The sequence below is a fragment of the Budorcas taxicolor genome, chromosome 17 (assembly GCF_023091745.1).
Source record: "Budorcas taxicolor isolate Tak-1 chromosome 17, Takin1.1, whole genome shotgun sequence".
In the NCBI taxonomy this organism is placed as follows: domain Eukaryota; kingdom Metazoa; phylum Chordata; class Mammalia; order Artiodactyla; family Bovidae; genus Budorcas; species Budorcas taxicolor.
This window is the reverse complement of record NC_068926.1, coordinates 18019974-18596689: the sequence shown is the minus strand read 5'-3', so window position 1 is coordinate 18596689 and position 576716 is coordinate 18019974. Positions and strand designations below refer to the sequence as shown.

Genomic DNA, 576716 nt, shown 5'->3' with positions numbered 1-576716 from the left:
GAAGGCTTTGGGGTCAGATAGTCTGAGATCAAGTCCCATTCTTTCATACAGCCATCTGATCTTCAGCAAAATTCTTAATCTTACTTGGTCACACCTGTCCTTTATTTTTTAAAGTGGAGATGAGAATAAAATAAAAGTAGGGATGAATCTGGGCTTCCCAGGTGGTGCTAGTGGTAAAGAACCTGCCTGCCCATGCAGGTTAGACTTAAGAGACTTGCGTTCGATCCCTGGGTTGGGAAGATCCCCTGGAGGAGGGCATGGCAATACACTCCAGTATTCTTGCCTGGAGAATCCCATGGACAGAAGAGCCTAGTGGGTTACAGTCCATGGGATTGCAAAGAGTTGGACACGACTGAAGTGACTTAGCACACAGGCAGGGATGGATCTACTTCATTGGTTATTGAGAGGATTAAATGAGATCATGCATGTAAAACCCAGCATTAGATGGTGGCCTTTATTGTTATATTATTATTATTTTAAACTCTAGGCTGATAATTGTATTAATCTTCCAGGGGTGCTGTAACAAAGTACCATACACTGAGTGGCTTAAAATAACAGAAATATATTGTCTCACAATTCTGGAGAGTTAGAAGTTTGAAATCAGGGTGTTAGCAGGGGTCTGCTCCCTCTGAAACAAGTAGGAGAATCTTTTGTCTCTTCCTGGTTTCTAGTGCCTTCGCTTGTAGGTATATCGCTCCAGGCATGAGGCGTTTTCTCCGTGTGTGCTTTACATGGTCTTCCCAGAATGCATGTCTATCTCTGTGTGTAAATCTCTCCCTTTTGTAAGGACCCTGTCATACTGGATTAGGGCCCACATTCATGACCTCATTTTAATTTGGCTTCTGCAAAGATCTTGTTTCTAAATGATGTTACATGCTGAGGTCCTGGAATTCAGACTTCAGCATATCTGTTTTTTTTGTGGAGGTGGGAGAGGTGGAGACATAATTCAACTCATAACAGTAATGCAAGTTAAAAAAAAAATATCCCCAGAGTAAGAAGAAATGTTTCACATGTCTAAAATCTTTCCTCACAAGATTTTATCATCACTGAGATTTTTCTCATCAGGGAGGTTTAGGTATAAAGACATAAACTCTTAAGTTGGTTCTGTTGGTCAATCAATTTGAAAGTAAGGAATTTGCTTTGTTTAAAGAGGGAGGTGTTCTTTCTAGCAGAATTCTGTTCAGTACACATTACCAGTACCCTATTCACTGCCTTCCATCCAGACAGGCAAGAACCAAAACCCATTCTCTCTTGGGTGGTCGCCAAGCCCCTCCCTAGGTCTTGATTTCAAATGATCATCCAAATCCATCCTCGCAGACTCTGGTCTGTAATAGAGACTGGTGTCCTTGTTTCATGTGACATTTGGAACGTACTTGGCAGTACCAGGACTGTGGATGTGTTATCAAGTTGCCCTTAGTGGAGTAAGGGAAACTATCATAAGTTCTTAGAGTTGGAAGATCTCTTAGAGATCATCTCATTTCAGTCAGTTCAGTTCAGTCGCTCAGTCGTGTCCAACTATTTGTGACCCCATGAATCGCAGCACGCCGGGCCTCCCTGTCCATTACCAACTCCCGGAGTTCACTCAGACTCATGTCCATCGAGTCAGTGATGCCATCCAGCCATCTCATCCTCTGTCGTCCCCTTCTCCTCCTGCCCCCAATCCCTCCCAGCATCAGAGTCTTTTCCAATGAGTCAGCTCTTCCCATGAGGTGGCCAAGGTACTGGAGTTTCAGCCTTAGCATCATTCCTTCCAAAGAAATCCCAGGGCTGATCTCCTTCAGAATGGACTGGTTGGATTTTCTTGCAGTCCGAGGGACTCTCAAAAGTCTCCTCCAACACCACAGTTCAAAAGCATCAGTTCTTTGGCACTCAGCCTTCTTCACAGTCCAACTCTCACATCCATACATGACAACAGGAAAAACCATAGCCTTGACTAGACGGACCTTAGTAGGCAAAGTAATGTCTCTGCTTTTGAATGTGCTATCTAGGTTGGTCATAACTTTCCTTCCAAGGAGTAAGCGTCTTTTAATTTCATGGCTGCAGTCACCATCTGCAGTGATCTTGGAGCCCCCCAAAATAAAGTCTGCCACTGTTTCCACTGTTTCCCCATCTATTTCCCATGAAGTGATGGGACCGGATGCCATGATCTTCGTTTTCTGAATGTTGAGCTTTAAGCCAACTTTTTCACTCTCCTCTTTCACTTTCATCAAGAGGCTTTTTAGTTCCTCTTCACTTTCTGCCATAAGGGTGGTGTAATCTGCATATCTGAAGTTATTGATATTTCTCCCGGCAATCTTGATTCCAGCTTGTGTTTCTTCCAGTCCAGCGTTTCTCATGATGTACTCGGCATAGAAGTTAAATAAGCAGGGTGACTGTATACAGTCTTGACGTACTCCTTTTCCTATTTGGAACCAGTCTGTTGTTCCATGTCCAGTTCTAATTGTTACTTCCAGACCGCATACAGATTTCTCAAGAAGCAGGTCAGGTGGTCTGGTATTCCCATCTCTTTCAGAATTTTCTATAGTTTCTTGTGATCCATACAGTCAAAGGCTTTGACATAGTCAAGAAAGCAGAAATAGATGTTTTTCTGGAACTCTCTTGCGTTTTCCATGATCCAGTGGATGTTGGCAATTTGATCTCTGGTTCCTCTGCCTTTTCTAAAACCAGCTTGAACATCTGGAAGTTCACGGTTCACGTATTGCTGAAGCCTGGCTTGGAGAATTTTGAGCATTACTTTACTAGCATGTGAGATGAGTGCAATTGTGTGGTAGTCTGAGCATTCTTTGGCATTGCCTTTCTTTGGGATTGGAATGAAAACTGACCTTTTCCAGTCCTGTGGCCACTGCTGAGTTTTCCAAATTTGCTGGCATATTGAGTGCAGCACTTTCACAGCATCATCTTTCAGGATTTGAAATAGCTCAACTGGAATGCCATCACCTCCACTAGCTTTGTTCGTAGTGATGCTTTCTAAGGCCCACTTGAGTTCACATTCCAGGATGTCTGGCTCTAGATGAGTGATCACACCGTTGTGATTATCTGGGTCATAGTTGTTCCCAAATCTGGCTGTGTGAGAGTTGGACTATAAAGAAAGCTGAGTGCAGAAGAATTGATGCTTTTGAACTGTGGTGTTGGAGAAGACTCTTGAGAGTCCCTTGGACTGCAAGGAGATCCAACCAGTCCATCTAAATGAAATCAGTCCTAGGTGTTCATTGGAAGTACTGATGTTGAAGCTGAAACTCCAATATTTTTGCCACCTGATGCAAAGAGCTGACTCACTGAAAACGACCCTGATCCTGGGAAAGATTGTGGGCAGGAGGATAAGGGGACGACAGAGGATGAGATGGTTGGATGGCATCACCGACTCGATGGACATGGGTTTGGGTGGATTCTGGGAGTTGGTGATGGACACAAAGTGTTGGACACAACTGAGCAACTGAACTGAACTGAACTGAAGGGTCACTCAGGGAAATTTTAAAATATGGCAGTTCCGAGGCTTCATCTGAGAGATGTTCCATCAGAGTGGTAGGGGAGAGAGGAACCTTAAAAAAGCTCTCTAATTGAGGCCCAGAGAGGCTGTATGACTCCTCATGCTTGGTCGGCATTAAGTAGTTGACTGACTCCTAGTTAAGGGCTGGTTCATGCTCTGACTTTCTACTCCTATCATGCCAGGACCTTTTTTTTCTTCCCCGGCTGTGCATGTGAGATCTTAGTTCCCCAACCAAGTATCGAACCCACAGCCCCTGCACTGGAAGCCCAGAGTCTCAGCCACTGGACTGCCAGGGAAGTTCCAGAGCCAGGGTTTTAATTCTGGTGATGTTTGCAAGGTGAACACAAAGATTCTCTCACTGCTGCTTGTTCCAGAGAGCATTTCCAGGGCACAGCAGGTCTTGGAGCATTTGTGATTTTTTTTGATATGTAAAATAGCTTTGCAACAGGTTGTATAGGCTGGTAGGTCTCCTTCTGAAGGGCCTGTCTTTTATGTTATTTGTTCCAACATAATTTTTTACACCACTGAGCCATATTTTCTCATATTAAGATATGAATGTGTGTAGTTTTTTAAAGGAGAACTTAAAGGATAGTTATAAAGAGTTGTCAATACCTTTTCATCAGAAACCACCCATGAATGGTAGAGAGCTCAAAGGGAGTGGGGCCAGGGTGGAAAGAAAAACTGCAGGAAATCCACTTCCCCCAGGGCTGACAGTCTGGGATGCAGATGAGGAGGACAAGAGAAGCATGACCCAGCTCTGCCTATTAGGACGCTGTCTGGCTCTCAGTGCAGCTTGGTATGAGTCAGCCGTCTCAGAGTCAAGCTGAATGTGGAAGAACATCAAAATCAGGAAGCCAAGCTTTTGAGTCAAGCAGACCTGGGTTCAGATTCAACTGTCTCACCACTGAGCCATTTACTAATGTCTCTGAGCCTTAGTTTTCGCATCTGCGGTGGGGGTGAGACTTGCGATGTCTGATATCTGGTAGAGAGTGTTCAAATGTCGATGTTATGATCATTGAAGAGTTACACTTGGGGGACTTGCAGGGACCTTTTTCTGTTCCTTGCTTGAGGCCTTCTGCATATATCTTTCCAAGGGAAAACATGCCACTTTAGCAAAGTACGCGGGGCATGATTTGAATGTGGCCCCACCTTGCAATCAGAGGAAGGAGGCGCTGTCTCTGGGCATCTGTCCACTTTCTGGTCTACTGTTGCTGGATCTGAACTAGCAATCTGTTACTTTGCAAAAATGAGTCCATGCAGAAGAAGCAAGTTCTCTCTGGGAGTGGAGAGCACAGGAAAGACCTTGTGTAGAAAAATGTAGTTGGTTCTGGAGAGGACGTGGACTCAGGCAAGAGAGGGCAAACCCCAGACACTGGGGTGTTGGGCAGGCATGAGGCTGAGGAGACAACATCTGCAAAGAAAGTAAGACAACAAGAGGGAGCAGAGAGAGGGGAGATGACTAAGACGGGACAGGCTTCTGAATCTTAGGATTCCACCCAGGCCTACCTTGCTGGAGTGGACTTCATTTTAAGCTTTGAATTCCTCCCCTGATTGTGACTGGTCCACCTGGGCAGGTTGCTTGTCCCCATGCCCCAACTTTTTCATCTCTAAGATGGACAAAGCCCAAGGCCTCCCTCATACATTGATTAGAATATAAGGAGAGATCAGAAGAGCTAAACAAGTCTTGATTATATTCCTTAAGGGATACATTTAAAGAGACCCTTGAGGGAACCCCTCCTACACTGTTGGTGGGAATGTAAATTGGTGAGCCACTATGGAAAATGGTGTGGAGTTTCCTTAAAAAACTAAAACTAAAATTGACATATGATTCAACAAGCCCACTCTTGGGTATATATCCAGAGAAAAATCTCATGTGAAAGATACGTGCACCCTCAAGTTCATAGCAGCACTATTTACAATAGCCAAGACACGGAAGCAACCCATGTATTCATCAGCAGATGACTGGATAAAGATGTTTTACACACACACACACACACACATACACACACACACACACACACACACGATGGAGTACTACTCGGCCATGAAAAAGAATGAAATAATATCATCTGAAGCAACATGGATGGACCTAGAGATTGTTATACTAAGTGAAGTCAGACAAAGACAAATACTGTATGATATTACTTGTATGTGGAATCTAAAATATAACACGAATGAATTTATCTACAAAACAGAAACCAATTCAGAGATACAGAGAACAAACATAGTTACCAAAGAGGGAAGGAGATGAGAGAGGGATAAATTAGGAGTTTGGGATCAGCAGATGCAAACTACTATATATAGAATAAACAACAAGGGCCTGCTGTATAATAAGGAATTATATTCAATGTATTATAATAAACCATAGTGAAAAGAATATGAACAAGAATTTATATATAGTATATATATCTGGATTACTTTGTTGTACATCTGAAACTAATACAACACTGTAAATCAACTGTATTTCAATTAAATAAAAGAGAGAGACTCTTTAGGGCACCTTCCTTCTCCCCTGGAACTTTGGAAAGGGCAGTCTGTAACCCTTGAAGGGATTCAGACAAATTTGTTTGAGCCAAAAGGCATCAACTCTATTTTCCAGACTGCAGGGGGAGAGGTTGTCCAGGTGGTGATAGGGGCTATAATCTTTACCTTCTGATTTAGGAAATCCCACCTCATTTCCCATAGGTCCCTTTCATTTGTGAGGCATGTACCCCTATTTGGGGCTCAAAATATTTGATCAGGGTAGCCATGGGGTAAGAGAGAATTATGAAAAAGCATCCTCCACAAATATCATCTGATAGCAGTTATATGTGGAATTTAAAAAGAATGATACAGATGAACTTAGAAAACAGAAATAGACTCACAGACACAGAAAATAAATTGATGGTTACCAAAGGGGAAAGAGTGGGGGAGGGGTAAATTATGATTTGGGGATTAACGTATATACACATTGCTATATATAACACAGACAGCAAGGACCTACTGAATAGCACAGGGAACGGTACTCAGTATCTTGTAGTAAACCGTAGTGGAAAAGAATCTGAAAAAGAATATATTCATGCATATATACATATCTATCTGTCTATCTACCTGAAAAACATAACATTGTAAAGCAACTGTACTTCAGTTAAAGCAAAAGGCACCCTGGCAGCCAGTGCTCAACAGTCTGTGGGTCAGCACAGCACAGTGAGATGTACACGTCCTTGCCAGAGACTTCCCACCCCTGAAGTCTGCCTTTTACCTGGATGGAAGAGAAGATCTGCAGATATTTTACTGAACAAACCACTTGCTTACTTCTACCCCTTGAGAGAAATCCCTGATTAGTTTGTATCCCCTCACCAGTGCCAAGGGCCAGGAACTGGGCACCCACCCCAAGATCAGCATACGGCAGACTTCAGGATGGAGGAAGCGGAAGACATCTGTATGGATAATTTCCCAGCCCTTGTCACCTTGGTCAAAGTCATCACCAGAACCTCCAGAGGTTGCCTCTTCAGTCAAGTTGTAGGGAGCCAGGATATTTCGGAGCACAGGCATGAGAATAACAGCTACAAAACCCACCAGTAGAGCACAAGCACCGTGGAACTGATGATGGACAACCAGTGGATTTCCCGTATCCTGGGAAAGAAACAGCCGCCATCGCCATGGTGCCTGTCTCTCTAAGGCTCAACTGAAGTCTCAGACCAGTGCACACTGTAGGTGAGGGTGAGGTTGAGGAACTCATGGGGTTGTAACTCATTTAAATTGTGGGGCTTGACGCCCCCAACTGAGACTTGGGCAAATATAATCTGGTCTCCATGGAATTCTAGGTGGAAGTGCAAATGGGTCCAGGGCCCTATTTTGTGGCCGTGAGGTAGGAAGTCACTCTCCTCCATGTAGCCTGCAAAGCCACAGATTGGCAAGTCGTCCACACAAACTCAAAGTAGTAAAGTTCCTCAATGGCCTGGCGCAGCTGTTCCATCTACAAAGAGCAAGTCAGGGGACTTCCCTAGTGGTCCAGGGGTTAAGGCTCTGAGCTTCCACTGCAGGGGGCACAGGCTTGATCCCTGGTTGGAAGATCCCACATGCCACATGGCATAGTCAAAAATAAAATAATAATAAAAAATAAAACAAAATATTAAAAAAAACAAAAGCAAGCAAACAAAGCCTTCTCTACCTCTCCCCACCCTCTTCAGCAGAGGGACAAGCCAAGGTTCTGAAGTGGCCCAGTCTGCCTGGTTGGGGGTGTCGGTGCTGAGTTAGAAGCTCAGGTTATTCCTGTGCGTGAGCTAGGCAATCTCTAAAATCCTAGTTCTTCCCCATCACTCCCTGAGTTTGGGAGGAGGTGGGTGAGATGGGACTGTGGTACCTTAGGATCAGCTCTGCCTATGGTTCTTTTTTCTTAAAAACCTCTTTTCTAGATGTTGGAAGGAATCTCCCCATCAGTCTGTGATGGGATATGGAGGGGGTATTATCTCTTATATTCCAGAGACTGGAATAGTAAAGAATAAAATGCGCAAGTCGTGTTCCCAAGGTCATGTGGTGAGTTAGTAACCGAGACAGGGAAAGGATTCGGGTTTCTGGTTCTTCCAGTTTTGTTGCCTCAGCATTAGACCTTGCTGTCTCTTTATATTTCACGTGTAGTTAGGATTAGGGTCTGCAGCTGTGTATTCATTGTTGTTTTAGTTGCTAAGTCGTGTCTGACTCTTTTGCGACCCACTGGACTGTAGCCCACCAGTCTTCTCTGTCCGTGGGATTCTCCAGGTGAGAACACTGGAGTGGGTAGTCATTCTTTTCTCCAGGGGATCTTCCCAGCCCAGAGATTGAACCTGTGTCTCCTGAAATGGTAGGCAAATTATTTCCCACTGAGCCACAAGGGAAGATATCAATTCCGCCTTAACTTTGTTCATTAAAAAAGAAAAAGTGGGGCAACTCTTGCTTTCCAGGCCTCAAAACTGCGTTGTGACTTTATTGGGCAAGACCTAAAAGACAGTCGAATTTCCCCCAGCACGGCTGAGTATCCTTGTGCTTTTGGCTATTGGCATTCTCCAGCAGCTGTCTGAAGGAGATGGAGAGCTCCAACAAGGATGGGCTGGAACTCCAGCTGCTAGTGAGCAAGTGTTCCCTATTTATAGCGATAGAGGGGCTGCGAAGGAATGGAATTTTTTTCCTTTGGAGTTGTTTGTGATGCAACCAACAGGAAGTGGGCTCCAATAGATGCTAAATTGGATGACATGAATGAGGTCTACTATAGCGCTTCTCCAGCCTGCCTATGCATCAGAATCACCCAGAGGGCTTGTTGGAACCTAGGTTTGTTGGGTACCACCCCCACAGTCTGTGACTCAGTAGCTTCTGGGGTGGGGCTCCAGAAAGTACATTTCTAACATATTCTCTGAACGGTGCTGATGCTGGGGGTTGGTGCAGCAGCTGGGGGCTGTTCTTCCTTGCGGTGCACGGGCTTCTCATCCGGTGGCTTCTTTTGCTGCGGAGCACAGGCTCTGAGCCCACAGGCTCCGTAGTTGTGGCACAGAGGCTTTCGTTGCTCCACAGCATGCGGAAGCTTCCTGGACCAGGGATTGAACCCATGTTCCCCGGCGCTGGCAGGTAGACTCTTAACCACTCTACCACCAGGGAAGTACCATGTTTATCCTTAAGCTTAAAAGGTTTTAAGATTATGTCTTTTCCTCTGAGTAAATTTTTGACTACATCTCATAGATGTTAGGAGAAGGCGATGGCACCCCACTCCAGTACTCTTGCCCGGAGAATCCTGTGGACGGAGGAGCCTGGTGGGCTCCAGTCCATGGAGTCGCTAAGAGTCGGGCACGACTGAGCAACTTCACTTTCCCTTTTCACTTTCATGCACTGGAGAAGGAAATGGCAGCCCACTCCAGTATTCTTGCCTGGAGAATCCCAGGGACGGGGGAGCCTGGTGGGCTGCCGTCTATGGGGTCGCACAGAGTTGGACATGACTGAAGCGACTTAGCAGCTTAGCAGCATAGATGTTAATAAGCAGTGTTCTCTTGATCATTATTTGCTACATTATCTAACTTCTCTTTCTTACAAAGTTCTAAGGGTTTGAACAAAATGAAGCAATCATCTTTCACTCTGCTATTCTCAGTTTACTCTGGAAGCTGCTGTCTTTTCCTAAACCTTTGTAGATTAAAGCCATAAAGCCCTTTTTAATGGCATCTCTGTGACTTGTGTGATAAACAAGGTTACATTGTACTTTATTGCAATTTAAGAGGAAATGGGATTTGGAAGATGAAAATCCAAGCCTGACTCTGCCACTTCATACTGGTAACCCAATAAATGCCCATTTTGAATCTCACTTTTGTCCGCCAGTGTTGGATTGAATTACATTATTTCTGTCCTTTTCAATTTATGACTCTCAGAGATTTGGAATTAGTTTCAATTAAACTGGTTGGATTATTTCTAGGCTGACTTGTTAGCAGATGCAACATGGCCAAGTGGAAAGATCTCTGGCCTTGGAAACTGGAAAAGCTGAGTTCAACCTTGCCACGGGCAGCAAAATGCTTGTTTCCTCGCATGTTTTCTTGTGTGACACTCTCAGAGGAAAGAAAATCACATGGCCCTCACAGCTTATTTCCTCCCCTTTCATGGCAAGAAGCCAGCCTGGACAGAGTTAGCCAAGGGAGGAAGAGTCTGATCCTGGAGGAGGAGCCCGGGAGTCTCCTCATGCTAGCAAGGCTGGCTGGTGACTCAGGAAGCTCCATGACTACGAAATTGCTTAGATGTTCCCGTGTGTCTTTCTCTAACTGTGTATAGAGCACTGAAGACACAGCCCTCCTCTCCTGGGATCTCTCTGTGATGTTCGTATCTCCTATGCTGAGTCCCGCATAGGTTTCTAGGTTATAAAAGGACCTCAGAATCTCATGACCACACGTTGCTTCTATGCTTGTAAGTTTCCCCCGATAAATCCTATTTTTAATTGGCATCACGTGTGTTACTAATGTGTGTTCCTGTCTTTTTTGTACAACCCACGCTATTTGATGAGCATCATAATAAGTGCTTTACACACAGCATTTTATTTAATTCCTATGAGGAGTTTGTGAGGTATATTATCCCCATTTTACAAATGAGGGAAACCCAGTGCCCAGAAAAGTTCAGCAATTTTCTGGAAGAGGCAGAGCTAGAGTTTGAATCCAAATAGTTTGTTTTTCAGGCCTGGCTTTTCACTCTAAAAGGATGCCATTTGCATCCTAGACATCACAGACAATTTTCCTGCAGCTGGTGAGAAATGATCTTATTTTTAAAAAATCAGCATGTTAAGACGATTTATTTTTATTTTAAAAATGTTTACTTTGCTGCGGCACATGGGACCTTTAGTTGTGGCGTGTGAACTCTTAGTCCCAGTGTGCGGGATCTAGTTCCCTCTCCAGGGATCAAATCTGGGCCCCCTGCCCTGGAACCATGGGGTCTTAGCCATTGGACCACCAGGGAACTTCCCAGACAATTTTTAAAAAGTAGATTAAGATAAAGTGTAAACGATCCCTTTTCTAATTTGTCCAAAAGCACCATGTGGACAAGCAGCAGCTGTGATGTAACCTGACTATGTCCTAGGAGGGAATTAATACATGGGCATTAATTTTTTTTTTTTTCCTCTAAGGAAAGGTTCAATTCAAGATGCATTCAGCATTCCTGAGAATGCAAAACCCAGTCTCAGAGAGAGGAGAGAGGGAGAGCAAGGCCAGAAGTGGTATTTCAGGAAGCCTAATACATTGACCTCCGTGGCCCTGAGGCCGAAACATTCAGGGTCACTGCCCGTGCTTCCCTTTTGCTGCTCTGTTGATGATTTTGAAGATCTTATAGTAAAATTGCTCAGCGCTCTAGTGGCTGTGACAGTTCCAAGGCACTGCTGCTTAAAAAACATAATTTGTTACTGGTGACATGAAAGAGTGTATCTAGGAACATTCGTTTTATAAAGGCAGATGGGGGGAAATCTTCATGTTTAGGAATTAACTTTATTATGTCTCATGAGCTAGAAATGACCCTTTGAATCCACAGCACTGCAGACCCCTGTGGTTCTGTAGAGATCCCCCACCTTCCTAACAGCATTTCGTTACAGAATATCCTTTAATTCTTTTCCATAAGGCTCAAATGTCCTACTTCCACGTGCTATTTTCAGTTTTTGTGAGCAAAATCCTCTTCCGAGACTTGCCAGCGCTCATGTTAACTCATTCCCTTCTCTTCTTCCTGGTTCAGTGAATGACAGCTTCTCTGGGGTCCGAGCAGGACCCAGTCTTCTAGACTCTCCCTTGACTCACCTGTCATTTGTTTTAAGCAGAGCCAGCAGTCTTCAAATGCCCCCAAGGGACTTCTGATAGCAAATATGTGTCTGCCCTCCCAATACCCAGATATACACATGTATGCTTCCTTGCTGGCTCACGTGCTGAAAGAGGCAGGGGAATGGTCTCATTGGGCTTGTGAAGTAAAGCACAAGACTTTGCTGTTACACCTGAATGCAGTTGCACGGAGGGTCACCCAGAAACACCGCGCTTATCCGTACAGACAGAGGCACACTACCCAGAGGGAGCAGATGGATGCATGGAGGACTTCCTGTAAGAGGCATATGTTGGGAAGGAAGAAAGTTTCCTCTACTCCGCTAGGTTTTTCTGGCTGGTCTAAGAATTAAATTGAAGTGAGACAGATGAGGTGGCTCTAGTGGTAAAGAACACACCTGCCAATGCAGGAGACATAAGAGACTCGGGTTTGATCCCTGGGTTGGGAAGATCCCCTGGAGGAGAGTGTGGCAACCCACTTCAGGATTCTTGCCTAGAAAATCCCATGGACAGAGGAGCCTGATGGGCTACAGGCCACAGGGTCCCCAAGAGTTGGACATGACTAAAGTGACTTTGCGCATTTACATGAGACAGATGAACAGAAGAAAATCAAACAAAAGTTTATTAACATGCATACACAGTGAGAGACCCAGAAGTGAGTAACTCTCCAAAATGGCCAAAACCCTCACGTTAAAGACCATCCTCAAAGACAAAAGAGGATGTTGGGAGAAGTGGTTTGGGATCTTAAGGGGGAGAAAACAATTGACATGGAGATAGAAAAGCAAATGTTTGGTGAACAAATGTTTGCTGGGCCATGCAGAGACAGTGTGACAGAGAGGAGTTTAAACAAACTTTGCTAGGTTTCTTCTTGTCTACACGCCTAGGTCATACTGTAGTTACCTACGGTGGAACGCCCTTCCTGGAACTGTCCTCTGTCTACAATCTTTAGGCAGATAGACAGAAGGTCAAAGGTTCTTCATGAGTCTTTGAAGCTTTGATTGTTTTCAGTTTGAAATAATCCACATACCAAAGAGACATTTTGTGGGTGGTGAATTTGCTCCCCTACACAAGCAAGCACCTTCATAGACTCTTGATTTTAAAGGATGCCAGGAACTAGGAGGAAGGTCACATTGGCGTAAGCTCGAGAAGACAGCTGCCTTGATGGGACTAGGTTCACAGTTGACTCCAAGCAGAAGAATAGAGCCCTGGAATTTCATATCAGTCTGGTTCCTAGCTTGAAATCTAGGAAAAGGAATAATTCTAACAATGTGATTTGCTATGATTCCTAAGCATCGTCAAGAAAGGACGAATGTGATGTACACAGGCGTGTTCCTGGTAGGAAAGTGGTTTTATGTAAGTTGTATGGGTGACTTGAGTGAATGTCCCTTAACTCTATGTGATTTCCATTTTACTGATTCCAGGTCCTTCTATATTAGCTTGCTGATAATTAATTTAGCTCCCCAAGAGGTCTCTAACTACTGCTCAACACAGCAGGATTGTAGTAAAACCAGAGATAGTTCCCTGTGGAGTTTTTTGGGTGCTTCCTAGGGAAATACTAAATCAGATATGTCTCCCACTACAAAAATAATAAGTATATTCTGGTGCATAAACTAGTCTCTTGAGAATTGGGTTAGTACAAATTCATTCAGTAGAAATCGAGCTAAGAAAATGGAGTTTATCTTTAACACCAGCCAAAATAGCACTTCCTATAAGGATTTACACTAGCCCTTCAAGAAGTAATCTCATAGATTTCATTCATTCATGCACTCATTCATTCAAGAAGTATTTATCTAGCACGTGATCTGTGCCAGCCCATCTTCTAGGTGATAGAGATCCATCAGAGAACAAAGTATGCAAAACCCTCATGGAGCTTATATTCTGGTGGAATTCACCCTTGGATTCTCCTTTTATGGAGCTTCACACAACGTGTTGTTATTCATTTGTGCGATCATTTGATTTGGTTTTTTCCTCTTCTGTAAGGTCCATGAGGACTGGATCAATCTGGCTAAGCATTGCACATCTAGGATCAGACAGTGCTGACTCATAAAAGGCACTCGATACATATTTGTTGAATGAATAGATTAGTAAATTCTCAAAGCCTCATAGCTGGTCTCTGGGCCTCAAGCAATTGCTCCTGAACCCTCAGAACCATCAACAGGTTTGCATGTTTGGAAATGACTAACGGGCATTGCTTTCTTGATAGGAAGTTACAGAGCCAGGATTCAAACTCAGTCTCTCTAACTCAAAAGTCAGTGTTTTATTCACTGCTCTAGCAGTCTCAAACTGGGAAACCCATCCTGAAGGTATTCAGAGACATTTCAAAGGGAATGTAGGTTCAGGTGCTTTTAAGGGTGTGACTGATTTTATTTTTCAAGATTAGCTTAAACAATATTTCCCATCCACATTTTCTGGAACCTTGCCACACCCTCACCAGAAGGAGGAGTCTGTGTATCTTCCCTTTGAACCTGGGTGGGCTTTTATGAATATCTCAACTCACAGAGTGGGCAGAAGTGATGCTACGTGACTTCTGTGGTGAGGTCCACCTGGCGCATTCTCTCAGGACACTTGATTTGGGACCCAGCCGCCATGCTGTGAGGAAGCCCAGATATCATGGAGCAGCTCACATGAAAAGGAGCTGTTGAGGGGGGTGGGCGAAAGACCATCCCCAGATTTGATGATTCACTATGAGGTCTCACAGGACTCAGCTTATGCTTGTACCCCCAGCTAAGATTTATTATTATGTGTAAGGGTACATTGCAAAATCACAAAGGGAAAAGGTGCGTGGGGCAAAGCCAGGAGAGACAGGCACCAGCCTCTGGAGTCCTCGCCTTTGGGAGTCACACAGGATGCCTGAATTCCTCCTGAAACGTGTGTGACCAAGCGTGTGAAATGACATCTACCGAGAAGGGCTTATGGCCCTCTCTGGTGGCTCAGACAGTAAAAGAGCTGCCTGCAATGTGGCAAACCCGGATTCAGTCCCCGGGTTGGGATGATCCTCTGGAAAAGCGAATGGCTACCCACTCCAGTTTTCTTACCTGGAGAATCCCATAGACAGAGGAACCTGGAGGGTCCATGAGGTTACAAAGAGTTGGACACAACTGAGCGGCTAACGTTTATTGTCATTGTCAAGAAGGGCTAAGAGACAAACTGCCCAGCACTTTTATGGTGGGCTGGGCTTGTAGGCACTTTCTGCCTAGTATGTCCCAAGATTCTAGACCTTCAGAAGGAAACTGATATTTAGCATAAAGTACATTGTTTGTATAAACAATTTAAGCGCAGAGAGCCACTCTCACCAGTTAGGGAGGTGAGACCCCCTCCCTACATCCAAATACTCAAGGACCAGCCTGCACAGGTCCTGAAGCCCCAGCTTCCACCCTCTGAGCTCCCAGTGACAGCTGTGGGTGACCTGACATCCATGTGAGAGGTCAGTTAGGACACACATCTCCCAGCCGTTAGCTAAGTCCCGGGAAGCACAGGCGCGCTTTCCCCTCCCAGTCCCACTCAAGGTACAGATTCGAGAGCAAATTAAATGACTGTTCTCAGTTTAAGCTACCAAGTTTAGGGTTCTGGTTATGCAGCAATACATAGGGAATCGTTTGCCAATTTGAATGTTCCATACGTCCTCTGTGAAAACTGATCATCCTAGTTCCTCTGCTGTTCTCTCTGAAACTGTTACAACATTGTTAATTGGCTGCTGCTGCTGCTGCCAAGTCGCTTCAGTCGTGTCCGACTCTGTGTGACCCCAAAGACGGCAGCCCACCAGGCTCCCCCATCCCTGGGATTCTCCAGGCAAGAACACTGGAGTGGGTTGCCATTTCCTTCTCCAGTGCATGAAAGTGAAAAGTGAAAGTGAAGTCACTGAGTTGTGTCCAACTCTCAACGACCCCATGGACTGCAGCCTACCAGGCTCCTCCGTTCATGGGATTGTCCAGGCAAGAGTACTGGAGTGGGGTGCCATTGCCTTCTCTGGTTAATTGGCTGTACCCCAATACAAAATTAAAAGTTAAAAAAAAAAAGAATCATCTTGAGAATCCAGCATCATGACAGGCCCTTTCACCATGGCCCGTCTTCACTGCACAAATTAAGGCATGTCGTCATCCTCCTGACTTAGGAAGTTGCTTTGTCCTAGATTAGGATTCAGAAAACTTTACCTGAAAAGGGTCAGATGGTAGATATTTCAGAAAATGTGGGCCACATACCGTCTCTGAATGTTCTTCTTCTTTGTGTGTGTGTTACAATCTTTTAAAAATGTAAAAACCAAGCTTAGCTTGAGGGCTGTACAGAAACAGGCTGGCAGAATTTGGCCAGCATCAGCTGGCCATTGTTTGCCAATCCCTGTCCTAGATAATTAAAAAAGCAAAACTCGGCAAACAAAACAAAACCTCCAGTGCAGCAAAGAAAGGGATAGTTTGAAATAATGGTGTCAGTACTGAAAAAAGAGAATGACTCAAATATTTGGTAATAAACCCTTTTGCAAAGCAAGTGGTTTCTAATTCTTTGCTTTCAACTGTATAAAGGAGACATAATCACATTTTTAGCTGGTAGATCATAAAAAAATAATTCTAGGTGTTAGATCACTGTGAGATTGTTGGTCCATAACTTGGAAGGCATTCAGAGAATTAAGTAAAGTTGCAGTTACGTAATTTACTCCATTTTCAACATCAACAATATTCTTTGGTGCTGTGTCTATAAAAAATAAAAATAGGAATAGAATTTATGTAGAAGCCTGTATCATTCTAGAACTAAGTAATATTAATTAAAAGTACAAGAACTAATTTTAAAAATGTCCCATCTTATTGTGGTACATTTCCAATAAAATTCCATTTTTCATCTTTGATGAATATATATGTTGTTTTGTTCAATTATATATTACTACCTACTATAATATTGTTAGTATAACAACAAAAGACTATAACATTTAATCCAAAATAAAAATCTTAAATACTCGGAGCCTAATAATTATAGGAAATTCAAATACATTTCAATTTCATCTTCTAACAAACATTTATGACAGATGTGAAAAAGTGATCAATAAAATACTTTTAAGAATAAAACATATTACATTAGCATAAAATTCAGTGGAGGAAATAGGATGGAAATAAAAGCTCAAAGGGAAAAAAGAGCAATATAAAATTTCCAGTTGTCAAGAGGAGTTTATTCTTGTATTTTTAAAAGTTGGATGGTTGTGGCTCTCAAACTGCTGCCGCGGTTAGATTCCACTGAATATATTTAAGGGAGTGATGTGATGATTTTACTTAAAATGTCAATATTTACAGTACACCAGAATAGCAGTTCTTAGAGTGTGGTTCCAGAGCCCTCACCCCTGGGATACCTGGAAACTTTACAGAAATGCAAATTCCCAGGCCCCACACGAGACCCACTAATCAGAGCCTCTTGAGGACACGCCTTGGTGTTTTCACTTGCCCTCCAGGTGATCCTGATGCCTGCTCAAGTGTGAGACCCACGGTACCACCTGTTACTGCTTTTGCAGGTACTTGAAGTTATAATAGAAACTTTTAAAATGTCCATTTAAAATGAATGAAGGGACACATGTCTTATAAAAAATCATTTGAGGCAAACACAAGCAAAAGTGTTTGAGGACCACTGCACCAGACCCTGTGGGCTTCCCTGGTGGCTCAGATGGTAAAGAATCTGCCTGCAATGCAGGAGACTAGGGTTGGACCCCTGGGTTGGGAAGACCCCCTGGGAGGAAATGGCAATCCAGTGCAGTATTCTTGTCTGGGAAATCCCATGGACAGAGGAGCCTGGTGGGCTACAGTCCATGGAGCCGCAAAAAGTCAGACACGACTGAGTGACTCACACACACACACACACACACACACACACACACACACACACACACACACACACCAGACCCTGTACCTCTTGTATATTTAAGCTAAAGAGAGGTTTCTTCTGAAGAGGAATTACTGGGTCGGGAGACATGTTGAGGATGGTTTCACATAGAAACAGGAAAGGATTTGGACAGGCATGAGACAGGAGAACATGGCAAAGTGAATTTATTTAAATTTATTTATTTATTTCAAGTAAATCTGGAGAGACAAGACTGCAGTGATGCCAGGACTTCATTTTGAGTGGGAGAAAGATACGGTCAGAGATGTGCTTTTATGAAAAGAGTCTGGAAGAGATCAGGTGGGAGAGGCTGGCAGCAAGGAAACCCAGGAGGGTCACCACGCTCTCTTAGCTGGAGTGGTCCTTGATCACCGTCACTGAAAAGTACAGGTGATGCCCACTGGTATATCAGAAGTATATTTGGACTTTCTCCCTGGTTCCTGGCATAGAACACCTCAATCCCTTGGGATTTCCTGAGTGACAGTGTGTCTTTTGTTCTTCATAAGAAGCCCCCTTTGAGCGCATCTGAGTTCATGCTAATGAGATGACTTAATGTGGGGCTCCTAGGTTCCCTCAGATGGAACCTGGGGACAGAAGCTCCTGTAGTCAGATCCCTTCCAGACTCACCCTATGCACCTCTTCAACTGGCTGTATCTTTTATAAATATCCCTTACAATAACGGACAAATGTAAATGTTTTCTGAATTCTGTGAGCTGCTCTAGCAAACTACTGAACCTAGGGAGTGGGTTGTGGGAACTTCTTATTTATAGCCAGTTGGTCAGAAGACTTGTGATTGGTGTCTGAAATGGGGACCATGGGGCTTCAGCCCCGAGCCAGTGAAATCTGAGCGTCAGAACTGAGTTAAATTTGTAGGATACCTAGTCAGTATCTGCTGAGAACCAGAGAACTGCTTGGTGGTGTTGGAAAACATTCCAGACCACCCAACCCAGAACATTGTCCACCCAATCCAGGGAGGCTAGCAAACCCTAGGGATAGAGAGAGTCATGTTCGGAGGCAGCTAAGTCCATTTGTTGCGGCGGGCTTCTTTGAAGTCTTGGCCATTCCCTAAGTCTGGAGCCCACCTCCTGAGATCAATGGGAAGCCTGCAAATGCCAGGAGCTGTTCAGGCAGAGGGAATTCACCAACTCCTGGAGTACTTTATTGTTATCTTTGTTTCCTTTTAACCAAGGGCTCTCCAGGGAGAAAAGACATTGCATCATCAAAGCCCGCTCTCATTGGCTGTCCATTCCCCAGGGGGCGGGTTCTCTTTCCAGTCGCTTAATTCTCCTAAGTATTATGTGCAGCGCAGAGTCATGTCCTGTCACTTCAGTTTCCAGATTCAATGCCTCTGATGTCATTAGGTTATGGCAAGAGAGTGAGAGAACACAGTGATGGTAAATTTTAGTTGACAGTGTGATGCACCTTAGAGTAAGCTGCTCTGAGCCTCCAGTTTTCCCCTTTAAGGTCACTTTCCACTTTGCATCGCTACATTAATTCATAATGCAATATGTATGAGGGACAGGGATAAGGAAATTGTGACACTAGCTCTTCTATTTAGTGTCTTGCAAAATGGGATGCAAATGAATTGGTTCCATGGGAGCATTTCATCACAAAGCTTCCATCTACGATTCCTACAAGGATGGCTGTCCACGGGCAGATGAGTTTCAGGTGCCATCTCAGTTTTCATTTGCAGGTAAATAATTGAACTGACTTTTTAAAAAGTCTTATATAATTATGTGGAAGAAAAGGGATATTCCTTTTGGATGCGAGGAGTTAAAAATGAATGTCTCCGTTTTGGGAGCAGTTAAAAAGCAACATAATTCTAAAGTAAAATTTCACTTAATCCATTAAAGAGTCCCAATCAGTCTATTAAAAAATGTCAAGAATAATATTTCAAAGGGATTGGATTTAAAAATAACCGCTGGGCACGTACTGAAATAAAACTTTTAACAGCTGGTTTATTTTTCATTCCTGTGCTTGTCTTTAGTGAAATTGCTTGGAGGTGAATAGAGCCAGAGTGATGGCCTCGGAGACAAAAGTCCTTTGTTTCTGAAATAGCAGCAAGTAGCATCCTTTGGTGATTTAGACTGTTTCTTGGGAACTTACAGCTGCCTCTAACTAGGCTTGCCCCATCCCAGGCACATTGAGTCCCTCTGGGCTGACGAGGCTGGAGGGGCTGGAGGCTCTCCTGGTCTTTCAGATGTGTGGGTGAGGAGGCCCTGGAAGGGGCCGTAACTTGTAACTTCCCAAGTGAAACTGAGGCCTGAGGGCTCCTGGACAGAGCCCTTGCATGCATATGTAGCTCTTCCAGAGTTACACACCCCACGACTTCATGGTTTCAGAGATGGAGTATCGGGCGGGGGAGATGCTGTTTTTTCCCCCTCTCTCACTTACCCCAGTTTTTCTGGAACATGTATCAGATTCACTGCAGTGATGTCCAAAGGAAACCTTCAATAAAATGGTGTTTTGTGAAGGGTTTCTCTGATTTCAGAGAGGATGGTTTATATCTGAATATTAAGAATTAAAGCTGTCATTGTAGTCTTGTGTGCATGCTCAGTCGTGTCTGACTGTGACCCCATGGACTATAGCCCACCAGGTTCTTCTGTCCATGGGATTCCCCAGGCAAGAATACTGGTGTGGGTCACCGTGTCTTCCTCCAAAGGATCTTCCCAACCCAAGGATCAAACCCAGGTATCTTATGTCTCCTGTGTTGGCAGGTGGGTTCTCTACCACTTGAACCATCAGAGAAGCCCCAATTAATGCAATGTTGTAATTCAATTTTCAGGCTTAAGAGTTATGCTGGGTTGGGCCCCTGGATTCAACATTCATTTGCTGCATGGCCTTGAAACTGGGATACAAAATCTACATCATAAACTTGATGTGTGGATTAAATAAGATTAAATGCATGTATACATATATAATACTTTACAATATACAAATTTATGTGTACAGTGCTTAGCACAATGCCCAGCACATGTAAACACTCAATTTGATTTCTTCTTACCAACTTTACTTTTATAAATCTGATCCTTTGCTCAAAAGTTCCAGATCACTGAATTCTTTTCTTTCTGTAAGATAAACTGACAGTGTGACTCTGGTGAACTAGGGTAGAGAAAGAAGTACTTCTGGTCCCCCTGTAGGGTGTCCCTCTCTTTCCTTGGTTCTGGGAGGCTCCAGGGTGGGTCAGATTCCCTGGTATCTCCAGCGCCACCCTGAGCAAGCTGAGACTTTTCTGTCAGGTACAAGGATATGGAGGTCTGCAGAGGAGCCATGGGCTGGATCCCTCTTCCAGAGGAGGGCTCTAACTGTTCCTGATAATTTCTGTCTTTTGCTGGAATTGGGAACAGTCTACTGTGCTTTAGAGGACAGAACATTTCCAATCCTTAAAAAAATCTTTCTAAAGAAGTGTCTTGGCACAGAGCGGAGACTCAGATGATCCTGGTGATGATGGTCTTCTCTCCCATCAGTCTGTTCACAACCACGGACTCCCCAGGGCTGAGGAGCCTCCCGGGAACACAGGTTCCTACCAACCTTGAGGACGACTTACTGTCAAGGGCTGAAGGAGGACTCTTTCCTGAACTGCCTCCCACCCAGGCAGCATGACTTCATCCCCTGCGGAGAGAAAAGGGCTTCGTGCCTGAAAGGGCTTGTGACTAAGTCTTGTGACATTCTGAGGTTCAAGGACCCGTGTGTTGTCAACCCTCTAACTGAGTGTAGCCGGGAATGTTCTGACTTCATGAGAGAGAGGAGTCTTGTTGCCTGCAGAGTTTCAGAGCCGTAGCAGCCCCGCGGGCACCCAGGGAGGCAACCTCCAGCTTGGAGGGGCTCTTCTGGGGTCAGGGTGGAGGTCCCCTCTCAGCCAAGCTTGCAACTACAGGGACACTATAAATACACACCCTGGGGATTCCCAAGTATACTCAAGAGAGGGGAATTTGGATGTCAAGCTGGTGGAGGCTGTGAGTCATGGAGATCTGAACATGAATATTGATGAAATCCCATTTGTGGTCACAGGCCAGTGAGGCCTCAGATATTTTGGCTACAGAGACACCGAAGCAACTTCCACAAGATGCATTTTTTAGGAGTTAGCCCTCGATTCTCTAATTTAACCATTTATTACCATATTCATGAAAACCCCGAAAATGGCTTAAGATCGAAGCTGTGTCTTTGGGACGCCCATTTGGTGGAAAATCCAGTCCATCACCTCACGCTGCTTTTCCCTGCAAATGACAAATGACTTGCTTAACTGCACTGATTGATTTGACCAGATGTTTGGCTCATGTAGCAGATTTCAGTCAAGATGGTGGACTTTTTTCACTTGTCTGATTGCTGTCTTGGTGCCTCAGGTGACGACACAATTTTCTAGACATAGTTTAGAACCTTTTAAAACAGTTTCTCTCAGTGATTTCCCTCACAGTTCTACGAAGGATAACAAGGCCTTTACCTCAGAATCTGAAAGTGAGGGAAATGGTGTGATCCTAGGCAGCAACCCCTCCTGATGGTTCCTCCCACCTTGTGCGGGGTTAAGATAGATGCCTTTCTTTCCCTTCTGAGTCAAATGCACTGGACACTGACCCACTGAGAAGGCTTTGCTGATCGAAATAATAACTCAATACCTTAAAAACACTTCACTATAAGTCACTTCAGGGTATTCATGGTTTCAATCAAGATGGCCCTGGCTTTTCAACATGATAAAAGAAGAGTTACATGAAAATTGCGCCATCTTGTTACAGGAAACAGCAGAGGAAACGTCAGCTTTTACCTGAAACCCTAGGCCTGAGAATTTGCAATTGTGACACAGCCAGGAGGTGGAGCTGATCACTCCTTCCGCCTTCAGGCAATTCTTCCATTCAGCTTCCAGGCCTTGACACACTCCTGTTTCTCCTCCTTCCCGCCTGGCTGCTCCTCTCGGCTCTTAGCTGGGTCCAGTGAAGGCTGGCACGGCTTCCCTCTTGTCTCCTTCCCTCTCCTGGTTATATCACTGGTCCTGTACCTTGCCATGCTGCCGTATCCTGCTACCTCCGAACTTCTCTCTCAAGCCCTGCACTGTCCCCTGAGCGCCAGTCTTGTTTACCCAGATGCCGGCTCGACATCTCTACTAAATGTCAAATAAGCCTCTCAAAGCCAACGTGTCCAACACTGAGGTCCTAGACTCCTCTCCCGACTTTTAACCCGCATCTTCACCATCTCAATGAATGACAATTACATCCTCACAGGTGCTTGTGTTAAAAGAACTTGGAGTCACTGCAGTGAATTGAAATGGTGTCTCCCCCAAAGACATGGCCATGTCCTAACCCCCGTTATGTGAATGTGACCTTAACTGGGGGAAAGTTATTGGCAGTTATAATTAAGCCTCTCTAGGTGAGGTCATGCTGAATGATCTGGGCAGGTCCTAAATCCAAGGACAAGTGTCCTTACGAGAGATAAGAGATGACACACAGAGGAGAAGGCCGTGTGAGGAGGGAGGCAGAGATTGGAGTCATGTGGCCTCAACCTGAGGAAAGCCCAGATCCCCCAGAAACCTGAAAAGGCAAGAAAGAATATCCCCTAGAGCTTCTGGGGACAGGCACCCTGACAACTCCTTTATGTCAGCCTTCTGGCCTCCAGAATTGTGACAGAATAATTTTCTGTCACTTTAAGCAGCCAAGCTTGTGGCTCTGTGTTTCAGTAGCCACAGAAAACTAATGGAATGTTCAACCGTTCTCTTCTTTCTTTTTCTTGAGCCAACCTCCCAGCAAATCCTGTTGGCCCTTTCCCCAAAACAGGCCCAGAATCTTACCGCTTTTTACCAGCTCCATTGCTATTCACCTGGTTTGAGCTCTTACATCTCTTACATGGAATATCGCAATCCCGTCCTCCTGGTTCTGCCCTGCACCACCGCCCCCTCCCCCCAACCCCACGCCAAATCCGTTTAACATGAAGTCAGATCATGTTACTTCTCTAGCTCCACCTCAGAGTAAGAGCCAAAGTCTTACGAACAAGGGGCTGCCACGGCTTTCGTAATCTGGCTGGCTTCTTTGACGTCTCTAACTCATCTTAGACAGCGTCCCCCTTGCTTCCTCTGCTCCAGCCACTATAGCCCCTTTGCTTTCCCTTGTATGTACCAATCATGTGTCTGCCTCAGGGCCTTTGCACCGACCTTTCCTTCTGCCTGCAACACTCTTCTCCCAGATATCACCATGGCTAAATCCCTTGTCTTATTCAAGTCTTATGTATTTCCTCAGTGAAGTCTTCTCTGACAATTCCATTTAAAATAACAGCCCTAATAAATGCTCCATCAGCCCTCTCCATACTCGAGCCTGCGTGTGTGCTCAGTGGCTTCAGTCATGTCTGACTCTTTGAGACCCCACCAGGCTCCTCTGTCCATGGGATTCTCCAGGCAATAATGCTGGAGTGTGTTGCCATGTCCTCCTCCAGGGGATCTTCCTGACCCAGGGATTAAACCCATGTCTCCTGCATTGCAGGCAAATTCTTTACCACCGAGCCACCAGGGAAGACCCTCCATACTCATATTATGTTATAAATACTGTGTATCTTACTTGTTTATTTTAATTGTTGTTTTTCTCCATCTGCTCGAAGGTGAGATCCCTATGGATATATTTATGTATTTTTTAACATATTTAAAAAATATATTTAACCCATTTTTCTCTAGAAAAAGCAAGCTATAAAATCTCACCAACTGAAGAATCATCTTCCAAACAGTTGCATCTTCCAGAAAGCATTTGCATCATATTGCTTCTTTCTGGCTCTTCGTAAGAAGTACCTTGGGGACAGCAGCATCTCATGGGTTTATACAGATATACCGTGCTTTGAAAAAATGGGAAAGTAAAACTAGGAATATTAAAAACAAAGTCAGAGGGTGGTTGTTTACATTACCGAAGGACTCTTAATTTAGAAAGGAAACCAGTGTTGAGTGCCTATAAATAGCAGCTCCCTCTGCAAGTAAGTGCTTGTTTATTTGACTAAATGCTTGGGGTCAGGAACACTTCAAACTCATACGCTAGCAGGTCAGCAAGATCCTTTGAAAATCATTGGAAATAATGGTAAGTTATCCCTAAAATAATGGTGTAATTGGTGAGAAAAAAAATGTATTTACTCCATCCACCCAAATCATCTTCAAATGACACTTTGGAAAACACTTTCTTGACATGAAGCTAAGCACAGTCATACTCGCATTTGCCATGTGGAACTGTCTGGCATTGCAACTCACACAGAATTCAAATTGGAAGGCTGTGTAGCTGTCAGCAGTTTTACAAGACCGGGGGATAAAAAGTAAGTCTGTTTACAGAGAGGCAGCCAGACCCGTAACTTCTCATTTACAAGCAGTACACACACGATTGTTTTATGTGTGTGGTTTGTTAAAAAAAAAAAAAAAAATAGCAACTTGATTTTCAAACTCAATAAAGGTTTAAGGGCCTTGGAAAGCACTGTAGGTCATAGTCATCATAAGCAGCCACATACAATAGAGCGTTAGTTTCCAAACGATAATTGAATTCCACCATTAAAAACCATGGCTATTTCAAGAGAAAGCGTTGTAGTAAACGCAATCTGAAAATTTCATGTTTCATGAGGAAATCTTAATATTCAAAACTGAACACTCAAAGCGACCTCTGCAAAGGCTTTGAAAGTTATGTGGGTTTATATAACTTTTGTCGATTTCATGGTTAAATACACCTTTCCAGTTGATTTCTTTTACCAGTAAGGAGAAAATTCAATTTCTTCATGAGAAAATCCCACCCAACGGCAGGAACTAGATGTGTGTCAGTCTTGACAGACTAACAACAAGAGACAATTTACTTCTGTCACCAGAGGGCACCAAAGCTCAAGCTGCCAGGAAAACTGCAACGCACAAGGATACAACGGTCGGACTAGAAACCCCCTGAAGTGTCGTACTGGACAAGACCTTTGCTAGTTATTTCAAAGGACTGCCAATGTCTCCGATAAGGAACCACTTCCCTAGCTTGTTGTCATAGCGCAGTCTAGTATTCATAAACTCTCCCAGCCAAGAAGTTCTCAACATCAGCTCATATATATATTTACATCCATCTCATATATATTGAGTCCGTACTATGTACCACGCCCTGGGGAGCAATTGTGGACAAGAAAGGCCGTTTCTGCCTTCTTAAACCTGGCGGGCTACAGTCCATAGGGTCGCAAGGGCTAGAAGGGAAGACTGCCTCTAACCCCACTCTTACAGTTCAGTGTGGTGTGGGTGATGAAGAGGGCAGAGGGGCCGTGGGGGCAGCGAGATGGCCTCCTCACTTCTCTTCGAGGTCACGGAAGTGTGGTCATTTCCTGGGGCTTCTGTAACAAACGATCACAAATGGAGTGGCTGAGAACAACACAAAGTCATTCTCCTGCAGTTCGGGAAGCCAGAAGCAGAAACTCAGTGCTGGGAGGGCCATACTCCCTCCCAGAGCTCCCAGTGTCTGTCCATCCCTGTCCTAGGGGCTCCAGGCATCCCGGGTTTGCGGCTGAATTTCCTCAATCTCTGTCTCTAGGGTTACATTCCTGTCTCCTCTGTGTGTCTACACTATAAGGAAACATGTGATTGCATTTGGGCTTCCCAGGTGGTGCTCGTGGTAAAGAACCCGACTGCCAATGCAGGAGACATAAGAGACGCAGGTTCCATCCCTGGGTTGGGACCATCCCCTGGAGGAGGACATGGCAACCCATTCTGGTGTTCTTGCCTGGAGAATCCGCATGGACAGAGGAGCCTGGCGGGCTACAGTCCATAGGGTCGCAAAGAGTTGGACACGACTGAAGTGACTTAGCACCCACACATGTGATTGCATTTAGGCCTGTTGTAGATCGAACTATGTGTGCCCCTCAAATCCATTTTCTGAAGCCCTATTCCCCACATGACTATATTTGGAGACAGAACATATTTGGGAATAAGGTTAAATGAGGTCATATAGGTGAACCCGCTTCAATAAGACTGGCTGCCTTAAAAGAAGGTGAGACTTTTCTAGTGGACCAGTGGTTACGACCCTGAACGTCTACTGCAGGGGGCTCGGGTTTGACCCTTGGTTGGGAACGAAGATTCTTTACGCTGTGCAGCATGGCCAAAAAATTAACAACAAAAACAAACAAAAAGAAGAGAAGGCGACATTGGAACCCTCTCTCCAAGGAAAGACCATGTGATGAGAATGAGAATTCAGCCATCTGCAGGCCAGGTAGAGAGGTCTTACCAGAAACCAACCCTGCCAGCATCTTGATCTTGGACTTCTAGCCTCCAGGACTATGAGAAAATAAATTCCTGTTGTTTATGCTACCCAGTCTGGGGAATTTTGTATGGCAGCCCAGTGCTCCCCAACCCCCTGCCCTGAACAGTCCAGGAAATCTGGAGATGCCTAGCTTAATCACATCTTTTGCCATGTAGGGTAATAGTTACAGGTTTCAGGAATTAGGATGGGGATAGCCTTTTTTGGAAAAGGGCACTACTCAACTCATCATGGAAGGCCTCCTTCCCTCCTGAGAAAGTGACATTTAAGCTGAGACCGGAAGACTAGTTGCGGGAAGGAGAGGTGTGTTGCAGGACTGTCTGGGTGAGCTACAGGGAGCAAGGGGGAGAGGCAGAGAAGTGGGAGGTGTGTCAGAGAGTCTGCATTTTATCACAGGGCCCATGAGAAATCTTATAGGAATAATGAGGAAGGGGAGGAGGTACAGGACACAATCTGATGAACATCTTAGATCAGTCAAAGCTGTTTGCAAGGGTGAAGACAGGAACCAGGGGGACCAGCCAAGAGGGTTTTGCTGTACACCCTAAGCAGGGGCTGGTGCCTGGACAAGAAATGGCCATGAGGATGGAAAGACAGAGCTGGATGGATAGATTTTTAGGTTGGACAATTGGAAGACTTGACTATTAACTTGATGTGAGGAGTTGAGAGAGGGAAGCTTCAAGAATAAAGTCTGAGTTCCCGGCAGCAGCACCAGGGTAAAGAGTGGGAGCATTCCTGTGAGCAGGGGAACTTGCCAGAGTCATGAGATGGGAGGAAGAAAGGAGAGTCATGAGTCAAGTTTGGGACGGGATGAACTTGAGGGGTTTGTAAGAGATAGATTCAGCGGGAGGTGTCCAGGGGTTGCTCAGCCACCCGGAGCTCAGATGACAGATCTAGACAAGGTGAAAAAGGCTTGAGCATCATCAGACGTTAGATAGTAAATGACATCTTGAGAGTAAGCAAGCTCATCCAGGGGGAATTTTAAGAGTAGAAAGAGAAAAGGGCCTTGAACAGAGACTAAAGGGCAAATACAGAACAAGACATGTCCTTTGTGGATGGTCTTGAAAGGAGACTGGAAAGGAAGGGAGAGAGAGAGGGGAGAAAGGAGACCAAGCTGCGGTCTGAGGGGCAAATGGTGCCTGGAGGTCAAGAAAAGCAGAACCAAAGCTTAAGGGCAAAAAGCTTTCTCTGGGTCAGAAGGGGTGAAAGCTATTTTGGTGCAATGGGAGCCAGAGGTCAGCTGGAGTGGGATGAGTGAAGGGTGTGGATGCAGAAAGCAGAGAGGTCATTCATGGAGGGGAAAGAGACAGGACAGAAATGCTGGCTGAGGGTGAGCTTTGATTTTCCTTACTTACTTTCATATTCATTTATTTATTTGACCGTGCTGGTCTTAGGAGTGGCACATGGGACCTTTGATCTTCATCGTGGCATGCGGGATCATTAGTTGTGGCATGCGGGATCTAGTTCCCTGACTCAGGATCGAACCCAGGCCCTCTGCGGTGGGAGCATGGACTCTTAGCCACTGGACCACAAGGGAAGTCCCTGATTTTATTTTTTAAGACAAGAGAAAATGAGGATATTTAAATGTAAAGGGGAAGGGTCCGCAGAAGAGCCTGGGAAAGAGACTGAAGATGAAAAGAAGCTAATTCATCCCTGAGAAGGTGGTTGAGGAGGGGTTCAGGGTCCAGGAGAACAGGAGGCCCGAGGGTGACCTGTCCACTGTAACCAGAGGGAGGGGACAGTGGAAGAAGGCGGGGGTGGTGTTTTGGTGGCACATGTTACAGGTGCTCTTTTCTGGAAGCATCTACTTTCTTCTGGAGGAAGCAGGGTGAGATGATCTGCTGGAGGTGCCGTGGAAGAGATGAGATCGCAGGTTTGCAGCAGAGTCACCCTGGAGGTCAGGAGAGCTGACTCAGGAAACAAGTGGGGCTGAGAGGTCAAAGAGATGTTGCCTGGACAGTAACTGAATGAGCTAGTTGGAAGGTAAGTAATTGAGGAAGCTAGTATGAAATTACTGTGTTAGGTATGATTTCTGAGGAGGAACAGATCTGGTCAAGGGTGGGGCCGTGAAGTGAAGAGCTCTGTTCATTGTGGTGGATCTTGAGGTCACCTAAGATATTGACAGGTCTCAGAATGGAGAGAAGAGCATAAAACCAGAGCCAGAATCTTCACTGGAGGAGAGGAGCCTGTGTGGAACAGGGCTTTGAAGGCGAGGAGTCCTGGAGCCAGGACTTTAAAAATAGTGGTCCTCTGGCTGATGAAGGTCTACAGACCAGTCTAAGGGTGGCTTGGTGTTTTTTTGTTTTTTTTTTTTTAAATTTCAAACTGTTGTTCTTCAGTCGCTAAGTCCTGCCTGACTCTTTGTTGACCCCATGGACTGCAGCAAGGGATCGCAAAGAGTTTCAAACTGTGGTGAAAGCCAGTTAGAATGTCCTAGCACAAAAAATTGCCAGATCAACCAACTGGTCCAGTCAATTGTGCAATGAATGAATTACACAGGAGAAAAATAATCTGCAAAGCAGTTAATAGTGGTCTTAATAAAGACATTCCCTTAATACGTGTCAATGACTTCAAAGCTAAACAGTTTTTTTTTTCGTTATAAACTGGTTTGCATTATCTGTTCCCGGATTCCTTTTGTTAAGTGTGTTTAATCCAGAGTTGGCTAAATCTGTACTTTAAATGCCACAGTTAAGCCTCATAATTCATTTCTGTCTTAGTGGCAATGGGACGGAGCTGACCACTATACTCATCATAATAGCTTTTAATATCCTTATTGAAGACAGCTATTAATTTCACACACTCTTGCCTTCCTTTTTTCCAAGCTAAATCCTGTGCCTGGTGTCTCTTTCACAGTGCATATTTCTTTACCCCTTAATAATTTTATATTTAAGTCTAAAAATCCTCCTTTAAAAATGCAACAGATTTGATAGAACCATGTACTTTTATTAAGTGTATCCAAAGACAGGTCAGTACATGGATACTAGAGACATCATGTCTAAAAAAATTTCTGCTGTTAACAAGGAATTATTATTTTTTTTGCCTATATAATTTTTGTATCCTATGGGTCAGCCAGGGTCTCTCCTTCTCTGATCTTCAGCAGAACAAAACCTATCCCTGGAGGAGTTTCTTTTTACAAACATCTCTACTGTTAGGCCTTCCCCGGTGGCTAAGTGGGTAAAGAATCTGCCTGCAACGAGGGAGACACAGGCAGACGTAAATTTGATCTTCTGGTTAGGAAGAACCCCTCCAGTATTCTTGCCTGGAGAATCCCATGGACAGAGAATCTGGCAGACTACTCTGTCCAGGAGTCAGACTGAATCGGACATGACTGAAGTGACTTAGCCTTTCTTTCTTTTTTTCTTTTTGGCCTCTCGATTTGTGAGATTTCAGTTCCCCGAAGAGGGATTGAACCCTGGCCACAGCAGTGAAAATCCAGAATCCTAACCGTGGGGAACTTCCAATACACCACATTTAAACGTCACAAAGCCTCTGAGAGGTTAATATTTGTATTATTTCCCTTTTATGGATAAGGAAACAAGCTTAGAGTTCAGGTATATGCCTGAGGGGGCACAAATCAATAAAAAGCAAAACCTGAATTCAAAGATCAGTTTAAATCTAAAATCCATGTGATTAATGAACTTTTGCTGCTGTGATGAGAATGCAGGATGAATGTGCATGCCTGTGGGGGTGTGTGTGTGTGAGAAAGAGAGAGAGGGAGAGGGAGAGAGAGAGAGGTGGGTGGTGGCAAAGATGTTGGGGGAGGGGCAGGAACTGGCATATATGGAGAGAATCAGTTCAGTTCAGTTCAGTCGCTCAGCCGTGTCTGACTCTTTGCGACCCCATGAATCGCAGCATGCCAGGCCTCCCTGTCCATCACCATCTCCCGAAGTTCACTCAGACTCACGTCCATCGAGTCTGTGATGCCATCCAGCCATCCCATCCTCGGTCGTCCCCTTCTCCTCCTGCCCCCAATCCCTCCCAGCATAGAGTGTGGCAATAAATAAAAATACATATATAAATAAAGAGAAACATCAGAACTAAGAAAAAAATGTAATGTGTTTTTTAATGTCAAAACTCCCAAATCAGGTGTGGGAAATCTTTGTTCCTTTAAGAATATGCTTTTTCACTCTTACTCCATGGAAATCTCTAATAGGAACAGCCTAGAGTAAATTTTCTTCATCTGTTATTTTTTGCCACACTGCTGGCTTGCAGTCGTTGCAATTCCCCAGTCATTGATCGAACCCAGGCCCTCGGCAGTGAAAATGTGGAGCCCTAACCACTGGACATCCCTGGTAGCTCAGCTGGTAAAGAATCTGCTTGCAATGCAGGAGACCCTGGTTCGATTCCTGGGTCAGGAAGATACCCTGGAGAAGGGATAGGCTACCCATTCCAGTATTCTTGAGCTTCCCTGGTGGCTCAGATGGTAAAGAATCTGCCTGCAGGAGACCTGGGTTCAGTCCCTGGGTGGGGAAGATCCCCTGGAGGAGGACATGGCAACCCACTCTGATTTTCTTACCTGGAGAATCCCAGGCTGGAGGGCTACAGACCACAGGGTCACGTAGAGTTGGACACGATTGAAGCGACTTAGCATGCACATGCATGCAACCACTGGACCACCAGGGAATTCCCTAGAATACATTTCTTAACACTCTTCTAGTTTTCTTATCTGGCATCGAGTCTTCTTGGGTGGGAGGACTGTAATCGGTAGCTCCGCCTTCTTTCAGCCTGGGAGCAGACAAGTGGCTCCAGCTTAGATATTCTGACTCCAGTCACATGCTCGTCTCACTTTGGGATTTGACTGAGTTGTGCTGTCTCATCCCTGGGGTAGGTCCTCATCAGAATTCTCCGCCACAGTGTTGCTATTTAGTCTTGGAGTTTAAATCTGCACTCTAGGGTCTTCCTTGGTGGTCCAGTGGCTAAGGCTCCATGCTCCCAATGCAGGGGGCCCAGGGTTCGATCCCTGGTCAGGGAAATAGATTCCACATGCTGCAACTAATAAATAAATAAAAATAAACATTATTTTAAAAAATGGCACTCTTGGTTCTGTTTCCTTGACCTACATGTTTTCTCTTATTCCAGCACTACAGTCTTGATTGCTGTTGCTTTGGAATAAGCTTTAAAATTGAGACCTCTGACTCCTCCTACTTGGCTCTTATTTTCCAAGATTTCTTTAGTTGTTCTGGGTCCCTTGCCTTTCCATATGAATTTTCGGACCAACTTACTCATTCATTTTTGTACAAGAAGGCAGCTGCAATTTTGATAAAAAATTGTATTGAGTCTGTAGATCGATCAGTTTGGGGATTGTTGCCACCTTAACATTACCTTCCAATCCATGAATTCAGGAAGCTTTTCCACTTACTTAGGTCTTTCAATATTTCTTACAATGATTCTTTGTACTCTTCAGTGTGCACGTCTTGAAACAGAGCAGGACCCTATGGTCCTTGCCTGTATCCCATGTCCTCTGCCTGCCTTTTGTCTGTGGAAATCTTTAGTCAAAGAGTAAGTTTAATCAGAGAAGTGAGAACACGCAAAAACAAAGGAAAACAGTCAAAGGAGACCAAATAATAAGGTACTCACTTAGCATAGTTAAGGAACTTTATTCCTTTCTCAAGGGCTATGGATAATATTCTGAGTCATATCCTGTGAGTTGCTTTACAGATACCAAAAGCCCCACCCACCAGGTGAAGCTAATGACATGGTGATCAGGCTGTGGCCATGGCATACGCTGCCACAGTTCTGAGAACTAGCCTCGAAGAGGTGGAAACAAATGGACTCCGGAACTGAAGACTGCTGCTGCTGCTAAGTCGCTTCAGTCGTGTCCGACTCTGTGTGACCCCAGAGACGGCAGCCCACCAGGCTCCCCCATCCCTGGGATTCTCCAGGCAAGAACACTGGAGTGGGTTGCCATTTCCTTCTCCAATGCATGGAAGTGAAAAGTGAAAGTGAAGTTGCTCAGTCGTGTCCGACTCTTCGCGACCCCATGGACTGCAGCCCACCAGGCTCCTCGGTCCATTGGATTTTCCAGGCAAGAGTACTGGAGTGGGGTGCCATTGCCTTCTCCAGAACTGAAGATTAACTATACCTAAAACAACCAAGATATTGGTCAGACCTCCAATGACCAATTTGAAGATGACTGTCAGAGTTGACTGTGCTGTTTCTTCATGTAGCCCCCGCCTTCTTCCTAAAAAAAGCTCTTGCCCCACTCGTTGCCACTGGGTTGAGGGAGTCGGCCTTTGGATAGATGTCCAGGCTCCCCCACCAGTTGCCGGCATGTGAAATAAAGCAAACTTTCCTTTCCACCAACCTAGCCTGTTTATTGGCTTTTGGGTGGCAAGGAGTCAGACCCTAGTCCTTTCAGTAACAGTCTTACATTTCTTTTATAAAATTTATTCCTCAATATTTATTCTTTTTAATGCTATTGTAAATGAAATTGCTCTCTTAATTTCACTTCTGGATTGTTCATTGTTCGTATGTAGAAATACAACTGATTTTTGTATATTGATGTTGTATCCTGCCATCTTACTGAATTTATTAACTCTATTATTTTTTTTTCACAGATTGATCAGAATTTACTATATAAAGATTTTGTCATATACAAGTAGAGGTAGTTTTACTTTTTCTTTTCCAACATTTATCCCATTTTCTTAAAAAAAAATCAGTCCTGAATATTCACTGGAAGGACTGATGCTGAAGCTGCAACTCCAAAACTTTGGCTTACCTGATTCGAAGAACTGACTCACTGGAGAAGCCGCTGATGCTCGGAAAGATTGAAGGGAGAAGAAGGGGACAACAGAGGATGAGATGGTTGGATGGCATCATTGACTCGATGGCCGTGAGTTTGAGCAAGCTCTGGGAGATGGTGATGGACAGGTAAGCCTGGAGTGCTGCAGCCAGTGGGGTCGCAAAGAGTCAGACACGACTGAACTGAAATGAACTGATCCCCTTGTCTTGCCTACTTGCCCTGGCTAGAACCTACAGTACAAATGTTGAATAGAAGTGGTGAGAACAGACATTCTTGTCTTGTTCCTGATCTCGCAGGGAAAGCATTCAGGTTTTCACCACTAAGTATAATGCTAGTTGTGGGTTTTCCATGCAAATAAGTGAAAATGTTAGTCAGTCACGTCCGACTCTTTGTGACCCCATGGGCTGGCCCAATAGAGCCCACCAGGCTATTCTGTTCATGGAGTTCTCCAGGCAAGAATGCTGGAATGGGTTGCCATTTCCTTCTCCAGGGAATCTTTCTGACCCGGGGATCGAACCTGAGTCTCCTGCATTGCAGGTGGATTCTTTACCATCTGAACTACCTGGGAAGCCCTCTAGAAGCCAGAAAAGACAAGCAAACAGATTATCCCCTAGGGCCTCCAGAAGGAAAGGAGTCCTGCTGATACTTTGATTTTCAGGATTTCTGACTTCCCGAACTGTAAGAAAATAAATTTGTATGATTTAAGTCGCTCATTTATGGTCATTTGTTACAGCAGCAACATACAGAAAATGAAACATCACTTTCTATTGTAACTCCTGGACTTTGCTGTTGTAGTAAAAGCAGTCATAGATAATATATATATGAGCAGATGTGTCTGTGTTCCAATAAAACTTTATTTACAAAAATAGGCTGGATTTGGGCCATGGACAACAGCTTTCTGACCTCTGGAATAGCCTCTTGTACATACCTCTATTCTATATAATCTCCAGTTTGGAGACGTACGTTTGTCTCCATTTTAAAATTACAATAAATAATCTTCCAGTGAACATTCTTGTGGGCAGTTCATTGTGCATATCTCAGATGACACGTCCAGAACAAATCCTAGAAATGTGGTTCTTGGGTAAAAAAGTGTGTGTATTTTTCTCTAGGCTGACCTTTTGCAAAGCCATAATAATTCACATTCCCAGGGGAGCACAGCAGTCTACCACATGCTCAGAATAGCCAGTTCTTCATAAGTAGATACACAGGAACTGGGGTTAAACACCAGGATAACAGCTCACGTTCATATTTTACACACAAATTTTAAAATACTGGAACAGGTTATTTTTTTGGTAATCCTGAGTTTCGACTGTTTAATGTGAAGTTTCAAATGTGGGCAATAGAAAAGAAAGTATAAAGTCTAATACTTAAGCATGCTAATAAATGATTATAATCTTTACATTTTATTGGGCTGTGCAACTCAGTAGGTTGCTAGTTGGTAACAGTACTTGGATTTTGGCCTCTGTGTGTTGGCCCACTGAGAATGGAAAATGGCTGGCGAGATGCAGGTGACTTTCTCATCAACTGTCTAAACAGAGACTTTCAAGGACAGTATTTCTGGAATGTGCTGTTGATCAATTTATTTTTAGTATAAGAAAATTTTTCCTTGTATTCACAATCTTATTTCTCTTGGTCTCTATAGGAATTTGGAACCCCTGATTTGGGGTGGTAGCATATAGGGAAAATGATTAGTTGATTCATTCCTTGCTGTTTGGAGGGAAGAAAAATCAATACCTCTTATTTTCCAGCAAAATTCACTGTGTTTCTAAGACTGTTCTTTGACTCTTGGCTTTAGCAAGGATCTTCCAGTCGGGGGTTATATTCAGATTGGCCAAGAGTCTTTTTATGATTCTTAGGGAAACTTTACAGGCACAGTGTCAGTGTCCTGAATCTGAATGACATACATGGACTTACCCAGTGGTCCGGTGGCAAAGACTCCAAGCTCCCAGTGCAGGGGGCCCGTGTTCAATCCCTGGTCAAGAAACTAGATCCTACATGCTGCAACTATGAGTTCACATGTCGAAATTAAAAATCCCATATGCCATAACTAAGACCTGGCACAGACAAATAAATCAGTTTTTTTTAAATGAAATACTGTGTGTGAAGATGCCAGGTATGCACTAATATAACTAACGTTTATTGAGGATTTAGTATGTTCTGGATCGGGAAAATTTTCCTGATAAGCTCTGACACCATCTTTGAAAGCTAGCCATGACTATTACTGCTGAGGACACAAGGGGGAATAAATAACTTGCCCTATGCTAGCAGCTAATAAAGAGTTGCTGGGAGTCGAACACAGACAATTCGATTCCAAAGCCCATACTTTGCATTATGGATTACAATAGGTAATCAATGGATGCATTCTTCCTTTAATTTATTTATCCAGTCAGTCAGTCAGTCAGTAGGTGTTTGTTCATTTATTGGGCTTTGTTGTAGTTTAGTTGAGAAGTCGTGTTCGACTCTTGAGACTCCATGGACTGTGACCCGCCAGGCTCCTTTGTCCATGGGATTTTCCAGGCAAGAATACTGGAGTGGGCTGCCATTTCCTTCTCCAGGGGATCTTCCCGACCCAGGGATTGAAACCGGGATCTCCTGCATTTCAGGCAGATTCTTTACCAACCGAGCTATGAGGGAAGCCTTTTTATTGGGCTTAGTATATATCAATAAACAAAACAGGAAAACTTTCTGTCCTATATTAGAGGTTCTCCTTCCAGTGAGGGGCATGACAATAAACAACCAACAATTAATATACCAAACATAGTAAACAAGTCAGTGGTAAAGTGTGTTGGAAGGTATTAAATACAATGAAAGAAAGAAAGAGAGCAAAGGCAGTGGGGGTAGGGCGTGGGTGTACGTGGGTGGGCTTCATTGGGAGGGTGGTGTCGAGCACGGATTCAAGGAGAAGAGGGAGTTCTCAGGATTCCTATCCAATCGTCTTCTACATTTGTAAATCTTTCTCAGTGAAAGGTAAACCAGAATAATATCTGCACCTCCTATCTAGATGGTGATGTTGTATTTATCATACCTTCTGTAGACTCCTTGGAATTCTCATCAAGCAGGGGACTCAAACTTAGATTATCAAGTTACTGAAAAGTGTAACTAATAATATATATATATATATATATAGCTTGGGCTTCCTGGGTGGCTCAGTGGTAAAGAATCTGCCTGCCAAGCAGAACACCTGGGTTTGATCCCTGGGTTAGGAAGACCCCCTGGAGGAGTACCCGTCAACCCACTCTGGTATTCTTGCCTGGAGAATCCCATGGACAGAGGAGCCTGGCTGGCTACAGTCCATGGGGTCACAAAGAGCTGGACACAACTTAGGGTCTAAACAACAACAGCAGCCTCAATTGTTTGGACATTAGATGAAAACAGAGATTCCCCCTACGCCAGTATATCTGATTCATGTATATATATTGAGTTTACTACAAGGACATCTATAAAATTCAGGGGCAAGATAAACATCACAGGGACCTGACAGAGAACCAGAAGAGAAGCTACCGAAAAGATCGAACACCTGTTTCCTCTCTGGCTTTGGTTGTCAGGCAAACACTTTCCAGGGAAAACGGCCTAAGACATGAGAAGTACTGAGGATTTGTTTTTGTTTTCATTTCAGATGCCTGCCTGGTGTCTCGACATAAAATATTTATTGAACTGCATCTGAGAAATATTTTTGTAGGTCACATTCCAAAAAGAAAAAGGAATTAAATTGGCATTGATATATACATGTCTAGGTTGAGTATGAAGTTTGTTTCCATCTTTACGAGATTCTAAGTTCCGTGAGGTGGAAGCATGTGTCTGTCTTGGGGATGCTCAATAGTCGTTTGTTGAATTAAAGGATGAGAAAAAGAAAGAAGGATGTAAGGGAAGAAAGGCAAGAAAGAAAGGAAGGAAGGAAGGAAGAAAAGAAACCGAGAGAAGAAAAGATAGTACACTCTGTTTATTCAGGAGCCTTAAGATATATGCTTAGCAGCAGCCGAATAGAGGATAATAACGTAAGATTAGGCTTCCCAGAGGGCTGAGAGGTAAAGAACCTGCCTGCAACGCAGGAGACACAGGAGACTTATGTTCCATCCCTGGGTTGGGAAGATCCCATGGAGGAGGAAATGGCAACCCACTCTAATATTCTTGTCTGAAGAATTCCATGGACAGAGGAGCCTGGTAGGCTACAGTCCATGGGGTTGCAAAGAGTCAAAAAGGTTTGAGCAACCGAGCACACACATATGCACACAGTCTCCAGGGACAAATCGTTTAACTTTTGTGTTCTATGTGTGTGCACCAATGGTTTTTTGATTATGACAATCGTGAAAGAGGAATTTGTGCTTGCCAAGAGCGACATTAATTCACTCCTTGTTTTTGGGGAGGTGCACACGACGGCAGTGGCAAGAAGTTTCATGAAGATTTCTTTTCTGGACGTCCGTGTCAATATTTGACCCTATGTGGATTGGGGCTGAGAGCAGAGCCTTATATTCGTGATTTCCAAATTGCAGAAATCAACCTAATTTTTTGTGACCAGCAATTAAAAAAAAAAAAGTTGTACAGAAGAGGGAAGAATCAAACACATCAGAGTGCCCTGTATGCTATGAGGGTGAGTGTGGCATCATATACGTGTTTACAGGATGAAGGGGTAAAATGCATTTCTAATTGTGAAACCGTTTTGTTTTGGCCACACCAAGTAGCATGTGGGATCTTAATTTTGTAACCAGGGCTTGAACCCTGCTCTCTGCATTGGAGTTGTAACCTTTGGACTGCCATGGAAGTCCCTGAAAAGTTTAAGTTCAAACTTTGAGTGTATGAAGTGATTAGATTGGTATGTGCATGATCCCCACGTCATGAATAAGCCACCGAAATCCCTCTGAAGCTCAAATCATTCTGAGTTTAGCAGAGAAGCATTGAGTGAAAGTCTTTCTTGGTTCAAATCCAGCCTCTACCACTTCCTAACAGCCTGACTCTGGGCCCTTCTTTCCTTAGGTATAAGATGGATTAACAGTGGTATCTACTTTAGAAAGTTGTTTGGAGTATTAAAAATGAATTACTATATGTAAAGTGCTTAGAAGAGTGCCAGGCACAAAGTAAAGATGATATGAGTATCCGTGATTATTATTGTTATTGTTGTTGCTGTTGTTATATGATGAGCCCTGTGGGGGAAAATACATAGACATGGTCTTATTTAACCTAAGACCAAGAGTTTCAGCACATGCAATACTTTACACCTTATTTGAAGTAGAGTCTGCCTATCTGACTTTTAGGCAGGGACACCCAACAGCTTAAAACCCAACCATCTCCCTAGATGTTCTACATAAGATCAAACATAGTAACTGGGGGCACACTTTATTTGGGCATGCAGTGTTTTTCATTTGTTTCTGTTTTTTTTTTTAACTTTTAAAATTTGAACTCCCCAAGTAGCTTCTTGTGGCAGAAACCAAATTTGCGTTAATATATTACATATATACATACACGCTTGTGAAATACATTTACTTTGAGGGGATCTGTTTATTTTCCATTGAGAGTCATTCTTTAAACAAAAATCTCACCTGCTGCTTTATATATTTGGTCAGATTCCTGACATATTTTCTTTCTTCTGTTTAGTAAAGGTATTCTTCCTAGAATGCATTAAACCTGCCTTTTGATTTAATATACTGAGAAAGAAATTGAAAGGTTAAGATTAATTTTAGGAATGCTTTGGGTTGTGTATTAAAGAGCCATTCATCCTGGAACACAAAGATAGGATTGTAATAAAAGGAGATGGAACAGTAAAACAAAAAACAAAAAACATTTACCTTGGTCCTTATCACTTCCTACTGGCTAAAGTCATCTGACAATTTATATTAACTTGTCTGATCCCTTGATGCATTTGCCTTTTAAATCCCTTTTCAAGACTGAAGTGCCTAAAACTTCCTTATTCTGCACTTAGCTGCTTTTCAGCTTCAGATCTTTAAACTAAATTAACACGTTATGACTTAACGGGGCTGTCCCCTGCTTCCACGTCTCCTGGCATTTCACCTGAGAGGCCCAGGGCAGCAGTCGCTCTGCTGCAAGCTCTTACCAAGCTACCTTGCAGGAGTCACTCTGAAATGGAAAGAAAACTTCTGTGAAGCACATATTTTTCCAGGCACAAAGCCACACACATCCCTCTAGGGACGTCACGAGATTCCTGGACTGAATTCCAGAACTTCTACGATGGCAGGTAGAGGAGGTATGGGGATATTCTGTGCTTATACTGCAGCCTAGAGTACAATAAAATATACGTAAGTTGGTGTATTATGGGCTTTAGCTCATTTTTAACAAGATCTTGAATTTGTATGGCACCATTCTCTAAAAATGCACATACTGGATAGAATTCATCACCACACTGATTCCTTTAGAGAAGATAGGTGGGTGGCATAGATTAGGGGGAAATGTAGCTACCAGATGGCAGCTCACATTAAAAATATCTAAGGCTGGGACATCCCTGGGGGTCCAGGGGTCAAGACTCCGTGCTTCCAGAGCAGGGGGTGTGGGTTCGATCTCTGGTTGGGGAACTAAGATCCTACATGCTGTGCGGCCAAAAATCAAAAGACGAATATCTAAGGATGCATAGTTGAAAAAGCCGTAAGTTTCAACTATTCTGTGAAAAGAGCACAGAGGTCTGAATTTTCTGGTTAATCCAATAGATGTAGATAGCTCAGGGTTGTACCATCTGGTCGTCCCTATGGAAAACATTTGCCATTTCACATAGGGCTGTGTAAAGACTCCTGAGGTCTATAGTTCCCTTATCGGCCATTAGAGTCACTGAGAAGAAAAAAAAAAGTCTTCAGAAAACACAACATGAATAATGGCAGCAAGAGAAGTTCTTGGTTATAGCCCACTCACATATTTTTGAAATGTAGGTCAGATCTAGAGGAAGTGAAAGAAACTTCCTGTTGGATTTTCATTTATAGCATGTGTCTGAAAGTCTCTAAATGTGATCTCTTGGTGTAAAATAAACTGCAGAAATCTGGGATGTGTCAGTCTGCTTTATGTTTATTGAAGCCATTCTATTTGAAGCTGAAATGTTGTAAAATTATATAGTGGAGTGAACAGCTACAATTAGTTTAACAGACATGACCATATTTTTCAATTGAAAAGCTGTCAAGACCTCAACAATCAGATACAAAAAAAGATCCAAGAATCCTATAAAATCTTGTCTCCTAGGAAAGATTACATTTCCCTTTGGTTGCTACACATCCTTTTGAATATTTTACTATCTTCTACTCTTTTGTTTTTTTAGATTTTAATTTTTTAAATTTTTTAAAAATTGAAGAACTGTTGATTTTCAACACACTGCTAGTTTCAGATGAATAGCAAAATGATTCAGTTATACATATATAAATATATATACGTTCTTTTTAAGGGTCCTTTCCCTTATAGGTTATACAAGGTGTTTAATATAGTTCCCTGTGCTATACTGTGGGTCCATCTCTTTCTGTGGTTTAAAAAAGGCACTTCCTAAAGATAAAAAGATAAGCTCCCCCCCCCCCCAATAACGTTAAAAAAATTCAAACTGGCTAGAACAACTCAGATATTTTCATGATCCCAACCATGCTCTTAAAATAAAAACTGTTTGGGCAAAACTAAAAATCTCATTACCATAGCACGGTAGATGCCCTCATTTAATTTATCTGTAGTCTACTTTGATTTTGAATTTTCTTTCTGAATCGAGATGAGGATTCTATTAGCTGTAAAATTTAATGCTACTTGATGACACTTGGTGTCACCTGCAGCAAACATTGTTGATGGCCTATGCAACCAACAGCAGAAGCTCTGATTCTGCGGTTGTGTCAGCCCTCATATGTTCTGGGGGATAAAGCACCGTCTTGTTGAGCCAGTCGTGATCGCCCCATTGTCCTTGACAGTGAGAGCCGAGAGATGGAGTGAATCTGGACCCTCCATGATATCGTGAGACCACCAAATTCTGAAACAACCTACACTGAGTTTTAAAAATGTGAGTTATTATTATTTTTTAATGGTTAAGCCAAATTCAGTAAATGATTACTGAATGTTACATGGCTCCTCAGACACCCTATTGCAACAAAGAAAATATTTCTATGCCTTCAATCTTCCTCAGCATCAGGGCCTTTTCCAGTGAGTCGGCTCTTCAAATCAGGTAGCCCAAGTATTAGAGCTTCAGCTTCAGCATCAGTCCTTCGAATGAATATTCAGGGTTGATTTTCTTTAGGATTGACTGGTTTGACCTCCTTGATGTCCAAGGGATTCTCAAGAGTCTTCTCCAGGACCAGTTCAAAGGCATCAGTTCTTTGGTGCTCAGCCTTTTTTACTGTCCAGCTCTCACATCCATGCATGACTACTGGAAATACCATAACTTTGACTGTATGACCTTTGTAGGCAGTTTCTCTGCTTTTTAAAATATGCTGTCTAGGTTTGTCATTGCTGTTCTTCCAAGGAGCAAGCGTCTTTTAATTTCATGCCTGCAGTCACTGGCCACAGTGATTTTGGAGCCCAATAAAATGGGCTAATTATGAAGGTTAAATGAAACAATGTGTTTGAAAGGCCATCGGATGGAGTACCCTCGAGAGCACGTATTGTGTTGCGCTCATCTTTGTAATTTCTATCACACAATGGCCAGCATATAGCAGCAAATACTTACACATCATCTACTTTGTGTCTGTGTTTTTCACATACTAAATATTTTTCATGTATTTTAAAGCTCATTTAATTGTACTCGCTCATTTAATTGTCACAACGACCCTATTGTATTTTTTTATTTTATGGATGAAGAAAGAGGCTTAGAGATATTAAAAAGTATATCCAAGTTCATCCCAATAGGAAGTAGTAGAGACAGGATTTGAATCTATGCAGTCTTCAAAGTCTAGCGTCTCAACTACACAATATTCTACATAGTGAGGGCTTAGTATTTATTTGATGGGTCAGTGCTACCTGATACAAGTTCAATGAATGTTTATTGATCAAGTGGGATGTAGCAGTTGAATAACAATTACTTTTACTTAAGAAGGAATGTTATACTTGGATATTTTTTCTGTTGGAGAAAAAGTAGTTCTTCCAAGTTTAATGAGGTTCTGTGACCATAGGTTATTTCAGGGGACATTTTTTCCAATTAAAAAGTGTGGCCCCCAAAACAGCTACCAATAGGATCAGGCTTGAATACAAGAATTATTCAGCACCCTTTAAACCAGCCTTCTAAATCACCTGCTCCAATTTATTAAATCAGCTCTGTTAAATATCTTGGCCTCCATTGAATCAGTCATCTGTCTTAAATCTCCTGACACCCATTATACCAATCAAATCCCTTAGGTTTCCTGACACCACCCCTAAAATCAATCTGCCTTCTTAACTCTCTAGATATCCATTAATTAAGTTATTCTGCCTTTTTAATTCTCCTGAACCCCAATTAAATCAATCACCCTTCTTAATCTCCTGACAGCCCTTAAAACAATAAGCCCTCCTAAATCAGGTGATTGCCTTTGATTCTATCAGTCCCCTAAATCACTGGGCTGCCAATAATTCAATCAGGCCCCTCTATCTTGTGACTCCATTGATCTGATCAGCCCCCTAATCACATGGCTCCTATTGATTAAATCAACCCTCCTTAAATCTCTTGATGTCCATTAAACCAACACCTTAGGTTTCCTAATCCTGATTAAATTAATCAACCCCCTTAGGTTTCGTGACCCCTATTAAATCAATCTGCCTTCTTAAGTCTTCTGATACCCATTAAAAGGATGATTCATTTAATTAGGGTGAGCTGTCCCCCATGGGGCATGGCTTGGCAACCCGCCTGAGGTCCAGCCAGGGAGTGGTGCTATATTTCATTGGACGGTCTCTGAAATGTAGAATACCCTTAGTTTTGTCTATCATCTCTTCTCCCAGATGGTTTGTTAGAGCACAATTCTGGCTACTAGAACATCCTGGTCACACACCCATGATGAGAAGGCAATGGCACCCCACTCCAGTACTCTTGCCTGGAAAATCCCATGGATGGAGGAGCCTGGTAGGCTGCAGTCCATGGGGTCATGAAGAGTCGGACATGACTGAGCGACTTCACTTTCACCTTTCACTTTCATGCATTGGAGAAGGAAATGGCAACCCACTCCAGTGTTCTTGCTTGGAGAATCCCAGGGATGGGGGAGCCTGGTGGGCTGCTGTCTATGGGGTTGCACAGAGTCGGACACAACTGAAGTGACTTAGCAATAGCAAAGGTTGGTTAGCTAGGTTGATTATTGGTACCTAAAGGCAGGAGGAGAAGGGGACAACAGAGGATGAGATGGTCGGATGACATCACCGACTCCATGAGTTTGAGCAAGCTCTGGGAGTTGGTGATGGTCAGGGAAGCCTGGCTAGCTGCTTCTGTCCATCGGGTCGCAGCGTTGGACACAACTGAGTGACTGAACTGAACTGAAAGTCTGGTTAGGCAAGTGAGTGTCTCATTTCTATGCTGTGTCACCATTCCCTACGGGCACTCCCATGCCTCTGTCCCATCCTCAGCCCCAGTGGTGCTCTGTTCACCATTCGTCTACCTGCCTGCTCCCCATTAAAACCTGTGGTCAACAAACGGTCCTGAAGGAAAGAACGCTAACCATGAAAGCAAATGCATAATGACAAAAATCATGAATTGCACACCAAGTTATGTAACTGGCTTCGCAGGTGGCTCAGTGGTAAAGAATTTGCCTGCCAATACAGGAGATGCTGGGGATGTGGGTTTGATCCTGGTTCTGGAGGATCCCCTCCCTGGAGTGGGAAATGGCAACCCACTCCAATATTCTTGCCTGGAAAATCCCATGGACAGAAGAGCCTAGGAGGCTACAGTCCATAGGGTTGCAAAGAGTTGGATATAACTGGGAATGCACACACATCGTGTAATCGACTCATAGTTTAATCAATGTGTTCTTCCTTTGAGGACAGTGGACGGAAGCATGCTTCTCAACTCTAAGAGGTCAAGCTGACAGGCCAGCATGAAAGAGTTCATTTGGAAAGGAAGTCTTCCTTCCCAAAGGAAGGGAAGATATAAGGCCTGGAGAGGAAAGAAGGAAGGCCAAATACTTCAGAGGTGAGAGGGTCACTGAGGTGACTAAGTATTGGAAATACAAGTAGGTGACCTCATGCTAAGATGTCACCACCTCTTCAACTTCCTTCCCTCTTCCTTCCCCCTCCCCCAGAATCTTAAAATCAAAATGAGTTCTTTTGGTCATATCTTTCTTCTGGTCAAATCTTATTATCTAGACAAATTATTAAATATTTTGATTTTTCTATGTTCTCTCATTTGTCTTCCCAGGGAAGCCACAATTTCCATTATGTGCCTAAAGTCTGGTATAGAATGTAGAAAACCACGGAACTAGTCTTTGTGAAAGTATTGCTTCCAAATACTCTCTATTCCAGACTTCATATACCTTATAAATATAAACAGAACAAGAAATTTCACTATTTCATAGAAAAAGGACCTAATAAATTTTAAACAGCACTGTCTAGTAAAAATGTAATATGAGCCACATATGTAATTTTAAAATTTCTGGTAACCACATTAAATAAGTAGAAAGTAACAAGTGAAATTAATTTCAATAATATATTTAACCCAACATAAAATACATAAAAATACATAAAATACATAAAATACAGTCACTTGAACAGGTAATCAACATACATTTTTTGATGAGATATTTTATGTTTCTTTATATTAAGTCTTTGAATCCAGTTTTATGCTTATCACATGTCAGTTTTCCAGTACTCACTAGTAATATGTGGCTATTGGCTACCATACTGGACTGTGCAGCTCTAAGCTAGTCACATCTTTTCATATAGTCTTCTAATTTTTCTGAACAGTTATATGACTTTTTTTTCATGTATCTAACCAGTTACTCAAACTCATGCATTCTTTTCCCCTGAATTACTGTGTACAAATGCATGTACATATGCACCATGCATATTTAAATATATAACATATATTTATCCATATGATATAAATGGCTATATAATGGCCTGGTATGATCCATATAAATGGCTTACCACTTTCAAAATCAATCTAATAATCTTCTGTTGTGTTATGATACTGACTTTTGAGCATTCATCTATTGGACATCTGAGTAATTTACCATTTTTCTCTGTTTAAGTATTACTGTTATGACTGACTTTTTTTAGAGTGGAATTTTTTTTCCCTTTCTTTCTCTCTCCCTTTCTCCCCATTCTACTGTCTCTTTCAGGATTAAAGAAAGTGAGATTGAGAGACCGTGCTTCCTCAGCTGGTCCAGGATCAACCACTTTTCCACTCTGCAAGCACTACATAGGGGCATCTATGTCTTCAGCGATAAAGTTGGTTACCAACTTTATCGGGCCTAGTTACTGCATGAATGTGTAAAGAAGAAACAAAGATGGTTGGGTTAGAGGCTTGAAGGGTATAAAACAAACAGCTTCTTTCATAAAGGCTCTTGCCGGAGAAAAGCAAAACCCCCTTAATTCTGAAGTGTCAGGAGCGGATATAGTAGCAAAACAGAAAACACGGGCATGAATATGGATGCAGTTTTCCACCCAGACCCGCTGACTTGAAGACAACAATGAAAAGGCCATTATGGCTCCTATTACAAAGGTGATGGGCTGGATGTAATTAAGGATTAAAACTGAAATTCCCAGTACATATCCAGTGTCTCCGGAACTTGACAAGCTGCCATCTCTCCAAGATCCCTGGGAGGAGCAATGCGGCTGGCTTAGTAGAGGAGAGGGCATCAGGGGGGCCTGCCCATAGCAAGCCACTCATGGCAGTGCTAATGAACAGGGAGGCCTTCTAAGAGGGGAACGGGAGCAGTGGTGTCACTTTCCCTTTTTTGCGTGCACATCAGCTGGCTTCTCCTTGGGGGCAGTGACTTGTCAGAAAGGAGACAAGTTGCTAGGTAACCAGGGAGTATGAGGGAAGCCCCTCCTCCATCCCCAGGGAAGCAGAGAGACAAGGGGGCTCCAAGAAGGACATATCAGTTAAACAACAAACAAAACAACTATAGCCTCAAACATGGAAAGATTAACTGCTACCCTAAGAAGTAGCAGGATACTTTTTTTTTTCAGAAGGGGAAGGCTAATCAGAAGAGAATTGCTGTGACCTGGGCGGCCAAGAAGAGGGAAGAAAAGGGAGGGAGAGGGCCAGAGAGTAAAGGGAGGACAAGCCGTGTGTTTTGTTTTGGTTTTGGGTTTCTTTCAGCTGCGCCGCACAGCACGTGGGATTTAGTTCCCATACCCTCTGCATTGGAAATGTGGAGTCTTACCCACTGGACCACCAGGGAAGTCTCATGGGGGAGCAAAAGAGTGAGGGAGAAGATTGTAGGAAAGAAAGCATCTCCATCAGCTCTGGAAATGACCCTACCACAAGACAATGTACTGGGGCCACCAGGAAATCCAGGGCCTTCAGAAGGTTAAGACACTCTATGCAAAAGAAAAAAAAAAAAGCAGGTTAAAAAGTACGGTCTTTGGACCAGCCAAATCTAGAAACCAGTTGGAACACATCAAGCCCAGATTCAGGCCCACTGCTTCGGTAACTGTGTTCTAATAAACCCTTCAGGTGATTCAGAAGCACATGGTTTGAGAGTCATTGCTGCAATGGAACAAGAAGATTTTGGAGAGTTGAGCAGGGGCCTGTCAAAGATTCCATCGTGCAAAGTCAAACAGGCAAGGAAAATTTCATTCAAGGCTATTGCAATAACGGAGAGAGGCCAGCACTCAGACTTAACTCAACTCCCCTGGATCAGAGGGCAGAAGGATTTTATTTTTTTATTTCTTTTTCATTTTAAATTCTTATTTGGCTGCTCCAGGTCCTAGTTGTGGCTTGTGAGATCTAGTTCCCTACCAGGGATGGAACCCAGGCCTCCTGCACTGGGAACTGAGTCCCAGTCACTGGACCACCAGGGAGGTCCCCAGAAGGGTTTTTAAATTTTGGAGTGAGCTAGCAAAAAACTATTCGACAGTGTTAGGGTGCTGTCAAATGCCATCTGTGTTTGTTCATAAACTTCTCCTGGCTTTACGGCAGAAGGTAGCTTTACAATCAGAAGCAAGGTGTTCTCTACTATTAGGCCAGAGGCTGAGATAGAGAAGCTGTCTCTTCTGATGATTACCTTTCCAAAGGTCCCCAGGTCCTAGAGAAGGACATTCTTAGAGCCATATTGAAGATGACAGGGATGAAAGGCAGGTCTCAGGAAGTAGACCTCTTCAGGGTGATGGAGGGAGGGAGAAGGATGGAGTGACGGAGAGAGCGGGGGAGGGACAAAAGCAGCCGGTGCAGAGTGTCTTCTCTTGTTGCCCCTGCTGGTTTAATGGGAAACGAGACGAGGGCACACAGGCAGGGAGGGCAGCTTGGGCTTGATTTGCCAGATTCTCTCCAAAGGTTTTCTGAAGAATTGATAATATTCGCTTGGAGCTAATTGTCTGTGGTTAAGATAACAAGCCCATGGCTGTCCTTCCCAACTTAAGCTAGGTCTTTACTGCTGCACCAATGATTGTAACTCCCCATAGACCTACCTCTGAGGGACGCAGGCGAGATGAATTGCCTTCCATGATAGATCTACTGGAAGACTCCGCGCCTCTAACCGTGGGATTCCTGGCGGGTATGATCACTCTTGTCTTTGAGCATTAGAAGTCCTGCCAGAAGGGCTGGCTTGCTTCCCACCCCCATTGTCTGCTGTGGCTATGCTTCTTCCGTATCACTGGTGGCTGAGCACGCAGCACTGATCAGGGTGGAACTGCTCCAAAGGGCAAAAAGGCTGTCACTGGTGACCTTTCAGATAAACTGGCCCATGCCTCCCTCCTTTTTTTCTTTTTTCCTTTTGCTCAGAAAGATAAGGAGGCAGATGTTCCTGGAAGCCAAACCAAGGCCAGGCATGAAAGTTTGACTAGTGTGTTGTGGGGCGCTGTGCAGCCCCCCACAGCACCAGGCTCAGCAGACCTGCCTCCTGCACAGAACAGAGGGTGAGGCCACAGGGCCAAGGCCTCTAGGGCTTAATGTTGACTCAGCTCAAAGACATATGCACCCCCATGTTCATAACAGCATTATTTACAGTAGCCAAGACATGAAATCAACCTAAGTGTCCATCCACAGAGGAATGGATATATACATATATAGTTTACATATATACAATGGCAGACTATTACTCAGTCATAAAAAAGAATGAAATAGTGCCCTTTGTACCAACACGGATTGACCTAGAGATTATCGCACTAAGTAAATTGGAAAGAGAAAGATGAACACCATATGACATCACTTCTCTGTGCAATCTAAAGTCTGACACAAATGGGCTTTTTGACAAACCAGAAACAGACTTACAGATAGAGAGAAGAGGCTGTGGTGGCCAAGGGGGAGGGTGGGTGGGGGGAGGACAGACTGGGAGTCTAAGATCAGCAGATGCTATTATATGCACAGTGGGTGAACAACAAGGTCCTGCTGCACAGTGCAGGGAACTATATTCAATATTCTGTAAAAAATATAATGGAAAAGAAAAAAAATAGGTTCAGCTGCATACCAATGTCTGCCACAGTCCATCCATAAATGAGATGTTCCTGGGACAACCAAATGGTGATATTTAAGAAACAAAAATGCCAGGAATTCCCTGGTAGTCCAGTGGTTAGGACTTTGGGCTTTCATTGCTGAAGGCTGGGGTTTAATCCCTAGTCAGGGAACTGAGATCCTCCAAGCCACATGGCATCGCCAAAAAATTTTATATCTATAAATGAAATAAATAAATAAATGAATAAGCTATGAAAGTGGTCATCATTGTCACTTTACCCTGTAATCACTGGCTTATTTGTATCACTTAGAAGGCGGGCTTCTCAAGCCGGGGCTAACCAGCCCTCAGTGAATGCCTGTGTTGATATGTGAGTAAAAGGATAAATGGGAGGCCCCAGGACTCCCTTTGTCCACTCTGTGGTTGCCCATTTCCTTCTTTTTTTTCCTTCTATTTTTCTGTTTTTTTTTTTAAATCATTTTTTTATTGAGGTATACTTGATTACAAGCATAAAACACAGTGATTCACAATTTTTAAAGTTTTATTTATTGTTACTGTAAAATATTGGCTATATTTCCTGTGTTGTACAATGTATCCTTGTAGCTTGTTGATTTTATACATGGTAGTTTATACCTCTTAATCCCTTATCCCTATGTTGTCCTTCCCCTCCCTGTCCTCACTGATAACCATTAGTTTGTTCTCTGTGTCTGTGGGTCTGTTTGTTGCTTGCTATATTCACTAGTTTTATTTTTCAGATTCCATACATAAGTGATATATGGTATTTGTCTTTCTCCGTCTGACTTACTCCACTTAGTATGGTACTCTCTGGGCTCATCCATATTGCTGTGAACGGCATTAATTCATCCTTTCTATGGCTGGGTAGTATTCCATTCTATATCTATGCCACATCTTTAGCTGTTCATCTGTTTTTGGACACTTAGATTGCTTCCATGTCTTGACTATTGTAAGTAGTGTTGCCAGTCTTTTAGCATCTTTTATTTCACCCATAAAAATGTTTTTGAGAGACAAAAAAAAAAGCTGTATTTACCTCACCATTCTTAAGAGTTTGAAAATTGCTGCCAGAAGAACTATAAGCAGATTGGCAATCTTGGTAATACGGGGTATTAATTAAAAAAAAAAAAAACCAACTAAGTTAACCAGAGAAGAATATCATCCAGCACGTTAATACTTTTGGACTGAACTGCTAACGACCCAGTGAATACAGGGGAAATGCCTGTTTGTGGAAATGATTCACAAAAATAGCCAAACCAACATTTGAGAGTGTGGATTAGTCTAAGATAAAAGATTAATGCAACCACAGCATAAATAATTCACCAAGGAAATTATGTAGTGAATGTTTACCGTGTGCACGACAGGTACCTCGCCAGACACAGAAATGCTAAGACCACATTTACCTCCTGCAGGTTTCTCTAAGAAAGGTGCCCTGATGGTCAAGAAAGAACCTCAGGGAGCCTGAAATTGTGCACATAAAAATAACATTTCTGGGACTTCCCTGGCTGTCCAATGGTTAAGACTCCAAGCTCCCAATGCAAGGAGTACGGGTTAGATCCATGGTTGGGGAGCTAAGATATTTCATGCCATGGGGTGCAACGAAAATTAAAATTAAAAATTAACAGAACAAAACCTTTCCAAGGCAGATGGTTTTAAAAGACACTATTCTAAAAAAAAAAAAAAAAGACACTATTCTAAATAAATTTAAAACAACATTGAATAGTTCCTGGGAATTCCCTGGCTGCCCAATGGTTAAGACTTGGAGCTTTCATTGTGGTGGGCTCAGATTTGATCCCTGGTAAGGGAACTAGCTAGTGGAGGTGATGGCATTCCAGTTGAGCTATTTCAAATCCTGAAAGATGATGCTGTGAAAGTGCTGCACTCAATATGCCAGTAAATTTGGAAAACTTAGCAGTGGCCACAGGACTGGAAAAGGTCAGTTTTCATTCCAATCCCAAAGAAAGGCAATGCCAAAGAATGCTCAGACTACCACACAATTGCACTCATCTCACATGCGAGTAAAGTAATGCTCAAAATTCTCCAAGCCAGGCTTCAGCAGTATGTGAACCATGAACTTCCAGATGTTCAAGCTGGTTTTAGAAAAGGCAGAGGAACCAGAGATCAAATTGCCAACATCCGCTGGATCATCAAAAAAGCAAGAGAGTTCCAGAAAAACATCTATTTCTGCTTTATTGACTATGCCAAAGCCTTTGACTGTGTGGATCACAAAAAACTGGAAAATTCTGAAAGAGATGAGAATACCAGACCACCTGACCTGCCTCTTGAGAAACCTGTATGCAGGTCAGGAAGCAACAGTTAGAACTGGACATGGAAAAACAGACTGGTTCCAAATAGGAAAAGGAGTACGTCAAGGCTGTATTTGTCACCGTGCTTATTTAACTTCTATGCAGAGTACATCATGAGAAATGCTGAACTGGAAGAAACACAAGCTGGAATCAAGATTGCCAGGAGAAATATCAATAACCTCAGATATGCAGATGACACCGCCCTTATGGCAGAAAGTGAAAAGGAACTAAAAAGCCTCCTGATGAAAGAGGAGAGTGAAAAAGTTGGCTTAAAGCTCAACATTCAGAAAATGAAGATCATGGCATCTGGTCCCATCACTTCATGGGAAATAGATGGGGAAACAGTGGAAACAGTGTCAGACTTTATTTTTTTGGGCTCCAAAATCACTGCAGATGGCGATTGCAGCCAGGAAATTAAAAGACTCTTACTCCTTGGAAGGAAAGTTATGACGAACCTAGATAGTATATTCAAAAGTAGAGACATTACTTTGCCAACAAATGTCCGTCTACTCAAGGCTATGGTTTCTCCTGTGGTCATGTATGGATGTGAGAGTTGGACTGTGAAGAAAGCTGAGCGCCAAAGAATTGATGCTTTTGAACTGTGGTGTTGGAGAAGACTCTTGAGAGTCCCTTGGACTGCAAGGAGATCCAACCAGTCCATTCTAAAGGAGATCAGTCCTAGGTGTTCATTGGAAGGACTGATGCTAAAGCTGAAACTCCAGTACTTTGGCCATCTGATGTGAAGAGTTGACTCAATGGAAAAGATCCTGATGCTGGGAGGGATTGGGGGCGGGAGGAGAAGGGGACGACAGAGGATGAGAAGGTTGGATGGCATCACCGACACAATGGACATGGGTTTGGGTGGACTCCGGGAGTTGGTGATGGATAGGGCGGCCTGGCGAGCTGCGATTCATGGGGTTGCAAAGAATCGGACACGACTGAATGACTGAACTGAACTGAACTGAAGGGAACTAGGATCCCAGAAGGGAAGGTATGGCCAAAAAACCCCCCACAACAGACAAACCAACCAAAACAACAAAAAACATTAAATGGTTTCCATTTTAAACCTGTGGTATTGAAGAACAAAGTAATTTTCCTTATGAAAAATTCTCAACAGTGCCAAACTAAAGGACGATCCGGAGAAACTGGTTTTAGCCAGAAGAGGAAAAGGTTGGAAATGCACCAAGCCATATCCCTTCCAAGTGTCTTTATTTCATCTAATTTTAAGGAGCAAGCCGGCATGCTCTTGTAAGCATTTGCATGCAAAGTAGGCTGGAAACCGGCCTTGTTTAAACAAGAGGTCCTAGCAAGGGCGCCCACCGTCGCCCACCCTTGGCAGCAGGAACCTGCCAGGGATGAAAGAGGCGGCCACGTGAGAGCTGAAGCTGAAAAGAAGCCTTTGAGCCACTCAGCTGTTTAATAAATGCGGTTTTCCCGCAAAGGTCAGAAATGAAGCAAGTGGGGAATGCATTTGTGAGCGATCCGCCACTTTGGGTCCATTCTGTGCTTGCAGCGAGAGAGGCGAGCTGTCCTCACTGCGTGCGGCTTTTCAAGCTTCTGGTGGAACCCTCCCTTATCCCCAGCAGTCCCTCCATCACAGCGAGGCCTTTGGCTGCAACTGTGCTCTCAATGGGTTGATAACCACAGGAAAGACGCTAAAGCTGCTTTTGATCCTGGCATAAATCAGAAGGAAAAAAAAAAAAAAATTCCACGCCTCCCACCACAGAACTTTAGTTATCTAAACTGGGATATTTAAAAACTCAGCAAACCTTTGAGAGAACTGTGAAGTGACCCAAGATGAAGGCAGAGGGCTCCCAACTCAAACAATTGCTTTTGTTGGAGGCAGAGGATTTTCCTCATCTGACAGCCGGCTCCAGAAATCCAGAGAATGGAGAACGGTGAATGGGCCTGGGGGTGGTGGGATGTGGGGGAGGTGGGTGGGCTGGCCAGGTGAGAGTCAATGTCTCCTTGTGTGACAAACCCACATTTGTCACCTGCCTCCCCCCTCCCTCTGCATTTATGCCGCTAGAGCCAGACCTTTGCAACATGGTGAAGAGAAACCTAGACATCTAGACATGAAGAAACATCCTAGACAAACCTCCCTGCTTTATTACTATTTATTTTTTCTTGGGTTAGTCTGCTTGGGCTGCCCTAATCATGTAACCACAGGCTTGGTGACTTAAACAACTGAGATGAATTTTCTCATGGGTCTGGAGGCTTGAGTTCAAGATCAAGACGCTGGCAGGGCTCGTTTCTGGTGAAGCCTTTCTTCCTGGCTTGCAGAGGGTCACTTTCTCTTGGCCTCACATGGCCTTTCCTCTGCCTGTCAGCTCCTCCGTTCTCTTTCTCTTCTTATGAGGAGGTGAGTCCTATTGGATCAGGGGCCCAACCTGACGACCTCCTTTAACTTAATTGCCTACTTAAAGGCCCTAGCTCCAGGTTTAGTCGCAGTCAGGGGTCAGTGCTTCAACATATGGATTTAAGGGACATAGAATTCAGTTCACAGCACGTCTCCTCCCTCTTCTTTTCAGTTTTAGCAGGCCTGTCCTTTTTACTTCTGTCCCCAAAACTCTTATCAAAATATTCACTCCGGAAAGGGCATAGCTGGCACTGCCCTAGGAATATAGGGGTTGAGGGTGGGATGGAGAGTTGGATGGTTGGGAGGTGCCTCGAGATACCAAGAGTGTCAAACAACTAGACTGCAAAGTATGAACTGGGACATGGAGGGCCGGAACCAAGTGGTTACTACACCGTCTTTCTCCTTTTCGTATTTAGCTTCTAGAAAAAGAGCCACACTTATTTTATTCACTTTTCCACTTTATTTCCAACCTAGCTTGTCTTCCACCACATTTCTGAAATGTTTTTTATTGAGATGGCAAAAAAGTACTGGCCTGGTGGCTCAGATGGTAAAGAGTCTGCCTGCAATGCAGGACAGCCAGGTTCGATCCCTGGGTCGGAAAGATCCCCTGGAGAAGGATGGCACCCCACTCCAGTATTCTTGTCTGGAGAATTCCATGGACAGAGGAGCCTGGCGGGATATAGTCCATGGGGTCCCAAAGAGTCAGACACAGCTGAGTGACTAACACTTTCACTTTCAAAAAGTGCCTGCTAACCATCTCCTTGCATTACGCTGTAAAGGAAAAAACTTGTCCCTGTGGTCCTCTAATTTCACATTTCTGACACAAGATGTGCATTTATTGCCACACTGGCCAATTCAGCAACACTAGCTGGGTGTCTTGCAGTTCAGTTTGGTTCTGACACTCCCTACTTAGACCTAGCATCAGAGTCCTTGGTCCCTCAAGGCTCTCCCCACCCCTAGATGCCAATTGCAAGTTCAGTTATGCTTTTGACCTACCAGTTGTAAGTCAGAGATTCCCATGACCTCCTGCTCCAGTTTAATTAACTTGCTAGTGCAGCTGACACAACTCAGGAAAACAGTTGCCTTACTAGCTTACCGATTTATTATAAGAAGGTATGTCAGAAGCAGCCAGATGGAAAAGGTGCATAGGGCAAAGTATATAGGAAGGGGCATGGAGCCATTCTCCTTGCACGGCCATATGCTCACCAACCCAGAAGCTCCCTGACCCCCATCCTTTGAATTTAAAAAGCGTTATTTACTTTTGGCTGCTCTGCGTCTTCATTGCTGCACACAGGCTTTCTCTAGTGGCCAAGATCGGGGGCTACTCTTCCTTGCAGTGCTTGGGCCTCTCCTTGTTGTGGCTTCTCTTGTAGCAGAGCATGGGCTCAAGAGAGTGCTCGGGCTTCGGTAGTTGTGGTACATGGGCTTAGTTGCCCCAAGGCATGTGGTATCTTCATGGAATTGGTGTCCTCTGCACTGCAAGGCAGATCCTTAACCCCTGGACCACCAGGGAAGCCCCCATCCTTTGAGTTGTTAGGTAGGCTTTATGATATAGGCATGGCTGATTAAATCATTGGCTACTGGCACCTGACTCTCATCTCCCCACAGGTCGCAGAACTGGGGAGGGCTGAAAGTTCCAACTCTCTAATCACGTGGTGGCTTCTCCTGGCAACCGGCTCCCATCCTTCAGTTCAGTTCAGTTCAGTCGAGCAGTTATGTCTGACTCTTTGTGACCCCATGGACTGCAGCTTGCCAGGCTTCCCTGTCCATCATCAACTCCCAGAGCTTGCTCAAACTCATATCCATTGAGTTGATGATGCCATCCAACCATCTCATCCTCTGTCATCCCCTTCTCCTCCCGCCTTCAATCTTTCCCAGCATCAGGGTCTTTTCCAGTGAGTCAGTTCTTCGCCTCAGGTGGCCAAAGTACTGGAGTTTCAGCTTCAGCATCAGTCTTTCCAATGAATAGTCAGGACTGATCTCCTTTAGAATGGACTGGTTGGATCTCCTTGCAGTCCAAGGGACTCTCAAGAGTCTTCTCTAACACCACAGTTCAAAAGCATCAATTTTTTGGCGCTGAGTTTTCTTTATAGTCCAGCTCTCACATCCATACATGACCACTGGAAAAACCATAGCCTTGGCTAGATGGGCCTTTGTTGGCAGAGTAACGTCTCTGCTTTTTAATCTGCTGTCTAGGTTGGTCATAGCTTTACTTCCAAGGAGCACGCGTCTTTTAATTTCATGGCTGCAGTGATTTTGGAGCCCAAAAAAACAAAGTCTGACACTGTTTCCACTGTTTCCGCATCTATTTGCCACGAAGTGATGGGACTGGATGCCATAATCTTAGTTTTCTGAATGTTGAGTTTTAAGCCAACTTTTTCACTCTCCTCTTTCACTTTCATCAAGAGGCTTTTTAGTTCCTCTTCGCTTTCTGCCATAAGGGTGGTGTCATCTGCTTATCTGAGATTATGATATTTCTCCCAGCAATCTTGATTCCAGCTTGTGCTTCATCCAGCCTGGCATTTGGCATGATGTATTCTCAGTTCAGTTCAGTCGCTCAGTCGTGTCCAACTCTTTGTGACCCCATGAATCGCAGCACACCAGGCCTCCCTGTCCATCACCAACTCCCGGAGTTCACTCAGACTCACGTCCATCGAGTCAGTGATGCCATCCAGCCATCTCATCCTCTGTTGTCCCCTTCTCCTCCTGCCCCCAATCCCTCCCAGCATCAGAGTCTTTTCCAATGAGTCAACACTTCGCATGAGGTGGCCAAAGTACTGGAGCTTCAGCTTCAGCATCGTTCCTTCCAAAGAAATCCCATGGCTGATTTCCTTCAGAATGGACTGGTTGGATCTCCTTGCAGTCCAAGGGACTCTCAAGAGTCTTCTCCAACACCACAGTTCAAACACATCAATTCTTCAGTGCTCAGCCTTCTTCACAGTCCAACTCTCACATCCATACATGACCACAGGAAAAATCATAGCCTTAACTAGACGGACCTTAGTCGGCAAAGTAATGTCTCTGCTTTTGAATATGCTATCTAAGTTGGTCATAACTTTTCTTCCAAGGAGTAAGCTTCTTTTAATTTCATAAGTTAAATAAACAGGGTGACAATACACAGCCTTGACATACTCCTTTCTCATCTTTAGAGGCTTTCCAAAAGCCACCTTATTAACATAAACTCCAGTGCAGTTGAAAAGGATTTGATATGAATAATGAGACCCTCTTTCCCTTTTATGGCTCTGGAGCTATTTCAGGATCCAAGGCCAAAAGGCAAATTTTATAACAAAAGATGCTCCCATTCTCTTATCACTTTGGAAACTCCCAGGGTTTTAGCAGCTCTCTACTGGAAGACCAAATGTATATGAGCAGTTGCTTCAGTCGTGTCTGACTCTTTGTGACCCTATGGACTGTAGCTTGCCAGGATCCTCTGTCCATGGGATTCTCCAGGAAAAAATACTGGAGTGGGTGGCCATGCCCTCCTCCAGGGGATCTTCCAGGCCCAGGGATTGAACCCGTGTCTCTTGTGTATCCTGCACTGGCAGGCAGGTTCTTTACCACTGCCACCACCTGGGAAGCCCAACCAAATGTATATTTGTTATTATAAGTCATGATGTTATATACACCTATGTACACTTCATTCATTAATTTAAGCATGCATTCAACTGAACACTGCATTTGGTCCAAACCCAAGTTTGTCCTGAGTTTGCATATGTGGGGCCTTGTGGACAAATGGCGTTTTGGTTCTTGATCCTCTCCTTATTAGACTAGGTTGTGAGGTTGTACATAATATTCCTCTCCTCTTATATTTGCGTTCAGTTCAGTTCAGTCGCTCAGTCGTGTCTGACTCTTTGTGACCCCATGAATCGCAGCACACCAGGCCTCCCTGTCCATCACCAACTCCCGGAGTTCACTCAGACTCACGTCCATCGAGTCAGTGATGCCATCCAGCCATCTCATCCTCTGTTGTCCCCTTCTCCTCCTGCCCCCAATCCCTCCCAGCATCAGAGTCTTTTCCAATGAGTCAACACTTCGCATGAGGTGGCCAAAGTACTGGAGCTTCAGCTTCAGCATCATTCCTTCCAAAGAAATCCCATGGCTGATTTCCTTCAGAATGGACTGGTTGGATCTCGTTGCAGTCCAAGGGACTCTCAAGAGTCTTCTCCAACACCACAGTTCAAAAGCATCAATTCTTTGGCGCTCAGCCTTCTTCACAGTCCAACTCTCACATCCATACATGACCACAGGAAAAACCATAGCCTTGACTAGATGGACCTTAGTCGGCAAAGTAATGTCTCTGCTTTTGAATATGCTATCTAAGTTGGTCATAACTTTTCTTCCAAGGAGTAAGCGTCTTTTAATTTCATGGCTGCAGTCACCATCTGCAGTGATTTTGGAGCCCCCAAAAATAAAATGTCTGACACTGTTTCCACTGTTTCCCCATCTATTTCCCATGAAGTGATGGGACCAGATGCCATGATCTTCGTTTTCTGAATGTTGAGCTTTAAGCCAACTTTTTCACTCTCTTCTTTCACTTTCATCAAGAGGCTTTTTAGTTCCTCTTCACTTTCTGCCATAAGGGTGGTGTCACCTGCATATCTGAGGTTATTGATATTTCTCCCGGCAATCTTAACAAACTCTTGAGAAACCTATATGCAGGTCAGGAAGCAACAGTTAGAACTAGACATGAAACAACAGACTGGTTCCAAATAGGAAAAGGAGTACGTCAGGGCTGTATATTGTCACCCTGCTTATTTAACTTCTTCTATATTTGCGTTAGAAAAGCGCTTTTCAGATTTTGAGCACTGTGGTGTGTGTGATGTCGTTTTAACTTGAGTAATGGAAAAGTGAAAAAGTGCTTTATTAGAATAATTCCATGCCTGTTGCAATTCTGTATTTTGGGGAAGGAGCAGAATTCCTCTTAGAGGTTGATGGCTTTTTTCTTTAGGAAAACACCTTGACAGGCCTTATGGAAATGAAAGGTAGGACACCCATGGTGACAAGGGTTGTGAAAGAACGGCGTCATTGCATGTACACTCCTGTATATGAATTTAAGAGCATTATCATGGAGGCTTGCAATATAGGGAGGTTGGGGGACCAGACCTAAAAAGGATGCAAAGTCGAGAAGGGTGTCTATACAGAGAGGTGCCAGAGTTAGCACCCAGCGGGAAAACTGGTCCTTGAGAAATTCCGATTGAGGACTTGAAGGTATTGACCAAGAATTAGTCAATCTAAAATTGGAAAATTTCACTTGAGCCAAATTCAAGGATTGTAACCTGGGAACAGCATCCCAGAAAGCCCTGAGAACTGTTCCACATCGAAATCAAGACACAGTTTATTTTATTTTATTTTTAAGACAGAGGGCTGTATATTGATAGATTATTGACAGTTTACATAATGCAGATTTAGGTGCCACCATGGCACATTGTGTGACCTTTACAAGATCAAGAAGGTTGTTTGTCTGCTTGTGACCCTGTTCATCTTAGAGGATCTTAGTTTCCGGATCAGAGCTCGAACTCAGGCCTCAGCTGTGAAAGTGCAGAGGCCTCCCACTGGACCACCAGGGAACTCCAGGAATGTTAGAACAGTTGATTAGAACAGTTTGGGTGGGGCTTCCCTGGTGGCTCAGTGGTAAAGAATCCACCTGCCAATGTAGGAGACACAGGTACAATCCCTGGGTCAGGAAGACCCCCTGGAGAAGGAAGTGGCAAACCACTCCAGTATTCTTGCCTGGGAAATCCCATGGACAGAGGAGTCTGGTGGACTGCAGCCCATGGGGTCGCAAAAGAGTCGGACACCACTCAGCAACTAGACAACAGCTTGATGCTAGGAGAATGTTGCTGTTTATGGCTGAGCAGGTACTCTTGCTGATGGGGGAGGTTTGCTTGATGCATAATGCAGGTACGCAATGCAGAGTGGGTGATGAGGGGAGGCCAAAGGTCAGGGAAGAGGTTTTATGTTTAAAGTTTTCTTGTCTTGACATCAATAAGAATTTTATTTCACAAAGACTTCATAGGTGATGCTCAGTTTTCTTTCCAGCCTTATGCTGTGCTGTGGTCTCCTCTTTTATCCATGAATAGTTGGTAAATGTCTATCAAATGTAACAGCTTCGTGCTGGTGGGGCTTGAGGAATGAAAGAGTAACCGTGGCCACACGTGGAGGGTCGTGGTGAGGGAGACGGCCGAGGAGAGAGAAGAAGAGAGAATAAGCTGATTCCCGCTCTCCAAGGTTTAAGCAAGAGAGGAGAGACCCAGACCCTTGAGAAATCCTAGGGTGATTCTTAATATCCACATAGATAATGCACTCAACACTGTGACCTCTAGTTCCTTCATCTCATTTCCATTGATCTTGTCCTCCAGCCTGCCTCAGTCGCTCACTCTCATGGTCTTCTCAGTTGCTGCCTCTCTTCCAAAACTTTGATTTCCAGCATCCTAATCCCTGATCATCCTTAAATAACCTTTCTGCTCCTCCCTATGGCACCTCTGCTCTAAGAATGATCAGCCACACTTGGATTTTTAACCCACTGACTTTCCCATCTTTGCATTTCTGTCCACCCTTTCATCACCTTACTTATTTCTTAACCCAGCTGAGAGTCTTTGGGTCATCCTGAAAATCACCATCAGCTCCTCCTTCCATCACTTTTTCCTGCAAGGCTCCAGCCCTACTTAAATCCAATCCTTTACCGACTCCTGAAAAGTGGAAGGCTACTTGGAACAGTCACATGCTGTTTGGATTGGTCTCGTTTTAAAAAAAGTTTTATTTTATTTTTTATTATTTTGGCCACGCTGTGCCACGTTTCCCGACCAGGGACTGAACCCATGCCCTTGGCAGTGAAAGTGTGGAGTCTGAACCACTGGACTGCCAGGGAATTCCCTGGTCTCACTTTAAATTTATGAACTCAAACTTCATGTGAGCTGCTATCAGTCTGGGTCCAACCAGGCAAAAAAAACTAAGTATTTAAAACAGTGGGAATCTGATACAGGGAATTGGTTCTGTAAGTGATGGTTAATCTCAGAAATCAAGGTCACCAGAGAGCTTAGCAGTAGCATGGAGCTCTACCAGCCTGAGGTTGGAGACAAAGATGGAGACTGTGGCCAGGGCCCAGGACCAAAGTCACTGGGTGAGAGGTGAAACCACCGTTAGCATGGCCAGAGAGGGCTCAGATGAGATGACACCACCCGGGTGGGTCAGTCCTCTGCAGCGCAGAGCGGAGCAGGGAGAGGGCAAGGAAGAGATTAAGGAAAAACAGGCTGGTAAAGTTCTTCCCTCCGTTATTCAGAATCAGAGAAGCAGAAACACACACAGATACTCTCTCACACACACATATACATATATATACACACATATATCATTCTTAGTTCAGACTACTATTAATATAACAGAATATCTTATGAATACGTCATAAACAAAAGAAATTTGTTTCTCACAGTTCTTCATCTGGGAAATCCAAGATCAATGGGCTGGCAGATTTGGTGTTCAGTGAGGGCTCACTTCTTGGTTCATAGATGGCTGTTTTTTAAATGTCCTCACATGGAGGAAAGAGGGAGGTAGCCCTCTGGGGCCTCTTTTAAAAGGGCACTGATGCTATTCGAGAGGGCTCCATCCTCGTGACTTAATCACCCCCCACTTCCCACAAAGCCCTCCCTCTCAATACCATCTCACTGGGGCTTAGGATCTCAGGACACAAACTGGGGTGGGGGATGGGACACAAACATCCAGTCGTTGGCAGCACACAAACATTTTAAGGGATTTTTATAGGAGTTTGCCTCTGTGCAGCTGTGGGAGCTGGTTACGCCATCTGTAGGTGGCTGTTGCTTCGGTCTCCAGGGCCTGAGGTCAGCAGGGCAGGCAGTGAGGGGGGACAGGTGGATGTGAAAGGAGGTAGCAGGGGCATATTAGAACCTCCAAGGATGGGCTGGAGCGGAGAGGAAGGGCTAAAACTCACGGCAGTCTCTTGTCTCTTCCCACCTCCCACGCTGGTGATGGGCGTGATCTACAGTAGAATCTGGTGCCCTCGGTCATGGAGTGAAATAGACACCTGGGCCGGAGTCCAAGGCACCGAGGGAGCAGGTTCAAGGGAGCAGGTCTGTGGCTGCCTCACGCCAGTGCCCAAAGCCAGCACATGAGGGCCCATGGGCCTGGGTGACCACAGCACCTTGTGTTCGGTGATGACCTTCTAGTATGAAAAGAAGACCACTGCTTCACTTCTGTCTTCCAGGTCCTACACAAAATGACTCTTGTGACCTCCATGAACACAGAACTTCTTAGGAAGGGGATGTATTTCTAGTTTAACTAAGTTGACACCATACAAATCCACCAGAGCCCACACTGAGATGGAATCTGTTTCCTTTTAATGATACTTAGATTTTGTTTGAGGAAACTCCAGGAGACAATGAAGGACAAGGAAGCCTGGCGTGCTTCAGTCCATGGGGGTGCAAAGAGCCACATGTGACTTAGTGGCTGAACAACAACAAGATTCACCTCCAAATTAAGAAGATAGTAAAATAATGCTTCCACTTATCACAATGGAACTGTCCCTCATACAACTGAAAACATACTCTGCCTCCAAAAGAGGATCCAAGTCCTTTTCCCTTCTTTGGGTGATGATTATTAATCTTCTTAGGGCCCCACTGTCTCTGTGAGATAGAAAGTTAAATACTATGAGTACCCATATGTTAGATGGTAGGTGAATAGAAGAAGGGTAAAGAGAAAAAAGATAATATAGAAACAAATTCATATCGAAATAAGAAAGAAAGACTCATAATGATTATGGTTTTTGTTTTTCCAGGTGATCACATGGTCTTAGCTGGTATTTGTGACTCTTTGCTTCCATTGCTGGTAGCTCAGACCATAAAGAATTCTCCTGCAATGCAGGAGACCCAGGTTCAACTCCTTGGTCAGGAAGGTCCCCTGGAGAAGGGATTGACAAGCCACTCCAGTATTCTTGCCTGGAGAACTCCTTGGACAGTGGAGTTTCACGGTCCACAGTCCTTTGGGTCGTGAAGAGTCGGACACGACTGAGTGACTAACACTTTCACACTTTCTTCCACTACTTACTTCATATTTCCTTTGTCCTTAACAAGTCTGACTGGACGTGGTAGTGGATGACCTGAACCTTCAATCCTGAAAGATCTGGGTGATCATCAGTCCTGATACTATACCTTTCCACGGACTCCGATCCAGGGGTGAGGGGACTAAGAGAGGCCCTGGGTGTCCCCCTCCATTCAAGATACACTCCTCCAGATCCCAAGTTTCAGCTAGTACATCACTGCCTTCTTTGTCTGTTGACTTCCCTGGCCTGAGGATCCCCAGGTGACCAGATGGCAGTCTAAACTTCCAGTTTCATGGAACCATTGCTGTATCCACTGATGGAGCTAAAACGTCTAGCTTAACAGAGCCTCATGTTGCAGGGATAGGAAGCGAAACGTCCCCAGAGAATGTCATCCCTCTCCAAGTCATCAGCCAGTTTCCTGGCTGTTGGTTAGTAGCTAAGTCGTGTACGACTCTGTGCGATCCCATGGACTGTCCATGGAATATCTAGGCCAGGCTCCTCTGTCCATGGGATTCTCTAGGCCAGAATACTAGAGTGGGTTGGCACTTCCTCCTCCAGGGGAAATCTTCCCAAGCTCAGGGATCGAACTTGAGTCTCCAGCATTGCTAGGCAGTTTCTTTACCACTGAGCCACCTGGGAAGCCCAGTCTTCTGGTCACAGGTTGATTATAAGATAGCTTCCCTAATGGAAGGGGGAAGAGTTGTTTCTCACTAAAATAGACACTTTTCTGGATACAGATTTGCCTTCTCTGCCCGAGATGCATCTGCACAAACCACAGCCTGGACTACAAGGCTGGGCTCACAACTGCCACATACACTCACTTACGGCTCCAGCATCCTACAACTCCCGCCAGACCATGAGGCAACACGCCAATACAGAAATCTGCTATCTTGAAGAAGACAAGGTGCCCTTGAGAAGACTGCATCGCGGCTGGGTTGAGAAGGACTTAGGTTATCAAACCAGTGCTAGTTTTCTCCCTAAGGGAACAACGGAGCAGCCCGCCGCCAGCCACACTGTCCATTGCCTTCTCTACTCTCCAGCTGGGCCTGTCTCTTGTCTCTCCTCTACAATTTCCCTCCAGAAAGGGATGACTTCTTTGGGATTTCTTACTTCTCTATGAATTTCTTCTCAATGTGTCTCCATGGAGCCTGGCCTGGGTGCATTCCCAGACTGAACAGACCCTCTGGCCTAATCTTGCAACCTGGGACAGCCCTGCCAACCCTCCAGCCACTCAGGGTGAGTCAGGCACATCCAGGCTGCCACCCAAGAGCTGGCTCCCAGGGAGACAGGCCCCAGAGAATGAGGGAGCTCTGTGACCTCCAGGAGCGTGCTGCAGTCGGGGCCTGCGAAGGAGAGAGATGAGGGGAAGCTGATTTTCACAGGGAATAAACGGTCACTGATGCTCTAATCAGCTCATCAGTTAGAGATCCCAAACCAGATCCATCAGGGCTACCACATGAGCCCCAGAATGGACTGTTGGTTTTTTTTTTTTTTTCACAATTACTCGGATTCTTTCAGCTATGTTTATCCTTAACATCACACAGTTGAACTTCATGAGCACATTGTGACCACGGCTTTTCCTGTGACCTCTTGGGGCTAAAATTAGACACAAAATGCTGCCCTCTACCCCTATCCATTAGTGATTGGATCCTGTTATGGACTGACTTGTGTCCCCACACCCCGAATTCATATACTGAAGCCTTAATCCCCAGAACCTCAGAAGGTGACTGTATCTGGAGAGAGGACCTTTAAAGAGGCAATTAAAATGAGGTTGACTGTGGAAAACAGTATGGAAGTGCCTCAGGAAACAAACCAAAAAAATATCCATACGATCCAGCAACCCCACTCTAGATGGGGTTGAAAACTCTAATTTGAAAAGATGCATGCACCTCAGTGTTCAGAGCAGCGCTATTTACAATAGCCAAGACGTGGAGGCAGCCCTCCCCCGCCCCCGCCACACACACTCCCCAATAGAATACTATTCAGCCATAAAAAAGAATGAAGTAATATCATTTGCAGCAACATGGAAGGACCTGGAGATTATCATACTAAGTGACGCAAGTCAGACAGAAAAAGACAAATATTACATGACATCGCTCACATGAAAAACCCCAAAAATAATATAAATGAATCAATATACAAAACAGATATAGATTCACGGACAGAAAACAAACTTGTGGTTACAAAAGGAGAAGGGGGGCATAAATCAGGAGTATGAGGTTGACTGATACAAACTATTGTACATCAAATAGATAAATAACAGGATTTACTGTATAGCACAGGGAATTATATTCAGTATCTTGTAATAATCTGTAATGGAAAGGAACTGGAAAAAAATATGTAACCCAATGACTTTGCTGAAACACTCGCCACTAATACAATATTGTAGTCAACTATACTTCAGTTAAAAAAAGAATAGTAACACACCCACAAATAAAATAAAAATAAAAGGAGGCTGTTTGTGTGGCCCTAATCCAGTCTGACTGGTGTCCTTATAAGAAGAGCCGGTAGGACACGCAGAGAGACCAGGGATGTGCACACAGGGAAATGGTCACAGTGAGCCTGGAGAGACGCCTCAGAAGTAAACAAACGGTCTTCACCTTGATCTTGGACCGCCAGCCTTCAGAACTCTGATCCTTTGTTAGGGCCGCCAGCAGACTAAGACAGGTCCCTTAGATCGGGGGCACGTGTGGGTCCCGGCAATGCTGTGATGTGCCAGGTGTTGGGCCAGTGGGTGGGAAGGGTCTGTGGGAAACGACCCGCCGGTCGCTATGGGGACCGACTGCAGACTGGACTCTGCGCACCACCCCGCCTGCCTGCTGCCCTCACTCTTCAGGACACACTATTCCCTGATGTGGGTGGGACTCCTGCCCTGGTGTCAGAGGTGGAGAGAAAATAGAATCAGAGATGTGGGTTAGCAGTAGGATGGGGAAGAAAGAAAAAAAGCGAATTCATTTATAGTCTGTAAAGAGCCAAGCAAGGATCCCGCTGGGAAACGGGGCCAGGCAGAAGGCTCCGCGTTCCTAAATAGAGCTCTGTTTTGACACTCTCCCTGCAGCTGCTCCCCCCACGCTTGTCTGTCTCGCCAAGTGAACCGATAGAAGCAGCAGGACTTGAGCCTCTCACGGCGCCACCTAGTGGCGCTCAGGGAGCGGTACAGTGGTTCTTCCGCACGAAGACTTCTCCCCAAAACTTGGAGAAACGCCTTCTGTTGTTCAAGAGTAATAAATAGAAGGGTGGATACAGACACTCTGGGGAAGAAAGCAATAGTGCAAAGAGCACTGGACTGGAGTTAAAAGTGGACTCTAGCTTTACATCTTATTCGCTGCATCATCTTGGGCAAATTAATGAACCTCTGTGCCTCAGTTTCTTCATGTAACAAATACGAATGACTGATACTAACAAGATCTTATAAAGGATTCATTGCAATAAAGACCCCCCAGAACAGGAAAGCCTCAGCAAATGCTTCATCCCTTCTTTTCTTCAGTCCTCCTTGTATTTTCCCTTCTCTACATGATTTTGTGAATAATCAAATGTTTTTGCTGCTGTAGGCACTGCCTTTTAAATTTTAATGGTGGAGGTGGGGGACGGAGGTCGGAAGGACCTGAAACTATGAGTTGGGCGAGCAGGAGGGAGTGGGTCCAGGGAGTCCCAGGTGCGACTGGGAGACCCTCAGGTTCTGCCTTTGCAGGAATCAGACCTGGTGTCCTTAGACCTAATCTTGACTTTTCATTTCAGAAGAGGACCCTGCCTCCCAATGATCAGGGACAGGAGGTGGCAGGCTCCCATCACCTCAGGCCTAAAAATATTATAAGTCCATGAACAAGAGCACCATTGACAAAAAATCAGTCAAACGCACCAGTGATCTAAACACATGATGCAAGAGAGACCAGCATTATGCATATATGGAGCATTTGCCATTTAGCTTGAGAGTGATAGGGAGGAGAAAGAGGAGCGTTGCATGCTGAAAGAGGATTCCAACATATCTGAAGGTAACTAAAATGTTTCCCCGACACATTTAAAAAAGTAAGTAAATCTGATGGTATCTCTGCTGCTGGCACTGGGCTAGCAGGCATGTGTTTACATATGGGGGCTCCTGCAGATGCCGTGTTCTCTCCCGGGGGCTCCTTCTGCTTTCTCTAATACATTAGCCTTGGGACCCTTGGACAAGGTCCCAAGCAAAGACTTGGAAAATATTCATTGCACAGGAAAGAAGATTCAGGAACAGGCTTGCAAGCCCTCTGGGGGCCCTGGATCAATGACCTTGACTGTCTTTTGTGTCCAGGGCTCGTGTGTGTGTGTGTGTGTGTGTGTGTGTGTGTGAATCACTCAGTCATATCCCATTCTTTGAGACCCCACGGACAGTAGCCTGCCAAGCTCCTCTGTCCATTGGATTCTCCAGGCAAGAATACAGGAGTGGATGGCCATTCCCTTCTCCAGGGGATCTTCCTGATCCAGGGATTGAACCCGGGTTTCCTGCATTGCAAGCAGATTCTTTACCGTCTGAGCCACCAGGGAAGACTGTTTTGGGCTCCTACTTCTTGCCCTATCTGATGAACACACAGGCCCTTCGAACTGAGCCCTCTCCTTTTATCCAGCTCCTCTCTCAGTAAATTGCACTAATGATTTAAATTAAAAGCATTAGTTTACCTGGTTACTTAGGTCTAAACAGAAATGTGAGAATCTTTACCTCCTGCCTGTCCCCACCTCCCCTCTGTATCAGACATATTAGTGCACCACGCCCAAAGCCCTTTGACCTCGTGTCTCTCCTGAATTCTCAGACCTGTGATCTACTAGATGCTGCTGTGGCTGACTGTAGGGTACCTGTAATCTGCCATCTGGGGCCCCTCAGTCACACTCCTGGTGTCCCTGGCTCCTGTCTGAAGTGCCAAATTGCAGGGTATGGGGTGCCATCAGAATGCCAAATGATGCAGCCTGGAAGGCTGAGTCATGAACTTGTAACAAGTGTGTCCAGTGGTTTTGGGTATTACAAATTACCCTGAAGTTTGGGAGCTTAAAACAATCCTTTACTTAGGCTGGTGGGTTATGTGGGTCAGTAGGGCGCAGAAGGACTGGCTTCTCTCTGCTCTTCCTTCTGAGGCCAGAGCTGGGAGACTCATGACTGCAAGTGACTCTATGCTTGTGCACTAGAATCATCTGGAAGTACCTTCACTCAGGGTGGGCAGTTCCCACTGGCTGTTGGTTGGGTCTGTGATTGTAGCTGGTGAGTGGAGCCCTTCCCGCTACCCCCAGGCTCTCTGTGTGGCTTGGACTTCATTTCAGCGCAGTGGCCTTACAGTCGGTCCCAACGCCAAGGGCTCCAAGCACACATAGCTGCTCCAGTGAGCAAGGCAGAAGTCGTGTCTTTTTATGACCTAGCTTAGGAAGTCCTATAGCATGACTTCTGCTGTGTTCTCTTGGCTGTGAGTGAGTTATTAAGGCCCAGATTCATGATAGAGAATGTAGTCTCCACCCTTGAGGGGAGAAATTTGCAGATGTGTTTCAATGGGAGAGTTTGCAGGTATGTTTCAAAATGGCCACAGGAGAAGCTGACCACTGAGAGAGGGGAGATAGATGATGCATTCTCCTCTCTCCCTCCAGTGGACTGGTTTGAGATGTAGTTACTCCAGCAGCGCATCCAGTGTGATCCTGGGTGGCTGGCTGGGTGCCGATTCAGTGACTAGCTGTGTCTCCTCACTGCTTATCTGAAGCAGGGGTTCAGGTGGAAACACTGCGTCCCTCATTCTGCCTTGCTTCCCTTTCCTTCACTCTTCCTGCCCTAGTACTGTGCAGCCCACATGAAGCATCATCATTTAAGACTTGCCTCGGGCTCTGTTGATTTAGAGAGCATGGGCTAAGATACTCGTCACAGCCAATCTGTCACCCAGTCCCACTGATTGATTCTTTTAAGCATCTTTCTCATCCATTCACTTTTCTCCGTCCACACCAACATTCCCCAAGGCTGGGCCACAAGTCTTGCCCAGATCATAATAGATCTTCCCAACAGATCCCTTTAGATCTCCACTAGTGGCTCTCCCTCACCCATCCACACTGAAGTCAGAGTGATCTTTTTGAAAGAAATCTCATCACAAAACCTCCCAGCCTAAAACCCTTGGGTGACTCCTGATGCTCATTATAAAACAGGGCTTCTCCACCTCAGCATTGTTGACATCTTGAGAGGGGGAATCTTCATTGTGAGGCCACCCTGTGCAGCACAGTATATTTAGCAGCATCCCTGGTCTCTACTCGGGGCTTCCCAGGTGGCACTAGTGGTAAAGAACCTGCCTGCCAATGCAGGAGATGGAAGAGACGAGGGTTCGATCCCTGGGTCAGGAAGATCCAGGAGAAGGTCATGGCAACCCACTCCAATATTCTTGTGTGGAGAATCCCATGGACAGAGGAGCCTGGCAGGCTGCTGTTGCACAGAGTCAGACACGACTGAAGCGACTTAGCATGCATGCACTGGTCTCTACTCACCAAATGCCAGTAGCAGCCTATTCCCTAGTTGTGACAAGTAAAAATGTGTCTGGACATTGCCAAATGTCCCTGGAGGGCAGGGAGGCAAAGTCTTCCTGGCCGGGAACTTCTGGGCTCAAGTAAGCATCCTTGACATGACCCTGCCTGGCCCGGCCCTGGCTCACCAGATGCACCCCTCTCCCGGGTCTTGGTGCCACAGCCATGCCGGGCTTTTCTCAGCATCCTTTGACCATGCCATGGCCTCTCCCTCTTCAGGCCTTTTTACTGCTGTTCCTCAGCCTAGAACATTCCCTTTCCTCCTGCCTGTCCATTCCCGTCACACACACCTGCACACCACTCACCTAGCTAACATTTATTATCAGTCCTCAGCTAAAACCTCGCTTTTGTGAAGGCTCCTTTGGCCTCCCAGACTAGGTGAGTCCCTTGATACCTGCTCACACAGCATCAGTGACTTCTCACAGTATTCATCACAGTGACAGTGAATTAATTAGCCTTGGGAAGCCCTGTTAATGCTTGTCCTGAAGCCTCTGTGAACCACTAGAGTGGGATGCTGTTATCTTGCTCAGCCCTGCATCCCAGTGCTCAGCACAGAGCTTGGCGAGCGCAAGGTGCTCAGTGCATTTGGGAATGAATGAACGGACAAATACTATTTACCTGTATTCTTTGGAAGGACTGAGGCCAAAGCAGAAGCTCCAATACTTTGACCACCTGATGCAAAGAGCCGACTCATTGGGAAAGACCCTGTTGCTGGGGAAGATTGAGGGCAAGAGGAGAAGGGGACGACAGAGGATGAGACGGTTGGATGGCATCACTGAGTCACTGGACATGAATTTGAGCAAACTCTGGGAGATAGGGAAGGACAGGGAAGCCTGGTGTGCTGCAGTCCATGGGGTTGCAAATAGTCAGACACGACTAAGTGACGGACAACAGCAACAACAGCCTGTATTCTTGAGAATCTTCAGATTCCTTCCTTTTCTTGCTTCACATTTTTCTCTGTCACTCTGAAGTGGGACCCTCACTGCATGTGTGGGCAAAAGCGTCATTCTCTGATTTTAAAATAAAAAATATTGATTTATTTGGCTGCAGCAGGTCTTAGTTACAGCATATGGGATCTAGTTCCCTGCCCAGGAATCGAACCCAGGTCCCCTGCATTGGGATCTTGGGGTTCTAGCCGCTAGACCACCAGGGAAGTTGCCCCATTCCCTGATGTTTTATCAACCAAAATGCATGCCTGATCCTGAGAATCTTTCCAGACTCTGCCCAGCTCTTTGACCTTCTCCTTTAAAAAGAATTCATGTAAAGTATTTTGTGAAGTACTTTTAAATTTTACTAAACTACTCTAGAAGCCAGAGGTACGATGAAGGAGCCAACTGAAGTTCAAGATATGGAATTTGAGCCCTCAAAATATTTGCCAATAGATGGAATCTCCTCTCTTGGCTGCTGTGTCCCCTAAATGGGGCTTCTTATATCTTTTCTCACCTCTCACTGCTGACTGCCTCCTGCAGGGCTGCACAATTTGAATGTCATGTCCTTTCCAAACCCCTTCTCAATGAAATGTAAGCCTTTAGGACAGAGTCTGTGTTTGGCCTGTGTCTAAATGTGAGTGGGTCGGAATGAAGGGTTAAATCGTGGTCATTTTATGTCTAAGCATTGAGGTGTTTTGCTATTACAAGGTTCTTACTGGAAATGGTCAATATGTTGATTTCTGAAAACCTGACATTTTTTAGGACATCGTTTAAGAATGATCCTGGCAAACAGTTTCCGTTAACTGACTCGTTCCTGTTCCACTGATGTGCGTGCTCATAGCGTCTGGAAGGCTGGAGGGGAAAGCTGTAACTGGGCCTGGAGACTGGCCCGTCCCTGAAGCTCCAGCGTCTGTTTGTGAGTTGTTGCAGCCCTGGTTTCTGGTAACCCTGGGATTTACTCCCTCTCGTGGCTTGATGAAATATAACATCTCCTGATGGACAAAGTTTAAGCTACAGCTCCCTGGTCTGACAGTGTGCCTCTTCAGAATCTTCAGATCGCAAATTAGGGGTGAAAAGAGGCAATAAGCTGGTGGGTCCTCTGAGAAGAGGATGTGAAACGGGCTCATGGAGCTGGAGGGCACCATGAACACGAGGGCAGATGAAGCTCTTTTGTCTGGAATTCTGGTCCCAGAAAAATTGAGATTGAAATCCTGAGGATGTTTTGCTGATGGAGTTCCAGAAACAAACGTGAGAACCAAACACTGTCTAAGGGGAAGCGGGATAGAGAAATAAGAAGAAAGAAAGGAAGAGAAAAGGAAAGAGAAAACCAGGCATTGGTCTTTGAAATTCCTTATCCTCTTGCTAAGGTAGCGGAACAAAACAGTAATAGAATTTCCTGCCTAGGTTCGTGTCACATAGAGTTTTCCTGTTTGGGGACATGTGGAACCTTGTGGCAGCTGACTATCATGAGAGATGTCTCTCTCTCCCCGATTATACTGGTGTTATGCTGTTAACCTCTGTGTTTCTTTCCAGTTTAAAAGCAGCAGCTCCTTGCTTGCTGACTGCATGGGAACAGCTAGTGAATACAGGCAAAACACAAGGCCTGGATCATCTACAAATTGGAAACATACCCTGGGTCCAATCCACCACCCCTAAGCAATGATAGACACAGGCTTTAGAGATATTAACTCAGGGACTGGCTTACAAATTAGGCGTGGCCAGTTACCCAGAAGAGTTTGGTTGGGACCCGTGGCAATGGCAAAATAATCAGAGGACCCTCCTTGAGTTTCAGCTCCCGGCTGAGGGAGGGGGCAGAGTAATGGTCTAGTGGGATGGAGAAACAGCTCCTGGCCGTGTCCAAGGCCGTGTACAGATGGCGGTGGAGTTGAGGCTTGCTCTCCCATCTCTACATCTGGCTGCTTAGCAAATGAATCCTCTTTGCTGCCAGCCTCAGTGTGTTGGCCTTTTGGCTTATCATGCATCTGGCAAAATGAACCTGGTTCCGTAACAGTTTTGGAGGGCCAACTAGGAGGGACCCGGTTCAGGCAAAAAAGGAACAGTGGAGAAACAAGGGGCTACTTGCCAGTGGCTGCCTTTACAGCAGAAGTACCAGAACAAACTGAGGACCCCCACACTGGGCTCAGCAAAAGCACTTAATATATATATACACACATATATATGTGTATTAAATTTATGGTTGATTTACAATATTGTGTTAGTTTCTAGTGTATAGCAAAGTGATTCATACCTCTATATTTCTCAGGTGCTTTTCCATTGTAGATTTTTCCTAGGTGTTGAATATAGTTCCCTGTGCTACACAGCAGATCCTTATTGTTTATTCTATATATAGTAGTGTCTCTGTTGGAGAAGGCAGTGGCACCCCACTCCAGTACTCTTGCCTGGAAAATCCCATGGACAGAGGAGCCTGGTGGGCTGCAGTCCCTGGGGTCATAAAGAGTTGGACACGACTGAGCAGCTTCATTTTCACTTTTCACTTTCATGCATCGGAGAAGGAAATGGCAACCCACTCCAGTGTTGTTGCCTGGAGAATCCCAGGGACGGGGGAGCCTGGTGGGCTGCCGTCTCTGGGGTCACACAGAGTCGGACACGACTGGCGCGACTTAGCAGCAGCAGCAGTCTGTCTGTTAATCCGGAGCTCTTAATTTATTTTGCTGTGTCTCTTCTGCAGAACCTGACTGAGTCGGTGATCTGATAGGTGGGTGTTTTGTGAGTCAGGTTGGCCCAGGCTGAGCTGTGGGGGAATGGCTGTGGTTTGGTGTGCCAGCCCTATTGTGAGTTCAGCACCACATTTCAAAGCCTGATCTGTATTTAACTGTTTGTTCTTAATCTGCAACCTTTCTCCTCAAGAGGGTGAAGAGTTGCCCGTTCCTAGAGAGAAAGGGAAGCCACGCCTCCCCCTCTGCCTTACGTAACCCAGCATCCTCTGTGCATCCTGCTTGCCTTGGGTGCCTAGTGAAGCAACCGGGGAACACGCAAGAGACAGACTGCCATTTACACCTCAGGGACAAGCTGAAGAGAAATGCCGCATGTTTTCAGTTCAGAAGAGGTGAACCTTCCTCTCTTTGTGTGTAGAAATCTCAGTAATTTCTTGGAGGCAGTAGCTGGCCAGGCTGGTGTCACAGTGTCTGAGAGATTTCTCTGTTACATTTGTGTCTATTTCAAAAGCGCCCTTGGTGGTTCTGAGGTGAGAACTGCCAAGTCTCTGAACAGCAAAACCAGTTAGCTGGCAAATACTGGTGGACTTGTGATGCCTCAGTGATAAAGAGCTCGCCTGCCAGTGTGGGAGACTCGGGTTCGATCCCTGGGTCTAGAAGATCCCCTGGAGGCAGAAATGGCAACCCACTCCAGTATTCCTGCCTGCAGAATCCCACGGACAGAAGAGCCCAGTGGGCCACAGTCCACGGGGGAGGTGAGAAGAGTCGGACACGAGTTAGTGACTAGCCAACAGAACCGACGGGCCTGGTGAGGGATTAGCTGAGACACAGGCTCCAGCCAACAGAACCGACGGGCCTGGTGAGGGATTAGCTGAGACACAGGCTCCGGCCAGACCGCTCCCTGCTGGGAATACCCCTTCTCCCCCATCTCAGCCGTGATTTTTCTCCTGTGTCTGTCTTTCCTCCTTCCTCCACCCAGGCACCCCAGAAGTTCCTCTGGTGGAAATCTCCCTCCATGTCTCCTGGGCTGCACCCTGAGGACCCCCGGATTCTGTTTTCCTACTCTCACCTCTTCCCTCTTGCCAATCCAGATCCTTCCAGTTCCTCTTCCTTCCTGGGCTCCAGGGACACTCACTTTGGCTTCCCCCAGCTTGTTCACTGCCCCAGACCCACTCCAAGAGGCGGTGCGGTCATTCCTCCCTAGAAGGCAGTCAGATGGGGCGATTAGACCAGTTCTCAAAGCTCTCTGGGTGTCAGTAACCTTATCTGTGAACTGAGAATAATTTACAACATCGTAGCAGTATTGTGTAAAGCATGTGAGGCCGTGCACGCTTAACCAACATGAAATCCTTGCTCAATAGTGGATCCTGGAAGAGGCCTAGAAATGTGCATGTTCGTATCACCTCAGGTGATGGTAGTGGGTGGTAAGGACCACAGTGTTTATGACCATGATTCTCCATCTTGGCTGTGCACTGGAATCATCTGGGGAGTTTTTGAAAAGTTCAGACACAGGACTTCCCTGGTGGTCCAGTGGCTAAGACTCCAGGCTTCCAATGCAGGGGGCTCTGGGTTCAGTCCCTGGTCTGGGAGCTAGATCCCACATGCTGCAGAGTTCGCATGACCAGTTGAAAGATCCTACATGCTGCAATGAAGATTGAAGATCCCGACTGCCACAGCTAAGACCCGGTGCAGCCAAATAAATAAATTATATAGTAAAATATATATAGATATAAAGTTCAGGGCAAACCAGAGACCAGTGAAATCAGAATCACTGTGTGAGGGGAGAGCTAAGGACCAGTATTTTTAATGACCCCCAGGTGACTCCAGGGTGCAGCCAAAGTGAAGTGCAAAGGCTTTGGGAGCAACCGGACTGGGTTGTACTGAGCCTGAGCAAGTCACTCACCCCTGAGCCTCAGTTTCTCCATCTGAAAAATGGCAACAAGACGTGTGCTTCATTGCTGATTAAGCAGAGTAAGTTAAGAGTAATTAAGACACAGTTCTACGCGGGGCCTGGCACCTGCTCAAAACTTCCTTTCTGTTGAGTGGAACTGGGATCTGGGACGGAGGACATCAGAGTCCCCATCACACCGAGGCCCACACCAGCTGTCTGGGCCCAGGGCCCCCCTGCCTCTTGCTGCTCTGCTCCCAGCAAGTTGATGAACCCAGCTCTGAGCCCACAGCGAGCCTAACTTCTCTCCATGGGGTGGGGCAGGGAGTTTATGCCAACAGACCTTTTTTAACGTACTTCATTTCAAATACTATTTAGTTTTTGAAGAATTAATAATTACTAAACAAAAGAGGCAAATGAAAAATGTTAGTTCCTTCTGTGGTTGTTGTTCAATTGCCAGCATGCAGCATGCGTTAAAACTTGGGGTTATAGGTTAAAATTTTCACTTATGGGCTAAAATTTTCTTTAACTTGCGGCCACTTGAGAACAAAGCCACTTGCTATTTTTGTGAGCATGTCTGTCCTGGGGTCCAAACATTCAGTTTACAAATCCCCTCTGGGGACATGAGGGTAGAATGTGCATGGGTGTGAATATGCATGGGTGTATCTGAGTCTGTGATTATATGTGTGTGTTAGTGTGTATTTGTGAGTATGTGGGTGTGTAGGAGCATGAGTGTGTGTGTGTGTGTGGAGGGCTGCCTCTGCTGGGGCTTGTCTGTGGGAATTTCCAGTTCCCCTCCTCAGTCTCTAGATTCTGCATTACTTTATCCTTTCCCAAGCTTTATGTAAACTTAAGACAACTCAGGTTCAGACCTCCTGTTACGGTCAAAAGCTGTTTTTGAAGCAATTCAAGTGCTGTTTCCATTCTTCTGGGAAATTACAACAGTATTCTGTGATCGTCACTGCTTTGTACCCAAGCCTTCCCGACAAATAGGTCTTGTCTCTTGTGAGTCTACCAGGCCTGAGGGTGTGGAGGGGGTGCCAGAGAGACCTCATGGGCACCCTACCACACGCCAGGTTCTAAGCTATTTGCTTCCTGCACATTATTTCGTTAAGCGGTCTGAGGGACCTCTGTGGTTGGGCCTATTGTTTCCTTTTGAGAAAACAGGTTGGGGAACCGTTAGCAACTCACCAACACCATACAGGGACGTGAGCCTAGATCACCAGCTCAAAGTTTGTGTGCTTTTCACTGTACTACCCTGGAGACTTCCCTGGTGGCTCAGAGGGTAAGGCGTCTGTCTGCTGCAATGCAGGAGACCCGGGTTTGATCCCTGGGTCGGGAAGATGCCCTGGAGAAGGAAATGGCAACCCACTCCAGTACTATTGCCTGGAAAATCCCATGGATGCAGGAACCTGGTAGGCTACAGTCCACGGGGTCACAAAGAGTTGGACATGACTGAGCGACTTCACATTCACCCTGGAGACTGGTCTTTAGTTTCCTCTCCTTTCTGTTCCCCTTTTGTCTCTGTCTTTGAGCCCGGATGGGATATCCAGGTGCTGGATAACTGGCAGTTTCTGCCCCAGGCTTGATGTAAGTGATTGTAACCCTCTGCCCGGGCCCTGCCCATCCCAGGGCAAAGGTCTCCTCGACAGGGAAATGCCACTGCCCTCTGTAGTTTGGTTTCCACACCCAGGGCCACAGAGCAGGGTCTCCAGCTTCTGAAGGGGGAGAAAATGTTTTGCAGGACAGCCTACAGCTCCCTAGATGTTTGCAAAGTTGGGCATAACTTCTCAAGTGTGGTTTATCTGAGCTTTGAAGAATTGCCGAGTTGTTACGGATGTTTTCAATCGGTCAGGACTTTCAGCAAGAGAATGTAATAAACACCAAGCACGTGGAAAACCGTACCTGGGCTGGTTTTCTGTCAGGAGTACTACGGTCCTTGATAATTGTGATCATTCTGTTCCTGGGCATCCGTGGGCTGCTGGTCCGTTTTCTCTCTCTGCCACGGGCTTGTTGGTAGCAGAGAAGGCAGGCTCTAATGCTGGCAGGAACCCATGTGCTGTTTTTAAGTACTTTATGAATGTTACCTATTAATAAATCAATCCTTAAAGCAGCCCTGTCTCATTTAAATTTCCCTTCAGACCTTATTAGCCTGTCTTATCTAAGTGAATTTCAACTCCTGACCGAGGGCGTGTCATCCCTAAGTGTCTGGGCTGGGAACCCAGGTGTCGGCTTCTGTGGGGCTGAGACACACCAGCTTTCCCACGGGCACTGGGCTCCCTCTAAGTGAGCTGAAGTGTGGGACAAGGAAGGGACCTCATCTTTGTTTCATGGGAAGCTGAATCTTTTTTTTTTATTTTTTTGCTTTTAATTGCTTCACAGTGTTGTGTTGGTTTCTGGCACACAACAACATGAATCAGTCATAAGTATACATGTATCCCCTCGCTCTTATTCCTCCCTCCCACCCCCTCCTATCCCTCTAGGTGGTTACAGCGCGCTGGGTTGAGCTCCCTGTGTTACACAGCAACTTCCCGCTGTCTATTTCATGCGTGGTAATGTACATGCTTTGGCTTCTCAGGTAGCTCTACATGGTAAAGAATCTGCCTGCCATTCAGGAGACCCAGCTTCAATCCCTGGGTGAGGAAGATCCCCTGGAGGAGGAAATGGCACCCCACTCCAGCTTCATTGCCTGGAGAACACCATGGACAGAGGAGCCCGGTGGGCTACAGTCCGTGGGGTCGCAAAGAGCAGGATGCCACTGGGTGACTGGCATTAACACTATTAAAGTATATGTCTCGGTGCTACTCTCCCAAGTTGTTCCAACCTCTTCTTCCCCCACTGTGTCCAGCAGTCTGTTTCTCTGTGTCTGTGTCTCTCTTCCTACCTTGCAAGTAGGTTTATCAGTACATCTTTCAAGAATCCATATATATATGCATTAATATCCGATATTTATTTTTTTCTTTCTGACTTACTTCACTCTGTGTAATAGGCTCTAGGTTCATCCACCTCACTACAACTAACTCAAATGTGTTCCTTTTTATGGCCGGCTAATAGGGAAGCTGAATCTTTAAAGGACAAAGCAAGGGACTTCCCTGGCGGTCCAGTGGCTAAGATGCCATACTCCCAATGCAAGGGGCCTGGGTTTAATCCTTGGTCAACAAACTAGATTGCACATACTGCGACTAAGAGTCCACAGGCGGCAACTTAAGGTCCTGCATGCCACAACTAAGACCCAGTGCAGCCAAATAAATAATAAACTAATATCTAAAACATATTTATAAGAATAAAATAATTGTGTGGACAGAGACGAGGAGCTGTGATGAATAGGTTCTGCCAAAGAAGCCACCAGTTGTGGAAGGACAGCTCTAGCGGGTGGTGTGGGATGTTGCTCTGGCAATGGAGAGGCCCTGGATTGGCATGGAGACCGTGTGTACTGTGTTTACTATATAAAAATATTGACCTACTTTTCCCCTCAAGGGCCCTTTTCTTTCTCAGAATGTATATCCTAGTGGTACAAACTTCCAGTTATAACATAAATAAGTCCCGGGGATGTAATGGACAGAATGATGACTATAGGTAACAATTCTGGACTGTATATTTGAAAGTTGCTAAGAAAGTAGACTATAAAAGTTCTCAGCACAAGAAAAAACTGTAATTATGTAAGGGTGAAACAGGAGGGAAGGGGCCAGGGAATAATCTTTAGGAAAACAACATAGCCGTTGGATATGCAGAAACTGATTAGAACCAACGAGGCCCAACATGGCAGAAATTTGACTTCCAGTACAGTAAGTCCCTTGCATGTGAACGAGTTCCATTCTAAGAGTGCATTCATAAGTCCAATTTGTTTGTAAGCCCAACAAAGTTGGTCTAGGTACCTAACACAGTCAGTTATACGATACTGCATTGCAATAGGTTTACAATCCTTTCCATACAAATAATACATTAAAAACACAAAAAATAAAGAAAATATTTTAAATCTTACAGTACAAACTCAAAAAGGACAGCAGTACAGTACGACAGCTGGTATACAGGGCTGGCATCGAATGAACAGGCAAGAAGAGTTACTGACTGGGGGAGGGAGAGGAGGTGGGAGCCGAAGGGTCATCAGTAACAGGAGACGGAGGGCAAGCGGCAATTTCATTCACGCCTGATGTTGATGGCACAGGCCCTGGTTCCTTGCTGGGTTCAACTGTATCTACTCTCTTGGGAAAATGATCCAGTGACGTCTGGGTAGTAGCTCTTTTCTCTCATCACAGATGACACAGTGGCAGCGGATTGCATGCTGAACAGCTGCTGAAACCTGCATGGACTGCTGTACCTTCCGGTCTTGTTCCTCAGAAACTGACAATACCTCCTCAAATAAAAAAATTCTCCTTGCCCTTCCCTGCTGCACCATGAATTTCTTGGGTTCTTCTGCTCCTTCTTCTTCCCCTGTCTCTCTTCTCTCGGCCTCCAGTTCCACTGGGTCTTTATTAGTAAGCTCCATGTTCTCCTGTTTGAAAGTTCACAACTTCAAGGTTTGTCTGTAGGGGACTCATTATAGACTTTGAGCCTCAATTATATGCTTATTGTAGGACGTTAGCATATGCTAAATGACACACCCACCAGTGCCCTGAATGTTCTGAGGCCGACCACGAAAGGCCAAAAATGGGTTCTGACCCAGTTCCTTCAAAATAGTTGGAACAATCCTCTCACTCATTAGCCTATGAAATTACCCAGCCCATGAAAACTAATCACTGCATATTTCAGGGCCTCTTGTCTTCTGAGATGGCCCACACTTTCACTATGGAGTGTGTTTCTCCCAAGGCTGTTCTCATCTTCTGAAAAGGACTGCATACTGAACCATGAGATGTCTAACTAAATCCACTTCTTACCTATCATTTTATCTCTCACTGAATTCTTTCTGCAATAAGACACAAAAAACCTGAGCTTCGTTAAGTCCTGAGACCAGGTGTGTGAGCCCAGTGAAAAGACAGGGGATTCAAGTCCCAATCTGAGCTGTGCGGTTTCAACATGATGGATGCTAACCTATGAAACTTCAATACTTTGGCCACCTGATGTAAAGAATGGACTCATTTGAAAAGACCCTGATGCTGGGAAGAGTGAAGGCGGGAAGAGAAGAGACGACAGAGGATGAGAGGGTTGGATGGCATCACTGACTCTAAGGACGTGAGCTGGAGCAAGCTCCGGGAGTGGGTGATGGACGGAGAAGCCTGGCGTGCTGCAGTCCAAGGGGTTGCAAAGAGTTAGACACGCCTGAGCAGCTGAACATAAAACTTATTATGGAGATAATTTTGCAATATACACGTGTATCAAATCATTATGTCATACATCAGAAACTAATAATGCTGTGTGTCAATTACAGCTCAATTAAAAAATTTTAAGGTCAGCTTGATCATGAGAGAGTTAAGGTAACAGTGGGAGGCAGCCTGGTTCAGGGCTTTTAGGCCACCTTTGGAAACTGCGCATGAGTTCAAATCCTGGATCGGTCGTTTACCAGGGAATAAAGTTACAATCAGTTTAAATTACTGTGTAAATCTCAATCGGATTAAATAAAATCTTCCACCTCCTCTCTTTTTCCACAGGAGGTGTGAAAGCTCTTAGGAAGGTTTTGGAGCCAGGGAGGGGACTAAGGAGCCCAGAGGCTAAAAGAGAGGGACTGGGGATTGTTTTTGAATTGGCTGAGAAGGTGGTTTGACTGCAAGGTACTGCTGCTGCTGCTTGAGGGCTAAAGGCAGAGGTCGGAGCTCAGGGGATAGAAAACAAGTTTGGGAAGCAGTGCCTGATCCAGGTGAAGATCTTTGATCTTTGATTGACGGCCTGGACCCGCCTGCCTTCCTGATTCCTCTTCCAGAGCAAAGGTCACACAGCAAGTTTGAACCTCCTTTTTTTTTTTTCCTTTTCCTTTCTCAGCTCAGATGAACCTATAAGGCAGGTCAGCGTTGCCAAATCAAGTCGTTCTTCCGCTAACAGGAACTATCCTGCAAATAGTTCTGTGAACCAGAACATTCCCCGGGAAAGATGGCAGGGAATTCGATATTGCTGGCTGCACTCTCTGTCCTCTCAGCCTGTCAGCAAAGTAAGCGTTCTGAAGTGGGCTGGGGTGTGTGTGTGTGTGTGTGTGTGTGTGTGTGTGTGTGTTACAGTGAGGAGGGAGGGTTTGGTTTGTAAGTGTCCTGGTGTGTGTGTGTGTGTGTGTGTGTGTGTGTGTTACAGGGAGGGGGGAGGGTTTGGGTTTGTAAGTGTCCAGGTGTGTTTGTGTGTGTGTGTTACAGGGAGGGGAGAGGGTTTTGGTTTGTAAGCGTCCTGGTGTGTGTGTGCTACAGGGAGTGGGGAGGGTTTGGGTTTGTAAGTGTCCAGGTGTGTTTGTGTGTGTGTGTGTTACAGGGAGTGGGGAGGGTTTGGGTTTGTAAGTGTCCTGGGGTGTGTGTGTGTGTGTGTGTGTGTGTGTGACAGGGAGGGGGGAGGGTTTGGGTTTGTAAGTGTCCAGTTGTGTTTGTGTGTGTGTGTGTTACAGGGAGGGGGGAGGGTTTGGGTTTGTAAGTGTCCAGGTGTGTTTGTGTGTGTGTGTGTGTTACAGGGAGTGGGGAGGGTTTGGGTTTGTAAGTGTCCTGGTGTGTGTGTGTGTGTGTGTGTTACAGGGAATGGGGAGGGTTTGGGTTTGTAAGTGTCCTGGTGTGTGTGTGTGTGTGTGTTTTACAGGGAGGGGGGAGGGTTTGGGTTTGTAAGTGTCCAGGTGTGTTTGTGTGTGTGTGTTTTACAGGGAGTGGGGAGGGTTTGGGTTTGTAAGTGTCCAGGTGTGTTTGTGTGTGTGTGTGTTACAGGGAGTGGGGAGGGTTTGGGTTTGTAAGTGTCCAGGTGTGTGTGTGTGTGTGTGTGTGTGTGTGTGTGTGTGTGTGTTACAGGGAGTGGGGGAAGGTTTTGGTTTGTAAGCGTCCTGGTGTGTGTGTGTTACAGGGAGTGGGGAGGGTTTGGGTTTGTAAGTGTCCTGGTGTGTGTGTGTGTGTTACAGGGAGGAGGGAGGGTTTGGGTTTGCAAGTGTCCAGGTGTGTTTGTGTGTGTGTGTTTTACAGGGAGTGGGGAGGGTTTGGGTTTGTAAGTGTCCAGGTGTGTTTGTGTGTGTGTGTGTGTGTTACAGGGAGTGGGGAGGGTTTTGGTTTGTAAGTGTCCAGGTGTGTGTGTGTGTGTGTGTGTGTGTGTGTGTTACAGGGAGAGGGGGAAGGTTTTGGTTTGTAAGCGTCCTGGTGTGTGTGTGTTACAGGGAGTGGGGAGGGTTTGGGTTTGTAAGTGTCCTGGTGTGTGTGTGTGTGTGTTACAGGGAGGAGGGAGGGTTTGGGTTTGTAAGTGTCCTGGTGTGTTTGTGTGTGTGTGTTTTACAGGGAGGGGGGAGGGTTTGCGGTTTGTAGGCGTCCTGGTGTGTGTGTGTGTGTGTGTGTTAGAGGGAGTGGGGAGGGTTTGGGGTTTCAACTCACTTCCTGGTGGCCTGTGGGCTCTGCAGAGCACTCAGGGTCATCAGGAGACAGGCAGAGATTCAGAACATTCTGGGAGTTAGTTCTCCCCAGGTTCTCCCTCTGGGGCCATGGTGGGCCCTCCAAGCCCAGAGAATCTGCATCATCTGTGGTTACGACCCACAGTCCTCTTTGACTGAACCTGGGCCAAATGGGCTCTAAATATTAATTAGGAGTGTTCCAAAGGGAACATTGTACCTTGCTTACAAATCATGGCTGTGATTTCTTGAACCCTGTGTTTCCTAAATAAGCTGCCTAGGGCAGGTATGATTATCAGGTACAAAAAAAATAAAAAGTTCCTGTGAAAATATGAGCTTCAGATTAAGCAATTCATTCTAAATTTTAAAGCGCCTTCCCATTAGGATTATTCAGTATCCTGATCACCTGGTTGAATAGAGGCTTTTTCTCCTCTGGGGTCACTTTTGCTCAATTACTATTATTTTAGGCGCATGCTTCCTTAGCATGCAAATTGGGGGAAAGTGTCTGAGCCTTGGTGGAGTAAGACTTCTTTATCAAGTGCACCTTTGCTAATTTCCCCCAGTGTGCTTCTGCCAGGAAATGGGGCAGAGCTGTGGACTGCTCCGCCCTGGGCACCGGAGGCACACTGGTTTAGGACACAGTCCAGCCTGCACGCACACTCAACGGGAAAGCTTGCCAGCGAGTCTGTTTCTGTGAATTTACGAAAACACTATACCTTAAGACGCACAGTTTGTGGTTTGATTAACCTCTTTTCTACAGTGAAGTAGAATGCTCATTGCCAACTAAGCATCACTTAGGTCTGAAGCTCCCTGTGCTGACCCCCTGGCTCACATAGACCCACACCTGGGTACTGTCCACCCGGCGTGCGCCCAGGTCCCGGCCCTGAAGAGGGCACAGGGGCAGGTCCCCAGGCTGACTCAGCCTCTGCCTTCCCCACAGAGGGGCTCTGTTTGCTGGCGGGTGCCGGGGACAGTGTGAATTGCAGTGTGAAGTTCAGGCAGCTGGGCTGGGAAGAGGAGACGGCCAGTGGTGGTTGGTGGTGCACCGGGAATGTTCAATGACGGTGGACAAGTGGTGAGGGGTGGGAGAGAGAAAAAGGAGGAAGGGAGAGAGGGAGTTGGCGTGAAGAACCAGAACTCGTTGCTTAGCAGAAGTCTGGTGTTTATGGAGATGGGACACCGCTGTGCTGTAGTAGAAGCAGCGCAAGGCTTGAAAACAGGCAGACTCACATCCTCTGGTCCAGCCACTTACAAGCTGGGTGCCCTTGGCCAGGAAATCCTGTCCTTCAGTGTCTTCAGCAAAGAGGGCTAGGCGGGACACCGGTAGGGAGTGCCCACCAGGGTGCTTGGCCCAGAGTTGGCACTCAGCGTGGTCGTTTCCCTTGGCTGCTTCCCCACAGAGAGGAGTTTCTGCTGGATTGAGAGGCAGCCGTGCGGTGGAGTCCGGCTGTGGCCGGCAGTGCAGGACGAGAGGTCTTGATTCACTTTCCCCAGCACACATGTGACCTCCCGGAGAGAGCGAGGGACGGGAAAAGGCAGTCAAAGCCAAAGGAGCTCATTTTCAAGTAGCTTTTAATCAACTCATGGGAAGGGAAGAAACGGAGGCGCTCCAGAAAAAGGGGTGAAACAGCCTTTACACCCTGTCATGTTGCTCAGTGACAGCTGTGCTCTCTCTGAAGGCCCTGACGTGAGACCCCCTGGGACTGGAGCTGGTGCAAAGGGCGGGGTCCTCTTTCCTGAGGGTGGGCGGGGTTTTTCGACCCCATGGACTGTAGCCCGCCAGGCTCCTCTGTCTGTGGGATTCTCCAGGCAAGAACACTGGAGTGGGTTGCCATGCCCTCCTCCAGGGGATCTTCCCAACATAGGGATCGACTTTAGGTCTCCCATATTGCAGGCAGATTCTTTACCTTCTGAGCCATGGGAAGCGGTTGCTTATAGATAAATCTAGGCACACACTTCTGTCTTTGTTTCCCTTTTACACGTGGAAACAAAGAGCCTTGACTCCTGTTTTCTCTGAGGCTGTGGGCTGAGTTAAAAGCACCAGTAATAAGGTCCAGGATGGCCAACTCTCAGTTTTCTCCCCCATAGATAGATTTCCGGCTGATGCCATGAGCCACTGGTCTCTCCAGATTTATGATGCCTTCGCAAGGCTTAGCCCAGAGTTGGAAACCATTAATGCCCAACCCCACTCTTATTTTCACTCTGCTCTCCTAGACTTCAGTGATATGACTACAGTTTGAATGAGAAAGATGCCAGTCCTAAGTGTCGACACACTTAGATGTTCAGCTATAGCTTTAAAATCCTGATCAACCCTTTATTTGCAGGGTTGTCAGGACTTAGAAGCTATAGGGCTGTTCTGAGGGGAATGAAGGGGAAGGGGAGTGGCCAGGTGTGAGACCTTGACCAGGACCAATATTTACTGACTTCCTCTTGGAGAGGAGATAGTACCATGTGTCAGGAGGAAACAGATGGTCCCTAAGACTGTCACACAGTGAGATGCTGAAGCTGCACACTTGGTGTGGAAAAGGAAATTATTTTTGAAACATTAGCAAGTAGGAAATGGATATTGAGGTACTGAAGTAAGGGAGGCCAGTGTAGTGTTGGAGGGAACTAATGAGAAACTGAAATAATCTGGAGGAAATAATCTGAAGAGAAAAAAGAGATCCCAGAAGTTAGTTCAGGGGTAAAAAGAGAGAGAGAGAGGACAAGAGGTGAGAACTGTCGACAAGGAGGAAGTGTAGGTCTAAAGGAAAGAGGGTCACAGATCATCAGAGGCAGGTGATTCCAAGCATCAGGGCTTAATAATCTAATGCATTTTCCATGCAGCAAATGAAGGATGAGAAAGTCATAATTATTTCATAATAGGGAAACTCAGTCATATAGGGAACCATCATCCCCAAGTTTTCCTGTGACCCCCTTCACCCACTACCATCCTCACCTCCAGACAGTTACTGATCTGCTTTATGTCACTTGCATTTCTGAGAATTTTATGCAAATAGCCTTATACAGTACCTTTTTTTTGAGGGGGAGGGGTCTTGCCTCTTTCATTCAGCATAATTTTTTTTTGGTATAAAACTTTTAAACTATTGGCCATCTGGGGGAATTTGATGCGTCACCAGTGTGCTACACTCGTGCCATCAAACTTGTAGCTTCATCAACATTAACTGGTTTGTGTTCATGACCTTGCTGAGGAATCAGCTGTTTCTGCAGAGGTTCAAGAGAAAGGCCCTTTGAGACGTGTGTGCAACTTCCTTTTGTATATCCACAAAAGCTTTATTCCCTCTGTTAACTTTTTCATCATTCACAGTGTTTATCTCCTTAAGATCAGTGGCAACTAGTCTTGCTTTATCTTTAACCTGAAAGCCTTTTTGGTGGCTATGTGGAATACACGCCTGGACTCCTGCTCTCTTAGTTTGTCCTTGGGCACTCATATTCTCGTGCAGCTGCTCAAGTTCCAGGTGACGCCGTCTGCATGCGCCTCATTCTGCATAACTGTTCAGAGATTCACCCGTGCTTTGTTTATTACTAGTTCATTAGTTTTTACTGTTGAGTGGTATCTTGTTGTATGGATACACCACGAATTGTTTATCCACGCACTTGTTGATAGACATTTATGTTAGTCAGGGTTCTCCAGAGAAACGGAACCACCAGGATACACATACACACTCTTACACATCTGTTGTAAAAGACTGGCTCTTATAACAGTTGGGGCTGGAAAGTCTGAAATTTGCAGGGTCTGTTGCAAGACTGGATATTGCAACAAGAATTCGTGTTGCTGGGACTTTCCAGGTGGTCCCGTAGTTAAGAATCCATGCTCCAATGCAGGGGACATGGGTTTGATCCCTGGTCGAGGAACTAAGATCCCGCATACCACATGGTGTGGCAGAAAGAAAAAAAGAACTGATATTGCAGTCTTGGTCCAAAGGAAAGCAAAATTCTCTTCCACTTTGGGGGACCTCAAACTTTTTCCTCAGGGCCTTCGGCTGAATGGGTAAGGCCCATGCACTATAGGCAGGATAATTTGCTTTATTCAAAGTCCACTGATGTAAATGTTCATCACCTCTGAAAAATTATCTTCACAGCAGTATCTGGACTGGTGTTGACCAAACAACTGGGCACCACGGTTAGCCTTGTTGACATATAAAGTTAACCGTCAGCAAGTTGTTCCTGATTTTAACTATTATAAATAAAGCTGTTGTGAACATTTGTGTACAGGTGTTTCTAGGGACGTATGATTCATTTCTCTTGGAAAAAATGTCGAGTTGTGGACTGACTGAATCATATGGTCAATATATGTCTAATAATTCCAAATGGTTTTCCAAGGCGGTTGTACCATTTTACATTCCCGCCAGTGATGTATGAGAATTTCAGTTGCTTTTGCATCCTCATCTGTCTGTCTTTTTTAGTTGGTATGATCCGACTTTTTAAATTTTAGACATTTTAATAGGTATGTAGTGCATTTTACTAATGAATAATGATGTGCCGCATTTTGAATGTTCATTCCCTTTTTACTTGCAGGTTATTTTGCTATGCAGGTAGGAAAGGCGAGATCGAAATACAAAGTTACACCCCCATCAGTCTCTGGGTCGCCAGACTTTGAGAGAATATTTCGTGCACAGTGAGTAATGCTTTTCCCTTCCGGAATATGGACCTGCCGCATACACACAATTCCTAATTAGGGCAAAGATGCACAGAGAAGATATGCCATTATAACAAGCTACTCTTTATGGCCAAGACTCTTCTCAGGATCCTTGAGGCTTGAAGTAGTCAGTACATGGAGTTTCTACCCACCCATAGTACAAATTCAGAGGATCCATTCATAGAAAAGGCTGGAATCTTGGAGGAGGTACTGCTATATGTCTCTAAACATGGCAGTTTGGTCCAAGAGCCTGGAGGGGTCCCCTTGAGAGTTCAATAGCCTCATGTTGGGTCAGTTGTGTTGTCCATTTTCTATCTAAAATCTTTATTTCTTCTTATCCACTTTGAAGCAGAGGCAAGCCAGTATTATCCCCTGCCAATAGACCGTTTCCTAAACCCAGAAACTGTAATAATAAGGAAGCTATTTCATTGTATTCATAGTGTGTGTGTTTTTTAATCATCTTGTGCTCCTTGTGTTTTCAGACCACACAGAATGTTCCATCATGACTGCCTGATGCAAGATGCCAGGTCTCCCTTCATATTTAATTCCCCCAACCAAGAGCTTTAAAAACTGTTGCACGTATCACCATTTATGCATTACATGGCTCTTTTGTTAATACTTTGGGAATTTTCATCTTTGTTCATAAGTGAGTTTGGACTATAATTTTTCATTTTTTTTGTATGGTCCTTGCTCATTTTGATATAAGGATTACACTAGTCTCACAGAATGAATGAGAGAATAATTTTCTCAAGGAATTTGAATAAGATTGGAAGAGTGTATTCCTTCAAAGTTGTTAGAATTTGCCTATAAAATGACCTAGACCTGATTTTTTTTTGTGAAAAAAATTTAAACTATGAGATTTGTTTTGTATAATGATTATGGAATTATTCAAGCTTTTTATTGTGTCTTGAATCAGTTTGGGTCAGACTTGGCCCTTGAGCTGACATCATTGGTCTCTTGTCCATGAAACTGCTCCAACGAGGATGGTACACTCTATTTCCTAGGCTTAAAAGTATGATGACTACTATTGGTAGTATAAGAGGTGCATAGACACGCTTTAATTTTTTTTTTCAATGTGGTAAGAATGTGTAACATGAGCTCTACCCTGTTAGCAAAATGCTGAGTATATAGTAGATTACTGTTGACTAGAGGTACAATGGTGTACAACTCTAGATTTCTAGAGTTATTAATTTAACATGGCTGAAATTTTATACCCAAAGTATGATTTTAGTTATTTATTTATTTTCCACAGTATGATTTTAAATAACATTGAACCACATGATAAGGAAGTCATTTCCATTACCTTTGAATCTTTATATCAAGTGGAGAGTACGGATTTGGTGCTGATATGTCCCACATCCCGAAAGTAATATTTATTTTTTTTTAGCAAGGTAATACATGTTTGTAGTCTGAAGATAATGTGAGGTTACAAACCTTATAACAACAAATAATTCTCCTTACCCCCAATCTATGCTCAGAGACAGCCATTAGTACTCTCTTTTTTTCTTTTTTACTACTTTTGATATTTGTTTCCGTATTTCTGAATACTATGTGTTCACTGCTATTTATTGACTCAGAAATTCTAGACATTATCAATTGACTTCTTTTTATGGAAGAAAAAATTTCATGCTCCTCTGATTCTTCTTTTCCTCACCTCATCCTCCCTGTAAAGTTATATCACTTCATCGAGCTAAAGCAATAGCCAGTATTTATGTTATTGTGATTAAGTAAATAATGTTCAAAGCTGAATCAAGTAGTTTACTATGATTACCTTTCCTTCTTGTGTAGTTTTTTTTGTTTATGTGGGGTTAATATTTGCCTCTTTATTTGCTTGCTTAGTTTCATCTTCATATCTTTAGCATAGCTGAAAATCCTCTAATACATTTAAGTAAGCTAGTAATACCTTGGAGTGGGTTTTGTTTTTGTTTTTGAGTCATTTGTGCTTGAATTTGTGCTTGGAGTCATTTCTGCTTGACTCTTCCATTTTTCGGCTCCAATCTGGAGGTTGCTTTTTCGGTCTGTTACATGGTTGTCATTCCAGGATTTCCTGTCATTGTCCTAGGAATTTCCCTTGTACTCTACTGATTTGGGGGTTTCCCAGGTGGCGCTAGTGGTAAAGAACCCGCCTGCCAATGGAAGAGATGTGAGAGACACTGATTCTGTCCCTGGGTTGGGAAGATCCTCTGGAGGAGGGCATGGCAACCCACTCTAGGATTCTTGCCTGGAGAATCCCACGGACCCAGGAGCCGTAGAGTCCGTAGAGTCGCAAAGAGTCAGACACGAGTAAAGTGACTTAGCACGCACACTGCTGATTTGGATCCCCCGTTTCCTGGATTTCCTATTAGGCTATTTATTTTTTATTTCTCATTTTGGTGGAGTATACCCTTTAGGCACTTTCTGAGAGAAGGGGAATGGTAGGTCTTGACATTTCTGAATATGCCTTTATTCTGCCTCATAGGTGATTGATGACTTTGTTAGGCATATGTTAAAAATCCTTTCCTTAAAAAAAAATCCTTACCCTCAGAATTTCAAAAACCTTGTTTCATTGTTATCTGATTTCTGCTGCTGTTGTTGAGGTGTTCTGTGCTGTTCTGATCCTTTGTTTGGAAACTGTAGAAGCTTGCAGGTCTTGGCCTGATCCCTGTCCTGAGATGTTATGGTGCTGTGCTGACTCAGCCAGAGGTTTTTTCTTCACAGTCATGTCCGACTCTTTGTGATCCCATGGACTGTAGCCCACCAGGCTCCTCTGTCCATGGCAAGAACAGTGGAGTGGGTAGCCATTCCCTTCTCCAGAGGATCTTCCCAAACCAGGGGTCGAACCCCAGTCTCCTGTGTTGCAGGCAGATTATTTACCACCTGCGCCACTAGGGAAGCCCTTAGGTTGAACCCTAGAGGAGACTTCCTGTAGCCTGAAAACTCATGCCCTTCTGTTCTTGAATATTCTTTAATATAATTTATCCCTAAATTTTGTTGTCTTCTTTTCTCCATTCTTTCATACTTAAAATATATATAAGTTGTAAATTGACCCCCTGGACTGTTCCTTTAGTTTCCTTTTATCTTGAGTTTTTCATCTTCTTGTGCTTTTATTCTTTCTGGAAATTTCTTGAACTTCCAACTCTTAACTGATTAAAAAAATCAGATGTGAATTTAATTCTTAAGAATTAATTTTTATCCTTTGATCTTTAGTTCTTATTGTTATTGCAGTTATATCATTCCTTTCTTGTTTTATAGATGTGGTTTATTCTCTTATATCTGAGGATTTTAATGATATTGTTTAAAAGAATTTTCCTTTATCATTACTGTTTCTTCCAAGTCCCTTCTTATTTGTCTATTTCGGGTGTTGTCTTTAATTTTTATTTGTTGTTCGCTCATTAAGTATCTTTCGAGCACCTCTATGTATTAGGTAGTGGTTTAGTAGTTTGGGATATGATACACAGACAAAGGAAGACAGAAAATAAACAATAAAGAGATAGTAACGTAAGAAAAGAATATGTTGTGCAAGAGAGTGGTAAGTGTTCAGAAATACAAGCAAAAGCATTGCATGGGCACATGGATGTGGGCTGCTGGGGTGGGTTGCAGTTTGAATAGGGTGGACAGTGTGGACTCGACTGGTAAGGTGGCACTTGAGCAAAGACTTAAGCGCATGAAGGAGTTAGCCATGATAACATGGAGGGAAGATGCTTTTGAGACAGGAGAAATAGCCAGTGCAAAGCCTCTAAGTGGGAATGTGTCTGGTGGGTTAGCAAGGAAGTTAGTGTGGCTGAGAGTGCTCAGAGGGAAAGCCAGAGAGGTGACAGATGGCCAGACCAGGCACCCACTGAAGGCCAGTGCTGGGACTTCGGCTTTTTAAGTGAAATGGAAAGTCACTGCAGGGTTTTAAGCAGAAGACTAACTTATATTTCAAAAGGGTCTCTTTGTTTTGCCAAGACTATCTCTGGCATTGGTAGAAGCAGGAAATTCAATAAGGAAGCTACAGCAAAGATTCAGGCAAAGGGTGACAGAGACTTGAACCAGGAAGATAGAGTAGAGATGATGAAATATGACAGATGCTGGGTATATTTTGAGGGTAGAGCCAATAAGATTTCTTTTTTAAAAAATTATTATTATTTTTTTTTACTTTACAATATTGTTTTGGTTTTGCCACACATCAACATGAATCTGCCACGGATGTACACGTGTTCCCAATCCCGAACCCCGCTCCCACCTCCCCGCCCCCGACACCATCCCTCCACGTCATTCCAGTGCACCAGCCCCAGGCATCCTGCACCCTGCATCGTACCTAGACTGGTGATTCATTTCTTATATGATATTATACATGTTTCAATGCCATTCTCCCAAAGCATCCCACCCTCTCCCTCTCCCACAGAGTCCAAAAGACTGTTCTAACAAATATGGAGTGTGAGAAGAGTCAAGAACAGCTTTCAGAGTTTTGGCCTGAGCATCCTAAAGGATGGACTTGTGATGAACTAAGAGAGAGAGGGCTGCAAGAGGAGCTGTTTTGGAGGGAACACCAGATGAGACTTAACGCAGCAGCCACAGAGAGGCGTTAGACATAACGCTCTACCAAGCTGTATGGGTCATTTGTTATTGCATCATAAGCTGGCTAATACATTGTTGCTTACACATCCAAGCAGACATAGAGAGTAGATAGCTGGGCATACCAATCTGCATTGTAGCAGAGAGCTGGAAACATTAATTCAGGAGGCATTGGCACATGAAGATGATTTCAAGTCAGGACACTGGATGACATCTTTAAGGGAGTGGGTGTAGGTAACAAAGAGGAGAGGACCAAGGACTGAACCTGGTGTCCTCTGGCCTGATGTGGCCAAGAAAACAAGGGTCCAGCCAAGTGATCTAAGCAAAAGAGATCCTAGAGGCCTTACTCAAATGTCAGGTCATTCTTGATTGGCTGTCTATGCAATTCAGTTCATTTGGGAGTGACCTGGAGGCTCTGTGTGCGTGGGCAGGGCTTTCTGAGTGTGTAGCCTCACTAAAGGGTGATGGATCGTGAGGCAGCTTTCTTCTGGGGGGATACCTCAGATGTCAGTATCTGTAGGTCATCTTTATGGGACCATTTGTTTTCTCTTAGGAAAAAAGCCGTTAACCTTCCTGTGGGGTAGGAGATCTAAGGGGTGACAGGGGAGGGTGGGTATAATTGGCTTGCCTTCTAGCAGTCTGACAGTGTGGCTGGTGAAGGAAGGACACTTCTTCCACAGTACAATATATGAATTTGCACCGTAATCAACACAGAGCTTCATCCCCACCTTCCGTTGTTCCTGGAATGCCCGGCGAGTCCCTGGTTCAGTTTCTACAGGCAATAGAAAATCTTCCCATCTCCTGCGAAAGATTAAGGGCAAGAGGAGAAGGGGATGACCCAGGATGAGATGGTTGCATGGCATCAGCAACTCAATGGATGTAAGTTTGACCAACTCCGGGAGACGGTGGAGGACAGGGAAGCCTGTTATGCTGCAGACCATGTGGTCGCAAAGAGTCAGATGCAACTTAGCGACTGAACAACAACAACTCCTGTGCTAGAGCAGTGGGGGTGGGTCTCAGGTGGAGGGGACCCGAAGCCCACCTTCTGCAGTCCTTCAGCCAGTTCTTCTGTTTCAGCCTTTGACCTCCAAGGGACGAGGGCCCCACTTCCTGAGCCTCTGGGGTTCTGGGACAAGGATTGTCTCAGTCCTCCTTGGTTCTTTCTGCTGCAGGCTCTTAGTTCACTTTCTACACCGGCCCACTTAGCTGCTCTTCCCCTCATGCTGGTTTTCCTTCAGAAATGTGCTGCCATCTCTCTTCCACTGCTGTGTCTGCTCCCATACTCCCTATTCTTGAAGATTTTAGATCTGTTTTTTGATTCCTTAACTGGCATGTTAGTGAGGTTTCAGGAGGAAGAAGAAATAAACATGGGTTCAGTCTGCCATTTTAGCAGGAAGTCTTCATGACGTGCTCCTGACTCCTTTGGGACAGCCATTTCCCCCACTCAGCAGAAAAGGCATCTCATGCTCAGCCAGTCAGTTCAGTCACTCAGTCATGTCCAACTCTGTGCGACCCCATGGACTGCAGGACGCCAGGCCACCCTGCCCATCACCAACTCCCAGAACCTACTCAAACTCATGTCAGTCATGTTGGTGATGCCATCCAACCATCTCATCCTCTGTCATCCCCTTCTCCTCCTGCCTTCAATCTTTCCCAGCATCAGGGTCTTTTCCAGTGAGTCAGTTTTTCACATCAGGTGGCCAAATTATTGGACTTTCAGCTTCAGCATCAGTCCTTCCAATGAATATTCAGGACTGATTTCCTTTAGGATTGACTGGTTGGATATCCTTGCTGTCCAAGGGACTCTCAAGAGTCTTCTCCAACACCACAGTTCAAAAGCATCAATTCTTCAGCACTCAGCTTTCTTTATAGTCCAACTCTCACATCCATACATGACTACTGGAAAGACCATAGCTTTGACTAGATGGACCTTTGTTGGCAAAGTTATGTCTCTGCTTTTTAATCTGCTGCCTAGTTTGGTCATAGCTTTTCTTCCTAGGAGCAAGCATCTTTTAATTTCATGGCTGCAGTCACCATCTGCAGTGATTTTGGAGCCCAAAAAACAAAGTCTGCCACTGTTTCCCCATCTGTTTGCCATTAAGTGATGGGCCTGGGTGCCATGATCTTTGTTTTCTGAATGTTGAGCTTTAAGCCAACTTTTTCACTCTCCTCTTCTACTTTCATCAGGAGGCTCTTTAGTTCTTCACTTTCTGCCATAAGGGTGGTGTTATCTGCATATCTGAGGTTATTGATATTTCTCCTGGTGATCTAGATTTCAGGTTGTGCTTCATCCAGCCCAGCATTTTGCATGATGTACTCTGCATATAAGTTAAATACCCAGGGTGACAATATACAGCCTTGATGTACTGCTTTCTCTATTTGGAACCAGTCTGTTGTTCCATGTCCAGTTCTAACTGTTGCTTCCTGACCTGCATACAGATTTCTCAGGAGGCAGATCAGGTGGTCTGGTATTCTCATCTCTTTCAGAATTTCCCAGTTTGCTGTGATCCACACAGTCAAAGGCTTTGGCATAGTCAATATAGCAGAAATAGATGTTTTTCTGGAACTCTCTTGCCTTTCCCATGATCCAGCGGATGTTGGCAATTTGATCTCTGGTTCCTCTGCCTTTTCTAAATCCATCTTGAACATCTGAAAGTTCATGGTTCACATATTGCTGAAGCCTGGCTTGGAGAATTTTGAGCATGCTTTGCTAGCATGTGAGATGAGTGTAATTATGCAGTAGTCTGAACAATCTTTGGCATTGCCTTTCTTGGGATTGGAATGAAAACTGACCTTTTCCAGTCCTGTGGTCCCTGCTGAGTTTTCCAGATTTGCTGGCATATTGAGTGCAACACTTTCACAGTATCATCTTTCAGGATTTGAAATAGCTCAACTGGAATCTCATCACCTCCACCAGCTTTGTTTGTAGTGACGTTTCCTAAGGCCCACTTAACTTCGCATTCCAGGATGTCTGGCTCTAGGTGAGTGATCACACCATTGTGGTTATCTGGGTCATGAGAATCTTTTTTGTACAGTTCTTCCATGTATTTTTGCCACCTCTTCTTAATATCTTCTGCTTCTGTTAGGTCCATACCATTTCTATCCTTCATTGTGCTTATCTTTGCATGAAATGTTCCCTTGGTATCTCTCATTTTCTTGAAGAGATCTCCAGTTTTCCCCATTCTATTGTTTTCCTCTGTTTCTTTGCATTGATCACTGAGGAAGGCTTTCTTATCTCTCCTTGCTATTCTTTGGAACTCTGCATTCAGATGCCTTTATCTTTCCTTTTCTCCTTTGCCTTTAGCTTCTCTTCTTTTCTCAGCTATTTGTAAGGTCTCGTCAGACAACTATTTTGCCTTTTTGCATTTCTTCTTCTTGGGGATGGTCTTGATCGCTGCCTCCTGTACAATGTTACAAACCTCCATCCATAGTTCTTTAGGCACTCTTTCTATCATATCTAATTCCTTGAATCTATTTATCACTTCCACTGTAAAATTGTAAGGGGTTTGATTTAGGTCATACCCGAATGGTCTAGTGGTTTTCCCTACTTTCTTCAGTTTGTCTGAATTTTGCAATAAGGAGTTCATGATCTGAGCCACAGTGAGCTCCTGGTCTTGTTTTTGCTGACTGGATATAGCTTCTCCATCTTTGGTTGCAAAGAATATAATTAATCTGATTTTGGGATTGACCATCTGGTGATGTCCATGTGCAGAGTCTTCTCTTGTGTTGCGTCTCCTCTTGTGTGAAGAGGATGTTTGCTATGACCAGTGCATTATCTTGGCAAAACTCTGTTAGCCTCTGACCTGCTTCATTTTGTATTCCAAGGCCAAATTTTCCTGTTACTCCAGGAAGCGCTTGACTTTCTACTTTTGCATTCCAGTCCCGTATAATGAAGTGGATATCTTTTTTGGGTGTTAGTCCTAGAAGGTCTTGCAGGTCTTCATAGATCTACCTTCATAGCTGAACATAGGTGTTCAGCTTCAGCTTCTTCGGCGTTACTGGCTGCAGCCTAGACTTGGATAACTGTGATATTGAATGGTTTGCCCTGGACACGAATAGAAATCATCTTGTCATTTTTGAGACTGCATCCAAGTACTGCATTTTGTACTCTTTTGTTGATTATGATGGCTACTCCATTTCTTCGAAGGGATTCTTGCCTACTACTACAGTTCAGTTCAGTTCAGTTCAGTTCAGTCCAGTCTCTCAGTCGTGTCCAACCCTTTGTGACCCCATGAATCGCAGCACGCCAGTCCTCCCTGTCTATCACCAACTCCCGGAGTTCACTCAGACTCACATCCATCGAGTCAGTGATGCCATCCAGCCATCTCATCCTCGGTCGTGCCCTTCTCCTCCTGCCCCCAATCCCTCCCAGCATCAAAGTCTTTTCTAATGGGTCAACTCTTCGCATGAGGTGGCCAAAGTACTGGAGTTTCAGCTTTAGCATCATTCCTTCCAAAGAAATCCCAGGGCTGAGTAGTAGATATAATGGTCATCTGAGTTAAATTCACCTACTCCAGTCCATTTTAGTTCACTGATTCCTAAAATGTCAATGTTCACTCTTTCTATCTCCTGCTTGACCACATCCAATTTGCCTTGATTCATGGACCTAACATTCCAGGTTCCTATGCAGTATTGCTCTTTATAGCATCAGACTTTACTTTCATCACTCGTCACATCCACAACTGGGTGTTGTTTTTGCTTTGGCTCCATCTCTTCATTCTTTCTGGAGTTATTTTTCCACTCTTCTCCAGTAGTATATTGGGTAACTACCGACCTGGGGAGTTCATCTTTCAGTGTCTTATCTTTTCGCCTTTTCATACTGTTCATGGGGTTCTCAAGCAGTTAACAGCATCTAATGAGAATCTGACAACTTTTAATTTTCATACAGTTACTTATTATTTCATACTTAATTTGCTTTTATACTTATCTTTTATTTAGAAAGTGGTATTCTTACATCACTAACACAAACGGGAAAAATTTCATTTTTTCCTAATTTGTTTGAGTAAAAAAGAAGTTGAGAAGTATGGCAGAAACCAACATATTGTAAAGCAGTTTTCCTTCAATTAAAGATAAATAAATTTTTAAAAGTTGATTCATAGAAAAATAATGAGTATAGTAGTAGTGGTTTAGTTGCTAAGTCTTGCCCAATTCTTGCAACCCCATGGACTGTAGCCCATCAGGCTCCTCTGTCCATGGGATTTCCCAGGCAAGAATACTGGAGTGGGTTGGCATTTCCTTCTCCACTGGATCTTCCCAACCCAGGGGTCAAACCCAGGTCCCCTGCACTGCAGGCAGTCTCTTGCATTACAGGTGGATTCTTTACCAACTGAGCCACCAGGGAAGCTGGTAAGAGTGTATGGATAGGCTAAATTTTTGACAGTAATATATGAATGTTTGAATTTTGGCAGATACTATTTATAAAATGATCATGGGAGGAAATTCTTCATCTTCCCACTTTGTCTTTCATGATCTGAGAACTTCCCGTTGGTGTTGGATTTTCAGCAGGTTAAACCCTTGGGCCACTTCTGGTTCTATGTTTGTTCACACAGTTTTCACAGATTTGATATTCTTTCAGGTTACTTCTCTCTTCTTCCTTTTCTGTGTCTGCACTGCTCTTGTCCTAAGAGGAAAAAAAGCTGGACATCGGTTCCAAATATTTCTTGTAAGTTGCTGTTTATAAAATAAGTATCCAAATTCAGTTTCCTTGTCAGAAGTGTTTTGTTTGATTAATCATTGCAGAACAGAGAGAGGTTAACAAATAATCATGGCAAATAGAAGGGGAAAAAGTGGAAGCAGTGATAGATTTTATTTTGTTGGGCTTCCAATCACTGCAGACAGTGACTGCAGCCATGAAATGAAAAGATGCTTGCTCCTTGGAAGGAAAGCTATGACAGACCTAAACGGCATTTTTAAAAGTAGAGACGTCACTTTGCCAACAAAGGTCCGTCTAGTCAAAGCTGTGGTTTTTCCAGTAGTCATGTATGGATGTGAGAGTTGGACCATAAAGAAGGCTAAGTGTTGAAGAACTGATGCTTTTGAATTGTGGTGCTGGAGAAGACTTTTGAGAGTCTCTTGGACTGCAAGGAAATCAAATCAGTCAATCATAAAGGAGATCAACCTGAATATTCATTGCAAGGACAGATGCTTAAGCTCCAATACTTTGGCTGCCTGATGCTGGGAAAGATTGTAGGTAAAAGGGGAAGTGGGTGGCAGAAGATGCCATGGGTAGATAGTATCACTGACTCAATGGATATGAATTTGGGCGAACTCTGGGAGGTACTGAAGGACAGGGAACCTGGCACGCTGCAGTCCTTGGGGTGGCAAAGCACTGGACATGACGTAGCGACTGAACAACAATAAAAAATAATAGATAATATTAGAGCAGGTGTGGGAGATTTGGAGCCGTGAAATGCCATTACAGGCACAGTGCTGCGTTGTGGTCCGTGGGTTTACAAAGAGTGGGGCATGACTGGGCAACTGAACAACAGATAGCTGGCCTAGGCGCTCTTGGAAGGGTGAATGAGAATGGTCTTACTCCCTTCCCTGAATTTCTTCTTGGATATGCCAGAGCACTAGCCCAGTTCTTGCCTTAGGTTCTAAGGTTTAGGATGAACTTGGCCAGATAAGAGTAGTCTCATCGCTGCTGCTGCTGCTAAGTCACTTCAGTCGTGTCCGACTCTGTGCGACCCCATAGACGGCAGCCTGCCGGGCTCCCCCATCCCTGGGATTCTCCAGGCAAGAACACTGGAGTGGGTTGCCATTTCCTTCTCCAATGCATGAAAGTGAAAAGCGAAAGTGAAATCGCTCAGTCATGTCCGACTCTTAGCGACCCCATGGACTGCAGCCTACCAGGCTCCTCTGTCCATGGGATTTTCCAGGCAAGAGTACTGGAGTGGGGTGCCATTGCTAGTGAAGCCATTTCAGCTTTTATCTGAGGTGGTTAGGGCAGAAGCCCCTTGGATAACCAGTTCATTCCAAAGCCTACTTGGCTACCTGTTCTCTTCTCAGGGGCGTCTCCCTTGAGCTGTGCAAATTCCCACGAGGGCATGCACGTTCTTTTCTGGTGCTTCTGGACAAAAGCACGGAGTCCCTTCAGTCTTCCTTGAAGGTCTCATGGCCTTGTCAGTAACAGAAATCCTGCCTTTCTCCCACTCTTCCTCTTGCTTCTTTGCCTTAAGTGTAGCCAAGAAGAATTATGACTAAGTCTTTCTCTGAGTGGAACTTGACAACATCTCATAGCAACCACTTCATGGTTCATGTGACCACCCCTGAAGTGCCTGTTTCCTGTCTGAGGGTCACACAGATTGGATATTTGTCATAGAGATGATTGTTATGGAGCCAGTTTACCAGAGTCACTAGACCAGTTACTAACCCCCTTCTCTAGAGACCCCCTTCATTTCCTCTTCCCTTCCTCCAGGGAGGGCATTCGGGGTGACTCTAGAGTTTTGCAGCCTTTTGCCAGAATACATTCTTTGAAATTGTGAAAATAGCAACTATAATTTCACCGAGGGCCATTTCTTCATGTTATTGCTAAGCTTAGAAAAGTCTTTCTAGTCTAATTTGAGCACCTTGATCCCTTTAGATTAAAGGCTTTTCTAAATCTAAAAAGTAGATCCAAATAATAAATTAATCTTGTAATTTAAATATATTTCCTCTGATTCTATCCTCACTGGAAGAGAAGAACAGCTGCTGATGACCTCATTCTTTTTCATACACTTGAGGATCATTATTAAATGTCTTTCATCTTCTATATTTTGAAGCTAGGTAGCACAAATTCAGCTTTTTTTCAATCATTAAAAAATTTGGTTCTCTTTAGACTGAAAAAATTTTCATATTGTTTCTAAACCTGGAGCCTAGGAACGTATGTAGTATTCCAGCAATGATTCCATCAATTCTGCATAAGGCAGAAGAATTGCCTCTTATTCCCATCTTATATATACCACTATTTGCTTAAATGCTGAATTATTCAGCTCCTATTCCCAGATTAACTGGCCATAAGACAAGAGTAAACCCAATCATCATGAACCTGAGAATTCTTTAGAAATATTATTCTTTTCCTAATCTGTTTCAGTTCTCTCTCTCTTTTTTTTTTTTGCCATTTTATTAACTTCTTATAATCACTTTGAATTCTAATCCTGAAATTTAGAAATTAAAATTATTGACCATAATGCTTGTCTAAAAACCATGGGAAAAAGGAAAACCACAAAATAGTAATTTTTCAAATATTCTGTAACAACAAGATTTTAGTAATGAGTCAGCTCTTTCGTAGGAATGACAAAAATGATACATAATAGGCCATCAACACACTTCCATCCTTCTTAGAAATGTACTGATCTTAGACATTAGCTGAAAGCACAAGCTATACTTATCCACTGAGTTATAAAGGGCTCAAGATCTCCGAGATGAGAGAATGGCTATATGAGGAGCTTTTCAAACTCCATCCTCCTCTAAATCCTACTTGTATTTGTCACCAGGGGCCACAGTAAAACAAAATGCCACAGCCTGGGTGGCTTCAGTGACAGGTATTTATTTTTTACAGTGAGGGAGGCTGCAAGGCTAAGATTGAGGCTCTGGCTGCTTCTGTTTCTGGTGAGAGCTTTCTTCTCTTGGCTTAATGTGTCCTCACATGGCCTTTCTTTATTAGAGAGAGCAAGCACGTGAGAGGGAGAGAGTCTGCCGGTGTCAGAGAGCTCTCTGGGGTTTCTTCTTATAAGGACAGCAATCCCGTTGAATCAGGATGCCACCTTTGGACCTCATTTAACTTTGATTACTTTCTTACTTCAAATACAGCACCCTAGAGGTTTAGGGCTTCAGCATGTAAACTTTGGAAAGACACAAACATTTAGTCTATACTACCAGCAGACAAACAGCTTCTGTCCCACAAGTTGGGTGATTCTCAGGCAGTCGTCAGGGGAAGAGAAAGTGAAAGGTGCTCAGTCGTGTCTGACTCTTTGTGACCCCATGGATTATACAGTCCATGGAGCTTTCCAGGCCAGAATACTGTGGGTAGCCTTTCCCTTCTCCAGGGGATCTTCCCAACCCAGGGATCAAACCCATGTCTCCCACATAGCAGGCCGATTCTTTACCAGCTGAAGAAGCCCCAAGGAATGAGAGGCAGCTAGAAATTGGATGAAATGCAAGCCTCACTTCTGCTTCTCCCCATGCTCTTCCTTAGCAGCAGCACCACTGAAGGCATGGTAGGATTTGTGCCCTCCTGCCATCAGCAACAGTCTCCCTCTGGGGTCCCTATATCAATAGTTACTTGACAAGGGACAATTCAGATAGTTACAGATCTAGATAAAAAGATATCTCTGACAACCTCTTATTCCCAAGTCTTTTCTGAGCATATTGACCTGTTGCTCTGACCACCCCTACCCTCCCCAGCCAGTGTAATAAACCTAAACACTTCTCAGGGTCAAAAGCAAGCAGATCGAGGCTGGATCATATAATAATAGTGCAAGGGGCTTATGGCAGTGTGCAACCTATTGAAGTTTCAGAACAAGTCATCAAAACGAAAGAAGGATAAAGAGGAGCAGCAAAAATCTTGAACGAGGGAAGCTGCCTTTAAGTTGCCTTGTCTGCCTTTTATTTTTTAAAATAAAAATACTATAAGCATAAGGGCTTCCCTTGTGACTCAGATGGTAAAGAATCTGCCCACAGTGTGGGAGACCTGGGTTTGCTCCCTGGGTTGGGAAGATCCCCTGGAGAAGGGCATGGCAACCCACTCCAGTATGCTTGTCTGGACAGTCCCACGGATAGAGGAGCCTGGTGGGCCATAGTCCACAGGGTCGCAAAGAGTCGGACACGACTGAGTGACTAAGAGACACACAGTGTAAGCACGGAATTAGAAGTGTTCTCTTGACTGTTCAAGTTTTCCCCTTTGCAAATGGTTCAGATTTTTCTAGGAACAAGTGTGTCATAAGCAAAGATTCACATTGAGTGTTCATGAGAAATCTCTCAAACAGCAGAAATATTCAGAAGTGTTTGAGGCCAGAGATTTCCCAAGTGATGTATATACACTGAGGGGGCGCACTAAGGAATCTGCTGTGGGAGTGAGGAAAATATTGGAGCTCCTATTTATATTTGCTCTTAAAATACCATCTTTTAATTTCTATGTGTTTTATAATGTGTGTGATACTCTTTTCCAGTCGAATATATTAGCTGTGCTGATGGATCAGTCCCATATTCCCAGCGGTTTAATGAAATGAAACTTTACGTCTTGCTTACTATCAAAGCGTCCATGGGTGTTCCTGGTTGGGTGGCCTTCCACATGGTCAATTAGGGGCCAAGCCTTCTTCCATCTAAGAGTTTTGTCTCTGTTCAGGCACTCAAGAGTTCTCTCCCTTCAACCAGTGTGTGGGGCAAGGGGGCTTGGCACACCATCTACTTAGCTGTCTGGCTCAGGAGTGATATATTTTATTTTAGTTTCTTTTCATTGGCAAGAAGTGGCCCCATCAAAATCCCAGGAGGCTGGAAAGTGTATCCTTGACCAGGGAGCTACCACACAGCACCAACGTCGCACCATCCCTGTTGTCAGCCAGCGCTCTCTGCTCTTGCAGGACAGGTGGATGTTTTTATTTGATCAGGGTGGTGCGGTTTGAAAAAGTCAGAGACTGGGGTTTTAGGCCCGGTGCCAGAACCCAATATGTGGTGAGCTTTGTAGTACCTACTCATTATGATGGAGCCAGGGCCCAAAGAGTCCTCACTTCAGATCTACGTCCATTGTTCCCAGCCCTTGGGTCCAGGCAGCGATCTGCAGTGGTCATGTTTCCTGAGGTCCCAGGTCCAGAACCCCTTGGAGTTGGGGATGGACCATGAGAACTTTCAGTGGCTTTGACCATTCAATCTCCACAGACTCCATCGGCCCATCCTCTAGGGTGACCAACTCTTTCCAGTTTGCCTGAGACTTCCCCAATTTTAGCACTCCGGTTTTGGTATCCCAGGAAATCCCTCAGTTCCAGGCAAACCAGGACAATTTAGCTGGGATCGTCCTGGTTTTAAAATCAAAGACCTGTGTTCTGAAAACTTCTTCAGTGGGGGGCACACAGGATGGCTGGTCACCCTACTGTCCTTCCAGCAAAGACTCTTTCTGTTAGTACCCCAGGTGGAATCTGAGGCTCAGGGTGACATCTGCCTGGAACAAAAGAGAATCTCACCCCTTATCTTTCTGTGGGATGCTTAAATATCAAGCTCAACATTCAGAAAACTAAAATCATGGCATCTGGTCCCATCACTTCATGGCAAATAGATGGGGAAGCGGTGGAAACAGTGTCAGACTTTATTTTTCTGGGCTCCAAAATCACTGCAGATGGTGATTGCAGCCATGAAATTAAAAGACACTTGCTCCTTGGAAGGAAAGTTATGACCAACCTAGATAGCATACTCAAAAGCAGAGACATTACTTTGCCAACAAAGGTCCATCTAGTCAAGCCTATGGTTTTTCCAGTGGTCATGTATGGATGTGAGAATTGAATTATAAAGAAAGCTGAGCGCTGAAGAATTGATGCTTTTGAACTGTGGTGTTGGAGAAGACTCTTGAGAGTCCCTTGGACTGCAAGGAGATCCAACCAGTCCATCCTAAAGGAGATCAGTCCTGGGTGTTCATTGGAGGGACTGATGTTGAAGCTGAAACTCCAATAGTTTGGCCAACTGATGTGGAGAGCTGACTCATTTGAAAAGACCCTGATGCTGGGAAAGGTTGAGGGCCAGAGGAGAAGGGGATGACAGAGGATGAAATGGTTGGATGGCATCACCAACACAATGGACATGAGTTTGGGTGGACTCGGAGTTGGTGATGGACAGGGAGGCCTGGTGTACTGCGGTTCATGGGGTCACAAAGACTGAGCAACTGGACTGAACTGAACTAAATATCAAGGCACACAGGACTGTAGTGCAAAAAGGACTCTCAGCAGGGAATATAGTGGACACACGTGTCTTCCCCAAGAGTGGACACGCAGGAAGGGGGGCAGCCCAGCAGCGGTCAGAACCACTCTGCTCCCGTGCAAAGGGAAACTGACACAGCTGTTGCCAGCCAATTTCTGCCCCATTTCTGTCCATAAGGAGTTTTTCCTGAGAATCTCCTGTAATAATAGATCTGGCTTCATGTCCAAAAAGAAAGTATCAGTTATTTTCATTTTGGTTTTCCTGTCAATGTGACTGTAATTAGTCACCAATAGGATTGCGAAGAACACATTTTCAGAATTTGGTTCCCCTGAGTTAAACAGCGTCTGTAGATGGCTCACTGTGAATGAGCTGTCCTGGCATACATCCAGGCACGGACCACTTAACCTAGCTGTGGGGTCTGCGGAGGCCCGCAAGTGCTGGTGGTCAAGGATGTGGTCACATGGTGAAGGGGATGCAGGAAGTCAGACTGAGCAGCTAGAATGGGATTCCAGTTATTTTAGGGCCAAGCAATACCTGGTGTCTTCAGCAGTCATCAATGGTTAGAAATAGCGGGCTCCCAGGCTGGCTATCCCAGGTGGCGCTAGTGGTCAAGAATCTGCCTGCCAATGCGGGTGACACAGGGGAGTCGAGCTGGATCGGTGGGTCAGGAAGATCCCCTGGAGAAGGAAATGGCAACCTACTCCAGTATTCTTGCCTGCGAAATCCCCTGACAGAGGAGCCTGGAGGGCTACAGTCCATGGTTCTCACAGAGTTGGATGTGACTGCGTGCAGACAGCTCAGGCTGGCTGGCAGAAAGTTCTTTTTGATCTGAAAGGTGATAGTGGAAGTGGACAAAGCCTCAGGGCTTAGGGCAAGTCAGAAAGGAGGGAGCAGGAGAAAAGTACAATGAGCGCACCTGGGACATGGGGTCAGGGCGAGCCCAGCAGTGATTCACTGCTGGAGGCTCATTCCTTAGGAGAGGAGGGTGCAGAGATAAGGCGCCCCAACGCTCCAGGCTCTGCCCTCCGGCAGCACTGATGCAGTGACTCTCACATCCCTGCCCGAGTATCCGTGAGCGCCAGTCGCCCCTGCTCCTCTGGGCCTTGGCACCCCTTTCCCCATCTTCTCGGTTACTCCCTGGAGCTCCAGGGATGTGGGCAGGGACAGGCCTGCTGGCTGCTGTTGGACGGGAGGGGCCGTGCCACTGCCCTATCCCAGGGCCCCTGTCTTGTGAGGGCGGGACCCCTCCCAGGTTCTAGAGCCTTCCGTGACTGCTCTTGGGTGCTCTGTGGTCTGGGCCAGCGGGAGGTGGGGGCGGTGGCTCTCCCCAGCTCTTTACCACTTCTGTCATCTGCGGCACAGCACTGCTGGCGTCTGGAGTCTCTGCAGTCCTTTCATGAAGACCGTCCTTCAGCTTTCAGCCTGGTCTCCACTCAGGGGTGAAACTGGTTCCCTGGCTTGGGTGGGTGTGCAGGAGACCCTTGAACATATGTTTGTTCTCCTCTTTCCTCACCCCTTCTTGCTCAGAGGCCCTCTTCCTCTTGTAGATGAGACACGAAAGTGCTGGTACATCTCAGCACGTGTGGAAGGATGCCCACAGGGGTCACAGACCCGAGAGGTTCTGTCTCTGCAGAGTTGCCTGGGCTTGGCTAGGATGCTTTTATATAACACCATCGCTCTACCTCACGTGCCCAGCCAGGACCACTAGTGCAGTGGGGGAAAAAACCCTTCCAAATAGTTGAGATTTTTATGAAGAATAAAAGGGACTGCTTTCAAGGGTGATTTTTTTTTTTTTTTAATCTCAATTGTGGCTAATTTTGAGTCGTGTTGTGGAAAAACTTAACCATTAAATTTGGAATATTGGAAGGTGTTTTACTCCCTTGGGGGAGGGCATGGTAACCCATTCCAGTATTCTTGCCTGGAGAATCCTATGGACAGAGAAGCCTGGCAGGCTACGGTCCATGGGGTCACAGAGAGCTGGACACGACTGAGCGACTAAGCACAGCCCAGCAAGGTGTTTTACAAACTGGATGGAAGGACTATAAAAGGGCTGTACCCCACCAGGCTCCTCTGTCCATAGCATTTTCCAGGCAGGAATACTGGAGTGGGTTGCCATTTCCTTCTCCAGGGGATCTTCCGAACACAGGGATTGAACTTAGGTCTTCTGCACTGCAGGTAGATTCTTTACCGACTGAGCTACCAGGGAAGGTTCTAGATAAAAGGACCATTGTGTTTTGTTTCCAAAAAGGATCACAGAAACATCCAGTGTGGAAAATAGAGCATTCTTCTGCTATTATTCTCTTCTGCTTCACGGAAGACAGGTCCATGGATTTAGCGGAGGAAAAGGAGGTGATTTTTAACATAGCTGTAATTATTCTGACCACTCGCATTTATGAAGTGTCTTTTTGTTTAAACAACTGCAGCGACCTACGTTAGTGAGAAAGCAACCATCACAAGCGAAATAGTGATGGGCGGGGAAAGGGCAGAAAGGCAAATCTCCGTTTTTCCCCAAGTGTGAGAAAGTTGTGGCAATGATTTGTGAGGGTGTCAGTGTCAGAGTCTGGATGAGACATTCCTTAGGTCATTCTGTCGGTCTTTCGAGACTTTAAAGACAGGAGTAGACAATGAAGAGGAAAGCTTTTGACATTTGTATTCCGCATTTCTGATGTGCCAGGGGTCTGATGATTGCTCCCCCGGCTTTGAGAGGGTTGAGTGGGTGACTTCACTGTCGTCATTGCCGGTGAGGGGTTAGAAAGGTCCACTCGCGCTTCTGACTCTGCACCGGCCGTGGGCTTTATATGAGCACTGAGTTATGCAGTTAATTATGCAGCTTTCTTACCCAGCTTTAAGAGATGGCTGAATGATTATCAGGGAGTTTTTTCTCATGTAGTTGAGTCAAAAACTAATAAGGTTGAGTTGACCCATCTGCAATTTCCTGTAGATTTTATGGAGAATGAGGAAAGAATTACACTTTATAATTATGCTTTGTTCTTTTTTTTTTGTTAGAGGTTTTCTTTTCAGATTTATTGAGGTATAACTGACAAATTAAAATTGTACGATATTTAAAGTATACAACGTGATGATCTGACACACACATAATTTGTGAAAGAATTTCCCCCATTGAGTTAATTAACATGTCTGTTACCTTTTACGTATTTACTCTTTTTGCGAAAACACTTCTGTTTTACTTTCTTTTGTTCAGTTACTCAGTCATGTCCGACTCTTTGCAACCCCATGGACTGCAGCATTCCAGGCTTCCCTGTCCTTCACCATCTCCTGGAGCTTGCTCAAACTCATGTCCATCGCATCAGTGATGCCATCCCACCATCTCATCCTCTGTCGTCCCCTTCTCCTCCTGCCCTCAATCTTTCCCAGCATCAGGGTCTTTTCTAAAGAGTTGGCTGTTTGCATCAGGTGGCCAAAGTTTTACCTTCTTAGCAGACTTCAATGATACAATAAAGTGTTATCAGCTAGAGTCACCATGTTACATATTAGATCCTCAGATCTTATTAATTTAATAACTGAAAGTTTGAACCCTTTTATTAGGCTCTCTCTACTTTGCCCACCCTCAGTCCTTGGCACTCACCATTCTATTTTCTGTTTCTATGAGATTATCTTTTTTTTTTTTTTTTTTTTTTAGGATTCCACATGTAAGTGGTACCAGGCACTATTTGTCTTTCTCTGTCTGGCTTATTGAACTTAGTGTAATGCCCTGCTGGTTTGCCTAGGTTGTGGCAAATGGCAGGATTTCCTTCTTCTTAAAGGTTGAATAACATTCCATCATGTATATCATATTTCTTTATCCATTCATCCACTGTTGGACACTCAGATTGTTTCCATATTGGCTACTGTGAGTAACACTGTAATCAAGATGAGAATACAGATGTCTTTTCAAGATAGCGATTTCATTTCCTTTGGATATTTGCCCTGCAGTGAGATTGCTGGATCATATGGCCGTTCTAGTTTTAATTTTTTTGAGGAATCTCCGTACTGTTTTCCATAGCGGTCACATCAATTTACATTCTCACCAACAGTGTATAACGCTCCTCTTTTCTCCAAGTTCTTGCCAGCACTGTTGCTTGTCTTTCTGATAATAGCCATTTAAAGAAGTGTGAGGTGATATCTCTTTATGGTTTTGATTTGCATTTTGCTGATGGTTAGCAATGTTGAGCACTTTTTCATGTGCCTGTTGGTCATTTATGTCTTTGGACAAATGTCTGTTCAGGTTCTCTGCCCATTTTTTAATTGTTTGATTTTCTCTGCTATTGAGTTGTATGTGTTCTTTCTATATTTTGGGTTGTAACCCCTTATCGAATTTGTGGTTTGCATGTATTTTTTTCCCATTCTACAGATTGCCTTTTCATTTTGTCGGTGACATCCTTTGCTGAAGAAGCTTTTTAGTTCGATTTAGTCCCACTTGTTCATTTTTGTTTTTGTTGCCTTTGCTTCTAGTGCCAAATCCAAAAAAATAATTACCAAGGCTAATGTCAAGGATATTTTCCCCTAAGTCTTCTTATATGAGTTCTATGGTTTTGGTTTTTGTTGTTGTTTATATTCACTGGTTTGCTGTATTTTATTAGATTCCACCCATAAGTGATATCATATAGTATTTGTTTTTTTCTGAAGACTTCCCTTTAACATCTCTAACATGTCTAGTGGTGATGAACTCCTTCAGATTTTGTTTCTAAAATTCTTTATATCTCCCTCAATTTTGAAGAACAACTTTGCAGGGTAGAGTTTTCTTAGTTGGCAGTTTTTTCTTTCAACAGTTTGAATATATCTTCCCACCTGCTTCTGGCCCACTAAGTTTAAAACTGTTTCATTGCTTGCGATGGTCCTATAGGGCCTGTGTATGCAAGCCTCATTGGCTATCAGAGCTGGGTAGTTTGGGGGCCTGTCCCTTCGGGAGCAACTGCAAAAGCTAGGGTGCCAGATGTGTGTGCAAACTCCTTCTGGACAGATGCTGGCAATCTCGTTTTATCAATGGAGTGAATTGAAGGCAGTAGGTAAGGGCAGTGCCCATCAGCTCCCATGGGCTCCAGGGAGGATCTCATCTAGCCCCTGGATATGTGCTAAACTAGAAGCAGGGTCTCCAGGCATCCGCTTGTAAGTATGGAGGCAGGCCCTCTCTAGAGGAATACTGGAGACATGATTTTTGCCTGCTTCCTCTGCACTGAGCCCCAGATGGTTAGCTGTACTGAGTGTTCATGTACTCTGTTAAGAAATGCTTCTTTGCTTGCTACAGTCCTGTGGGTCTCATGGATGCAAGCCCTGTGGGGTTGCATTTTGGGAAAACCAGCCCTCAGGCGGAAGTCTTTAAACCTGGAGTGCGAGATGTGCAGTCTAACCCCTTTGCTCCTCAGGGAGAAGCTTGGGGTTGAGGATTTCCTCCTGAATGTATGATGCTGTATGATGCTGATGATGATAGGGGTGAGGGGGATATGTGTGGCCTTTTTTGGCCACACCACTCAGCTTGCAGGATCTCAGTTCCCTGACGAGGCACTGAACCTGGGCCACAGCAGTGAAAGCCTGGAATCCTAACCACTAGGCCACCAGGGAACTCCCAGTATGGCTGTTTTCTTATTTGCCTGATGTGTACGAGTCATTCAGCTGGTTTCAGGATTTCTCACAGAAGGAGTTGCTCTGTGTGTGTCTGCACATTCATTGCACCTGCGGGAGGAGGGAAGTTTAAGAGCCTCCCATGTTAGCATCTTGGTCACGAAAGAAAACAAACCAAACCAAAACACCCCCCCCCCCCCAACTACCCCGCCACATTGAGGAAAGAAGAGGGAAAAAAGAGAGAGAGAGAGAGAAAAGAATCATTCAAGGTGACCTGGGTTAGAAGACTCAGCCTTTAAGAACAAGGATCAACTGTTTCTTGGTCGTTTGCCTCGTAACCTCACATACTCAAGCTTTAAGGCTTAAGGATCCTACATGCATCCTTAAAGGAAGGATGTAGGATCATTTCTAATCCTGTAGACTAAGACTCTTCCACCAGGATCGACTTAAGACCTTATTACACGTTACATTAAAGTTTTCTTTTACTTCGTTGTGATATTGTCAGCAGAGAGCTCAGCCAACCTAACCAAGATCACTTGGGGGCATAGCACAGGAAGGAAGATGAATATAATTCATCTTTTTCCTTTTTGCTAGGTGCAGACGAATTAATTATAGTTCCCAGATAATGATTCCCTTTTGCTTAAAATAGTATCAAAATTTCCACCCAAGTCTTCTATGAATAGAAGCAATTTGACTTGACATTAGGACAGAGCTTTGGGGTCTGGAGACGACACAGATTTCCTCTGATTCTCTGGGAGGCATTGTCAGCTTGGGTTCTCAGCCTTTAGTTTTTTCCTCCATAAAATCAGAATGGAATATGCTTCATTCATTTCAGGAGGTTTTAGGGGATTTTTTTGAAAACCATTTAATATGATGAGCAACTCAAATGGAAGGCAATGGATGCAAGAGATTTCCGGGCAAGAAATCCACTTAATATGAATGAACTATCTACTGGGTTATTTAGACAAGATGCAAAATGATCTTTAGGCTCAGAATTGGAATCATCTCTAGGCCTGTCTTTTGGAAAAGAGCTAAAATTCGTTTCTACTGCTGGCAACTTACATGTAAAAGAGTGATTCTTGGCCCTGCTCTGAGGTTTGAAAAATGTTTGAGTCTCACCTTGAAACACTAGAGGTGCAGATGATAAAGAATCTGCTGGTAATGCAGGAGAGCTGGTTTCGATCCCTGGGTCACAAAGATCTCCTGGAGAAGGGAATGGCTACCCACTGTAGTATTCTTCTCTGGAGAATTCCATGGACAGAGGAGCCTGGCAGGCTACAGTCCATGGATTCCAAAGAATCGTATACGATTAAGCGACTCACTCATTCACTTGAAAGACTACTTTTACCTATAAGGACACTTATGCTCTTTAGGTTAATTCTTGTGTTATTTTTGTAAGAAGAGGCTGGACATTTACCTTGAGGTGAAAATTCACTGCTTTGGTGTATAGTTTTCTCATAGAATAACCTACATCTTTATTTTTTTCCTGCAGGCAAAACTGTGTGGAGTTTTACCCAATATTCATAATTACATTGTGGATGGCTGGATGGTATTTCAACCAAGGTAAGTTTAAAAGACAACTCTGTTCTCATGATGACTGTGGTCCTTACAGCCATTAAGTAGCAGATATTCACCTACACATCTATGGATCCTGGAAATTGTTTTAAGCAAAAGAAGCACTGTCTGTTTGCATCAAAGAGCCGTGTGGTACAGATAGGCTAACTTTGGCTTCATTTCAATTTAATTCCGTGATTTTTTTTTTTTTTAATAAAAACTTGGAACAAACCAGATGTGGGGGACTCCAGAATGCAGATGACATGTGATTTTTGTCTTCAAGTCTAATACTCTATAAATTCTAATTTATCTGCAGGAACAGAACACAGAATTAACAGTTCACCCTAGTTATTATAGCTAATATGTATTGAGTACTTCATGCCAAGTACTTTTTAAAAAAAATTAATTCCTTGGCTGCTCTGGGTCTCAGTTGTGGTATGTGGGCACTTCTCTCTAGTTGTGGCATGTGGGATTCTCTTGTTGCGGAGCCCAGGCTCCTGCGTAGCTGTGGGCTTTAGTAGTTGCGGCATGCAGGCTCAGAAGCCTTGATGTAATGTGGAATCTTAGTTCCCCAGGGATCAAGCCCATGTCCCCTGCATTCGAAGGCACATTCTTAACCACTGAATCACCAAGGAAGTCCCTGCCAAGCTTTGTTTTTAAGTGTCATACATATATTATGTCTTATGTACCACTTACAGGATTAAAAACCCTTTATGAGGTCAGTCAGTCAGTTCAGTCGCTCAGTAGTGTCCGACTCTTTGTGACCCCATGAATCGCAGCATGCCAGGCCTCCCTGTCCATCACCAACTCCAGAGTTCACCCAGACTCACGTCCATCGAGTCAGTGATGCCATCCAGCCATCTCATCCTCCGTTGTGCCCTTCTCCTCCTGCCCCCAATCCCTCCCAGCGTCAGTCTTTTCCAATGAGTCAACTCTTCCCATGAGGTGGCCAAAGTACTGGAGTTTCAGCTTTAGCATCATTCCTTCCGAAGAAATCCCAGGGCTGATCTCCTTCAGTGTGGACTGGTTGGATCTCCTTGCAGTCCAAGGGACTCTCAAGAGTCTTCTCCAACACCACAGTTCAAAAGCATCAATTCTTTGGCACTCAGCCTTCTTCACAGTCCAACTCTCACATCCATACATGACCACTGGAAAAACCATAGCCTTGACTAGACGGACCTTAGTTGGCAAAGTAATGTCCCTGCTTTTGAATATGCTCTCTAGGTTGGTCATAACTTTTCTTCCAAGGAGTAAGCATCTTATGAGGTAGGTTCCATAATTTCTGCTTTATAGATGAGGAAACTGAAGTACAGAGTGGTTAAGTCTTTTGTCCACCTTAGCTATCACCAGTTTAGGAGAAAATTACCTTTCAAATTCAGAGCAGGGTTTAGAGGTATTTGACCAACAACCCATGTGCTTTTTCTTAGGAGTTTCCAAGATTGTGGTCTACTGGATGTAGATGTTTGTAAATATCCATTTTCTATTTGAATAGGGGATCCCTGGGGAGCTGAGAGCTTTAATGAAACTCTGCCTAGCCCTTTCACAGGTCAGATTAGCACCAACTACCTTTTTGGAGAAATTCAATCTCTTTTTTCTCTGATAACTCTCATGGCCTTATTTGCATTTGACATTTGATTGCTAAGATTTATTTAAATCAACCAAAATTTAACTGCTTTTCAAAGGCAAGGTAAATTCGCTCAGTTGTGTCTGACTTTTTGCGACCCTGTGAACTGTAGCCCACCAGGCTCTTCCGTCCACGGGATTCTCCAGGCAAGAATACTGGAGTGGGTTGCCATTTCCTTCTCCAGGGGATTACCCGACCCAGGGATCGAACCCAGGTCTCCCGCATTGCAGGCAGATGCTTTAACCTCTGAGCCACCAACCCTGTCACAATTTTTTTTACTGTCAACTGAGAAATTTCAGATAAAATATCCTGCAGAGAAAGACTTAACTCTATTCCAATTCACCTTGGTTTTTTTTTTTTAATCCCTTAAAGGCAGAGAGGGTAATTTCTTGTCAGGTGAGACCACATTCACAACTAATAAGAAAAGAGCCTTTTGGTGATGGCATTTGGCCTGTGCCATTTGGATTTCACTGTGATGGGCTGAATGAGGCTGCCTGCCTGTCAGGGAAGGGTTTCTTGGGTATCTCGTTGTAATTTTCATTCTTTCTCATCCAGAGTTAGGTGGCCTATTACTGCCTTGACCAGTTCTCATTGACTCTGTGGGAGTAGTTGCTTAGAAAGGGAGTTTCAAGAACCCTGGTGCGCTCAGAATCTCCCCTTCCTCAGAGGCCAGGTGGCCCTGCCAGCCCTTCTCCTCCAGCTCTTTGCCAGACCCTGTCCTTCTCATCCTTCAGGGCCCAGCACAAACAGCACCCCTCAGAGGGGCCTTCCCTGACCCCTTCCTAAAGATGGGCCCCCAGCTCCCCCTGGCCACCCCACTTTGTTTCCTGCATAGCGTATTCAAGTCTGCGCTTCTCTTCTCATTTTCCCCTTTGTCTTTGCTGATAAATCCATAAGGGCAGGGAGCTTGTGTCTTTTTTTACTGCTAACCTCAAACCTTAGAATAAGGATACTTGGTACAGTATGTAGTAGAAACAAACAAAAAAAGCTTGTGACCTAGTAAAATTATGAGTTTACTTTTATCCACCATACCAGAGTCCCACAAACAGACTTCTGGTGTTTTCAAGAGGGCTCTGGCGATTTGCATCTGCGACTTGGTGAGGAAAAGAGAGGGTCCCTAGTACAAGAAAGATACTGAGATTGTTTTTTACTGGACAAGATGACAGAACATCACCCTGCATTCCATATTTCTTTCAGATAAAATGTGCATTTGGTTAAACGCACAAATCTCAAGTGTACCATTTAATGACTTTTGACAAATGTATAAACCTGGGTCACTCAGATCCCTATCAAGATGTGGAACATGACTACCACTCAGAGAGTTTCCTCAGGTTCTTCCCAGTCCCTTTCAGAGGCAAACAGTACTCTGATGCTTTTCATCATAGTTTAGTTTTGCCAACTTTAGAACTTTCCATAATTGGAATCATATAATGCTTCGTTCACTCAGCAAAATGTTTTTGAGATTCACCATGCTGTTCAAGTTGTCTATTTCTTTTTATCGACAGTGGGGTTCCATATTGTATGGTTATCACAGTTCTGTTATCCATTCTCCTGTGGATGGATTCCCAGCTGTTTCCAGTGTTTGGCTGTTATGAATAAAGCTGCAGTGAATATTCTGAACAGGTCTTTTTATGGATATGTGCTTTCATTTCTCTTGGGTAAATACACAGAAAAGGAAGGACTTGCTGGGTCAAAAAGTTATGTTTGGTTTTTTAAGAAACTACCAGATCTTTTCCCAAAGCGGCCATACTGTTTTGCATTCCCACCAATAACGTATGAGGATTCCAACATCCCCATCTTGTGCAGTCATTCTTCTAAAACTTTTGCCACCCTGGTAGGTGTGCAGTGGTATCATCTCCTTATGGCTTTATTTTTATTTTTAAATGAGAGGGAACATTTTTTCAAGTTGTTTTTTTGTTTTTGTTTTTTTTGGCTGCACTGGGTCTCAGTTGCAGCATGCAGGATCTAGTTCTTGCTGCTGCTGCTGCTGCTAAGTCCCTTCAAACACTGGCCCCTTGTATTGGGAGCACGGAGTCTTAAGCAGTTACTGGACCACCAGAGAAGCCCCCTCATTGTGGTTTTAAATTGCAGTTTTGCTGATATCAAATGATGTTGAATAATGCTGAACAATTTTTCATGTGCTTATTGGTACACTTGCTTATATTGCTATGTGAATCTTCTATTCAAGTATTTTACCCATTTAAAAATGTTTTGTTTTTTTTTTTCCATTATTGAATTGTCTGAGTTCTCTATATATTCTACACACAAGCCTTTGGTCAGATACACGCTTTGGGAGTGTTGCCTCAGTTTTCACACCACATTTTGAGAGTCTCCCATCATGTTCTGTGTCTTTGCTATTTTTTTTTTTTTCTCTCTCTAGTTTTTGCTACTTGTCTGGGTCTGGTGTACATCTATTCCCGTCACCAGTATTTCTGGGGATATGCAGAAGCTGCTAAAAAAAGGTAAGGAGCACCCAAGAGTTGTGTATTTGGACAGAAAGTAGCAGGATGGTCTATATTAGCCTCCTGTTCCTGTAGTGTAGCACCTATGGCTGTGATGACAAAAATGATGCATGTTGCCTGCTGCTGCTGCTGCCGCTAAGTCGCTTCAGTCGTGTCCGACTCTGTGCAGCCCCAGAGACGGCAGCCCACCAGGCTCCCCGTCCCTGGGATTCTCCAGGCAAGAACACTGGAGTGGGCTGCCATTTCCTTCTCCAATGCATGAAACTGAAAAGTGAAAGTGAAGTCGCTCAATCGTGTCCGACTCTAGCGACCCTGTGGACTGCAGCCTACCAGGCTCCTCCGCCCATGGGATTTTCCAGGCAAGCGTACTGGAGTGGGGTGCCATTGCGCCTACCCACGGCCAAGTCTCAGCAGGCCTCCACACTTAGGTGTGAGGCAGAAAACTGAAGGGATAAAACTGTGCTCTAAGTGTGCACTCTTTGACCACTGCACTTTAAATCCTTGCAAACATTTTGCCCTATCTCCCAAAAGTTGCCGAGGAAATAATCCTGCACAGCCTTGATAATCCTTTGAATGTTCAAAGGAGGTAGGCATCTTCTCTAATTTATTTGATGAATCAAAATGTTCGAATGGCAACAGCATAGAAGTTCTGGGCAGTATTCATAGGAGAGGTCTGCTCCAGGCTCCCCAGCTTCCTCCTTGCAACCCTGTTTATTCATCACCTTTGTCTCTCTCATATCTGCCCACAGGATCACTGGTTTCCGGCTGAGTCTGGGGATTTTGGCCTTGTTGACTGTCCTAGGTGCCGTGGGGATTTTGAACAGCTTTCTGGATGAATACCTGGACATCGATATTGCCAAGAAACTGAGGCACTTCTAACATTTCACCTTCCTTTGTGCAAATGCTTATAGGAGATGTTTCCACTCTCAAGGTTAGATGGTGCCATTTGTTCCATTAAAAGAAATACAATTCTCTCTCTTTTTTGCAATGGCTTTATAGAAACATACCTTTTAGATTTCCTGAAATTTGCTCTGAGGGGGAAGTATCCTAACATCAGTGGATGTGTGCTGAGCACTGGTTTTAGAAGCACATGCTGAAGTCATGGCTGCTCATGTGGGTAGAAAGCAACCTGACCTGTCTGTGTCTGGGGCTTTCCATGGACCACCACCATGACTTGCCTCTTGCAGGAATGCCACAGATGGTGGAGGAAGTCAGCAGACACATAAAGTAGCTAGAGAAGAGAGTCCTCAACTAATTGCACAAGACACAGCTGGCTGTGAAAATGGACTTTACAAAGTAAAAAGAAAAAAAAAAATCTGTCATTTTCAAGAAACCATCCAGAGATGAGTGCCTGGGGAATACCTTGCCCCTGGATAGGGGAAAGAGAGGTCATGGTCATGACTGGAGAACCTAGGCTGAGTTCCACTGCACGTCCCCTGTCCTGCGGGGCTGGGGGCCTTGCTGCTGTTGGACCCTGATGTGCAGTCACGGTCTGGCACAGACTGATGACCTTTACTTTCTTCATCTGAAAAATGGGCATGAGTCTTCAGGAACCTTAGGGAAATGGAATTATGAGCATATATAACACTTCTTCAGTATCAGGAGAACTAAATTTTTCTAAAGAAAGTGACAGCCTGAAGCTTTTTATTGGGACTTTTTTGGTGTATGGGTACAAAGGCAGTTACAGAGACTATGAGTAATAGAGAAAAATAAACGCATTAAAACACTAGTGTTTCCAGAATAGAAGGGGAGAAGACATGAGCACCTCTTGCATCCAGAGCACATTGAGAACCATCAGCCTGGAATCACTAGCTCTCTGACTCTGGCTAGGGCAGCTCGTAGTGGAGGTCGTGTAGCAAAAAGTGAAGACACCAGAGCCAGTCAGTGCTAATCCTGTTCCACCGCTCACCCTGTTCCACCGCTCACTGGCTCTCCTACCGCAGCCCTGGTAGCTCCCTGCCTCCGGCTTTTCCTCGGATAAAATGGGATTGATATCTCACAATGCCATGATTCTATGGTCTTTTTACTTTTTCCTATTCTGATCATTTATAGTGACTTGTATTGTGACATTTTAATTGTTTTGTGCGTTGAAGACAATAAAGGAAGAGAGAGTGCAAATTTTTGACCTGAAAGCACAATTTCTGCAGACTCATATCCTTTGGAAGTGAGAAAAAAACCCACAACTTTTCCGTATCTTACTCTCCGGGATTTTTAAACACTTTGAATTTTGCATTTAAATTGAAACTATTTAAATATGTAAACTGAAAACACGCACAGACACACACACACACAGTTTGGTTAAACCACACATGTAGAAAATGAAAATGGGCCCACCAGCATATTAAAACCTTGAAATCTCTACAGTATCTGAACTATATAACTTATTCCCTTTGTTCTAATTCTGTTGTCACCAAGGCAACCTCTTGATGATTTTAATTCATATAAATTTGGCTACAGGGAGTAAATGTGCTGGCCAGAGAGATGTGAGTTTCTGATATGTTTACCATACATATTTTTTGTGTATTAGTAAGTTGACTGATTTTATTTCCCTTTGTTTTGGCCATGTGGGGCATGTGGGATCTTAGTTCCCTAACCAGGGATCGAACCTGTGCCCTCTGCATTGGAAGTGCAGAATCTTAACCACTGGACTGCCAGGGAAGTCCCTGTTTTGCTTTTTGATTTTCTTTTTAGAAATCAGATTCCTTGCCTCAAAAAGTCAATGTTATAAACAAAGGGAGAAGAAATTTTCTCTATTAATAGAGCCTTCAAAGGCATAAAACCCAAATGGTGATGTGGGGTCCTTGATCAAAGCCTAGTTAGAAAAAAGAATAGCTATGGGAGACATTTGGCACAATTTGAATAAGGAATAAGAATTCAGTATTAGGGAACTGTGTGTTCAGTGCAATAATGTTGTGGCCAGGGAAGAAGATGCCCTAATTCTTTGGCATTGTAAGCTAGGGTGAAGCAACCAGTTGTGTATAGATTACTTTGAAATAGTTATATATATGTGAAGCATATATGGTGAGGTGTTAATAAGTATCAAATTGAGTTGGTAAGTGTATAGCTCTTCATTGCATTATTCTATTTTCTGACTGTCGGAAAAGGTTCATAAGAGAAAAGTTAAAAAGTCTGAAGCACAGTTAAAAGCTAAAGTCAGGTTCTTGGTAACTCTGTATTTTTTTTTTTTTTTTTTATGTTGAGTGCTGTATGCTTGACTTGGGATCAGCGTCAGGAAGAGAGCCATAGCTTAAGTTGTAGCTCGGTGGCTGTCCTGGACATGGCCCAAGTGTGTGAGTGCTGTGGGCTAAGTCACTTTATTCGTGTCCGATTCTGTGGGACCTTGTGGACTGTAGCCTGCCAGGCTCCTCTGTCCATGGGATTCTCCAGGGAATAATACCAGAGTGGGTTGCCATGCTCTCCTCCAGGGGATCTTCCCAACCCAGGGATCAAACCAGGTCTCTTCTGTCTCCTGCATTGGCACGTGGGTTCTTGACCACGAGCATCACCTGGGAAGCCCCAAGTGTGTGAGTGATGCCCCAATTACCTCTGCTTGTTATGAAATGAGACACGTCTATGGTAACTTGTCCAGACGACAGCAGCATGAAATCTAATGTCCTCACAATTTAAAAAGAAGTTAGATAAAGGACTAGTTCCATGAACAAGTAGCCCTGCTCTCCCAAGGTATTTTTCCTCCCCTTCTTTTCTTTGCAGGATTGGTGGAAGATGAGGTGTGGCTAAAATGTCATTATAAGGAAAAACATCGAGTCTTTGTTTTCTTTAACCCCATTTCTCTAGATATTAATAGAACCTTCCTTGAAAAGATGGATTAAAGGCAGAAATAGCTCCTTTAATGCTTCCGAATGTTCCTTAACTTTTAGCAATAAAATACCTCCTCACGGGGGCAGATGCCCAGTGACTTCTTGGAAAAATGTTTATTCTCTCCCTCCTTCTTCCCCTGTTACACACTTGCTGTACTGAGATTTTATAAAGGTCAACATAAGTACAAATAAGGAATCATTTTAAAGGAGAAAGGTATTCCATCCATCCAGGGCAGTAAGTAAAAACATGTGGTTTTAACTAATCCAGGCAAGGAGAAGTACTCAACCCTTCTCAGGCTTCATAATTTATTCGGTTGTCAGCCTTCCCATCCCCACCCCCAAATCAGTTGATTTTTGACCACGTGTCACTAAGCCTGTATCACTGGGATGAGGCCCAGGGTCACACTGTTTTTTTCCTCCATGCTCTTATTTGTCAGCTGGTCTGGAACCACAGCCCACCACGGGTTGGGTTCAGTCCCTACCCATGGGAGGGACTCTTCTTCCATAGTCAAATTCATTCTTTCTCTTGGTTTGTATGTATTAAAACGCACCTTTGGTTTGGATCTATTTTTGATGATGACCTTATTCTGTTCTTGTGGCCTCTTCTGCTTCATCCAGACAGTTTTGACACACGATCCTTTACCTTGCCTTTTAAAGTCTGATGGAAAGCCTTAGGTCAGTTCTTCTAGAACTGGAGTGGATTCACATGCGAGTGATTTGTTAATGAAGGGCTCCCAGGAGCGGGAGGGGGAGGGAGTTGTTGGGATGGGGGGACAGGGCAGAAAAAGGCCGGAAGCCCAGCGTGGGAGTACCTTTTGGCGAAGTCCCAACCTCTGCCAGCTCCTGCAGGGGAGCTCAGAATAGAAATGCTGTCTCAGGGTTAGTCCAGGCAAGTTAACTGGGTTTTCACGCTCCCGCACCAGCAGGCCATTGGCTCAGTGAGTCTGGAGGGATGTAAATGTCTTAAGCACGTTCATCTCTGTGGGTGCTGTTGGCTGAGCCGGGCTCTGGCGGGAGACCACCCTTCCAAAGAGACGCAGCTGGGAGGTAAGGCACCCGTGGTGTGTGTGTGTGCATGCCTGTAACAACAGTGTGCATTAAAGTGGGGCAAGGCCTACTGTTGCTCTCCCACCTAATAGTCCTTGAGTTTTCTTCCCTCTCAGATGAAACGTGCACTATCAGTTTTCCAAGTTCCCTGAGTGAACCAGGCAGAAGCTGAACTGTCATGGTTCTGAATCCCGGATGGATCCAGGATACTCCTTTCACAGATGACTCTCTTCTTTCACTTTTGCCACATTCCCCCAGAGAGCAAATTTGGAACGTTTTAACAGTGTGGTGGAATTAAAAAGGCTGGGAATGACTGATTGATCTCCACTGTTAGTTAAATGTTTAAATAATGATATCAAAATTTCGAGACAAGAACGGCAGTTAATCAATTAAAACCCAGGCATAAAACGTTTATCTGCTTAATTAAGGCTGGAGTGCCTGTGATAGTCCTAAAAGAGACTTTTTTTTTTAAAGTGATGTTTCTTTTTGTTTTCCTTTGGCCATGCTGTGAGGCTTGTGGGATCTTAGTTCCCCAACCAGGGACCAAACCCTGCCTGTGCCTCTTGGCAGTCCAAGTGTGGAGTCCCAACCACTGGACTGCCAGGGAATTCCCTAAAATAAACTAAGCTTTGGATTGGTTCAGATAACGATCTTTTATTTATTTTTTCTTTAAAAGTGGTATGCCAACATCACTTCATTTCTACATTTCCGAGTTCTGTACACTTCTCAAAAGGAAAGAAGCAATGCTCAATGTACAAAGTAAAACCAGAAAACTAGAAAAATCTGAATCAAATGGAGGAAGTTGCCATAGATTATACAGTACAAATTAGTAATTCGATATCATCTGAAGTGCAATACCACTGCTGGGATGATGAGTTAAGGAATGAAATAAAAATACTCTATTTTAAACAAACAGTATATATATATTTATATGTATATTTTTTACAGATAGTAGACCCAGTGATATCTGTAGTATTGTAAAAACTTATTTACAAATAACTTTTTTTTTTTTAGACATTACATATACATCAGCACCGTAGTAAAAACAAAAAACAAAACGAAGCCACCTTATTAAAATCTTCCTCTATATGTAGTTGGTCCCAGTATTGAGCATTTGGAGGAAGCATTTAAGAGAGAACAGAGGCCCCCTCTCCCCCTCCATCAGCCACCTCCAGTTCCTCATCATTACTTATGTATTTATTTCCTGTACCTTTCAGAAAAAGGTAATTATATATTTCTGTGTCTTCTCGTTTCTTCACTTTCCCTTGTTTGTTTTTGGTTTTCATCTGCTTCCATTCGAGAGCTTCCCCTGGCGGTGGCCCTCCCCACGCAGGGAGTTCATGGTCAGCCTGCCACCACCTCTTCCCCCAGGGACCACAGCCCCGACCCGGGTCCTCGCCCACATGGCCCCCTCTGGTCTCCAGCCTGCCCCTTGCCGAGGAGAGCTATGACCTTGGTACTTGGCGAGCAGGTCCCGGGCAGTGTTTGCCTGCCTGCTGCCTCTCTACATCCTCTGTCCCACCTCTTCATTTTTACCCGCTTCAGTCCCAGGACCTGGCCCAGTGTGACTCCCCAGGCTGGGCTGGGGCTCTGGTGTGGCAAATGACATGTGAGTGCACAGAAGCAAGCCTGCCTTTTGGGCATGGAGGGAAGGGATGGCAGGAGAAAAGCTTATGCCACGCTCACTCACTTAGGACAAGAGCTATGTCCCATGGCCTCTGAAACAGGCCAGTGGGAGGGGAGGGGAGGGCAGATGAGACCAGCCCTCCAGCAGCAGAGGTTGTGGTTCCCTTCCAACAGACTTCACTTAGGACAGATCTGGGTGAATTACACAATGAACTGTACAGAACTTCAAGAGGGGATCGCTTTGCCCAAGGAAAGGAACCATACCTTCCCTCTTTTCATTACCAAAATGGGTGAAGTGGAGCAATGGGTTTTTCAGTTCATCAGCTTTCAGGGCTTGAGAGTTGTCTTTCTGGTGAGCAGGGATGAAGGGTCAGGCTGCTTTAAGAGCATCACCCCTGGGATTTTCCTAAAGGGAACCAGAGCCAGTGATGTCCAGGCTGGTCCTCCCTAGTGTCCCAGAAATATCAGGTGCAGCTCATGGAAACCCACCACCAGCAGCAGAGCAACCCGCTCTGTTCCAGGCAGAGAAAGAAAAACTCCAGTGTGGCCTTCGTATTTCAGGCATTGTCTAAGTTCTTCTTGCTCTTATTTTCCCTCCACCCAGGCTCCCTAAAGACAAAAGCTTCATTTCTTCTTGGATAGTCTGCAAGGACCAGCTCAGGCAGGCTGGGGCGGAGGTGAGGAGGAACGAGGGCAGGGATCAGTTGGGGAAGGCGGCCGCACTGACAGACTCACAGCATCCACCCCGGGCCTCCCCATCCTCGGTCTCCCGGAGTAGATGGGACCGGCTGAGATGTATCAGGTCGTACCGGGCCCCCAGGAAACGCCAGGCCAACTCCCTGGAGTAAAAGCCGCCATGGTCATCAGCAGAGGGCTGCCCACCCAGGACCGCCAGGACCCTTCTCCAAGCTTTAAAATTCCTGCAGGTCATCATGACCAGGATACAGGCCTGTAGGGTCTCGTCTTCCTGTGACAGCTCACTGTTCTTTGCACCTTCCCTCCAAACCCAGTAGTGTGTCTTGAAGGCTGACATCTCTCTGCAGCCAGAGTTCAGCGCGTATCTGACCTGCGCTCTTGGCCTCTGCCACCACCCAGCAGCCTCCGTGGGACTCTCCGCCCCAGGCTCTCTCCTCTCTGGGTCTCCAAAGCCGTAGACCTGGGCCAAGGCAAGGAGGCACCAACGGCTACCTCACATTGGGCAGCAGTCTGTCTTGGCCAGAGTGGCTGTTGTTGGGCCGGGTGACCACAGGGAGGGCCAAGCTGAGGGCTCCGGAATCTTCTTCTCTGCCCACCTCTGGCGTGTCCCCCTCTCTTGCAGCAGGATCCGCAGGGCGTCTGTCTCCATTGCTGTGTGAAAATCAGGTGAAACGGGGCCTGGCAGGGCTGTGGATTGGCGCCTGGATCTTCCACAGTCAGCTGGCTGCAGCTTTGCTCAGATCACGTGGGTCAAAAAAACAACACAAAAAAACAAGGATGCGGTGACATCCTGTTTCTTTTTCACGGTTGGAGCTTTAAACCACTGGAGTTGTGGTGGCCAGGGCCGCTCCTGACTAGGGGTTTCCAAACAATTCATCGAGCTCCTGCATCCACTCGTCCCCCGGTCCACCTTTGATGATGGAGTCCACAAGGTCGGCACCGTCTGAGAGGCCGGGGAAGGATGCCCCTGCCGTGTCGCCACTGTAATTGTACGACATGTCCTGAGGGGGGTTCCTCTCATAGGCTTGGCTCTGGCTGCTGGAGGCAAAGCTGGCACTGGGCATCGGCTGCTGTGCCGGGGGCTGGCTGAAGGCTGGCATGCTGGGAACGCCCTGGCTCAGGCCCGTCATGACCATGGGCCTGGCCTGGCTGGTGCCTTGCTGCCCCGGGAGCGGCGGCATCATCTGCCGACCCATGGCGGCCGGGTTGAGAGTTCTCACCCCGCCAGTGTTCGCATCCACCACCTGGCTCAGTCCCTGGGGGAAGTGCTGCTTGGTCAGCCTCGGTTGCCCAGCTTGCAGCGGGTAGCTGGCGCCATTGTTGAATGATGCTAACTCTCCACTAGTCCTCCCAGGCATCCCCTGTAAGCCCCTCTGTTGCCAGCTCTGGCTTCCCTGCTGGACCGTTCCCATGATGCCTTGCAGCCTCGGTGGGCCCTGGGGCCTGGGCAAGGCCTGGCCTACCTTCATCTGCTGGCGCTGCTGGGTCATGGGCGAGTTCACCAGCATGCTCTGACCAAACCCACTCACCATCCCAACCCCTTGCCCCGAGGAGGGCTGCCTCGGCCCCTGGGCTTGGTTGTGTGTGATACTCATACCGCTTTGGTTTGGGTGCTGCAACACTTGGGTCATTCCTGTGCTCATGTTGTACATTCCCGGTTGGCTGGTAGGTGTGTTGCTGTAAGGGGCCAGTCCCATCTCTGACTGGGTGGCCGCTGCGGCCATTGTCCCTGGGTTCTGGGAGGGTCCCATTCCCATCATGCCTGCATTCTGTGCCATCAGCCGTGAAGTTCGCATGCTCTGGAGGGCGGCCTGGCTCCTCACAGCTGCTATATCCTGGGGAGATCCTGCGGAGAAAAAACAACACACCTCTTCACTCATCTCCACAAGCGGTGCACAGTAACACGTAGCTGGACTTTGCTTTGGGAATGACAAAAATGCTTTGATTAATAGATTAAAGGATCTACTCTGATAATAAATCCTTTAAAGAAAGAGAGGTGATTATTTTTCTGACTATAACATACACTGATTGTGAAAAATCTGGAAAATAGGGAAAGCACAAAAATGAAAATGAAAGTCACCCAAATTCCCACCATCCAGAGATGACCACTGCTAACTTACCTTAATATATAAAAATACACATGAAAATTGGGATCACACAGTACTTGACTTTTCTATTTGATATACCCTGATATCATTTTTGCTCCTATTACAGAAGCAATTGTTTCTTTCCCTCATGGCTCCATCGGTAGAGAACCTGCCTGCAGTGTAGGAGACCTGGGTTCCATTCCTGGGTCGGGAAGATCTCCTGGAGAAGGAAATGGCAACCCACTCCAGTATTCTTGCCTGGAGAATCCCATGGACAGAGGAGCCTGGCGGGCTACAGTCCATGAAGTTGAAAGAGTCGGACATGACTTAGCGACTTCTTTATATGATCCTCAGCCAATAAGATAGCATCTTTTTGGAGGTGAGAGGAAATTCACCTACTGAGCTAAATTAAGAAGAAATGGTGGCTCACTTTGCGCATCCTGTTTGTGACATGGAATATGGCTCAGTAGAGAATACTATCAATAAAGACCATTAGAATAATTTCCCTTAAGATTTGAGCAGGATTTGAGAGGTTAAAGGCCCCTGCTTCTGCTAAGAAGCTATTGTGGCAGATGGGACATTGTTTGGATCCCCTCTGTAGATTTCCACATGCTCCACATTCTCTGAATCATAACATGTCAGTGCGAACTGGCCAGCTTCCTGAATTAGAGAAAGAAGACATCCTCCTACTTGCTACCTGGCAATGAACTTGATGCACTGATGCAAAGGCCACACCTTCAAATCAGCAATGACCACTAAGGCAGTTTCAATGATGCTGCTTAAAAGCTGACCAGAGTACCAATGCCCAGTCATTCAACTCTATTTGATGTTTGAGTGAGTCCTTCTTTACATGTTTCCAGGAAATTTCTAAACCAGCCAAGAGAATAAAAATGTCACCCCTAGAATACCAGTCAATGTTCAAGGGCTAGGAGGTGCACAGAAATGGATTTTTCTGTCTCTCTGCTAATGACGAAGTTTTCAAAAAAAGAAAAATAATTTTTTCCTGCACATTTAAAAAAGGTGCAGCATGGGAGCCAATCAATATTATAAGCAAATTTGATCATTCCTGGGAGTGGGATGAGAAATCAGATGAGAATAGTGCATAACCTTGTTAATCCTGGCACCTTGGCAGATATGAGAAGTGTGTTTTTGTCTTTCTGATGGGGTTATTGATTTCTGGGCAGCAATCATGTCTCTATATTTTCTTTCAAGATAGAAAATTATGGGAATTTTGGTTATGACTTAAGTTTTTGTGGCTTGAGGTCAGTATCAGGCTGCATTAAAAAATGAAATGGTTACTGTGAGGAAACCAGAAAGATCTGGGGGAGATCCCTAGAAGCATTTCAATCTTTTGTTTTGAGCTTAATGATAGCTAAGTGGATTTAGATATAATAAAGATATTAAAAAGTTCCTAATTAAACACTGGTTGGTAGTATGTCTTGCAGCTTGTGATCTTATTATGAAGTTTTGTGACTTTAATGACTAAATTTGTATTGACTGCACAGCCAGCCTGATAAATGGGTAAAATGGGTGATTGGGTTGCTTATAAAAAAATTTAAGGGAAAAATATTGCTGACTCAGATTGATTGAACAGACTCAAATTACATAAACAGGCTGCCGGAAACGGATGAAAGGACTTTCGTATTCTGGATATTTTAGTTGTATTTTTAGAATTAATATGTTGAAAATTAGGTTTTGTCTGGAATAATTTTGTGAATAAGATTACTGCATGTGTGAAACAACAGACTTTCTTCAAACTTCTGTCTAAAATAGGTGTTACTGTGAAACATTATATCAAACTAATTTTCTTGTCTATTGGTTAACATCACAATGTCAAAGAAAAATTTCCATATTCAAAAAGAGACAGTAACATGCAATTTTTTCCCTAAAAGGATCTATGTTCTATTTTCACTCATAGGAAGTCTATAGTTATGAAAAATAAGCATTTCCCCATAGGCATGTAACACTGCCCAGAGGCACAGAACTCAATAAGCGAAAGATCATCCTTAAAACCTTTGAAAAGTAAAGTGGTGGGAGGACCTGTAGGTCTCAGACAAGTTAATCCGAACAGAACCTCTGTCCAACGACAAAATTTCTTATCTATCAATTTGCTATTTTCTCAGGTCCATAACATTATAATATGTTAGGAGGTAGGTCAAATATGTGAAAACACTGAAGAGAATAAAAAAAAAATCGTATCAATCAGCTCTGCTGCTCAGGAACCCTCAAATGTTCAGCTTAAGTGTATGAAATTTTTAGGTTGACTGCCTGTAATTTGGGGTGTTAGAAAAGTCCAGAGTAGAACTTTTAAATTGGAGCCAAACCATCTAGAATAACTCACAGAGGAGTAATTAAATTTTCGTGGGTCTTTTTATTCTAAAAAATAATGAGTTACGAATCTAGGAAACTCAAAGGACATGGTGCCGGGTTTATCAGATTTAACGGTTTAAATTAGTTCATAATATAAAGCACCGGTTCCCAAAGTGTGGCCCCTGGGGCGGCGGCAGCAGCAGCAGCAGCAGCAGCAGCATCTCTGGGGAACTTGTTGCAGATGTAAATACAGACCCAGCTCCACACCCCTGAATCAGAGACTCTGGGAATGAGAGCGGGCCCTCTATTTTTTGAACCAGTTCTGCTGGTGACCAGACGCAGGCTCAAGTCTGAGAACTACAGGTAGAAAAGGAGGGCTCCATGTCTGCACCAAAACCCACGTCTGTAGCAGGAACCATTTCCCACTCTTCCGCACCCATGGGCAAGTGAGAAAGAGAATTCTTCAAAGAATACTGGCACAAATTTCCTGCATAGCACTTCCACGGACAGCCCAGTTCCCTTTGTCCTTCCCTGTGTGGGGCCCCAAAGATCTGAAGTGATAGCACTGTCCCACAGATTTAAGGGTGGTAGCTGCTCAAGCCCCAGGGGTCCAGAGACCATCCTTAGGAAGATCTGGCCGTGAACACCAGAGGCTTTTAGACTCTGAACCACAACTCACAGTACACACACACCTGGGCTCAGGACAGAAACAAAAGCCGCCCTCATTATGATACACTCCGATCATTTTTTCCCTATTATTTCATTTTAAAAATGCTGGTTCTGGCCCACTAAATTATCTTCAATGGGCTTTCCTGTTGGCTCAGACAGTAAAGAATCCACCTGCAGCGTGGGGGATCTGGGTTTGATCCCTGGGTTGGAAAGATCCCCTGGAGGAGCGCATGACAACCAACTCCAGTATTCTTGCCTGGAGAATCCCCCTGGACAGAGGAGCCTGGGTGGGCTACAGTCCATGGGGTCACAAAGAGTTGGACACAAACTACTTGGGTGTTGCAACCTGAAGAATGAAAAACACTACCCTAGATCATAAATTTTTCCCCCGCAGTCTATGGAAAAGGGTAACTCTTGTGAAACGATCCATAAAGTTTGTGTTTATTTACTATATATGCATACTTCTGTGCAAGGGACTTCCTGGCTTCTAGCAGATTGTCAAAGTGAGAGGTAACATTTGAGAAGTGAAGATGCACTGATCTCGGTCCTCCAAGGGGAGAGAGGACAGGAACTAGGATTTCTGCTGCTTCACGACTCCTGTGACCCCCTGAAAACTCCTGTGGATGAGATTGGGGAGGGTCCTCAGACTCATCCTCCACCATCATATAAGACCCATAGGGGTTCCCTCTATTGGAGATTGAAGGGATTGATATTTGAGGGGATCAATCTGTGGTGCTGGAGAAGATGCTTAAGAATCCCTTGGACTGCAAGGAGATCAAATTAGTCCATCTCCTTGGAAGGAAAGTTATGACCAACCTAGAGAGCATATTCAAAAGCAGAGACATTACTTTGCCAACAAAGGTCCGTCTAGTCAAGGCTATGTATGGATGTGAGAGTTGGACTGTGAAGAAGGCTGAGTGCCGAAGAATTGATGCTTTTGAACTGTAGTGTTGGAGAAGACTCTTGAGAGTCCCTTGGACTGCAAGGAGATCCAACCAATCCGTCCTAAAGGAGATCAGTCCTGGGTGTTCTTTGGAAGGACTGATGCTAAAGATGAAACTCCAATATTTTGGCCACCTCATGAGAACAGCTGACTCATTGGAAAAGACTCTGATGCTGAGAGGGATTGGAGGCAGGAGGAGAAGGGGACGACAGAGGATGAGATGGCTGGATGGCATCACCAACTTGATGGACATGAGTTTGGATGAACTCTGGGAGTTGGTGATGGACAGCGAGGCCTGGCGTGCTACAATTCATGGAGTTGCAAAGAGTCGGACACGACTGAGCGACTGAACTGAACTGAAAGGAAATCAACCCTGGATATTCATTGGAAGGACTGATGCTGAAGCTGAAGCTCCAATACTTTGGCCACCTATGGCGAAGAGCTGACAACTCATTAGAAAAGATCCTGATGCTCGGAAAGATTGAAGGCAGGAGGAGAAGGAGGTAACAGAGGATGAGAAGATTACATAGCATCACTAACTCTATGGATATGAGTTTGATCAAACTCCAGTAGATAGTGAAGGACAGGGAAGCCTGGCATGCTGCAGTCCATGGGGTTGCAAAGAGTCAGACGAGACTAAGTGACCAAACAACAACAATCAGCATAGGAATGGCAACCCTGGACAGTGCAGCCATTCCTCCTGGGGCCATGATTCAGGATTTGTGCAAAGGGCAACAGGATCAAGACAGTCCAACCAAGCTCAAGTCCCTATTTGTCTTCTACGTTCAGCAGAAATTGCTGCTGCTGCTGCTAAGTTGCTTCAGTCGTGTCCGACTCTGTGCAGCTCCACAGATGGCAGCCCACCAGGCTCTCCCGTCCCTGGGATTCTCCAGGCAAGAACACTGGAGTGGGTTGCCATTTCCTTCTCCAATGCATGAAAGTGAAAAGTCAAAGTGAAGTCGCTCAGTCATGTCCGACTCTTAGCGACCTCATGGACTGCAGTTTACCAGGCTCCTCCATCCATGGGATTTACCAGGCAAGAGTACTGGAGTGGGGTGCCATTGCCTTCTCCTCAGCAGAGATTAGTGGTTGCTAAAAGCTAGATTCTTTCACTGCAGTTGCTGAAAGTTAAGGCTTTGGTCAGCAGACCTGCTAGGATTAGTAAGAAAAATGCGACACAGAATTTTCCCCACCGTCATCTCTGAGATGTGATCTAGATACCAACAAGGATGATATTGGGTCAACAGGCACTTGTATGTCTTTGGAAAGTGGAAATGTTTGTCTCTCAGTTGTATCCAACACTTTGTGACCCCATGGTCTGTAGCCCACCAGGCTCCTCTGTCCATGGGATTCTCCCTGGAGTGGGCTGCCATTTCATACTCCAAGGGATCTTCCCAATCCAGGAACTGAACCTGGGTCTCTTGCATTGCAGGCAGATTCTTTACCATCTGAGCCACCAGGGAAGCCCTGGTTGTTAAAATATTGAAATACTTCTGTACTTTTGGTAAAGAATAGTTACTCTGGTCCCACCCCCAAAGTCATCATGACCCCACCCTGGGCCCACCAGGACCTCTCTGGGGCCCAGTGGCTGAAAGGTTAATGCCTGGTATTCTGACTGGTTGGTACCATCAAGTCTTAAATATTTTTCCTATTACTTGGACACCAAACACAGCACCCACGGCACTGTCACCGGGTGACACTCACTTTACCTTCCCCCCCTGGAAGGAATACAATGGCAGAGGTGTGCACCGGCCTCACCTTGAAACTGGGTGACCTGCTGCACTGGGTACGGATTCCGCTGCTGCTGCTGCAGGTGCTGCCGGGGTAAGTGTGGCTGCTGCAGCTGCTGAAACGACAGGACAAGGAGGGCCAGGAGGTGAGATGGGAGAGAACATGCAATTGAATATCCCAGCCGTTCTGAGGGAGGCGGGTTTTACAAACTAAACCTTGTATTGAAGAACAGCATACAGGCGTGGAACACTCGTATACAGTGTGAGGGATACTCCCAAATGGACACACTTTTAGGAACCAGCCTCTGGACCAAGACACAGAATGTTGCCAGGAGCCCCTCCTGTCCCTTCCCCATGACCACCCTTCCCCTGACCCCTGGGGAGCACCCCCAGGCCAACTACATATTAGTTATGTCAGCTTCTGTACTTCATAGACGTGGGTTTTAGACATCGTATTTGAGTCTGGCTTTTGTGTCTGTCTGCTTGCATTTGTTGCATTTTCGCGCTTCATCCAGGTTGGTGCCTGCAGTGTGGACTGTTCATCCTCACTGTTGAGTAGTATTCCCCCCAAAGAACATAATGTCCATGTCTTTATCTGTGCTGCAATGGGTGGCTATTTAGGGTGTTTCCGGTTTTTGGCCGTCAGACCCACCTCTACCACCCACATCCTTGGTGAACCTGTGTGGCATGTCTGCCGTGTGGTCTTGCTGGCTTAAAAGTGATGTGTAGTCACCGAGGCAGTTTTTTAAAAAAAAATAATTTCACTTATTTTTGGTGGTGCTTGGTTGTTGTTGCTGCGTTGGCGTCTAAGTTTCGGCGAGCTGGCTTCTCAGGGCAGTGGTTTCTCTTGTTGCAGAGCACAGCCTCTTGGGCAAGAGGGCTTTAGCTTCAGCACATGGGCACAAGTTGCAGTTCCTGGGCTCTAGGGCACAGGCTCAATAGTTGTAACGCATGGGCTTAGTCGCTCCATGGCACGTGGGTCTTCCCAGACCAGGGATCAAACCCACGTCTCCTGCATTGGCAGGCAGATTCCTTATCACTGAACCGCCAAGGGAGCCCAGGGAGGCAGTCCTGACTTTGCTTTTCCGGTATCAGCTGCATGCCTTTCTCAGCATTGTGGGGACCGAGCTCAAAGAGACAAGCAACTAATTTTTAATGACCTAAAATAGATGCTTTGGGCATAGGAAGATGGGATTCTCAGGGACTATTTTAAAAAAGGCCTCATTTTAGTCCCAGGGTGTCACACTGCCTGCAAAATACATCTCCGCAAGTCAAAAACACAGCATCTATTGCCTTGAGGAACTGCGTGGGATCCCACATCCACCAGGAACCGCGAGGCCTGTGTCTTAGTTTTCCTTCTTGCAGTCACCGGGCTTCGGCACTGCCCGTGCTGCTACCAACATACTGGGGAGGCTACTGTGTATTATTATCATGCTGAATGTGCAAAGGGAGAGAAAATAAGAATGAGGTAGAAAGAGCAAAGAGAGGGGTTTGAGTTCTGGGTCTAATGTCAAGTAGCTGGGTGACCTTCGGGGTAGCCTCCTCTGCAGCTGTGGAATATTCATTGAGCACCTTTCATCTGCAAGGGTTAGAAAAACAAACAGCCAGGGCTCTGCTCTTTAGAGTGTTCATTATAAAAATAACACACGTTGACCACTTCTTAACACATGTGTTTATTTCTATTTTTTTTTTCTCTTGTTTTTGTTCCTGGGCAGCTCTATAATTCTTTCTTTCTTTCTTCTTTTTTTCCTTTTTGTTGACAAGGCCAGCCAGTACTCTGGCAACTGAAGAAAAGAAAAGAACGGCCTCTGTTCACCCTGTCCTGTAGTGCCTACCATGGTGTTTTGCTGTTGAAATGAATTAATTGTGTAGACACAACATAGACAAGAAACCACGCTAATCTTTTAGGCAGCAGTCTACGAACATTATTGAAAGTAAGCTGAGCATTTAAAAGCTTCTCCGAAGCCAAACTGCCCATATTATGTAAGAATTTTAGCGTCCCATCTACAAATGGGTACAAGCCCTGAAGTAGCCTGGGGTGGTGGGTTGTGGGTCAGGAATCAGGGGGCCCAAGGTGCCAGACCAGTCTCTGGCTCTCGCTGGCTCTGCAAGCTCAAAAAAAAGAAAAAAAAAAATCATGTAAGCTTCCCCTGCCTCAGTTTCCCTCATGTGTAAAATGAAGAGACTTCATGATTAACATTTCTTTCAGATCTAAAATTCCAGGTTCCAATGAACCTTCGTGAACGGATGGCAGCTGACACGCCCTGCGCTCTGAGAAACATGCATTAAATGTTAATTCACACCTGGTTTCTACTTGCTCTGTTCTGATTTCTAAGTCCACTGAGAACCATCTGAATGTTCCCAAAGACATGCAAGATCCCCAATCTTTCTGTTTTCCCTCCCATGTTCTTTCGGGGAAACCCATGTGTTCCCAGTATGCTGCTGGCAAAATTGAAAATGTTAGGATACTTTCTTGGAGAAGGCAATGGCACCCCATTCCAGTACTCTTGCCTGGAAAATCCCAGGGATGGAGGAGCCTGGTAGGCTGCAGTCCATGGGGTCGCTAAGAGTTGGACACGACTGAGCGACTTCACTTTCACTTTTTACTTTCATGCATTGGAGAAGGAAATGGCAACCCACTCCAGTGTTCTTGCCTGGAGAATCCCAGGGACGGGAGAGCCTGGTGGGCTGCCATCTATGGGCTCGCATAGAGTCGGACACGACTGAAGCGACCTAGCGGCAGCAGCAGCAGGATACTTTCTCTGCTGCTGTAGGTTCCAAGAAAATCAGCTTGGCGTTGATATGGCCACACTCATCCTCGAGAGTGTAGACCCCCAGGTAGGTGCATCGATAAGCACTGTCCCCAGGTGCAGGCGGTGTGCTCCATCCCCCTGCCTCAGTTCTGGCCAGTCCCACAGGACAGCTGCAGCTCTTAGTCGCATTCCGTGACACCAGGGTCATGTGACAGAGCCCCGCCTTGTGCTGTTTCCTAAGGGTTTTATACACGTGACTCATGAGAACATCAGGAAGAAGGCTGGGAAATAGGGAAATCTATTTGGCAGATGAGAGAGGTGAAGCGGTGTTTTTTTTTTCCCAGAATCATACCAGAAGCAAAAGATGTGGCCCAGAGTAAATTGTTCTTTCCTTGGTCCCTCCTCAGCTCTTGGTACACACAGTCATTAAGGAATTACACACCCTCTCTCTCTTTTTCTCTTGCAGTTTCTCATTTCCCAGCTTTTCTGAGGAGCCCTATGTCTGTCTTCTGTGTCCTGGGTTCTGCAGGGTCCCGCACTCTCGCCCCGTGGTCGGTGGGCACCATCCTCGGTGGCTCTTCTTCCTTCCACCTCCTTCCTCATTCCTGGGCTTGGCTGGTCTCACTGAGTGGGGACTCCTCTGGCCTGGCACAGCCAAGTTTGGCCTGGTTACCCCGACTCCCCTTTGTGCCACGGTCATAGCATACCCATCAAAGACAGTCTCTTAAAGGATCAGGCACATGTGAAATTTCCTAGGCTTGGCTGAGGGGAGGGTTTGCAAAGCCCAGCTTCCCCTCGTTCCCCTCGGTAGCCCCATTTATCACTGTCTGAGAGACATCAGTGTGGCTCCTTGTCACACACCTTCCGCAGGGTGAGAGGGACAGAGGTTTGTTTGTACAAGAGCTGCCAGGTGGCTGACTAACCTCGGTAAAAAGGGAGATAATTACACAGCTGTTCAAGAACAAAAGCGAAAAAGGGAACCTAAGTGAACTGTGCTCAACAGTACAATTTTTCTGTTTGGGGGGATGACTGGTGTTACTTTGAATGCTGCTCTTGGTCACTAAGGACCTCAATGTGCCCCTGGTCCTACACGGCATCGTGTATAGATATGGTGTGGTGGAGGATGCTTGATAAATGTCCAAAATTCTGATCCTATTAGGAACATTCTAGAAGGGTAACTGTGGACCTTGAGCCTTAGATGATAACCTCAGGATTCCTATAATAGAAGGGCAAGATGCATGGTTCAGACCCCCCCCACTGGAGCCATCTAGGGACGGCCTAGATGGAGGATCTCAGGCCTCTCTCAGGATAACACGAAAGAAGGCAAGGGCCTCTTGAAAAACAAAACACACTGAAACTCAGAGGGGCAGCCCACAGCAAGGCTTCCTTTCAAAGCTGGAGGAATTATGTGTCAACGGTGGTCAAACACGCCTCAGGTAAAGCTTTCTCTGTGTTAGGCCTTTAACTCAAAGATTTCCTGAGCTGTTTTCAAAGCTGCTGGGAATTTTTCTCAAGTTTGCACCCTTTCTGTGACCCGGAGTTCAGGTTTCCAAGTAGTTCTGTGGGCCCTATTATTCTGCAATTGTTCCCGTTCCATTGTTCATGACCAACGCTGTGAGAATTCTTCTCAATCCCCCCTTCTGACTCTTTCCTCCAAGAAACAAAGTTCTCTGAATTATTTTCTTTTTTCTTCCCGCTGGGAATATCAGAATTTATGAAGAATGTAAGCCAGCTCCCTTCTACCCCCACCACCCACATGCTGATTCCACAGACCCCGGTACCAGAAGCAAAAAGCCAGACTTGAAGACAGGTCTCTGGCAAGGGGGTCTTCAAATGCATGGCTGAAGCCTGTCTTTTCAGAACAAACCAATGCATTCGAAGAAAAAAACCTAACTAATGGAAAGGTCTACATTCTGCAGGCTCTTCTGTAGTCTTGGGAAGTGCTGGCCAGTGACTTTCTTGCTGGAGGACGAGACCTGAGACTCGTTCAGACACCAGGCCCTGAAGAAACGTTTGCGAACACCAGGCCCTGAAGAAACGTTTGCGAATTGCAGGAAGCCCGCCATAGGCATGAGTTACCTGCTCTGTGAGAATCTGCTGCTGCTGCTGCTGCTGCCTCTGCTCCCGCAGGAACTGTTGTTTCTGCTGCTCCATCAGCTGGGCCCGCTGGTCAATGAGCATCTGCTTCATGAGGACTGTCTGGGGCTGGCTGCCCAGGAAGCCTGGCCCCGCAGGCCCCGCTCTGGAGACCATGGCCCCTGAGCCTGGGGGCACAGAGGACTGCATGGGGCCCGTGGTCCGGGGAAGCCCCACTGGGTGCTGCTCCTGGGAGGACAGGGAGAGAAGGGAAGAGAAGAGAGAAAAGAAGTGAATGTGGTGACTTCACATCTGAACCAGAGCACAGGGGGATGGCGCATGGGGTATTCCCTCCCTACGGGATCCCTAGTGGCACATATTACATTTCCATAAACAGGACACAGCGGTCCTCCAATCTCTTAACACAGTGGGCTGGAGAGGCTAGAGGGGGCCAGTAACGGCTCTGCGGAGTCTGAGGCCAGGTCCAGTCTGTTTCTGATGTTGTTGCTGCTTAGTCACTAAGTCGAGTCAACTGTTTGTGACCCCAGGGACTGTAGCCACCCAGGCTCTTCTGTCCAGGGGCTTTTTCCAGGCAAGAACACTGGAGTGGGTTGCCATTTCTTACTCCAGGGGATCTTCCCAACTGGGGAATGGAACCCATGTTTCTAAAATCTCCTGTATTGCAGGAGGATTCTTTACCACTGAGCCACCTGGGAAGCCCCTGTTTCTGATAGAATTGGCTAAAGAATAAGAATTGCATTTTCAGCTAACCGTAAGTGTTCCTCCAAAGAAAGGAATAAGCCCTCAGGTGGGGCTCATTTTCAGTCTGATATGAGGCAGCCTGACCACCTCTTCATCTTTACTGCCTGCCTGGCCAAAATGGGCTACTTAGTAGGAGAGACATTTATAGAATGCTGCTGGAATTGATTAATCAGCAGAACTGCTATTTGATGAAATTCTAATTAATTGTGACATTTGAAAGCTCTGACATATGCAAAAAAGATCCTGCTAGTGAGAGTTGTTGATGGGGAGAATTAGGAATGTGTTACACTGACCAAAGATATGGAATCTCCTAACATCTTTAAAAACAGAATTGAGTCTCAGGTGTCTGAGATAATTTAAATGTTGGGGCTTGAACTGGGTCTCTAGATTCAATAATTATGTCAGTCAAAGGATGTCAACTTTTAAGGACCAGTCCTTAAAGAACAGGAGATAGGGAGCCCTTCATACACAGCCCAGGTGACTCCTCCGAGACTGTGCTCAGAGGGGAAGTAAGAGCCCAACGGTGTAGACCATCGGGAAAAAACAGCTGATGGGAAAAGTAGGTGTGTGGCCATAAGATGTAGTTTCTTGATGCTTCCTTTCCTGTTCATTCTACCAAGCACACCTTGTAATGGCAAAGTATTATCTGATCATTCTGCAGAAAAGTGTGAAGTGAAGTCGCTCAATCGTGTCCAACTATTTGCAACCCCATGGACTGTAGCCCATCAGGCTCCTCCGTCCAAGGGATTCTCCAGGCAACAATACTGGAGTGGGTTGCCATTTCCTTCTCCAGGGAATCTTCCCGACGCAGGGATTGAACTCCAGTCTCCTGCATTGTAGGCAGACACTTTACCCTCTGAGCCACCAGGGAAGCCCATTCTGCAGAACGATTCCCTTTAATTCACTCAAGTTTCAAGAAATTAATCTGAACAAAGAGAAGCTGCTGTCTGAGAAGTATACAAATTAAATGGATACACATATAAGGACATACACAGTCATTTTGTGAGAGACAGTTATGAAACTTAGATCAGGAGAGGCAAATGTGAATAAATCTACATCAAACATTTTTTAGGCAGTTAGACTGGATTTTTAAGAAAGACTTCCTCACTGTAAAATCTAGATACTCAGTTTGTCACGCTGGTTATTAGTCCCAGATATACGTAGTGAAGGAAATTAAGGTTATAAAGATGTACACACAAAAGTGACCACCTTAAATGGATGTTTAGTAGTTATCAAATTTTATATATTACCTCTATTTGCCATGGTATTTCCATCATTATTAATGCATTCCTTCATTAATGCATTTAACAAGCCTGCTTTGTGAACATGAATTTTATCTGCCTCCTCTGAGCCATCCTAAATGAAAAACTGCAAACTGGATTTTAATATTTGTCCTCTTTTCACTTTTCTTCTTCAGTGTCAATACAGTCAACCCTGAGGGGAATTTCCTTTCAAAATATAGAATTGTGTTGGATCTTCTTCCCTCCCTCCAGTACCCAAACAAAACAAAACAAGCAACAAAAAACAAACAAACAAAAACCCACTCCTCCTCTCATCCAGGTAACAACAGCTTAAGAAGGTTGAGTTAGTAGTGCTAAACTAACAATAGAGTTGCCATATGATCAAGCAATCCCAGTCCTGGACATATACCCAGATAAAACTGTAATTTGAAAAGATACATGCAACCCTATGATCATAGCAGCACTATTCACAATAGCCCGGACATGGAAGCAACCTAAATCTAAACAACCTAAATCAACAGATGAGTGGATAAAGACGAGACACATATATACAACAGAATACTACTCAGTGGCAAAAAGGACCGAAATATTAGCCCCTGCAGCAACCTGGACGGACCTAGAGATTATCAGACCAAGTCGGTCAGGCAGAGAAAGACAAATACCATATGATATCACTTACACGTAGGATCTAAAATGTGACATAAATAAATATATTTATGAAACAAAAACAGATTTACAGATACAGAGAGCAGACTTGTGGTTGCCAAGAGGAGAGTGGTTGAGGAGGGAGGGACTGGGAGTTTGGGATTAGCAGACGCAAACTATTATATATAGGATGGATAAGCATATATATGGATAAAGTCCTACTGTATAGCACAGGGAACTGGATATAATACCCTGTAACAGACCATAATGGAAAAGAACATGAAAAGAATGTGTGTGTGTATATATATTTATGAGTCACTTTGCTATACAGCAGAAATGAAACACAACAATGTAAATCAATTATACTTCTATAAAATTTTAAAAAATATTTTTAAAAAAGCTCTGGTTAGTGTGGTGACCCAGGCCACACAGTTAGTAAATGGAAGAATCAGCACTCATAGAACTGAAACATTGATTCTGAGACTAAATTCAGTGTTCTTTCCATAAGCACAGGTTTTTCCTGGACGATGGGTCCATGGTGCCAAGAGTGCGCCTAAGAATTGCTTGTAAACTAAATATACAGTTTCTGTCCCACAAATACACTGTGCTCTAGTTTTCAAATGCAAGTGTGATGTTGCTGAAGTTAAAACTTATTGTCCTTGTGTATTTTCTCTGTACATAGACAATGAAAAGGTAGAGTTATGAAATATTTATGTTAATGAAAATATGGCATAGTCAACAATGGCTGGAATTTTATGCTACCAAAAAGTTTACTTTAACACTAATCCCTGCAGAGGTCAAGATATTTTACTCTCTTCTTTTCCCCCTAAACTTGCCTCCTGTTTTCCAAACCCTTTCTTCCAGTGGGATAAAGCTGTTTCTTGCCACCTTTGGAGACAAATGGCCAACTGACTTAACACTTTAACAAAGGAATTCACACAACAGACAGTTAACCAATCAGCAAAAATACAGATATACAGCTTTTTTTTTTTTCTGAGTATTTAAGCATATTTGAAATCTCCAGTTTTGATAAGGAGGAGACAGTGGGAAAAGAAAATGAGACCCAAGGGGAGATCAAGTTTTCTTCAGCTTGATTTTATGAGAGGTCTGGTGTGGGCTGGCCCCGTTTATCTTTGTGCACTTTGAGGTATTCTTGTCCTATGAGATCAGCCCACAAGTACCTGGTGAGCTTGCCCAGAAGCGGTAAGTAGTGATGAGTTGCTTTCCCAGCCTCCTCTCCACCCAGAAAGGAAGGGAGAGGCAAATGAGGTGAGGATGTAGATTCATCTCAGCTCTTCTAGTCCCTGTCTTCCTGGACCAAAAATAAATATAGGTATCACCCACTTTTCAAAAGTTCACTTTATGCCACGTAGCTTTTACAGAAGACCTACACTAGTACCTGGTTTTGCTAACCAGGAGACATCTGAAGAGGATTTTAGAGTTTATAGAAAAAGGTGAAAATCTAAAATATCATGAGTGTTCAGTTTTGCAGAGAGTGATTATAGAGACAGCAGGCACCCCCAGCTGTGAGAGTGGCGCCACCAAGCTCCTCCCCCAGGAACTACAGTCAGCATCTCTGCATCAAGTCGCCACAGCTTTGAACTCTGTGAGCATCTGTGTTTTATCTCTATTTATTCTGCACACTCTTGGCAAGATGTGTCCCAAGGTGTTTGCTTACTCACTGCAGGCCATTTCGGCTTAGAAAAGATTTCATAGGAATGCTCTACTTTCAGATGGGGCTGGGGGTGGTGCTGTACTTCAAAAGCACAGTGAGAAAAACCCTTCCCAAAGGGAAAGTTTGGTTATTACCTCCCAGGATTCTGTATTTCCCCAAATGATTCCCTCTCAAAGATTTTCCTTTCAGGTTTCTCACTGAAGACCTGAAGACCGGTTTCCCTGCAGCGACTTGAATGGAACCCCGAGAGGCAGGAGGGCTATGTGCATTTTTAAAGGACTCCCTTCCATAGGAAACATCTGTGAGCCCAGGTTGATACACCTCTCCCAACCAGTTCTGCTGCATTCAACAGTGGGTGAGTGACACTAGGGCCCCAGCCTTAGGTGTGCATGCCAAGTGTGAAGCTGCGCCAAGTGACTCACCTTACAAATTGAGCTGGCTGAGGCCATTAGCTGTTTCACATGACATGGTGGCTTTTAACCTCCAGCCTAAGAGTTCTTAACGAGCAATAGTCTGCCGAATTTCAGGATTTCAAGCCACAGCTCTTGTTTCTAAGGAGGACACACACTGTGTGTGCAATTAGAGAAAACCAGGCTGAGCTTTCGTCACCAGAAATGTAATGCCTTGAAGCCAAGTGATGCAGTATTTTTAGTTTTAATTACTAGCTTGTTCTCCACTCCATCCCCTGCTCAACGACCTCCCTTGCCTTCCACCCAGAATCTTAATTCCATCTCTTCCTCTCAAGAAATCCAATTGACTACATAGATCTTCATTATTTCCCAAAGCTCTCACTCTTCAGTAAAATACAGGAGGGGGTGGGCATCAAAACCAATGAATCTATTTTACGTATCTTCTCCTCCAGGAAAAAAATCTTAGCAATTTTCTATGGGCTGGAGAGAGAGGTAGGAGGTATAAAAAACACCCTACCTCCCTCCGTAAGAGGCCGTTTTCTACTTCAAAAAACAGCTGTGGTAAAAATATCTCTTAAGAGCAGCCAGCTGTTTATTTATAAATCTGTGCACAGGGAAGCTTTATGTCTCTTACGTTTTTTCAAGAAATGCATAGTGTTCGGGTGAGAAGGGCTGGGGTTGCTGGCGGTGAACCAGAGACTGCCGGCTCCTTGGAAGGGAGGCTGCGGGTGGTGATGGAGACTGGGGTGGGGGCCCTCAGTGGAGAACTGGCTGGAGGGTGCTCAGGGCTTCAGCCTTTTTTCAGGTGTTCAGGTGGGGCGGGGGGGAACAAGGAACAGCTGCTGTTCTGTCTCTGCCCCAGCAGATGGTGGTGTCAGCCCGGTCCTCGCTGCCAGCCCGCCCGCTCCGCCCGCGCGGCGTGTCCCCCCGCCCCCAGCCTGCAGATGGCTTAATCATGACTCGCCTTTCTCCCCCACCGGTCCCCCCGCCCGGCGCGTCTGGGCTAACGCTGCGAGCGCGGAGCCAGGCAGTCAAGTGTTACTCCGTACAGCAGGTAGCCTGGCAACTGAGAGCATAATACCGAGCAGATGGTGTTCGCACGGCGTGATGGACATCACACACGACAGCCCAAGACAATCCAGGAATTCCCTGGTGACTCGAGGCCCTCTTTACACAAAACGAGTTCTCTCTCCATTGCCGTGTATCTCTGGGGTTATCTACCCCCTCTCTCCGACTGACACTGAACTGGTTTCTTATTACCGACTTTGCTTCCAGCCCGAGGGGAGGGAGATTTCAAGTGGGGGTTGGGGGAGGCTATGCAAGGAAACGGAAGGGCCGGGAGTTGGGGGAGGTGATGGGGGCGGTGGCGACCCGAGAGGGGAGGGACAGTGGCGTACCCCAGAGCTAGGGGCGGACCATCTGAGAGGGACACGGTTCCCCCATAACCCAGCCTGCAAGAAGCCGGTGCGGGGAGGGCGGCGCTGGGGGCGTGCGAGCCTGGGCTTAGTGGCTTCGCCATCGAAGGGCTTACGAAGAGCCTAAATGAAATTTAGGATTTTACTTAAGAAGCCTCCTGGGGCGTAATTTAGCCTCTCGACTCGAGCCTCTGTGCTTACAAGCCCTTAGGGGACTGAGAAGTCAGGAGTGGAACCCGTGCGCCCCTGAAGGGCAGAAGATGCCTCTCCGCGCAGGCGTTCTTAACAAAGAAACCGACCGGGAGGTCCGGGCGCGGGCAGGGGCAGTGCGGGGGGCCGAGGGGACCGGGAGAGCCGCCCAGGGGCCCCCAGGTCGTCGGCCTGAGAGCCGCTACGCAGCGGGTGAGATCGCTGCGTGCTCCCGGGCGCATTTCGCCACCCTCTCCTAGCCGAGCGTCATTGGGAAGGAAGCGGGTGCTGGAGGAAATGGGGGGAGGCAGGAGGATTGTTCACGGTAGGGAAAAGTAAAATTAATATAGAAACAAAAAGCATGTCTCAGAAAACAAATCTGTGCTTTTCACACACACACTTAAGCGGGTCATGTAATTAAAAAAAAAAACCCAAAAAGCCCAAATGGAATTTTGTCTAGATTTTATACGTCACGCCGCTTCTGTGTCCAACCTATCACCACTCTCGGGAGTGCTTTCTCCTGCAAAGGTACTGGTCAAGTTTTAAGTTTCAGGAAGAGAGAGTCTTTTCAAATGTGGAAGCTGACTTTTCACGCAGAACACCACACTTGCTGGGAAGGAGTTCAGCAGTTTCGTGTCAGAATCCGACACCCACTGCGGAGCTGGGTGGACTCCCCGGGGCTCAGGGTGGTGAGCTGGCATTCTCAGGCTCAGGAGGCCACCTGACTGCTTGGTCTCTACTCCCACCTCCTCAAATGGAAATCATATCCAGTAGGAATCCTCCCTCGACAAAGGAAACTCTGGGGATGAATGAGCTATAGAGAGAAAATGGCTAAGAAGGAGCTAAAACCTCTTCTACTTTCAGTGTAGGGTGTGCTGTTGGGGAACCATGATGGGCTAAACCAGGGGTTCTCAAAGTGTGGTTCTAGGACCAGCATCATTAGCATAACCTGGGAGCTCCTTAGAAATGCAAATTTTCAGACTCTACCCCAGGTCTCCAGAACAAGAGTCTCTGGGTGCAATTTAACATGCCCTAGGATAACCACAGAGCTTCCCTGGTGGCCCAGATGTTGTTAAATAATCCACCTGCAATGCAGGATACCTGAGTTTGATCCGTGGGTCAGGAAGATCCCCCAGAGAAGGGAATGAATACCCACTCCTACATTCTTGCCTGGAGAATCCCATGGACAGAGGAGCCTGGCCAGCTACAGTCCATGGGGTTGCAAAGAGTCAGACACAACTGAGCGACTGAAAACACACTCCCATCACCACGATGCCCCATATTTTGAGACTCACTGGGGCAAATAATCCTGGCGTATGAGCACCGACTGCAACCTGGGGTATCAGCACTGTCTGTGCCCTGATTAGATGACAAACCCTGTACTTTCCAAAGCAAGTCAGAGTGCTGAGCTACTTAGGTTTCTATTGCAAATTCTTCTGCAGTTGGAACAGAGCTCTCTAATTTTCAGAGGGCTGTGCAGGCAGTATAAGCTTAAGAATTCTGGAAAAAAAGCCTAAGCTGTGATTCTTCCAGAAAGGTCAGTGTTCCTGCAGCTCTGCTGTGAAGGCTGAGGAGCAGCCAAGATCCAGGAATGGGTGAGGCCAGTTCAACTCCTTTGCTCAGGGAGAAAGCATCAAACGCCACTAGGCTTCCTGTCTCCTGGTCTATAGACAGTAGGAAAGCTAAGATTTGAGGAAAGTTCCCTCTTCAGACATGAAAAAGACCCAAAGCAACAATAGAAGACAGCTAGCATGTATGGGGTACCTTACTGTATGAGTGTTTTCATCTGTGTAATCAAACTCATTTTGTTGATTAAAACAAAAAAAATCTGAGTCTCTGAGAGGTTAAGTAACTTGCCTGATGTCCCATAGTCTTTGGGATTCTGACTTTTCCACTGACCAGAATGTGCATCTGGTCTAAATTGAGCAGACCACCCAAGAGGGCTCTGGAGTAAAGAGAAATGGGAAGGAGGGGGGTGGGGGAGAGGGATGGGAATAGAAGCAAAAGGTAGACACTCTATTGGGATCAAAGGATGAAGCTGAAAGAGCACAAAAATATACATCATGTTTTATATGTTGCCTGATACCCAAAATTAGGATGCCTTTGTGGTATCAACTTTGACATTTAAAGAAAGGGCATAAGATTAGCCCATTCAACCAGAAATGGAAGGAAGAAACAAAATAAAATAAAACCTTAGAATTCTCTTTGAAGTTGATCAAGTGTCAGGGCAGAAACTTGGTTTCAGGATGGTGGCTTCTTTTAAAGACTTTCTTTGTCCTTGTCCAGAATAATTTTTCACTGTGGGTTTGGAGAGTTGCTTGTAATACATTCATAGCAGTGCCCCAATAGACCCACCCCATATAAACGCCTCTGTTTCAGCAGATTACTGAGGAAGTTTGTATAAAAAAGTTTGTTTTATGATGTGGGTAAGTCACCAAGATGACTGAGTTTTGAGGTAGTTTACCAATTTAGCAAGCTTATCATGCACAGGACAGTAACTTGGGGGTGCAATGCTAAGTCTGTTTAAATGGATGCAGGAAAGTTCTTTGTTCGGCTTTTAAGAAGGAGCAGTGGAGGAACCCAATAGGCTTGGGTAGAAACTCCAGGGTCCAGTGACTGGCATGATCCTGGCCACATAACACGTAGCTTGTTATCACTATTATTGCTATGACTTCTTGATCATGCAGCTTTAGAAAGTCAGGGTGAAGGAAGTGCTGTGTCTCTGGTTCTAGCTTAATTCCTAGGATAATGAGGTCTAAGACTTTAAACCTGATTTTCTTTCTAGGTTCTTAGTGAGCAGGATGGCATTCCTACTCACACGTTTGACTCTTTAACAAATACATGTTTTGCCGATTTTCACCCTCCCCACAATCACTGGGAAAATTTAAAAATAACGTCTGAAAGGGGACTTCCCTGGTGGTTCAGTGGCTAAAACTCCATGTTCTCAATGCAGGGGGCCTGGGTTCCATCCAGGGAACTAGATCCCACGTGCCACAACTAATGGTTCACATGCTGCAGCTAAGATCCTGCCTGTTGCAACAAAGAGCTGGTGCAGCCAGATAAATAAATATTAAAAAATGTATTTTCTAAAAGTATTTTTAAAAGGCAACTTCCATTTTTAACACTCACAGGCAACCATGTTTTGATGTGTTTCTATGTTTCTTCCCAGCTTCCAGCCCAGTACAATAATATATTTTCCATGCTCATGATCATGGTATGTATACATGATTGTACCACTATTTTTTTACTAAGTAACGGGTGGAGAGGTATGAAGTTCCAACTTTCCACATGCTTTGTTGTTGTTGCTTAAGCTGTGTCTGACTTTTTGTGACTCCCATGAACTATAGCCTGCCAGGCTCTTCTGTCCACAGGATTTCCCCAGGCAAGAATATTGGAGTGGGTTGCCATTTCCTTCTGCAGGGCATCTTCTTGACCCAGAGATGGAAGCCACATATCCTGGGTCTCCTGCACCGGTAGGCAGATTCTGTACTGCTGAACCACTAGGGAAGCCCTTTTAAATGCGTATAAGTGGGAATTTTCTGGTAGGATATTACCTTATGGCAACACTCCTGCAAGGTCTACAGATTTCATTATGGGTCTCCCAGCACCGAGGCTTCCCTGGTGGCGCAGCGGAAAAGAATCTGCTTGCAATGCAGGAGACCAGGACTCAATCTCTGGGTCAGGAAGATCCCCTGAAGAAGGGCACGGCAACCCACTCCAGTATACTCGCCTGGAGAATCCCATGGATTGAGGCGCCTGGTGGGCTAAAGTCCATAGGGTTGCAAAGAGTTGGACATGACTGAAGTGTCTGAGCACGCACGCACGTTCCCAGCATCAGCACAGAGCTAGGTCCACAGCTGCAACAGAGTATTTGCTGAACTGAACTGAGTGTCTGTGGTGAGTTGTATGGGATCAAGATCATGTTTGACTAGAGAGGAGGGAAAAAGATAACCCTGTCACAGACTGCTTCTCCAGGCTACTGGACCTTCCACTGAAGATGAAAGAAAGGGTTAAAGTTGGCGATGCAGAGCAAGATGGGAGAGTGCCATCAGCCATAAGAAGGTCAGACTTTCAAGGACTTACTTGCAGGTAAAAACAACAAAAATACCGTTTGTCCTTATCGGTACTTTGAACATAGTTACCGTAGATTCCTCCAGTGGAAACACAACTTTGAGAGTTATGCTTTTCCTCTGCCTTTGATGTAAATTATAGAGTCCTTTTGATCCCTGTGTTGTAATTAATTCCACCACCAAAGCAACTCTAAATTGGTTAAATGTTCATTAGTGTGCAACAATAGGAGCTTGATTACATAAATTATGGTACATCCATACCATGAATACTAGGCAGCCAATAAAAATCATGCCTTCTCAGGCTATCTAATCACATAATACAAACTGTTACAATATATACTGAAGAGGGGAAGAAAAAGCAGTTACTAACTAGCCACAGAACGATCATATTATATGGGGATTATAAGTGATTTTTGTTTTTAAACTCCTTCAAATTTTCTATTATGAACATATTGCTTCAAATAAATATTATAAAGTCTCATTTTGTAAAGAAATAAAGTATTTAAATTGACCTAAAAGAGCAAAGAAAAAAAGGGTCTCTTTGCTTGTTTTCAAGCAGTCCACAATTCTGGTGGGGAGGGAGGAGCCCTTAGTTCCTGAGCCACTCATGACATCTTTGAAGAGGAGGTGGCATAAGCCACAATTCTGGGCCTTTCACCAGGGAACAGCCGATTGCCTGGGAGGGGACTGAAGACTTCCTGGAAGAGGTGATGTCTTGGCAGGCCTCAGCTAGCCAACAGGGAATTGGGTTCCAGAGTGGAGGGACAGAGTGATCAAAGACTTGAGTATATCAGATTCATAAATTCCATTTCAAAGGACTCATTTCCTGGAAATATTCATAGCTTTGTGCAAAGATTTATCTTAAAATGGCACACATGAGTAGCAAAAAAGAAAAAGGAACAACATAAATGGCCAATATTTAGAGGATTCATTAAACTATAATATACCCTCCTTGCCTCCCCAAAAGTAACTAAACCTCATTAAGACTATTTAGGCTATGTTATATAGGGTGAAGGGGCTTCTTCGGTGGCTCAGTGGTAAAAAAATCTGTCTGCAATGCAGGAGAGGCAGGAGACACGGGTTCGATCCCTGGGTCAGGAGGATCCCCTGGAGGAGGGCACAGCAACCCACTCCAGTGTTCTTGCCTGGAGAATCCCATGGACAGAGGAACCTGGAGGGCTATAGTCCACAGTGTTACAAAGAGTTGGACACGACTGAAGCGGCTGAGCACTCATGCACGCACGCACATACAGAGTGAAGTAAGTCAGAAAGAAACAAATATTGTATATTAACACATATATATGGAATCTAGAAAAATATAGTGACGAACCTATTTGCAGGGCAGGAACAGAGACAGATTTATGGACACAACGGAGGAAAGAGAGGGTGGGATGAGTTGAGAGCGTACCATTGAAATATATACATTACCATGTGTGAAACAGATAGCTAATGGGAAGTTGCTGAATAGTGCAGGGAGCGCAGCCTGGTGCTCTGCGATGACCCAGAGTGGTGGGACCGGATGGGAGGTGGGAGGGAGGCTTAAGGGGGAGGGGACACATATAGCTGATTCATGTTGACGTACGGCAGAAACCAATGCAACACTGTAAAGGAGTTATCCTCCAATTAAAAAAAAAAGATTATTTAGGCTACACAGACCAGGAGTATAGTGAGTTTGAGAGGGGCTCTAGTGTCTTATTTCCACCAGAGCCCACCTCACACTCTGGGCTGTTCAACAGACATTGTTAAGGGGCAGGTCTCCTGTCCACACCTGGACGTGGCCTGAACGTGAACAGACTGGCTTTGGCTACAGGTTCAGCAAGTAAGCAGGTTTTCGTTGCTTCAACAAAGAGCCGTCAAGTCCCAGAGAAGGCTCCCAGGGGACTGACATCTTGCAAGAATTCTCTGATGCACCTGGATAAACTTTCCTTTGGGGCACCACCCTGCTTTCGGGAGTTTTTTTCGATTCTAGGCTCGAGACCACAGAGCATGGCCAGAACCAGCCCAGACTTTAGAATTTAAGAACTTGGAGAGATGAGTGAACGTCACTGTGGAGCTCTACAGGCTATCTCCTCCTCGGGGCTGTCAGAAAACCCAGTGCAGGGGCTTGAGACCTGCTCCACAGCAGGGGACACCGCCTGTGTCCAAGGGGCTGCATGGACTGCAAGTGGTTTGTCAGTGGCTCCAGGAAGGAGGTTTTTTACCCGTTTGTCTGCTGCTTTTGTTGCCTTGATTTAAAAATCGAGAGGGGAGGAAAAAGGAGTCTCCATTGTCTTCAGGTGAGCTCCTGGGAAAATTTTCCTCCCAAGCTACTGTTCCCCCACCCTGTACCTTTCTCTTTCATTGCCCCCACCCTCTTCCGATGAAGTCATCAGAGCTCAGATTGCATAACCGCTGCAGAGACCTATCTTGTGTTATACTGGGAGTCAGGCCAGTGTTTCCATTTATAGACAACAGTACCACCACGCTGCCAAATGGCGCTCTCTGCGGCTGCCACTACAAGACAGGAAGAAGGGAAGGAAGGCTTGGAGCTGGAGGGCTTGCCATGCAGAGGAGGCTTGGTCACGTCCTCTGTCCTCCCCGCAGCCATGGGAGGGGAGGCTCGGGGCTGCTAGATGAGAATGCCTGGGAAGAGCCACTTCTATGAAGCCATCCCCTGGTCTCCCCCCTCCCCAGGAGGGGAGGGAAGGTCTGTGTCAGCCCACTCTGCTGGGTTTCTCATGGTCCAACCTGTCTCTGGGCAAACCAGGTGTGATCACAGCGAGGCTCTGGGGAGGATGGCCCTTGCCACACTCCTGAAAGCAGAGCCAGGCCAGCCGCCGCGGTGGGGTTATGGGAGGCCATGGGAAAGGAGAAGAAAGAGGAGGCACATTAGAAATCTCGGGTTGGTACTTTACACACTTAGAGATTCGGGCTGAGAACCAGGTTCTTAGAGGAAGCAAGTCTAGGAGGGGGCTCATGCAGGGTCAGGGAGGGCAATGGGCAGGTGGGCATGGGGGCCATAGGGCCCTGGGTCTTACATCCACCATGATCCTTGAGTTTAGAGGCTTAGATATAGTTTTTTTTTCTTTTTCTGGCTACTCTGTGAGGCATATGGAATGTTCGTTCCCTCACCAGGGATTGACCCTGTGCCCCTGTAGTGGAAGTGTGGAGTCTAAACCACTGAACCACCAGGGAAGTGCCCAAGAGCCTGAGATATAGGCTTCATACAAGGCTTTACAGGGGGGCACTGAGAAACCCTGACATGACTGAAAGATGCCTCGTATTTTACGGCTGAAGTTGTATCCTGTAACTAGATCAGGCTGCACCAAGTCCATTATGAATTAATAGTCTTCATCAGTCCTGTGTTCATCTTGTGAATGGTATAATTACACAGTCCAGAATTTAAAACAAACAAACAAACAGTTTCTTTTTTAAAAGAAAAAACCTTATTAGTGTTTCTTCAGTTTGTAAATATACCTGATGACTCCAAAAGTTAAAAGTGGTCCAGGTCTTTTGTTAACTTTGAGAAGAGTTGGGGACAGACTGGGATAAAAATAGTCTTAGAAGAAATAGGGGCCTCAAAGGGAGTTTCGTCCATCACAGTAAATGCAGCCTCTGACTTGCACACACACACACACACACACACACACACACACACACACACACACACACAGTAACCTGGATAAAGGAATCTGGAAGCAATTAGAATTTATCCTTTCCACAGTTCTTAAACTTTTACGCATTTCACCAAAACTTCTCCAGGTAGCATGATTCAACAGTGCACACACACACACACACACACACACACACAGAGTAACCTGGATAAAGGAATCTGGAAGCAATTAGAATTTATCCTTTCCACAGTTCTTAAACTTTTACGCATTTCACCAAAACTTCTCCAGGTAGCATGATTCAACAGTGCTTGGCAAAGCAAGTGCTGATAAATTTCTGCGATCATTACCATCAATATGAGTAACAGCGAGGCGCCTGCATGTTCAGCTCGTATTCTGTTCTTTCTTAACGGTCAGATCGGTTCCCCAGCCTTACAGAGGGAAAAAATCCATGTTCACAAACGGCTACCTTTTGCTTAGGATAAAAATTAATTTGACAACTAAATATGGAGCCAGAAACTAGCATGAGGTTGAAGTTTATGTGAAACTTTCATTTTAGTTAGGAGTAAATCCATTTGAATTGGCAACAGCTACAGAAGCCTTCTAAGATGGGGGTCATGGGCTGCATATCTCCTGTAAAAGCCTAAGTAGTTTTGCTTCAACATCTGGTATGTATCACCAGTTTCCTACTCTTTCTCGTGTGTGTGTCTGTTAAGTCGCTTCAGTTGTATCCAGCTCTTGGCGATCCTATGGACTGTAGCCCACCAGACTCATCTCATGGCATTGTTCAGGCAAGAATACTGGAGTGGGTTGTCATGCCCTCCTCCAGGGGATCTTTCTGACTCAGGGATCAAACCCAAGTTTCTTATGTCTCCTGTGTTGGCAAGCAGGTTCTCTACCACTAGGGCCCCCTTGGGAAGCCCTTACTCTTCACCACCAGAAGCTAAAGTCTGGTCTGAGCCCCTTACCTTAATATCATCCCAAATGCCCATCCCCTTCCCACTTTCCCCCAAAGTGTCTTGTGCTAATTATTCCTCTAGCTTAGCTGACTTAATATCCCCCTCAACTACCCTTCCCAGATCCGGGTCAGTTCCTTTAAAACATGCATGTGATCCTTGCACCCACGTCACCTAAACCCGGATGGCTCTTTTAAGAGCTTTCATAACTGCGTCTTCTCTCCCAGTTGTCTGCTTGTAGGAGGTTAAAGTCAGAGCAGGAAGATCGGGATGATGGATGCTCAAGTAGGACAGGGTGATCTAACCTGCTGCTCAGGGTATTTATCAGCCTGGAAACTAAGAAGCCTATTTCTGGACTTACCTTACCTTTTGATCATTTCTCTAATATACAAGCTTAGTTTCTTTTACACTGGTCCAACTAATTATTTTACTTTTTCCTCTTTATCCCCCCTCTATCTTCATAAAGAATTTCTCAGACTTCCCTGGTGGTCCAGTGGTTGAGAATCTGCCTTCCAATACAGGGAACATGCGTTCAATCCCTGGTTGGGCAACTAAACCTGAGTGTTCCATCTGCCGAGGCCTGCGTGCCCTAAAGCCAGTACTCTGCAACAAGAGAAGCTGCTGTAATGGGGAGAAGCCTGTGTATCGCCTCTAGAGAGTAGCCCCTGCTCGCCACAACTAGAGAAAGCCCACGGGCAGTAATGGAGACCCAGCAGAGCCAAAAATAAATACACTAAATAAAATAAAACCCCACATCTTGGTTCAACATTTTAAAAAAAATAGCAGTATTTCTCAATCAGAAATGATGAAATCCTTCCCAAGTCAACCAAATGTTTTCTGGAAGCTGAGATGAATGAAGTATGAATGGTTGGAAACCTTTATATATAGTGGGGAGATACGGGTGGCAAACCTCTGAATTCAACTTTCCGTCTGTCTGATGTCCCCATTATGTGACACACAGGAAAAGCCAGTAAGACGGAGAGTCCCTTCTTTATTTGTCTTAGGTTCTTAGGGCTCAATTTTTTTTTTAACTGAAGATTACTTTTTATGTAAGGCCCAGGGAACACTACCTCTTAATTCATATTTAGAAGCTTGTAAAAAAGGCTGAGAAGGCCAATCTTTCAATCCTTTTTGGATGCAGTTGCAGAAAATTTCCAAGCTCTTTGCCCCTGAGTTCCCATTAGTCAGTCAACATAAGCCCTCAGGAATAGAAGTCCATGCACCCAGTCATCCCTGGGTATTCGCAGGGTACCAGGATCTCCTGTGGATATCCAAATCCGTGGATGCTCAAGTCCTTACATAAAATGGTGCAGTAGCTGCATATAACCTGTATTTTAAATCCTCCGCTATACTTTAAATCATATCTAGATAACTTACAACACCGAACATAATGTAAATGGTATGTAAATAGTTGCAAACACAACGTAAGCACTATGTCAATAATTTCCAGGCACAGTAAATTCAGGTTTTGCTTTTTGGAACTTCCTGGATTTTTTTCTCCGAAGATTTCTGATCTGTGGTTGGTTGAGTCTCTGGATTCGGAACCCGTGGATTCAGAGGCCTGACTGTAAGGGATGCTGAGAGATAACCCACAACATGGGGGTGGGGGATGCCATCCCCCTGCCTCTGGGCCCAGCCACATCACCATGGAAGCATCTGGGGCAGTTGCCGGTGCCCCTCCCTCTCAGCACATCCCAGAGGCTCTCTGGGGACAGAGTCCGAATATATCCTACAGTTAGACACACACACACCCTGGGTAGGAAGCAAGAGAGCTCTGGACCACTCTGATTCACTTTCTGCTAACGGACTTGGATAAGGAAGGGTGATGAGGTCAGTAAGATGTATGGCCAAGGCTGCCAACCTACTGGAAGTTCAAGGATCTGGTTCAAGAACGTGGAGCCTTACTCCTGTCACCAGAAAACACTGTACAACCCTGAAGGGCATTTTCAGTTCAGTTCCCAGCCTCAGGTTTCATTATTCCGAGAGTATCCAGGTAAAACCAACAAACCAACCAACAAAGCAAAAGAGCAAACAACTGACGTCTTAATCAAACACCCCCAATACATGGGTACAGGTTGTGTTTACAACTGCGCTTTGATGGTATGCACAGTAAGACACTACTGTTCCATAACCAAAATGCAAACCCACTCAGAAAGCAAGCATATGCCACAAACCCTCCACCCGCAGCCCAAGTGCTAGAACATCATGAGCGGAATGCATAGTTTGCATTAAAGTTTTCTTTCAATTCAGATATGACACCCCACTTTTAAAATAGCTTTGAATGCCCCCAGGAGTCCCCATGGGCCCCAGCAAATGGCAGGTGTTGTGGGTGGAATCTAAGAGAGAGGCAGCCCTGGCCTCGCTCCTGGAGGGATACTCAAGTCCCAGTGGATGGACAAAGCTCCCCTTCACTGAAAACCTCCAGGACGATCCCAGCCTGTCAAGGCTGAAACTGTGGCAGGTGCCCTGGTTCTGCAGGATTTCCAAAAAGCCCATCTGGCCACACCTGGGATGGTCAGTTACAAGGCAGAAAGTGGCAGGGACAGGGGGCAGGGGTTTCTAGGGATCGTCTGACTCAGGACAAGTCACTGAACATCTCTGAGCTTCATGTTCTCCTTTATAAAATGAGGGCACCTGCCCAGGTGATCTCCCAGGACCCACCTGCCCTAAAATTCTCAAGAGAAGAACTTCATGGATAAAGCGGGGACTTGACTGGGAGCTTCGGTGTTGGTGTAGACTTAGATTTGAGGGGGCAGAGAAGAAGAAAGGAGCAGTCAGGCACGAGGAGGGAGGCACGTGTTGGGGTGTAAGGGAGAAGAGCCACACGGGGCAGGGCGGGTCTGACCACCGGCGGGTCTGAGAGCGGCACAGACAGCTGACTCAGTCAACAGCCAGCGAGACACAGGAGGCTCTTAGAGGGACTAAAACGATAGCAAGATTACTCTAATATGATTAAGCTGGTGTCAGGTAGAGTGGCGATCAGAATGGGGATGCATCAAAAGGAGAGAAGTGGGGAAGCAGGGTTGGGGGGAATCCATCCAGGACCTGAAGGGGAGGTGGTGGCCAAGACTCCATTACGGATAGTGGGAATGAGAGTAAAGAGTCAAAGGACATCCCTGGTGGTCCAGTGGTTAAGGGGTCTTGCAATGCAGGGGATGCAGGTTTGATCCCTGAGCAGCAAACTGAGATCCCAAATGTCGTGAGGCAACTAAGCCCGGATGCCGTAGCTACTAAGCCTGCATGCAGCGAAGGAGATCCTGTGAGCTGCAACAAAGACCTCACACAGCCAGGTGGACACATAAATACTTTTAAAAAGAGTAAAGAGTCAAATTTAACAGCAAGGTTCATGTTGGCAAGAATAAGAATGCACGCGTTCTTTGCTGTGTGCAGAAGCGCGGGTTATTCCCTGGCCCACCGGTTCCCAGCCCCTCGTGTTCACTTCCAGACCTCTTTTTCCCTCTGCCCTCACGTGGCTCTAGAAGTCTGGCAGAGACATTGATCTCTGCTTAAAATTTGAGTGTAAACCATTCCAGTTTCCCTTGTCCTCCCTACTTTTGAAAAACTGAATTTATTTACATCTGAATTTAGTAGATGGTATTTTAAACATACCACCTGTTTAAGCGGGAGGAGGATGGTAGGTGTATACCTTGAATATTTTTGAAGTTCTGACAATATATCCTGGGGATGAAGATGCCAAACAATAACAGGAAATACACCCAAAAATACTTTGAGAGGAAACCTTTTCATTTTTGTATTTCCTTCCCTGGTTCCCCCAACTTTATACTTTCTGCTACGTGTTTCATTTAACTTTTTTCAAGCAGATCTGACAAAGAATAAGGAAAGTTAGTGTGCTAAGTCACTTCAGTCGTGTCTGACTCTTGGCAACCCTATGGACTGGTAAGCCCGTGAGGCTCCTCTGTCCATGGGATTCTCCAGGCAAGAATACTGGAGTGGGTTGCCATGCCCTCCTCCAGGGGATCGTCCCAACACAGGGATGGAACCTGTGTCTCTTATGTCTCCTGCTTTGGCAGGCAGGTTCCTTACCTGGGAAGCCCAAGGAAAATTAGATGGTAACACAATTAAAGGATTTTAATGACAAGTAGAATTCATAACATGATTAAGCATTTCCACCAAGGCTGTTCGTGGGCTTATGCCCTCTAATGGACTTTTTAAAAAGTCAGAAAAATCATTCTCAGTTTTCGTGCCAAACCTTGTCTACAACAGAAGTGGTACCACATAGTTTCACAAGATAGTTGATATTACACTTATTCCACCAATCTTTTAAATCTCATCTAGAGATGGGAGTTAAAAAATTTTTTTAACCTTTTGTATAAAAAATTAATTTTTATTGGAGTATAGTTGCTTTGCAGTGTTGTGCTAGTTTCTCCTGTACAGCAAAGAGAATCAGCTACACATATATCTCCTCTTTTTTTGGATATCCTTCCCAACTTTATACTGAGAGAGCACTGAGCGGGCTTCCCTGGTAGCTCAGCTGGTGAAGAATCTGCCTGCAAGGCAAGAGACCCCGGTTTGATTCCTAGGTTGGGTGAAGATCCCCTGAAGAAGGGATAGGCTACCTATTCTAGTATTCTTGGGCTTCCCTTGCTGGCTCAGAAGGTAACGAATCCGCCTACAGCGTGGGAGACCTGGGTTTGATCCCTGGGTTGGGAAGATCCCCTGGATGAGGGCATGGCAACCATCCCAGTATTCTTGCCTGGAGAATCCCAGGGACAGAGGAGCCTGGTGGGCTATAGTCCACGGGGTTGCAAAGAGTCGGACACGACTGAGCGACTGACCACAGCACGGCACGGAGCGTTGAGTAGCGTTTTCTGCACTACACAGTAGAATTTCTAAGAAAATAGTCTCTAAAAAACCAGTCAAGCCTTTGCAAAGACTGAAGAATACGTTGGTGGTCCCAGGTAAAAAACGTGCTTTATTTACCAGCAACTTGGAAATTAGGTGACTCCTCTGAACAAATGAAAAAAATCTCTTCGGAAAAAAATCTTCCTATCCTTTATAGAGACAACACTGAGGCCCTCTGTCTGGTCTACAGCACTCAGAAATCTCCACGGGGCTTTGGGAAATGATGGCTTCTACCTATTTGTTCTGTCTTCTCATCTGATGGGGTAGGGGGGGCCCATCTCCCCATCTGTCTCCTTCGCTCCCTCACCCACTGGGGCCCTCGTTGCCATGGTCCTTCCCACAGGGTCTGAAGGAACAAGATTCCTCTGACGTCTGACACTGGACCTCCACAAGCAGCCAATTTGTTTTCCTTTCGAGGGCCCCTGCCCCTTTGCTCTCCCTTTCGAATGCAAGAGATTCTTCCTGTGCACTCAGCAAGAGTAATGCGTCAGACTACGATTAGGTTTTCTTTTATTTAAACAAATAGACGAGAGACAGATTGCTTTCCTTCATTTGGCCAAGTAAAGGTAATCCAAGGCCCAGGAAAAGCAGAGTGGGAGAGAGGGCGGCTGGGGGTCTGCTGTCCTGGGCTAGCCCAGCTCTTGTTGGGGGTTCATCTGAAGGAATTCTGGGTGACTCGCTCCCGATTTTACTAAAGGGGCCAGAGGTCGGCCATAGCAGTCTCTCTCGGTATCTGCATCCTGACAGCTGAGTCTCTGCAGCACGCAGCCCTTTTGGCCTGTGTTCTGGGAGGAAGGGAAGGGCGTGAAAAGAGAGGGAGGCCCTGCCCTCCAGATGGGCAGGGAAGTCAGTACTTAAATATCATGTCTGTAGAATGGGCTGCTTTTGATGGAAGTTAGGGGACTTCTACGGTGGTCCAGTGGCTAAGGCTCCATGCTCCCAATGCAGGGGCCAGGGTTTCACCACTGGTTGGGCAACTAGATCCCACAACTAAGACCCAGTATGGACAAATAAATAAACAAAAAATAATAAAGGAAGTTGGTAGGTGGGGAGAAAAATCCATCGAAACCCTTAAAAAAATTCATTGAAACCCTTAAAACTTCCTACCAAATCCATACTATCTGCACTGCTAAGAAACAAAACATAAAACCTGGGGATGTTGTATATCGAGGGGAGGGGTGCAGAGTGGGGAACTTTTGAAACTGAGGGAACAGGATGAAGCTGGAGAAGAATCAGGGTGAGACCCTGGCTGGCGGACACCTCCATCCTTGTTCCCAAAAGCAGGATGAGGTTGGTCTTGGAGGACTTCTTATCCAAAGATTGCTTTCTGTTGCCTATACCTTTTAGGGGTAAAGCACTATTGGGGTGACTTTGCTTATTTTTCTTTTATTCCCAGTGAAAGTATCTTTGGAGAGCAGAGCAATTTCAGGTGAGTGCTTCTGAGGCTCTGGATGGTGGAAGGGCAGAGGAAAAGCAGGAAGGTCCCAGCCTGACCAGACACTCTGTGGGCAGCCATCTGCCAGGCCTGTGTGCCCACCCTTGCTTTGTGTGCCGGCCTCAGACGACAGCTTGTCTTGGGGGCCTCCCTTTGTGCGAGCAACATTCAGAAGATCGTGTGTCACTGGTCAACAGCGTGGCCACGATTTGTAACTGCTGAAGCCCTTGAAGCCCCAGAGGGCACCCCCTCCTTCCCATCTAGGCCCTCCAGACTGTGATCAAACACAACCCACCAGTTCTAAACCGAGCTCAAAGGGAATAAATAATCTCTTCTTCAGGAAACATTAGGAATTTCTTCATATTGGGAAAAAACAGAATGCCTCATAAATGTATAGTTATTGTATTTATAAAGATATGCTATGCCCTGATTACATCAAATAAAAGCAAAGTTTATGGGTGACCTGACCCTTTTGCTTTTCTGGTATCTTTGCCTTCATGCCAATTTTTAAGATATGAAACATATATTCATGCTAAAATACTAAAAATGTTTCCACTAAGAAAAATGGCTACTCAGGCACCATGGGGCATATAACTTTGGCGGCTTTTACATAGATACTTGCATGTATTCCATTCCTAATCTGTTTTTCTCATAGATCTGAGTGAAAATTTGATTTTTGTTTAGTTTTTTTCTTTTTCTTTTTTTTTTTTTTTGAGGCAGAAGCCCAGCTGCAGGAGCAACTCGTAAACCTCACCACAGACATAGTCCTCATGGCAACAGGAGCTGTTTTCTTTGGCTTCTGAGCTCTGGTAACTGTCAAGGGGCGGGGGGACCAATCAGAGAAATCTGGAAAGACACAAGTCTGTCAGAACACGTGAAAGGACTTGACACAGAGGCCACGTTCATGTTGCACAATTTGCATGAACACTTCTGGACAAATTCTGTTTTCACATGCAATTCACAGGCCCGCAGCGGCAGTGCTAATTGGTGAGGTTGCCACTCAAGTGTGGTTCTGAACAGGGGCTCTTGCTACATGGATGAATAATACAGAGTTTTGAGCAACGTGGTAATTATTTTACAGTTATTTTGCATCACCAGCATTCCATTATCTCTTTGTCCCATCACCCCCACCATAGTGGTGGAATTGAATCAGAGAATCCACACCCATCCCCCACCCCCACCCCCACCAAAAGTGAGATTCATGTTATTTGAAATACGTTTAAGAATAGGAAAAGACATGGCAAGGAACAGCCATCATTTCATTAATATGGATGGATTATTCATGTCACTAGAGTGACAGTGAATCTGATTTTGCCCTTAAGTGCCAATAGGATGCCAAATGCAGCCGTGAAAAAAACACAAGAAACTGGATGGTAGCATGCTTTGGAATTCATCTGCAAGAATCCCAGTTCTCCTACTTAAGGCACCTCAGGGCCCACGTGGTATGTGTTATTGCTAAGTGGGAACGAAGAGAGAGTTAAGATTCCCTGGGTGCCCCCCCATATCAGAAAGAGAAGGGGAAGTGACAATTCTCTAGCCCCTTCCTAGGTGGCATTAGAAGCTTGAGAAACTTAACCTGAGCCGGGTGCTCTCCTGTGGGCTACTCTCCATCTCCAATGAAATCGATAGATTCGGAGGGAAGGAGAGGCCGTCCGGGTGGCGGGCCACTGGGTTCTGCTTCTGCAGACCATCCAGCGTTTGCTGCATCTGCACTAAATACGAGCCTCTAGAAATAGCCTTTGGTGCGGCTGTGGGTTTTCTCCCCCTTTGTTCCTTGGAGATACTAAGCCTTAAATCCTCTTTGACTGTGAGTTACCAATGGGGCTGTGTCTAAACCATATCACATCACGTGGTGAAATCTGACACCCTGGGTTCTCTCCTCCATTGTTCACTCTGTCTGACCTCAGTGCAGACCTACACTGGTGAGGCCGAGAAAAACAGACATTTAAAAAAGGAGTTAGGTTCTCTTTAGGCTCCATTCACTTCTTTTTCTGCTTCACCTAAAAATGGTCTGAGACTATTGTATTTGGAATTTCAAAAGTCAGAGACACATTTTCATCCCAGCATTTCTCATAGAAAAAGCTCATCATTACCCCAGTCATTTTTTTTTAATGGAAATGAGAGGAGAAGAAGCATTTTTATTTTGTTTTCACATTTCTGATTTCAGCCTTCAACTTTCACTTGAAAGTGATTATCCTTTTATGAGCAGTAGGGGCGGAAGTGTCTTCTGGTTGGGACAGCCAGCAGTTGTCTCCTGTGATCCAGTCACTCCTTTTGCCATATTAAAGACTTTTAGACCTGAAAATCAGCCTGAGTCTTCAGGCTTTCACTCTGGATCTGGCAAGCAGTGTAGGCAAAGGACAAGTCTTAAGTCGGGTGGGGTGACCTCAGAGGAGGCAACCCAGAGATTGAGGCTTCCCTAGTGGCTCAGATGGTAAAGAAACTGCCCGCAATGCAGGAGACCCAGATTTGATCCCTGGGTTGGGAAGATTCCCTGGAGAAGAGAATGGCAAACCACTCCAGTATCCTTGGCCTGGAGAATCCCATGGACAGAGGAGCCTGGTGGGCTACAGTCCATGGGGTGGCAAAGAGTTGGACACGACTGAAATATCAGTGCCCACGCAGGACCAAGTAGGCCCAGAATGGTGGCCACTCCTCTGCCCACAAGTGGCATCTACCCTGGACCTAGCTATGCTCTCTCTGTGCTCATGGCCCCACCTCTGAAAACGGGGTGAGTGATGACCCCCCACCCTCATCTTCTTCTGGGGAACAATGAGATGATGGCTGGGGAAAGTGACCATGGGGCACTGGAGCTTTGGAAGCCAGTGTTTCCCTCTCATGGCTTCATTCAGAGCAAGACCTGGCACAAACACCTTCTGTGTTTTTCTAAATGATAGTTAAGAAAAAATCTTTACCACACAGCACTGCAAATATTTCTTCTAAGATAGCATGTGTACAGATAAGACGTAGCAGGACCACTCAAATAAACCCAGGGCCAGCACTGAAATAACTTTAGTTTGATTCTAGAAGAAAAAAGGCTAGGAGCAGGCAATAATTTTAAAGGAAAAAAATGAGCCCCTACATTTATAACCATAGTTCTTCCGGCTGCTAATGCTTATGGGCATCAGAGGCTTCCTTGTGGTGACACTGGGACGAGCTAAGAGGAAGAAAGAAAATGGGGCAGAAAAGGTTTTGCAGGCTGGGGTGATTTTTTTTGGACCTATCTGCCAGGTCAAGATAATAGGATACAATACAAACCTGAGGAATTTATTCTTCCTGTCTTTGAAAAGACTTACTGCAGTCTTGAATCTTATTCGGGAAAGGGCTCAACTAATAAAAAACAGATTTATAGAAGGAGTGGGTGCCACACGACTCAATTTCTATTTTCCTTCCTTCTTTTCTTCATCTTTTATTTCCTTCTTTATTAATCATCTTCCTTTCCTTCTTTTATTAATTGTGGTAAAATGTAAACAACAGTTATCATTAAGAATGTGGGCTTGCCTGGTGGCTCAGACAGTAAAGAATTCCTCTGCAATGCAGGTGACCCAGGTTTGATCCTTGGGTTGGAAAGATCCCCTGGAGAAGGGAATGGCAACCCATTTCAGTAATCTTGCCTGGAGAATCCCATGGACAGAGAAGCCCGGAGGGCTACAGTCCATGGGGTTGCCAAGAGTTGGACTCAACAGAGTGACTAATCATTTCACTTTTAAAAATGTACAACTTGGGCTTCCCTGGTGGTCCAGTGGTGAAGATTCTGCCCTTCCAATGGGGGTGGGGGTGGGGGTGGGGGTGGGGGTGAGTTCGATCCCTGGTCAGGGAACTAAGATCCCCGATGCCTCACGGCCAAAAAAAAGAAAAGAAAAGGACAATGCAGTGGCCTTAATTACAGTCACAGCACTGTGTGCTCATCACACTCTTTCCAGAACTTATTCATCATCCCAGGGAGAATCGCTCTACCCACTAAACAGCCTTCTTTGTTCTTTTCTGCTTATTCTGTCTTTTTTGCTACAAGCATTTTTAACTGCTGTTATGAGTATTGATACAAATTTGGAAAGAATTGTGGCAAAGGCAACACGGGAAAAGTCCTGAACAACAAGTTGAAAATGAGTTTTTGAAGCTGGTAAGAGAACTTTTATAAACAGGACTTTATAACCCAGGGTCTAAAACTTATTGTGAAAATAAATTACGATTTGATAAAATGACTAAAGGGAAAAATCTGTATTAGGGCAGTTGCAGGCCCTTTAGGCTACTGACCTACACAATTCCCTGAGCTCAGGTAAGAATGAGTAGGTTTGCATGGCTCCTTGAGTCAAACAGATATGAAATCATCAAATCCTAGACCTGTTCACTTCTGTCTTTCTGCTGGTCCATCTCTCCCTCATTTCACCTGTCCACCTTTAGTGAGCAGCTGTGATGCACAAAGGTCGGCCCGTGCTAGGACCCTTGGCTCTGAAGATGCACAGGTAATGGCCTGCCCCCAAGTAACTCCTATATCAGAAGGGAGACAAATACGGAAACACAGAATTATGTCATGAGTAAAACACAGATAAGGGAATGAATAATTCAGTCCTAGGACTGGGGTAGGGGCAGGAGGTGGGAATGAAAACCCTTTCCACTCACGGGAGACTTAATCTACTTCCTGTGTGATTATACATTAATATTTTATAATGTCATAAAGTTATGGATTTATATACTATGTATAATATGGAACTATAATGTTAGTTGAAAAGCAGACTATAAAATAGCATATGCCCAATGACTGCTACTGTGTTAAAACTTTGTGTATATGTGAAAAATAAAAATATGTTGTGTTAGGTTGATGAATTAAATTTAGAAATACAAACATGTGCTTATATTATAATATTATAGTATATATAATAATCTATATTATTATAGTATATATATGAGTATATAATACTATATAGTACTAATAATGGGCTTCTCTGGTGGCTCAGGGGTAAAGAATCTGCCTGCAATGCAGGAGATCCGGGTTCAGTCCCTGGGTTGGGAAGATCCTCTGGAGAAGGGAATGGCAACCCACTCCAGTATTCTTGCCTGAAGAATCCCACGGACAGAGGAGCCTGGTGGGCTATGGTCCATCAGATCACAAAAGAGTTGGAAGTGATTTAGCAACTAAACAACAATAACAAATTATAAATATCAATATTATTAATAATATTCTAGTATAGTAATATGATATATTAATATAATATTAATTATATTATTATATATTAATATACAATAAATATTTATAATATATTCTATAATAATATGCTATATTATATTAATATATGATATTATAATATTAATTTCTTTAATTGTTTTTCTTTTTGATTATAAATTTACTTACCATCAAAAAATTAGAAAACACAGAAAAATATAAAACAAGAAAGCCAAAGCACTGGAAATCATTATAAAAAATGATAATCACTTGGTAACTTTCCTTCCAAATTCAGTCAAATAAAAGAAGGATCATATTATTCCATTGTGTTATTTGTGTATTTATTTATTTATTGTGTATTTATTATTTGTTGTGTATTTATTATTTATTTGTTGTGTATATGTTGTGTATTTATTTATTGTGTATTTATTTATTTCATTGTGTTATCATTTATTTAACCAACTGTCTATTGTTGGTCATGTGAACCATTTTCAGTTTTTCACCATTTTAATTCATGTTGAAATTAACACTTTTGTCCATAAACGTTTATGCATATTCCTGATTATTTTCTTACGATGACTTTCTAGAAGTACAAGTTCTGTGACAAAGAGCATGAACATTTTTAAGGCTCCTGTTTTGGCACATATTGCCAAATAGCCCTCCAGAAAGATTTAACATACTTGCACTCATATCAGAAACACACAAGGGTCTCTATATTCCATGTTATGCTCAGTTTTTAAAAACGACCAACTGCCCTAGTGCAAATATGATTCTGCATGTTTCCTTCCTAAGGAATACAATGGAAGACACTCCAAATAGGACGAATTGACAGCAGAGAGTCATCTCAGCTTTTCCCCTCAGTTCCTCTTCCTCTACCCAAGCCTCGGGAGCAGGCCTGGGGAGGCTGTGCTTTCCTTCATCAGCATGCTGGCAGCTGATGTCTGCTGCCCGGCCTCTTCACGGTGGTAAATATCTGGGTGCCACTAACACTATTCCCTTCGGCCTGTCACCTGAGATTTCTCAGCTCTCTGACCAGAGGCAAGGTCCCCGGGTATCAGAGTGAAAAGGCATGTCTTTACTCCTGACGTTGGCGTGGCCAGCTGGCCAGTACCAGTTCTTATGAAGGACAGCTGATTCGCTGTTCCATATTTCAACAGCCCTGAGCCAGGATGACACCTGTACGCTCGCCTGGAATGACACTGGAGAGAGGATGCTTTTGTTATCTGGCTTGGACCTCACGCCACTTTAGCATCTTGGATCCAAGATAACTAGGCCAATAACGAGGACAACCAATCAAGTTAGAGACTACTGCTTGGTCACAGGAGAAGGCAGTGGCACCCCACTCCAGTACTCTTGCCTGGAGAATCCCATGGATGGAGGAGCCTGGTGGGCTGCAGTCAATGGGGTCGCTAAGAGTTGGGCGTGACTGAGCGACTTCACTTTCACTCTTCACTTTCATGCACTGGAGAAGGAAATGGCACCCCACTCCAGTGTTCTTGCCTGGAGAATCCCAGGGATGGGGGAGCCTGGTGGGCTGCTGTCTATGGGGTCGCAGAGTTGGACACGACTGAAGTGACTTAGCAGCAGCAGCAGCAGCAGCTCGGTTATAACTGCAGTTGACTTGATTCAGGGTTTCAAATGACTTTTTTGGTTCCCCATACGAGTTTTACAACAATCATGAAAAAAAGAGAGTAAGCTTTTGCATGCTCTTATTAGATAAACATCAATGCACATAACAAAGAGACTCTGGGTACTTCTGCTGATGAAACTATTAATACTAGAGGATAGGAAGTTCTACCGAAATTTCTGTTTGTCTGAAGTTTAGGCAGTGCATCAGGATGTGACAATAATTAAAGTAGGAGAAAAAAAAAAAACCCCTAAAAACTCTAACTCTGTAATTTATCAGTCAATATGTCTAATGGGCACTGTGGGGTCCAAAGCTGGTTAAGAACAGTTTTTGCAAATTTGAAATTAAATTTCTACTCTTTAGAACTCACTCTGGGATAACTTCAGTGGTCTGAGAATAAAACTAAGTGTGAGAGAGGGAAATGGAAAGCTGACTAAAAGCTATTTGAGGGACTTCCCCGGACATCCAGTGGTTAAGGATCTGTGCTTCCACTGCAGGGAGCATGGGTTTGATCCCTGGTTGGGGAGCTAAGACCCTGCATGTCACTCAAGGTGTGGCCAAAAAAAAATATCCCCACCAAAGAAAAGTTATTCGGTCATCTACATAATTCATTAGAAAAGCTGCATGTAATAGAAGGGAAGAAAAGCAGCATTTTGCAGACAGTTGAAGCAAGCGGGTTCTCTGCAGAAGAATGTTCTTTGAATTTCTAATCCCAATGTATTAGCTCTTTTAGTATGTTTTAAAAGTAATACTCCTCCATCATGAAAAAGTTGATGATTTTGAAAACTATGTGTGCTGATAAAGGGTTATTCACCTTAAAGTCTACTATGGTGTTGAATGAAATGGTTCTCTAATTTCGAAAAGTTTTTTTAATATCCCTCAATACAATACCTGGTGGCTCAGACGGTAAAGCGTCTGCCTACAATGCGGGAGACGCGGGTTCAATCCCTGGGTCGGGAAGATCTCCTGGAAAAGGAAATGGCAACCCACTCCAGTTTTCTTGCCTGGAAAATCCCATGGACAGGGGAGCCTGGTGGGCTACAAGTCCAAGGGGTCGCAAAGAGTCGGACATGATTTCACTTTCACTTTCAATACAAACTTAAAGACCCACCTGCCAATGCAAGAGACATAAGAGATGAGGGTTCGATCCCTGGGTTAGGAAGATCCCTTGGAGAAGGAAATGGCAACCCACTCTAGTATTCTTGCCTGGAGAATCCCATGGACAGAGGAGCCTGATGGGCTATGGTCCACGGGGTCACAAAGAGTTGGACACGAGTGAAGCATCTTAGCACAATACAAACTAAAGCCAGAAGTATGTGAGTTTATGTAACAGAGTCACATTTGGCTGAAGAGAGAAAAATGGCCTTAAAACATCATCCCTCAACATTCTCGTAGAAGAGCCCAAAACTATACCTGGGAGAAAAGCACTAGAAGCTACAAGACCTTAAATGAACCCAGAGGCATCAGGTAACTTTGACCTCATAAGGAAGCTGCCTCTGAGAAGGCGGTGTGCAAATTCAGGCTACTGGTAATAAAATATTCTTAGAAATGGCTTGGATGCCTCTTAGCAGTTAGGCTGTGCTAAGCTGGTTTAGCTTCCACCAGCATGGTCCAGCTCTTTGCTCACTGCACATGCCTCCCCTATCTGCCCCCACCCCACCTACAGTTTTCCTCTGGACTCAGTCAGTATCTGACAGCTTGGCACCCATGAAACAGTTGTGACTAGGAATATCAGCACACAGTATTCTTGAGAATCAAAGTAATTTTGAGAACCAGGTAATCTAGAACTAAATTGTTCCCTAAGGAAACATCTGGTTGTTGTTTTTTTTTTTGGCAAAGCCCAAATCCCCTGCCCTTTTCCCTAAGAATTTTCTTTTTCAGGGGTAGGCTCTCCAGGTTTGCAGGACATAATATGAATGTGTGACTAACTCTCCTGCCTATACAGCTCTCCCATTGACAGCTTGGAAGCAAAGTCTCACAGCAAACAGATACAGTGGGACCAGAATGAAATTGACCTGATGTTCCCCTGCCCCTTCCACTCCAACCTTAGACTCTGAATACGGTGCTGCCATCTTGCTAGCCTGATATCTGGGCCAGGGAGTCGTTCAAGACTCTTCCTTACCCGTCTCGTTCTCTGGGTCTACTGCATTCTAGAATCTAGCAGCTTCTATATCCCATTATTTCATTGGTCCAGGTTGTCAGCACTTCCCTTGGGTCACTCTACTAGTCCTCACTGGTTTCCGCTTTCCTCTCTTGTTGTCCTCCAACATCCTCCAGCCACCTAGCCATGAGGCTGAGGTCTCTGATGATGTTTGTACTCTTCATCCCAGCCAGGCTCTCAACCACACACAGGGTAGAAATCATTTGCCTTAGCCAGCATGCTTCATGTCCAAGCTCTCCAGCCCCATTGGAGTTCCACCGCCGTGCTAACTCTGGCCCTACCAAATTACTTCCATTTCGTTGAATGTGTCTTGCGCTCTCTATCTATTTTCTCTCCCTCCAACCCCCCCACCCCACCTACTTTCATTCTTCACCTGGCAAACTCCATCTAATTATCCTTGAACGCTGAACTCCTATATCACACACAGGAAGCATTCCTTTGTCATCAGCTTGGCTGGTTGCTGAAAAAGCACCCTTTGCTTTTTCTCCGCAGGCCTGCTCATCGTCTGGATCCCAGCCGTGTGCTAACCTGTCCATCTCCCCTGTTAGCCTGTGAGTCCCTCACCAGCCAGGCTTCTATCTGTGTACTCATCTGCTTCTTGCAGTACCCATCACATGGTAGGGACTCAATGAATGAATGAAAGACAGAAAATAGGTCTGTGATTAGCTGCTTCATATAACCTTCTAAATTCCCTCATGCCTCCTCCTTAGGGCAACTCATCTTGAGTTTTTCATCTTGGGAGAAAGCCATCTGCTCTTCCTGAGCTCCTATCTAAACGACAGTTCTTAGTGTGTATGGAAGAGATGGTGTGTTTTCCTACTTGGCAGATGTAGTCTGTGTACACATCACTATATAAAAGAAAAGAACTGAGGCGACACTATAAGGCCTGAATACATATCTTATATATATATATTTTTTGGACAATATTTTAAGATGTGGCTACTACAACTGATGGTTATCCATCTGTGTGTTCAAAAGTAGCCAGAAAGACTGATGTTTGCCCAACTGTTCATTTGATACCAGACACATAATTTGACCTGTGTCTGAAACCTCTATTCGTATGACCTACTGTTGCCTTTTAGGATGAAGTTCTTGACATAATGGTTATTGTAATTTTCCTTTATCCTCTCCTGCCATGCAGGGTTGGGTTGGGGTGTTTTCAAACACTTGTTCTGGTCCTCTCTTGTTCTCCTCCTTTATTTCCATCAGCATCTTTCCCAGAACAGGCTTTTCCACATTCTTACCTAGGCCATCTGATGACTAGCTTGTCTCTTCCCCAAATTCCTCCATACGACTCGTATTTCCTGGAGGCTTTCCCTAGACTGTACTGAATTTTCATGAAGATCACCAGCCACTGACAAATATACCAAGTGATATCCTTGCTTCCAAAATATCAATCACACATTCAAAGAATCACTGAGCTGGAAGGGACCTCTGGGCAACGCTGCACCTGAACATCTCATGATGAGAATCTACAAGACATTTTGTTAGATGTTTGTCCATCCATCCATCTGTGAAAAATCACAGTGATTGACTGCGAGATTGGTTCTAAACTGAACCTAATGTATTTGGAGACAGATGTCCAACATGTAACAGTCACCCAGAGGGAACCTTCTCGCCCGTGTGATTCCTCTTCTAATCTCTAATGTTCACACTGACGTTTGAGGGGAAGAGAGAAACGTGTCCAGATGAAACTCTCAAGCTGTGTCGTAGGGAGCACTATAGTTATGACAGGATGAGAAAATCCACAGCCGGAGAGCAGTCAAGTAATTCCTCCGGGAAACAACAGCAAGAGGTTTGGGGACTTCCATGTGCTGCCTTGAGCATCAGCAGCAACAGGACACGCTTGGCTGCACAGGGGGATGCCCTGGGGCTCAAACGATGGGGAGACCCCCGCCTCCCACCACTCCATCATCCATCTCATTCCAGCTGGGGGTCCAGCCTCCCTCCTCACCTTGAACCAGCAGCTTGTCTCCCATTTTCTTGCAGCTCTGAGGCTATAGTTTCTGCTCCAGACATGGGAAATCAGGCCTAGGTCTTGCCACAGATTACGTTAGCACATAGGCGAATGGCCTTCTCAATTTTAGAAAGAAGGAGCAGATGGCAGTGTTTATCTCTAAGACTGCTGGACCATATTATGCTGAGTTTTCTTTACCTATTTTATACTGCCCATATTTTCACAAGAAGTATGCATTATTTTATATTTGGGGAAAAGGAAAATGATGAAAGCTAACACTGCTAATGTTGAAATGAATGGATGAATAATGTAAGATGAGAGTGGATAATGAAGCCTGGAGTCAAGGCAACAGCTCACTTTCTCAAGGGAGGGAAAGGTGAACATGATATTGATTTCTGGCAAAACTTTTATAGTGAAAATATATACAACAAAGGAGACACCTTCTGCATTATTCCTTACCGTGTTAGTTGTTGATTTGCTACAGTGAAGACATGCTTCGTACATAACACGTCTCAAACCAACGTAATCTCTAACAGTCTGTCTCATGATGACTTTTGGACACATGGGGAAAGGGGCAGAGAATTCAAAGGTAGGTTGCTTGAAAGCTGATGGAAATCCTGGGCCCTACTGGCCCCAGGTGATGTCAACCCAGAAAGGGTTCTCTGATAGGGAGCCGTGGGCACTGTCGTTGATCTGGAATACTGTAGCACAGATGACGACAGACATCTGAAAAGATGATCTCAAAACTCTGTGCATGTTGTTTCTGAGATGCTGGAGACTTGAGTAGAAACTCAGATCCAACTTAGAGCTAAAGCTGGCATTTAGAGGGAGAACAATCAGCTGCACAAGTTTACGATGGGAGGCAGGGCAGTGGGCTTTGGAGTCAGACAGTCTGCTGAGTTCAAATCCCAATACTTTGGGTAAATTACTGAACCTCACTCAGCCTCAGGGCAGATGGGAGAATGCTGGAAGGTAGTAATCGTTCAACAGTCCGAACGGTGCCTGGCTCATGGGCACAGGACATGCTCGGTAACTGCAGCTGCTATTAACATAATTATTAGACATGGTCTGAGGAGTTTGTCCCACGCAGAGCATGAGGTGCTTCACTGCCTACAAGAGCAGTAAGAACCAACGAAGTGACGAGTCTGTAAAACAAAGGCGGTTGAAATCATATCCCTGTAGCCCACACGGACCAGAAGCCCGGTGGAATACACTGATCAGCTCAGGACACCATGTCTGAAGAGGGACAGCAAGAGCTGGAGGGTGTCCTGTGGTGTGACACAATAATGAAAAATAGCGGAAGGCCCTAGGATTATTTCATTAGGAAAAATCAAATCTAACGTGTCATGCTAACGCTCTTCTGATACCGGAAGTGCTCTTCCGCAGACGAGAGAATCGAGTCACTCTGGTGCTCCAGAGGACAAGGTTCTCAAAGTCTTCAGCAGAACTTGCTCAATGAAAGGGAGAGCTTTTTGACAGATGTGACAGGGGAACGGATTGCTTGATGAAGCAGCAAGTTCTCGGTCACTGCGACTGTTCAGAGAGGATCTGAGTGGGCATCCCTTAAGGGAGATGGGGCGGGTTTCATCACTGCTCCCCTTCCTTCCCTGCCGACTCCTGCAGGAACCAACCTAACCGCTCCCCTCACCAGGCTCCCTTCTGTCCCATCAGTCGCTACCAGGTAAATGAAGAGTCTAGGGCTTCCCAGGTAGCTGAGTGGTAAAGAATCCACCTGCAACGCAGGAGATGCGAGTTTGATCCCTGGGTCAGGAAGAGCCCCTGGAGAAGTGAATGGCAACCCACTCCAGTATTTTGCCTGGGAAATCTCAGGGACAGAGGAGCCTGGTGGGCTACAGTCCATGGGGTCCCAAAGATTCAGGCACGACTTCGTGACTAAACAACAACAACAAAATGAAGAGCCTCCTGACCCCCATCCTTTCCCACTAGGGCAGAGAAGGGACATTCTCATGGACAAGTGCGCATGCATCCCACCAGGGTTCATCGGTAGCCGTCTACAGGTCAGGACCTGTGCTACTTGATAGAGGCAACAAAGACGGAGCCAGTGTGTGCCCAGGGAGCACCCAGGCTCGTGAGAAAACAGACCCCTCAACAGATGTTGGGGAAGTGGTGAGGCCAAAGGCAGGGATAATGATCAGCACAACGGGCCCAGCAGGCACAAAGGGAGTTCCACCAACCCAGCCGGACTGGGGAAGGAGGGTCAAGGAGGATCTTTCAGGGGAGTAGACTCTGGAAGCTGTGTAGAGACTGGCCAAGGAGAGAAACAGAGGCAGCAGGCACATGAGGAGCAAAGGCATGGAGATAAGGGACTTTCCAGGTGGTCCAGAGGCTAAGAGTCTGCACTCCCAACGCAGGGAGCCCAGGATTGATTCCTGGCCAGGGAACTAGATCCCACATGCTGCAACTGAGAGTTTACATGCCACAGCTAAAGATCCTGCATGCCACAACTAAGACCTGGCACAGCCAAATAAATAAATATTTAAAAAGAGAGAGAGAGAGATGGAGGTAAGAGGCAACATTTCATGTATCGCCGGACTGGGAAGTGCAGAGCATGGTTCAGGAGGAAACTGGGCTGGCGAGCTGAGCCCAGACAGCCCCCTCGTGGGTTTCCAAGGGTTCACAGGCCACATGCACACACTTGCACCATGCAGGACTCTTCCTCAAGCTGCAGGGTCCCAATTGGTCCCTGCCCTCTAGAAATTATAGTACAATTGTTTGTTTCATTACCATATGTCTGCTCTGCTCACTGATGGCAGAAACCTTGTTTATCTCCTTCACTGTTATATTCCCAGTGTTTAGCCCAGTACCCGACACACAGTAGGTGCCCAATAAATACTGTACGTTTTCACTGAAATATTGGGGAAAGAAAGGATGCAACCTCAGAAGACTGTTGAGTTTCTCTTTGTTACTATATATATCTTGCTTTGAGCAGCATCTGCCCCTAGTAAGCACTAATAAAGGAGAGTTATTATTATTATTAATTAGTGTTTCTTGTTCTCCTATCTGGTTGGTTTTGCAAGCCCACTGCTTAATACCTTTGCTTTTGTGGCCACCCTTGCTTAATACATTTTGATGAGTAATGGTGTTTGTCAAACAATAACAGCCTGAAAAGCAATCTTCAAAGCACAGAGAGTTATGGAAGTATTCAGCATCATAACCAGAAGATGACATTCGAAGGAGATGGCTGAGAGAATGTTTCCTCTGTGGGAACCTCAAGTCTGTCTCTGCAACTCTTGAAGAGAAGGTGCATGGGTCAGAGACGGCTCCCTTGTTAGACTAATGGCCAAAATGTGTGCCCCCAGTGACCACTAGATAAGGGGCAGATGGGACACTGCGGGAACAGACGGGCACCTGGAGACCCCATGTAACTCTAGCAACCTTTTGAAGGGAGTCTGATCTGGTGGGGGGAGGGTAGGCATCATCCCATAGCCTCCATAAGGAGGGCAGGAGTTGGGGGTGTGTGTGCTTGGCGGTCCAAAGCCAAGTCCAGCCTTCCTCACATTCCTCTGGCTTCTCAGGGTGTAGTGTCTTCCTGGCCTGGGACTGGCTGATCTTGGTTACAGGGAAGCTGACCAGGGCTGTTTGACGTACGAGACTGCTTCTGAGGATTCAGAAGAAACATCACTTTCTTTGAGAATCCAGTCTTAGCCAGGAACAACACTTTAACTTTTTAGGGTCTGATAAAAACGTCAGTGCTGGAGAAGGAAACAGCAATTCTCTCCAGTATTCCTGCCTGGGAAATCCCACGGACAGAGGAGCCTGGCAGGCTACAGTCCGCAGAGTCGCAAAGAGTCAGACATGACTGGGCACACACACAAAAGGTCAGTGCATCCCTTGTGAACAAGAAGTTAACTCCAGAGAGGGGATTTTTCCTACCACAGGCCTCCTATGAGACCCAGGAGGAATTTAACATCCTTTCTCAAGTCTCAAAGGATACATTCTTTAAAGCAAATCCTGGCATCTCTTTCTTCCCCCTGATGACTTAGGCCCCAGGCAAGGTTGTAGAAGAGTCTGGATTCTGTGAGAACCTATATGATGCTGCTGAGTTGGCTGCTGCAGGGCCATCTGTTTAACCAAGTACTGGGCTCAGAGGTGCACAGAAGTGAAACACACCTGGTGTAGGTCCCTGTTTGTGGACTTCTGGTCAGATCTTGAATCAGGAGGGAGAATGGGGACTTCCTTGGTGGTCCAGTGGCTAAGACTCTGTGCTCCCAATGCAGGGGGCACCAGTTCAATCCTGGCTCAGAGAACTAGATTCCACATGCCACAACTAAGAGTTTGCATGCCATAGTGAAGACTGAAGAACCACAGTGCTGCAACTAAGCCCCGGCATAGCCAAATAAATAAGTATTTTAAAAAGTCTCTGCCCTAAAAAAAAAAAAGTCCTTGCCCTCTAAAAAAAAAGAGAGAGAAAATGAATCTTAGATGTTCAAAGTTAAGGGGTAGGTGAAACGACTTTACTTGCCCAAATCAACGAAATTACTTAATTGATCTGACTGAAAGAACCTGTTGAGCACTGGATTAAGAAAAGAACTGTTGCCCGAGCCCCTGTTTATTTGGCTGAGTGCTGGGCGGAGAGGTATATTTAGGCTCAGTGTGTTCACAGGACCGCATCTCGTAGCTCAACGGGAAAGTTCAGTCACCGCTAAAGATACCTCTGCATGTTTGGAAATTGACGAGCAGTCGTAACAGAGGGGCTATGGTGGTCAGGGGGCTGGAATAGCCTCCTTTTAAATGAGAGAGGCCGCGGAATTAAACAGTCTGATATACCAAGTTCATGGTAGGCAGAGTGCACCCGACAGGCAAAAAATAGCCAAAGTGGCAGTGCTCCTGTTGCTAAAATAATACTGAACGGATACACTCCTTTCCTAAGCCTACAAAGAAATGGGTGAAGACACAGACATAAAGAACAGTCTTATGGACACTGTGGGGGTGGGGAGAGGAAGGAGAGGGTGGAATGTACAGAGAGAGTGACACGGAAACATACATTATCATATGTAACATAGATAGCCAATGGGAATTTGCTGGATGACTCAGGGAACTCAGACTGGGGCTCTGTGACTACCCGGAGGGGTGGGATGGGGAGAGAGAAGGGAGGGAGTTTCAAGAGGGAGAGGACACATGTATACCAATGGCTGATTTATGTTGATGATCGACAGAAACCAACACAATATTGTAAAGCAATAAGAAATAAAAAAGAAATGGGTGAAGAGGAGAGGGTAGTCTCTGAGATTTCCCCCAAAGAGGATGAGAAACCATGCCAAAGTGAAGGAGATAATTTCCTATCTTTGCCACTTTTCAAGAATAAATGGCTTCCCTAAGTAATTGACATGTTATTTTTTAGTAACAGAAGACAGAAATGGTAGCACCGAAAAGACACTCATATCTGGCTCTGTAGTCCTGCTGACAAGCCATCTGGCTGACAAGCAAACCTTTTCCATCTTGGTCAGAAACTGCTTACTTTTAAACATCATTTGCTGGACTCCCTCATTAGCAACCCCGTGCCTTTGCTCACTAATGCCCGACTAGAAAGGTCCCTACTTACTTGTATCACATGCCTGGCAAAGCCACTTGCTGGAGAACAGACAAGGGTGAGTGTGTGTGATGGGACGTGGGCAGACAGAGCAGACTACCACTCCTTCCAGAATGGTCAGTGGACCCAAGCTCAAGTTCACTTTCATTCTTTGAAGACCTTCATTCCTAGGACACGGCCTCCATCCTCCCAGACCTCAATTTCTTTTCTTTTGCTTTTTTATTTATTTTTTTAAAAATAAATTTATTTATTTTAATTGGAGGTTAATTACAATACTGTATTGGTTTTGCTTTTTTAAAAAGCAATTGGTTTTGCTTTTTTAAATCTGGTTTTTATGAGTACAGTTGTTTTACAACGCGTTAGCTTCTGCTGTACAGCAAAGTGAATCAGCCCTATGTATACACATCTTCCCTCTCTTTTTGGATTTCCTTCCCTAAAGCACTGAGTAGGGTTCCCTGTGCTATACAGTAGGTTCTGGAGCCTCAATTTCCCTTTCCTGGAATGTGGAGCTAATAAAGCACATCCTGAAGACCTTCTAAGGGTGTCGTGGAGAAAGAACAGGCTAACGTGGGCAAGAGTGTTTTGTGACTCTGCACAGCTGGAGCCTGTGGAGGCTGCTGTGGTCGCTGCTGTGACTGGGTCTTCTACTGGAAGGGCTGGGAAGGAACGGCATCTCAGGGGATTAGAAGGCGCTGGGCACATACACCATTAGTATGTGTTCTCTTGTGGGTTCAGCAGTATCTCAGGCAGCTAAAAGCCATGTCCACATCCCAGCTCAGAGCAGCAGAGGGCACAGGCCTGCTCTTACTCTCAGCCTGGCTCCTTGTCATAACGGCTGTCTCTACTTCTGCTGCAGTCGCTGCTCCTCTTCGGGGCAGCTGGCAAAGCGGGGCTGGGCCTCAAGTCGCTGGGAAGCAGGGACCGAGGCAGAGGTGGGCCTGGCCTTGATGTGAAAGGAGTCAGGGTATCCCCAAGGCCTCCATTGGGACTGGCCCCCAGGCTGGTGAGCTCCATCTGGGAGGTGTAGAGACACCCGTCTTGTCTTAGGCAGCCCCTCTAACAGTTGCTGTTTGGCCATCACTTAACCAAGGTGATTATCAACATGCACTTGTGTTGTCTAAATCCAGAAGGGAATATTAAAAATGGAATTATTTGTTGTGTTAGGATGGTGGGCTTATGAATGCTTCCCTTGCCTCTTTTCCACACTGCTTTTTTTTTTTCTTGATTGCACCATGCAGTACATGGGACCTTAGATCCTCAACCAGGTACCAAACCCACGCCCTCTGCAGTGGAAGCCAGGAATCTTAACCACTGAACCACCAGGGAAGTTCCTTTCCTACAGTTTCAATGTTGTTAAAAAGTCTTTAAGATAAAGAAGGAAAGGAACTGTAATTAGAGTTGTAACAATTTATAAAATGGCAGCTGGTTGCCCTGATTTTGCCTTTAAGGGACCTGAAAGTGCAAAGTTGAAGAAATGCCACAGAGATGAAAGTATTTCAATGTAATAATTATATTTTCAGTCTCCAAAATAGTTGAACAGTGGCCTCCTTCATTTCATGGTATTTTTTTGGAGTATGCATAAATGGCGAAGGGAGTGAGAGGTTTAAAAATTGGAAATCATATCATAGCTTTTTAATTAGGAAAATGCTTCAACATCTACAATCTTTTCGATTAATGAAGGATGAAGTATTTATCGAGCACCTCCTATGGGCTGAACACTGGGCCAAGTATTGTGTATTTCCTCTTTGTTCATCTTTTCTCCTATTCTACCATGAAGCGATCATTCCTGGTTGTTTTGCAAGGCTCTCAGTGGTCATCTTGCTTCATGTGTGATTTTTTTTTTTAACTTGTAGGTGCCAAGATAATGGCAGTGTCTTAATAACTTGGGGTTCATTTAAGCAACAACCATAAACCATGATAAAATAAGATCTGGCACCTAGGGCAGACCTTAGCTGTTTTTTCAGGGGACAATAGAAAGGGCAACTGCTCAGCCTCTCTGATTTTTCTCTGGATGACTTCAAGCTCACCATTTCCTCAACCTTGAGTTTGGAAATCATTCACTCTGTTTGACAAGGGGGTGCATGGAGATAAGACAAGGTGAAGGTTCTGGCTTCAGGGCCCCCTGCAGACGAGGAGCAGAATGGAGCAAAGAACCAAGGTTAGCTGTTAGAGACAACCAAGGTTGTCTCCCTGAACCCTGGCTCTGTAACCAGTGGAGCTGGTGAGCTTCACAAGAGTTTATGTGTGACATTGAGCTAGTTACTTACTCTCCGTATTTCAGTACAGTAAGCCCCCTACATAGAAAACTTCAAGTTGTGAACTTTCAAAGATGTGAATGTGCATTCAGGCATGAGTGAAATTACAGCTTGCCCTCCATCTCCTATTGTGGACAGTCCTTCAGCTCCATCATTTCCCACCTCCTCTCCCTCCTCCAGTCTTGCCTGTTCACTTGATGCCAGCCCCTGTACGCCAGCTGTTGTACTTTTCTATTGTACCGTTCAAGACACTGTACTGTAAGTTTAAAGATGTTTATTGTTTGTGTTTGTCATGTATTATTTGTGTGCAAAATATTATAAACCTATTACGTACAGTACTATATAGCCTATGGTGAAGTAGGGAGGGAAGTGTCTCATTATCTCCAGTGTTTCTTGTATATAAGTCCCCTTCATATGAACAAGTTCTGTTCTGAGACTGTCCATAAGTCCAGTTTGTTTGTAAGTCCAACAAAGTTAGCCTAGGTATCCAACTAACACAATTGGCTATATAGTTCTGTAATAGGTACAAGAGGCTGCAAGACTTAATAGTATAAGCCCCATGAAAACTCACATGTAGATACGACGCTTATCAACCAGTAAGAAGATCTGAATGATGAGAAGGCCTTCCATGTCAAGGTTCCTTTTTTCAGAATCAGAGACAGCCTGAGAAATATTTTCATTCTCTCTGAATATGAATAAAGTAAATAATAGCACTGGGAAAAAAAAACCTTTGGACCCTTCTGGCTTAAATGGGCTTAGAGTGGAAGCTCTTATAGTCTAGCAGTTATTCCCAAGGGTGAGGAAGGGAAAGAGAGCCCTCATTTTAGTGTAGTACAGAACTTCCTAAGGACAATCTGTTTGTGTCCCTGGTAACAAGCCTCTCCCGGGCTCCTAAGGGAGCTGGCAGAGAGAGTGGAGGAGGAGAGGTTGGTCATGGTTGGGTTGAAGCAGGACAGGATAGGGTCCTGATGTCAGAGGGCCAGGCAGGCACCCAGTTGGAAAATCACTCTTTGTTCCTAAAAATAAAATGTCTGAGCCTCCCTTTTTGGATTCTTCCCTGAGATGAAGACAGCTAAGCCTTTTTAGGCTTAGCTCAATAGCCTCAGCCCAAAAGTGAACTCCAAAGGCCCTTAAGATATTCTGGCTCCTCCTAAAATGCTCCACAATAAAGTAAATGATGTCAGTTTCTCTTGAAAGGATATGGCTGCAGTGCATATTTGTAAAGCAAAATAGGCTCAGCCAAAAAAAAAAAAGGCTCAGCAGAAAGGGGGAGTGAGCAGGACTAGAAAGAGAAAACTGGGTCGGAAAGGCTGCCCAGAGCGGGTGAAAGGGACTAATGACTGGATGAGCAGTGTGCTTTAGAAAATTCTCTATGGGGACTTTCCTGGTGGTGCAGTGGTTAAGACTCTGCACTGTCACTGCAGGGGGCCTTCGATTCCCTGGTTGGGGAACTGAGATCCTGCATGAGACATGGGAAAGATAGATTATCCCCCAATAGCACCAAGATCCCGGATGCCACATGGCACGGTCAGAAAAAGAGAGAGATGTCGGGGAAATAGATTACACCAAACAGAAAATTCTCAAGGAGTGCTGGTGGCAAGGATGCCTCATAGAAAGGCTCCCAGTGAAGAATCCATACCACACCTTCCTTCTAGAGAGTTCTCCATTCATGAAGTCTTCACCCAAAGTTAGAGCTTTGGTGAAGAAAGGACAGTGATGTATGATGCTGTGTATCTAGCAAATACAAGGACCACAACCCCTCTCCTCTGAAGAGGCTCTATTTGGGGAAGGTTTGGGGCATCCACTGTCTAGACCGACTACACACGGTGAGGGGTCCAAGAATTGAAGCCGTTTCTCTGAGCTCTTCCAAGGCTGACTCTCATGTGATGGGCTAATAGTCCTGTGTACAAAGAGCTTTCCCAGCCCAAAGGGATGGACTTCCCTGGTGGTCCAGGGGTTAAGACCCTGCACTTTCACAGCAGGAGGCACAGGTTTGATCCCTAGTTGTGTCCCACATACGGCAAGATATGGCCGAAAACAAACAAAAAACAAACCAAAACCCAAAGGGACCCTTTTTATGGTGTCTGCCCTAACCATCCCATTGTCAGCTGCTTTAAGACTAAATGCATAAATAAAATGTCAGATAGTGAAGAAGACCTTCCCGTCCCTGGAAGAGGAAAAAGATTCTGTGAGCATGGGCACTCATGCTCCAGAACATTTTACCCTTCAGGAAGCACTGGGAAGAAGGGTCACTCAAACCTAAATCACTTCTTCCTATATAAGTGGCTGGGGCTATAGGGTATAAAATAATGAGCAAACCCACTAGTTAATTTACATACTATGCCTCCAGAGTGCAGCTGTTGGAAATAATTTTCTGGTTGAGGAAACAGAAGATGTAAAAGATTTCTCAGGGACTCCTTAGTTTATCAGAGTCCAAATTTCCTAACCTAGGTTAGAGTTTCTTCATTAGGTGGTCCAGAGTGCTCCGGTCCTCTGAACCTAGGTACTTCAGAGCCCATCCCAGACTTGGATCTCAGAAATGGGGCCTGAGAATCTTCGTTTTGAACAAGCTCACCTGTTGATTCTTTGGCATACTGAAGTTTAGGAGTCATTGCTATGTCTTTAACCTCCTACTCTTTAAAACAAGCAAACAAAAAAGGACATAACCGTTCTTCAGGTACGGTTATGGCTCACTCAATTCATAGACTAAATTTTAAAGAAGTTATCATAACATTATTGCTGCTGCTGCTGCTGCTAAGTTGCTTCAGTCGTGTCCGACTCTGTGCGACCCCGTAGATGGCAGCCCAACGGGCTCCCCCGTCCCCGGGATTCTCCAAGCAAGAACACTGGAGTGGGTTGCCATTTCCTTCTCCAATGCATGAAAGTGAAGTCGCTCAGTCGTGTCCGACTCTTCGCAACCCCATGGACTGCAGCCTACCAGGCTCCTCCGTCCATGGGATTCTCCAGGCAAGAGTACTGGAGTGGGTTGCCATTGCCTTCTCTGATAATATTATTGGCCCTCCATTAACTTTTACATGTATTATGGCAAGACTTAAAGAACGAGCTGTCCAAAAATGGAATGATTAGTGAATTTTCCATCACTGGAGGTATTCAAATGGAGATTGGAAAACCACTTAGCAAGGATACTATAGAAAGGATTCAAGTGTTAGTAGAGGGTCCCAACCCTCTACTAAGGTAGGACATTTCTCCAATTCTATGATCCTATGATAATATTACAACAAAATCAGCTTTACTATATCAAGTACTACATTTTCAAAAATCTGAGCATACACTCAGAAATTTTATTGTTATTAAAAGCATGTAAAAGCAGCGAGAAAACCAGTCTATAAATCTCAAGTCCAGAAGCTGAGGATAGAACCAGCAATGAACTTGGGGATTCTTAGCTTTAATTCCAGCTCTGAAACTTATTGGCTAGCAGTTCGCTCATGGCGACAAGCAGATAAAGGGCAAAGAGTGTGTCATCTTCACAATGGCTCCACACCTCAAGCGTCCTGCTATCGGATGGCACGGAAATGACTGTTGAGACTTTTTGCCCTTCAGTTTGGTGTTCATCAGATCATAGACCTTAAAATCCCTTCCAGGGCTTTAGGTTTTTCAACCCCGAAGGAGGCTATCACTAAAGGACCAGGGAATCACAATCCTCAAAAGGATAAATGCCTGCTGGTGCCAGTTGGTGTGGCTGTTTTCTACCACCCTAGAGTTTAGTCCTCACTGGTCAAGAGTGTGTGTGTGTGTGCATGGATTACTGCTACTGAAGAAAAAGAATTCCAGAAGAGATGGGAGTGAGGGTAAAATTGCAGTTAGCATATTATCAAAAGGCTCAGCGCTAATAGGAACAGAAGATGGGTTTGTGCCAAACAACATAAAATGGGGATCCTGTAGTTCCTCAATTATTAAATACCATCAATTCAGATTAAGTGCAGAGTGCATGTGGGGAGCCTGAATTATCTGGTAAAACCATTTACAAGTATCGTATTGATAAAATCACCCAGCCTTCAGTTCGTGTTGTATGGATTGCAAACACCTGGACAGATCTGGACTTCAGACTTGAAAAGAGCACTTTGAGATGATGGTTGAGAAGAGAAATGTTCAATTTGATGAGAAATGACAACGACAGGACCACTGTCAAGTCACATACGTGGATTCTTTCCAATGGTGTGCTTCTTCTGAAACAGTTTTGGAATCTAAAACTACACCTGGCCATCCCAGCACTGTGGTTGGTACATAATAAGAGTTCAATTCATAGCTGTCAAAAGGATGAAAGAACAGTGAGTAAATAAATAAGTGAATGAATGAACGGAGAGATAAGAATAGATTCCAAAAGTGATGAGGGCTCAGTCCTACAGTCCACTTTTGCGAATGACAGAATGTTCGAAGACCCTGGCACTTTGGATTCACAGATCACTATAGATTTGTGAGGTATGAATAGGCTTTCAATTCTGCTTTGCTCCATGAATGATCAAGTCAGAGAGACTCCTAGGAAGTGAAAAAAGGCGAGGCAGGGGAGGACAGCAGGAGGAAAATCATGCTTAAGAGCTAATTGAAGAGTTCTACTCGTAATTTTTAAAACTCAGACACAAATTATCTAAACCATGATAACTGAATTTAGTGTAAATGGTGGCTGTAGGATGGCTTGAACTGTTACATGATATTTTATTGAATCTTCACACTGCAAAATTGGTGGAAATTAAGCTGTTTGTAAATGACTTTGGAGGAAAGAGAAATAAACGTGCATGTAGATGTTAATCAGGTCGATGACCTGTCTTTTGGTGCAATTTGATAGCTCCACCTGGGATACGAGCCACAATCTCTTTCGGGGGAAGACTTAATTTTAGAATACTGGCAATCTCCAAATCCATAGTGGTGAATTACACAGGTCTGAAAATAAAATGAAAAGTCACCATGACTAGAATGAAAGGATAATGCGGGGGGACTTGGGCTTCTCCTGGCAGCACGGTAGATGATTCTCTGGGCTTTATACTAGTCCTTCCTCAGCCCTGAGAACTCTTAATCCTATTTTCATTGCCCTAGGTAAACTGGGAAATATTTTCTCCTCCTAGACTGCAGTTACTCACACAATAAACAGGTAATAAACATTTTACTGCCCTAAGCAGCCCTCTGCTAGGCAGGCAGCGGGAAGAGAAAAGCCTGTGCAGAGAGTAAGCCCCCACAGGATAAACTGCAGGGGACAAAGGATGTGAGTAACTGTTTTAATGGCCTGCACCCTCTCTGAGCTCTGCCAGCATGCATTAACTGGCCCTCGTGGTCTGGTTTTCTCTCTGCTTGATGCTAGTAGGGAAGATTTGATTTCACCAAAAGGTAATTTACTTGCCATTTCGAAGCTCTGTCTAGCTAAATTAAGGATGAGGAATGAACAGGAGTTAGCAATCTCCCAGGTGAAACCGTGGGCTGTGAGTCTGGAAAACCAAAGAAGGGACAGTCCATAGCCAACCAAAGTGCTTCCGGGAATACAATGATTCCTGTTCAATTTCTGTTTGATTTCCAGTTTGCATGCTATTTTCCAACACATCCTGGATTCACTGTGACAGTTTACATCCTCCCCTGATATCAAATCAAACAGTTGTTATCATCTGTTGACTTTGTGAAAGGTACAGCGAACATTCTGTTTTCCACTGTACTCAGGGTTCCCTCAAAAGTCCGTTACTTTCAGCTTAGTAGAAAACATTGTTTTATGGTTCCAACTGCTTAGGAAATATTTTGGTTTTCTTTCATGCTGAAGGTACAACCTGCAGCTGTTGGAAGACCTTCCCTCATCTCAGGGAAAGAAGGGCAGAGCCAAAGAGAATATGAGAAGCTCTGTTTCTACCTCTGCCATTTAACTTATTTATGGGAGATGAAAATCTTATATAAATATTTCCCACCAAATAGCATGCCAGATATGGAAGTATTAACCCCGGGCAAAATGATAAATGTATCTGCATAAACAATTTTCCAATTCATCTAGGTTGAAAAAATGATTATTTTATAAATCAACAGTTCTTTGATATCAATTGCAGTTAATTTATGGTATTTTGCTCTCGTTTTATTTCGGAATATTAATTTGTGCTGTATTTTGTGGCAGAAGGGTTGCGATTTGTCTTGCAAGAACTAAAACATTCTGACAGGTCTAAAGAGATCTACTTGAGGTCTGATCACATCCAAGGCCATATCTGATCACATATCAAGGCCACTGTCTTGATACAGGACCCTAAAACCCCACACACTCTTCTGTTTTTCAGTTTTCTTTTGAACCTTTCTTGAGAGGGAAGTGACAAGGCAGATAACACATCAGAAAGCAGTTTGAAGATGCATGCTGATAAATCAAAGAAAAATAATGAAGGTACTGGCCGCTATTGGAAAAACACAAGGTGGAGCCGGGCTATAAGACGTTCGGCAGAGAGTCTCAAGTAGAGTCTTTCCCCGAACTACGTTTGGATGACTCCTTCAAAAGCAGCATAGAAATATGCCCGAAGCAGCTATCTGCAAAGTGGGCCCTTAAACCCCCAAACAAAAGGTACAAACAGTGGATAACAGAGCACAGGCAAAGACTGAAGCGAAGGGGCAGAGCTCACAGGTGGACCAAGGAACCAAGTCAAGGGTTAGGGGAAAACAGGCCAAAAAAGTGACTTACAAAGGGCAGGAAACAATCCTTGTGCTTGACCAGTATTAGACTGATATTCTGTGTCCTATCCTTTGGCTGTGGTATTTACAAAATGACCACGGAGAAAAGTGGTGCTGACCCAGAGACCAGCAATGGCCACGATTAAAAGGATAGAAAAAGGCTCTCAAAGTGAGAGGAAAGGGACTGCAGCACAAAAGGTTAAGGGGTAACAGCGACTGTATTCCAATACAGGGAGGGTTTTGGAGGGGCACTGACCAGTTCCCTCACGTGCAGAGAGACTGACGAGAAGAAACAAGAGCCTTAAATAGAAAACTGGAGCAAGTTCAGGTGGCTGGAAGGAAGAACTCAGGGAAAGGAAGGGTAATAAAAACTATATTCAGGTCAATACGAATCTTGGACTTAATATGTTTAGAACAGAATTTCTGGTTCCTTTTTCCCCTCGACCCTGACATTCATGAAGTCTTCTCTATTTCAGCAAACAATGCTAACATCCACTCTGCTGGCCCAAGGAAAAGGTCCCAGGACTCATTCACGTGCCCTTCCTTTCCCTACCCACCCCAACCCTGTCCTTCAGCAGATCTTGTCAGCTCGACCTTCAGAGCAAAGTCTGAACTGGATCACTTTTGAATCTGCACTACCACCTTCCCCATCCAAGCCCGTAGCTTCACTTGCTTGGATCCGAGCCAGGAGGATACAATCCATTCTCCACAGGGCTGCTTTTTAGAGCATAAATCAGACCGTGCTGCTCCCCTGCTCAACTTCCAAAGGCTTTCCATCACACTTAGAATACAATTCACGCTCTTAACCACAGTCTTCAGGGCCCCGCATCGGCTGGCTCCCGCCTACTGCTGGGTCCTCCTCATCTCCTCCCTCACTCCCTCTGCTCACTTTAGCCGCACTGACTTCCTGGATGTGCCTGAACAAGTCAGCCTTGTTCCATCTTTGGACCGTCTGCCTCCTCGGCCTGGTATGCTCTTGTCTGACCTCTTCATTTGGCTGGCGCTTTCTCCTCAATGGGGGTCTCAGCTCAAGGGTCATCTCTGCAAAGGCCTCCTCCAGCCACAGGAGGGGACGGTACACGAACAATCTGAGTGGTGACTTAATCTTTTTCCCAGTGGTGTCCTCAAGCCTCAAACAGGTACCTGATGCACTACAGGTAATACAATAAATACTGGTTGAATAAAGAATAGGTTGACTCTAAAAGAAGGTTGTATTATCCCAAGAGACCTGGAGATGAGAAAGAAACTGCTGTGAATGGACTAGGTGATCCTTTGGTCAGAGATTCATAGGGCTGTGTACTTTTGATGTGGGGAGGGGGTCAAGCTTACTGCATTGAAGTTCTAGAGGACAGTAAAACCCACTGGCGCATCATCCTTGCTAGAGTCAGAATTTGGGGAGTGTTTCCCTGAGCAAAGGAAAAAGCACCGAGGGCTGTCCTTGGGTTTAGAGGACAGTCACAGTGGAAGGAGAAGGAAGGAGATATAAGATCCATTATGCTACTCAAAAACCATTGGGCTGGATCATGTTAGGATGAACTGAGGTGTCTATTGTCTATTTTATAAAGAGACATGAGAGGCTGGGCTGCTCTCTTACTCTTCCTGAAAGTTGCTCCATAGCTCTGCTTCCAGAACATTTATAAGGCCCTCGTGGTTTTACAGTCTCCTAGGAAATGTTGAGTCATCCTAAACCTGGGTCACAGTGCCTACTTAAAAAAAAAATTTTTTTATTGGAGTATAGTTGATTTACAGTGTGTGTTAGTTTCAGGAGTACAGCAAAGTGAGTACATATGCATATATATATATATACACACACATATATCCACTTATATAGAGATCCATATGTAACTGATACATGTATATGTATCCTTCAGTTACATATATACATGTATCCACTCTTTTTAGATTCTTTTCCCATATAAGTTATTACAGAGTATTGAGTAGAGTCCCCTGTGCTATATGGTGGATCCTTCTTATCTGTTCTATATATAGTAGCGTGTATATGTCAACCCCAATCTCCCAGTTTATCTTTTCACATAGTCTACTTTTAAAAAACTTCTATTGGAGTAGAGTTGATTTACAAGGTTGTGTCAGTTTCAGGTGTACAGCAAAGCTCATCAGTTATACACATACTTATATCCACTTTTTTTTTTTTTTTAGATTCTTTGCCCATATAGGGTATTACAAAGTATTGAGTAGGGTTTTCTGTGCTATGTGGCAGGTTCTTATCACTTATCTATTTTATATATAGAGGTGTGTATATGTCAATTCCAATTTCTCAATTTATCCCTCTACATCAGCTACTTTGATTCAGAATTGGACTAAGGAGGGATGAGAAGCACCATTGAAAGACAAGGCTGCAAGATTCCTATAGGCCTTGCATGCAATGACTTTCCATCACCCCAACCAGTTAGCCAAGGCTCTGAGATCAGGGTCACTAGCTTCTATTTTATTTTTGCCCTTAATTTCCCCAAAGAGCCAAGGGCAGCCTTTGACAGGGTGGGGGGCGAAAGAGTGGAGGCTATATAAATGTTACTGATTGATTGACTCATAGACCTCACAGAATGCAGACTAGCGGGTTTCTTGTAGGCTTTGCTGCCCTTCAGCTCAAAATCTCAAAGTGTCATCATCAGGTGGCTGATAATAATTGAAATAAATTTGAGTGAGTGAAGTCGTTCAGTCGTGTCCAACTCTTTGCGACCCCATGGACTGTAGCCCACCAGGCTCCTCCATCCATGGGATTCTCCAGGCAAGAATACTGGAGTGGGTTGCCAATTTCCTTCTCCAGGGGATCTTCCCGACCCAGAGGTTGAACCCAGATCTCCCACATTGCAGGCAGACACTTTAACCTCTGAGCCACCAGGGAAATTGTGAAATAAATCTAGAAACTTAATTTAAAAAATACTTTATGATTCTCCCCCACACTCCGCCAGAAAAAACCCAAGTGGTCACAATTTGAATTTTGTTTTTTAAGGTTTATAGCCCCGACTGGTTATATTAAACATTGTTTCTAAAATGTTTAAGGCCTGGAAATCTCCTTAAACTTAGAAATACAAGTTAATATCTGATATCTATTTCAAGAAGTATTTCTTGAGCTCTGTTTGTATCCCAGGATTTGCCATGATACATATAAGCCCAGGATATGATGACAGACTGGAACATGAGCTGGATTCTTTATAAATCAATAACTAGAGGAGGGACGAGGGACTGTCCGCTTTGGTGATTTCATTTTCAGCCACAGCTGGCCAGATTGCTTATTGGAAAATAAAAGTCATGGCAAATTGAGCTTGACAATAACCAGGCCTGACTACACAGGCCCCTTCTCCACCCTCTGCAATTAGAATGAGTGGAGGAGGGGAGGCCAACAAGGAAAGACATTCCCCCTCCTCTGACAGATCAGTCTTAGTTTATTTTGGAGGGCATGAACCATATGTCGCCCGTGTAGAGTGCGTTCTCTGTCACCTGGACTCTGCTGTTCTTCTGCCTCCAGAAGCAGGTGCTGCTGCTTCTGACTTCCAGGCTCCTTAAGATCGGGAGCCTGGCTGCCGAGCGCAGTACCACTATTCACATTTAAAATAAATTTTAAAAAATTCAGTTTCTCAGTGGCACTGGCCACTTTTCAAGTGTTCATAGCCACATGTGGCTAGTGGTGACTGCATGGGGCAGTGGAGATAAATGACATCTTTGACAATCCCAGAAAGATGGATGGGATGGCCCTCATCCTGAAAACTCACTTGGTGCCAAGAGGCCCTTTCTTCTCTGTTCACAGCTTCTGAGATCGTCACACCTTTGTGGGGATGAAGGGAACTGGGTCTCTTGGTATTTGAGAATTTTCTGGGTGCCGAGCATCCATGTAAAATGTGGGTACCACAAATCTGTGACACAGCTCAAGGGATCTCAAATCTGAGAGAACCTCAGATTTCTCAGTGGAAGCCCACACTGGGCTTTTATCCTACCAAACTGCGAAAGGCACGTGGAACGCTTCCCCTTGTACTTGCTACGTTTACATTGCACCTTATCTGTGTTGCCTGACAGAGCTGCAGCTCTTCCTCTATGGGACTCTGCATGTGTCTCTCATTTCTGATAACAAAGAATTACAGAGACTCTGAAAATTTATCTTTGCTTCTAGGGAAGTCACTGAAATCATAATTTCAATGCCCAACAATCGCTACGACTGATTCAACTAACTTCTTACCCACAATGTCGTAGTCTCTGGATGCTGCTTGCATTATATACATATTATCAATTCCAAGTTCTTCTTCTTCTTTTCACCCCTATTTCTTCGCCATGTTGCTTGGCATGTGGGATCTCAGTTTCCCGACCCGGGATTGAACTTGTACTCCCTGCAGTTGAAGTGTGGCACCTTATCCACTGAACTGCCAGGGAAGTCTCATGAATCCTAAGTTCTTAATTCACTTACTGCCCTCACCATAAGTTGTACACCATTAGTGAAGAATAAAATTTCAGGAGGAAACCTAGAAACACATCAAAACGTGAAGCAGTATAACCTACCCTTTCCAATGCGGATCAGAACTTATGCTGTACAACTCAGTTGCTGAACTTCTGCGGTGTGAACAATAAACGGGAAAGCCCTTTATACTTACAAGTGGAAATAAAACTGGAGAGTGCTACGGTTTGAAAGGTTGGGGTGTGGTGATTAAATCTGGTAAACTTCAGGGTCTTGACGTTTGATAAACTTCAAAGTCCCAATTCTACTATTAGATTGGATTTATGGTAAGAGCTTGATTCTAATGATTTTGAAGCACTCATCCATATAAGCTGTACTGCACATCCATTATGGCTGTTTTCTCTGCACTAACCTCATTTGTTTTCCTGCATTAAGCAGGATTAGCTATTATTATTCTAATGTCATAGGTGGGCAAAACAGAGGTAAAGACTGACTATAAACAAGATGAAAAGACAACTTTCAGAATGGGAGAAAATATTTACAAATGAAGCAATGAACAAATGATTAATCTCTAAAACAAACAAATAGCTCATGGAGCGCAATATATATTAAAAAAAAAAAAACAAAAAAAAACCAGTAAGCAATCCAATCAAAAAACGGGCAGAAGACCAAATAGATATCTCTCCAGTGAAGACATACAGATGGCCAAGAGGCACATGAAAAGATGCTCAACATCACTAATTATTAGAGAAATGCAAATCAAAGCTACAGTGAGATATCACTTCATACTGTCAGAACGGTCATCATCAAAAAAGCTACAAGTAATAAATGCTGGAGAGACTGTGGAGAAAAGGGAGCTCTCTTACACGGTTGGTGGGAATGTAAATTGACAGATCTACTATTGAGAACAGTATGGAGGTTCCTTAAAAAGCTAAACAGAACTTCCACATGACCCAGCAATCCCACTCCTGGGCATATACTTTGAGAAAGCCATAACTCAAAAAGACACATGTACCCCAGTGATCACTGCAGCATCATTTACAATAGCTAGGACATGGAAGCAACCTAGATGCCCATCGACAGATGAGTGGATAAAGACATGGTACATATATACAATGGGACATTACTTAGTCATAAAAAGGAGCTAAACTGAGTCAGTTGTAATGATGTGGTGAGCCTAGAGCCTGTCACACAGTGTGAAATAAGTTGGAAAGAGGAAACAAACATTGTATATTAGTGCATATATACAGAATCTAGAAAAATGGTACTGATAAACCTATTTTCAGGGCAGGAAAATAGGCGGAGATGTAGAGAACAGACTTGTCGACACGGAAAGCGGAGGGATAGGGTGGGATGAACTGAGAGAGCAGCCTGACATCTATAAAACTGCCATGTGTAAAATAAATAGCTAGTGGGAAGCTGCTGTATAGCACAGCGAGCTTAGCTTGGTGCTCTGTAATGACCTAGAGGGCTGGGATGGAGAGGGTAGGAGGCAGGCTCAAGAGGGAGGGGATATAAGTTCACATATGGCTGCTTCACGTTGTTATACAGCACAAACTAACACAACCTTGTAAAGCGATTATATTTCAATTAAAAAAAAGACTAACACCTCCCATAGGCAGTGAAGTGTGGTTTTACCTCCAGGACACTGAACACAGCCAAGCTTACTTCACGTCTAGACCACAGGGGCACTGGCTTCGTCACTCAATACTCCATGCGTGGTGATGCTGGGAAAATATCTGGTACCCTAAAGTCAAGCCGACTGAGTAAAATGAACAGCGTAAAATGGTAAGGATGTCAAAATCCCCTTACAACATTTCCCCCCAAGTGCAAGCACCCTGTTTATGTCATTTGATTAGATCATACATTTGACTGTTTGGTCCCTGGATTGGGAAGATCCTCTGGAGAAGGGAAAGGCTACCCACTCCAGTATTCTGGCCTGGAGAATTCCATGGACTGTATAGTCCATGGGGTTGCAAAGAGTCGGACAAGACTGAACAACTTTCACTTCACTTCACTTCACTTGGTCCAACAGAAGATGAATCTGATGGGATGGAGAGAGATACTGGGTACCAGGGAGAACTGCATGAGCATCGAGATAACATGTGGGATGTAGAAGGGAGAGGAAAGGATGATGTTCCAAATTAAGGCTAAATCTATATGCCTAACTCCTAAATCATATTTAGTCAAATAAGCTTTAAAAAATCAGCCAAAATGCTTTTTAAAGAATTTAAATGACTTGTGGGCCCACCAAGGACAGTGAAACTTAAGAAGACTGTGCCTCACGCATTCATGTGGACACAGAGACAAATGTTGGCTTGCACACCTCTGTAGAAAGGACTTGGACAGCCCTCCCCGTGTTAACATCTCAGGAAGGACACGCACTCAGTGCAGGAGAGCCTCCTTTGCATCTCTTTCTGTCGGTCTATACAGAATGGAAAAGCCCAGCCCTGGAGCATCTGTGGGCTGAAACGGCTGGGACCCTGGGGTGTGTGTGCTTGGAACCCACAGCATCTGGGGGTGAGGCTTCACTTTAAACAGAGTCTCTGCTGTCAACCCCCAGCTCTGGGTCTGGAACATGTATGTGGCTCAATTTTGAATCACTCCTCCCCTAAAAGCAGCCTTCCCCTCCATCTTTCAGATAAGGATTTGCATCATCTCAAGGAGGGCCTTCCAGTTTTTATTTGCTGTTCTTTCCTAGGCTCCAAATTTAGCTGTACGCTGCCTATTTTCAGTGTCTGGGAACCCCCAGAAGGGAGCAACGCATAAAAACCTTCAGCTAATATGAATCTTTTCCCAGGGCTTGGCATTTAGCTGCAGTTTCATCACGCATTTAGAACTGAAAAATAAAAGGCACATGCAGCCTCCCACAGTCCAGGGGCCTTAAAGACAATGTGGTCCTTTGCAAGCCCTTTTGTGCTCCATCTAGCTGTGGCACAGGACGATGCATATGGACACGTGTAGCCTGTTGTCCCTATACCAATGCTGCCTTGAGGATGCAGTCTTTACCAGGCAGATGGCTAATCTCTCCGCTCTAACCTCATTTCTCCAGCGTTCCTGTGTTTGTGTGATGTCCTGCCCCTGGAGTCAGATCCTAATGGCTGTCAAATGTTCAGAGAGGAAAGTGGCATCCATGCATCATTCCTGTGAAGCCTGCTACTGGCTGGGAGCTGTGGGGGTGGCTGCAGCGGCTGAGACCCAGGCTGCATGCGTGGTGGGCAGCACCTGCCAGGGCCCGGCTGCTCAGAGCCAGCTTTTCTGCTTCTAAGTGTCAAGTGGAACACTGCTCTTCGTTAGCGCCTGCAGCCCCTGGGCCCTGGCGTGCTCAAAGCCCCGTGTCTTTCTGCTGGGATCAATAGCCACCTCCTTAACAGCTCCTTGCTTGCTCATAGTCTCTTGGCATCCTTTAGACCATGCAAATTTGGGCAGGGGCAGTAGAGGGCTCGTCACAGGCTGGGGGGTGGCGGTGTGAAAGCGTGGCCCCTTGGAAGCCCGGCTGCCACAAGCAGACAGGTAAACCTCCGAGCCTGGGACCCTGGCCGTCAGCGATTGGCCGTCTCATTGGATGCACATTCGTCTTCAAATTATGTTGTGTGACAGCCCGGGCTGCTGAACACCATTTTAACATGCAGATTGACTCCTCTGAGGCTCTTCATTATGCATTTAGCGGTCTGTTTTCAGACTAACCAGCATGTCAGAGAGGCCCGCCGTCCTTTTTCCACCTGGGTGGAGGAACTACCTCACTGACTGTGAGGAAGCTGCTGATATTAAAATGCATATGTTTACTTTCCTGAGCATCCGCTCACAACCGCTTTCCCTGATGCAAGAGCGAGCAGCGAGGGAAGAAGAGACAAGACCTTGGTCCTGCCATTCCTGCGAAACGGTCATGCAAAATAAGAAGCCTTTGTTGCAGAAAGAAGCCAGCTAGGCCAGGCCAGTCTGATGACAGCCTGGCTGCCCACTAGCTCTCCTGGGTGCCTCCACACAGGCCCTTCTCTTATCGACACACAGACCGCCCCCCCCCCCCCCCCCCCGCCCTTTCTCTGTCACACACACAGTCTGAAGTAGCACACCTTCCATTTCCTGTTTCTAAAACTCTCCTGCATCTCCAACGGCATTCCAGACGACCCTGGTGGGTGTCAGGACAAGTTGACCCCGAGTGTGAGAGCAGTGGGTCTGGTTAGGTGGCTCTGGGGTTACCCAGGAGGCTCGGGGCCCCCTTGTCACCTCTCCCCTCTACTCTTTCCAGTGCGATTTACTTCCACTTGTCAAGAATATTTCCCTGTGGCCCTAGGCTGCTACGGCATGAACACTGCTGTTTTCCTGCGTGCATGAGTACGCGCAAGTGTGCACTGGTATATATGCATGTGTGTGTAGGCCCTTTCTCAAGGATCTCTCTCCCTTCCTTAAAAGGAATCATGTTTGCATTGCTTCTTAAAATCCCACCTGTTCCTATTTAGTCCCTCAGTGTGGTATTTTCTCCATTTTTCTAGGGCTTTCTACCTTCACCCCGGGTATGCCTTGGCCAAGGCAGCAGCACCCTTCTTTCACCTCCGATCAGTAGGGGCTGCCAAAATCAGGGCTGGAGGGGCTCTCCTGCTTCATTTCTTTGTGCCACCAGAAAGAGAGATCCTTTACAGGGTAGAAGGCTAGATTGGACACAAAAGCTTACACGCCCAAGACTGACAGCTGCCTTCCTAAACCACCGTCACCCTGCCACACGCCTTCCCGGGGGCCCATTGTCCGAACAACAGCCTGCCCCCTCAGCTTCTGAGTCTTGCCAGGCGTTGCCAGATCCTGATCTCCAGAGCGTGTTTGAAGGTTTGCTATTTACATGTTTAAAGTATTAACCAGCAGAGTTCACTTTAGTAGGGCTCCGGCCAGAAAATAAAACTGACAGCAGAACTGTATTCCTAATTCCCCTGGAAAGGCTGTGAGCGGAATAAAATGGTTACTGACGCCTGCGCTGGACCAGAAAGCTCCTGATGAGTGCATTGGGCAGTAAACGCGGCTTTTTCTTTTTGTATGGACTCTGGTGATTCCCCACTGATAAGAACAGGTTGCATGTGGTTGCTGGGCTGTTGCTCAGCTGGTGTCACTCTGTAGAGCATTGTTTGGAAAGATATCACCCAGCAAGAACAATATGGCTACCCAGCGCCTGAGGCAGTGTGTGGAGAGCTCTGCCGCCTCATTCACACACTGCCTCACTCTTTTTTTTTTTTTTTTTCCTGGGATAAAACAAATGGATTTCCATGTTTTAAAACACTTGGTCCTGGAACTACTCTGGGTTTTAAGAAAGCTCCCTCTAAAGCTTTCCTGGTGGTCCAGGGGTTAAGACTTCCTCTTTCAGTGCAGGAGGTGTGGGTTCAATCCCTGGTGGGGAACTAAGATCCCACATGCCTTAGTGACCAAAGCAAAAAACAGAAGCAAAATTGTAACAAACTCAAACATTTGTTACAAAAGAAAAGAAAGCAAGCCCCTTGATTGACAAATGAGCAGGGGCCAACTTGGGGTTTGCAAGCTTCTCAGACCTGTGAAAAAAGGGCTGTGGGTTTCGGTTCCCATAGTTACTTGCCACATGAGCCAGGGAAAGTCACTAAATCTTGAATTTTAAGTTGGTGGTGGTAAAATGGGCTGGACTGTGTCCCCCACCACAGTCAGACCATAGAAGTGCTAACCCCTAGGACCTCAGAATGCGACTGTATTTGACACAGGATTTTTGAAAGAGGTAATTAAGGTTATAGGCGGCCATTAGGGTGGGTCCTAATCCAATACGACTGGTGTCCTTGTAAGCAAACGAGTTAGGACAGACACACACACAGGGAGGACCTTATGGAGACAGTGGAAGAAGACGGCCATCTGCAATCCAGGAGAATGCCTCTCAGAAGAAATGAGCTCTGCCGACACCTCGAGCCTGGACTCCCAGCCTCCAGAACCATGAGGAGATAGATCCCGTTGTTTGAGCCACTCAGTCTGTGATCCATTGTAACAGCATCCCATGCAAATGAACACTTGGGGCCATGAGTACTAAGGCACCTCCAGGAGGTGAGAAACAATGGAAGGAGGAAAGAAGAGTTTCATAGTATTTTGGGGATCCCAAGCATCATTTTAGCTGATCTATTCTAAGAAGACCCTAAGTCTCGACCTAGATGCTGATTTCACAGAGAGCAGGTGGAAATCGGGCTGTTTTCCGTCAGCAGGATACCTGCAAAAGAGTGGCTGCATTTCGGCTTCCTGTTCTTAAGGCAGAACTGACATCTTGAACTGAGAAAATGCTGTGAAGGACCTCACCAGCCCTTCAAATAAATCTCGAGATTTTTGTGTGAACCAATCAATCGGTTCTCCAATGTGTCAGCTGGTAACAGACATATTTGTCGATACGACGGTCCTGCAGTCCCCGGGCAGGTTGTGTTCCTGGCAGGAAGCACAGATCAGCAGTTACTTATATTTGGAAAATGGATAACCCAGGATTATGTGTTTTAGGAGGTGAGGTTAAAGTGGGGTCAAGGGCCAGGTTAATGCTAGCACAGTTTCCACTGGAGAAAGAGAACACCATATATTGATTTCAGGGAAATGATATGTATTCCCAGCCTTGCTTTCCAGTCCTGCTTCTCATCCGTCCAGGGCCGTCCTTCAGCAGAGTCTGAACACCCTCTGCCTTCTGGAAGCGTCCCTGCCAATTGTTGCTGCAGGAAGTGCTGAATCATGAGAGCACAGTCAGAGGAAAAATATGTCTTCTATGTCTAAGAGGAACAGGGACATGATTTAATTGGGTTTGGCTGCCAAGTCTCTCAGCTGAGTTTTGTCTCTGAGGCTGAGCCCTCCCCATTCTGCAGCCCCACTCTGGCCGGTACCCTGCAGGGAATTTCCTTACACTTCACTTACTCATTCTCAGTCGAACAGACACAAATGTTAATATAATTCTGTGCCCCTTAATCAAATACAAGTCCCCTCCTGGAACAGGAAGATCTACAGCTTAAAGGAACCCTGGTTAAAGAACATCGGATATCTTTGTTTAATATTCTTTTTTGTTGAAGTCACTGGGTGTTGCCTTTTCATAAGGTAAGACACCACAACCAAGGAAGAAGCATCATTTCTAGACTGTTTTTCCTCTTCTCTGTATTACACCTCCTTTTCTTTCTTCCAAAATGCCATTTTCCAAGTCAGTAAGCTTATACATACCCCAAGTCACACTACTTTTCTAAACTATTTTGAAGTCCCTTTTCTGGGAGTTAATATCTCCTGTGATAACCAAAACTGGACACAGAATAGCACTAATGTTTTCTATGTTATTTTAAATTCTCTATATTATTTATTTTTTCTTTTACCATCCCCCAAAGCATCCTACTGGCTTTTAAAATTGCTGTTAGATACCAGACAGATATTTTCCCCAAGTTATCAGTCATGACTCTCCAATTATTTTACTATGAGTTCAGAGCCTATCAGAGATTATGAGAAGTTTAGATTATTCTTCCCAAAGTGCATTATTTTACACTTAACCAAATTAAATTTCATCTGCTCTCACGCTACCCAATCCCCTAGTTTGCTTAGCTTTGCCTGAAGTGTCTCATAGCAATCCTTAATTTTTCAACTATGCCAATTCAAAGCTTTCTACTTAACTTTCTGCTTTAGAGCTTTTGCCCTCCTCTCCCTTCACACTTTGGGAAATCAGTGGATTTTAAAAGGTGTGGAGTGAAGCAGTATTTGAGAAGATGCTATGCTAAGGGATCCAGAAAAGACCCCAACAAATGAATGAGAACACACCTGAAGGCGAGGCTCCAGAGCCAAACTCAACTCTAAAAAGCACTTTCATTCCTGCGCGGAGAAGAAATGATCCTAAAACGTTTCCCCCTTCTCTGGGATATTACATTAAAAACTCAGATGGGAATCCAAGCAGGTGGCTGATTTTCCTGTAGAGTTAGCCCCTATTCTGGTTTTATTTGTGGGGCAGCAGGGAGCCTGCCAAGCTCTTGTCTTCCTGGTCCTCTTCTTCATGGTGGTATTTCTTTCAATTGAATAGAAAGAAGGACCAGTGAGTTCACTAGGTGCTCGCCCATGGTTCTTTCTTTCCCTAGATATTAAGAGGAAGATGAACATGTTGCATCTTGGCACCAACTTTTTGCTCCAAGTTGTCTCCAATTATTTTCCCCTACACAGGTGGAAGAGGAACTGACAAAAGCAAATTCTCCACCTCTAAAATTACTGTTCAGAATGCTGCTCATACGGTAAAAATCAGAGCGTCCATCAATGGACAGATGGATAAAGATGTGGTATATGGAATATTGTTCAGCCATGAGAAAGAAGGAAATCTGGCTGTTTGCAGCAATGCAGATGAGCCTGGAGGGCATTATGCTAAGTGGAATGAGTCAGACAGAGAAAGACAAATACTGTATGATCTCACTTATATGTGAAATCTAAAAATGCTCAACTTGAACAAACAGAGTAGAAGGGTGGGCAGTGAGGGAACAAGGAATTACTGACCAAAGGATACAAACTTCCAGTTATTTAACATAAGATTAATAAGTTCTGTGGATCTAATGGACAGCTTGGTGATTATAGCTAATAATGCTATATTATATACTTGAAAGTTGCTAAGAGAATAATCTTCAATGTCCTAACCACAAAAGAGAAATGGTAATTACCTGAGGTGATAGAGGTGTTAGCTAATGCTATGATGATGACTGGTGGGCAGTATATAAATTGATCAAATCAACGTGTTGTACACCTTCATCTTACATATGTTATCTGTCAACTTTATCTCAATAAAGCTGGAAAAAGAAGAACGCAGCTGAGACTATTAATTGCCTATCAAGTTCCCATTTCTCCCATTTTTAACTGGGCCCACTGCTATCCAGCTGAAAGGTTATAACCCCCAACATTTCTTACTGATAAAGGTGGTCAAGAAACTAAGTGATGTAAGTGATACAAGTAAGTAGGATATAGGTGGAAGTTTGGGTATATCTTCTTGGAGATTTCTTTCAAAGAAGGCATGCATTCTCTTGTTCCTGGAAGTTCTGCCTGGAACTCACATGAGATGACTGGGGCTCTAGAAGCAATTATGGACCATGAGGGCCACCACTTAGGAAAGGCAGAGTAGAGAGTTGGAAGAAGGCTGAGTTTTTGAGGACTTCGTGGAGCTGCCATAATAGCCCTGATCTGCATACTCCCGTACTTCCTGTATAAGAAAGAAAAATAAACTACACTCTTTTAAAGTCACTATCTTGGGAGTGGGATGGTGAGGGTGGGAGTGGGGAACCTCTGTTTTTGCAACTGCGTCTAATTTTTACCAATTCAGAAAGAGCTGGTTTAGGTTTATTTCATTTAACCAAGACCTTTTAACACTAGAAGAGTGGCCTTAGAGATCATCAAGTCCAATCCTTTTAAATACAGTCCAATTTATTTCATCTGTTGAGGCCACTTCATGTGAAAGCACACTAAGTGCCACAGAGGAGGCAAAATGCAGGGAAATGTGGCTTTTCCCTTAAGGGAGAGTTGACCACAACTGGAAATAACATAAGGCAGAATATGCCAAACCTTGTAGGGGAGGAACGCAGAGTGTGCCGCCGCAACATTGGGAGGGTTACAAGTGACGAGGGGGCATCGTGAGGGGCCCTGAACCAGGGATGGCTTCACGAAAGGTGTTTGAACTGTGCCTTGAAGAGGGGTAGGATGTCATAGCAAGGGCAGAGAGAGAGAGAGAGAGAAACACGGTCTAGACAGAGGGAGCCTTGTGAGCAAAGAAAGGTGCAGAGCAGGTGAATCCAGTTACGGTGAGGCTCGGTATTCCAAAGTGAGCAGATGCAGTGTTCCAGAGACAGCAGATGCAGTGGGGTGTAAGGATGTAGCCGGGGTAAGGCCTGGATGGGAGCTTGGAATCTGAGTCTTGAATGTCATGTAGGAAGTTTGCTTTCAATATTTATTTTTAAAAATTTTTATTTGTTTATTTGGCTGAACGAGGTCTTTACTGAGGCACTCAGGATCTTTGATGCCATGTCTGGGATCTTTTTAGTTGTAGCATGCGGGATCTAGTTCCCTGATCAGGGATTGAACCCAGCGCCCTGCAGTGGGAGTGTGGAGTCTTAATCACCGGACCACTAGGGAATTCCTAAGAAGTTTTTATTTTAATCTGTAAGTACTGGGAAGCCATCAAAGTTTTCTGACCAGAGAAGTGATATATAATCAGGTTTTTAAGGTAGTCTTGGAAACAGAAAAGTACTGGCGATCAGAGACGAGGTTACTCCAGAGATATTTCACAACTTCAGTGAGGGCAATGTTGTTCAAAAAGGAAGAGGGTGATGGAAAGGGCATGGCAGGATCTGGACCTGGGGGTTGAGGCTGACTGAATGTGGGTGACTGAAAGGCTTTGATGCTATTAACTAGACTTTGGAATATTGTGAGATCGAGGTGCTGGAATGATATTCTCAAAAGTCCAGCTGACTGTGGGAATGAGGTTAGGCACATGGGACATTCAGAGCTTGTTTGGAAGGTCAAGGAATTATTCAGACTCTCTCAGCTAACAGTCCCTGAGGATGATGGAGGCTGGCAGGGAGCAGTGAGGGATAAAGGGGCCACCGACCTCATCTGAACGATTAGTTGACTCGACTCTAGTGACCAATAAAGAGGAGAACGTCCACATCTGGAATGAAGTGGAGAGCTCGGGGGACAGAAGAAAGCTAGACGGCATGGTCGCCAAGTGACCACTGAGCACACATGTCAGCAGGTGACAGAGCAGCTGAATGGTGGGAAAACAGCAGGCAGGCCTTTGGCAAACTCACCGTTTCATAGATGCTTGAAGGAGTAGGTCCAGCAAGAAGAGATCAACGAGGAAGACCAAGAACAAGTGGCTGGAGCGGCAGGAAGAGCATGAGGAACGCGGCGGAAGATGACTTCCCAGTGGAGACTGTGCAGGCTGTTAGAGAGGGTCCGGACCACAGACTCAGGAGTTTCACCGTTTTGGGCTTGGGTGACCTCAGGAAATTTAGGTGAACTCTGCAGATCTCAGTTTTGTTTTGTTTTTTAAATCTTTAAAAATTATTTTATTTTATTTTTTCTTTATGGCTGTGCTGGGTCTTCGTTGCTATGTGAGGGCTTTCTCTGGTGGCGGTGAGCAGGGGACTACTCTTGGTTGCATCGCATGGGTTTCTCATTGGTGTGGCTTCTCTTCTGGAGCACAGGCTCTGGTGCACAGGCTCCAGCAGTTGTGCCTCTTGGGCTCAGTAGCTGTGGCTCGCTGGCTCACTGGTTGTGAAGCATGGGCTTAACTGTCTCTCTGCATGTGGTACCCTCCTGGATCAGGGATCAAACCCATGTTCCCTGCACTGGCAGGTGGACTCTTAACCACTGAAGCATCAGGGAAGCCCAAACGTACATTTTTCAAAGGGGGTAATCAATAGTATTTAATATTCTCCTGTATTGTCCTAATTCCGTGGATGTAACATCGTCTCATATTAAGGCTCCTTTACTATCAAAACAATAACAGTATTTGATTTAATTTCACTTGAATTTCATAGAAGAAAATAACTTTGATTTCATAGAAAACAAAACTGAAGTGGAAAGAACTGCTAAAACTCCAATAACTTTTTTCTTCTCTCAAGAAATACGAGTTCCTAAACAATCCCTTGAAGATTGAGAAGAAAGGGTGGGATGATGGGACTGACATACACACTCTCATATGCATAAAGCAGGTAACCGGTGAGAACCTGCTGTGCAGCGCAGGGGACGCTACTCGGTACTATGCAGGGACCTCGGTTGGGGGAGATCTGAGAAAGAGGGGGTGTATGTGTACATACGGCTGACTCACTCTGCTGGACAGCAAGAAACGAACGTAACATTGTAAAGCCACTATACTCCAATAAAAGTTAAAGAAAAAAAAAGATTGAGAAGAGATTTTGGAAGTCACTAAGCATATTTAGGTGTTTCAATTTCATTGTGTATAAAATTGCGACTCTAAAAACACCAGCTTTCCAGGGCGTGGTGAGAATTGTAAAAAGCTTAGTAGAAGAATTACGGTAACAAGGAATGCAAGTATGGTAACAAGGAAAACAAACTAATCAAATAATGATAACTTCAACAATATATTATTCTCCACTTTTAAAAAAAATTACAATAATCATTTTTTTCTTGATGTGTAGATAAAACCACTTTTTTAAATTGTGAAAAATATACATAACAAAATTCATGATTTGAACCACTTTTAAGTGTGCAGATTGGTAGCAATGATATGCAGCCATCACCAGTATACATTTCTAGAAACTTTTCATCATCTCAAATAGAAACCTGGTACTACTGCTCTTTCTCTCTAGTCACTGGGAACCACTATTTGACTTTTTGGCTCGTAAATTTGCCTATTCTGGGTACCTTTGTGTCTGACTTATTTCATGTAGTACCATGTTTTCAAAGTTTTCATCCATGTGGTAGCATGTACGAGAAGGGGAATCATTCCTTCTTAAGGCTGAATAATAACTCCATCATATACCCTTTGAATTATCCACTCATCTGCTGATGGACATTTGGGTTGTTACCATCTTTTGGCTGTTATGAGTAATGCTGTACCTGAGTAATCTTACATTAAAATCTCAACCAACCAGCTTTTGACTAAGTCCTCACAGCAACAGGGTGAAACCTGAAAATTTTATAGTGTCCCCTCTTTTTCGTTCTGGAAGTTTACCAGAGGAGATTATGTCATTTTAAATGACCATATTGAAAAACATTAAACAGAATTTTTAAATAGAAAACTAAGCTGATTTCATGATATTAAGTCAAGCTTAAAGACAATCCTGCTAGAAATTTCACTTAAGTTTCTTTTAACTCTTAACATGTACTGAATTTCAAAAGCTTTATAATGGGACCTTATTGTTACAAAAATCTTTAAAGTTTATAAAGCATATTCTTCTCCATTATCCTTGAAGATAAAGGTATCTTTTATCCAAACAGACCATGTCATTGACTTACGAAGTTATAGATGAATTTTCTCTGAAGTTTCATAATAAAATATTCCCGTCAGTGCGTTTACTTATGCTTTAACACTCTTAATTTCAAGATGAGAGCCAAGGCAGCTTGCTCATAGTGCTGGGAAACATATCTCCTGAAGGTTAACCATGGAGCTGTTTGGCCACAAGGCATATTATTCCAAACTAATATTATTCCCAAACCTTGAGCACATTTTACAGTGTTCCCAGGGCACTATATTCTAGCCACATGTTCTGTATTGCTTCCTCACCAACCTAAGGTACTGTTAACAGCCAGCTTGCTGGACTGTTATAGAAGGTGTTCCTTCCCAAAGCAGCCACTGACGACGGATGGACACAGCGATTCCAGAGGCTCTGTCTGCTGGGAAGTGCTGAATACACTGGCATCTCTGAACTCAGAGTTTTCCAGTATTGGGGCCAATGCATGCTGTAGGCTAGAGAAGCCTTAATACAAACAGTGTCACTTTAAACAAACGGATTCAGTTCAGTCATTTATTGAGCACTTGCTAAGTTTCAGGCATGGTGACAAAGGCAATTCTGCTCCTGGAACTAAGCGTTCCAAAGTACTTCCTATTGGAAAAATGCTAGCCCTCTCTGTTCCCAGTTCTGTGGCAGAAATGTGGCTTGAGGGAGCACCTCTGGATTCTATGCTGGAGGAACACATCTCTATTTGACACTAACCGCTGGCACTGCCAACAGCCTTTGCTCCTCTGTGGAGCTGGCCAAGATTATTCCTGTCTTCACACTGCTTAACAGACTGGGGGTCAGGTGCCAAGAGGTTGCCTGCCCTGAAGGCTTCTTTCCTGCAGAAAGCTAAGAATTGGTGGCAGTGATGTCTGGAAACTCCCAAATAGCTGAGTTTTTTGAGGGAAACAATCATTGCCTCACCAATATAGCTATCTCTCTTAAAAAGTGACTGAGACTGAAGGTATTTGGCTTCTTCCCCAGGGCTCAGGAAGGGCTGCTCCACAAAGTTAGGCGAGACGGCACAGGAGAAGTGATGGAAGGCTGGCATCACACCTGTCACATACGTCAAGAATCCATCCTGAAACTCAGGAAAGCCGGGGAAACGGTCTAACTTGACATTTCATTAATGGTAGTAATAGTAAAAAAATAGACTAGCCCCAAACAACCCTAACATTGTGCTGAATTTCATAGACGTTTTATTGAGGAGGAAAACAAGCAAGTAAATGGGTATGCCCCTTAAAATGCGGACTTCTGGCTCTCATTTTTTAAAAACAAAAAAACAAGGATGTCAACTGCATTTGAATTCAGTGAAAAGGGTCATGCTTTGTGTGTCATGCATCTAATACATGAAATGTCTTTGAATGCATTTTAGTAGGTGTTAAGGGTGAAATTAGAAAGGCTTAAAAATCGGAGGCAATTTCCTGTTAAATTGTCAAAGCTAATTTGTTCTAGGAGCTTCTGGGGAGTGTTAAAGTCACCGAAGTTCTTTTCTATAAGAAAGTGAAAAAAGTTGAAGAGAAATTCAGAGTTTCCAGGAAGGACCGGACTCTGTTCTTTTTCTCCATAACACAGACTTCTAGTCATCAGGTTGACAAATCTCCCTATCACAGAGATGCACTGTCTTGAAAGCTGCAGGTCAGGAAGGAGCTTCTGTCTTTTCACAGGACCCTCTTGAATGAAGTTTCAAGCTGATTCCACTTATGGCATGTGGTATTTCTGTCGGGATGTAAACACTTTCGGAGCTTCCTGAGTTACTTTAGGAGAGAGTGATCCACTGCATTCCCATTCTTGTATGTGTGCAGAAGTGGACCCACAAATCCATTCTCCCCTTCTGCCTTTCACAGGTAGACACGCCCCCTGTATGCACTTACCTACCTGCTCCTATCAGTATGACTATTTCTTGGGCATAGGTATATACAACACTGGCATTTGGTACGGTAAGTTTTAGGTATCACATGGAAATTTCTTCTCTGAGGTTGGAAACTAGTTTCTGTTGGGCAGGCAGTTTAAGGTAAGAGTTCATCAGACACTGAAGTGTAGGGGCTTTATTTTTTTTTAATTCTAGAAAGCATTTTCTATCATTTTTTATCAACAAAGGATAAGATCCATCTCTGACATTCAATCAGATTCGTTACACATTATAATCCTTGGCTTACAGACATGATGGGCTATTATGAGGCTTTAGGAAGTGCTGATATCTGCTAGGGCTTTAGAGAGAGGAAAAACTTTGAAAAAAGAAGATATTTTACGCTTCATGTGTCTGACAAGGGTGTGTGGGGCCAATTTACAGCAGGGGCTTAATATATTTTTGATGAAAATTGCTGCAATGTGGCACACAGATTAAAGAAAAAACAGCTATTTTGTAATGACAGCAGTAGATTCTGAAATGAAGCCCAGCTGGTACAAAGATCCTACATGGACTTTTAAGAGACACTACCTTCCTCCCAGGGTTTCCCAGGGCCTCAGTGGTAAAGAATCTGCCTGGAATGTAGGAAACGTGGGATTGAACCCTGGGTTGGGAAGATCTCCTGGAGAAGGAATGGCAACCCACTCCAGTATTCTTGCCTGGAGAATCCCATGGACAGAGGAGCCTGGGGTTGGGGGGTGCTACGGTCCATGGGGTGGCAAAGAGTCGAACATGACTTAGCAACTAAACAACAACAAAACCTTTCTTCCCAGGCTTTTCAGAGGCAGTTAAAAGTCCTCCAGGCTAGAGGACTCTATCAGAGTTCTGTGGGTGTGAACTCTGTGGCTCAATGCTCAGCCTCTAGAGGAATTAGTCCATTATGCTGGGAAATCCAGTTATATGACTGTGTTAAAAAACAGACCATCATGGATTTAAAAGCCATGGTTTAGCTCACCCTTCCAGAAACTATAGCAAATACCTAATAGAATAATGAGACTTAAGGCAGAGGCTAGTTCTATAATTCTCTATAGCAATTATAAAAAGGTTACAATGTATATGCTTTAAAGTGATACAAATCAAAAGAGGGGGCTAAATTAGGAGCCTGGGATTAAGGGATACTCAACTGCTGCTGCTGCTGCTGCTGCTAAGTCGCTTCAGTCGTGTCCGACTCTGTGTGACCCCACAGACGGCAGCCCACCAGGCTCTCCCGTCCCTGGGATTCTCCAGGCAAGAACACTGGAGTGGGTTGCCATTTACTTCTCCAAAGCATGAAAGTGAAACGTGAAAGTGAAGTCGCTCAGTCGTGTCCGACTCTTCGCGACCCCATGGACTGCAGCCTACCAGGCTCCTCCGTCCACGGGATTTTCCAGGCAAGAGTACTGGAATGGGTTATATAAAACAGATAAGCAACAAGGACCTACTATATAACACAGGGAACTATATTCAATATCTTATAATAACCTATAATGAAAAATAATCTAAAAATGTAATCACTTATCTATATATCTAAAACTAACACACTGCTGTAAATCAACTATACCTCAATTAAAAAAGGATTAAAACATTAAAAAGAATCAAAAGAGGAAGGATATTAACCAAAGTCAAGCTTAATGCCTGGGGCAGAGCAAGAATGAATGACTGAATGTATAAATCTAAATGAATGACTGAATGAATGGTGATTAGCACGAAGACTCAGGAGTTAGGTTTCCCAGATCTTACTTTACACCTGAGCTCTGGACTTGGACTGAAAAAAACCTTAGGTAGATTATTTAATTTCCCTTACACTCAATTTCCTCATCCGTAACAAGGGGCTGACAATTCACAGGGTTGTTGTGATGCCTCAAAGTGTAACGTCCAAGGGCCTGGTCCAGTGCAGGCACCCTAGGCGAGACTGCTTACTGAAACTGCAGCTTTCAAAATGTTCTTGCAAGTGAAGAAAATAATATCTATATCTTGTGAAGCTTTACCATTTTATAGTTTACTTAAATTAACATTAAAGTCATAAGAACCACAATAGATACGTGCGTGTGTGCATACACACACACACTGATGTTTATAATTAGAGACCAGTGAAGGGGTGGTCCTAGTCCTCTGATAGACTATCCTTAATCCTAGACACAGTGAAATTCCACATGCAGCTCGGTACCCAAAGGTGTTGGACATTCCAGGGATGGGCCAAAAAGTTAGATATTTGTTAACCACCTTCAAGACCTGCTTCCATTATAACTGTATTGCAGTGGTTAGTATTGAAACACATGGGCCCGACCAGACAAATTCTGGAACAAAGGTTTAGAATTTTCCTTAGTTCTGTTATGTGGAAAGTGTTTATCTGCTTCTGTGCACAGATGCTAAGTTGCTTCAGTCGTGTCAGACTCTTTGTGACCCAATGGACTACAGCCCACCAGGCTCCTCTGTCCATGGGATTCTCCAGGCAAGAATACTGGAGTGGGTTGCCATTCCCTTCTCCAAGGCATCTTCCCAGGCCAGGGATCGAACCAGAGTCTCTTAAGTCTCCTGCATTGGCAGATGAGTTCTTTACCCCCAAGAACCTCCATATCTACCTTAAAATGGGGATAGCAATGCTACTTTGCTCACAAAGTAGTTTAAACCAAAGTGAATTTTTAAAAAGGGTCGGTTAAAAATTGCTTTTAAAACCTCTCAGAAATACTAAACACAGGGTATGAAAGATAAATAAAAAGCAAAAATCTCCTAGCCTTTTGTGGCCCACATCTTCCTTATCATAAAGCGTAAGGGAAAGACAAAATCAGCCCAAAACCCATAGCTGTGACCTGCCTTGGCTTTTTATGGTCAAGCCCACTACCCACTGGTCATGATGAACTTTCCCGATGTTATTTATCCCAGATATTGCCCTAGTACCAGTAGCGCATTGCTCATTGTCTATGAGGTAACAGATGAAGGCCAGTCCCACCAAAATACTGCTTCCTCCAAGCATAGAAAGTAGAAGCTCCCAGAGACTGACATTCCACCAATTTCCAAATTTAGTCTAGGTCTCACCTCCAAAATTAAAGAAAATAAACTACTTTGGGTAATGTACTTTAAAATAGGGAAAGCTACCCAGTTTAACTAGGATGTAGAACCATTTACTTTTAAATCCCAATCCTCTAGCTGGCAGGCCCACTTGTGACTTTCATCTATTACAAAATTATCACATCTATTACTTTCATCTGTTACAAAATTACATTTTGTAATTTTTAATACCTAATATGTTTATCTCTTTATCGAAACGGGGCATGTTAAAAGCAGCTGAATCTCTTGGCCTGTGTGTTAGTGAGTTAGTCGCTCAGTTGTGTTTGACTATGCGATCCCATGGACTGTAGCCCGCCAGGCTCCTCTGTCCATGGAATTCTCCAGGCAATAATAGTGAGGGGTTGCCATTCCCTTCTCCAGGGGAATCTTCCCAACCTAGAGGTCAAACCTGAGTCTCCTGAATTGCAGGCAGATTCTTTACTGTCTGAACCACCAGGGAAGCCTGTAAGTAATGATAATTAGCTTAGGCAGTTAAAGTAGCCTAAACTATGGGTAAGGTTTTGAGTTTGTTTTCAGAGCTTTCTTCTCTTTACTATGGTTAATAAGAGCGTTCCAACTCCAGCCAGCCTTCTATAATCCCTGCTCCCTTAGGTTTGAAGATCCAGCAAGAACATTCAAAAGCATGACCTTTACTCTCTGTAGGTGAATAGGGCCATTTTTGTGTGTGAAGTAACAATTAAATGTCCAAAATCTTCTAAAGTGAATCACCTTCCTGAGTTATAACCATTTCTATGTGTTTGGGATCAACAATCCTTCAAGTGAGTCTTGCAAGGAAACCCCCGCTCCAGATACTACTACACCAACCTAATGTTAGAAATTGTCTAATGATAAAGGCGGCTATTCTACTTTCAAGGTGAAAGCAACCAAACTCAGAGAGTAACTAGACAAATGTTTACAGATAAGTGTGTGTTTGTGTGTGTCTGTTAAGGAAACAGATGGTTAATTTAAACCCTGGACAGTGGGAGGGAAACTCAAAAATCCAAAAAAGGCACAGAACTAAACTCTTTTTGTCCTCGTATGACAGTGTACTACCAGGTTCATGTAAAGAAGAAATGAAGCTTCTAAACTAGAAGCAGGATGATACTGGGGTGGGGGAAGGGAAGGACGACAGGAAGGAGCTTGGGTCTCCTCTCTTCTCCAGGCTGAAGTCACTCACGTCTTCTGTTCTCTAAAGACTGGACTTCTGAATCAGGCCGTCCCCTGCTACATCAAGCTGATTTCAACTGTGGTACTTTACAATTATTTTTCCAGAGGGAGGGCTCCTGGTAAGTCCCATGACTCATATATAAACAGAAGCAAATGCACTTCAATATTTGCCATCTCAAGTTTCAGGAGAAGTAAGGGAAATAGGAGAAAGGGGGGAATATGAGACCAAATATTTATCCTATCAAGGAAAAAGTGTAAATCTTTGTACAAAACCTAAAAGATTTTATACACTGTATAAGATTGTATTACTGCACTGTAAAAGATTGCATTACTGCTTCCACCATACTAAAGAAACTATATTATTACAGTATGAAATCGATGCCAAACATTATTTTCACTTTGAAAAAGAGTAGCCAGGCTATTTCTTTCAGACTCTAACAGCTTGTACTTTTTAAAATGTTTCTTGCACCACCCTTGGGCTTCCCTGGTGGCTCAGATGGTAAAGAATCCACCTGCAATGCAGGAGACTTGGGTTTGATCCCTGGGTTGGGAAGATCCCCTGGAGAAGAGAAATGGAGGAAGGCCCCTTCTATGCCTTGATTTGCTTAATGATCACCTGTGCCATCTTCCTTGGAAAGGCAGAGTCCCAGAGCTCTCAGAAGGAGTTGCACAGAAGCCTGTGTGTGTGTGATCCTGGCAAAAGCAGATTTATAAAGATGGGAACACGTAGGTATTTAGTATTTGATTTGACGACGTGAGAATAAATAAAGATGAAAAGGAATGGGAACTACATAGCTCCCTGAAAATTATAAAGCTTCTGTTTGAAACTTTTATGGGTCAGAGCGGGATTTGAAAAAGAGAAAAAAAGAAAGTGCCACACCTCTTTAGCTGGACCTTAGTAACCAAGCAGGCTTCCTTCTCTGATGACTCTGCACACATAAGACAAAACAGAAAGAATCCCACAGGCCTCTAATTTGTTTTCATTTGAAAACTCAAAGTCAGCTTTACTTTTTGAAAGGGATGGGAGATAATGACTCAAAATATGGCAGACTAGTTTTACAAACAGCCATTTGCCCAAAATGAATAATAATTTTGGATGATGAATTGTAAACAGCACTGATTTCATTTATTTTGCAACCAGTAATGCTGTTGAGGAGAGACAGGGCTGGCAAATTGTGTGAATTATCTGCAGTGTTTTTGGCCCTTATTTGGAAAGTTAGAGGAAATCCTGGCTGTGAGAAAAATAAAATGAAATTTCGATGCTTGTAAAGAGCTGCATCCAGGTGGGAAGGTTTTCTTTTTCAGGGATCTGGTTTGGTGTTTATGGGGCTTCAGATGTGCCTAGGCCTGACCAACAGATCAAGTGGAATCTGCTTAGTTCTTAGAAATAAGTAGGCTTCTAACGAACCTCAGAGCCCACTATGCCATAGGCCAGTTTCCATGGCAAGAAGGTTCTGCCCATCACCAGACCTCTCCCTGGCGGGGGGCACTGAGCACCCTCCCGGGGAGAGTCGCCAGGCCAAATACTCTTGTTGCTTTCCAGTTGCTCAGTCATGCTCGACTCTTTGCACCCCCATGGACTGTAGCCCCCCAGGCTCCTCTGACCATGGGGTTTCCCAGGCAAGAATACTGGAGTGTCATTTCCTTCTCCAGGGGATCTTCCCGACCCAGGGATCGAACCCACGTCTCCTGCTTGGCAGGCAGATTCACTACCGCTGAGCCATCTGTGATGCCCCAACAGTAAGGTGTTATTACCTAAATGACAAAAATGTCTTATGCCTCATTGTACTCTATAGCAAGTACTGTTAAATGAATTTATATTACAAACTTTACAACTACTCCTCTGTGGCTTTTCCAAGACGCCGCACACTACGAACTGGTGAACATTCCATGGAGTTTGGGGACCAATTTAAAATGCAGTGCTACCAGGCAGTTTCCAAAAAAACAGTTTCAAAAACTTTTTTTTTTTAAGCTGTAATTTACCACCATCCTTTATATATTATACAGCTTACCATCTTTTTTTTAGGGGGGGGGGGAATAAAGATTTCAGAAAGCTAAACAAAATAAAAACAGGACCCCTATTATGAAGTTCTAAGAGTTATATGTTCTTTTTCCTAGGCATATCATCATAAAGAGAATTTTTAGTCAGCAGGTGCTTGGGAGACGTGTTAAGTTAATGATCGTGTTTCACTATCAAAGCAGTGGAGAGGGCTAATTAGCACTGAAAGGTTGGCTCTGGTGGCGTCTGAGAGGTTTGGTGCATACAAGGTGGCAGCTTAACATTACCAAAGCTGCCCTGAGCCTCCACTGTACCTCCCCCCCGCCGCCCCCGCCAACTACAGTTCCCCCAGAGCCATGATGAAAATAGTAATGAACACTCCCAAGTCCTTTATAGGTTATAGAGAACCTGGGTGTAGATGTGCACACACACAGCATCCCGTTATATCCTCTCTAAACTCCGTGAGCAGGTCTTATTCACAATTTCATAGAAGAGGAAACAGAGGCCAGCACAGAACACCTTACTGAACATCCAAGTTCATCAGCTACTTCTGTCTCCTTGATGCACAATTAGATATGCATCATAGAAAACACAAAAACCTAGGATTCAGACACTGGCTTCCTTTTCTATCTGAAAGTTAAATTTTTAAAAAGAGGACACATTATAAGTGAGCAGCTTGAAGAATTCTTAAGGTGAAAGCATAAATGGATATATGAGAAATAGAAGAGAAGCCTCCTATAAGCCCCCTCTGGTGTGTCCAGATCCAAATCTCCATCTGAAGCCTGGACTCCAACTTCCACACTGGTTCCACTGCACCCAGGTCACATAACATGTGAACAAGCAGTGTGGGGGGATCTGATGGAATCTCCATACGGTGTGAGGAAAGGTGTCACAGAGAAAGCTGGGGGTTAGGAGGCCTGACTTCCTGCCTTGGCCCTGGCCCAGAAGAGCTGTGTGCCCCACGGGTATGTCGTCTCAGCCGTGTGGGTCTTTGCTTTCTCATCTGATGAGTGAGAGGCTTAGAGTAGATCGAGAGGCTCAGGATCATTGTCAATGGTTTGTGGAGTCTTGGAGAGCTGGCAAGCACGTGAGATCCAGCTATAGACTCTTCTTTCAGAAAAATGCACACACATACATGCACACACAAACACATGTCATTAACAATTTCAGGGAATTCATGGATCCTTGGAAGAGTAGCTGGCCTTTGGCTAGTTAAATTTTAAGGTCTGTTTGTGCTCTAGAATTCTGTAACACATCCTCTTTCTACAAACAGTAACTTAATATATGCATATAGTCTCATCTGTGTGTGAGAATTGAAATATTACTATACTAACAAGTTTACTTTCATCCTGGAAAAATGCATCCTCTTGGAATCAAAAGTTTTACTGAGGGAATGCCTGAGATTTGACTTAGGAAGAAGTGTTACTTTAGAAGCAGGGAATAATGGGTCTAGAACATTGCCATTTAGTAGCGACACATAGCAGACTTCCCAAGTGGCCCTAGTGGTAAAGAACCTGCTTGCCAAGGCAAGAGGCATAAGAGACGGAGATGCGGGTTCTATCCCTGGGTCAGGAAGATCCCCTGGAGGAGGAATGGCAAGCCATTCCAGTATTCTTGCCTGGAGAATCCCATAGACAGAGGAGCCTGGAGGGCTACAGTCCAGGGGGTTGAAAAGAGTTGGACACGACCGAAGGAACTTAGCAGCTGGTGGTTCAGATGGTAAAGAATCCACCTGCAATGCAGGGGACCCAGGTTCAATCCCTGGGTCGGGAAGATCCTCTGGAGAAGGGAATGGCTACCCACTTCAGTATTCTTGCCTGGAAAATTCCCTGACAGAGGAGCCTGATGGGCTACACCAGTGTTACAAAGAGTCGGACACGACTGAGCAACTAACGCACACAATGACAAATAGCAACGTGTTTAAAAACGAATTTATTATAGGTGTGAAGTTCATTTATTTCTCATTTACCCATTGACTAAGAGTGGTGTGCTATTAGGGATAGTCACTGATGATAAGAATAGTAGTCTGACGCTTCTTATCTGAGAAATAATACCTTAAAATGGGTTAATTTAATCCAATTAGTTTTCAGATGAAAATTATTTAATTACTAATGACTTCTAGCTTGTCAAGTTCTGTTGGGTGTTCTCATAGTGTAACCCCAATTTAGCTAATCAGGACCCTCCTTTTAAAAATGTCACTTTGCAGTGATTTCAGAAACAGAAATAATTAAACACTTGAGTTACCTAGGAATAACCTGAATAAGAAATGAATAAAAACTCTACAAAGAAAATTAGGGACTCGTTAAGACTTGAATGAATGGAGATAAATTTCATATTCCTGAATGGAAAGACTGTATATTGTGAAGATGTCAATTCTTCCCAAATTATTCTACAGAATGAATGTAATTCAAATCAACATTCCAGAGGAATTAATTTATGAATCTAATGAAATTTTTTTTTTATAGTTATTCTGGAAAAACAAACTAGAAGGGAGAGCTAAGGCAGCTAAAGATAAGCAATGTAAGATATTAAAACCTAGTATAAAGCCAGAGTAATTGGGAATTGTGCTATTGAGGTAGGAATGATAGATCAATGGAAGAGAAATGATAGTCCGAAAGCAGATCTTAACAACTTACATGTTGAAATATGGGGAAAGAAAGTTTATTAAATAAACAGGTAAGAGTTAACAGAAAGATTTGAAGCTAGGTCTGGACCTCACAATTACACCAAAACACATTTTCTGGGAAGCATATAATTAACTGTAAAAACTGAACTCCAAAAAATGTCTTAAAAGTCAATATTTAATGATTTTGGTATTAAGTCTAGGTATAAAAATAACTAGAAGTTACAAAAGAAGAGGTTAACAGTTTTCCTCACATAAAAAATTTAAAACTGCACATTAAAAAAAAAACCTTAAAAATTAAGAGACAAATTAAAAACTGCGATAAAATATTTGCAAAAAATGCAAACTGCAGTATGTACGTTTTTAAAAAGAAATATCTCATTCTAAAAATGAGGGACAGACATGAATAGAACAGGGTTTATGAATGAAAACTACAATTTAGTCAATAATTCTTAATAAAGATGTTTAATCTCTGATGCTGGGAAAGACTGAGGGCAAGAGGAGAAGGGAGCGGCAGAGGATAAGATGGTTAGACAGCATCACTGACTTGATGGACTAGAGTTTGAGCAAACTCCCGGAGATAAAACAGGGGCGCCTAGTGTGCTGCAGCTCATGCGGTGGCAAAGAGCTGGACATGACTTAGTGACTGGACGACAACAATGATATACAAACGCAAATTTGAAATACTGAAATATATTTTTACTATTATATTGCCAAAATATTTTTTAAATTCATAATTTGTAAAACAGGAAAGAGTATGAAGAGAGCGCTCACTCAAATGGCTGGTAAAAATTGATAATATCTTTCTGAAAACCGATTATGTAGCACATGACAAGATCCTAAAAAGTTGTTAATAACTTCCAACCCAGCAAATCTTCTAGGAATCTATGCTGCAAATATAATCACAAATCCACTGAAGGTTTATTTACAAGAAGGTCTGTAAACAAGAACAGGTAAACAAATAAAATGTTCAACAATTGGAGAGAGATTAAATTTTAAATAATTTATGGTATCGTCATTCCAGGGGAAATTATGCAGGCATTAAAAATCATGTTTTATAAATAATATTTAATATCAAAGAATAAATTTCCAATAAAATAAGTGGAAAAAGTAAGATATAAAACCAAATGCTGCCTGACGTAAGGCTGAATATATCAAAGCCTTAGTCTTACATGCATAGAAATGACTAGCATGAATTGCTTCAAATGATGCTGGAGAAACCATCTTGGCTGGTACAATTATGCATGATTTGTAAAACATACCATGTGTATTTAAAAAATTTTAAAATAAACATCTTTTTTAGTATTAAAATATCATGTAAAAATAATTTACTAAAATTTGCCACAATAATTTAGAGGGACAATATATGCTTAATGGCAACTAAAATGTTTTTCATCAGCTGCCTTCCAAACTTGTTTCCACCACTTATTTGCTCCATGACCCTAAATAAGTTCCTTATCTCTTTTTAAGCTTTGGTTTCTTTAGCTTACAAATAGCTGCCAACAAGATCTGCCATAGGGAAAGCTGCCTTGCAAACTATAAACCACTGCACACATAGAGGCTATATTATTGTGTGTGTGTGTGTGTGTGTGTGTGTGTGTGTGTGACTGAATTTAGAACTCCAAGCTAAATGGACCTTGCAGATTAAAGCAAAAATGTGCCAGCCTATACCTGAGAAACCTCGGTCGTGAAAAATCTCAAAGTGAAATGTACATACTTGTTGCCTCATAAGCAGGAGTGATCTTTCGTTCCATGTACAAGCTGATTTGTATCTACTGGCTTTGCAGCCAGGAAAGAAATGACTGATCACTTCAAGGGTTATGGGTGGAGAAGGTAAGAGAAAGATCCAACCTAGCAAGGGCTGAGCTCAGATTCCACAGGATACATCAGCCTAAAACACCCCTCGCCTTCATGACTGACGTGACTTGGGGTGGACCACACCTAGTGCTTAGTGTGGAGTCCAGCAGGTGGAATGCAGTTCTTGGCCCACATTTAGTTCTCCTTTCAAAGTGAGAAAGTTAGTGTCCAATAAACTGAGAAATAAATACAGAAGGCTGATTGGATGATTAGCCTGATGAAGGTGAAATGGATTCCGGGCATAAAGAATGCATTCCAAGTTTGATGCTTTTTCTTACCAAATTAAACATATGACGGTGAATTCTAGCTTAGCAGGTTCCAACGTTCGTGGTGAGGTTAGACTGCTCTGATTCACAATTTGGGCTAGGGGGCAGTCAGGATTAAAGGGCGGCGGGGGGCAAGGTACCCTTTTCCACTCACGTCCGGCAATTCCTTTCCCTCACTTTCTCCTCTGTCCACGGCTGTACGCCTGAGGATTGCTACATGTACAGTACATGGAAAGGGACAAGGCATCCATCTGTCACAGAGGCTCTGCAGCTTTCCTGGCTTTTCAGCTTTTCAAGCTGTTCCTAACAGGACACTGAACTCCACTCATCCATCACTCATTCATCCATCTATCCATTCATTTATTTATTCATTCCATCCATTCATTCTTCAAACAGCTGTGTGTGCCTGCAGCCCCTCCTGCAAGCTCTGGTGGCCTCAATAGTTTCAATGAACGTACATCAGGGTACAAGGGAAGGGTGTATATCACCGGCCTGTGGCCAACCGCTGCAGGCACCACACCACTTCTGAGCCCTGTTATTTGATTATCACCATCTTTATTGGCCACAGAGGGGAAGGGATATTATAGCTTTGTGGCTTTTGAGAGTAAGGTCCTTAGTGAACTGCCAAGCCTCAGCAGCAGCTCCCAGATCACACTGTGGGGGATTTTTATGACCACATCTCAGTTCTCACCAGAAAAGGCAGAAAGGAGGAAGCAGATGACACATCACAGAATACGCAGCAACAGAGAAGCCCAACAAAGCCAAATCCTAACCACCCTCCTCTTACCTTTGTGTCCCGTCCCTCCCACTTTCCCTGTCAACCCTCCTGAAACCCCCTCCCAAACCACACTCCAGAAGAATTTAAATTGGCTCAAGCTCAAAGAGAAGGAAACATAAAACTGACTATTCATTATATTCTGTGCCATGCTTTTTTTTTTTTTTTTTTTTTTTATGGATCGCTGAGCCCACCCTGGTGTGAGCAACTCCTGGACAGAGGGGGCGTCCATCTGGGTGCAAGTGCTTGCGTGGTGGAAGAGGCAATGGCACAGTGTGCGTGTGTGCACGTCTGTGTGTGCATGCATGTGTGCATGTCTGTGTGTGTGTGTGCGAGAGAGAGAGAGACAGAGGGAGAGAAGCAGAATGCCAGTGTGTGATATCCCCCCTCTTTCTAACTGCGGAGCCTGAGAGGCACTCCCTTCTCAGAGCAATTACTACAAATGATTTATGTGGCCAGTCAAGAGGGCCTGCCAGGGTTCTTATTTCATCTCCAGAAAAAGGAACTCTGCCGGAATGTTATCAGGGAGCTTGGGATTAAACTGACAGCTGCCTTTTGTTTTCCCCGTGAAAGAGCTTCTCCTTTGGACTGTGGCGTTTGGTTTCTACACTGACAGCCGGAGCCCAATGGAGGCGAAGACCAGCTAGGAAAGGGCCTCGAGGGAAGGGATCCGTTTTTCAACAGGAGAGGCTTCTTTGCCCTCCCTTCTGTATTTATCTTGAGAAGATGTGTTTGTCACTGCTGATTTTAGGAAGCAGTCTGGCTCGTGTGGCTTGGAATATTCTTTCTTTTTTTTTCGCTGTATAGAAATATCCACAGCACCAAGCCGCTCACCGTTTCCGGTGCTCATTTAGCTGGAGCGAGGAAAATAAAGGTCCCTTCCAACTGAGGTGATTAAACATCACCCCGGTCGCTGTCCTCTGTTGGGGCAGAGCATGGTGACAGGGCCTGGGGTGTGACAGGTGATAGATCTGCGGTGTAAAGCAAGACAGAACGCGAATCACTCAACGTACAAGCGGGCAGGAAAAATTCTCTGAACGTAAAACGACAGAAGCCGTATAAGTTCTCCCCCTCTGGCTCCCGAACCAACAGACCACTGCAGTTTTCATAAATCCTCAGTTGCGGCTTGGCTGGCCACAGCCCTCCCCTCACATTAACTTCCCCACCTCCTCGACCCAACCTGGTTTATAAGGGCTTCCTACCGCTTTGCTGGGTGAAGGGAGCAAAGGTGCAGTCGGTCATGGGGATGGATAAAGAAACACACACAGAATGATGGTCCAATGAGTGCATAATAAAGCTTTGTAGATAAATAATAGTAAATACAAATTAAGGAACCTCACAAGAGACCAGCGGAAGAGTATGGTGAAAAGATGGTGATGGGCGGGGGGAGAGCTGTAAAAGGAAGGGACATAAAGGAAGATTAAGGATTATAATAAAAGACATGGGCTGTAAAATCATCTTTATAGTCTTGTGTTCTCTGTAGCTTCTATGCAGACAATCTGTGCTAAAAATATACTTTTTTTTGACTTGTGACCCCCAAATCTCATTCTTACTAAATGCTCTGCCAACAGGTACTATGTAAGGATCAAAGCAAACAATTTTTATTAAGTAGCATACATCCGTATAGGTCTTGGCAGCATATGCTAACAGTGTGGTGTATTCAGAGATCAGACTGATATTAGGGCTCACAGGGAAGGCACTAACATTTATGAAGGGCAGATTATGTGTCTGGTATGGTGCTCTGTGCGTTCTAAATATTTTATTTATCCCTGGAACTCTGTGAGGTAGGTATTTTCATTTTCACTTCACAAATAAAGTTATTGATGCCAAGGGAGGTGAAATAACTTGCTCAAGAAGGTACACCTAGTGTGGCAGACACTGTTGGCTGTTCTGCTAATATTCTTTTTACTTTCTTCATTAAAATCCTGATTGTGTTTGAGGGGGGACTTCCCACCTTCCCTTGCAGTTGGGAGTGGTTATGTAATATACTGCTGGCCAATGAGATGCACAGAAAGCATGCTGGGAATTTGTGTTTGGTCCCGCCCCTCTCCTTGTCCCTTTCTTTTTTTCCTGAGCCCGACGGGGGAGCCTGGTGGGCTGCCGTCTATGGGGTCGCACAGAGTCGGATACGACTGAAGCGACTTAGCCACAGCAGCAGCAGCAGCAGCAGAGTGCAGGTGTCTGGCTGGTGGTGAAGATACCATCCTGTGATGTGAAATACCAAGTATGAGGATGAAAGCCACAGACCGGGGTAGAAAGAGCAACATGCGTGCTTGGTCCTCTTGTGTCCGACTCTTTTCTATGCTTTGGACTATAACCCACCAGGCTCTTCAGTCCATGGGGTTTTTTCAGGCAAGAATACTGGAGCAGGTTGCCATTTCCTCCTCCAGAGGATCTTCCCAACCCAGGGATGGAACTTCTGTCTCCTGCATTGCAGGCGGATTCTTTACCCACTGAGCCAAAAAGAAAGCCACTGAGCTTCAGAGAAGCTCAAAAAGAGTGAAGGAGGTGGGAAATATCTGACATCTGACATCCTGAATCAGGATTGCATTTCATCTCACCTAGCTTATTACATAAGGAAAATGCAACATCTAGTGTTTCTTGAATACAGACAAATGTGATCCACACCAACACCCTACTAAGGGGCAGAGCTAGGGTTGGAAGCCAAATAGAGCCTCCCTAAGGACACTGGTTGTACAAGGACACTAATACTATGATACACTGTTCCCAGAGTGCTTAATCCCAGGTGGCGCTAGTGGTAAGCAGTCTCTCTGCCAATGCAGGAGATATGAGACACGGGGTGGATCCCTGGGGTCGATCCCTGGATTAGGAAGATCCATTGGGGGAGGGCATGGCAACCCACTCCAGTATTCTGGCCTGGAGAATCCCATGGACAGAGGAGCCTGGCAGGCTACAGCCCATGGGGTAGCAAAGAGTCAGACATGACTGAAGCAACTTAGCACATTCGCAGTGTAGAAAAGCCTGGACAAGGGGATGGCTGCATTTCGTCAGTTCATAAGGGGATTTATAGCTTAGGGACTTCTGGTCCTTTAGGCCATTCCGCTCTGGAGTCTGCTCTAATCTTCTGTGGGAAATTGCACTTCTACTCTGGAAAGTTCTAGATCTCTATGCATTTCTTAGGGGTATTCTGATGCACACTCACATCACTACTGTAGCCTAAGTGGAAACAGTCCAGGATGTGGGACTTGCTGAGTAACTCAGTTTTATTTTGATGCATAGAGAAACAGCATAGCCCTTAGAAACAAACAGTCACTCATGAATTGCCCTTAAGCATGGCAGACTGAATACATGTTTATCTCCACTCCTTTTCTACCTTGCCTCCTTAACACTCCACAAAAATGACAAAAGAGATTGTTTTAAAAGAACAAGACTCTACATAGAGCAGATAGGAAAGGAGCCAAAAGCAGACATGAGATGTTGACATGATTTTGGATACTGGAAAGCAGATGAATGAGTGGTAACCCATGTAGCAGAGCAGAAAACAGCTGAAATCTAAGCTTTCACTGGGGGAAAGCTAAGGAGAAGAAAACTAGTATATGTTAAGAACCTTAAAAAGCTCAGGAATTGGAGGAACCAGATGCTTCTGATGATGGGGTGCACATGAGGCTAAACACAGGGATGGTCAAAAATCTGTATAAAGAAGCATTAGGTTCTAAGACTGTTTTCCCACTGCACACGGCCATGCAGCTACTACTTCTCCAGCCTGAAAGGGCTGGTGGTTTCCTCTCTGAAGAAGCAGAAGCAGATGGATCTAGCACGTGGACACAAAGTTGAAGTTGAAAGTGGGGTTGCTGTCCTGGAAACAAGGGAAATGAGTGGAAATCTCCAAGTCACTGGTGAGACAACCTTACCCAACTCCATACCTTTCCTCCACTTGCCTTCAAGAACCCTGGCAGCATCATTGAAAAGTCTATAAATAACAAATGCTGGAGAAGGTGGGGGAGAAAAGGGAAACTTCCTACACTGTTGGTGGGAGTGTAAAGTGGTACAGCCACAATGGAGAACACTATGGAGGTCCCTCAGAAAACTAAAAATAGAATAACAATATGATCCAGCAAGCCCACTCCTGGGCATATACCCAGACAAAGCTATCATTCACAAAGATACATGCATCCCTACATTTGTAGCAGCACTATTCACAATAGGCAAAGCACGGAAACCACTTAAACGTGCACCAGCAGATGCGTGGGTAAAGAAGATACATAAAATGGAATACTCGTGCTCATGCTCAACTGCATCCGACTCTTTGTGATGCCATGGACAGCAGCCTGCCAGGATCCTCTGTCCGTGAGATTTCTCAGGCAAGAATACTGGAGTCGGGTGCCATTTCCTTCTCCAAAATGGAATACTATTCAGTCATAAAAAAGAACAAAATATGGTCGTTTGCAGCCACATGGATGCAACTAGAAATTATCATACTAAGTCAGTCAGAAAGAGAAAGTCAAATACCATATGATATCACTTACATGTGGAATATAAAATATGGCACAAATGAACCTATCTGCATGGCTCCCAAAGAACAGACTGGTGGTTGCCAAGGGGGAGGAAGCGGAGGGATGGACTGTGAGTTTGGGCTTGGTAGATACAAACTATTACATTTAGAATGGATAAACGACAAGGTCCTAATGTCTAGCACAGGGAACTATATTCAATATCTTCTGATAAACCATAATGGAAATGAAGATAAAAAAGAATGTATATATGTTTATAACGGAGTCACTTTGCTGTACAGCAGAGATTGGCACAACATTTTAAATCAACTACATGTCAATTAAAAAAATAAATATGATTAAAGAAAAGAACCGTGGCAGCCAGTCTTAACATCTTCTAGACAGAAGGTCAGCAGACTCCTCTAGGGAAATTAACCAGACCAAGAGAAATGACTAGATCCTGGATGCCCCATGGCTGGGTTCCAGGCCCATCACCACCACTTGAAAGTTTTCACATGTAAACATTGGACTCCCAGTTAGACTGTTAACACTTTCTTCCTGACAATGAATATACAGGCAAGAATACCCACACATTTGAGGAAAGCCCCTAACACAAAATCCAGAGCCCAAATAAACAACTGAAAAAGGGAAAACAGAGGCAAAAAGGAGAACACTTAAAAATTGTTTATATATTCTTGGAAAAAAAGTGCACCGAACCTATGAATTAAGAACAGAATAGTGTAAGAATAAACATTTAGAAAATTAAAACAGGATTTTATAAATTAAAAATATAGTAGCAGAGATAATATCAAAGTAAAGAGTGGAGAGGTAAAGTTAAGGAATCTTTTGAAAAGTAAAGCAAAAGTCAAAGAGATGGAAAACAGGAGAAAAGAGATAAGAAAATAGGGGATCCATCTAGAGGGTACGACATCTAAATAATAAGTCCAGAAGAAAAGAGAAAACAGGGTGGAGGAAATTATCAATGAAATCATACAAGAAAATTTCCCAGAACTGAAGGACATGAGTTCCATATTAAAAGAGCCTAGAAAATTCCCTGAACAATGAATACAAAGATAGCCATAGTAGGGCACATCACTACGAAATTTAAGAAAGTCAAGAATTTAAAAAAATGTTGTACGTGTCCATAACCATTCTAATGGTTAGGACACTAAGACCGGGAAACTGGAATGATTATGGACATTTTGACAGTGATCTTCGAAGCTAGAAAAAAAACTGCATTCAGTGCTTCAGAATTCTTTCTGAGAGTTATTTATGGTCTAGGACCTTATATCCAATCAGATATGAGAGAAGAATAAAGCTGTTTTCATATATACAAGACCTCAAAAATGTATCTCTCATGTAAATTCATGAATTCTTCGGCAGTAATTACAGGATTGTTGTTTTTCAGTCACTAAGTGGTGTCTGACTTTTTGCAGCCCCATGGACTGCAGCATGCCAGGCCTCCCTGTTCCTCACTATCTCCCGGAGTTTGCCCAAGTTCATGTCCATGTCGAGCTGACTCACTGGAAGAGACCCTGATGCTGGAAAGACTGAAGGCAAACGGAGAAGAGGGTGGCTGAGAATGAGATGGTTGGATGGCATCCCCAGTTCAGTGGACAAGCAGGGGCCACACTCCAGTAAAATGAAGACAAATCAAGCGAGAGAAGACTTGGGATCCTTGAACCCAGGATCCAACCTGGGAGTGAGGGGAAACGCAGGTGAAGGCAAGAGAAGCCAGCTCTGCAGCAGTCTCAGCGCCAACTCAGGTGGGGGCAGAGGGTGCAGAACTCCAGGAGGAGTGACTCCACTAAGTGGACCGACTCCCTGGTGTCTGTAAATGCATCAAAAGGAGGTCTGCACTGCTGGTGAAGATTCAGTGAATGACTGAACGGACAGGAACATAAAGCACGGAGCAAGCAAGTAAGGCGGCAGAGCCAGCAACTGCAGGAAGGGCAAGAGTGCATGAGGTGAAAATGTGGTCGGAGTCCACCATCTGGCCCAGTTGTGAACATGTATTGAGCCATAATACACACACACACACAGTACTGATGGTACCAAAAGTTGTGCAGAAGGGTGACTGGGAAGAGGGAGAGAAACCAAGCATGTTTAAGAAGTGGAAGGAGAAAGTGCGCTAAGTTCACATTTTCACTGAAATGTGTCAACGGGTAAATATCTAAAACACGATAGTCAGGAGATAACTGTAGAGGGACTTCCCTGGTGGTCCAGGGGTTGACCCCATCTTCCAATGCAGGGGATGCTGGTTTGATCCCTGGTCAGGAACTAAGATCCCATATGCTTTGGGGCAACTAAACTCATGCCTGAAACTGCGGAAACAAAGACTGAGCGAAGCAAAAAAAAATTAAAAAAAAAAAAAGAGAGAGAGATAATGGTAGAAATGTGTTATTTAGAGGCAGAGATTCAAACCAGCAGAAACAGCCAGAATATGTTAAAACTTTGGGGAACAGCCATAAGGAAGGGAAGAAGGGTAGGGCATGGGGGCTATTTGCCATCATATCAGTGGTAGAGAGCTATGTGGCCCCTCAAATTATGCACCCAAATACTGTGATAAAGGTACTAATGAAAAACAAAGAACTGACTAGTTATTCCTGATCACTTGCACAGATTGAAGATGACTGCTGCTGCTGCGGCTGCTAAGTCGCTTTAGTTGTGTCCGACTTTGTGCGACCCCATAGACGGCAGCCCAACAGGCTCCCCCATCCCTGGGATTCTCCAGGCAAGAACACTGGAATGGGTTGCCATTTCCTTCTCCAATGCATGAAAGTGAAACATGAAAGTGAAGTCACTCAGTCGTGTCCGACCCTTAGTGACCCCATGGACTCCAGCCTACCAGATTCCTCCGTCCGGGATTTTCCAGGCAAGAGTATTGGAGTGGGGTGCTACTGCCTTCTCGGGGTCCTAATCTGTGGCTACTGTGTAGATATGACCTCGTTGCAATGAACTGTGCTTCATATAATTTTTGTTATAGCTCTGAAAGCTGAAAGGTTTGTGGGGTAGCCCCCTTAGTGAAAGTGAAAGTTGCTCAGTCGTGTTTGACTCTTTGTGACCCCATGGACATTATAGTCCATGGAATTCTCTAGGCCAGAATACTGGAGAGGGTAGCCTTTCCCTTCTCCAGGGGATCTTCTCAACCCAGGGACCAAACCCAGGTTTCCCACATTGCAGGTGGGTTCTTTACCAACTGAGCTATCAGGGAAGCAATCCCCTTAGATTTGGCAGATTTGTATACTGTGCTTGCTGAAAGAGAACTCTTTTAAGGACTCAATCATTTCTCTTAAAACAGGTAAATACAGCCTGTAGAGTAACAATAGGCAACATTTATTGAGACTTTTTGGGCTTTCCTGGTGGCTCAGTTGGTAAAGAATATTCCTGCAGTGTGAGAGACCTGGGTTCAATCCCTGGGTCGGGAAGATCGCCTGGAGAAGAAAACGGCTACCCACTCCAGTATTCTGGCCTGAAGAATTCCATGGACTGTACAGTCCGTGGGGTTGCAAAGAGTCAGACCTGACTGAGCGCCTTTCACTTCACACTGAGACTTTATAATGTGCTGGGCTCTGTTTTGGGGCTTCCCAGGTGGCAGCAGTGGTAAAGAACCTGCCTTCAATGCAGGAGACGTAAGAGACGTGGTTTCCATCCCTGGGTTGGGAAGATCCCTTGAGGGAGGGCATAGCAACCCACTCTGGTATTCTTGCCTGGAGAATCCCATGGACAGAGGAGCCTGGCAGGATGTGTATGGTCCATAGCATCATAAAGAGTTGGACATGACTGAAGCGACTTGGCATGCATGCATGCAAACTCTGTTTTAAATACAGGCTTACTTAATTCTCAAGACTCTTCTGTGAGATGTGTACACGATGTATGTTTGAGAGGTAAAAAGTCTCCATTTTATATCAATAGAAAGGAAAATTAAGATACAAAGAAATTGAATAACTAACACAAAACTACAGGCAGTGAGTGGCAGAGTGGAATTCAAATGGAGATTCCCAAAACCCAGGCTCTTAATTTGTATCAAGTCTATAAATGATAACATTGAATGATAATGATAAGTGCGTGATAAAATAAATGAAAAAATGACAATTAGAGGACTAGGTAGGAAAAGAGATCTTGCATTAAGAATAAATTCTTTACAGGTAATCTTTTTTACAGGTCATATTCTCTTTATATGTATGGATTCCAGCTCAGGTTTCCACAATTCAACTGGGATAAAGTAAAAAGTTTCAGTTCAAAAATGAACTTCTCTCTTAAGATGAGTTTCAGAAATCAGATCTGGGCTCTCTCCCGTGTCTACAATTCATCTTAGACCTCCAGAGATAAATAGTAGCTGGAGCAGCAAGATGGCAACAACAAGTAGGGCATAATAAATACTTATAACATTTGAACCTTTGTGTCACCAGAAGAAAAAAAAAATCTTATCATATGGTAGAAATATCACATCTGTGCATATATTCGCCTCAGCCCCAATATAATTCTTCTAAGACTGCCAAGCTCTAAGACCTAGAAATGGTGAGTCAGTCCGGAGGGGAGAAAGGGTGAGGGGAGCGAAGATAAAAATAGAGATGTTGATTGCATTGTTACTAATTCCATTTAGCTCCAACAGCCCAGCCTGGTGAGTCAACAGCAGCGACAAGAAGACACAAGAAAGAAAGAAGCACGATGCTCTGTGGGCTGAGTGGACGGGATGCAGGCGGATGCAAGCGGCCACATCAGTTAACTTCACGCCAGGAGGAGACCAACAGCACTGAGGCTGTGGTGGGACTTCAAAAACAAACAAGTGGGAAGTGCCAAGGGATAAAATGGGCTCAAATCGATGATGGGCAGTGCGGCTGACCCTCTGGTAAAATGCTGCCTTTTGTAAGAAGCCCCTGATTGTGGGGGAGGGGGCCTGCAGACTGGGAGCCTCAGAGGCCAACTGACAGTGTTCAAACAGAGTATTGTTTTCTCTGGGGTATAAGGCTTACTGTGATTCCAGACATGTCGCCATGGCAGCGGTGGGGAAGGGAGAGAGGGATGCAGGAACAGATGGGGGTCACCAAGGTCCTAATTCTCATGCAAGGGCCCCATGCCCTCCCCTTTGCCCTTGAGGGGTCCAGTGGAGAGCTGCGTCTTCTCTCACTGCGCCATGCGGGCCAGTCTAGTTCCATTTAAGAGCTCTTTTTAAGCGCTTCCTACCTGTAGGTCTTTCACTTCTGGTTAACATTAACTTCCATGAAAAACATCTTATCTCTGCTTGGTTATGGAAAACTGAACCAAGAAAAAGACCTAGTATTCACACTCTCAAAGTTTCTCTTTTCCTATTCCCAAGCTTATAATGGAGAGATAGGTTAAAGATACCTAGTCATATCCATGGAACATAATGAGTGAATGTATATGAATTTGACTGTGGTTCCCAAATGCTAATTTTATATGTCAGTCTGAAAGAGTGAGGCAGTCCTTCAGCACCCTTAGAATTATGTGATGGCTTTCCTCTAGTTTCTTGCCTGTATATAACACTGCTAGGTTCAGCTTCCCTAGACATACCTACCTATATGATGTAACCCTGCCTACCTTCAATGGTGGCCCCAAATTATTGGCTCAGAATTCAAGATCTGTCCTAGATGGTCCCCATCTTACCTACTAATCTTCCTCTACCTCAAAGATTTCCATGCTCCTGAAAGGGCATAAGAGGTCGAATGAACAAATAAGTGGATGAATACATATGGGCTGGTGTTTCAGTTAGCCCTGGCAATCTGGGTCTTATGGGACTAGTCTAATTTCCAATATTCTGTCCCAAGGTCACACTGCTTGATATTTTTGGTTCAGAAAACATGATTGCACATATCTTAATATTCATATACTATTTTGTGTTTGCCTGATTTCAGCAAATATATATTAAGTGACTACTGTATGAGGTCATCTGGCTTGGCATCCATCAGAGGCATTTACAGATGAGTAACAATCTGATGGAAAAGAGAATCATAAATCACTGGCTAAAATGTAAGGCAGAATGAAATAACATGAGATGAAGGCACCTATAAAAGTGCACAGGTATAGAAAGGAAGGTCAGGTCATTTCTGACTGAGGTAGTATCTGATTGGACCTGGAAAGTAGAGAATGATCCTGGTGAGCAATGAAGGAGGGCATTTTGGGCCATTTGCGGCCAAGGGAGCATCACCGGCTGAGGGTCTGACTTCTTGAAGTGTGTGGCTCACTCAGGGGAAAGAGAAAAGAATACTGTGCCTGCAGAGATGAGAGACATGGTGAGAGGAGAGAAAGCTGGAAAGATACCTGAGGTCAGATTATATATGACATAGTGAAAGTTGCTCAGTCATGTCCGATTCGTTGTGACCCCATGGACTACACAGTCCACGGAATTCTCCAGGCCAGAATACTGGAGTGAGTAGCCTTTCCCTTCTCCAGGGTATCTTTCCAACCCAGGGATCAAACCCAGGTCTCCCACACTGCAGGCAGATTCTTTACCAACTGAGCTATCAGGAAAGTCCAGATTATATTTAATCTTTGTTTATAATTTTTATTGAAATATAGTGGATTTACAGTGTTGGGTTAATTTCTGCTGTACAGCAAAGTGATTCATACACACACACACACACACACACACATACTATATTTAGTCCCTCAGTCATGTCCAATTCTTTGCAACCCCACGGACTGTAGCCCACCAGGCTCCTCTGTCCATGGGGATTCTCCAGAGAAGAATACTGGAGTGGGTTGCCATACCCTCCTCCAGAGGATCTTCCTAACCCAGGGGTCGAACCCAGGTCTCCCACGTTGCAGGCGGATTCTTTACCATCTGAGCCACCAGGGAAGCCCAGGAATACTAGAGTGGGTAGCCTATCCCTTCTCCAGGGGAACTTCCCAACACATAAAGTCTCCTGCATTGCAGGCGGATTCTTTACCAGCTGAACGACTAGGGAAGCCCATATATATATGTATATATATATACACACACACACATGTATATGCATATATATATGTATACACACATATATGTATATATATGTATACACACATATATATGTGTGTATATATATATTCTTTTTCATATTCTTTTCCATTATGGCTCATCACAGGATATTGAATATAGTCCTCTGTCACATTATATATAATCTTGCAATCTTGAATGCAAGGCTAAGGAGCTAGTATTTTTTCCGTGGGTAATAGGGTTCCAACTGCCTCCTCTATGCTGCCTTCATATGATAATTTTTTCTCTGGTTTGGCTTAGGGTAAACAGGTGTGTTGTCTACAGTCCTTTGGATAGATTTGCAAGGCTAATCCTCCGCTTGCCTTTTGGAGTATTTAGGGTATTTTTTTTCCCAATTGGGCTACATTCCCAACAAGTTAGGGATCATAGGCAGTAATCATAACTTTATTTTCTCAACACATAAGGGTTCTCAGAGATATGATTAATTGTGAAAGCCAGATGAGCCCAAATATCTAGATATAATTGAGTAGCTTTTTTACAAATTCTTGACTCAGATTTTTCTCCATGCTAACCCTGCTGCTGCTGCTGCTGCTGCGAAGTCGCTTCAGTCGTGTCTGACTCTGCGCGACCCCATAGACAGCAGCCCACCAGGCTCCCCGTCCCTGGTATTCCCCAGGCAAGAACACTGGAGTGTGTCGCCATTTCCTTCTCCAATGCATGAAAGTGAAAAGTGAAAGTGAAGTCGCTCAGTTGTGTCCGACTCTCAGTGACCCCATGGACTGCAGCCTACCAGGCTCCTCCATCCATGGGATTTTCCAGGCAAGAGTACTGGAGTGAAGTGCCATTGCCTTCTCTGATGCTAACCCTACCAAGATGCAAAGAGTTTCTTCACTTAGTTCTGAATGGTTGGTTTACATTTGGTCTAAACTGGGAGATACACAGAGTCCTCCTCTATAACTGTTTTCTCACGTGTTGAAGAACCTGTTCATTTTCTTCCGCTCTGACACGGCTAGTGAGATAGGATTTTGATAACTTGGGCTTTCTCATTTGGTCAGGGGTGCCGTGCTCAGCACTCCAATACTCAAACTTTGTCTCTCTCTTTCACCTCTAGGATAATGGAGAAACTTCCCTCTTTCCGCCCATATGACTGCCACACGAGAAGGTGGCAGGTATGACTCTACGTGTTCGCTATAGATCTCCACTTGCCATTTTTCAGGTCAGGAAACAGTTTGTCAGCTACTTCACCGACTTATCTGAAGGACCTGGCAATGAAGCAACTGTTATACACATGGCACAGAGATCTCCACTTCTCTGGAAGAGGCTGCTTTTGAAGGAATGCAAAATTGCAAAAACATTAGTCAAGTCAAAGTCACTCAGTCATGTCCGAATCTTGCAACTCCATGGACTGCAGCCCGCAAGGTTCCTCTGTCCATAGGATTCTCCAGGCAAGAATACTGGAGTGGGTTGCCATTTCCTTCTCCAAAGGTGATCAGCTTAAGTCAGGTTTAGCTTTGATCAAATGTAACTTCAGGTTAAATGTGTTTTAAAGAAAAGAAAAAGTTGAAGAGAAACATAAATTAGTTTTAAGACTGATGCTGAGCTATCCAATCACTCATGTCACTGGGAACTTAGGAGAGAAAGTATTTCTTCCAGAGTTACACTTTTCTCTATGTTATTTCTTCCAACCTTTCCTCCAGATTTCATTTTTGGGAAAAAAATCCTAATACTTAGCTTCCATTTCACCAAGCGAAAAACCCAATCTCAAGTTGTTTACATTCTCACTCTTCCTAAAATACTGGGATCACAGGTAGTTTTATATTCTTGTTGTTGCTGTTTAGTCCTCAGTCGTGTCCGACTCTTTGGGACCCCATGGACTGCAGCACCCCAGGCTTACCTGTCCTTCACTATCTCCCTCCTGGAGCTTGCTTAAACTCATGTCCATTGAGTCGGTGATGCCATCCAATCATCTCATCCTCTGTTGTTCCCTTCTCCTCCTGCCCTCAATCTTTCCCAGCATCAGGGTCTTTTCTAACGAGTTGGCTCTTCGCATCAGGTGGCCAAAGTATTGGAGTTTCAGCTTCAGCATCAGTCCTTCCAAATGAATATTCAGAACTGATTTCCTTTAGGATTGACTGGTTTGATCTCCTTGCAGTCCAAGGGACTCTCAAGAGTCTTCTCCAACACCACAGCTCAAAAGCATCAATTCTTTGGCGTTCAACCTTCTTTATGGTCCAACTCTCACATTCATACATAACTACTAGAAACACCATAGCTTTGACTAGACAGATCTTTGTCGGCAAAGGAATGTCTCTGCTTTTTAAAATGCTGCCTAGGTTTGTCATAGCTTTTCTTCCAAGGAGCAAGTGTCTTTTAATTTCATGGCTGCAGTCACCATCTGCAGTGATTTTGGAGCCCAATAAAATAAAGTCTGTCACTGTTTTCACTGTTTCCCCATCTATTTGCCATGAAGTGATGGGAACGGATGCCATGATCTTAGTTTTTTGAATGATGAGTGTTAAGCCAGCTTTTAAGCCAGTTTTATATTCTACCTTATTTCATTTATTATATTATAGCCACTTTTTCATGTTATTAACCATTCTTCTAAAACAACAGCTTTGAAATACTCTTTCAGTTGAATGTATCATAATTTTTTAAACTAGTCCTCTACTTTCGGTCATACCATGCTTTTTCTCCAATTTTCATCACTATAAATAATGCGGCAGTGAACATCCTTGTATACAGAAGTAGAATTGCTGGTTCAGGGGACAGGAGTACAACTCACTCCAGTACTCTTGCCTGGAGAATTCCATGGACGGAGGAGGCTGGTGGGCCACAGTCCATGGGGTCACAAAGAGTCAGACACGACCGAGCGACTGACACTTCACGACATACTGCTAATGGGCTTCCCAGGTGGTAAGGAATCCACTTGCCAATGCAGAAGACCCAAGGGACTCAGGTTCCATCTCTGGGCTGGGACGATCTCCTGGAGTAGAAATGGCACCCCATTCCAGTATTCTTGCCTGGAAAATTCCATGAGCAGAGGAGCCTGGTGGGCCAAGCCCATGGGGCCGCAAAGTCAGACAACACTGAGAGACTGAGCGCGTGCACACTGCACACTGTGAGAGTGTTCCGTGCCCATTTCCCACGTGCCAGATATTTGGTGACACTGCTTGAAGAGGCCTATGAGAAAACCCACTGTCAAACTGACTGGAAGCAGCAACCTCTGTTATCTGAGTAAACCTACTGTTATCATTATAGGAATGCATCATTTTGTTTGCTTGCCTATAGCTGATCACCGAGTTTCAGATTCATTAATTAGATGAACTGTCTGTTACAAAGGTTTTCAGACATATGTATTAGACAGTAAGATAATCTAAGTAAGCAGGGCCCAGCTGCAGGGCATGTCTTTCTACCACACACCAATCAGGAGAAGAGAAGGGTCACAGAACTTGGCCTTGGCTGTTAGAACCCTTTCTAAGTTAGAACCCACCTTTCTGAGTTCAAAGCCTGACTCTGTACCCGGTAGCTGGATACCTGAGTCAGTCTCATTTTCCTCATCTCTGTAAGGTGGATAACAGTGCCTAAATTCAAAAGCTTCATGAGGATTAAGTGGGATAAAATACTTATCCCAGTACCAGCTGGATTGCAAGCATCCAGGAGATACTTATTTTTCAAAATTATTAATTCTGTGTTCACAACTACCTATGGAACTTCAGTATTTGGAAATAGATAGAACCAGAAATAAATTATTTGGGACCCAAAGTTTCTAAAGTTCACACAGCTTTCTTTCTTTTTAAAAAATTGTATTTGTTTATTTTTTGGCTATGTTGGGTCTTTACTGCTGGGCTTTTCACTAGTTGTGGCAAGCGGGGGATACTCTGTAGTTGCGGTGCTCCGGCTTCTCTTGTTGTGGAGCAGAGCCTCTGGGGCACACAGGCTTCCGCAGTTGCAGTTCCTGGGTTCTAGGGCACAGGTTCAGAAGTTGTGGCATATGCGCTTAGTTGCTCCACAGCATGTAGGGTCTTTCCGGTTCAGGGATCAAACCGTGTCTCCTTCATTGGCAGGTGGAGTCTACCACTGAGCCACCAGGGAAGGCCCCCACAGCTCTCCTTGTCCTTTGTAAGGCAGTTGAAAGTCAGACCATCATCATCAGCATCATCATTGAGGAGCCAAAGGGAGTGGGGGCCCTGAGACAGCTGAAAGGGCTGCAGCTGGGCTGTGTCTTCCACTAGGTGCCCACTTCTGAGTTTCCAGTGTGAGTTCTGGTCCCCAGGCCTCCTGCCAGCCCCACTCTGCCTCTCTGGGCAACAGGTTTGCTGCAGGAGGAATCAGGCCTCATGCTTTTCAGGCTCAGGAGTCCCATTATGGGCCCTAGACATATGGGCAGGGCGTTCCTGCCAGGGTGAGTGTTTCCCCACACTTAAGCACAGCATCTGCTCCATCAGAGGTGGGGCTTCCTGTGAAACCATTCCTTCCTTGTGTTGGCCCCAAACACAAAACAGCCAGCCACGGACAGACATCAGGATGACGGCCAGTGCTGGGGAATGTGGGCCCACTTCAGTGATCTGCTCCACTTCTCAGCTAAAGTCAGCCTTCCATCCCAAAGAAAGGGTCTGAACCATTCTGCCTATCTTCTAACTGTATATCACAAGCCCTAATCAGGCAGGAGGCCAGGAGTCCTAATTTCAGTCCCAGAGAAGGAATGGTAAAGAATAAATCAGAACTCTATCTGCTTTGCTTTTCAACTATCGATGCCATCACGGCGTCTTCACAGTGATGCAGGAAGCACAGCACTGACTCTGAAGAACAGAAGAAATGATCATCTATACCTCTCCCTGAAATCAGGCAGGGTGAGGTTTGTGGGCCTATTTGCCTTGATCTTTCCTATATAGTTGCAGGTAGAGAAAAAATGCTGAAGCTGAAACTCCAATACTTTGGCCATCTGATGTGAAGAACTGACTCACTGGAAAAGACCCTGATGCTGGGAAAGATTGAGGGCAGGAGGAGAAGGGGACGATAGAGGGTGAGAATGTTGGATGGCATCACCGACTCGATGGACATGAGTTTGAGCAAGCTTTGGGAGTTGGTGATGGACAGGGAAGCCTGGGGTGCTGCAGTCCATGGGGTCACAGAGTTGCACACAACTGAGCGACTGAACTGACAGAGAACACATGCAGGGAAAGGAAAAAAACCATGGTTTTTAAATGAATAAAATGGACCAAATATAGGGACACTTGGATGCTTTGTAGTTTTGTCTTTGGGTATTGAGGAACTCAAAATGCTGACTTAGTCCTTCTTAGAACATCAATAAATAACTTCTCATCAGCCAGGTTAGCCACATTTTAGTATTTTTAACTGTACACTTGTGATTCTATGAACATGCCCACTGTCAGGAAAAGATAAGTTTCATGCTGCAGGTTATGTGATGAAACACTGACGAAAAGGAACCCAAAACTCTATCTGGGAATCCTGAGCTGAGCCAGGACTGCTACAGCCAGCCTTCCACCTCAACGGGAAACTCTGGACCATTTCACTCATCTTCTAACCCTGAACTCTTTCACAGACACACATGCACAGAGTACCAGTCAATGGCAGCCCCAGCTCATGCAACTAAGGTACCCAACTACAGCTGCTGTTGCCTATGTCATGTAGGTCTGAAGATCTATGTGTGTGGGTGTTGGCCTCCCCTGTCCTTGGTGTTTGGTGTGGGCCTGCTCTGGTAGGCTGCCGTCATACAGGGGTGGGATTTATGGCTTCACCAGCTGGTATACCCATTGCCCAGGCAGAACCTTCACTCTACCTGTGGTTGAATTAATTACACAAAGTGAAAGTGAAAGTGAAGTCGCTCAGTCTTGTCAGACTCTTTGCGACCCCATGGACTGCAGCCTACCAGGCTCCTCCATCAATGGGATTCTCCAGGCAAGAGTACTGGAGTGGATTGCCATTTCCTTCTCCAGGGGATCTTCCCGACCCAGGGATCGAACCCAGGTCTCCCACGTTGCAGGCAGACACTTTAACCTCTGAGCCACCAGGGAAGCCTATTACACAAAGAGACCATTAAATTGAGGTGTTCTGATGCCTTAGTAGCCTTTGCAAAGCAAACTGAAACCTAAGCTTGTGATGCCTCAAGGTTAAGAAGTCAAAACCTAAGCACAACCAATCACAGTCAACTAGGATTTCCCAAATAAACAAACATGGAGGCTCTAGCCAGTCAAATAATTTCCTTGTTTTGCCTCTGCCTTTTCTGTATAAAGGCCTTCCCTGGTAGTTTAGAGGGTAAAGAATCCTTCTGCAGTGCAGGAGACCTGGGTTCTGTCCCTGGGTTGGGAAGATTCCCTGGAGATGAGAATGGCTACTTACTACAGTATTCTGGCCTGGAATTCCATGGACAGAAGAGCCTGGTGTGCTACAGTCCATAGGGTCACAAAGAGCCGGACACTGACTGAGCTACGAACACACACACGGAATCGAATTAGAATTCAGATTCTAGTTAAACATTTACTAACTCCACAGTCCAAGACCTATTTGTTTATTTGAAATATTTACCCCTACCCCACACCCTTCAGGCTCAAAACTACTTCTGGTATCCACAGAGCAGTGAGCTCTGACACTACCAAACAGTCTCTGTCACTTGGCAAAACTGAGGAGGAAGTGAAATATTTACTGAAGCAGAAACTTGGTGGGGTGAGGGGGTGGTCAGCAGTCTGGGTTGTCTTCAGTTACCTAATGATGCCTATTGACTTCCCACTCCCCAACTTGGTATTTATTTTAGAAGCAAAACAAGCCAGTGTAGGATTTTGGTCTGCTATTCAAGAATATTCTAGATTTCTGTTAAATCTGCAAACTGCTTACTTTGCTACTAACTCAAATGAGAAAAGATCCTTGCTAAATGGCTTTCCATCCTCGGAAGGTCTCACGCCTTTGTTTTCAGTAAATGTTTGAGCATGATCTTGAAACTATGCAACAGAACAGAGAATAAAAATAAAAATCATACCGAAGCTGGGTATCTTTCAAGTTCTCCCAGTTGCTGAGAGGTATAATTAGGGTAAATAAATAATTTTTTTGCTCAAACCAGGATTGAGTGGCATGACCCGGATTTCTTGGGCAGATTCTACTTATGATTATTTTAGGTATACTTGGCTTCTGTCACTTTAGAAGATGGGAAAGGGTCAGCAAAGATGAGTGCATCTGAAATGTCAAAAGCATTGTGGTTTGCATCCCAGTCCATTTGAATTCAAGGGTCACAGATGTTGATAAAAATATTCATATTGCCAATTCACACTAATTTCACTAGTCTGTAAGTATCAGGCAAGACTGTTCAATAAATGACCTAGCAAATTAATCTCTTTCCCCCCATTAGTTTCTGACTCTTGAGCATGACAATATCAGACACTCGGCTAAAGTACAGGCTGTGTAACAGCGTTCTGATTTCCTCCTCCCAGGCCTGTATGTCTTCTTACCACCCCTCCAGCATGAAGTCCCCTCCTCTGCTCCACCCAGGCCCCTAGTTCTCAGTTCTTCCAGCACAATCTGAATAAGTGAAAGAGGACCCTGATTTTCCAGAGGGACCAGGCAGTCTGAAAACTTACGTCTTCAACATCATTAGCAGTTCATCTTCTAAAAACCTCGGGGCAGCCCCTAGGCAGCCCCTCTACAATCCCCCTCTCCCAGCTCTCTGCCACCCCTTGCTTTTGGTGTCGGCTTATCAAATTAATGAAACCTATCTAGACGGGAGGAAGTTGGGGTAGAAGACTGGCTTCAGAGCAATTCAATGCAAGCCCCTCCCTCCCTTAAAAAAAATAATGGGGGAAAAAAATCAGAACATCTTTCCCTCAGGATGGGAAGAGGAAGTGGAAATGGTGTTGGGGGTGGGGCAGGGGGTTGGCCACGACTGTCTCCGAGTTCCCTGAAGCAGGAGATGTCTATTTACTTTCCACGACGGAACATTTGCATGTTAAAAAGGCACAGTTCCTTTGTGGATTTATCTGGAACGCTTTTCCTACTTGACAAAGCAGACTGTAGGGTGAGGATGCCCCATGAAGGATAAAGCGACTTCCTGGCCCTTTCCTCTCACCTTTTTATAAAACACTCCCTTCTGTCACAGAAGATGGGGAGGCCAGGGCGAGACTTCTGTGACCCTGGGCAGCGGCTTGGCTGAGGGCAGAGAGCTCAGGCTGCTTGCCGGCAGCGTGGGGTGCGGGCTCCGGGGCTGGGCCGCCAGTGCCTCTGCTGTGCTCAGGTCTGGGGAGGCATTTTTCAGCACGAGGTACCAAACACATCAACATCCCTCATCACGTCACTGACCTAAATATAGACAATGACTTCAAGGGGGAAAAAAAAGTTGCACATTCTTTTATACCTGCAAACGCTGCAGAGCTCTTCACACAAGCACTGGCAATGAAGAACAATAGATAACCAGTCAGATGTGAAGAGAGAAGGGGAGAGAAGGGTGTTCTAGAATGATTGCTGTGATAAGGCCATTACAGTTGCTCAGCTTAACATCAATCCTCATTTGTAACCTGGGGTCTCAGTATCGCTCTGGGACTGGTTCTGTGTCCCTGGTAGCTTTCCTCCCTCCCCCGGCACCCAGCAGCCCTGCCACAGGAAGAAGGCATGTGCCGTAGGTCTGCCTGGCTAAGCAAGGCTGTTCTTTTCATGCATAGGGCAGGGCTCTGATTCAAAGAACAGGGCCGTTGGACTGAGAAGCGTTTCCTTGCCATCTGAGAAGAGCACGTGGTGTCAGTTTCTTTGCTGTTCTTAAGCACCTTTCCCAGGAAGCCACTTTAAGACCCTCCGATCCCAGCTCTCCACTTGAGTATCCCAAGTCAGTGCCCTCTTTCTTTCTTTCAAAGTCTTTATTGAATCTGTTACAACATTGCTTCCATTTTATGTTTTGTTTCTTCGGTTGCTACGCACGTGGGATCTTAATTCCACGACTAGGGACTGAACCTGCGCCCTCTGCTTTGGAAGGTAGATTTTTAACCACTGGACCACCAAGGAAGTTCCAATACCCTCTTTCACATCATTTTTTTTTTTTTAAGTTTATTTATTTATTCTTGGCCGCACCTCCCAGCATGTGGAACTTACCCCATCTGGGAACCTGTGCCCTCTCTGCATTGGAAACGCAGAATTCCAACCACTGGACAACTAGGGAAGTCCTTCCACATCATTTTCGGCAAGGTTTGTGGGCTAGCTCGCTTGTTTACATCATAAGGGATGTCAGGAGAGGTTACCTTTGCCCTCACAGTAGGGACTTCCATTGGGCAAAGTCTTTGAATGCTGTCTTCACAGGAGTGCTTACCTTTTTATTAACTTGGGGATTATTCGACTGCTGGGTGAACAGAAGGGCTATATTAGAAGCTTTTATGAACATGAATCCCATAACTAGGGACCTTGGGAAAGATATCTGAACAAAACATTAAGTATGAATAGAGCAGTGTCCTCAGCAATTAGGACACAGTTGTGGGCAATCAATCGCTAAGGAGAAATCACGTGTTTCTCACATATTTCCACTGCTCTTCCAGTTCCCTCAGACAACTATCTGCATAAGAACAGCCTGCGTGAGGCTCCCCAAGTATAATATAATTGCCTGCTGTTAGGGAACCAGCGAGTTACTTCAGGCTTAAGCCATCCACAACTTCCGTATTTGGGCTGAAACACAAACTCCTGCCCTTGTGTGTTAGCAAAGCATCCATACGTGCAGCCATCAGACTGTTTTTTCAGCGAATGCATCCATGTCTTTGTAGGAATATATTACACCATCACAAAAAGACTCCTATCCCTTGGAAAAATAATAATGGGAAATAAGAAAACACATCTCCTATGAGATAATAAAAGGATGCTAAAGATGCCATCTATAAAATAAAAAGGAAATAAAAACAGTGGAAGAATCCCAACAAGAGCTGAGGACAAAAAAGAAAGCAAAACAGAAGCTCCAATGAAAAACAACAACAGTGAAGAAAAGGTTTTGGCAACAGCAGACCTGTATTTGCCCAAGATCAGTACAACCGTGGGCTTCCCTGGTGGCTCAGCAGTAAAGAACCTGCCTGCAGGGCAGGAGTCTCAAGAGACGCAGGTTTGATCCCTGGGTCGGGAAGATTCCTTGGAGGAGGACATGGCAACCCCCTCTAGTATCCGTGCCAAGAAAATCCCATGGACAGAGGAGCCTGGTGGGCTACAGGGTATGGGGTCCCGAAGCGTTAGACATGACTGAAGCGACTGAGCATGCGTGCACGGTACAATTTCTGTGCCTGACAGTCTGGTATCAACATCTCCACGGTTTCCTTAACATGGTGAACCTACCGATGCTCACAGCTCTTCTAAACACTGAGGCTGAATGAGAACACGGAACAGAGGGAGTTTCCTGTTCTCAGAATGAAAGATGCCCGGGGGGTGATGGAAAACAATGGCTCTGGTTTCAAACACCAGTTTAAGGTTACCACAATCAGAACAGAAATCGAGCTGCTTTATGATTCGTAAAAGATTCCCAGCAATGCCCTTCAGGAACAAAGACTGACTGGTGATGGTTTCTAAAAAGGAACTGGGAGTGGAGTTCAGGTGAAGGGACTGAGAGATGCTGACACAGTAACTTCGAAGTCTTCAGAAAATCTGCTTCTGCTGGGTTTTGGCTCCCCTACACAGACCCTTGGAGATACTCTCTCTGGGATAGGTGCATGCAATTAAAAATGACCAAGGACTAGAGGGGGAAAAAAAAAGACAGTAATTTGGTCAAGAAGAAATATGCCCAGAGTCATTTTTTTCCAATCCAGTATCTTTCTTAATTAAGCATTTCCCAACCTCTGCTGAGAATACTAATAGTCATCTCATACTATACTACTCATTACTAATAAAACATATTTATGAAATGGAAATATAATGTGCCTATTTCCAAAATGTGGTTATAAATGACTTACTCTAAGCCACAATTTAAAATGGTTTGAGAAATGAGTCTTTAATAAAGAATTGATGAGGATGATGACTGCTGATAATAATTCTATTTGGTGAGATTACGTGGTTTGCTATGGCAATTTGAGCTGAGGTGATTGCCTCAAAAATTACTGCAAGTAACTAATATAGGGAAATTTAACTGATGATAAATATAGTGGTGGTATGTCAACTCCTGAAAAAGTGAGCATGTAATTGAAGAATACAGCATCATCTTGTCTGCTGATTACACTGTCATTACAAGCGCTGTCAGAATGCTATTTGTCTGACATACCTGCACATAGTAGGGATAGAAAAGGTGAGAGTGAGTACCTATAATTATTCCTCAATGTGGGATCCTATATGCAATTATAGTTAATCATAAACCCATTAACATTTAGAAAAAAACAATTATAGTATGGTTCAGGATAGAGCCATAATGGTGTTTGTAATCATCAGTTAAGCGGATGTTCAGCGTGGTGAGAAAGTCTTCACACTGGGTGCAGAGGATCTAGCCTGAGCTTTTTATAAGGAGGGAAGAAAACAAACCACTGAAGCTCACTTCATTAATGATATCACTCCACTAATAGGTCAGAGTGTCTTGATTTGAACAAAGCATTGGATGTAACTTCTTTCACTGTCCTCTGAACAAAGACAGCTAAGCACACCAGCAGACCTGCAGAATATCATACTCCCATATAATCTTACGAAACACCGGGCACTGCCCAAGATGGTGGAAAGGCACAGAAAAAAAACAGAACCCTGTCCATCAAGGGGTAGAAAGTCTAGAGGGGTGAAAAAATGAACAGGCAGTTAAATGAAAGATAATCAGTGATACATGTTGCAGTGATTAAGTGAAGCGGGTGCTTCAAGAAGATGAAAGCTGAAAGTGGGCCAGAGAAGGCTTTGCAGAAGAGGCAATTCTCTTTTTTAAAAAGTTTATTTTAATTGTCGATAAATTGTGGTCTTTATATATAATGTTGAAGTAAAACAAAACAGAAACAGACACGGGACTCTGGCTTCAAGGTTAGCTTTGGTGTGCCTCCCCTTCATGATTCTGCGTGAGCTTAAGAGGTGATTCTTTTTTCTTTTCACCAGAAGTACTTTTATTTTTGTTTTTATTCTTATGTCTGTTCATTTGTGCACACATTTTTTCTTTCCTTTTTTCCTCCAGTTTCATTGAGATATAACTGGTATACCCCACTGTATGAGATTATTACTAGAGCATAAAGATTTAACTTTCATATACTGTGGAAACTACTATTATAAAAACTTTAGTTAATATCTGTCATCTCATATGGACACAAACAAGAAAAAAGTTTTTTTCCTTGTAATAAGAACTCTTGGGATCTATGCTCTTACCTTTCACATTATCATACAGCTATGTTGATTACAGTCTTCATAATAATGCCATTTGCACTGAGATGGATGGACCTCAAGACTGTGATCCCGAGTGAAGTCCGTCAGACCAAGAAAGACAACTATCACATGATATCGCTTAGCGGTAGAACTTAAAAAAATTGTACAAATGAATCTATTTACAAAACAGAAATAGAGTCGCAGATGTAGAAAACAAACCTGGTTACCAAGGGGGAAAGGAAGGAGGAGGGACAAACTGAGTGACTGAGACTGACATATACACACTGCTATGTATATAAAACAGATAATTAATAAGGACCTACTGTATAGCACAGGAAGCGCTACTCAACACTCTGCAATGATCTATATGGGAACAGAATCCGATTCACTTTGCTGTACAGCAGAAATTAACACAACATTATAAATCAACACTAATAAAATCGGTTTAAGAAATGCAAAGTAAATGAAAAAGTCCTTCTTAAATAAGAAGTATAGCCATCATGTTCTCCATCACATTCCTAGTACTTACGTATCTATAATTGGAAGTTCGTACCTTTGACCACCTTTGTGCAATCCCCAGCCCGCCCCTGAGATCTCATATCCACCTCTGGTAACCACAAGTCTGGTCTAAGAGGTGATTCTTGAGTTAAGTTTCAAAAGGATTAGTAGAATTTTGTGAGTCACAGAAAATGTGGCCAAAGCCTTCCAGGCAGAGAACTAGCCTGTGTGAAGACAGGAAGAACATGTGTGTTTGAGGAACTGCGGCGGTAGGTCCCAGGGAATGTATGATGATGGAGTGCGGAGGAGATGAGGCTGCCAAGGTTGACAGAGGGCAGGTGATGGAGTTGGATGATGTGAGGGGTCTGGATTCTTCTGTGTGGTGATGGACAACCCCTGAAGGAATTTTACTCTGTTTACATTAATGATTTGTATACTGGCCTAGTAGTAAGCAGGAAGAATGATAACGACAAGGAAAAAAGAATACATCCTACCAGGCCACAAAAGGTTGAGTATTAATACTTGAAAACACAGATTCACAAACACTAATTTCTCTTGTCCTGCACTAGGAAAATCTTGTCTAAATGCGGTTTAAGTGAAAAGATTTAAAAGTTAGAACTGATGCAAGCACCTTTAGGCTGCAAACAAGATGTGATGATTTTTATTGATCTCTGTGTTGGTCAAATGACATCTGGGTTTTGCGCACAGATCTGGGAATTTCATTTTTAAAAAGACAGCATGTCAGAAAGAGGACAGTCTTGGTGACAAAGGGTCAGATCATCATGCTATATAAGGAAGAGAGAAAGGGACTGGGAATGTCCAAGTTGGGAAAGAGAATATAGAAAAATATGAAAACTTTTTGTTAGTTTTTTAAAGTTAGTTGTATATGAAAAGAAGTATAGGTTTAATGGCAGTTTTATGGAGATAAGATTTCAGCTGAATGCAAGGAAGGACTTCCAAATCATTCCATATCCAAAAAATGAAAATGATGACAAGCTGGGACTCGACAGTTATCCTGACAAAGAAGGGTTTCAGAGGAGATTCCTGCTCTTGGCCAGAGTCTGAGCTGGATCAATTTGACAGTCCTTTCTCTCCACAGATTCTATAAAACTTGGCAATATATCCTGGCTCTATGATATCTGTAATTTCAAAATAACCAAAGATCCTACACAGTTTACATCTCTGAAAATTTAGTTCATGTTAAAATAATTACCAACTGTTTCTGTGCCAGGAGAATAAAACAATAAGACATGATCCTATCACCTCTCCTGTCCTCGGGGCACACAGCATGATTCTATGTACAAACAATGACCTTTTATGAAACTGGGGCCTGATCCCAGCTTGCCATTAGTCTGGAAGTAGAAATCATTTAGAAATAGTCTTATTAACAATGGGGCTTATAATGCACTTTGAGGATATGAAGGGTTCCTTTGAGTTATAAAGTGAAAGTTAGTTGTTTAGTTGTGTCCGACTCTTTGTGGGCCCATGCACTAAGGCCCATCAGGCTCCTCTGTCCATGGGATTTCCCAGGCAAGAATATTGGAGTGTGTAGCCATTTCTTTCTTCGAGGGATCTTGCCCACCCAGGGACTGAACTCGGATCTCCTGCATTGCAGGCAGATTTTTACCACTGAGTTACAAAACTGGAACAATAAAAGTGATATTGAAAGAGCATATCAGGACTCCACATTCTGGCTGCTATGCTATTAATATAAGGAGATTATCCAAAAAATTGAGAAGCTTTCTTTTCCAAATTTGTACCAATGACACAATCGTGATCATCAAAATCCCTCAGAGGATGGGAAGGTTTCAACTTTCATAAGCAAGGGACCATCAATGAGGTCATGGTGAAGAGGTTTCCAATTACTTGTTCCTAAACCAGTAGAAGTATCAATTTCATACACCAGAGATCCATTTCCACCTATTATTTATTATAAACTCCTCAGGGTAAAAATTAACTTTAGATTGATGTTTTCAATTTTTTAATAATTTTTTTAAAAAGCCCAAAGGAAGGTCTTTGATTCTGCTGGGGAAAAAATAATCAACATTTAAAATCTTAAAATGAAAAATCTGGGTTCACCAAACATTTTAAGATTAATGACACCAAGTTCCAAACCTAAACCTAAGGTCCTCACTAGAGCCTTTAGAATTATTCACTCCCATTTCACTGCGGTCAATTTTCCCATATGATAAAGACACCATTCCCTGCTTATTAATTACAGAGCATGTTACAGATGGGTTTTCCAGGTATTTCAGATGATAAAGAATCTGCCTACAATTCAGGAGACCTGGGTTCAATCCCTGGGTTGGGAAGATCCCCTGGAGAAGGGAATGGCAACCCACTCCAGGGTTCTTGCCTAGAGAAGCCCATGTCCAGAGGAGCCTGGCGGGCTACAGTCCATGGGTTGCAAAGAGTCGGACACGACTGAGTGACTAAGCACATGCTACAGATATGCTACACAGTAACTTCCAGCACCCACCAAGAGGCTGTGGCCTTCCTGATCCCAGGGACCAAGGAGACAGTCAGAAGAGCATTTCTCACCCGACAAAGGGACCAAATACATGCACACACTGGAGAATAGCCTCAGACTCAAGCCCAGGATCACCTTCTCCGGTGGATGGCCAAAGCCAACATTCTGAGCATGTGTGTGGCCAGGAGACAAAAAAAATCAATCAGACCGAATAGGATATCCTGAGGAACAAAGGCCAGCACCATCCCAGGGAGCTGATGTCCCCACAAATTCTAATCAGAATTCTTTTTCTCCAAATGTGCCAGAGGTTTGAAGGAGGAGTTGGTGTAGTTACTCTCTGTAATCTTTAACCCCCCTGGAAAGAGAAGAGACAGTAAATACAGCAGGAATTTTGCCTGGCACATTTTTATGAAACGTACAGCCTCAAAAGGAAGGATGTGCAAAAGTTATTACTAAAAAATATATATATTTTAAAAGAGAAGACCTTCAGATTAAAGTGAAACCCATAGAAAAGCAGAGGCCCACGTGATCAAAGTCTGTGTAAATGAATGATCTTCAAGGTTACGAGGCAGTAAGCTTAAGTGTCTGATATTTGGATGTATCATCGTTGTGTGACCAGCATGGGTTCTTCCTCTTAAATTTTAAGTAATAACCTCAGAAGAGAGGAGACGTATCTCCTTTATTTCTAGTTAAGAAAAAACAACAGGCCAGAGAGTATAACAGTCATTTATGATTTTGCTGGTGTATTATCATCCAGTAATAAGTGCAACTTGAAACTGCCAATTATCTCATAAGAGGGGTATCACCTTTTCCCTTCTCAGTGACTCCATCAATAAATGTAGGTTCAGCGCACTCACTCTTCTTCATGTCACCAGCAGCTTTTCAGCCACAGAAATATGCCAGGACCGCATAGAGGGGGAAAAACAACACCCGTCAAGACACAAACACTGAAGTCAGCCCAGCCTCTGGCTCAGGAAGCCAGAGAGGGGCTGGAGGAAGGCAGAGAAGGCCAGGGGGAGGGGAGCCGCGAGGAATCGCCTGGAGCAGTCGGTAGGTCACACACACGCGGCGCTCGGCAGCAAACTCAGTTTACAAAGAGACATCTGTTCCATTACTCCAATGCATTGTGGCTAATTACATCCTGGCCCGTCTGTGAAATGACAGCCACTTATTCTCCAGTGAACCGTAAAATCTGTACATGTTCGATTTGGGGAATGGAGAGCAGGGCGTGGAGGCTGGAGTGGGAGGCAAGGCGAGCGGGCAAGGGGAAAGAGAAAAGACGGGAGAAAGCCCAAGAAATAAGGTTCTCTGGCAAGACGATCATGGTGGAAAGACGACGAGGAGAAATAGAGTGTTCTGATGCCGCAAGTTTGAGGGAAGAATCTGTTTATGCAGCTGTTGCTTTTCCTTCCTGTTCAAGGACCACAGTGCCCGGGGCTGGTGGGGACAGTCCTCTGTCACCATCACCCTGGGATGCGGCATGGGGACAAACCGACTTGCCCATTTGCTTGAGTCCCCAGGGGCTTGTAAAGAGACGCAGCTGGCTGGAAGCAGGGTAAAGCTGCTGATGGAGTGGGGGCTGGGAGTTCTCCTGGAAGCTTTTTAGAAAAGTGAATAGCTGTATCCTTGCTCACTCAGGGACGCCGCCTGAGAGTGGAGCCTCTTTAACAGACTGCGTGTGGGGCGGGTTTCCTGAAGAGTGGGAAGAAAGCTACAGCGAGGATTTTTAAGAGGAAAAAAAATCAGCGAAAGAAGCTGGGGGAAAAAAATTAAAGATGGTCCCTCATGCTTTCGGTTGGCATAAAAACTATCCTAGCAAAGACCCCAAATCACTTGGGTAACTCGGCGACAGGTACAAGGGAAACAAACGGAAAATATGGCACACTACCATTTTGGAATTAGACTTCAACCCACTGTGGGTTTTCACGGGAAACTTACCTTCATTCTCACACAAAAGTTTTCTGTAGAGGATTTACACACTTCTGGGGGAATCTATATTTAAGGCTATGTAGTGTGGTTAAACATCGATCTTTCTTCCCTTTGGAACGCGACTATCTTCTGTAGATCACCATCACCAGCTTGAAAGAGCTGGTAGTTCTCTGGAGGGAGGGTTACCCCACAGCCTCTGCTTGCTGTTACCACTAGAAGTAGCAGCCTTGAAAATCCCAACTGCCACCCCTCTACAAGGCCTGGGGTTTCCTGCGTGCCATCTGTAATTAAAACAGTGCTTTTCAAGCTTGGACGTGCACAGCAGTCACTGAAACTGTGGTAAACTGCAGTCATTCAGTAGGTCCTGAACTCCGGCATTTCTAACAAGGTCCAAAGTGAAGTGGATGTTGCCAGCTTTCTGGAGAGCAGCAGAGCTCTAAAATTACCACCCCCCACCCTCACCTCTGTGCAGTAATAGTTGGGCTAGTGTCAGAGAAAGGTGGAATAAAGGAGAATTTCTTGAACATGAAGCACTGCATAGAACTGCTCTGGGAATTTTACTAATTTTGAGTCAAAGTAATCTCAACTCTAGATTGACTACAGAGATGGTGAAAGGGTGACCACCCCTTCCTGGGGCTAAGGGGAGGGGAGTTAAGACTAGGTAGAGAGTGGGTGTGAAACATGAAACGCCCCGATTTTATGCTAACCCCAAGAAGTGAATAATGTTCAGTTCTCGAAGGAAAAGTCATCGTAAAGGGGTCCTGGCCTCTTACTCACTTTCCACCAATATGTTTCCCGTATGAAGAAGCAATGAAGAAGAAGACGAAGAAGCAATCAGCTCTAGCAAAAATCCCAGTTACCGGGACCGGGGATAAGACAAGGGTATCTCCCTTCTGCTAGGTGTTCTCACATAGTGATTTGGATTGATGAAAGTTAAACTAAAGTAAATGTTTTCATAAAGAGGAGATGCTATGGGAGAGGGGTCACCCCTTTGTCCCAGATCACAGATGGCCTGTGTGTCCAGTGTGCACAGCACCCTTGGTTGTGGGCACAGGCGTAGCTCTGTCCCGTGTTGACAGTGAATGAGTCTTGGCTCATGCCCCAGGACACCTGATATTACGCTGCAAATTCAAAGTGTTCCGTGAACATTGCTGACCATTTAAGATGTGTGAGTTGAACTTTCATTTATCATTTGAGTTGTCCTAACACTGATTTCATTTTAGTTCTTGCCATATTCTTTGCAGGCTCTGAGCCCATAGGTTTCCATAAACCAGAAAGCCTGTGGTTGGGTTTACAAGTCCATCCAGCAGTGGGTATTAACATATAGATACCCAGAATAATATTATTTAATAAATGTTCACAGACTGGAAAATAGTTTAAAGGCTGAACTGAGGCTAGAAGTGATCTAATTCGACCTGCCCATTTTAGCAGTGGGAACTATCCCCATTTTCACTCAGTGACCTGTAGTCACTAAGGGAAAATGAGTGACTGAGTCATGTCAGCTCCTGGACTTGAATCCAACCCTCTCAGTTCTCAGTGGAAGCCTTGTCTATCACATCTTGATGCTTTTCACCCAAATTTTAAGATATCTTTTCCAAAGAAGGCCTTCTTTTCCTTCATACAATAACAGAAGAGTCCAATATTATTTCCACGAAGAGGGATGGAACTTATTGTGATTCAAAAGAAGTAAATCTAAATGCAAAATTAGAAGTGAAATTCCACTTATGTAATAAAAGAGAATAACTTTATAATTCAGGGAACTGATATTCAGGAGTATGTGTTTATGCTCATCCTTAAAGGTACTGCTAAGTCACTTCAATCGTGTCCGACTCTGTGCGAACCCATAGATGGCAGCCCACCAGGCTTCCCCCGTCCCAAGGGAGCCCCAAGTAAGGGTGTCTGGGGGCCGCACCAGAGGAAGCAGATGAACCTTATCAGGGAAGACAGTGAAGGTGGTGACTCGTGTGACCCTGGGCTCCCTAGGCCCAAAATGCCAGTAAGAAGGTGTAAGAAGGTGTAAGACTCATCCTTCTGGCTCTGTACTTCCATAGTCATTTCTGTACAGAGATTGCATTATAAAATGTACCAAAATAGTACACACATAACCAGAAATACAAATAGGAGGAGGAAAGTGTTATAGAGACCAGACAAACATCTACATTTTAGCCACTCAATCAACCTGTCTGCTTTACATACCTACCGTCTGCCAACTCATCAGTACAAGAGAAGAATCTAGAAAGGGCAGTTGAGAAAAATCAAGCAATACAATAAAAATCACAGACCTCTACAGCAGAAGATTCCATGAGCAGGAGTTCAGTTGGTGATAGGAAGTACCCTTGGAGGGTTGTTTATGAGAACTACTTCCAATGCAAAACAATATAGATGATCAACTTCATTCAGTTATCAACTTCTGCTGTCTTACTGCCAGGTTTAGAGGTGGTCAGAATATAAATTAGAAATGGAATACCACAGTTCCTCAGGGGGTTAGCAAAGTGCCGGAGCACTCCTTTGATAGCATGGCAAAAGGCCCTTCTCAGCTGCAAAGACTAAGGAATGCCGAAGAACATTGGTGACTGTACTCTTGGCTGAATATATCATTATTCCCACTTATAAAACAATACTGTTTTTATTATGATTCAACTATTTTTCCAAGAAGGTATGGCATGCTTACAGACCACCTTTAATTTGCTAGAGTTACCAACCCCAATACCAACCTCAATACCATCTCTTTTCCCAAAAGAGCCATTTTAGGTCTCTCAAACAGGGTAAGAGAAGGTACTTTTCCCACTATTTTTTTAATAATACATTATATTATAGAATAGTTACATATATTATGCTATTACTGAAGCTAAGTCACGTGAGTTGTGTCTGACTCTTTGCAACCCTATGTAGCCCGCCAGGTTCCTCTTTCCATGGGATTCTCCAGGCAAGAATACTGGAGTGGGTTGCCATGCCCTCCTCCAGGGGATCTTCCCAAACCAGGGATTGAACCCATGTCTTTTATGTCTCCTGCATTGGCAGGCAGGTTCTTTACCACTAGTGCCACCTGGGAAGCCCCAGTGTGTATTATACTAATTAGGCAAGAAGACTGGAGTGGGCTACCATTTCCTTCTCCAGGGGATCTTCCCGGCCCAGGGATTGAACCCAGGTCTCCTGCATTGCAGGCAGATGCTTTAATCTCTGAGCCACCAGGGAAGCCTTAATTATATATATACTCCAACAATTATTTCATTTCATTGTAGTTTGGTTCAGTTCAGTTGCTCAGTCGTGTCCAGCTCTTTGTGACCCCATGAACTGCAGCATGCCAGGCCTCCCTGTCCTTCACCATCTCCCGGAGTTCACTCAGACTCATGTCCATCGAGTCCGTGATGCCATCCAGCCATCTCATCCTCGGTCGTCCCCTTCTCCTCCTGCCCCCAATCCCTCCCAGCAACAGAGTCTTTTCCAATGAGTCAACTCTAGGATAGTAAAAACTATTCTGACTGAATAAATAAAAATCATGCTGTACCGTGTGCATGAGATGAAAAGGATGGAAGATAAGCTGGTGGAGAGATCTGCCACGCTAGATTATCCTCCCAGTAAGGGAGTGTCTGGATCAGCAGAGACTAGTCTGGAATGCATTTTCCTAGGCTGTAATTACTGCGATCATACAAGGTGTTGGATGGAGGCTGCCCTATACATGCCATTCTACCTAACTCCCTCTGTTAATAAGGGATATCTTCTTCTGGTTCCAAGGCTACTCTTAACAGTAATATTAGCATGTATGTGACTCTTCTATTAATTTTCAACCAGGCACTAGATTTTAAACTTTCTTTTTGGGAATTATTCCTAAAACAAAACAAAACAAAACAAATCAAAACTGCATTTAAGCAGTATTTCCTTACCTTACAGATATTTACCTACCCTATAGATACTTCCTCCTGTCTAACGTCATTTGAAGTCTAATTTGGGGGAGGATAGAGTATCATTTAGATATTGTCTAATTTCATCTTTTTCTTCACCCCTGAGGAGTCCTGCTTTGTCCACTGGACTAGATTGGGGAAGTCAAGATGTCATTCTTAGAAAAAGAAATTATAGGCTTAGTAAACTGCATTTCTAAGAAAAGGAAACTCTGGAAGTATTGCTGTTGAGGTCCCTGAATCAAAATTGTTTATTCTTGATTCTTTACTCATTTGCTTTTTCCATTCTTTCTCTTGTAAAATGGGTGAATTGTGGAAATTTACTGTAGGAAAGTGGTATTACGTTATGCTTAGGATAAGAAAAAGTTTTGCACATTCCAGGGTTTTTCACCCTGGAACAGAAAACCCTTTATTATTATTATTATCCACTAACTGCCACTTTTAAAGCATCTCTGTAGAATCAAGAATCAAGCATCTCTTCCTCAGCATAATGGTGAGGTTAGCGATGGTGCGGGGGCCTGTCTGGCACTTGGCACAGTGTCAGTGACGAAGCTCTCAACAGATTTCTGAGCTCTTCATTCCTGACCCGCGGCTGAGGTCACGTGAAAACACTCACCCGAAAACATTCAGGTGGGATAAATGCATGCCTGAGCCACTTTCTCAATACATTGGAAAAAAGTTCGCAGGGCGCGGATTTCTGGAAGCCAGGTGGCTTGCACATCTGCAAATCTGGCTTGAGACACCATTTGCCATCAAGAACGTGCTGGCATCACTCCTCGTCAGAGCAACCTGCAATCCCCACACACACCCCTCCCCATTCCTCCTGGGGACCTAGGCATCTGATGCTCAGTCGGCATCCAAAGTTCATTGCTGTCCACTGTCACAGAGATCAGACCCTATAAGAACAAGAGGTCAAGGGCTTCAGCACTCCTGGGACACTTGCTTTACTAGGATGGAGACCAAGAATCAATTGCTTTTGACACATTACCCACATTTTTTCAAATATAAACCAGGATGAACTAGCTCATCTTCTGCTACCTGGTATCCCATCCTGGCCAACAGCCCTTATTCCTTTTTTAAAAAAGGAGGGTACTTCTGTTGACATGCCTTTTACACCTCCCTCAAGAGGAACAGCGTTTGGGAGCAGAGATGCAGTGCGTGTGTACACCCAGCGTGTGTTTCCTCATTCCCACCCTACATTGTTTGTTGAAATAAATATGGAAATAAGGCTGAGCAAGACAGCCAAGCCAGCCAAACTGAAATAAATTCATCACTCATGGGCTCTCAAGGGAAGGAAACTGTGCATTTTTTTCTAAATGATTATTTCTGAAGCACTGAAGGAATGGCTATATCGCTAATGAGGCCTGTACACCATGACTGCTGATTATAAATGACCCGCAAAGAGACAGGAGCCGGTGGAGAGGAAGGGGAGGGGCTGGGGGGAGCTGCGGGTGGGGGCTGCTGCCCTTGGGGGCAGGGGGTGGACATGGTACCCGAAGTCAACTCCCCCTGCTTTTGTGACCCAACACCAAGTCCCCCAGCAGAGCTCAGGACTTACTCTGAGTCAATACAGGTGAACAGGAAGGTATCTAAAGCTCCCCCCACCCCAACCAAATATGGAAAGGCATCTTGTGTACAAGTTCTTATGCCACCATGAACACCTCTCTCCTCCTGTGGATGCAAGTCCTTGGCAGCATCCCAGGACCTGAGATGCAAATGGCAATGACATGCAAACCATGCTGAGCCATTAAATGGCGCCAAGAGCCCTGGGATCCTGCCTTAGTGACTGTGTACTAGGCATATGGGAAAGGAAGGTGCAGATATAAATACAGTTCACGGGATGGGATCACTCCCCAGGGCAGCTGGCGAGTTCTGAACGGACTGACGATGGACTTGCAGACTGGACATCAAGATGCTTAAACAGAGAAAGCCATGACACATCCTGATACCACCCCTCAGAACTTCAGGACTCAGGGGCATTATGACATCATACGACGCACTCTAGGAAAACGCCCAGATATCTCCTGGCGAGACCTAAGAATCATTCAGACAGAAGAATCCACTGTGCAGCGTTAGCAGCAGCAGCTAGAAGAAAAGGCCTGGCAAGGAATATTCTTGACAAATGTGGTGAGCCAGCCTCTGAGGGCCAGGGCAGAATGGTATGGCAGTTGCTTTTTTAAATGGGTGTATTATTTAACCCCAGGAAATGCATTAATTATCCTTACATCCTTCCGGAAAGGTGGAGGTAGAAAGGCACTTCTGCTGCCTGTCAAACAAAGAAGCTGTGACAGGGCATTAGATCTGTTTGCTCCGTGCAGTAACGCCAGAGGTCCCTGAACTCACAGAGGGCAGTTGCTCTGGTCTGCCTGCCCTTTGCAGGCAGCACGGTCTCACACAACACTCTGATGGCGCTGCGAAGCGGCATCTCGTCGGTCACGCCGCAACCTCCTGGATGACCTGGATGAGAGTTACGTGGGGCGAGAGCGGAAGGCCTGCTCTTCAGCTCGTGATGCAACGGGCACTCTAGCTATTCTAGGTCATCAGCAACTGGTCTGCTCACAGGGATTGCAAAATAAACCAAGGATTCTAGAATACACCCCCCCCCCCCCATTTCCTGTATGTTCAAAGGAATAACAAGACCAGGTGCAAAAAAACTGGTGGCTTCAGGGATTACAAAGGCAGTCTGATCCTCAAATTTGTCCAGGGGATGTTCATAAAACTTAGAGGAAAAAGGAGGGGACAGAGGATGAAGGATAAAGTTCCGCTCCATTTACCACTGCTTTTCAGCCTTGTTTGTTGTGGCAAGAAAGACACGTGCATCTTACTCCCTCTCTGCAGTTCTCCTGGGCAACAAAAAGCCGCGCGTGGTTAGCAAAGAGAAAAGCAACACACGGCAGGCCCCAGCGTCCCTTTCCTTCATCACTGGGGGGTGGATGCCAGCCCCAGACCTTTCTTTCTCTCTCCTCTTCTCCGTGGCTGCTCGGGGAATAAACAGGGGTTCTCGAACAGTCAGAACAAAGAATGAAAAGTCACCCATTCCAAGACATAGTCTCCCAGCTTTGCTGCTCCCTACAGAGGAGCAAAGAGAGTCCTTACTGCAGGCTGCCTCCCTGTGGGCGCTGACGCTCGCTAATGAATCTGACCCCCGGCTGCAGCTCTAAAAGGGTGCGGCAGTGTGTCAATGTAAACAGCTAAACCTAGTGTCATGTCAAGTGGTAACAAGGCCACCGTGGGTTTTTTACAAGTGCTGTGCACTTAGCAGATAAAAATGAGCATGCTATCGCCGGCCTCCACAAGTCACACTTATCAACGGTGAGAAGAAACAATGCTTTGTTTGATAGCGGTTGCTTGGTGCCAGGAATAGGAAGTCAAATTTCTTGCGGGGACCCATTAGCATGATGAAAGGGCGAGTAACAGCTGCATTCACAGACTCTTTTTGCATGTGTCCATGGTAAGCAGTCCATGCGGGGCTCCTGATGTTCCCTTCAATAAGGAGAACTAATTACCCTCCACAACGCCACCTGGTCTTGAGACAACCAATGTCAGGAAAGGGCTCTGACAAACACATTTATTTGTCCAGGACTAAGTCCAGGGCCAGCAACCTCCATTCTTCCTGGTATCACAGTGGAGCCAGAGGCACACAAGATCAATAAAAGGTCCTGGGTTCACTGCAGGCTGGGGGCAGTACCTGCAGACAAGGAGTCCCCAGGGAGGCTGGGGGAATTCCAACCTCGGCAGCCAGGACGCACGCACGCTCAGCAGGTGTAGCCCTGCCCGTGTGCTGGGTCCGGACTCGGGGCGAAGTTCTCCTTTAAGAAAGCCGAGAGGTTTGAAAGATGTCAAATAAGGAAGGGGAGCTGAAAAGAAGAGAGGGCTCATTTCCCGATGCTCAGGTAGTTGCTTTACAATAGAAGAACTGTCAACAGATAAACATGTTGACATGGTCACCCCTCATTTCATATAAAAGGACACTAAAGGACAGATGAGGTCAGTGACTGTGTCATGCGTCCGAAAAAAGGAAGAGAACTGGCGTTTACTGAGCACCCACTATGTGTCAGTTATTTTCAGATATATTTTCTAGTTGAGTCACTTCCACCATCCTAGGCGGTGGGACTTTGAGACACACTCACACAGGGACCTGCAGACACACACCTACCCCTGAGGAAACTGAGGCTGAAGGAGATGAATCAACTTGCTCAAAATCACTCGCCTAGTCTTGAGAGTTCCTTGGACAGCAAGGAGATCAAAACCAGTCCATCCTAAAGGAAATCAACCCTGATATTCATTGGAAGGACTGATGCTGAAGTTGAAGTTCCAATACTTTGGCCACCTGATGTGAAGAGGTGGCCAACTCACTGGAAAAGAACCTACTGCTAGGAAAGGCTGAGGGCAGGAGAAGGGGACGACAGAGGATGAGATGGTTGGATGGTATCACCGACTCAATGGACATGAGTTTGAGCAAGCTCCAGGAGATGGTGAAGGACAGGGAAGCCTGGCGTGCTGCAGTCCATGGGGTCACCAACAGTCAGACATGACTGAGCGACTGAACAACCAAAAGGGCTGATTCACAATTTGACCCCTCCGACTTTGGAGCCAGACGAGTCTCATCTTACTCCAAGCTCCTCAAGGTCATTTTGGGCACGGAGCCCGTGTGCAAGAGGCCAGGTGGTCTGACTTGGGGAGTTATTCAAATACTTCTGAAAGCCACAGAGGCCTTTAGGAAGCTTCCTGTGTATCTATGGCCCAGTTCCACCAACAAAGCTTTAAGACAGTAACAAGGAAAACAAACATGGCTCCTTTTGTTAGCTGAAGATGCTTTTTTCAACTCCTTCTCCCTCTAAAGAAAAGGGAAGAGTAAAATGATAACTTATGACATCTGATCTTCCCTGAAACTCTATGTGTATCCATTTGATAATGGGGCTCTGGGAATTACCTAGTTCCCCCAACCCAACTCCTCAGTCTACTGTAGAACTTGGCATTCAACAGAAAGAACAGGCCTGTCTTTTGCCCAAAAGTGAGTATGTTACTAGGACACATCACCTTTCTGGATCACATGGGTCACATTTAAAACCATACCAGACAAATAACTTGATACATTGCAATTTTAGATTTACTACCCAGTTCCCAGTACAGGGAAAGTAGACTGTTTCAAACACTAAGAACTAAAATGCCAATTTACTGTCAAGTCTTAATTACCCATGTTTAAAGACAATGCAAAAATAAAAACCTGTTAGTTAACATTCATGATAATTTAATCTAGCCCATATTTTTTACCTTCTCAGCTCATCAAGTCTTTTGTTGGAAAGAAATTTATGGACTTCCTATTCATAGATATGAGGAGGGCATGGCAACCTGCTGCAGTATTCTTGCCTGCAGAATCCCCATGGACAGAGAAGCCTCACAGGCTGCAGTCCATGGGGTCACAAAGAGTTGGAAATGACTGTCAGCAACCAAGTACACATTCATAGATATAAGTAATTATATACAGGCTTCCCAGGTGGCACCAGTGGTAAAGAACCTGCCTGCCAATGCAGGAGACATAAGAGAGGCGGGTTTGATCCCTAGGTCAGGAAGAAGGAGGGCATGGCAACCCATTCCAGTATTCTTGTCTGGAGAATCTCATGGACAGAGGAGGCTGGCAGGCTACAGTCCATGGGGTTGCAAAGAGTTGGACATGCCTAAAGTGACTTAGCATGCATGCACATATTATATACAGCTTGGGTTTTTCTAGAAGTCACTTCTCAAGTACCTTGATTTATCTGTATTTTCTAATGAAATGGCTACTATCCCCAGTTTAAGAGACGGAACTGTCCTGCTTGGTCTGGTCCCATCCTAGTCCTAATCTCAACTGTTCATGGTGAGAATTTCCCCCATTTCTGGAGACCTCACTAAAAGGCCCGATGATGCCTGCCTACAGTGGGCAGCATCATGGCAAGGGTGAAAACCCCACCCATCCAAGGAAAAGCTGTGCCCACAGGGCCCCTGGGAGGAGCCATTTTCGTCTTCTGTTGCACAGCACTGACATTTTGAAATTATAATGGCTCCATATCCCAAATGAGTCCTAAGAACATTCTGAATCAGCTAATTAATAAATCAATTGCTCTTCAGAATGGCATTTATCAAATTCGCAACTAATATGTGAGGTGGGGTAAGAGTGGGAGTCTGCAGCTGCTATACTGCTGGCTCTAGCAGGAACCACTTACGTAGGACCCAGCTTGTTCCAAAACCTTCTTCTGTTCCCTGACTGTAAGCTAACAAGCATCTTCAAGCATCTGTGTGTACCATTTGAGTCCACTGGGGCACAATTTCATCAACCGAGACAACTTACGGAATAATGAGTGGTTGCTTGGAAGAATGAAGAACAGGGCCATCCTTACTCATCAGACACTTAGTGTCCCATATGGTGATAGTAATTGAAACATCCTTCCAGTCACACTGTTGAACTAAGATTAAAATCAATTAGTTGCCACCGTTTAGATGTTAGTGGCATTCTGGTGCCTTTATCTTGTTCATTAGGCACAGATATGATGTGGGGCACACAATATCAGGCTGGGCACAGACCTTGGCAAAGAGAGTAGATCATTAGTAAACTCTTCAATCTCTTAAGACTCGCTACTTTTTCTAGCAGGTTTCAGAATCACTGCCAACACACTGAAATTGGTCGTGACAATTAGGCTATCAGAGCATCTTGTTGTTGTTTAGTTGCTAAGTCGTGTCCAACTCTTTGCAACCCCAAAGACTGTGGTCCGCCAGGAGCAGGTTGCCATTTCCTTCTTCAGGGGATCTTCCTGACCCAGGGATCGAACTCACGTCTCTTGCATTGGCAGGCAGATTCTTTATCGCTGAGCCACACCCCAGAGCCCAGAGCCTTTGTACTGCTCTTAAGCATCTCCTTGGTGCCTTGTGAAATCGCCATTTCTCCATTATAGATAGTACCCCCCTACCCATCATCCAGACACTGCCTTGCTTCACATGTTGTTGACGGGCTAGCACTGGCAGTGTGAGTGTGAAACAGGAACTATGAGAAAACAGCCCAAGTGTGCAGGACACCAACAGTGGAATGACATAGAGTCAGGCTAGAAAGCAAGGCAGCACAGACTGGGGACTTGGCGAGCGGAGAGGCGGAGAACCACTGTGCAGAGGCCAAAGCCTATCAGTGGTTCAGTCGGAATTTGGCTCACACTATTTACCCTCCTTTCCCTTTTTTATAGTCAGTGTGGTTTTTGCAAGCTTTTCCTCCTGGAGGGGTCTCTTTTTCTTTTTAAGACGAGGTAATGGGTGTTGATTTTTCAGTCAAATAGTCACTAATGCCTAATGGCTCTCAGAATTGAATCCTGAGGTCAGATATCAAGGAGAGAGAATGTCGGGAGGAATCAGAAGTGGTACAATGTCCAAAGGAGAAGACACAGCAAAGAAGATGATGGAAGATTATTTTTGACCCACCTCCTAGAGGAATGAAAATAAAAACAAAAATAATCAAATGGGACCTAGTTAAACTTAAAAGCTTCTGCACAGCAAAGGAAACCATCAAGAAAATGAAAAGACAAGCCACAGAATGGGAGACAATATTTTCAAATGAAGCAAAAGACAAGGGGTTCATCTCCAAAATATACAAACAGCTTGTGTAGCTTTCTGTCAAACAAACAAACAACCCAATCAAAAAAGTGGGCAGAATATCTAAGTAGACATTTTTCCAAAGAGGACATATAGATGACTAAGAAGCATGTGAAAATATGTTCAGCACTGATTACCAGAGGAATGCGAATCATGTCACATGGATCAGAATGGCCATCACTAAAAAAATCGACATACAGGAAATTCTGGAGAGGGTGTGGAAAGCAGGGAACCCTTCCACACTGCTGGCAGAATGTAAACTGGTATAACCACTATAGAGAACAGTATGGAGGTTCCTTTAAAAACTTAAAATAGAACTACAATATGATCCAGCAATCTCACTCCTGGGCCTATATCTGGAGAAAACCATAATCCAAAAGGATTCATGCACCCCAGTGTTCACTGCAGCACTATTTACAATAGCTAAAACATGGAAGCAACCTAAATGTCCCCTGGCAAAGGAATGGGAAAAGAAGATACGGTGTATATATACATAGAATGGAATACTACTCAGCCATAAAGAAGAATGAAATACTGCCATCTATACCAACATAGATGGACCTAGAGATGATCATACTATAAAGTCAGACAAAGACAAATATCATATGACATCACTTATATGTGGAACACAATTTTTAAAAAGATACAAACAAACTTATTTACAAAACAGAAACAGACGTACAGATATTGAAAACCAACTTACGGTTACCAAAAAGGAAAGAGGGCAGTGGGGGAGAGGGATATATCAGAAGCTTGGAATGAACTTACATACACTACAATATATAAGACAAATACCCAACAAGGACCTGCTGTATGGCACAGGGAATTCTACTCAATATTCTGTGATGACCTATATGAGAAAAGAATTTTAAAAAGTGAATATATTCATATGTGTGGTTGAACAACTTTGCTGTACGCTTAGAACTAACACAACACTGTAAATCAGCTATATTCCAATAAAAAGTAAAAAAGAGGAGAAGACGGAAAGAGAGACGCAGGGAGGGTGATAGAAAGTTAGTAGGAATTGTACATATGTCTGTATGAGACAGAGAATGTGGAGAGGGTGTGCCAACTCAGAAATGGGAAAAGACATAAATTTAGAATGAGTGTCTTTTTTTTGATGTATACTTGATTAACAATGTTGTGTTTGTTTCACATGGATAGCAGAGTGATTCAGATATATCAGGTTTTTTTCCCTTATAGGTTATTATAAAATACTGAGTATAGTTCCCTGTGCTATACAGTAGGTCTGCACTGTTAATCTATTTTATATGTAGCAGTGTGCCTATGTTAATCTCAAACTCCTAATTTTATCCCTCTCCCCAAGGTTGAATGTCTTTATGCAAGGTCAGGGTGTCTGAATGAGATCAAATTGGCAGAAATACAGAGGTAGGAACTGAAGTTAGAAAAACGAAGTAAGAGCAAATAAATCACATTTTTGTGGCATGGCAAGTCCATTTCTGAACACAGGGATGTCAGAAAATTTCAGTTCATGTCCATACCCTCTTCATGACTATGCCAAGATCTCACACAGTAAGTGATACCAGGAATTAGACTGGCTTGAGACCAAAACAAAGCAGGAAGCTACTTTGAATGCAATTTTACTTAACTCAGTGTGTTTGGATTTGAAACAGATGCTTATCTGAATGAAGGCCTTTGTGATTTCTTATCTTCTCCTTTGAAGGCCCATTTACAAATCTATAGCAAGTGGTATATAATAGTTTCATTGGCACCACCATCTCCTATGCCCACCATTATAATTCTAAAATACAAACTGGATAAATACATACGTAGGTCATTTTCAAAGTGATTTTTATTTGCTCAACAGATTGAATCTGGGCAGTAGTAAAATTACAGTTGGTTAAGTAAATCTTGAGTCAGAGTAAGGTGTATCAGGGTAATGTTGATCTTGAATCCTTAGGTCCTAGAATATATTTTTAGGAGTAAGAGGAAACCCTAACATCCATATAAACAGAGAATTCAGAGTGTGAAATGACCCAAGCAGACTTTCTTAAAGTTATTGGTGACAGCTTGACAGTGACAAAAACATTAGGTACTAGAATGCTTTCTCCCCAACTTTGCGGCTCAATTTTTCTGCAGTCTTCCTCAGATTATTTTGTGCCTTAATTTCCCTTCTTGCAGACCGCCGGGAGCCGTGTTGACTAAGGTACAGATTATAACCAGCCAGTACTACACCTTATTTTTATTTGACCAGTCAGATTCCCTCACCAAACTAAGCATTTCTGTCTATGAGGGGAAGAGTTTAAGAAGTAAATGATCTTTGAATAATAGTTTAAGTATTATTTTATATTCCAAGATGTATTTTAAAAGTTACTAGTTGATGACTGTTGGTGGCAGACAGAGCCTTTCTCTATAGAGTCGCAGGCCTTAAAGCAGCTCCATTTTTAAACATTTTTGCTTCTCCCCTGTACTTAAAAATATCTTTCGTGTAGCTTTCTCAGGATATCCTATAATTTAGAAAGTCATTTTGATATTTTGCTGAAAAATTGTGTGGTTTCTTTGAGAAGCTACCGATCCATGTCACAGCTCTGGAAAAGCAGTGGGGCAGGAGGACCCAAAACAATATCATGAGAGTGGATAGCTCTGCTTTTTCTCACATCATTCAAAGAGATTTTCACAGTTCACACTCAGGATTTTCTGAATCTAGGCAGGCCAGCTAAAGGGTAATGGAACTTCCCTCTCCCTTCCCTTTCTCAGTCTTTCTCCATTATTCAGGTTGTGTAAAATTACAACATAAAAAAAAAATACACACATATTGTCCTTTCCTGTTGGGTTAGTACAGATCATGGTTGGTCTAGGTGAGTGTGTTAAACTGGGGGCTGAGGACAGCATGGAAAGAACAAGATCACTCACTGATTCAATCTATGGAGCAAATCATAAAAACCTTTTTAGGTGGTTGTTGCCAGTGTGCGTGCATGCGTGCTCAGTCGTGTCCAACTCTGAGACCCCATGAACTGTAGCCCGCCAGGCTCCTCTGTCCATGGGATTCTCCAGGCAAGAATACTGGAGTGGGTTGCTATTTCCTTCTCCAGGGTATTTTCCCAACCCAGGGATCAAACCCATGTCTCCTGCACTGGCAAGTGGATTTTTTTTCTTTTTCTTTTTTTACCACTGAGCCACCTGGAAGCCCAGTTGCTGCCAGAGTCATCAGGAATTACAGAATGCTTGTTTTAAACGTGTTTCCATGCATCCCTGATCCTGTCATTCTCAAGGACTTCTGACAGCTCAGGTTATCAGGAAGTGATAGGGAAGCTGGAACATCTTTTCTGTGCCTCTCTACAAAGCCTCCTAAATCTGATTTACAGAGTTGAGAATGATTAAGAAACAAACAAAAAAAAGTGCTGTAGCTAGCGCTAGCAAGCGGAGGATACTGGCAAACTGTTCAAATTAAGCATAAAACGTAGAAGCTTCAAAAATACTTTCCAACCATGCCTCGCTGCTGATCACCAAGCTCCCAATAATGACAGAGAACAGACTTCACCTGATAACTGTGACGACAGACTATGCTGCTGCTTCTATTGTTGGGAAAGGCTCGCTTGAAAAGAAAAGTTAATCTGGAGCAATGAATGAGCGGGGTGCCAAACGCAGGTCACCAAACCCAGGGCCCCCGTAAGCAGCAAACCCTGTCTGCATGGGACCCAGGAAGAAACAGAATTGGGAATATTTGCTTGTTTGTTTGGTAGTACGTTTGATTTGGGCAGGAGACTGTTTCAGGAATCTCCAATTTCACCCGTTTGATCTAGTTTGCTCCTAAGCATGTGTGCTTAGTGAATTATACATTGTCAGCCACCCTGGGGTGTGCAATCCCATCTCTTTTAATACACTTTTCCATTCTGACAAGAAGCTTCAGTGGCTTGGAATAATCCCCTTCAGTTGACAAAAGCAGCCCCCAATTTCTAAGTTTTTAAACCATTAGTGGCTGATCAGTTGCAACAAATATGCCGCCACTGCTGCTGCTGCTGCACCTAATGATTGAATTTTAAATATTCATGATGGATGGATGTCTGTGTGTGTGCACAGAAACGACACATCGATGGCTGCTTCTCACCAGGGCACCGTTAAAGCTGAGCAGAAGCTGCGTATGTCAGATACTCTCTGGCTAAATATTCCTGTCATTAAAAAAATTATAGATCCAGCAGCATTAATGTAGGAGATACACATGTTTGAAAATAGACACTGTGGAAACAGGTAGAATGCTTCTCTTAAAAACAGCCCTTTAATTATTAAAAAAAAAAATCCCCACTAAACACACCAGCAATTTGGATAGTGGTGATTTGGGGTTGTTTTGATTTTTCAGTGATTTTAATTTTCTTATTTTTGCTTGTATGTATTTTTTCAGAAACATTTTCTATAATAAATGCAAATTATTTTTGCAATAAGATAAAAGATAACTTAAAAATCCCATGCTAAGAAAAATGACAGTGTTACAATAAAATTTTGATTAATTAAAAAAGTTTCTCATGGAGAACTACTCACTTATAGGTTATAAAAATACAGACGGAAGAGGAGATGAGAATAAGTTTTGTCTAAGTTTTAACTATGAACTGAGTGGGAAATAGGACCTAATTTTCCTCTATGAATAGGGAAAATGCAAGTCAATTTTCAGAGGAAATTTAATAGAAGGGATATAGTGATCTGAAAAGGGATACATTTTTTTGAGATGAAATTACACCAAATGTATTCTTTGACCACTTTTGTGGCTGAGACTAAGAACAACTAAGAATAATTAACTGAACTGAAAAATGCCTGTGTTTTCAATCTGCTAGGATGAATCCCTGTTTTTCCCTTAGTATCTGTGATCCCTTCTTACTGTTCTTTCTGGAAATCTTCCTCATACACATAAACACCATTAAATCTCACTGTTCCTTGCACTGTTACATTCAGACCACCTTTTTCCAAATGGACACCTATTTAACAGCATATATGACTATCTGGATCACAGGAAAAGGGAAAATAATGAGCAAACACAGGTATCAGAGAAAAAGCCAGACACACTTGACCGCTCTGTGTGGGCGGGCAAACACTCAGGCTTGTCATTCTGTAATAGGATCCCATTAGTTCTCCAGACCAGTCCCTAAGTGGTTAAAAGGAAAATTATATCAACCGCTTGGCTCTGATTGGTCCCTAGAAGCTTCCTGTAGAAAAGAATTAGAGCAAATGGGTTGAAAGGAGGGTCTAGATTCTGTGTCTACAAGAAACACAGGGGGAAAAAAATAAGACGAGGTCTGACCTTGTGGCTGATAATGCAGGTTAAACTGTACAACTGTGTCTGGCTCCCCGTTAAGAGGTTACACCATGAATCTAAGCAGAAGAAGAACCAGCAGGGATGAAAAACCGTGAAGGCAAAAGCAGCCTCATTGGAAAGAACAGCTTGAAATCTTGAGTCTGAAAATCACTCGTGTCCTGAAAATACTGAGCTTGGTGGCCGTAAAATCATCACGTACAGATTAGTTACCAATCCAAACGAGACCCACTGTCAGTTAACCATTCAGCTTTTAATGGGCCACGCATGCCCCATCCTATCAAAACAGCCCTTTACAGTTCATTTGGGGTACAGTTCACTTATTTGAAATTTTATATAAAATTCTGAAGAGCTATTTTTCTGTAATTGCTTGCATTTTAAATAGTATTTGTTATTTAGAGAAGTTATAGAAAGAACCATCTTAAAGGAAAACATGGTTAGGATACTTACTAGAAACCAAATGACACAGACATTTTCACTATATTAGAAAACCTCGTGTTCCATGACTTCGATGAGGTTTACAGATGAACAGAACTCCAGGTTTTCTGGACCTTACCTTTTCAGTTTGCTTAAAATTCTCGACTGCCTAAAATCCAATTTATTTAGATTCAGTATTTTTGTTTGTTTGTTTTTGTTTTTCTTCTAGACCCTGTAGAATATGTAGCTAGTTGACCTTTAGCTTGTATCAGAACAAAAGAAACAAGAAAAGAGCAAGTAGTATTTTATGAAATTTAAGCTTCTAGGTGATTCTGCATAAAAGAAATTAAACATTTAAACAACGGCAAGACAAAATCCTAAAAGATCAAGTCATTATTACTGCCTTAGCCCTCTCTGCTCATTCAATTAACCTCACTAGGCAAAATTATGATGATGATATTTCCTGATCTGCTCAGAACGTCTCTGGCTTACAGCATCGTCCTGGGGACCCGTTTGGCTACTGTCTCCTTTCACTTTCAAAAGTGTCCTGGTTTGGATGATAAATTCGATGGAATTGTCCAAGGTTTTCTACGAGTCCACAGGATAAGCTAGGTTGTGCTGTCAACATCTAGCACTGGTGCAAACCTCAACGTCAAACATTTTCTTGGCTTCCAAAAGGATGTTTGAGAATAAAGCTTTTGCCTCTACACAGACACTTAGGATTAGAGAGACAGGACTATTTGCAAGATGAAAGGAAGTAGAGAACATTTTACCAAATATGTTTAGAATATGGTCGGCCCTAGAAGATTACTCATAGTTTTAGAGCCTCTTTCCAGAAAAGTAGGAAATAATAGTAGTTTTAGATGAAATTTCTTTTTTTTAAAACATTCACTCTTTGGGTGTCTTACATTCCAGAACTTTGTCTAATTCCATTTCAGATACTGTCCTATAGGTGAATTTTTATGAAGGTATCAATAGCTCTATAATCTTGCAGACTCCCCGTTGGGGCTCTGACAGCTAACCAGAACCAGAAAGTCAACCTCTTCTCAGATACAGAGCATCACAGTTATGGCAATACAGCTTTTTGGGGTGCTGTTTATCTATGGCCTAGGTATGCTATTGGCTGGCATGTACGGTATCACAGACTTAATATGCCATTTGGTTGCCTTCATTCTTCTCCAGGGTCTTCTGAGACTCCTCAAAAGAAGGACAGCTTCCCTTCACACTGAAAATCCGATTTATTTTGCCCGTACCCAAGGCTGTAAAGGCTTGAGGAGAAATATGGAAGAAAAAGAGCAAGAAAGGGCAACCAAATTGTTTTCAGAATATATAATGTCTTCAGGCTTTTTCTCTTCTCAAACGCTGACAGCCAACATATAAATAGTTCATTTTTCCCTTTTTCCATACAGAGGAACCATGTTGATTCTGGGCAATATGAAGCTGATAGAAACAATAAGTGAACTAAGCTGAGTGGGCAGACTGGCCTAGGTCCTTTTGCAGAAAGTGGATTTGGGGTACATGACTTTAGGACTCCTCTTGAGATTGCAAAAGAAATAGGAAACTATGGTCAGGTTTGCAGATTGTAATCATGTTGGCATGTACACAAATGTTCTCATATTAAAACAATGGCTACTTGTGAATGGCTGATCATGCAAGGAGGGTGAAGTGTTGTTTCTGTATGAAACTGACCTTTCTACTCCTTGAGTGGAATAGCTAGGGGTGACTGATGGGGAAGTAGAGAAGCAAAAACCGCCTTTCTAATTCTGTACCTGGTCTCTAACAAAGAAAAGGGTTCTTAAGAGCCTGATGACCTTGGAACTTGAATTTTGAGTTGGGGCTGGCAACATAGCAATGTCCACCCTGGTTCTGCCAGCAACGTCACAGGCTACACTAACCACTCTAAGAGATTCATAGATTCACCATCTATGGGAATCAGGTTCAAAGGAGGTACAAATTTTGGAATTATTACTTTTTAAAATTTTATTGTATTAATTTGTCTGTGCTGGGTCACAGTTGTGGCGTGTGGGATCTTCGATCTTCCCTGTGGCATGTGGGATCTTTAGCTGGGCATGAAAACTCTTATTTGCAGCATCTGGGATCTAGCTCCCTGACCAGGGATCAAATCTGAGCCCCCTGCATTGGAAGCAAGGACCTTTAGCCACTGGACCACCAGGGAAGTCCCCAGATTTTGGAATTATTGAAAACACATTTGGGGACACTTGTTCTATACTGCTAAAGATCATTTAATCAAGTGTATCATCCCTATGTTTTTGAACAAAGCCTGATGGAAACTTTGCAAAGCATAATAGTTTTAGGGAGAAGCTTCATATTTTTTAAACTTCTCTGTAAATCAACTTATGTCCATGTCACAGTCACAGAGTAAATCATAAAAGATCTAGAAATCACCCCAGGTCTATAGATGTGTAAAACCACCATTAATAGCTTAATTTTGTTCCTAGTATTCACAAAGATTCAGAGAGGCTGTATATCTTTAGTTAGAGCTTCCTCAGAGAAGGGAATGGCTACCCACTCCAGTATGCTTGCCTGGAGAATTCCATGGACAGAGGAGCCTGGCGGGCTACAGTCTATGAAGTCACAAGAGTCAAACACAACTGAGTGGCTAACACACACACACATCTTTAGTTGTAAGGCACTTTTCCCAGTTCTGGACTGGTAGTAATCCATTTCTAGAACTTTACCTTTCTCAAAGTGCATGAGAAGCATTCTGGCTCACTGTCTCTGCCTTTCTTATAGACTCAGTATCCAGTCCCATCACTTCATAGTGAATAGACGGGGAAACAATAGAAACAGTGAGAGATTTTTATCTTTTGGGGCTTCAAAATCACTGCAGATGGTGACTGCAGCCATGAAATTAAAAGATGCTTACTCCTTGGAAGAAAAGCTGTGATCAACCTAGATAGCACAGTAAAAAGCAGAGACATTACTTTGCCGACAAAGTCAAAGCTATGGTTTTTCCAGTAGTCCTGTATGGATGTGACAGTTAGACCATAGAAAAAGCTGAGCATCAAAGAATTGGTGCTTTTGAACTGTGGTGTTGGAGAGGACTCTTCAGAGTCCCTTGGACTGCAAGGAGATCCAACCAGTCCATCCTGAAGGAAATCCATCCTGAATATTGGAAGGACTAGAAGGACTGATGCTGAAGCTGAAACTCCAATATTTTGGCACCTGATGCAAAGAATAGACTTATTGGAAAAGACCCTGATGCTGGGAAAGATTGAAGGCAGCAGAAGAAGGGGACGACAGAGGATGAGATGGTTGGATGGTATCACCAACTTGATGGACATGAGTTTGAGCAAGCCCTGGGAGTTGGTGATGAACAGGGAAGCCTGGCATGCTGCAGTCCATGGGCTCGCAAAGAGTCGGACATGACTGAGTGACTGAACTGAACTGACTGTGAAACAGAAAGGGCACGTTACGCTTTCCTCCTGGCTCTGCCCTTTATACATTGATGATCTTGGCCAAGTCTCGAACACCCTACAGGCCTCAGTTTCCTTACTTATGAAATACTTGCCCTTGCAGGTGAGGAGTGAGAGACGTAACATATGAACATTTTACAGGTAAAAATAACCTGTCAACAGGAGTGGACAGTACACATGCTATCACCGTCCTCTCGTGTTACAGATGAAGAATCGACGACACCGAAAAACTAGGACAACGAACTGACCAGAAGCATCTGGTGAGTCCATTATGAGCCCCACACTCAGCCAGCACCCACACACACGAGACACTGGGGACCCTCTTATTTCTGCTTCCGCCCATACACACAGACAAAGGACGGGCTGCTAATCCACTGAAGTGAAGTGCAGGTCACTCAGTTGTGTCCAACTCTTTGTGACCTCTAGGCCAGAATACTGGAGTGGGTAGCCTTTCCCTTCTCAGGGGATCTCCCCAACCCAGGGATCGAACCCAGGTCTCCCGCATTACAGGCAGATTCTTTACCAGCTGAGCCACAAGGGAAGCCCAAGAGTACTGGAGTGGGTAGCCCATCCCTTCTCCAGCAGATCTTCCCGACCCAGGAATCAAACTGGGGTCTCCTGCATTGCAGAAGGATTCTTTATCAACTGAGGAAGCTATCAGGGAAGCCCACTAACCCACTAATCAGTTTCAAATGGTACCATCGACATAGTAGCTTCTTTCTTTATAATAACAGTGCATTCCCCACTTTGAAAATGATAAAGAACAAGCCCACTAACCTTGCTGAGGGTGCCCATATATTCTAGATCCAGAATATATAGTCTTTGTATTATCAAATACGCAGAGTGAAAGAGGAGCAAGCTGGGGGCCTGCAGGTATGTTTGCTGAGTGTGATGAGGGAATGAGGCTGGAGGGATGCTTTGAGGATTATGGATATGGTCTGGGGGTCTCCAGGGGCCAGGGTTTTAAAAGCTGGGTGACAGGAACACAAAAGTCTCTTCAGGAGGTAAATGATGTCTGGAGAGCAGCAGTGAAGCTGGTAATAACCCCTCCCTGTTTATTCCCTCAGCAATAAAGTCTTTAGACACCCCAGTCAGAAAATCGGAGGATGGAAGAGACCTCAGTATCCCCAAGCTTAAGGGAGTAGGATGCAGTTCAAATACCATCTCTGCCTGTTAGCAGCTGAGACTCTGGGTAAGTTTCTTATCACTTCTGTGTCCTCACCTGAAAACAGAAAAATAACTTCATAGGTTTTGTGAGAATGAAATCTGACGTCTATGAAGCATTCACCTCAGTGTCTGGTATACAGTAAGTTCTAGAAATGTCAGCTGCTTTTGCTATGAATTTAGCTTCTTAAGTTCCCTGTGAGAAAACTGAGGGCCAGAGGGTATTGGTGGCTTGCCCAAATCCACAAGGTTCAGATTGATGGCAAAATATGGACCACACACCAAATCTTTCTGCTGACGTTCCAGTACATTCTCCTCCACATTCCATGTTGATGCCCATTGTGCCCCAGGGATGGTCATCAGCTGATGGGCTCTGAGGTCCCTTCTAGGTCTACAGAATCAGTGACGTTAAATGACAGACTAGTGCACACAACCATTTCTCAATGTTCGGTGTGAATGGTAAGGAATATGTTCATGAAGGACCCCGGGCTGCAGACGATCCACTCAGGGCTGACGTGGGTTTGGTGGTGACAGCAGAGAGCAAAGCCACGGTCTCCAGTGCAGGGCATCTGTGTCCTGAGGGTGACTAGCTCTCAGAGCTGAGTGCAGTTTAAGGATTAAGGCCGGCCCTTTCCTGCAGGGCATGGTGTCAGGCACTCAGGTCATCTAGAGCTGTCTCTAGCAGCATGACAGACGTCAGGCCACTTTCGCTGGAGCCGATGGCCGCCTCTGTGATGGCCCCAGCCTGGTTGTAGAATCTGAGCCTTGGATTCTGCTCTTAAGGCTCACTCTGATCCTTCTTAATCCCCCATTCAGCTTCCCTCTACTTTCTTTTTTTAATTTAATTTTATCATTGGACTATAATTGCTTTACAATGTTGCATTAGTTTCCGCTGTACTATGAACTGAATCAGCTATATGTGTACCTATGTCTCTTCCCTCTTGAGCCTCCCCCCAGTTCTCTTCTCGGTCATCACAGAGCACCGAGCTGAGTTCTCTGTGCTATACGGCAGCGCCCCACTAGCCACCTATATTACGCATGGCAGAGTACGTATGTCGGTGGCAGCCCACTCCAGTACTCTTGCCTGGAAACCCCATGGACGGAGGAGCCTGGTGGGCTGCAGTCCATGGGGTCGCGAAGAGTCGGACACGACTGAGCGACTTCACTTTCACTTTTCACCTTCATGCATTGGAGAAGGCAATGGCACCCCACTCCAGTACTCTCGCCTGGAAAACCCCATGGACGGAGGAGCCTGGTGGGCTGCAGTCCATGGGGTCGTGAAGAGTTGGACACGACTGAGTGACTTCACTTTCAATTTTCACTTTCATGCATTGGAGAAGGAAATGGCAACCCACTCCAGTGGTCTTGCCTGGAGAATCCCAGGGACGGGGGAGCCTGGTGGGCTGCCGTCTATGGGGTCACACAGAGTTGGACACAACTGACGCAACTTGGCAGCAGCAGCAGCCGCAGCAGCGTACATACGTCAGTGTGACTTTCCCAATTCATCCCACCCTCCCCTTTTCTCTCTGCATCCACACATCTGTTGTCAATGTCTGTGTCTCTATTCCTATCCTGCAAATAGGCCCATCAATACCATTTTTCTAGATTTCCATAATTATTGTGTAATTATATGATATGTGTTTTTCTCTTTCTGACTTTCTTCACTCTGTATGACAGACTCTAGGTCCATCCACATCTCTACAAATGACTCAATTCCATCCCTCTGGTTTCTAAATCATCTATGTGCTCTCATCCTGGAGAAAGGGAAATCAAGCTTGTTTAATCATCAACCTCTGTCTACTTTCAACTCCTAGTCAACAGACTTGGTCCTAGGGTTGCTCTGTGTGTTAAAGTCTGTCTCTTATCCCTAGAGCTGGATCTGTTTGGATGTCTGAGGTTTCTAGAAGACTCGCCAGAGGATGAATGGGGTGTCGCAGGAGCAGGTGTCAGATGGTAAGCAATCGTGTTCTCGCCTTATTTGAATGTGAACTTCATCCTCTGCTACATGCTGGTGAATCATAAATCTCGGGGTCTGACACCTTTGGAGGTCTGAGGGAATGAAGCTGCTGCCAGATAAAAAGTGTTTCATGCAAAGAGATGAACCAATGTCAGAATAAAAAGTTTATCAAGGTGTATGTTAGAGGAAAAAAAAACTGTCCAAATCAAACGGCTTTGGGGATGTGTACAGTTAAAGCAATTTTAAAAAGCACCAAGCCTTCTCTCTCGCTCCCTGGTTTTCAACACATGTCCTAGGTTTATCACCCGAGTGGCATATCTATGTGCATTGCATAGTGTTCTGTGCTTCCTTTTCCAAAGGATTTCCGTTCTTCAGATTTAGAATCACCAGGGAATTTAGGAGGAGTGAAAAATATTCCCAAAAGATGATCTGATAACCCTAAACAGAAACCCTTACATTGTATGGCTCCCTTTACGTCGGGAAATGCTTTTCTGTGCATTTTCTCATGTTTCTCATGGGCATTGAATGTTGGATACCATGCAAGGGGCAGGAGACTAGTTCAGGTCTGTGTGGGGCTGTTTTACAAACCCCTTCTTTCCAAGCTTTAATTTTCACATGATAACCACGCATTCCATGAGGCTACAGGAGAACAAAACAGACGCATGAGGAAACCACTGATCACAATGCTTCAGGAAAACTGTTCTGTTCCAGATATTGGCTCTGCAAAACGCCCCCTCACCTTGGGAACTGCGAAGGTCTCACTCCTTTCAGGGCAGCCACTGAGCCCTTGTTCTTCCCCTGGATGTGTACTTTTCCTTCAACTCCACACGCACCTGCCTCTGCTAGTATCCTGGCCCATTCACACTACACTCCCCTTCTATGGACCACAGGCTCCTTGACAGCAATGCCAATGTCTTGGTTTTCTAGGGTTTTTTTTGGACATGGATCATTTTTAAAGCCTTTATTGAGTGTGCTACAATATTGTTTTGGTTATATGTTTTAGCTTTTTGACCACAAGGCATGTGGGATCTTAGCTGCCTGACCAGGGATTGAACCCACGCCCCCTGCATGGGAAAGTGAAGTCTTAACCACTGGACCACCAGTCCCCAGTGTCTTGTTTTTTATCTTTCCTGTTCTTACAGGGTGAGGCACTGGGATGGATTCAGTATATATGGAATGAAGGGTCAGAGAAGTCCATGGCTAACAGGTACTTTACAGAAAGTGTGAGCGTGAGCTGGCGGAGTCAAAGAATCTTTTGAAGCAGTAAGCTGAATACAGCTTTTATCACTTATGAAGTCAAATTCAAATACGGCACAGGATAAGGCTCACGAAAAAGATTTCCCTGTTAGAGAAAGGACAATTACAAGGACTTACAGCATAGGGAACCTGGAAGGACACAGCGGTGAGCGATGTTAACGCTCCTCTTCTAGCTTCCAGAAGTTGCCAGGGTGGAAAGACAATGGGGGAAGGAGAATGAGCCAGCAGTGCGCAGACTCAAATGCTAAGTCAGTCAGCGTTAGTCGCTCAGTTGTATCTGACTCTTTGCGACCCCATGGACTGTAGCCCTGCCACACTCCTCTGTCCATGGGGATCCTCCAGGCAGGAATACTGGAGTGGACTGCCATTCCCTTCTCCCAGTATAGAGGAGCCTTTAAATTTAAACTACCATAGCCTGAGGTTAACTACAGGTATCAGAAAGCAAATGAATGCCTTCCTCCTGATGCCTTATACCCAGGCAGTTAAGGCTGGAGTAAAGCCTCTTGGAAATGGCAACCCACTCCAGTGTTCTTGCCTGGAGAATCCCAGGGACAGAGAAGCCTGGTGGGCTGCCGTCTATGGGGTCGCACAGAGTCGGACATGACTGAAGCGACTTAGCAGCAGCAGCAGCAGCAGCAGCAGCAGCAGCAGCAGCAGCAGCAGCAAAGCCTCTTGTCTAAATTCCATGAAGTGCTGGAGTCTGAACTAAGGTTACACAGAAGCTGAGAGGAGTTTGTGCTTTTAAGAAAGATGGCCATTTTTCACCTCTCAACTTTGTGATTCCCAGAAGAGTACAGGGGAGTTCTGCTGGCCCAACCCTCTCACCAAAAGAAAGTAAATAAACTATTATAATCTTTGCTATCATTGAAGAGCATTACTTGTAACTCTCAGGAGACAGCAATAAATAAATTGTACCTACATGCTATTTTGTAACATTAACAGATTTTCAAGACAATAATATATATACACCAAGGGGAGGCAAAACTGTGTATGAGTATCCTTACGTGCCTGCTAAGTTGCCTCAGTTGTATTTGACTCCTTGTAACGCTATGAACTATATAGCCCACCACCTTCCTCTGTCCATGGAATCCTCCAGGCAAGAATACTGGAGTGGGTTGCCATTCCCTCCTCCTGGGAATCTTCTCGACCCAGGGATGGAACCCAGGTCTTCTGCATTGCAGGCATATTCTTTACCACTGAGCCACTGGGGAAGCCCACATGAGTATCCATGAGGTTTCACATTTTAAATTTTAGTAGTGGAAAAATGAAGGAATATCCAAATACGAAAGTCTCGAAAACACAACATAAAAGAAGATAATTAATTAGCATAGGCGTGAGGAAGTTTTGTAATTTTAAACAACAAAGAGAACCCAAAGCAAACAGGAAACACAAATATCGGTGACATTAAACACCAAAAAGCAAGAAGAGTGGGAGTCAGCTTAACCTCTGCAAGGGGTTTACTGCTGGCTGAGGCAGGAAGAGGTTTAAAGGAGATTAAGAAAGATAAACAATAAGCAGTCTGTAGAGCTACTCTTTATTTGGCTGCATGCACCCAGCCAAGCGGAAGGTCTGTGTTTGAGCAAGTGGGCTCACGCACAGCCAAGGAAGCCAGGAGGACAGAGGATGGGGGAGTGCTTGCTCTAGAACGTGATGGAAGTTCCAGACCCCACTGCTCCCACCTCACCCCTACCCAGTGAACATGAAAGGAAAACTGCCACCCTCAGACTCCAACCTGATAATTCCTGGATCTTCTTCTTTAGTGCATTAAAAAAAAAAACCAAACCAACATATCAATAATAATTTTTATGGCCTATTGTCTTAACTAAAATATCCTTGTTTATTCTTAAAATGACCAAACTTCAGAGGTTGGACATTAAAGGCTACTGAGTCCACCCATCAAGCGGCCATCTGGTCTATCATCACGTCTAGTGACAAGGACCTCATTTCTTCCTGAAGCAGTTGTTACCATCCTCGAGCAGTTCTGATTATCACCAAATTCTTCCTTAGATGGAGCTAAAATTTGTCTTTCTGAAATATCCACCTTTGGTCCCTGGGGAGAGAATAAACCTAAGCCGTCTACAATACGAGAGCCTTTCAAACATTAGAAAACGCTATCAGGTACTACAGTCTTTCCCACTACAGGCTAAATATTCTTTGTTCTTTTGACCTTTGATCATATGGTTTTAAGCTTTCTCACTATTGGGGCTACCTTTCTCTGAACTCAGTCCAGCTTGTTTTCTATCTCTCAACGTACTCACCGGATATATGTCACATGCTGTGGGTTGGCAAGCACCAGTCACCGTGAACCATCCCCATGTTTCTTGCGATTGTTGCTGTTCATTGTTCAGTGGCTTAGTCGTGTCTGACTCTCTGCGAACCCACAAACTGCAGCACGCCAGGCTTCCCCTGTCCTTCACTGTCTCTCAGAGTTTGCTCAGACTCATGTCCATTGAGTCGGTGATACCATCCAACCATCTCATCCTCTGTCGCCCCCTTCTCCTTCTGCCCTCAATCTTTCCCAGAATCGGGGTCTTTTCCAAAGAGTCAGCTCTTTGCATCAGGCGGCCAAAGTATCGAAGTATTTTGGGATTACCACATGGTTTGATCAGGCAGCTGCAGGCCGAAAGGAGTACTGGTCACATGTACTGAGCGAACCTCTGATGGGATGGGCACAGGAGCACTTTACATACATTGAGTTAAGTTCTGAGAACTAGCCTGTGTGTAACGGCTGCCATACTTCCTGTTTCACACCTAAGGGCCCAAAGACACAGAGAGGTTAATTAACTTGTTTAAAGTCACAGAGTAACTGGCAAGCCGTCCACTGAGTTCCGATAACTTTATTTTGATTGACGCTGACCAACATTCCAAAGTGTGGCGCTCTTTTTAGACCTCCATTCCTTCCTTCAATGTACTGTATTCGTCATTCCTCCCAGCTCCATGCGACGTCCAACTCAACAAACGTGCCTTTTATAACTTCATCCAAGTCATTCATAAAATTTTGACTGGGACAGAACAATGGCTTGGTTGCCTAATGACTCTTGGCTCCTTTTTTTTTTTTTGCAATGACAGTGGAAATTATTCCATTCGACCAAATTATGAGACTTTATTTTAAAAATGAATTCATTATAAGTTCCTTGAATGCTTGTCACATATTTCTTTGCATCCTACACAGCTAGTTAATACTCAGTAAAAATCGTTGAAAGAAGGACAGTGTTCTGAAATATGAAGCCCGAGGGAGGGCTCAAGGCGGGTGGCTCACACATTGCCTGCAGCTCCAGAGTTAACAGGCCAGCAGTTTCTCCACTGCTGGCTGTTTGGTTATCGCCCCAGCCTCACCCTGTGGGCTCTTTCGTGCTTTCCACAAGCCATAAGAGCAGTGAGGAGACCTGGGATGTAATGCCTTACAGACAGGAGACCTAACAGGACAAGGAGCATTTTAGAAGATGAACCATGTTTACGACTGAATTTATTAAAACTGGCTCAGAAGTCAGGTCATCTGTAGTAAAGTCATGATGAGAAGTTATCTGTCCACCATGACAAAACAGGAATCCAGAAGCTAGAGTAGAAGTAAAGAGAAGTTGGAGGCATACGCCTCACCTCTGAGGATGCCATCATGCATTATTCCTACTCAAGTTCTCAGAACATCATAACCCCACAATACCAGAGGGCAGCCCTGGTCTGAGAACCACCATCTATCTCAGTGTGCTGATGCGGAAGGTCAAAGCCTATCCCCAGATCTGCACTCACAGGAGGAACAGCTCTGATTTTATCTTGAAAAGTCTTGTCTTTTGACACCAACATTATCAGTCTCTCCTCTAGTTTACATAAAATACCTTGAAGTACACTGGGTTAAAGAATCTTGAATATAATGTTAGCTTCAAAAATAATAACAAGCAATGGGTATTTCATAAGGGTCAGGAACAATGTTAACTGACTAACATACGCTGTCTCCTTTAATGGTCACAACGACTTTATGAAAAATATACTAAAATTATTCCTAGTTTACAGATAAGTAAACTGAGGCAGGGAGAGGTTAATTACCTTACCTGTAATTAGCAGAACGCTGAAGCTTGACTCCAGCACTGTTGAACACTCACCTATTTAAATACAGCATGTGTTAATCCAGGTTTTCCAAGAAATAGACACCAAGATGGTATTAAAGGTGTCAAGAATTTTTTTTTTTAAGGGAAAACACTTGCATAGGAAAGAATGGGGAGAGGGGGTCAGATGGCAAAGCCAAGTGCCCCCAGGTGAAGATTAGAGGGGGACAGTCAGTGGGAGGGTCTTAACCTCACCATCTGGGGAGCCCCCGAGACCTGTCAGCCGTCAGAGGAGCCCTGTGATGTGGGGAGCTGAGGGGGCCGGGGAAGGTCAGTCCATGTTTGGGTGGAAGCGGCCTCTGCAGTAAAGCAATGGTGGAGCCCACACAGCAGGGCCTTGAACGCCAGTTCAAGGTCAGCCAGACACAGGCTCTCATGCTGCCTCCAGGAGGCCTCAGGAGAGAGGCCCTCTGTCTGCCCTTAAGTGTAAAATGGAAGTCGCATCAGAAGCGTTGTCGTTTGTCAGTGAAGACCTCTCAACACCCACAGCCGGAGTGGTTGGAATCACTAACTCTCAGGCCGTGGAAGCAGAGGGACGTGACCCGTGGAAGTCTTAGCAGGACCCTGGGTCCTGGGAAAGGAGGATGGACTTGTTTCCTCCCAGCATCTGGAACAGACTCCCTTCAGGCTAATCTCTCTGCTTCCAAAGTATTTTCTTCTGCAGATGATTTCCTGGATTCTCTGTAAAGCATTTGGGAGAGGGGGTTTCTCATGGCCATATTCTAGAAAGTTCCCAGAGAGGATTTGCTACGTGTGGATATCATGGAAATGGGAGAGTCCCAGGGATGGCTTCTGGTTGAGCAGAGGCTAACACACAGCCCTTTAATCTTCTCTTTCTCATATTTTTCTCTTGTTCCATCAAGCCAACCATTGCTCTCCCACAAAATAAAGTGTGAACATCCACTGTCGGTATTTTGTTGGAACCCGAGGAGAGTCGGGCTCACCTGCTCACTCTGGCCACTGCCCTGCACCCATCTCATCAGGCCTGGGTCAGGCACCACTTCCTCCTGCATCTCCTGAGCTCTGGCTCCAGTCCAGCCCGTGTACACAGGTCACACACACCTAGTGACGCTTTGCTGTCTACCTGCATGTACATATCCACCTGAACATACAGAAATGTACATAATATACACATACGCATATAAACCAGCCAGAACTAAAGCTGAAGCCCTCCCTTTTCCCTGGCAGACCCGAGACCACCATGCAAGTCATCTCTCATTTTCCAGCCCTTGATCTCCTGACCTCTCTGTGGTGTTACGTGCTGGCCACCCTTGGACCTCAGGATGTCATTCCTAGCTGTCTTAAGACCCCCTGGAATCCCAGCTTCTTCATTCTTTTTTCCTCTTTACTTGCCTAATCCTTAAATACTGGTGCTCCCAAAGGCTTAACCTTGGCTGGTTCTCCTCTCCACATGTACCTTCTCACCATAGGATTTTATCCACTCTCCCCACCAGAAACTGTAGGCAGCCTTGGCTCCTCCTTAGAGTTTTTCCTCTTGTCCCCTGCGACATTGTCCTACCATCAAAACTCCAACCAACCTATCATAAAATCGCCTTCCCATCACTATTTCATTGGGTTAAGCTTACTAACACGTATAAATGTCTGTCCAATGCCACACAATCGGTCATGTGTTTCATGTACATTATTTCACAAGCCTTACAACAATCAAGCAAAAAAGATCCTATAAATTCTTATTCAGATAGGGAAACTGAACTCACAGAGATTTAGCTCATAGCCTAGAATTTAAATTTGGTCAAGAAGGGTCTTTACTTTGAATCAAGGTCTCAAGCTCCAAAGAGCAGGTTCCCTGGCAGCTCACCATTAGCCTCTGTCCCGACCCCCACCCCCAAAACACTTGCTTCTTCTGCCCAGTGAGGGCCTCCAGGCATGGACAGAATTACTATTTCCATAAATGAGTATGACCATGTCTCTTCTTTTCTAGAAGCCTCTGTTGATTATACTCCACAGTTAAGTCCTGACTAGCTGGTTTGGCCAGTGGTTACCAGGCTTGTTTGAACACTGGAATCACCTGGGGAGTTTTGAAAACCACTGATGCCTGCTTCCCACCCCAGAGGATGTGAATTCATTGGTCTGGAAAGTGGCTGGGTTTTGACGTTTGTTTCATACAATCCCAGGTCATTCTAATGGACAAGCAAGTTTGGAAACCACTGAGTTAGGAACCAATGGCCCTTCTGTTTTGACTCTTTCCTAACTCTTCAGCAACTATGGATCTCCTCAGCTTCAAACCGTGCTGTGGATTGGACCATCCAGCCCTCTGTCCTGGAGTCCTTTCTCTCTTAGACCAACTTCTACATCCTTTGATATTCAGCTGGGACGTGCCTTAGAGCTTCTCTGCCCTGACCACCACTCTGCCCTTTGCTTTCGTCACCAGCCATGCATGCTCCCCTGTAATCCAGTTGTTTACCCAGCAGTTTCCCCAGATGTGTGCAGGTGAGGGTGGGTACTCCTTCTCACCTCTTTGTATCTCCTTCCAGAACACACTGCCCAGGAGGTGCTCTGTGCATGGATGGATGGATGAGAGAGTCAGTAAATACCTATACAGGAAGTGGAAGGATCGTTTGTAGAGATGTGGATGGACCCAGAGGCTGTCATACAGAGTAAGTCAGAAAGAGAAAAACAAATGTCATCTTATATTAATGCATATCTGTGTAATCTAGAAAAATGGTACAGATGAGCCTCTTTGCAAAGTAGAGACAGAGACACAGTCACAGAGAACAAACGTAAGAACACCAAGGTGGGGGGGTGAGAGGGTGGGATGAATTGGGAGATTGGGATTGACATATACACACTATTGATACTATATGTGAAATAAATAACTAATGAGAGCCTACTGTAGCACCCTGGGAACCCTCCTCAGGAGTCTGTGGTCACCTAGGTGGGAAGAAAACCCAAGGAGGAGGGGATATATGTATAAGTACCCAGGTGGCACAAGCGGTGAAGAACCCACCTGTCAGTGCAGGAGACGCAAGAGATGCAGGCTCAATCCCAGGGTCGGGAAGATCCTCTGGAGAACAGTGTGGCAGCCCACTCCAGTACTCTCTTCTGGAGAATGCCATGGACAGAGGAGTCCAATGGGCTACAATCCATAGCATCACAAAGAGCTGGACACGACTGAGGCGACTTAGCACTCATGCACATAGCTGATTCACTTTGCAGTACAGGGGAAGCTAATACTACAGTGTAAGGCAACTATACTCCAATAAAATTAATTAAAAAAAAAAAAGAAATCATACTTCTGGACTGTCAGACTCTGGAGACCAAAATCTAGGTTGCAACGTGGAGTGAAAAAGCTTGAGATGTGGAGCAGTATAGACATGAATTTGAACACTGGCTCTAGATACGAGCTATGTGATTCTTCCTAGGCTGTTGAAATACATGGAATTTCAGTTTCCTCTACAGCAAAATGAAAATAATAATAGTTATACCTTCATTATTGGGAAGGGGAAGGTAGAAGCTGGTATTTGTGAAATGCTCAGCATAATGTCTCACCCTCAAGTATTAAAAAATGTTAGCTTTATTATTACCTCATTAACGTTGGTTTGTCCATTTGTGTACTGTGAGATTTTTGGAATATTACATACTTTTCTGTCTTTTTCTCATCTATGAAATGTGCATAGTAATATTTCTCTCTCAAAAGGAAGGTGAAAGTCTTCACTGAAAGAGTTTCAATTGTTCCACAAGTGCACCATGTTCGTATTTACTTCCTAATTTCTGTTCTTTCTTCTACCCTCTGTGATAATACCAGAGAAAGCATTTTTCTTGTATTACAAACTCTTGACATGCAAGGGGGAATATATCCAGAAACATCCCTGCACCCAAATTTGCAAATACTACCAGAACAGATATGTTTCCCCAGAAAATACAACCAACTATGACTGAATATTTCATAAGGGTCACACCTTCAGATCCATAATGATTTGACCCAAACAGGACCAAAGGACTTTTTTTTACAGCTTTTAAAATAATATCTGCCACAAAAATAATTTCCTAACACAGGTGTCAGTGACATCACTATGATAGTAACATCAGACGTGAACTCAACCAGATTTGTAAAAGCTAAACAGTAGAGATGGATCATAACATTCTCATCTCATGAGCACTGCTTTGAGGTAGATTACAAACAGGAACACAGAGGTGGAAAGAAGATTCAGACTTCGGCCATTCTGGGCTCATTCACTGACTCTCATTTGCTTCTTCCTCACAGTGGCTTCAAATTCATACTCCAGGGACTTCCCTGGTGATCCAGAATGAAGGTGGGTCCTTCATTCTGCACACCCAATGAAGGGGCCTGGGTTTGATCCTTGGCTGCCGTCTATGGGGTCGCACAGAGTCAGACACGACTGAAATGAACTTAGCAGCAGCAGCAGGGAACTAGATCCTGTATGCTGCAGTAAGAGCTGGCACAGCCAAATACATTTTCAAAAGACGGTCTAAAAAATTTCATCCGTTCAGTTCAGTCGCTCAGTCGTGTCCGACTCTGCAACCCCATGATTTATTAATACTGATACTATAGTTCTTTGGCTTTATTGTGATAAGTAAAAATCCTGAATAATATTCCTAATACTGGAAGTCAACTAGGTTCATTTACTGTTGCCCTACAGTGGTCATCAACATGTTTCCAGGCCAAGGGACAATGCTAGGTGGGGCTAAAGGACTCAAGGTCCCTCCAATTCCCTGCTTACTAACTTGATCAGGAATAGAGCTAAGTATGGATAAAAATACTTTAGTATTTTGGACAATAGTAATACAAAGTTGCATCTTAATTTTGTGTTTTGTTTTTTTTTTTTTGCTTATTATTCATTTTCTTCCCTCTTAGATAACTCAAATATTTTATTCAGAAACAGAAAAAGGATTTGTGCAACGGAGACAAATGATAAATATCATTAGCATTTTCTTCAATTCTACAAACTATATTTCTGTGAAATTAAAAATATCTTTTCATCTTTAATTCTGCAAATAGTGTGATTTCAAATACAGCCACTGTCCTCTCTTGGTCTAGCTAAATCTTCAATATTTATACTGAATCATCTATGTAAGTTATTTCTCAATATTCAATATTCTAAAAAGTAATTTTTTTTCTTCTTGGGGAATCAGAATTAACCTTTAATTCTGTTCTCCTCTGAGGAGCACAATGGAATGCTTCATTCTGCAAGGGTTCAGATGCCAGTATACAGCAGGCAGTTGCCACAAGGTACAGAATTGAGATGTGGCCAGGTGACCTTGAGGAGAAATCATTTCCAGTCCTTGCTTTTAGCTCCAAAACCATCATTCTTTTGCCTTTCATATCTCTTGTCACTGAATTATAGAGCCCTTTGGCTTCTGGAGAAGCAGTTTTTTCCTCAGTTCCCTAACTAAACACAATAATAAATTGAGTCCCTATCTTTGTTAGAGGTCTGGCCTTTTCCCGTCTTTTCATCAACCCCTCCTGCATCTGTTTGGCTCCTCCCAACACCCCCTTCTGCCAAGTGAACTGAGCGAGATTAATGACAGTGACTTAAACTCACTCCTCCCTGAGTCCACCTCCTCTTCACTTATGCCCTTAGGCACAGGCATTAGGGGCCCCAGCCATGATTCTAGCTTTACAGGGCCCGCTGGGGTCTTCCTTTGGTGCCCCCTCCCTGCCAGGGCAGGTATTTGGCAGGGCCAAGGTGAGAAGAGCCCACGTCTTCCCTTCCAGACTGTGTTCTGGACACCTGGAACCCTCACCTTCCCTCCCCAGAGAGCCTCAGTCTGCCTTCCCAGGCCTTTGCTCTGGAAGGTGGACACACACCTGTGTGCACCTTCAGGCCCCAAGAGTGGACAAGCGTGCATGGAGGTGTGGGCTGGAAAGTCCCCTAAGTGTGGGATATGGCACAGAGCCAAGGATGGGGAGAGAAGAGGGTCGTCCAGGGAACCTGACTGCTGCAGAACCGACTGCGTTTAAACCTGACTGTCCCAGTAGCTCGAAGTTACAGTTGTCAAAGCCAGAGGATGGAACATATTTTACTTAGAACAAATAAATATGAAGCATACATTGGAAAAAACCCCAATGCTGGGAAAGATTGAGGGCAGAAAGAAGGGGGTGACAGAGGATGAGACGGTTGGATGGCATCACCAACTCAAGCAATGGACATGAGTTTGAGCAAACTCTGGGAGCTGGTAAAGGACAGGGAGCCTGGCATGCTGCAGTCCATGGGGTCGCAAAGAGTCAGATACGACTCAGCAACTGAACAGCAAGCAACAATAACACTGCATGTAGCTCTTCGTCTAGGCTCTTGTCCTGGGCCCATAAATGTTAGGGGCAGGCCTCTTTCTCCTCACCCAACAGTGCTCCTGCAGATCTGCCAACGCCCATGCCAACTCTGCTATGATGACTGCACAGAGTCTGGAACTTTCATGTTTTCATTTCCCGTCCTGCCAACCAGGCCTCCTTCTTCACACTAAAGTGAGAGTGAAAGTGAAGTCGCTCAGTGGTATCCGACTCTTTGCGACCCCATGGACTGTAGCCTACCAGGCTCCTCCGTCTATAGAATTTTCCAGGCAAGAGTACTGGACTGGGTTGCCATTGCCTTCTCCAGGGGATCTTCCTGACCCAGGGATGAAACCTGGGTCTCCCGCTTTGCAGGCAGACACTTTACCGTCTGAGCCACCTGGGAAGCCCCTTCACACTATTCCTCTCCCTATTCAGATTCAGTTCCTGACAGAAGGCCCTGGAGTTAATTCATAAACAGGGAAGAGAAGCTGTGGTATGTCCCACTGGGAGGTTTTTGTGAAGCCTGGGTTCTCCTGGGTCAGCCCCTTTCCAACCTGGAACCCGCCGCGTGCAGTGATAATCACAGATAGACAGGTGACCCCTTTTTTCTTTACGGATTTTCCTCCCTCCTCACTGTGTTATTTCATTCCCCTCATTTCTAAAACGTGTTTCAGACACAGAGGGAGCGGCTGTGATGGAAGTCGGCCAAGCAAGGATAGAGGGTGGGGGAGCAGTGGGCAACTCCGGTTTGACGCTAATGATTTGTGTACAATTCAAGGTCAGAGAATGATATGTGAGGCTTGCGCGCCCACCCACACAAGCACACACAATTTAGTGCTTGATTATATCAGCATATAACACTAATACATCTCATGCTGCCTTGTTCACTTGCCTCTCCAATTAGAAGAGAACTCGGAGGGCAGGGACCACATGTTAAGCTGCCTTTGTTCCCCAGAACACCCACCACCTTATTAGGCACATAATAGGCATTTGATAAATATGTTTTGTTAAAAGAGGCTTGTCTCCATTAATGAAATAAATGTGTTCTTCAAGTGTTCAGAATCGAGTGAGTTTTTGGTAACGAGAATTCCATTTTAAGGCTACTACATTTGCAATGGGAATATTAGGATAAGTTCTTTTACAAAGTGGATCATCATTCCATTTGGGTTGTCATATATTTGTAAATTCTTGAGCCTAAACCAGGACATCTTATACTGAGGGTGGGGGAGGTGAGTGCCTATGAATTCCCTGTAATTGTATCCACATTTGTTTTGGGAATGTGTATTTTTCTGGTGATACTGTTGGAGCTTTCACTGTATTCTCAGAGGGATGTTCTACTTAAAAAGAAAAAAAAAAAACTTTAAAATCTGAGCTTGGAAGGTATTAAGGAAGTTGGTCTAAGCTTCTGGGAAAATAATTCAGCAGCTTTGGTATGCAGAAAATACTAACTAGAGCTAACATCTGTTGAGCCTCTGTTCCACACCAAACATTTGATATTCACCACAGTTCATCTTCCTTGCAAGGCAGGCATTATCATCTCATTTTATAGATGAAGAAACTGAAGAGACCTGCCCAGGCACATAGTTATTAAACATCCAAAGTGAGATTTGAAACAGGATCTGTTGGATTCCAAAACAGGAAAATTTTCACGAACTGTTTCTGTCTCGCTCTGATGCCCTACCTAAAATATTAATCCTGATAATAATAAACACATTAACTTTGGGTAGATTACTATTGTCCCCACTTCACAGATGGGAAAGCTGAAGTTAAGAAATACATATGAGAACTGACAGGTGGACAAAGAGGGAGGAGGGGAGGGTGGGATGAACTGGGAGAGTGGCACTGACATACCTACCATGAGTGAAATAGATGGCTAGTAGGAAGCTGCTCTACTGTAGGGAGCTCAGCTTGATGACCTAGAGGGCTGGGATGGGGTTGGAGGGAGGGAGGCCCAAAAGTGAAGAAGTGAAAGTGAAGTCGCTCAGTGTCTGACTCTTTGCGACCTCATGGACTGTAGCCCACCAGGCTCCTCCGTCCATGGGATTCTCCAGGCAAGAGTACTGGAGTGGGTTGCCATTTCCTTCTCCAGGGGATCTTCCTGACCCAGGGATCGAACCTGGGTCTCCTGCATTGTAGGCAGATGCTTTACCATCTGCGCCACCAGGGAAGTCTAAAGTGAAGGGATATATGTATGTATATATAACTGATTCACTTCACTGTACAGTAGAAACTAATGTAAAGTAATTATACTGCAATAAAAATTCAAATTCAAATTAAAAAATACATATGAAATTCAAATACAGATGACAACTTGCTGATAAGGAAAGGGGCTGATAAGGAAAAGGGGCTGGTGTTCACACTGAGGTCCATCCACGTCCTGGGCCCACCGCTCCTCACTGCCTTTCATAGCCCCTTGTTGGAACAGCCTGGCCTCCTCATGACTCTTACACAAAAATCATGTATGAGAGTCCCCGTGACTATCTCATGAAAAAATGGTGCCCAGTTTCAGTATACCATAATACTTTTTAACTGGAATTCTAGATGCTATTTCTGATACATGACTGTACTTAGGACTGTTTAGGAAAATAGCGACTGAGCCCTCAGATGTAACAGTCCCCCTTCAAATCTCAAGGAATACTATTATACATTTAGCAGGAACTCAGAGACAGTACTGTTGATGCTGGGTATATATGGAAGGTTGCCCACAGAACCATACAGAATTCATTTGATATTATGAATTCATTCCACTTAGCTACTCAACTTGATGCAATGAAAGTAGATTAATATATGAAAGCACTGTTAGCTCTTTGAGAGAAAATAATATTGAAATTCAGGTTTAATATGTAACCTGGAAGGCAGTTTTGCACACTAATTAAGCAAAGCCTGGGCCCTGAATTCAAAGAGATATGAGTTCAAATCTCCACCCTCCCACTGACCAGCTATGTGCCCTTAGAAAAAAAAAATCACTTGACCTTTCCAAACCTCAGCATTCTCACATATAAAGGGAAATAATTACACAGTATGACAAGCTTTGTGAAGATTAAATGAAGACGTGTAGATAGGTTACGTAGAACAATGTCTGAAATATTGTATTCATTTTTAAAAGAGGTAGCATTTTGGTTTTTTGACTTCATGTCTAAAGAAATAGGATAAGGAATTTGTAGAATTTCTCCCTCAAAACCAAAACAGGATAAAGGATACAAATAAATTCTTCTCTTCAAGCGATAGCACTGGTATTAAAAAGAAACTCAATCCTGACAAAAAAAAAAGTTCACAGGAAAAGATTCTAAAATAAGTCTTTTCCTGTGCATAGGTTTAACCAAATTTCCTTCCTAATTATATTTATTACTGTTGACATTTTATTACTTAAAATAATCGTGTGTGATCCAGAGAAATCCACAGAGATGGGTGGGGCATGCTAAAATGTGCTATGGTCTTTCAGTACAAGTCAACGTTGGAACTAATTACAGTGTATCTGCGGGTTGGTTCCACATCTGCGGATTCAACCAACTGAGGATCAAAAATATTTGAAAAAAAAAATTCCATAAAGTTCCCCAAAGCAAAAGCATTTGCCTTGCAGCAACTGTTTACATAGCATATACATTGCAGAGGTATTATAAGGAGTTCCCTGGTGGTGGCTCAGACAGGAAAGAATCTGCCTACAGTGCAGGAGACTCAAGTTTGATCCCTGGGTCAGGAAGATCCCCAGGAGAAGGAAATGGCTACCCACTCCAGTATTCTTGCCTGGAAAATTCCATGGACAGAGGAGCCTGGCAAGCTACAGCCCATGGGGTTGCAAAGAGTCTGACATGACTTAACAACAACAGGTCAGGGAGGATGTACAGAGGTTACAGACAAATGCTACGCTATTTTATAAAAGGAACTCGAGCGTCCTCGGATTTTGGCATCCATAGGGAACACTGGAAACAGTTCCCGTGGATTCCAAGGGGTGACTCTATTTCCATCCCATGCTGGTGTGGGAACAAGGCAAAAGAAATAGAGGTTGAAGAGCCGTATTGGGTCTTCCTAATTCTTGTTTATATAGTAATGCAGTATATGTAAGACAAAAGTCTTTAAAAAACCTAATTTGCAGTCAGAAAAGAAGTGGTGATTGCTGGCAGCAGAGTGGAGCTATATGAGTGCACAGAAAGGTGGGCACTCTCCTCTTCTGCCCCAGCCGACAAGCAAGCCGATTAGATCCACCGAGTTGGTGATCTATGTTTTCAAGGACCCAAAGAAGGCGGCTTTTTACAAGTGATGCAATTTTTGTTTTTCATATGCCGTGTCCTTCGGTGAAAGTGACAAGGAGGTTGAGGTATCTGTAGACTGCTGGAGATCAGAATTCTTTATCCAGAGATAAAGACGAAGAGACCTGGGAAGCTGAGTGAGAATAATATAAAACGGTCTGCTGGCACACTGATGCAGTGTGCTTAAATGATGCTCCAAAGTAGGAATCCTCAAGTATTTTGTGATTCTTGCTCCATGACCCAAAGGCTGGCAGACCAGAAACACAGCAGTTTCACAACCAACCCGAACCCAAACCACAACCAACACCTCCCACTCTCAGCTCCAACAAAAGGCACACAACACTCACACAAAAGAAGCATCTCTCTGGAAAACGGGGTGGGGGAGGGGTGAAGGGAAAGAGACACAGCAGAGAGTTTCCATCTGTTTTACCAGTTAGTACATTCCAGGGGAATAAAAGCGGTTCTGAAGCCACTGCTTTGGCAACGGCAGGACAAAATGAGACCAGACCGTCAGACACGCTCTTCAGATGGCTTTTTTGTCCCTGTTTCACTCTGCGAATGTTAACGTGGAGGCCAGCCTGCGTAACACTTAGGAGCTCAGGTTTGGGTTCCTACAGCCTTTATTTTAGTTCCTAGTTCCAATGCCTACTGTGTGAGCTTGAATAGGCTACTTAACGTTACATGTCTGAGTTTCCAGGTCATTTGAAGATGACGTGAAATGATTCACGCGAAGTGCTTAGCACCGCACAGATCTCGGCACACAAGGCATTCCGTGGATGGTAGATATATCAACCCTTAGATCAGAGCTTCTCAACCGCAGCATTATTGACATCTTGAATGGGAGAATTCTTCATCGTGGGAGGCTGTTCTGTGCATTATAGGATATTTAACAGCATCCTTGCTCTCCACCTACTAGATGCCAGGAGTAGCCCTCCCCTCCCCTAGTTGTGACAACCAAAAATGCCTCCTGATATTGCCAACTGTCCACTGGGGAACACGGAAACAAAATTATTCCTAGTTGATCTAGAAGATGAGGATAACTCAATTCTCCTCCTAAACATGCACATATTTAAGCCCCAGCTTTAAAAAATTCATACTGTTACTTTGAAAGCCTAGTCATGAATCACTCAACGATTGGGGGTCCTACTTTTCTCATCCTAAGACCATCATTTCAAGATTCCCTTTTATTCTGACCTTGAAAATTGTATTCCTGTTTTTTTCATTTCACCAAGGACTTAAACATGAGGAAACTTATATGAGGAAACTTATACAAGTGCTACATCTTCAACTGGAAAAACCAGGAAATACAGATAAGCAAAAAAGAAAGAAGGGAGGAAAAAAACAAATATCATTTATAATTCCAGCAGTTAGAACTAACTAGGGTTAACATTAGGATGAATGGGTTTTTACATATTTTTCAATTATATATATATGTGTGTATATACACTAACACACATGTACATGTACATTCACACAACACACACACATACACACAGGTATTTCTTATATGCTTGTCATACTTTCCAGTCTCTATTTCTAGCTATCTCCAGACCTAGCGCTGCTGCTGCTGCTGCTAAGTCACTTCAGTTGTGTCTGACTCTGTGCGACCCCATAGATGGCAGTCCACCAGGCTCCCCCATCCCTGGGATTCTCCAGGCAATAACACTGGAGTGGGTTGCCATTTCCTTCTCCAATGCAGGAAAGTGAAAAGTGAAAGTGAAGTCGCTCAGTCGTGTCCGACTCTTCGCGACCCCATGGACTGCAGCCTACCAGGCTCCTCCATCCATGGGATTTTCCAGGCAAGAGTACTGGAGTGGGGTGCCATTGCCTTCTCCTAGACATTATATATTTCTTCTCCTGTACAACTTCCCTCAAGACGTGGTTTGTCACTCCATACTTTCAAGTAGCACCTGGGCGTAAAGAAATCTAAAACTCACAGCTTTAGTCCTGTACTCTTCCACTGAAAGACATCTTTAATTGAATGTCCAACTGACACCTATACTAAATAGTGTCAAACTATCCCCTCTGGACAACTCTCTCTGCCAGTAACGGATGGCTCGCCTCTATTTTTTAAGTTAGAGACTTGGACGTGAAATTTGATTTCCGCATTCCTTATTTGTCCCAAGTCATGCCTGTGGTCACTTCTACTCATCTCATACCTTTTCTTTGACTCTGTTCCTTGGGTCTTATCAGTCAGGTCCTAATTATTTTGTTCCAGGTATGCTGTTTCATAGCATCACTCCTGCCAATCATTTGGATCAAGATAGCACTCTCCTCTTTTCAGAAACCTACAATGACTACCCACTGCTTCTTGTATCACAGGTTAGATCTTAATAACGGACTCCAAGGGGCTTCATCATTACCTCGGTCCTTCCCAAGGCCTCATCTTTTCCTGCTTCTCAGCTTACACATTCTATTCCTTATCAAATCTTCACAGCCCACAGTTCCCCGACTCCCTTTCCTGAGCAACAGTCCATTAAAAGTAAAGTGTATCAAAGCACAGGGCTGATGTCTTTCAAAACAGAAGAAAAACTAGAATGTTAGTAAGTCATTCTATGCTTCTATTTCAGTTACCAGTTGTAGGTAATTATTTATTACATTAATAGGTGTATCTTTTTTTACAAGTTGTTCATACATGCTTGCTTTCTTTCTTTTAGTTTCAAAAACACGTTTCACCAGTTTGGGTGGAATGTATTTATAATCCTGGGAAGTCAACCCCATTAAATGATTTTCTTGTAGCAGTATTTCTCATCAAGGCACATGCATTTACTTAATCCAAAAGACAGCTAGTTTTCTCTATTAAAAGGTATGCAAAAGAATAACCTTTGAATTTCATCATTGTAACGTGCACAACATGTCACTCTGTTAAATATAATAGGAATATGTATGCTGTTATTACTTAAACGTTTTTTTTAAAAATCTAGCTTTTACTAGAGGATGAGCTTCTTAAGGGCAGGGACCATGCCTTTTACATCCTTTGTGATGCTCACAGTAATGGAACTATAGCTTCATTCTTGTGGAATTGGTCCTCAGTAAATTTTGTTAGGTGATTCATATTTGAAGGGGAGATGGAAAGAAAAGCCTGAAGGACTTAAAGGATTTGCGTGCCTGCATCTTGCTGTGAATAATCAAATGTGGAGAGAGATGGCTAAGTGGACAGCATGGGGCATGGAGGGTTTTCACCCCTGAAATATGCAATCAAAGGAAGTTACAGTGTGACTGACGGCAGCACCCAGATGGTGATAGGGAAGATGAAGGAACCAGAGGGAAGACGAAGGAACCAGAGGGAAGACGAAGGAACCAGAGGATGTGCTGGAGGAAGTCTAAGACACCCTGGAATTGCAGCAGCAGTAGGCACTGTCTTTCAGGTGCAAATACTTCAAGGAGGAAACCCAGCACAGGGGACTAGGGGAAGGACAGAAGCCATGGGATAAAAACAATAAACGCTTTCAAGTGAAAAGATGAGGGAAAGAATTCTTAAAGCAGAAGTGACCAAATCACTTAACTAACAAGGTTGGGTTTAGTGTCAATGAGATAATTGCTCAGACCCTCGGTCTTCTAAAATTGTATTTCCTACTTTAAATAAAAGCAGAGGCTTCTTCGCATTAGACTACAGAATTCTACATTAATTCTCTGCCACTAGGGATATTTGACATTAGATCTGGGACTGCAAAGTAAAAAAGAAACAAATTCCTGGTGCATTGGAGTCTATGATTTCCTGCTTCCCCACTCCCCTCCCCTCTTGACTCTGGCACACCATGCCAACCCACATATCCCCTAGATGAGTCTGCTCATCTTTGCCAGCTCTGTTTTCCCCAACCTAAGCATCTCTGTGCCAACACCACTGAAGCACTTTATGAAAAGTCAAAAGCCTTTCATGGTAATTATGGTGCCCACAAATGTCCAAAATTTGTGACGCTCCATTCAGAGGGTAGAATTTCCTTCCCCTAGAGTGTGACTGGACGTAATGATTTGCCTCAAAGGCACAGAATAATGAAGAGGTGTAGGCGTATGACTTCCATACTGGGTCATAAAAGGTATTGTGACTTCCTCCTTGCTTCTTCCTGAATCACTCACTCTGGGGAAGCCCAGCTGTGAGAACACTCAAGCAGCCCTTTGGAGAGATCTCCGTGGTGAGGGGCTGAGGCCTCGAGTCAGCTGCCATGTGAGGGAGTCCCGGGGAGCAGATTCTCGGGCCCAGGTCCAGCCTTCAGACGACTGCAGTCCCAGGCCACAGCAAGGCTGCAACCTTAGGAGAGATCCTGAGTCAGACCCACCCAGCTAAGCGGCTCCTGGATTTCCTCAGAACCGCTTGCTGTTTTAAGCTGCTAAATTTCGGGTGTAATATGTTACACACTGATAGATAAACTCATATTGTAAAATTTCCAATAGTGCTTTATTTATTTTGGAGTGAAGTTTTAAAAGTTTCACTAAAATACCTGTTTTAATAACTCCCCAGAGAGAGAGAGAGAAGTTTTAAAGTAATCATAGCTTTCATTATTTTGGGAATACTTGTTTACTTGCTCCTAAGACACGAGAAGGTTAGCTGTTCTATGTTTCATTTGAATTAAATCTCATCTCCTTTTAAGCTTCTGAATTTTACAAAGACAAATGATTTTCCTCATATCCTAAGATTTCAGAAATAATCAGGCCTCAAATAGTCTAAGAGATCTTTTTAAGTTAAGGGATGGGGAAATAGATTTTTCTCTTGAGGTGTTTTTGCTCATTTTACAGAAATGAACAAAAAGTATACATATTCATGTGTTAAAATATGACAAATAAGTCTAGTTTTAAACAGAGGTAATTGCAGGAGGAACAATCTTGTCATGGCCAGGATGAAGGAAAATTCTTTTTATCAGCACTTAAAACTTGCTAACTGTGGCTTTTAAAAGAGAATATTAATACACTTTTGCCATTTTGTTTGCAGTCTCTGTCCACATAATTTTCATATGTATGATAATGTTTCTCCCAGACTCTCTCCATCTTTGTATGCCCAGAACCTAAGTGTTTCAGGTATACAATAAATGTCCATTGAATGAATGAATGAAGGTAGCTTAGAAGAAAACTGAAAGACAGTTATACTCTCCTAGAGGATTAAAAAGGTGCAAATAGCTTATGATATGATTAATATTTTAAATTTAAAAATGCAGATAGTACATACTGTGGATCTGATACTATTCTAATGCTTCACATAAATTAAGACACAGAATCATCATAACAATCCTATTATTACAGTCCCCATTTTCTAGATGAAAAAACTAGAGCTCAGAGAAAGCTTTTGCAACCTGTTCAAGGAGCTCAGAGAGAGTTTATGTAACCTGCCCAAGATCCACAGATAACGAAATGATGAAGGCAGGATCTGAGTATCTGTCCTAGCTCCACAGTCTGCTCTTGACTTCACACTAGTTCACACCAGTTCACACCAGCCAGGTTCTCAAGTCCAGAGAAGGTGGAGGTGGTGGGCCAGGCAACGGTGCCCGCTCTGTGGCGTTTGGGGGAATTGTGTTTATTCACGAGTTTCTCTCCCTAGACCGCTGATTTAACACTCTGCCAACTGTCCAATTATTCACATTCACGTGGCGCTAAGTGGGTTCTTCTCCAGCTGCACACCTTTTTTCTCAACATAATTAATGAAGCTCATCAAAACCCTAGAAAACAAGCCCAGAGCACCAGCCACTCTCATTGACATGTTAATAAGGGGTCAGGGGCTCCTGACCCACTGCAGGATGTTTATATGGCCCCAAGGCTGATGCTCGAAAACGTCATACATTGATGATGGGGTTTGGATGAATAAGGGGAAGTCTCCATGTTACACACACACACATACACACACACACACACACACACACAGGTGCAGAACTATCTAAGGGTTGTGGGCCACACAGAGCAGGTGAATTCTAATGACGAGGACACAGAGCCTGCTGCGTGTGGCTCACTGGATGGCTGCAGGGCAACAGGGGGCACTAGGCTATTCTGTCCAGTTTCGGGTCACAGAGCTGTTAAGAGGTGACAAGAAGAATCGGTGTCTCTCAAACAGCCAAAGCATATTCCTCCTGCTTCACCGCTTTCATACTGCCAATCACCTTTCTGATCACTGAGCAGACTTTTGCTGTTGTTATTTTAGACCTGTCTGTCCCATGCTATGGCCACTAGGCACGTGTGCTATAAAGACGTGGCCTGTGCAAATTGAACTATGCTGTAAATATAACAGACACATCTGATTTCAAAGACTTGGTCTAAAAAAACAATGTCAAATGTCTCATTAATAATTTTTATATTGATTACACATCAATATAACCTCATATTTTCATATACTGAAAAAAGAATGTATTAAATAACATATACTATTAAATAAAATTATATGATAAATAATATATATTATATATATATTTTAACTTTATATTTTATGTTGGAGTATAGCCAATTAACAATGTTGTGATTGTTTCAGATGTACTATATTTTTATTTATATTACATCATAATATTATAAAACATTAAAATATAAATATATTAAAATATTTTATAAAACTATTTTATTAAAAATAAAAAATATATATTTAACTTAATTTTGTTTCTTTGGGCCTTTCATGATGTGATGAATAGGAATTTTAAAATTCTATGGCTTGTATTTGTGATTTGGACACTATTTCAATGGATGGTGCTGCTCTAGAGTTTGGTATGTCCAAACCTGTCACGGCTCTAAGGCTGATTTCCTCTGGCCTTTTCTGCCACAGCAATCTTAGAAGTGATATTGAAACTAGCTATGAAAATCCAACTACTGAAACGAACTATGAATATCTTAGAGGTGATATTTGAAACTACCCTTATCTGCCGTGAAGGCTTCTCTACAGCCGGACATGACCCACCCTGCATCCCAGGGCCTTTGGTCACCCTTCAGCCTGATGGTGTCACACTCCAGGCCCCGCCAGACACAGCACAGTATGGCACTGGGCGACCCACAGAACTCTTGATTCCTATCGCACGGGCCTGAGAAGCTGACTCTCTGCTCTGTGCCTCGTGGCTTTCCGGGAATGAGTAGGTGTGTCAGAGCCCTCATCTGTGGTTACAGAATTCATCAATAGCGCAACAGCGTCCAGTGGAGTGTGCAAGGGGGCTGCCATCACACCTGGGGTGCCTGGGAGGCTGCAGCTTCAGTCTATCTGCTCAGAGGGACTGACCACTTCCTGACCACTTCCCAGGCACCCCAGAGATGACCTTTTCCTTTGAAACACTGTCTAACTTCAGTTTGGCACTGCAAGCATCCCTGGCCTAACAGGCTGGTTAATGTCCTTTGTATGAACTGGCTGAAGCTCAGTGCAGAAAAAAAGCCCAGATAAACTTTCAAACATCTCAGATGCAAAAGCAATTAGGGAATACAGGTATGTTGATAAAACCTCTTCTAGAAAATCATAATATTAATAAATGAGAGTTATCAGTTTGGATACTACATGGGGTCGATACTTACTCTTTAGTAAATGAAAATGTATACCTACGCTGCATAATCTCATGAATCATATTAACTAATCATGACAATGTATTAGCAACATAATTAACTCATGAAAGGTATTTTGATTCTTTATGCACTGGGTCAGATGCAAACCATTTGGTGTGATAAAAAAGATTAATTCCATAGAAACTTGCCCAGAATATCTTTGTACAGGAAAAAAAATTTTTTTTTTTCCCAAATAAAAGTCCAGAGTTGCTGTAACTACTTAATGAATCATGATGTATTATGTGTGAAAGCTTGGAACTCTGTTCCTCTGGTATTCTTGCATAATGACTATCTTTATAGAGTACTTTCTTCAAGTCACAGATGTGACCAAGTAAATCCTTATGATAAAAATATTAAGCAAAAGAAACATATGATAGTCTAATACTATTCTAAATAATGAAAACAACCATTATCACAATAATATGAATTTGCATGGAACCTGTACCTTAGCAAACAAGAAATACAAGCCAGCAGAATAAGATAAATGGTAACAACTGTTTGAGTTGTTTTGTATAAAAATAAGTTTTGATATTTAGATGTATATATAACAAGTCTGTCATCTTTCAGAAACTATTATACCACCTAATATTTAACTTTATGGTCATAAATATATGATTTATTTCCCTTTCCTCTTATCATATATTCACTCACCAAGTTCTATTATTGCTTTCCTCTAAATGCACTGTTTTTCCTTAAAATTTAAATGCCACATCCTGATGGAGATTCTTACTGTCTCCTGCTTCAAAGAGTAGAAAGTACCCTAGCTGTTATCCCATGCATTTCACCTCACTATTCTCCAACAGCCTGGCCATCAATCTGTATCATCTCTTAAGGAAAAATTCCTTACCTGCCCCAGAATGTCTTTCTACCCACCCTCTACCCATCTGACTCCTAACTCAAGCTTACCTCCCCCTTGGAGGCTTCTTCTTTCTACTCCTTGTAGTCCTGACCCTTGCCCTCTCTCTGCCTGTAAGCCTTAACGAAAAGTGAAAGTGAAGTCCCTCAGTCGTGCCCGACTCTTTGCGACCCCATGGACTGTAGCCCACCAGGCTCCTACAGTCCGTGGGATTCTCCATGCAAGAATACTGGAATGGGTTGCCATTTCCTTCTCCAGGGGATCTTCCCGACCAGGGATCGAACCCAGGTCTCCCGCATTGCAGGCAGACACTTTAACCTCTGAGCCAAGATGGTACTTAACCAATGAGTACACATGAAAATAGAAACAAACTCAGATTTAGGGGTTTCACTGGTGGCTCACTGATAAAGAGCCTGCCTGCCAATGCCGGAGATGTATGTTCAATCCCTGGGTCAGGATGATTCCCTGGAGGAGGAAATGGCAACCCATTCCAGTATTTTTGCCTGGAGAATCCCATGGACAGGGGAGCCTGGCAGGCTAGAGTCCATGGGGTCTCAAAGAGTCCGACATGACTTAGCAACTACACAGATTGACTTGCATCATAAGCCTTCTCATCTCCCCAACTAGACTACATACTGCCAGACACTGAAGGTGACTTTATCTTGGTATCTCTTCTTTATCTAAATTTGGAATTCTAAGAATTTCAGAAGTGAATACACTCGGGGAGAGTATGCCTGGTCAGGTTTCACAATTTTATATACTTGTGATAGACCTTTAGGCTAGTAGGCTCCTGTCAGGCAAAAGTAAAGCCAGATGTACTCTCTTACATGTGAATGCAGCGAACGTCACTGGGCTAGGGCTTAGGATTCAGTAAATGACCTTGCAAGGAAGGAAGTCTATGACTCTAGTGCTATGCCGTGGTTCATCATGTCCGACTCTTTGCGACACTGTGGACAGCAGCTTACCAGGCTCCTCTGTCCATGGGATTCTCCAGGCAAGAATACTGGAGTGGGTTGCCATTTCCTTCTCCAGAGGATCATCACAACCCAGGGATCGAACCTGTGTCTCTTACGTCTCCTGCATTAGCAGGCAGGTTCTTCACCCACCAGCGCCACCTGGGAAGCTGTGACTCTGGAAGTAGAATGAAATTGAGCACCTGGCTAAGTCAACACCTCTCTCAGAGCCCTGGAACATCTGGGAAAGGTGCTTGGATGCTGTTCTTGGCGTAATGGTGTCAAAACACAGAACCCCAAATTGCGGTCCTACTGACATGCCTGCCAGCGGTCTTGCCCTGAGGAGGATGTCCCCAGAGAGATCCTCAGTAAGCCTTGTGCTTCCGCTAATCTGCACACTTTCCATGCCATGGTAGTCTCTCTTCCCACAGATCTTGAAAAAAGCGACTTGACACTAGCAGGGCCCTTGGTATGCCTATTAATAAAACAGAGGACTGGATAACCAACCCTTTCTCTGGGAGACAAGGGGAAATTCCACTCTTCACCATGGTTGGGGGGCGGCATGGAGAATGAACTGTTTTGTCTTATTAAGAGAATCAATAGGAGCAGTTCCATAATTTAAAAAACATAGCCAGGATCCTCACAATTTCATCTCTTCAAAAAATTCACTTATCCTATAACGAGAACCTGTTGCATAGCGCAAGGCACTCTGTTCAGTGCTCTGTGGTGACCTAAATGGGAAAGAAATCCAAAAAGGAGGGGATATAAGTATACGAATGGCTGATTCACCCTGCTATCCTGCAGAAAATAACACAACATTGTAAAGCAAATGTACTCCAAAAAAAAGAAATGTTTTAAAAACTTACTATATCCTGAAAAAGAAATCTGGTAAGCAGAGTAGCCTAATTTTTCTATCTTACTTTAAATGTTACAAGTCTGAGACCTTGCAGAACTTATAGTTCCACAGATAATAATTTAAGCATATGCAAATATCAAGCAATGAAATAAACACATGTTGCTTTAATTGCAGTTCAGAGTTATCTTATGCACCACTTCTCCATTAGAAAATGGTGGTGGATTGCTTATGAAAATACACCTTTCCAAGCCTCATCCCAGACCTACTGATTTCAAGTCCTTAGCAGTGGAATCTGATTCCCTGTATCTTGAATAATTTCCTTAGGTGATCCTCAGGAGCCCCCCTACCCCGCCCCAAGTTTCATAATGACTGTTTGATGGGGTGTAAGCTCTCTCAGTAAACAAGAATATTCTCACTCCACAAAACCTTTACAGAGTATTCTCATAGGGGGGTAATTAAAACCTCTTTCTTCCACAATACTATTATAAAATGAATTCCTTTCCTAAAACTTCTCTTTTTCTGCTGTTTACTCTTAGCCTCATATTTCTACGACTCTGACAGAATATCAGTCAGGATTTTCAAAATATGCCAGTAAGTGGACGGAAATGACCTATTATACCTATCAATTGGACTGTTTCATTTATTGTGTGGAGTTTGGTAGCGCTTCTGCCCGTAGGTTTCCCCTCCACTGGGAGGCCCTGGATTCAGTCTGTGATGAGGGTTCTGTCAATATTTTACCTTGCATCTGACTTGCCAGATTCTATTGGCTTAGTCAGGGTCATGGAACTTAAATTGTTTTTCTAGTCCTTGAAGTAGTCAATATTTTCGAGATCCTAAAAGCTACCCAACGGTTATAATCACCAGCTCTTATTCTAAAATAGCATGATGATTATGTGACTCTTCTCTGTCCTTCTGAATGTATGTATTTGACATGTAAATTTCATGTCAAGAGAGTACTTTAGCATTCCTGAAACCAGCACTGATAAAGTCCAATATGTTAAAAGTAATAATGTGAAATACGTTGTAACACATACATTTCAATATTGGACAATATTCAATATTTAGAAAGTCACCGAGCAAGCCTCTGGTAGATGGACCATCCTCATTCATCTTGGATTTCTCCAACTCCCTGGTAAAGTGACAATAAAGGAATAAAAATCATATAAGCATCCAAAAATAAAAGAGGATGGGAGATGGAAATAGCCAACAAGGGTGTCAACAAAATTTTGGAAGCTGAAAATCAGATGGCTGAGTGGTGATAACTGAGCTCTTTAGAGAAAGCTAATTCTTACTCTTGGTTCAGTTCAGTTCAGTTCAGTCGCTCAGTCGTGTCCGACTCTTTGCGACCCCATGAATCGCAGCACGCCAGGCCTCCCTGTCCATCACCAACTCCCGGAGTTCACTCAGACTCAGGTCCATCGAGTCAGTGATGCCATCCAGCCATCTCATCCTCTGTCGTCCCCTTCTCCTCCTGCCCCCAATCCCTCCCAGCATCAGAGTCTTTTCCAATGAGTCAGCTCTTTGCATGAGGTGGCCAAGGTACTGGAGTTTCAGCTTTAGCATCATTCCCTCCAAAGAAATCCCAGGGCTGATCTCCTTCCGAATGGACTGGGTGGAAGCCAAAAATCAACAAGATGGGTCAGGGTAAGGGATGCTGTAAAGTCACAGGTGGCAGAAACACTTCTGAATGACAGAGCGCACACAGAAGGAACACGGGCTACATTTCTGTTTTGTGAAGCGGTGGACTAGCTACACAGCTCCAGAAGGAGGAGTCTGGAGAGGTGAAGCCGTAGGACTCTGGAATCCTACGTCCCAGTTCTGGCTGCAAGTGAACTGAGAAGCTGCACAAAACTGGGAGATAAAGCGAAAGCCTACAGAAACGTTAGTGAAATACACTTTGCCATCACCACCACCTGCCGATTCCCTTCCTCTGCTTAGTTCCAGAAAGCCAGCCTCGAGATTCACAACTCTCTGTGATGAGGTTGAGAGGGTCTTTTCTGACTGGCGCTGCGGTAAAAATCTGCAGACACTGACCCAGTGACGTGGCTGGGTTTCTAGCTCAATCCCTGTACAGCAAAGCCCCACATTTGACAAGCCCTAAGTGCACAGAGCAATGAATTAGCTTTATTGTGCCTCACTCTTTAAATAAACAAAGGGAAAAGCTTCTAACATGAAAGAAAGAAAAATAAAATGAACATATGGAAAAAGGGTGCTTAGGAGAAACAAAGGCAAAGCAGGGAGTACAAGGAAAATTAATTTTAAAATGAGAATTAATATCCTTAGGTTGAAAGGGATAAATCAGAGAACAAAGAAGAGCTTATGAAAATTTAAAATGGATTCTTTACCAGCTGAGCCACAAGGGAAGCCCAAGAATACTGGAGTGGGTAGCCTATCCCTTCTCCAGGGGATCTTCCCGACTCAGGAATTGAACTGGTGTCTCCTGCATTGCAGGTGGATTCTTTACCAACTGAGCTATCAGGGAAGCACAAAATGTGATAAATAAAATAAAATGGTTAATTTTAGAGTTGGAATGTAAAGTTAAGAAAATCTCACAGAACACGTAACGTCAAAGGACAAAGATATGGAAAACTGAAAACATACGAAAATTAGAGAACAATCAGGAGGTCTGCTACGTGATGAATAAAAGTTCCAGAGAGTTAGAAAGAGAGAGAAAAGAGAAGGAAGAAATGATCAAAGAAATCATATAAAAACATATCTTAAAGACACATTTCCAAAAAAAGAAAAAGGTCACAGTACCAGACATAGTGGATGAAAAATAGCTACATTAAGGCATATTGTCATCAAATTTCAGGGATAAAGTAAGATTTGAAAAGTTCTCAGAGTGAAAAAACAGATTATACACATAGAGTGGGAAATCCAAATGTCACTGGACTTCTCACCAGTATGAAAGCCACAGGACGATGAAAAAATGCCTTTTCAGTTCTGATGAAATATGCTTTCTTCACTATAATTCTAAATCTGGCAAACTCTGAATCAAATGTGAGGATAAAGACATTCTCAAAAATCATTTTCATAAAAACAATGTCTCTGAACTGGGAGATGGGATTTGACGTATATACATTGCTATGCAGAAAACAGATAACTGAGAACCGACTCTATAGCACTCGACTCAGTGCTCTGTGGTGGCCTAGATGGGAAGGAAATCTTAAAAAGAGGGGATCTATACATACGTATAACTGAGTCACTTTACCGTATAGCAGAAACTAACACAAGTTGTAAAGCAACTGTACTCCAGTAAAAATTAATAAAAAATTATCATCAGAGTTACCTTGAACAATGAAATAAATCAGTTTCTCACCTGTAATGAGCTTTAAGAGAACAATAAGACTAAAAATGAATAAAGAAGTTTTTGAAATAAAAGCCAATGTCCCGTACACCCTTTCTTAAGCACTGAGAATGTGCTCTGCCAATTAGCAGGGCTAAGCCAAGAAAGAAGAGGAGGGATCAAGAAAAGACATCCTGCAACACAGGAGGGGATGAAATAGTCCAAGAATGATAGTGAAGGGTGCAGGCCAGCTGCATGACTCCAGTTAGGCAGCCGGCCAAGAAACGTGTAGGACAGAAAACTGGAGTGAAAGTCTTTAAGTCTTCAGGAGAGACACGGAAGAAGAGAAAGAAACAGAGGGAGACAGAGAGAAGGAGAAAGACATTGAGAGAGAGTGGGAAGTAGGAGGTGGGAGGAGAAGGAGGGAAGAGGGAGAGAGAAAAAAGGAAAGAAATTAATAACAAAGATCATCTGAAGTGCTTGATCCTATTAAAAGTTTTACAGGGTGAGAAAGGTTGAGGACACATTGAAAGTAGGAGCAGAGACGAAAAAAAAAAAGAGAAAGCGTTAGTTGCTCAGTCGTGTCTGACTCCTTTGTGACCACACAGGCTGTAGCCCACCAGGCTCCTCCGTCCCTGGAATTCTCCAGACAAGAATACTGGAGTGAGCTGCCGTTCCCTTCTCCAGGTGATGTTCCAGACCCAGGGCTCAAACCCCTGTCTCCTGCGTTGCAGGCAGATTCTTTATCATCTGAGCCACCAGAGAAGCCCAGGAAGCAGAAATAACACCAATTAAAAACAGAGACAGTTATAAATTCCAGGGAAAACAAAAAGTTACATAAGAAGGAAATATAACCAAAGTACACTGCATAGCTAAACTCTGACGCACTATGCAAAAATCAGTCATGTAAATATAGAATATTTTCAAAGTCATAATTTGTGAACTATCTAGTTCTACTGAGAGTATGGGAAGAGAAAAAGAGAGACAATGTGAGGCGGGCGTTGTTTGTGAGGAGGTTGTGCAGCTGAATTAAATCCTTGTATTGAGTCGAATAACTGAAATGCTAAGGAATAGCTGTTTATGGAGATAAATAAGAGAAAATAACTGAATGAGTTGAAGCAACCACCTTTGGGAAGCAGAAATTAGAATGGAGTGTTAATACAAGGGACTGCTCTTTCTTATCCTAAGCCTTAGAGTATGCTTGACTTTCTGAACTAGGTCATGTATCATTTGGGAAAAATCAACAATACATATATTTACAGAAACTAAACAAAGGAGCACCAAGTTTTTGAAGTTAAGAAAAAATGTATCTTCAAAGAGACTTCCATGATGTCTGTGAATATCAGAGCTCTGTTCCTTGTGTGCAGATTTGATGGCTACAAAGCTTATATTAATAATATGCCTCACAAGAGGCCCAATAGATTTCAGTAAAATCACATTGAAAAGGGAAAACATTCTGTAAAATATACTCATATATGGACTCATTATGATAGACACAGCCACGCACGGAAAACACACATATGAAGAATACAGTAGCCAAGTGCCTATGATTCATCTAGTCCTTTAACTGCAATGAGTAAAAATTAACATCCCACTTTGAAAATTATTCACTTTCCGCTCTTCCCTGTAAGAATTATTCTGGGGCTCTGGGTATCCCTGTCCCCCTCCTAGACCAGCCAAGTAGTCACTGGCTTTTGCTTTGACTTCCGCCAGAAGTAAGCTTTTTGCTTTTACTCTGTTGTTTTTCTGCTTGTCACACACGGAGACAGAGTTTGCTGTCCTAGCAATCTCTTGTTGTTCCAGAGGTTCAAGATAACCACTTCCTAGCCAAGGATTCTTTTTTGACTTGCCTTTCCAGGTCTTCTGTTGGATCTCAATAGCAGCTCTGTGTTATCTGTGCTAACACTCTCCCTGTTGGAGCCAATCATCAACTGTAAATATATTTTTGGCCCAAACATTGATCATTGCCATCAAATGACTTATGAAACATCCCTATGTTTAAGACATAGTGTTAGGTGCTATGCAAAAACTAGCAAAAAAAAAAAAGAGAGAGAGAGAGAGAGCATGATGAGAGATCCTGTCCTTGAAAAACAAGATCAGGAAAAGATAATTAGCCATGACCACAGTAAGTTCTGGTTATTCCATCACAGAAACGCATATTTTAGAAATTAGAAAGCAAAACAGAAGTTTTGATGAAGAGAAGTTCGGAAAAGGAAAAAAAGGAAGGGAGAGATGATCAAAGAAATAACGCAGGAGCACAGCTTGGAGAGCTGAAGGATTATACTAGTGGAAATTTTATTAATACTCTCATTGTCACTGTTTTAGCCGATGAATTAAGATTGTAAGGAGTGAAACGGGATGTGAAGAGAGAAAGGAAAAGAGAGTGAAGGGTGGGGAGAAGGGTTCTGAACTACCTCTATAAGCAGGGATTCACAACTCATATATATAAATGAACAGAAAGTAATGATATCACCTCAGTTCTACTGGCAAATTGGATAAGCATTCTTTGAATAAGTAAAGTGTAAACTTTTAAAATACAGAGTATTTTCTTTCCTTAAAAAATTTTTTTTTCCCTAATGATAGAATATATACATATATACATGTATGATGGAACATTTTAAAAAACTGAGTAAAGTATAAAGAGGAAAACAATAAGTGCTCATAATTTTACCAATGAGAAATACCATTCTTAACGTTTCAGTTATTCAGTAATTTTCTATACATATTAAAACACAATTAGGATTGTGACATACAAACTGTAATCTGATCTGCTTATTTCACTTGTACTATGAGCATTCCCATGTGATTAATCATTCATTAATAGCACGACTTTCAGGTATGTTATTTATTTTTCCAAAATGTTTATTATGGTCCTAATTTTCACAATCCCAAGTAATACCAAGAGCATAACCTTTGTATACAAATCGTTGCTCAATTTTTGAACTGCAAGGAATAATATGCAAATTCTGAGAACTGGAGCTATCAGGTAAAACATATTCAAAATTTTGGAATAAATTATTTTTTCTTTTTCTCAATTTTTGGTTCCCTCCTTCTTGAAACCTTCAGGAACAAAGTGGATTTCTATTTGTTCCTGAGAAAAATGGCATTTGCTGCTAATGTCCCAAATAAGTAAACATCTGTACAAGAAAATTATCTTGTTATTGGCTTTGGTGCTCAAGTTATTCATTAAAACTAAGTGTTCATCGTGGTCCTTGTGGCCAACAAAGAATAAAATGAATTTTCACTAGCAACAGCAGAAAACAAATTTGAACTACACCTATGTATAACTATACTTAATATCTTGCCTGTAATTCATGCTCATATTTGTGCAGAGTACTCTCATAGAGTGTAATTAACTACTCTGAGAGCTGTGTCAATACTTCTCCACAATCAGATAAAAGCACGAAATAAATGGTATGTTTGCAGAAAGATATTCCATGTTTATATATGTATGTTGAAGTTTGTTTCAGTGGTGAGTTAATATTTCATTAAAAAGCATGATTTTGCTTGATGGTTCTTTATGAGGTTAAGAAACGATTATTTTAATGAGGAAGATTCTGTCCATTCTGAAAGTACCTCATGAGATGGAAGGAGGAGAGGGAAACCCACAGATTTAATCCAGAAAACCATCACTTTTGTTTCTTCATCACTTAACAGAGTCCTTTCTAAACATGACCTCTGTGGTCCAAGGCTTCAGTTACTCACAGCTAGGCAAGCATAAGGACCTGAAATAGCACCTTTAAGATTCATGTTCCAGCAAAGACAGGAGCTTCATCCCAAGCTAGCAAATTTCAAAAGAAATTCAGTAAGGGTGGGGAGGGAGGTTGGCTCATATTGTACCCACACATGTGCAGAACTGGCATTAATCACCTTTGGTCTGGCTTGGAGGAAGGAGAAAAACAACAACAACGTGGAGGGAGAAGCACCATTTGTATTTGTCATCAGCAGCGGATGACCATGGAGAAGGCGATGGCACCCACTCCAGTACTCTCGCCTGGAAACTCCCATGGGCGGAGGAGCCTGGGGGGCTGCAGTCCACGGGGTCGCTAAGAGTCGGACACCACTGAGCGACTTCCCTTTCACTTTTCACTTTCATGCATTGGAGAAGGAAATGGCAACCCACTCCTCTGTTCTTGCCTGGAGAATCCCAGGGATGGGGGAGCCTGGTGGGCTGGCGTCTGTGGGGTCGCACAGAGTCGGACACGACTGAAGCGACTTAGCAGCAGCAGCAGCGGATGACCATGCTGACAGCCTACCATCTCATAAACCTCTGAACTACAGCAAACACCTGTGTGTATCACCTATATTTCTGCACGCTTCAGAACGTAACACTAAAATGTATCAAATGCTGCATTTTCCAATAGTATAGTTTTAATGAAACCAGGACAAAACAAAAAAGTTCCCATTTCGATGATGTTTTTCACCAGCCACTGATGGCGGTTTATGTCAACCAAGCTACATTTTTATTTCTCCAGACAGAATTTCTTTAGAGCTGGTTGGCATGTGCAGACAAGAAACCACTGTGGGGCTTTGGATTGGAAGTGCTGTGAAGGACAAGCATCAAGCCACAGAGCTCAGGCCTGTCTCTGCAGGCCAGCACCACCCTCAGCCCTGCAGTCTCCATCAAGCTTGGGGAGGTGGGGTGGGGGTGGGGTGGGACATACCAGGAGAGGCAGACACAAACAACGCCCACTGATGCAAGATCTGCCCGCCTCAATTCCCAGTGTTTCTAAAGCATCCCACTGTGGATGCGTATCCAAGCGCTAGTTAAGACCTGGTTGCACACGAGGGCCCCTAAGCAAAGACTTTTCTGCAAAATCTCCAACTGCCATCAAGCGTGGGCGTCCAGAGAGGACCAGAGCACAGAACTGTGCCTCCACAATTCACATCAACTGGCAATAAAATGATGGCTTATGAAGTCACCCACGTAGGGGTAAGGTCAGTAGGACGGTGCTTTTCCCCACTTCCTCTCCCCTTTGAGGCAGATAACATGTTAAATTAAGGGAGTGTTGGCTGCTGGCCACATTGATCAGGGTGAGGAGGGAGCTGATGCTTGTCAATGAGTATTCATTCACTCCCCAGTAGTTGCCACTCACTCTTACCATGGATCCCTACACCTGAAAACCACCATACCATGAAGAAAGACAGCAGGAAAGAGGAGACTTGGACACAGCACTAACAGACCGTCATCATCAAACTCTCCTGAACGATAGCTGATGAATCGGAGATGGTTTTAGTACACTCTCAAGTCACAAGGTGGAAACAGCTGCTCAATGCGTTTGTATAGCAACAAGTATTGAGACGCTGCACAGTCCTACAAAAATCTATCCTCCACTTCACTTTGAAAACACAGAAAATGCTCCCACCTTTGACTATCCAGAACCCAAATTTCCATAATTCATAATACAGGGAAGACAGGCTGAGCTTGTTCGGGACCTCATAAGGCGGCTGTAGAGATCCCGAAAGGCTCCGACCTTCCCGCCTCCCCAGTCTGGGACCGCACATGACCTGGGAGAGAAGCTACAGGAGAAGCAACACGCTGTGTCACGTGACCTCTACAGCCGCCCACCCAGTGAGCATTTCACGCCATTTTTGGTTTCTTATCTGCCAGCCAGAATAAAAGAAATTTGATCCCCAGGCATTCAAACACAGGAAAGTATGCTCTGCCACCTTGTCCCATGTCTTAGAAAGAAGAAAAACCCTCAACAAACCTAGTAACAACACGAGGATGTGTAGGAAGGATGTCTGAAGGTAATTAACCCCCTTATGGCAGAAGCAAGGAGAGCATCGCATGTCGACAGTCTGAAACGCACCCTGAGAGCATCTCCAAGTGCCTCGCTCTCACACTTACCTGACCGTGGGATGGCAGCGCCGGGTAAGCCATGGGCTGACTCATCACTCCCTTCTGCTTGATGAGGAGCACGCGCTTCTGGTCCTCACTCAGGTGTGCCCTGGGGGCCTGGAGCTGAGGTGGGGGCTGCTGCGGGGGCTGCGGCTGCGGGGGCTGCTGCTGGATGTAGGGCGTGAGGGGGGTTTTGTTGGGATTGGCCATCGGGGGCGTCATCCTCTGACTCAAGTCGGCATTAAAGTGGGTCAGAGGCTTAGTGTTGCCATAAGTCAGAATATTGTGCTGTTTGTTTAAGGAGTTTGTACCCATGTTATTTGGCTGCTGATTGATCATATTCAGGTGATTCTGAGGGAGGTAGTTATTCATTGTCGTCTTCTGCAGGTTGTTGGCCATGGGAGGCACTATAGGATTTTGGTTGTTAAAGGCTTGGGGGTACATCATGGGGCTATTTGGTTTTTCCGCCGGGAAAGCTGCTCCGTAGGGACTGGATGGAGGCCCTAAGGGAGACCAACTGGAAGTCTGATTTGAGTGCTGCTGCTGCTGCTTCTGCTGCATGAGTTTGGCCCTTTGCTGCTGCTGCGCGGCCATCTGCTTGAGCTGCTCGGCGGGGGACAGGTCAGAGCCGGGCACGGCCCCGGGGCCCGAGCCCGCAGCGGCCACCGGCACGGCTGCAGGATTAAGGAGATAACCATTTCCGGGCCGAGACGGAGCCTGGCCCGGCGTGAGAGCTGGGTTCGGAGTTTGAGGGGACGGGACCGCACAGTTCGCTGGGGAGCTGGCAGGGTTGGGCGCCACGGGAGTGGTGGCCACAGAAGGTAAGTTGGTGGCCGTGGAGACGGTGGAGAAGGGAGGACCCGAAGAAGAAGGCCTGGCCTGGGGGGAGCCCAGAGAGACGTGCGCGAAGGGAGAGTGAGACGGGTCGCTCTTCACGCTGGCGCTCTCCTGGGACAGCGGGGTCTCTGTGGCCGGTTGCGAGAATTCCGGCTCCTTCTTCTCTTCAAAGTCTTCATTGAACAGGTCCTGTATGTCGTCTTCAGGAACGGTGTTGGCCAGTTCGTCTATTAACTCCTGCCACTCCTGATCGTTCAGGTTAATGTCCGAGAACAGCTTGTTCTGATTGGAAAGAGAGGTTTCTGATGTGTCTATGCAAGTAGGGTCGTCGAGAGGTTCCTGTTTGAGATCTTTGCTCTGCAAGACGGTGAAGCTGTCCTCCAGGTCACTGCAACCATTCACAGGAAGTTTAAGTTCTGGGAGTCTCCCATTCTTACTCAGGTCTTCCAGAAGCCCAGGAGTGTGAGTCCCACTATTCTGCAAGGGCAAAGAAGGCTTCAGGTCAAGTTGGTGAAGCGGAGAAGCTGAAGGCAGCGGCATGTTGTTGGGTAAATTGTTGATGGCTTCCATCCCCGTGGGAATGTCCTTTCGTATCCGCTTGCTAGTTGGAGAAAAGCTTCCATCGCAAGCCCCGTTCTGCTGGTCTCCATTAAGTGGTGATCGGGCTCCTTCCAACTTCCTTTTCACAGTCTCTTGGAGCTGTGAAAGAAACAGGAAAGAGAATGACTAAATGTCCAAGTCACAACTGACTCTTCAAGCATGGCGGTATGCATCGCTATGAACGAATTGTTCAGTTATTCAGAACGTATCAGAAAGATGTTATATATCTAATTTCAAAACTGCCCAGCCTTCGATTCAAATTCTTTGCAAAGAGCTTTCATCCAAAAGCAGAGTTCACAGGACTAAGAGATAGTAAGCAAACCAAAGATTGAAGGGTGGAACAAAAGAAAGAAGCAGGCAATCAACGCTTGTCTTACTGGGAAGAATCATCTAGGAATATTTTTCAAATGAATGCTACATGTGAGACTGGGGCCAAAATGTGCCATACTCAAGAAAGGTGTTGATACCTATCTTAAATTTTTGTCACAGCTTAATTGAGAACATCAAGGAATTAACAATACTACAAAGCACACTGAAAATCCTTGAAGAAGATGGCTTTTAACACATTTACTGATTAGCACAGAAATGAAGATTAATGGTTAACATAACCCAAAACTTCTTTTTGGTTCTTATTGTACTTGACCTGCCAGCATCTCATGACATAGTAGCCTGCTCTGTTCTAAAAGCCGGCATGATCACACTTTCCTGGATTTCCTTCTTTCTTTCCATCTGCTTGTTCTCTTTTGTATTCTTTCGTTCCCCTAAATGATGGCATTCTTTGTTGTTTGGTCTTAAGCTTCCTTTTGCCTCCAGGGCGCTGTACCTGTTGTTTTCTTCTCTTGGAAAACACTCCTCCCCTCTCTCCCCTTCCCTGGTAATGGCTACTCATCTTCCTGGTTGAATCTTAGATTTTACTTCCTCCAGGAAGTCTCTCACATCTCCACCCCACCCCAATTACAATAGGTACCTCTTTTCATCCACCTGTACTGGGTTGGAAATTCTGGAATAAGTTTTTCCAAGCAACCTCTCCTTCCCCATCATAGGTTTCACTGTACACTGGGACAATTGCTTAAGTGTCTATTTAGCAAGCTCCAAGAAGGTCAGGGCTACAGCTGACTTGCTTACTATGCATTTGTGGGGTTGCAGATAGTGTTCAGTTCAGGTTCATAGCAGTGGTTAACAGGTGACAGCAAAGATGAATGATTCTCTTGTCTAATTCACAGGTGCTGAAGGAGGTGAGTTTGGATCCGAGCAGGAGGCAACCCCACTGACGTGAAGGAATGCTTGACTTTGAACTTCTACATTCCTGGTAACGGGATATCTAACCCTGGAGAGTGCTGTGTCTGTTTAACTGGACTTATCTGCAAAGTCCAGTTAAGAAAAGTCTTGCTAACTGTGGATTTAGTAAGTATAAACCTAATTCACCTGTCTGTCCCTTTCCTTTTTGCCAGAAAGGGCCGGTCCACAGGGCTCTAGTGAAGGAGGCTGACACAGAGGAGATCATGGGGAAACACCTGCTGCATGATGACAAAAGGAAGACACGGTTGGGTTAGGAGGAGGCTCTAGTAACTTTGCAGAGTTGAAGGCACAAGGCAGAGAGACCTGGGGAGGGAGTGGGAAGCAGAACAGCCCTGACCCGGGCCCTCTCCAATTCGTGGCAGAGCATCCCAGGATTGAGGCAAGAGAGGGACAGTCTTCCCTCTGGCCCCGCACACACACAGGGAGGCACATGTGTAATAAAACCAACCTGGAGATGCCATGAGGGGTTCTAAGAAGTGCCACTTTATTGCTATCATCTCATAAGTAGAGAATTCCATTTTAAAAGGAAACAGAAGAGGTCTTAAAGTAAAAATCCAGTCTAACCTTTGCTCCAACATTTTCCTTTTTGAATCACAACACCAAACATTCTGTAGTTGCTTGGTAGACACTCCTGAATTGCTTGAAATCAGGCCATAACTAAGACACACTGGAATTTGACTTCAAAGAAGATACTGACTTCATCTGTCGTACAAGGCAGAAACTTTGAGAAAATGAAGCTATTTATTGAACAAACCGGGAAACGGTAGTTCTGCTCTTAGGTATGGCAGACACTTGAATGTAGCTCCAACACATAGCGGCAAGGTCAGAAATGGCAGGTGCAGAATTTAAAGTAAAACGTGGGCCCTCAGCACTTCTTGAGGGGATGTTAACCTTAAAAAAGTAAGCACTTGTCTTAAAGATGAGGGCTTCCCAGGTGGCTCAGTGGTAAAGGAGCCGTCTGCCAATGGAGGAGAGCAGGTTCAACCCCTGGGTTGGGAAGATAACTTGGAGAAAGAAATAGTAACACACTCCAGCATTCTTGCTTGGAAAATCCCATGGACAGAGGAGCCGGTGGGATAACAGTTCATGGGGTCACAAAGACTTGGACACAACTTAGTGACTGAACAAAAACAGCAACTTAAAAATGAACCTGACTTTATTTTTAAAGGTACAGATCCAGGATTCTGTTCTAGGCCATGAAATGGACAGGGCAGGATGGAGAAATGAAGACAAATGCTTTATTTATTCCTCTGGGAATAGTGGCGACTGAGACCATGGAGACAGACAAGTCTGCCTGGGAACCCCAAGGCTCACCTCTTACCAGCAGAGCAGGCCTGACGGGGGGGGGGGGGGGGGGGGGGGCGCCGGGAGGGGGGCGGTGGGTGAGGCAGAACATGGCAAAAACATAGAAACAGCCTTGTTGGCCTTGGAATCAGAATGTCTGGCTTCAACCCCTAGAACCCCCTCTAGGAGTTAATATGTATAAATATTATCTAGTACTCAATAAATATTAGCTATGATTGCCCTCTGAGCATCCCTTGTGGCTCAGATGGTAAAGAATCAGCCTGCAGTGCGGGAGACTGGGTTCTATCCCTGGGTTGGGAAGATCCCCTGGAAGAGGGCATGGCAACCCACTCCAGTAGTCTTGCCTGGAAAAGCCCCGTGGACAGAGGAGCCTGGCAAGCTACCATCCGTGGGATCACAAATATTAGGACAGAACTGAGCGACTAAGCACACACAGGATGCCCTCCATTAGAAAATGAGTTAGAGGGACTTCCTGGTGGTCCAGTGGTTAAGAATCCACCCACCAATGCAGGGGGCACAGGTATGATCCCTGGCCTGGGAAGAGCCCACATGCCGAGAGGCAACTAAGTCCACGCACCACAACTGCTGAGCCGGTGCTCTGGAGCTTGCAAGTCACAACAAGAGAAGCCACTGCAATGAGAAGCCTGTGCACTGCAAGGAAGAGCAGACCGCACCGCAACCAGAGAAACCCTGTGTGCAATGCAGACCCAGCGCAGCCATACATACATAATTAACAAAACTGAGACTTATGTGAAGGTAGGGGTTTTTCTGCTTCTTCCCACTCCTGGACCCCCAGTGGCTCACAGTACATACTCAATAAATACATGTCAAATGAATGAATCCTGGAAAACTTAAACTCTCCTAAACTTTGGTTTCTTCATCTGCAAAATGGGTCAATAATACCTAGATCATACAGTTAACTGTGAGGATGAACTTAAATGAAATAAAATGGAAAGCACTTAGTTTCATGCCTGGTATCCTGTAAGCACCCACTAAGCCTTAGCTATTATTATCTTAAATATGTGATTTAAAAGTTTTTTTAAAAAATGCAGTGATACCCACTGAAACAATTGCAACTTAGTTTCTGAATCTCTAAATACATATAGGTACAATGATATATTTTTGTTCTCTAGCTTGCAATAGCCTAATGTTTTCCAAGCATCCTGTATAACTTTTTAAATATAAACAACAAAAATCAAATTTGCAATTCAAGCCTGAGTCCAAGTGCTAATGCATTCGTGTCCTAGATTGTAGAACAGCGCTGCATGGTTGGGGCTCAAATCAAATACATTTCCAGGATGTGACCCGAATGAAGCTACTGAGTATTTCCTTTTCCTTGAGGGCCTAGAGTTCCCCACCGCTGGCCCCTTTAAGCCAAATCTTGACATATATTTCCTGTACCAGAATTGGGAATGGAAGAAAGATATTATAGAAGAAACACGTTACAGTTTTTCTTTTGTTGCTGTTCAGTCACTCAGTTGTGTCCGACTCTTTGTAACCCCATGGACTGCAGACGCCAGGCTTCCCTGTCCTTCACTATCTCTTGGAGCTTGCTCAAACGCATGTCCATTGACTTGGTGATGCTATCTGACCATCGGTCCTCTACTGCCCCCTTCTCCTTTCATCTTCAATCTTTCCCAGCATCAGGGTTTTAGTTGTGTCCAGAACAGCAGCGCCATCTCAGCACCCCTCCTGTGCCTCATCTTTGCTAGACAGCAGGGTGGACTGAGAGTCTGACTCCCTCCTTATGTCCCTCTTGGGGGATGGAAGGAGAGTGGGCAGGAGGAGATAGGACCTGCAGGCTGAGGAACTCGCAAGCAGCAACTCTCCTGCTCACAACTGCCTACACATGGAAATGTCCTGGGGACTCCCCACGCCCCAGACTCAGGTCAGGGTCTCCTCCCTACTAACCTTATCTCAGGAAATCCCTGGGGAAACCATGGGAACAGTGAGAGCCTTTATTTTCTTGGGTTCCACAATCACTGCAGATGGTGACTGCAGCCATGAAATTAAAAGACGCTTGCTCCTTGGAAGAAAAGCTACAATCAACCTAGACAGCATATTACAAAGCAGAGACATTACTTTGCTGACAAAGATCCGTCTAGTCAAAGCTATGGTTTTTCCAGTAGTCATGTATGGATATGAGGGTTGGACCATAAGAAAGCTGAGCGCCGAAGAATTGATGCTTTTGAACTGTGGTGCTGGAGAAGACTCTTGAGAGTCCCTTGGACAGCAAGGAGATCAAACCAGTCCATCCTAAGGGAAATATTCATTGAAAGAATTGATGCCTAAGCTGAAGTTTCAATATTTTGTTCACTTGATGTAAAGAACCGACTCATTGGAAAATGCCCTGATGCTGGGAAAGATTGAAGGCAGGAGGAGAAGGGGACGACAGGGGATGAGATGGTTGGATGGTATCACTGACTCAATGGACATGAGTTTGAGCAAGCTCTGGGAGTTGGTGATGGACAGGGAAGCCTGGTGTGCTTCAGTCCATGGGGTCGCAAAGAGTTGGACGTGACTGAGTGACTGAACTAAACTGAACAGGAAGTCTCTGGTCCTGCTTCCCAAAAATGGAAGCCTCTTAATATGATTTGTGCCCTCATGGAAGAATCACAGGAGCTCTTCACCGAGCGTCGGGTTCCTCGTTCCGCTATTCTTGTTTTATTACATGTACATGTTTCCTCCCATTTAGGGACACTGAGGGGCCCGGAGCTGAAGTCATCCACTGCTGTGACAGTGGGGGTCTCTCGTATGTCAGTTACTCTGAAGGCGACAAATCCTCCTCCACAGTGATTCCAGCACCGGGCTCTCGCCTACAGTGTGGCCTGATGGCTGTGTTTCTGTGAAACTCTGTGTGTATGTGTGTGTGTGATAGAGTTCAAACGGGGAGAGACAGAATGGTGTGGGATCAGTGATAGGACATCCAAACCAGCAGTAATAAGAACAGCGAAGCCTTTGGGGTTATAAAGCGCTTTTATGCAGGATCATATATTATCCACATAGCAAACCTCTGGGGAAGGTCATGCATGTGCTGGTCTGATGGCTTTACAGGAGGTGAAATGGAGAGGGCGGATGATACCCAGAACAAGGAGGAACATGGCTGAGATGACCAGACCTCTGCTGACATTTCCAGCAGATTCTAAACGGTGCATGAGAAAGATATTCTTTCTTCCTATAGACTTTTAGCAGTGCCAGGATGCTAAACAAAACAAAACAAAAAAACAAAACTCAACTCTTATTGACTGTCCCTGACTTTGCATGAAATTGAGGAGGATCTGGGAGCTTGGAATAAAAATGATGATCCTGCTATTAAGATGATGAAGATTTTAAGATGGAAGATATTGGGGGTAACCATCAGATTCCTGTCTCCTTCTCCTACAGAGTCTAAGAGGTGGGAAGGATTCATTTGAACCACCTTACAGAGGAGGAGATTAGGCATAGTGAGATTAGCACTGTGTCCCAGATTATAGTGCCTGGGGTGGGGGGTAAGGTGGGGGCATTCAGTTTAGTTCAGTTCAGTCATTCAGTCGTGTCCAACTCTGTGCGACCCCATGAATCGCAGCATGCCAGGCCTCCCTGTCCATCACCAACTCCCGGAGTTCACTCAGATTCACGTCCATCGAGTCAGTGATGCCATCCAGCCATCCCATCCTCTGTCGTCCCCTTCTCCTCCTGCCCCCAATCCCTCCCAGCATCAGAGCCTTTTCCAATGAGTCAACTCTTCTCATGAGGTGGCCAAAGTATTGGAGTTTCAGCTTTAGCATCAGTCCTTCCAATGAACACCCAGGGCCGATCTCCTTCAGAATGGACTGGTTGGATCTCTTTGCAGTCCAAGGGACTCTCAAGAGTCTTCTCCAATACTATAGTTCAAAAGCATCAATTCTTCGGTGCTCAGCTTTCTTCACAGTCCAACTCTCACATCCATACCTGACCACTGGAAAAACCATAGCCTTGACTAGATGGACCTTTGTTGGCAAAGTAATGTCTCTGCTTTTCAATATGCTATCTCAACCTGGATTCAAATTCAGACTCAGGTGACTGCATAAGCACTTCCCCTCATGCAGGTGGTGAAGCACAGCCATGCCTTCATCAGTGACCCTGAGATCCAACACTAATCATGATAAAGTGTTTTCAGACATTTTCAGGACTCATCCTTATTCCACCTTCTCCTCACCACCTAAAGCCAACTGCACCTCAAGGACATCTGTTCTTATCACTGGCGATTTTTATCTTAATAAAAGATTTTTATTTCATCTTCCACTCCCAATGCCACTCCCTTAGTTCAGATCATCAACACTGCCCTTGTGATTTTGGCAGCAGCTCCTGACTAGCCTCTCTGCTCCAGTCTCGCCTCTTCTCCAGTTGATTCTCTCTGTTGTCTCTCTGTTGGGGCTGTGGTTTTTCCTTATAAAATGTGAACCCAATCTTCACTTGCAGCTCCTCTGGAGCTATCTGCTGTCATCAGCATCATCTCAGCCTCACACGACAGCCCTCCACAACTTGATCTTTACCACTGCTTGCCTCTCCAGTCTCAGCTATCACCTTGAACCTTCTTACCCCCTCTGGCCCTCCAACTCCAAGCAGATCGAAACCTTCAGCTCTGCTTACTCATTTGCCATTCTCAGGACGCACGGTGTTTGCTGTCTGTCTCTCTGAGTCTTGGCATATGTTATACTCTCACCCAGCTTCTTCACCCGGCCAATTCTGTTTGTCCATCACCATGCAGTTTAGACATTATGTTCTATACAGTCTCTCATGACAGCTCCTCTGCACACGTCCTGATCTTGGAGACCATTGAGCTGCTTCCACAGCACCTAATACACATCATACCGTAACAGCTTGCCTTTTCCTTTATAAGATTGTAGGGATGAATGAAAACTAGAAAGATTTCTCAAATAACCACCCTCAGTTTGTGTAACTGATCCCTAAAGCAGGCACTTGAAAATGTTGGCCTGTATGGTGTTTTAATGACAAGTAAGTAAATGTATGATTTATTTTGGTTATTTTAAAAGTCTGGAAACGGCCCACAGACTGTCCCTTCCTTAAGATGTTGGAGAATTCTATGGATCCAGGAAACCTATGTTGAGAACAACTTGAGAGCATATGAAGAGCATCATGGTGAGGAAAAGTGAATTTGAAACCCAGAGACTTTATGTAACATTACCAGGTTCACAGGTTTTGACATGTTTGTGAACTCAAAATGCTGGATATTTTCATAGTTGAAAATTTTAAATTTCCTTACACAGGTTTCGAGTGGTTTTCACCCACCAACGTGCTCTTTCCAACCAAAAGTGTGGGTGAACTTCCTTCTCCAAGTAGTAGAGATACAAGTATACAAGAATTAAAGGTGAATTGCAGGTGCTATAAGTAATTTAGAGGCTCCAAGAGAATATTCTGGTTATTCTAATCTGCTCTGGTCAAACCAGAAGATGATTCACGGAATCAGTTTTCATATGGCTATTTTCTTCTCATTCTATCAGTAGATAATAAGCATATGAACACATGGATAAATCTGACTTGCTTATTTAATATATTTGATGAATGACCCAGAATATTCATGTGTGAAATATATTAATTAGTAGAATACAAATAGAGTGGAAAACATTTCCAGAACTGTCTTCTAGATTTCAGTGTCCTTAGAAAGGATCTTTTGAGATTTCTTTAGAGGTTCAGTTTTCTAGATCAGTGACTTTACAGTGACTTGGGAAGCTATTAAAAATGCAGGTTTCTTGGTTCCACGTCCTCAGTGTGATTTTATCCCCCAAGGTGGGGCCCAGATTGGGACACAGACTGGTGCCACAGGCATCTGAAGAAACTTAATAAAAAGCTCCAATTTCTCTGAGTTCGTCCAACAGTCCCAGGTTTTAGAAGTTCCTATCTAAACTAACAATTCTGTCAGAGTCCTGAAATTCTGAAGTCGTCCATTTGATTAAAAATATATACGCACACTAACCAATGAATGTCAGTATCAGATGGTCCTGGGAATCCCCTGGTACCCCGTGGTTAGGACTTAGTGCCTCACTGCTGTGGGCCTGGGTTTGGTCCCTGGTCATGGAACTAAGGTCCCACAAGATACAGAGTGGCCAAAAAAAACCCCAAAACAATAAACAAAAAAACCCAGAAAAATATCATATGTTCCCGAGTTGACTGGTGATGCTCTGGGACAGCTCATACGCAAGATCAAGAAACAAAGCTCTAGATGGAGATATTTCCCAGCACAGGGGAGCTTGAGTCCTGTAGGAGCTTGCTGAATTTCTACAAGACTTTACATGAAAATGATTAGTTTTTATATTTGAGGTTTCTCTGAGTAGGATAATATCCTAGATCATTTTCTCCCTCCATATTATACACACTTACCTTCATTTTCATTCCTCACGAACTGAGGGTGTGTTGTATGCCTGATGGGTGGGTTCATTCCCAGAACAAAGACCACGTCAGAAAGCAAATGTATGTCAGAGGTATGTTGAGAAAAGTCGAATATGTTTGTTTTAAGGGAATCTACGTGAAGAGTCTACATGTCCAGATGCCATCATCAACTCAGTGGACATGAACTTGAGCAAACTCCAGGAGAAAGTGTAGGACAGGCAGGCAGGACGTGCTGCAGTCCACGTGGCTGCAAAGAGTCGGACATGACTTAGCAACCGAACAACAACAACGTGAAGGGTACAGCAACCCGCATAAAAAAGATAAAGCTCATCATAACTTCTGAAATCCGCTTTGTCAGCCTTTACACTCCTCACATTATTTTAGAGAGAAAACAATTTTATTACCTAATAAAATTCATATGAGTTTAAATACAGACACACAGAAAATCTGCCTGAGAGCCCAGAGTTTAAAACCTCTACCTGTGACCATTCCAGGACATTCTTTGGACCTAATCAAGAGGAAATGTGGGGCTTTGGAGGGGATGTCAGTTAAAAACCTGACATCCCCTCTGGTCCCAGTCCAGCTGTTGGGAGTCAGTGCTTTCAATGTCATAGTTCAATCCTTGGTCTAGGAACTAAGATCCCACAAGGGCAGCACAGCCAAAAAAGAAAAAAACAAAATCTGTGTTCTGAAATGCTCCAGGAAGAAATGGATCATCTTAAAAGTGGCCTCGCCCTCCCAGAAAGCATCTGAAACCTCAACTACATAGGCTCAAGAGAATGCTGGGGCATTGCTGAGCCCCCAGCCCAAAGGAAGAGGACCAGGCAGAACGTTCTGGGAGACTTTGAGTTTAGCTTTACAAACGACCATGATCTTTTACTTTTTGCTATCATATATTGTATTGCTCAGTCACTCAGTCATATCCGATTCTTTGTAACCCCATGGACTGTAGCCCACCAGGCTCCTCTGACCCTGGAATTCTCCAGGCAGGAATACTGGGTGGGCAGCCATTTCCTTCTCCAGGGGATCTTAGTGACCCAGGGATCGAACTCGCATCTCCTGCATCGGCAGGTGGATTCTTTATCACTAGTGCCATCTGGGAAGCAAACTCTATTCCCAAATCATCTTAGATATGTACACACAAGAGTGGTGGTGCCCCTTTCCAGTGTTTGGAATGTGGATGCCCGCCCAATTCCAGCTGCAAGCCGCTAAATTAAGACATTCTTTAAAAGCATTTTAAATCTTTTGTGTGTGGCTGCATTTTTAGGTACCCTTTTATCCTCCAGTTATGCCTAAACTGCACCACCTGAACCCACAACAACACACTGAGAATGGGTCATAAAACATCAGCAGTGGCAGTCAAGGCCCTTAACACTGAGAAATGCCGAGTCCCAAGATGTCCTCAAATCTCCATGTTTCCAAATACATGAATGTCGGTAGAGGCTCTTGGCTTTCTCTTGATTAAATAAATAACATATATTTTCACTGCAAGTCAGGTGAATTCTGTGTACTCTTTATATCTGAAGTAATGAAGTTTTTCACAAGCTCCATATATGTAGTTCAAATTGGTATTTCAGTGAATTTATTAACTTCATTGAAACTGAGACTATCTCTGCAAATGCCAACTTTCAAATTTCCTCCCATAGTTTTCAATAGAAAGACCTAACTGGTAAGTTTTTATTAGAAAATCTGGCTCACTGAAGATATTCTAGTCCTTTAATCTTCTAATTGGTTGAGACCTTGCAATGTACCAGGCATCATGCTACATGCTTTATGTATATTGCTGGTGACGGTAGTTTAGTCACTAAGTTGTGTCTGACTTTTTGTGATCCCATGGACTGTATAGCCCACCAGGCTCCTCTGTCCATGGAATTCTCCAGGCAAGAATACTGGAGTGGGTTGCATTTCCTTCTCTGGGGGATCTTACCCAGCCAGGGATTGAAGCCGGGTCTCCTGCATTGCAGACGGATTCTTCATCAATGGAGCCACCTAGGAAGCCCGATTGTTAATCCTCACAATACCCCTGTGACGGAAGAGAGGTGGCCTCAGAGACTGTGGTCATTTGTCCCAGGACACACGGCAGAGCCTTACTTAGTTCCATCTGCCTCTCAAATCTGCATTTTCACCTACTGCACTGTTCTGCATCTGATAACTCCTGTCCTGATCAAACACGAGCAAACCTGGCTCAGAAATTCTGGGAAAATGTTTTCGACACTGGTGTCGTGACGGGTTAAGGAGGATGTGTTCACGTGTTTTGAGTCAGAGCTGCCTGATTCACAGAAAAGCATCGTGCTCCTCTACGAGGAAAGATGTTACTCTGCAAATTTAGCATGTGTTTGAGAAGTGATGATAGCTGTAGCCTTGAAAACTTCAGGAGGGAGCAGATGTGTGCATCCCTTGGCAGCTTCCTTTGCTCAGTAGCTTTCTGTAGGAAAAGCTCCGCTGAGATCCGCAGTTGCCATCAGAATTCTACAGTCTGAACGCCGCACTGCTCTGTCTTTTCAGATACATAAACACGCACACACACGCACACACACACACACGACACTACATCTAAGGACAAGAAACAATTTCCTTAGGAATATCTCCCCCTAGAATGTCTTGCATACATTAGCTACTCAAACACGCCTGTGTGCATGACCTTGTATTACAATCTGAAATTCCTAATGGGATTTTATTTAGAGCTGTAAAGAAATGACAGCAGAGGAGGTCGGGGAAGAAGAAGGGAAAACCGTAGGGAGGAAGAGGGCAAATGGAAAGATCAGATCTTATCTGCGTCCTTCACAGCTGGAGCCTTACACCGACAACACAGACCAAAGAACAGGCATGTTGGAACGAAGCGTGAGGTTTCAATCTGTTTATTTTCTGGGAGGAGGGAGGCAGCAGGAGAAATACTTCAGGGAGGCTGAGCACTTTTCTCTCCCTTGGGTAGGAATCAAGAATATTTTTATTTCACTGTTTACTCAACATGTCCCTTCTTTCTAATGAGAAATTCTCCCTTTTGCTTATAGCCTCTTCCAGGAGTACCTCCATCGCACTGACGTCCTGTCCCACCGCTCATGGGATGCAAACAGCCCCCAGCGCCTGGTCCTGACACCGCTTTTGAATAAAAATCCAAGCACATGTTTATCTCCCTTTGGAAAACAAAAGTGTTGAAATAAGATCTCTGAGTCTATTAAAAGCCTCTTGTTTCCCTCAACGAGGTCAGACATTGCTCTTCCTTGTGAGTTGGAGTTTACAGACAGCAAAGGAAGAGAATTTTTCATCTCTCTCTCTCTCTCTCTCTCTCTCTCTCACACACACACACACACACACACACACACACACCCCATCTCAGTGAACAGACAGGACGTTATTCTTATTCCTGGATGGCGTCTGACTCCCACACTTCCCTTTCTTAGCAGGTTTTTGCCCCAAAGCTGAAAGCTAAGGGCTCGCCTTCAGTTGCCAGCAAAGAGATCACCATTATTTATGTCTTCAGAGTAACTTTGTCCACAAATAGGAGACAAGGCAGAAAGAAGGAAAGGGTTTTTCTCTCCAGGAAGAATCTCTCGGGGGTGGCGAGGTCCATGTGTAGACAGGCGCTTTCTCACTTTCAGGCAAACACAGGTATGATTTAACCGGCTCTGAGGATGTTCCAGTGGGCAGAGGCAGACAGGGCACCACGCACTCAGCCCATAAACAGCAGAGCTCCGGAGGCTGTCATCTGTGGGGAGAAGCTGCTCAGCTTCATCCCACCAGCTGAAATTCATTTTTCAAAAGAAATTAGACCAAGGTACTGTTGTTATAGCAACAGTCAGAGTCACTTACACAGCCTCTTTCCCACAACCTCTCTCTGACTTCCTGGGCAGTGATTTTAGTTATGCACAGGGAGTGACCACGGCTGAGCTGGGGTGGACCCTTTCTTTGCCCTTTAAGAAGTGGAAGCCTAAATCCTCTATTCCAATCTAAAGCTAAAAGATCAGACCCTCATGTTTTACAGAGCTCTCCCAGTCCTGAGAGTCAACAAACAGGGAAGAACAGAGAAAAGCCTTCGCATCTGATGTTTTCATCTCTTGGGTACTGGACACACAACCACTGAATTTTCTGGGGTTCCCCAAGTACTAGCTGTTTCACAGTGAGAATTTCCAGTGAGTCTGGTAATGTTGGCCATCACCACCACATTCTGAACTGCTTTATTACTTTCATCCTCTGGGATTTTATTCTTGGGGGTGTGGAACTCCCAATATGATAGCCTAGTCCTAGCCCCTAGAAACAACCATCAGCTCCAAAATGCCACTTTCTTAATGAAAATGTTTATCTCTTACCAAACCTTAATAGCAAATAACCTACTCAGGAAGATGGCAACATAATAGTGGTAAAAATCTATGAAGCCAGTGCTCATGGTGAACGTGAACTGTGTCCCTCGCCAAATTCATATGTTGAAGTTCTAACCCACAATAGCTTAGGATGTGAGGGTATCTGGAGAGGGGGTCTTTAATGAGGCCCTATGGGCATGCCCTCATCCAATCTGACTGGTGTCCGACAAGAAGAAAAAATTAGGACACAGATAACTCACAGAAGGAAGACCACGTAAAAACACAGGGATAAGATGGCCAGGGACAAGCCAAGGAGAGGGACCTCAGAAAAAAGCAGCCCTGCTGACACCTTGATCTTAGACTTCCAGTACCTGTAACGAATGCATTCCCGAAGCTGAAGCCACCCAGTGTGTGTGCTTTGTTATGGCAGCCGAAGTAGGCTAACGCAACTGGCAATCCGATTTAGATGTGACTCTGTTCTCTCAGTTAGGCCCTCAATCACTATTTGAGAGGAAAATCCTGCAAGATGTGTTCACACGTGGATTCAGTGAATGGAGACCCTACAGCGTGCCGAGTTCTAGAGCAGGCACTGGGGACTCCACTGTGAATAAGGTTCAGTCTCTGATCTCCGGAGTCTTCAGAGTGGAGGGGAAAGAAGCAGATGAACAAGGGCAAGATAATTTGATGTAGATGCCTGTGCTGTGGAAGCACAAAGTGCTTCGTGCTCGGTTGCTCAGTTGGGTCCGACTCTTTGTGACCCCCTGGACTATAGCCCGTCAGTCCAGCTGAGGTAAAGCTTCCCTGGGGGACTGCCGTGTAAGCAGAGATGTGAAGGAATCACAGTGAGGAGAAGACACCAGAGGAGAAGAAAGCATAGCTTCTAAGGGAAACCCAAGTGAGGGTGCCGGGCTTGAGCCAGAGTGTGAGGGAGGAGCACTGAGAAATGAGGCTGGAGCACTGAGAAATGAGGCTGGAGCACAGAGAGCTGTACAGATTGTGGAGGGCTTGTCTGCCACGTTAAGAAGTTTGGACTTTATCCAGAGGCTTTGAGAGGCACTGGAGGAGCAGGGGTCCCTTGGAATGCTGACTTCTGATTGTACAGTGATAGACACTGGTTGCAAACATCAGATATTTGAAGTGATCATTATTGTGAAGTGACGATGCTAAGGCTGCCATAACAAAACACCACAGACTGGGAGGCTTAAACAGCAGAAATGTATTGTCTCACAGTTCTGGAAGTCCAAGAGGAAGGAACTGGCAGGCTGGGTTTCTCCCAAGGCCTCTCTCCTTGGCTGGCAGGTGGCTACCTTCTATGTCCTCACATGGCCTTTCCTCCTGTTTCCTCCCTGGTGTCTTTCTGTGTGTCCGGATTTTCTCCGCTTAGAAGGACACCTTCATTAGATTGGACGAAGGCCTATCCTAACAGCCTCATTTGAACTTTATCACCTCTTATAAGGCCGTACCTCCAAATACAGTCCCATCCCAAGGCTTCAACATATGAAATTTGAGAGAAGACACCATTGTAGCCCATAACAGGATCCAATATTCTTCCCTGAATGTCTGATTACGCCAATGGCTAAAGTCACCCTTAACTTACACACCAATAGAGCACACACTTGGTCTTGAAGCAAGAACCTCAACAATTTTATTTGGTACAGAGCTGAACACTGTCTTTTCAAAAAGTGTTTGTCTCCCAATTTTACTCTCAAATTCAAAAGAGACTTCATATTGGCCCCTGAACCATTAGCCAAGGAGCAGAGTCGGAGATGACTGTGCTGTGCTTAGCCGTTCAGTCGTCTCTGACTCTTTGCAACTCGATGGACTGTAGCCCTCCAGGCTCCTCTGTCCATGGGATCCTCCAGGCAAGAATACTGGAGTGGGGTGCCATTGTTATCAGTCTATTATTTTTCTTCCCTGCCAGAAGTGAAGTGAAGTCGCTCAGTCCTGTCCGACTCTTTGCGACCCCGTAGACTGTAGCCCTCCAGGCTCCTCTGTCCATGGGATCCTCCAGGCAAGAATACTGGAGTGGGGTCCCATGCCCTCCTCCAGGGGGCATGCCTTCCCAACCCAGGGATCGAACCCAGATCTCCTGCACTGCAGGCAGATTCTTTACCATCTGAGTCACCAGGGAAACCCAAGAAAACTGGAGTGGGTAGCCTATTCCTTCTCCAGGGGATCTTCTCGATCCAGGAATCGAACCAGGGTCTCCTGCATTGCAGGCTGATTTTTTTCCCAGCTGAGCTACCAGGGAAGCCCTCAGAGATGACTGACTCCAAGCAAAGCCTCGGAAGTAGCCTGTCATGATTTAGAAGCTTCTGAATAATGACCAGCTGTTCTCTGAAGCTTAGTAAATGTTAATTTATCTGACTTCATTGATAATTTATCTGACTTCATAGAGACATCTGGAGGGGAAATCAAGGTACCAAGAGACAAGGGCCACAACCTATTCAGAGAAAGCACAAGGAATGATAGTCAGAATTCCCGCTCCAGCCCCATGCTATAAATTACTTTGCCTGTAACAAATTCAGAGTTTGTCAACTTTCTGTTCAAATTGTGGTGCGTTGTAAATGTACTGTAACAGTGCACAGTCAAAAGTATGTATTTCAATGGTTTTATCTTTCTTACCTAGCCATCCAGATATTATTGATGCAGTTTTCACTATTGATGCAGTTTCCATTATAATGCCACAGTGAAGTTTGCATAATATTTTCTGTTACCATGTACTTTTGCATGGTTATGGCTCTCTAAAACTCCCCTGGGACAGAATTTTTTTCACCTTGGTTTCAGTTTCGAAGTAAGTTTTTTTGGTAACGACAGATGATGACTTTGGGGCTATTTTGAAGTTATGTGGATGTAAAAGAAAGGAGGATTTTTTTTTTTACTGCAATGAATATTTTGTTACCTTTGTCTAATCAAACACCACAAATCAAAAAGAGCTGAACATAAAAGTATCAAGCAAGGTAGAGTAATAGATTTCACTGAAGACTGCCCACATTGCCAGATTTCACTAAATGAGATTTGCACTCACTTGCTTATCAGTATTTTAGAAATACCCTGAGTGCGCACAACTGAAAATGTCAGGAAGTTGAAAAGAAAAACTATGCACGTGGCATTTTCCAGATTGCCCCAAAGCACAGCAAATAAACAAACTTAATTATGTGATCGGGCCACAGTGACTTAACCTCTCTGGACCCCCGTTTCCTCAGTTATAAAAGGAGAGGGCTGGACTACCTGATCGCCAAGGCTTGTCCCAGCTCTGTTTGGACCCTGGATTCAAATCAATGACTCACTTTCAAAATCACCCTGGAAGGCCCTGTGAACTCAGAAGGGTAGCTGTATTTGGCAGGTAGTTACTGAGTAACCGAGAGCTTCATTTTAAGGCAGAGAGCAGGAAGGCACTACACCCTTCTGCAAAGGTTCCCCAGCTTTAGTAAACCGGAAAGAAAAATTAAACTAAATCGTAATCACCAAGATCTTTTTTAAGAAAACCAGAAACCCAAGGGGTGTAAATCACATGGGTCATTTAAAAGAATTTCTCACTTCCTGATGGTCTGCTTGGTGTCAGGTGCTGAGCTCAGTGTAGAAGACAGCAAAGATGCAGAAATTCAGAGCCTGTGCACATTTTCCATCTGCTCTTAGTATCTAATGGATACTCTGGGAGACTGTTCCTCTTATGCTTAGTTAGCATCTGTCTGATGTAGACAACAGTGATGTTTCCATTCTGGTGACCATATCTTGGCTAACTTCGCTAATTTATAGAGTGGTGCATAGCTGTCTCTTCACCTCCACCGTGAGTGGTTTTGACTAAATGACCTTAAATTACATGAAGTATCTAAATGTTCCTGCTGGTTAACTGGATACTCCGCCAGGTTACAGGTAGGAGCTGGCCAGCTTTGCTGTGTGTGGATCATTGTGTGTGTCACCTAGAAGATGCAGATGGGTGTGAGTCTAATAATCACAAGGTTGGAGTCACAGGCACTGGGTGCTAGAATTACTTCTCTCATGACCAGGCTGTGTGTTCTATGGAGGTCAGGTATCTATTCTTGTCCTCCCTTTTCTCCTGGACAAAATAATCTCCAAAATCCCTTGCAGATCCAACAGCCTAGAATTCTAAAATCTCTAGGTCAGCTTGGATATGGATGAGTGGCATTTTAGGTTTCCTCTCAACCTTGTGGTTCTTTTCTAAAATATGCAACTAATTTCTAAATTTGAAAGAATCGAAAAGTTTGCATTGATCACTGTTTCTACACTGTGTAGTAAAACTTGATTAATTTAATTTCTGCTAATTTTGCCTTTAGCTGTAACTTGGCTAAGGGCCAACCTGATGTTTATCCTGATGTAAAAAAAAAAAAAAGCTCACTAGTAAAAGAATAGGTATAATAATGATTATAAGGGGACATGCTTAACTTACTTAAGATATAAATAGGTTTCATGGACTCAAGGACTCGAGTCCGTGATACAGGTACTATGATTCCTTCCCATATATTAATTAAGGTCGTTTCTGAAGATGTTTATTTATTAATCATCTGATGCTCTAGTTTGGATTTCAGTTGTTACTTTCAAATATCTCACAGGTAGTATATATTTACTGCTATAACTCAATTCAGATTTTTCTCTTTTTGGGCAGCAGTTTGCCCAAATTAGTTTAAATTAGGGAGAGTCTATTGTGCCCATCAATGCCTCATCTAAATGGCAGAAATGATGACTATAAAATTTGTCTTAGCTTTGTTGGGACTCTGCAGCTTACCATTTAGTCTGAGCCTCGTAAAGAATGAACATGGAATGATTAATGGCCATTACTGATTTCTTACAGCTGTAACTTATCAGAATATGTATATTCTAATACTGTACCCATGGTAATTATCTCATTACTATGAAGTGTCACAGAAATGCATTATGTGAAGTACACGTTGAATCAAACTTAGCAATTTCTTTTTATGTTCAAAACCCTGAGGCTTAGTGTTCTCTAATAGTTGGAGCTTTGCATGAAAGTTGGGGCTTTGCAAAAAGAGTTGGGGGCTTTGCAGGGGAATAGGGCTTAGCATGGGAGTCATGCACATGAGTTGCAGTTCGTGGGCAGAGGCATCACCAGCTTTGTGCCTCTGGACTCTCTTTGAAACACTTCTGCACCTTAATTTCTAATTTGAAAATGGGCATATTTGTGCATGACCCCTGCTATACCTCATAGAAAGGCTTAAAAAGATTAGGTCTATAAAACAGTTGGTCACCAGGAAGAAAGGCATTAAGGAAATTACTCAGCACACAACAGTGGTGAGTTCTCCAACTGCATGAATATTTAATGAACAGGTACACATAATACTTGACATTTCTATGGAGCTTTTCATGCAAGCATTCTTACATCACCTAAAGAAATGCATGACAACAATTATCAGAGACTGTAGAAGATTAGCTCATAGGCCAGAGAGGGTAGAGATACAGAAGCTTTGTTTCTTTTTTTTTTTTTTTGATATTTTTAAGTAGTAGTTTTTTTTTTTTTTAATTTTAAAATCTTTAATTCTTACATGTGTTCCCAAACATGAACCCCCCTCCCACCTCCCTCCCCATAACATCTCTGTGGGTCATCCCCATGCACCAGCCCCAAGCATGCTGTATCCTGCGTCAGATATAGACTAGCGATTCAATTCTTACATGACAGTATACATGATAGAATGCTCATGCTCAACATCACTCATTATCAGAGAAATGCAAATCAAAACCACAATGAGGTACCACTTCACACCAGTCAGAATGGCTGCGATCCAAAAATCTGCAAGCAATAAATGCTGGAGAGGGTGTGGAGAAAAGGGAACCCTCCTACACTGTTGGTGGGAATGCAAACTAGTACAGCCACTATGGAGAACAGTGTGGAGATTCCTTAAAAAATTGCAAATAGAACTCCCTTATGACCCAGCAATCCCACTGCTGGGCATACACACCGAGGAAACCAGAACTGAAAGAGACACATGTACCCCAATGTTCATCGCAGCACTGATTATAATAGAAGCTTTGTTTCTAATATCAGGGTGTTCCAGAGGAATTAAACATCCAGATCCAGTTATCCCACAAACCTGAAGATATGGCCTTAGAAATAAGGCAATATTTATTCGTGAGTCAGCCACCCATACATCTGAGATGGCCTACACAGCGTCAGAGCAAAAATTCCCAAAGGAGGTGAACACATGGTTGGAGACAGGTCCTCTTAATTAGATGAGAGAAGCCAGCAAAGAGACAAACAATATCAGTGAGAGACTAAAATAAAACATCATCATGAAAGCGGGACAAAGCAAAAAAGAACAATTTGTGATCAGCTTTGTCATGCCGGTTGCAGCTCTGAAATGAAAACTAAGAGTCCACTAAATGAGTATCAGAGTAATTCAGTGGGGATCTAAGAGCGGGTTCCTCTAGGACACCCAATAGCATCGATATCACCAAGGAACTCGCATGCAAACTCTCGGTCAGGTCTCCAGACTTCTGAATCAGAAACTCGAAAGGTGGGGCCCAGAATCTGTGTTATAACCAGTCTGTCCCCCTCCCCGAAACAAGTGATTCTCCTGATTTGAGAATCCGTATTCAAGAACAGTGCTGTCTGGGACTTCCCCAGTGATCCAGTGGTTAAGACTTAGCCTTCCACTACAGGGGGTGCAGGTTCGATCCCTGGTCAGGGAACTAAGATCCCACATGCCTTGTGACCAAAACATGAAAACATAAAACAGAACCAATACTGTAACAAATTCAAGAAAGACTTAAAAAAAAAAATGGTCCACATCAAGAATAGTGCTGTCTGTTCAACAGAACTTACTGAGGTGATGAAGACGTTCTGTATCTACATTTTCAAAATCCATTAGCCTCGGGCTGTATGTGGCTACTGAGTATTGGAAATGTGGCTAGTCCTACTAAGGAACCCATTTTTACACTTCGTTCATTTTAGTTAAATTTAAAATCGCTGCAGGCAACTAGCAGCAACTCTGTTGGAGAGCAAAGTTCTAGAATTCTGCTGTGAATGGACATCAGGTTTTGGGTCAGTAAGAGAAGCAAACGGTGAAGAATGGAGATGCTGGCACGGACTCTTCTATAGATAAAATATCATTTGGAAGAGCAGGAGAGAAAAGGCATCATGGCTTCTAGGCCAGGAGGTGAAGTCGAGGTTTTTCAGGAAAAGGAAGGCCTGGATGATTCCACAGGTGAAGGAAATCAGACAGCAGGAGAGGTGGGCATTAAGACAGGGGGGACAACCTGTGGCTGACTCATGTCAGTGTGCAACAAAAGCCACCACAACGTGCACTAGCGTCCAGTGAAAATAAATAAGTTAATTTTTTTAAAAAAGACCGGCGGGACACGTGAAAAATGGTGCAGCAAATGTCTAACTGCGGCAAAATATCCATAATAGAAAGGTTACCATTTTAACCATTTTTAAGTGTACAGTTCAGTGGTATTAAGTACATTCATGTTGTTGTACAATCATCTTCAAACCATCTATCTCCAGAACTCTTTTCATCCTGCAAAACTGAAACTCTATACCCATTAAACTATAACCTCTTATTATCCTACCTCCTCAGACCCTGGCAAGCACCATTCTTCTTTCTGTCTCTACTAATTTATTCTAAATACCTCACATAAGTAGAATCACAGTGTATTCGGTTTTGTGTGTGTGACTGGACGATTTCATTTAGTACAATACGTTCAAAGTTCATCCACACTGCAGCATGTGTCAGAATTTCCTTCCTTTCTCAGGCTGAATAATATTCATATATATATATATCTCACTCATCTGTCCAAGGGCGTTTGGGTTGCTTCCATCTTTTGGCTACTGTGAATAGTACTGTTATGAAGATGGGTTCATAAATGTATCAAGACCTTCCTTTCAGTTCCTTTGGGTAAATACCCAGAAATGGAATTGTTGGATCATACAGTAGTCCTATTTTTAATTTTTTGAGGAACTACCACACTGTTTCACATAGAGCTATAGTATTTCACATTCCCATTGAGATATCTGCTTTTGAACCAATGAAGAATGGCCTATCAGAGCCACTGAAAGATGGCTCTAAAGCAAATATATACTGTATATATACTCTTATATATATATAAGTATATATATATATACTCTGGTGGCTCCGTGATAAAGAATCCACCTGCAATGCACGAGCTGTAGGGGACATGGGTTTGATTCCTGGGTTGGGAAGATCTCCTGGAGGAGGGCATGGCAACCCACTCCAGTATTCTTGCTTGGGGAATCCCATGGATAGAGGAGCCTGGTGGGCCACAGTCCATGGGTTGCAAAGAATCAGACATGACTGAAGTGACTCAGCGCACACACACACACACGCACACACACACATCCACACACATCCACATGCAAGGGAATACTACTCAGTCATAAAAGAACAAAATAACATCATTTGCAGCGACATGGGTGGGCCTAGAGATTATCACACTAAGTGAAGTAAACCAGACAGAGAAAGAAATATCATACAATATTGTTTATATGTGGAATCTAAGAAACGATACAAATTAACTGACTTACGAAGCAGCTATAGACTCAGACATAGAAAATAAAGTGAGGATTGTCAAAGGTGAAGGGTGGAAGTAGGGATAAATTAGGATAATTTGGGAGATACACATTATTATATATAACACAGAGAAGCAACAAAGATATACTATATAGCAAAGGGAAATATATTCAATATCTTATAATAACCTATAATGGAAGAGAATCTAGAAAAGAATATATATATGTATATATAACTCAATAACTTTGCTGTACACCTGAAACTCTGTAAACCAACTATACGTTACTAAAAAATTTAAATAAATAAGAGAAAAACAAGGGAACATTCCCAGATCTCTGGGGCAGAAGTACAGCCAGGAATGTTACAGGACGTAATTGTGCTTCCCCATAAAAGATGTGCTGAAGTCCTGCCCACAGGACCTTAGAATGCGACTCTATTTGGAAAGCGAGTTATAGATATAATTCATTAAAATGAAGTCATGCTGGAATAGACTGGGCTCCTAATCCAACACGTGTGGTGTCATTCTTATAAGACGACGAAGATGTGATGGCACGGAGATGCACGGAGAGAGTGCCAGGTGGTGACAGAGGCAGAGAATGGAGCTATGTAGCCGCAAGTCAGGGAGTGCCGAAGAATGCTAGCAAACCACGAGAGGCTAGCAGATGGCAAGGGAAGAGGCTAAGCAGAGTCTCAGAGGGAGCAGGGCTCTGCTGACGCCTTGATTTTGGGCTTCCAGCCTCTGGGGCTGTGAGACAGTAAATCTCTGGTGTTTTAAGTCAGCTGGTCTGTAGTGCTTCATTATGGCAGCCCTAGGACCTAATACAGCTGCAGAGTATGAATCTGCAATAGGCCAAGGTCATCCCATGCCAAGGCCAAAATAAGTATTTACAAATTACTGTGCATCCAACCCACCAGTATGCTTCCTGATAAGACTGGGATAAGACAGGTTACCAGTCAATGTAACCTATATTTTGAATCATAGTACTTGCTAAGAGATTTTCTTCCTGTCTGTCACAAGAACAAATGGCACCTGCACATAAACTGCATGCTTCTAAGAACCAAGGGAGGAAGGAAATCTCAGAGTAGACGCATGTGGACTAGTGTACAAACAGCACCTTGTGACTGTCATTACCTGAACACTGTTCTGAGTTTAATTCACATATCTGACTCCTGAATTTTTTTCTGGGTTATCAGTCTGAGTATGGTGCTTGCTTCACTTGTAAAAACCCACTTTCTCAAATTCTTAAGTTTGTCTGCTTTTGCTGACTTTGGACGTTAAAGGGCCACAATTTCAGGGAATGATTTCAGTGATTTTGGGGAACTAGTAATACAGTTATATTCCTAATTTTACACTTGAGTTTTATGGGAAAAGTCAGCATTAAGGTGATGAGAGTCTAGAGATTAAGTCATTTAAGAAAAAGCTGCCTGATATATACAGGTGGATAAATTCAGACTTTATTTTCTTGGGCTAAAAAATTACTGCAGATGGTGCCTGCAGCCATGAAGTTAACAGACACTTGATCCTTAGAAGAAAAGCTATGGCCAAACTAGACAGCAGATTAAAAAGCAGAGACATTACTTTGCCACCAAAGTTCCATCTAGTCAAAGCTATGATTTTTCCAGTAGTCATGTATGGTTGTGAGAGTTGGACCATAGAGAAAGCTGAACACCAAAGGACTGATGCTTTTGAACTGTGATGTTGGAGAAGACTCTTGAGAGTCCCTTGGACAGCAAGGAAATCAAACCAGTCAGTCCTAAACGAAATCAGTCTTGAATATTCACTGGAAGGACTGATGCTGAAGCTCCAATACTTTGGCCACCTGATGCAAAGAACTGACTCATTGGAAAATACTCTGATGCTGGGAAAGCCTGAAGGCAGGAGAAGGGGATGACAGAGGACGAGATGGTTGAATGGCATCATTGACTCGATGGACATGAGTTTGAGCAAGCTCTGGGCATTGGTGATGGATGGACAGGGAAGGCTGATGTGCTGCAGTCCATGGGGTTGCAAAGAGTCAGACATGACTGAGTGACTCAACTGACATCCAGGTGGTGAGTGGTAAGGAATCTGCCTGCCAATGCAGGAGACACAAGAGACACAGTTCGATCCCCGGGTTGGGAAGATCCCCTGGAGTAGGAAATGGCAACCCACTCCAGTTTTCTTGCCTGGAGAGTCCCAGGGGCGGGGGAGCCTGGTGGGCTACAGTCCATGGGATCACAAAGAGTCAGACACAACTGAGCACACACATATCCAGACAAAACTATAATTCAAACAGATACACACACTCCTATGGTCACAATAGCCAAGACGTGGAAACAACCTAAGTATCCATGGACAGATGAATGGATAAAGAAGATGTGGTGTATATATATACACACAATGCAATACTACTTGGCCATAAAAAAGAATGAAATAATGCCATTCGCAGCAACATGGTTGCAACTGGAGATTATCACACTTAGTGAAGTAAGTCAGGAAGAGAAAGACAAATACTATATGATATCACTTACATGTGGAATCTAAAATAAGACACAAATGAATGTGTCTACAAAACAGAAACAGACTCATGGACGTAAAAGAGCAGACTTTTGGTTGCCAAGGGGGAGGGATGGTGTCCGAGGTTGGGGTTAGCAGATACAGTTCAGTTCAGTTGCTCAGTTGTGTCCAACTCTTTGAAACCCCATGGACTGCAGCACGCAAGGCTTCCCTGTCCATCACCAGTCCCGGAGCTTGCTCAAACTCATGTCCATTGAGTCAGTGATGCCACCCAACCATCTCATCCTCTGCCGTCCCCTTCTCCTTCTGCCTTCAATCTTTCCCAGCATCAGGGTATTTTCCAATGAGTCAGTTCTTCCCCTCAGGTGGCCAAAGTACTGGAGCTTCAGAATTAGCATCAGTCCTTCCAATGAATATTCAGGACTGATTTCCTTTAGGATGGACTGGTTCGATTTCCTTGCTGTCCAAGGGACTCTCAAGAGTCTTCTCCAACACCACACTTCAAAAGCATCAATTCTTTGGTGCTCAGCTTTCTTTACAGTCTAACTCTTACACCCATACATGACTACTGGAAAAACCATAGCTTTGACTAGGCAGACATTTGTCAGCAAAGTAATGTCTCTGCTTTTTAATATGCTGTCTAGGTTGGTCATAGCTTTTTTCCCAAGGAGCAAGTGTTTAAATTTCATGGCTGCAGACAACATCTGCAGTGATTTCGGAGCCCAAGAAAATAGTCTGTCACTGTTTCCATTGTTTCCCCATCTATTTGCCATGACGCAATAGGACCAGATGCCATGATCTTAGTTTTTTGAATGTTGAGTTTTAAGCCAGCTTTTTCCCTCTCCTCTGTCACTTTCATCAAGAGGCTCTTTAGTTCCTCTTCACTTTATCATAAAGGTGGGGTCACTTGGGTATCTGAGGTGATTGATATTTCTCTCAGCAATCTTGATTCCAGCTTGTGCTAGAATTGACCATCAGATACACATACAAACTATTTTATACATAGAAGAGGCAAACAACACGCTCCTACTATATAGCACAGGGAACTATATTCAGCATCTCATGATAAACCATAATGAAAAAAAATATAAAAAAGAGAATATATATGTATATGTATAACCGAATATGAATAAGTGTATAGCAGAAATTAATACAGCATTGCAAATCAACTATACTTCAGTTTTAGAAAAAGAAAAAGCTGCTTGGTTATGAATCCTGGCTGAGTCTCTGCTAGAGGCAGATGTACAGTGGTTGCGAGAGTTGAGGGGTGTTTGGGGTCACCACTGCCATTTTCTGCAGTACAAGACAAGAGTCGAGATCCCTCAAATATCCTAAGAGAAGGGTGGTGCTGCTGCACCCTGGAAGGGGAGCTCAGCGACGGCTGATGTGAAAGCAATGTGGATTATTTGGTTGAGCTGGATAATCTTGAGTGTTTGCCAAGTCAAGACATAAGTCATAAAAATAAAGTCTTTCCCCTGCTGCCTGCTTGTCCTTTTCCCTTAAAAACATACCTCTCGCTTTTGTTAAAAATTCACTTACATCCCAGTAAAAAAAGAAAGAAAAGAGTTGCAAACTGCAGTTACAAAGCAAAAAATCCAGAGAGAACTCAGTATTTAAATTTCTTGACAAGCAACATATCCAGTTAACAAACTCTGTCCCTCCTCCCTCCCTCCCGTCTATGGCTCCTTGCATTAAAAAAAAAAAAAAAGCAATTATATGCTCTGGCTTTTCTTGAAAAGTCCACAGTAAAAGTATCACTGTTCCAAAATTCCAAAGCAATTTCACAATCCTAATGAAATGAGGGAGGAAATGGTTCTTGTTGAAGTCTTGAAAACAATCACCCCATGTTGCTATATGAAATATCTTTATAAACTGAAAAGACATTTGCAAAAATTAGTTTGTTCCTTCCACACACACTCACTGAGCATCATTTATGCACTGGGCCCTACATGAGAAGCTCGGGATACAGAGATGAATAGGCCATGACTGGTCTGGAAGAGCTCACAGCACAAGGAGACGGTCATCATTATTCATCACAATGTGGCCAGGCTTCCCATGCTCTCTTCCTACCTCCAGCACCAGCTTCAGGAACCTTGATTTTAATTCACAAAGAACCATATTGTGGGGAGAGGGGGAAAAAAAGAAAATGACCATAGTAAATCCTGCGAAGGTGGCAGGTCTCTCTAGAAATATAGCTACTCTGTGAGCTTAGACCTCCTTTGAACAAAGGGGAGGAAGAGGAAAGAACACAGTCAAAGACCTAAGCAAACTGTGCCAGACCCAACCACGACAAGCGCCTGGAACTAAATGAGAGAAATTCAAAACTAATGGGAAAAGAAAATCATACACAGGGTAAAAATGAGCTGCAAAGGAAAACAAAACAAACTGGCAGAGACTCAAAAGCATCTTTCTCTCCTTGTCCTTTGCAGAATTGCCCCCAGAATTACATCTGAAGAAAGACATTACCTTCAGCTCCACTGGAAGCGTGAGGTTTCACAGACAAATTCACCCAAGTCTGGAATTGATAACCCAGCTTCTACATATTTCGGTTTTAACTCAGATGAGCCCACGTGAACATCCAAACTCAGATTTTTCTCATGTGGTTTTACGCCTGCTTAGATTCAGGGGCTGCCGAGAAAAGTATATACACAATAAATCTAAAATCATTCAATTACCTTAAGTCAATTGGGAGGCTTATATTTACTGAGAATAGGCATTTGACTCCCATATTACATAGACAAGCAAATGACTCCCATGTAGCAAAATCATTCTGGATAGTTTATTACTCTGTGCTCAGTTGTTCAAGGAACAAGGAGAAAGGCTTGAGAGCTTGATCAGGAAAATACTACATTTGTCAACTGGCAGCAACAGCATGCCAACACAGCCTCTTGAATTGACTGCTGGATGTGCATCAGCTCTCAGCAAAGGGAAGAATTCAGCCCCCTCTCTGGAAACAGACTCATGCTGAAAAATTAAGTTAATTTCCTTCAGTTAATTAAACCAGTTTCCTTATTAGCAAAAGGAGATGACCAGTCTAGTCTACATCTAATGACTCACAGAATGATGAGGCTAGATGAGGCTACATCTAAAGACTCACAGAATGATTAGCCCCATCTCTATATTTAAACTTGACTTTCAGACTGAGTCTCCTAGCACTTGTACAGGCAGTATTAGCCCCACCCAGTATTTAGTTCTGCTTCTGTGACTGTGGAACCAAGGATTCGCTCAGTCCACGTGAACTACCTCTGAGGTCTGCTGACTGCTAAATTCACATACTCTTTCATCTCTCTGATGCGTGTGTGTCTGCACCCAAGGTACCATGACGTATACCCTTGTGAGTTTGGGGACTAAGCAGTATTGGGGAATCCTCTGGATCCCCCTGTCACATGTTACCTCTCATGTAGGATAAGCTTATGGTGGATACACTCTGACTTCCTCTTTCTCTTAAGCAAAATTTTGGTGGTGATGAGGGGTGTGGACAGGGACAGGAATTTCTCTGGAATGGCCCAGGGATCCAGGTCCAAACCAGGATAAACGTGACGGTATTGCTTAGCCAACTGTTACCCAGACAGCCCCAATAACTGAAACTCTCCTTGAAGTTACCAGCAAATAGCCACCATTCACCATGTATACCCTCCTATGCCGGGCAAATCCAAAATCTCTTCATTCCCACACCAACCCTGCAAGATAATACACAGCATTTCTACAAATGAGGAAACTAGGGCTCAGGGAGATTAAATAGATTGCCCAAGGTCACACAGCTCATGGGAGGGAGTCGAGGTTTGAATTCTAAAGTCTGTGCTTTTCCATTCCATGCTTCTCCACTTGTGAATGGAATGTGTTTCTCATTTCCAAATTATTCTGAAATGAGTGTGGCCCTGAAAGACACAGGAAGAGAGGGGCGGCATCTTCGGAACCACTCTCTCTCTGCAGTGGTTGCCTGGCACATAAGGACGTACTATCTGAAACGGGATTTCCAAAAAGGGCTGCTTCAGATGTTCTCAGAACAGCTCTTCAGCTGTCTGAGCTGCACACGTATAAATACATACCAGCCACTAACCCAACGCTGTCTGATCCTAGAAAAGAATAATGTCAGCAATGGCCGGCACACCACCAACATGGGTCACAGGAATGGCCAATCACATTGCCGACCACTCTCCAGGAACATCACTGCAAAGGCACCAACACAAGAACACGTTTCCCAGGAAACCAAACCTGCTCATCAACCATGGCTCACCACCGGAGCGTAAAAACTCACACTGCACGGGCACTGCCTTCACCTGGATCTCTGTAATTCTCTTTATTTTTCTTTATGACTGTCCTTCCCTTCAGTTTCACTGTCCTCATAAAACAGGGTTAATATTCTCTAGTTCAGAAGATGACTATGTTAGCCAAATGAGGCAATGTATTCAACAAGGCAACTTGAAGACTTCCTGTAACTTTCCTCTTCCATTAACAACTCATAGTAACCTGGTGGGGATTTCCAAGCGGATGTCCCTCAACACCCTGTTCAATGCTGTTATCAAGTGTAAGCATAACACAAATATACAATTTTAGATGACAGAAGCAAGGTTCCACAATATGAATACTGCCAATTTTTTCAACTTGAGGTTCACATCTATGAACAGTACAAAAAGGCAAAAAGATATGACCCTAAAAGGTGAACTCCCCAGGTCGGTACATTCCCAATATGCTACTGGAGATCAGGGGAGAAATAACTCCAGAATGACTGAAGAGACAGAGCGAAAGCAAAAACAGCACCCAGCTGTGGATGTGCCTGGTGATGGAAGTAAAGTCCGATGCTGTAAATAACAGTATTGCATAGGAACCTGGACTGTTAGGTCCATGAATCAGGGAAACTGGAAGTGGTCAAACAGGAGATGGCAGGAGTGAACGTCGACATTCTAGGAATCAGCAAACTAAGATGGACTGGAATGGGTGGATTTAACTCAGATGACCATGATATCTACTACTGCGGGCAGGAATCCCTCAGAAGAAATGGAGAAGCCATGATAGTCAACAATAGAGTCCGAAATGCAGTACTTGGATGCAATCTCAGAAATGACAGAATGATCTCTGTTCGTTTCCAAGGCAAACCATTCAATATCACAGTAATCCAAGTCTATGCCATGACCAGTAATGCTAAAGAAGCTGAAGTTAAACGGTTCTGTGAGGACCTACAAGACCTTCTAGAACTAACATCCAAAAAAGATGTCCTTGTTAAAGGGGACTGGAATGCAAAAGTAGGAAGTCAAGAGATAACTGGAGTAACAGGCAAATTTGGCCTTGGAATACAAAACAAAGCAGGGCAAAGGCTAATAGAGTTTTCCCAAGAGAACGCAGTGGTCCTAGCAAACACACTCTCCCAACAACACAAGAGAAGTCTCTATACATGGAGATCATGAAATGGTCAATATAGAAATCAGATTGATTATATTCTTTGCAGCCAAAGATGGAGATGCTCTATACAGTCAGCAAAAACAAGACTGGGAGCTGACTGTGGCTCAGATCATGAACTCCTTATTGCCAAATTCAGACTTAAATTGAAGAAAGCAGGGAAAACCACTAGACCATTCAGGTATGACCTAAATCAAATCCCTTACTTATACAGTGGAAGTGATCAATAGATTCAAAGTATTAGATCTGATAGACAGAGTGCCTGAAGAACTATGGATGGAGGTTCGTGACACTGTACAGGAGGCAGGGATCAAGACCATCCCCAAGAAAAAGAAATGCAAAAAGGCAAAATGGTTGTCTGAGGAGGCCTTCCAAATAGCTATGATGAGAAGTGAAAGGCAAAGGAGAAAAAGAAAGATATATGCATTTGAATGCAGAGTTCCAAAGAATAGTGAGGAGAAATAAGAAAGTCTTCCTCAGTGATCAATGAAAGGAAATAGAGGAAAACAATAGAATGGGAAAGACTAGAGATCTCTTCAAGAAAATGAGAGCTACCAAGGGAACATTTTATGCAAAGATGGGCACAATAAAGGACAGAAATGGTATGGACCTAACAGAAGCAGAAGACGTTGAGAGGTGGCAAGAATACACAGAAGAACTGTACAAAAAAGATCTTCACGACCCAGATAATCACATGGTGTGATCATTCACCTAGAGCCAGACATCCCGGAATGCAAAGTCAAGTGGGCCTCAGGAAGCATCACTACGAACAAAGCTAGTGGAGGTGGTGGAATTCCAGTTGAGCTATTTCAAACGCTAAAAGGTGATGCTGTGAAAGCACTGCACTCAATATGCCAGCAAATTTGGAAAACTCAGCAGTGGCCACAGGATTGGGAAAGGTCAGTTTTCATTCCAATCCCAAAGAAAGGCAATGCCAAAGAATGCTCAAACTACTGCACAAGTGCACTCATCTCACACGCTAGCAAAGTAATGGTCAAAATTCTCCAAGCCAGGCTTTAACAGTACTGAACTGTGAAGCTGGATTTAGAAAAGGCAGAGGAACCAGAGATCAAATTGCCAACATCCATTGGATCATCAAAAAAAGCAAGAGAGTTCGAGAAAAACATCTGCTTTATTGACTATGCCAAACCCTTTGACTGTGTGGATCACAACAAACTGTGGAAAATTCTGAAAGAGATGGGAATATCAGACCAGCTGACCTGCCTCCTGAGAAATGTGTATGCAGGTCAGGAAGCAACAGTTAGAACTGGACATGGAACAACAGACTGGTTCCAAATCAGGAAAGGAGTGTGTCAAGGCTACTAATTGTCACTCTGCTTACTTAACTTACATGTAGAGTACATCATGAGAAATGCTGGATTGGATGAAGCACAGCTGGAATCAAGATTGCCGGGAGAAATATCAATAACCTCATATATGCAGATGACACCACCCTTATGGCAGAAAGTGAAGAACTAAAGAGCCTCTTGATGAAAGTGAAAGAGGAGAGTGAAAAAATTGACTTAAAACTCAACATTCAGAAAACTAAGATTATGGCATTTGGTCCCATCACTTCATGGCAAATAGATGGAGAAACAGTGGAAACAGCATCAGACTTTATTTTGGGGGGCTCCAAAATCACTGCAGATGGTGATTGCAGCCATGAAATTAAAAGACACTTGCTCCTTGGGAGAAAAGTTATGACCAATCTAGACTGCATATTAAAAAGCAAAGACATTACTTTGTCAACAAAGTTCCGTCTAGTCAGAGCTATGGTTTTTCCAGTGGTCATGTATGGATGTGAGAGTTGGACTATAAAGAAAGCTGAGTGCTGAAGAATTGATGCTTTTGAACTGTGGTGTTGGAGAAGACTCTTGAGAGTCCCTTGGACAGCAAGGAGATCCAACCAGTCAGTTCTAAAGGAAATCAGTCCTGAATATTGATTGGAAGGACTGATGCTGAATCTGAAGCTCCAAAACTTTGGCTACCTGAGGGGAAGAACTGACTCTGATGCTGGCAAAGATTGAAGGTGGGAGGAGAAGGGGACGACAGAAGATGAGATGATTGGATGGCATCACTGACTCAATGGACAAGAGTCTGAGTAAACTCTGGGAGTTAGTGATGGACAGGGAGGCCTGGCGTGTTGCAGTCCATGGGGTTGCAAAGAGTCGCACCTGACTGAGAGACTGAACTGAAGTTACATAAAAGCGGATTTTAGAATTTCTGACAACCCCCCAAAATTATATGCAGAATCCTGTGGTTATATGCCTTTATTTCAGGAGAGAGGATTTAAAACTTTCATTACATTCTCAGTGTGGTTTAAGATCCTCCAAAAGGGTACAGTAACAGATAAGGTCAAGGAGAGCCTGCCTTGTAAGCAACTTCAGTTTCTTCAAAGTTCAAAACCATGTGCTTTTGCATGTCCAGGTTGCATTAATGAATGCATGTTCTCCAGATCCAGGGAGGCTGAGCTTATTCTACACTCGCGGCAGCTGGAAGGCGGGGCTTGGTTCCAGAGTCCTCATTCTCATTGGGCAGCAAGAGGACATGACCAGGGCAGAGAAGGTCCCAGCCACCATATCATGTGAGAAACAGATGAAGGAACCAAGTTTTTTTTTTTTGCCAGAGAAGGAGAAGAACTGGGGAGTAGGAATGCCAGAGCTCCTCTTGAAATGGGTGACCATTGCTATGTAGGAAATGGATTAGTTTAATCTATGTAACTCCAGAATATGGCACTAAGGTCAAGCATTGGAAATTACTGGGAAAAAGAAATCAGCCTCTCTGTAAGGAGGAACTTTTAAAAATGATTAGAGAGATTGAAAATAGAATGGGCTTCCCTGTGAGGCTAAGATCCTCCTGTCCCTTCAGTTTTCATACCACGTTGCATGTTCATCTGCCAGGGATTTGTAAAAGGGATTCTTTATTGGGTGGAAGGTAGGAGAAAATGACCTCTACGAGTCCTTCTAATTCCATGATCTATTAAGATTTTATATCTCTTATTAAAATTTATAGTCAAAGATGCATACACATGTTCCCTTCCTTCATATAATAGATCTTTATGGTGAATCATTTTATAAGGAGGATAATCAGTCTTTTTTAAAACTTTTAATTTCTATGTATTTTGTTGCCTTAAAATGGGGTAAACCTGTACCCAGAATGCTGTGTCTGTGTTTTCAGCAAAACCTTGCCCATCTACCTCCTTCTCTGAGTCTGCCCTACCCCCACCAGCTTTCTCCCTGGGACTCTTGGGCTCTCTGCCTAACTGTAACCTTGCTTCCTACCTATGGTCTTTCCAATGTATTTGCCACGAGCAACTAGAGGAATAGTTTAAAACTACTCATCAGAGGATGTCTTGCTGTCTCAGTTCAGTTCAGTTCAGTCACTCAGTCGTGTCCGACTCTTTACGACCCCATGAACCACAGCACACCAGGCCTCCCTGTCCATCACCAACTTCCAGAGTTTACCCAAACTCATGTCCATTGATGTGATGATGCCATCCAATCATCTCATCTCTGTCATCCCCTTCTCCTCCTTCCCTCAACTGTTCCCAGCATCAGGGTCTTTTCAAATGAGTCAGCTCTTCACATCAGGTGGCCAAAGTACTGGAGTTTCAGCTTCAACATCAGTCCTTCCAATGAACGCCCAGGACTGGTCTCCTTTAGGATGGACCGGTTGGATCTCCTTGCAGTCCGAGGGACTCAAGAGTCTTCACAGTTCAAAAGCATCAATTCTTCAGCGCTCAGCTTTCTTTATAGTCCAACTCTCCCATCCATACATGACCACTGGAAAAACCATAGCCTTGACTAGATGGATCTTTGTTGACAAAGTAGTGCCTCTGCTTTTTAATATGCTGTCTAGGTTGGTCTTGCTGTCTAAAGTCCTGCTATAGATTCCCATTCTCTTAAAGTCACACTCAGGGTCATGACCTGGAAGGCGTTAGATGCCCTGGGGCCTCCACGCTCGTGTTAGGCCAGCCTCCCTCCTCTACCTGGGCTCTGGCCACAGGGGCCTCTCCTCCTGCTCTCCTCCTCTGCATCCATACCTGCTTCCTCTCCACCTTGAAGCTGCTCCTCTCAGGTCTTGGTCATCCTTCAGATTCCAGCACAAGTATCAACTCAGAAAGGCTGTCTCTGGCCACTGTGTCTCAGTGAGCTGCACTCCGCCTACACTTGAGCATACCACTGTTGTATTTCCTTTAGACCTCTTATCGCAACGTATCACCATCCTTCTTCTTACTTTTGGCTTGGTGTTCTTCCCCCATCTTAGTGTAGCTCATTGAGCGTAAGGACCTAGCCCATGTTGTTGCCTGATGCATGTGTGTCCAGTGTCGAGCACAGGGACTGGGCCATGGATGAGGTCAGTAAGTGCTTTCAGAATGAAAGAATGAATGCATGGGTGAGTGACTATAGGAACAAGTCTGATCAGTACAGATGGTCGGCTCTGAGGCTGTGTGTGACCTTGTTGCAGTAGACTAAAACAAATATGCTTCCTTGTTCATCCTCTTACCGAGGACAGGGTTGTGTACACAGCAGGTTCTCAAAGAATTTTCCATGGCCCCCCCACAAGAAGCTCACAAATATAAAGTCAAAGATTAAAAAAAAATAATCTTTTTTGGCTGAAGACAGACATTATCCATGCCATGGAGTGTCCACTGAGGGGTACAATCCTAGGGAGAAACAACCCAAGTCCCTAAGCCTAGGATAGCATATTTTTTTCTTCCTCCTTGGGCTCTCAGGAAAAACTATTCTGGCTGAGAGGAGCAAGAAATGCTGGAATGGGTTACTGAGGAGGTGGTAGAATCTCCTTTTCTGGAGATCTTTAAAAATAGAACAGCCATCCGGGATGATTTAGATATGGTCTCTATTGAAGAAGGGGGATGGAAAGGAAAGATCTCTCTAAGTTCCATCTCATCCTTGATTTTCTGATATTTTACTTTAAGCTTTTATTCATGGCAAAAGCCTGAAAGGAGCTAGGAATTCGCTTTTTCTTGTTAACAGAAAGTGAAATCCCATTTTCCTTTGAGCTGTAATTCTGCTGTATCATTCTCCTTTTCTCCTCAAATGGGCAATTTGGATGTCATAATTTTTTGGTTAGGTAGAAAGTTTAGCTGGCACTTAACATCCATTCTCTTTCTTCCTGAAAGGGAAGCAAAGGAATCTGAAATAGAAGAGTTTGGATGTTGAGAAATGACAGCGTGAAGAGCACAAATTCGTGTGGGTCTTGCTACCACCACTGAAAACAACAGAGGGGGAGAAGTAGCCCAGATATAAATAGGCAAGACCTTGTGGAATGCTACACACCCCATGACAGGGGCCCACCATGCTTACACACAGAAGTTAAGCCTAGAAGTCTCATCTGCTGTTCGTAACAATTCATTTTTTGTCCTGTTTTATTTTTTTTAATGGCATCAAGTTTGGGGAAGTCACCATGTAAACAGCATAAGGCATATTTTTTTCTTACATTTGGCTATGAAATTTACAGCAGTTGAGCTGTTTCTGAGCTCTATTCTTATGACTCTTGCTTGGTTTGACAAAGCTGTGTAGTTGAAAGAATAGATTTTAATACACAAGAGTCTGAATTTGACTATTTTTACTACAGAGGCCACACCATAAAAAGCCTTGCTTAATGTTCCTCAGCAACATTTGTAGCCATAACTGTATTTCTAACCTAAATAAACCTGGTTGTGATGATCAAATACATTTATTTTTAAATGTTCATTACGGGCACCATAGCACATAACAAACTAATGGCCAACAGGACGGTGGTTTTGTTTTTTCTTTCTTCCAAAAGGAACAGAAATAGCTCTCAATGATGAAATTAACTCTTTCACCTTTTAGTTAGTGGATAATCCATACTTTTATGGAATATTGTGTTAAGCCAGAATGAAGTGTGACCATAAAGGTCTTCCTAACCCATACTTGAAAGCCAGCCCTGTCACTTCCCAGGACATCCATCAAGGTCATGTGCTCCTTCATCTGCTGTTTCCAGAATGTCCAAGTGGGAGACATCCCTGTGGACCTCTGGGTGTGCCTGTGCCCACTTATACTAGAAACAGAACCTGAATGGTAGATGTTTGCAGAAAGAAATTTCTAAGATAGAAATAAGAGCAAAGCAAAACAAAAAGGCAGAAATGGGATATTCTCAAAGGACGGGAACATGAATTACTTTGAGCGGCCCTAGTGATACAAAACTCACACATGGTTGTATTTTGGCCTATTCTGTTGTGTAAGTCTTTGCTAGAGGGGCGGTCACCACCTTTCACTTCTGGACAGAGGACACATACGGGTTCAGGGCTGAGAGAAACACTTGATCCTTTAACAGAATAGGATTAAGTGTCAGTGGGAAAGTTGTAGTTTCTGCAGAACATGGCTCCAACTTGTCCTCCTATGAGGCAGCTGCCTGGCTGCTGGAGCCCCCGGGGTTACTGCAGAGGGGCAGGGTCCAGTTTGGGCCAGGGTTACAGAGCCTAGCATACCAGGATTTAATCCCTGGGTTGAAGCCTGGATGGGTTTGGGCCAAGCTAGGTCAGATCTGAGCAAAGAAAGCCTCCCCCCTCCAATCGTCTTTATATCTGCTTTGTCACCTTCTCTTTGCTCCACCCACACCAAAAGCAGCAGATGGCTGCTGCTGAGAATGATGGTGGTACTTTAGAGGCTAGGTCTTGTGACCCCATGGACTGCAGCCCGCCAGAATCCTCTGTCCATGGGATTTCCCAGACAAGAATAGTGGAGTGGGTTGTCATTTCTTCCTTCAGCAGCTGAGAATGCAGCCTCCCAAATCCCACGGGCTGAATCCCCTGCCCCATTTTCTTCTCTTTATTTCTCCTCTGTCTCCTCTCTCCTCTGTGCCTCATGCTGTCCTAGCTGATCCCAGGGAGCACTGGTTAAACTCGGGGGGCAAGTGCCACCTTCTCTGCGAGGGTCTCAATTTGGACCTCGTCTATCCACCATTCCTCACACCTAGCTCTGGGACAGCTCCTACTGAAGACCCAGGTCTTCCTTTCCAGGCTTCCGGTCAACGCCCCGCCCTTTCCATCACTGGCCCGGCAGCGCCTTGGAAGGCTGGTCACTTTGTAATTTACAAACTGTTCAGTTTTCCCTCTCACTTCACTCTACCGCATCATCGTTCTCTATCGCTCCTTTGGGGTTTGCTCAAAGCCTTCCCTCACAAATTCAACACCACCACTCCCTCAGTGCAAAACAAGCGTGGAGAGCTTGCTGGGGCTTGCAAAAAAGGCGGAGGTGGGGGCCGTTAGCTGCTTTCCCAAAGCCCTTCCTCTGGCACTGCACATGTTAACGCCTATCTGCGGGGAGATTGCAATTCTAACATAATGAGATATTAATGAGTTTTGCACATGTCCCCAGCTACAACATTTCTCTCCCCCTCCCCCCACCCTGCACCCCCTCTTCCGCGCAGAATCTGCTGTTTTTCTGACATTGCGATTTGTCCCCCTTCTCCTCTCCCACCCGGACGCCCCCGCCACCCTGCGCACCTCAAGCTGCCAGCGCTACAGCGCACCAAATGGGTTGGCACCGCCTTGTTTCCTGGCCTAATGGATGCTTGTTTAAACACTGGGGCTGTTTGCATTGCTGCGGCTCACTGCATGTTAAACACAGTCCTCTGAAACCCTATGCCAATCCAATAAAGGTATCAGCAGTTCAGTGCGGGGAGGCAATTAGGAGATGTTCCCAAGTGTGCCTTCGAAGCTCTAGGAAGGAAAATTTGATCGAACAACTAAAAGGAAAATCTGATTCGGCTCAGCATCACGTGGAGGACACAAGGCTTAACGGCAGGCCGGTCTGCGGAGGGCAGAGGGAAATCAATGAGGGGCCGGAGGGAGCACGTGCGCCACGTTAAGGCGCCCTGAGCCCGCCTGTTAGGAACCCCGGCTCCCGCCTCTGCGGAGACACCCGCCTGTCCTGCCACTTGGGCAACCTTTATCTTCCTTCCTTTCTTTTTTTATTCCAAGGGGTATACTTATTTATTTTTTAATGACAAACTGCCATCCTTCTTAACATCCTGCACCTCTTTCACCTTTAATTCCTTAAGCACTCATATTAAAAAAAAAACAAGGCTTTTCTTGTGTTAGATCATTACCATATCAAAGGCGATAGAGAGAGAGCACACGCAAAAATCTTAGAGGGATAATATACCAGCAGAGAGAAGGCTCGGCTTCAGAGAGGTTGGTGGGTCCCTAACCTCTGGCTAATGATATCAGTCGATAAGGCAATGGATTGGTTTTCTGCCTTGGCTAAGTCGGAGAGAGTAAGGGAAAGGAACACAAGACGTAAAGCAAAAGTTTTGGAAAGCCCTCTATTAAGTTCTGGACTTCGGTTTCTCTTTACTTTTCTCTGCTTTTCATTTAAAATCTGCCCCGCAATGGCCCTTATTTCCGGGAGAAGGCAGCTGCGGATGTGCCCGGCAATGCTAAGAAACGCTACACACAGAGCTCACTGGGGTGCCGTCCGTTTGCCAGGAGTTTTGCCAAATCCCTGTCTGTTCCCCGAGGTTCCTGGCACAAGGGATGCAGCCAAGATGGAGCTGAGCTGCTGTCAGCCTCAGGCAGCAGCAGCCCAATGCAACGCGCGGAAGGATAACGCTGTCCTTTCATGGCTGATGGGGCAAGAGTTCTAAAGGGAGTCTGTGGTGTAAGTGAGCTCTAATCACCATAGAGTTCCAGACAGGTAATTATGGATAACACACTGAAAAGTAGTTCATCCGCAAGAGTCTTGACGTAGCCTCTAGACCAGCACACACTTAGTTCCCGGAACAACAGAGGCCCCGGCCTTGCACCCCTGACTTGCCTTTTTGTTACCCACTGCACTTGCTATAGAAAAAAAATCCAGCTGCCATACCCCCGGGCTCCAGGTGGCAGGGAACCAGGTACTAAAGGTCCAGCAGGCCAGCAGCGTGGCTGCCCGGCCCGACTGCAGGGAGGGACGCAGGCCTGAACTCCTGTCTGTCATTGACCAGGAACAGTTATGGCAACTCAGGAAGACAGTAGCCTTCAATGTCCATAACTGTTGACACCAGGTCACGTACTACTGATTTTACATAAGCCATAGCTGGTGCATTTGGTTCTTGCCTTCTCCTTGGCTTTCTGACTTAACATTCACGGAATTGCCACCTTATCTCAGGCCTGAAAATATGGGTGAGAGCACTATGGTAAAACCCTTCCAAAAATTACAGAAAATGCCTTGCTTATCTTGCACGTCGGGGAATGAAGTGTTCCACTTAAGATACACACACACACACACACACACACACAGAGGCTACATCCTTTAAGTGCCAAAGTAATTTTTAAAGATTTGAAAACTTTGTGATGAAAAACTTTCTAGAAATATTTAGGTGCTTCCCTAGTTTATTAAAAGGTAGATATTAATAACTTTTTATGGAAAACTGTAATATGCTCTTTTCTCTTTATTTTATATTGGTGTATAGTTGATTAACAATGTTGTGTTAGTTTTAAATGTACAGCAAAGTGATTCAGTTATGCATATACACATTCTTTTTCATCTTCTCCATTACGGTTTATCACAGGATACTAAATATACTTACTTCCCTATGCTATAAGATAGGTCCTTGTTGGTTATCCATTTTATGCAATGCTGTGAACTTCCAGATGTTCAAGCTGGTTTTAGAAAAGGCAGAGGAACCAGAGATCAAATTGCCAACATCTGTTGGATCATCAAAAAAGCAAGAGAGTTCCAGAAAAACATTTATTTCTGCTTTATTGACTATGCCAAAGCCTTTGACTGTGTGGATCACAATAGACTGTGGAAAATTCTGAAAGAGATGGGAATACCAGACAACCTGACTTGCCTCTTGAGAAATCTATATGCAGGTCAGGAAGCAATGGTTAGAACTGGACATGGAACAACAGACTGGTTCCAAATAGGAAAAGGAATACGTCAAGGCTGTATGTTATCACCCTGCTTATTTAACTTATATGCAGAGTACATCATGAGAAATGCTGGGCTGGATGAAGCACAAGCTGGGATCAAGACTGTGGGAGAAATAGCAATAATGTCAGATATGCAGATGACACCACACTTATGGCAGAAAGTGAAGAAGAACTAAAAAGCCTCTTGATGAAAATAAAAGAGGAGAGTGAAAAAGGTTGGCTTAAAGCTCAACATTCAGAAAATGAAGATCATGGCATCTGGTCCCATCACTTCATGGCAAATAGATGGGGAAACAGTGGCTGACTTTATTTTTTTGGGCTCCAAAATCACTGCAGATGGTGACTACAGCCGTGAAATTAAAAGGCGCTTGCTCCTTGGAAGAAAAGCTACGATCAACCTAGACAGCATATTACAAAGCAGAGACATTACTTTGCTGACAAAGATCTGTCTAGTCAAAGCTATGGTTTTTCCAGTAGTCATGTATGGATGGGAGAGTTGGACTGTAAAGAAAGCTGAGTGCCAAAGAATTGATGCTTTTGAACTGTGGTGTTGGAGAAGACTCTCGAGAGTCCCTTGGACAACAAGGAGATCCAACTAGTCCATCCTAAAGATCAGTCCTGAGTGTTCACTGGAAGGACTAATGTTGAAGCTGAAACTTCAATACTTTGGCCACCTGATGTGAAGAACTGACTCATTGGAAAAGACCCTGATGCTAGGAATGATTGAAGGTGGAGGAGAAGGGAATGACAGAGGATGAAATGGTTGGATGGCATCACTGACTCAATGGACATGAATTTGGGTAAACTCTGGGAGTTGGTGATGGACAGGGAGGCCTGGTGTGCTGCGGTCCATGGGGTTGCAAAGAGTCAGACACGACTGAATGACTGAACTGAACTGTGTACATGTCAGTCATGAACACCCTATCTCTCTACCCCTCCTTACCCGCCTCCCCAACCATGAGTTTGTTCTCTAGGTCTGTGATTTTGCTTCTTCTTAGTAAATAAATTCATTGAGTAGATAATTTTTTTGATAACTCATAGTGTCCTACGTTACCAACCTTGTTTTTTGTTATCAGTTGGCTGCTAAATTTCTTTGGTTAGGGGGAAAAAAAGGTAGTTAGCTGCTTATCACTATTTATTAGGAAAGAAGAGAACCTTGCAAAAGATAACAGGCCAATACATTTAGGAGACTCACTTATGAACTGTCTTGAGATACCACCTTGCTGTATTTCCAGAGTCTAAGCTCTGAAGGAATGCTAGACTTGTTTCTCAACAAGACATGAACTATCTCCACTCAGTAGAAACATTACGTTTTCTTTTTTTTTCTCAGTGTTTGAATATTATCATGAAATTTTTAAAAAGTGATAGTGACCCCAAACATTTTCAACCTGCTCTTTTATTCTCTCTCCAGACACAGAAACTCACAAAATCTCTGGGCTCCCACAGTGTGACTCTCATCCAGAGACAGCAGCTGAAGTGTACTAAAATCACAGAAAGAAAGTCTGCTGCAAAGATGGAGAAGTATGGTAAAAGAGAACATGCTGTTGATAGCGAGTCTGAGATGATCAAAGTAGAGACAATAATTACAGGTGGACATAAGGATTCTCCTCTTCTTTTGATTGCTTCTTTGTATGTACACTGAGGCTGTTTTAACTTAAATATATAAAGAATAATCTCTGAAATCTCTACCTTTCCTACTATTTACATAACAACATTTTCTCTTTTTTCCCTAATTTGTAACACATGAAATTTTCTCTTCATGCAAACATCTTGAAGTTTGTTATCCCAACCCAAGACATGGTATCCCTTCTCACTACCATGAAATGAAGCTCATATCCTATCGTAAAACTGTTAGACGATTATGAAAACCATTGAAGTCAGTTATCCCGAAGTGTACTTTCATCATCTGGCAGGCTTCACTCCCAAATACTACTTTTCTCAAAGAGGTGTAGCTTTCACCCTTTGATATCATACTTGGATACAGATGTAAAAATCTCTTACACTCAGGAAAGGAGCATCTTATTTATCTCATTTCAGTATCCATTTACATCATCACTTTCTGATTACCAAAAATTGCTAAAATGCTTTGTTTGGAATAAAACCCAAGATTCTTAAACCTGAGTTATTGATGATGAAAAAACTCAGATTAACAACTGGAAGAACCCTGGTTGCGTGACCTTTCATTACCCTTTTTCCTTCATGATTTTAGTTTCCATTAGAAGAATTAAACTGTTAGACCAAAAAGTGACTTTGAGATTAGAGTAAAAGCATAAACTAAATTTGGGCCCCTAAGCAAATATTTGGGCTTTCTAGCTGGTGCCAGTGGCAAAGAATCTGCTTGCCAATACAAGAGATATAAGAGATGGGGGTTGATACCTCGGTGGGGAAGATCCCCTGGAGAAGGGCATGGCAACCCACTCTAGTATTCTAGCCTGGAAAATCCCGTGAACAGAGGAGTCTGCTGGGCTATGGACATGACTGAAGCGACTTAGCACACATGCACACAAGCCGATAGCTAGAGGTCCCTCTTTTATTAGCCTCCACAGAAATGACCTCAATCTGCACTGTGCAAAAAGGTGAGAGAGAGAATTTTTGTGAGTCCCTGCACTGGAGCAGTTGCTCCTACTGTTAACATAAAGTGGCCAAGATACAGGGCACAGTCCCCAAACCAAGAGTGTAAAAATAAGTGTGAACAAAGTGTAAGAACTGGGGCCAGTTCGGTCACCTTCATCCTCACCATGCAGAAGAGAGACCAGTGACGACACCCTTGGAAACAGCACCTGTCTGGTGAAGAACAAGTTGACAAAGGTTTTATTATCTTCTCTCTATTTCTTGCCTATGTTTGAACATATCCAAAATAAAACGTTTTTTAAAAAAGTATGTCGACTGGTTCACTGGAAAAGAAGAACGCACAGAGGGCAAAGGAAGTGAGTACTGTATCAGTTCAGTCATCTTCGGATGGAGATCTTGAGCTCTCTGCCAAGCCATAATGCAAGAAGAAACAGGAGGATGCAGAAAGCGCAGGAGCACAGAGGGCAGCCTCTGTTGTTGCTCAGGGAACTCCCCAGGGTGATGGGAAGGTCCAGGCACTGGAGAAAAGGCTGCTGTTTACATCATGTTGTCAGAAGAGATTTCAGATGGAGCCCCAGTCAACTCAAAAACCCAAGCATCCACATACAGAGATGGCATATGTTCTATAGCATCTGACCGGAAGGAAATAGCTTTTTGCACAGGCCGCTAGACCTATATAAAAAAAAAAAAAAATTGGAAACGAGATGTAAGACAAGGAAAAGAATGATGATTAGAAAGACTACAAAGAATGTTTGACTGCTTAACTTTGATTAAAGGCAGTTTGGATCATCTTTGATTAAAAAGTGTTTACAATATTAATGACTAATAGCCTCCCTTTAAAAAGTTTCTTTAATTTTAAACTATTTTTGACCTACAGAAAAATGGCAAAAATAGTACAAAGCGCTTATCCTTTACATTGCTTTCCTTAAAGTTCATGTCTTCCTTAACCATAGCATGATTATCAGGAACAGGAAAATAATATCCATGCTATATTATTAATTAAACTACAGACCTTATTTGAATTTCACCATTTTTTACACTAATATCTTTTTCCTATTGCAGGACCCCATCCAGAATGATCTCACAATGCAATGAGCTGTTATCTTTCCTTAGTCTTTTCCTTCCCATGTCTTCCTTGGCCTTGACACTTTTGAAGAGTACTGAACAGTCATTCTGCTGAAGGTTCCTCATTTGGGGCTTGCCTAACATTTTTTTCATGACTGGAATGAACTTACGCCTTTTTAGCAAGAATACTACAAAAATGACGTTGTGTTATAGTTGGCGCATCATATCAAGGGGTTCATGATGTCAGTATGGCTTATCACTGCTGCTGTTTCCCATGATCACTTGGTTAAAATGGTGTCTTATTTTTCCAGTGTAAAGTTTCACTGTCTTTCCCTTTATAGTGAAAAAGTGTCTTGAAGGAGATATGCTGACACTATACAAATCCCATTTTTCCTTATATGTTACCCACTAATTTTACCCACATCTGTGGATCTTGCCTTAAACAATTACGACTGTGGTGTTTGCCTAATGGTGATTCTGTTTTCCAGTTTCCTTCCACATTTATTATCTGGAATTCTACTTAAAGAAGAGTCGTCACTTCTCCATGTTTTTTATAGTCAGTATGGAATCCTTGATATTTATTTCATTCTGTAGGTTAAAATTCAGTACTATCTTTATCTTTCTGCCCAACTTGTCACTAGGAACACAACTTTGCCCAACTTTGGTCACTAGGAACACACTCACATAGACTCCTGTGTTCTTTCGACAAGCTCTTGTCTTTTGGAAGGAGTGTTTCCTTATTTCTTGGCACTAGAAGATGTTCCAGGTTTGTTTTGTGTTTTCCCTGCCTGAGCCCTGAAATATAACTGCTTCTCCAAGGAGGCTTGGTTCCCTTTATTGGAGAACAGAGTTTAGAAACAAGATATGGATGCTGAGTGAGCTTCTTGCTTCTAGCCTTCTCAGCAGATGGAGCTAGGTATTAGTAATTTATGCATGCATACTAACCCATTTATATACAGATATGTATATTTTTGTATCTCTGTGTGTATGGATAGTAGTTTATACTACTACTCTGATCCTCATCCAATAGGGTTCTTTTTGCCTTCCTGTCTCTTTATTGAGGGGCTTCCCCGGTGGCTCAGTCAGTAAAGAATCTGCCTGCAATAAGGGAGACCAGGGTTTGATCCCTGGGTCAGGAAGATCCCCTGGAGGAGGAAATGGCAACCCTCTCCAGTATTCTTGTCTGGAGAATTCCAGGGACAGAGGAGCCTGGTGGGCTATACAGTCCATGAGGTTGCAAACAGTCAGACACAACTGAGTGAATAACACTTTCACTTTTCTCTTTATTGATACCTTTTTCTCCGTCATTGTGATGCCCATAATAGCTTTCTTTTAACTTAAAACAGTTAATCAACTCCAAAGCCATTCATAGACTGGAAATGGAGTTATTAATTTAGCAAACATGAATTGGCAAGTACTGAGTTCGTTTAAGGCCCCGAATAAAGAACTCTGGGTGGAATGGAGATAATCATAGATCCTACCTTCAGGTAGTTTATGGGCTACCAGGAAATATATAAAAATAATACAGAAAGTAAGGAGTGTCCGGAGAAACAAATAAATGGTGATGGGCGTGCAGAGGAAGGAGAAATGCATTCCTATTGCAGAAGCAGGGATGGCTCCTGAAGAAGCTATGGATCTTAAGAGCAGGCAGAATGGGATCTGTGACGATTAGGGGAAAGCACTCCAGAGATGGCTGGATGGTATCACCGACTCAATGGACATGAATTTGGGCAAACTCTGGGAGATGGTGAGGGGCAGGGAAGCCTGGCCTGCTGCAGTTCATGGGGTCTCAAAGAGTCGGATATGACTTGGTGACTGAATGACAAGAGCGGCTTCAGAAAAAGGAAGCAGCTTGAACAAAAGCACTGGAAGAGGGTTGTGGAGGCAAGGCATGGAAAAAGAGTACCTGTGTCTGGCTGGAGTCCAGGACTATGAAGGGAGCATGGTAGCTGGAGCTGGATCGCAGAGCACCATGGACAGGTGGCTGTGGTGGAATCTGTGCTCTGTGCATGGGCCATGCAGAGCTCCCGAGGTTTTGTGAGCAAGACAGGACCAGACAGGATGTAGTGGGACTCAGAATGGAGAGGGAATCTGTGAACCAGGGAAGATTTATGCCGGAGGGAAATCAGTCTAGAAGCTACTGACACAGGTTAGGGAAGCAGAGATAGTCTGAACTACGGCAAGAACAACAGGTATGGAGAGGAGGCATTATATATGAGGAGCAAAGGTGAGCACAGTCAATAACAATTGACAATAGCTTAGATGAGGAAAAGTCAGGAAGGAGTCACAGGTAACTTCTGGATTTTACGGAGATATATTAAAAAGCTATTAAGAGTTAGAAACTAGGATATAAGCAACATAGTGGGAAAGTGTCCCAACAGCCGCCAAAATGCAGAGTTGAGGGAGATCACTTCCCATGTGATCATCCTGGTGCTTGGTTATGAGTGGACAGGAAAGGAGAGAAAATCACACATTATATCAAGCAGTGATGTTACTTTCTAGCAGGAATGCTAAATGTCATATAGTAAAAAAAGAAAAAAAAAACCCGCACTGAAAAGAAAAATGACATTTCAAGATGATAATGAAATTTCATTTGCCCATGATGCTGCTTAACTACCAGCATTGATAATTGCCACAAAGGAGTATTTTCTTTGAAGTTAGATAGTTAGCACTCTCTAAACTAGAAATTGCCAACATTTTATCCATAATGACTTGGAGACTAGTAAAACAGAGCCATATAACTCCAGTCACCAGGGAGTTTTAGAACACTGAAGTTAGAATGAAACCATAATAGCTCCTCTATTAATGGTTTACCACTATTCAGATGTGATGGTTTACCTCAGGGACCAGCTGAAACTCAAATATACTAGCATCTATACAACCATGGGGCTTCCCAGGTGGCGTTAGTGGTAAAGAACCTGTCTTTCAATGAAGGTTTGCTCCCTGGGTTGGGAAGATCCCTTGGAGGAGGGCATGGAAACCCATTCGAGTATTCTTGCCTGGAGCATCCTATGAACAGAGGAGCCTGGTGGGCTACAGGGTCACAGAGAGTTGGATACGACTGACACGGCCTAGCACAGCACAGACAACCACAAGAGCACTTATTAATCAGTACATAATGTACAGACACAGGCTGTGTTTGCTGGAGAATATTTGACTTTCAGGTTCGAGAAGCAACTACAAGTCAATGATTGTTATGTCACAGTCTTTGTTGACTGCGTTCTTTTAGAGGAATAAAGGCAAGAACTAAGTTTGTTCATTTGTTTTGCAAGATGCAGACACTTAATCATGCTAAGGGCAACAGAGAAGACAGAAGTGGAGGAAAAGAGCGCACACATTCCTTCTACTAGATTGTGATGAAGTCGGGACTGCAGGCCTATTGGCTGCAAGGAAGTCTGGCATGGATGCGCAGCCTGGCCCCAGCCAGGTGACCACGTCTGGCTGGGCCAGCACCCACTCTCCACAATGGCCTGCTCGTCCTCCCCCTGGTTGTGGAGATGAAAGGCCTTCAGGTGGAAGGTCTTCACCTTCTTAGACAAGGTGTCTCTGCTACCCTAATGGCTCTCACAGGATGAAGCTGCTAGAATGATTTAGAAAACAGACATTCTTCCAGTAGAAATGGAGAGCCTTCTAATCAGGTGGAGCAGAGCCTATTATTCAGTGGAATCAAAGCAGTCACACCAGAGAGAGTCTATGTTATCACCTGTTAAGAAAGCTCTGTGACCACAAGAGTTGTCCATCACCAACCAGCATGCACTTCCAGGCAGTCTGTGGACCCAGATTCATACCCTGAGTTGACAGGAGGTGTGAGGACAACCTTGCACTGGTCTTTCACTAGTACAAAGATAGGCTGAGGCTTTCCTGTTGGCTCAGATGGTAAAGAATCTGCTTGCAATGCGCGAGACCCCGGTTCAAGCCCTGGGCCAGAAAGATCCCCTGGAGAAAGGAATGGCAATCCACTCCAGTATTCTTGTCTGGAAAATCCCATGGACGGAGGAGCCTGGTGGGCTGCAGTCCATGGGGTCGCTGGGAGTCGGACACAACTGAGCAACTTCAATTTCACTTTTCACTTTCATGCACTGGAGAAGGAAATGGCAACCCACTCCAGTGTTCTTGCCTGGAGAATCCCAGAGACAGAGGAGCCTGGTGGGCTGCTGTCCATGGGGCTGCACAGAGTCGGACATGACTAAAGTGACTTAGCAGCAGCAGCAGCAGCATTCTTGTCTGGAGAATTCCACGGACAGAGGAGCCTAGTGGGCTCCAGTCCATGAGGTCGCAAGGAGTTGGGCAAGACTGAGAGACTAATACACAGACATGCAGGAGGTCAAAGAGGGCAGTCCCACCATTAGGGAGACAGCAGCTTTGAAGATATGAAACAACCACTGTAATGGAGATCAAGCTCCCCTCCTTATGAAACTGCCATGTTAAAAGACTTCTTCATCAGTTAAGGCAAGCAAGGCTGGCAGAACTGAATGCATCAGCGAGAAAGAATTAAAGGCAAAAACTGTGAAGTGATGAAGACACCCCCTGCCCGCAGTATCCCCTTCCCCTTCATGCCACTTTCCCTCTTCTCTGTCCTTCCAAGCCCCTTTCTCTGTGTTTAAATATGGAGTAATGGGACACTAGACCTTTAAACTATTTATTGATTAATGACACGTGACTATGTTGGTTGCTTAGGTTATTATGTGACTAATTGATTCCATGATTTTTAAAATTTTGGTTTATAATTATGAAATTGAAGGCTTTGTCACTGCTATAGGAATTTCAGGCCTTGGCCAATTGTGGGCTGTATGAATTAAGCACTCAGAAGGGCCATAGGATCCCATTTTTAGTTCTCTAAAGAAGTGAGGTGGCAGAACTGGAAGAAATATGGAGTCCGTGTTTGCTTTGTTATTATCCTGGAACCACTTAGGTTATGGTTCTCGTGTTCCAAGACGCTGTGAAGGAAGCACTGCCAGCAAGACTGACTCTACAGCTTGTAGGACCCAGTGCAAAATGAAAGTGCAGGACTCCTTCATCCAAAATAAACATTCTCAGATGGTGACAGCAGAGCACTAACCCACGCTCAAGTTCCAGAAGCCACAAAATCCTGCTGTTCTGCCTTCAAGCTCCTCCTTACTGAGCAAGTCTGTCATTCTTGACACTAAAACTCACCAGCATGCTTAGACACTACTTGAGCATGACCAGGTTTCATCTGTCATTTCTTCTTTGGACCTTGTACCACCTAGAACTGCAAAAACATATTAAAATGATTTCAGGTTTCCCTGGTGGCTCAGTGGTAAAGACTCTGCCTGGCCAATGCAGGAGACATGTGTTTGATCCCTGGTCTGGGAAGATCCCACATACCTCGGAGCAGCTAAGCCCATGAGCCACAACTACTGAGGCTGTGCTCTAGAGCCCGAGAGTCCCAGCTACTGAAGCCACGTGCCCTACAGCCATGCTCCTCAACGAGAAGCCACTGCAATGAGAAGTCTGCTCACTGCAACTGGAGAAAGCCCATGCAGCAATGAAGACCCAGCACAGCCAAAATTGAATAAATAAATAAAATTATTTTAAAAATGTTTTCCATTTTATATTTTGTTATTTTGCGCAATAGTTCATTTTGTATTCACTTTTGAATAACAAGAAAGTGAAAGTCACTCAGTTGTGTCCAACTCTTTGCGACCCCATGGACTACAGTCCATGGAATTCTCCAGGCCAGAATACTGGAGTGGGTAGCCTTTCCCTTCTCCAGGGGATCTTCCCAATCCAGGGATCAAACCCAGGTCTCCTGCATTGCAGGCAGATTCTTTACAGTCTGAGCCACAAGGGAAGCCCAAGAATACTGGAGTGGTAGCCTATCTCTTCTTCAGGGGATCTTCTTTGCCAACTGAGCTATGAGGGAAGCCCGTTTGAATAACATATTTTGGAGCATATCCCCATGCCTGCTCTAATTTTTTCCTACCAAACTGCAGTCCTGGATGTTTGTGTAGGTCAATGGAAGGCATTCTTCCTGCCATCTAAACATCTTCACAATGTCAGCAACCCTCCTGTATGGTCTCCTTTAGTAATCTCTGTTTTTTGGAATCACTTTCTGAAGAGTAAAAAGAACTTTAAAAAGTACTTCAGAAATAATATCCTGATTTGCTTTGTTCATTGAATAGTGCTCTTTTGACTGCCTTCCTTTGACCAAACTTTAGAAAAATATGATGTAAATAAAAGGTATTCTCTTCTTGTTTCTCATATCAGAGCATTAATTTTCTATTATGCTTGCATTTTTTTGTTTGATCTTCTTTAACAAACTGTTACAATTTTATTATTATTATTATTTTTGGAGTGGTTTAAGGTTCAGAGCAAAATTGAAGGGGAAGGTATAGAGGTTTCCCACGAACCCTTTGTCCCTATGATGAGATTTTTATTCCTTAATTTATACAGTCATCCTTGGTATTCACAGAGGATTGGTTCAGAACATCTGTAGATACCAAAATGCTCAAGTCCCTTAAATAAAATGGTGTAGTATTTGTATAAAACCTATGCACATCCTCCTGTATGCGTTGTCATCTCTAGATTACTTATAATACTTAATAAGTAAGTGCTACGTAAATACAGTTGACCCTTGAACAATGGATTTGAACTGCTGAGCTACAGGGGTCTACTTCTGTGTGGATTTTTTTCAGTGTCACAGGACCCATGATCCATGTTGATAAATCTACAGATGCTGAACCACAGAGAATGGAGAAATGTCATTGTGGGGGGAGAATGAATTATTCAATGTTTTAAAGGAGCTTCATTGACCTGAGGATTGTGCAACACCTCAAGCTAACTAAGGGTGACAAAGCGCTGCTTAGTTACCAGCGATGGGTGTCCGTTAAGGGCTTTCATTAGTAGTTAAAGCTTATTCGTAATTAGCATATTGATTATTTATACATAAACCAGTTGCTTCTAAAGTGCTTGAGGGGAACAACAGAACAGCTTGTGAAGGGTTTCAAATCTCCGCCCCCCCCCCCCCCCCCATGATTTATTTCAGTACTAATAGACACTATTTTCCAAGCAGGTCTCTGCTAGGCCAAGGAAATATTGGCTAAACCACAAATTCCAAATAAGTATTGTCAACTAAAAATCTTCATTTCTAGAAAAATGTTATCTGAAGTCCTTTTAAAGTAGAGTTGCTTCTTGATGAGTCTGGCTAGTGGTTTGTCAATTTTATTTATCCTTTCAAAGAACCAGCTTTTGGCTTTGTTGATTTTTGCTATGGTCTCTTTTGTTTCTTTAGCATTTATTTCTGCCCTAATTTTTAAGATTTCTTTCCTTCTACTAACTCTGGGGTTCTCCAATTCTTCCTTTTCTAGTTGCTTTAGTTGTAGAGTTAGTTAAGAGAGAAAAATCAAATCAATAAAATTAGAAATGAAAATGGAGAGATCACAACAGACAACACAGAAATACAAAGGATCATAAGAGACTACTATCAGCAGTTGTATGCCAATAAAATGGACAACGTGGAAGAAATGGACATATTCTTAGAAAAGTACAATTTTCCAAAACTGAACCAGGAAGAAATAGAAAATCTTAACAGACCCATCACAAGCACAGAAATTGAAACTGTAATCAGAAATCTTCCAGCAAACAAAAGCCCAGGTCCAGACGGCTTCACAGCTGAATTCTACCAAAAATTTCGAGAAGAGCTAACACCTATCCTACTCAAACTCTTCCAGAAAATTGCAGAGGAAGGTAAACTTCCAAACTCATTCTATGAGGCCACCATCACCCTAATACCAAAACCTGACAAAGATGTCACAAAAAAAGAAAACTACAGGCCAATATCACTGATGAACATAGATGCAAAAATCCTCAACAAAATTCTAGCAATCAGAATCCAACAACACATTAAAAAGATCATACACCATGACCAAGTGGGCTTTATCCCAGGGATGCAAGGATTCTTCAATATCCGCAAATCAATCAATGTAATTCACCACATTAACAAATTGAAAAATAAAAACCATATGATTATCTCAATAGATGCAGAGAAGGCCTTTGACAAAATTCAACATCCATTTATGATAAAAACTCTCCAGAAAGCAGGAATAGAAGGAACATACCTCAACATAATAAAAGCTATATATGACAAACCCACAGCAAACATTATCCTCAATGGTGAAAAACTGAAAGCATTTCCCCTAAAGTCAGGAACAAGACAAGGGTGTCCACTTTCACTGCTACTATTCAACATAGTTCTGGAAGTTTTGGCCACAGCAATCAGAGCAGAAAAAGAAATAAAAGGAATCCAAATTGGAAAAGAAGAAGTAAAACTCTCACTGTTTGCAGATGACATGATCCTCTACATGGAAAACCCTAAAGACTCCACCAGAAAATTACTAGAGCTCATCAATGAATATAGTAAAGTTGCAGGATATAAAATCAACACACAGAAATCCCTTGCATTCCTATACACTAATAATGAGAAAGTAGAAAAAGAAATTAAGGAAACAATTCCATTCACCATTGCAATGAAAAGAATAAAATACTTAGGAATATATCTACCCAAAGAAACTAAAGACCTATATATAGAAAACTATAAAACACTGATGAAAGAAATCAAAGAGGACACTAATAGATGGAGAAATATACCATGTTCATGGATTGGAAGAACCAATATAGTGAAAATGAGTATACTACCCAAAGCAATTTACAAATTCAATGCAATCCCTATCAAGCTACCAGCCATATTTTTCACAGAACTAGAACAAATAATTTCAAGATTTGTATGGAAATACAAAAAACCTCGAATTGCCAAAGCAATCTTGAGAAAGAAGAATGGAACTGGAGGAATCAACTTGCCTGACTTCAGGCTCTACTACAAAGCCACAGTCATCAAAACAGTATGGTACTGGCACAAAGACAGACATATAGATCAATGGAACAAAATAGAAAGCCCAGAGATAAATCCACACACCTATGGACACCTTATCTTTGACAAAGGAGGCAAGAATATACAATGGAGTAAAGACAATCTCTTTAACAAGTGGTGCTGGGAAAACTGGTCAACCACTTGTAAAAGAATGAAACTAGATCACTTTCTAACACCGCACACAAAAATAAACTCAAAATGGATTAAAGATCTAAATGTAAGACCAGAAACTATAAAACTCCTAGAGGAGAACATAGGCAAAACACTCTCCGACATAAATCACAGCAGGATCTTCTATGATCCACCTCCCAGAACTCTGGAAATAAAAGCAAAAATAAACAAATGGGATCTAATTAAAATTAAAAGCTTCTGCACAACAAAGGAAAATATAAGCAAGGTGAAAAGACAGCCTTCTGAATGGGAGAAAATAATAGCAAATGAAGCAACTGACAAACAACTAATCTCAAAAATATACAAGCAACTTATGCAGCTCAATTCCAGAAAAATAAACGACCCAATCACAAAATGGGCCAAAGAACTAAATAGACATTTCTCCAAGGAAGACATACGGAAGGCTAACAAACACATGAAAAGATGCTCAACATCACTCATTATTAGAGAAATGCAAATCAAAACCACAATGAGGTACCACTTCACACCAGTCAGAATGGCTGCGATCCAAAAATCTGCAAGCAATAAATGCTGGAGAGGGTGTGGAGAAAAGGGAACCCTCCTACACTGTTGGTGGGAATGCAAACTAGTACAGCCACTATGGAGAACAGTGTGGAGATTCCTTAAAAAACTGCAAATAGAACTCCCTTATGACCCAGCAATCCCACTGCTGGGCATACACACCGAGGAAACCAGAATTGAAAGAGACACATGTACCCCAATGTTCATCGCAGCACTGTTTATAATAGCCAGGACATGGAAACAAGCTAGATGTCCATCAGCAGATGAATGGATAAGAAAGCTGTGGTACATATACACAATGGAGTATTACTCAGCCATTAAAAAGAATTCATTTGATTCAGTTCTGATGAGATGGATGAAACTGGAGCCAATTATACAGAGTGAAGTAAGCCAGAAAGAAAAACACCAATACAGTATAGTAACACATATATATGGAATTTAGAAAGATGGCAATGACGACCCTGTATGCAAGACAGGAAAAAAGACACAGCTGTGTATAACGGACTTTTGGACTCAGAGGGAGAGGGAGAGGGTGGGATGATTTGGGAGAATGGCATTCTATCATGTATACTATCATGTAAGAATTGAATCGCCAGTCTATGTCTGACGCAGGATACAGCATGCTTGGGGCTGGTGCATGGGGATGACCCACAGAGATGTTATGGGGAGGGCGGTGGGAGGGGGGTTCATGTTTGGGAACACATGTAAGAATTAAAGATTTTAAAATTAAAAAAAAAAATAATAATAATAATAAATTAAAAAATAAATAAATAAAGTAGAGTTGCATAGGTGACAAACCACTGGAAAAGAAACAGTGATACTCACAGACCTAATCTAGGCTCACACTTGTCCACCGGCAGTGTCGATCTCCTATGTCTCCATTTTAAAGAAACTGACCAAACTCTATAAGATTTGTTCACGAGGTCATCTGCCTTCCGTCACAGCTGATGGAACCAGGGAGGAGCCCCTGATCCAGGGAAAACCTGCAGTCTCTGTACGACACAGGCTGTCTTGAAACATGAACTTCCTCCATCAGCTTCTGACTCTGGGAAACGTGTTGGGGAACACAAGAAAAAGAGATGCAGCTAGCGGTGGACAGCAGTGAAGAGAGGAGGCCAGGAGCAGGGGTGAGCCACGTGCAAGGGTTGAGTTGCCAAAGTTGAGTTGTTTGAGGAAACAGAGACGTTGAGGGAGGCAGGGAGGGAAGAAGGGAGGGAGAGAGGGGGAAGGAAGGAGGAGGGAGAGATGGAGGGAAGGAGGGACGGGGGAGGGAGAGAGGGAACAGGGAGGAAGGAAGGGAAAGAATAAAATGAAAGCCACACATACACAGACTAGACACGACAGATGGACCGCGTGACCCTTGAGAGGGTGTGGTTTGCACCCAGAGATTTCCTCTTTGACTTTTTTACTCAGGCCCGGCCCATAAGCATCCTTAGAATGAATCTCTTTATCTTCTGGAATAAATCGAATGTGTTGCTGTTCCTTATTCTGTAGCTTGCTGCCAGAGATGAACTAAAATGCCCCCAAACATCTTTGTAATAGGAGCAAAGTCAGGGGCCTGAGGAGGGGTGGTGTCTGTGGCTATGGGACAAAACAGAGAGACATCCAACATAGAATACTTTTTACACTGGAAGAGCCTTCCTTCCCATAGATGTGAACTTTTAAATCTTAGTTTATATTGGAGCATAGTTGATTAACAGTGCTGGTCACTTTCAGGTGTATAGCCAAGTGATTCAGCTATAATGTGCCTGTACCTATCCTCTTTCAAATTCTCTTCCCAGTTAGGTTATTACCTGTATGTATGTCTTCGCAGGTACACAATCACAAAAAGGTCTTTTGCGAGGATGGCTGAGGCCTGGGTCCTGCTTGTAAAAGCCATCAGTGGCCGCTGCTCTGTCGGGCCTGATAGCAGTGTGGGTCATGGGGTCTGTCACACTGCTTTGATGGTCCCAGGCAGGACAGCTTCTGCCTGCTGAATATTCATTTAATCCAATTTGGCCAATCAAACTTCAGGTCTAATAAATGATTACAGTAACAGGCAGCGCTTAACCCACAGTCCCTTCTGTCTCCTGGTCAGCCTGGGGTTTTGTTTGAAAACCAGGATCTAGCAAAGCAGCAAGGGGGAACCCAGAGAGAGAAGGTAAGAGAGACTGTGTTGTGAACATGTCGGTGTGTGAGTGCGAGTGTGTATGTGTGTGTGAGTATTTGTAGGGCGGGAGGGAGAAGGAAAGGAAGAAATGAAGAAAAAAACAAGCCAAAAAAAAAAAGAAGAAGTGGAAGGCTGTGTGAAAAGGCACATGGAAATCTTCCTCTCTGAACTGGAAATACAGATTTAAATGTGAATCTGCCTTCCAGGCAACCGTGATGTCACTCTCCCTTCATCAGTAGGCAGATGCCCCTTGCCTTCATGTTTGCCCATCATTCTCTTGGCAAGGGGTGGGGGAGTTGGCAGGGACTCTTCAGCGCTCCTATTTCTACTCAAAGACAAACACGAACCACGTGGTTCTCCGCACGCCTCACGTAAGAGCATGCAGAGAGAATGACCTCATCTTCCAAAGGGCTTGGGGCAAACACCCAACTCAACTAGACGTGTTCTCTCTGTGTCCAGGAAAGCTGGTGGGCTGCCGCTCTTGTTTTTCTAAACATCCTTGGCCTAACACCACTTTGGAACACAGAGACAAGATTCTTTATCTACAGAGAGAAAACAGACCCTGAAGCCGACAGCAATTTTCTGCTTGTTGAATCTTGTGCCTGGTTTGTTTCAACAAAACCCAGTTTCCTTAGTATCACCTGGCTTATTCTATAAAACAGGCACTTCCATGTGGGTGTAACCGGGTTTAGCCAAAGCTCTCCGCTTTGCCAGACATTGTCCTGGGCAACGTACTGCTGCCAATATCCACTCAGTTAGCAGGTATTCATCACCCATTTTACCATTCTCCCTACTGCTCATCACCCCCAACCCCCCAGCTCAGCAAGACATGGGCCCAGCAGTCTTCAGCTTTCCTGGCAGATGCAGTCACCTGGCAACCATGAAGACACTCCTTTGTTTTTTTTTTTTCCAGACAGCTATTCTATGAATCCTTGCAAGTTTATTAGTTCTGACTCATAACAATCCATCAGCCATAAGTGCAATAAATGATGCTTGTAAATTAATACCCACATTTCTGCAGAGGAGGTTTTATATATTAAATTATCTTTAAAGTTATAAATAAATAATCTACATGAAATAGATTTAAGCAATAAACATATACTCCACAAACTATACTCAGGAAGCTTTCTGTTCTCCAAGCGCAGGCGATTTCGGCAGTATCTTGTTAATAGACCCCTCCACCCCACCCCAGCATTCCCTGTCCTTCCTTTCTGGGAGGACATAAATCCTCTGCATGCAATACTGGGGTCATTCCTTTCTTAGCAAAAACTGTGTGCTTCTGTTTTCTAACACTCATCCAATGCTTCAGCTGCCTTGTTGTTTTAAAAGAGTAACTTTGAGATCTTCCAAGATATACTTGCTTCCACTGCCTCCTCTTTATCTGGTCCCCCAGCGCCTCCAACAATGCCATGTGAACAGCCTTTCTAAATGCTATTTTCTTTATTTTTATATAACAGTTTTATTATACATGTATGTTGTTGTTCAGTCGCTAAGTCATGTCTGATTCCTGCAACCCCACGAACAGCAGTATGCCAAGCTTCCCTGTCCTTCACTATCTCCCAGAGTCTGCTCAAACACATACAGATATATACAAAACACAGTGTTCAGTCTTTTTTTTATCCTTTACAAGCAATGTGTTGCAGGTAAGTAATAGCACATCAAATTTTACCCTTCTAAGTAATGAAGACATGGCATCTGTGGTAATGAAGTATTGAGTTATGGAACACAGTCTTATCCAATGAACTGTTTTGTACAAACATTTAGGTTCTTTTATTGAACCTTACGTTTTGGATATGATCTGGTAAGACTGTACCAGAAGGAGCCTTAGGACCTCATTCCCTATTGAAAAGTCTCCTTCAAGAAACTGTTTCAGGATCTAGATTGGGCTTTACCACTGACCTAAAGAAGAACACTGACCTGTTCTTCTATCCAAAGAACAGACATATCCTGAACTTGAAAGTATCTTGTCTCTTTATTTATCTATGAAGTTTTGCGTATTTTTATAATTTATCAAAGGAGTATCATACTTTAAGTGGTCTTTAGGGAGTTTTATTTCCCACTCTATACTGTATGCCTGCTGCTACTGCTGCTAAGTCACTTCAGCCGTGTCCGACTCTGTGCGACCCCATAGATGGCAGCCCACCAGGCTCCCCCGTCCCTGGGATTCTCCAGGCAAGAACACTGGAGTGGGTTGCCATTTCCTTCCCCAAATACTGTATGCCTAAGATTGAATAATTTTTAAAAAGCGACCTCCTCTAAAGGAAGTTCTGTTGAAATCATGGTTTCAGTTGAGTTTTTCAAGAACCCAAAACATTAGAAACTCATCTTGTTCGTAAAAGCAAAGAGGCTGGTCAGGAGCCAGCAGTCTGTTCTAATCTTTGATGAAAATAAGTTGGGGCTTACATGAACGTGGGGCTTCTCAAGTGGCTCTAGTGATAAAGAACCATCTGCCAAAGCATGAGATGTAGGGATCTAGTCTAGACTAGACTTTAGGGATCGATCACGGGTTTGATCCCTGGGTTGGGAAGATCCCCTGGAGCAGCACATGGCGACCCACTCCAGTACTCTTGCCTGGAGAATCCCTTGGGCAGAGGAGCCTGGTGGGCTACATAGTCCATGAGGTTGCAAAGACTTGGACATGACTGAAGCGACTTAGCAAGCACACACACACAAAGGAAGGTCAAGTTCCTACCAGCTGTCAAACAACTGTATCATAGTGTCTTCCAAAAATGAGTCAGAAACCATTTGTTTATTTTTATTTTTGTTTTTAAACAAGGGGAATGACAAGGAAAGAGAGGCTAAAATGCTATCCTCCAACTTTTATTTCTAATTAGCTATAATTTCTAAAAGAAACACTCTGTAAAATGTTTTGTAGAGATACTCTTCTTTAAGTACTGAATTAAAATCTGCATAATTTCATCAAGTATCACCCTTCCTGGAAATGTAATGATTACTGCACTCTTGTTTCTTAGAACTAAATATTTTACTCTTAACCTCAGTCATAGATTTAACCTGCTATCACAAACCCCGACAGCATTCATGTCAGTGACAACTTACAGCAAATTAAGGGTTAATGGCAAAAGTCTAGTCTAGACAATGCTACGTCAAGGGACATTTTTATTACTTAACCTCAAAGGCAACAATAACAGAACTCAACTTTATGTCAGCCACTCCCATAGCTTTGTTGGCCCCTTTTTTTCTTTGCTTTTTTGTACGCAGATGTGCTTTTGGCTGATGAATTTAGGAGAACTGCCTCCATCAATTATACTACACCTTTCCTGCCTTCATGCAATTTTGCTAGACTTCAAAATTTCAGGAGCCAGACAGATTAAGACACACAGACTTCAACTTGATATCCCTGCTGGATTCTGAGGCTAGACAGACAAATGCTGATCTTGTGGTTGTCTGCTAGGTAAAAGCACCTCTTGGATGCCACACACGCAGCTCTCCCCATTTTCCCCTGTCTCCTGAGCCAGTGTGGACACTCTTACATCCCTCAGAGTCTGATCCTAAGGGCTTTGTGTGGTTTCCAAGGCCAAGAGATTCTTTTTCCATTTTTATTGTGGTATAATTGACAACTAAACATTGTATATATTTACAGTGTACAATGTAATATTTTGACATATGTATACACTGTGAAACGATTATCACAATAAAGGTAAGTTAGACTCAAAAAGAATGTATATATACCTGTATGTGTGTGTTCCAAGTCGCTTCAGTGGTGTCTGACTCTGTGTGACCCCATGGACTGTAGCCCACCAGGCTGCTCTGTCCATGGGATTCTCCAGGCAAGAATACTGGAGTGGGTTGCCATGCCCTTCTCCAGGGGATCTTCCCAACCCAGGGATCAAACCTGTGTCTCTTATGTCTTGGCGTCTCTTACGTCTCCTGCATTGGCAGGCAGGTTCTTTGCCATTAGCACCACCTGGGACGCGCCTCTCTCTCTCTCTTTCTCACATATATATGTGTGTGTGTGAACTGAATCACTTTGCTGTACAGCAGAAATGAACACAGCATTGTAGATCAATTATACTTGAATAAATTTTTTCAAAAAAGACAAAACTCTAAAACAAAAATATTTCATTCAAGTCAACAAAGGCTATTTTTTCCTTGATAAAGGTGGCTTAAAGATTTTATATATATATATATATATATATATATATATTTTTTTTTTTTTTTTTTTTCTGAGTCCCTTCACATGGGAGCCATTACTTACATCTCCTCACGTGTATAACACAACGCCGGGCGTGTGTCACCTTTCACTTTAAGAGCACAGGAGAGCTCAGTCTCCATTTCTGCTGTGTCCCAGTGCACAGAGATACAATACCAGGGAACTGCTGCTCATTAAGATTTACTTACATAGCTTAGGAGTTGGCTCAGTTCTCAGACTTTGTTATTAATGATATTGTCCTATAATCTATGTTAAATATAGATCATGAACGATGCTGATGAATTAGTTGAATGTCATATTTGTGTTAGTTCAATTACAATCATATATTGAAATGTACTCTACCCCTACTATGTAGATTTGGTGTAGGGTTCCATTATGATGACATAATATTCCTTTCATTTTCATAAAAACATGCTGGCTTTTTTATTTTGCTTTCTATTTCTAGACTGAGCTGTACATTATTGGCAACACATGCTGCCCACATTACAGAATTTGGTAATAACTTACACTATCTTTGAAAATTCTTTTCAAGGTGTAAGATTTTCTAGTCTAAGTTGTTATATGCGTTGAATCTTTGGTTTTCCTACATATTGTAGATTCTGCAAAATAATCCATGGAGTCATGAATTTATCACTGTAAGTCTGAAACAAAGCCATCAATATACAGAGGTGGGTTGATGAATGAGGTATAAAACTTTCAACTTGTATTCTGTTTGTTAAGAAGTTTTCTCCTCAAGTATCAGGCTGTAGCCTCCTTCCAGTGCGCGAAACTAGAGTAATCCTAATTTGCCATTGCTTCTGGTGGTGGTATTGGAGTCTTCTTTTTGTTTGTTTGTTTCTTGAGGATTGGGAGAGAATTCTGGAGGCAGAAAGAATGGAAATAATGACCAGACATGAACAAGGCATGTGCATTTATGTGTGATATGTGTATGTATGAGTGTCAGCGTGCCGTGTGCATGTGTGCCTGTATAGAGAGTTGAGATACATGCTAAACCTCACTAGCGGCAAAACATAGACACACGGTCTGCCCCTGGGCCCTTTGATCTAATATGCCTTCATATTTCAGTATGAAACATACAACTGAGTGAATTACTTAGTCCTCTCTTTCTTCCCATTAGAAACTTTTAAGACCAAACAAAGAGGCTTAACATCAAGGAGGACACAACCCAGAGGATTTCATTACCTTCTTTAATAGCCAAGCTAAGAGACTCAGGAGTCCACGCCCTCTTAACGGTGGGCTGCTGAGCACAGAGGGCTGCAGTTTGCACTTTGCTTTCCTCTGCCCCGCTACAAACATGTTGGAACTGCTGTGTGATTACTGAAGCCAGTTCTCTGTGATCAATCTGGACTCGACACTGACCACAAGAATGCAGTTAGATAACTCATGTGAGAGACACCACTTTATAATTATGACATGAGGCCCCTGGGTCCCCTTTGTCTTACATTGTACCTTACTTAAAATCACTCAGAAAGATGACTTAAATCAAACTTTAAGAAGGTACGGTTTCATGACTCTTTTTTTTTTTTCTTACCAAGGTATGCCCCCTGTTGTACCTATTGCCACTGTTAATGAGAAAAACTCAGATTTCTGGTTCTCCCATGTAAAAACAGTATAAATTAGATATGTAAACTACATGGAAACACAGGTTGGAGCAGTTATATTAGAAAACTGAATTGCGATTTGGTTAGTTTATTCCTCAAAGCTAAATAAAGCAGGTTTCTGTGAAGTTATAGTGAGACAAAGCATTTTCAATTTGACAGGTTAATTTGGGCAACATTCTTTGGCTCTGCTGTATTAGAATAACAAACATCATAGCTCAGAAAACTGATATTAAGTTTGTGCCAATGTAAAGTGTTTATATAAATGTGTTTGTCTTCTCATCTTTTTCTTCAATAAAACATAATTTTTTAACAAAAATGTAAAATCAGAACTTATCTTACTGATACCTGTGAAATGGGGTGCTGGTAAAAACAAAAAAGAGTGTTTCACTTTTATTTAAAAGGATTCTTCCAAAATAGAACACTTAAAATAGAGGATTGTTTTGAATAGCATTTTGCCCCTCCAATTATATAACATCAAAAGAAGGGAAAGCTTCTTCTATTAGAGAAAAAAATGTTTGTAATCTTTACAGCCTATGGAGGTAAAAGAAGATATTGGAGAAGCCAGGTATGATTGACAGAAAAAGAATAAAGAGGACCCACAATTGAAGGGGCCTGGAGAGGGCTCTAGAGAGGTCAGAAACTGCCAGGGGCTGGGAGAGTAAAGTGTCCCTGCTTTGAAAATAGAGAAAAGAAGTAGGGAAGAAACAAACTGAACCTTAGGGAAGAAGAAAAGGAAGTCAGCGGAACTAGAGCCCTGAGGTGGCAGGTGGGGGGTGGAGGATGGGCACAGGAGGATGTCTGGGGTTTATTTAAGGAGATAAGCTCACTGCAGCAAACCTGGAATTCCAGGAAATGACCAGCTCTGGGTCCAAGTAATTATGCAGCATATAAGCTCTGTTGCTCAGTAACGTCTAACTCTTTGCAACCCCATGGACTGTAGCCCACCAGTCTCCTCTGTCCATGGAGGTTTCCGGGCAAGAATACTGGAAGGGGTTGCCATTTCCTACACTAGGGGATCTTCCCAACCTAGCAATCTAACACGAGTCTCTTGCATCTCCTGCGCTGGCAGGTGGATTCTTTACCACTGGTGCTACCTGGGAAGCCCATGAAACATTATTTGGGCTAAAATGCAAATAGAAAGAACCAGAACTAAACACGGATGTGGATCAAGTTGTATTTAATACCTACACTGAACGTATGTAATTTACTTGTTTAGAAAATGTTCAGTGGAGGTGTTCTTGCAATAGCAGGTTTTATATGCTAAATAGCTCCCTTCTGTTGATTATCTACAATCTGTTGATTATTCATTACAGAAATTTGAAACACAACAGGGTACTAAAGGATAGGTTGCAACCTAAAAGCAAAAGTTTAAAAGAAGATTCCCTCTCCTCAAACCCTGGGCAAGGATAAAGGCGGTTTCCAGGAAGTTCTGATTTGAGGTCAGCTCTGGGCAGTTCCCGGAGAAGGCAATGGCACCCCACTCCAGTACTCTTGCCTGGAAAATCCCATGGACGGAGGAGCCTGGTAGGCTGCAGTCCATGGGGTCGCTGAGAGTTGGACACGACTCAGTGATCTCACTTTCACTTTTCACTTTCATGCACTGGAGAAGGAAATGGCAACCCACTCCAGTGTTCTTGCCTGGAGGATCCCAGGGACGGCGGAGCCTGGTGGGCTGCTGTCTATGGGGTCGCACAGAGTCGGACATGACTGAAATGACTTAGCAGCAGCAGCTGGGCAGTTCCATTCACTCTCCCAGGCTTCCCTTTTTCCTCCTCATTTTCTTGGGCAATTAAGGGGAGCTTTGCTTCTCTGCTAGTTAAATTTTAGTTTCTCAATTAAAACTGAATTATTCCAAGGCAAGTAACTCTTCCTGTAGGGCACAGCATGGCAACTAAAGTTAATAATATTTAACTGCATATCTGAAAGTTGCTATGAGAGTAAATCTTAAAATACTCTCATCCCCAGAAAAAGAAATTCTGTAAGGCATGGTGATGGATGTTAACTAGACTTAACATGGGGATCATTTCACAACATACACAAATATCGAATGTTATGTTGCACATCTGAAATTAATATATTGTATATCAATTATACCTCAATGAAAGCATCTTTAATACTTGCATATCAAATCCTGAATTTATCAAAATAATTTTTAAAGTAAAAAATTATTTAATGTTAAATTTGAATTTAAAATATCAGTCTAAATCCATGACAGTTTTTCTTAAAACACACACACACACATTTCCTAGCTCTGTCAACTGAAAGGCCTAACAACAAGACAGTTCTGTAACAATGAGCATCCTTGTGGCCAAGCCTGTGGCCTCCAAAAACTACTTTCTGCTAAAATGAAGAAAGGCTCCTGGGAAGAATGGCTGATTCCAGATTTTTTTTTTAAAAAGACTAAACTATTCCAAAACAAAGAACTCTTTCTATTCCTGCAAATTATTTAAATTTTTTTACTTACTTCTAATTAATTCAGAGGTTTAAACAACTTCCAGCAATACACTGAAGTGACTGTTGTCTAAAACCTTGTAAAGAAACATTTTAAAAAAGATGTATCCTTAAGCCCCAAAGTTTCATACCCAGTATTATGGATTGATGATTGCTGGATGTTAATTCCTTTTTTTTATAGTCAAATATTCATCCTTAATATGAAAACTAAACATACGCAAGACAGCATTTCTACAACACTCTTTTAAACACAATTTAAAGTCAAAGTTTTAACTGCATAGAGATATTTAAAGGTTAACAAATCATCATTTAACTTTAGCTTCACCAACTTGGTTTCATTTAGACAGCCTGATACTAGATAGATATTTCATAAATTTTTGTCCTAAGCAGATTTCCCCCCTACATTTAACAAAACTAAATCGAAGTTTTATTTCAATCGTTAAAACATTTTAATTTCTCTAGGTCATCAGCACAGGTTCCTCTACCTACCCAGGTACCGCATACCAAAAGTGTTTAATCAGGCAGTGGTTTTTAATAAGCCATTGTATGAAACAAACAAAAAAAGGGGGAAGGTGTTGCCTGGGAACTAACAGCCGTAATAAGGAGCCAGCGGATTGCTCCTTAATAAGTGTATGCACCGCACATCTCCTCTGTCCTGATTAACCACATTCTATTTTAGCACCAGACATCTTCTAATGAGAAAATGCGAAGCTTCCCCAAATGATATGATGGTAGAAACAGAATGGAAAATACCAATAAAATCTTGTGAACACTATACCCCCCAAAATGTGGGCTAGTTTCATCTTGATGTTTTTTGAATTCATCATTCAATATACACAATAGGGAAAACTTACAGTGTGCTAAGTGAGGCAAAATCTTATTTTCAGAAGCTAAAGATAATATATGCATCAGATTCGTACTAAAGTGGAATTTATTATTTTTCTAGGTAAACCATCAAGGCTGATTCTTTCAGACTCAGGGAATGTGCGTTGGAGCAAATTTTCATGGTTGATATGAAGGACTGGTGGCCAGAATCAAATACTTTTCAGTCTGGGTAATGAGCCTGATAATGTGAATAATAATCCCAATGCAGTAAAAAAAATTTTGATGCTAAACACACAGGGGGGAAAGTAATTCTTAAATAGCCAAAAGATAACTAAACCAAACACATAACTGCTAATGTGGGGGATAATATGAAAAATAATTAGAGATTTTTTAACTATAAGTTTTCATGCTGGAAAAAATTTATTTCCAGTAGAAAAATTAGTACTTAAGTAAAAATCAAATTGAAAGCCTTCCAAACACCCTAAGTTGACACTTTTGGTTTAATTCAAGTAAACAAATATTATTAAGTAGTATAGTAAGAGCTACAACAGAGGAAAAACCATGCTTCCTGCCCTCAGGGAGCTTATCAATTCACTGAGGGTCAAGAAATAGCATATTTCTTAAACTACCATTATTGACTCCTACTGATGTTTCAAAAGGAAAACAAAAATAGCACCTGAACTTCCCAGACATACATGTGTGCGCACACATGCACACACATACACACACACACACACAGGTGATTTACAAAGGCAAAGTTTGCAACATGCTATAATTAAGCTCACATCCTGACAATAAAAGACACATCGTTTTATTCCAAATTTAGAGGAAGAACTCTTCACATGGCACAGCCTCTCTAATGGTTGCTGTAAAACTTGTCACGGATATGTCAGCATCTCTGTTGCAAAAAAGAATCATTCTTTCTGAAAATACCCACACAGTAGATGTAAAAGCTGTACCACATTCATTTTGTATTTGCACTGGAGATTTTGTTAACATCTCTGGCAAATTTCTTTCCTTCTTTGCCCCTATTCTAGCTCTAAACGGCTATTTAGATGGCATTTTTCTTCTTGCTCTCAGAAGGCAGTGAAGAGCTGTTTGCTAAATGGACACGAGCGCTGGCCAGACTCAAGTCCTAGGGCTCAGTGTTTCATGAACACCGTTTCCAGGTCTCCTCCAGAAATGAAACTTGTCCTCAGCGGAGAACCTACACACACAGAGCAGCTGTCAAGCACCCAGGCTAAGCCCTGCTCAGTGAAACACACCGACAATACTGGCGTGAAAATGCCAACTTCCCAACATACCAGACTGGACTCAGTACTGTCTCATAAAAAGAATTCCAGACACAAGAGCAGTTCAAAGCACACTTTGTAAAACACCTCCAAGCCCCTAGAAGGAGGTAGAGCTGATTATAGTTGATGAAACTTAAAGAACATTAGAGGGTCGTGGTTAAGTGTTTGGGCTTTCCTATTCTTGCCGCTTGGAATCCAGCTACCTCTGATGAACCTGGAGCAAGCTTCACCCCCTAAGCCTCGTGTGTGCGTGTGTGCAAAGTTGCTTCAGTCATGTCCGACTCTTTGGAACCTTATGGACAGTAGCCCACCAGGCTTCTCTGTCTATGAGGTTCTCCAGGCAAGAATACAGAAGTGAGTTGCCATGCCATTCTCCAGGGGATCTTCCCAAACCAGCAATCAAACCTGCCTCTCCTGCGTCTCCTGCTTTGGCAGGCAGATTCTTTAGCACTGCACCACCTGGGAAGTCTTCAATTTTTTCAAATGGAAAACAGTGATAATCATAGTAACTTCATTATTTTATTGTGAAGATGATGTATGCTGATACATATAAAACCTTCACTACAGTGCTTGACACACAGAGGATCTTAACAAAAGGTAACTAGTTTTATTTTTCATTAGAATTTGTAGGACAATGAAAGCTACCACTCTACACCAAAAAGTCAAACATGGAAGTATATAAACCAAAAGCCTATGTAGAAAACTCAACAATTTACAGAGATAGATTAGATGCACAGGAAGGAAACACGCGCTGGAGAACCCCTACTCTGCACTACACTTCATCTTGCTAAGAACAACGGAAAGGCCTTTGGTGGCAAATACTTCAACCTTCCAATATCTTCTTAGAAAAGAACTAAAAACTATATTTAATTGCCTCTCAGGCAATTAGACCATGGTTATTGCCACATTTGCTATTTGCTCATCAGGAAACTGCTTCCAACACATTAAACATTCATAGATGTATTAGCTCATTATTAATACCCTGGAAGTTCTCCATGACAATATTAACTACAGCACAGAATTGGATACAAGGAGTCTCCATCTTGGTGTCAATTCATCTAAGGGGATTATGAACAGAATTCCCTAAAGGCCAACACTGGAAAGTAGTCTCAAACATGGACAGAATCAGAGCAAAGTTCTCATATATAATCTATTTCTAAAACCTTTTCTTCAACCATCTCCATCCTCTACTCATACTTTCTCTCTTCATATTCCCAGAGAGTAATCATTATAACAGCAAACATTTATGTGGCACTACCTATGTGCAGACGCTTACATATGTTAATACATTTAATTGTCCTAAAACCCTATGGAGACTTCCCTGGTGGCTCAGATGGTAAAGCGTCTGCTTACAATGCGGGAGACCCGGGTTCAATCCCTGGGTCGGGAAGATCTCCTGGAGAAGGAAATGGCAACCCACTCCAGTATTCTTACCTGGAAAATCCCATGGACAGAGGAACCTGGTAGGCTACAGTCCACGGAGTTGCAAAGAGTTGGACACGACTGAGCGACTTCACTTCACTTGAAAACCCTATGAGGTAGAAACGAGTGGTATTGTCCCCCTTGTACCTATGAGGAAACTGAGGCTCAGGTGGGTTAGACAACATGGCAGAGCTGGGAGCTGAACCTGGGCAGTTTCATCCCACCGTTCGAACTCTCCCCTCTGGCGATGGAGCCCCTGCACCTTATCGACACACTTCTCAAAATACAGAAATGGTGTAGAAATTAATTACTCTCAAGTTCTTATCATAGGGGCTTCCCAGGTGGTGCTAGTGGTAAAGAACTCGCCTGCCAATGCAGGAGACCTAAGAGACACGAGTTCGATCTCTGAATCACGAAGATCCCCTGAAGGAAGGCACAGCAACCCACTCCAGCATTCTTGCCGGGAGAATCTTACGGACAGAGGAGCCTGGCGGGCTGCAGACGATGGGGTCGCACAGAGTCAGACACGACTAAAGGGACCGAGCAGGCTCTTATCATAAGACAGAGGCAGGATCAGGAAATGAACACTGCTCTTTTCAGAGATCTGCAGTAGCCCATGTGAAACTCCTCTGACATCAAGGTAAAAAGAACTATCTCCAATGAATGCCCATTAGGTCAGAGATTACACCAAGCACAATCTGTCACAAGAAAACCAGAAAGCATATCACCGAGACAGCCTGGCTCATAGCATGTTTCACTCTAAAGAAACTTCTATCATTTGATGTATGGGCATCTGAATAAAGTGTTCCACTTTCAGTGTAGAAATTCCCCATGTGATGTTGAATTTTGTGTGTCAACTTGACTAGGCCACGGTGCCCAGTTCTTTGGTTAAACTCCAGTCTATATGTGGCTGTGAAGGTTATTTCTTTAGATGTGATTAATATTTAAATCAGTAGACTTTGAGTAAAGCAGATTACCCTTCTTAATGTGAGTGGGTCTCATCCAAACACCGGAAGGCCTTGAAAGCAAAGACTGAGTTTTCTGAATAAGCAATTCTGCCTTAAGACCGCAATACAGAGACCCTGCCTGGGTTTCCAGCCTGCAGATTGAGGACTCAAGACTGTAGCATCGACTCTTACCTGAATCTCCAGGCTGCCAGCCTGCTCTACAGATTGTGGACTTGCCAGTCCCCACAATCACGTGAGCCAATTTCTTAAAATAAATCTCTCTCTCAACATATATACACACACTCATATATATCTATTATATATATCACATATACCCTATATATCTCCATATATATCCCATATGTCTACAATGTTATACATATGCATATATAGGGATGCATATTTTACATATATGTGTATATAAAATACACATCCCCATATATGTGTATATACACACACACATATTGTAGACATATAGGATGTATAAGAGATATACAGGATATATGATATATAAAATATGCATATATATGTCTGTCTCATATATAAGAGAAATATATATATCCTACTAACATATATATACACACAACACATATATACACACTCACATCTACTGGCATATATATCCTGTTGGATATATAGATACATATATCCATATATAGATAGATACATATATATATATAGATACGTATATCTATACATCCTTATATACATACCATGGACTTCCCAGGTGGCTCAGTGGTAGAGAATCCACCTGCCAATGAAGGAGACACAGGAGACGCCGGGTTCAATCCCTGGGTGGGAAGATACCCTGGAGGAGGAAATAGCCCACTCCAGTATTGGTGCCTGGGAAATCCCACGGACAGAGGAGCCTGGCGGGCTACAGTGCATGGGGGCGGCAAAGGAGTCAGAGACGACTTAGCCACCAAAACAAACAACATATGTAGCACAGACATATATATATATATATGTCCTCTGGGTTCTCTTTCTCTGAAGCATTGACGCGTCCACCCCAGAACCCAGCCTTGATCACTTTTACATAGAAGGCTCTCAACACAGAGTCATGAGTTGTTCTAGGTAAAGCCTCCTTCCTGGTTCCCCATTCTAGTTCTAAGAAGAGAAGATGGAGCTGGCTGTTTTAAGCACAAGCACACAGACTAACATGCTTTCTGGAGTTGGGTCACACACTCTTCCTGGCTTGACCACGAAAGCGTCTAATCCACAAGCCTCTGAGAATGGTTGTGGTTTGACAGGCTACAGGGACACACACCCGGGTCTGTGGAAGTCCCCACACAGGGCCCCAGAGACCCGCTGCCTTCCAGGCTCAGAGTCTAGCCAAGTCCCGCCCTGTGGGAAGGACACCGCCCACCATCGCGGCATTGGATGCCCCTCTGGGCCAGCCCCAGAGACCTGAGGAGGCTGCTTGGTTTACAGTGGTGTTTTGTAACCATTTCGTCCCAAGATCATGGCGAACTCCCTCATGATACTCATAGCTCCCAATTTCCATCTGCATGTCGGGTCGGTTGTTATCCTCTCCTGTTGCTACCTGGCAACCCTCCCATTCCAGCCGTCTGAATTCCTCTCCTATGGCAGCTCCCAAAGAAAGGACCCGAAGAAAACGAATATCTATTTCCTTAAGAAGAGACCTCCAAAGGCCGATGTCCTTCTTTCCCCTGCTTATTCTGTCTTTCTCCCCCATCCCACCCAAACCACAGAACCCTGAACTTGGTAAAGGGCCAGAGCTGGGAGCTGGTCCCACCGAGAACATCTAGAGTTGCCCAGAGCTGTTTTCCTTGTGGCTTCTTCGGGAGCAGGCACGCTGCCTTCAGTGTTTACAGTCAGCAATTTCAAATGTGCTGACATGGAGAACAGTGACCACAAAGTCCGCACAAACTAGCAAGGAAAAGAAACCCCGGGCGGAAGGGCTCAGCAGGATGTTGAGGCGTCACTCCTCCCCAGGGTGGCTGAGGTCCGCCCGTGAGGCCCCCCGGCTTATAGATGCCAGATGCGTGGTGGGGAGAGAAGGTGCTCACCTCATTCTGCTTTTTCCTTCCATCACAGCTTCATCCCAAGGTTTCTGTTCTGGGGGATGACTCAGGCAGAGCCCTGCAGGAGGGCGCCATCTCATCCCACGGACAGGACAGGGGACAGGGGTCAGGCTGTGAGGTTCCCAGCAGCTTCAGGACTTCTCCCTCTCCAGCACCTAACTTACAAAAGTTCTTTATATTGCTGATGTGTTTTTGTTCATTTTTTTCCCTCTAGCGGCAAAGAAAATTTTGTAAGCAAAAAGGGTGTAGGAAAATTGCTGTGTAACAAGTCTAGCGTGAGAGAAGGGTGTGGGGAGGGACCGCTAAATTAAAGCTTGGAAAGGACAATTAGAATATTGCTAGAATGTTTTGTAGCCACATTGGGAATTCCAGAATCCCTCTATTCTTGGCTCTGACTGAGTTAGATAAGACAAAAACCATTTAGTTTGAGGAGGTCCAATAGAGTGTTCAGGTAGGCAATGGATTTCCCTGTTCACAGACAGATGCCATGGGACATTTCTGGAACCCGGGCTCACCTACTAGCAGGGGCAAAAGTTGAACTTGACCTTTGGACTCCTGGATAAAGCAGTGGTTCCCAAACTCTCACAGGTCACATCTGCGGTATAAACATCTTTTACCAACCTCCCGACTGTACTCCCACACGCTGAGGGTCAAAAACCCCACTCACTGTAATTACAAGAAAACCATGTATATCTGGGGATGAAAGCATAGCCAGAAAGAATGGCCAGCTGTCCACCAAAGATGTGTGCATCCCTTGGCCTGTCTGAACCAGATACTTATGATTGGTTGCCCAGTAAAGGACTACATTTCCCAGCTTTCCTTGCAGCTAGATGGGGCTATTTGACTTAGTTCTTGCCAAAAGACTGTGGGCAGAAATGATGTCTCCATTGCTAGGGATAACCCTTAAAAACCTCCAGCAAGATTCTCCATCTTCTAGGCTCTCTCTTCCCCACCAGATGGAAGAAGTAGGTTCTAAATCCCATGGACAAACTTCAAGATGGAAGGAGCTGGTTGCTTGTCCACTGAATTTCCACACTGGACTATTGCACAAGAGAGAAATGAACTTTTTGTTATTGGTAAGCCACTGGGGATTTTAGTGTTCTCTATCACAAAAGCCCTGGTGGCTCAGATGGTAAAGCATCTACCCACAATGCGGGAGACCTGGGTTCAATCCCTGGGTCAGGAAGATCCCCTGGAGAAGGCAATGGCAACCCACTGCAGTACTCTTGCCTGGAAAATCCCATGGATGGAGGAGCCTGGTAGGCTACAGTCCATGGGGTCACAAAGAATCAGACACGACTGAGCGACTTCACATCACAAAAGCAATGACACAACATCAGTGTGATACCAGAAGAAAAGTATCCATTTAATCAGACACCATGACTTCGATGTTAAGCATGGATGCCATTCGGGTTAAAAAACAAATATTCACTCACATACACTTCTATATGCTTGGGCTGTCACTAGAAGGAAATGTAAGAAAATGATAACGATGGTTGCTTTTAGGAAAAGGAACTGGGAAATGGGAAAAGGGGGCTGGAAAAGAGATTTATCGTCCACCATATACTGTTTTTAACCTTTTGAATTCTGTACTTTGTGCATTTATTACCCAGTCAAATGTTACATTTAAAAAACACAAATTCTGAAAGCATCCTATTTTCCAAGCACCCAGAGAATGCTTACAGACACGGCTATTCGTCCCTAGGGCCTTTTCTGAAAAGCAGTGGTACAAAGTGTTGACATTTAAAAATACATAAAACTGTACTCTTCTTGAAAACTCCAGGGATGGGCAGAAGTAGCTGCTATTCCCACAGTGTACTTGAATTCTGGGGGTTAACTTTCTCATCCTCGCAGAGACTTTCCTTTCCTTGCAGTGGTGACAGGAGGCTGAAATGAGAGAGGAGTTGTCCGTTCTGCTGGATCGGGTTACTGCTAACTGTGCATCACACAAGTCATTCGTGCTGCTTGGTAAAAAGAAGGATTCCTGGGCCTCTTTCCTGAAAATTCTGAGTCTGTAGTTCCAAGGAGCAACCTGGGATCCACGTTGTTAACAAATGTCAGTGGACTCCCATGCCTGGGCACACCTGGGAGACCCCACCCTCATCTGTCCAGAGGTCCTACCTGCTATCTTGGATAAGCTGCTTCACTTGCACATTTTATCTCCCTGGAATACAAAGGATAAAACTTATGATCTATGAAACAAGGTGATGCCCATGAAAACAGCTAAACTCCTTACGTCATGAGATTTATATACAAGTCCCAGTGATATGATAATTAATTACTGTTGGCATATGTGCTCCGGATTGCTGTTTTATATTTTAAAATTCACTTTATAAAAACAAAAACAAACCCACTTCATTCTAAAAGGGGAGGGTGGGGGTGAAAAACAAGTTCTATGTTTCCGTGGAAAGCTTTTCTAAGAATTTCTGCTGTGCTGATGGGTGTTTAGCAGGGAGCTCACACTGAGCTGACTCTCCACCCATGACAAGTACGGCTGCTTCCAGAATGCAAAGAGCAGGGCAGGAGCCACAGGGAAGCTCCACAGGTGAGTCCACTAGCTAGAGGTGAGGACAACTTAAACACAAGGGTATCAGGCAGCAACTGGCTTTGTGGCAGATTACCATATGGAACGGGGATGGACGCAAGAGATTCACTTTGCATGAGAACTATCTTATGCAGTCCAGCTGGCTCTGTACCATTTTATTTTCTGTTCAGCTCACAGGTCCCATCCTTCTCTCTGAATATTCTAAAATCTTTCACACCAAAATGCCAACTACAGCCAAGCCCTCTATGTAACTCAAGAGTCAAACTGCTTCTTGTCCCTGATTGCAATTTTCCTCTATATCCATTATCCAAACACAGAGAGCATTTCCCTCTATATCCATAATCAAACAAAGACAGGGCAAAACATGGAGAGGCTTATTTCCTGGCAAATAATCCGAGTAGTTAAGAAAACTTGTTTGAATGACATCACGTTTTCTAAAATATCTTAGAAGTAAATCTTGATATTTTCTAAGGAATAATTTGAATAATTCTTTTAATCTGAAAGTTTCTCTATGAAATAGAGAGGAGTGGAGGGAGATCAATACACTTAGATCACAAGTTTTCTGCTTACTTTCTGGAGAACATTCTAATTTTTAAAATATCGGGTCCCAAAAGGGAAAGCATATTCACCAAAAAGAGAGATGAAAATGTAAAGGGATGGATGTTAATTAACTAGATGGGTGGAGTCCTTTCACTATGTATGTGCTGCGCCTAGCTCAGTTGTGTCTGACTCTTTGTGACCCCATGGACCTCTGCCCACCAGGTTCCTCTGTCCACGGGGATTCTCCAGGCAAGAATATTGGTGTGGGTTGCTATGCCCTCCTCCAGGGGATCTTCCCAACCCAGGGATCGAACCCAGGTCTCCTGCATTGCAGGTGAATTCTTAACCATCTGAGCCATCAGGGAAGCCCAAGAATACTGGAGTGGGTAGGCTATCCCTTCTCCAGGGGATCTTCCTGACCCAGGAATAGAACTGGGGTTTCCCACATTGCAGGCAGATTCTTTACCAGCTGAGCTACCAGGGAAGCCCTTCACAATGTGTATATATATATATCATACCACCATGATATACACTTTAAATACCTTACACTTTTATTTGTCAATTGTACCTCCATAAAGCTAAAATTCAAAACAAAGAGAAACGTTAGCATAACCTGTTGTGACTACAAATTATTTCATTTTTCTTTTTGGCAACTGCCTTATACATCAGATGCTGTTTAAATTTGCTCTATCTCCTTCCATCCTTCTCAAAGAAATGAAATGCCCAGGTTACAGTATTTAGCTTGCCAGGCTCCTTTGGAGAATTCCGTGAATTCTCCAGACAAGAAAACTGGAGTGGGTTGCCATTACCTTCTCCAGGGGATCTTCCTGACCCAGGGATCAAACCGGGGTCTTCTGCATTGCAGGCATATTCTTTACCATCTGAGCCACCAGGGAAGATATATTTATTAGAAAGCATCATTAATTCAAAATGGGGCCCCTGCACTGCACAGTGTCTTTAAATGCACCGACCACTTAAAAGCCTGTAGTGGAGATTTCTGGGGCTCTGGTGCCTTTCTGAGTGTATGGGAGGATTTCCCAGGCTCCCATGTAGTTAATTTGAGACCATGCAGCTAATCCAACCAATGAGCTACAAGCAGAGAAAAGCTGCTATGAATTCTGCACCTTTCCTTCCCCTGCTGCAGCAAAACTTGAGGTCACATGTGGAGATGGCAGTGTCGGAAGCTGGTAGAGCCTCTGTCAGCCTGGATCCCTGAGTGATCAGGGGGAGCAGAGCCTCCACACGCACACCCGCTCCCACAAACCTCAAGCTGGAAGTGTGGCAGGAGCAACATTTGTTGTGTTAGGCCAGTGCGGCCAAGGGGTGAGAGGGGGCAGTTACAACCAGATACTGCAAGCTAATCTTGCCTTTTCTGATTCATCAAAGTTACTGGCTTAAAATCTCTGGGTTCTAATCAGGACATTAGATTTCATATTAATGTCATTAGTAGACAAGTCACCTAATCTTTTGGAGCTTCTGGCTTTTTGTTTGTTTGCTTTGTTTTGTTTTTTAACTGTAAAATGGGGATAACATATTCCGGCATGTTTACTAGTCAGGGATATTTGAGGATCAGATGAGTTTTTCTGAAAGTGTTCTGAAATCTGTAAATCACAAGCCGAGATGTAAAGTGCCAGCCTTGCTGCTGTGGGTCTGTCTGGACAGCTTAAGGGGCTAAATCTGACTGCTTATTTGGGGGGTCAGCTATTTGAATTTGCAGCTTCATCATCCTTAAAGAGCCAAGCACTACACTCCACTGATAGAGCTAGATCATGAAAAGTCAGATTCTGATACCACTTGGAGAATAATTCGTTATCTTAAAAATGTCAGGGCTCGCTGAATGGTTTCAGAAGCCTCACTTCCAGCAAGCAAACTCAACTAGTTGCCTCTGGCATAAAAAGAAAGGAAAAATAGAGGCCCCAAGTGAAAGGCTTGGCACAAAGCCCTTGATTCCTCGCACAGCCTGTCAGAGGGGAGGAGCGGGGGAGCACACAGGGGAGGAACACAGAGCTTGGGCATTCCACACTCCACCCCTGCACAAAGAGACAGGGAGCGCCGTGCACACTCAGGAGGGTAGCACAAATCTGCTCTTGTGTTCCTCTCACAAAGAAGACAGATTTCTCCCCAGAGGAGAGGGGAAACGGAGGAGATGGCCTCCGCACAGAGAAGATCTAGAAGTAGGGGCCGCGTCTGTGCGCCCCACCGTCCCTGACAAAGGGCTGAGGCACCCTGCTTTGAACGCAGGAGAAGGGCTTCCTGACCCTGACAGTGGATGACACCGATCCAAAGACGGATTCGCAGAGGGCTGTTTTCACCCAGCTGCTCAGACTGTCAGATAGTAACAGCTGCCTTTTTGTGAGCACTCACTAAATGCCAAGCACTGACATTTGAGATACCCAGAAACTCAGGCACAGCAAGGCTAAGTCACTGGTCTGAGGGCACAGAACAGGGCTACAGAGGAACTGGGAAGTTCAGCCCTGACAGTCTACCTCCAGATGCCGTAGTCTTAACCACTGCATTGATCAGGGTGGGAGGGCAAAAAGGAAGGAAAACGGGGGCAATCCTGTTGCCTCCTACATGCCTCACAGTGGGCTCCAGGAACTTTAACTCACTTCATTGTCCTATTTCTTCATTTTTTATACATTGCAGAAAGGGTTCAAAGTTAGGTGTTCTTAACTTTTAAAAATACATATTTATTTTTAATTGAAGGATAATTGCTTTACAATATTATGCTGCTTGGGCTTTCCTGGTGACTCAGATTGGTAAAGAATCTGCTTGCAATGGCAGGGACCTAGGTTCTATCCCTGGGTCAGGAAGATCCCCTGGAGAAGGGAATGGCAACCCACTCCAGTCTTCTTGCCTAGAGAATCCCCTGGACAGAAGAGCCTGGAGGGCTATAGTCCATGGGGTCCCAAAGATTTGGACGTGACTGAGCAACTAACCCTTTCACTTTTCATTGTGCTGGTTTCTGCCATACATTGTCCTATCTTTTCTAACAATTAGTATTCTTACCTCATTTCCAAGTGAAGAAACAGAGGCTCAGAGAGGTCAATTAACTCACCTAAAGTCACAGAGCCAAAAAGTGAAGTTAGGCACCAAGTCCAACCTGATTCTGCTGGATTAAAGGAGGAAGGTTTGTGGCTGAAAAATATGCCAGAGCTTGGGGAAGAAACCAAATACAATAGTAAGGCAGACAAAAGAAAGACTATGGAAGGGAGGTAGAAGCTGGCCCTTCCGGGTCCCGAGAACTAGAACAGATCTCAGTATAGGATAACACCTATTGATGGAGTTCCCTTTATCACAGAGGCTTTTTGTCCTCAGAGTAAGAAAGCTGGTCAGTTGACCGGACCAAAGAAAGACAGTCCCATACATCAAGCAAACCTTTTCTTAATTCAGCAAATGGAGAGTTACTGTGAAAATAGCCAATATCTGTTTCTGGCTGTCTTTACATCGTCTCATACTAAATTGTTATGATCATATACTTCCACATTCCCTAAACTTACGAATCACTGAGTAATTGTTAGTTGTTTTGTTGTTGTTATTTTGCATCATTTGCTAACCCACAGAGAAAATGTTCTTCCAACCTCAAGCTAGAGAGGCGCAATATAATTACGACACGGGAGCAAAAGAAGCTCATTAACATACCCATGACTGACACGGAAGATCATTAATTAGGCATTCTGAGCGTAAGTATATATGTATAAATTAGCATCTATTCACCATTTTAAACTGTAAGAGATTTTTTCGTATCTGAATATTAACTATGTTGGAAAATTACTAAGTTTTCCTGAGCAAATTCCACAAACAATAGCCAACCCTGGTCACAAAAATAAAATGAAGAGAAAAGCTTCTGTGAGAAGAACTGGACACAGTGGAAGGAGTCAAATGATGTTACAACTTCATCTGTCAGTGTCTTCACTGTGTCTTTCCCCTTGTGTGTATTTCTGACGACTCCACCTGTTGGGAGCTGTGTGTGTGGACCCTTTTCTGTCAGCAAAGCTTAGATAAGCCACTGCCACTGCTATTCTAGAGATGCTTTATCTACGTCTGTATTCTGTCATTGTTCATCCCTTTATCCTTTCACTACAGGTTTATTGGATGTGATTTCTGTACAGAAGGCAACGTGGAGAATATGTACATGCAGACAGCAGCATTTCTACTTGCAGGGACTTTACAGTTGAGCGTGAAGGATGAGACATAAAATATACACATAGGGACCTCCCCGGTGGCCCAGTGGCTGGGAGTCTGCCTTCCAGTGCAAGGGACGTGGGTTCGATCCCTGGTCAAGGAACGAGGATCCCACACGCCACAGGGAAGCTAAGACTGCGCACTCTAGAGCCTGCACGCCGCAAGCAGAGTAGTTCACACGTCACAACTAAGACCTGACCCAGCCGAATAAACAAATACTAAAAAAACCTAAGTGTACCCATAAAAGTAACATGTTAAGGTAGAGAATTCGGAGAAGGCAATGGCACCCCACTCCAGTACTTTTGCCTGGAAAATCCCATGGACAGAGGAGCCTGGTAGGCTGCAGTCCATGGGGTCGCTAGAGTCAGACACGACTGAGCGACTTTACTTTCACTTTTCACTTTCATGCATTGGAGAAGGAAATGGCACCCCACTCCAGTGTTCTTGCCTGGAGAGTCCCAGGGATGGGGGGGAGCCTGGTGGGCTGCTGTCTATGGGGTCACACGGAGCCGGACACTACTGAAGCGACTTAGCAGCAGCAGCAGCAGCAAGGTAGAGAATTACACTGCCAGAGAGTATCAATCTGACTCAAAAGAAGATCGGACTTCCTCCGGCAGGGGGAGGATTGGTGAATGCTTCATGCAGGAAGTGCCATGTAAGCAGGACAAACGGAAGATGTGGAGGAAGCGGATCTGACCAAGTTCGGTCGAGAGAGTCACTCAGTGGCGAAACTCGAGGTGAATCGCTGTCTCTCACCACACTCAGGTCTTGCGCTGTAGTTCTGCAGCCGACAGGGCCACTCCTCCATCTTCCCAATGCGACCAAAGTACCTCTCCCTTTGGGGCCCTGGGAAACCGCCAGAATCAGGAGCACAGTAACAGTAACACTCTGTTGTCCTTCACACCGGTGACAATGATGCTAATTACCTCGTAGGGCTGTGCTTGCATTGTTTTCGTGCAGTAGTGTTGGATTCGCGCCAGCATATCCATCGTCCTCTATTGATCTCTCTCGGGACCAGTGGCACACTTTTGTAAGATGGCTATCCTGCAGGAGAGCTGGAATTCACAGTTCTTAGACCATTTTCTCCCCCAGGATGGAGCTAACAAGTCTCTGTGAGGACTGAAAGGAAGAGCTTGGCCTTTTGGGCACCAGACTATTACCATCTGAGTACAGCAACCACACACGTATTTCACTGGTGGTCTTTTTCAGCAGAACGAGAGAATTTTAACAAAATCACCTATATGAAGAAAGGCAGTCAACTGGGTAACTTGTGAATAAGGTGAAATCTCAGAGTCTCCAGTTTTTGACGTCTACCTGTAGAAACCAGGTAGCCCATAGATCGATGCCCAGAGCATGGGTCTTTCATAGCTTTCTTGAGGCTGCATCCACAGGGATTCAGTTTGTGGGGCTGCCTTCAGGCTGAAATCCTTATTCTGAGGCCTCCATAGCAAAATAGGATTCAAGATATCTCCTTGGGAGGGAGTTTCAAGAGGGAAGGGACATATGTGGACCTATGGCTGATTCACGTTGATGTGTGGCAGAAACCAACACAACATTGTAAAACAACCATCCTCCAATTAAATTACAAATCATTTAAAAAAAAAACAAACATGAAAAAAAGACATCTCCTTCATATTGGGTACCATTCCATGGCAGAAAGCAAGGCAACCCTCAAGATCAGAGCTCAGGTGTGCTCATAGAATTAGAAAACTAAGTGGCCAGCAGTAGTTTTCATGACTGTCTGAGTCTCTTGGGCCTCAGCCATTGGCAGGTATTGAAGTTTCTGAGGCAATCTGGGTCCTGAAGGAAATGAGCAAGTTACTTGTATTGGACTAATCTGGAAAAACGCTGACTTTTATTGGAGAAAAACTAGGATAATGACTGCTGGTTTCTCCCATGCTCCTTGGTAAACAGAAATCTATCTTCTATTTGTAGGGCAGATTTATGTAGAGGAAGTATAAATATTCCATCTTTGCAATGGAAGAAGTTTTTAAGGCCATTAGTACCCATGATTAAAATGCTAAGAAAATTCCTGACTCTTATATCATTACAGTGGATAATAATTACTTAATTGAAGCATCATTCACTAAGATTGTGTTATAAATCTCAACCCATTCCTGGTTGACAGGTATGTGCTCAGTTGCATCTGACTCTTTGTGGCCCCATGGATTGTAGCCCACCAGGCTCCTTTGTCCATGGGATTTCCCAGGCAAGAATATTGGACTGGGTTGCCATTTCCTCCTCCAGGGGATCTTCCCGACCCAGAGATTGAAGCCACGTCTCTTCTGTCTCCTGCATTGGCAGGTGAGTTCCTTACCACTAGTGCCACCTGGGAAGCCCCTGGCAGGTAATGGACACATACAAAATGGAAAGAGAGCATCATTTATTTGGAGATAACTGCAGAGATCCAAGTTATGCTTGTTCTGGAAATTCAGAGGAAAGGAGAGCTCACAGTGGTCCGAGGTCACTCCAAGAGGCCCACACAGGGGAAGGAAGATAAGGAGTTGAGTTCCACAGAAAATGAGAGCTACATAATCTTCATGGACAAAGTCACAGCTCAAACCTTGGAAGTACTTGTGCAAAGAATCTGGGTCAGATAATCTCAGTAAAAATTTTCTCAAATTTCCTCCTGCCAAAGAAGGAATACAATCATGTTGTTCTGTGGGCATCTGCTGAAATGTGTCTATTTTAAGAGATGACCGGCAGTAGCCAATGAGTGTATTAACCCCTCTTCCCCCATGACCTCCTAGAACTGGACAAAGCTCTTCCCAAGGTGGTCTTCTGACAAAGACTGAATCGTGGCTTTTGATGCTGAAATTCCTCTGCTGTATCAAGGGTAATTTGTTAAACCTTCACTGAAAGAGATGCTCTGAGCCCAACCTACCGAGACATGTTCCAATTTAGGCTGTGGAATGAAAATTACAGGGCAGTCACAGAGGCAAGTTTAAAATTAGGACAGACTTCACTTTGGGCCTCTTTGGCCTCAAAGAGTTAGTAGATGAGGCAAAGAAAAATGGGGGGAAAAAAAGTAACAGTAGGAACTTGAAAAGCCAAACCCTCAGACTTTGCCCCTTCCTATGGCCCTCCCTCCCAACACGCCAGGCTCTTTGCACATGTGAGCATGAACCACAAGAAGCTTCCTTAGTCCCTTAGCAGCTTCACACAGGAGCCACAGCCTCGTAGGGCCTGTGAGGAAATGCCAGAGGCAGAGAGATCCGAAGAACCTAGCTGAGAAAGAAGGAAGAGGAGAAGAAATGGGGGGGATTCCTCCCCAGCCCAAGTCTTTTATTCCAGTCCTGCGGCTCAGTCTGCTAGTTACCCAGGAGTCAGCCAGCAGACAGGTCCGTTGTAGGCATGCAACCTTCTTAGAGGGCAGCTGTCACTAACGCCAGCCAAGAACTGAGGCTGCAGGGTGACAGAGACTGTCACCTCTCCACTGACCCAGCCCCTAACAACAACCAACCTCCTGAAAAAGAATGTCTCTGGGAAAGTGACTAGGTTTGCTCGTTGCCTCTGCAATTTCATCTCTGTTTCTAGAGGTTAAGAAAACACTACCTAGGGACTTCCCTGGTGGTCCAGTGGCTAAGACTCTGCACTTCCAGTGTGTGTGCGTGTGTGTGTATGTGTGCGTGTGCGTGTGTCTTGAGGTGGGGGTTGGGGGGAGTCTGGGTTCCACCCCTAGTTGGAGAGCTAGATCCTGCATGCCACAGCGAAAAATCCCACACGTGGCAATGAAGATCGAAGCTCCTGCGTGCTGCAATGAAGACCTGGCACAGCCAAATAAATGAAATAGATTAAAAAAAAAAGAAAATCCCACCCACCTTTACCTTTCTCTGAGGCCATTTTTGTCTGGGTGCTTTTTGGTAAAGAGTTTGAATTCCTCGGAGGAATTCAATTACTAAATAGGAGAGGAATTATTCTTACTATTACACAAAAGGGGTTCTTTTCACTTGAACATCTTGTTTTCAGAAAGCTCAAGGGTGCACATATTTAGCCACGAACAGACAGCCCTCCACTGGATTATCCGGAAGCAGGTACTAAGTATCTGAACAGGGCACGGAGGAACCCATCAGGTGTGACTAACTCTGCGAGTTCTCCAGATGGACCCAGCCGGGGACTCCCTTTTTCAAAATCACGTGTTAGATTCACTTCCTGGTCTGGTTTCCTGGAAGTAGACTATCTTACGGGAGTCTTAATTTCTGGTTCTACATTTCTAAGAACCAGAAAGTAGAAGTCAATAAAATGTGGAAGAATGGTTACTTTCATGTATGACTCTTACTGATGGTCTGAAGTGTAGTAACCAAGTCTGTTAAAAGAGTTGCCCACTTTTGCTAGGTCTTGTTAGAAAAAAATTCTCAATAAATAGGAAGTTTCATGAGTCTCTAAAGTGAAAATGTTAGTCCCTCAGTCATGCCTGACTCTTTGTGACCTCACAGACTGTAGCTCCTCTGTCTGTGGGGTTTCCCAGGCAAGAATACAGAAGTGGGTAGCCATTCCCTTCTCCAAGAGATCTTCCCAACCCAGGGATGGAACCTGGCTCTCCGGCATTGCAGGCAGATTCTTTACCAACTGAGCCACCTGGGAAGCCCTAAGGAAGTGTAAATACACTCCTGATCGAATTCATCTTGCAAACTAAGAAGTGAGACGTGGTGGAGGGTTATTGCTCATCTCAGGCAGCCCGGTGAAACCTACAACTTTCTTAATCCAGAGAGTGTTAATAACAGATCATCAGAACATAGGGCCTCTCCCAACAGCTGTTGCCTTTTAGGCTACAAAGCTCACTTTGTCAGAGCAATTTCTGCTTGAGTTAGAGCACAACTAGTTATACAACTTGATCTCATTGAAATATTTGGTGCCTGCTGATATGTTCAAACAAATTCACCAGATCTTGATTATGTTCTGGTAATTAAAGCTATTAAGTCAGTAGATAGACAGCAGGTTATTTCATTGCTGGTTGAAAAAGCCAGCTTTCTTTTCTCCCCTTTTTATGTGACAGCACTGTAATTAGCCTTAATCAAATACTATTTGTGTTAGGCGCTGTAACTTTGCTTCCTTAGCCAGGAAACTCTGCCAGTCGGGGAGAAGCAGAAATACAACTCTGGTCAAAGATCCAGAGAGATGGATGGGCATGAGGTAACTGGGAACTCTGCACTATCTTTGTAACTTTTCTGTAAATCTGAAACTATTCCAAAATAAAGACTTTAATTTTAAAAATCAAGAAAGAGGGAAGAAGGAGGAATGAGAAAGAGAAGTGCTACTTAATGTAAGTCTGCCATCTTAGCAGGATAGCAGGTAAAATCAAGCTTTAGAAATTGTCAAATAGTCCAAAAATTATGGCTCCCTCTGGAAATTCCGGGTTACTCTCTCTCTATGCTGGGGTACCGCTGTGCTCTTTTCTTTTTTACCTCTGCGAGTAAGTTTGTGATGGGAGACTAGAACCAGGTGAAGGGAAAGACAATGCCATGAGTAAAATCGATCCTTCCACCATATATCCAAACTTCTAGTTTGTTTCTCTATGTGTCTTAAATCCACCATGACTTTAAATAAGTCATCAGCAAAAAAGACACAGATGTGTATAGCGGACTTTTGGACTCAGAGGGAGAGGGAGAGGGTGGAATGATTTGGGAGAATGGCATTGAAACATGCATACTATCATGTAAGAATCAAATCACCAGTCTATGTCCGATGCAGGATACAGCATGCTTGGAGCTGGTGCACGGGGATGACCCAGAGGGATGTTGTGGGGAGGGAGGTGGGAGGGGGGTTCATGTTTGGGATCGCATGTACACCCGTGGTGGATTCATGTCAATGTATGGCAAAACCAATACAGTATTGTAAAGTAAAATAAAGTAAAAATAAAAATTTAAAGTATAAAAAAAATAAATAAGTCTTCAAAGAGCTCTTCAGATAGTGAACAGGGGAGGCAGTGTTTCCTAAACTTTTATGTTCATACAAATCGCCTGGGGATCTTGTGAATCACATTCTGACTTGGTACGTCTAGAATGTCCCCAAGATTCTGTATTTGTAGCAAGCTACCAGTTGGTGCCAAAACTGCTGGTCTACAGATCGTACTCTGAGTAGCAAGGGTATAAAGACTAGTGACTGGGAGAGTGACTGCACTTGGCCAAAAGCAGAACCACAGTATCTTGACTACAAGACTGACAACGAGAAGTCTGCAGGAAGCATTTGCCAACAAAACAGATATACATTTTCTATTTTCCTTAGCCAATAATCCCTTGTGTAAAAAATCTGAAATACATTAGTAGAATGGCATTACACCAGGAGTCAGATTGTCCATTAGCTCAAAGAATCCCAATAATACAAGTAACTATTCTCCTTCAAAGTGCCTCAGCCATGATAGGGAGGCATCACCGAAAATGGGTGAGTGGTGGTCGGGGTGCGTGCGTGTGTGTGTGTGTGTGTGTGTGTGTGTGTGTGTGTGTGTGTGTGTCTGGTGATCTAATTTTTATTATTTTGACTCTATGTCTCCTTATACTTCAAATTCTATATTTATGAAATATTAGCGATTAGAACTAGCAATATTTTGAGGTTAAGGGAAAAAATGTCATGTAACTGTTAGAGCCTCCCCAGAGGCACCAGCTCGCACAGAGCTAGATCTTAGCTCCTGTTATAGAATGGAGGTCTCCCTGCCCTGTGGCTGATAGTCACTTGATGAAGATATAGTTCATGTGATTCCATCCCAAATGGTAAAACCCACATTTGGGGAGATGTGGCAAGACCTAGAGACTGCAGTACAGAGCAAAGTAAATCAGAAAGAGAAATACATAAAATATCATATATTAATGAGTATATGTAGCACCTAGAAAATGGCAGAGATGAACCTATTTGCAAAGTAGAAATAGAGACACAGATACGGAGAACACATGCATGGATACCAAGGCAGGGGTGAGGGTGGGATGGACTGGGAGACGGGGATTGACGTTTGTATGCTACTATGTGGGGCTTCCCAGGTGGTGCAGTTGTAAAGAATCCGCCTGCCAGTACAGGAGACACAGGTTCAGTCCTGGGTCGGGAAGATCCCCTGAAGAGCCACTGGAATGGCAACCCAGTATTCTTGCCTGGGAAATCCCATGGACAGAGGAGCCTGGCAGGCTACGGTCCACGGGGTCACAGAGAGTCAGACACAACTGAGCGACTGAACACACACACACACGTATATAAAGCAGATAACTAAAGAGAACCCACTGTATAACATGGAATTCTATTCAACGTTCTGTGGTGGCCAAAATAGGAAGGACACCCGGGAAGGAGGGGATATAGAGAACCGATTCACAAAGAACCAATTCACTTTGCTGTACAGCAGAAACGAACATAACATTGTAAGGCAACTAGACTCTAATTTTTTTTTTTAGAAAAAGCTAAGACCAAGCCATCAGCTACTTTGAATAGCAAAAAACATATTTCTTACAACTCGTGGAAAGTCTTGTGGTAACTGCCACAAATGCTACATTTCTGGTTCTATTCCACTAGGTTTGTTACCCCTTTAAGACATTTTTTGAATTTCAAACTTTGATTCTATGATTCTCCTGATTTTGGATTTCTTCCATATCTTGACTAATGCAACTCAATTAGGCTTTATATCCAGTGATATGCTGGTAAATATTTAATAACCAGCTCTCCAGGAAAAAAAAAGCCTGGGTATGTAGCTTTTGCCAATGTTTAAGGTGTAAATTCAACCACTATGGCTGATTTCAAGTACCAACCTGACTTTATTGAATAAAAGTACTAGAAAGAAATGTGCCTAATCACAAACGTATGAGTCAGCTTTGGTACACAATAAACAAGTGACCCTGAAGACAGAAATCACTGTTGTTTTCATAATTAAATTGTAAAAATCTAGGAGGGCTAAAAGTATTCTATCATTCCAAAATAGCTTGTTTCTTAAAATGTTCTTACAGTTTTACGGAAGACCATAAGCCCTTGTGTCTTTATGCACCAAAAATAACTCCCTGCGAGTTTGTTTTTTTTTAATGACAGTCTCGCAATCTGTATAATCACCACAAAATCTTATAAAGCAAGCCATTTGGATTTTAATGACACAAACATGCTGAAAGTTCAGAATTCTTCTATATGACCTTGAGAGTTGAACTCTCCCATTTTTGGCTCATTCCAAGCTCTTCCTTTCACGGACTATAAGGCACACAGCTCAGTCGGCCTCTGTGGCCTATGTATCTGCAGAAAAGGCTGAAATCACCATCCTCGTGGTTTTTATTGTTCCCTACCACTGACTACTTCTGATGAGCTTCCCAGGTGGCGCTAGTGGCAGAGAACCCGCCTGCCAATGAAGGAGAGATAAGTGATGCAGGTTTGATCCCTGGGGCGGGAAGACCCACTGGAGAAGGAAATGGCAACCCACTCCAGTATTCTTTCCTGGAGAATCCCATGGACAGAGGAGCCTGGTGGGCTACAGTCCTTGGGGTTGCAGAGTCGGACACAACTGACGCGACTTAGCATAGCACCACTGCTTCTGAGAATGACAACTTCATGTCTTTATTTCCTCCCCTATATCCAAAATTATTTTCTTCAAATTTAAAGACTATTTTAGGGACTTCCCTGGTGGTCCAGTGGTTAAGACTTTGCCTTCCAATGGAGGGCGTGCAGGTTCAATCCCTGGTCAGGGAGCTAAGATCCAACATGTCTTGAAGCCAAAAACTCAAAACATAAAACAGAAGCAATATTATATCAAATTCAATAAAGAGTTAAAAAAAACTATTCTATATTAAAAAGGACACTAGAATGAGAAAACTGCATTTTTAAACAAAAAGTTATAACATAGATGTGTTTTTTGCACATTTAATGTACACAACTCTTTCTAATATATCATTCCTTCCTTCTGCTTTTAGTCCACCTGAGATTCTTTATATAACTGCTTCATATTTTTACTCACGTTCACCTGCTTATTGCCAATGAGCTTCTTATAAGAAAACAAAAGCGGAGAAGGCTACAGCTCACAGGATCGGGGGAGGGAGGAATTGGTGAAAAATATCTAACCAAGTAATGTAATTAACTTGAAGAAAAACATTTGCATCAGGACTACACTCATGTCTTTTTCCATCAGCAAAAGCCAAAACCAAGCAAACAAAACGCCACCACCACTCGCCCACCACCCTGAGCGCAAATGATTTTGGCAGAGCAGCCGACATGAAAAAATACTGCTTGAAACAAATCAGGGGAAAGACACTGCTTCTAATCGAGTGTTCCTGCTTGCCTCCAATCCTGCTCACTTTGTGTCTTTTGAATTGTGTACCCTGGGCACCTATTAAGTCTTCAAAAATATAGGTTGCCAAGCCTTCCTAGGTTTTGAACTTTTAAAATTCTCTTTTTACTGAGAACCCCGTTTAGGAGGAATGCATTAGGTTATAACATATGCAGAACGCAGTACAGTATACCCCCTGCCATTTGCCAGATGTTAGCAACTAGAAACATGCAAGGATTTTTCATGTTAGAAAAATGGTGGAAGTCAGCTCATCAAAGGTAAAACAGCAGAATCTGTCCGCGCCTTTCCTTTTCCTAAAATGCATTTAAATGCACTGGGCTCATCTCTAGTTTGACAGGATTATTAATGGGGTGGGCTTACCACTCCTGTGGATGAATCTGTTAGCCAGGGAAAGCCTTTTACTATCTTGGATGTTTCTTACCAGTGTCTGATGACTGCCAGCTAAGCTTCGCATTAACTAGAGATTTCTGGCTGATGATCACTGTGTAACAGAGTCAGACGGGCAAACTTATTACCACTAAATTAGACCTTGGTGGCGTTGGTTTTTTTTAACAGAATTTTTTACATCAATCAGAAGACTGGCTAACAGGCTTTCACAGTGACAATAATATTCATCATGAAAGAAAAAGTATTCCCTACATCCGGTGTTCTTGAATGATTATGACAGAGACTTCTTAACTCACCACTCATCAAGTACAGTAGCCATGCTTCGCGAAGACACGAAACAAGAGACGTGAAGAATACAAGTTCTGTGGGAGGACTATATGCGGGGTGAACATGGACACGGAGATAGATGGGACATAAATCTATCTGGTAAACGAATGACTATCCGTGCCATTTTAAACAGTTGGGAATAAATTCAATTCTGTTTCATTTAAGAGCAAACTCCTTAGATTCTCTGTCGGAGGAAAAAAACCCCAAATAGACAAAAATATAGCAGCGAAGGCAAAGGACTCCATTAGGGAAGCTTCACTGATATTTGGGGATTCTTGGCTGCTGAGTAAGAGGAGAAAGAGAGGAGACGGAAGGGAGACACTTGGAGACATTCAGTGAAAGGGGCACCCCTGCTCAAGGTCTAGGTCTTTCCCTGAGGTCACCTATCTGCCTCTGCATTTGTGCCCTTCCTGTTGGTAGCATCTGGGAAACACTAGAAGGAAAAGGGATTGAGACGTAAGCTGGCATTAGAAGAAAGTACAATCTTACTCTACACTCCTGCACAGCCCGGAGTCCATGCTTCTTTAAACATAACGTGAAAAAATATCAAGTAGGTATTTTTTTTATAAGGGACACACACACACACACAATTCTTTACCCCCAGCAGTTTCTCAAATGAAACCTGAAGTCCTGAGGCTGCATGCAGAAGGCGATGAGAGAGAGGTTCTCTCTGCCAGGTCTGAAAGGTTCTGGAGGGCACTTAAAAGTGAAAGCTTTTAGCAAAACACAAATGCAAGCAAATTGCAAAATCACAGTGTGTGCAGGACTGGATTCCGGTTGGCAAAGGTGTGGCGATGATATTTTCAAACACCTGGGCAAAGGGGAATGGAGCCTCCCTGCCTCGTGGCCGGCCTTGAACTGTATTCAGGGGTCATTGCTCTATTTGTTTCGTTGCTATGCTCTCATCTAAATTCAACTCCTCTTTCCCAACAGACACCCCAGCAGACACACCGCTCCCTGAGCTCCCTCTGATTTTAGGCTCACGTTAGTGTGTCTGTGTTTCCTTAAGAATACACAGCAGCTGGGCAGAGGCCCAAGCTGAGTTTATATGAATTGTAAGTCAGGTGATACAAACTTAATCTGACTTCCATAACCTGGCTACTTTTTCTCAGCACCTCAGTTTCTCCTCCAGTCAAGAAGGCTGCTGATCCCTGTTGACAAGTTCATTCCAACTAGCATAAATTGAATTCTTGAGCAGCAGGCAAAACCATTCTTACAGCAACCATAGCTTGATACTTATATAGAGCTTATCAGACACTCTTATTAGACGTTCTTAGACATTCTTCTAAGTGCTATATCTACGTTGACTTGCTTAATCCTCAAAAATTCCTTATGAAGTGGGTTTTATTACCCCCCATTTCACAGATGGAGACACTAAGACTCAAAAAGACCTGCTGAGGTTGGCCTTAACTACTCCCTCTGGGTAGGAACTTCTTTCAGCAAGGAGGACTTTTTAAATGCCTTCATTTTCAAATATTTAGTGGTTGTGGGGATTACAGAAAGCAAAGTCCTCCTGCTGAAGAGTGGAGAACAAGGAAGCTGCCCACGCTTTCATCTACTAGCATTTTCCTCTTCTGGGAAAGCAAGCCGACCAGTGCGTGCCCCAAGACTTCTCCGGAAGTGTTCAGACACATGACTCTAAACCAGACCAGACGGCCAACTCGGGCAAGAGAGACAGGTAAAGGATGTTGGGTGGCCCGAGCCCAGGTGAGCAGGGAGGTGGAGGGAGAAAGGCCAACCAGCCAGTAAAAGGGAATCCTCAGGTGAAAGCTCCGTGAACCCACAGCACGGATCATGATAACATGCCAATGACTGGGATCCTTCCCTGACCTGCAGAGTGTAAGGGGGGATGGCTGCAACCCCCTTCTTGCTTCCAGACCCCCCAGTACGATGATGGTAATGGACTGACTTCTGCACAGTTCTCATAACACAGTTCAGATAGATAGATGAGAGGTGGATGCAGTGACTCCCCACTTCACCTCTGCTTCCTTTTGCTGCCCCACATTCTTGCATCAGAAAATTATACTTGGAAAAATGAACCACATACACACACACAGAGTATCTCCTTTCAGCACATTCTTTAGTCAAGGACCTTTATAAGGATGAAGAATTTCCACATTTCATAATTTATAACAAACTTTTCATTTGGGTATGAAAATGTAGACATCTGAAAAGCTCCCTGACACCACTCCTCCCTACAATGGTAACATATTTATGTAAAAGAATTCACAATACAGATTTTATGTTAATATTCCTTAATCTTTACTTCTTGCATTTCAACTTAACTGCCCTCACAGGAAACAGCTTCCAGACTCCCCTTCAAATATTCATAGGGTGTACTGTAGACAGGGAAATTACACTCAACAGAAACACATCCATCCTGACCACCCCTCAACCTGACTGCCCCCGGAAATGTCGAGAGCCATGGCAACACGGGCAATTTTGCACCACGGAGTCACAAAGAAGTTTCTGCAAGATGAAGCCACTGATGGACTGGCTATATGCTAGGTAAACGTCTTGGAGTTCCTAAAATCTTGATATAGATCAGAAGAACCAGGTTTTTAGAATGGATCTTCTGCTAACATCTGACTGTGGACAATAATCAACAGCAATGGGTGAAGGTTTATTTATTAACTCTGGGCTCTGAGGCAAATGGATAATGAGGGATGCAGTCCCAGCCTAAGTCCTGCAGGGATTTCGAATTTAGGGAAAGAGCTAGAAATATAAACACTAAGCATTCAAAGCAGAATGCAACCACTGTCACAGGAGCGGTCTGCAAACGGGCACTGTGGAGATGCAAGGGATCAATAACTGAACTGGGAGAATCAGAGCAGGCTTGAGGGACCAGGCAGCATTTGAGCTGAGCTTTGAAGGCATTCATTGATTTTGACAGGTGGAAAGAACTGGGCAAGAAGGAACATGAGCAAAAGCTGGAAGCAGGAAATGCTGGCCACACGAAGCTAAGGCTGGAGAGAGGGCAAGGTACTGAACCCTAGTTTGTGGAGGAATGCCGCAGGAGGAAAGGAGACAGTGGCTCTGAGATCCGGGAGGGACTCTGGACTAGCTCTGTAGGCAATAAGGTTCCCCTCAGCGTTCGAAGAGGAAAACTGAGCAATGGTTTTAAGAATGGATGAGACAATCAAGACATTAGGAAGCAGAGGGAGGTTAGGAAGATGCCCAAGGAGTTTAGAGACAGATGATTTAATTTAATTGCTCAGGGTCTTTGTATCATTTTTTTCTCCAAATGCAGGGAAATGGTCTATCATGGTATAGGTGATGCTAAGTATCCTGAGACAGTCTTTTTTTTCCCTTTAAGTCAGGCTTATTGAGGTATAATTCACACAGAGTAAGTCCTGAATATTCATTGGAAGGACTGATGCCGAAGCTGAAGACTCCAACACTTTGGCTACCTGATGCGAAGAACTGACTCATTGGAAAAGACCCTGATGCTGGCAAAGATTGAAGGCGAGAGGAGAAGGGGACAACAGAGGAGGAGATGGTTGGATGGCATCACTGACGCAATGGACATGAGTTTGGGTAAGCTCTGGGAGTTGGTGATGGACAGGGAAGTCTGGCGTGCTGCGGTCCATGGGGTCGCAAAGAGTCAGACATGACTGAGTGACTGAACTGAACTGAACACTCTCCTTATTTGGAGTTTGATATAGTCATATCCAGCCTTGTTACTCCACCAATATCAAGACACAGAACATTTTGATCACACCAGAAGGATGTCACAGCCCCAGACAACCACTGATTTGGTTTCTATCCCAATAGTTCCGCCTTTTCTAGAACTTCATGGAAAAGGTATTCTTTTGCTTTTAGAGTAACTTCTTCTGTTTATGGAGTAATTTTTTTAAAGTCTGCATATTCTTCAGAACAGGATGAAAACTGAGACAGTCTTATGGGCGGGTTCTCCCGGGTTCTAATTGTGCCTGGTGCCTGTCTTCATTACAGCCACTTGCATGGAGTTCTTGTGGTTCGCCTTCATGGCTGTCTTCTCACCGTCACAACTGCCTTACGAGCAGAACGTGTACCTTTCCACTCTATTTCTGGAGGCCTAGAAGGAGACTATGCACACAGTAGGCAGTCGAACATCTAAATTACTCCGCAATTTCCAGTTTCCAGATAAACACACAGAATGTCCCACGATCACTGAGGAAATAAGAATCTCTATCTTGGGTTTATACTAGTCATTAGAAACTGTCATACTGATGCTAAGGCAGCCTTAGAATCTACATCTATGTTTTAAGGACCTATGGTTTAAGGACCTTCATATCTGTTTTCCTCTCTAGTCCTCAGAAGGACTGCCATCAGCCTCCACTCCCTTTGAATGAACCCTCCCAGTTACAAAAGCTCCCCACCACATCCTCTGGGTGAATTAAATGGCTAGATCCGCCTCGCCACCAATCTACTGGGTCTCTGTTGATCAACTGCCAATCCAATGACTGTATTGATACACTAATCCACCAAAAGTACCCAAAGGACTGTCTTCACCCCTAGGGTAACAGATTCTATTTCAAATGTCAACTTCCCCCCTATTCTTGGACACACGAGATACAACCATGTTACATGATGCTGGTGGGTTGCCCTGGTGGCTCAGTAGTAAAGAACCTGCCTGCCAATGTAGGAAGACTTGGATTTGACCCCTGGATCCAGAAAATCCCCTAGGGAAGGAAACAACAACCCACTTCAGTATTTTTCCCTGGGAAATCCCATGGACAGAGGAGCCTGGTGGGCTATAGTCCAGGGGCCACAAAAGAGTCAGACGTCAGTTAGTGACTAAAGAACAAGGCAATGATGCTGGTATCTAAACTACACAACAGAGCCTACAGAAGAAACCCAAAATTCAGAAATACAACAGCATATCATTTGCCTTGTGCTTCACGGTAATATAAACATGACCAAAAGCCTAAGGGATCCCTTCAATCCCTACTGAATTGTTTCTCTTTTAAGGAGTTATTTTTTGCATTAGCCCAATTGTTCTCTGAGACTATTAAAATTTTTTTACTTCCATATAATAAATTCATTAATGGCCATCCACGCTTCCATTTTCCTGGTTAAGAAAAATTACTTTCTTAGCCCTCTCCATTTCCATGTCCAATACTACATTTAACTTTCTTTGGGGAGTCATTTTTCATAAACACCATGTTTCTATCACTCTACGAAAATTACCTCCTTCAAACTCAGAAGACATCCTTACAATGGTCAGTTTTGTGCAACAGGGGTGATTTGCAGTGGGCTCACTCACTAGGGAACCCACTTACTCTTGTACCCATCCAGCTCAGAGAGTTGAGACTCAAACCTGTACCTTGCAGAATTACAATTTTCTTCCTCTCTCAGATCTTTTAGGTTCTTTAAAATACACAAAATGTTCAGTCTATAAATACCAGGGCTCTATTAAGGAACCAAACAAGTGTTATCCTTTATAGCAGCAGCCACGCTGGAAGACAACACCAGCATTTATGACAAAATAGAAGCAATCCATTGCTCAAAATGTTTTTGGAATTCACCTCTGAAGTGACTGTCAGAACCAGTTTACAAGCCTCGTCAGAAAGCAGATGCCACGATTCTATAGTCACATCTTGTTTCTGACTCAAAGTCAAATCACTCCATGTGATCTCCTAACTCTCAGCCACTGGATATAGCTCCTTATACTTTTCAGTTCCTACAGAAGTCTAATCCACTAAAGCAGTGCCACCAAAAAATTATTGAGTTGGCCAAAATGTCTGGATTTTCCATAAGATGTTATGGAAACCCCAAACAAACTTTTTGGCCAACCTAATATATCTGGATTCTCCTCCAGCGAGACTGTAAGACACTTTCCGTACTTCTGTCTTTTGTTTTGATCATGCCATTTATATTTTATCTTGGATTTTTGACCACTGATATTCATTATTAGATGACTAGTTAAGAGTCTAGCCATAAATCAAGCTACTTGGCTCAATCAAGAATTTGCTCCTTCTTAGCATTACTGTCATCATGATATGGTCAGCTAAGTTAACGGACCGAGTCATAACGTTGGACCATGGGTCACTAATACTAGAATACTAGGCTTTAAAACAGTTCTCTGAAACCAGAAGGATTTCTCCACAAGTTATTTCAAACCTCAGGAGCTTAGCTTTGGCCGCTGTGCATGAATAGCAACTGAATTCACTTTCCATACTTCTGATCATACGTAGGTCAAACTCAAAACAGCGCTATACATATTGGCAAAGACTGTAACACTGGAAAATCATTATTGATTTGTTTGGGTGGGTGTGTAAGGTTAAGGGTAACCAGTCTATGTTTTGGACAACAGACTCCTGGAAACCACTTCATCTGGTTGTGCATTTATTATTGAAACAGGGTCTTAGCATTGCCCTCACATGGAGGTATATTTTCAAGAAAACTCTGTGCTTCCCAAGGACATCTCTGGGTGACAGGATGAACTAGGTCTCCTGAAATTGCCCTAACTGAGCGACATCTATACACGTTGAAAGTTCATGTCTGCCATCAAAACCAATAATTATCCAAAGAAATAACTCAGTGGATGGGACTCACCCATGATTGGTCTTTCTCTTTTGGATAAAGAATGATTTTTTAAAAATTCATTTTTAATCTCAATTGCTCTGATAAATCTTATTCAAATATTGAAAATAGCTGTATCATGTAGGGATAATACCATTTCATTGGAACAAATACCTAAATGAAAGGCAACATTTTTCATTCTTTCATCTAACTACATTCACAAGCAAATCCCTAAAATCCACAGCTGAAAATACACAAGCATTTTACATGGCTTTCTGCATCAGAATGTCTGTGAGTTCAAGATGTGGTTGATGAATTAGGGGGCTATATTGGTCCTTTAAAAACAAAGAAACAAAAAATCAATTTACTTTTATATTGACTAACTTAATAAGCATCTGTTATATAAGTACTATATCAGCTACTATTATAGGGGACTTTGGAGAAGTGTACGGCATGGTGTCATTCACTGATGAGCGTATAATGCCATTACAAAAGGCTGTTTCCTACACATTAACCACCAGTTAAGTGAATCTGAGAAATGTCCTAAACTCTGCTGAGCCTCAGTTTCCTCATTTGCAAGATGAAGGGGTCAGAACAGAGGATTCCTAAGGCCCTTCCAGGTCTTAAGTTCCTTAGATATTTTGGTATAATACCTATGAGACCTGCTTTGAAAATAAGGCAAGACAGTAAACGATCAAGTCCAGATGCATACCAATGATCAAATACCACAGGAAGACAGAGAAGAGAGAGAGATCAATTTTGGGGTGCAAAGGTTTTCTGGGAAAGCAGAAACTTCAGCTTGGACTTGAAGGACGAGTAGAATTTGACGAAGGCGGGGATCACTCTTTTTACTGAGAGTGCAGAGGGCTTTTGCAGGATGAGTGGGACAATTTGTGAGTAGGGGCCACGAGATTGAGGAGTTTGTGGATAATGGGATTATATGCTGTCAAGTGCTGGGTTTAAGCAGGGCAAGTACTGACTCGATGACATGATGCTATTAAGTCAGAGCACACTGTCTCCTGGTCCAGGTGGCGCTAGTGGTAAAGAAACTGCCTGCAAATGCAGGAGACGCAAGAGACAGAGTTGGATCCCTGGGTCTGGAGGATCCCCTGGAGGAAGAAATAGCAGCTCACTCCAGTATTCTTTGGAGAAGGAAATGGCAACCCACTCCAGTATTCTTGCCTGGAGAATTCCATGGACAGAAGAGCCTGGCAGGCTACAGTTCACGGGATCGCAAGAGTCGGAAACAACCTGGTACTATCTTTCTTTCCAGTGTTCTTTCCTGGGAAATCCCATGGACAGAGGACCTGGTGGGCTACCGTCCATGGGGTCGCAAAGAGTCAGAGACAACTGAGCGACTAACACACATACACACACACAGAGAACACACTATACTTCTCAGATTATCCAGCAACCCATCTCGCTAGATAAAGGCTGAAGTCCCTGCAGTGATCCACACGGCCTTGCATCATCTGTTTTTCCCCAACGCCGTGAACTCTCTCACCATACCTCCTACTTCTCCCCTACACCAGCCTTCTCAGACCTTTCCTCAAACACCTAACACGCTTTGAGCTCTTACACATGCCTTCCTTCTGCCTGGAAAGCTCTTTCCCTAGGTGTCTACATGTTGGGCTACCTGTTCATGTATTTGCTTAAAAGTCATTTTTCTCAGTGAAGCCTTCCCTATCACATCTTTTTTTTTTTTAATTGTTTTAATTTTTTAAAGATGTTTTTCTGGATGTGGATCACTTTTAAAGTCTTAATTGAATTTGTGACAATATTGTTTCTGTTTTATGTTTTGGGTTTTTCACCGTGAGGCATGTGGGATCTTAGCTCTCCAACCAGGGATTGGACTGCCACCCCCTTCATTGGAAGGCAAAGTCTTAACCATTGGACCACCAGAAAAGTCCCTCACATTTTAAACCAAGCCCACTCTTTCCATATATAGAAACATACACACACTCACTTTCACATAGGCACACAGGCACACATTCCCTGTTACCCTTCCCACTCTGGTTTTCCATAGCCTCTATCATATTCTATCACATGCTATCATTTATTCATTTTATAAATGTCTGTCTCCATATGCAACCCTCTCTGCTTGCCCTGAGTGGAACGTAAACTTCATGAGGGCAGGGGTTTTGTCTGCTTTACTCACGGCTGCATTTCCAGAGTCTAGAACAATGTCTGGCCCCAAATGGGACCTGCATGGATAAATGCACAAATACAAGGAAAAAGTGTGAGGCCAGTGAATCTCACAGGTTGAACTGCAAGGCTGGGGAAGGGGGTAGGTTTTATGAGGTTATTATCATTGTGGGAGGGTGAAGTTATGAAAGTGGGAACTAAAGAAGAGCCACGGGGCACTTTCCTGGTGGTGCAGTAGATAAGAATTCATCAGCCAACGCAAGGGACACTAGTTCGATCCCTGGTCCAGGAAGATTCCACACGCCATGGAGCAACTAACTCTGACAGCCACAATTACTGAGCCCATATGCCACGGCTCCTGAAGCCTGCACGCCTGGAGCCTGTGCCCTACAAGAGATGCCACCGCAATGAGAAGCCTGTGCCCCGCAACTAGAGAGTAGCCCGTGCAAAGCAACAGACAGGACCCAGTGCAGCTAAAACTAACTAGATAAAATAATTGCTTCCTTTAAAAAAAAGACGGGCCATGGGAAGAGTGAAAGGGCTGACTTTGAGGGATCAGATCATAACCAAAAGGGAATGTTCATGAATTCAACATCCAGGCGTGGATTAAAGCAAAGATATTCACTATGGGAGTTTGGAGAATGTTCAAGGGCAAAAGAGGAACTGGAAACGCACTGAAAATAAAATGGTGCATAGTTGTACAAACAAATATCAGCTGGATTTAACTTCAGTTGTTTCTCAACATAATTGATGGCAATTTTCTTCCTGCTTACATTCTCTCTTAATTCTGAGAATGACTGAAAGGAAAGTAAAAGAGAAGGAAGGGAGAAATATATACAGCACGCCATGTTTTCCTTTTAAGGCAACTTCAGCCTGAATGACAGGGCAAACCTCACCCCGCATTTCACATTTTCTTCCTCATCAGCTCTCAGGAACACAAAATATAATGCAGGAAAGACAGAGCCGGTTCTTCTGGGGTTTTTCTCTTCTCTTTATTGTGTTTTCTCCTCCCATAAAATAGTAATCGATGCGGATGATAATAAATCTTTCAAACATGGGCTTTGGTGTAATTAAACATACTGGAACTGGCAAAAGCAAGAGGGTTCGTGACATAGCCATTACCAGTTTGAGCAGGTGGGAGGATCTGACTAGACTCACAGCAAGGAAACACTATATATGTGAAGTTGATGTCTTACTCATACCTTCTTTAAGAAATTATTAAACCATGGTATATTAACATTCAGTCATCTAATATTATTTGGAATCATATGTGATATCTTCAGAAGAGAAAAAGGTTGGATGGTTCTCTTTCTTGAAATGATTTCTCAAGTGCAGTTGAGAAGGTATATACAGATGGTATATATGTAGGAAAGGAGCTGTACACTAAAGCCCTACACTTCTGCTACCTCAGATTTTACTATTACCTCTTTAGAAATTCAGTATTTTTTCCCAGAGGTATTTGCATAATTAAGTTTGTTTTATATTTATTTTTCTGCCTTTTAAACACATACCACAAATCAGCCCTCAATCAGTGGTTCTCATCTGGGGGTCATTTTGTCTCCCCACGTCCCCCCCTCGCCTGGCCACACTTGGCAATGTTTAAAGACATGTTAGTTGTTGCAACTGTGGGATGCTGCAGGGAGCTACTTGCATCCAGAAGACAAGAGTCCAAAGATGCTACAAATACACAGGAGAGCCCCCACAGCAAAGAGTTATCTGACCCCCAAATGTCAACAGTGTTGAAGGTGAAAAACCCTGTCCTAAATCTAGGGGCTTCCCGTGTGGCTCAGTGGTAAAGAATCTGTCTGCCAGTGCAGGAAATGCAGGAGATACATCTCTTTGATCCCTGGATTGGGAAGATCCCTTGGAGAAGGAAATGGCAACCCGCCCCAGTATTCTTGCCTGGAGAATCCCATAGACAGAGGAGCCTGGTGGGCTACAGACCTTGGGGTCTCAAAGAGTTGGACACAACTTAGCAACTAGACAACAAGAACAACACCAAATCATCTCTGACAGAGATCACCAAATTACGAAAGAGTAATAGCTTTTTTAGTCTAAGTGTATCTTTCACGTAAGATTAAGCAGAAAAGCCCAAACCCTGGACGTGCATTATTTAAAAATGCAGTCCAGCTCTGCTTTGGAACATTCGGTTCCTATTGGTAATGCTAATTAGGAACATTTAGATTAAATCTCCAGATAAGCATTAAAAGGATATTCTGTGCTCTCTTCTGTTCTTATACAGAAATTCAGAGAAATGTATCATCACAGAATCAGGAAACAAAGTGAAGAGCCCTTAGAGTTTATCAAGCAAACTCTCTCATCCTACCCATGCGGGTGGGAGACGGCAACGGGGCGATGCCCAGGGAAGCTCGGGCCTCGTGCTTCCGGCTCATGGTTTACTGTCGGGACTGGAATTCACCTCATCCCGCGGGTCTGTGCTCCTCCTACTTACCTGAGAAGCAGATGGGATCAGTGGAGCCCCAGGAGGTTACAAGAAAATCCTAGGGCCAAAGTCCACCTCTGATGCCAGCCTCAAAGGCAATGAGCTCCTGCGTGCATGCTAAGTTGCTTCAGCCGTGTCTGACTCTTTGTGACCCTATAGACCACAGCCCACCAGGCTCCTCGGTCCACGGGATTCTCCAGGCAAGTATACCAGAGTGAGTTGCCGTGTCTTTCTCCAGGGGATCTTCCCAACTCAGGAATCGAACCCACATCTCTTATGTTTCCTGCATTGGCAGGTGGGTTCTTTACAACTAGTGCCACCGGGGAAGCCCAGGCCTCAAGGCACGCCAGGCTCTCCACCCCCAGGAGCGGTGAGCCATCCAAGCAGAGGAGGATCAGCACCACTCTGACTGCAGACCTCTCCCCAGGCCCAGCCAGCATCAGCCAGGACGTCTCAAGGGGGCTTGTTAACCTGAACACAGAACAAACCCAACAGATGTCAAGGGCAGCCTCTCAAGCACCATTTGTCTCTGAAGGGAAAGTTCTACCAAAACATGAAGGTCTGGGAACACTTTCAAACCCAGCAGCCTAGGATGGTGGCCTCTCTACTCTTATTCTTCCTGGATCAGGGGCAATTGGCCCTCACCATCCCCTCTCGATGCTTGCCATGACTTCCCGCACCAGCCACATTCTAAGACAGGAGAGACCACATGAGCACCCTGAGCGCCTGCAACACTCTCGCCCTCCCAGGTCTCCCATCTTGGCCCTGGGGGGCCTGTCTAAGAACCAGGGCCCTCCCTGCCTCTCCACGCCCCTCTCTCCCTGGTGGCTCTGGTACGTCCACAGACGATCTCCTCCCAAGCCCTGGCGGGTCCGCCTGCCCCCTCCAGCCGCCACCACCTGGCCTTCACCCACAGAGCTATAGGACAGGAAGCAGCCCGGTGACTTCTCCATCTCCAGATGACACTGAAACAAAGACACATTCCCCTTTCGCTTTCCAAGGGCTTCATGACTAGTTACTTTTAGACAAACTGACAGGAACAAAAGCCACGACCCTTCCTGTGTGGTATCAGTCAACCATCACATCGGCCTCTGTTTATCAGGCATGTTGTATGTGTCTGGCCCCATGCTAGAGTCACTCCTATAGCAGCCCCAAACCTTCCAACAACCCTGGGACCATGAGTATTTTTACTCTCATTTTAAAGGTGAAGGAACTAAGGATCAGAATGATGGTAAGATCACAGAGCCAGTAAATAAAATCTTAAAACATTTTAGCCTAAGTTGGCTTTCACTTCAATGTGGTATAAATGAATGTAGCCTTGTCTGGCTCATTAAAGCGTTTTTCTTGTGTTCACTTCCTAGGTGGTGCTAGTGGTAAAGAACCCATCTGCCGATGCAAGAGAATGAAAGATGCCAAGTTCCATCCCTGGGTTGGGAAGATCCCCTGGAGGAGGGCAGAGCAACCCACTCCAGTAGTCTTGCCTGGAGAATCCCAAGGACAGAGGAGCCTGGTGGGCTACAGTCCGTAGGGTCGCAAAGAGTGGGACACGACTGAGCGACTTAGCACGCACACATGCGCTAAAACTTGGCTTCGGACATCATGTGCCTAGAGGCCGAGCCCAACCATCCTCTGCTCTGTGCAGACCAGCTTCTCCACATCCCGTCTGCCCCATCTGCTGGGTCCCTTCCACATAACACGCAACGGTCTTCTCCATCTGCTCTCTCAGCTCTGGCCAGGCCCAGCTGCCAACAGCTGGACTAGCCATCGTTAACACATGGGGTCTGGACCACCCTTCATACAACGGGGCCTGAGACTGTCCTGTCTCACACAGGAGTCTAGGTGGCTGTGGACAGAGTCCCAGGGCCTGACTGAGCCTTGAGCTTGGTTTCCCTGGACCATCCTGCTACCTGCTTGGCTGGCCTGACACAGAGGCCACAGAGCTTCCGGCAGATGGTTCCCCAGGACCCAGCTTTGGGCTGAGGGCCCTAGTTCCTGCCAGTCTCTTTATGCTGGCCCTGGAGCCTCATCTTGAAGAGCTTCTCTGCCTTTCAACACGTCTGCACATAGCTGATAAAGAGCAGGCCTGCCCTTAGCATTAGATGTCCCGCTCCATTCTGCTCCCTTTGAGACTCCCTCCCCCCTGCCCACATACACACCTCCCTTGGCTGTTACCACTGCCTTATTTTGGCTTGATTTTGTCCCGGTCTCCAAGGGCTGATGAGGGACTCCGGCCCAGTCAGCATCCCTTGCCCTCCATTCCTTGTTCAGATTCAGGCTGCTTCTCAGACAGGAGAACATATCAAAAGTCAAACACCTTGGGTTTATACTCTGCTCACCTTCTAGATCCCAGAAACTTAGAAAGATGTTTAGAGGTGCTTTCAGTCTAGTTAAAGAAGTGAATCAGTAGTTCTCATCAAGAGTGCCCCCACTCCAGGGGGATTCATTATCCTTTCAACAAATAGTTACTGCGTGTCTACTACGTAGTCAGCGCTGGTCCTGGGGTTTCCGTGTGGAGGATTCAACTATGCAAGACACAGCAGAGGTTCCTCTTCTCAAGGACCTCGTATTCTATTGCAGGAAGACTGGTGATAAATGAATAAACAAATGAGAAAATAGCCGTTGGTGGTAAGCCCCGTGCAGGGAAGTAAAATAGGGTAATGCAATGGTGTGGTCAGAATAGGCTCCTCTGTGGGTGACCTTGAGCTGAGACCTGAATGAACACGAAAATAATCCAGGCAAACGGCCTGGGTTGGGAACACAAAGAATGCCAGTGTCATCTTAAAAGCAACCTTTTATTTTAGAATAGTGTATTATTAATAGTTTGCTGGGGCTGCTCTTACAAAATACCACAGCCTGGTGGCTTAAACAACAGAAATGTACCGCTTTTCAATTCTAGAGGCTGAAGGATCAAGATTAAGGTGCCATCAGTTGGGTTCTTCCAAAGCTCTCTCCTCTGGTAAGAGGAGGCCACTGTCTTACAGTGATCTTTTCATACAGCAATCCTTTTGGGCATGTGTATTGCCAGTGGTTCTTCCTTTACTTAGAACAGTGGTCCCCAAACTTTTGGGCACCAGGAACCGGTTTTGTGGAAGATACTTTTTCCACGGACCAGGTCAGGGGTATGGTTTGGGGATGATTTGTGAAATTAAAAGACACTTGCTCCTTGGAAGAAAAGCTATGACAAACCAAGACAGTGTATTTAAAAACAGAGACATCATTTCGCCAACAAAGGTCCATCTGGTCAAAGCTTTGGTTTTTCTAGTAATCATGTACGGATGTGAGAGACGGACCATTAGGAAGGTTGAGTGCCAAAGAACTGTGGTGCTGTAGAAGACTCTTCAGAGTCCCTTGGAGAGCAAGGAGATCAAATCAGTCCATCCTAAAGGAAATCAACCCTGAATATTCATTGGAAAGACTGATGCTGAAGGTGAAGCTCCAATACTTTGGTCACCTGATGCAAAGAACTGACTCATTGGAAAAGATCTTGATGGTGAGAAAGATTGAGGGCAGGAGGAGAAGGGGGCGACAGAGGGTGAGATGGTGGGATGGCATCACAGACTCAATGGACATGAGTTGGAGCAAATTCCTATAGATAGTGAAGAACAGGGGAGTCTGGTGTGCTGTAGTCCCCGAGGTCACTAAGAGTCGGACACAACTTATTGACTGAACAACAACAACAAGCAAATTATATTTGTTACGCCACTGCTGATCTGAGTGGAGGTGGAGCTCAGGTGGTAATACTAGTGATGAAGAACGGCTATAAACACAGACGAAGCTTTGCTTGCCTGCCTCCATTCACCTCCTCCTGTGCAGCCCAGGTCCTAACAGGGCATGGACCAGTACCAGTCTATACCCCAGGGGTTGGGGATTCCTATCTTAGAAGGACACCAGTCATACCAGATTAAGAGCCCACTCTAATGGCCGGATTTTCATTCAATCCCTTCTTTAAAGACCTTTGGTCCCCAAATATGGTTCTATTCTGATGTGCTCAGGGTTTGGGGAGGGACACAATTCAGCTCATAAGAAAGAGTGTTAAATTTATAGGAAAGTTGCAAAGATAGTACAGAGAATTTCCATGGGCCTTGACCTCTATTATTAACATCTTAGTATGGTACATTGTCAGAACTAATGAAGCCATACTAATTCATTAGCATTAACTAGACTTCATACTTTATACAGATTTCCTTAATTTTCGTCTAATATCCCTCTTTGATTCCAGGATGTCATCCAGCATTCCACAGTCCATTCATCCGTGATGTCGCCTCGGGCTCCTCTCGGCTGTGATTGTTTCTCAGACTTCCTTCGTTTTTTGTGACTGGTTTGGAGAGGACTGATCCACTGTTCGGGGTTTGTGGGGTACTTTGCTCACGGCTACACTGGCATTACAGGTCTTCAGGAGGAAGTCCACAGAGGTGGGGTGCCATTTTCATCATGTCTCATCTACAGTGCGTGGTACCAACCTGATTCATCTCTGCTGATGTCAGTGGGCATCGTCTGGCTGAGGCAGTGTGCCAGAGTTCCTCACTGTAAAGTCACTCTTTCTTCCCTCTTTCTCCTCAGAGAGAGGTCACTATGTGACTCGGTGAGCACAGCTACAGAGTGGGAGGTTATGTTCCCCTTCCTTGTCAGCGGAGTGTTTCCATAAATGATTTGCAATCCCTCTGTGCAGGAGATCTTTCTCCCCATTTATTTATTTATTCAATCATTTATTTATATCAGTATGAACTCGTGAATGTTTATTTTATACTTTGGGTTATAATCCAATGCTATTTTATTTATTTTGTTGCTCAGATTGTTCCAGTGTTGGCCATTTGGAGCTCTTTTGGTTGGCTCCTGTGTCCCTCTGGCACACCCCCCGGTATTGTGGTTATTTTTTTTTTTTAACACTTTCTTACTTCTTGACATTACAAAAAATTCCAGCCTCATCTTCTATACTTTCTGCTCCAGCCCTAGAATCAGCCATTTCTCCTAGAAGCCCTGGTTCCTCTGACTGGAGACTGGTGTTAGAAACCAAGATCTGAGCTCTAGATGTGCTCATTGTTAACTAGGGTGTCATTTCTAGGCCCTCTCAACTGATAGAGCAAAGGACTTTAAGTTAGTATAGTATGGTGTGTATATATATATATATATATATATATATATTTTTTTTTTTTTTTTAAGTTGCTCAGTCATGTCTGACTCTGCGACCCCATGGACTGTCCATGGAATTCTCCAGGCCAGAATACTGGAGTGGGTAGCCTTTCCCTTCTTCAGGGGATCTTCCCAACCCAGGGATCGAACCCAGGTCTCCAGCATTGCAGGCGGATTCTTTACCAGCTGAGCCACAAGGGAAGCCCAAGGTGTATAAACACACATCTATAAATGTTTCTATTTGTATGCAAATGTATCTATGGTAAGCCCAACATGAATTCATACAAAGGTCCGCCTCTACTACCATATGGATCATTCTAGCCTTCTCTTACTTCACTATAACCCTCCACTTCAACAGTGAGAACTCTGCCTCCCACAATCCACCATTCACTTACTTAACTGTTCAACGATAGTGTTTCAGATCGTTAATCTAGGGGAAAACTATCAGAGTACAGTGCTTACATGCAGCTCCTTTAGCCTTGAGTATTGCATTCTTCACTCATTTATGAAGCTACTTGGTCAGCACCTTATCCTCCACTCCCTCCAGTGAAGTTATTTCATATATTTGAAACAGATTCTTTTGCCACAATCTGCATTCTATCCTTGGATCCTGTGACTCCCTAAATACATATATATGTATATAATTTGTATACATTAAGCTTCACTCTTTGTGCTGAAAAGTTCAATAGGTCGTCACAAATTCAGTGTCAAGTATCCACCATTCCAGCGTCAGAGAAAGAATAGCTCACCACCCTAAAAAATCCCCTATGTCACACCTATTCAATCTCTCTTCCCCTCAAATACTTGGCAACCACTATTCTGTTTATAGTTTCGCTTTTTATAGGCTGTCATAGAATCATACAGTATGTAACCTTTTCAAACCAGTTCGAACACCAGTGCTTTTATAGAGAGGGGCTGGTTGACAGTGTTCACTGCTGCAGAGTGGTAAATAAGTACAGAAGAGTGATGGGTATTAGCAGGGCACAGGCTTGATCTAGAAGTTTCTAGCAATGGAGCTGAAGTTACTGATCGCTATTTTGGTTCTCAATGTCAAGTGACTCAAGAGTGAGAAGAAGGACTGTATCACTAGACTCCAGGAGAGGGAAATCTTGTCATGGAACAGAGCTCTGGAGAAAGATCAAGTCTCAAAGATCCTCAAATCATCAGCAACCTCACATGCTGGATAATAAGGAGAAGGATGAGCCCATACTTTGCAATGATTCAAGTCTTGCAGCACACAATAAAATGTCAGTGCTTTTAGATGCGTTTCATCTATTTATTTGAGCTAAAATGAATTGTGATCAGCAGTGAAACATGCCTGTCTAACTTGGGAATCACTTAAACCAGCTGGCCATGTCATTCAGCTAAGAGGCCCCCAATGAGGAATGAATATGTACAAGGACTAGGATTCCATGCTCTCTAGAAATGACCATGTGTTGGGAGGTGGGTCCTATAAAGCCTCATTCGGGAGCACAGCACACATGCACATATTTGCCCTAGCCTGTGGGGAATTAGCATGACTTCCCCAAGAAGTGTTGAAACAAACAAACAAAAAACACCCCAAAAGGCAACAAATATCTATGCAGAGATCCTTACAATTTCTGTGAATCTCAGAATACAAGCTCTTGCAGGGTTGCTATAGAAATAGACTGGATCTCTCTGCTGTCTCGAAGGTGACACTTCATGCTCTTTCCAGTCTCACCTCTGCTGGCTTCCCAAGTTCACTCTTGGACCTAGTAGCACCTATCATGTCGTTTCTTCCAGCTTGACTGAAAGCAGCGTCAGGATGAGCCAGAAGGGCGGACCAACATGCGCTTTCTACCCTCCCTGGCTCTCATTTATTTGCCTAGAGACCGCTGAGTATAAACTGTGCTTTCTCTGATTTTGGTCACAGGCAGCATTATCACTTGTCATCAGAGTACTGTCACACGTGACAGTCATTTCTTTATTCTTCTCCTCCCAGCTGAACTCCAACCCCTCCTCTCATTGTTCCCTTGGCTTGAGTATCAAAGTTCCTTAGTATATATCACGAACAGGCATATTTGCCAAGATCCAAGGATAAAGCATCTTGGAAAGAAGCCGAGAAAATGGTGCAGCCACTGAATTCCTACCTCTTTTTATAACTACTTTTCGTCATTATCACTGGATTAAACACACGCGCACGCACACACGCACAAAACTGATTAGTTCTGGTTGTTATTCATTATTCTCCACTTCTTGTTTCTAAAAAATCTGCATTACAAACAACCCTCCGGGATCTTTCTCCAATCAACCTATCTCCAGTTTTACAATTAATATTCCTAATACAACCACTATGCCATTCGACTTTTTTTTTTTTTAAAGCAACAAAACCAAGGCCAATGAATCACAAAGCTCCATGAAAAGGAGGCCAAAGAGGTTAATCAGAGAGCAAACTTGACACTATCAAGCGAGAACCACCCCCTGTGTTTCCCTGTTCACTAAAGCTAGTGGTTTTGGTTAACACAGGAAACACAGTGAATACACAGTAAATTGTACGCACAAAGCAGTCATCGGCAATTTGCCTGGTGGGGTCGAGTAGCACGGGGCCGGTAGGTCTCCGGAGATGAGAAGCAAACAGCCATGATGGATTAAGTGACTGCTATTGGCTGTGTGCTTGCCCAGCATATTTCACCATGGACAGTAATCAATTACTAGGGACCAGTAATGATACCAATCAAACGCACTTAGCACTTCTGCACTATCAACCTGAGGGCTGCCGACCTGCCAGTTTGAAAAGGCTGAGAAGTGATATGTGAGGAAGACACTGTGGAGTCTTCAGGCGGTGCGGGGGGTGGGGGCAGGGGAGAAAGGCTTCTTTCCCTTCATGTTAAAAGATAAATGGATAAATTAGCCACTTGTCTGCCCTACATTAAGGGTTCTTTTAAAACAAGCACTATTCTCCCTGTCTCCCTCTCTCTCCCAAGGGGATGACTGTTTATAACCACGTGGGCATAATTTGAGGTATCCTGGTCAGCAGTTCCATATGAGATAACAACCTCGAAGAACATGACTGAAAGGGAGCTGTGGTCAAGCAGGAAAAACAGTCAGCCTGTTGCCTCTGGATCCCATCAGTCGCCACAGAGCTCTGTTGCTATGATGTCACTCCCTGTTTGTTCTGTGATGGAAATGCCACGCATCACCTCTGTATGCCCAGAAGGTTCTTTCTGTTATGTTGTCCACGAGAAGCTGAAAAAGAAATCGGCCTCTCTGTGTTCCTCGCATGTCAAAATTGAGTCAGTTCCTCTCCTCTCGGGCTTGGGAATCATTTTGCCGCCCTCCACAGTCATCTTCATTTGCAACATGGACGTTCTCAGGCAGAAACGCAGAGTCGTAAGTTGATGGAGTCTTCTCCAGCTCTCACCGGGCTGCTGGAGCCTTCTCTTCTGTGGGCTCTTGGCTCAGTGTCAGTCTTCTGAGAAATGGTGGGCTGTCCCACAATTACTACACTGATAGACCTTTTGGCTTGACAAAAATGGCAGCTAATTAAAAGGCCAGTGTGGAGGGTGGGGAGCAGGGAGCCTCCGAAGGGTTGTCCCACACTTAATTCTTAAGGTTTATTTTTGCTGTATTTTAACAGTTTTTTTCCAGACAAGTATAAATTCCCTTTTCATGAGCTGGAGAGAATAGCAAAGTCTGAGTCCATTAAAGGCTTCCATTAAACTGCTGTTTACAAATCACTTCAGTTCTTTAGCTGTCCTGGCTTAAACTTACACAAAACAAGGACAGGAAGGGGCAAGAAAGAGCATTTTGGGATAGTGGAAATAGTATATATCGTGGGTAGTGTAAGTGGCTACATGAGTGTATGCATTTGTCAAAGCTCAAACTGGACACTTAAAATTGGTAGATTGCTTGTATATAATTTTTATCTCAAGAAAAGTGAGTTAAGAACTCTTGACTGGCAGGCAATTCCCAACTAAGAAACCAGATTCTTGGATGGGGAAGTGAGATAAACATGTCCTTGTCTTACCCTCTATTAAACCGAGGGTGATCATTTTCAAATCCTGTGCATTCCTTGGAGAATCACCCAGCTCTGCCGTTCTCAGAGCAGTGGTGCTCACTGAACCTGCTTCTTCGCTGACTGCCTCTTGGATGCAGCTGCTGGGTACAAATTTACTAAGCTGCAAGTTGCCTCCATCGGCAGAACTGCCTCCTCCCTGGGATTTATGAACTCTGTCCATCCAAGAGCACAGCCCAGAGGAGGGCTCTGGAGGGGAAAGAAACAAGAATCTTGGCCAAGGACACAAATCTCCCAGGACCACCAAAAGTGCTGCCTTCCAACAAAAGAAAGTTGGGAATGGATTCATTAATGTCCTATTACCAAGATTGTTCCTAATAGTATACACCACCTTCCTATGCCACAAGGGCGTTGTGAGAATTATTGAAATAATGAGCCCTCTAGAGTACTTTCCCAGAGAGAATGCGAGGCAAATCGGAACCATCAGCTTCCCTTGAGCCGGCATTTAAGGACAAAATACTTTGCTGGCTTTAACTGCTGTGACTTTAACTGCCTTTTCCCTGTTCTCCTTCCCTATTATGGTAATTCTATTATGCAAACCTGCACAAAGATCCTGTTGAACTTGTCACTGAATGTATGTAACCTTTCAGCTGAACTTTCTACAGTTTGGGATGTTATTATATGTCCATGAGTCACCGAGTCCACAGGACTCACTAAGAAACTGAGAGAGACTACCTACTTCCTATCCCACCAGTCTCACTAAGTGATTTGTGCCAAGCTTCCTCCTGCTGTTACACAAAGGACACATAATCTGACTGGCTTTCCATCCAGATCCATGGGCATGCGCAGGTACTCATTTTCTCTGAAAATTAACAGTCCAAGGCCTTTAGGGAGCTAGATGACAGCAGATAACACATGAACATGTTAATGCTATAACTCAGAGTCTGCTATTTTAATAATTTTATCTCACTCTTGCACTCAGCATCACTACTTCCTGCCTACACACACACACACACACACACACACACACACACACACACAGAGTATTTACTTCAAGGATAATTTAACTGCTCAAAGCAATCTATAAATTCAAAACAAACTCTATTAAAATTCCAGTGGCATCTCTTAGGGATATAGAATCCTAAAATTCCTAGGGAACCACAACAGACCCTGAATAGCCATATCAATCTTGAGAAAGAACAAAGCTGGAGGCATCTTATGTCCTCATTTCAAAATATCTTACAAAGCTACAATAATAAAAACAGCATGGTATTGGCATAAAGACAGACATACAGACCAATGGAATAAAGAGCCTAGAAATAAATTCATACATATACAGTCAACAACTGGTATTCAAGAAGGGTGCCAAGAATACCCAATGGGGGAAGAGATAGTCTATTCCAACAAATGGCATTGAGAAAATCGGATATCCATGTGAAAAGAATGAAATTGGACCTTTCTCTTATATGCAAAAAAAAACCTCAAAATGGATTAAAGGCTTAAATACTTGAAACTATAAACCTTCTAGAAGAAAACATAGGGGAAAATCTTCATGACATTAGTCTTGGTAGTGATTTCATGGATCTGACACTAAAAGAACGTAATCAAACATAGACAAGTGGGATGACGTGAAATTAAAAAGCTCTTGCACAGCATAAAACAGTCAAAAGAGTGAAAAGGCAACCTGCAGGATATGACAGTATATCTGCAAACCACATATCAGACAAGGGGCTAATTTCTAAAATATATAGGGAACTCCTACAACTCGACAAAAAAAATACTAATAACTCAACTTAAAAATGGGCTAAACACACGAATAGATATTTCTCCTTAGAAAACCTGCAAATAGCCAACAGACACCTAAAAAAGACACTCAATACACTCATCTGAACAACACAAACTCAAACTTCAGTGCACATTCAAACCACAGTGAGATATCACCGGACACCTGTGAGGATGCTTCTTACCAAAAAAACAAAAGACAAGTGTTGACAATAATATAGGGAAACTGGAACTTTTTCACACTGTTGGTGGGATTAAAAATTGTGCAGATGCTATGGAAAACAGTATGAAAGTTCCCCAAAATATAAAAATATGCACTTTCATATGATCAGCAATCCCACCTCTGGACATTTATCCAAAAGAATTGGAATTAGGATCTTGGAGATCTATTAGCATTTTCATGCTCATTCCAGTATATTCACAACAGCCAAGATGTGGAAGCAACCTAAAGGTCCATCAGTGGATAAATATATAAAGGACATGTGGTGTATAATACAACGGAGTATTATTCAGCCTCTAAAAAGGAGGACATTCTGCAACATGTGACATTATGAATAAGCCTGGAGAACCTTAAGCCAAGTGGAATAAGCCAGGCATAAAAGGAAAAATACTTCATAATTTCACTTATATGAGGTATCTAAAAGAGACAGATTTTTAGAATAATGAATGGAATGGTGGTTATTAGGAACTGGGAGTGGGGAGGAAAATGGGGAGTTGCTATTCAAAGAGGGTAACTGCTGCTAAGTTGCTTCAGTCGTATTCGACTCTGTGCGACCCCATAGACAGCAGCCCCCCAGGCTCCCCCATCCCTGGGATTCTCCAGGCAAGAACACTGGAGTGGGTTGCCATTTCCTTCTCCAATGCGTGAAAGTGAAAAGTGAAAGTGAAGTCACTCAGTCGTGTCCGACTCTTAGCGACCACATGGACTGCAGCCCACCAGACTCCTCCGTCCATGGGATTTTCCAGGCAAGAGTACTGGAGTTGGGTGCCATTGCCTCCTCTGCAAAGAGGGTAAAGCTTCAGTTAAACAAGATGAATAAATTCTACAGATCTGCTACACAACAATGTGCTTATGGTTAACAATACTGCATGATACACTAAAAATTTTGTTTAAGAGGTGGATGTCATATTAAGCATTCTATTCATAGTAAAATAAAAAAGGTTTTAAAGTTTTGATGGTGGTTACTTTTGGGTACTGGAAAAGGGGCATAAGTAGAACTTCTGGGTTTCTGGCAATACTCTATTTCTGAATCTTGGTGTGGGTGACAATGCTGTGTTCATTATGTGAAAATTCACTAAGTTATAAATTAAGATCATGCACTTTTTTGAATGTATACTTCAATGAAATATTAAAAAAGAATAATTTAAATATTTTAAATGCTAATATTTTAGAGAAAATTGGCAGGTAAAAGAAAAGAAAATCAGGACTGTCAGAAAATAAACAGGATAGGATTAGAAGGTATTAATTATTTTGCTCTAACATGAAGTAATTAAATATTTTTTTCCATTTTGTTTCACACTTTTCATAGTCTGAAGTTCTATTAACTACAACTTTTATAGTTATATGAGTAACTAACCCCACAGCCCAGAAATCTTAGTATTTACTTACCTGGACAGACCTAAAAATCACATATAATAAATCATAAAATCTGGTCATTTTTAATGATTATGACTCATATGTGCTAAATGATGTATGTATAGTAAGAATGACATTCACTAGCTTTAAATGGTAATATTAATATCAATTACTGTATTGACAACATAAATCTTGTCCTTGAAAATAGTATTACTGGAAGTTTGGGACGTAAGAATTTATTTCTGGATTCTCAGTTCTGTTCCATATACCTATTATTATACCAATTACACATCTTCTTGAATATTCTGACGTTATAGTACATTTTGAAATACTGTATGGAGTAGCATAAGTCCTCCAGCTTTGTTCATCTTTTTCAAAACAGTTTTAGCTATCATAGGTCCATTACATTTCCCTATAAATTTGAGAGTCAGCTTGTCAATTTCTACAAAAAAAAATCTAGCTGGGATTTTCATATAGGGATTGCGCTGAATTTATGGATCAATTTGGGAGAACTGCCATCTTGACAATATTTAGTCTCCTAGTGTATGAACTGGAATGCTCTCCATTTATGAAGGTCTTTAATTTCTTTCAGTCATATTTTATAGTTTTCAGTGCACAAGTCTTAAACTTCTATTAGCTGTATTTCTAAGACGTTTCATTTTTTATACTATTGGGAATAGTATCAATTTAATTTTAAAACTATCTGCTGCTTATAAGAGAAACTGAAAGTTTTTTATATATTAATGCTGTACTCTGCAACCTCGTTGAACTCTTATAAATTCTAATAGTTTTTTTGTGTGGATTCCATGGATTTTTGTAGATTTCCTACTTACAGGATCAAGTAATCTGCAAATAAATTCTCCATTTTTGATGCTTTTATTTTTGCCTTACGGCATCGCCTAGAACTTACTGAATAACTGTTGAATAGAATATTCAATAATATTGATATTGAATACTCAATACCGAATAGAAGTGGCAAGAGCAAACATCTCTGCCTTGTTTCTATGTTAGTGGGAAAGCATCTCATCTTTCACTCTTCTGTATGATGTTATTAGCTGCAGGTTTTTTGTAGGTGCTTTTTATCAGGTGAGGAAGTTCTCTTTCACGCCTAGTTTGTTGACAGTCCTTATCATGGCTGGGTCCTGGGTTTTGTCAAATGCGTTTTCTACATGCTGTTATTGTCCGGTTACCCAGTCGTGTCTGACTCTTTGTGATCCCATGGACTGCAGCACGCCAGGCTTCCTTGTCCTTCACTATCTCCTGGAATTTGCTCAGACTCATGTTCATTGAGTCAGTGATGCCATCCAACCATCTCATCCCCTGTTGCCCCCTTCTCCTCTTGGCCTCAGTCTTTCCCAGCATCAGAGTCTTTTCCAATGAGTTGGCTTTTTGCATCAAGTGGCCAAAGTTTTTTGTCTACATTTATTAAGATGAAAATGCTTTTATTTTTCATCCTATTAATGTGGTATATTACATCAATTAATTTCAACTTTACTATATTTGGGACACATTTTATGAACTGCTTTTACTCTTGAGTGTAGGTCACACTTTCTTCTTTCTTTGCATATCCCACAATATTTTGTTGAAAATGAACATCAGAGATGGATTTATTGTAGCAATTCTGGATTGTTATATTTTTCCCCTGAATGTTTTTTGTTTGTTTCTGTTTATTTCTTGTTTAATAATTTGCCTGGATTAATTCTGTGAAATCTACCACCTCTGTAGGGTGAAGTCAATGATGTCTCCTTTCTGTTGTGTTTTCTTTTTTAATTCTTGCTTTTATTTTTAATCTTGACTTCCCAGCTGTCACCCCTGTGTCTGCACAGCTTAATGACTGGCCAGTGATTTGACGGATACTGTGACCAAACAGACCAACCCAGTAAGACTTCCATTCTCTGCTGATGGATCTGTCTGTGGATAGAGGCAGAGTATCCTCAAAGGACTAGAGTACCCTTAAAGTCCAGGCCATCTTCAAGAGGATCTCAGCTGTGGCTCGCCACCTGCCCCTCATTTCCTCTATGCCTGTGTTCAGCCTCAGGATTGGCCAGGAGTGCAGAGTTAGCTTGGCTCTTGGTTGTCTGCTGCATATGTGGGCAGCCTCATCTAGAAATATGCCTATCCCAACCATGACTGCAACCTCAAGAAAACAGTCACTGGCCCTCCCCAGTCTCCAGCCACCAAAATCATTATGCCCACCACTGGTCATGAGTGTTGCCCACCATTCCAAATCAAGTGAGATCTCTTTGACCACAGCAGGATCCTGCCAGTCTTTATGGATGATGGTCTTCCCACCCTCAGAACTCCACGACAGCTGGGCCAAGGAATGGGTGCAGAGCCCCAGGCAAGCATTCCACAAACGCCCACTATTCTTAATAGAAGCTCGGCAGTTGTGCTAGTATAAACAGCTCTCAGATTGTTTTATGCATTTATTCAGTTTCTAGTGCACTGGAAATGGAATGATTGTTTTTGTTCATTCTGTCCAATTTTATGTTTGCTTTTTTAAAGACAGGGTTTGCTGACCTCCTTACTTGGCCATAGCCAGAAGTCCTGCCCCAGGATTTATTTTTGAATGCTGTGGATACTACACAAAACTTGGTACTCCATATTATTTATAACCCATCCATTGTGATTTTTACAATGTCAAATGTTACATAGTTCTTCGTAGGTCTGATAAAACATTTATCTTTTCAAGTGAATAAGGTCTAACTGGAAATTGTGGGATAAAAACACCCACCCTTGATAAATTAAAGATTTAAGTCAAACCATTTCAGGTTCCAATTCTGGATATAGAGTAGAAATTCAGTAAATGACCCCTTGGTTCATAGATGTGGATTACCACGTATATTTTGAGGAGAAATGTGCTTATTTCCCCCTATTTTTACAATATTTCTGCATACAGTGTTTCATCAAGCATTTATAACAAATGCCATATGAAGGATATAATTAAGGATTACTTTAAAAATACCTTCCCTAAAAACATCCAAGAATAGCTACATTTTACTTTTTCACATGATCTTCCTGTTGAAAATCATAGTGGGTTTTTCCATTTAATCTCAAGGAAGCATCTGATTGAGATGTGGTTAAAACAGCAATATCGTTTGATTAATGTATTGAAACTGTTGGGGTCATCTTCATTTACCTCAGTAAAGACTGCTCATTACTTTCAGTGGTGCTTTACTGTTCTATGTCTGAAATTATGAGACAGAGCCCGAAAAGCAGGAGGAGATTCAGAACCTCTAGTTCCTATCTCTGAAATAAAACAACACAGCGCTTCCTATAGCATGTGTCAACCTGGGAACTCCCCACAGCTAGTGAAGTTCAAATCAATACCAGCCCCTTAAAAGAACATAAATGTATCTACCTAAGATCATGTAACAAATTGGTACAACAGCCAGAAAACTAGGCCTGAATGCTTGTCCTTTAATCACCACAACCTGGTCTCCCTCTATTGACATCAAAACCAAACTAAAGGGCCAGCTATCCAAATCTTTATCCCAGCACCCCTTCTGCTTGAGAGTTTTCCTAAAAATGAAGGATGTGGCCATCAGTCCCTTCAAATGAACTGCAAGTATGATCTCAAAGGCATGTTAGTCGCTCAGTCGTGTCTGACTCTTTGCAACCCCATGGACTGTAGCCCACCAGGCTCCTCTGTCCTCTGTACTTCCTTCCAAGGAAGTACACTGGAGTGAGTAGCCATTCCCTTCTCCAGGGGATCTGCCCGACCCAGGGTTCAAACCCTGGTCTCCCACATTGCAGGCAGGTTCTTTATCATCTGAGCCACCAGGGAAGTATGATCACAAAACCGGATCTCAGATAAACTAACAAAGCACAGACTGATTTTGCTGTTTCAGTCCAGAATGGAATAGATGTCTGCAACATTTGCAACATCCTTCTCCAATTTTCCCCATGAGCAGTTGCAGTTTTAGCCACCATCAGTTCTTACCATGTTGAAACACATTTTCAGAGCTTCTTCTCTATAATGAAACCACTTTGAAGGTTCCAAATTGCTTTCTCATGGGGGATGTTACCCTATATATCCTGATAACTGTTCTAATACTCATTTAAGAAAGGTAGGGAGCAGGTATTATAATACCAGTGAAAGGAAAGCCAAGTGCTTAAAGAATGCCCCCAAGAGGTCTCAGAGCTCATAAACAGCAAAGTGACAAGCCAAAGTCACTGAAGCTGGTACAGAGCTGTGTCTAAAAAAATAAGCTGACCCCTATCCTGCTTCCTCATAGGAAATAAGTCAAAATTACAGGCAAATACAAGAGCTAGATGAACACTCTCACCTGTTTGCACATCCATTCATATGAACACCTTCATTCATACATCAAAGGTATTATTTTGTGTATTAATTAACCTAACAATCTTTCCCAGCTTAACCAGATGATTGTACAAAAACCAGAATGAGCCTTTTCCCATATACTCAAACTTCTTTGGATAATGAAATCTATATTTCCCTCATTATTTATTCACAGCCTTGGCTTAGCAGATGCTATCCATCTACACTGGGAGACATCTTCCTTTTCAAAATACCCCCAACAAAACCAGATTCACACCTGGACTACCATGCCTTTTTCACAGCAACATAGAAAGATGAAAACCAAACCATTCATATGAACACTACTGCTTTTTCTCTACTTGAAATCTGTCCTGTTGAACTTCTGATTACATTTAGAATAAATATAAAAATCTGAAAAGATATGCAAGTTGAGGTCTGAAGTGGGAAAACTTACACAGAAGTAGAAGCAGAAAACGCAAATCATGATGTTTAATGTCACAATGGGAAAGAGGAAGGTTAGTCAACTTTCCATCAAATTCATTTTCATGATACATTCATAAATATTCGGAAGACAATAATGACTTTAAATTCCATCAGACTAGAGGGTCTAAGGACTAGACTTAAAATCAGAATACCCAGGACTTACTGTTACTATCACTAATTACTTAGAGACCTCCCAGGTGGCTCAGTGGTAAAGAATCCACCTGCCAAACAGGAGATGCGATTTCAATCCCTGGGTAGGGAAGATCCCCTGGAAAAGGAAATGGCAACCCGTTCCAGTATTCTTGCCTGAGAAATCTCAGGGTAAGAGGAGCCTGGCGGACTACAGTCCATAGCGTTGCAAAGAGTCCAATGACTTTGCAACTAAACAAGAACAAGCCACAGACCCCTAACACTGTGTCATTACATGGCTTGCCTGTCAAGGAGCTTACATTCTCGAATAGAATCAGAACGTTCACACAACACAGAAAAAAAAATTACATGAACACAGTTACCCCCATTTCTTGATTTGTTTACTAGACATACCCAAACCATCCTGGCAGAAAAGAAACTTGTGTGTATGAGAATTCTTTTCCAATTACATAGCATCCCTTGTCCTTGTCCTTCACCAGAAGCACTGGTCCCTCGAGTGAGAGCTGGCAGAGCCAGGTGGAGATGTGCCCACAGAGGCAGCAAGAGAGCAGTGCGGGGACAAGGCACTCAGCTCCAACCTGGGACTAAAGATCTGGGCTCCAGGAGCCTGAGCTTTTAATAACACAGTTTGACTGGGTCGATGCTTCAGTTGACCAATTCTTTCTCAAAATCCCTCTCTGTAAATGTACTGGGTTGGCCAAACAGTTTGTTTGGATTTTTCTGTAATATGTTAGGGAAAAGCCCAAACGAATTTTTGGCCAACCCAGCATAAGAGGATTTAGAATTCTAGAGCTGGAGGGACCTTTGCAGGGGAGTCCACAGGGAGTTAACACACTTTCCTGAACTGCTGCCAGCCAGGACTTGATCTCCAGCCCCTGAGCCTGTCCTGTGTTGACCCTGGGTGCTAGGCTGGGACCCATTTGGAAATGATACTAGCACTGCTTTTTGGGGCAGGCCTGGGTTACCTAAGAGAAAATTTCAGGAGGAGATCTTGGACAGAATTCCAAATATACTGAGAGGGAAACACTGAGTGTAAGAAAAATGCAAGACACACCTTGGGTATAAAGAGAAAAGATACTAACTGGTGTTGAGCAGTAGAGAATAGGTCAGGGGGCAGTGAAGGGAAGAGAGGCAGAAACAAGAGCTCTGAGATGGCTGGAGTCAAGGGCCCGATGCCTGTAAGGACAACATGGTTAATTTCAGACAGCTCAGGAAGGTAGTGAGAAACACAGGGTCTGATCTCACTGGCTTTGGAATAGAGGGTTACCACCAGGAAATGCTCTTTCTGTGTCTAGGGATAATGACATTTTGCCAGTGACATCCTTCAAAGAGGACCAAAACATAAGCCTATGCCCCTGAAAGTCTTGAAAGCGCACCAGATTCAAGCCCTGGTGTGGTCACATTCGGGCTCTGTGTCCTAGGAACCGACCTGCAGCATCCTCTAAGCTCAGTTTCTGTGTCTCTAACCATCAGGATCTGACTCTTTGAATTAAGTCTGTCCCAGGTATAAGATTTCTATACGCAAGTGCTTAAAGTTCCCGCAAGGCCAGTTTTTTTTTGTCAATTACAAATGGCTTTAAGAGCCTTGTCAACTCCGTCTTTCTCCCATCCCTGTTCTCCTCAGCACAAGCAAGAGCATCACTTAAAAAGCATTGTTAGCTACAGGTAACAGGCAGAAGGGAAGAGAGAGACTGTAAATGAGCTCTTTAGAGTCAAGCCCCACCAAGCCATTATTAATGCCTTACGCTAGCCAGAATGGGGAGGCATGTGTTTCCTTCAGAAGCCATTCTAAACATGCACCCGGCCATTTAAATTCACAAGGCATTCGTTGTCACATTTCGTTCCTTATTAACAATGGCCCAGAAGCCAGGGCATACTGACAGGTCTCTCCATACCCCCAGAATATTGGGTGAGGTGTGTTAGCAGCAATACCCTTTAGTTATTATTGCTATGCTACTTAAGGACAAGCCCCACACTCTCATTCAGCTTCCTCCCTCCTCCTCCCGCCTCCTGTATTTTTCACTAGAAACTATGACATCAAGAACACGTAACTTCCAACTCCACACAGGCACACTGTCCATTTTAAAGGCATCATATCTTATGTCTTCACTTCTTGGAAGCTCATTAGAAGCTGGATCTTTAGAGCATCTACTTCACTAAAATCTTCTCCAATCACTTGAGGCATAAAACTAGTAAAGAGAGGACAGGGCGGGTGGCAGGGTGGTGAGTAGTGGGAAAAGAAAGAAAGAAAATGGGATGAACAGAGGCTGAGGGAGGCTGGCTACAGAGTGGAGTGTGTGACACCGCAGACAAAGCACCCCAGGCGCCGGAAGGGAGACAATGACGGCTCAGAGCAAACGCAGAGTGGGCTGGGGCTGCCAGGGAAGGGGCTCCCCAGATCCAAAATCCAAGCTAGCTTGGTGCCAGCTGACCGGCTCCTAGCAGCTGCTCCACTGCAGAGAGCCTCATACAGTCATTTCCTGGCTGAAAGGATTTCTACTGTTTTAATTACGTCTGCTTTTTTTTTTTTAAGATAAGAAATAACACCTCTTCATCCCCACATTCCCCAGACACAGATGTATTTTCAACTATCCAAAGAACAAACAACGATTTGGGTTTCTGGAAGGGTTGAGAATTGCTCGTGAAATAAATAATTAAGGGGGGAAAAAAAGAAGTTCAACAAAGTAGTTCAAATCTGTGCTGGTTTGAAAAACACAGCTAGAAAAATTGGGGTCCTAAGTGGAATGGGGTTTGGGAGACCGGGGCTGTTAATGCCAGGAAATGAACCTGATGCTATCAGCGCCCTTTGTCCTGTTCAGCTGTAGACAATGCAGAGGAGTCGAGTTTTTCAAATTTCAACTCTCCTCTTTTCCCAGAAAGATCTAGAACAGGTTAATTCACTCCAGAGCCCTAGTCATCCTTGACAGAAAAAGAATTGGGGATTTCACAAGTAATATGTGCAAAATCTTCCTTAACCTAGAAAACATTAGGAAAAAAAAAATCAATGCAGAACTGAGATCTAAAACTAAAACCTGGAGAAGAGGAAATCCAACAACTGCAGCTCCTATAGTCTGGGATGTTGAAAAGATGATCACTGCACGGCTCGATCTTTTAAAAACCACTATCTGTTTACAAACAAAGCACTTACTAAGTAATACCCCAGGTAGTTCATGATGACAGGAATAGGGTTTGCTCTTTTAAACAACAACAGATTGGGAAAAAAATATTTCAATACCATCAAACAACAAATTAAAAGGAAACATCTCTTCTAACTGGAAGAATGCAGATCTAGCTGGGAAAATTGACTTCCACCCACCCTCCACTCTCCTGAAAGGAGATTAGAAGGAGAAAACAGAAAAACATACGTCTTGGAGATGAATTTTGGTAATGAGCGCTATAAACATTCATAGGAAGACAGGTTCGTATTTCACAGATCTTGGAAAAAAATGTCTTAATATGCACATGTGAGTCAAACACTTCCGTAAAATGCATTTAATGTTTAATTGTTTTTGTACACTGCCAGAGGGTGTTAGTCTTGTCACTCACCTAATGAAGCCTGGTCTCTCTAAAATCATCTCACCCTACGGTGCTAAAGATGTTACTGCTGTGACATAATTCAACCTCAAGATATCTTGTGGGAAACACAGGTCAGTCTTAAAGCACCAGGTGGGCAAACAGTCCTTATTTAATCGCCTGACCTTGAATTTCAGGGGTTGTGTACTCATCTGTTGCTTAGAGGCTGCCACTTGAGATCATGTGCTAGGTACGGGTTTTCCAAATTTAAGTGGGCTTTATAAAATAAGCTGACTCGTCTTTGTCAGAACAAATGAGGCATCAAAAAAAAAAAAAAAAAAAGATTCTCCTCTCCCGTCCTTAATTCTAATAAGGGAGAGAGGGAGAAACAGAATGGAAGGAGAGAGAGACCTTTAGCCCTCCCCTCCTCAACTGGTTTTAGAGTGAACGAGTTAGGAAACATTTCAAAACCCCTGATCAAAATGGAGAAAAAGGTGGCTGGCATGGTTTCTCATTCAACTGAAGTCATTCTGTGGACCTCTCACAAGCGAACAATTTCTGGGCCAAATTTGCATCCAACCACAGTTGGCGATGGATTGAAATTGATATTCTACATTCTCCTATCAAATTAAAACAATAAAACAGGTAGATGCACTAATAGCAAATATTGAATATATCTTACCCTATGTCAGACACTGTTCTAAGTACTTGCATGTATTAGTAACTCAGCTCAGTCAGTAAAGAATCTGCCTGCAGTGCAGGAGACCCGGGTTCGATCCCTGGGTTGGGAAGATCCCTTGGAGAAGGAAATGGCAACCCACTCCAATATTCTTGCCTGGAAAACCTCATGGACAGAGGAGCCTGGTGGGCTGCAGTCCATGGGGTCACAAAGAGTCGGGCACAACTGAGCAACTAACACACTAACACAGAAGCCTCCCAACAACCCCCCAAGGAAGGTACTGTATACACATGGACATAAACTCGGTTTCACATGAGAAACAAGAAGCTTCACAATGGTGGTGGTATAATGAGATAGAGGTGGGTAATAATTTTCAAAAGGAATCTCTGAATTCCACGTATCCTATAACATAAGGTGTTGCCCTGTATACTGCTGGGGCCAAATGTCACACAAAGAAAATACAAAGGAATCTTTCAGCTACATTTAGTTTAAATAGCCTGGCTCAGAAGCTTCCACTGAAGAGAAAACTAATCTCTACTAGAAAAGTAAGATTTTAAAAAGATTAGGAAAAAAAGATATGTAATGAAGGGTGAAAAGACTTCACAGAAGCTACAAATCTGCCATCAACTTGAGGAAAATTGTCTACTCTCACTTAAAGGGCCAAAGAAAATCTCCAAAGAAAACTGGGTGGGTCTTCTTAGAAATCATAATCAGCTTCCACTTCCTCGGATGCGTCCTAATGCCAATTCCTAGTAGCTAAAATAATAATAAAGATACAGAAAAGGAAGCAAAAGGAGGATAGGAAATGTTTATGAATTCTATTACATTTGGGGGCAGGGCAAGGAAGCCTGGGCGATCTAGAAAGAAAGAAGAAAAATAAATAATAATTGAAAAGGTGTTTCTGTATCAATTACTATTGCCTTTTCAACCATTTTCAATCCATTTAAAATCTCTGGAACAAAAGATTATGTATAGGTTGTATTCCAAAGTCACTGGCCCAGAAAAGCCTTGGAAGACCAGGCTGATCACTCTCTTCCATCAACAGCTAACTGAGAGAGTTGGGGGGAAATACTAGTCTTACCAGACTCCAATTCTTGACCTTCTGCCTTTCCCATCCCACCCTAGAGAAGCCACTGGCTTCCATCCACCAACCAACACAGCTTCTCTGCTCTTTGACTAACATCTCCACAAAGCCTGCCTCTTCAGGGACATGGCCCTTTCGGCCACATTAATTCAAAAACTCACAGTCATTCATTTGGCCCTACTATCAAACAGAATTGTTCATCAGTAAGAAATGGCATTGTTGGGTGTTGTTACGTCAATTTGGACTGCTGAGAAAAGAGATTCCAATGTCTAGGATTCATATTTGTGATATTTACTCTAGAGTTAGAATATTTTTTTTAATGTTTTCACATGGTGTTTACAGGTTCCTGACCTTTTAAAATCATATCACATGGTGAGGACTAAACATTTTCTGACCAAATATTTTCTCAAATAAAGGAGGTTTATTAGAAATAGTTTACCACCTATTATTCCCTTATGGCCATGGAGCCTAACGGAGCTCCAAAGAGAAACTTTGGCAGACAAGAGATGACAAGGCAAATGAGAAATCTTATTCTTTTTTTCTCACAAGTTAAAAGCCTGCCTTTATATTGATTTTCAGATACTGAATATACGTAGTTCATCTTCCAGATAATCTCAATGTGTCTTACTCTAATAAGCAAATAAAATTTATGAGAACGGAAAAAAGAGATGGATCCATATCTGTAAACAACCTTTACACACACACACACACACACACACACACACACACACATTCATTAACCTGATTCACAACTGATCCGGCTACAGAACACATTTTCCTCTCGGCCCCAAACTGTGCCCTCTCTTCACAGGGATATAGACCCATTGTATGCTTCCCCATGGCACAAGCTCTTTGCCAGTGGATTTGACAGAAAGGGGACACGGAAACTGCTCATAAATTATAATTTGTATATTTATTTGGCTTAAGCTGGAGTTCTCTGAATATCTAAAACATTCAGTTTTCCTTAAAACTGTAATGTCTTCCTAACCTTGACTTGATGGTAGTTACCCCTGTGAATTTGAGTTCTTAGTATAACATCATGACCGATACCCAAAACACAGTCTGTGTAACACCACTGTACATCTGTAGGCATCTATCTGCTCAAGTCCAACAATAGCTAATACTGGGCTAGAACATGAGCCCGCGCCTGTTGTTAACATGTAATGAGCGTCTCAGTCCCTAGAATTTGGGTTTATCAACTGGGAATTGCCAGAAGGCACAGAGTGGGGTCAAAGTCAGGGCTCAACAACCCCACAGTTGCCAGACTTCATCCTGCTGCTTGAGCTGTCTCACTTTTTCAGAGTAAGATTCCTGCAGCCGTCTCATCACAAATGTTGCCAATCCTGACCCACTTCCCTAGTCCACGCCACAGTTCAGCTTAGATAACATGTGTGCATTAGTCGCTCAGTGGTGTCCAACTCTTTGTGATCCCATAAACTGTAACCCGCCAGACTCCTCTTTCCATGGAATTCTCCAGGTAAGAATACTGGAGCGGGTTGACATTCTCTTCTCCAGAGCATCTTCCCCAGCCCCCCGCCAGGGATTGAACCTGGTTCTCCTGCATTGCAGGGGAATTCTTTACCGTCTGAGCCACCAGGGAAGCTAAAATAGAGTGTGTTCCCCCAGCAAATTCCTAGGTCTCTTATTCTGGTTAGCAAGACATCTTTTCCTATAAGGTGTCCTGTCCTCAATCAACTATGCTGATCAACGTTTAACAGTCTTTACATGAGTGAATTCTCTTACTCACCTGTAACGTATTATGTGTGCTCTGCGTGCGTGTGCATGCTCGGTCACTCAGTCGTGTCCGACTCTTTGGGACCCCATGGACTGTAGCCCACCAGGCTCCTTGCATGGGATTTCCCAGGCAAGATTACTGCCATTTCCTCCTCCAACATGTATAATAATAATATATCTGAAATATCACTTCACTAAGAAGTTCTTAAATCAAAGAAACTAATCTCAGTGATCCAGGCACAAGAGTTGGTTGTTTATTTCACTCAACAAAAATGTCCTGAGTAACAAAGGAAGGTCTAAAATCAAGGAATTTTATCATTTGAAGCTAAACTCATTTGAGACAGAATGTACGTCTCTTTGCGACCCCATGGACTATACAGTCCGTGGAATTCTCCAGGCCAGAATACTAGAGTGGATAGCCTTTCCCTTCTCCAGGGGATCTTCCTAACCCAGGGTTGGAGCCCAGGTCTCCAGTGTTGCAGGCAGATTCTTTACCAGCTGAGCCATGAGGGAAGCTCTATTAGCATAATACTATTATTTAAACATCCTAAGGCCGGGCTCACCATTTGTTGCGCGGATAGCTGGATGCTACAGAAAATGAATGAACTTCTGGCTATTCAGAGAAATTGATTTCAACTAAGATGGTGTGGAAATAGGCACTGCTTTCATCGGCTTCCTCCACATTCTAAAAATGTTTCCCAGTGAAAAAGGTAGCTTTACCCTTCCATGCATGAAAATGGCACAGAATATACTAACTAAAGTGAAGGAGCATCAGAAAAACTTCATCCTTTATTCTCCACCATGCCCCACTTGAAAAAAAAAAAAGCATTTATGTTAGCTACAAATACTAGGTCCCTGTTTAGAAGTTAGTTCTAGACCTTCCTTAAAAAGGCTCATTTCACTTGATTCCAAACTGCATATATGGCATCCAGCATCAGGAACAAATTTAAATCAGATGTTTTGACTGGGGTGATTGGAAATTTGTACCACTGATAAGTACACCTATATATATACACACACACACATCTATGTTTGTGCCATATGGCAGAAGTGTTTTCCAAATGTTAGCATTCATTCAAACTGAATATGTAAATATATACTTATTTGCTAGTAAAGTCATATTTGCTCTTTAATTCATTCTCTTTGTATGGGGAAGATAAGTCTGCACCATTCAAAAATTAGAATTAGGAATTTTTCATTCAAAGAAATGCTATTTGTTTTCAAGCCCATAACTAACTAGAACTAAATCAATAAAACATAACTATTGCCAAGGGTAGTAAGTCCTTAAGGTATCTGCTTGAATGCATTTTGTTGAGTATATTCACGTATCCACAGCAGTTCCATAAGATCCACTCATGTTAGAAAAAATCCTTTAGGATCAATCAAAAGAAAGTAAATGTCAAAATATTTTGAACACGGCCTATGTGCGTACTAAGTCGCTTCAGTTCTCTCTGTTCGTGACTCTATGGAACATAGCCTACTAGGCTCCTCTGTCCATGGGATTCTCGGGCAAGAATACTGGCATGGGCTGCCATTTCCTTCTCCAGAGGATCTTCCCATCCCAGGGATAGAACCCTCATCTCTTACGTCTCCTGCATTGGCAGGCAGGTTCTTTAACACTGCTGCTGCTAAGTCGCTTCAGAACCACACAATAAAAAACATGAAGCTATTTCTAATTCAAAATAAGGAAAACTAATGAAGTAATGATCCAATTAAACAACAACAATATATGAGGCATACAGGCCCTAAATATTATACTTTGATGATTCTGAAAAGTAGAGAAAGGCCATTCATTTAGTTATACTCCAAAGAGGGGTGGTTTTTTTTTTCCCCTTTTTGGGTCATGTACACTGAGAGTCCTAATGATTTTTCCTAGTGCTTAATGTTTGGCTATATACTTCTAACTTCTCTGTCCATCTGTAGCTTGGCAAGTTTCTACATGTGGAGAAGAGATGCTTTTATTAGCTCTTAATCATTTTCCCAAAGTGCTATAAACGGTTCATTCTCTTATTCAACCCATCTTAAACATTCTACCTCTGCAAAATAAGGGAAGGGAAGGGAAGCGAAGTCGCTCCGTCGTGACTCTTTGCGACCTCATGGACTGTAGCTTACAAGGCTTCTCTGTCCATGGGATTTTCCAGGCAAGAGTACTGGAGTGGGTTGCCATTTCCTTCTCCAGGGGATCTTCCCCACCCAGGAATCGAACCTGGGTCTCCCACATTGCAGGCAGACACTTTACCATCTGAGCTACCAGGGAAGCCAAAAGGGAAAGATAAGGCAAAAGGGAGGAAAACCTTTTTCATGGAGAATCACAAGGAAAATTTCTACTTGTCTGAATTATAAAAATTTCTGAATTAGTAAGTCTAAATTAATTTTTACATATATTAGAGAAGTAACATAAACCTCAAAAAAGGGCTATAGAGGTTTCACTTACTTATTAGGTAATACCTCTTCCATCAGACAAATTTTCTCGTGAGAAAGGAACCTTAAAATGGAAAGTTTTGAGAAATAGAATTTTTGCAAGTTTGGCAACCAAAAAACTTTTACATTGGAACTAATTCAATGAGGAAAAGGAGATAAAAGGGGTGCTGTTTAGATTCAAAGAGGAGTTTTGCTTCTGAAATCGAAGCTTCAGCTCCCCTGATGTATGACAGTCTATCAGCTTGTATTTGCCAGAGGACATAAATTGTGAGTGTTACAGGCTGTGGTGACTGACATACCTGGAAGGTCGATGTGACTTAAGGTCTCCACTGTCCCCGCTCACTCCCTCCCCCAGCCTCCTCTCTATCATCAGCCATCCAGCCCATCTGCTCTTTTTTTCATCCTGCCCCAGCTCTCAGTTTCCTTCCAGATGCTGTCCTGCCATCCAAAGGCAGCATTTATGACCTCAGACCTACATTTCTGAAATTACCCTCAAGGGAGCTTTCCACCTTCAGTCACCGACACCCTTCACCACCAAAACAAAGTGTTCCCACACTCCATGTGGGCACTTGTTTAGTGGTCTTCCAAGAGACCTCTTGGATTAACAATTACAATCCCTACCTTTTAAGCCAGTGAGTCAAGTTTCCTCAGAATCTGGCTCTAGTCTACCTTTTCAGCTCTGGGTTCTATTTCCATCCTTCATCTTTCTTCTCCAATGATGTGGACACCTAATGAGATCCCATAGGGGGCACTGAAACATTACTAATAAACCAGTAATACAGAGCCAGTTAACTCAGGTTTCTACCCTCAAATTCCTTACTCACTAGTGAAATGTAAACCAGACCAACTAACATCCAAGGAAACAATGTCCCGTGCAAAGAAACCGCATGACTGTATCCTCCCAGATTACCTTTGTCTGTGGTGCGGACAACCAACTGTATCCAGTTGTGAGTGATTAAAGAAGACTGTAAAATGCAATGCAAGTCCAAATAAGTTACAATATCATGTTGCATTCAGAGCATGTAATAGACATCTTCTTTTGAACATAAAGAAACAGGGAGAAAGGTATGCATGTATGCTAGGTCACTTCAGTTGTGTCTGACTTTTTGTGACCCTATGGACTGTACCCCAGCAAGCTCCTCTGTCCATGGGATTCTCCAGGCAATAATACTAGAGTGGCTTGCCATGCCTTTCTCCAGGGGATCTTCCCCAGCCAGGGATCAAACTCATGTCTCCTGCTTTGCAGGTGGAGTCTTTACTGCTGAGCCACAGGAGAAGACCTGGAGAAAGGTATACTAATCTTATTAATAGAAAATCATTTCCCCCTTACCAACCCACTAGGAAATGTTCAACAATATTCAGGAGCCAGATGCTTAGCTTGCCAGGGACACCCGCATAATTCAGTTTATCTTCACCCTTTCACCTGGGCTACCTCCAACAGCACAGACACACCTTGCCATTCTTCCTCTTTCCTGGGCTCATGTCATCTCTTTATCTGGAGTACCTCCCTTACATTTTCTCTCAGCCACCTGCAATTCCAACTGTCCTTTAAGATTCTACCTTTTCTGTGGCATCTTCCTTAATCTCACTGACAGTGACAGTGAGGCTCGCTCAGTCATTCCCGACTCTTTGAGGCCCCATGGACTGTAGCCCAGCAGGCTCCTCTGTCCATGGAATTCTCCAGGCCAGAATACTGGAGTGGGTAGCTGTCCGCTTTTCCAGGGGATCTTCCCAACCCAGGGATCGAACCCAGGTCTCCTGTACTGCAGGCGGATTCTTTACCATCTGAGCCACCAAGGAAGCCTCAGAAAACTGGAGTGGGTAGCCTATCCCTTCTCCAGGGGATCTTCCCAACCCAGGAATTGAACTGGGGTCTCCTACATTGCAGGCAGATTCTTTACCAACAGAGTTAACAGGGAAGCCCCTTGAATCTAGCCATAAGCAATCCTTCTGTTGTCTGAAATTCTATATTATCTCTGACACAATGCTGCACTGTCTTCTGTGCCAATTTTCTTGAGAAAAAATTTATACCGACTTCATGCTAAGTCCTGTTCCAAGAGTCTTATATGCATTTTTTCTATTTATTTTTCAAAGTAGCCTTGAATGGTATCTTTATTCTATTTTACACATGAGTAAACTGAGGTTTGTTGAGCTTAGATAACTTTCTCACAGTCATATACCCAGGAATGGGCATGGTTTAAACTTGGATTACCTAATTCTGTAGGCTGAGCTCTTAGCACAAAACTTCCGTCTGACCTCCCCAGTTTCAGTTACTTGAGGGCAAGCATCGTATTTTTGGTATCTCTGAACCTCTCCACAGCCCCCCAAAGAGACCCCTTCTTGACCATCAGGCGTCGTCAATAAATGTATGTCAGCAAATAGTGTTGGGGCTCCTTGCCTCTTCCGAGAGGAATGACGTGTATACCCCACTATACCTTCAACCTTCCAGCATGTGAGGAGGCTTCCTTTGGTTGTATAGGCAGAGCCAATCTCTATAGGACCAGCATCGCAGAAGCTACACAACTTGGAACCACCTTTCCATCACCTTCTGCTAAATCAGTCTTGTAGTCGCAGATTTTTAATCTTTCCAGGTCAACCTCCTTCTCAGTTCTTTTAAAGAACTCACCATTCAACACTGTTCCGACTTCCCAACAGTAGAACAGTGAAGCAACGCCATATCCTCATCTGTTAAGCAGCTTGACGTAAGTATCCAACCAACCAGAGAGTGGAGTCATCAAAATGACCAGACTTTGGATGGATGTCCAAAAGTCGAATGCAGATGTAACTTAATTTGAAATGAGATGACTCATCAAAGCAGGAGAGAGTACAAAGATTTAGTTTTATGTTTATCATTTTCACCCAAATTGGAACAGCCTTAATGTCCAACATAGGGGAACAGCTTAAATAAACAATGGTGTATCATAGCCATTAGAAATTATTCAGTCATTCAGCAAATACAAATGAGCGCCTCACTGTATGAGATAAACAGGAAAGAAGTGACAATATCCCTGGTGGTGCTTAGAGTCTGGATGACAATATAGAAGAATATGTAAGGGAAAAATTTTTATGTTGTTGAGTGACTCAGTAGGTTGCAATGGAATATAATTTATATGAGTTAAACATTTTGTTATTATAGTTTTTCATAATTTGAAGATATACTTGTTCTATGTTCATAGCCTGCCTTGAAGAAATAGACCTTTTCATGAGTAGGTCTGGTGAAATTTAATGTTATAGGATAAAGTAAAACTGCATATTCTCAACAAAATTTTGAGTGAAAACAAGGCAAGCACAAATCAAATAAAGATTAATTTGACTCTCAACTGAAATTAATTTTAGGATACTTAAAAAAATATTTTATATGCTCATTATAAATATATATTAAAGTATAAATTAAAAGGCTTCTATTAGTCAATTATGGTATATATGTATCATTTATTGATGTGTTAAAAAAAACAAAACAAAGAAAAAGGAATCAAAGTCAAATACAAAGAGCAAAAAGAAATGAAATTTTATATAGCTTATGAAATGGCAGTTAAAAAAATCTGCCTCTCTGGGTTGTCTGGTTTTGCATAAGTCTTAAAGGTATATAAAACTAGCAAGAAGATAAACTCTATAAGAGTATCTTAAGCTAAACAATAATAATCTACATAAGATTTTGAATATTCAAAACTCTTTTGCAAATTCTTAATTTTCAGGAACAGAGGGAAACTTCTTCAAGTTGAAAAAGAGCATCTATAAAATGTTATATCCTAAATGCTGAAAGACTGGATACTTTCTCCCTAAAATCAGGGACAAATCAAGGATGTCTGCTCTCACCACTGTCATTCAATAAAGTAGAGTATTAGAAGTGTAGGCCAGGGCTATGAGGCAGGAAGAGGAAATAGCAGGTATAGAGACGAGAAAGGATCTGTTTCTATTTGCAGAGGACACGACTGTCTATGCAGAAAACAGTAAGGATGCCACGAAAAAGTTCCTCCAACTTTAAGTAAGACCAGCCAGGTAGCAAGACACCAGACTGACATTCAAAATGCAGTTATATTTTTATACACCAGCAAAAAATGTGGGCACCATAATTAAAACTACAATGCTGTTTACAATCACTGAAAAGAAAAAAGACGTAAATCTAACAAAACATGCAAGGACTTATATGCTGAAAACTAAAAATACTGATAAATGAAATCAATGAAGTTCTGAATAAAATGGAGAGACTTGCTGAATTCATGGACTGAAATATTCAACACAGTTTTCAAAAAAACGTCCATTTCCTCAAATTGATATAAAAGTTTAACACAATTTCTATCAAAATCTCAGCAAGTTCTTTTTTTAAAGACAAGAACATCCCAAACTTTGTATAAAAAATATAAAGAAACCAAAACAGCCAAAATTATATTTTAAAGGAAGAATGACATGAAAGGAATCAATTACCTAATGCCAAGACTTGACAGTAATCAAGACCGCAGTAGTAATAGAGAAATAGACAGTATTTCAATGGAACAGAACAGATGTATCCAAAAGACATCTACACAACATAAATATGTTCAAATGATTTTTCACAAAGGTTCAAAACAATTTCACGTAGGAAGGATAACTTTTTCAACAAATGGGTCGGAGCAACTAAACTTGCATAGGTAAGGGATAAAAAAGAACGTTGACCCAAACCTCACACGTTATATAAAAATTAACTCAAAATGAGTCACAGACTTAAATATAAAATGTCAAAGTAAATCTTAGAAAAAAGATTTTCCTTTCTTTCAGGAAAGAGAAAAATCTTTGAAAATCTAGACTAGGCAAAATGTTTGTAAACTTCATACCAGAAGCAGAATAAGGAAAAGAAAATTTAATAAGCTAGACATCACCAAACTAAAAGCTTCTGTTTTGTGAAAGACTCTTACAAGAGAAGGGAAAAAAGACAAATTTTAGGCTGGGAGAAAATAACTGCAAACCACCTATTTGACAAAAGAATTCTATCTAAAATATATAAAGATTCTCAAAACATGTGCTCCGTTGTGTCTAACTCTCTGTGAGCCTATGGACTGTGGCCGCCAGGCTCCTGTGTCCATGGGACTTTCCAGGCTGCCATTTCCTACTCCAGGGGAGGTTCGCGACCCAGGGATCGAACAAGCATCTCCTGTGTCTCCTGCAGTTAGTCAGTTCAGTTCAGTCGCTCAGTCGTGTCCAACTCTTTGCGACCCCATGAATCGTAACACACCAGGCCTCCCTGTCCATCACCAACTCCCGGAGTTCACTCAGACTCACGTCCATCGGGTCCGTGATGCCATCCAGCCATCTCATCCTCGGTCGTCCCCTTCTCCTCCTGCCCCCAATCCCTCCCAGCATCAGAGGCTTTTCCAATGAGTCAACTCTTTGCACGAGGTGGCCAAAGTACTGGAGTTTCAGCTTCAGCATCATTCCTTCCAAAGAAATCCCAGGGCTGATCTCCTTCAGAAAGGACTGGTTGGATCTCCTTGCAGTCCAAGGGACTCTCAAGAGTCTTCTCCAAGACCACAGTTCAAAAGCTTCAATAATGTAGAAGACACCATAAAAAAATCAAAAGTCTTCATACAAAAGTACCAAAGTGGAAAGTGAGTGGATTCCACGTATCTCCTTACAATATATGATAAACAAGTCAAACAAAAGTCTACTTCAATACTTTTATAGCAGTGATAAATTTCCAAATAAAGAAAACAATCCTGTCTCCCTTTTTCTGTTTTGTCTTGTTTAATTTTTTCGGCATATAGAAGTTTTACATTGCTGTATTCGTTTCTGCTGTACGGCATAGTGAATCAGTTATATGGATACACATATCCCCTCTTTTTTAGATTTCCTTCCAATGTAGGTCGCCCACAGAGCACTGAATAGAGTTCTCTGTGCTATCCAGTAGGTTTTCATTACTTACCTATTTTATTCATAGTAGCATATATATGTCAATCCCAATCTTCTAATTCATCCCACCCACCCTGTCCCACTGATAACCATAAATTTGTTTTCTGTATCTGTGACTCTATTTCTGCTTTGGAAGTAAGTTCATCTTTATTGTTTTTCATCTTTATTGTTTTAGCACATGTAAGTGATACTATACGATCTTAACTTTCTCCTTCTAACTTATTTCACTGTCTATGACAATCTCTAGGTCTCTAGGTCCAGCTATGTCTCTGCACATGGCATCGTTTCATTCCTTTCTATGTCTAATTTCACTAAATTATACTAATTTCACATTGGGCATTTATTTGGCCCTAGATCACTAATTTCAAATATTATATTAATCAAAATAGTTTTGTCCAGTTGCATGCAACTCATTTTCTGTGGTTAATTTTTTTGTGAAATGAAATATCCAACAGCCTCTGTGGCCACACTTAGTCTTCCCCACTCATTCGTTAATGCGTCCACAAGCATTTTTGATAGTCTGTTATCAAGTACTGCCTGGCCCTGAAGGAGGCAGGAAGATGAATTAGAAATGGTCTCTGCTGCTCATGTTTCTTTAAATATTTATGTATTTGCCTGCATTGGGCCTTAGCTGCAGTACACGGATCTTTGCTGCATCACAAGGGATCTTTCATTGCAGCACAGAGACCCTAGTTGCGGCATGCAAGTTCATTAGTTGCGGTGCACAGGCTTAGTTGCTCTGTGGCAGGTAGGATCTTAGTTCCCCAACCAGGGATCGAACCCATATCTTCAGCATTACAAGACAGATTTTTAACCACTGGACCACCAGGGAAGTCCTACTCACGTCTTAATAACTTTAAAAAAATGGGTTGAAAGAACTGGATCATTCCTCAACGCCTTTTTATAATTTTTTTCATACTGTGTTTTAGCTTGCTACCAATTAATGTAATTAATCCTTTAATGCTGGGCATCTATATGTTTTCTCAACTTTTATGATTGTAATAAACAAAGAGTAGTCATAACTGACAATAAATAAAAAAAGTTTAAAAGATCAAAAACTAAAAGATAAAAAAATACTTAAAGAAACATGAAATCTTAACCTCTCAACTTAAACTGTTAATATGAAAAGTTACTCACTGGAGGATGATTTTTTTTCCTCTTCTAAATTGTTATTTAAACCTCAGCTTCTTAATCAACTTGAGTTCCAAGTGGTTTCTGTTGACTCATTTTAAGTTACCCTTGAACTCTACCCTGCAGCCATGCTGAAATATTTTCAATTCCCCGAATTGCCTATGTTCTTTTCCAGGGATCTGGTGTATTTTCTCAGTCTTGAAAACTTCCCCACTCAACAGTTTCACTTCAGTCGTGTCAAACTCTTCACGACCCTATGGACTGTTGCCTACTAGGCTCCCCTGCCCATGGGGTTTTCCAGGCAAGAATATCAGAGTGGATTACCATGCCTTCCTCCAGGGGATCTTCCCAACCCAGGGATGGAATCGGAATTTCTTACACTTTCTGCATTGACAGAAGGGTTCTTCGCCACTAGCACCACCTGGGAAGCCCTTTGACTAACTATCTCCTACTAAATCAACGGGTTTCTAAGACACTTCTTTTGTGAAATCTTCCCAGATCCCTTACAAGTCTAGGTGAAGCATATCTCATGTGTCTTGTAACTGTTTCACCATACTGTAATTAGCCCTTTACTTGTCTGTCTGCCCAAAGGATCTAAAGCTCTTTGAGGCAGGGATGATATTTTGTTCACTGTTTTATTGCCATCACCAAGAGTGATGGAAGAATGAGAATGAATGAATGAACAGAAAGATTCTTAAATCTCTCGCATCAGAAGATGGGCACCTCCTTGGTCACCCAGATGATCGGTTCCTGCTTATGAAGACGGTCAACAGGATAAGCAAGCTCCCTGGAGATGCCCTGAATCTATCTTAGAGCTTCATCATTCTAATGCACACAAACTGGACCCTTCAGCATCTTTTCAGAAAACCCGACCTAATCTAACAGGTGTTTCCCATGAGTTACTCTTGGAAAGTACCAAAGTCCTTTACAGCAAATATTTCAAGGTCCTCAAAAAGATACATCACACAGCTTCAGCGTGCAATGGGCAGCTAGGAGTGTCCCCAGTGAAGGTGGCATAAAAGGCTGCCTGCAGTATAATACTGAGGTAGGTTAATCTGACTGCTTCATTTTCTTGGAGAAATATTAAAGGTCTGTGTACTTTAAAGACAGGATTTCCTGGTACTACAGAGTCTACCGCTAAGTTCCCATCTTTCTCAGTACTGAGACTGCAGATCCTTAAACAGCAGCTTTGAGAGGGCTCAGCAGTGCTCCCAGGGACAAAGGCCTTAAGACACAGGACCTATGCCAGGCCCCTGTTTTTTCACATCTCCTCAGAAAGTTCTTCCCCCTGCGAGAAGCAGTGCCATTTTTTTTCTTCCTGATCTTTGTCAACTGTGTTGCTGTACTGCATTGGGAAGTATTCACAGTGGTCATTACCTGCCCTGTTTACTCAGTGTTAAGTATTAACAAGGCCTGTGCTGTCTCAGCTGCTGCCATATTTCTCCAGGAAAGACGTGCCTATGTAAATGCCCTCGTGCAAACAGGAGCCTTATCTTTTGCTAAGTGGGGGTGGGGAGAAGACTTGGAGACAGCGGAAAGGATAGAAGGAAACAGGAGCTGTTAAAAACGTCATTTCCAGGTACACATAAAATAACCGCACAATGAAATCTTGTTCGTGGCTGTTTTTTTGTCTATATCTTTTCGCTATGGTGGCGCTAGTGGTAAAGAAATCACCTGCTAACGCAGGAGACATAAGAGATGCGAGTTTGATGCCTGGCCAGGGAAGATCCCCTGGAGGAGGAAATGGCAACGACTCCAGTACACTTGCCTGGAGTTTCCCATGGACAGAAGAGCCTGGCAGGCTACAGTCCACGGAGTCACAAAGAGTCGGACAGGACTGAAGCGACCTAGCTGGCACACAGGGGTTATAAAGCACCTATTTCTGGGTTTGTTTATAATGGCTTCAGTTTTCTATTGAGTAAATGGTGTGTAAATATTTCACAGAATAAAGAGGAAAGAAATAAGCCTTGCCATTGGACTCTTTGCTTAGGTTTGTGTGTTTGGTTTCCGGTGTGGGGCAGCTATGCTGAAGTGGGTAGGAGCGTTTCTGAGGGGATGAAGAAAGCTGACCATATTTACTCGAGCACAAAGAAGGGCAAAGGGTTTGATTAAAACTCCTACCAGATACTGCTTGCTGGACAGCGAAACTGCAATACTTGCAAAGAGGAGGGCCAAACACCATTCAGAAGAGATCAAATACAAATAAAAAACTGACTTGGGGGGAAAAACGTTTCACTAGAGTCAGCTTTTCTGTAAAAACTGGCTCACTCTCATTACTTTCCCTAAGTTTAGGCTTGGGTCAGATGACAAGGCAAAATTCCATCCTTGGAGCAATTGCAGGGAACACAAGCCAGATACACGAGGTTTCCTGGACAAGATTTGATGCACGGAAAGCAAAGGCGTGGGTCACCTTTCCATTTTTTTTCAGTACCCAAGCAGTTATATAGAGATCAAAACAAACAAGGTGTGGGGAACAGAAGACTGTTTCTTTTCTGTGAGGAGTCTTAAGAAATGAAACGGTGATACTATTTCCATCGGGATTAGCAAATTTGTGTGCTGTTTAGAGCAAGGGCTTTAGAGCTACACTTGCAAGCTTTAAATTCCAATTTAACCATTTTGTAGCTGTGCGATCTTGGACAAATGACTTAACTGTTCTTAATTTTCTGTTTTTCAAAAGTGACCATGGATTACTGATATAAAAGAGATGAACTAGGGCTGAGAAAAACAAAACGAAACAGCGATTTTGCCAGAAGTACCTTACAACATAACTTTTACGTAAGAATAGGTCTCACAGGTCCCAGGCATGTCAGATACGTCATTCTAAACTTTATGTAGCTCTGCAAGGTTAACACTATTATTTTCAGTTTATAAAATAAGAAAACTCAAATTTAAAGTAGCTAAGGAATTAGACTTGGTCTCAAAACTGAAAAATAGCAAAGTCATTTCCCTAAATCATTTTTTAAAAATGACCCATGAATTTCCCTTCCCTCTCTAAGTCCTTTCTTCCTACTGCTACTGCAGGTCACAACTACATTGACAGTCTTTCTTCTTTCCCTTTGTTGGCCAGTTTAACTCTCCTAACATTACATGCTTACTTTCTGGAACCACTGATCCCAGGACTTTTACCTAATTTAGTTTGGCTGGAGCCCTGTCCTCAACCCCACCGCTCCTATTAGATCCACCTCCACCATCTGCATCACCCATCACAATGAGAGCAGACACTTATTTAGCACTTTTCTAAGTACTGGACACCTTGTGAGATAGTTACCATCATTATCCCCATTTTAGAGGTGTGGAAACTGGGTCACTGGAAAGGTAAGTAGCCTACCTACCAGGAGCCCAGAGTAGGGGGCAGAGACGGAGTACCAACTTCAGCAGTCTGGCTCCAAATTTCTTCATCTAATCCTACACTACGCTGCTTCCATAGCCCTGGAGTAACCCAAAGTATATCCCTGATTCCATCAAGCAAGTCTGAGCAGGAGAGAGGGGTACCTGTTTAACACCTGGGTAAATACATTTTATGATGTTTGAAATAAAATTGCTTCCTTTTTGCTACAAAAGTGCATTTAAAAAAAAAATCACTATGGATGGACTTCCCTGGTGGTCCAGTGGTTAAGAATCTGCCTGCTAATGCAGGGGACATGGATTTAATCTCTGGTCTGGGAAGATTTCACATGCTGCAGGGCAACTAAGTCTACGAGCGGCCACTGCTACTGAAACCCAGCACCCTAAAGCCCACGCTCTGCAACAGGAGCAGCCACCACAATGAGAAGCCATCACATAGCTAGAGAGTGGCCCCCACTCGCCACAACTAGAAGAAGCCCACATCCAATAATGAAGGCTCAGTGCAACCAAAAATAAGTAAGTAAATAATTAAAAAAAAAAATCACTATGGATAAAATTATTTTGTAGTGGGCTAGCTTAGGAACATTGTTTTTATGGGAACAGAAGTACTGAGATTAAAAAAAAAAAACTATTGGATCAGCTTATTCATAACTGTAGATTTCCTTAATTTCCATTTAGGATAAAATTCCTAGGAAAAGAGGAAAGAGGGGAAAGAGGAGAAAGGAGACACTTCAAGTCCCTAGTAGCCACAACTCAGAATGCAATCGGGATAATACATCCCAGCATTCTAAGTGCACTAAAAATAAACATAAATGGTTTGTTAGAGCTAATCTGGCAGCCAAAAGTGAATATTAATAACACAGAAGATCAATAAGATGCCTAGCAAAAGACAATGGATTAACTTGGTTCTAGAAATAGCAAAATTCATGTAGGCCAGGAAGGAAGCCACGAGACAAGAGGCGCAGTCAGAAGAGAAATTCGTCTCCTCCTTGTATGATGCAAGGAATTGAGAACAGACAATAAAACATGCTCATCTCTTTTTGGCTCTACCTCCTAAATAAGCACTTTAATCAATGTCTACCTTTCCCTCCTTGTCTTCATCTGCCACTGCTGGCTCAATAGGAGAATGTATGACCCTAGTTCAAACACAGGTCAGGATGACTAGTATAAATATTCCGAGCTTATGTTATCACCTTCTCCCTCTGTTCTTGTGTGGTGTACTCTATTTAAGTGAAGGATTGGACAGGGGAGTTTTTAGCCAAAGCATATTCAATAAAAAAGGAGTTCTATGTTCAAATAAATATGAGAAATGTTGCATGATAATCCCCTTTTAAGATATTGAGGGGGACTTTCCTGGTGGTCCAGTGGCTAAGACTCTGAGCTCCCAGTGCAGGGGGCCTGGGTTCTGTCCCCGGTCAGGGAACTAGCTTCAGCATCTAAGAGAGAAGATCCTGTTTGCTGCAACTAAGACAGTGCAGCCAAATAAATAAATACATTTAAAAAAAGATATTGAGGCCTCAGAGTCTTTTAGGAAAGACACCTGCTTCACAGAGGTAACCCAGTATCTCCCAAGCCCTGTGCTATGTCATCCTTTTCTCTTACTCCCTATTAATGTATCGGTGCAGAATGAAAGTGAGAACTCTAGACCAGGAGGAGGGCAAACTGAGTTCCCCTCTTTACTTCCCGTGAGACCTGAGTCACTTAACTTTCCAGGGACTTCAGTCTGTCCAGTCACAAGGTTCTAAGAGTATCTTCAACGCAGCTTCCTAAGTGGCCTTGCTCAGCAGCATGGCGGCTGGGCTCTGGGGAGGCCACTGTAGACCAGCCAGCTCCTCCAGCTGGGCCCACACCTCCAGGGCCCTCACGTCACGCAGGAGCAGCCTAGACAATGGGCTCTTTTACACCCTTCACATTTGGCCCTTTATGCTCAGGCTGACATTGCAAAAGCTGCTTTGGGGGGATAAGTGGGGAGAGGGGGGTGAAATTTGTAGAGAATTGTTAAAACAAGCTTACAGTTGTTCTTTGAAACATTTGCTGGCATTCAGAAGTGGCTGTTAAAATAGTTTCTTGTGCTTTTTCATTTAAATATGCAAGTTTAATAAACATTATTCATCCAAAAGAGAGAAATGAGGCAAACTCTTACAACTGATTCTTCAGGCCTATGTTCTTAGGCGCTCTTCTCAGCTGATTTCACTTGAAATGCTGTTAACCTGACATTTCAACTTCTCTGGGGGAAAAAATTATCAGGATCCAGAGAATTGTTCCTAATACCGAAAATATAACTTTTATACAGTTTCACAAATTATTCACCTTTTCTTTTTATTTACATGTCTCTCCTCTTTAAAACTAAGGGTTAACTGTCTGCAAGTTGAGGTTGACTGACTTTCTTGTTTTATGACAAGGCTATACTAATGCTATTGGAGAAGGAAATGGCAACCCACTCCAGTGTTCTTGCCTAGAGAATCCCAGGGACAAGGGGAACCTGGTGGGCTGCCGTCTATGGGGTTGCACAGAGTCAGACATGACTGAAGTGACTTAGCAGCAGCAGCAGGATACTAATGCTATAACAGGAATAACTAATACTTCTGTAAGTGTCCAATATGTGACAGTCTTCATTCTAAGCAACGTGTGCATGTGTGCATTAATTTTAGCAACAATCCTATAAGGTAGGTACCATTGTTATCCCAATTTTACAGAAGTGGAAACTGAGGTGTCAAGAGGATAAGTGACTTTCCAAGCTCAGGTACTGCTAGGAAGTGGCAGAGATGAGATTTGAATCCAGTAACCTGTGGGTTTTTTCCATTGGAGTGTGATTGCTTTGCAATGTCATGTTAGAGTTTCTGCTGTACAAAAAAGTGAATCAGCTATATGTATACGTATATCCCCTCCCTCTTGGCAAATCTGTGTTCTTAATCATCATGCTATAGGACCTCTTGCTTAAATGCGTAAAACAATAGAACCACTGCCATGAAAATATTTATAAATCACTGGGGACATAATCTGGGGTTAGCATGGCAACCCACTCCAGTATTCTCGCCTGGAGAATCCCATGGACAGAGGAGCCTGGCGGGCTACAGTCCATAGTGTCGCAAAGAGTCAGGCACGACTGAGCGACTAACACGACACAGCGACATGAACTCCACGATAATAACTAAAGACCTCCCAGTGCTACTGAAGTCAGATCAAGGGGAAAGCCCTGCCCTATATTAGGAAGGACACTGGTTAGAAATAAAAACACATGTTCTGTCTTCTCAGTGATAGGAGACTGGCTTATCTAAGGAGGCTGGGAAATCTCCCTCCCAAGCGCTTAACAGTAAAAGTGAGAGAAGCATCTGAAATATTCCGGCAGAATTCTCACAGAAACTGAAATGGCACCCCACTCCAGTACTCTTGCCTGGAAAATCCCATGGACGGAGGAGCCTGGTGGGCTGCAGTCCATGGGGTCGCTAAGAGTCGGACACGACTGAGCGACGTCACTTTCACTTTTCACTTTCACGCATTGGAGAAGGAAACGGCAACCCACTCCAGTGTTCTTGCCTGGAGAATCCCAGGGATGGGGGAGCCTGCTGGGCTGCTGTCTATGGGTCGCACAGAGTCGGACACAACTGAAGTGACTTAGCAGCAGCAGCAGCAACCATCCTCAACCTTGTAATCCCAAGTCCTTCCTGAGAGTACTCCATCGTTATTTTTCCAAGTCACTGAAAGAACATTCTTTAACATGTTAGTGGGATGGAGATGTGGTGATGGAAGAGAGGAAGCCGGGACTGAGATTTAAAAGCTTTGGGAGCCAGAACAACCAGTATAATGTGTGGACTTTGTCTCCATCTTGATTGACACAAACCAACCAGGAAAAGGCTCTTTGAGATAATCAAAACAATTTCGTTATGGACTGAGTATTGAATGATACCAGGGAGTTACTGTTCATTTTGTTACGTCTGATTATACATTATGATTATCTGAGAAATCGCCATAACGTGTAAAGGTGCATCCCAAGGTAAATAAGGGTGAAATAACATAACACAATGTCTGAGACTTTACTTCGACAAAAAAAGAGGGGGCTGAATGAAGTCAGTGTAGCCAATCTTGACCACTGTTGAATCTGAGTGACGATATACAAAGGGTCATCGTCCTGTTCCTCTGCTTTTGCATATTTGACAATTTTCAGAGTAAAATATGTCGATTAAGAAAATGGAACGATTTTTCCCTTCTGATGAAAAATATTTGGAAACAAATATGCTGAAAACAAATTACTCTAGCACTGGCCAGATGCACACCTAGGTATATACTTCAGTTCTCCTAAGACTAAGGCCACGAATGAGAATGAAAGGGAAGAACATGAGGTGACTACGGGATAAAAAGAGACAGGAAGAAAGAAGAGCAACTCCGTGTTTCAGGGAGATTTTAGAGGACTAGCCCGCCAGCTCTAGTTTTACTGGTTCTTCTTAAGACTTCCTCTGGAAATGGGCTTCTCACTCAGTACTATCAACTCAGTCCAGTTCAGTTCAGTCCAGTCACTCAGTCGTGTCCAACTCCTTGTGACCCCATGGACTGCAGCATGCCAGGCTTCCCTGTCCATCCCCAACTCCCAGAGCGTACTCAAACTCATGTCCATCACGTTAGTGATGCCATCCAACCATCTCATCCTCTGTCATCCCCTTCTCCTCCCACCTTCAATCTTTCCCAGTGTCAGGGTCTTTTCAAATGAGTTGGCTCTTCACATCAGGTGGCCAAAGTATTGGAGCTTCAGCTTCAGCATCAATCCTTCCAATGAATATTCAGGACTGATTTCCTTTAGGATGGACTGGTTGGATCTCCTTGCAGTCTAAGGGACTCTCAAGAGTCTTCTCCAACACCACAGTCCAAAAGCATCAATTCTTCAGCGCTCAGCTTTCTTTATGGTCCCACTCTCACATCCATACATGACTACTGGAAAAACCATAGCTCTGACTAGATGGATGTTATGTTGGTAATGTCTGCTTTTTAATATGCTACTTAGAAAAATATTCAATAAAATGAGCCTGCTTTCCCTGTTCACCTTGTGTCTGGTGTTTATAATCTCATTCACTGACTGGCTCTCAGTCCTTAAGAGTAACTGGCTTAATCATTGAGAGGGGGTGTGTGTGTGTGTGTGTGTGTGTGTGTGTGTGTGTGTGTGACGAAGAACCATGTTTCCATTTGGCATTCCAGGTGTACTTACTGAACATCCATCTTCAGGAGAGCTAATACCCCATCAATAATTAGGAAATAGGGCTTTTTTTCCCCAAAGAAAAACCACACAGCTAAAATCACTGTACTGTCCCTAAGTACCTTTACTGGAGGCTCATCAAAACATATTAAAATACAAATAAAAACCTTCAGAGACAGGAATAAATACTCTGAACAAATTAGTTGGTCAGACTCGACTAATACTACATTTTCTAGCATCCTCTTCCCCGTCGACAAAGACAAGCACTGATATATTTTGTTTCTAAGCATACACTAGCTTGTTGCTTTTAATTAAACTCAAGGTAAATTTTGTATCCTAGTTTCTCACTTAACATTAAAAGACGAACATTTCAAGTGAAGATGGGAAACTTAAAATTTTTCCCAACTATGCGACATCAGGGTGTTTCCACTGGTTCAATTAATAAATAATACTCTAATGAACATCTTTATGTGCAATACTTTCTTACATAATTATATGTATTTCTATAGAATTGATCCTCAGAGCATAATAAAAAATGAAATTAAGAATAATATCTAGTAATTTCCCTTAACACAAGAAAAAATAATAATAATTTTTAAAAGATCCCACTGAGAGGTGAGTTTGTACTAGACAAGCCCTAACGTCCTGACTCCATAGCTGGTAGCTGGTACTGTGTGCTAGAAGAAATATGTCACTCTGTCCCAGCGGTTCCTTGTTGTTCACTGTGTTAATCCTGACCGGACACTGGTCACTTCCCCTAAATGCCTCTTGCCCCCTTGTTTTCCTTACAGTGCAACAACAGGAGTCTGCAGTCCTGGCTGCTCTGTCTAGCGTTTCACCATCCTTCTTCGCTCCCACAGCAGTCTCCTGCACCTCCAACGTTCCACTTCCTTCCTTCTCCCTCACTCTACAGTCAGTTGTTTGCATCGTCTGTCTGCTGAGTCTCTTAATTCTTCCTGCTGTTTAGTCACTAAATCATGTCTGACCCTTCTGTGACCTAATGGACTGTAGCCCGCCAGGCTCCTCTGTCCATGGAATTCTGGAGTGGGTAGTCAGTCCCTTCTCCAGGGGATCTTCCAGACCCAGGGTTCGAACCTAGGTCTCCTGCATTGCAGGCAGATTCTTTCCTGGCTGAGCCACCAGGGAAGCTGGGTCGTTAGCTGATTTCAATCTGATTATTAGCATCATTCTATTCCTGAGCAGACTGGCTCCCTTTGTATTACCTGCAGCCCTACCCAGAGCTTAAAATGCCTCTCCATTTCGCTTCTTCTATACATTTAATGAATGTGCTGCTTACATCTTTTCTCAGATAATTAATGAAGATGCTCAGTTAGACCTTGCTGAACAGATTCCCTCCCTCCCCTAGACTCAATGCATTGCCGTTTATCATTATGCTTGCAGTCCTTCAGGCAATTTTCAATCAATTTGACACATTTGAGTCAATTTGAACTCATTTTCCGAACTAGATTTTATGGGACCTGGTATCAATTCTTCCATTCACATCTGGATGTATTTAGAAATAATAATATATCCAGTGCATTCTTTTTCTCCACTTGTTCGCAGATTTTCCCCCAAAATCAATTAAGTTGGTCTAACATAGAAAGCTTGATAAATCTATGCTGTTTGTGGCTCATGGCTCTAATATCCCCTAGATATTCATAGATTTACTCATTCAAATACTCTATTTGTTAGCAACGTGGTTTTCCTAATTCATTTACTTATTCCACAACTGTCTATGGAACACATGGATCATTGAGCAACACAGGTTTGGACTGTATGGGTCCACTTACACAACGTGGGTTTTTTTCAATAAATACTATAGAACTACAGGATATGCGGTTGTGGAACTGCAGGTATGAGGGCCAACTATGGGACTGAAGCATCCTCAGATTCTCGTCTCCCTGGTGGGTCCTGGAACTAATGCCTCAAGGATGCTGAGAGATCACTGAACTTACCATCGGTAGGCACTGTGCCTAGAACAGGTTTAAAACTGATTCTATTTAGAAATAAATAATCAAGGGTCTCTTGTTCTGTGAAACATGTAAATCAACACTCTCTTAAACTGTTATAGATGGGGCAGAAAGAAGACAGAAATCTGAGTCTTAAGTCTTATTGGAAGGTATGATAAATAGGTTCCTGGTGTAACAATTCTGAAAAAAAAAAAAACAGCTGAACTAAGATATTAGAATGAATCTGTGCTTTATCTATGTTATCTCTGCCAACAATTAGATATACATTCTTGGACACTGAATAATCTCGCAGCGTCAGCTCCTCTTTATTTTTTTTTTTTCCTCTCTCTCTCTCCCTCATTATTCTTCATGATCTCCAAAGGAGAGCATCCATATTTTGATGAATTCATTACTACTTCCATTAACACGGGTTAACACATCCTCCAAGACCTTGCCTATTTATTTGTTTTCTTCTTTTTTTAATGAAACAGGTCTTCATTACTGTTTAATTATCCTTATTTATCTTCTTAAAGGCCAGTTTTAAAAAGCAGTTGAGCAGCTTGGCCATTTTGCCATCAATAGCTCAGTCATTTGAGCATAATCATTAAGCCTATCTCCCTATTCATTTAAAGCGAGACCTCCTTTATCCCTGGCGTGCCTTCCTTTCTCTTCTTTATTATGTTTGTATGGTCACCCTTTGCACCACTGATCACCATAAATATTTCTTGGCTGTAACTCGGGAACCTCTGATGATTCATGCTCTCCTGTGAGAGTCCTACAGATGAACTTTATCAACTCACAGGTTTCTCTTTTTCTCCCCCCCGTTTTTGCACACACTTGTCACTGTCATTTGGATATTGCTTCTGGTTTTCCCGATGACCTCTGGCCTTTGTGGTGAAACCACTGACCCCAGTTGAAGCCCCTGCTCCAATTTTACAAGGTGACAAGCACTGTAGAACCACAGGGAGGAGCTCAGGGGTCAGAGACTGCTTAGATACACAAGCTCCTGGCCCCATGGGGCCAGATTCCGTCTTCTAGGTAAAACCAAACTCTCCCAGCACAGTGGAGCTGATTCAACCGGGGAGAAGGGACACATCCCTATTTGTGAGTCTCCCCCTCAAAACAGCAGACTGGGCCACTTCCAGCTACAGTCCCTTCTCTTCAAAACTGGCATTGCCACCAGGACAATTTAACTATCTCCCTTATTTATCAATTATGTCTCAAAGACCACAAACCAAGAGAAACACTAAATTATTCTTTCCTTTCTGGATAATATCCATGCTTATATTTGACGTTAGATATTCACTCTCTTTTTTTAATTTCTTTTTTTTGAATGTTTATTTTTTTATTATTTAAAAAAATTTTTAACCTTAAGAATTTTCTTTTATATACATATATATATATATATATATATATATATATATATATATATTTACTTTATTTTACTTTGCAATACTGTATTGGTTTTGCCATACATCAACATGAATCCGCCACAGGTGTACATGTGTTCCCAATCCTGAACCCCACTCCCACCTCCCTCTCCATACCATCTCTCTGGGTCTTATTTGGGTGCTATCGCAATTTGTGGCTGTTCATTGCTAGGCTAGATTAATTACCACCTCGTTTTCACCTTGTATTATAGCATGAAATATGTTTCTTAAAAAATAGGGAAATTTTAAGAAAAAGATTCATTTTAAAGAGTCTAACAAGAAAGAAATCACAAACTAAAGAAAAAAGAAGGCTTATAACTATATTAGTAAGTATAATTCTATTTGCAAACATTTCCCTTCAATTATATGATTTTTAAAAGACCGAAATAAGACACCCATAATTATTATATAAATGCCATTTTTTATATCAGCTTAGCAAAGGTGTGCATTTTTGTTTCAAAACCAAAAAAAATCAAGGTGTCAATTTATGATGTTTTTTAAAATTCACACCAAATTAACAAATCTAAATTTTTGAGCCCCAAACCTGTATTTTTGACTACAGTTATTGTGACTAATTTAAAGAGGACTCTTTGCTCGGTTTAGCAAAAGAAGGTGATAGAGACAAAATAAGTTGACTTTTTTCCCTCCTCTATTTGAGCAAAAGCTACTCACATATTCACACTTTTTAAAATTTAGGCATGGATATAGCATTCTATGAGTAAGAAGAAAAGAAGAAATGTGCAAACTCCGGGAGACAGTGAAGGACAGGGAAGCCTGGTGTGCTGCAGTCCATGGGCTCACAAAGCGCTAGACATGACTGAGCGATAACAAGAAGAAATGAATAAAGTGAAGCGTGGAACTTTTTTCTCCACATCTTTCTCTTTGCCCGTCCTGGTTTCTCTGTGTCCATATGGCCCCCGACTTACTTCCCCCACGATTCTTTTTTTCTCGTCAGTTAGGGCACTGAACCTATCCACAGGTCACTCCACCCCTCCCCTCCCAATTTTAGGATAATTGCATTCTGCACCTTTAAATGCCACGCCAATCACACAGCAGTAACTGCATGGCAACTTCTTTGGAGAAAGCAGGTCACATTTTCATATCACAACCATTTATTGATAAACTAACGCACACAACATGACATGACAAGGAGCAGCTATGGCAGGGGCCCATCCTAAGCTGTCCACATCACATGTGAAGGCAAAGACCGCTTCCCGCGGGCCGGAGGGGCGGCGTGAAGATTTCACATAGGAAGACAAAATCAGCTTTTACTGGATGGCTAAGGGGTAAGGAATCTGCCTGTCAAGCAGGAGACTTGTGTTCCATCCCTGGGTAGTGAAGATCCCCTGGAAAAGGAAATCACTAACCCACTCTAGTATTCTCGCCTGGGAAAATCCCATGGACCAAGGAGCCTGGTGGGCTGCAGACCCTGGGGTTGCGAAGAGTCAGACATGATTTAGTGACTAAACAAGAATAATAACAACAACAACAAGGGCCAGGCTTGAAACAGTTCATTCCAAGGCATGTCCCCTTTATCCCTTCCACTTCCACCATTTTCTTGACTCCTAATGGTTTTTTCCTTTCCCATTCATTTTCGCTTCTCTATTTCCTTAAAGCCACAGGTTCCTTTACATTATTGCAGCTTCTTTTCCTCCTAATCTCAGGCATTTAATCCCCACCCCCATCCTTTTCTGGCTCTCCATCCTAGACTCCCAGCTTGATGAGATACAAAAGCGGGCTTCCAATGCTGACAGCTAAAAGCTTAGGGAGGAGAGAGTGTTGAGGTTACCCCCTGCCACCGGGCCAGCCTCATAACAGAGAAGACAGTTTAAACCCCAGGGATGGTAAAAATCATCATCATTATTACCCCTCCAGGCACTGCAGCATTAGACAGAGATTAAGGCTGCCACCTTTGATAAAGAGAAACTCAGCAATTACATAGGTTAGTAACACAGCATCAGCATATAATACCATCTGAGTTATAATGCCATATTGAGTTATAATACCATAACTCAAGCTCTGGTTATCTCACGATAACAACGACAGCAGAGATGAAAACCCAATCGGAAACAGTGGTAGAATCTAGTGATACTGAGCTTCTGCACTAAATCACCCTCTCCTTCAATATTGCCACTAGTTGGGATTATTCCTGCTAGTCTGTTACATTAGAAAATTTTTAAACTGGGCATTAAAAAAAAGCATAGAGAACAAATGTATGCATACCAAGGGGGAAAAGGGGTGGGTGGGGTGGGGAGAAGAAAGAAAAAGAAAAAAAGTTGGGCATTTAAAAGACACTGGAGCACAAACAGATGAAAAAAAGAGAACTGCTGTCCATTATCCTTCCAACATTTACTCACTCTATGATTTAAATATTTATTCCTCATATATGGCCAGTGAGTGTCCAAGAGAAACGTCAGAACACTGGACCTTTAACTCTCCCCTGACAGTCAAAGCTGGGATTGTGTGTATATAATATTATTACAGAAAGAATAAATATTTAAAAGTGAACTAAGTTATTGTTTTCTTATAGACTACCACAGGGAACAAAAAGTTTCACACTAGTTCACATTCTGAGAAAGTCTATAGCGGTATGTGAGGGGACTAAAAATTTATCAGGGGATAGACAACAAACCCGACAAGCCTGACACAATACTTTTGCTGAAATTTTGTGATATTAAATTTTGATTCAAATAAGTAATCCGTTGGCAAAGGCTTCGCAATATTGGTTATACAAAGATTTTCAGTGAGTGACTGTGTCGAAGTGGAATTTAAATTAAATTTTATAATAATCCCGTAGTAGTGGCATGGAAACTTTTCTTCATAAATTTTCATCTTTCATAGGGTTAGTCATCATGATATTTTGGAAATGAGAAGTTTCCTCAAAACTGCCTTCCACCATCTTTACTTGCCAAGACACATCTGCAAAGTTTCTTCTTTCACAAAGATTTGCCTTTTCTCCCAATTAGGTGATCTCTCCACCCTCTGAACTGAGCTCAAATTCTCTTCCGGGTCTATTTCCAGCTCCACTTTATCCCTACTCCCATGCCTTTCTGGAAGCAACTGTATCAGCAGCTAGAACTAATTTTGCAAGCTTTGCTCTGGCTGACTGGCCAAGTGCCCTGCAGTGGCAGTTCAGTTCAGTTCAGTTCAGTTGCTTCAGTCGTGTCCGACTCTTTGCGACCCCATGAATCGCAGCACGCCAGGCCTCCCTGTCCATCACCAACTCCCGGAGTTCACTCAGACTCACGTCCATCGAGTCCGTAATGCCATCCAGCCATCTCATCCTCAGTCATCCCCTTCTCCTCCTGCCCCCAATCCCTCCCAGCATCAGAGTCTTTTCCAATGAGTCAACTCTTCGCATGAGGTGGCCAAAGTACTGGAGCTTCAGCTTCAGCATCATTCCTTCCAAAGAAATCCCAGGGTTGATCTCCTTCAGAATGGACTGGTTGGACCTCCTTGCAGTCCAAGGGACTCTCAAGAGTCTTCTCCAACACCACAGTTCAAAAGCATCAATCCATTGGCGCTCAGCTTTCTTCACAGTCCAACTCTCACATCCATACATGACCACAGGAAAAACCATAGCCTTGACTAGACGGACCTTAGTCGGCAAAGCAATGTCTCTGCTTTTGAATATACTATCTAGGTTGGTCATAACTTTTCTTCCAAGGAGTAAGCGTCTTTGAATTTCATGGCTGCAGTCACCATCTGCAGTGATTTTGGAGCCCCCCAAAATAGAGTCTGACACTGTTTCTACTGTTTCCCCATCTATTTCCCATGAAGTGGTGGGACCGGATGCCATGATCTTCGTTTTCTGAATGTTGAGCTTAAAGTGGCAAGTACTAAATAAATAAAAACTGTCCAGTGGAAATGTGGAATTTTGGATCCTAACTCTAGCTCTGTTTCAGATTTGCCTTAGCTTTGAACTAGATCTCACTTCCCCCACCCTACAAACAGTACTGTCATTCCAGGGGTTTCCATCAATGGAGATGGTTCTAGGTATTTCATTCAACACACTCACTTTCAAGGATAAGACAAGGGAAGCTTGAAGAGGTTAAGTGTCCCTTTTATCAGAGTTGGTGGTAAATTCAGACAAAACTGCAAGGAGCTGCTCTAGATTATTTTTGCAGTATAAGACCTGGTCTTGGAATTGCTTAGACTTCTTCCCAGGTGGCTCTAGTGGTAAAGAACCCACCTGTCAATGCAGGGGACATAGGAGATGCAGGTTTGATCCCAGGGTAAGATCCCCTGGAGGAGGGCAGGGCAACCCACACCAGTTCTCTTGCCTAGAGAATCCCATGGACAGAGAAGCTTGGTGGGCTACAGTCCACAGGGTTGCAAACAATCAGACACGACTGAAGCAACTTAGCACACATGCACACTAGCATTGAATGCAGAATGAGTTTAATCTGAATGAAAATTTCAGGCATGAAATTATTCTGTTCTCGGGGAGATTGAAATTGTCAACTGGTTACAGTTAGAGCAGAGATTTAAAATCATCTCACTTCAGGACTTCCCTGGTGGTCTAGTGGTTAAGAAGTCACCTTCCAATGCAGCGGACAGTTCAACCCCCTATTGGGGAACTAAGATCCCACATGCCACAGGGCAATTAAACCTGCGCAATGGCAACCAGAGAGCCCATGAGTTCTAGAAACCCGTGCGCCACAAGAAGAGAAGCCTGTGCGTCACAACTAGAGAAAGCCCGCGTGCTGTAATGATGATCCAGTGAAGTCAACATCTAAATAAAATAAAATCATCTCACTTCTCCATTCAGTTCCTCACCAAGCCTCAGCAAGCTCAAAGTCCTTTGACTATAGAAGCTGTTAGTCATTTGAGAATAATGTCTATTGCACATTACACAAAAATAAGAGTACTAGACTCACACGCACGGTAAATGGGTATAATCTTACTGAAGCACATTTAGCCAGATGTTATAAAAGACTTTGAACATGTGAATCCTCTTCAACCTGTCAAATTTGCCTCTAAAAATTTATTTTAAGGAAAATTCACTAGAGATCCAGAAATACGATCAATTTTTATGCTTCTTTCTTTACACTTGGAGAGACATTCTAAGATTTCTTACAATGAATTTATGTCATTTCTGTCGTTGGAGAAAAAAAAAAAAACTCTCATAAAGAATGAAGTGATGGAACTGGTTGCTGACCCTCCAAGGTCACTGTTAGCTCTCTCAGACTGTGCTTGATGGTTTTTTCCTGGTCAAAATGTTATAGAAAGCAAAGAGGTCACCAACTTGTAACTGTGAACAGGTGTTTGGAACACTAGTTGGTGTTTGAATTTTTGAAAAGCTACAGAAGAACAAGCATCCAGCTGAAACTCTTCTTCTCACATGGATTTCACACAATCAATAGGCCTAAAAATACTCACTGAACGCAACCTATGACCCGCATGGCACTGTGAGCACTGGAGAAACACACCTCATGAGCATTTCCTTGCTCCTCATGACTCTCTCTCTGCCTTGAAGCAATGATATGTTGTTACTTGCTCAGTCGTGTCCAGTTCTTTGCGACCCCATGAACTGTAGCCTTCCAGGCTCCTCTGTCCATGGAATCCTCCAGACACGAATATACAGGAGTGGGTTGCCATGCCCTTCTCCAGGGGATCTTCCTGAACCAGGGATTGAACCTGGGTCTCCTGCACAGCAGGCAGATTCTTTGCTGTCTGAGCCACCAGGGAATCCCCAAACAATGACATAAACCCATGAAAAGATGACCGTGAATGAGAGGCACAATAAATTTCCAAATACAAAATGGAGGAATTTAGAAAAGGGAGACACTCAGGCAGAACTATCATTTGGAATTTTCCATAAGATGCTATAGAAAACCCAGACAAACTTTTTGGTCAAACCGATACATGATGCAGACAGGCTTTGCAGAGCAGGAAGGATTCAAGCCTCAAAAAAGAGATGGAGGCAATGTCTGGGAAAGGGCCGACCTAGGAGGTGCAGTGAAATAAACAAAGGTGTTCAGGAAAGAGACATATGGGCACCAAAGGGGAGAGGGAGGGAAGGAGAAACAAATTAGGAATATGAAATTAACAGATGCAAACTACTGTACATAAAATAGGCAATAAGGATTTACCATCTAGCACAGGGAGCTATAGTCAGTATCTTCTAATACCTATAATGGAATATAGTCTGAAAATACATATATAACCGAATCACTTTGCTGTACATCTGAAACTAATGTGTTATTGTAAATCAATTATACTTAAAACTTCAAAAAGGTATACAGTGCCTCGAGTTCATGAGACATTTCAAAGTTTCACCTTCAGGATGAAGTTAAAACCCAGTGGCACAGAGAGCCCTTCCCAATGTCACCCAAACCTCTAGCTTCAGTGCTCCCCACTGAACTGAATTTCCTTCCAGTTTTGGTTCCTTGCCTTACCATATGCTGTCCCCTCTGTCTTCCTTATTTCTTTACCTGTAAATTCCTACGTATTGTAAAGTCCAGCCCAAATGTCAGCTGCCTCATGAAGCCTTCTCCTCGTTGTCCACACTGTTCGTGACACCATCATGCTATTATTATTGCTTCTTTCTCTAAAGAACCATGATGACTCTGTTTAGGATTCTGCCACCCACTTTTGACAATGAACTCCACCAGCACAAGGGACGATGTAGTACTTTATTTCCCAGACTTTGTATTATTAGTCTTGAGGAGAATGTCAAAAGCATTTTTTGCCAAAAGAGTAAGTGAAAGAATGAGTAAATATAAGTAACAGTGAAGAGTGGAGGACAGGGCGAAAAAGGTTTTACTGGTTTTGAAGGGTAGACTATGAGTCAGAGGGAAAGGCTGACTGGGTCCAGCCTGCAGGGTACTTTGAGTCTCTAACGGCATTCAACCATCAGTGAGCAAACACTGACTGGGGGTCTATTTTGTGCAAGATACTACATGAGGCATACCGCGCAGTGCTGAAGAGCACTGAGGACCCGGATTGAAAGCAGCTCTGATGCCTCCTGGCTCTATGATCCTGGACAAGTCACCTAATCTCTCGTGGTGTCAACTTCCAGGTATGTGAAATGGGTAGGATGAGAGTGCCCCATCACGCAGGGTCGTGAGGAGGAGTCAATCATTTACGGGTGAGAAGGTGTCAGTGGGGCGCGTTGGCCAGACACTGAGCATAAGATGGAACAGTGTCTGCCTGTGTTACACAGGGACAGAAGACTTCAAAAACTTTCTTCACTTCTTATTTTTAAACCTTCACGAGATAGATGAAATGATTTACGTGCTTTTGAAAACACAGCTGTCTGAATATAAATTGTTTTTTTGATCACTAATCATCTTACAATGGGTCTCTCAGAGTCATCCTTATATACAGCTCTTCCCACAGTGAGTGAGTGAGTGAGAGTGTGTGTGTGTGTGAGTGTGTGTGCGTGTGCATGCGTGCGTGTGTGTGTGTGTGTGCGCGCGCGCGCGTGTGTGCCCGTGCGCTCAGTCAGGATTGTAGCCCGCCAGGCTCCTCTGTTCATGGAATTCTCTGGGCAAGAACACTGGAGTGGGTTGCCATTCTCTTCCCCAAGGCATCTTCCTGATCCAGCAATTGAACCTGCATCACTGCATCAGCAGGTGAATTCTTTACCACTGCAACACCTGGAAAGCCCTTTCTCTCACAGTGCAAATAACCACAGCTTTGTATAGCACCCAAATGTTCATGAGATACCTTCCACGAGAATCCTGTGAGGTAGGCCAGCCAAGGGTCATGAATGAGGTCAGGCTAGGACCCAGAGTTTCCGTGTGTGTGTGTGTGTGTGTGTGTGTGTGTGTGTGTGTGTGTAGGCCAGCCAAGGGTCATGAAAGAGGTCAGGCTAGGACCCAGAGTTTCCGTGTGTGTGTGTGTGTGTGTGTGTGTGTGTGTGTGTGTGTGTGTGTGTAGGCCAGCCAAGGGTCATGAATGAGGTCAGGCTAGGAGCCAGAGTTTCCATGTTCTTGCCAGGGCGCCTACCGCTTACCCAGCGGCCTCATGGAAGAGAAGGGACTGAATACAACCTGGTCTCAAGCCGCAGACTACAAGCTCATTCCTTATAGAAAGAACATCTGATGTGTGATAATACGGTTGTGATTGGACTTTGACAGGAACTTCTGACCAAAAAAGTCAACCTTTACAAATTTGTTGAGGTTTTTTTGTTCAATGTTCAAACATCTATGAATTCAACTACTCAATAACTGAACAAAGTTCTGTTTTGCTTTGGATTTAAAGGTCTGTATAGTCAAAGCTATGGTTTTTTCCAGAGAGTTGGACCATAAAGAAAGCTGAGCCCCAAAGAATTGATGCTTTTGAACTGTGGTGCTGGAGAAGACTCTTGAAAGGCCCTTGGACAGCAAGGAGATCAAGCCAGTCAATCCTAAGGAAATCAATCCTGAATAACCCTGATTTTAATAATAAAATCAACCGTGAATCAACCCTGAATTGGAAGGACTGATGCTGAAGCTGAAGCTACAATACTCTGGCCACCTGATGTGAAGTTCATTGGAAAAGACCTTGATGCAAGGAAAGATTGAAGGCAGGAGGAGAAAGGGACAACAGAGGATGAGACAGTTGGACGGCATCACCGACTCAATGGACATGAGTTTGAGCAGGCTCCAGGAGATAGCGAAGGACAAGAAAGCCTGGAGTGCTGGCATCCATGGGGTTTCAAAGAGTGAGACACAACTTAGCGACTGAACAACAACATTAAAAAAGACATTGCTATTAATATTATTTGGTTGTAGGTGACGCCCTCCTTGTCTGATTCCAGGAAATTTCACTTAATGATATACAATCAAATCAAAGCAAGAAATGGTGGGGGTTCTTTATGGGTAGAAGGCAGGGAAGTGTTCACAAACCCCACTGGAAGGCAATTTATCAGACACAAGTCAAAATGTGTTTAGCTGTTCAAATATGAGTCCAGGAAGATTTAAAGTTAAAGCCTCAGAGATGAAGGGTCCATGCTCCAAATGACTGAGATCAATACAGTCATTTTCTGAGCTGAAGTTTGAACTCAAGACCAGGTTTTCTTTCCTGTTTTTATCCAATAGCACCACTAATGAAATCATCACTTAATAAAATACAGTGTTTAAGAGATAAACTGTGTCTTTACCTCTAGGGAATATACGAAGTCTTTCCCTTAAAATGCTAATAGAACAATAAAGTGAAAGAGTTAGTCACTCAGTCATGTGCAACTCTTTGCAATCCCATAGACTGCAGCCCACCTGGCTCCTCTGGCCATGGAATTCTCCAGGCACGAATACTGGAGTGAGTTGCCATTCCCTTCTCCAGCAGATCTTGATGCAGGGATTGAACCCAGGTCTCCTGCCTTGTAGACAGATTCTTTACCATCTGCGCCACCAGGGAAGCCCAATAGAACAACAAAGTTTAACACCAAATTGTTCCATTTAAGGTTGAGGGATAAAACTTTAGTTTATTTCTTTTCAGAACTTGCCGTTTACTTTCTTTCCCCCATTCTCACCACCGTTATTTTTTATTTTTAATTTTTTAAATTGAAGTGTTGTTGATCTACAATGTTGTGTTTGTTTCAGGTGTACAGCAGAGTGATTCAGATATATGTTTCTGAAAAAATATATATTTTAAATATATATCTGCCATACATGTGCTCTTTTTCAGATTCGTTTTCATTATAGGTTGTCATGGGAGCTTGAGTACAGTCCCCTGCGCTATATGGTAGGTCCATGTTGTGTCTCTGTTCATCTCAAACTCCTAATTTATCTCCTCATTCCCCTTTGGTAACCGTAAGTTTGTTTTCTATGCATTTTCTGTTAGAGGTTTTCCCTGCTCTCTTTCTCATTGAGGAGCTCACAGATCTAACAGCAGAGCTGGGAATGGAGGAAGATGAACTCAAACCAGAAACAAACCGTATCTCCAACAGGAAATGGCTTGTAAGGGAAAGTACAGATCAGGACATATTTCTTTTCCAAATGGCTTGCTATACCATAGCCTTATGCTGTTCATAGTGTTTCTGCTTACATACCCTGCCGGTCAAGGTTTTCATTAAATACCAAGCGTGTGTGTTTTTCTAATGCATTTGAGGGCCACTCTGCCACAGCATGTGCTAATGTGAGGCAAGAGGAGAAGCTAGCAATTGCCCAGGTTGCAGCCTGCAGTACAGGTGGATACAGCAGTCAGGGAGCGGGCTGCAGAGACCGCAGTCACCCAACATGCAGGAATGTGTGTATTTATGGACATGGAGGATGAAAGAGCTACAGCAGTTCCAAACCTGCTGCTGCTACTGCTAAGTCGCTTCAGTCGTGTCCGACTCTTAGCGACCCCATGGACTGCAGCTTACCAGGCTCCTCCGTCCATGGGAGTTTCCAGACAAGAGTCCTGGAGTGGGTTGCCATTGCCTTCTCCGAATTCCAAACCTACCCCTCTTCAAATGGCTATGCTGCTGCTGTGCCACACAATGACCCTTTCAAGTTGGCACCTTGGTCTCAGCCCCTCCCACTGTTCAGTAAAGACTGCATGGTACACCCCTGACCCCACAACAGCCACAGTAGCAGGATCTCCTTGGGCAGAAGGACAGAGATGCTGAGAAGGAACGGGTCCCATTTCCTGCCTCAAACACACTTTCAGCCTTCCTCTTCCCACTCCAAGGGAACTAGCCTTTCTTCCTCTCCCTTTTTAAGAGTCACACAAGGATAATTTACTTAAAAGTTGTTAGGTTACAGAAATAATCATGCTCCCCTCTTTCATTTCTTTTCCCGGCAGTTGGTCCCCTAGAGCTGATCTCGAGAGTCAAACCCTTGGTGTGTATCTTAAAGCATCTAAGAATGGGGAGGGGGATGTGGAAGGGGCTAGTCTAAGGCTACAAAGCTTCAATATGCAAGATGAATTAATTCTGAAGATGAACTGCACAAGGGGCCTAGAATGAACAATGCTGAATTGCATACCTGTTTGCAAGAGGGTAGATCTTATGTCGTGTTCGTACCTTGGAGGGAAAAAAGTTAATCTTTTAAAAAATAGAGGGGGCAGGAGGAAAATTTTGGAGGGGATGAGTAAGCTGAAGGTCTTGATTGTGGTGATCATTTCATAGGTGTATGCGTACCTCCAAACTCAGCAAGTTGCATACATTAAATGTGGAAATGTTTTAGGCTGTCAGTCAGACCTCAATAAAGTGCCTTTAAAGGGGAAAAAACAGCAAAGAAGAGCTGTGGAAGGCAACAAGGCTCAAGAGTACAACATGCTGGAGCTGGTGTTAGTCCCTCAGTCGTGTCCGACTCTTTGCAGCCTCATGGACGGTAGCCCGCCAGGTTCCTCTGTCCATGGAATTCTCCAGGCAAGAGTACTGGAGTGAGGTGCCATTTCCTTCTCCTGGGGATCTTCCTGACCTAAGGGTTGAACCCAGGTCTCTTGCACTGCGGGGAGATTCTTTATCATCTGAGCCAGCAGGGAAGCCCGTACAATGTGCTTTACGCTGCAATTACAGCCCTTCTCCTGAGCTCCCCCATCGTCCTTCCCAACACAGACTGACACTGGCGTCAACCACAAAGCTTTATATCATACCAATATCGGCACAAGTTGGTCCCAGGCAGAAGTTGACATCATAGTGGCCCTACCTAGGGGGAGACCGAAGTAGAAGACATTGGATTATTTCACTGGTATCCCTTACTCTGCTGCTGACTAGATAACACAATTCAGTAATGAGGAAAATGAGGCGCTAAGAACCCCAATTACTCTTCCCCTGGAACATCTTAAAAATCAAGGCTGTTTACCATAAAGTACTAGAAATGCTTTCTGACCCTCTGCTTTTTTTTTTTTTTTTACAAAAAATAAATAGGACTAAAACATGAGGAAGAAGTTTCCTGACTTAGTTTGCACCTGAATCCTTACCACATGAGGATCACTCCGTTCTGAAACCAGAGTTGGCGCTTTAACCAGAGATTTCGATAAATCAGCTAGAAAGAAATGGCCTCCATTGAAATGACTAAGCAAGTGACCTGAATGTTATTTTCTCTCAATAACCTAAGCAACATAAAAAGAAAACGAATCCAAAAAGGAAATCTGAGTAATGCCGGGTGTCTACAAGACTGTGTCTGAGTAAGCGCGCCTCGCCCTGTGGCATGACTTGAAAGGCCTGCAGCTTCAGTTCTGAACAGCCGCTCTGTTTCCCTCCGCACAAAGCAAAGCAGCAATAGCTTCGTGCTAACCAGACAGCCCAGCTCTCCAGGTTTGAAACACACCCAGAAACTCACCCTTCTTCAGTAAGACAAGGCCCAGTGAGCTTAGGGGTGACCCAACGCACATGGACTCCAGGGCATTTCAAACTACTTTTCAGAAAACCATTTCATTTAACAAACTCTAGGCAAGCACCCTGACTCGACATCACCTATAAGGGCCTTTTGTCTCAGGGCGGCGCCGCTCTGCCGGATGGGGCTCTCTTTGAGGGAATAATTGGTTTGGCTGTCCATTCCACCCATCAGGTGATAGAAAACTATCAATCAGGCTAAATGCAATGTGAGAGAAGTCTCTTTAGCCAATTAGTCAGTAATGAGGACATTAGCCGCGGTATCTTCTGCAAAGGGCACCTTAGCCATTCCACTGGAGTCTGAGAAGATGACAGTCTCTGTGTGATTAATAAAGATCACAGGATGCTTCAGAAATTCTATGCGGTAAAGAAGAAAATCAGAGGGCAATGCACTCGGAGGCGCTAGATGTCTTCTGTGCCAACAGTGCTCTATGCGAAAACACGAGAAACACAGAACCAAAAGACTTCAGAGCTGGAAGCGACCTTGGACATAATTTGATCCAACTCCCTGGTTTTACAGATAAGGCAGGGAACAAAATGATTCATCCAAGGTCACACAGCTGACTGGCAGAGGTGTACCCCCTCAATGCCCTAAATAAAAAATTTAAGGATGTTGAAAAAAAGTAAATCAAAGACAACACAACCTACACAAGGCTTCCGATTTTTTTTTTTTGTAATTTTAGCTGACCCTCCCCCAGGTCATACAGAGGTGAGGTGGAGGTGAGTCCTTCGCGCTGTCCTCCCATTCCATCTGGGTGACCCAGGTAGACCACACCTAAGGTAGAGATGCACTCACTCCACCACCAACAAACATCCTCCCAGAAATGCAAGATGCCCTACTCCTGACAACCCTGATATTTTGATATCCATCTTTTGTCTCTGCTGGGGGCAAGGATCTTGCATTTTACTTCCTGGACTTCCTAGGGCTAAGCACAATGACTTCACATGGTATCTTGAGGAAGCATCCTAAGTATTTAGAGTAATGACTTCTAAGCCATACTATCTGAGTCCATTAACACCAGTTCAGCCACCGACTAGATGTGTGGCCTTGGGCAAGCACTGCACACCTTGTACCTCAGTTCCCCAATCTATAAAACGGAGGATCATAATACTACCTACCTTTCAGGACTGTTATCAGGAGTAAAGGAATTAGTCCACACAAAACACAAAGAACTGACACGTGCAAGCTCCGCTATTATTTGGGAAGGTGCTCCTGGGATGGCAGCTGCAGTAATCTCTGTGTGTATAGGATCAACGCTGTGGTAAATTAGACCAATGTAAATTCCATAACCTTCTTTAGGATGATGGCTGAGGGCATGATGGGAAGAAGAGTTATATTCCAAAGGCAGAGCCAAGGTAGGGCTGGTGCGATTGAGACAGCCACCTGTCAACACATCACTGAAGCTCTGGATGATGATACCATAACATCTGACCTGCCTGGGGAGAGTCTGTGTATCCACTCACTCCTGCAGCCCACTAGCCAAGGGGCCCTGTTTCAGGTGATCTTTCATGATGAGCTTGACTCTTGAGCACTCAAGAGGTCTGAGAGTCCCCACACACCTTGGTCAGAAACATTCGCCTTCGTGGAGTCTCCAGGGCCTGACCTTGGAGGTGACATCCCCTCTTCCATGAGGCTTCCTTCACCTGCTCCTCTGATTGGCCCCTGCCCTGCACTCATCACACTGCACTGTCGCTGCGGGCTGGCTGCCGTGACTTTCCATTTCTGATTTTCCTACTCCCCAGGAGTGCTTCCTGAACTCAAGGTCAGGCAAGGACTTGACAAAAGGGCCCCTTCACTGGACTGGCCCAGTGTCACCGACACCCAGGAACAACAGCTACTCTGATCTGCAGTGCTAACGCCCTGGCAGAAAATGCATCTGAGACTTTTCTCTTTCATCTTTTCACAGCAGAGCAACTCTACTATGGCACCTACCAACACTGCCCCCTCCCCCAAAAGGAAAAGAAGACACACAGGAGAGCAAAGGCAAACTCTTCTGCCACTGCTGGGGTACGGAGAGAAACCACGAACACACCCAGACACTCACAGAAGCTAAACAGGAGACGTAGGGAGAAGGAGCACATGGAGACACAGGAGGATGCACACGCCCGTGCAGACTGAACGTTTAGGACAGGAAGGGCAAAGGGAGGGACACCCCCTGACTTCTGACTCCCTCCCTTTACAGAGCATGAATGTTGCTGTTTAGTCGCCAAGGTGTGTCCTCTTTCTTTTTCAACCCCATGGTCTGTACCCCACAAGGCTCCTCTGTCCGTGGGGATTTCCCAGGTAAGAATATTGGAATGGGTTGCCATTTCCTCCTCCAGGGATCTTTCTGACCCAGGGATTGAACCGTCACCTCCTGCAATGCAGGTGGATTCTTCACCACTGAGCCACCAGGAAAGCCTACAGAGTATGAATCTGGAGTCTCACATGAGAAAAACCAAGGGAGAAGAAGAGGGAGGGAGTGGAGGGAGAGAGGGCTGCCTTCTCATTCTCACTTCTAGACCATCATAGTGTTGAAGACGTCTGCAATCAGCTGAATGAATGATCTGACGTGTGGATAGGAGTCAAAGAAATGTATCTTGAACTTGGGAGACATTTCAAAACTCCCAAGAGCACGGTATGCCTCGTGTGCTTCTCAACCACTACATACGGTGCACAGAAGGAATCCATCTCCAGGGGAAAAGACGGCACTTCATCTCAGGTGGCCCCTCCACATGAATGTGCACAGTTCATGAGCCCCATTCTCTCCCACGCAAGGTGAATACAGTTGACATCATGAAACTAAAAGACGCTTACTCCTTGGAAGAAACGTTATGACCCACCTAGATAGCATATTCAAAAGCAGAGACATTACTTTGCCAACTAAGGTCTGTCTAGTCAAGGCTATGGTTTTCCCAGTGGTCATGTATGGATGGGAGAGTTGGACTGTGAAGAAGGCTGAGCGCCAAAGAATTGATGCTTTTGAACTGTGGTGTTGGAGAAGACTCTTGAGAGTCCCTTGGACTGCAAGGAGATCCATCCAGTCCATTCTAAAGGAGATCAGCCCTGGGATTTCTTTGGAAGGAATGATGCTGAAGCTGAAACTCCAGTACTTTGGCCACCTCATGCGAAGAGTTGACTCACTGGAAAAGACTCTGATGCTGGGAGGGATTGGGGGCAGGAGGAGAAGGGGACGACTGAGGATGGGATGGCTGGATGGTGTCACTGACTCGATGGACGTGAGTCTGAGTGAACTCCAGGAGATGGTGATGGACAGGGAGGCCCGACGTGCTGCGATTCATGGGGTTGCAAAAAGTCGGACACGACTGAGTGACTGAACTGAACTGAATGTGTCCAGCCCTCCTTCCTCTAACCCCTGGGTACCATATGACATCTAATATGATGTTCAACAGGAATTAGAAACGCCAATGCTCACCCCTCAAAAAAAAGAAAAAAAAAAAAAAAGCTAACCAACCATACACAGGGTAAAGTGCTTAACAAAAGGACAACATAATTTGGTGAAAAATGCAAATGTTAAAGTACACACAGAGTAATTGCCATATTTATGTCTTTCATGCTGACCTCATCTTGCCAGAGTATGGGAACCAGTGTCAGGAATGAACCTTTCACTGATTTAAATAGGATTCAAATATATATATTATACATAATAACAGTCTTCTTCCACTATTACATAAACATAAAATATTACCCTCTTTCCATTCTGGAGACGTTATGACAATCTGAGCTAATACGTTTAATTCAACTCAAGTCCCCGAGAGAACAGAACTACAATTACTATTTAGCAAGTGTTGGATCTGTTCTGCTTGCCTCCGAATGCATTCCATGAAACTTTCATGGAATCACTGTTGTATGACACTGAATATTTTTTAAACTTTTATACTCCTGATGTTTAAAATGAGACTTTATTTTCTTTAAGTAGGAGTTAATGTCCAATAATATGCAAGCATTTCTATATAGATACATATTGAGTTACCTTAATTTTAGAGAGGCAAATTACACTGTTGGGGGAGACAGTCTTGAAGCACCAACTATGAATGAACATGGTTATCCACCTACTACTTGGAAGTACAACTTTAGGTTCCATGGAATGAGGCAGAGGTAGGAATGATGATAAAAAAGAGGCAGAAAGAAGGAGAACAGAAAAAACAGAAGAGAAGGAGAGGGAGCAAGGTAGGTACATAACTACTCAAAACTCGAGAAATGGAATTAAATCCATCACTCTTCCCTCAAACAATCAAAGGTGTGGTCTCACCTCTAGCACTGTTTAAAATGGGAGAATATTTTTTAAAATGATTCAGACAATGAGATAAGCAAAGAAAAACCAAACTAGGATTTAAAGGGAATGTTGCAATTCCATCATCCAGGGAGGGTATTTCAGGAGAGACCTCTAACTAGCGGATATCTCACCGAGACTAGGTGGGTAGACATCTCTCATTCATGAGATAAATGAATATGGCAGCTAACCTGGACCAAGGTCTTACTAAGTGAAAGGTGCTGATCCGAGGTCATATTAACTCACTGAATCCTCAGAAAGCTCCAGGGAAGTGGAGCTTCCCGTTATTATATTAATATAATAGTAACTATTATTATTCATATTTTACTAGTAACAAGTAAGGAGCACACCCAAATCACACAGCCAAGAAATGGAAGAGCTGGGCTTCAAACCCAGTGGTCTAACTACAGATCCAGCACTATCACCCATTTTGTGATGGAGGGAGGGAATGAATGAATGAATGAATGAATGCATGCACGCAAAAGTCCTGCCGATGGATCCTAACCTGCGGCTTTATAATGGCTGCTGGCAGGGCTTGTCAGTACCACAAACAGTTGCCTTCTAAACACAAGTCACCGAAACCATGCCTCACACACTCCCCCACTGCATCCCCATCCCGACCTGAGCCTCCTTTTCCAAAGGGGCAAAGTCAGAGGGAAGGTTGACGTCTCCCTTGTCTGACCCTGTACTTGAGGAACACGCGACAAGGCAGAGCCTCACGCAAGAGTGACTGGGGCACTTCCTGTGGGCTCCACGGCACTTCCTGCTGCAGAACAGAGCTGGGTCCTTGTGCTCTGGCGACATCCCAAGCGGGCACACAACTTCACACCAAGTCTGAAGTTCAGTTAGCGGCAGGGCATCCACTTCCTGTTCCACACTGTTGAGCAACAATCGTGTACCTCACGGCCCTGAGGTGTCTCCACTTGCATGGTGAAGACCTTGGGAGGCTCATAAACAGGTCTCCCTCGACATGGGGACGACGAGATAAAAGCTTCAAATTCTGGACCATCCCAAGCCCCACCAGAACACTAAGCATACAACGATTTGAACACGACACGCGTGTTTTAATGCATTTTCCCCTTTTGCTCAGCTTTTCACCCCTCTTCTCTTTATTTCTCAAGTCTCCATTTATGGAGGCCAATAGGAGACTTTTCTAGACTCATTTACCTTTAGCTCTGATCAACTTTCAGATCCCATGCAGCATTCTTTTCCTTACTCAGCTTCAGCTTTGTTTCCTTTGAGAAATGTGCTACTTCAAAAGTCCTGATTTGGGGGCCTTCCCTGGTGGCTCAGAGGTAAAGAATCCCCCAGCCAATGCAAAAGACGTGGGTTTAATCCTTGTTCCAGGAAGATCTCACCTGCTGCAGAGCAACGAAGCCAACTATGGAAGCCCTCGCACCCTAGAGCCTGGGTTTCGCTACAAGAGAGACCATGGCAATAAGTCAGAGCACCCAAACTAGAAAGTAGCCCCCACTTGCCACAGCTAGAGAAAAAGCCTGCTCAATAGCAAAGACCCAGCACAGCCAAAAATAAATAAATAAATAATTTTTTGAAATAGAGAAATAAAAGAGGTTTAAAAAAAAGAAAAGAAAAAAGGCCTGATTTTAAGCTTCTAAGAATGCTGAGGAAGAGGCCCCCAGAAGGCAATACTGTAACATTTTCCAAACAGTCATCTGGGGGATTTGTGACCTTACTAAAATTTCTGGTGGTTTTTGACATCCAGCTTCCTTCCTTCTGTGAACTCTCTCCCTCTCCCCACATTCTGTCACATGTTTGGGGGCAAGTATTTGGATGAGTGAAGAATTAAAAACAGAAAAGTGAAAACATCCAACGGTCACAGCAAAAATTTTTTTTTCTCTTAAAATTGCGCCAGTGTAGCTGGAACAGCTTCACAGGTATGCATCGTACATTTTAATCATATCAACTGTGCCCACCTAGATTTAGCTCTTGGGAAAATTGTAACAAAGACAAGACTCTCAATCAGTTTAAAATAGTCTATTGTGACAGGAAAGTACCTTGAAAATTGGTGAAGACTCATACATAGAACCAAGTTCCCCTCTAGGGAAAATCAGCGAATATAAATTCATTAGGGTAGTTAATTCCACCATGTAAGCAGTTCCTGACATCACTGTTAATACTTGGAAAAATAAGCAGCCTTTTCTAATGAACAGACTGTAGACCCTGAAGTGAATACGGCTGAGTTCTAATTGTGCTCCCTTATAAACTAGGAATCATAATATATGTTCTTTTTCCAAGGGAATGTCTTAAGAATAAGTAAGACAAAGGGGTGAAAAATACTTTTAGTTCTTCTAGGCAAGGCACTACCTAATCCCAAATCCCAAGATAGTTCTATAAGGATTAAAAAAAGAAAAAAAAGAAAAAAAAAGACTGGTGTGTTCTCTGACGTTTCAGTGAGGGCTATGGGGCCCAAAATGTTTTAAAAGCAGAAAACCGTTAACACTGGAGATATTGTCAAAATACATTTCCTTCTGGTTAAGAAAAGGAGAGAGGGAGGGCTGAAAGGGTGGAATGGGAAGGAGTTGTCATCAAAGCATTGTTAATATGAACTGAATTATATTACAATGGCAATACTTCAACACAGGGAGTGACAATTGTTCCGTTATTATTGTGGATTGACAATATGACAATCCTTCATTGAGAGCGGATGACAGCTGTAGCACTGGAGCACAGTGAACAACACAAGATGAATGAGTGTTACAAGTGTTCTTCCAGGATGGGTGCCTGTTTCGCGGGAGTTTGTATCAACCCCAAATACATACATGCCAGTTTTTCACTATCTCAGCAAATTTAGCATCCCTTGACAAAACCATGTGCTACCAGTGGCCTCAAAGTGCCAGTGGCACGTCCCTGCTTAGTGGATTTGCAGCAGCTGTGAAATGTCAAGTCAAAATGCCACGAAAGATCTATACGGCGCCTCGGCAGCAGAAAGGGCAAGAAACGGTAACATGCCGATGCCCGGACAAGTGTGAGCTGACGTCAAGCTGTCTCCTGATCCGCACTGTTTCTGAACCTCCGTCTTGGCACCGACCTCCTTCCACTGAGGGCCTCTCATTCTGCTGAGAGAACTGACACCATGTATGTTACTTGACATTAACACACGTCAGAGGGCAGAGTTATTTACATTATCTCCTTATATGCTAGAAAAGTCATTCTTGCTTACTTAAAACAAGAAGGCAAGGGAAGAAACCACTCAGAGTATTACCGCAAAAAGATGAGCCCTGGCCACACTCACAGTGCAGTATTTCTCTTTCCAGGGATAAGGCCTTTTTAAAAAGCAGAATCTGCCCTTTGTTCTGTTCGAATGCCTGCTTTTTAAAAACTCAGCAATCAATATATTGTGGACATCTTCCCAATCTCATTAAATATTCCTCTAAAATATAATTTGAATGGCGACACATAGTCCATTTTCTATATATACGGTGATTTCACAGAGCTAATCTGCTCCTGTCGGATATTTAGGCTGCTTCCAACTTTTTACTATGAAACACAACACAGCGATTGTGTAAAATGTGTCTACTCTCTGATTTCTTGGAATAAATTTATAAAAACATGTACCGATTCTCTGTGATCCTGACTGTGACAACACTCAACGGGAACCTGGGGGCAGTCCTTGGATAGGTGTCTAGAGCATAATTTACCCATCATAAGAGCCTCTGAAGCACTGATGAGAGTAACTGAAGAGGTATAAACAATGGGCAAGGTCTTCATTTTATACGTCGAGACAACAGAACCACTTATCCCTTAATAGCTGTGCCCAAGCCTTCTAGAGTTCAGCAAAGCAATCTGTCTTGGCAGGTGAAGGAAAGAAGACTGTACATCAAGGGAGAGGAATTACGTGAATATTCTATATGCTTCCAAGCTCAAGATTAAATAGAAAGGTCCTTCAAAAAGCCTTTGTTGTGTTCAGTCACTAAGCCATGTCCAGCTCTTTTGTGACCCCATGGACTATAGCCCACCAGGCTCCTCTGCCCATGGGATTTCCCAGGCAAGAATACTGGAGTGGGTAGCCATTTCCTTCTCCAGGGGATCTTTCCCATCCAGGAATCAAACCCAAGTCTCCTACACCGGCAGGCAGATGCTTTTCCACTGAGCCACAAAAATCTTTGAGTGACTAATACAATGTGGGAGTTATTTTACGCTGTTTTCCAAGTATTTCTAACTTGCTATTTTTCAGGCACAGAGCAGAACTGCACTTCCTGGCCCTCCTCTAGTTAGATGGGATCTTGTGAGCAGTTCTGACCAACAAACTGAGAGCAGAGTGCCAGGTACCATTTCTGGGCCGGAACACTAAATTGCTGATGTTAAACCCTCTGGAAAACTCTCTTTCCTTTGGCACAACCACTGGCGTGAGATAGCCAAGTAGTTTCGTCAAGTATGAGTCCCTGATAAACAGAGTCTCTCTTCCCCCCACGCCCCTGCCCCAACAACAAACATGAGCAAGAATTAAAGTTTTGTTGCTTCAAAGCCTAAGATTTGGGGGCCATTTGTTGCTATATCACCACCCACCCTTTCTTGATGAATAAACACAATAACTGTTTTACCTAATTTCATTGTCTCATAATCTGATTTAAAATAATCACATGAAATTCCATTCTTTTCTACATCTATAATTTGAAAACCTGGAAAGTCACAGACCTAATCTTTAAGGTTTCCTGGGCTTTATGATGTGATCATTCAAGGATGATATTTCTAGTGCCTTTTGGGCACTTACGTTACATGCTTTGGGAAAGATGAAGACACAGCTGCAGCCCTGAGAAGCTTAAAATAAAGAGGGAAGGATACAGTTTCAGAATTTCTATAAAAGAGGAATTTAGGGTTAGCAATTGGGATGCAAAGGGCACTTGGGAGACTAGCTTGAAGCTGTGTTTGCATAGCCAACACAGTCAGTGTGTAATTATATATTTATTTGAAGTGGCTTTGCAGGGAGGCTGAGGAGCAATATTGTAAAGTATCTAATGCCCTTCTCTGAGCTGACCTTGGCACCATCAAGGATACAGCAAGGACAACTCAAAGCAGATTGTGGAGAGCTTCTAAAGAAAGAGGCTGTGATGTTCAGAGGACTGGAAGACACAGTCTGAGTGGGAGACACAGAGAGAAAACGTTCACTGAGGACACCGTATTTGAGATGAGCTTTGGAGCCCGGATTTCCACAGGGAGAGACTGCAGGCAGAGAACCCAGGCAGAAGGAAAGCCTAGCATAAGCAGAGGCACAGGGGCGAGAAAACAGAGGACATATTCAGAAAGTTTTCCAGGGCAGAGAGAAGTCACAACTAAGGTCTAGAAAGTTCATTAGGTAAGTGCAGATTTGGGGAGAGACCACTGAGCGGCTGACACGGATTTGTGCTCCAAGGGCTCAGACAGGGAATTCCGGGCAGGAGGTGGGCGGGACCCGGGGATGTGAAGAGCAGGATCAAAGAGGAGGGAGGCAGGAAGCGGAAGCACTGGTCCCTGGCAGGTTGACATGGCTGAAGCACGCCGCCTGCGTCTAAACAATGAAGGTGGTAAAGCAAGGGGGCTGCAACCCAGAGCGGGAGGCACTAAGATGGACCTGGCGGGCGCTGTGTTTCCAGCTCAAAACTCTCAGCACAGGACTGAACATAAAACAGGCAAGCAGTAACTGAATAGCAGCTAACAATACTAACTCACTGACCAAATGAGGGGCAAGGCAGTTCTACAGGACAGGCTGGCCTGTTCCCCCACCCTCTTTTAACACCTCTGGCCACTTTTGAAGCTTTATTTTGTCACTGTGTCTCCCTTCCAAAACTGGGCACAAAGACGAAGGTTTCACACGGATCTGAGCATTGGGCTACCTGTAAATAGTTCTAATTTAACCTGGTGTGTGTGTTAGTCGCTCAGTCGTGTCCAACTCTTGGCGACCCCATGGGCTGTAGCCCGCCATGGAACTCTCCAGGTAAGAACACTGGAGTGGGTTACCATTTCTTTCTCCAGGGGATCTTCCCGACGCAGTATCAAACCCAGGTCTTCTGCATTGCAGGCAGATGCTTTACCTTCTGCGCTACTAGGGAAGCCTGGAGGAGACTGAAAATGAGTGAAATGATGTCTGCAGATTATGTAGGAATTGTAGCTTTAAATAGGATATGTGGGAATGTATAGACTGTTTTTTACAACATGATAATAAGAAAAAGGTAAACTCTTAAAAAGAAAAAAAACATTGCAGTCACTCGGCATTGGTGAAGGTTTTTCACTGATAATTCCCTTTCAGTTAATCTGATCTCCCATGCTGCCCTTTATGAAACCATTTTAGCATTGTTTCAAAGGAAAAAAAAAAAGACACAAAGACAAAAATTAGTAGAAAGGCTGGAAAAAGCAGGTGGAGTGGGAGGATAATGATCACTTTTCTGTATGATACTGAATAAGGAGACTGGATTTCTGGCCCAGAAAGTATTTCAAGTATGAAAGGACCATTTCTTGAGGGAAATGGGCAGTTTTAACCGTGAGTATCGTCCTTTTGATATCCCCCCAAAACACAAGCAGATCCAAGAATAGCTTACAGGAAACCACAACACTCTTCTTTACTGAGAAATAAACACAGGTTATTTTTTCCAAAGGCACATGAGCGCCCAAATAATAAGCCACCTCCAAAAGGTCGGGAGAAATTAGAACCTATCAGACAAAAGAACCAAAGGAAGTCCCCCCTGTATCTGGACTTCACCTGGTTGCAAAAGCAATGGATGCCTTTGCCATTCTTATCACCAAAGAGAGCAAAAATTTCTACAGAGAACTTCACTGGAATCTGTTTTGTTCTGAGGTCAGATCTACAAAGCCATAATTACCCAGGTAACTTGGGTCTGATGCTACCCAAAATATCTAGGTAATTATAGGAGAACGGTCATTTCCTCTCTATACTGGCAACTATACCTCTGGGTGTCTCCACTGGCAGTTATCCAGTTAAGAGCAGCCTTTCATTTCACTTTGTGCTTGTACAGACCCTGCCAAAGACGATGACATTCTAAAGGGGGGGGGGGGTGCGGATTTTGTTTTTAATTGCCTTTATAAATATTCCTCCTCTCTTGCTTGTTCCCTAGGACGATCTGATAAAATATCCTCTGCTCACTTGTACATTGAGGGAAAGGCATTCTGGACTGGGAGAATCCTGGGAGACAGAAAGGAAATGGAGAGATGAAGAGGAAGAATGAACAGAGATCTGCAAAACTGTCGGGATTAAAAGATTCACAGTGATGAAGAGAGGGGGAGAGACAGAGGAGGAAGCAGGGCAGATACTCAGTTCGACGGACGTCTTATTCAGAGTTTGAGCTTTGACAACACAGGCAGTTTGGGGGCAGAAAGCCGCATAACTGCCCGTCTGTGATTGCTCAAGAGAAGCGCCCGTTCCTTTTCTTCACAAAGAAAAAATGGCATTTATCTCAAGTACAGCGAGGCATAGGAGGCTTCACCTCCCCCATCCTCTTTCTTCCCTCTTCCTCCTGCCGGCTCGGCTCCCTCACCGCCTCCCCTTCCTGTTGGAAAAGAAAAGGTGGGAGGGGAGGGGGAGGGGGAGGAGGACCCGCCGGCCACCGACAACACGGTGGGAGTCTCTTTTCTTCGGTTTTTACCAGCCTATGGGGGTCAGGATGCTATTGGTTCAGCTTTACGTGTGATCTGGTGCCTCTCACTTAGCAACAGCGAGCAGGGGAGGCAGGAAGCAACGCCACCTGGCTCCTGCGAGCGTGCGGATGGTTTAAAACAAGCCACTAGCTCAGAGGGAGACAGAAAAGGGGGGAGGGGGTGGAGAGAAAGAGAGCAGTCTGAGCTTAACATATTGCACCATTAGGAGCAAGGCTTAATCGGGGTGTTAACTACAACCAACCGGCAGGCACGGGGCGGGGAGAGCGGAGACTGGACAGGAGTTATTTTTAATGAGTATCTGGATATAAATCATATACAGAAAGCCTTCATGTATTTTTTTAAAAGGACAAATGACACTGTGCTGCCTGGGTGGTGGGTGGGGAGATAGATGGGGTTCTCTAGGCAAAAAAAAAGGAGGTAAGAGGAACCTAAAACTGTCCAGTGGGTTTCCTCGGTTTTATTTTGTTTTCACACCAGGGTGCTACTAGAAAAGGAAAAGGAAAATTGGGTGTACTTGAAAAAGCAATTGGCTATGTAATCCCAGGAATTTTTTTCTAATTAGTCAACAGTAGCTCTTTCTAAATCCTAAATTTCATTTTAGCACTTGAGAATTAACTTTCTGGAGTGGTAAGTGGCAAAAGAGAAGTACATCTCTGCTAGAGAGAGGTGGTGTGTGTGTGTGTGTGTGTTTTTTTTTGCTTTGCTTCCTTTGTGGTAAAGGGAAATTTCTGAGAAGGATGCCCATAGAAGTTCTGAAAGCTCACACTGCCTGGATATAACAGGGCCCAGGGCCAATAACAACAAGGAAATGTATGCCGCTGTCCCTTCTTTCATTTCTCTTAATAGAATTTTCCCTTCCCCTCCATCCCAGGTCCCCCACCAGACTTTAGAAGGATTATCTCACCTCCTTACCCATGTAAACTCAACCCACCCCATCACATCAAACAGCCTCGAAACTACAGATGGGAGAGTGTCTTTCGTCCCCTCTTAGAGAAAAATGGTGCCTTTCAGCATGGACTGGAGCCTTTCACTGGTGTCAACCCAGGCCCCTAGAGACAAGGACAAGCAGCCCAGAGGACACAGATGGACCTTTATCCACCCAAATAAACAAGACCCAATTAACCCCTTCAGCTCTGAGCAGTAAAAGCCACTGACTAGAGTGACACCTACTGCTCGGGGTGCAGCTGTACAATCTCCTATCACCGACCAGATTCTCAAAATCTGCTCCACTGGGCGGGCTCCTCTGAACACATTTCTCTCTCCTAATAGCTGAATGAGGACATTTTCAGCTTCTTCTTGGGCTGACCTCAGCATCTGTGACTCGGGACTCCTCAGGGTCTAGGGATCCTCAGCCCTGGGTTACAAAAGCTCCCAGGTATAAACTGACTCCACTTAGCAGTGATTCTACACAGGAGGGAGAGAAAGCAGTTTGATTAAGAGCCCACAACTCATTCAGAATCACTGCTAAGGTGAAATCGCTTTTATTAACAATCCTCTTTGACACTTGACTACATTATCCTGGGGAAAAAGAAACTTTTATCCAGTATCCATGGGATTTTACGCTACAGGGGAAAAACCTGACGGTGAAGGACTAGTGTGCTGTGTGTGTGTGTGGCCTGGTTAAGTTGTGTCTGGCTCTTCGTGACCCCATGGACTATAGCCCGCCAGGCTTCTCTATCCATGGGATTTCCCAGGCCAGAACACTGGACTGGCTTGCCATTCCTTCTCCAAAGGATCTTCCTGACCTAGGGATCGAATCTGCATCTCCTGTGTCTCCTACAATGCAGGCAGATTCTTTACCACTGAGCCACCTGGTACAGAATAGCATTTTACCAACCCACATTTCTTTTACTCTATGTGTTCAGTCAGATCCCAGAAATTCCCTTTCATTGGGAAAAAAAAGTCCATACAATTAATGAAAGTTATACTTATCTGAAAGCATAGCAAAAATGCTATGTTGATGATGAAAATATCTATGTTATTATTCTTTTCTACAGTAAGGCCAAGAAACAATGTCACTAACAAAATCCATGATTTCTACCCAAATAGGCACTAAGTTAAAAACCATATTAAAGGTGCCAGGATGATTATAAAAGCAATGGGTCAGGAGGTATAGCTTGATTCATTTTAGGCAAAAAATATCTAGTGAGTCTTCACCAAGTCTTCACACATTGAACAGAACACTAGTAATGCTGAAAAGTCAAACACTGCTCATTTTTAAGGATGCTCAAAAGTGTTTTGCAAATATTCTGCTTTTTATTCCCAAACTACCCACTTGGAATGTTCAATTGTGATATTCTTATTCCAGAACTGGGAAACAGTGGAGTCTCCCAACTTACACAAGGTCACAGAGCAAGCCCGTGGACGTGAGGAAATGAGAACCAGGCTTCCTAATTTCAAGTCCAGGGCTTCGCCATTGGGCCGCTAGAGCCAAGCAATTCTCTGAGTAACAGTGAGGTCTCCCTCATATATTTATGGATGCCTCATCCTTGTGTGTTAATTTCTATGACAATCCAGAGTTGAAATGTCATTCTGCTGACATTCCTCTTACTTTGTGATCCCTTTATCTGGTGTTTTCACCAAATGGGTTAAGGGAAAAAATTAGTATTTTTGATGGGAGCAAAACCCATCAAAAAAATAAAAAACAGAAATGGTTCAAACTTACATCAAATGAAAGGCTAAATATACCCACTTCTACCTACCTGTCTAGCATTTTTACACAGAAATGAGTATTAGCTGATGATACTCTGAGAAGTAGTTGTAGGGACTCACCACTAAGACACAATCCACAAGGTGGAGCTGCTATGGGGCATCGGGCTACTACGCTATCGCACAACAGGAAGACTTTCCCTCTTTCCCCAGAAGTTCACACTGACAGAACACACCTGTGTTGGGCATGTGCACTAAAGCTCTCCCTACAGCTCTGCCATGAATCACCCTACCCTGTGTGCAGAAATCTGGTCAGTGGGGTAAGGGTGCTAGAAGTGACATCTACAAGCGTCCCTTAAAAATCTCACACTTTTTCTTAAAATGAGAGGCTCCTTCCCCCAAAATATCTTTAAACCTACAACTATTTCCCCATCATAGAGAAGAAACTGATGATCAATTTGTCCCAATTCTTTTCCAGGCGATGTTTTAACATGCACCCAAATATCCAGGATCAGCTTAATGGACATCACCTGTGAGTTGTATACAGCTAGCTATACAGAGGCAATTAGAACACCCCTCACTCAAAATGTGAAAGTTGTATCTTACCACGTCAATTGTGCAAGATGGAAATGCCCCATGAGGGATAACACATGCTTCAGACAGCAACATGAACTGTCGGCACCAACCACTAGTGCTCCTGGTTTTTAGGGTTGGATGGAGTGCCCCAAAGTCAGCAAGTCTGACCCTCAGCTTTGCAAAAAGTCCTCTTCAACACCCTTCACATGTTCCATAGTACCAACCTAGAGGTGGGGACACCTCTGACTGCTCCCCATCTTGCTTCCTTCAGTTGACCTGCCCCCCTGGACTGTTCTGGCTCCATCTGGCTTCCATCCCCGACTGAATTCAGGTAGTCCAGGCTGGGAGCACATCACTTTCCCCCTGTATCACTGAAGGGACCCCACTCCCAGATCCTTGGGTTCTCCTCTTGGCTGTGTAGCTTTGAGACCCTGTCTGCCCTTGGCCCTCACCACCAACAGTGTTTCTTATTTATTTACTTGTTTCATATGCAAGATTTTCCATAAATGGCTCCTGCGAGCCTACTTTTATAAACAAAACAGAACACCATAAACTACATTTATAAACTTTTTTGAAAGTATAGACCAGGACCCAGCAAAAGAGCATTTAGTAAACAGTCTAGGTTTGGGGGACCAAAAAGAAAGAGCAAGGCTCTTCTGTAGAAACTTATACAATGAGAGAGAAAATTTTCCAGAAACTTCTTATTGACAAAATTCAGCACTTTATTTGTGGGCACTAACATTTGAATTTCAGACAGTTTCCACCTCTCATAAAATATCATTCTTCTTTTGATATCTTTTCAACCTCTTAAAATACGTAAAAATAATTCTTAGCCTATGTGCCACACCAAAACACATGGTGGGGCCATTTTAGCTCCTGGGCTGTGGTTTGCAAGTCCTGGAATATACACCAAGCAGTGAAAACTGTGGCTAGGTTGAAGGAAAGGGCAGGAGAGTAGAAAGATAAGTCCTTCCCCCTGCCCCACAACCACCATGTTTTAATTAAGACATTTCTGTATTATTTTCCTTTTCATTACAGGCGTGTTATTGCTTTTATGATTTGAAAAAGTCATGGAAGATGTGATTAATTAGAAGTCTAGACTCCTTTAGAGCTTTCAAGAGCTTTTTAGAGCTTTCAAGTTCCTCCATAACCTTCTTATTTAACTTAATTTCCATTATTATCCTCTGTGTCTCTTTCTTTGTCTGAACTTCTATGTGTCTCTCTTGTTTTCATGCCTTTGCTGCCTGGGAACCTCATACTTGTATTTCAAGGCTTACTTGCTAGTCTTAACTTCTTTCCTTAAGACGTCCATACCCAAGACAGTAAAGGGAAAACTTCAGTTCTCTGATGATCACTTGTCAGTTACTTTAGTATGTGTTTGTCTTGGGTTCCCCACAGGCAGGGACCACCTGGGAACCTTCAGAGTCCTTGCAGCACCAACCAGTAAGGAATATCCACTTAGGTGTTCAGCAAATACTTGACAGCTTTTCAGTCAACCCAAGCTAAAATACAACAAATAGTATAATATCAAATAAATATTTTAGGATCAGTGGATAGAAGTTAGAAAGATAGAAATGTTGGCTTGATGTGTGAAAACATTATTTTCTAACTTTTAAACCTGCCCAACAATGAAATACACTGCCTCTTAAAATAACACATTTCCTGACACTAAAAAGTATTCAAAACACAAGTGGATGACCATCTGTCAGGGATTCTGTGGAAGGAATTCCTGTATTATTTAGGTCAGACCACATGGGCTCTAAAGTCCCTTCTCACTCAAGAATTTGTTATCCTTATTGACACTCTGTTTTTACCCACCCCACCCCACCACATACCTCATTTATTCGTTAAAATTAAGTGATTTGAAGTAAGAGGGGTGGCACGTTCACAACTCATATCATCAAAAATGCTGTAATTCGGTGGGTATATTCGGATGGTATTAATTGGCTTGTTCTACGCAGGCTTAGTATATTTTTCATAAATCATCAATACTAATGTGAGAGATCCCAGAGTCGTGAGAGTTTTTGTCTCTTATTTAGATAGCCCCCCGGGGATGGCTTTCTTATTGTTTTGTTTACCCATTTGTTTATTCTCTTTTTTTAAGGTTGTTGGGCTTTGGTCACTGATCAGCTGTCTGAACGACAACCTGTAAATCAGAACACCACCTATATTTTGCTTATCCTGCATCCCAGCTTTCTAGATCCTTTAGAATTCTGGGAAAATCTCAGATTCAGAAGGAACTTATGACAGACATACCCCACCACCTCTTTGGAGGAAAAAAAAAACACACACACCCAAACATTATAATCTCTGAGCCCTCCATGACATGTAAACAAATTTCCAAAACTATATGTCATGGGGCTCTTTCATCAAGTTGCTGCTGAACACCCACGCTGGGCCAGGCAGGGCACTAAGGACCAGGGACAAACCCTAGCCCAGGGACTTTTACTGTCACCCAGAAGGCCCAGTTAGCTGTGAAATAGAAAGACATACACTGACTGGCTTCCAGTGTCTCTCAGAAGCCTAGGAACTGAGAGCTGGTGACAGGAAAGACAGCAGAGGAGACAGAAGGGGACAAGGCAGGAAGAAAAGGAGAATCAGAATCAGTTGCAGCAACAGGTCCACGTGGCATTACAAGTGAGGAGACGATGGAACTTCCCTGGTGGTCCAGCGGCCAAGACTCCAAGCTTCCATTGCAGGGGATTCAGCTCCCAGCCCTGGTGGGGGAACTAAAATCCCGTATACTACTCATCACCACCGCCTCCCACCCCAAAAAGTAAGGAGACTCTGAGAGAAAAGAAAGGGGACCCAAGACGCTATTTGAAGGGTAAAACGGAAACTTCTGGAAATCACTGGAGCATCTCCTCCAGGTGTCCACAGTGTCCAGTGCTACATGATGCCTTCACTTCAGCAAACAAACCGTGCTCCTAATCAGAGATCACGTCTCTAAACCTGCGTTTCCCAGGAACTCTCTGAGTGTCCTGACCCGAGTCCTAGAAAGCCTGGCACACACAGTACACCTTCAGCTAATGTTGGTTTTCTTTTCAAAGTCTTCTTGGGTCATTAAGAAAAGATTCGATCATGTCGTGGCCATAAGAACAGATCAGGGAGTGATATTGGTGGTGGCGGTGGTGGTGGTTTAGTGGCTAATTCGTGTCTGACTCTTTGCGACCCCATGCACTTTGAACGGATTATCGGCTTCCCTAGTGGTTCATTGGCTAAGACTCTTGCACTCCCGATGCAGGAGGCCCGGGCTCGATCCCTGGTCAGGGAACTAGATCCCACGTGCCACAACTAAAGATGCCACTAAGACCTGGCTCAGCCAAATAAATAAATACACATAAATATTTTAAAAATAAAAGGTTTTTTTTAAAAATTAATGGATTATCCCAACACCCCTATTACATAAGTCCTGTATTTTGGATGTAGAAACTAGGGATTAGAGAAATTAGAAACTTACCCCAGGATCCTAAGGCTAGTAAGTAACAGATCCAGGATTTAAACCCAAGAGATCTTGCTCGAAATTCAGGGCTCTTCAACACAGAGTTAGAATGTGGTAAAATATCTAGAATATCTCCTTGACTTGGCTTTTTCAACATCAGCAGCCTTCTCACCTTCAGACCATGCAGGAGCTATTTAATATTCAAACATCAGAGAATGAGATGGTAGAACTACATGTTAATAAAAGTCTAATTGAAAAGTTTTTCTCTTGAAAAAAGAAACCACAATGAATAAAAACCATGTCCTAGAAAATCAAAACAAAATGTGCCCCCAGAAGACTGATGCAGGTTCCAGGGACAATTTGCCAGAAGCATTTTTTTCCCTGAAATTATAGGAAGAGGAAAAATCAGTGAATTTATTGGCATTAAGACAAGAAGTCTAAGGAACATCCTCTTGGTCAGCAAAAGAATGTTCTAAGATAATTGTTAAGATAACACTGTGTGTGTGTGTGTGTGTGTGTGTGTGGGTGCATGCTCAGTCACTTAGTTGTATCCGACTCTTTGCAACTCCATGGACTGTAGCCTGCCAGGCTCCTCTTCCCATAGGATTTTATCTGGCTTTTAAAAAATATGGTATCCCACATGGTTGAATTATCAGAGAGTGAAGCTGAGTCATTGAAGTAAAAGCTATTTTGATGGAAATCTTTCTAAAGCATGACATACTTACATTTACATATTCTTAAACAGAAAATATCATTTCCTTGATGTTTCTTTTATAGGATACTCATGAATATTATTAGTAATAACAGGTTGCTATTCAATTACTTTTGAGGGGAGTATTAAACTCACGAGAGCTCTCTGCCCCTGTATCAGGTGACCCCACATTAAATGACCTCGCATGAGATGACTCCAAACTGCCACACCTCCAGGTCCCCAAGTCTGCCTTTTATATTTCTTTTTTTCCTCCTCTCTGCACTTCCTGATTTCCCATAGTTTCCAGTTTGCTTTCTTATTTTCCATTTGGTTGGTTTGCTGAGGATCTCAGGGTGGCTTCATACCACCTCCAGGTTAATTGTAAAGGGTTTCCCCTACTACTGCTCCTTGAGTATTTTATTTGCAGTGTTTATTTTGTTTTTTTTTTTAAACTCACTTCCCAGTTCCAGATGGTTGAGGTTGATGGAAGGCTATTGGAAGCCTAACCTCCAATTAAAGGTAAAGTTCCTCTAATTTTTTTTTTAATGTCTTTCTTAAAAACCAGAGTATGGATTTCTGGAGAAGCTTTATTTCATTTATCTGAGAAATCAGATCCATACCTTTAAAAATTAAATATCAACATACAATGGAAAAGAAAGGGGAAAAAGTATGATTCTTTCAAAAAGTAAAATAGACTTTTGTTTTCCCTAAAACACTTCATGTGTTGGAAGTGATACTCCTTCAACTTAAGGGTATTTTTTTTACTGATTTAAGTTAATTTGGTAAGAAAAATAACCTAATATTTGATATAATTCTTTCATTATTCCTGCTTGATTTTGGTCAATGAATGGGTAGATAGATATTAAACATGAAATGGATTATATATAATATATACAAATACATATATACACATACATATGGCATTGTTGATAATATATATATTCACAGAATTTGTATTCTGCCTGTCACTTTTATGTTATTTCATGTTTCCCTGTTTCAGCATAGTACCCAATCTACCATGTCATAGCTTTCTGGAATTCTATTATTTTAGTTTTCCCATTCCCCTATTACTGAGCATTTTGTTTGCTTTACAATTTTGTTGTGGTTTAAAAAAAAAGGCAGTGGATATTTTCATAAAAATGACTTGTTCTTCTAAATTAAATCCTTTGTGTTTAAACATGGATCTTTGTGTTATTGACTAAATTTTAAAAAAAATCTAAGTACAGTTAGGAAAGACAAATGGAAGAAAAAGAAAGTGAGACCAGGTTTGAGAGAAATGAATGAAGAGTCTGGGGGAGTGTTTTGTCTGGAAAAGGCTGCCTCTTGTATGTAGAATGCTGGTTGTATCACCCGTTCTCCTTCAAATGCTGAACGACACTATGATCCAGGTGAAGATTACTTTCCTCACTGTGATTTGACTTATTGCCTAGAAATTCTAACTGGAGAGCAGAATCAGGATTCAGTGCTTTCTAGAACAACTGCCATTATTTCTGTGCGTGCGTGCTAAGGTGCTTCAGTCCTATCCCGCTCTTTGTGACCCTATGGACTGTAGCCTACCAGGCTCCTCTGTCCATGGCACTCTCCAGGCAAGAATACTGGAGTGGGTTGCCATTCTCTTCTCCAGGGGATCTTCCTGATCAGCGACTGAACCTGCATCACCTGCATTGGTAGGCGGGTTCTTTATCTAGCGCCACCTGGGAAGCCCACATTTTCATTGTTTAAATTTGTCTAAAAGGGGTTGGACAAGGAGACAGGGATACCTGGGAGTGCTGCAGTCCATGGGGTCGCAAAGAGTTGGACAGGACTGAGCAACTGAACAACAAAAAAGGAGTTGGAGACTACAACGAAATAGTTATCATTATTTTATTAAAAAGCTTTAAGGGTGATTTTAAGCTTGCAAGTAAAGAAAAACAACCTTCTGAATCACTGTAGTACCCCTTGCACATTCACAGGAACGTAGTAGGTAACTGATAAGCACAGTCATGGGAATAGAGTCAGGAACGCAGTAAACACTTTCTGAAGAAATGGTGGGTGGCAGAGTTGTATTCCTTTCCCCGAAGGAAATCTCTTTGCCCTACTCCATAGCACGCTTGTGGATGGAAAAGTCTTTAAAATCTGATAATACATAGTTCCAAAACAATGCATAGTTCCTGAGCATTTGCCAACAGGGATGCAGATCAAAGGGGGAAAGAAATGCCCTGACATTCTCAGGATCTGATTGTTAAGGAAATAATATAAATCCCTATTATAAAATAAAAGCATAAAGAACTGGATGAATAATAAATACAGGCAATACTGCATCTGAACCAGAAGACCGTCTGATACAGGTTCAACTTTATAAATTTGTATTAGTATATTCCTCACGAAAGGAGTCAACCTTTGTAAAGAAGGCTGGAGTAAAAGTGGACCTTGGTGATCTTATATGTGTCTGTAAGAATTAAAAGATCTGCTAAAGAGAAAAGAAAAAAAAAAGGATTTGTTTGTTTTGCAGAAATTGTCATGGTTTCTGTGGCACTGCAATGGCAAAATCAAATACACACCTTTTCAAACTGAAAGGTAAGAAGCATTTAAAACAGATAAAAGTGTTTTTCTCCAACAACATATTTACTATATTTAGAACTCAAATTTTTGATACATGATGTGATCTATGAAGCAATATCAATTTTTATTTATATTAATAATAAGTCTGGAAGAGCGTAGCTTGGATTTGCAAGGGCTTCAAAGAAAAGGGACAGAAAAGCCATTAGAAGTCACAGACATCATTAGCACAAGACTAAAATCAAAGTAAAAACTGTGAACCAAAATGGGCTAACTTAACACTCGGACCCTGCCTCTGATAGAGCTCAGTAACACAGATCCTAGAAAGCACTATGAAGATTTCTTTGGGCAAACGTTAGATCAGTGCTGACATGGCCAGTCACAGTAAATGCAAAGAAAGCCATTTCAAAGCCAGATACTAAATTAAAAGGAAAATGAAAGTCTTCCTTATTTTATGGATTTCCGCTACAGAGAGTGTCCGATCCTATGTTAATGTTATGAAACAATTCTGAATAGCCACTGCCTATCACTGTTATAAATGATATTCTGACACTTTTAAATATATAGAATCTATTTAAATACAGATACTGAATATTTTGTGCTATTCATAATGGAAACAAAAGGTCTGACCTATTCCTAATTACAGTATTAATGCAATGATCTGTGTGACCACGTGTAAAGAGAAATCTAACTACACATGGCACTGGATTTCAGCCAGAAGGTTCAGGTTCTAGCTGAAATTCAATGACATCAGCAGAGAATAATCTGCTCAGCTAAACAAGTAAGGAGAATAAGCAACTGCGGTCCCAGAAATTTTTGTCTTTATTCCAAGTTATCATCAAGGAAGATGACAGCCCAGATATTGTATCCTCAATAGTGATAATATGGCATGCACATCTGAAGGGGATACCTACGTGGCACTCACATGCAGAGAGAACTTTCAAAGCTCTACTCAACTCCCCCTCTTTTCCCCCCTACTCCTTCAACCATCAGCACCAAACTCTAGAGCTATATTTCATTTCTCAGTGAACACCCTGGGAACAGTCATCACTTTCCCCCAGAACAGGACCCAAAAGAAAACACCGTCCCTAAGTAAGTTAAACAGCTCAGTGCACCAAGGAGATTTATCACAGAGAGAGATCTGCCTAATGAGAGCAATCCCCTGACCACGACGCAGAAGACTGCATTCTCTCTCTAGTTAAAAAACACACCACCCTGACATAGGAAGAAGACAGCTCTCAGACACCTCTAAGATCAGCAAGAACAAACTGCTGCTCTCAAAGGTCTGCTATGAGAGATTCCAAACAAGGGCTGTAATCAAAACGTGATCAACGTGCACCACCGTGTAAGAGTTCCAAAATGTCAGCTCAAGGAAACTAACAAGACTCAGTTTATACCCAGGCACTGAACTGCAATCATGGCCAGTAATAACTTTTGCCAACAAAGACTTCTCTTCCTCCTATTTAATGAAAAATTTAAAAATCTGATGTTCAGAATGCACACAGGACTCAAGAGAAAGGTGGTTGCCTCTTTCACAGTCACCTTAATCCATGACTTGTTCCTTAGACTTTATTTGGTGTTGGCAGAAAGTGCCACTAACTGGCAAGAGGAATTGAAAAGAGCAGGACAATATGGTGCCTGTATATTGCAACTGCCACAGAGCCCAGTGTTTTGACATTGTTACTGAAACACGCTCAACTATTTATGAGAGCTAAGTTGAATCAAACAGTTGGTGTGGCAGAAAAAACATCTGTGAAGCCTTTTTGTCTAGAAAGTCACTAAGAAAAGGAGGAGGAAGCACCGCAATCACACAAACACAAATACCTCCCCCAAATCATAAATAGCTCTGTCAAGTGGGAACAGATACCTTTCCCCACTCGCACTGTAACACCACCCAGCAGGCGGGGCTATCCCAGAATCTCGGGCAATGCATCACTGTGGACAGCCAGCTCTTCTGGAGAGTTAGTTGAATGTCCCCTCTTTACAAACAAAAAAGAGTTTTTTAAAAAATTCATTATTTCGAATATAATATCTTTCTAACTTAGACACTCCTGGGGAAGAGCCAAGCCATCTGTATTTTAACAGGGTGAGTTTGACACACACTAGGGTTTAAGGACCACTGCCATCCACTACATAGTTCTGAATTTCTGCGCTCTGAAGAGTTTTCTGCCTGCTTTCAATGGGCTTTCCTTTTACGGAAAGTTACTGAGTTTCCTCTGCCCAACATGGATCTGCCTCTATTGGTTCTTTTCCCTTCCAGTTTGCTCCTTTCCAGTTTGTATCTAATCTGCCACAGGCTTAGAAATCAGTTGTCACAGTTCTTAAAAATCATGTGTAAAATATAAATACATAGGATCAAATTAGACAAGAAGTACATAAAAACTGGGAAAGCACCCCTGTGAAGGGAATGCATAGTTCTAGGACATAAATTTCTGAGTAGACATTGGTCATTTAGAGGCTTTTCTGCTTACTTCCTCAATTGTACAATATTTACTTGTTTTTATTCCTGATCAGTAGGAGAGGTTGCTAAATAACTGAGTTCCAGAAAATGAAATGTTTCTGTGGTTTACTAGTGAGTCACTGGAACATTCATCTTAGTATTTTTACCATAACTGTAATAACTGTCATTCATTAAACATTTGCTATGTGCCAGGCACTGTGCTATATGCATTTTATATACGTTATTTAATTAGATCCTCACGACTTGAAGTAGGTATTATTATCCTCATTCTAGATGAAAAAGCCGGAGAAGGCAACGGCAACCCATTCTAGTACTCTTGCCTTGGAGAATCTCAGGGACGGCGGAGCCTGGTAGGCTGCCATCTTTGGGGTCACACAGAGTTGGGCACAACTGAAGCGGCTTAGCAGCAGCAGCAGCAGATGAGAAAACAAGAAGCACAGAGCTATTCATAAACCTGCCTAAGATCACAAGACTATTAAGAAACATAACCAGAATTCAGGTTAGCTGGATTCCAAATCCACCTATTTTCTTTTTCTTCTTCTTTTCCTTCTATTTTTCACTGGGCTATGTAGCACGGAGGCAGCCAGGTGTGAACCCAAAGCTTAGAAAAAGGGGGTGGAGTGGGGATAGGGACGAAACTCTAAAGCAGGACAGGACTGTGATAAATGATTCATATTCAGTAAAGGAATAGAAATGTCCTTCCTAGGAAGGAATCAAGGAAGGCAAAAGATTCAAGTCATGCCATCCTATCTATAAAGTCAAAACCTATCACGGTCCATAGTAAGAAAGGCTCCTGGTCTGTTTTCCACAAGGATCCAGATTCCCTTTTATACTCTACTTTAGGGTCCTTACAGTTATTATTTAAGCTTGTTTAAAGCATACACAATCTTCATATTCATAAAGATCATGAGGTCAGAATCTTCTGGTCCAGGGCTGAGATACTGTAATTGATAATAACTGACCATCCAGCATGATATAAATCAAAACATCCTGTTGACTTCTTTGTTTGCTTACTCACTTTCCTTAAAAAGGAAAAGGAAAGGGAAAAGAAAAGGAAAATTCTCTTTCTCTTAGCCTACGATTCTGCTAAACATATAGCAGCACTGTGTTCTTTCCAGTTCTCTCTGAAATATTTAATGTGCAAACAGAGGCTGTGAGTGGATACCGGTGGAATAAGACACACTGGGCATGTTGAAAGGAGAGCTCATGTAAGAATGCGTGTCATGACCAGTCAGAATGACCATTATTTAGGGACTTCCCTGGTGGTGCAGCGGATAAGAATCCACCTGCCAATGCAGGGGACAGAGGTTCAATCCCTCGTCTGGGAAGATTCCACAAACCAAGGAGCAACTAAGCCCGCAAGCCACAGCTACTGAAGCCTGAGCACCCTACAGCTTGCGCTCCACAACTAGACAGGCCACCAGGATGAGAAGGCAGAGCAACACAGCAGAGAGTGGCCCCCGCTCACCACAACCAGAGAAAGCCCATGCAAAGCAACAAAGACTAGAGGCAGCCAAAAAGATCTCTAAAACTAAACAAAAATTTTTTTTAAAGAATGACAATTACTTAAAAATTCACAACAATAAATCCTGGAGAGGGTGTGGAGAAAAGGGAAGCTTCCGACATGGTCTATGGGAATGTAAATTGGTACAGTCACTATGGAGAACAGTATGGAGGTTCCTCACAAAACTAAAACCAGAGCGACCATATGATCCAACACCCTCACTCCTGGGCATATATCTGGGCAAAATGATAATTCAAAAGACACATGCACCCCAGTGTTCACAGCAGCACTACTCACAATAGCCAAGACATGGAAGCAACCGAAGTGTCCATCAACAGATGAATGGATAAAGAAGACGTGAGGTGTGTATATATATATATATACACACACACACAATGGAGTATTAGTCAGCCATAAAAAGAATGAAATAATGCAGCAATGCAGAAGGACCTAGAGATTATCATACTACGGGAAGTAAGTCAGAGAAAGACAAATATATGATATCACTTTTATGTGCAATCTAAAACATGAGACAAATGAACTTATTTACAAAACAGAAACCGACTCAGAGACATAGGAAACAGACTATGGTTACCAAAGGGGAAAGGTGGGGGTGGGGGATAAATTAGGAGTTGGGATTGGCAGATACAAACTACTATTTATCAACCAGATAGAGAACCAGGTCCATTCCATCTGCACAGAGGTTGTCTTTATCTTTCATTGACACGTAAGGATTGCCAGGTTGGAACTCCTATCTGTGAAGGCATCACCACCATTAAATGCCAAGACCTCATAAGGAAACAGAAGTAAGACTTGCTTTACAATAAAGGGTTTTACCAGCAAAATCCAAAAGCCATTGTGTGACGGGTACATATACAGAAGTGAAAGTACAAATTGACATTAAATTCTCAGTTGTGTTTGGAACTATGATTTGCTTTGACTTTCCTTTGTAAAATGTCATTATTTTAGAATCCCATGTCTCTTTTTAATTATTTTTTCTGATTCACATTGCTAATGTATATTTTACTGAAGCAGAAGGAAAATAATGTAACTGTTCATATCAGTTGGCCCTACTGACCGCACTGTTTCTTATATAAAATGCAGCTGACTCCTTCTGCCTTTGGAAATCAGAAGCTGCCTTTTACCCACAGAGCTGTAACTTTTCAAAATCAATGTCTCTTGGCTTTCCCATCTTCAAGACCTTCTGGATTAAACTCAGTCCAGACAGTCTCTGCTGACCTTCACAAATCATCAGCCTTGAACAGCTTAACAGCGTTTGGTGTTGAGAATTTGGGCCTTGACTCATCCATTTTAAGATTTTTGAAACCTTGGCAGAGCCCTGCCCGAAAGGTCTCTCCTAGATTACACAGCCATTGTAGGTTTCAATCCCTCTTTAAAAAGTAATCTAACCTGTGAAAATCCAAAACGGTCAATCAACTGGATCCCTGTGAGATTATTCTCATCATAAAGAGCATTCTTCTGTGCCCAGCTCCCTCGCCACCACATTTTTTTTTTTTTTTTTGCCACCACATTCTTGGCACCTCCACCAGACAGAATCTCCAGGTGGAAGCATGCCAAAGCCGAGATCCTGGCATGAAGAAGCAGCTCTATCAGTGAATGGCATCCTAACTTCACAGAAGGATTTAATCAAGATCTTCCTCATTGTAAGAGTGTAGAAGTCAGCCCTCTTAGCGCACACTGTTAGCAATGATTGATTTACCCACGTTTTCCCAGGACATGCCCATGTGTCTCATGTACCAGGCAGTCCAAAAGGGATCGGCAACGATAAAACAGACATACGAAGCATCCCCGATTAGACCTTTGGTTTTCAAGACTGGAGTATTAGAATCAGAATCCAGACAAGGCATGGATTTTAAAAACGTATTTCTTTATTTGACTGCAGCAGGTGTTACTTGCAGCATGTGGGATCTAGTTCCCGGACCAGGGTCGAGCCCCAGCCCCCTTCACTGGGAGCGTGAAATCTCAGCCACTGGACCACCAGGGAAATTCAAGGGCATGGATTTGAGCAGCAAACACACCTGAGCTTGAATCACAAATTGTCATTGGGCAGGACTGTGACTACTCTAACAGTGGAAGTGGGGCTACTATCCTTTGAAGTTGCTGTGAGGAGTAAATGAACTATGAAGTGGATAACAATAAAGACATGCAAGAAAGGCCACCTCCTAATATGCTGCTGCTGCTGCTAAGTCACTTCAGTCGTGTCCGACTCTCTGCGACCCCATAGACGGCAGCCCAAAAGGCTCCCCCGTCCCTGGGATTCTCCAGGCAAGAACACTGGAGTGGGTTGCCATTTCCTTCTCCAATGCATGAAAGTGAAAAGTGAAAGTAAAGTCGCTCAGTCGTGTCCGACCCTCAACTGGTCCCCTAAATAATGTCTGCATCTTTGCTTGCTATCCAGAACAGAGGTTTTACAAAGTATCATCCTGACACTTGCAGAGTTCTCTCTCAAACACACACTTCTCAGACCACACAGAACAGTGGTTTGCCCCATTTGACATGTGTGTAGATAGGTGTGTCCTGGGAATTAATCTAAGAGTTAGGAGTTCCACATTAGGGCAGGGTACAAGTATATTCATAAAAATAGGAGAAAGGGGAAAAAACCATATTGCTGAAAACGACCAATGAGAAGTTTGGTGATTCAAAGCTGGATAATTCCAAAATAATAAATGGTGGTAAGTGAATCTCACCATGGAAGATGGAAGATCCCCTGGAAGAGGGCACGGCAACCCACTCCAGTATTCCTGCCTGGAGAATTCCATGGACAGAGGAGCATGGTGGACTACAGTCCATGGGGTCGCAAACAGTTGGACATGACCGAAGTGACTTATCACACCAAGTGCTAAGCGCAAATCCCATTTGCATTTCCCCCATGGTCACCAGCGGCAGGGACTATGGATGACACTGGAGGCTTATTTAGGAGCTACTATAGAAAGCTACAGCCGGACCTGGTCTGGAATGGCTGAGCACTTGGCCAGCAGGGTCAGAACTGCCCCAGATTCTCCAGTCCTCCCAGCTGCTGCTTCTTTTCTGGATGATTCCATCCAATTTAAGTCTTGATTAGTATCACTTTGAAGTTAATGTCTTTAGATCAGTATTGAGAGATGAACCACAAATCTCTTTTATCAATCCATTATTCAGACACGAAAGGGAATTTTTTACCAGACAGGTTATTTTTTAATCTCAGAGACATCCAATCTTTTATGTAATTGGGTTAGGACCAACATCCCTTCCATAAGCCACCGCAACAACAATATTCACCTATGAATCCCTGAGTGATGCATTTGGCACGCTTCTTCTCCATCTCAAGGCTTTCTGGAATATTTTCACTAGTTTGGAAGCTGGGAGAGGGACTTGGGATAGTAATGAAGGAAATCATAGACTATTAAAATCTCAGTGCATCACGGGAAGTGTGTGCATGGGAGAGACAGAGAGGCCAGAATAAGAAACAGGAGAAGAAAAAAAGAAGGAGGGGACAGAGAAAAAGAGACTTGAGTCTCTCAGAAAGGCAGTTCCTCCTTCTGCTCAGGTAGATCACTTGAGCCCAGGCATCAAAGTGGCCAAAAGTTTGCACATCTGTCATCTGCTCAGGTAGACCACTTGAGCCCAGGCATCAAAATGGCCAAAAGTTTGCACATCTGTCACACAGATCCTTAGAGATGTGCCTGGGACAGCCGCAACGTTGGGGGAGGGAGACAGCATGAGTGGTGTTTACCATAAAACTTCCTAATGGTTCCTTCCCGGGTGACTCAGTGGTAAAGAATCCACCTGCCAATGCAGGAGACACAGGAGACAGGCATTCAATCAGGAAGATCCCCTGGAGGAGGAAATGGCAACCCACTCCAGGATTCTTGCCTGGAGAATCCCATGGACAGAGGAGCCTGGCGGGCTGCAGTCCATGGGGTCGCAGGGAGTTGGAGATGACTGAGTGACTGAGCATGCAGCCATGCACACACTACCCACATTAGCTACTTAATTCCAATGTCCTAGAATATACTGGTCCATCCTGAAGGGGATCAGCCGTGGGTGTTCTGTGGAGGGAACGATGCTAAAGCTGAAGCTCCAGTACTTTGGCCACCTCATGCGAAGAGTTGACTCATTGGAAAAGACTCTGATGCTGGGAGGGATTGGGGGCAGGAGGAGAAGGGAACGACCGAGGATGAGATGGCTGGATGGCATCACTGACCCGATGGACGTGAGTCTGAGTGAACTCCGGGAGATGGTGATGGACAGCGAAGCCTGGCGTGCTGCGATTCATGGGGTTGCAAAGAGCTGGACATGACTGAGCGACTGAACTGAACTGAGAATATAGAAGTCATTCAAGGAGAGAGGGTGCCGTTGAAAGCATTAAATTCCTAAAACAACACAGTTTTCTGTCTTGTCTCTACTCTTCTACTCAGCTGCCAAGACCAGGTGCTATTCTATTTGTGATAATAAATATAATACAATACTGAAGTTTTCATTACACTTAGTTTTCAAGCATTTAAAATGGACACTTCAGGTAATATACACTTGTCAATCTTACCCTGACTTTATCCACTTTCGGTGAACAGAAAAGGAAGAATAAGTTGAAGAATAAAGATCATACAATAATGGTACGGTATTAATACTGTAATAATAATTACAGTAGGAGTGTTAAAAAACGTGCCATGTATCTGCATGCTAAACCAAGGGTCTCTACCTAGGTACTAGGTAGAGACTAACTGGGCCTGTTCTTAAATTTGTCAGGGAATGCAAACAAGCATCTTCAGCAAAGAAAACTCAACCAAGAGCTCACTCCATCAGCTCTCCAGTTAGAAAAGTGGGGAGCAGAATATTGACCCTAACACTTACAAACCAGACTTCAAAATGCATGACTTCACCCCCTCTAAAACCTTTCTCTGATTTTTAAACCAATAACAAAAAATACCAATAAGAAAAAATTCTCTCTTAAAGTGCTGGTGTGAGAATTAAATGTGTAAATCTCTACAGAAGTCCAAGAACAGGACCAGACACACAGTTGACACTCAATAAATATGTGTGGTTTTTTCAATCATTATTTGCTATTCAAAAATTCTTAGACCATTCCATAGTACATGGCAAGCACTCTATAAATGTTACTTTTAATATAATGATAACCCCTCTAACCCTCATCTTATCCAGTTTCTATCCCCCCTCTACCTTCCCCCTTATACCCAAATATTTGGGAGAAGTTGACAAAATTCACAATTTGATGGATTAGACTTTCAGAACTTCCTATCTTCCTCCTTTATGTTCTGAAAAATGTCAAAAAGAACAATGACATGCCCACAGATGGGTAACTTTAAGAAAGATCAGGCTGATCATCTTGAATTTGATCTAAGAAAACAATATTCCCCTTGAATATCACAACTTCAGAATGTTATCATCCTGTAGAAGGCAAAGCACGGAGTCTTTTTCTTTTGACAAGGTTCCACTGTAGTGTGGTTGTCTCTTTCTTAGAAGAGGAGAGAGGCTCATGCTCAGTTGTGTCCAACACTTTGTGACCCCATGGACTGTAGCCGGCCAGGCTCCTCTGTCCATGGAATTCTCCAGACAAGAATACTGGAGTGGGTTGCCATTTCCTTCTCCAAGGTTATGTCATTCTATGGGGTTTTTTGTTTTGTGAATATGTTCATTTGATCTTGTTTTTTTTAGATGCCACGTGTAAGAGATATCATATCACATTTGTCTTTGTTTGACTTACTTCACTTAGTATGCTAATGTCCAAGTCCAACCATGTTGCTACAAATGGCTTATATAATTATTTTTATGGCTGAATAATATTCCATTGCATGTATGCACCACATCCTCTTCATCCGTTCAACTGCTGATGGACATTTAAGTTGCTCCCATGTCTTGGCTCTTGTGATTGTGTTGCTAGTTGTTTGTCTTTTCTTTAAAACCAAACTAAAGACAAGCCAGGCGCTTAAGTTCTGTGACATCTGTCCAGTTCACTGCTGCATTTCTGAAACTCACTTCAAAACTTGGCACTAAGCAAAGGCTTCGGAAGTATTTGCTGAAAGAGTTGCACACATTTCTGTTAATAAAACAAATGCCTGTGAAAGGAGCCCTCTAAATGATTCAACTTAAGTCAGTACTTCAACTTTGAGCCTACAGAGCATCTTGTTTTAATCCGCTATAATCTGGTTTTTCCATTATGAAAACGTTTCTCCCTTTTGAAAGGGAGCTTACTTTTTCAGTTCACTGATGAAGATAATCAGAATAAAGTAGAACACAGTGTGGACAGGAGAAAAAGGCAAGCCTCAAAAGTAAAGACAGCACCCCCCAAACAAGCAAACAAACTGCACAGCAGCTCTTCAGTTCAGGACACCCAAGAATCAAACGGAAATGGACCTTTGCCTAGCAAAGCCAAGGGCTTCCCTGTGGCTCAGTTGGTAAAAGAATCTGCCTGTAATACAGGAGACCTGGGTTCAGTCGCTGGGGTAGGAAAGATCCCCTGGAGAAGGGAATGGCAATCCACTCCAGTATTCTTGACTGGAGAATTCAATGGACAGAGTAGCCCGGTGGGCTACTGTCCCTGGAGTCAGAGACTCAGATATGACTGAACAAGTTACACTAGCAAAGCCTAAAGCAGAATCTTGAAAAACAAATCCTTGAAATAAAAAGGGTACCTCTGAGATGATGAACAATCTTTAAAGCCTCAACACAGAAGGAGCAAAGGCCTTCCACTGAGCCCCTTGGTGGCTTAGGGGGCAGGGGCCACCTCCCAAAGGCAACTTCAGGCTTTGGCTCATTATTATCTGCATTTCAACTTGACTCAGCCTTGTTGGTCCACACAGATGATTTTTCCCCCTGCATCTGGTCAACATAGTCACCATTTAAAAATCACTGGGAAGTAAAAAAGCCCCTTCCCTCTCCCTGGGGGAAAGTCCTTCATGCCAATAACCTCACAGCAGGGTCTGGCAGCCCTGCCTCCTGGCCAGCCCAGAGTCCAGGAGAGAACTGCCAAACTTCCCAGAACAGACTACAGTGTGCCACAGAAATCGGAGGGTGGCATCCTTCTGCCCCCAGCTCCAGCTTCCGGGATCGCCTGCCTAAGTCTCCTTTCCTGCACCCTCCTTTGTCTCTCAGTTCCTGGGGATCCGCACCAGGCCTTGCCACTGTTGGGCAGGACAAATACAACCGACAGTCTCTCAACAGCTGTCTGCAAGAGCTGCCGCAGAAGACACACGTGCGCAGAGCCGCACGCACACACTCCCCTCCCTCCCTTCGAAACGCCATCCACACAGGCTGCAGGCTGCTCTGAAGCCGCTCCATTCAGCTTACCCTGCCACCCTTTTCCTGGACGTACATTCCTGAGCCTCCAGGAAACCAGGTGGGAACCAGCACTTGTTGGGCTTTCTAAGTTTACAGCTTTTACACGGAGGTGAGACCACCCCCACCCCAACACTCCCATCACCCCTGTAAACTTTAAATATTAACAACAGAGTGATATGAATGCCCACTTTTTGAACACTGAGAAATTAAAAGTGGCAGAGAATAAATATCAATACACACACTAACTCAGGACTTCATAAAAAAAAAAATTGCTTCATTTCTTAGGCCCACAGCTTCACAGTAATCATTAAAAAAAAAAAAGAAAATGGATTAGCAGACATACTCTTTCAGATCCAATGACAGAAATTTTTACATTTATAGTTTTATAAGGATGGGGATTAAAAAAAAAAAAAAAAAAGACCAGCATCTGCCTTATGGTCTCCATGACCAGCTGGACAGATGGTCAAGAATATCATTAGTTAAGAAAGCTCTCATTCATTATCTAAAAGTCCCTTGGGCAGGCTGGTGTGAGGGGCAAGAATGTCCCAGAACGTGATATCTGAAGAATGTGTGTGTGTCTGAGATATGAGGCCAGCGCTAGAGACGTGGGGGAGGAAGGGGAGGAACACACGGCCCGTTGTGATCCGAACAGCAACCACGAACACCTCAGTGGCAGTTGGTTACCCAGACGCTTCCGGCTTCCATTCCACCGGCTCCCCCGACAGTATTAACAGTGAAGAAAACCATTTAGAGGTCCCCATAGCTGCCAACAATCCCTCCTTCTCTAGACGTAAGTACCTCTCCATCGGAAAAACATGGAGAGAATCAGAGGAAGACAAGCTGGCTGAAACTGTCCCTCCTTTGCCATCTCTTCTGGCTTCATCCGGAAGATGTCAGAAGAAAAAGAGGGTCTGATGTGTTCATCTCAACCACAGGGATTCCAGGGTAAAACATCTCTAAATTTAAGTCAGCACTCCACCTGGGAAACAGAAAGTGTGTGTGTGTGTGTGTGTGTGTGTGTGTGTGTGTGTGTGTGTGTCACTGGGGCAAGGGGAGGCAGAAGATGACAAGAAATCAACAGATCTGTGACTGTCTGGCTTTCTGTACCGATTTTTTTTTTTTTTCTGTACCGATTTTTATCTACCATTTCAGCTCTATCTTTTATGAACTTCCGTCTACTCTGGTACTGACAGGATAGAGGAGTTCCTTGGCCCTTTGGCTCTGTCTTCCCCCCAGGCACTAACACCTACTGGGGATGAGGTGCTCTGCTAGGAATACACCAGGAACACAGAAGAAGGGGGATCCCCAGCCTGCCATTTTGGGGAGTGCCATTCTGGGGTGGCAGATTTGGGGTGCCATTTGGGCAGAGTGGACATCAATCAATATTCATAGCTTCTGAAGCTGAAAAAACTAGTCTTCAAAATCCCTCATATATTTCTTTCTGTCAACAAGTCACCCTGGTACTTTGATTGGACAGATCCAGGATATCAGTGAGAAAAACTTAAAGGGTCCCAGCCAAACAGAAAGCCAGGTTCAAAGCAGGAAGCAAAGAAGTCAGAAAAAGCATGGGGAGAGGGTCACTATTCATCTCCAGCTGGCCCCTGCTTCTCTCCCTTTTCCTGCTGTCTGCCAGCTTTCCTTGGCTCTTAGAAAGCACCTAGGGCAAAATCCTCAGCCGCCACTGCAATGACCTCTAAGGGGAAGAAAACTGGTAGCAAAGACAATAACCGTAATTGTTTCCCACGTTGAATGCTTACTGTAGACTCGGCATCTGTTCAGTGCTTGAGATCTATCACCACATAGATGCTCATAACATCATAACATTTAATGCTCGTATTCTCTGAGGTTGCTATCACTGCCAATGCACAGATGAGAAAACTGAGGCTTGCAGAGGTTAAATGACTTGCTTAAGGTCACGTGACTAGCAGGGGACAGTGGCAGGAACCAGATCCAGGTAGGTTATGCCTTATAGTGTCAGGGCTCCTAACCACTTCATTATAAGGTCTTTCCTACACTGTCAGCCAAGACATGGCTGAGATTTTCCAAAATGAAACTTACTGAAGAATTAAGAAAAAAAAAACCTATAAATTCAAAGAAAAAAATGTTAAAATACAAGTTTCTTTCTTGTGCTTTTAAACATCAAAATCTAAATGTCTGTCAATGATTAAGTTTGCCAGCCAATTTTCCTCCCAGGGTGTTAGGAGGGACATATAACACATGAGCAAAGCTTCACATATCTTCAACACAATGGCAAAGCTATTTATTATTTATTCTCTCAAGGAATACTCTCACTCTATCCCCCAACCCAAGGTCTCTGTGGATCACATGAGATATTACGACTGAGGATTCCACTTTAGATTGTTTTTTGGCGTTGGCGCAAATCGAAAGAAAAAGGATAGTTAACATTTAAACTTTGTATCTTCAAAATGAAAATACAGGCCAATTGCTTTTACAAAACAAACAACAGAAATAAGACGAACTCAGCTCCTTGGCAGGTGGAGATCTTAGGATGAAGGGTACACATGAAAATGAGACCCAAGAGATTTTTGTGGTCAGATACAGAAAAGTCTGCAGTCACTCTGTCCTGACTTCGCAGGTCTCTTCTCTGCCTCCTCAAGGCCTCAGGCTCTGGGCTCCGGGCAGCCTTCCTTCACCTGCGCCCTACTTCTCTTGGTGGCCTTCGGCTCCTCTGACTTTGTTGAGGCTTTCTAATCTTCCCCAAAGCTCTTTCTCTTAGTCGTTTATTCTGACCTAGCATTTCCGCACCCGTGGCCTCTGCACTGGGGTCGTCTTGCCCCCGAAGCCCGGCTTTATCTTTTCTGTTCCCTTTCCAATCGCCACTGCAGAGTGTGTTCTTCCTGAAGCTGGGCTGTCGGCGCAAGTGCTATCTCCTTGATGGGGCCACAGCTCCCGCCGTCATGAAGACGGAGATCGTGTCCTCATCCTCAACAACTTGGGCAAGTTCTTTCACTGGAAGTACCCCAAAGTGTCTTCTGTTTGTATCTCCCCGTCTAGAGCGGACACCTCATTGATACATTTTATAACACAGATGTTCCCACTCCAAAGGAACCTGCTTGGTCAGCACTTCCGTGAAAGGCCTTACAGACTCTGCTCCCTCCACACCCAATAAGTTCCAGAGGCCTCACGTCAAAGGCAGCCCTGAAGCGCCCCTCCATTGCGGAGGTCACGTTTCTAACCCACCGTATCTTCTGACAGGCTCCTGGGTTGTGGAGTCAGACGGATTTGAATTCGAATTCCAAACCTAACACAAAGCTCTGTGACATCAGGAAGGTCATTAAAATGCTCCAAACCTCAGTGTAGGAGTCCTCAAAGTGGGGCTGATGATAACAGCTATCTTTTGGTTCCCATGAATGATGCATATCAGATTCTTGCACTGAGGACTAGTAGTGTTTATCACAGTAGCTACTATCTCCTGAGCAAAGCAGGGTTAAAAACAAGCCCGATCTTCGATCCCTGTATACTTTTGCAATTGAATCAGTTGCAATCAACAGTCCTTACTAGAATTCAGGGCTGTCCCTCCCTCCATTCTTTCCAAGAGGCTTGAAAACAACAGGGATAAAGAAGTAAAGCAAAAGACAAGGAACCATAGGCACCACTTCAGCACCAAGGAACAGAAATAAGATGTTGGGGTTTTAAAAAATATATATTACCCCCCCCCCACTCCCACACCATTCATTTGCAGCTTGATCAGACGGTCAAGCATTAGCCTTACGACCCCTGTTTAGTTTAGAAATGGCAGAAGAACCCTAGAGAAAAGGAGGACTCTTTTAATCATTACCGTTTTTATTACACTGCTGTGCCTCCCACATAGCGAAAACAAGAGCTCAGGGCTGGTAATGGGATACCAGCTCTGCCGAAGGCATGGGGAGGCCACTTGAAACTTTACTTTTAGAAGAAGCCCAGTCCTGATGCCTGCCCAGACTCGATGAGCCATTTGTGTCTTTAGAAGAAAGTTTTAAAGGGGGAGAATGAAAGATTCAAGGAAAGGAGAGAGTCGAGCACGAAGAGATGAGCAGGGCATAAAAGTGGAAAGGCAGCTAGAGTCGAGTACGTTCAGCTTTGACCCCAGCATCCACTGCCTGATGCCAGGAGCTGCTTCGTGCTCAGCTCAAGGGTAGAGAATTTCCTAACTCAGGACAGTTCCCCAGGGCCGGTCCTGCTGGAGACTATCACTATCACTGGAAGAAAGACAGGCAGGAGAGAGAAAAGTCTGGGTGGGCGCTGTTACCAAACTATGTCCACGAAAGCACATGAAGGATCCAGAGGACTCTGCTCATTTGGACATGGAGACTCTGACTTCTGAATCCCATTCTGGGGTCTTGATGAAAACCAGGAAAAAAGGGACTAGGAGTTAAGTGCCTTCTCTCTTCTGGGGTTTGCCACTGGCCAGGAAACCCCTACATCACTCTCCAAAAAGGAAGCCAACCTCAGCAAAGTGTACTTTTTTATCTTTTGGGCCATGTCACGCGAGTATATGTTTCTCGGTTCTTTGTCTCGTCACAACAAAGATTTGGAGTGATGGACAGTAAAGCCCCCTCGGCGTGTCACAGCTCTCAGGTCTTGGATAGACCGTGTTATAGCTCTCAGGTCTTGAATGGACCATGTTATAGCTCTTAGACAAATCAGTGTTACAGCTCAGTGTTACAGCTCTATTTTATTTAGAAGATAGCAGGAAAATCCACCTTCGAGGAGTGAGGGCACATCGATCCAAAGACACGAGGAGAAGAGCGCCCTGGCGCTCGGCGCTCGGGAGAGAGAGCGAGCGAGCGCAAGCTAGCTTTGGCTCCTCTATTTATATGTTTATCGCTCCCTGGCCTGTCCTGTGTAAATTGGGCCAGCCAGGAGTGTTGTTTGTTTTACCTGAGGTCCTCACTCCGGTCCTTGGACCTTCTTTTGTTCTATTTTCGCAGGCTTTTCCCTTCCTTGTCTTTTAGCCACCTCCATTTTGGACTCCTTTTCCCTGTCTACCTACCTAACAGCCACATCGTGCGGTTTGTAGGATCTTGGTCCTGCAATCAGGGATTGAACTCAGGTCACTGGCAGTGATGGCCCCAAGCCCTAACTACTGGACCTCCAGGGAACTCCCAGGATGGGCTTTTAAAATGGAAGAAACTGGGGGAAACAATTTATGAATGAATGCAGTTCATGTAAGAAGCAAATGATAGATCTACATATCTGTACTTGTACTCCTTTCATTGGGAAACTAAAGAATAAACAACTCCTATCTCCAAAAGAAAGTTTCCTCTGAATCCTAAAAAAAATGTTTAGTCGAGGTTAAGCCATACATAAAAGTAGCTGAAATTTCCCAGATGTCCCCTCACCAAATCCAGACTCCACATTACCAATCCCCAGACCCTCTTACCGACTGTCCTGTTTATAGGCATTCAAAGCTAAAAGACAGGAAGTCATCAGAATATTCATTTTTTAATTGTTATGGAAAAGTCTCAGACTGACCCTTAAAATGTCCGGCATTCCAGAAGGTGTAATTCACTCTGAAATCCATGTTTACAAAATACAAGACAGTTGTTTGGATTTATTTCAAAAGTTTTCAAAAAAAGATACACACTACTCCCTTGTACAAAGAAAACCAGAGTGTGTAGTAGTTAATTTGGGGAAAAAGAAGTGCATGTAACCATGCAACATTTTTGAAGTAAAGGTTAATCTGCAGGAAGCAGGAAGTTAAGATATGTGTAATTAACCCCAAGGTACACAATGTAAAGCATGGAAGGTAAAAGATTAAGGAAGGAGCTAGAAGGAGCGAGCACAGAAGTACATGCAGAAATGACACATGGCTGAAATATTTCTTCAGCTCTTTTCCTCCTTTAACTATCACAGACAGGCATTTGCTTGACCATCACCCACCGACCCTTTGCTTCCTACATGAACACACTGGTCATGGGTCAACGTAACCCAAGACAGTGTTATTCAAAGTATAGTCTCCAGACCTACTGCTAGTCCCCAAACTGATAATGTTCAACGCTCCCAGGATAAGTTCCAGCTTTGCGAGTGCACAGTTGGCAATTTGTAACTGAAGGAACATCCAAACAGGTGATCATTTTTCTAGGGACTCATTGTTACTGTGTTTTGTCAGTGTATTGGTCCACCATGGATTGGAAATGGAAGGAGGAAGAAGAAATTGATCTTTCACCAGAGGCAGTTTGCAGAACCTGCTAAAAACCTAAACCCTAAAATTGCAGATGGTAAACTCTCAACAGTGAGTTAAGAAAACACATGAAAATTTTCCACTGTTCAGTTTCTACTTGTGATTTATGTTTCCCTGATGCAGAAGGCTGCCCGATTGGTGCAGAGAATGATGACAGAAGTGAGATATGATGGCTACTCTAGCTGAAGACACTGATTCCTCTCAAACCCAGCCCTGCTTTTGAACTGTTGATCTATTCCACAGAAGGCAAAACCCCATATAATCTTTTTGTTTGTCTGTATGCAAAAAGGACTTCTGAACTGAACAGTCTACTCCAGAGGAAAGGAATTAAGAGTTTTAATGATTAAGCAGAGCCAAATATTTATACATCATTAAACACAAAGTACATGAACAGATAGGTGGGTTCATTTCTCCCCCATGTCTTACTGTAAAGGAATGGGTTACAGTATCTGGACTGCTTTACATTCCCAACCTCTTCTTTATTTTTTGTTTTACCCTCTGTGGTTATAGCAATATCATTTTTATCTTCTAAAAATATTTGAGGTTTCTTCTGCTTAGATATTTTTCCCCCTAGAATCCTGTTTATGAGGAGGTGTGGGCATAAAAGATGTCCCTGTTACAACATTAGACACATCAAAGAAACCATAATATGCATACACATTTGTACGTGAGCGTGAGTGCAAAACCAGATCTGCAACCCACTCCTGAAGCCCCAGCAGCAAAATCCTTCCTGAGTCACTATCTCATCACTGGGAAGAAAAACAGTATGTCCAGGGACCTTTATTTATCAACACTAAGTGAGTACTGAAAATAAAACTTTTTAGCTATTGCCTCCATGATATCTAGCAAGCCAGGTTCAAGTTCAATACGTAAACACAAAATGGCACTAAACACACAGGCACTGGTTGACTGAAAGACCCTGTTACTGGGTGAGTTGAGGGGGAGATAGATGGGGAGGTGGAAACAAGTCAACAGGGACTCAATCTGAGAAGTCCTGTTAGTAAACACTGAAGTCTCACTGGCATGATCTTACTCATAGCTTTAATATTCAGCCATTCCTGCACACAGGGGTCATCTACCGGGAAGGTAAGAAACAGACTTCATGCCCGACACCACGAAGGATGGGAACGGGGCAGACCTTCCCCGAGAACTTCATACACAGGCTCTTTTCCCATCAAAGGCCTTCGCGGAATGGAGCTGGAGTTGTTTATCCTGCTTTCTTTTTCTATCAGGTTTACTTTCCCGAGATTAAACTCCGTCAGCTTTACTGCCCAGAAACCTGTCTTCATAATAGGACTTTCTGCTTTGAAGACTCCTTTTAAGAAATGTCAAGGGGCAGTAAACATAAAATAGGATCCATAGCCCCGCCAATGACAACAAAAACAGGGCCCAAGCTAATCAGCCTCGTCCATAAAATACAGGCGCGCTCTCTCTCTCTCACACAGTAGCGGCCCAATAAGATCTGTTGAGTGAATGTAAGCAACAGAGTGGGGAGCAGCTGAAGAGAAAGAATTCCTGCTGTGTCCTCCCCTTGTGCCTCCTTCCCAGTCAAAGGGGTTCAAGAAAAGAATGCTTTATGGCACGCTGCTGTTCACCACTAGTAGAGCAAGTTTATTCTGCCCGGGGGTCCAAGTGGGACGAGTTTGGTCATCTCCATTTGTTCTGAAAGCAAAATTCTTCCCTTGTTTTCCTTTCATTTTGCAGGTCTGGTCTAATTTAAAACAAACAACACAGAGACAGTACAGGGTAAAGCAGTGATGCTCACGCTAAGAAGGAAGGTGGGCCTGCAGGATGGAATCTCCCTAACAGAATATGAAGAAGGGTTTCCTTCCATTCGCATCCCACTGTCCTTCCCCCTCACCTGTAGGCTCCTGGGCCTAGCATGGGGCTCTGCCTACCGTCGGTACGGTTACCATGGCCACCAGCCCACATCAATGCAAGACCTTCAGAGTCCCCTGCATGCGGCATGCAGCCTCACAGGCCAAGTTCGTCTCAGTGATGGATGTCTAGACAAGCAAGTTCAAATGCGAAGCACCCACCGGGCTTTCCCCAGATCAGAACTAAACCACTTAGGGATTTTACAAAAGAAACGGAATTGAGGACTTGTTAAAACTACTACAAATATCCCCTAAAGTTAGAGAACAGAGTGAGACTCTTGAGCCCCACTGGGACTCACTTCGTACTAATAGCCCTAAAATCCAACAGAATCAGACCCACTACATGCCATTTCAATATACCTTCCTCCTTCTGGCCCTGGGCCAGATTTAGGGATATCCATGTAGGTGGCTCAGTGGTAAACAATCTGCCTGCCGATGCAGGAGATACAGATGTGATCCCTGGGTCAGGAAGATCCCCTGGAGGAGGAAATGGCAACCTACTTCAGTATCCCTGCCTGAAAAATTGCCAGAGGAGTCCATGGAGTAGCAAAAAGTTGGACACAACTGAGCGTGTACACGCACATGTGTGGCATATGGAATCCTAACAGGAAAACAAGAAACACAGATTAATATGATCCTTGTCTGCACATACAGGTCATCTGGGCTCCTCAGACCCAACATGTAACACTTTCCTGAATCAAGTTCTTTTCCTCAAATGCAGATCAGCCTGGAAAACTTATGCCATCCACCTCTAGTTTTACCTCTCAGTTCTACCAGAAGGTTTTGCAAAGTTTTCTCTGTTTTAACTAAGCTAAATGATGTTTTGTTAATGGCAGGGTTTAGGGATTTGGTTTTGTTTTAAAATCAACTTGCCATTCCCTGCCTGTCCCAGGCTGTTAACCGGGCATTTGGTCCCTTCCACACCTCCTCCAGGCCCAAGTTCTCTCCCACACTGGCTCCTACAGGCTTCAAAGGAGCCCAGTGGCAAAAGAAACACTATGTTTTTAAAAAAACCAACCTGTTGATAGTGGAACTCAGCCCCAGGAATACCAGGCGCAACCATTAACTTTGCTGCCAGCAGAGAATGGCTAAACTGACCTCCCCAATTCTGTAGATACATCACCATCACTAAGCACTCAGTAAGACTGAATGAATGACTACAATTATCCTGTAATATTTGCTTAAGAAAAATTTTTCCAAGCTCTTACTGAAAATATAAATTGCTGGACAAGCTAAGGGTTAAAGACCACTCAGATATTTACCTGTTAGTCCTAGACACAACTTTAAAGTCCTGTTTGTCTTGTTGCAACCATTTCAATGTTTCACTTGTTTACAAAACTTTTCTCAGCTATTTTTGATAATTTGCTGTCATATGAGCAATACAATATGTCAATATGTGTATATACACCAGTAAAGTGTGTAATGCTGGCACACTCTAGTTCTAAAGATCAGATTCCTCAAAGAAAATTAAAATGTCATTGATTTCGTTATACATTTTTACTAGTAGATCGACCATTTTGACGTTTATTTCTTCCTAAATCCTCCAGATTCCTGTTCCTGAGTGTTTATGTCTCAGATTTCCCCTATCGCCTCCTTTCCCATCAGTTTATTCCTAATATTCTGCTTTTCACTTCAAGTTACTATGAAGCATGACCTCAAACCAGCATTTATTTCCTGACCTCCAAAATGCAAAAGACTCACAAACAAGAAAAAAAGAGGAAGTTTTTAGCGACTATTTTTGGACCCCATAAACAAGGCTTAGCTTTCCAGAGAGAGAGAATCCTTTAACCTACTTTGAGGACTAAAACACGCCTTGAACACATTAGGTTCAAGGTTTTACCATAAGATGGGGAAAAGACACAAGTCTAATGTTTAAAATGCTATGATTATTTTCCCCTACATTAATAACCACCTCGTCCAATAGTAACCATAGAAAATATTATTTTTAAAAGGACAGTTCACACAGTGTGGTGGTGTGTGACTGCTACTGTTTTGGGGGCTGCAGTTGCTAAGTGACCATTTGGAAATGCTTCCCTTCAAAATCCCTTCTAAAGTTTTCTGCAGCTAAGGAGTTGCTCTCAGGACCACAGTGAAGCTGTCAGCAGGCTGTGAACAAGTTCACAAAGTCAAGGATTTTTCATTCCAGCCACAGCAAAGAGAAGCCAAAAGATCTAACTAGTGTGGTCTAACCTGTTCCTGCCTTTGCTTATTTCTTCCCAAGCTCTCAACAAACAGGTAATGGGGAGTTAAACATTTGGGACCAGTTACTCAGCTTGTTTTGCAGTCACAGGGCTGATCCTGGCAGAGCAGCCAGTAACTTCAAAGGACACCCCTAGCCTGGATCAGTTTCACAAGGGACAGAGCCCATGCCCGGGAAGGAGGGGGCCTCATAAAACTCAGAACCATGAGTTTATTCCTTGCCCCTAGCTACCTGGGGCACACGGCACGCAGGCAACAGTTACCACTCCCCTCTCACGAGCCAAAAGGGTTCCCTGCTTGGCCCTATTAGACTCTCTGGGAAAGGTAAAGAGAAATTGGGTGCCTGTCATGATTCCCCGCCACCACTTCTTACTGTCCCCCACTCTCTGTGCTTGGACACAGCTACTGATACTTAGAGAAGTCATGTTTTCAGAGCTGTTTGGCCAAGGCAGGCGACACATTGTATTAAGTGAGCAATTCTGAAAATACTTTCGATTTCTTGTCTTGTCTTTTCACACAAAAGTATGCTTAGCCAACAGGTACCTTGCAGTTTTAATTTACAATACAGTTGCAAAACTAAATATGAGGCTCCCAGGTTGTTTAGCAACGCGCAAAATCCTAGTGGCTGGGTAGAGCTGCTGCCTTCATTAACAGTCACATTTTCCCAGAAACTCTAGCTCCAGGTGTACTGAAAGCCATCATTTTAGGTTATTTTACATTTGTGGCCATTTGTCTGACACACGGCTTCTTAGGCCTCTAACATTCTTGTCAAAATTTATGCTTTCTCCTTTAACTACTACCGGTCTAAATTTACTTTACTAAAGGAAATTCTGGCCCTAATGAAACTCATATAAACTTTCCATTTCACCAGGATGCTCTTCGGGGATTCAGCATAAGTCTTTTCTGGATCTAAGTTACGGCTATTAAAGGCCCTCCACGCGTGTTCGTTTTCCAAAGTAAGAGCATCTTTCTGCACATACATAAAACATTAAGAGCTTCATGGAGGTGTCCAAAGTCACTCTAAGCTGAGACGAGCTGATCTTCGCAGAGATTCTAATGTCCCCCACGTGGACTCTGCCTCACCAGGATGCCCCTAAGACCTTGTCCCCTGCGATTTTTCCTTCTTTAATTCCTCTTTGGTAAACACACATTGTTGGACTCAAACTCTTGCCAGTCCAGCTCCAGTATCCATTTCTTTTATCTTACAAAAGAGTTAAACAATATTCTATCTGTCAAAAATGCTTCAAGTGCTTTTACCTGTTTTATTTCAATAGTCGTCTACATTAATGTGAGACAGAGAAGACCAGGAAACTTAAAATATCAAAAACTACGTGACTGGCTCCAGATCTTACACGTTAGATGGAATCAGAACTAAAGTACCAGCTTTCAGACTCTTGCCGACAGGGTTAATTTATCATAGGCCTCGGTCTTGTGAACATATAGTAAATATAAATGGAATTTGAAACACTTAAAGAGGGGAAGGAGGAGGGAGAGAGAGAGAAAAGGGGGGAGACGAAGTAATGAACAGTAAACTACTCCACTAGAAATCTTCTTCCTGTTTTTGACTATGCCCCATTTAACTCAGGGGGAAGAAAATGAAAACACAAAATGGACACTTCCACCAATCCCTTCCCTGTATTACAAATTTCCATTTTCTGTGTGACTCTGGATTCTTTTTGCAATCACGTTCTCCGCTTGTCAGCAGAGGGTCCATCTATCATGTACATCTTGCCACTGAATATTATTTTAGACACTTGTGTCTGTCATAGCAACCCATTCTAAGCCAAATAAAATATCCTGTTAAGCGGTCTTTGCCTCGACATCCTGTTATTTGGAGATCTGTACTGTTCTTAGTCCCTCACTGCTGTAAATAATGTTGCCACAAGAAACTCCATTCTTTGCAAGTTCTGGGGGTTTCCTATAAGGCTAGGGAAAGTCATGCTTCAGCTCTTTTTGCTTCATGCCAGATTCTTTGCAGAGATGGTATCCATTTACAGAAACATCAACAAAACGTAAGTGGAGATGGTTTCCCACATTTTGATCAACTCTAGGCTTAAAACTTTTACTTACTGCGTTAGTCTTCTAGGAATGCAACTGCACTGAAGTTGTCTTAATACATGCTCCTTTAACTCCTGACTAAGGTGTGCCCTTTTCAGGGTGATAAATAATGGTCTCTTCCCACCCTATGTAAACCGTCTCCTTCACTACTCAGGCTGCCTCTTTTTAAGCAATGAATCATGCCATAGGTGGGGAAAGGGGTCAAAAGTCATTGTCTAGTCGTTACTAACCATGCCATCAACTGCTGAGGACAGAAAAAACACAGTTCTTAAGGAATTAAGGAAAATGGGAAATAGCCTTCTAGAAATGAGCAACACTCAATCAAAAATATTTATTAACAGTTCCCACGTACGCAAAAACAGTTCCCACAAAATTCTGTTCCCATACAATTCATCCAGTCAAAGGGAGAAAGTCTTTTCCCCAGCTTCTTACTATTCTCCACCATCCACTTACCGCCTGCCCGCTTTTCCCAGACATACTCCAACAACTCCATCACGCCCAGACAATGCCTCCAGTCACCCAGGGCACAATCTCGTCATCTTCTTTGACTACTCTTTCTTTGGATCAGTTCTTCTTCCCTCAAAACACCTTTTTCTTTCCATTCTCAGTGCCCCTTTGGTTGGCTTTCCTCACTTTTCCCCAGGCCAATGCATTTCCCAGAAAACTTGCTCTCCATCCATCCCATGTGCTGCTACCAGTGAAACCTCCTATAGCACAGAACTGACTTGCCCATCCCTGATTTCTGGGGGACTTTATGAATCACTAGAATATATCCCAGCTGGTTCCCAGGCAAGAAACTACATTTCCAATAGCACTCTCTTTGTACCTCTCTTTGGAATTTGTTAAATATTTTGAGGAAAGAGTGTGGATCATCATCATCGTTGTATCTTCATGTGTGTGTGCGTGTGTGCGTGTGTGTGTGTGTGTGTGTGTGTTCAGTCATGTCCAACTGTTTGCAACTCCATGCACTGTAGCCCACAAGACTCCTCTGTCCATGGAATTTTCCAGGCAAGAATACTGGAGTCGGTTGCCATTTCCTACTCCAGGGGATCTTCCTGATCCAGGGATCAAACCCCTGTCTCCTGCATTTCCTGCACTAGCCGGCAGATTCTTTACCACTAGTGCCACCTGGGAAGTCCCTCATTTCTTCATTGTGCTTCACAAGATTTTCAGTTCAGTTCAGTAGCTCAGTAGTGTCCGACTCTTTGCAACGCCATGGACCACAGCATGCCAGGCTTCCCTGTCCATCACCAACTCCCGGAGCTTACTTAAACTCATGTGCATCCAGCCGATGATGCCATCCAACCATCTTATCTTCTGTCATCCCCTTCTCCTCCCACCTTCAATCCTTCCCAGCATCAGGGTCTTTTCTAATGAGTTAGTTCTTCACATCAGGTGGCCAAAGTATTAGAGCTTCAGCTTCAACATCAGTCCTTCCAATAAATATTCAGGACTGATTTCCTTTAGAGTTGACTGGTTTGATCTCCTTGCAGTCCAAGGGACTCTCAAGAGTCTTCTCCAACACCACAGTTCAAAAGCATCAATTCTTTGGTGCTCAGCTTTCTTTACGGTCCAACTCTCACATCCATACATGACTACTGGGAAAACCATAGCTTTGACTAGATGGACGTTTGTCAGCAAAGTAATGTCTCTGCTTTTCAATATGCTATCTAGGTCTGTCCATCCTAGAGGAAATCAGTCCTGAATATTCATTGGAAGGACTGATGCTGAAGCTCAAACTCCAATACTTTGGCCCTCTCATGTGAAGAACTGACTCACTGGAAAAGACCCTGATGCTAGAAAAGATTGAAGGTGGGAGGAGAAGGGGACAACAGAGGATGAGATGGCTGGATGGTATCACCAACTCGATGGACATGAGTTTGAGTAAGCTCCAGGAGTTGGTGATGGACAGGGAAGCCTGGCATGCTGTGGTCCATGGGATTGCAAAGAGTCAGACATGACTGAGCGACTGAACTCCACTAAGGTTTGTCATAGCTTTTCTTCCAAGGAGCAAGTGTCTTTTAATTTCATGGCTGCAGTCACCATCTGCAGTGATTTTGGAACCCAAAAAAATAAAGTCTGTCACTGTTTCCATTGTTTCCCCATCCATTTGCGATGAAATGAGGGGACTAGATGCCATGATCTTAGTTTTCTGTATGTTGAGTTTTAAGCCAACTTTTTCACTCTCCTCTTTCACTTTCATCAAGAGGCTCTTTAGTTCTTCTTCACTTTCTGCCATGTACTCAAAAGAACTAATTTGAATTACAGTTTCTCCTGTAACCCAGTTCTTAGTACCGAGTCAAATGTTAACTTCTTAAAAACAGTGTCTTTATATCACCCATGGTCCAGTGCTTCTAAATAGTAGAATTTACACAAATAATGGTTTAATAAATGAATTAAGGAATTTCTAGCTCTTAATTCCAACCCATATCCACTAGCTGTGTGCTCTAGAAAAAGCCACCTAGAAACACATTGGTATTTAAGAGGTCCACTGAGAGGAAGATAGTAATATTCAGGATACTCCTATAAATTAGACATCAAAAAGAACACATTGTAAATATTAAAAAAAAATAATAATGGGCCTTCAGGCTAAGTTCCATTACCAGATCATGATTAACATATAAATGTGCTATAGAAAGAAACGTGTTACCAAGACTAATACATATACTTTCCAAAGAAATGACACCACTTAGAATGCACTCCTTCCAAAACTATTAGTTTCATAAGGCTCAGTTTCTTGATCAGATTCTGACCAAAAATAAGAATGAAATTCCCCCTTGACGTCAGATACTTTTCTTAATCCCAGCATGATTTAACAGATGCTGCCTGGACTAATAGTAGAGAATTCCAATTTGTGCTCTTTCTTTAATTAGCTTCATGACCTTGGGCAAGTCACTTCACCCCAGGGGTCTCTGTTTTTTCACCTGGGAAATAAGACTTGTCTGGCTCTGGTCATTAGGATTGCATCCAGCTCTAGAGTTCAATTCAATGATCTGTGAGTTAAAAATAAGCTTTTCACTGATACACACAGCAGCATGAATGAATCTCAAATGCATTGTGCCAAAGGGTTACATATTCCAGGATTACCTTCACATGACATTCTGGAAAAGGCAACACTAGGAGTCACGAGATCAGCGGTTCCCAGAGATTAAAGGTAAGGGGGAGGGTTTGACTACAAAAGGGTCCTATGAAGAAATTTTCTTTGGAGGTAAAATAATAGAATTGTTCTGTGTCTTAACTGTCACGGTTATAGGACTCGCTATGCATTTGCCAAAATTCACAGAACAGTACATCAAAAAGAGAGAATTTTGCTGTATATGAATCACATGATTTAAGACATAAAAAAAAAAAATGCATTTCAAGCTTCCCTGGTGGCTCAGTGGTTAAAGAATCCATCTACTGATGCAGGAGACACAGGTTCGGTCCCTGGGTTGGAAAGATCCTACACGCTGGGGAGCAAGAAAGCCTGTGTGCCCCAACTACAGAGCCTGCGCTCTAGAGCCCAGGAACTCCAGCTACTGAGCCCACACGCCACAGCTACGGAAACCCAGCCGCCCCAGAGCGGATGCTCTGCACTGAGATGCCCATACATTGCAACTAGAGGGTAGCCCCTGCTCTTCTCAACCAGAGAAAGCCCACAGAGCAACAAAGACTCAGCACAGCCAGAAATACACACATCAACAGAACTAAAAATATATATATATATTCCTCTAATGCAATGCAATTTTTGACATTGTGAACAGCTTCCCCTAAGAAGTTAATATGGACTTTCAGTATCTGCTAATAACATTTTGTCCCAAGACTGATGAGCTAAGTTTGTATCCAAATAATCCACTGCTTGTTTCTGTGGCGTTATTGTTGCTTTGAACCTTTAGACAGTCTACGGAATCCTTTCTCATGGAAGAAAAGATTTTTCTTTCTTTCATTTTCCAGTGAGCTTTTGACAATGAAAAAGTCAAATGAACCCAAGCAGGAACGATTCTTGGGCTGCCCAGGCCCCACAATGGCGTTCAGAGAATGTGAATGTTGTTATTACTCTTGTGATTCATACCAAAGATATGAGGGACAGCACATGCCTAATAATAACAACAGCAGCTGACATTTAATGAGCACTTACTATGTTCCAGGCCCTGCTTGCAGTGCTCATACACATCTACTTCTCAGAATAATCCTGAAATAGGTCCAGCAAAACCGAGATTCAACAATTTCTCAAGGTCAAATAGCTAGGCAGGTGGCACAGTCAGAGGTCCAACCTAGACAGCCTAATTCTTACCACCACATTAAGATCCTGTGTAGAAAAGTTTATTTAAAGGAGCAATTTACTCATCTCCTTGCACAGTCTATCAGTTCAGTTTAGTTGCTCAGTCATGTCTGACTCTTTGCGACACCAGGCCTCCCTGTGCATCACCGATTCCCAGAGCTTACTCAAACTCATGCCCATTGAGTTGGTGATGACATACAACAATCTCATCCTCTGTCGTCCCCCTCTTTTCCTGCCTTCAATCTTTCCCAGAATCACAGTCTTTTCAAATGAGTCAGCTTTTTGCATCAGGTGGCCAAAGTATTGGAGTTTCAACTTCAACTTCAGTCCTTCCTATGAACATTTAGGACTGATTTTCTTTAGGACTGACTGGTTGGATCGCCTTGCAGTCCAAGGGACTCTCAAGAGTCTTCTCCAACACCACAGTTCAAAAGCATCAATTCTTCAGTGCTCAGCTTTCTTTATAGTCCAACTCTCACATCCATACATGACCAATGGAAAAACCATAGCCTTGACTAGATGGACCTTTGTTGGCAAAGTAATGTCTCTGCTTTTGAATATGTTATCTAAGTTGGTCATAACTTTCCTTCCAAGGAGTAAGCATCTTTTAATTTCATGGCTGCAGTCTCCTTCTGCAGTGATTCTGGAGCCCAAAAAAATAAAGTCTGCCACTGTTTCCACTGTTTCCCCATCTATTTGCCATGAAGTGATGGGACTGGATGCCAAGATCTTAGTTTTCTGAATGTTGAGCTTTAGCCGATTTTTTCACTCTCCTCTTTCACTTTCATCAAGAGGCTCATTAGTTCTTCTTCACTTTCTGCCATAAGGGTGGTGTCATCTGCATATCTCAGTTTATTGATATTTCTCCCAGCAATCTTGATTCCAGCTTGGGCTTCATCCAGCCCAGCGTTTCTCATGATGTACTCTGCATATAAGTTAAATAAGCAAGGTAACAATATATAGCCTTGACGTATTCCTTTTCCTATTTGGAACCAGTCTGCTTCTACTATACGATTCTACCAATTCTTAACCAGGCTTTCTTCAGAAATTGAACAGAAGGCCTTTTCTAATTAGACAAGTCAATATGTTCACCTCCACCAGGAAAGTTTACAAAGAAGTGGGCAGAGCAAAAACCCAGCTGCCTCTTTCTAGTCCATCCTCAGGGCCTGCAACAAATTTGGCCTCTGCCAAGAGGCAAGCTTTTCTTAAGGCCTTCCAAGACTAGGCAAAAGAAAGTTGTGATTCTCCCTGCCATTAGACAGGATATACTTTTCCTTTCATCATTTTGCTGGTTTTTGTAGATTGGGCTTCCCTGTAGAAATAATCCCAAAAGCAGACACGTGTCTATTCCTGAAACAAGTTTTCTGTGCAAGGCAAAAGCAGCCTTCAATCAGAGGGGAGGGCTGGGAAAATTTAGCTGAGGCTGAAGGAAACCAACGAACCCCAAACAAGTCCATTAGACAGTATTTGTAAGGTATTTAGACCCTGAGAATAGGGTAAAAACGCAGATTACACTGAGAAAAGACTCTTAACTAGTTCCTGGGTTTGTTTAGTTTGCTTACTTACAGTCCAAGCTAATCATCCTAATGGTTGTTTACGACCAGAAGAGGGTTAAAATGGCCTTTCAAAGAAAGCAGGGCAGGCCGAGTGTCTCCACTAGACAGAAACTTCCCCTTTCCCCACCCTCTCCCAACTCCTACAGGACCCCAAAGTTCTTATTAAGGATCTCCACTCAGAGCAAGTAGAATAGCAGACCATGGTTTTACTCAGAACTTATCCTCTTCAAACAAGACTATAACCTCCAAAAAGGCTGGGGCCTTCTTGGTCTTTCATTGCTATATCTAGCCAATTGATCACATTTGCAATAAAACTTAAAAAAAAAAAAAAAACAGAGGGGAAATGGGACTACTCCGAGGGAAAGAGGCAATTTGGACGGATTTTAAGGCCCTATTTTCCCACTCCAGTACTCTCGGCTGGAGAACGCCATAGACAGAGGAGCCTGGTGGGCTACAGTCCACGGGGTAGTAAAGAGTCCGACAGGACTGAGCAACACTGACACTTTTCCCGCTGTAGACACCAGGATCTTGTGACGGACAGTAAACCCGCCCCTCCCAGAGAGTAATCTTCAAACTAAACCAACTATCGGTTTACTGGAATCAACAACATACATTTCCAAAATTCTCATCTGCTAGGAGGTGGGGGGTGAGGGCAGGTTTGGGACGGGGAGTCAACACAGTCATCCTTCCCCAGGCCACCTACTCCCCCTCCTCCAAAGAGAATCAGAGGAGAACCCGGGTGAGGCCACAGTAACCGGGATGCCCTCCTCCAATTAATGTTATTGCTCCTTTAAAACCGAAAACAAATGGCCGGCCGGCAGCTCCGGATCCCAGAAGCTGCAGTGCGGTCATTGTCACTTAGCTACTTAACTGCCCGCTGCACTGCTCACTAGCTCGTCCTGGTTTCTCTCTCAGCCAATTACTGCTGTCATTTGCGTTTCAATGAGTCTGGGGCCCGGCCCAGGAGCAGGAACAGGAAACCCCAGGACTGGACACTGGCTTCCACGTGGGAGCTGCAGAGGTGTTCAACAAAGACGCCCACAAAACCGCTCCAGGGGGACCCCAGTCTCCTCCGCCACACTCCGGTTTTGTTCTGAGCCTGGTCTACACCAAGGCCACCAGCAAGACGGATGTCTGATCCTCAAGAATCCAAAGTCAATAACAGCGATGGTGATATTAAACATGCGTGGATCACAATCCACTGTGGAAAATTCTGAAAGAGATGGGAATACCAGACCACCTGACCTGCCTCTTGAGAAACCTGTATGCAGGTCAGGAAGCAACAGTTAGAACTGGACAGGGAAGAACAGACTGGATCCAAATAGGAAAAGGAGTACGTCAAGGCTGTATATTGTCACTCTGCTTATTTAACTTATATGCAGAGTACATCATGAGAAACGCTGGGCTGGAAGAAACACAAGCTGGAATCAAGATTGCTGGGAGAAATATCAATAAACTGAGATATGCAGATGACACCACCCTTATGGCAGAAAGGGAAGAGGAACTAAAAAGCCTCTTGATGAAAGTGAAAGAGGAGAGTGAAAAAGTTGGCTTAAAGCTCAACATTCAGAAAATAAAGATTATGGCATCTGGTCCCATCACTTCATGGGAAATAGATGGGCAAACAGTGCAAACAGTGTCAGACTTTATTTTTTTGGTGGGGGGCGGGGCTCCAAAATCACTGCAGATGGTGACTGCAGCCATGAAATTCAAAGATGCTTATTCCTTGGAAGAAAAGTTATGACCAACCTAGATAGCATATTCAAAAGCAGAGACATTACTTTGCCAACTAAGGTCCATCTAGTCAAGGCTATGGTTTTTCCAGTGGTCATGTATGGATGTGAGAGTTGGACTGTGAAGACGGCTGAGCACCAAAGGATTGATGCTTTTGAACTGTGGTGTTGGAGAAGACTCTTGAGAGTCCCTTGGACTGCAAGGAGATCCAACCAGTCCATTCTGAAGGAGATCAGCCCTGGGATTTCTTTGGAAGGAATGATGCTAAAGCTGAAGCTCCAGTACTTTGGCCACCTCATGCGAAGAGGTGACTCACTGGAAAAGCCTCTGATGCTGGGAGGGATTGGGGGCAGGAGGAGAAGGGGACGACAGAGGATGAGGTGGCTGGATGGCATCACCGACTCAATGGACGTGAATCTGAGTGAACTCCAGGAGTTGGTGATGGACAGGGAGGACTGGTGTGCTGCAATTCATGGGGTCGCAAAGAGTCAGACACGACTAAGCGACTGAACTGAACAGAACTGAGAGCAGTAGCTGTGTGAAGTACAACTGCAATAGATTGTTGTGGAATCAAGGCCTGCACAGTCGCCAAACGTGAAGACAGCAAGATCTTAATTCCGTTCTCACTGCTGTGTTTTTGCCCTCAGATTTCCACCCAAGATTATCTGTCTATAACTTGGCCCTAAAGTGTAGGGGACATGAATTCTCTGAGGCAACAGTGAGTTGAAACACCTAAAAATTCTCTTTGTAGCCTACCGTCCTATTATAGGTTTGTCACAAAATTTGATTAAAAAAAAACAAGATTTCTCAAAAGCACAACCAGATGTGAATTTTTCTAATTAAGTCAGGGGAAAAGAAAAAAGACTTTGCCAGATGATGTGTCCAGATTTTCAATTTCTGAAAAAAAAGTCCTTTCTGGTTGCTCAGTGGGTCCTAACCACAGAAGTGAAGCCTTATCTTTTCAAATATTTATTTACTCAGTCTTCCTGGATCAAATCTACACCACTGTTCACTGCATTAAAGCTTTTATCCCGGAAGGTTTAAACCTCCCGCTTGCAGAGGAAGCATCTTAGCTGAAATGTATTAACCTAGCTTGAGACACCCTTTGGAATGCACTTGATCCACTTACAATATAAAAGCACATGTTTTAAATCCTGACTCCAGGAAGCAAAGGGGACAGGAGAGGTTGAGAAACAGCCCATGTCTTTTACCACTGGCTGCTGCCCTATACACAAAGGATGGTGGCAACTAGGAAGGCAGCCAGCGTGTGCCAAGAGGAAGGCAGAGCACCCGCGAGCTGGGTGGTAAGCCATCTCTGGTTGTCAGCATCTTCTTTTTCCCATCTGAGTAGCAGTGAGCTTGTCCTTCTCACCCTGCAGTTAGCAGCAAGCCGCCTCTGACATTCCATCTTCTGAAGCCCCAGCAACCACGGGAGGGGAGGAGGGCGGGCAGCTGAGGCTGGAAGAGACCTGCTCTAGCTGGATCCAGGGGGCCCAGTCTCTGGGTCTAAAATAAGACTCTTAACTTCTCCGCCAATGAGCTTCGCGGAGCCTGATGACGTCAGAGGCGCCGGCAGTTCTATTTGCAGGCAAGGTCCGTGTATACCAGGATTTCATCCAGGTAAGGAGGAATTTGGGAGGAGGAAGAGGGGCGGGCGCGGGAGGATGAACCTGTCCTCCTGCTGTGTGTATAGAGAGGGGCTGAAAGGGCTGGTGAGCTGCCAAAGTAATTGTATGTCTCATCTTGGGCTGTGCAAAGAAGAGATGGCCTAACTCTAGCTAATTGCCATCCTCAGGCTACGTGCTCCCCACTGAATACCAGAGAAGGGAATCTGTTCAGTGCATAACAAAGAAAAATCACAAGTCACAGAAAGCTAACCAGGGGAACTCCGTGACCGTCCCCCCCCTCCCCCGCCCCCGCCACAGTGCTGACCAGGGCCAGCCACACTAGGGGAGACTCGGATGGCCCTCACTCCCCTTCTCTCCGCTCTTCTAATTAGGAAAACCTTAAACAAGGAGCCAATTTGCACCTTTCTTGGTCCTTTTCAGTCATCACCCTGACCCATCTCAGACGAGCGAGAAAGCACTTCGGAAGATAAAAAGCATGGTTCCTAAGAGAGCTGCTGGCCAGAGTGTGAACTTCCTAATGAAGGATCCGCACGAAAGTAACTTTCTCTTCCTTACAGCTGTGTTTCAAGCTGAACAAACTATTCAGATCTATTCCCCCTGTCTCCCTCCCTCTTTCCCCTGTCTGTTTCTTTCAGCTGATCCATAGCTTCTCTCTGGGTTATGAAATATGCAATAAAACTGTTCTTCTTTTTTGGTCTCAAAGCCAGAAGTCACTTTATAGAGAAACAAGTTCCTCTTCTCTGGCCTTACCCTGGTGAGTGGCAGCCCTGGAGAGGTATGGAAGCCTCACACTTATCACCCAGAACAAAACCCAGACCAATCAGCCAGCAGACCTGAACCAGGTCTGGAGAGTAACTGCCTGGCCAAAGCCTGCTCTGCTGCCACCCACCGTCCCCGGAGCCGCGCCTGGGCTTGGGGAGGGGGGGCTAAGCCAGGAGCCCCGCCTTTCTCAAAGGGTCACAGAGTCCCCTGCAGTCGAGATCCAACATACATACCCTTCTTTTGTCAGCTTTGACTTTGAATGAGAAGAACCTTTGCCCCTACCTTATCTATTCCCAGCAATGGCAGTGGCTGTCTCCAGCTTTCACAGAGCAAATCCGTGGGACCCCCCAACCCCAGATTCCCTGAGATCATAGTGAGAGCTCAGCCTGGGCCGTCAGTGCTTCCCCGGCCATCTTCGCAAAGCTGAATCCATTATCTTCTCCACTGTGACCCTCCCATTCGTGCCGCCGCCTGCCCTCAGGACTAGGGCTTGTGCTGTACGGCACCCTCTCCTCACCGCTGACATCCATCCGCATGCTTTTGAATTTTACAGTCACAGACATTTCTCAAATCCAACTCCCAGTATCCAGAAATGAGGCCGCGGCTCTTGTTCAGGCACAAATCCATCCTGCTCATAACCCCCACATCCCCAGGAAGCACCTATCCATAACACCACTGTCCAGTGCTCCTCAGCTCTGTCCACCAAGGGCCCCAGAATGACATACAGAACCTGGCTTCCACGCTGCTGTCACTGCAGTCACCCTGCAACAGGACCTGCCCCGCAGGGTGCCTCCTGCCTCCCCTCTTGCCCAGGCTCCCTTGAGAACGGCCCCTTCTCACTTCACCCAGCTAATAACGATGCCCAGGCTTCATCTTTCTTTGGCTTCTCCGCCTCCTGAGTAGGTTTCATACTGCTCTCTGGGCCCCCATCACGTTCATACACATTTCTGTGACTGCACCCAGTTCCTTAGGGGTAGCTTGGGGCGGGGAGGGTGTGTGTACCATTTCTGCTTGTGGTCTCAGCATCCAGTTCACACAGTAGACACCTGCTGCACACAGCAGGTCCTCAGCAATTGGTATCCTGCACTCAGCAATTGGTGTTTTCAGATGGCTGGTGAAGGCCATCCATTACCCCAGGGCAATCAATACCTTAGTCCAAATTAGATCCATTTTCGTGTTATCTATTTAAAGAAGACAGACGGCGAGACACCAAGGACAGTGTCTATGTAACATGTTTAGTCTGGCAACTTATCTACTGTGGGGACTTAATACTGTGATGGGCCTGAAGGTGATGACGGTGACAGTGACGTCAGCCATGGCAGGAAACGAGATGATTAGACAGCCTTTTATTCTCGGAGGCCGGGTCGTTGCTTAAAACAGTACACGATGAGTCACAAGACGACAGCTCACTTGTCTTGAAACCTTAACTAACCAGAATACAGGCTGGAACCTCAGTGAGACACACTCTGGAGAAGCCAAAATATCAGAGAGTTCGCCCAGCAGAGCTTAAAGAGAGAACTTTCTAGAAGGTGTCTGGTCTGCACTCATGGCCTATTGGTTCCCCCTTTTAACTTCCCTCTCCAGTAATCTGTGGGATCTCATTCCCCAGGCATGGCAAGTTAGATGCAAAATATGGGGGGTGTGGGGGTGGAAAGGGGCTCCCAGGGGCTAACATCGTGGTAGGAGTACAACCAGGTACAAAAGAGAAGATGGACTTTAAAAGAAGACAGAGAGGGACATCCTTGGCAGACCGGTGGTTGGGGCCGTCCCTTCCAATGTGGGGGGTGTGGGTTCAATCCCTGGTCCGGGAGCCAAGATCCCACGTGTCTCATGGCCAAAAATCCAAAACATACAGAAGCAATATGGTAACAAATTCAATGAAGACTTAAAAACAAAAACTGTATTGAAAAAAAAATTTTTTTTTTAATTTTAGAAAAAGAACAGAGTACACAGCAGTCTGGGGACATTTCATGTTTAGAGACAGAGTCCCACCGGTATGAACAGACTCTGATGATACCATCTCACAACACAAAGACAATATTTACCCTCATGATGATGACCGATACAGCAAAAGAGACTCCAATTCTGTCCAGTTTTCTCAACTTTCCAAGAGAAGGAAATGTAAAATATTTTAAAAACGATTTCTATCAGTGTGTGGTGGGGGCTTTTTTTGTTTTTGTTTGCTTGTTTCAAGGTTTAGCACTTACTGGAGTCGATTGTGTTTATCTGTAAGGTTAACACTGAGATACCCAACAAGTGAACTATTACTTACCTTCACCTGGTTGGAACTGTTAAGCAGCCACGTCACAGGCCTTGCCCACCCAGAGTATACGACCTAAAACAACTTAGCACCCTAGAGAAATCAACTGCACAGGCAGCTTTATTTTAAAACACAATGAAACAGGAAACCCTATCTGCCAAAAAAACTACCAAATATAGCAGGTCCCACACCTCCCCTTCCATACAAAACACTCATGGACTAAGATTTAAATTCAGGTCAAGAGCACAAAGATGGAACTATTTCAAGGCAGGTCTCATTTCCGAAACAATCTTCTTTAGGTCGTGATAACGCTCTTTCCTCCATCACTCTCCTCTCTGGGGATCATGGCATGTCCACTGCAGATAAATATCTCTCCCCTCCTCTCCACTCTGCCATGGCCTTTCCCCACCTTTTCTCAGACCTTCAAACATACAGGAGCAGCTCAGATGAGGGAATAGGTGAAGACTAGGTTCTGTTTGCTTCAGGCCAGTCACATGGTATGACCCAGGTAAACCCATGAAAGGGGAGGGCTTGGGGATACCTGGTTATTTTTCCACAAAAGACAGGAGTTTGAAATGGGATTAAAAGAAAAGGCTGTTGGATTAGAAAATATGAAAGGAGAGGCTCTTTCAGAAACAGGATATTGCAAGAAGGAATGTGTTGAGGGGAAAGAAAGGGTGGAGGGTGCCCAGAAAAAGTAATGGGTTAATCCCAAGAACAATATCAAAGAGTTAAGTAAAGAGAATAATGGGAAAGGTGACGTTTGGCCACTCTGACCATTCCTGAAAAACCAGAAATTTCACAACAGCATCTCCCAGTTCACTGTTTCTTCCGGGTAACAAGAGAGAGGTGATCACTCTTAACAAGGTGGGAGAAATTACTACAATAGTCCCAGTATTGGGTTTCTACCAAATGTTGTCAAGCTGACATAGGAAAGAAGGCATTAACCAGCTATCTCCGATTGGTTTGGCATTTTCTCAAATCCCCTATGTTAAGAAACTTATCTTAAAAATACCATTTTGAAAGCTGAAAACCTTCCAGTCTTCCATATTTTTTCTCCACAACAGTAAATGACAAAGTCGCAGACTAGAGAGAAAAAAACACTAGGCATGTGTTTGGTCAACATTCATGCAGCAATGACTGTGTGCTTGATCCAGTGAGTTAGAGTTCTCAAATTTCCAAACTGGGCTAACTTCTACTTTGCTGCATGAAGCATGTTGACTGACACCCAAACAATATTCTGATGAAGAATATAATATAGGGACTTGCCTGGTGGCCCAATGGTTAAGAATCTGCCTGCCAATCAGGGGAATAGGGTTCGATCCCTGGTCAGGGAATTAAGATCCCACTTGCCTCAGGGCAACTAAGCCTGTGCATCACAACTAGAGAAGAAAAAAAAAAAGCCCTGCTCACTGCAATAAATAAACAATGCTGCCCCCCCCCCCCAAAAAAATAGTAAGAATAGAGCATACACAAAAGGGCAGAGGTTGAAAGGCTATACAAATTCAGGCTTGAATTCCAGCTCTGTTGCACGCAAGGTGCTTGTCCTTGGCCACGGTAACTTAACTCCTCTAGGCATCCATCTCTTCATCTGTTTAAAGGAGGGCCAGGTTTCCTTGTTTGGGGGAGATTAAATGAAACATGGGATGTCAATCACCTAGCAGAACATGGCACCTGGCATTTAAGCAGTCATTCATTCAGTGAATATTCATCACTACATGCAGGCTCTGATCCAGCCATGCAGTCTCAGCGACAAAAAAGAGAAGTGAGATCCCTCTTTTCCCCTCACCTTCTACATATCGTCACCAGTACGTAACAGGACCCTGAAAACCTGTGAACGTGAACCAAGTGGATGCCATACCAATATTCCAGATGTCATGACTTTCGATGTCTCATTTTGATCTGTGCCAAGAACTGCATTTTTGAAGGTGAGATTCCACGTGCAGCCCTGAGTCCTGAGCACTCAGACACAAAGGCTCTGTGGTTACTGGTCCATGTGAGGCCATTCACCAGAGAACCCAACCACAAAGGGCTGGGGCAACCCAGCCCTGGCCTTCAGGGTTTAGGCAGAAATAGAACTTTAGAGACAGATTGTTGTCCCCCTTGTTTTCAAATGAGCAAGGTGACTTACGGGGGGGGCAGGTTTATACAGAGGAAGTTCCCAAGTTAACTGCTACACTGTCTCTCACTCTCTGATTCATTTTTACTTTTCCTTCCCAGCTCTGTCTGTGGCAACAATACATTCTTTGTGTACAAGATTCTAATATGCAATAAAATCTGTTAATAAGCCCAGAATCATTTAGGCACACACACAAAAAGACAGTATCGGGTGATCTCACATGAATTGTGCACTTTCTTTTCTTATTGATAACATTCAAGTCGATAAAACCGATAAAGACACTAGCGGAAAACTTTAAACATTTAAAACTATATTCAAGGACTTCTGTGCTTGATACAGACACAGGCGCATACAGATCTACAACTCAGGGGAAGACACATTTATAAAAGCCTTTAAGGAAATCGGTATGCTCTATTTTTGTTCCTGGCACAACCAATCACCTAGTAAGAAAGTTTCAATTATTTTCAACGGTGAGACAATGAGGTTTTGTGGGAAGTTGGAGGAGGAAATGGCAACCCACTCCAGTGTTCTTGCCTGGAGAATCCCAGGGACGGGGGAGCCTGGTGGGCTGCCATCTATGGGGTCGCACAGAGTCAGACACGACTGAAGCGACTTAGCAGCAACAGCAGCTGCGGCAGAGATAACTGGCTTTAAAACTCAACCCTCCTCATTTCTAGCTATTTCATGTCAAAGAGGTTCTAAAATGTTTCTAAGTTTCAGTGCCCTATCTGAAAAATCGATTTTTGAGAGAAATAAATTAGGTAAGGGATATAAGCCAGTAGTCACGTATGGATGTGAGAGTTGGACCATAAAGAAGGCTGAGTGCCAAAGAATCAAGGCTTTCCAACTGTGGTGTTGGAGAAGACGCTTGAGAGTCCCTTGGACTGCAAGGAAATCAAACCAGTAAATCCTGAAGGAATCAACCCTGAATATGCACTGGAAGGACTGATGTTGAAGCTGAAGCTCCAGTACTTTGGCCACCTGGTATGAAGTGCCGACTCACTAGAAAAGACCCTGATGCTGGGAAAGATTGAAGGCAGGAGGAGAAGGAGGCTAACGAGGATGGGATGGTTGGATGGCACCACTGACTCAATGGATATGAGTTTGAGCAAACTCTGGAAGACGGTGAAGGACAGGGAAGCCTGGTGTGCTGCAGTCCACGGGGTCAGAAGCCTGGCATGCTGCAGTCCATGGGGTTACAAAGAGTTCAACACGACTTAGCGACTGACAACTACAAGGGATATAAGTGGAAAAGAAAAAAAAAAAAAGTTGTTCTATTACCTTGCTCCCTAACACATCACTCTCAAAACCTGTCTCTTCCATTCCATTGCCCAGTGACTACTCTCCTGGCTTACCCGCCCTCTGACTGGCTTCATGGCCTCCTGTCTGCAATTCCTCCAATCCATCCTGAAACTGCTGTTAGAAATAGCATTTAGAATCAGAAGTCAGATCATGGCATGCCTCTGCCATAAATCCCTGCAGGACCATTACCTGCAGAACAACTCGGCGTTCAGAGCCAAGTCCTCATGCCCTCCACCACATCTGCTCAGCCTCACCCTCCATGCCATCCCACCTCTGCTCGTTCCAGGGTCCCACCATCTGCTCTGTGGGCTGTGCTCCCTGCCCCTCCTCCAAGATGCAATCTCCACTCCACCCCTCCCATCTGTAGAGACCACCGCCCTCCACAAGGCTCTGCTCAAATGCCACTTCCCCTCTGAAACCCTCCCTGATATCCTGGGTGACTCAGCGCTCCCCTCACACTGAGGATAGCTTTCTTAATTTTTATTAAGTTTGGTGTTCTATATTTACCAGCATCCATGAGTCCTTCTCTACTAGATTGTTAGTTCTTTTGTGCTAGAGACCATATTTGATACATTTAAAAAAAGAATCCTCAAGTTTTATCATTCCTCACAGGAAGAAGATAGAACCAAAAAATAAAAACGGGGCAAGACATTCCCAAGGTGCTTCAAATTCTGGCAGAAAAAAAAAAAAAGACAAAAACCCTGAAATACACTGGAAATGAAATCTTAGGTGTATTCAGGAAAAAAGAAAAAGATTTTTTTTTAAACCCTAGCAAACCACAAAGGTGTATGCCATCTTTGGACCTCACTGGTGGTCCAGTGGCTAAGACTCTGAGCTCCCAGTGCAGGGAGCCTGGGTTTGATCCCAAGTCAGGTAACTAGATCCCACATGATGCAAATAAAGAGTTTTTGCATGCCACGACTCAGACCCAGTGCAGCCAAATAAATAAATATTCAAAGGAAAAAAAGATGGTCACAAGTTCTTTGAGCTTCTTCCACCAACAGGTGAGTCTGTTTCCCTGCCATTGAGTATGAACTGCCTTTAACCCAGTTTAAGCAATATAATGACAAAATGACATCTCCAAGTCTAGCATTTCCTGTGACTAACAGCTTTGGCCTTGGTCTCTGGAAACCCTGAGCATCACTTTGAGAAACCTGATACACTAAAAGAGAAACTTCACGGAGAGGCCCTGAGTCTACATGGAGAGCTGAGGGATCCAGCGGAGATCAGCATTCTGGGAACCCTTGCTGTGGTGCCAGGCAGTGAGTGAAGTCGTCCTGGACCCTCCAGACCAGACCAACGATGAACTGAATACCACTGAATGACCTGTGAAACTCTTCAGGGAACAGAAGGGTTACCTGGCTGATGCCTGCTAGAATTCATGATCAGTAAAACCACAGATCTCATTAAAATGGTGCTTGTTTAAAGCCTCCAAGTCTTGATGTGGTTTTCTAGCAGCGAAATGTAGCTGGAACACCGTCTTCATCAATTTTGTCTCCAGCATCCCAGCCTAACTATTGGAATACGTTTCCTCCAGAGGGAATACTTACATATTAATAAATAGAATAGTTGGGGGAAACTTTAAGAAGTGTGCATTACACATTACATTTGTCTATTATAAGCCCAGCTTATATCCTCCAAGATTCATTGCAACACTATACAATAGCCAAGACGTGGGAACAACATAAATGTCCAACAAGAGACGAATGGATAAGGGACATGGATAGACGATGGAATATTACTCAGCCCTAAGAGGGACAGAAGTGGGCCATTTGTAGAGATGTGGATGGGCCTAGAGTCTGTCATATGGATTGAAATAGAAAGAGAAAACCAAGTACTATATATTAACACAAGTATGTGGAATCTAGAAAAATGATACATAGAAACCTATTTCCAGGCAGGAATAGGCAAGCAGGTGTACAGAACAGACATGTGGACACAGGGGACAATGGAAGAGCAACACGAAGTTAGAGAGCAGCACTAACACACACACACTACCAGCAGGAAGCTGCCGTGGAGAACACATATACACTACCGTGCGTACACAGCCAGCTAGCGGGAAGCTGCTGTGCAGCACACATATACACACTACCATGCGTACAACAGCCAGCCAGTGGGAAGCTGCTGTGTGGCACACATATACACACTACCATGCGTACAACAGCCAGCCAGCGGGAAGCTGCTGTGTAGCACACATACACACTACCGTGCGCACAACTGCCAGCCGGCGGGAAGCTGCTGTGCAGCACACCTATACACTACCGTGCGCACAACAGCCAGCCAGCGGGAAGCTGCTGTATTACGCAGGGAGCCCAGCCTGGTGCTCTGTGATGACCTAGACGGGTGGGATGGCGGGAGGTGCGTGAAGTCGAAGTGCAAAGGGATATATGTATACATAAAGCTGATTCACTTCTTTGTGCAGCAGAAACTAATGTAACACTGTAAAGCAATTATACACCAAGAAGAGCAAACAAGCCCAACTGTCTTGGAGCTTGTTAGAGCTTTCATCTCTTCAATGAGATAATCAGCAGCTCGAGGGCAGCACTCATGTCTTAAATTACATCTTGATTCCACAGGATGAGGTACACAGTGTACTAAGTCACTTCAGAGGTATCCAGCTCTTTGTGACCCTATGGATGGTAGCCCACCAGTCTCCTCTATCCATAGGATTCTCCAGGCTAGAATACTAGAGTGGGTTGCCATGCCCTCCTCCAGGGGATCTTCCCCACCCAGAGATCAAACCCGCATCTCTTACGTCTCCTGAATTGGCAAGCCGGTTCTTTACCACTAGCGCCTTACTCCGCAGGTGTTCAATACTATCTGAATCTGATTTATTGACTGCCAGCTTGGTAAAGAGCATTGTATTAGAAGCCCTGGAGGTACTGCACCTAATCTCTGTACTTTGCTGTGAAAAGGGAAAAGACAGACGTGTTCACCCATATTTGAAAAGGTGCAGTTAATAGAGAACTTTAGGAACAACTCAGTGGAACATGGTAGAGGGAGCTAGGAGACACCCTCATCCACTTCTTAACTAGCCAACCTCTTATGCTCATGAGGAAGAAATCTCTGTGCCTTCATCTGTCTAATTATCTGATAGCAGAACCATTTGTCGGAGAAGGCAATGGCACCCCACTCCAGCACTCTTGCCTGGAAAATCCCATGGACGGAACAGCCTGGTGGGCCGCAGTCCATGGGGTCGCTAAGAGTCAGACACGACTTCACTTTCACTTTCACTTTTCACTTTCATGCTTTGGAGAAGGAAATGGCAACCCACTCCAGTGTTCTTGCCTGGAGAATCCCAGGGATGGGGGAGCCTCATGGGCTGCTGTCTATGGGGTCACACAGAGTCAGACACGACTGAAGCGACTTAGCAGCAGCAGCAGCAGAACCATACGTGATACCTCTCAGATCACTGTAAGTTAGAAATGACCAGGTTCCCATGGTCGGAGGAGCCTGGCAGGCTACGGTCCATGGGGTCACAAACAGCTGGACACGACTGAGTGACTACTGCTACCACTACTGCTACTACGGATTGAAAACACCTTCAGTTCCTCGACCAACAGTGACGGGCCAACTCAACCTACTATCATCACTCTGCACATACACGTGATTCTGGTATATCAAAGAGTCTGAATCAGTACATGCAATTCCATGCACTGGGTCAGCAGAGCATTTCTTTCACATTTACTAGATTTCCCCTTTACTGTCTTTCAAGTACAGTAAATAAAGCAACATTCAAATGTACGGGGAGGATTCAACTAACTTTTGAAGGAGATACAACATGTGTCGGAAGCAAAAAGAATCATGTGTGCCCTAAGTCTGGGTCTTCTATAAGACCCCAGCCAGGCAAACTGTGGCAGGAAACTTCAAACTTAGGTGAATAATGATTTGTGTTGTTTGCTGCAATGCTAAGTATTCAGGAAAAAGCCTGGGCCATGAGAAAATGAACACCAGCCTGTTCTTGTGGGCCTCATTCCCTCCGCATATGAGATAGTATCCACGAGGCACTATACGGATTACACGATATCATTTATTCTCATACCAAAACCCTACAAGGTAAGAATGATTTCCAGCTCCATCTCTAATGTAGATGGGGAAATGAAAGCTTAGAGATTTTGTAACTCTAAATTTGTAGATTAGTTTCTATTGCTGCCATAACTAAATACCACAGACTGAGTGGCTTAAATGACAAAAATTAATTAACCCACTCCAGTACTCTTGCCTGGAGAATCCCATGGAGGGAGGAGCCTGGTAGGCTACAGTCCGCAAAGAGTCGGACACGACTGAGCGACTTCACACACACACTGGGGGCTGAGGGTCCAAGATCAAGGTCATGGCAGGTCTGGTGTCTCCAGAGGCCTCTCTCCTAGGCTTGCAGACAACTGCCCTCTCACTAGGCCCTCACGTGGCCCTTTCCCTGTATACAGTCACTCCTGGTGTCTCATTGACTCAATATAAGGACACCACTCATACCGAATTAGGGGCCCCACCCTTTAACCTCATTTCACTTTAATTATCTCCCTAAAGGAATTCTCTCCAAATACAATAACACTGGAGGTTGGGGCTTCAACCTATGAATTTGGGAGACATAGTGAGTCTATACCATCTCCCCACATCACAAAGCCAGTCAGTGGTGGAGCTGGGGTGTGCCTCTTGACTCCCTCCCCATGATCCACTCAATTGCTGTCTTTGTTACTTAGCTGTCCACCACCACCTCATTCTGTGTACACAGAAAATGGCCCATGACACAAAAGCTAAGGGCATGAAGGCTATGGGGAGGCTATAAAGGAGAGAAAGGAAGCTGAAATGCAGAAAATGCAGAGAAAGTGACTCTTTGCAAAACAGGAAATACAGCTTACGCCCAAACTTATTCTTCCATGGCCAAGAGTCCCACCCCCATGACCCTGGTTTTGCTTTAACAGTAGGAAATTCTCTCATCCTCTCAGATGGTGAGGAAGGTCTTGGGGACCAGTGTTTGTTCTCCTACTAAAAGCCTCTAGACTGATATGACCCAATAACATGCTCTTTCCAAAATTACAAGATAATATATAGTTTAACTTTTTTCATCATATTTTTGTAACCAAAAAAAACCAACCAAACAAACAAAGACCCTCTTCCAGTGCTATAGAGTTCAGAAATGTAATTAATAAAGATTTTCTGATTAGCTAGAACATGTTAAATCTGAAAAAGCTAAACATGCTTTTCTCCTTCTGTCAGATAATGCAAGGAAGCATCTTATATTCAAAAAAGCACACGCTTTCAACTATATTGGATTTTCCTTTAAAAAGAACAATAATTTAAAGTGGCTGCTAGCAGAGAATTAGGTGCATTTAAATGGGTATTTGTGTTCTGAAAATCTTAATTGAAACTCTTTCATTGTTGTTGTTTATGTGTGTGTTTGTTTTGGTTCTGAGGGAAAGCTGAGGTTCTTTTGTGCATTAGGAAGCCTTCCATCTGAAATTCCAGTTTCATACCAAATTAAACCGGCCTATTGGAGATACGGCTTTATACAAAGCATTAAGACATGCTGAAAATATTGTTTTAAAAAGATATGAAGAATCAAAATGGTTTTCCTGTGTGAATCATTCTATAACAAACATGAGACACAGCAAGGCTGATGTAATTTGAAATGAAACGACATCTGTGTTGCCCATTACCTGTCCTCACAAGACCACGTTCCTGGGCTTTGCAAGACAGACTAGCCTTACCAGCTCACCCAAGAATGGTTACTAGGGTACAAATTCCACCTCATCCTCAGTCTCACTGGCTACTAACTAGTACATCAACATCAAATCCGCATTGTCAGCTTCACCATGGCAGAGATCACATTTTGGTTTAGAGAGCAACCTATCCCACTGGTCCAGGAAATGACTCTAACAATGATATTTCTTCACTATTTCCCCCCCAGGAAAGACACAGTATGTACAGCTGCACACATCATATAAGTAACCTCTGTTCTCGAATACAGTTGCTCATTTGGTACTGAAGTGAAGTGAAGTGAAGTCGCTCAGTCGTGTCCGACTCTTTGCGACCCCATAGACTGAGGCCTACCAGGCTCCTCTGTCCAAGGGATTTTTCTAGGCAATAGTACTGGAGTGGATTGCCATTTCCTTCTCCAGGGGATCTTCCCAACCCAGGGGTCGAACCTGGGTCTCCCGCATTGTAGACAGACGCTTTACCGTCTGAGCCACCACAATGCACACGTACTCAGTCACTCTGTCATGTCCAACTCTGTGAGCCCAAGGGCTGTAGCCCGCCAGGCTCCCCTGTTCATGGGACTTTCCAGGCAAGAATATTGGAGTGCATTGCCATTTCCTTTTGCAGGTGATCCTCCCAACCCAGAAATCAAACGTGCACCTCCTGCTTTGGTAGGCAGATTCTTTACTACTGGACCAGCTGGGAAGCCCCAAACCAATAAAACTACATCTTAAATAAAAGAATTAAGGCCTCTCTATAAAGCGGAGGGGGGGGGGAGGGGCAGGAATTAGAGTTTGGAATTAGCAAAGGCAAACTAGTATATATAGGATGGATAAACCAGGTCCTACTGTATAGTACTGGGATCTATATTAATATCCTGCAATAAATCATAATGGAAAAAATATGAAAATATATACATATAAATGATCATTTTGTTGCATACTTGAAACTAACACAACATTGTAAATCAACTATACGTCAATAAAAATTGTTTTAAAGATTAAGGCATCATGATAAAATGTTTTTTACTAGCCAAAAGGATTTTAAATTATATATATATATATATATAAGGTATATATTTTAACAGTATAATAGCAACACTGTCATCTGAGATATTAATTCAATGCCTCCTCAAGCTTTTTCTCTAAACTTTCTGAATGGGTATGGAGGGTCCAGACTGCTTATGTAAGGAGTAAAAGATAATCCTAGTATTTCTACCAGGACCCTCTGCTTAGTAAGATCCTCATGTTGAAGCTCCCAGACTACAGAAAACCTTCCATTCTCTTCAAAGCCATCACCACCAGCGTGGAACTTCCGTACGCCTTGTGTCCTATCACACACACACACAAAAAGATGTTGTGTGGGAATTCCCTGGTGGTCCAGTGGCTGAGAATTCTGCTTTCACTGCTGGTGGTCTTGGTTCAAACCATGCTCAAGGAACTTAGATCCTGCAAGCCATGCAGCCAAAAAAAAAAAAAAGATGTGTAAAAGAAAGTCCTTTTTGGGGGGTACTTCGTATTTTCAGGTAAAGCATTTTTTTCACAACTAGAGAAAAAGCACTTTAAGATGGTGATCAAGATAATCATGACACTACGTTTAATGAGGGTGGACCCAGAGGTTTCATATGGAACTAGATTATGGTGCTCTTAGTCTGACACTCCGTTTGCAAGTTCTCATCACGTCTGCATCTCCTGTTCTGCTTATTCAGAGCTCACCTCAGTGCGGTTACTTAGTGTCAAGGATCCCTACAGAACCTCTTATTACTTTGTGGAATGAAAAACAGGAATGAAATATGCAAAGACCCAAGAGGTCAGCCCAGCCTCTGTCTCACGAAACAGGATTATTCCCGGTAGTGCCTCTTCAAGTTTGATCACATCCGTTTCTCTTACTTACAAAGCATAGTGTTGATGAAGTATGACAAACACTTACCTGTTTAAACAGCTTAAATGACAAATTAATAAGTGAGCATGTAACTCTAAGAAGTCGTTTGTGAGGAACACGGAGGGGGAAAAAAATGATACCCTCTGCCACAGTCTGGTCAATATATCCATGAATACCAGTAGAGGGACAGGCATACTGAACCACTGGTGATGAAATCCTGAGATCCTGGTGTGCAAACACCCAAAGGAATAACTAGGGAAACATTTCTGTCCTTGAAGAAATTATAATTGAATATGATTCCAAATTCAATAAAGATCTGAAATGAGCAAGCACGGTTTTTCCACCTCAATGCTCCTAATCCCATTTTAAAGACTCTTTACGAATCCCATAACTCTGCTGTATGCTATACCAATAGGGACCATCATTCTAAAGTGAACGAATCATTTGGCATCAATAGTTCAGGATATTTCTTTGTAAAAACTGACTTTTCTTGGAAAAAAATAAAAAGAACCACTCTAGAGACATGTAAAAAGATTGAGGGCGAGGAGGCTTAAATTAACTTACCATTTCCTGTTGTTTCCAAAACTCTCCCTCTTTGATTAGACACTCCCTGCTCGGAGCCAAGGGTGGACTGACTAATCCATCTATCCAGCCCTGGGTTTCACAGAGATACTCTTTTTCTTCCAATTGCTCCCGAATATCAGAAGCCTCACAAGAATACTGGAGTGGGTTGCCATTTGCTTCTGCAAGGGGTGTTTGCGACCCAGGGATCAAACCTGAGTCTCCTACGTTGACAGATGGATACTTTCCCACTGAGCCACTGGGAAGCCCATCAGAAGCCTCAGCTCTGGTCAATGGATTTACAGCTCTACGAGTAAATATCCTGACATAATAAACTATTAAATTGCTATAGTTTTCGGCATATCAGTCCAACAGAAGTAAACATTTGTGTGTGTGCGCACCCACAGACAAGTGAGCTGTAAAAGTCAAGAAGACTCTTCCTCATGCAACTAAGACTTTAGACTCTGGTTTCTTTGAACAAATCAAATTGCTAATTCCAAATACCTCTAAAATACCAGAATTTGAAATCTTATATTAACAAACTAGTTTAGTGTGGTATGGATACCGATATACACCAGCACTCAAATTTCATCACTTTTTACAGCTTAAATATTCACCTTTTTACTTAATCGCTGGTATCATAATTGTCTGGATGACCTGTAAGTTACTGACAATCACAACCTGAGAAAAAGTCATTATTTTTCTTCTTTGATCTAAAATAGACAAAGCTTTGTGAATTTCCCTGGTGGTCCAAAAAAAAATAGACAATGCTTAAGAAAATCCTGAGATTAATTTCAGAATAAAATCTTATTAACCAAGAAGTTAGGTTTAAAAGGAGCAGAAACTTAATGAAAATAAGAAAACAAAAAGCAAAGAACTTATGAACATTACTGAATGGAGGACTGAAATCTCTATTATGTATATAAACTATGTGATGAAAATATATTGGTCAATAGTACAGAGACTAAATCTGAATTTGGTTTCCAATCAGCTGCTTGGGACTTAAAGCTGAAGAACTATCACCATTGAGTCCTTTGAAATGTACAAATTTTCCTCATCTTAATTATTTATATCATTTGTCTATCTACCTCTTCTACCTACTAGCTCCTTCTATTTAGATTTCTTTAGAGAAAGAAGAGAACCCTCAATCAGAATGATGGAAGAAAAAGCGGGGTTGGCCAAAAAATACTCTCAGAAAAGAGAAGGCACAGAGGGAAAAAACAGAAATTAAACAAGTTGGTCGTGTACATCTCCTGAAACCACATGATAGAAATAAATCCATGGACTCTACAGTCAGACTTTTCAGAGTGTTGATTTTCTGAAATCAAGAAAACAAAATGCAGAGACTTGATTTTGCCAAGGCTCTTATCTACAAAATGATGATATATCTACTTTTCAAGAACACTGTGAGAATTAAATAATTTAATTACTTTGCACATAGTAGACCCTCAACAAATGTTAGCACCGCTTCCTTCTGAAGATCAACACAAGCAAAATAACTACGATTTGGTACCTGTCCAGTACAAGCGTGTGGATTAAACTGAATCCCTGTTACTCTGACTGGTCAGTTATACGCCAGTGGCATACAAAGGTAATTTCATCTACTGTTGTTAACTTAGATTTCAATACCGAAGAATATACCAAAGATATTCCAAATAAAAAGTCAGAAGCTGGGGCCACACTGCCTAGCTCAGGGGCCCACCACGAACGACCTACTGCCCCACGTATTAAGCCTGACTCACCAACAAACTGTGCTGGCCAGGAATACTTTGTTTTAAACATACACAGAACCTCTTTTTCCTCAAATATAACATGGAAATGGAAACAGGTGATTTTCTTCTTCCTATTTACCAAGATAAGTATCATTAAATGAGAACTATAAAGCTAGTTTCAACCTCTTAAGTCAAGGGACCACACTTAAACACACACACACAATATTCATTGCTGCTTGGCCCTTGAGGGTTTCAGTTCAAGACACTTAAAAATATTTAAGGAAAGACAGAAAATACTAAGAAAAGAGGAGACAAGGAGAGAAGAAGAAAGAAAAAAAGAGGAAAAATAGGTGTGGTAACAGTGCTTGCCAAAGAGGACTCTCCCCACATTTAAATGTATCCTTCTAGATTCAAACAGATTCAGTCCAATATGCATAACTGTGTCTAACTCTACAGACTACTTAAAGCGCTGTATTAGAACTCTGCAACAATGACTTATTTACTACTTGTTACTAACAAAAATTCAGTGAGGCTCTCTGGAAAAAGAAACACTCAAGCTCTTGGAATGTGCACAACTGGCTCCCTAGTCCCCCAGCAAAGCTTCTAGACCACACAGTGTCTCCTTGCCTCTTCGGAAGCCACTACATTATCGCATTAGCTCAAGAGGGAAGCAGAAAGGCATTGTGCTAATTATGTGTACGCAGACAGCAGTGCAACATCCAGGAAGCAATTTTTTTTCTTTTCATAGTCCGATTTCCTTTTATTAATAAAAAGTAAAAACTCCGATTTCTTCAGAACCACCTAGAGCTTTTAATGGAAATCTTTCCTCAACTAGGCTCGCTTTTCTCCAGCTGATCCTATAAACACTGCTGGCAATTTTTTTCCCCCCAGTGCCTCTAACATATTTTCACTTAGCACCAGTTTGATGTATAAGATCTGACAGCCTGGCAGTTATAGGCCACCTGCATCACTGTCGCCATGACAACAGTGAAAGACAATCCATGATCCCAGGCCCTGGTCACACGTTTCAATGCAGCTTATCTGTCCAAAGCCACTGAGTCTAATGGAAGAGAGTAATTACCATCTTCCACTCATTGTCAAAATTCCCACCATATAATGCTCTTCAAAATTATTTTATTCCTTTCACATGGCTGCTTAGCAAAAACTAAAAGAAAACCTTAAGTGGGAAAGGGGGGTGGGTGGGAGAAAGAGACGGCTGTGACTGGTACAAACGGAGCTGACTGTGTGAACTGTCCCTTTATCGCAAAAGAATGTCCCAGCCAGCAAGAGGTATACAGAAGCAGGTGAGTTCACTGGATACCATCTTAAGATTTTTAAAAAACAGAGTAAGGAAGTTAGTAAAAATTCCCAATTTTGGCCTGTTCTAAATGCATTTGATTGCTACCACTGCAGCCCTTAGACAGGTATGACGATCCCCATATAGTTCATGGGAGTCCCGGTGAGCGGAACAGCTCACAAGGGTGGAAATAAGGAAGAAGCAGAGCCCTCCGGTCTGGATGCTTCTGTACAGCCATTCTCCCCCTGTACTCTCCAACCCCTCTCCTTCACACTCCAGGAATAAAAACGAGTGAGTGATTGTCCGATTTCTGGATTCAGTGCCGTACATCCTCAGTGGTGCATACAACACCATCTTGGAGAAAAGTCTCATTCTTACAATATTAAAAAGTGAACTCTGACCAGCAAACACTTTTGTGGAAAACTCTTGCGGAGGAAAGCACTTATGGGAAAGTCATTAAATTGAAAGACAAGGTCAAAAGTCACGTGACTTGGAAAGCAAACTACTGACAACGGAAAATGGACAAAAGAGTACAGAGAAACCTAACCCTTCGGGTGCAAGGCACTCAACTCTTGGTAAGACCATGCCACCTTCTTTAACTTCTGTTGTTTTCACAGAAATAAAAGCATGCCCATCAACTACTTATTAACTCCCCCCAAAATGGGGAGTGGTGCCCCACCACCATATATGAAGTGATGCCTAGCCTCATGGTCAACAAAAAATACTCCCATTAAGAGATAATAAGCATTTTCAAATGATGGAACACATACCAATCCACAAAAGAATGAAAGTAATGTGATGTTTATGTATAAAGAGTTAATTCTGAGGTTAGTATTTGTACACCTGTCAGAATGACCCTGAAATGTTTTATTGAGGCTAAATCCTAAAAACCACAGCCATAAAACATTTCGCCAGCTGTAAAAACATTATAGTTATGAACCAACATAAACTACATTGTGTATTAAACATGGGATTACAACAAACATGGAAAGCCTGACCAGCCAAAGGCTTCTGTAATTACAGCCACTGTAATTATTTGGTGGTTGGTAGACAGGCCTTCTAAAGTTTCCCTTGAAACTAATTCCCAAAGAATTTTGGCCACAGCACTATTCATTATCAGTCCTCATTGAAGACCAAGAAAAGATGGTCTGAGAGGAAACTGAGGCTGAGCCTTCTAATGGAAAGATTCAATAGTTTGTATAATTTTCCATAGGACATCATAGATACAGATGCCAGCAAACACTGGGGTTCTCAGTAAATCTCTAGTCAAAACAACCAACCCATGACCAGAACACTCCAATCGATTCAGACAACGTGAAACACTTGGATGGAACTTTTTTGAGGGGAGGCAGAGAGATCAAGCCATTTTATGGAGGAGCTTCAGGGGACAATCTGAGGGCTGGGAGGACCACGAGACCCAACATCCTTTTCCCAGCTGAGATCTCCCCAGCTTCACCATCGCTGAAAGGATGAAACACTTTTACATAATTGTTTGTGGATTTCACTTAGTCATCCTAGCTTTGTCCCCTCCCCCTTATGGTGGAATTTGAAAAACATCATTCAGATAACAAGAACCAGATAAATATAAAGGTCTGGACAGACTAGAGCCTGTAAACTCAAGTTGCCATCAGCAAAAAATTTCCTGTCTGTCACTGCCAACCCCACCGCCCTTCACTCACCCCGCTTCCCGGCTGTGGGAGGAGATCCAACTTGTAAGAGCCTTCTCTGAAGTCTTTTTGTAACCTTCACTTAAAGGATCCTCTCTCCTACACCACCTCATCTGAAGAAGGAACTCTGAAAACTGGTTTGGAAACCTGCTCTTGAGGAAGTCAGAAACTCACATCACCAACCCGAAGACTGGAAGCGTTTGTCTTCCTCTTTCCAACCTGTCCATTCCTGTGGTCGCTGCCCTTGCCTAGCCCTCCTCAGCAGTTCTCTGTCTTCGTGATCATGATGTTTCTAAGATTACAGGCCCATTCATTCCTTTACAGAATGATCCTTAGTGTGGGTATGTCTGATGTTTCCTGATGATTAGATTCGGGTAATTCTTTCTTTAGAATAACACTGTGTGTTCTCCATGCCTCATACTAGGAAGTACATGATGTTGGTTTGTCTCTCTACTGGCAATACTAACTTAGATCATCTGGTTAGAGGGATATTCCCTAGGTTTCTCAAATATAAAGTTACTATATTTGCCTTTGTAATTAACAAGCAATGTGTGGGGAGATACTCTGAGACTACCCAAATTTACAGTTCCCCATCAAACTTTCACCAGTTACTGCTTTTACAGTACATTGGTGACTTTGCAACTCCATCCGTCCTTTTTTATTTAGCGGCTGGCCTTCTAAATTTGAGTTGTGCTTTCCCTTCCCCGACTCATCTATTTATTGACTCAGTTCCTGTATCAGTTTGGACTTACGGATTCTCATTTTACTCAGTTAGTTATAACCCACTGCCATACTTATTTTGATGTTCAGCTTCTCCCAGTCTGGGAGCCCATCAAGCAGATCCTTTGACTCTTTTGATTATCTGACCATTGTCCCCTTCTTTCTGGCTCAAGGACTTTTTTCATGTTCTTCATTGCCAGGAACATCAGAACTGGCTTTGCATCTGGCTACACACAGCTGGGCTATGAGAGTCATGGGGCAGCTGTAGGGCAGAGAGGAGAAAAGTGACAACACAGATCAGAGTTCCAAAGCAATAGTGCAGGACGGTGAAGACAAGGGACGGCATGCCAGCCAGCCTGCTCTGGGCAGGGCCAAATTCCGTGGAGATTCTCTGACGGACCAGGAGCACTTACCCAGGAAACCTACAAGGAGGAGGCTCTTCCCTGTTCCCTTCTGCACCAAATTACTTATCACATTTCACTTGCTCAGAAAATAGCTTCTGGCTCCATTTTCCATACAACAGCTTAGTAATCGCTGACCGATTTGTGCGGGGAACGATCCCATGATCTGTTCTCTTCAGAAAGGAAAAAATAAAGCAGAGACCCTTTTACCAGATGCTCAGGAGCAAGAGCAAATTCAGGTTTGCGGGGCCTGAAGCCTGTAACATTTAACTCTTTAATAGTGAAATTACTAATATCAAATAAAGCATGCCTATATGAAAATTTCTCAGGCCCTTCCCTACTGCTGCTGCTGCTGCTGCTAAGTCGCTTCAGTCGTGTCTGACTCTGTGCGACCCCATACACGGCAGCCCACCAGGCTCCCCCATCCCTGGGATTCTCCAGGCAAGAACACTGGAGTGGGTTGCCATTTCCAAAACTCTGCAAAAGGCTGTGCAAGGGAGGGGACCAGATATGTAAGTTTCATTTGCTTCATTGTAAAATTCACCTCGGCTCAAAAGTGATTTCAGCTTCTTGCTTCAGATCCTAAGGTCTAGCAGTAGGGAAATAATTGGGCAGCGTGCCCAGTCAGACAGCCCTCCAATGGTCTGAGAGAGTCAGAGCCTCCAGGTTCTACTCCAGGAGATAGAACCAAGGACATATCTATGAGACGGGCTTCAAACCTACCAGTATTATCCAGTGTTAAACAGAAAGTAAGCAGAAGTCCCATGAAAGCCTGAGAGCCATCTCTTTGGCAAAGGAGTGAAGGGTCTTGTTGGCTGTTTGTTAGCCAACTTCATCTGTTCACAGATGCCAGTCTGTCCCCCCTCCCCAAGTAAAGTGACAAACGCAGCTAGGCACCTAGAACCCCTCAATCAAGCTCAGGTGACAAGTCCTACCTAAAGTCATAGGTATAGCTTGAAACTGGACCTGGAAATTCAGGCCAACAGATCTAAGAGAGGCTAAGGGACGCAGCTCTTCAGGCCGTGGGGAGAACTCACAGTGTGGGTCAGATTTTCCCGCTCTGTGTCTGCCTCCTCCTCCACCGTGCTCACCCCATTTTATCTGGCACTTCATGTTCCCTGAGCCTATTACCATTGGGTGAATTCATTCTCACAGCTCCCTGCTATTGATTGTGCTGCTTTCTATGCTTGCAAAAGCTTTCCCATCTTCTCTGCTTGGAAAAACCTTGCTCATTCCCCTTAAGGCCCAGATCAGAGGCCAGCTCCTTGCACTGTCTCCCCTGATATGCTTCTTACCTGGTATCCTTGGCCTACAAAAGGCAGAATTAAATCTTTCCAACCTTTGTGTTCCTATAATAGTTTTTTTTTTTATAAGTCTATTAGAGCCCTGATCACATTATACTGGGGAATGACATGTAAAATTCTTACCAGCTATATTAGTACAAGACCCATATCCGTGTTGTTCTTTGAATTTCCAACAATCTCTACTGTACCGAATACAGTGGGGCTTTAAAAAAATGTTTGCTGAATTAAAGACTGTTGCCAAAACTGCAAGTGTTCTTTTATTTTTAAAGGCTGATCTTAACTGAAATAAAACGACAATATTATTGGGCTTTAAAATCATGTAAGCTGTATGTAGTTGTATATAATTGCAACATAATCAAAGCGCTGATATTTTTAAGCCTCTCTTTCCCTTGAAACCCTCCTTAGTTACCTTTGACAAAATATCAGTGTATTTCCACTGTATAAGTTCTGTGCATGAACGTGTTTTTTTCCCTTTTAAAAACTTTTATCATCAAAAATTTCAAACATACAAAGGCACTCAGAATGTCATGAATTCCCAGTGCCAGCTTCAAACCCCAATACTCTGGTCTGAATGCTTGTCTTCTTCCCCCTCAAAATTTATATTTTAAAATCCTAACCCCCAGAAGTGATGGTATTAATTAGCAGTAGGACCTCTGGGAGATGCTTATGCCATGTGGGTGAAGCCCTCATGAATGGGATCAGTGCCTTATCAAAGAGGATCCAGAGAAATCCCTGGCCCTTTTGACCAGAAGTCAGCAACCAAGAAGACCCTCACCAAGACCATGCTGGCACCCTGATTTCAAACGTCCAGGTTCCGAAACTCTGAGCAATAAGTTTCTTATAACAAGCTGCTTATAAGCCACCTGGTCTGTGGCAATTTGCTAGAGCAGCCCAAACAGACTGTCATACCTACTTTTTCTGCCTGTATCTTAATGCAAGTCCAAGCCATCACACATTGGTAGATATTTCAGGCTGTACTTTTAAATGCTATTGTCTCTTTTTACAAAAGCATAGCCACAATACCTTTATCACATCTAAAAAGTGCTTAAGAATGATCCCTTAATTTTATCAACTACTTCCCCAGGTGGCTCAGTAATAAAGAATCCGCCTGCCAATAGAAGAAGCAGGTTCAGTCCTTGGGTTGGGAAGATCCCCTGGAGAAGGAAATGGCAACCCACGCCAGTATTCTTGCCTGAGGAATCCCACAGACAGAGGAGCCTGGCAGGCCACAGTCCATGGGGTCACAAAAGAGTCAGACACGACTTAGTCACTAAACGACAACAACAATTTCATCAAATATTCAGTTACTGTTAAAATTTCCAATTGTCTCAATCCTTTCTACTAGATTTTTAACAGGGAAAATATACTGCTACTTCACACAACTCATAAACAAATTGTACTACTGAAATAAAAAAAGTCCCAAACTTGCGTCCTACAGAGCCTTAACACGCCACGAGACTCATGAAGCCTCACTTCGTTGTAATGTATTAATTATGCTGTGAAATTTTTTTAAACATTTGTCCTATACAAATATGGAAAATAATTTGTTTTCAGTTCATTACCTTCTTACTCAAAGATTTTATTCCACAAAGATTTCCACTTGAGTTAGCCCTACTTTTGAGTTATTCAGGGACCATAACAATACATTTTATTTTTTAAATCTTAAAGCATAAGCTTTTCCTCTTCCTGAAATTCAAGTATTCCCTCTTAATTAACACACGTGCTTTCACACTAAACTTTCACTTTTAAAATAAAACTATGGTTAAAAAAAAAATGCCCTCAAGAAGAATTCAAATGTAAAGAATGCAAACTTATAAACTATCTCATATAAGTTTCACTTGGGCACGCACACAAATACAAAATGTTTACATCCACAATAACAAGAAGTCAGTGAGTACAGAAGACCAAGACCAGGATAAATCTGGGAAGTAATCGGTCTCTTCTGGCAGAACCTAAGACTACAGGGATATTCAGACGCAAGTGGAAGATTTAAGAACAGTTCCCTAAATTCATTTCTTGACGACCCTGGACACATAGAGTATATTTCTTGATTTGGGATTGGAAACTGATACACGAAAAGCACAAAGTACGTGCACTTAATTTACGCAACTGAAATGGAAAACAATACAAACAACCAAACATTTACATGCAAACAATCTTGCCGTTAAATGAATACTAAGGTAGAGACTTTGAGATATTAAGATTCTTTTCTATAATGCAAACATCATCCTTTTTAAATTTAGGTTTTAATACAGAAGGCTTCCCACCAAAACCACAGTCACTAGAAATGCAGTTAAACACAGAAAATACTTAGTACTTCACACTAACTGATGATAAGGTGATATGGACTAGCAAAAAAATAGGAATTATTCTGAAATAGATACAATTTTATAGGCTACAAATGTTTGCTGAACACATGTCCTTTTAGAGCCTCATTGCGGTGATTTTATTTGTAATTACTTTACTGTTTTCCCTGTTTTAAAACATAAAGGATTCTAAATAAAAGCAGTTTATTTTATTTAACGGGTTAAATATCCTCCTCTATTTCTCTGTTATTTACTCAGTTAACTTGTTTACTGATACTCATTTATATATGGTAAAAAGTCATATTACCATTAATACAAATTCTGAACATCCAGGTTCAAGTTAATCAAGTCATACCGTATTCCTATATTCTGAATTTTTTTACTTTTTTTCATGTGCATCGAACCTGATCCTGTATCCAAGGTCCCCAGAGAATGGGTCCTTTTGTACTTTATGATTCAGGGAGCTCCTTACCCATCGCTGGCCCTTAAGTGTTGCTCATGAGTCTCCTGGGGAAGACATTCACACACAGAACATCACATCGGTGTGTTGAGAGCTATTGCCAGCCGTCAGAAATCAAGAGGGTGTCTATTCTACTTCAGTACAAGGACATGGAGGCTGACAAAGAAACTCAAAACAAAACACAAGTCACGTGGCGCCAACTGCCTTTTGGATGTGTGGAAGGATTCAATTCCTTCAGAAAGTCACTTAGAAACTGCCACTCTCACTCCAGGGGCCAAGCCCCTGCTTCCAAAGTCACATTCCCTCCACCCTCTGGGGCTTTGGCCATTTCCAGACCCAACCAAGAGAGCTGGTTAATACCCCACGAGGCAGCAAGGGAATCACGCTTTACTCAACTGAAAGTGCAGCAGGTATTCAGGAAGCTCAACACAGCCAACCAAATTGCATCAGTAACACTTATCTTGTAAAGCACTGTCATGGGATTGTTATTGATGACAAAGGATTAGCACTTTGGATTTACATCTCCCCTGGCAGATGAGACTTTAAAAAGCAGGGGCATTTCACCCACACACACAGAGCCCAGCTCCTAAGACCATCTCTTCAGTATCAGCGCTCAGACTGCTTTCGTTAACAACCCAGGTACCTCAATGATGGAATCTTTACTTGCAGAGCAAGCCTAGTGCCTGTCTGGACCGTCTTGCCTCTTTCTCAGCAGAATAAAAAAGTTCTACTTTTTGTTCTCAAAATACAGGTTTATTTGTCTCCTCTTTTTAAAAAAATTATAGTTGATTTATAAAGCAACTTATACAGCAATGTGATACAGTTATATGAATGATTCAATGTGATTCAGACCTGGGTTCGATCCCTAGGTTGGGAAGATCCCCTGGAGAAAGGAATGGCAACCCACTCCAGTATTCTTGCCTGGAGAATCCCATGGACAGAGGAGCCTGGCGGACTACAGTCCATGGGGTTGCAAAGAGTCGGACATGACTGAGCAACTAACACTTATGTATAAATACATTCTTTTTCATATTCTTTTCTGTTATGATTTATTACAGGATATTGAATATAGTTCCCTGTGCTAAACAATAGGACCTTGCTGTTGTCTTCTCTTTGATCTTTAGTGTGATTTGTAGTGATTTTTAGGGTCTTAATACAAATAAAATCTTAATTATAGGAAAGGCCATTATCATATCTTTTTCATTATAATCTCAAAGTGAATATTTGGGGCTCCTAATTAGATTGATTCAAATACTTTGCTCATATTTTCTTAACCACATGTTCACTATCAAGTAAGACTTTTAAAAAGTGTTTCCAATAACGGGGACTTCCCTATAGTTCAGATGGTATGGAATCAACCTGCAATGCAATAAAGAGAATTTCTATGTTTACTTTTAACTTAGGGCTAGTGTCCACTTAAAAATCAAATCTCTAAAAATAAAGTTAAATTTGAATGCAACGTTATGTTTTTAAGCATATCCTAAAGATAAAACTTAAAAGGTATGATTTATAGAATACTTATTTCTTTAAAAAAATATTCAAATGATCCATCAGTGACAAAGCAAGTTATACTGCAAATCAGAAATCCTTTGTAAGACACAGTTTTTTTTTTAATCATGAAATACATTAAGAAAATAAGCAGAGAATAGAGAAATTAGTCTAATCAGATGCCACTCTCCCAGGTTTCACTAAAATACAAATTAAAAGTTTCTAAATAATGGTTATATTTTTCATGAAGTTACAAAAGCCTGAGATTATCCAAGGAGAAAAACATGTTCTCTAAGTATATCAGACACGGGAGGTGTCCACAGCTCAGATTAAAGAGGCTAATTTTGTCTAGTAACTGTTCATGTTTTTAAGGCTTCTCTGAGATAAACATACCCAGTAATATATGCAAATATACAAAAGAAGCCAAACCCTAAAAGAGCACACTAAATTCAATTTTTTAATGATCTAAAATAAGAATCACGATATCCACAGAAAGTGTTTCTTCAGCATTTATAGCTAGACATTTGCCACAAAACATTTTCTCTCTGATACTACCTACAAATTAAAGAAGGGTTTTTCCTGTAGGGGGAAAAAAAATATACATATATATATATATATATATGTTCAGTTTTTTAAAAAATAATAGTCATGAGCACAGACTCTGGGAGCTGCCTGCCTGAGTTCACACCACAGTTCTACCCTTAGCTATCTGACCTTGGTTAAGGCACTTAGTCACTTACACCTTCTTCATCTGTAAACACCCCTACTTCATTGGTTGCTCTGAAGATTAAATGAGCTAATAAGTGTAAAATGCTTAGTGTCTGGTAAATAGTTAAGTGCCATACAAGTATTATTAGTTAATAATAATTATATGTATGTGTATGTGTGTATAAAATATATTTGTATAAGGAAGCGGAAACTTCACTACTTTGGCCACCTTATGTGAAGAGCCAACTCATTGGAAAACACCCTGATGCTGGAAAAGATTGAGGGCAGGTGGAGAAGTGGGAGACAGAGGATGAGGTGGTTGGATGGCATCACCGACTCAAAGGACATGCGTTTGAGCAAGCTCCAGAAGTTGGTGAAGGATAGGGAAGCCTGGTGTGCTGCAGTCCTTGGGGTTGCAAAGAGTCAGATCCACTGAGCAACTGAACAACAGGAAAGGATCTGGTAGTGAAACCACAACCTTAACGCTGACTATCTTTGAAGGGCTTCTACACTCAAGTGCGGGGGAAAAAATGAGTTCCTAACAAGATAGAAGTATGTAACACTGAAAATATTTTGCACAGCCCTGATCTGTTCCTCTGGTCAATACTTATATCCCAGCCCACTGGAACTAAACAAGCTGTAGCAGGGAAGAGAGCAGAAAACTCTCTCCTACTACAAAAATAACACACACAAGAGCCACTTCTGACCGGCCCATCCAGGTGGACTAGGTCCTCTCCCTCCCGTCCAGACCTCTGATGGCACAGGGGAAGGGCACAGGGGCTACGCAGTCATCCAAGCCAACCAAATTACTGTTTGACAAGAGATTGGGAAATGAATGTAGGCCTGTTACTGCAGGCATAGGAGCTAACAGCAGCTCTTATAGGACAGCATGTCCCACAGAATTCAAGACAGAAGTCGGGGTGGTGTAAGAGGGCTTTCAAAATCCACCCTGAGAAGGTCAACCTCAAGGTCCTTGGCTCCAATCTCAAGGGATAGGAAAACCTACTCCATCCTAGAGACCAATTGAAAAGATGTTAGTGTAAAATGGACAATTTTTAACAGATATGCTTGAGATGGAATTGTAAACATTTGTCTACTCATTTCAGATGACATGAAAAGAACCTAGATTCAGCCATTAAAGTCTTATATCACAGTCTACAAAAATCAATTTAATTTAATTTGATGGATATGTTTTTCACACCTTCCTCACACCCCACAATCCACACTTGGATATGAACTGGTGGTTCATTTAGGGCATGGCCATTACAGACTTCCTTAACAGTTTTCCCTAAAGGGACTTTGGGAGTATTTACACATTTCAAGACAGGCACCCTTCTGTGGTCAAACATTTCTTAATCTCACCATTTAGTCCACCACTAGTAGCTATTCCAGAGAAGCAAATTAATAATTATTGTGGGCTTGAAAAAAAAAAACCTTCCAGTCACAATCAAGTTTGCCTTCTAAGGTTAAAAGCTAACCAAAGTGTGACGCCTACCATGTGAATCTAAGCACCTCTCCTAATGAGTAAGGAGCAGCCAGAAATTACAGGTTACCACCGATACCTTATACAAAAAGCTGCACATCCAAGCTAGATGGTGTCTTACAAAACTAGTTATTAACTGAAGACTAATTAACAAAACCTTTGGCTCAACTGATATTCTTGTTTCTCTATTTCTTTATTGATAACATGGAACTTTGTGACTCTGTCTAATGTAGATTAATATTTTAAAGGTATCTAATCCTTAGGCTTCATGCTTCCACATTAATCTTTTGCATTTTGTTGCATATAATCCTTTCCCACAGTTCTAATTTTAGATATAGTTAGTCCACTCGAATTAATCTTTTCCCATAGAAAGACTGGTCATAGCTAAGATCTAATAGTTTCTCCTTAATCTTTTTTTTTCCCCTGCTCATGGAGAAACATATGGATTATGTTATTAACTGTTCCTTTGACTCTCACTTTTTATTTTGAAATTACCCACTGACATGGAGGGAAAGGTGTCTTTCACTTCTTGTTCCCAGAGGAAAAGAATCAGTAATATTCAGTTTGCACCTCAACAGTATCCTTAAGAATGGGTTACATTATGATGGTCTTTAACTCTATCACTTTAAAAAAAAAAAAAAGAGGGTAGTTTTAGAGAAAATGTACTTCCTGTATCAAAGCAAATCTTTGGGGCTAAAAACTCTGAATCCAGACTAAGGAACAGACTTAACATTAAGCTTTTAAAGTAGTCTGCATTTTTCTAAGTTTACAGAAGAGCTATTTTATGGAAAATCCCACCACTGGATATGCTGTGGAGAGAAACATCAAAAGGCAAAGTCATTTTCACTTGGGCACATAAACTGTGATGAGCTCAGACTCAATTTCTTGGCTTCTTGAAGCTTTTGTTTGCTTTATTTTTGCACAGTGGTCTCTGAAGCCAAGAAAGTTGTCTGTTTATAGTTGTGCCAAGGAAGCTCAAATAGTAATGTCTCACTGGGACTTACCAGGGCCCAGGTACAATTTAAAATGTTAAAGACTCCTTATGTTCACAGAAATAATCCGACCTTTGTGCCTTAGAAACCTGTCTTGGCCACTTTACAACACAACATGTTTTTTCCCTTGATTCTAATGGTAAATAAGTTCCAATGCTCTCCTGAAATCAATCAGAAATATTCTTCAGCTGGCAATCATGACTAGTTTGCCACTTTGAAAGGGAATAGGAGGTGACAGGCCACGTAGTCTCTGGAGGTGAAGGGAAAGCCTCTATTTTTATGTATTAGCGCCTGATTTACTTGTGTTGATAGAGACTCAATATGGCAAAGCAAAAAAATAGAGTTTTCCCGATAGACTTTATTCAATGAATTGACTTTGTTCCTTGAAGGTAGCATCTAGTCATTTTAATAAACCAAAACAAAATTTAGAAAATATACCAGAAGTATTTGTACTGAAAAGGTGCCGAGGCAAAAGATTTATCTCAAGAAAGACACTTCAGTGACAGGAACAATCAACCTGGAATCCACTAAGGAAAACCATTTTGTAAAACTGAAAGTATCATTTCTTAAAACACAGCAACATTTAGCTAACTATCAAGTAAATATCTACAAAGTACTTCAAGTGCTTAGAATTTTGATCGCATTGATAAGGTATGATCTTTTCTGAAATACTTCTGTTACTTTCTCATCCTTGCACATACTTTCATATTTTCTCAAATATCACTTTTGCTTGATCTTCTGTTTCCTGTTTCCTAAATCTGATGGGTTCAGAGGAATCCCCTCTTTGGCCCTGGGGAAAAAAAAAAAGACACAGCACAGTCCACCCCATCAAAAGAATCAAGTTTGACGTCTGTTATTACTCCTTACAACTTAGATCTGAGTGAGATGAAGCATCAAAGGAGTAAAAAAAACATTTAAATTCAATTCCGTAGTGCAACATTGTTAAAGGATGACTGATTTCTTTCCACCCAATGAGGTTCTGCATAGACCCTCTGAATAATGAAATGAAGATGAGGAGGTGAGAGAGAATTCACTTAATAAATTTTAAAAGGGGGAAAGGGACAGGGGGGAAATCTTTGTAAGGTCTTTGGGCTACACCAAGGTAAGGTCTTTTTTGAATCAGCTGCAAGAGAAATAAACACTCGTGTGTCACTTTTCACTGCAAACTCCAAAGTGAATTAGGTTTGAGATGCAAATCCCTAAGGTTTACTCCAGTTTTTAGGAAAAATCCCACCAGATTTCCCCCTAAAATTTCCAAGTGGTTACCAGTAACCACTTAACTCATTTTCTCTCTTCTTCTAACCTGAGCAGTCAAAATGTTTTTCCTTCCAACAAGCCTCCTTCCACCCCGTTCTCTAAGGTTTTAGACCATCCCTTTTTCTGCTTTTTCTCTCCAAAGTTTCTGTGAGATTTCCTGTACATCTAATCTTCATCCACCACCTTGCACACGGCCAGGTACATGTCAGCATCTTGACCAGAAGGCTAAAAATGATGACTCATCTGAAACAAGGCCCAAGATCCGACCTTCCAGATCAGCCCCTAAATGCCAAGCCCAAGCCCATGTTGACTGCTTTTTGCAGCTCCTAGCCGGTGCCTAGGACCCTGCTCTGTTCCTGGGGTAACGATGCAGTCTCCTTCAACTCTCTTACTGAGTCTGGAGGGAAAGTCTCTAGGAGAGAAAAACACTCAGGCGTTTCCAAGTCACTCCTAATTTGGAGAGAAATAAGAACCGTCAGGAAGTGCTCTCTCAAGGGGCCCTGGGTACCCTGCACAAGTCATCCCTGAAAAGCACAATAAAATCTAGATGAAACAACAGAAGCTGACAGCCGTGGCCCAGGTTCAACCCCTGGTCAGGGAACTGAAATCCTGCAAGCTTCGAGGCATGGCCAAAAAAAAAAAAGCAGAATAACCAGGGAAGGCGGATTTAGTTTTCAGACTTTCAAGGCTACCAGGTCTACTTCCAGCTCTCATCAGTCTTAAGTTGGACCTTTCTTCACAGTCTTCTAGCTTGAAAACTCCTAAGAGTACAAGAATTACGCCATGTCCTTACTACAGACAAGCCCGTGATGCAAGCAACAGAGCCCCAAGCACCTTAAATTCTATGATTAGAGTCATGAACAGAGTAACTTTTGTCCAGCATCTGAAATCCCACAAAAGAGGCTGATACCCAGTCTACAAATGCCCTATATCCAACACAAACAGTCAAGTCTATAACGCAGAAGAGACCCATTCTTCCAAAAGAAATGATTCAAAGAAATTAATTGTTCTCTAATGTTCTCTAATTAAAGAAGCTGGACAACGACTTTGGTTTTTTAATTAAGCCCAACTTTCACTTAATTTTTCAATATCCTGAGGTTTTGACGTTCAATTCGTATAGATTCTATTAAAAGACACTCCAACTCATATCAGAACAGACATTAATATTAATGTATATAAACTGATACATACTCAATAAAAGGAACATTTTTCTGCATAATGAAAGCCATTAAATGTGTATATTTACAAACAATAAAGAATTCACCGCAAAAAAAACATGTACTGGTAATCACATGGCTTTATTTCCTATTTGTCCTTCACAAGAATCCAATTTATATTATACACATATGCTTTACTCATACACAAGGCAAACCCACTGATCATATCACTCTTATGTAGAGGAAAATGTATAGGTTTTAAAGAGGCAACACCATAATTCAATTTCATAGACTCTTTAAAAAATAGTAGTAATAATTACTATTATTACTAGACCATACTATGAATTAAGGAGAAGGAAATGGCAAGCCACTCCAGTGTTCTTGCCTGGGAAAGCCCATGGCCAGAGGAGCCTCGTGGGCTACAGTCCATGGGGTCACAAAGAGCTGGACATAATAACTGAGCCCACCGAGCGCATACATTGTAAACACAAGGACAGCTACTACAGAACTACAAGCACTAAAAACTAATCTCCAATAGACTTACCGCTACGTACAGGGGCCCCTCTCTGGAATGCGAGCCCTCCCGCCACCTTCCTACTTTCCCATGCATGCTGTTTCTTCCCGTCCAGCCAGCCTCTCCTCCCCCGCCATCTCACTCACTGCCTCTACACACACCATCCCACTGTGACAACTTTGACAAAAAGCCAGGAACTCCCAGTTGCCAAATCTCAGGGTGCTGTTCAGTCCTTATCTTGCTACACACGTGATATATACTCTCCTGAGTTTATATACCACTCTTCACCAGCTGCACTATTCCTTTTTCATCTCCTTTTGAGGATGTCCCCCTCTAAGTGAAAGCTGCTCTGTCACGTCTGACTCTTTGCAACTCCATGGACTATACAGTCCATGGAATTCTCTAGGCCAGAATACGGGCGTGTGTAGCTGTTCTCTTCTCCGGGGGATCTTCCCAACCCAGGGGTCGAAACCAGGCCTCTAGCACTGCAGGTGGATTCTTTACCAGCTAAGCCACCAGGGAAGCCCAGGAATACTGGAGTGGGTAGGCTGTCCCTCCTCCAGGGGATCTTCCTGACCCAGGAATCGAACCGGGGTCTCCTGCACGGCAGGCGGATTCTTTACCAGCTGAGCTACCAGGGAAGCCCAAATGAGGGGACGCTGTGGCTGCATGGCCTTCTAAACATACACTGAATGTTGTTCTGCCAGGTTCCTGACCTCGTGCTCTTTTTTTAATGCTGTATACCCTCACCCAATCTCATCCACTCTGATGTTTTAGCCATCTTCAATGACTCCACCTACATTCAGACCTCTGGGCTCAACTCTAGGGCCTATATATCCAAATGCTGGACATCCTTGCAGGATGGACCATAGCCTCTTTAAACTTTGCAAATACAAAGATGAACTGATCATCTTCCCTCCAAAACCTAAGGCATCTCCTATACTGCATAATGATACCATCAGTCACAGCTTCCCAGGTGGCTCAGTGGTAAAGAATCCGCCTGCCAATGCAGGAGACGTGGGTTCAATTCCCGGACTGGGAAGATCCCCTGGAGGAGGAAATGGCAACCCACTCTAGTATTCTTGCCTGGGAAATCTCACAGACAGAAGAGCCTGGCAGGCTACAGTCCATGGGGTCACAAAGAGTCAAACATCACTTAGTGATTGAACAACAACCACCAGCCAAGCCAGAAATCTAGACGTTATCTCTGATTGTTCTCAATAATCCCTGGCTCTCAATGGATTCTTGCCCGGAGAATCCCCATGGACAGAGGAACCTGGTGGGCTACAGTCCTCGGGGTCACGAAGAGTTGGACACGGCTGAGTGACTAAGCACAGCACAGCACTCAGTGAATCACTTCCTCAATATTTTTCAAAAGTAGTCTCACGTCTCCATCTTTAGCTGCCACTCTCCTACTTCAGGCTCTTCAATATCTCCTGCCAGAATATTCAGTAATCTCCTAACTGACTTCCTGCCTCCAGCCCTTGTCTCAAACCCATCCTTCACACAGTGGACACAATGCTTTATCTAAAGTTGGCTGGCCCTATCACCCCCTTGTTTACAACCCTTTCTCTTCGCCTGTATCACTGGATTCAAGCTCTTCACCTATATCACTGGTTTCTCTTCGCCTGTATCACTGGATTCAAGCTCTTCGCCTGTATCACTGGTTTCTCTTCACCTGCATCACTGGATTCAAGCTCTTCACCTATATCACTGGTTTCTCTTCACCTGCATCACTGGATTCAAGCTCTTGAGCATGGCATATAATACCCTCTGCTTCCTAATACCTCCCTAACTTGCCAGCCTCTTCTCCCACCATTTTCTACCCTGAAACTTCCATCTCAACAGCACTAAGTAACTTGTGATTTTATTCCAATGCCCTGTTTTTCACACCTCCATCCTTCATCCGCCCCAGTATTCTTCAAGCTCCTCCAGGGCAGGGGCGGTAGCCCAACTGGGCTGTTGTTTCATTGCTTAACCCAACATTTGGCTCATTAAAGGTGCCATATGAATGGTCAGGAATAAATAACAGAAGGCATAGGAGAGCAGGTCCAAAATGAATGACACCGATAGAAAGTGCTGAAGGAATTCAAACTCATGCTGAAAGTCACTGCAATGGGGTCTACATGTACTTAATACGTTCCACACAAGGAGTGCAAGAGAGCGTGTAGGAGCTCAACTCCTCCTCAACACCCACCTCACACCTGGAGTCATGCTCTAATATTTTTTAGAGAAAACATGTTGGCTACCCACTGAGCATACCACCATGAGGCACAAGAGTGGGCACCTTGGTGATGTGCCAATAACAACCGCTGACATTTACAAAACGCTTATGGTGTTATCTCTAACTTCTCTGAAAATTCTTCACAGCAGCACTGTGAGGATGGAACTATTGCTATCCCTGCTTGACAGGTAGGGAAACTGAGGCCCACATGTTAAGGAACTTCACTCAAGGCACAGAGGTTGACTACTAAAGCCGTCAGTGTTAGTTGCTCAGTCGTGTCTAACTCTTGCAACCCCATGGACTGTAGCCCACCAGGCTCCTCTGTTCATGGAATTCTCCAGGCAAGAATACTAGAGTAGGTAGCCATTCCCTTCTCCAGGGAATCTTCCTGACCCAGGTCTCCCGCATCTAAGCCACCAGGGAAACTATTAAGGCACTCAAGGCACCTATTCACTGACTGTTCATTGACGATCAATACTGACTATTCTACTGTTGAGTGGAATGCAAGCCAAGCCTCCATGTACATTTCACTTGGCTTCCAAAACGACGTGTGTATCAAGAATTGACCCTGAATGAAAGGATGAAAGAACCTACTGAGTCATCTACCCTCTGAGCCACTGCTCTCACCAAATAAAGTCACTTTGCTAATTGACAGAATCATGCCTTCACCCAGAGCCTCACAGTGTCATCAGCACATCAAGACCTCAGTGACAAGACAGCTTCCTCTCCTCCCAAGTGAGGCCCCTTCCCCTGTTCCCTGGCTCTCTTTTGCCCCCTCATCTGTCCATTTTCTTCTCTGCTTTGCTCCCAACTTCTCCTCCCACCTTTGATTACTCAGGGTGCTTTAGAACATACAGGAGGCAAGATCTCTTCTTCATAAAATCAGACTGCTCATTGCCTCAGGAGGTACAGATGCCAAAACTATTCACAAAGAAGGATTCAGATCAATTGATGGATGAGAAGACTAGTGGTTTATAAAAAGGGACAGATGGAACAGGAAGTATGAAACCCAGAGAGGAAACCTTGGGCCAGGGGACAGCCGTACTTAGCTAGGAGATTAATTAAGTCCACAGGTGTGAACAGAGCACCTTCTCTGTCCAAAGCACTATTCTGGGGCCAGAAGACAAGGAATACAAAAGACAAAAAGCCCTGCCTTTACGAGCCTCAAGCTCCGACCACTAGCTGTTTGTGTCCGGTAGACTGGTCTGTGGAGCAGACGCTGCCACCTAACCTTGAGGCTCCTGGAAAACACTCTGTCTGTATATTGTCCAAAAAAGGCACGTTTCAGGGCTTCCCTGATGGCTCAGTGGTAAAGAATCTGCCTGCCAATGCAGGAGACATGGGTTTGATCTTAGATCCAGGAAGATCCCACACGCTGAGGAGCAACTAAGTCTACGCGCCACATAACCCCTGAGCCTGTGCTCCAGCGTCTGGGAGCGCAACTACAGAGCTCACATGGAGCAACGAGAGGAAAGCCAACGCAGGTGAAGACTCAGCACAGCCAAAAAATTAAAACAAAAAAACTAAAGAGGCGCATTTTATACCTAACAGTTTGAGCCACAATATTTCAGCAACAGTGATTATAATAAGGGGCACACACACACAGGCTCTCATCAGAGATAGTTGCAAAGGCAGCTATGCCAGTCCTCTAAATTTATGCTAAAGCCCAAATAAGATTTTTGACTTTGGCAATCTGGGAGAGAAGCAAGTTAATAAAAGTACACAGTACATTGTGAGAAGAGCCATGGTTGTCAGGCTAAACACAGGGGCCAAGCAACCCAGAGCAGACCCCTAGTAACCAGAACCCAGGTCAGGGCAGAGTGGAGAAAGCCAATCAGGAGAAAAATGATGAAGAACAGCATCTGGGTGTGGACCTTCAAGATTTCCCTTCAACCATGGTCCACAGCACAAGCAACAATTAAGAGCATTCCACAGTCCTAAACCCATCATTCTCCTCCTAGGACCGACACACAGAAGTCATTAGACACATTCATTAGTCACATATGCTCTGGAGCAACATGGTCTGGATTTGAATCCCTGTCCTACCGCTCATTAACCTTGGCAAGTAGTCAAAACTTGGGGACTCAGTCACTTCATCTCTTAAATGGAAACAATAATTACAACAACCTCATAGGATGGTTGTGAACATGAAAAGAGATGATAATATATAAAGCATTTTAAAGTGTCTGGCACTCAGGAAATGTGAGCTGTTACTATTATTACTTTTTCCATCAATAGGATTACAGAGACCCCCTTCCAAGCCATGGCAAATCCTGGAAGCCACATAGTTCGTGACATAAATGAATACCTTAGAAGCATGAGCTGTCCCATTCTGAAGTTAAACAAAAGTTCAACCAAATTTCTAAACACACACACAAACACACAATTCTTATGCATGCCTTCTTTCTTTAAGATATTTTTTTAAATCAAATTAAGTCAAAACTGACTTTGACTGCAGTACATGTTTTCAAAAGGTGAGGACAAAACTAAGGGTAGATTTTTTTCCTTCTTTAATAACTGTCCCTGAAATGGTATAGATAAACTTATTTGCAAAGCAGAAATAGAGTCACAGATGTAGGGAACAAACTAACAGTTACCAAGGACAGAGGAGGAGATTGGGATGAATTGGGAGATTGAGACTGACTATGCTATACTCTGCATAAAATAGATAGCTAATGAGAACCTCTGGTACAGCAGAGGGAACTCTCCTCAAAGCTCTGTCATGACCTAAATGGAAAGGAAATCCAAAAAAGAGACAATATATGTATACATGTATGGCTGATTCATTTTCTGTATGGCAAAAAGTAACACAACATTGTAAAGCAACTACACTCCAATAAAAATTAATTGAAAAGAGTAATAAGTGCCCCTGGCTCTCTGAAGGACAGATGAAAAGTTGAAACAAAAAAGAAAATGGAAACAAGAGGAGTTTCCAAGCTGATGGCCAATCAGCATTGCTACTAAAAGAACCAAAGTGTAGGTGGTCATGTACAATCAAAACACTCTATGATTTGTGACTATTCTAATATCTGCAGTGGTGGAAAGGGTCTCAGGTATTAGCTAAAGCAGAGACATGAGAAATAGAGGAGAAAAAGTTAACTTGGAAAAAAAAAAGCCTGTCTGCAAACTTAAAACCAAGTAGGTAAGGTTTTTGGTTTGTTTCACAGATTTTTTGTTTTGCTTGTTTTGTTCTCATTTTTAGTTTAGCCTTTTTTTTTTTTTTTTTTTCCTACACTGCATATCATGTGGGATCTTAGTTTCCCAACCAGAGATTGAACCTGTACCCCCGGCAGGAAGTGCAGAGTCTTAACCACTGACCCGCTAGGGAAGTTCATTAGTTTTCTTTCTTAACTGTGCCATGGGACAAGAAGTTTATCAGTGTGTCATAGCAATTGAATCACCTGTGTAAATCCCAAGTCTAAAATAAACATTAGACTCAACCAAGTTCATCTCTGGCCCTTTAATCTGATTGGAGTGACTTTTATCTTTCACTTTGGAATGATAAAAGAACACGAGTTGTTAGCAAAACAATCTGAATGTGACTTAATTCTGGGGCCTTCTCCTGTGTTTTCATATGCTTGTCAAAACTATTCAGACAGAAACCAGAGAGAAAATGTGCTTGCCCAAAAGGGAGAATGCAGAGGACAGAAAAATGGCTTTGATAATGCCTGATAGTGTACTCCACCTGGAAAGTTTTTATTTTTCTTGCTCTATTGAGACCATCCAAGCAGTCTAATTTATGAAATTCTTTACTTATAAAATATGCTGGCAAATCTACTACAAAGTAAACTTCTTTAGAACTGAAGAAACAATATCTCTGTTTACAGATTGTGTCCTCATTATTTGCACAGATTGTCTCATAAATCGGCCCACTGCTCATCCTCGTAATTTTATCAGCCCAAATTCAGGTTTCTAAAGGAAATTCAGCTAAAATACTGTAATACAGCATTACACTGTTCAAGATAGTCTACCAGTAAGAAATTGAGAGTCTAAAAGAATCACTTTGAAGGTCAACTATACAAATGTGCTACAAAAGCCTATAAACTGAAATTTTATACACTGATTTTCAAAAACTGACTAAGATCCTCAGATATTATTTGGGCTTATTAAAAGAAGGTTAAAATCAGTGGTAAAGAATTTACCTGCCAGTGCAGGAGACACAGGAGAGACCAGTTCAATACCTGGGTCGGGAAGATCCCCTAGAGAAGAAAATGGCACCCACTCCAGTATTCTTGCCTGAAGAATCCCATGGACAGGGGAGCCTGGCAGGCTACAGTCCATGGGGTTGGCAAAGAGTTGGACATGACTGAGCATGCACACAATGATTTGTAAATTTACAAAGCATTAAGAAATGGCACAACAAAGGCACCTTGGTTTCACTATTAGATGGCAGGTAGCTGATTGAAAGAGAAGAGAAAAATGGTTTCAACCAAGTAGAAAAACAAAGTTGAGTTTCCTAGCCACATTTGAAGACTCCAGCCCTGAAGTTTAGGACCCACGCCATAAATAATAAGGATGGGATGAATGAAATACCTCAGCCAACATTATAGTTCAGGTCCATTCAAGAGATATCTTTGGAGTTCCTCCTATACATCAGGCCCAATCTCTCTTTTAAAGAAGCTCACCACACAGTGTTGGCCATTCACCCATAAGCTACACAAAACAAGGCCCACTAATGAATATGGTGCTAGGAGAACATGATGAGAAAAGGGGGGGCCATTGCAGCCATGAAATTAAAAGACGCTTGCTCCTTGGAAGAAAAGTTATGACCAACCTAGATAGCATATTCAAAAGCAGAGACATTACTTTGCCGACTAAGGTCCGTCTAGTCAAGGCTATAGTTTTTCCTGTGGTCACATATGGACTGTGAAGAAGGCTGAGCGCCGAAGAATTGATGCTTTTGAACTGTGGTGTTGGAGAAGACTCTTGAGAGTCCCTTGGACTGCAAGAAGATCCAACCAGTCCATTCTGAAGGAGATCAGCCCTGGGATTTCTTTGGAAGGAATGATGCTAAAGCTGAAACTCCAGTACCTTGGCCACCTCATGCAAAGAGTTGTCTCATTGGAAAAGACTCTGATGCTGGGAGGGATTGGGGGCAGGAAGAGAAGGGGACGACAGAGGATGAGATGGCCGGATGGCATCACTGACTCAATGGACGTGGGTCTGAGTGAACTCCGGGAGTTGGTGATGGACAGGGAGGCCTGGCGTGCTGCGAGTCATGGGGTCGCAGAGAGTCGGACACGACTGAGCGACTGAACTGAACTGAACTGAAGGGTTCTAAATGAAGAGCACAGGCAGAACCAGAAAACACTCCTTCATGTTCTGCGGACTTACTAAATTTTACACACCCTATTTCCAAGCAAGGCACATGTCCATGTGCATTAAATCTATAAACTATGATCTGTTAGACAAAACCCTCCAGTCACTCCAGTGAAGGCTGAGCTCTCTTTTGCTTCCGTGGTGGTGGGGGCCTCTCAGTAACCAGAAAGAACGATGCAGATATTCCTGGGATGAAAGTCAGTACCAGCATGGCTACACAAAGTGGACTAAACGCTCACATCATAGAAATATTTCCTTCCTACTGGGAAGTGTCCTTACAAATCCACTAAATGAAACCATGAGTTTTTTGGTCCTAAGATATTCAGTGATTCACTCAAGGTCATACAGTTTGTTGGGGGGGAAGCTTGAACTAGACCAGATTTCCTGGCTCTCAACGTAATATTCTTTGAGTTGGACCAACTGCACCCCAATCATGGGGATGAGAGACAGAGGGTGGTGGGAGAGTTTGTCATATTTGATTATCAGAAATTCTGTCTGTATTATACACAGAATAGAGATTATACAGCCACCCAGAGGAACTTACTGTCTTGGTGTTAACTCAGCCGACACAATTTCTGTGCTTAGTCACTCAGTTGAGTCTGACTCTTTGCCCAACTTTGTAGCCTGCCAGGCTCCTCTGTCCAAGGGGATTCTCCAGGCAAGAATACTGGAGTGGGTTGCCGTGACCTCCTCCTGGGGATCTTCCCGACCCAGGGATCAAATCCAGGTCTCCCATATTACAGGTGGATTCTTTAGGTCTGAGCCACCAGGGAAGCCCTAGGCCAGGAGAAAAATGGGAAAAAGTCCGAAAAGTAGCAGACATCAGCTGCTGAGATCAAAAGCTGGAGCATTCCCTTCTCCGCACCCAGCACCCACAGAGCACAGGGCAGAGCCCTCGTCAGGGGAAGGAGGGGACACCCTGGGGCTAGAGGAAGGAGACCCTTTCAAGAGGTGACCTGACTTCTACCCCCCAAACCACAAGCTGCTCTGCTTGAGGACTCAGAGGCAGAAGGCACCTGGGAATTTGTGCAGATCGAAAATGATGTATCAGTAGGGAACAAGCCAGAAGGACAGTCAGAACAGGGCTTTCACGAGACGTTCCACGTATCTCCAAACACCTGCACAGACCTTCTGTCTAGTGCATAAGCAGCTCTAGGTCATGACGGGTCTGCATCCACACAACTCTAGCAGTCCTTGCCCTCTCTGCCTCGTTTCCACCTCCTTCTTCTCTCCAGCTCTCTTCCCCTGGCCCACTCTCCTTCACGTCCACTGATGGTGACAACAGGCCAGAGCAGCTGCCCGCTGCCCCAGGCCCAGGGGCTGGAAAGTAGCAAAGGGGAAGGTTCTTTGGATCTCTGCCTCCAGTCTCCTCTTAGGGCAAGAACTGCTGGGCATTCCCCACCTTTCTAAAATCAGGAATACACTCTCTGATTTCTAGGACATTAGAGACGTCACCAAGTCCATATGCTTCTCTTAATAAGAAAGGACTGGAACTTCCCCGGCAGTCCAGTGGTTAGGATGCTGAGCTTCCACTGCAGGGGACATAGGTTTGATCCTTGGTCGGGGAAGTAAGATACTGCAAGCTGTGCAGTGTGGCCAAACAAACAAATCTTCTTTAAAAAAAAAAAAAAAAAAGGACCATCCTTCTAAAGGCACAGTGGTCATGAGATTGATGAGATGGTTTAACAGCTGGGCAAACAGGTTTCGTTTTATCTCCGGTAAGCAGGGGCCACGGGGGTCCTGTACCAGGGTAACCATCAGCCCTGTTCTCGTCCACACTCTGCAGCGTGTCCCGGACCTGTCAGTGTCACGCCTGCGTCACTAATAACAAGCTTAGGAGAGTGAAAAAGAGGAGAACCACATACTCCATGAATGCCTGTGTTCCCTAGTCCTCTCCCAGAAGAACAGAGTTCTTTCACTGAGCAAGAGACTCAGTAAAAAAAAACAACTGAAGAAAGAGATGGTCTTATTAATGTATTGACACTCGCCACAAAGTCTGGCCTATCTCAATAAGCCACTTGCAGTTTGCAACCACCTGCTCCCCTCCTAAGGACTAAAAAAAAAAAAAAAATAGGAAAAACAACGATGACTTCCAGATAACTATGCTCCTCACAGCTGTGCAGTCATGAGGAGGAAAAACACCTTTTCTAACTTCCACTGGCGCTCACTGAGAACTCTGGACTTCAGGGAGGCTATTAGAAAAAGGTTAAATATGAGACTCGATAATGACATACCAAGGGACTTGCATCAGGGCTGTTCGAACACTACTCAGAAGCAATTGCTGTCGAGAGCCGGCGACCACTTTAAAGAGCTCTGGCGAGGTCTGCGTGTAGATGCCTCCATGGTGCCCTGGGAGGAGCAGGCTGGAGCCTCCTTATTCTGCACAAACATCCTTGAAAATATTCATGCTCCCTTTTTTAATTCCAAGATCACTAGATACTCATATCCAGTAATTCTTTCCACTACATGTTTTCCTCTATAGTGTTCTTTGTTTAATTTTCCTTTTACAAAGACACAGCTTTATGTACACAACAGTTACCTCTCCTTCCTCTTGCTGCCATAGGGTTTTTGGTGTACATCTTTAGACTCTGTGTTTCATTTACTCGAAACAGGATTGTCAATTGTTTAATATCACCAGCAAGTTTTTACTTCAAAAGTTCTGTTGGTAAAACGAAAAAATGAGTATGTAACCCTTTTCTGCCCCTACAGCTAGATGATACCCCTTTATAAAATGTGTGGTTATGCCCAGAGCACCCTGTACTATCCACGGCAGGGTTATAAACAACCAGCCACTGACACTATGTGATTGGCTCACCGTCCCCTGGTGCTTTATAATGATAACTAGAAAGCATAGAATTACACAGTCCCCAGAAGATACTTATAATTGAGTCACGGAGCATTCTGTGAATGTTTGGGACGGCGATCAGAGGACCACAAAGTGATAGTATTTCTAACTCTCACCAGCTAGAATGTAAATGAAGCACCCTAAAATTCAATTATAAAAGTCCTCTAGGTATTAAATAATTATAACACAAATCACATTAGGGGGGCAAGTGTTTTTTTTAATTGAATTGTCCCCATAACCCCTGTAGATTTCTATTTCTTAATAGTTCAGAAAAACAACTCAACTGGAATTTCAGATTCACGATTCTTCATCCAACTGGAAAAGCTGTACCAAACGTAGAATGTCAACAGGCTGTTTCTACTTTTGCTTTGCCTCAGGTCACTGAGTGACCTGGTAAGTGAGCTGAGTCTCACGGTAGCTCTGCTTATCCCATAAATGTGCTGCATAACAGAATGTCTAATATTATTGTGCAAATATAAAATGGCCAAATAGAATCCACAAGTTTAATTCAGTGGAATCAAGGATCCTTTGTCCATCTAAATATTCACCTACTCTTAATACCCCCAAACTTGTCTTATTTCTTACCCTCACCTTCTTCCTCTTGTCTCCCGCGTTCCTTTCCAGCTCTCTTTCTTTCTCCCTATTCGTCCTTTCCAACTTCTCCACCAGCGCTCCCTGGGGAAGGCTGTGATAGCTGCATAAAACCTCCCCAGTGGCTATGGGTGGCTCCACGGCGCTCAGGACGAGGAAGACGGAGAGTTAAGTTTGGGCCTTTTTTAGTCATTTTCTTGCTTCCATATTTTAAAAGGAGAGAAGGTAAAGACTGCTCCCCTAACTCAGGAAACTCAGGAAAGTAAAAGCCGCAGTCTCTCTCCCAGAACATGACTTATGAAAATACACCATTGAGGCAAGGTTGAAAGCATGTTCCCACCATCAGGGAGCTTCTAGAACCAACCCAGCTAGTAAATAGCAAACAGGAACCCCTCATTCTTCAGGATGCTCTGACTCTCATTTGGGGCACAGACATGGACTCTCCCATCTCCCCAGGGCTACAACAAGGGCGTCATACTCACACCAGATTTATAGAAGAGCTCTATTTTCCTCCAAATAATAGAAACATTTTCTTCAAGGCCAGTGATCACAAATCTAAAACTAAAGGCCTGAAAAAGTATCAGTTCCCGCAGAGCGTTCCAATGTAATCTCTGATTAGTCATTAGTAGAACATCACAGAAATAAATAAATATACATACACATACATATGTATATTTTTTTCCCAGCAGATTCGGCCTTGGGATGACATTTGTTCAGGAGAAAAAGAAATTCACTCATTCCAACACCAAAACGAAACCATTATGGGTGTTCTGCAAAGAAAAAAAAAAAAAAGAAGTTCCCTAGACTTCAAGAATAGGCTTCCCAAGCACCACTAGTGGTAAAGAATCCACCTGCCAATGCAGGGGACAGGAGACCTGGGTTTGATCCCTGAGTCAGGAAGATCCCCTGGAGGAAGACATGGCAACCCACTCCAGTATTCTTGCCTGGAGAATCCCAAGGTCAGAGGGGCCTGGAGAGCTACAGTCCATAAGGTCGCAAAGAGACACGACTGAATTGACTTAGCACATACGCACAAAGAGATCAAGAATATGGTGACATTTGGTGCTCCTCAATCAGGGTATCAACGCCACCCATCTTCTCCTTTCAGCTCCTGAAATAAAAATATTCTCCAGCACGCAGCACAATAGCACAGGCTACCGCTCTTCCTCGTGGAGTGTGATTCTCTCTGAAACTCGCCTTCTGCTACGTTTGCAGGAACCACTCTCCCAGGACCATGTGGCCTTCCTGGGTCTTTTCTTGCACTCTGGAGTCAAGAAGAAAGGAACCAGAATGAGTGACCCTGACTCCATAGAGGCTGAAGTCGTAAAGGATTCAGGATGCTGGTACAACTCCGGCCAGTGTGGGGCATGGTCACGGGGCACCCAAGGAGAACCCCCTGAGCAAAGTAGAGTTAATTAGTCTTTTTATGCACACACACATGCCAGCTTCACACATTAAAAAATACACCCATGCTAAGCAAAGGGCCTATTTTAGCAATGTCTTGTGAAAACTAGATAGACGGGTATACATGCTCCCTTGGAGCAGCAACGCTGGCCCTAAGGTACTAGCTGGCTTTAGCTATCCTAGTCTTAAGAATCAAGAGGGAACATGCAAAGCGCATCTGAAAAGTACTAAACACAGAACAAAGCAATGGTCACTCTCACCAGAAGTGAGCCCTGGTGAATTAATGCATCTCTAATAACTCACTGGCATTCCTGCAGAAAATTTCCCTTTGGTTATGGAGCCACTGGGCTGCGATGAAAAAAAAGAGCCTAGTTTCTCCTTGCGGAACAAATGATCTGATTAGTGATCAAAGGAAGGAGGCGTGAACGCTGCCCAAGTCTGAGTCCGCCACAGTACAGCCCGGCTGGCCTGGAGCCAAGAGCCCTCCTGCCAAGGAGACTAGAAGTTTCTGAAGAGCCACCACAGGCCCGATGCCTCGAGTCACTCGGACAAAAGCTGGTCACCGAGTCCAGCAACTGGGTTGCCAGGCACCTTATGCTTGGCAATATTGTCCTGCTGCAGCACGGGGGCCTGTGTGCTGGGCTCCTGCGTGCTGCACAGCTGTCAGCCCAGGCGCTGTTTTATCATTATTTTCACTGTTTTATTACTTTTCTGGGAATTCAAATCAGTGTAACCGCGCTTGATGCGCCGGGTGAAAAATGGTGTCTCCCTCCCCCCTCCTCCTTCAACCTAATGAATTGCCTTTTTTCATATCAAAGAGTAATGAGCACCAAACCACATAATATTTATTCATGGAACAAAAGACAGAGGGATGGAGGGGGTGGGGGGAAGCAGAAGCCGTTGCTGGGTGTGGAGAGGAGAAAAGCTGGACGTTTTAAAGGAGCTCTTCCTGCTGATCTCCAGTGACACGGGGTTCTGTGTGCAGGAAAAGCCAAACCCTTCCAAGTTCCCACCTTCAAGCTAGTCCTAAGTCAATGCTTAGAGACCCTGTGGCTAAGAGGTCACAGTGACTGAAAGTAACTCATCCCATAGAGCTGACAGTGACCTGGATCAAAATTTTCTTTCTCAGTGAAACTCCTCTACACAGCCTTCTCGCCTCTCTTGTGAGCACTAACCAGGTATATCTCAGAACATTCTAGATAGACCCCTTTTCTTCCGTATCACCATGACCTCCACTGTGGACGAGGGCTTGATCCGGCCCAGGAAGAAAGAGCTGCAGGAATAATGGTGACACAGGAGCTTATTTGCTCATTTCTTTTATTAGATGATGTGAATTTTACCCACCTCCCCTCCCTTTCTGCCCAAGTCAAGCTCACACTCTGATCCACGTTTTCTTTCCAATCCAAAAAACAGAAAATAAGTACAATAGTAGGAATAATTTAAGCCAACCCATGGTTAACCTCCTTCCCTACAGACACTGAGACAGGTCTCCTATGCAAAGCATCCCCAAATTGAGAGGGACTACCAAGTCAAGTTAATATGCCAAATGAACCATGTTTCTTGAAGGCCACATCCCCCAATAGGCAAGTCATCAAAGGAACACTTTCCTTTAATGTAAGAGGGCTATTAAACAAAGGTTTCTCAAAAAACAACACAGGCTCATGCTCAGAGAGAGATTAAGAGGCACTGGGAACATGAGGAATTTTTAACACCAGTGGCTGAGTTGCTGTTTCTTCCTCCCATTTCATTGCTCAGTATTTTGAATTTCCCCATCTAAAAATCCTACTTTGTTATACACACTATTATATACATAAAACAGCTAAACAAGGACCTATTAGATAGCACAAGGAACTACATTCAGTATCTTTTGTAATAACCTATAATGGAAAGGTATCGAAAAAGGAATATATATATATATATATATATATATATATATATATATATATCTGAATCACTTTACATCTAAAACTAACATGGAAAATTAACTACACTTCAATTAAAAATGGTTTAAAAAAATCTATGTTGGGAATAAAACATATTTTTTAAACTATGAAAAATGTTTAAATTCTTAAAAATCACACCATAATCCACTTCTTCCTATGACCTGGGCCACCCAGACAGCTGATGAATTTATCTGGATAATTTCACTCAAACCCAGTCATGGAATCCTTTGCTAAAGCAACCCTCTTGCTCCCTCCTCTTACAGTATCAGTTCTGTAAGGCTGTCAAAGCTAATTATCTCTCTTCTCTAATTTATTGCTCTTCAGTGCATCATAAACACATAGATTACAAAAAGTTGAAGAAAACAAGTGAAGTGCGCATTACACTGTGAAGGAAAAGACAGACAAATAATTACTCGGAGTATCCACTCTCTGTTAATAGAGTAATGAAAATGGCATTAGGAAGAATGGATGAGAATACGGAAGCCAGCCAATCCCCCTTCCCTCTTCCATATATGGTTGTCCCCACCCCCATGAGCCAATACCAGAAACTCCTACACCATCACTTTAGGGTAAAGAGGGAAGCAAAATTCTTAGGTTGGCAGTCCTTTGACATTCCAGACCACAGATAAACACGGAGCCTACCAAACCAGTGACACAGACAGCCGGCACCTCAGCAGAGGGAACAAAGACACACAGTCTGCCCTGCACACACTGTCATTAAGCGCCCTTCCTTAAAACTATTGCTACATATTTCCAAGTGTTCCAATTCTAATCTCAGACCACAAACTTCAAGTTAAAAGAAAATGCCCCTGAATGATTCATATCAGTTCTTTCAATCTAAGAACAGAATCGAAGGTTGAAAAATTTAAAAAAAGCAAGTCTATTTGAATTTCAATAGCCAAGAGGAGAGCTATCCCAGACCTACAAAGTACCATACTCGGCCACCCTCGAAGTTATCGTGACCAAGTTCATCAGGGTCTCCAGACCTAGCCATACCTGCCCCCCCAAATTTTTTTCCAGTATAGTTATTCAATGTCGTGACAAATAGCTTTCCCCAATAGTCCTTCAACAGGTTCTAAGAAGTAAGCTGCGTGAAATCCAAAATCTAAAGGCATCATTTCTGTGCTTCAGTGACAAAAACCGAACGTGTCTTCAAAAAATCCAATAGCAGCTGCAAACAATTTAGGAATTCCCAGTTACACAGAAAAAGACGTTTTCAACCTTTTAGCTGTAACAACTTCTAAACTGAGAAAGTTGCTTCTTTATATAAACCACCTCTATTTACCCAACTTCAGAGGCTCTCCCGGGAAAAGGCTACTGCAGGATGTGAATAGTAAGGGAATGTTACAACCGGAGAGGTGCGGAAATGCAGACCCCACTATAAGGAAATACCTGAAGTGATTAAAGACAAATACCACCTGCAGATTCTGTAAAGCGGGCCATTGCTACAGCCACACATGTTCTCATGGTGGCCGGGAGAAAGGGAGGACTGAAACCCCACGGTGGATTAGAACTGGGGACGGAAGGTGCCAAAACAGAATATGGCAGCAGGTACCTGGTGGTTCAGACAGTCACGAATCTGCCTGTAATTCGGGACACCCGGGTTCCATCCCTGGGTTGGGAAGATCCCCTGGAGAAGGAAATGGCAGCCCACTCCAGTATTCTTGCCTGCAAAATCCCATGGACTGAGGAGCCTGGCGGGCTACAGTCCACAGGGTCACAAAGAGCTGGACATGACTTAGTGACTAAACAGCATAAGGATGTGTGTTTTACCCGCTATGGGAGCTCTGGCATTATTATCACGCAGCCATTCTGAAGCCAAAACTCAAGGCCAACCCAGCAAAACAGCTGTATTTCTTTTATGTATTATCCAGAAAATTGTGTCGAGCTAGGATACTATGTCCAATTTCTTTGCATAAATGTTAATGTTAACCTCCAGATATTCCTCTGCAGGAATTATATCCATAGTAATTTAACTTTCTTAAAAAAAAAATTGGTCTGAAACATACTTTTGATAAGATATGTTTTTTTAAAAACTCCATAATGAGATAAGACTTGACTCTGAGCATTTTTTATCTATCACAAATCACCTCTGGACTCTTTCAAAAGGAAATAAGAAAATGCTTTTTAAAGGAACTAGAAATTAAAAGTTTATTGCAGCATTGCTATAATATCACCAGCCTTTAGAAAGTAGTTTTTACCTAACAGCTATAGTCAGATATCTATGAAATAACTACTATTCAAAACAGAGAACCATTTTTACTGTCTACCATCAGTGTAAAGGTTTAATGTTATACTTGGGGCAAAATGCAAGGCAGCTGTCCACCTTTTACATACATGGAAGTCATCCTTCAAAGAAGACATCTGGGTGCTAGAAATGAAAGACACAGATCCAGGGAAAATCAAAAACAAACACAGAGAAAGTCAGATGACACTTCTCAGAGGGAGAGTAGACTAGCAAAAAGGAAACCTGGCTGTTTAAACTTGACGATCAGCAGAAGAGTCAGAGGCTGAAGTCGTATTGCATGATCCGACCAGCAACTTGAAGGATGTCTGCATGGATAGTCCTGGCTGGCCTAGTTTCAGGATCGGGAGCAAGGCCCTTATTTCATGTGTCTAACCAGCTGTAAGCTACCGGGGCAGAAGATATCTAGCTGTCTTTAGACTGAAGCCCCCTCCCCCTGAAGGCTGCACTGTGCACACAGCTGCATTAGCTTAGCTGGCCAAAGGGGCTTTTCTCACTAAGATGCTATGTGGTGCGGCTACATGAAATAGAAACATAGAAAATGGCTGTCACTAGTTAGCTAGATCACCAACTGAAGCAGAGCGTCTGGTTTATTGGAATCACTGGGGAGAGCATGACCTCTAAAGTGGAGGCCAATCACCTACAGCTCCACCTTTGGTTTACTTATGTGGTTCAAATCACCGCCACCAACATTCTGAACAAGTCTCCAGGCCCTACTGCCACGGTGACAAAGGTAAGACATGAGTTGGTGGTAAAGGAGATGAGGAGAGAGGGTCACCAAGGCCAGAGGTATGGGGGCCAGGAGACAGCAAAGGGATCTTCTGAGAAAACAGCAGGGTCCAGGGAATTCCCTGGTGATCCAGTCATTGAGACTCGGCCTTCCGACGCGGGTGCTACCAGGGATTCAATCCCTGGTTGGGAAGCTGAGGTCCCTCATGCCTGAAGGCCAAACACCCAAAACATAACACAGAAGCAATATGGTAACCAATTCAATGAGCGAGTGAGTGTTCAGTTGTGCCCGACTCTTTACAACCCCATGGACTGGAGCCCACCAGGCTTCCCTGGCTATGGGATTCTCCAGGTAAGAATCCTGGAGTTGCATGTCATTTCCTGTTACAAGGGGATCTCCCCACCCCAGGAATACAGCCCACATCTCCAGCATCTCCTACACTGGCAGACGGATTCTTTACCACCGAAACTTTTTAAATGGTCCACATCGAAAAAATAAAAATCTTATAAAAATGAGACAGCAGAGCTGCCCAAGGACCAACACGTCCAGGGATCTTCATGCTGGGCTCCTGTTCAAACAGATCTGAAAACCTAAAGGAAGTGAGGACTGCTTCTGGGAGAGCATGGTTCTTTTGAAAAGGCGGCCACTCACACCATCTTTTCAAGACAGAACCCTTCAGTCTGGCGAAGGCAGAACAACACTGTAGCCAAGGGTATAGATTCTGGAGCCAAACTGTTCCGGCTCTTGTCAAAATACAGACTGTAGTTCTGAGAATCTTCCTGGAGGGCAGCTGCCATGCCAAGGGTAAATCAAAATGACAGAGAAGGGCAGTCCTGAGACCACTTCACCTGTATGCTGAAAAGTGATAGGATTTCTCCTGTCCAAACAAACCCTGGAAAGCAAGTGTCGAGGCAAGTCCATTTTGATGCATTTTCTTCAGTTGGCCAGGTCAGCAGGTTGTTATTACCATGTTACACAGATGACTGGATTAGTCAGGGTAATTGAACCTGGAGGAAGTGGCAGCTCACAGACCTGTGATTTTTATGACCACTCAAACCTGCACGCACGGCCACCCCAGGTACCGTGCCACCAACAGAAAGATATTTACGCATAAAGCCACGCAGGCCTGGGGAACACCAAGTTCAAGAAAAGTACAGAGAACTACAAAAGCTGTTCAAGACCGTGAATTCCCCGTGTTCACAGCCTGAACCAGCGCTGGTTAACTAGACTCCTACTCACTTCGTCACTGGGACCAGATGAAAAGAAAGAAAGTCATTTCTCTAAGATGTATGGACAGATATACAGCCTGTACAAATTAAGTGTTGACGCAGACTGCAATGACACATACCAAGCGCTAGAGTTGATACTTTTTTTTTTAAGCCCTACTTTTCAAGAGACACAATTATCACTTGCCCTAAAATGGATTGTAATAAATAAGATCCAGGATCTATGTTAAACAATATTAGATTAAGAGATTTGGCTTCTTCAGAAGAAACAGACTTCTGTTTATACATATTACGTACACAGAAGAAAGTCCAAATTTGTGCTATAGAAATCTCACATATGTACAGTGATAAATGGATAAGGATGTCCATTGCAATTAAGTAAGGCTTAATTGGCAGAAAATGAGAAACTATCAATCTCTCAAAGTATGGGATCACTCAATCAACTTTGCGATATTTTATTCTGGAATGGGGGGCTTCCCAGGTGCCACAGTGCTAAAGAATCCACCTGCCAATACAGGAGATTCTAGAGATTTGAGTTCAATCCCTGGGTCAGGAAGATCCTTTGGAGGAGGATGGTAACCCACTCCAGTATTCTTGCCTGGAGGGCTATAGTCCATGGGGTCACAAAGTCAGACACAACTCAGCAACTGAACACACACACACAGAGGTAGGTCTTTTTTTTTTTCTGGCTGCACCAAGTGGCTTGTGGGATCTTAGTTCCCTGACGTGGGATTAAACCCAGACCATTGGCAGTGAAAGTATAGAGTTTTAGCCACTGAACCACCAGGGAATTCCCAGGTAGTTCTTTTTCTATCATGAGGATATGAAGAGGAAGAAAGAGACAAAGGCCCTATCCTCTAATAACTGGTATTTTATTTTCATATTGTTTAATAAAAGTTTTATCATTAAAAAAAGAAGGATGTTGTCATTGCCAACATTTCAGCTAATTGAACAACTGCTGGAACATTCTGGCTCATCAACACAGCCCATTTCATCTGTGAACAGTTTCTATTTTCATATAATTGTTTTTTTAATATATTAAACCAAACTTTGCTTCAAATAATCGCCAACCACTGATCCTAACTTTATCCCCTGGAGGCCACAAAGAGTGCATCTAATCCTTTCTTCACATGACAGCCCTTCAAATATTTTAAGAAAGTAATCATATCATCCCCCAAATCAAACTAAACACCTCCAGGTCTTCCAGCTGCTCTTCATGTGACATGATTTCAAGACCTGTGCCTTCCTGCTTGTTCCTTTTCAAGTGCTCTCTCTCTCTCTCTAATTTCTTCTAAAAGCTTGACGTCAAGCCGTGGTTGTGGTGCCAGTGTGTGTGTGTGCTTAGTCATTCAGTCGTGTCTGACTCTTTGCAACCCCCTGGACTGTAGCCCACCAGGGGCACCTACTCCAAAAAAAATAAAAGGAAACTGATCTTTCTTGTTTTTAAAGCCTTGTTTTTAACAACCACCCTTTAATCTTAATTCTCCACCACACCAACTAATCCTCTCCCCTCCACAAAGTGATTTTATTTGAAAAACAGTGAAATAAATGTTGCTACAGAAAGCAGTGCCAGAAACTATTGGAAGCTTGCAAGAAGATACAAAGCATTTAGTATTCTTAGGATTTCCTTAAATGTTAGCTTATGGCGTGTGTGTTCTCAGTTGCTCAGTCATGTCTGACCCTTTGCAACCCCACATTCTGTAGCCTGCCAGGCTCCTCTGTCCAGGAGTACTGGAGTGGGTTGCCATTTCCTCCTCCAGGGGATCTTCCTGACCCAGGGATGGAACCCACATCTCCTGTGTCTCCTGCACTGGCAGGCAGATTCTTTACCGCTGAGCCACTTGGGAATCCCTGTTAGCTTGTTAACGATTTCCATTAACATGTTCTCATCAAACCACAAAGACCACTTTACCGCTTTACGTAGCTCATCTGAAACATGAATGATGCTCTGCTGTGAGTCCAATGACAGTAAGGACCTGGGTTCATTACTGAATCCCACACACCTAGAAACAGTATCCAATATGTAGCAGTTGTTCAGGACCTTGCCATGAGACCCCGGCCTCCACATGAGTGAAATAAGCCTCAGATCACTCTAAGTCTGCACTTAGGAGGCAAAAAGTGATAGGAAAGTAATTCATAAAAACAAGCCCAGCATTTGCGTAGCACCATAAAATCTTTGGAAGTCTTACATATATTAATTCATTTGAGCCAAACAACCGCTCCGGCAGGGAGATGGGAAAATGCTCAGAGATGCTGGGCATCTCATCCAGATAGGAGCCGGCCAGGCACAGGCCAAGGCTTTTTAGTGTTTGTTCTACTTAAGAAATCTTGGCTGTAAAGAAGTCAATGGAGGAAGCCAGCATGACCGGGTCAAGGTTATCTTCTTCCCAGGGACTGGCTGTCTACCTCATGGCAACACCGCTCCCCTCTCCACCCTGTAAGTAGTAAGAATGGTTTTGAAAAGCTGTAAAGAAAGCCACACTGTATTTTCAACATTCTAAGGGAGCTCCTTGTTTAAGGCATGGTTTCTCAGTAGCAGCAACACTGATCCTTTGGACACGGTGATTCTTTGTTGCGGTTGTATTTAGGAGGTTTAACAGCATTCCTGGCTTCTACCCTCTAGACAGCAGTAGCACCCCTCCAATTGTGACAACTGAAAATGTCTCCCAACACTGCCAAATGTTCAGGTTGGGGGCAAAATCTCCACTAATGGAGACTCTATGATTTCAAGGAATCTTGTGGTAAATCCACTTAAATGGTAGAGGTAGTCATTTAAAGAAGCAGGGAAATATTTCAGGAATTTTTTTTTTTTCAGATACAAATGATTATAACATTAGCTCGGAAAAATATTTATGAGTTTTAACAATGTCTGCAGGTTCAGAATAGACTACTAAAATCATATGTTACTGCCATAAACTCCCAAGGTACCAGGATACTCTTTACCCCAAATGAGCAGAACCTCTCTTGCCACCCATTCCAGGAGATACCTCCAAAATCCTCACCCACCTCTTGCCTCTCTCTCTTACCACTAGAGTTTCTTAAAGCCTTTTACTGGGAACCAGTCCCTTTAGATTCACTCTCAATCATCGAGTTACTTTCAGCATCTCACAAACAATCAAAGAAAGAAAAATTACCCACCACTGTGAGAAGGAAGGGCGCTAGCAGAGCTTGTCTTTAGAGCTGTGCAATCCTTTTGAGTCACAGTTACAGCCCAGGTTGAATCTGCACAAACAGACTCAGCATTTCAGCCTTTTCTTTTGAAGGAAAAGAAGCCCCTGTCCTGACATGTGTTTTCTGGAGGTGGAGAGAGATACTGTGAGAGAGATATGGTAATGGTTCTAACGTCTTTACAAGCAGAAGCACAAGTGACTGTGTTAAGGATCAGAGAGTCCGTAATATGAAACATTATAAAACTAGATTCTACCCAATAGAATGGGGACTCAAGGAGTTAAGACATTCTGGAGGCTGTTACTTTAAACATTTCATTCAAGCTTTCTATGGTTGTTAAGCCATTGCTCAAGGAAGATGAGTGTTAGTTATTCTTACTCTAAAAGATTCTACTTCAGCATCTGATGCAAAGAGCCGACTCATTGGAAAAGACCCCGATGCTGGAAAAGATTGAAGGCAAAAGGAGAAATCAGCAGCAGAGGATAAGATGGTTAGACAGCATCACTGACTCAATGGACATGAACAATATCTGGGAGATAGTTAGTAGAGGGGAGAAGGAAATGGCAACCCACTCCAGTATTCTTGCCTGGAGAATCCTATGGACAGAGGAGCCTGGTGGGCTGCTGTCCATGGGGCTGCACAGAGTCGAACACAACTGAAGCGACTTAGCATGCATGCATGCATTGGAGAAGGAAATGGCAACCCACTCCAGTATTCTTGCCTGGAGAATCCCAGAGACAGAGGAGCCTGGTGGGCTGCTGTCTATGGGGTGGCAAAAAGTCAGATACCACTTTGTGACTAAACAACTTCAGCATAAAAGTCATTTCTAACCAATGGAAGGTCCAATATAATTAAAGAGACGTGTCTAAATTATTCTTAAGAAATCACTTTCCTTATGTCAGAGGAAGTACTGCAGGTCTTTTGAGATTTTTATTAAATTCCCCCTAGAATAGTAGGCACAGCTTTCCCTTTAAAAAAAACTCTGAACCATAGTAGTAATGGCTTTTTCTATGCATGTATGTATGGTGGCCCTAAAGGAACACTGTGCTTCTTTCCCAACTGGAGTTGCTTATCCATAGCTAAAAAGTCCCTCAACTGTTTAACAGATGGAATAGCCAGCTATATTTAAAAAAAAACAAAAAAAACTGTGCATCTTCTCCAATCCATGGGATGGAACACTATGATCTTTAAGTATTCATTATATGGCAGGCCCTCAACTCCATCTTCTGAGTAAGTTTATCCAGTACTATTCCTTTAGTTCTTTAAGCTTTGCTAAACAACAACAAAAAAAAGTGTTTTTTGTTTTTCTAAGTTTAGGAAAATTAATTAGTCAATTTTCCAAAAGTTCCATTTCCATCTCACAAACACGAATCAATGAATTTTTGGAATGTGTCTGAAAAGCATGCTGTATTTTTTAATGAAAATTTAATTTGGGGGATCCAATAACTCCAGCATGGTCATCTGTAAATCAACGTTTTTTGTAGTGTCAAATTAGTTTGAAACAACAGGCAAATAAGCATATTATTTTACTTAAAATGTCATGCAAAAGGGGAATAACAGCCTCCAACTGTTGTGAAGTCACTGGCATCAAGGCTAATGGTGACTAAATAACAAAGACCTGTTACTCCCTTAAACCTAGCTAAAATAATACTGAAAATCTACCAAAAAAATACTACATTGTCAAAGTCTTGGATGCAAGAGCGTGATTTAGCATTTTCACTTCTTTTAATTTTTACTTTATTTTGCTTTACAATACTGTATTGGTTTTGCCATACATTGACATGAATCAGCCACGGGTGTACATGAGTTCCCAATCCTGAACCCCCCTCCCACCTCCCACCCCATATCATCTCTCTGGATCATCCCCATGCAACATTTTCACTTCTATGAAGCACTATGAACTGTGTACCAATATCGTAAAATGTATGAATGACATTTAAAAATTCAGTCTATTCTCTATGATTTGCGCTAATGAAGAATAAATGGTATACTAAATTAAACCCATAATTAATCCAAAATAATTGGTATCTTATCCAGTTCATTACTTATAAGAGGAGGAAGCACTAAACTCGTCTTCTTCTTGCTTCTTCCCATTCTTTGGTAAAAGTGCGAAAGAGCAGTGAAAAGACCAAAAGGTTGGCAGCAGGCGGAGAAAAGAAAAACAAAGCAAACAGCTGGCTCTGAAAACTCAGTAATCAGCCTCTGAAAATGCAAAGCTATCTGGGAGAACTAAAACACAAATATTATGAAAACCTTGGGACTGAGTTTTAAATATGTTCCTTTTTATAAGATTTTGATGTCTGATTGATGTCACAGTTCTCTGTGATGGGTAATATGGAAAGAGATGACAGAAGTTAGCCACCTTAAGCTCAGAAATGTAGCACAGAAGTGTTAATTAATACACATGGAGCACTGATCACAAGTAAAACTCCATGACATTAAATAAAACATAAGTACTAGAGATGTCTTCAAAAATTACTGTGTAGTGTACAGAATGGTTTATTATACTAGATTCCTTCTCCGGCAGCAGCACTAATGAGAGAGAGAGAAAGACTCCCGCATTCGTATCTCAACCAAATGGGAAAATCCAATCAGGAAACCTTTTTCACAACACTTGGCTATCAGTCTCAGAGAGATATGCAGAAAACAACTCTGTATAGCTCCGTTTTACCGTTTAAAATTCTCGTCCTGCTTTCGGAAATGTCAGTCCACCATATCCAGGGACTGTTTATTTTCTTCATATCAGGTGGCACAAAACCTCCGAAGATTCTAACGAGGCAGGATAGAAAGCATCAAACATGCTACCCCCTGAAAACTCAACTTCCCCTGATAAGAAACTCAGCCTGAAGAGCATTTTAGATTATGATAAATGATTAACTATGCTTTTACTTTTCTGATCATTGGCTACCCATTACTAAATAAAATGTACCACAACTAAAGAACATACATAACACAATTGAGTATGTACTGGTGCGTCTTCGCCGCCCTCTTTTTTAATGCTTCTTGAGAATTAAAAGACAAACACTTGTGAAGAGAAATGAAATTTCAAAAAGTTTTTCACAAACTTAAGGCACACCCTGTGTGGGCTATGGAAAGTTTTTCAAGAGATACTGTCAAATCCTCTCACCCAGAAGAGCAGTAGAACAGGATAAGCCAGAGAAAAGGTTCATAAGAAAGATTCACAAATGGTTTGACCTAACAGGCTTGCAAAAACACTTGACTACAAAGCCAACAATTTACCTTCAACAAGATAAGCAAAGGCAAACCAGCTTCATTTATAAGGAGGTTTAGCCCTGGACTAGTATACTGATATTTCCTGTATCTCTTCCAGGAGGTAATGAGAAAGAACACTTTGGATCAGTTCAGCCACTCAGTCCTGTCTGACTCTTTGCAACCCCAGGGACTGCAGCACCACAAGCCTCCCTGTCCATCACCAACTCCCAGAGCTTGCTCAAACTCATGTTCATCGCTGCCATCCAACCATCTCATCCTCTGTTGTCCCCTTCTCCCCTTGCCTTCAATCTTTCCCAGCATCCGGGTCTTTTCCAAAGACAAGACTAGAAATCCAAACACTTTGGATAGACTGTAGTTTTCTCTAAAACAGCGTTTAATCTGCTTATTATCAAATAAACAATGTGATAAACTCTTAAGAGCAGGAATCACATAGATTTATGCAGTCTCTAAGCTGTGTATAAATTAAGCACACTGTGAAAGTTATGATAGTGCTGATAAGTAGAAAGGTCATGAAAACAGAATTTATCCAGGTCAAGTAAGCTACCACCATTTGAGATTCTGAGGGCTGCATCCTCATGCATTTGGTATGCCTGAATGAGAATGAACTTGTCAGGGAATTTATCTTAAAATTTTATCCAGGGGTTCAGTTTCAAGTATAGAAAATGAACAATGTCTCATTCTGCTACAACAAACAAAACTACTTCAGGAAAAGCCATCTTTTCAACTGCATTGTTCTTACCAGCAACGCTTGGGGGTGGGGGCGTGGGGGTGAGACCCTTCTGATATACAGTATGTGTAGAGAAAGTCATTTAACATCTAGAAACTATCTTTTACCTGAGGGAATGCAGCTTCAAACCCAGGCCTGGGCCAGCTACTCTCTAACAGGCTATTATGTGTGCTCTCAGTCATGTCCTGCTGTTTGCAACCCCATGGACTGTAGCCCGCCAGCCTCCTCTGTCCATGGCATTTCCCAAGCAAGAACACTGGAGTGGGTTGCCATTTCCTTCTCCAGGGCATCTTCCCAACCCAGGGATCAAACCCACATCTCCTGCCTCTCTTGCAGCTGGATTCTTTACCACCTTCCCAGGAGCCTGGAGCCAAGGAAGATTTCCGTCTCCTCACCCACCCTGCTTCTGGATTTCTTGCTTGTTTTTCATGTCTATGCTTGTAAATGTGAAAGATAAGAAAACAAATCAAAAGAGGTAAGCCTTGATTATTAGACTGCCTTCTGAACCCAAATCAAGCAGAAAGAGAACTAATCGATATTTAGTACTTTAGACATATTGGCCCTAAGAAGGTAAACAAAAGCAATAAAACAGAAAAAAAATCCTATTCATCTTTATTTTTATCATCACCATTATTATTATCTGACTCTGGGTGATTGCTGCTTTTCTTTAAGGCCTTCCAAATAGAGAGCTCAATCTGAGAACTAAATATAATTGCTCTGTGCCCCCTCCCCCAGAGCCCAACTAAAATCCAGCTGCTAATTCAAGATCAACGTTTTCTTTGCAACCTGTTCTCTCAAGATTTTTACCTCATAAACAGGCCAAGTTGAAATACTCTTTCATTTCAGGGTTCTATGTAAAATTTTGAGCTAATTATCTTTAAAGAAAACATAACTTGTAGAGGAGGATGTTAACTTGTTCCCCTTTATTTTATATGGTACATAGAATTTACATGCAACTCGGCTTAAGACTGGAGGCTGTTGATTTTCATTACACTCATCACACAAACTTGTGCCACGTATTAATGGGAGATGCACGTATGAAATACACTTGAAGCTAAAATATACTCCTGTACATCAGTCTCATCAATAAGCTAAATTATTGTCATAAAACTGACAGAAGAATGTTATTTTCAGGCAATCATTTTTCAAGTTTAGCTGTTAACTTGCTGAACTGGGATTCGCCATGAAACGTACAGCTTACGAGTCGTCTATTCAAGTAAGCTCTATCTTTTCATTTTCAAAAGCGAGCTCTGGTTTGGGCTTGCTATGTCCTTCCAGATAACATCAGGACCCTGAACTGTCTCCCACCTTCGGGTGTATCATAACCCAGGCGCGCGCACCAGGAGTCCCCCATCTCTACCCCTCCCAGGGCCCATATGGCCCCCACGAGGGAACACAACCTAAAACTTTCTGGCTGCAAACTCTACTGCTCTCGCCTGCGATCAAAAGCGACCGGGCACCGGCTTTTGTTCCCGCGTTGCCCAGCTGGCGCGGTAGTCCTCCAGTCCTCCAATCCCGAAAGGTCGGCAGAGAGGCGGTGGGACTAAGATTTTGGAGCCTCCCCAAAGAAGCCCATTTCTACGCAATCCGAGCGCGTGGGACTTAAAAAAAAAAAACAGGAAAAGAGGGCGTGTAGCAGGCAAGGGTGATATTCCCAGTGCCTTTCAAATGCTACTTGAGTCTTAGGTACAAAAGTGAGTCTCTTCGTCCGTGGAAGGGCGCTAAAGGGGGCGGGGAGTGGCAGACGGCGCGGACCGGGAGAGAAATGGGTACCACCAGGGCACGCGAGATATAGTCGAGATGCAGGCCCGCCCCGCCTCCGGGTACAATCAGAAAAGCTAGGGTGTCAGTGGTTTTCGGCTTCCTGTTTGTAAAGCGAGAACCTCCCTCCCTGACTCTGTGACCGTCGTTCTTCCTCCCCACCGTGTCCGCCTCTTCGCGCACGGGCGCGGGGGGAGCGCGGGTCCCCAGGGGAGGGGCAGGGCCGCCAGGCGCAGAGCCCCTCCCAGCCGGGCGGCCTCCCGAGCCGAGCCCGGCCGCGAAGCGGACAAAGCGCCTCCCGCTCCCTCCCCCACGGCCGCGTTCCAGAAGGGAGGGGGAAGGCGGGCTCGAGGAAGGTGGGAGGAGGAAAAGGGGTGGGGGGCAAGGAAAAGGAGGAGGGAAGGTGCTGCCGGCGGGACTGGGCCCGATCGCGCCGAGCAGGGAGAGGAGGGAGGAGGGGCTGGGCGGCCTCGGAGAACCCGGAGGAGGGAAGGATTCTTGAAGCCCAAGATAAACAAATTGTTCCTCTTCACGTGCGGGGTGGGGGGAGGTGGGGAGTGAGCGCAGTGGCCTCTCTCCTCTTCCCCTCCCCCCAGCCGGCTCTTTGTCACGGAACGCCCGGCGAAAGCCCGCGCCAGCGCCCGCGCCAGCACCCGCACCACCCCGGGCGCCTACGACCCCCAGACCCGGGACGTGCGCTATTGATACGCCGCACACCGACAGGGCCTCCCGCGCCGCCGATCGAGGTGCGGTCTGCGGGGTAAACGGGCGAAGGCGCGCGGCCCCGCTGCGCTCCTGGGTTCCCACCGCCCGCCCCACCCCGCACACGCGCGCAACCCAAACCAGGGCGGCGCGGCGGGGGAGGGGGCTGCAGACACCTTTCCCAAACTTCCGGCTCCCAACCCCCGCCTCCCCCGCCCCAACCGCGAAAGGAAAGCCAAAGAACCGGAGAGTGGAGATAGGAGAAAGGATTCCACCCTCAGGGTTAGGGGGTGGGAACTGCCCCTTCCTCCCGAGAAGTTAAGCCATTGGCTGCTCCTCCTACCTCGAACCCACCCACCCAGCCATTTAAGCCTCTTTCACCTCCCCACTACCTTCCACTCCTCCAGGCTTATCAGACAGGCCCGGAAAGTTGGTGGGGAACGGGGCGGGAGACAGAAGCGGAGAAAGCTCCTTGCAAGCAAGTTTAAGAGGAGGAGGGGAGAGACTCCCCCTTGCGGAGTTGCGTGACGGGGACTCTCGGCGCAAGCCCAGGGAGTCTCTCTCCCCTCCCGCCCCGGCGAGCCGCTCCTGTCTCGACCCTTGGGGCCGCTCCACCTGCCGAACCAGCTGCGGGTCTCGAACCGCGAGGGAGCGCACCCGCGCCCCGCATCCGCGCGCGCCCTCACCGACGCGCGCGCGGGCGCGCGTCCACCCTCGCTTGTTTCTCACCCACTTGAAAGTTCATTCACAAAACTCTTAGACTTTCTCAGCCCAAAGGGGGTGAGCCAGGGAGAGGAGGCAAGAGCATCTCCATCCCTCCTCCTCCCCACGGGGTTCGAGAGCCTGGTGCCCGCCCAGAATCTGCGACAGCATCAATTCCTCCCTACACTCGGCGGATGTGCTGAGCGGGGTGGGCGAAGGGGGACGGGTCTGGGGAGCCCAGGCGGCGAGGTGAGGGATGGGGTAGGGAGCGGTGAGGAGGAGGAGCGAGGTTTCAACTCGGTACACTCTTTCACATCGGTATCTAGGAAAGGGAGAGGGGGGTAAAACTTTTCCAGTGCCTTACTCCGACGCTCCTCTAGGCTCCCTCCGCCCCTTGCAGTCGTGACTGGCTTCCCCTCCTCTCGCCCCGTCTTCCCCAAATCTGACAACCCTGACAGATTAACAGGTAGCGGCGACGGCAGCTTTAGCTCAAAAAAGTTGACGTTAACCCTTCGGCTTCAGCCCACCTCGCCCGCCGTGCAAATCAGATCCCCGCGCCCCCTTGTTAAGAAGCTCCACGCGCCCCCCCTCTCATGCGCGCGCCCCGTGCCCGCTGCCAGCGCGCCCTCACCATGATCAGCGTGTGGTTCCTCTGCTCCGCCGAGGCAGCCTCCGCATCTTGCTGGGGTTTGCTCTGGTGCTGTTGCTTGCCGGCGCCGGCGCCAGATTTCTTGGCCCTCTGCTCCAAGGTCCGCTGGTAGAGGTTCACGGTGTCCCGGCGCTCCAGCTCCAGCTGCTCCACCTGAGCCTGCTGGTACCTGTTCTCGCAGTTGACGTGGTGCCGCCGGCAGCCCTCGATGCGCTGGCGGAGCCGCTCCACCACCGTGCTGTGCTTGGGGACGGCCGCCGGTCCGCCGCCCGGTCCCCCGGAGCCGCCGGTGCCGCAGCCGGCAGCCGGGTGATTGCTACACGGAGCAGCGGGAGTACTATTGGGAGTATTATTCACACCGATCCCGGCCCCGCCGAGGCTGCTGTTCAGGCTACTGTTGATGCAAATACTACTGCCATTCGCGGCAGCAGCGGGGGCTGCGAAATCCCCCATCCTGCTCCCCGGGCACACTATTTTGGAAGAACTTTTTTTATCCACCCCCTATCAGCCTCCTCCTTGGGTCCAAGGATTAAAATAGTTTAAGTGGAACGCGGGGGAGACGCAAGCACATGGATGGAAACAGCGATCCCGACCGGGCGAAAAAAAAAGGGGGGGGAGAGATTTTGGGGTGGTTTTTTTGTTTCCTTTTTTTAAACTGTAAAGCTCGAGGGGAAAAAAGGGGGGGTGTTATCAGAATACCATCAGACACCTATCAACAAAAAGAATCACAACAAACTGAGCCAGCAGCAAATCGGGTTGCAACTCAAGGGAAGATCCGCTCTGCGCCTGCCTTCTTTTCATAATCCATTATTTTCTAATAAATTCCAAGAGATTTCCGGTGGTTGGCAAGCATTTTCTCCCTACGTACCGAAAAACACAACCCATGTACACACACAAGCATATGCCTCAGTGCGGACACGCGCGACACACACTCACTCCACGCCGCATCGGAAAACGGCAAGCTTGCTTATTGCATTTTCCTTCCACAAAAAAGTTTTGGTGTTTATGCCGCCCCGTGTTCTCAAAGTACTTTGGCTGCTCAGCTGCATTTCACAGGAACCTAGATATCGAATCCTCGGGCTGGGGGAAGTAAACACATGGACAGTCCGAGGCGACTGCAAAAGTAGATCGGCGAAGTCCTTTGCAAAACGCCGCGCGGAGAGCAGCCCCTAACGCTCGGCTGGGCTGCCGCTGCCGCCGCTGCTCCTGCCACCATCACAATGATCAACTGCTCGCCGCCGCCGCCGCCGCCGCCGCCGCCGCCGCCTCCTCCTCCTCCTCTCGCTCCTCCACCTCCTCCTCCTCCTCCATGCCAGCGGAGTGATATCAGGACGCGCGAGCTCAGTAAACACGGCAGCGGCGGCGGCTGGAGGCCGTGAGACAAGCCCGGGGACACGGCGCAAAACCCGGCCCGGACTCTCACCCGGCAGGAGCGGGCGCGGCGCGCACGGGCGCCCGGCACCCAGCTCCCGCCTCCCTCTGCTCTTCCTCCCCGCCCCTCGCACGCCCCCAGCCTCACTGCCACCCGGCCTGGGAAGTCGGCGCTGGCAGAAAAGAGAAAAAGATTCTGGGGGATCTCGGGAATTAATCAACTTTTGACCTGTGTGTGTGTGTGTGTCTGTGTGTGTGCGCGCGCGTGCTCGCGCCTGGGTGTATGTGTGCGTGTGTGCACGCGCGGACGGCCGCGTGGACGCGCCTGGCTGGATTTCCTTATTCCGAGCGAGTTTATCAAGCGATCCCAAGTTGTTGATATACATTTATGCATATATTGCAGAACTGTGCATGACCAGGCAGAAACATTAAAGCTTCGCAGCAGTTGTCTGTCATCCATATCCATGTGGAAAGAAAAAGGCAAATAAGTGGCTTGTTTTTAAAACCCAGGTAATAAGTCCTCGGTGGTAGTAACCCTACTTAAGGACACTTTTGCAAACTCTAGGCCAATCTTAACACACAAAAGCGGAATTCTGAAGAAAAAGAAATAGGCAACAAAAAACTTGAAATGTTATTTGATTCGCTGTACGTGATTGTTATTAGGGCAATTATTGTTTTACTTACCCTTGGAAAAAAAATGAAATAAAGCAAGCAGGGACTTAGAGGTGAGACTAAGAGTACATTTTAACAGACTGTTTTGAACACTAGGTGCTAATGACAGCAGTAATTAAGGGTCCTTCCTAAATCAAGTGGAAAGAGTGCAGATTTCATGGACTAAAACTATAGGAAAAACACAGCATTTCACAGTTTGTCATAAAACAAAACAAAAACAAGCAAAAATAACAGGCACACTTTATCGCTAGATATATTTCTTTCTGTTTAAATGAACTTACAATAAAGTACAATTAAAGTGGAATAGCACCCACAGAAAGTAACCCGGCCTTAACCCGTTGCATGTATACATAATTTCGAAACAATTTAAAATTGAGGAACAGTTTCTGTGATCATCAGTAGGAAAAAATCTTGATTTCGAGCTGTTTGTAATAAGGCATTTTGTATTATCTCAATAAATCTTACAGAATTAGTTTTTTGGGTAAAAATACACCCCAGTTTTCTAAAATAGCCAGGAATAAAAGAACTTTGGATCTCATACATTAGTCATGAGATCTGATTTAAACCATCTTCATTTCTTGGCATTGCAGATTAGCATAGGATGCTATTTCTAACCTCATAATGTCAGCAATAAGAACCAATATTTTTCAATTAATCACATCTATATGGTGAACTTTATCTTTACCATCCTTTGGATTATAAGGTAAAATGGGCAGCAAAATACTGATTAGTATGTTGTGAGGTTACCTCTAAGTAGTGAAACCAATGTAAAGGAGTAGCTTTCACTGAAGTTGCCATACTTTTTCAGAGGGCTAGTTATTTAACATAAAATTTTCTGTGTCATAACTAACTACCCCTCCTTCACATCTGTTAGGAAATTAAACTTAAGTTCTGTAGCAAAAAAGTCAGTCCTAATTCTAAAAACATAGAGAAAATTGTAAGAAATTATAAGAAAATGACATCACGAAGTGGCCTTTGTCTATTTTACATGTGCAGTAAATAATATCTCTATTAATTCAGGAAACATATGGCTTCATTGCGGAGAGGAAGCTATGACTCCGCATTCATTCACTCTGTGCTCCTACCCCACCCATACAAGACTACAATTTGATTAACAGAGGCAGTGAGTTTGAGAGGCATTGAGGCTTCTGTCTGGAGACTTGGATTCTAATTCTAGCTTTTTTTCCTATGCCTTGGAATTTAACTTTTCATTGAGAGTTTGTCATTCTGGACAAAAAAAAAAAAAATCCCAACAATAGCAGCAAGATGCATTCCCATCAAGTTGTTCACCTCTCCTGATGAAAGGAACCCAAAAAATACACAATAATTTGCATCCTTCCCTTTGGGGCATCAGCTGGTGGGGGAGCAGCACGCTTTGTGGCTCTATCCCAGAGGCCCTCAAAGGCCAGTAGAGCTACTCTGGCACAACCACAGTATAGCCTGTTGCCTGAGTTTAGTGGATGAGTGACTGCAACACAAAAAAATGGCTGGCTGACTTCGTGAGTATATGTACACACATACACACATACACATACTGCACCCATCTTTTTTCTCATCAAGATGGTGGGAGTGGCTGCCAGAAGCTCTAAGACCGATGTGTGGGGAAACGACTGTGAAACTGTGTGATGGCCAACGTGGGGAGAGCCTTTAAGGAAACTGACATGTGCAGTAAGTTCTCTTCTGTGGCACACGTGAGGTCAGAAACCCGATCCTAACTGCAGGACGATTAGAAGAAGCAGCAGGAAGTGAACAAGATGTGAGTCTTCAGCAGCCTGGGCATACCCTGAATTAGAGGTGTCCATCTGGTCCAGTGACTTTAGAAGAAGTAAAGCCTTCTTTACCGGCTACCCCTGGGTTTGCATGATATCTTCCTGGTCACCATCCT

At 43.7% G+C, this 576716-nt stretch overlaps 2 protein-coding genes and 1 non-coding gene across 3 annotated transcripts; 1 reads left to right on the top strand and 2 right to left on the bottom strand.

Moving 5' to 3' along the window:
* The first annotated feature begins 80670 nt into the window (after nucleotides 1–80670).
* MGST2 (microsomal glutathione S-transferase 2) lies at nucleotides 80671–115494 on the top strand. The gene is made up of 5 exons (XM_052654686.1): nucleotides 80671–80856; nucleotides 86782–86881; nucleotides 110373–110443; nucleotides 114439–114520; nucleotides 115270–115494. Exons 1-5 carry the CDS (start codon nucleotides 80799–80801, stop codon nucleotides 115397–115399), a joined length of 441 nt encoding a protein of 146 aa, XP_052510646.1. The 5' UTR covers nucleotides 80671–80798; the 3' UTR covers nucleotides 115400–115494.
* Nucleotides 115495–117105: 1611 nt separating this feature from the next.
* On the bottom strand, nucleotides 117106–117178 carry TRNAG-UCC (transfer RNA glycine (anticodon UCC)). Its single transcript has one exon. It is a non-coding gene; the product is annotated as a tRNA-Gly (tRNA).
* Nucleotides 117179–122561: 5383 nt separating this feature from the next.
* Nucleotides 122562–573241, bottom strand: MAML3 (mastermind like transcriptional coactivator 3). Its single transcript, XM_052654854.1, has 5 exons — nucleotides 572771–573241; nucleotides 299309–300835; nucleotides 134279–134524; nucleotides 129475–129562; nucleotides 122562–123553 (listed from the first exon to the last, which is right to left on the bottom strand). Exons 1-5 carry the CDS (start codon nucleotides 573239–573241, stop codon nucleotides 122562–122564), a joined length of 3324 nt encoding a protein of 1107 aa, XP_052510814.1.
* Nucleotides 573242–576716: the final 3475 nt, after the last annotated feature.

Coding starts and splice junctions, on each gene's coding strand:
- MAML3 (XM_052654854.1), bottom strand. CDS start 573,241: ATGGGGGATTTCGCAGCCCCCGCTGCTGCCGCGAATGGCAGTAGTATT. Junction 134,525..299,308: donor CGCTGCCATCCCACGGTCAG/GTAAGTGTGAGA, acceptor CTGTCCTCCCAG/GAGCAGCACCCAGTGGGGCT. Junction 123,554..129,474: donor GCAGGTCACCCAGTTTCAAG/GTGAGGCCGGTG, acceptor TTTTCTCCGCAG/GATCTCCCCAGGATATAGCA.
- MGST2 (XM_052654686.1), top strand. CDS start 80,799: ATGGCAGGGAATTCGATATTGCTGGCTGCACTCTCTGTCCTCTCAGCC. Junction 110,444..114,438: donor TGGATGGTATTTCAACCAAG/GTAAGTTTAAAA, acceptor TTCTCTCTCTAG/TTTTTGCTACTTGTCTGGGT. Junction 114,521..115,269: donor GCAGAAGCTGCTAAAAAAAG/GTAAGGAGCACC, acceptor ATCTGCCCACAG/GATCACTGGTTTCCGGCTGA.